This window comes from Antennarius striatus, chromosome 8 (assembly GCF_040054535.1).
Source record: "Antennarius striatus isolate MH-2024 chromosome 8, ASM4005453v1, whole genome shotgun sequence".
NCBI classification, from domain to species: domain Eukaryota; kingdom Metazoa; phylum Chordata; class Actinopteri; order Lophiiformes; family Antennariidae; genus Antennarius; species Antennarius striatus.
In genome coordinates this window covers 8,128,434-8,705,149 of record NC_090783.1, presented here as the reverse complement: position 1 = coordinate 8,705,149, position 576,716 = coordinate 8,128,434, and the positions used below count along the sequence as shown (strand labels likewise).

At 40.5% G+C, this 576,716-nt stretch overlaps 5 protein-coding genes across 7 annotated transcripts in view; 2 read left to right on the top strand and 3 right to left on the bottom strand.

Moving 5' to 3' along the window:
- Positions 1-3,144, bottom strand: part of prss12 (serine protease 12) — a 24,876-nt gene extending 21,732 nt beyond the window's left edge. For all 3 annotated transcript variants that reach the window (XM_068321565.1, XM_068321567.1, XM_068321566.1), the window contains exons 1-3: positions 2,761-3,144; positions 1,166-1,304; positions 105-277 (exon numbers count right to left, since the gene is read on the bottom strand). In XM_068321565.1, the coding sequence (XP_068177666.1) occupies positions 105-277; positions 1,166-1,304; positions 2,761-3,097 (649 nt within the window). In that variant the 5' untranslated portion in view covers positions 3,098-3,144. The remainder of the gene's footprint in view (positions 1-104; positions 278-1,165; positions 1,305-2,760) is intronic.
- Positions 3,145-4,498: 1,354 nt separating this feature from the next.
- mettl14 (methyltransferase 14, N6-adenosine-methyltransferase non-catalytic subunit) lies at positions 4,499-14,257 on the top strand. Its single transcript, XM_068321512.1, has 11 exons — positions 4,499-4,847; positions 6,845-6,933; positions 7,495-7,582; positions 8,022-8,099; positions 9,464-9,551; positions 9,664-9,754; positions 9,936-10,077; positions 10,394-10,486; positions 12,327-12,443; positions 12,637-12,847; positions 12,995-14,257. The coding sequence occupies exons 1-11, from the start codon at positions 4,782-4,784 to the stop codon at positions 13,300-13,302; spliced, it is 1,371 nt and encodes a 456-aa protein (XP_068177613.1). The 5' UTR covers positions 4,499-4,781; the 3' UTR covers positions 13,303-14,257.
- Positions 14,258-81,339: 67,082 nt separating this feature from the next.
- On the bottom strand, positions 81,340-88,183 carry adra1d (adrenoceptor alpha 1D). Its single transcript, XM_068322274.1, has 2 exons — positions 87,226-88,183; positions 81,340-81,884 (listed from the first exon to the last, which is right to left on the bottom strand). Exons 1-2 carry the CDS (start codon positions 88,181-88,183, stop codon positions 81,340-81,342), a joined length of 1,503 nt encoding a protein of 500 aa, XP_068178375.1.
- A 95,619-nt stretch (positions 88,184-183,802) lies between these two features.
- ctnna2 (catenin (cadherin-associated protein), alpha 2) lies at positions 183,803-557,181 on the top strand. Its single transcript, XM_068321606.1, has 18 exons — positions 183,803-184,080; positions 206,933-207,039; positions 245,839-246,034; positions 249,591-249,757; positions 250,641-250,760; positions 252,266-252,532; positions 291,106-291,309; positions 456,177-456,257; positions 472,671-472,823; positions 512,930-513,022; positions 514,372-514,528; positions 514,733-514,933; positions 521,280-521,431; positions 533,602-533,715; positions 542,861-543,042; positions 543,877-543,982; positions 554,280-554,414; positions 556,123-557,181. Exons 2-18 carry the CDS (start codon positions 206,938-206,940, stop codon positions 556,408-556,410), a joined length of 2,718 nt encoding a protein of 905 aa, XP_068177707.1. The 5' UTR covers positions 183,803-184,080; positions 206,933-206,937; the 3' UTR covers positions 556,411-557,181.
- lrrtm1 (leucine rich repeat transmembrane neuronal 1) lies at positions 417,100-419,149 on the bottom strand. Its single transcript, XM_068322153.1, has one exon. It carries the CDS (start codon positions 419,109-419,111, stop codon positions 417,534-417,536), a length of 1,578 nt encoding a protein of 525 aa, XP_068178254.1. The 5' UTR covers positions 419,112-419,149; the 3' UTR covers positions 417,100-417,533.
- Positions 557,182-576,716: the final 19,535 nt, after the last annotated feature.

The following is a 576,716-nucleotide window of genomic DNA, read 5'->3' as shown; positions in this document are numbered from 1 at the left end:
AACCTGTAATAAAATGCATAAGATTTGTAGTGCTTTTCTAGAGTCACCACATATTTTCCTGTTCATCCATTACAGACCTATAATTATCCATGAATAGGACCCACCTTTTTGTTGTGTGCAAGTGACGGCTGCAGCCATAGAACATTCCTCTCCATTCCAGGTAGTCTTAGGACACAGAAGCAGGTCTGGTTCCTCTCCCCGGCAATGAATCGCCTTCCAATGGAGCTTGGCTATGCCTGGACCAATCAAGGGAACTGCTCGTGCATGACCTGTGGTCCTGGAAGGAAATAAGTAAGCAAGGAGGTTCCAATAAAAAAAACATAGTTTCAATCAAATGTAAACATTTCAAGAGAAATGAAACCTAATTACATCCTTTTTCTATATCATGTGATACCCTTAAATCCTTAAATTGAGCTAAGATGTCGTGCTCACAGAGCAAAAATGAAAAGCAACCACTTTAAACTAGCAGCAGGAATCATGAGCCACCCATATGTTCATCATATGCCATACCAGGGTCATAGTGGTCAGTGGTTTAACACCCACTATCAATAACTGGCCATACGGAAGTCATCACCAACGATATGAGCTGACATGTGGCTGACATTTGCTCCCTTTCCTTTTTGCTGTGGGCTTTCATTGCATCCTGTGTGAATATGAACACATGGGCATGTGTTCAAGTCAGCATGCCTACCATGCTGGTTTTAGTGTCAACATGTGTGGAGAGCACACAGAATGTTTCTGTTCTTCAGAGACGGCACCCCAGCTTATGACTGAAGTGGATACGTATCGGCCTATAGCATCCCTCAGGAGGCTATGTGAGACCATAAGAGTCGTATGTGAGACCATAAGACTCAAACATGTCTCTGTGTGAGACGAAGGGAGACAGAGACAAAGAAAGAGCTGGTAACAAGGTAAATAACTAAGCTCTTAAGGCATTTAAACACCTCTAGGGAATGGGGGGTTGGAATGCAAGGGTCACATAAGAAAAGTACAAAGACAGAGAAGTGAGAGCACATGCATGGGTAAGACTTCTGAAGGCAAATGCACGTATGAGGAAAGTGGTATTTGGGCTTGCACCTGTGTCCACATGTGTATGTTAGAGGAAAACAGAACTGTAGAAAATAGTGTGTGTCTGAGCACCACAGGTGCATGCATGCTGTCTCACCCTTTGCCCAGTTGTCTGCAAACTACTGCAGCATCTTCATCTCCCCACTCATCACTGCAGACAGACCCCCACGTTCCTCCCAAATAGACCTCCACCCTGCCATCCAGCTTGGAGCGCCCTCCTTGCAGCCGCACAGAACCTGGGACAGATAGAGGTAGCGAGAAAATAAGATGTAGAATACAGCACATACCAAATGGGGGTTAACAGATGGAACAAAGGAAGCCAACATAAATGTTTCAAACCCTGTCACTATTTGTAAAAGTATGGGCTGTTAAAAAACCCCATAATGAAGCAGATCAGTGAGGGTTTAAAGAAATGATGAGGAGTGTCTGGTTTGATTACGATGACAGGAGAGCATGTATTTGAGAGCACAAGAGTGGGTTAGTGAATCTGTCAACATCAAAAACAGCTGAATGTACAATCTTTTATTTCACATGACATCCCATTTCATGCATGATTCATCGTGTAGTTAAACCAAAGAAACAATGAAACTCTGTTAAAAACATAATAAATTGGTTATTTTGCCGCACGTTTTGCAATATTCCGCGATGCACTGGCGTCGTGCCCGGAGTGTCCCCCGCCCCACGCCCTATGCCGCCGAGATTTGCTCCGGCTCCCCGTGACCCGCTGCGGCGGATACAGCGGTGGTAATCTGAAGATGACAGACTGACTGACTGACTGTTGCAATATTGTACACTGTAAAGTTTAGATAGTAGTAGTGTGTCAGATAGAAATGAAGGATTTTGTCAGTAAATTGCATTTTGTCTGTAAATTCCCTGGCTTCTTTTTACATCTTTAAAATATTTGAGTTATATGTAAAATAGGTAGAATCCAAGTGGTGCACAGGTGAGTATCTGCCTCCCACTGAACAAATCTGAATTCAGATTTGTAAGAACATCAAGTGATGATATAATTTGTAGTTATTCTGGATTATAATTTTTACAGCCGCTCCAGTTAAAATATTTTAGAACTACATCAAATTTTCTAACAAACCACCAAACTCTAAGACTAAAGCTACTAGTTTTTCATTGTGTTGCAAATGTTGATCACGCATCAGTGGGTCTTATTTTTTCCAAGGATCTTTTTTTTTTTTTTTTTTTAAGAGATGTAACGCAGTGTTTAGTTTAAGAGCGCATGGAAGTTCAAACCTCTGGATTAGAATAATAATAATTCACTGTCATCCTTGACAAAGTCAAGCCGACCAAGAATTTCTGTTTGTCATACAGAAATGAAATACAAGTTTGCATCAAACAGCTCAAATATGCTTTGACTCTCCATCTGCCGCCCGTCACACCTAGGACTCTGAAGCTGTTCGGTGTTCAGCGTGCGCTTCCTGACTCGAACATACTGCGCTTGGGGCTAGAAAATTAACACTTCGCACGCTTCCGTAAAAACCACTGCATGTTACTAAACTCCTTTTATCAGTATGAACTAATATGAATTCATCATCTACAATGTGACTAGGAATGGCTCACTGAGTCTACTATTCTTTGGTTCATTTGCAGGTTTTGGTTACTTTACTAACTGCGCTTTCGTCATATTTCTATGGATTTTAGATCCTTCTCGTTCGCGCGTCTGCGGGCCTGCGCGTTTACCTTGTTTACAGTCACAATACCCCCAATCCACCCTGCCTCTGTGGTTCCTGAAAAAGCACCAGGGTCGGATCCTGCCGTCCGGATTGCGGCAGTGATTGTGATCTCCAACTCCTTTTCCCGGGTAGCGCTCCTTGAAGCCCTTCACTTCGGTCCAGTTCATGCACCGGGTGCCGGACTCGGTGACGTCTATCGCTCCGCGGTAGAAACCGTCTTTCCCACGGCTCTGGATGCAGTCGGTGAACGGCAGGATGAATGACGGAACGCTGCCCGAATAACAGAACACGCGATTTGCAGCCAGAAGCGCAAAAGAAAGAGCAAGAAATGCTAATTTGTTCATTTTAGGTCCCTAATTTTAGGCAGCTGAAGACGGTGGCTCATCAACGGAGGAGATGATGTTCAGTCACCTTCATCGCCCAACCGTGGAACGAGAGTGAGAACACAGAAAGGAAAAACCACGTAGATCAATGAAATTTGGATTTGCGTGGGCAAATGGTTTGGGAACACCCCAAAGAAAATTGACAACACATCTCAAGCCTAATTGTCCAGATTTAATCGTAAATTGTACTTTTGGAATTACAATGTTGGTGGGATATTTCTTGAACATTTGAAGGGGGCAGAAGGGGACCAATCCAGTAAAGTTGATGTGACAATCCTTTCAACAGCGCGCTATATAAAATCCCAAAGTGGTTTTCAATTAAGGTCTTATTTTACGAAACACCTGACGGGTGGTCCTCCAGAGTTATTTCACGTATGATTTCTGGTGTTCATGTCCTATTGGGTCCTCGAACACTAACCCACACTACTTTCAACGTTGTTGTTATACCTCATAATTTAGATCAACAGATAGAATTTTCTGAGCAATTAAAACGATTATTTACTATTGCCTCACATGGGAATTCTGAACATGACATTCATGAGTCACATCAGTGACAACAATAATGAAATGATAGTGCGTGAGAGCAAAGAAAATACTTGCGTCAAGCTACACAATGCCATAAACGCAACAAAATTAATTAACAAACAAAATTATATATATGTATATATATATATATATATATATATATATATATATATATATATATATATATATATATATATATATATATATACGCGCTAAAATAAAGATGAAAAGAAACACAATTTGGAATCATTCCAGCGCCACAAAAGCACACATGCAATTTCCTCGGCAGGCTCGTGGATTGCTTGAGGGATGGCTTTTAGATTTTTTCTTAAATATCATCAGCGAGACATGATATTCTTGTTCATTTTTAGGCCATAACCAACTGGACACAAGGTGCATCACCTGGTTTCTTATGGATGTTTCCGGGAACTAAAAATCAGAAGATAATATCGTTATTTCTTTATGTCAAATAATGAAAAACTAAGTTATTAATGCTCTGACTCTACCCGTTTAAGAGGTGAGCATAAGAAGGAGGGCTGCAGAGTAAACCTAGATCTAACCAAAAGGCAGCAAGGAAAGTACAACTGGACTAGTGGAAGTACAGATCTGTCACTTCGCTCTTGGCTTTGGTTAACAAATGAGTCGCAGAGTACAGTATTAACAGAGGATTGGATGACAAACGTCCCTTCTGTGATGTCATCAAACAGCGCCAGTTCAATCGGTAGAACATGGACGTTTAATTCTAGACCAGCGTAGACCAAAACTCGTCCCGGTAGGCGGAGACACACGACAATAAGTAATCGTTGAATTCACCACTTGACTCGCTGCAAGTCGGCAATGAAGACCATTGTGGATATAATATCCACATCAATTTACTAAAATAAGACACAACAACTAAGCTGTCGTTCCCAGATTTCGCAAAGACGTAATTTTATCGGCCAGTGTAGCACATTAGATTGGAGTGAGTGTGCTGGTGTTGATATCGAGTACACCCCATTATGATTCGTTCTAGCGGCAGTGAGCTACCGCTGTAGGGACGCTGGCTAGGGAAAACCACATACAGTTCAAATGTTACACCTTATCATACTTAATATTACAGTGTGAAATTTACAGCAAGGCAATGAACAGTCGACTACAAGAGATCCGTCAGCGACAAAAACTTAGACGACAGCTTTTAGCCCAACAGGCAAGTGAACAGTGAATACCTATTGTTAGCTGTTAGCTAATTTGACGATGGTAACTGTTTTGCTAGCCATGTGTTCAACTACATCTCTCGTTAAAAACCGTGTATGCCAATGTGTAATAGCTTAGCTGAACGTTTTCATTTAAGTTACGTTTGTTGCCCTCGAGTGGATTCGAGACGCACATAACTTAAGCTAACTGTAGCTTAAGCTCATTACAGATGAAACATTCTACAAAGTAAATCTTCAGGAAATTTAAAAATGGAAATGCTTACTAGAATAGATTTGCAGTCATTATTAAAAAATGCCTAACATTACTATTAACAGAACATGGTACTACTTTATTGTAAGAGGGAGGTTTTGTAACGTGAAACATGGATGTAGCTGAACTTACTCCCCTGTGGAAGTAAAACTACTAATGGGAGGAGGATAGGATTAGTGTTGGTCACTAAAATAAATTCTTAAAAGCCGAGGTTTCTTTAAACGAGGATAATAAGAAGCAACGTGAGGACAGGAGAAAACAACACTACAGCTGCAGAAACAACAGAAGAAAGCTCTTTTTAGAAGGGAATGTCAAGTTTTACTGAAATAATTATTAGCTTGAGTTTATAAATAGTTATCACGAAAGTAATAATCTGTGTCAAAAGGTTTGTTCTTTTTATAATTTACATAAGAATACAAACCCATAATGAAAACTGTGAAAATTGTATTAATTTGGAAGCTTTCGGTTTTTTTGATCATTGTTTATTGAACTGTTTGTGATTTATTATTCATGAAATGAATGGTGGTTTAATATGTTACATCTATATTCATGTTCTTTAAATTCCTCCTCAAAGCTTTCTATTGTGTTGTTTTTATGTAACAAGTTCTATTTATTTATTTTTTATATTTTCTTTGCATCAGTTAAATGTGAAGTAATTTTACATTTGAAGCACTTTGTAACTTTGTTGTGCAAAGGTGCAATAATAATAATAAAAGTTTCGCAGTCCGTACAGGAATGTTTTGTGGATTTTCATTGACTATTTAAAAAAACTAAAAAAAAATTAAAAGTAAAAGAGTGAATATTTTTTGTATAGATTATAGTGATTTGGCAAATACGGTTACATCTTAGTAGCAGCAGCTTTACAGAACAGGTTTAACTCTCCATGGGAAAGGGCTCCAATCAGTGTAGTGAAAGATATAACACAATGCCAAACAATATACAATATAATATATGCAATATACAAAAAAGATGTCCTTCCACAAGTGAAGGAGTTTAAGTATCTTGGGGTCCTGTTCACGAGTGAGGGAACAATGGAGCGTGAGATTGGACGGAGAATTGGGGCAGCAGGAGTGGTATTGCAGTCGCTTTACCGCACTGTTGTCACAAAGAGGGAGCTAGGCCGAGAGGCAAAGCTCTCCATCTACCATTCAATCTTCGTTCCTACCCTCACCTATGGTCATGAACGAAAGAACGAGATCGCGGATACAAGCGGCTGAAATGGGCTTTCTTAGGCGGATAGCTGGTGTCTCCCTTATAGAGATAAGGTGAGAAACACTGCTGTTCGCGAGGGGCTCAGAGTAGAGCAGCTGCTCCTTCGCGTTGAAAGGAGTCAGTTAAGGTGGTTTGGGTATCTGGTGCGGATGCCTCCGGGGCGCCTCCCTAGGGAGGTGTTTCTGGCATGTCCAGCTGGGAGAAGACCTCGGGGCAGACCCAGGACCAGGTGGAGGGATTATATCTCAACACTGGCCTGGGAACGCCTTGTAATCCCCCAGTCAGAGCTGGTGGATGTGGCAGGGGAAAGGGAAGTTTGGGGCTCCCTGTTGAAGCTGCTGCCCCCGCGACCCGACTACGGATAAGCGGTGGAAGATGGATGGATGGATGGACAAAAAAGATGTTGTTCAAAGTGACATAACAGAATTATACAAACAAGGAGACAAAATGGATAAACATTTAATGACATACAGAATATGCATTTTGGAAGATAAGTAAATAACCATGTTTTTCCTTCTTGTACTGCAGTTGGGAGCAGAAAGCGCTGACAGCATTGGAGCTGTGCTTAACAGCAAAGATGAACTCAAAGAGATTGAGGAGACTCGAGAAACATGCAGGTAAGAGAGAATTCAATTATAAGGTGTAAATAATTGTAAGCTTTTGAAAGCAAATAAATGAGGGAACTTACTGTAAACAATAGCATGACTCCTTTGGAACAGAGGGACTGCTTGTTATTTATGAGGAAAAAAAGATAAAGATTAAATGAATATTGTGTCACCAGCAGCATGGGAAGTGGCTTTGTTGGTTGTGAGTTGACCCTCTGTGATTAGTTTGACAAACTATTGCTCCAGTGTGATGTGTACCAAACCATTCACTGATGCTCGTAGTTCATTTACCTGCAACATGGAGCACAGCTGGCTTATAATATGGATAGTTAAAACAGCTTCAGTGTATCACAGAGTGTTTTGAAAGCAAACGTAATAGTCCTCTTCCTGATTGAGATAACTAATGACAGAGAGGTCAGATGCCGAGTGTTGTTGACATGCTCTGCAGTTTCTGCTGCATCATCCCAGGGCTTTCAAGCTTATTAGAAATGCTGCATCTACATCACAAATTAAAGTATTAAAATTAGGGTTTTGTGCTTCAGAGAGATTATGAATCTGCTTGCTGTTTTGTAGGTCATCATTCGATAATTCAGTTGCACCATCCAAAAGGAAGGCTCAAGCAGAGGGAGAGGACACAGAGGAAGATGTAGAAGAGCAGAAGGTAAGTGTATTATTAGTCTGTGAGGGCTAAAGTAGCCTGCAACGTATTGTAGTGATAACTGTTTATACAACAGTTACAAGCACATATTACTTTGATTTGCTGCATAAAAACACAACTGATAAATCAAAGTAGATAAGAACACACGTTCAGGACAAGCTTTTCAGTGTGTATATATGGAAGTATTATGAAAGATCGCAGAGGGTGAACAGATGGAATCAGTTCAGGAAGATTTCCCAAAGGACACAATTAATCTGTTTGGCGTTGTCTGGGTAATGTACTCGTATCAGGGCTTTATTTTGACTGAATTGACTAATAAGCTGTTTCATAATCAGATTCTTGTCAGCTGTATCTGCCATTCACACATTTCATCACAACATACATTATGTAAAGATTTTATTTATTGGCATAAATTAGAACATTGTGTTTTTGTGTGTATTAGGATGAGGTGGAGGTGCAGCAGCCAGATGAAAGCAACCCCTATGAAGAGGTGTACAAAGACTCAAGTACTTTCCTTAAGGTTAGAAAAATATTTTTGTTAAAAGTGGTACCTGTACTTACGAAATTAATTGGTTCCGGAAGAAATTACGTTAGTAGAAAATTACGTAAGTACTGTAGAGACGCGTTTTCCATGCAAATCAATAATCCGTCCCAAACCGCAAAAAATTCTGACATAAATGTTTTATAAAGCATAAAAATGCATCAAAACATGTAACAAATACATGTTACGATTAGATTATTGCACAATAAATTAGAGTTGTGCATAACGTAAAGAATAATAATGATGGTCATTTACCTTTTAACTGCTGTCCTCATTGTTTTTTGCCCTCTTTGGTTCATGCGCTCCTATGTCATGACGCCGAACAACAGAGTGAATTCCAGTCCTCCTTTTGAACTTCTCCACCCCTCCACCCACGCAATGTCTTAAACTCCTTAAACGTCCTTATGTTTTAATAACGTGGCGATTACAGATGCATTTCGGCCATATTCTTTGGCGAGATCAACCAAACGCATCCCCTTCTCATTCTCTTTTATTATCTCTTGTTTTGTTTGTATGGACAAAAAAAATATTTTCTTTGTCTTTTCTTTTACTCTTTTCTCCATCACTTTCTTGGGGTCCATAGTGAATACGTATTCAAAAAGTTATTATATTTGCGCAAAACTATCAGACTACGTCACTGGTCGAGTGCCGAGACACTCCGTAAGCACCAATATAGCTCCACAGAGGTCGAGTGGCATCCCTCTTAGCCAATGGGATACCAAGAAGATACGTAATAGGTAATAGCCAATGGCAGAGCAGCTATGAGAATGTTGCGTTCAGGAGCCTGTGGGAGATTCGAGTATCAGCTGATACTATGTTTTTATATTACGTAAGTCTAAATATATTTCATAAGTAGAGACATTCGTAACTAGAGGTATCATTATATACCTCTTTTTATCCTTTTTATCTCTACCTTGTATCACTAACTCTTTTTGCCTTCCATCAAACAATGACAATGTTTTCTAATTAATTAGAAATCAAAATCAATTCATTACTGACCTATTGGAGTTTGTTTTTTTTAATGTATCATGTTTAGTACAGTAAGGCACTTGTGCTTGGCAAAGAAAAAGTGACAGTGACGACAATTATTTTTCTAGTTTCAAAGGTTCTTGCAAGACTCTTGTTAATGTTTTAATCCGTTTATGGAATTCTCTTCTTCAACATGGTAATAACCTTTAATGAACAAGAGAAACATTATTTTACAGACATGTCTTCAGCAAGTCCACAGTTTTTTCATGAATCCATCACTGTCTCTATTACCAGAATGAAGGGAGGGAGTGTCATTATTTAGTATCAAATTGCAATTATTTTTCTGGTCATCTGATATTATTTCTCATTTTTAGGGCACCCAGAGTTTGAATCCTCACAATGACTACTGTCAGCACTTTGTTGACACGGGACACAGACCACAGAATTTCATTAGAGATGTTGGTGAGCGGGCGTGTGTGTGAGTGTGTGAGTGTGCGTGCGTGTGTGTGTGTGTGTGTGTGTGTGCCAATGTGTAGTCATGGTCTGATGGCCTATACTATCTCCTATTGTTCAGGCTTAGCTGACCGATTTGAAGAATACCCTAAACTTCGAGAACTGATAAGACTGAAGGACGAGCTCATCTCCACCACCAACACCCCTCCCATGTATGTTAAATGTTTTAACAGATGGTATTCAAGCAATCAAGTCAATGTCAATTCTTCCTTTATTTATATGCTGCTTTACTCAGTGAAAGCATCTTGAAACAGGTAGACACCAGTCATTTTGATCTGGCAAACTGCTTTGAAAGGTTTTGGTCCTGTTAATGGGGTGTCTTTCTGTGTTTAGGTACCTCCAAGCTGACCCAGAGCACTTTGACTTGCAGGATCTGAAGTGCAAATTTGATGTAATCCTGCTTGAGCCTCCCTTAGAGGAATATTACAGAGAATCAGGCATCAGCCACACTGAACGTTTCTGGACCTGGGATGATGTATGTATGCATATTGTGATGGTTTGTGCGTCTACAGTATGTAAATAAATGCACACAAGAGTCCAAAGTGGAGTACTTATAAAATAAGTATTTGGCACGTTTGATATTTTGTAGACTTTGGAATGCAAAGAAATAGATTTGTGATATTGACCCTCCCCAGTAGGTGGCGACAAAGATCCAGAATGGTTCTCAGCCATCCACTTCTCTGATTATAGGATCATCTTGGATCTTCTCCAAGTTTAAATGATTTCTATTCATCCCAGTGAGATGCTGATGACATCACGTGCACTCACTCCTCTCTTCCTTCTCTTTGTAGATCATGAAACTGGAAATTGAGGAGATATCAGCTCTACGTTCCTTTGTGTTTCTGTGGTGTGGCTCTGGTGAAGGCCTGGATTTGGGCAGAATGGTAACATGATTCCCTCATTCAGTCAGTAGCATACATTAAATTACTGGCAGACTCTATGTATCTGGGACATAAATGTTTATCTTCTGGTGGTTTTTTGAGTTTTTTCGTTTGTATCTGAGATGTTATAAAAGTTTTTTTGTTTTGTTTTTTACTGCGCTAGTGATATGTCTAGACAGAAGTGTTAGGTTTTTGAAAAATCTGTTCAACCTTTTCTGTCACATTGCTCTATCAAAGTTAGCAGATTAAACTGAAATTAACCTTGTAAAGTAGTAGATCATGTGAAACTATCTACAGCAGTTAACAAGAAAAGGACACTTGTCTGATCATTATTCAAGGACATAATTCGGGAAGAAAATGGAATTGTTTTTACTTTATTTCACATTCATGCAGAAGCTGACTTGGTGACACAAATGTAAGGTTCACACCTTAAAAGGGTCAATATTGCGTGGGTCTTTTCTAACTTCATTTCTGCATTATTGTACAGAACAAGCTTATTGGTTCTTGTGATATTCAGCTTCAAGTGATTCTTGCTGTACCATGTGATGAAGCTCTGGACTCTTGAGTTTGATCCCTTATAATGTGTGTGATTCAATTTAAATTGTTAAGACATACATTAATATAGTCATAAATTGACATATATGTAATTTATGGATATGTTTGTCACTTGACAAAGTATTTAGGTCCAATGCTGTAATTCTAGTATACTGTTGACATAGAAATAGAAAGCCTTTATTGTCACTATACATGGTATAATGAGATTCGAGCAACTCCTCGCAGTACAATAATGTAACAGTAGAAAGAGTAAAAATAAATACATACTAGACTATTCAATTTTCATAATCCATTGCACAGAAATGCCCTTGTTCATTCATAGCAAACTGTCAGACAGAGTGCCTTCTTTATTACATTGCCTTCTTCTTCTTTTCCTTTCGACTTTTCCCTTCAGGGGTCGCCACAGCAAATCAATTGCCTCCATCTAACCCTAACCCTGTCTTTTGCAATCTCTTCTCTCACACCAACTACCTTCATGTCCTCTTTCACTACATCCATAAACCTCCTCTTTGGTCTTCCTCTAGGCCTCCTGCCTGGCAGTTCAAAACTCAGCCTCCTTCTACCAATATATTCACTATCTCTCCTCTGGACATGTCCAAATCTTCTCAGTCTGGCCTCTCTGACTTTATCTCCAAGACCTCTAACATGTGCTATCCCTCTGATGTACTCATTCCTGATCCTATCCTTCCTGGTCACTCCTAAAGAGAACCTCAGCATCTTCATCTCTGCTACCTCCAGCTCTGTCTCCTGTCTTTTTCTGAGTTACACTGTCTCTAGACCAAACAACATCGCCGGTCTCACCACAGTTTTGTACACCTTGTTACATTGCTATGTACTACTGTTTTTATTTGTTATAGTGAAAACTGGCCCACAATGTTTTGTGAAGATTATAAACTTGAATATTTTTGTCAGTATATGCATACAAGGTTCAGTACCAAGTACCAAGTGACAAAGTAGCAATAAAAATATAATTTTAATATCATATAATTTAATGTAATAGAATGCAGTATAATAACTGCATAAGAAACACTGAAGTATCAAATGTTAAAAGGGGTCATGAAAGTTAAGAAAATATTTCTCGATAATCAAGCCACAGCATAGATACTGCACTTTTCAGTGGTTTGTAGCTATGTTTTTCAGTAACAATGGCTTTTGTAGTTTACTTAATATTATTTATGTAAATCCATGTGAATACCTTATTAATTTATCAATCTTCTAATATTGATTAAAAATTAATGTCAGCATTGGCAGCTCCCAACTCATGTTTGCCCTCATAACACCATTTCAGTGTTTGAGGAAATGGGGCTTCAGGCGTTGTGAAGATATCTGTTGGATCAAGACCAACAAGAACAACCCAGGCAAGACCAAGGCACTGGACCCAAAAGCAGTATTTCAGAGGACCAAGGTACACACACACACACACACACACACACACACACACACACACACACACACACACACACACACACACACACAAACACACACACACACACACACACACACACACACACACACACACCTTGCCTTCACATCTGACCATACATCTAAAATGTATCCAGTTAATGTTGTTTATGTGGATGTTTACACTTTCGCTCCAGGAACACTGCCTAATGGGAATCAAAGGAACAGTGCGTCGGAGCACAGATGGTGATTTCATCCATGCCAATGTTGACATTGACTTGATCATCACTGAAGAGCCTGAGATGGGAAACGTGGAAAAACCTGTGGAGATCTTTCACATCATAGAACACTTCTGTTTGGGCCGCCGGCGGTTGCACCTGTTTGGACGAGACTCAACAATCAGACCAGGTGAGACAGAAGACTCTCAGCCCCTCCTTAAAAAATACAAGTTATAAAAACATTGTGTTTGTTTGCTTTTGGGTTCTCGGCTTAGCTCTCTATGTTGGATCATTTGTTTTCTACATCCTTATTGTTGCTTTTTCGTTGTCTCACCAGGCTGGCTGACAGTGGGTCCTACCTTGACCAACAGTAACTTCAATGCAGAGACCTATGCCTCACATTTTTCTTTGCCCAGCTCCCATCTATCCGGCTGCACGGAGGAAATAGAGAGGCTAAGGCCTAAATCTCCCCCTGCTAAGCTGAAGTCAGATCGTGGTGGTGGAGCACCCAGAGGGGGACGTGGTGGGCCAAATGCAGGAAGAGGTGGCGACAGAGGCCGAGAGAGAAACCGACCAAATTTTCGTGGTGACAGAGGAGGATTCAGAGGGAGGGGAGGGCCACATCGGGGCTTTCCACCCCGCTAAAGCAAAAAGCTCATTGCAACCAGACAGATGCGTGGAATCCTTTCTTGCAAACACAAACAATCAGAAATAAAACAAACAAAAGAAATAAAATAAAATCAGCTTTATAGATTCCCTGTTGGGGAAATGTTATAAAAGTAATCTTTAATCTTTTTTATCCACCTTGGTATGAGTCATTTTGTTATCCCTGTAATCACATGTAGTGTATATGTGAACAGGCCCGTCACGCACATACTTACACAAGAGGTCTGTAAGCATAAAGATGAGGGGTAGAGTGCCGGGCAGCTCTGTCATGGTGTGCCCTTCTCCCTCCCATGAGCATCTTATAAAGGGGATGGTGTCTTGCTCAGAGGCACCTTGGCAGTGCCCAGGAGGTGAACTGGCACTATTCCACTGTCAGTTCACACATTGGCCTTGAACCAGCCATCCTCCAGTCCCCAGCCCAAGGCCTTGTGAACTGAGTTACCTGCCGTCCCAAACATATATGTTATGTTTAAGTATAATCAGTCATTTTGAGACATTTAATTTTTGTTTTTTATATTTTACTTGCTGTTAAATACAGTTGTCTTAATAACTCCTGTAATAAAGTTCTATGCTTGTGTAATTATGATGCAAAAGCAGTAAGTTTGTTCCCCAGTATAGTAGTTGTTTCAGGTTGTTATGACACTGTTAATAACACTAACATACCATTTGTATTGTCTTTTTTCAACATAGTGGCAGATTTAATTACAGGTACATTACAGCCATTGATCTTGTGACCAAAGTATGTGACGTTTGTTTGCTCAGAATGAGAAACTGCTCAGTGAAAGCTGATTGATTGTCGTTTTTTGTTCATGTTGTCACTTGGTGCAGTTGAGAATGTTGGGAATGCCCCTGAGGCAGAGTAAATGGGGGGGGGGGTGATTTTTGAATAAAGGACATCCAGTAACAATAAATGACCGAGTACCATCTACTGTGTCCACTTGGTTACACTAGAGAAGAGGGATCTAGAAGAGGAGTGGGGAAAAATTGTGACAAAAGTCTGAACTGAAAAGAATTTTGCGTAAATAGGGAATAGGAATGACCCAGTCCATGTCCACGGTATTTATTCACATTTGTGTATACACAAATAATGCAATATCTCTTTTCCTGTGCTCTACTGTATTGTACAGCATTTACTATGTTTTCAAAGAAAATACTATGTACCTATAGACGGAATCAAAATCTAAAGGGCTTACTGTAAACGCAGGATACACAAAGCAGTCAATGTCAACACTGAGGTGGAACAAAACAGATTAATTATTGTGTTGATTGCTGTGATCATTATGTGTCAACCAGTGACATAACTTTTTCATTTCTTTTTCATGAGAATGGCTAATTTTCTCACAATAACTATTGCTTGGAGAAAGAATGAAGGGTCTTACCAGCTTAAGTACACATGCACCTTAGCTCTAGTATGACATGAAACAAATGTAAATTGCGCTTACAGATTAGAGAGGCGAGGACTTCAAAATTGCTGCAACAGAATAATGAAACATTTCACCATTGATTCCTCTGTCTTGTGATAATATTCCCCTATTTATCTACGTACATATTCACACAGTCATTATGAATATAAAGTCAAATTATGCATGCATCACATGCTATATATTGGGAAATGTAAAATGACCCTTTTTATAATCATCCCAACCCACGTTCTTCAAAATTCTATTTAATTGTTCAGTATTTGAGTCAGCATACTGTATAACACTCCTGCACCCATCGTCTGTTGCTTTGCACAGTGACAATCATTCACACACAGCCCACGGTATTCGTCAGAAAGCTTAACATACAGAACTAATTTTAGAACCCGTCTCCATGGTGGATTAGCAGTAACCTTATCGCCATATAGTTTTGAGCATTGTCCTGCCCACTGTGACGTACTGATGTTAAGATGACAACAGGACAAAACCTCAGACAAACAGCTTTGTGCACTGCTGACGTGTTTTCATCTGTATGTGATGACAGACAATGAGGCATTTTGTCTAAAATAAACCTCCAGAAATCACACAGGTACAAAGCATGGGTGTCATTGCAACAGCAACAGACTGAAAAATGTGCAGGTGATGAAACTTTTTGTTGAGTTTGGAGCTTGTTTTCTTGTCATTGTGCAGGTGAACTAAAATAGAATGACTGATGAACATTTCATAACTCAAATGAAGTGTTTCATTTTTAAGTGAGCGATGAGTTAATTCCTATTTTTGCTTATGAAGGACTGAGGCTTTGAAAGATGCCCGTTTCATTCCACTATATTATCCGTTGTCACCAATCAACCATATCATGAGCAAAGTGTATTTATTTGTACAATTTTGAATACACATATGCCCAGTCCATTGATCAGTGACGATGATATAATGTTCTGATATTGAGAATCTTTATAAATTGAATTCACATAATGAGTAAAGTTCTGTACTATTGCTGTATTAGATAAAAAAGCATTAACGGTCCCATATTATACTTTGAAACAATCTCACACAGCTGTCACAGCTACTTTATGCTGCGTCCTAAGCGCAAGTTGTTGGGGGACAGTGTCTTGCTAAAGTGCACCTCGGAAGTGCTCCAGAGGTGAAACGGCTCCTCTCCAACTGCCAGATCACACTCTGAAGGTTTTAGTCCAAGTTGTTCTTGAACTGGCCACCCTCTGTTCCCCAGCCCAAGGCTTAGTGGACTGAGCTACTGCCATCTTCGTATGGCCATACAATTTTTTAAATTTATTTTTTACATTTATTTGTATAAAGCATTTATTTATTTTAAACAATACACCCCAAAACAAAAGTAAGACAATAGCAATAATGAAAACACAGCCATCCCATGAGGCAGTCAACAAATAATTATATTACGCAGTATTGATAAATGGCTACACAGTAGCGCAGTGGGTAGCGCTATTGTCATACAGCAAGACAGCTCCTGGTACGAGTCCCGCTCTGTGCGGAGTTTGCGTGTTGTTCCCGTGTTTACGTGGGTTCTCACCGGGTTCTTCTGGCTTCCTCCCACCTCCAAAAACATGCGCTTCAGGCGTGCGTGTGCTTGCGTGTTTGTCTGTCTACATGTGGCTCCGTGGTTCACTGGTGAGACACCCGGAGTGTACCCTGCCTCACGACCCCAATCTGCTGGGATAGGCTGCAGCACCCCCATGACCTGCGACGGTGGTCTAAGTGGGTATTGAAAATGAATGAATGACTATTGACAAATTTCTGAAAGAAGTAGTTTTGTGTCCCTTTTCTGTAGGCAATTTTGTTAGCTGGTGCTGTTGTTACTTAGGACCCACAATCCAGGTCGTCACTCCAGCCTGTGTGGTCCTTCGCATAAACAGAGAGTTTCCTGAGGGTGAAGACCACTATGCTGGATCTGAGTCTCACTTCAGATTTGACTACTGATTGATCAAAACAAGACTTAATTAATAAAAGAAGACAAACGTTGGAGTTTGAAGATCTGCTTTGAACTTCAGATCGGAAAATAACCCGCCATTTTCAAACTGAGTGGTACACTCGTACTTACTTTGACCAGTTTTTATTGTCAGGCTACTCTAGAGCAACCCCCTCTCCCCGGATCGGCTATCCTATGTCCATCACTCCTGTCAATCACTTCCCTCCTTATGTCACAACGTGCACTGATATGAAACTAATCATTTTTATAGAGTCTTGCACAATTTTCTTGAACGAATTTTCCAGGATTCTAGGAGTTGTTAGGGTTAGGGAAGAAGATTACATTCTGTATACGTAGAGACGTGAAAAAAATGTGTTTCTCATAAGACCCTTGCTCATATCAACTGCTGGAGAGAGCTACTATTTCCTGTCTAACCAAACAAAACAGCAAGCATATTGGTTCCTTATTGCGTGACAAATGGAATCCATTCTTGTCTGCACAACTTCTGAGGTTACAAAACAAAAAATAGTGAAGTTCTTAAAAGGGTTACTTGAACCATACAACTGACATTGGAATGCCAGACAGTCCCTGAAGCTGCAAAGGTCTCCTGGTGACCCAAACTTCTTTGTGTCTTTAAAATGTTGGCAAACCAGATTCAGCGTTTCCCACATTTCATGAAGCTGCCATACAATGAGCAGGTGTGTCTCGTCTCTGGGCACGTCCTATCTCTTCCTCTTTTAAAATGGTGTCCTTGAGCATTGTCTCTGATCATAGTTTAGTTTGCTACTTCTTAAAGTTGTTGATGCAATTCCATGTTTGCTCATCAAAAAAGAGAGATTGTCTCACAATGTTCTCTTTGAGGTTTTTATGTTTGTCCTGATTTTGCACATGACATAAATTGTAACCAACCCACATTTTTAATGCCTTGTGAGACCCTGATTGACACATTTCAGTGTACAGTAATCCCTTGTTTTTCGCGGGGGTTATGTTCCAAAAAGAACCCGTGATAGGCAACATCCGTGAAGTAGAAAACTTTTTTTAAAATTTATAATTATTATACAATTAAATACTCTATGTACATTGAAAAGAAAGAACGAACCATTTTAAAGGCTCAAACATTTGTTTCACAAATAAAAGTACTTTAGAAACATTTTTTCAACAAATAACTTCTGTACTGTACTGTCAAATAATACTTTTAATCATCAATGTGAACAGAAGGCTTCAAATTGCGGAGAGTAATTGGATTATACGGGAGAAAATTTAAATGATTATGAAAAAAATACAAAGTACAGTCGGACAAATAGTGACTCAGGTGTATTTCACTGCTCTTCAGACTGAGTCGCTGCATCCTGACTCTGCTCTGCAGTGTTTTCTTCTTTTGAAACCCGTGGTGCAGGTGTGTTTGTTTGGGAGAAGAACATAGTGATAGGCAGTTGTTGTCACTCTTTTTTCTTCTTTACAAAAAGGTCCTTATACACCAACATGCTACCATCGATTATGTTGGAGAACTGTTACGTACAACTGTAATGTTTTTTTTTCCTGCAGTAATTAATCCACAGAGCTAATGCAGACTCCATCCTTACCATGGTCTTGTTGCGGACAGTTGCAACCCTTTTTGCATCCTTGTTAAAACTTATTGCCGCTGTCGTCCTTATGTTTTTTCTTCCTTCTTTATGGAACGAACGGAAGATTCATTAATTCCGTAATGCCGACCTATAGCCGCATAGCTTTTACCTTCCCTTAGCATGTCCAGAAGTTTAACTATATCTGCGATAGATAGCATCTTCCGCTGCCTTTTGGGTCCTGCCGGAGGTGCTTTTGTCGGTCCAGAGAATTTTGTCGACATTATGGGTTTTAGAGAAACTCGAAATCGCAAGAGAGTTTGCACGTACGTAATGTAAATTTGGCAAGCTGTTTTATGTACGTGTACATATTAAACTTCAACGTTATTGACGCACAGGTGGAGAAGAAGCGGAGTGACTTTTTAGCCAGTCAGAATGCAGAACACAATGCACGATGCAAATCCGTGAAGTAGCGAAACCGTGAAAAGTAAACCGCGTTATAGCAAGGGATCACTGTATAGGATGTTTTATTCTTACTCTACATCTAATTTTTGCTTTCTAAATTTTGTAATGCTACATATTGTTGTTTTAAAATATAATAAACTTAAGATATCATTTGTTGGCAAACAACACCATTTTGACAATGCTATCAAACAATATTTTGTTAGATAGCATTTTTGACATACTGTATTTATGCTCTAGGTTGTATCTGGGACAAAGGCTAATATCTAAAAGTGGACAAGGGTATGAACGTCTGTCAAAATTCAATGTTTGAACTTGCTGAAAACATTTAATGTCGTAATTGGTTGACAACATATTGTAATGAAAGAGATGTTTGTTGATTGTGATGGATGGGAATTTCACAAGCCTATTGGCTTCTGCCCGTCAGCCCTGTATTTTTCAGATGTTGTTGTTGATGTTGTTAATGTGATTAAGGTGTGAAGTCTGTTATATTAACATATCCATAAATAAATAAAAATAATGCACCAGTATTGTGATAAGATTCTCAGGGTCCTCCGGTTGTCCACCCACCTTGAAAAACATGCAGCTTGGGTGAATTGGTTGGTTCCAAATTGTCCACACATATGCTCTGAGCATATGTGTGAATGGTTTTACGTCTTTTGTGTAGTTCTGCCTCATGTCCGTAAAGCCACTGGGATAGGCCCCAGCAACCCCATGACCCACGTAGGTGGTTTGGAAAATGAAAGAATGAATAAATTATACAAAGTAACTCTTGGTACCATAACTCATGGTGGTTTCATGCATCAGATATGTGCTAAATGTGCAACATCCCAAATTAGGAAAGTGAGATAATATAAATTTATCCAATATTCACCTTGTATAATTTGTTCATTTTGAATGAGAGAAAAAAAATTCTTCAAGCTTTTTTCTAGTTGAATTTTTTTCACACAGAAGTAACTGAGCCAACCCTGTATTCTCCAAAATTTATATATGACAAATTTACAACAACAAATATGCAAATCAGAGAAAGATAATCACTTTCTGATTTATCTTTAGGGACATTTTACTGATAAAATCCTAGCATTTATCCATGCTGGATCTTTGAACTGGATGCCAATGAAAATATTGTGACATGAATGAGAGCATACATTTTGTATATACATTCTCATTTAATGTATGCATAAACATACACATATTGTATCCTGAAAAGCAACTTGCAATAGCTTGAAAATATGATGATTACATCATATTTGTATGTAAAGTATGTATTTCAGATGAACATGACACTTATTTTACGACATGATTACATGTCATGTTCATCTGAAATACATAGCATTAGCATTCCTGTGAAGAACAATGTACTGTTGCATCACACTTTCCATTTAGTTGATGCTTGTGGTTGTGTAACATCTGAATACCACATCAGTAGGAGGTGCTTGCATATATTATGCCCCCTTGTCAACTTTACATCGGAATGTTCGGAAAGTGTGTGTGTGTGCGTGTGTGCGTGCGTGCGTGCGTGTGTATGTGTGTGTGTGTGTGAGTGAGTGTGTGTTAGAGGGGGGTGTCATTTTGCATCACAACATTTTCTGTAGTTAGTTGTTAAAAATTGTGCTTGTGGTTGTGTAATGTCGGGAGCCCATAAATCAGAAAGAGATGCTTACTCTGAAAGTGCAGCCTGTGTAAAACAATGACTCTATTAAAATATTTAATAATAAATATACATATAATACTCTACATTATTCTGTGTTCTTCCTGACTCAACTCTGGCTTTTGGATGAAACAGTTCTGTATGGATGAAACAAATGTGTTAATTAATTTTACATTCATTAAAACATATTGTTGGCACATGATGACTGTGTTATCACTTTTCAAGTACGTATACAACAGGAAAAGTTTAGCTATGATAACAGAGGAGATATACATGATGGTATGTAATGCATAGCAAAGACGCTTTCATCATTCACACTGCATTGTATTTCCATCTGTCAACCAAACCAATCACCCTTAAACCTACTTTGTGCCCTTTGAATAGAAATGATGGACACAAAACAAGACCAACAAGATATGTCAAATGGTTGAAAAAGCAAAGACCTCTCTGGTCTTATAAAACCTTTACTCTGAATATGAGCTTTGACTTCCAATTTTTGGCTCAAGAAGGCAGGGTGGACGATACTTTTGTAGATTGGCCAATTTACCCATTGACTGCCGTGAATAGAACATCACTACTGCACACTTGGACTTTGGGCTCCATTTAGGTAAGATAATTATGTACAATTACAATTAGAACGAAATTAGAAACAAAATTAAAACATTGTTGTGAACCGATTTGCTGTAATCTGAATTTGTTTAAAGGTTTCCCAATAAACCCCATATTTTACAGGTGATTTTAATTTAGATTTATTTTTTTCATACAACCTTCCTTTTCTCAGCTTAAATATGAAAAAGGTATTAAAAATATTAATGACAATTCCAAAAATCAATGATTTTTTTTTCATTATATGTATTCTTTTATTTCACTTCTCAGTTTTTCACTGAAAGCACTAGCTTTGATCTATGGTCTTACTCACACTGGCTTTCTCCCTCGTCTTTCTATCTTATCCGGCTCGTGAGTGTACAAAAGTTGAAATTTGATCTTGGCCTAGTTTTCTCAAGGTCAAGGTCATCATCTCATTTTCATCCCCTTTGCCACCCGAGTAATGTGCTTTTTGTTTCATCTTTCTATCTGCAATGGTCGCGAAGATATTTGGTGGACATACAAACGGACAAACGGGCGGACGAACGGACGGACAGACGGATGAACGGACAAATACACAGACACTGACAATTACAATACATCACTGCTTTTGAGCGGGATGTAGAAAACACAACTGTAAAACTAGAAGAAGAGCAATGAATATTTTTCTGAAGGCTATAACAGCTGAATAGATGTTATACAATTTGATGGATTGCAGTTCCATGTATATGGGGGTATGTCCCCTGAATAGTAGGTAAATAACTACTGTTGTGTTTAAGATGTAAGAATTTCAAATATACATACATGTATACAAATTCACAATGTTCATAATAAAAGTAATCTCAGATACATGTAGGTTACGTTATGACTGTTAATTTAAACCGAATGTACCAAATAAAATGAAGACTGACTGTATTTTTAGAGTAACATTAATGAGAATATGTGGTGTACATGTTGTGTTTCGTTGATATTTTATACAGTAAGAAGGCACAAAGGAGGATGGAATCTCTCATATTACTTCTCCTATTAGCAGGTAGGTGTGGTTCAAGGTTGGGTGTGGAGTGGTTCAATTCACATTGTGTGTGAGAGAGAGAGAGAGAGAGAGAGAGAGAGAGAGAGAGAGAGAGAGAGAGAGAGAGAGAGAGAGAGAGAGAGAGAGAGAGAGAGAGAGAGAGAGAGAGAGAGAGAGAGAGAGAGAGAGAGAGAGAGAGAGAGAGAGAGAGAGAGAGAGAGAGAGAGAGAGAGAGAGAGAGAGAGAGAGAGAGAGAGAGAGAGAGAGAGAGAGAGAGAGAGAGAGAGAGAGAGAGAGAGAGAGAGAGAGAGAGAGATGATTAATCTAACTACTATATTTCCTTGTGTACAGGACAAGTGGGAACAATGTTGGCTAAAACCACTGACCAAACAACAGGTGATGAAATGAATTACTGTACAACAATATGGCTAAGATAGTGTGTGCTGTATTAAATAAACTATGTTACATGATTACATGGTGCAATAGGGAAGACTTTATCTATCCATGTAGCAAGTAGCCTTTTATACCTTGTATTGTAATTACGGTATGTAGCAAATAGCCTTTATTACCCTATATAGTAATTATGGTATGTTTAGATGAAGTAATACTGTAGAATTCCCCCAAATAAAGTGTGTAATAGTTTAGTGATAGTAAATAGTAATAGTAGTCATCATGAACCAATGAATATATTTTATACTATTAATACTATTGATACATAGTGATTCATACCACTTTCATTATTGAAAATGATCATAGGAACAACATTGATGTACAATGTTTTTCCTTGTAGTACATTGTATTTAGACTGCAGAAGAATTAATTAGTATTTTATACATATAAAAACATATGTACACTTAATTAGAACATACTTGATCCTTACATTGTAGTGTATTTTCCACATCATGGATCAGATTTGAGGTTTTTTACATTGAAGTAGGAGACACATGATGAGGGACAATATAAACATAGGTAAATCAAAGAAACAACATAAAAACGTTTTCTTTTTATAACTCTGTTTAATTTAAATATGTTTGAAATAGTTATTGTTGCACCATACACAAATCAATGGAATAAATATAGCAATAAGACTGATTGTATGTTAGTAAAACATTTAAAGTTTTGACATTGTACTTTTTGTTTTGTCTTCAACATTTTCATTTTCAGTAGACACAGCTCAATCAACACAATCATCATCACTTGCTCTGACATCACCATCAGCCATCCCAACTGCATCAGTCACCATGATTTCATCGCTTGTCAACCCAGGCTTACCATCAGCCACCATGACATCATCAGCAGTCAATCTCCCGTCACAATCATCATCATCATCATCATCATCATCATCATCATCATCATCAACATCATCATCATCATCTTCATTATCATCCACCATGACATCACTATCAATAAACTCAACCTCACCACCACCCAGCAAGACCTTACCACCAGTCAATGTGCCATCATCATCATTCCCTATGACATCAATACCAGGATACCCAACCTCACCATCCCTCACCATGACTTCATCATCAATCAACCTGCTGCCATCGTCATCCACCATGACATCACCATCAATCAACACAACCTCATCCCTATTTACCATGAACTCATCACCAGTCAACCCATCCTCATCATCACTCACCATGTCATCATCAACAGTTCATCCAACCTCATCATCCCTCACCATGACCTCACTTTCAGGTAATCCATCATCATTACCATCATCATCATTGTCATCATCAGCATCATCATCATCCACCCTGACATCCATCAACTCAACCTCACCACCACTCACATTCATTTCATCACCAGGCAATTTGCTGCCATCATCACCCACCATGACCTCAGCACCAGTCAACCCAACCTCTTCTTCACTCACCTCAACCTCACCTTCAGGTAACCCATCATCATCGTACCTCACCATGACCTCATCACTAATCAACCTGCTGCAATCATCATCCACCATGACATCACCATCAATCAACACAACCTCATCCCTATTTACCATGATCTCATCATCAGTCAACCCATCATCACTCACCATGGCGTCATCAACAATTAATCCAACCTCATCATCCCTCACCATGACCTCAGCGCCGGTCAACCCAACCTCTTCTTCACTCACCTCAACCTTACTGACTGCTAACCGAACCCAATCAACACTCACCATGACTTCATCACAAGTCAACCCAACCTCACCATCAGTCACCATGACCTCATCACCAGTCAGTCTTCTGCCATCATCATCCACCATGACATCACCATCAATCAACACAACCTCATTGCTACTCACCATGTTCTCATCATCAGTCAACCCATCCCCATTATCACTCACCATGGCATCATCAACAGTAAATCCAGCCTCACCATCCCTCACCATGACCTCAGCGCCAGTCAACCCAACAACCTCTTCAATCACCTCAACCTCCCCATCAGTTAACCCAACCGCATTGCCACTCACCATGACCTCAGCACCTGGCATCCCAACCTCCTCTTCACTCACCTCAACATCACCTTCAGGTAACTCATCATCAGCATACCTTACCATGACCTCATCACCAATCAACCTGCTGCCATCATCATCCACCATGACATCACCATTAATCAACCCAACCTCATCATCCCTCACCATGACTTCAGCGCCAGTCAGTTCAATCTCTTCTTCACTCACCTCATCACCATCATCATCATCCCTCACCATGACTTCATCATCAATCAACCTGCTGCCATCATCATCCACCATGACATCACCATCAATCAACACAACCTCATCCCTATTTACCATGATCTCATCACCAGTCAACCCATCCTCATCATTACTCACCATGGCCTCATCAACAGTTAATCCAACCTCATCATCCCTCACCATGACCTCAGCTCCAGTCAACCCAACCTCCTCTTCACTCACCTCAACCTCCCCATCCGTTAACCCAACCGCATTGCCACTCACCATGACTTCAGCGCCAGTCAATCCAACTTCTTCTTCACTCACTTCAACCTCACCTTCAGGTAAACCATCATCATCATCCCTCACCATGACTTCATCATCAATCGACCTGCTGCCATCATCATCCACCATGACATCACCATCAATCAACACAACCTCATCCCTATTTACCATGATCTCATCACCAGTCAACCCATCCTCATCATCACTCATCATGGCGTCATCAACAATTAATCCTACCTCATCATCCCTCACCATGACATCTGCGCCAGTCAACCCAACATCCTCTTCACTCACCTCAACCTCCCCATCAGTTAACCCAACTGCATTGCCACTCACAATGACTTCAGCGCCAGTCAACCCAACCTCATCTTCACTCACCTCAACCTCACCTTCAGGTAACCCATCCTCATCATCACTCACCATGACATCACAATCAATCAACACAACCTCATCCCTATTTACCATGATCTCATCACCATCAGTTAACCCAACCGCATTGCCACTCACCATGACCTCAGCACCAGTCAACCCATCCTCATCATCACTCACCATGGCCTCATCAACAGTTAATCCATCCTCATCATCCCTCACCATGACCTCAGCGCCAGTAAACCCAACATCCTCTTCACTCACCTCAACCTCCCCATCAGTTAACCCAACTGCATTGCCAATTACCATGACCTCAGCACCAGTCAACCCAACCTCTTCTTCACTTACTTCAACCTCACCTTCAGGTAAACCATCATCATCATCATCATCCCTCACCATGACTTCATCATCAATCGACCTGCTGCCATCATCATCCACCGTGACATCACCATCAATCAACACAACCTCATCCCTATTTACCATGATCTCATCACCAATCAACCCATCCTCTTCATCACTCACCATGGCGTCATCAACATTTAATCCTACCTCATCATCCCTCACCATGACATCTGCGCCAGTCAACCCAACATCCTCTTCAATCACCTCAACCTCCCCATCAGTTAACCCAACTGCATTGCCACTCACAATGACTTCAGCGCCAGTCAACCCAACCTCATCTTCACTCACCTCAACCTCACCTTCAGGTAACCCATCCTCATCATCACTTACCATGACATCACCATCAATCAACACAACCTCATCCCTATCTACCATGATCTCATCACCATCAGTTAATCCAACCACATTGCCACTCAACATGGCCTCATCAACAGTTAATCCATCCTCATCATCCCTCACAATGACCTCAGCGCCAGTCAGTCCTACTTCCTCTTCACTCACCTCAACCTCACCATCAGTTAACCCAACCGCATTGCCACTCACCATGACATCAGCACCAGTCAATCCAAACTCTTCTACACACACCTCAACCTCACCTTCAGGTAACCCATCATCATCATCATCCCTTACCATGACTTCATTATCAATCAACCTGCTGCCATCATCATCCACCATGACATCACCATCAATCAACACGACCTCATCCCAATTTACCATGATCTCATCACCAGTCAACCCATCCTCATCATCACTCACCATGGCGTCATCAACAGTTAATCCAACCTCATCATCCCTCACCATGACCTCAGCGCCAGTCAGTCTTACCTCCTCTTCACTCACCTCAACCTCACCATCAGTTAACCCAACTGCATTGTCAATCACAATGACTTCAGCGCCAGTCAACCCAACCTCATCTTCACTCACCTCAACCTCACCTTCAGTTAACCCATCCTCATCATCACTTACCATGACATCACCATCAATCAACACAACCTCATCCCTATCTACCATGATCTCATCACCATCAGTTAATCCAACCACATTGCCACTCAACATGGCCTCATCAACAGTTAATCCATCCTCATCATCCCTCACCATGACCTCAGCGCCAGTCAGTCCTACTTCCTCTTCACTCACCTCAACCTCACCATCAGTTAACCCAACCGCATTACCAATCACCATGACCTCAGCACCAGTCAACCCATCCTCATCATCACTCACCATGGCCTCATCAACAGTTAATCCATCCTCATCATCCCTCACCATGACCTCAGCGCCAGTAAACCCAACATCTTCTTCACTCACCTCAACCTCACCATCAGTTAACCCAACTGCATTGCCAATCACCATGACCTCAGCACCAGTCAACCCAACCTCTTCTTCACTTACTTCAACCTCACCTTCAGGTAAACCATCATCATCATCATCATCATCCCTCACCATGACTTCATCATCAATCGACCTGCTGCTATCATCATCCACCATGACATCACCATCAATCAACACAACCTCATCCCTATTTACCATGATCTCATCACCAATCAACCCATCCTCTTCATCACTCACCATGGCGTCATCAACATTTAATCCTGCCTCATCATCCCTCACCATGACCTCATTGCCAGTCAACCCAACATCCTCTTCACTCACTTCAACCTCTCCATCAGTTAACCCAACTGCATTGCCACTCACAATGACTTCAGCGCCAGTCAACCCAACCTCATCTTCACTCACCTCAACCTCACCTTCAGGTAACCCATCCTCATCATCCCTTACCATGACTTCATTATCAATCAACCTGCTGCCATCATCATCCACCATGACATCACCATCAATCAACACGACCTCATCCCAATTTACCATGATCTCATCACCAGTCAACCCATCCTCATCATCACTCACCATGGCGTCATCAACAGTTAATCCAACCTCATCATCCCTCACCATGACCTCAGCGCCAGTCAGTCTTACCTCCTCTTCACTCACCTCAACCTCACCATCAGTTAACCCAACTGCATTGCCAATCACAATGACTTCAGCGCCAGTCAACCCAACCTCATCTTCACTCACCTCAACCTCACCTTCAGTTAACCCATCCTCATCATCACTTACCATGACATCACCATCAATCAACACAACCTCATCCCTATCTACCATGATCTCATCACCATCAGTTAATCCAACCACATTGCCACTCAACATGGCCTCATCAACAGTTAATCCATCCTCATCATCCCTCACCATGACCTCAGCGCCAGTCAGTCCTACTTCCTCTTCACTCACCTCAACCTCACCATCAGTTAACCCAACCGCATTGCCACTCACCATGACATCAGCACCAGTCAATCCAAACTCTTCTACACACACCTCAACCTCACCTTCAGGTAACCCATCATCATCATCATCCCTTACCATGACTTCATTATCAATCAACCTGCTGCCATCATCATCCACCATGACATCACCATCAATCAACACGACCTCATCCCAATTTACCATGATCTCATCACCAGTCAACCCATCCTCATCATCACTCACCATGGCGTCATCAACAGTTAATCCAACCTCATCATCCCTCACCATGACATCTGTGCCAGTCAACCCAACATCCTCTTCAATCACCTCAACCTCCCCATCAGTTAACCCAACTGCATTGCCACTCACAATAACTTCAGCGCCAGTCAACCCAACCTCATCTTCACTCACCTCAACCTCACCTTCAGGTAACCCATCCTCATCATCACTTACCATGACATCACCATTAATCAACACAACCTCATCCCTATCTACCATGATCTCATCACCATCAGTTAATCCAACCACATTGCCACTCAACATGGCCTCATCAACAGTTAATCCATCCTCATCATCCCTCACCATGACCTCAGCGCCAGTCAGTCCTACTTCCTCTTCACTCACCTCAACCTCACCATCAGTTAACCCAACCGCATTACCAATCACCATGACCTCAGCACCAGTCAACCCATCCTCATCATCACTCACCATGGTATCATCAACAGTTAATCCATCCTCATCATCCCTCACCATGACCTCAGCGCCAGTAAACCCAACATCTTCTTCACTCACCTCAACCTCACCATCAGTTAACCCAACTGCATTGCCAATCACCATGACCTCAGCACCAGTCAACCCAACCTCTTCTTCACTTACTTTAACCTCACCTTCAGGTAAACCATCATCATCATCATCATCCCTCACCATGACTTCATCATCAATCGACCTGCTGCCATCATCATCCACCATGACATCACCATCAATCAACACAACCTCATCCCTATTTACCATGATCTCATCACCAATCAACCCATCCTCTTCATCACTCACCATGGCGTCATCAACATTTAATCTTACCTCATCATCCCTCACCATGACCTCAGTGCCAGTCAACCCAACATCCTCTTCACTCACTTCAACCTCTCCATCAGTTAACCCAACTGCATTGCCACTCACAATGACTTCAGCGCCAGTCAACCCAACCTCATCTTCACTCACCTCAACCTCACCTTCAGGTAACCCATCCTCATCATCACTTACCATGACATCACCATCAATCAACACAACCTCATCCCTATCTACCATGATCTCATCACCATCAGTTAATCCAACCACATTGCCACTCAACATGGCCTCATCAACAGTTAATCCATCATCATCATCCCTCACAATGACCTCAGCGCCAGTCAGTCCTACTTCCTCTTCACTCACCTCAACCTCACCGTCAGTTAACCCAACCGCATTGCCACTCACCATGACATCAGCACCAGTCAATCCAAACTCTTCTACACACACCTCAACCTCACCTTCAGGTAACCCATCATCATCATCATCCCTTACCATGACTTCATTATCAATCAACCTGCTGCCATCATCATCCACCATGACATCACCATCAATCAACACGACCTCATCCCAATTTACCATGATCTCATCACCAGTCAACCCATCCTCATCATCACTCACCATGGCGTCATCAACAGTTAATCCAACCTCATCATCCCTCACCATGACCTCAGCGCCAGTCAGTCTTACCTCCTCTTCACTCACCTCAACCTCACCATCAGTTAACCCAACTGCATTGCCACTCACAATGACTTCAGCGCCAGTCAACCCAACCTCATCTTCACTCACCTCAACCTCACCTTCAGGTAACCCATCCTCATCATCACTTACCATGACATCACCATCAATCAACACAACCTCATCCCTATTTACCATGATCACATCACCATCAGTTAATCCAACCCCATTACCACTCACCATGACCTCATCACCAATCAACCCAGCCTCATCATCACTCACCATGACTTCATCACAAGTCAACCCAACCTCGCCATCATTCTCCATGACCTCATCACCAGACAATCTGCTGCCATCATCATCCACCATGACATTACCATCAATCAACACAACCTCATCGTTATTCACCACAATGTCATCGTCAGTCAACCAATCTTCATCATCTCTCACCATAGCATCAACAGTTAATCCAGCCACATTGCCACTCAACATGGCCTCATCAACAGTTAATCCATCCTCATCATCCCTCACAATGACCTCAGCGCCAGTCAGTCCTACTTCCTCTTCACTCACCTCAACCTCACCGTCAGTTAACCCAACCGCATTACCACTCACCATGACATCAGCACCAGTCAATCCAAACTCTTCTACACACACCTCAACCTCACCTTCAGGTAACCCATCATCATCATCATCCCTTACCATGACTTCATTATCAATCAACCTGCTGCCATCATCATCCACCATGACATCACCATCAATCAACACGACCTCATCCCAATTTACCATGATCTCATCACCAGTCAACCCATCCTCATCATCACTCACCATGGCGTCATCAACAGTCAATCTTCTGCCATTATCATCCACCATGATATCACCATCAATCAACACAACCTCATCACTGTTCACCACGATTTCATCATCAGTCAACCCATCCTCATCATCAGTCACCACGGCATCATCAACAGTAAATCCAGCCTCACCATCCCTCACCATGATTTCATTGCCAGTCAGTTCAACCTCCTCTTCACTTACCTCAACCTCACCTTCAGGTAACCCATCATCATCATCCCTTACCATGACTCCATCATCAATCAACTTGCTGCCATCATCATCCACCATGACATCACCATCAATCAACCCAACCCCATCACCACTCACCATGACCTCATTGCCCGTCAGTTCAACCTCCTATGCACTCACCATGACTTCATCACAAGTCAACCCAACCTCACCATCATTCACCAATACCCCATCACCAGTCAATCTGCTGCCATCATCATCCACCACGGCATCATCAACAATAAATCCAGCATCATCATCCCTCACCATGATCTCATTACCAGTCAGTTCAACCTCCTCTTCACTTACCTCTACCTCACCATCAGTTAACCCAACTCTGTCATCGCTCACCGCGACCTCATTGCCAGTCAGTTCAACGTCCTCTCCACTCACCACGTCTTCATCACCAGTCAACCCAACCTCCTTCTCACTCACCACTTCATCATCAGACAAAACAACCCTGCAATCAATCAACACATCCTTGCCACCTACCATTAACACAATGTCTTTGCCAGGTAATGCAAACTGTCCCAAAATCCAACTTTCCTTTAGAAATCCTGGTGAAGTACATATTTAGCTCAATATATTTTCTCTAGAATGAAATGTGACATGTGTCATTCCAAAAGTATTTGAAAACTAATAACTATTTAATTCATTTCTAGGTACGGCAAGCTCTCCGTCTGTAATTGAAACATCAGCATCACCAAGGGTCACGACTATTGTTACATCCACTACAACCACAACAGCTGCACCATCCACAGAGCCTAAAATAAACTTGGGATTTAAGTTGCAGCAACTGTTTACAGAACAACTTACAAACAAGTCGTCACCAGAGTTCCAGAAACTAAGTGACACAGTAACCACAGAAGTAGGTTCTTATTAATCATCTTGCATTTTTAAAACATGTTTCATATATTAATAATCATATAATAAGCAATACCTTTTAGATAATAGACAAACTCTAAAATATATTAAAACCTTAAATCTTGCGGCAAAGCAATATCAAAATAGCACTTTAATATAACACAAATTCTTATATAGGTGTAAATCTTCTTTTAACAAACTTTTTTTGTTTGTTTTTGAAACATTATGTTAAACATATGTTAAATTAGTTTCCTTTAAAATACGGACAAGTACATATATATGTGGTAATAACTTCAATGCAGAAGTTTGGGAATGGGACAGACTTCCAGAATATCCCAATAGGAATGGTAGAATATGTGATTACATGGAATCTAAATGGGTTAAATATCATGTAATCACCAATGACAATAAATTAATCAACATGTCACAAAAAGGAAGTATAGACAAAACATCTAAGAAAAAGATAAGATTGGTATTCTTTACTTTCATTAAATGTGATCCTTGTGTTGTTAATTCCTGTAATTCATTTTTTTGAATTCATCCACAGCTCAATCAGGTATACACAGCAAAGTTTGGAAGTCTTTTCAATCGATCTATTGTCAACAATTTCAGGTATGTAATATATTATGTAATATAATTATGTTTATGTAATAGCTTTGCTGTGCTATTGATTTCGAAATTAGAGTGTTTATATCCATGTGTATACTGGCATTTCTATCTCATTTGTAAAGTGTTTATCTACTAGACTAGTTTAAGCCATTTGATGATACATTCCTTTGTGAAAAAAATTGTTTTACAGGCAAGGATCCATTGTGGCAGATGTTGACCTGGTATTTAATAACCAGAATTTACTGCCAAGTGCCAGTGAAACGGTTGAAACTTTGGTGGAAGCCTCTTCCAGCTCAAACTTCTCCCTGAATGTCAACACATCATCTATTTCTGCAACGAGTAATCTAAGTTCTAATATTTCCTGCATTTTATTGCAAAGTTATACTCTATATTTACATTGACAAAAGCAATTTGTGTGTGAATTGTGATATTAAATCATAACATTTCAGTTGTTGAGACATCAACTGAAGCCCCAGCCACAGTTTCACCTTCAATCTCCGTGTCAGGTAAAAACAAAACAAAAATTTTGTTTTGCAGATTTTGTTTTATTTCTTCTCAAATTCTCAATATGGGGTAAATTACTATGATTGATTTTTTTTTTTAATTTAGAGAACATTCTGACTTGAAACCCCATGGCACAATGAAGTTAGCCCCCTTTAAATGTAGAAATACTTTATATTTTAAATTAAAAAGCACAATAAATCCACCATTTACATTTAATGAGCTTATTAGTGTTATTTTTCAAGGTTATGCCACGTCAGCAACTATCATGATAACCTCCACAAATGTCAACCCAACTTCACCAGCAGCTGACACATCCTCACAATCTCCTGTCACTACATCACATTTGCCAGGTAAGGCAAATTGTCACCAAAATTAAAATATCCTTATATAAAGCCCTTGAAATATAATCACTTTTGACCAAATAATTTTCTCTATTCCATCCAGATAATGGAACTTCTCCGTCAGTCCAAGTGACCTCCACACCTGTCAACCCAACCTCACAGGAAATCGATACATCCTCACTACTTCCTGTCACCATAACATCTTTGCCTTGTAATGAAAACGATCCAAAAATGCTGTCTTTTCATTTGTCCCTTCATTTTTGTTTGTGTATTGCCATATTAATTTGACTATAAATTAAATTCACTTTTTATTAACTTACTTTGTCTTCTCTGTTAAGATGATGGCACTTCTCCATCAGTCCAAATGACCTCTATAGCTTTCAACCCAACCTCACCAGCAGCTGACACATCCTCACCACTCCTTGTCATCACATCACCTTCCCCAGGTAATGAAAATTGTCACAAAATCAAACTACCTTAATACTTTTATTTAAAAAAACGATTTCCTCAATAGTCACTGAACTGCAATCACATTTCACCAAATCACTTCCTCTTCTTCATCAAGATAATGTCAATTCTCCATCGGTCCAAATGACCTCCACACCTGTCAATCCAACCTCACCAGCAGCGGACACAGTCTCACCACTTCCTATCACCACATCACCATTGCCAGGTATTGTAAACCATCCAAAAACCAAAATACAGTGCGCCCTCGTTCCTCGCGGTTAATGCGTTTCCAGGAACCACACGTGATTAATGAATTCCACGATAGAGTGACAAATTATTTATCTCATTATTTACGGTAGTTTATCTATCTGCATTACCTTTTCACACACTCTTATCAACTGTTTAAAGTACTTTTGTGTCTCATGTAAGTCTGAGACTCACGGAACGGAGCGCACTTCCAGATGCTGCCAGCCAACAGAATATACGTACGGTATCACGTGACTGCCTACCAAAAATCCGTGATGAGGTGAAGTCGCGGACGTTGATGCGCAAATGCACAAGGGCGCACTGTATCCCTTCAGTTTTCTTTTAGTATTGGCATGCTCATTAGTCTATGAATTCAAATAACAAAAATTTTAATTAAAAAAAATTAAGAATTGAACTTTTCATGAAGTGACTTTTTCTTCTCCATTAAGATGATGGGACTTCTCCATCAGTCCAAGTGACCTCTACACCTGTTAACCCAACCTCAACAGCAGCTGACACAGCTTCACCACTTCCTGTCACCACATCACCTTTGCCAGGTAACGCAAAGTGTTACAAAATCATTTTATTTTTTATTAAAATGGTGATCTCATCAAAAGTCACTGAATTACAATCACTTTTCACCAGATCACTTTCTCTTCTTCATTAAGATATTGGTACTTCTCCATCAATCCAAATGACCTCTACAGCTGTTAACCCAACCTCATCAGCAGCTGACACAGCCTCACCACTTCCTGTCACCACATCACCATTGACAGGTATTACAAACCATTCAAAAATCTATATATCTCTTCATTTTTGTTTATGTATTGACCTATTCATTAGTCTATGAAATAAATTCACTTTCAAGAAAGTTACTTTCTCTTCTCCATTAAGATGATGGGACTTCTCCATCAGTCCAAATGACCTCTACACCTGTTAACCCAACCTCAACAGCAGCTGACACAGCTTCACCACTTCCTGTCACCACATCACCTTTGCCAGGTAATGCAAACTGTCACAAAAATCAAACTTTCCTTATATATTTTTATTGGTCATGATCTCATCAATAGTCACTGAACTCCAATCATTTTAACCCAATCACTTTGTCTTCTCAATTAAGATATCGGCACTTCCCCATCAGTCCAAATGACCTCCACACCTATCGACCCAACCTCACCAAGAACTGACACAGCCTCACCACGTCCTGTCACCACATCACCATTGCCAGGTATGGCAAACCATCCAAAAATCAAAATATCCCTTCATTTTTTCACTGCAAATTTCCACACTGTTGGAGAAATAAAGATTATCTCTTGTTCTTCTTATTCTTCTTATTTTTGTTTATGTACTGGCCTATTCATTAGTGTATGAATTAAATTCATTCTTCGTGAAGTTACTTTCTGTTTTCCATTAAGATGATGGGACTTCTCCATCAGTCCAAAAGACCTCTACAACTGTCAACCCAACCTCACCAGCAGCTCATACATCCTCACCACTTCCTGTCACGACATCACCTTTACTAGGTAATGCAAACCGTCAAAGAATCAAACAATCCTTATATTTTAATAAAAATTATGATTTCCTCAATAGTAACTGAAATTCAATCACTTTTCAACCACTTTCTTTTCTCGATTAAGACATTAGCACTTCCCCATCAGTCCAAATTACCTCCACATCTATTGACCCAACCTCACCTGCAGCAGCTGACACAGCCTCACCACTTCCTGTCACCACATCACCATTGCCAGGTATTTCAAACCATCCAAAAATCAAAATATCCCTTCATTTTTGTTTATGTATTGGCCTATTCATTAGTCCTTGAATTAAATTCACTATCATGAAGTTAATTTCTCCTCTCCATTAAGATGATGTCACTTCTCCATCAGTTCAAATAACCTCCACCGGTATTAACCCAACATCACCAGCAGCTGACACAGCATCACCATTTCCTGTCACCACATCACCATTCCCAGGTAATGCTAACTGTCACATTGACTATTGATTTTAATTACAGCCATGACAACTTCAAAACAGTAAATAAATACTCCTAGAAATTGATTTTTAGGAGCTTTAAGATATGATTAACATATTGTGTACATATTAACATATAGTGTACATGTATCAACAATTTACAATTTACAATTAATAGCTAAAACTACAAACTACAAACTATAAATTACACTGGTCACCCAGATTTTGAGCGCGACTTTCTGTGTGTGGTCGACTGGGAGGATTGCTGATTGTGCAGCCTGACGGCCCTGGACAGGATAGGCCTGCGATAGCGTTCCTTCATGTATTTTGGGTGAAGCAATCTATCGCTGAAGGAGCTCTACAGTGATCGTAATGTGCCCTGCAGGGGGTGGGAGTCGTTCTTCAACATTGATGACAGCTTGTCTGTCATCCTTCTCTCACCCACCACCTCCACTGAGTCCAGGGGGCACCATAGGACAGAGCCGGCCTTCCTAATCAGCCTGTCCAGTCTCCTGCTGTCGGCTGCAATGATGCTGCCCCCCCATTATAAAAAATAGCAGAGGCCACCACGGTGTCATGGAAGGTCTTCAGGAGTGGCCCTTGCACTACAAACTACCTCGGTCTCCTGAACAGATAGAGTCTGCTCTGACCCTTTTTATAGAGAGCATTTGTATTGGTAGTCCAGTCCAGTTTATTGCAACCTGGCAGAATGCTCACCTGCGGAAATCCACCACCAGTTTGTTGGTTTTCCTTGTGTTGATCAGGAGGCCGTTCCGACGGCACCAGTCCACAAATTCCTGGGTCAGTTCTCTGTACTCCCTGTTCTCCCCATCAGTGATGAGGCAGACAATCGCAAAGTCTCGCAAAGAACTTCTGCTGGTGACAAGTGGGGGAGTTGTAAAAGAAGTGTGCAGTGAAGAGGGTTAAGAGGAACGGAACCAGGACCGTGACCGTGTTCGACACACAGTCCTGGGTCCTCCCAAACTGTTGGCGGTTGGTTAAATAGTCCAACATACAGTCAATGAGGTGATGTTTCAACACGATGTTGTCCAGCTTGTCCCTCAGCAGTGCAGTCACAGTAAATTGTGTTTAAAACACTGGAGAAATAAAAAAACACGATCCTCTCAGTACTCACAGGCTTCTCCAGGTGAGAGAGGGCTCGTTGTTGGAGGAAGATGACGGCATCATCCACCCCAATGGCAGGCTGGTAAGCAAGCTGGAGCGGGTCACCAGGGGGCAGATATGGCAAAGGACCAGATGCTCCAGGGTCTTCATCAGGTGGTATGTTAATGCCATCGGCCTGTTAAGATCCTTAGAGTGCGGACTCTTGGGCACAGGAACCACACAGGATATTTTCCATAGCTGTGGAACCCTCCTCAGCTTCAGACTCAGGTTGAACATGTGTCCAACAATCCCACACAGCTGGACGGCGGAGCTGGTTTCTCATCTGGGATTCAGTGAGGGACAGGGTGGAGCAAGGGGACTGTGTGCTAGGGGGTGTGGGTGAGGGGGTGGTTGAAGAGGTGGAGTGTGGCTGTAACATGACGTGTGCAGTGGGGGGTGGCTGTGATCTGATTGTTGTAGAGGGGGAGGGGATGCAGTGGTGTTGGGGGGGTGGGCCTGCAGTGTGGAGGGCTGGGCTGGGGGAGGGGTGAATGCTCGACAGGGTTTGTTGAAGAACTCATTCAGGTTATTTATCCACTTTTGGTCCCCAGTGACCTGGTGGTAAGGTCCTTTATGGCCTGAGATGGTCTTCAGGCTCTCTTGAGGCCTTTCCAGACCCCGCTGACATTGTTCTGCTGCACCTGGTCCTCCATGTTCCTCCTGTAGATGGTCTTACCCTCTCTGATCTTACTCCTCAGCTCCCTCTGTACAGCTTTCAGCTCATCATTGTGTGATAAAATGTATTCCTCCCTGGTGTTGGCTAACACAGGTCCAGTATTTTACTGTCTCTGGTGAAACAAGTCATATACTGGGTGAAGGTGGGCAGAGTGGGGGATGGAGAGGTGTGATTAAAGTCCCCAGAGATGAGGATGAGGGCTTGTGGGTGCTGGGTCTGCAGCCTGCTTGTTAAAGAGTGGAGGACATCGCAGGCTGCATCCATGTCGGCAGAGGTGGGGGACATACGCAGCTATCGTGATAGCGTGCGAGAATTCCCGCGGCAGATAATATGGCCCCACACTGACCGCTAATAGCTCAATGTCCCGGCAGCAGTGCTGCTCCTTAATAGTGATGTGCCCAGGGTTTTCACCATTTGTTGTTCACAAACACTGCCATACCTACTCCTTTCCTCTTACTGCTCTCCCTCATCCTGTCTGCCCATACAAGATTGAAGCCATCCAGTGTAGCGGTCATGTCTCCATGAAGACCATGATGCTGCACTCACGGAAGTCCCTGCGATGCTGGGTCAATGCCGCTATCTCATCCATCTTGTTAGGCAGAGATCGTATGTTCCCCATGATGATGGACAGGAGGATGGGTCTGAATTTCCTCCTCCGGGCCCCTTGAGCAGCTCCGGCACGTTTCCCCCGCTTCCTCCTCCACAACTCGCGGGGGATGTCGGGTTTCTCTTGGGGCAGCACGGCTGTGTTATGGAGTGCCAACAGCTGATCCCTACTGTAAACAATAGGGCCCTGGCTGCGTACGGGGTCCACAAACACAGTCGTGACCAATGTAAGAAACAACATGAAGACCAGCACAAGAACAGCGACCTTGGTCTCCATGGCACCCTACTTAGTTACTTAAAATAAATGAAAAAAAGGAATAACAAAAACACTGTATTCTAACAGATAAAAAAGAAAAACAAAGACCGGTGGTGGGAGAGCTGCCATAATCAGTCGCCACTAGTGCAGCGCCATCATAGAAATGGCGCTGCACTAGATACAGTGAAGGCAATCAACACACCATGCCTTGCTCCAAAGTCAGATTTATTCCCAATAACTGTTTAATTGATTTGTAGTTTCTGCAAGCTCTCCAACTGTTATGGAAACATCGACACCACTAGTAATTTCAACTACTGGTGCAACTTCAAGAATGACGACTGCACTTCCTGAAAGGCCCAAATTCATGTTGGGATTTAAATTGCAGCAAACCTTTACTGCACAACTTGCCAACAACTCCTCGCCAGAGTTCAAGGAACTAAGAGACACCGTTACTACAGCAGTAAGTGCTTATGTATCATACTGCTTTTTCCACAATCAAATTACAAACAACACAACTTAAGTTTAGATGACAGAATGTCAAAATTCTTTGTTTTCTTGAAATTGTTTGGAGGTTTAGGGAATGACTTGTAAAAGAAAGTGTGGTAAAGTAAATAAATAAATAACAAATTTCAAAAATTAAATTATATTCAAATACCATCCTTTAAAATAAAAATACTTCAAAACAGAAGACGCATTGCACATGATGTTTAAAATGGATGTAATTCATAACATTAAGAGAGTTGACTTTTTAAAAAATATTATCTTAACTGTGAACAATAGAAAAACAAGGCCTTCTCAAACATTATTGCTGTTATACATATTTATTTAAAATGTCAAATGTAATATTAATGTAAAGTAATATCAATTTATACTTCTAAACATGCATTTCATTCATAGCTCGACGCTGTCTATTCACAAAAATTTGGAGATGAATTTAATCAAACTGTCATCAATGGATTCAGGTATGAAACATGAATCTCTTTCCATTAAAAAATGTATTTATTATTTAGTTTATCATATATTGACTTTTTGTTAGATATTATTGATAACAGAGCGGGATTTTATATTTTGTCTTCATTTGTCTACAACCATAAGACTATATTATTTGTATAGGATGACTATATTCAATTTTTTCTCTCAAATTATTGTTATAATGTTTCTGCTCTTTTTGTTTGTTTTTTGTTTGTGTCTTTTTACAGTCAAGGATCAGTTGTAGTAGATGCTGAGTTGATATTCAACAATATTACATCACTGCCAAATGATAGTTCTGTGGTCGACACCTTGAAGACAGCTGCCACCAGCTCAAATTTTTCCCTTAGTGTCAACACATCATCTATTACTGCTACCAGTGAGTCATTTCCAAGTAACAGTTTTTTCAAAATAGTATTTGTATGCATGCACTTACTAGGTGATCTGAAAACAAATATTTGATGATTGTTATTTTCAGCTGTGTCATCTACTGAAGCCCCAGCCACAGCTGCACCTTTAACTGTGAATGCAACTCTCTTACCAGGTATTACTAAACAGCAATCAGTTCATTATATTTTAATTCTGACTTATTTAATGCATCCAGTAATCATTCTGATGGCCAGAATGTAAATGTAAAGTAATTGCCTCAAGGATATTGATCAGTTGTGACATTTAATGTTTTTAACCAACTAAATCTACACAATTCCCACAGCCAACATGACCGCTCCACCAGCCAACACAACCTCACCTCCTGTCAACATGACCTCCTCACCATCCAACACAACCTCACCTCTTGTGAACATGACTTCATCACCAGTCAACACAACCTCACCTCCTGTCAACATGACCTCCTCACCATCCAACACAACCTCACCTCTTGTTAACATGACTTCATCACCAGTCAACACAACCTCACCTCCTGTCAACATGACCTCATCACCAGCCAACACAACCTCACCTCCTGTCAACATGACTTCTTCACCAGTCAACACAACCTCACCATTGATCAACATGACTTCTTCACCATCTAACACAACCTCACCATTGGCCAACATGACCTCTTCACCAGACAACACAACCTCACCTCCTGTCAACATGACCTCTTCACCAGGCAACACAACCTCCTCACCTCTTGTCAACATGACCTCTTCAACAGTCAACACAACCCCCACACCTCTTGTCAACATGACCTCTTCAACAGTCAACACAACCTCCTCACCTCTTGTCAACATGACCACTTCACCAGTCAACACAACCTCACCACCTGTCAACATGACCTCTCCGGTCAGCACAACCTCATTACCAGTCAATATGACCTCATCAACGGTTAACACAACCTCCTCAGTCAATGTAACCACGGTTCAGTCAATCTCCACCACGTCACCTCAAGGTAAAGCAGTGTCTCTCACTCTCACAACATCACTAAATATTATGCATTTTTAAAAACTAGTAATTTGTATAATTTGATTTCATTCAATATTTGATATGCCCCTAGGTAATGCAACCTCTCCATCAATAAATGGAACGTCACCGCAAATTGTTACGACAAACATTCTGACTACATCTACAGCTGGCCAATCAACCGATTCAAAGCTCATGTTAGGATTTAGGTTGATGCAAACATTTACACCTGAACTTGCAAACACATCATCTCAGGAGTTCAAGGATTTAGCAAGCCAGATAAAAGCAACAGTAAGTACTCTGAAACTTTTCATGATTCTTTGTAATCTCATTAAATTTCTCATGTTTTTAATGTCATTATACCTCCACTGAGAGAGAATGATATCAGAGAATGCCAACATCTGCAAAGGCAGACATTTCTCGTAATGTCCTTGTACCTGACAGCAACGGAAACATTATAATTTGATCTGCGCAAAATGACCCCTTGAATCATTACAAATTTAAATTATTACTGTAGTTTGATAGTTATTCAAGCAAATCAACATTTCTCTAATAATGGTGTTCCTCAAGAGCTAGCTCCAAGAAAACAATAATATCAGATATGGAACATTTTCTATCATAGAATGTTTACAATTAATAAAGTGCTGCCATATGTTACCAAATTTGTTATTTTTTGGCAACATTCAGGTTTAATATATATGTGTGTGTATATATATATATATATATATATATATATATATATATATATATATATATATATATATTCAGATGTGGTGTGGTGATCGTAATACTTTGATGTCTATCAGTCATTTCTATATATTTGACATTGAAATTTCTATTTCATTTCTATAGCTTGATGATGTCTACAGCATGAAGTTTGGAAGCCTTTTCCTTCGCTCTGTGATCAACTCTTTTAGGTACATTTCTTTGCCCTCTATATATAACATTCGAATTTTTTTTAAATTTCCACTGAAACTCCAACAGTTGATCAACATCTTCTATTACCCCCCCCCCCAAAAACAAACAAAACAAAAACAAAAAACCATACATTTCTCAGTTCTAAAGCAATGGAACATTTGTCATTTACTGATACATTTGTTGTACAGATTTAACAGGAATGTTGTTGATGTGTCATTCCAGATGGGTCTCTTATAATTACTTTGTTATAAATTAAATGCCATAAAAATTTGCAGTACAGTGCCTCCTCGCTCTTTGCGATTAATGTGTTCCAGGAATCACACTCAATTAATGAATTCCGTAATAGAGCGACAAACTTATCTTATTATTCACGGTAATTTAAACGTCAATGAGCCTCCCAATGCTGATATTAAACCACCTCCTATCTGTATTACCTTTTCCCACACTCTTATCGACTGTTTGAAGCACTTTTGTGTCTCACATAAGTCCGAGACTCACAGAACCGAGCGCACTTCCGGATGCCATCAGCCAATAGAATGTGCGTACGGTATCATGCGACTGCTTACCAAAAATCCACAATGAGGTGAAGTTGCAAGCTTTGATGCGTGAATGCGCGAGGGTGAACTGTATAAATATTTTTGCAGTATCTGATAAACTGATAATGGACAATGATAATTAAAAATAGCAATCTTTTTTTTTAGTCAAGGTTCCATTGTGGTTGATTCTGAGCTGATATTCAATAATGTGAGTTCAGTGCCAGAAACCAGCACTGTAGTGAATGCTCTGGTGGAGGCTGCATCCAACAACTCCAACTTCTCTCTTCCATTGAATGTGTCAAGTGTTGTTGCAACAAGTAAGTGTTATTTGTCTGTTTTGCATTTTTTGTTGTTTGTTTTTTTTTTCATCCATATTTGGAGTTACAATTGTCATTGAAATCCTATGCAATGCCATAAAAATGACAATTTTGCCTTTACAGCGATTGGCGCATCAACAGCAGCTCCCAATGCTACAACCGCAGCTCTGAATGCTACAACTGCAGCTCCTAATGCTACACTCACAGCTCTGAATGCTACAACTGCAGCTCCTAATGCTACACTCGCAGCTCTGAATGCTACAACTGCAGCTCCTAATGCGACACTCACAGCTCTGAATGTTACAACTGCAACACCAAACGCAGCTAACGCTTCAACTGCTGCTCCAACGGCTACATCTTCCACCACTGCATCAACAGATCCTCCTTCGTCTACTGAGGGCACACTTGGCCTTGAATTTAGTCTCGACCAAACATTTACATCAGACCTCTCCAACCCATCCTCAACGGCATTTCAGACTTTATCAACAACAGTGATCACAGAGGTAAGATATCTGCAACAGAGTACAGTATTTTCCGCACTATAAGGCGCACTGGACTGTGAGGCGCACCTTCAATGAATGGTCTATTTTAAACCTTTTTCATATATAAGGCACCCTGGATTATAAGGTGCATCTGATTATAAGGTACACCTTCAATGAATAGCTATTTCAAAAAACGTTTCACAAATAAGCCCCACTCGATTATAAGGTGCACTGTCGGTTTTTGAGAAAATTAAAGTATTTTAGGTGTGCCTTATAGTGCGGAAAATACAGTACTTCTAATCCTACTGCAATGAAATTGGGCTTTAAAGTAATATTTTGTTGGTACAGAAGGATATAGAGGTTCAATCAGCATCATCAGTGTAGATAATGAATGGAACTTTTTCTATTAATTTCTAAACCAGAAAATACATTAAATAAGGCATTGGCCGAAGAATTCGGTTAAAGACCAACTTCAACAGGGAATCACCTGTGGAAGAATCTCGCAAGAGCTTTGTGCATTATATAACTCATGTTAAATATACACCATCTATATACTGTATTAATAATTTCATATCACGAATTTCCCTCATTCACATATTGATTGCAGCACTAGATTGATCAGTTCTCTTTTGTTTGTTTTCTGCCTACAAATGACCAGTACATAGTGTGATTAAACCTGTAAGATTAAATGCACTTTCCTCAAACTCCACTCTCTTGCAGAGAAGTTCTGCATTTTGTAGTGTATTGTTTCTCTATGCTTTTTAAAACTTTTTAAAAAATTCTTATTTTGTAAATAATAGTAAAGTTGTTTTTCAGATAAACACAGTGTCGCGCACTGTATTTGGATCATCTTTCCTCCGCTCCCTCTTAAATGGATTCACGTATGATATAATTTTCACTCTAAATTACAATCTAAATTTAAAATCTAAATTGTATTAAATATTTAGCATTTAGTTGTTGATATTTTCTTTTTCTGTTTTGTATTTTCTTTGTGTCATTGGTCACTTCAGGAGTGGATCAGTAGTTGTCAACATGACCCTCGTGTTCCAAGATAAAAATTCTGTTCCGTCAGAAAGCAATGCAACGTCAGCATTAAGCAGTGAACTTACAAGCAACTCATCTTCCCTGAATGTTATACCAGGCAGTGTTTCCACACGTAAGTTAATGGAGGTTGAAGTATAAGTCTAATGAATAGTATCATGCTTGTTGAAATATCCTATAAATGTTAGTAAAGCTATCCTATAAACGGATAATTCTTCATCTTAATGCTGTATTTTGTTGCAAGTGCTCCCCATTTGGAATATTTAACTGATACAACTATTATTTCTATCATTTCAGAATCAACTTCAACGTCAAGCAGTGCTCCTCAGATTATGATGGGTTCATTGGGATTCTTTTCAGTAATGCTGCTGGCTGTTGCACAGATTCTGATCAACATATAGGTTCTTAAGGCAGAAACACGGGCTTTGCTATGTACTTTTACTTTGCTATCAAGTGTGGAAACAGGAATATACCAGCGAACATAAAGAGAAATAAGTCTAGATTTGTCATGTGGTAAAAATATTATGTTTTCAATAACATATCAACTTCTTCAGTATTTTTAAATTTTAAACAGGTTGTACTTTGAATCAGTTTCATTTAAATTCATTAAGAATGTTAAAATGTCATTTAATGTTTCTTTTATAAATTGATTTTTATATGCTCATTAACATCCCAAAAACGTTGGAGGATAATTTATAAAATATTTATTTTTGATTCAAAGCTTTGTACAATCATGCAGGACAAATGATATCCAATGGCTCTCGTCGATGCAAATACGAATGAGGTACGAAGTGTGCAGTACATTAATGTGTTATGGTGGCACGATGCTGATGCTGGAGACCTTTTTTTTTAAGTCTGAGGTCAAACATTAATGTTTGATATTTTGAAGAAAAAAACTATGAAGACAATCTGTTCTGAACAATATCTATATTGCATTAACTAGGTTAGTTCAACAACACAATGAAATATAACTAGTACAGGTGAAATTTTTTTCAGAATGTCGTACAGATATTGATTTTAATCAGTTTTAAAACTGCTAATTCTCGCTGTATCTTACTCAGACAAGTGAAAATAAAAATATGCATCTTCCTATTCCTGTTTTTGAAAGTCTTTCAAAGAGAGTGAAAACACACTGTCCCTAATGGATATGCTCAATAACTTTTATGTGATAACTGAATTGAGCCCCTGAAACCATTCCGTCATTATTTACAGTATAATGCACAGCTGAACACAGTGAACTTGTAATTATGGCCTGTTTCATTCAATAAGTTATTTTGAAACTGCCTTTTTGCTTCTTTATGTGTGACTCCATTATCAAAGTAATCTTTGAAAAAGGCTCTAGAGCCTTTGCATGAGATACAATGAACAAGAAGGTTCAACAAATTGAGACATAAAGAGAAAACAAATAAAGATAAACATTTATTTAAAAAGATGTTTAGATATACAATTTCGTCCACCAGATCCTTTTTTCCAACTTGAAAAATTTTGAAGAGTGCACTGTTTTTCATCGACAGTGTTTCTGAAAAAAATGACTGCATTCTTCCTGATCTGTTAAAATAAACATTTATGAATGAGAATGGGCCACTGAAGGAACTTCTCAAGAAGCAATGGATCCAAATCATCTAACCCCTGGCCCTTCCACATTTGTCTCCTATTACTCAACCGCCCTGGGCCTTACTCAAGGCTTCTGCTGGAACTCAGACTGCATTGGGAACTTAATACCGGTATACCTTTTGCTATAGCATCTGTGCCGATAAATCTGCGTATGATGTCAACAGTTATCCATGATAAATACAGCCTTCATAAAAAATGTGACGTGTAGATAGCAGACAGTGACAGCTCAGCAAGACACCATGCATCATATAAAATCCTAACTAACCCTTGCTATTCTCATTGTGTTTTAACTGTGTTCACTTGTCAGCAGCAGGCTGCTGTTTGAAAAATAGATGTTGAATGAAGTTGTCATTTCCAAATAATTAAATAAGTGTATTTTAATTACTATGAATTAAATAATGCATAAGTGGAAAATGTGGTTGTATGTCTTATTTATATTTTAAGTTTCAAATATCACACCACATTTAGATGTTGTCAAACATGATCCAGATTGCAGTGATAGGAAGTTCCTGTAAGGCACATGCAATAGCAAAGACATACCAGAAGAGAGCTGCATTGCTCTAAGTATCATTCAAATTACAATTCCAAACTAGAATGTGTGTGTGTGTGTGTGCGCGCGTGCGTGTGTGCGTGCATGTGTGTGCGTGTATGCATGCATGCGTGCATTAGTAGTAGGACTGTCTTTTTTTCTGATAATGATATTTATGTAGACCATTTCAGTAGTTTGTCAGTCTACATTAATCAAGTACTATGACAAAATCATTGCTTCTTACAGTGAAACTCGTAATTTTTAGCCTTATAATGCTGGTGTTAATTTTTCAAAAGTTTTCATCAGGTGTGCAAAGCAAAGATTATAATGAAATGAAAGCTTGATAATAATAATTCATTCATTAATGCAATTATATGAAGTTATATATGCAATGTTTTCATGGACTGAAACAATTAAAACCCTTACCATAACACTAACATTAAAATGCTGTTAATATATAACACAAATTAAACAGAGTAACTTTAAACAGTCAAATTAATGATGTCAGATAAAACATGGAAAGGGATTCCCTAGCAAATGATAGCCTTTTGCACATCTACACCTCATTCTCTTTTGTCTTAGTAATGGGATCTAAAATGTCTGTTGAGAAAGTCGTAACACCGGCGACAGTAAAGCTACGTATAAATTGTCATTCATAACCTCTGTATCATTTCTTTAAAATTACTACTATGACTTCAACTTTAAGCTGGAGCTTGTGGGGGAGGTTGAGAGATACGGTCTAGATACAGTTGTGCTTATCTCCACCCACAACTTTGGCTCTGGAACCCATCCCCTTGAGAGGGGCTTACTCTTCAGCACTCTGGTGTTGCCCAGGGTAAGAGGCAGGTTACTGGGGCGGGCTTGCTTATAGCTCCACAGCTCAGCTGCCACATGTAGGATTTTACCACTGTGAATGAGGATGTCCCTGCTCCTTCTGGTCAGGGACAGGTGTCACAGTGTTGTTTCAGCCTACGGCCCAAAAGGCAGTCGGAAATTCCTGAGCTTCTTGGAGTCCCTGTGAGGGATAGTAAATGGTGCTCCAACTGGGGACTCGATTGTTCTTCTTGACTTCAAGAAGAACAATGAGACTTCAACGCTCATGTGGGCATTGACAGTGACAGTGATCAGCCTTCCCAATCTGAACACCAGTGGTGACCTGTTAATGGACGTCTGTGCTAGTCACAGATTGTCCCTAACACCTTGTTCCAGCAGGTATGTCCATAAGTTCACATGGCACAAAGACACCCTTAGCCAGAGGTCAATAATAGACTTTGCTGTTGTATAGTCAGATATCTGACCGTGTGTCCTGGACACTCAAGTGAAGGATTGAACGTAAAGATTGACAGATGGATCAGGGCAGCTTCTGCCATGATGCAGTCATTGTATAGGTCTGTCATGATGAAAAAAGAGCTGAGTTGAGAGTTGAAGCTCACAATTTACCGGTCAATCTATGTTCCTACTCTCACCTATGGTGATGAGCTCTGGCTCATGGCCGGAATGACAACATCTCATACACAAGAGGTTGAAATAAGCCTCCTCCGTAGAGTGGCTGGACACACCTTAGCGATAAGATGAAGAGCCCAGTCACTAGGGAGGAACTTGGAGTAAAGCCACTGCTCCTCCATATCGAACGGTGCCAACTGAAGCGGCTCAGGCATCTTTCTTGGATGCTTCTTGGATGCTTGCCTGGGGAGGTGTTCTGGGCATGTCCTACTAGGAGGAGGCCTCAGGTATAATCTAGGACATACTGGAGAGGCTATGTTTCTCGGCTGGCCTGGGAACGCCTAGGGATCCACCCAGACGAGCTAGATGAGGTGTCTGGGAGAGGGAAGTATTAGCAGCCATGCTTAGATTGTTGCCTTAGATTGTTGTGACCGATGAGTGGTTGAGACTGGATGGATGGATGAACGGTACATACAAAGCCAAAAAATAAAACCACTGTTCACTCTTACAGTGGTTTTTTTTTTCTTAAAAACACAGATGTCTGTTCAACACACTTGCATATGAATGACATTGAGAAATAAAACAGTACTTACGTATAGAACCAGTGTGGCTTTTATTATTTCCTTCATTTAAAATCCCCCATGCTTAATTAATACACATCCACCACACTTGAGATACTTCTGTCACTGGCTGAAGCACAAGATATTCAGTCTTTGCAGGATTGGCTGTGCTCAACTCCACTCTGAAATTACAGGGACGCTGACAGGTGTCAATGTGTGTGTATAATGGTAAAAGTTGTATCCAGTTAAAATGTTGTCCATAATAACATGCCCATCTTTTATTGAATGTAATGGAAGTGCATATTCAAGCAGCTATCTGCTATTAAGGTTGATGCAATTGTATTTATATAACGCCAAATCATAACAGAAGTCATCTCATGGAACATTACATATAGAGCTGAGAGAGAGAGAGAGAGAGAGAGACAGAAAGAGAGAAAGAGAGTTGAGTTTTAACATCAAGTTTATTCATAAAAGTCAAAGAATAAAATAATCATGTTGACACAAAATTCAAAAGAGATTCACTTAAAGAAAATTTTCAATAGTACTGTGCGATTTCTGAACAAAGAAACATCTAACCTTTTAAACCTTTTATCAAACTTAAAAAACAGACAAAATTAAGAAAAAAAACAATTATCCGTTCGCCACAATCGTCTCTTCTGCAATCAGAGAGAGAGAGAGAGAGAGAGAGAGAGAGAGAGAGAGAGAGAGAGAGAGAGAGAGAAGAGAGAGAGAGACGTAAAAATATTGAGAGGGGAAGAAAGAGGGAAATAGGAGCGGGCACGGATGCATACCCATCGTCACCCACTTCAGAGACAGCAGAGACACCAGGAACCTCTGGCGGGGGAATCAGTCCATTACGGACTACAAGATCCTTCCGCAGCCCGGCAACAGCTCCACCACTCTGCTGAACCAGCTGAATGACTTCTTTGCACGCTTTGAGGCAGACAACAGCATCCTGGCACAGAAGAGTCCACACCCTCCTGGCGACCAGGCGTTGACGCTTTCTCCGGACAGCGTGAGGCAAGTCCTGAGAAGGACCAACGCCCGAAAAGCCCCAGGTCCTGACAACATTCCTGGTCGTATCCTGAGACACTGTGCTGATAAGCTCACAGGTGTCTTCACAGACATCCTCAACATCTCCCCGAGCCAGGCTGTTGTCCCCACCTGCCTCAAAGCCACCACCATCATCCCAGTCCCGAAGAAGTCACACCCATCTGGCTTCAATGACTACCGCCCGGTTGCACTCACTCCCATCCTCATGAAGTGCTTCGAGCGGCTAGTCATGCACCACATCAAATCTGCCCTCCCTTCGACCCTGGACCCTTTTCAGTTTGCTTACCGGCCCAACCGCTCGACTGATGACGCCATCTCCACTGCCCTACATTCAACCCTCACCCACCTGGAGACCAAAGACTTGTACACCAGAATGCTGTTCATCGACTTCAGCTCAGCATTCAACACAATCATCCCCCAGCAGCTCATCCACAAACTGGACCAGCTCGGACTCAACACCTCCATACACAACTGGCTGCTGGACTTCCTGACAGGGGGCCCATTTCACAAAGCCAGTTTAGTGGAAAACCTGGGTACGTTAAACATGAATTTAGGGTTAACATACCCTGAGGTAAACCTGTGGTTATGGGTTGCTTTACCCTGAACTTGTAAACCCAGGGATTTCGATTTCGATTTTCAGTTTGACAGACAACTCGAAAAAAAGCCATCATCAATGGAGCCCCGAGTCGACGATTCACCATGACGACAGACGAGACGCGCACTGCAACGCTTTACAGCAGTCGGAGTACAGACTTCAATTTATGAATATGAAGACTTTGAGGATATTTTCAGAAGAAAGAGAACAGTGTTGCAGCTGAAAAGAAGAGAGAGATGTTGTGGGAGTGAATTGCTGCTCAAGTTGATGCGTAAGTTTAAACGTAGTCCCTTGCACTCACGGTAAAAATTTGTAGGTAAACGGCTTCAATAATAGTTTATTAATTTATTTTATTTAGGTGTGATCCAGTCAGGGGAGCAGCGCACGTTATCAGCTAAGAATGGAGTACAAAAACATTGTTCACACAGGTCAGACTTCTGCATCATCTCATTGGGGATCCTCCTTATCCTCATTCTGTTTGATATTGTACAGTAAATATTAATGGGACGTTTGACTTTTCAATTGTTTTATCGCCAACATAACGCTCTTTTCATGCACATAAATGCGCTCTCATCTACTATATATCAGGTTCTGTTCAATAAGGAAATATATTTAAACGTTTTATTGTTGTGTAAATAAAACAGTAAATCGACATATGCACGTTACAAAAACAGTTGTGAAGGATATTCACACCATTGCGTACACCTATATTATATAAGAACTGAAATCAAGAGCTGACATGTAGCTCATTTAATAATAGCCAATACTGCTTTAGTGCTTACATCAGTGGCTGTGGCATTGTACTGCTTATAAACGCTTTAAGGTATTCCAAGTTTTATTTTCTGTTTTAGTCAAATGATACACATCAGAGTTAATAATTGATAAAAACAAAAAGAAATTGACAAGAAATAGAAGAATACAAAGGTGGTCTAATATTTTATGTTACTAATTGTTCTCTTCCCATTGCTTCACATTCTGGTGGAATACACAGTGTGACATTTATCCTCTACTGAAGTATTAACAAATTATCATCCTTTTTTAACACAGAATGGATGGACAGTAGCAGAAGAGTCCCAACTGCACAGAATATCGCAGTGATATAGACGCTCAGTGACCACCAGGTATTCATTCTGTGGAATTCATATGCAACTACAGTATGTTTTAATGTCCTACTCATGTATTCCTATTAATCTGCTGAAGTAGTTTATAGAATTTACTTTCTAAAAAGTACAGAAAATAGAAATGGTTTACTAGGACCTCCAGATTAGGAGAAAAGATCTGGACATAGAAATACTGGAGCACAAGTTAGAGGTGGGTAATGGTCACAGGTGAATCATGTTAACTATTAGAATGTTAAGTATGTTAAGTAATGTTAAGTAACTTTGTATTTGTCAGAAATAAAGATGACCACAGGAAATGTGTATTGTATGTTTTTATTGCCGCTGTGATGGTGGTAATGGTGACTCTGAAATGATTCTGGCAGATGTTGACTGTCACTGCTCTGCCATCCTGGATAGCAGAATCATCCTGAGGTGTTGTAGACTCTCCTGTAATGTATAGTGTATTCATTAGAGTGGATTACACAATGAAGAAAAGTGAATTATTGTGCAAATCTTTACGTTACTGACCACGTTACAGTAAGCTGCTCAGGTAAGACCATATATCCTAGAGTCAGGAACAGGCCCAGACCTCCACATCAGAAATGTAGTCTGCAGCATCACATGATCTGGACAGATGTTTGTCTATAATGCAGTCTTGAACATGTTGAAACAATGTTCAGTCTACAAGTACCTTGATGGGAATGTGGTACCATCTGTTCAGCCACTTACATTGGGAAATCCTAAAATAAATTAAAGTTAATAATCCAATTTTGAGGTTGGAGCACAATGTCATTAAGAGAATATCATTTGAAATTCATTATCAGATTTCTACATCATTCACCTGCAATCCTGTGGAACTCCTCCTTGATGATTCTGTTGGGTTTATCTCCGGGGAAATAGAAAAACTTGGGTAAAAGTTTCAAGGAGAGGCACACTGAGCATCTCTTACATTGTATGGAAAAACTACCGTTTGCAAATAAAAAATAAAAAAAACGACCGGACCACGACTTACACACAGCAATGCTACAGATGTGAGGATTGATCAGGTCGTGGATGTGTGTGATGGATGGACGTGAATCAGTACCGATCATAAAGAGAACTGGCTGGGCTATGACTGGATATCTGAACGCGATACAAAAAAAAATTAAAATCTCTATGAATTAATGCGTAAACTCCATCAAGGGGCTCCTCGTCAAACGACATGCCCTGTTCGCCTCTAAAATACGGAGTTATTTATAAGAACCTTACTTCGGTCAAACTCTCTGTCCGACAGAACCAGGAAATGAAGCCACGTGAGTGGCAGTGAAAGGGGGGCGGAGTCAGAGGAAACCCTGGGTTTGTGGAATAAAACCTGCTCCCGACCTGGTTATGTTCAGAGAGTTAGTTAAGTTACCTCCCTTTGTGAAAATGAAAGCCCTGGTTTTCCCTGATTTCACGGTTAACTCACTCTGGTTTTCCACTAAACCTGCTTTTTGAATGGGCCCCATGTCACGAAGCAGGGCTAACGAACCCCGAGTACAACCTGTGGTTCTGGGTTGCTTTACCCTGGACTTGGAAACCCAGGTTTATCGGTTTCACAAATGCTTCTCGGGGTTAGTTTTTGTAACCCAAGGTAAGTTGACCCGCGGTTTAACAGGCGCGACGCCACTTTAAAAAGCCATCATTAATGGAGCCTAGATTCGACGATTCACCATGACGACGGACCAGACGCGCTCCATGTTACTTTACGCAGTTGAAGTACAGATTGTAATCTACTGTACGTGTATGAAGACTTTGAGGACATATTGCGAAAAGAGGAACAGCGTTGTAGCTGTAAAGAAGAGAGAGATGACTTGAAACCGCTGCTCAGGTCGATGCGTACGTCTAAACATAGTCCGTTGTACTCAAGGTAAAATTACGAAGGCAAACGGCTTGAATAATAGTTTATTAAATTATTTTATTAGATGCAATCCAGTGGGAGAGAAGCGCACATGTCAACAGCTGAGAACGAATTTTAAAAACATCGTTCACACAGGTCAGACTTATGCATCATCTTGTTAGGGATCCTCCTCTTCCTCATTATAACATAATGACATTGTACAGTAAATAATAAGTGGAGGTTCGGCTTTTCAATTGTTTTATCGCCAACAGAATGCTCTTGTCACACTAATAAATGCGCTCTCATCTTTGGGCATTCCATTAATTCTCTGTGTCTTTTAGTCAAATTATACATAATTGATGAAAAGAAAAATAAATTAACTGGAAATTGAAGAAAAGAAAGGTGGTAAAATATTTTCTGTTACCGATTATTCCTATTGCTTAACGTTCTGGTGGAATACAGAGTGACATTTAGCCTCCACTGAAGGATCAACACGTACTCATCCTTTTTTAACAGAGCAAGCTCGACAGTCCGGCACATCCAATGTACAAATAGACACCCAGTGAAAACCAGCGGTTCATTCTGTGGAATTCATATGAAACTGTAGGTTTTGATGTCCTCCTCATGTATTTCCCACTATTTGTTAAAGAAATTTATCGAATTCACTTTCTATGAAATACAGACATCGGATAAAAAAAATGTTTCTTTGGACTTCCAGATTAGGAGGGCAGATTTGAACATACACATAGTGGAGCACAAGTTAGAGGTGGGTGTTGTTCACAAGTGAATCATGTTGAATATTAGAATGTTCACCACAGAACTGATCTAAAAAATAATTTTGTATTTGCAAGTAAGAAAGATGACCAAATGAAATGTATATTGTATGTTTCTATTGCCTGCTGTGGTGATTGTGAGTTAGAAAGACTCTGAAATGATTCTGGCAGATGGAGTCACTGCTCTGCCACCCTGGATAACTAGCAGGTGGACGGGGTCATTATTGGGGTGTTCAGTTTGTGGGGTAGGGTGTTGTTCTCCTCTGATAGTGGCAATACTATTAAGAACAGAACTGCATCACAGGTCCTCTCAGGAATCATCCAGAGGTGTCATAGACACTGGAAACGGCCTTTCAGCAGGTCTATGGTCATCTCCACCCGGGCTCTCGTCCTGCAGTGAAACCATTTGAAGTTCTGTTGGAGGCCTGGGTTAGTAAGGGGTCAGCAGCCTCGGTTGGCATGGGTAACCCCTGTCCCCCAGAAAACACCCATCAGACTCTGTGATATGTAACCGGGATGAATGTTACTATGGTAATATTTAATGGTTATTTTGTTTATTATTGATATTTTGTTATTAATATATCAAAGAACGTTAGGTTCCACACTAGTGTGGAACTTCTTGTCAAGTGGTGTATGACACATTCACGCATTCACCTGTGGGGTTGCCGGTGGGTAATGATGTCACCCGCAATAAAAAGCCAGTGAGAAGACGGCGATTTTTGGGTGTGTGTATCCGCAAGAGAGGGAGAGGTCCGGAAGCGCCGAGAGCAGCTGACATTGGATTTACCTGATTAGCCACAGGCTAACGGAAAAGAAATACGTGGAGGAGTTATACGAACTATAACTACACACCCACATACACCCACACACACACGCACATTTGCCAACGGACAGGTTACGGCTTGGATCTTGTCACGGGATTATTTTGGACAATTAGTGTGTGTTGATAAATATTGTGTGTGGTTTTATCATGATGCATCTGAAATGTGCACTTTACTTTAGGTAGTTTATTTTATTCCTTCTGCAGACTATAAATATTGGGGTTCACTGTATATACTGTATATATATTTCACAAATTAATACAACATACTATTGCACTTACAGTACTGTGTTTGTGTGGTTCATTGCACCACTACCTCCATGAGCTGAATCGGTCTTCTGATTGGCTAGTCCAAACGCTAATATCTTAAAATAATGTAGCCGGGACACTTGCTACAGATGGAAAGTAGATTCATTAGAGTGCATTAAACAATGGAGACAAGAGAATTATTGTACTAATCTTTAGTTACCGCATTACAGTCTGTTGCTCAGGTGAGACTCATCACACACCCGTGAGTCAGGAACCGCTCTTTGAAATGTCTGCTGATGTGATTAGGCACTATACAAATAAAGGTGGAAAATGTAGTTTGCAGCATCACATATGATCTGGACAGATGTTAATTTATCTATGATGCAGTCTTTAACATGTTGAAACAGTAGTCAGTCTACTTGCACCTGCATATATTTGCTGTGAATGGACTTCCTCTTGACATCATTACCTTCATTATGTGAGGGAGCCTTGAGGGGAATATGGGTACCATCTATGGCAGAAAATTACATTGGAACATCCTAAAAGAAATTAATGTCATTAAGCCAAGTCTGAGGTTGCAGCACAATATTAAGAGAACATACTTTCAAATACATTTATCAGATTTCTACATCATTCACCTGCAGTCCTGTGGAGCTCCTTGATGATTCTGATGGTTTTCTCTCTGGGGAAATCAAAAACTGGGGTGAAAGTTTAAAGGTGAGGCGCACTGAGCATCTCCTACATTATATGGAAAAACTACCGTTTGCAAATAAAAAATAAAAAAAACGACCGGACCACGACTTACACACAGCAATGCTACAGATGTGAGGATTGAAAATTACCATTTCCAAATAACAAATGAAACACTGAACGGAGCGCTACACGCAGCGCTGCTGCAGACGTGAGGATGGATCAGGACGAGTGTGTGTGTGTGTGTGTGTGTGTGTGTGTGTGTGTGTGTGTGTGTGTGTGTGTTCGATCGGGAAGTGAACCGGTATCGATCATAAAGAGAACTGTCTGGATATGACGACATCTGAACGCGAAACAAAAATGTTTAATTCTCTGTATTGAATTAATGCGGAAACTCCATGAAAGGGCTCCATGTCGCCATGCCAGGGTTACAGCTCTAACTCTGGGTTAAGTTACCTCCCTTTGTGAAACCGAAAACTTTCAGGGTTAACTTACCCTGGGTTTCCCCTGAACCTGCTTCGTGACACAGCCCCTCCTCCCGACCAGAGGGCTGTACCATAAAGCTTAGTGAACCTCGCCGGGCTTCCTCTTACTTATCGGGCTTCACTTACCGAGACATCCGCCCTCCGGATTGTCGGTACCATAAAGCTGGCTATCAACTCACTGATTCAATTCAGGTATGTCCACTCTAGATCTGTGCGCGCTCACATAAAAAGGGCAGAGGTTGCTGCATGCGACCAATCGTAAACACGCAACAAACCTGCCCGAGCCGCATATTTCACAACGGAGAAGCAAAAAATAATAAAGTTAATTATTACGAGCAATACAAATCAATAATCCAGGCAAAAAGCAACATAGTTGCAGCTGCCAAACAACGTAAGGATTGCTGGCAAAAAATCGCCGACTGTGTCAATGCGGACGTTAGTGCCATTATAATATTACTTCCCCACTATGACTGCACTTGTATATCTGACTACGGTAACATTTGTGTGTTCTATAAATGTATGTGTGTACGTCATTTTTCGTTATGGCATGTGATTGTAGCCCCCGCGACTTTATGAATTGCTGTACATACTGTGTTCTTCCCGAGGTTTTTGGCATCACCAACAGAATACATAAAAGTACCTATGAATGAATGAATCAATCCATGATTTACTTAAAAAAATAATTGATTAATGGTATTTTATCTGTGGCTTGCTTGTAACCCATCCAACGAGGGATTTAAGGACATCATAATAATTACAAACATCACTAAGAAATATATTAATGGTGGCAAAAAACTTCAGTGCAATGCACACTGTCTGCGGGACTGTCAGCGCGTGGTTGTGGTGCGTTACATTATTGATGTAAGGCTTCAGCAGCTGACAAATGTAATTTAACCCCTCTCCCCAAAACCTGTACCTTTCGTACAGTGATTGTTCAGGCAATTCGAACGGATTACAGCGGTCTCTAAATATTCTCTCGCGCCTGAGCGCTCTTCGCACAAGCTGTGCACAAAGATCCACCGCATTTAAATGAAATACTGTGCAACAGAACAAGTCATGTGAGTTATGTCAGTCTTGAAAAAACAAGACTTTTTCAACCCTTCTACCACTCCCTAGCTGAGTTTAGATTTTAAACTCCATTCTGTTGACTCAAGAATCTCTTCTTTTCCTTTCGGCTCTTCCCTTCAGGTGTCGCCACAGTGAATCAATTGCCTCCATCTAACCCCATCTTCTGCACCCTCTTCTCTCACACCAACTATCTTCATATCTTCTTTCACTACATCCATAATCCTCCTCTTTGGTCTTCCTCTACGCCTCCAGCCTGGCAGTTCAAAACTCAGCATCTGTACCTCTGCCTGTACACTCTTCTTCACCTCTTTTCCACACTCTCCGTTGCTGTGGACTGTTGAGCCTAAGTACTTAAAATCCTCCACCTTCTTGATCTCTTCTCCCTGTAACCTCACTCTTCCACTTGGGTCCCTCTCATTCACACACATGTACTCTGTCTTACTGTGGCTAACCTTCATTCCTCTCCTTTCCAGGACAAACCTCCACGTCTCTAGCTTCTCCTCCACCGGTTCTCTGCTCTCACTGCAGATCACAATTTCATCTGCAAACATCATAGTCCATGGAGATTCCTGTCTAACCTCGTCTGTCAGCCTGTCCATCACCATAGCGAACAAGAAGGGGCTCAGAGCTGATCCCTGATTCAGTCCCACCTCCACCTTGAACTCCTCTGTCACACCTACAGCACACCTCACCACTGTTTTACAGTCCTCATACATGTCCTGCACCGCTCTAACATACTTCTCTGCCACTCCAGACTTCTTCATACAATACCACAGTTCCTCTCTGGGCACACTGTCATAAATTTCTCCAGATCTACAAAAACACAATGCAGCTCCGTTTGGCCTTCTCTGTACTTCTCTATCAACATCCTCAAAGCAAATACTGTATCTGTAGTACTCTTTTTTTGCAGGAAACCATACTGCTGCTCACAAATCCTCACTTCTGCCCTTAGTCTAGCTTCAACTACTCTTTCCCATAACTTCATTGCATGGCTCATCAGCTTTATTCCCCTGTAGTTGCCACAACTCTGCACATCTCCCTTGTTCTTAAAAATGGGCACCAGCAAACTTCTCCTCCATTCCACAAGCATTTTCTCACTATATAAGATCCTGTTGAACAACCTAGTCAGAAACTCTACTGCCACCTCTCCTAGACACTTCCAAACCTTCACAGGTATATCATTAGGACTGACTGTCTTTCCACTCTTCATCCTCTTCAATGCCCTCCTCACTTCATACTGACTATCTTTGCTACTTCCTGGTCCACAACAGCCACCTCTTCTAGTCTTTCTTCTCTCTCATTTTCCACGCTCATCAACTCTTCAAAGTACCCTTTCCATCTTCCCATCACACTACTGGAACCTGTCAATAGACTTCCATCCCTATCCTTAATCACCCTAACCTGCTGCACGTCCTTCCCATCTCTGTCTCTCTGTCTTCCCAACCTGTATAGACCCGTCACTCCCTCCTTACCATCCAACCTAGTATACAAGTCATCATAAGCCCCTTCTATGGCCTTTGTTACCTCTACTTTCACCTTACACTGCATCTCCCTGTACTTCTGTCTACTCTCCTCGGTCCTCTCAGTGTCCCACTTCTTCTTAGCTAACCTCTTTCTCTGTATACACTCCTGTACCTCCTCATTCCACCACCAAGTCTCCTTATCTACTTTCCTTCCAAATGACACACCAAGTACTCTCCTACCTGTCGCCCTGATCACATTAGCTGTAGTTGTCCAGTCATCTGGAAGCACCTCCTGACTATCCAGAGCCTGTCTTAACTTCTTCATAAAAGTCATGCAACACTCTTCATTTTTCATGTTCCACCATTTCGTCAACTGCTCTGTCTTTTACCTCTTCATCTTCCTCACCACCAGAGCCATCCTATACACCACCATCCTATGCTGTTTGGCTACACTCTCACCTACCACTACTTTGCAGTCACTGCTCTCCTTCAGATTGCACTGTTTACACAAGATGTAGTCTACCTGTGTGCTCCTACCTCCACTCTTATAGGTCACCCTATGTTCCTGCCTCTTGTGGAAGAAAGCATTCATTATAGCCTTTTTACCTTCAGGACATTCCTAACAATCTCCTCCTTTAAGATAACTCCTACTCCATTTCTCTTCCTACCTACACCATGATAGAAGAACTTGAACCCTGCTCCTAAACTTCTAGCCTTGCTACCTTTCCACCTGGTCTCCTGGACACACAGTATGTCTACCATCCTTCTCTGCATCATGTCAACCAACTCTCTCCCTTTTCCTGTCATAGTTCCAACATTCAATGTTCCTACTCTCAGTCCTATACTCTTGGCGTTCCTCTTCTCTCTCTTCGTACGGACAAACTCTCCTCCTCTCCTTCTTCAACCAACAGTGGTCCAATTTCCACCGGCACTCTGTAGGTTGACAGCACAGATAGCGGTCGTTGTTAACACGGTCCTTGACCGATCAGGTGTGGAAGTCATAGGTTTGATTCGCATGTTTAATTTGCATGTTTTACGTCGGATGCCCTTCCTGACACAACCCTCTGTATTTATCCGGGCGTGGGACCGGCACAATAAGACACTGGCTTGTGCCCTCTTGTGGCTACATTTGTTGAGTCAAGAATCTAAGCTGGCTAATACATTTGTATCTTGGACCATTCATTCTATATTACCTATTGCGCACTGCAGGATAAAAACACATCATTGATAGTTTTCTCTACAATTGTTTACTGTAAATAAATATCTGGATTTGAATTATATGGAAAACATCAAAAAATTACTTTGTAAAGTACATATGAAATTTGTTAGTCATGGACATTCCGGAGTATTAATTAAGGATGAATGCAAAAAAAATAAAAGAATCTGTAAAGCCCACACATTACACATGACCATATGATAGGTGACACTTCTGAGCCTACGTAATCTTAAGAGCATCATTAATTGAAAATCCCCCATGCTTAATTAAAACTCATCAGCCATGCTTGAGCTGTATGTGTCTCTGAATGAGGCCCAAGGCATTCAATCTTAGCAGGTTTGGCTGTGCTCTCATATACTCTGAAACCCTTGAAAGTGATGCTGAGAGGTGTTGTTTCAGGGGGTATGTAATGAAAGAAGTTCCACTCAAGTTTCAATGCATCTTTCATTAAATACACTTAAAGGTCCCATATTATAAAAAATAGGGATAAAGTCCTAAAAGGTAGCACATCTAAAAAAATTAATCAAGGGAGGACAAAGTACTCACATTTCCACTTTTTTTTTAAATTTTGGCACACACCAAAAATGAATGCTTACGTGTTTCGGCTATGAGCCTTCATCAGAGCATTCAAATCACATAAATTTAACTCACTTTTTAGGGTAGGGATCGGGAGGTAACCAACAGCTGAGACAATCAACAAGCTCCAATTAGATTACAAACAATTTGAGGCATAGATTAACAAGATGCATTCAATACATAGTGCCAGAATATTATAGACAGTTTTAACCCAAAAAACATTTTAAGCTATAATCATCATTTAGTCCATTTGGTGTCTGAGTATTGAGTCTATATATCCACTGCATTTGTTTTTGTGCCAGTTTTTTTAGGATACCCCCCCCCTCTGGTAGACATTTTAATTTTCCCACCCCTGTGAATTTTAATGAAGAAGATGATCCATGTTTCGTTCAGCATAATGTTTCGCAATTGCATAGTCCATGTTTCCTGTGTGAATTGCAGTTTTGTGCTCAGATATTCTTTGTTTTAGTGGTCGCTTGGTTTGTCTGACATACGCCAGACCACAGGGACATAATAACATGTAGATGACATGTGTTGATTTGCAGTTAATGAATTCACGGATGAGAATCTTCCGTCCAGTATGGGGATGGTTGAATGATTTCTTATCTGATGTGTTGTTGCAACAGGCACAGTTACCACATCTGTACATACCAGTGCTTTTCAGCCATGTGGTCTTTTTTGGAACCACATTCTTGTACATGACAGCATCTTTGATTGTGGGTGGTATTCTGAATGTAACAAGGGGTGGGGATTTGCAGAGGTTCTTTAAAGATGGCTCTGCTTCTAACACATGTCAGTGTCTATTGAGTATCTTTTTGATTTCTGATGCACAGTGGTTGTATTCAGTAGAGAAAACAGCCCGACTTGGAATTTTTGTTTTTGGTGCATTAGACAGAAGGTCAGGGCGGGGGGTGTTCTTGGCACGTTGGATAGCTTTCTGGATAGAATTAGAAGAATAGCCTCTGTCCTTAAATCGAGTACTCATAGTAGCTTGTTTTGAGTCAAAATCATCAGGGTTGGAGCAATTGCGTTTGAGCCTCAGAAATTGACCTACTGGGATGTTTTCTTTTAAGTGAACATGATGATTACTTGTAGCATGCAAAATTAAATTTCGTTCAATATCTTTTTTCTGAAAATCGATTTTTTAATCATGCCAGTTTCATCCTTGTATATGGTTAGATCCAGATAGTTGATTTTGTCTATACTTTGTTCACAAGTGAATTTCAGGAAACTTGAGTTGTTGAGTCAAGATACAAACTCCATTAATTTGGACTGTATATATTCCCAAAATAACAGAATGTCATCAATGTATCTTTTATATAACTTTATCTTTGAATAAAAGGGCTTATTATTAGGGTCATGTATCACTTCTTCTCATTTTCCTACAACCAGTCCAGACACAGAAGGCGCTGTTGCTGTCCCCATTGCAGTCCTGGCTTGTTGGAGGTACCATTTGGATCCATATTGCATATAATTGCAACTCAGAACAAGATGCAACAGTTCCAATAGGAACTCATTTGGGGGGTTTACTGTCATTTCTCTTTTGGACAAGTAATAGGCAGCTGCATTTAAAGCATCTTCATGAGGAATACACCCATATAAATTTTTAACATCAAGAGAAACCAATATTGTGTTCTTATTCACAGTGCAATTGCTCAGACAGTTCAGTACATCTTTTGTGTCTCCAAGGTAGGCGGGCAGATCCTTCAAAAAGTCTTTCAAAAAGAAATCAACATATTTTGATTAGGGTTCGGTGAGAACAATTGGTCTGGGGGGGGGGGGTTTGTGGGGTGCTTATGGATTTTTGGGAGGCTGTAAATGATTGGAGTGATAGGATACTGATTGGTCAGAAAGTCATGTTCTTTTTTTGTGATCCAATTTGATTCCAAAGCAACACTTATCAATTTCAGATTTGTATTCATTCAGAGGATTTCTCACAAGTCTCCTGTACGTAGGGCTGTTCAGGTTTTCAAGAATTTTCTGATGATAGTATTCAGTATCCAAGATAACAACAGCACCTCCTTTGTCAGCAGAATCAATTGTTATTTCTGGATTTTTCTCCAACTCCTCTAGTGCATGGTGCTCCTCATATTTTAAGTTTGAAGACTTGGGGCCTTCATCTTTCTTTAGCATTTCATCAAGGTCATGTTCCACAAGTTTGTTAAATGTTACAATTACAGGACTTAGTTGAGGGGCAAAATGATGACTTTGGATGAAAAGGAGTGTGTTTTTTTGGAACATCCACAGTCTCCTCATTTGATATCTGTTCAGTAGAGTATGGTGTACTTCTTTGGTGGGGAGAAAAGTAATGCTCCAAATGTAGTTGTCTCATGAACTTATATGTGTCCACCTTTAAGTTGAAAGCATTGACTTTGTTGGTCACTGCAAATGAGAGGTCTTTGCTTAGGACTGAGGTTTGAGAGGGGGTGAGGGGGACTTTGGACAGATTTACTACTGGTGATTAAGTTGTCTTGGGGACCTCCTGGGCCGCCCCCTTTCCACGTTTGCCCCGCCTCTTTTTCCTCTTCTACGTTGCTGTGGGCGGGGTTTGTCCAAAAAAGTCACTCCTTGGCTGATTGGGAGATCCTCACTCTCACTCTGTGTGCTTGACTTGCCAGTGTCAGAAGAGTAATCAACATAACGGGGACCACCTGGCCATATTATACTCTTTTTAATCAATTTCACACAGCTGTCGGACATCCAGCTACATTGCGTTCAAAATGTTTTGCTCCAAACAGATCCATGGACCTGAATTTCAGCTGTCTAAAAGTCGCTCAAATCAGCTCTTCTGAGAACAGCCTGTTAGTGGCTCATTAAATATCAATGAGCAGCATTTGCCAACACCTGTTACATGCCCCTCTTACGGAGAAGATGTGGCTATTTGTAACATTAGCTAATGTTTACCGTGGATGTTCATATCTCCTGGAGATATGAACATTCAACTTATGAACATTCGTAGATACTGACTGATGTCTAAATGTTTGATAAATGCAGTGGCAGGGCCGTGCCTTTCATACTTGGGCCTTCAGTGGCGTTCTACTTAGTCAAACTTGCATAAATACATCCCTTAATACTGTAAGCAGTTGCCAGCACTGGCAATAATTTAGCATTCGAGGACAGAGATGTTTATAATTTCTCACAAATGGGACAAAAACCGTAACTTCTGAAGAGGCGTCAGCCCTACTCCTTTTATTGTCACTCGCACAGAAGAACCCCGCGGACGCGCCCTTTAATGACGTCACACAACTATGTCACAGAACAAAACCGAATATGCTATTTACAACTGAAATGACCATCATTTATGACACCAAAGCTGGATAAACAAAATACAGGAATACACTAACACACTAATAGAGGCTGCATCACCTTTACTGTGTATAAAACGGGCTATATTCTAGCAGTGACAGAGCAATATAATGAAAAAAGTTTTATTTAAAAAAAAAAAAAGGTTATATACTGATTTGATCCCCGAAGGGAAATTAATCAAGCGCAATCTAGTTAGTGAATTTCAAACACATGCATACATGCTAGTTTGTACAGGCCCCTGTAGCACATGCACACACACACACACAAGGGCACCTTTAGGCATGCAGGGGGAGGTAGAGTGGCAGGCAGCCCCTTTGTGGAGCACCCCAAATGGACAACTTGCAAAGGGGGCCTTGCTCAAGGGCATCTCGCTCAAGGGCGCCCCGGTAGTGCTCCGGAGGTGAACTGACACCTCCCACTGTCAACTCACACTCCAGGTGCTATTTTTGGGTGGGAGCGGAGATTGAACCGCTAATCTTAGGAACAATCAAGTTTATCAATCAAGTTTTATTTATATAACGCTTAATCATGGCAACAGGCATTTCAAAGCGCTTTAACAGACACAAAAACCCAACTGAACCCTCCAGAGCAAGCATAAGCGACAGTGGCAGGGAAAAACTCCCTCGATGAGGAAGAAACTCCGAGCAGGACCCAGAATTTTTTGGGCGGCCACCGCCTTGACCGGTTGGGTGGAAGGAAATAAAAGGAAGATAAGAATAGGGTAAGAGAAAGAGAGACAGAGAGAGAGAGTGGCAGATAGGCCAGATAGAGTCAGTGTCAATATGGTTATAGTTAGATGATTGGGGTTGTTGTCTTCAATACATGTTTCGCATTGGTAAATTCAAGGCACAATTACAGCTGCATGGATGACTGTATGGCGGCATGGAGGAAGAAAGGAAGCAGGAAACAGCCGATGGATAGAGGAGGGTTGATAGATGGGGGTGATACTAGTGGACTTGGAGGTGCAGGTCCACATTGGACAACCCGCTCTACCGCCCGCTTTACCACTGAGCCACTACCGCCCTAATGTCTCTTTTAAATATAAGAAATTAAAGAAATAAATTGCTTATACTCACCAAAACAGCTGTTCAAATGACTTATTTAAACACAAAATCCATTCTTTCTTTCCTCAAGAACACTTCAGTGACTTGCTTGTACAGTTTATCCGTGCATTTAATTCCAGCAACAAATCCAGCAACAGGTTAACTCGTGCAGGGATCAGAAGACCTTGTCTCACAAGAGCTTCTCTTCAAATGTGCCTCTGCATAGCATCTGCATAGCCCCGCCTTCTCTGAATAATTATCCAATCTGAGGACACGCACATATCAGGTGATCGTGAGGCCAGCTAGAAGGCCACGGAAGGCCAACTCATGATCTGATATCTGTCTATTAACTATATGTCTTGGTTCACTCAGTGCAAGGGGGCCTGCAAAGTAGATTCTGAAGGCCCTGGGCAGATTTCATTCAACCTGGCAACACAAGATAGCCGAATTCTGATTGGATAAACTCTCTAACCTAAAAAAAGCACATTGACTCAGTGTTGGTCATCCTATCTTACTTATGTTTGGTATGACATCAAAGACACACCAGGTGCAAACAAACACACACACACACACACACACACAAGCAGGCTCCACATAAACAGATTGAAGTGACGCTAACTAGTCAGCTAAATACAAGCTGACCTCATCATACTCATAAGTAACTCTAAATAAGATAAAACCTATTGTGAGGGTCAGTCTCAAGGCAAAGACACTTTTGTACTAACCCTCATTCCTAATGTGGTAACTGGGGAGTCTGGCTACCTCCCTTTGAGTCCGACAACGCCACCTCCTGAGACTGGGCAGGAGGACCCACAAAACTTTTCCAAGTGTGGCGTGGCTGACATAATATCTTCCCCGCTGAGGGACAATTGATAAGAGGAAGGTATATATAGCTGTATTCAAAATTTATTGCTGCCCCTCAGACAAAGCATAAAAACAGTTAAAGACCTTTCCCTTTTAACATTGTTGTAAAAGGCTGGTGGATTCTCCTCGGTCTAGGAAAGCTGGTGAGCTGGTGAGACAAAGGTAAAAACACAGGCCCAATACCAACACAAGCATGCAATTGTAAAACTCCACACTTAAAATCTAATAAAAACTATAAAATATCACACCGTGTTAAAATTGTTAAAAGTACACACCGAGGTCGTGTCTCACCAGTACAATCCCCCTATAAGGTACAGGCATCAGCGTAGGTCCGGCCTTGTACAACGAGTATCCTACGTCAAAGACACAGTTAGAGAGGAGAACCACCAGCACCCCTTAAAAAAAGATAAAATTCAGGAGGGTAACACAGAAAAAGAAATTAAAAGTACAAATTTTCCTATAAAACAGTGGCTGGCCTGGTCCTTTTTGGTCTCCTCAGCTGTCCCACCGCATATTTGGACAGGAAAAATTGTGGTTCACGTTCTGTCCATACAGCCTGGCAGTTCAGGTCTCAATGAAGTAAGTCATTGAGAGGTCTCATTGCTGAAATCAGTGTCCTCCAAGCAATGACAATTATCCTGCAGACAAGTGAGTGCAGCTCCCACAACCAGCGAACCGAAAACCTCAAGGAGAGTCATCCTACTGTCAAACATTTATCACCTCCTAAATAGACCCAAAACATGTGACCTGGCCGTTGAGTGGATGTGATGCAGCTGTGTTGTATGCCTGCCTGTGTAGGTTCCCACACTAAATTCCTAAACTAAACTAAGTGAATTTTTTTACACACAAACAACATAACAATGTTGCAGGCAACATAACCAGCACGTTGTCATTAAAAATTAAACACAACCACGGTCTCTTCTGTTCTTGTTTGGCTACGATGGAATATTAGCAATAATCTTGATTTGTACAATCAAAAACTGAGCAACTTGCTTCAGGACCATTGCACTAGATTGTGGGCTGTGCAGTTGATACAGGACTCATTTTGTTTTCCAGATTCTAGGAGTTATTAAGGTTAAGGAGCACCATTATATATGCAGAGTCCAGAAAGAAAGGCTTCTTCACAATATTAATACAGGCAAACCTCGGTTTCCAACCGCAATTCCTTACGGAAGGCTGTTCAAATACCGATTTGTTCGAATTCCAAATACATTTCTCCCATTACAAACAATGTAAATGGTCTTAATCCGTTCCAAGATGCAAGAAAACTACCTTTTTTCAACATAATATGTTATTTCATAATGTCATTTATATATCAAATTGTATTGTAATGAAACATATCAAAGAAATGTAAAAGAAAGAAGCAAACACAAGAAAGAAAAAAACCCCCCGACGTAATCAGGTTAGCGTAAGGTACGAGTTACCGTCGTCTTTTGGACAGATGTTTACGGTACCATAACTTACACCATGGGCAATGGAATGCAAATTAAGTGAAAAATTATTGAATACAGCAAACTAAAATAAAAAGCACATTACCGTCACATTTTCTCTCGACTTTTCTCGACTTTTCTCGCCTTTTCTCGTGCTGGGCAGTGATAAATAATAATAATAATAATAATAATAATAATAATAATAATAATGGATTATATTTATATAGCCCTTTTCCGGACACTCAAAGACACTTTACATTGGATCCATTATTCATACACTCCTCATTCATACATGGTGATGGTAGACTACGTGTGTAGCCACGGCTGCCCTGGGGCAGACTGACGGAGGCGTGGCTGCCAATCTGCGCCTAAGGCCCCTCCGACCACCAGCGGAACAGTCACACACATTCACGCACCAGTGAGTGCCCCACTGGAGGCAAGGAGGGTAAAGTGTCTTGCCCAAGGACACAACAATAAATGACTCGGCGGGAGCGGGAATCGAACCGCCGATCTTAAAGCATTGGATGACCAGCGATACCACTGGGCCACGTTCGCCCCAAAAAGGCGTTCGTTTTGCGTTCGACTTCCAAATTTTGCTCAACTTCTAAGAGTTCCTTTATTGTTTTACATTATAATATCATTATTTTATCAAAACAAGAATCAGGTATTCCTTGGACAGGCAAAACATGTGTTCCCACAAACAGTGTGCGAAATAAGCATCCAATAGGGAACCATACCTAAGTTTTCATTCACATACAAGTTGTACTAAAATGTGCAAGTTTGGAAATGCCCCAAGAAAATAACAAGGTAAAACGTTTAGGTGTTCCAAACCGACCTAACTAAAAAATAAAAAATGAATCAAAAAAGAAAAATACATGATTATAACTTTTTGGCACCCAAATTTGGCAAAGACTTTTGCTGTTGAATATACAGTAATTTACAATACATTCAAGCTGAAATGTTCCTGTCTGTCACTCACCAACTCAGGGACTCAGCCACAGCACCTAGCCAATTCATTTTAATTCATCCTAATGAGGGACGAATATCTCTGACAAAACAATAATCCCATAGGTGGTTTGAAAGCAAATGTCATGCAATTCTCAAAGTCAGTAAGACACATCCGGGTTGACTCTAAATCTACTGTATGTACAAGAATTTTATCTGGCTTGTACAACATATTCAGCCTGAATATTAAAAATAGACTAAACAGTTTATTTAAGAAGGCCAAGGATTTACAGTATTGTAATTTGTTATGTTATTTTCAGATTACTTTCAAGTCATATATAATGTCCTGTCCTGTAAAGCTGGCAATAATATGACATCTCATGCAAATTACGGAAAGAATCAGTGTAGATTTTCAGATTGATGTACAGATACTGGTCTGCCCTTTTCCCACTAACCACTAGTAAGTGTCTTCTTGTTGCAGAAAATTAAATTGAGTTGGTAGGAGACCTGGTAGCAGCCTGAATTTTGTTACTGTGATTACTGTTGCATGTGTTCATTACGCCCTTCTTCCCATCCCTCTCATCTCTGACTAAAACTAGGACTGACAGACTTGCAACTCGGGAGAGGTATGAGGACAGAGGATCATCTCTCTTCTGTAAGGTAAGTGTCATTGGCTTACATGGCTTTCTGAAAGTGCCTGATGTAAACTAGCACAAAAAGCTAGTTTAAAAAAAAACAACGGAATTCTAAATAACTTGTTTTAAATGCCAATATATGTGTAAATTAGCTAATACACATTATGCAGACTCAAAAATGACGATACTAAAATCCAACTTTTACCTGTAGTTTAATAGTCTCGAAGGAGAAAAAAAAATCTTTGTATTTCATTTTACAATTAAATGTGATACTTTTATTTAGTTGTTTCTTTATTGGAAAATATGTAGCCAACATCAATGACTAAACTAACAAACTACCACAACATGTAAACATATGGAATAGTATTTATTTTATTACCAGGAATTTGGCCAAATAATATAAATATGATCACTACTCATTCATACACTATAAACTATTTTTTTTATTATATTTCAGGTTTATGTTGTTTAACTTGGTGAGTCTTTTCATTTTGCCATCAGTGCAATCCCTGGAGTGTTCATTAAATTGTATTCCAAGTCAGCTGGAACATCTGCTCCGATGCTACTCCGATCCTTAGGGTCATATTTGTACTACTGTAGTGTGTAGAGCATGAATTAATTTGAGTACTGTTTAATAAATATGTAATTGGTCCCTCAGGGGCAGTGAAATCTGATAGAACACTAATGTCCTGAACTAATGTTCTAATAAAATGCCATTTAATTTTATGACAAACAACAACATTCTGCAATTCCAATACCAAATCACTTCTTTTAGAGAATGTGCCTGAATTGAGAAATGTGCTCCTAAGGTCCTGATGAGGCATTTTGTGTCCCCTCCCCCTTCAGGCTGCTCAATCTATTATGTGACATTTCATCTTTCTCATTTTTGTTTCTAATGTTTTTGTTGTTTTTGTCCTAGTTTAGGAGACACAAACAAAAAGTGACCAAACATCAATCTGGTCTTGACATAAAGATAGATATTTATTAAAAAAACATCTGGCTTTTCTTTTTTTGGAGGCGCCGCATGGTGGCCCAGTAGATAGCGCTGCTGCTGCACAGCAAGGTGGTTCCTGGTTTGAGTCCCGCTCTGTGCAGAGTTTGTATACTGGGTTCTCTCGCTTCCTACGACCTCCAAAAACATGTGCTTCGGGTGAATTGGCCGACTTCAAATTGCCTGTAGATGTGAGTGTAGGTGTGCGCACTTGTTTGTCTCGATGTGGCTCTGTGGTGCACTGACGTGGCCTGGAGGGTCCCCTGCTTTTTGCCCTCAGTCGGCTGGGATAGGCTCCTGCATCTGTGACCAGCATTAATGAATGAATCTGGCTTTTTTTTTTTTTACCTTTCATAAAGTAAAAAAAAAATCTAGCTGCACCAGAGCAAGGGCTTCTCAGGGCAGTTGTCTCTCACATTTCCATTTTGTATTTCATTGAAATTTGATACTGTAGTTAGTTTTGTCTTGAAAAACCAGACAACTTATAAAATGAAAACAACAGCTTGTGTCAGCTTCATGACTTACATTTGTATCCTGTGTGTTTTGACAGGTTTAATTGGACCATGGATAACAACCAATTGGAATTTTTTGGAAATGTTAACGCATCACTTCAAACTGAATCCTGTACAACACAGAGGACTCAGGGCTCTCGTATTTTTCTATACATTCTCTTCTCTGTTGGTGTTGCCTGCACAGTGACAGGCAATATACTGGTTGTCTTGTCCATTGCTCATTTCAAGCAGTTACAGTCACCTACCAACTCCTTTGTCATGTCCCTGGCAGTGGCTGACTGCCTTGTTGGTCTGTTAGTAATGCCTTATAGTCTGATTCGAACTGTAGAGGGATGCTGGTACTTTGGTCTTGTCTTCTGTCGGCTTCACTTCAGCCTAGATGTCATGCTCTGCACTGCATCCATCTTCCATCTCAGTTGCATTGCCTTTGACCGCTACTATGCGGTCTGCAACCCATTGGTTTACTCTTTAAAAATGTCCCACCGACGGGTAGCACTCCTTATTGTTGTATGTTGGGCTGTTCCCATTGTAATTTCGTTTGGCCCAATAATGCTAGATCTTCACATTGCTGGTGTGAACATCTTGCTCCCTAAAGATGTATGTGTGTTCTTGGTCAATCGCATTTATGCCGTTATGGCTTCCTTGGTTGCCTTTTATTTACCAATGGCTTTTATGCTAGTAGCCTACTGGAATATCTTCAAAGCTGCTAAACGACAGGCAAAGCAGATCAGTGCTATTGAAAGTCAGATGTCTGCTGGAATAGCCAAAGACTCGAGCAAGAAGCAAAGACACCGAAATAGTATCAAGAAAGAAAGAAAGGCAGCAAAAACTTTGGGAATCATTATGGGAGTTTTCCTGGTCTTCTGGATGCCTTTCTTTACCATCAACATTGTGGATCCGTTCATTGAATACAGCACAGAGGCTGTCGTATGGGATATATTTTTGTGGCTAGGCTACATAAACTCAACTCTAAATCCCTTCCTGTATGCTTTTTTTAACCGCTCATTCCGACATGCATTCCTCATGTTCTTGGGCTGTAGAGTATGTTTGCCTAGGTTCTCCGCTGGGATGGAGCTGTCACAAACAAGAAATAAGGCAAATGAGAGTACAGATCAACCATAAAATATAGACAGTATCTATATGTGTGTCTGTGTGTATTATATATATATATATATATATATATATATATATATATATATATATATATATATATATATATACATATATATACATATATATATACATATATATATATATATATATATATATATATATATATATATGTCAGCATACAAGCATCAATAAAAAAGTAGAAGAAGCAGATGAAGATTTTTTTTTTAAAATTTTGTGACAAAAAGAAAACATCTGCTCTTATTTTGGAGTGTGACTACATGAATGTGTTACACTGGCCTTTGAGGAAAAGTCCACCACTGGAGAAAGTATACAGTACATAAAGGTTTTGACCAGAAATTATTGTGCACTACAAAAATAATTTCGCAGATTGACAAAACAGTTTTACCCCATATTATCTTATACGTACAGCATACAGATGACTCTGAAGGAAATTTGAAAGAAAATCCCTCAAATTTGTCCATGTGTATCCACATGCACATTTTGCTACATATCAAACTGTAAAGTCAATATGAACAGATTCCTAGAAAGGTAATTAAGAGTTTTCAAATGGATCAAAGAGGGCAACAGAACAAAGGGGGCTGGAAATGATTTGTTTTATTTAAATCAAAATACAAGTTTGGAGTGGGGTAAAAGTATTAATAATCCTATGATAACTTATGGGAATGAACACAAATCAAACCACTTAGCAATGGAAGAAGACTTGAAGAGGTGACACCAAAGGGAACATAAAGGCTGGATAACACAATTGAAACAAACAGATCTTGAAATTCAAGGTAAAAAAACAATTTAAGATTTGTAAATGTTCTTCTGTTTTTAGGACTTTGATGCATTTTCAGTTCAGACCAGTATGGTTGTAGGTCTGACCTAGTTGAATGACAGTTTGATACAAAAATGTAGTATATACTGTATTTGAAAGCTGTTCAAATTGATGTTGAGTAATTGGTATTATTGGTTGTTTCTTTAATACATAAATAACTATTCCATCACCCATACGTTTTTCTTCTTTTTAAGGATGACAATCAGGTTTGCTCTGGTCTTCATGTGGCCACAGGACAATGAAAACACCCTGACAAACTCTACAGAGGATATTAAAGGTGTACAAGTTTGAAGGTGAGTATCTATGTTGTCAAATAAAATTAAATGGAATCAAAGTGACACCGCTTTGTAAGTGCAGGACAAACAGGTTACAGCTTTGGCCGTAAAATAAATAACAGAATACTTTTAAAACATGAAAGTGTAATTATTTTTATTCTCTTTCAAACACACACAAAAATAGAAATATTGGAATCATAAAATGACTAGTAAACAGATTAAAGCACATAATATCATGTTACTGTACAATAAACAAGAATAAAAACATTGAATATTGTATTATTAGCCCACAGTAGCCCCCGTGACCTGCAATGCAAAATAAACAGCTAAAGACGATATACCGACTTAACAGACAGTGATGTTTTTTCTGTACTTTAGGTCTGTCTGCCACAAATATTGGAATCGTAAAATTGCTAGTAAACTTTAAAAGCACACAATATCACATTAGTGTACAATAAATACAAATAAAACACATTCTATTGTATTATTAGCCCAAAGCAGTGACATTCATGGCTGGTGAAGCACTGATGTTAAAGTCAGTTTTACAAATTTACAAACCAAACAGAGTTTGGTTTGTATTCTTTGATTGTTCCGGGCCTCACATTGTTGTGTAAGGAACCCCGCTGCTTTATTCACCAGGACCAAACTCAGGCCCCGTCCACAAGATGACGGATTTTTTGAAGACGCAACTTTTCTGTTGCGTTACACCTTCCATCCACACGACAACGCAGATATCCGGAACGAAAACGCAACTTTTTAAAACGCTGGCCAAGGTGGATTTTTTTTAAAACAGTGGGTCTGCGTTGTTGTGTGGATGGCCTATCCACGAATTTTTTAAAACGCTGACGTCTTGCCGGCGACGAAAACCGCTGTGACATCATATTTATCGACCCGTGTGTTGTGACAACAAAACACGGAGGATTCCTATTGGATAAAATTTGACTCAATACTGCCACCACATGGTTTGGCATGCTTACAGCCATCTTCGAAAACGCACTGGTGCGTTTATGTGTGGACAGAGATTTTTAAAAAAATGCTGTCGTGTGGATGCGAATTCTTTTCGGCCACAACAAAAAGTTGTGTTTTTTAAAAAAATCCATCATCGTGTGGACGGGGCCTCACAAAGCTGTCTTCTGCCTGAATGGCCAGACCGTAACGTTGAAGCGGCCTTCGTATTTGTGTTTTGTCCCACACACACACACGGAGCTGTCACGGCTTTATTGGACACAGCGATTTGTTTTCTTGTGATGGCAAAGAGAAAAAAGAAAACAATATTATGATATTATTGTTTTATTGTGGAATAACCACGGAATAACCTGCTAGTAATAGTATAACTATACAGGTGGACCCATCAAGAAATATTTTCATAGACCTAAGTTGAAGAGAGATCAATGCCTCACTGCATTGAACTGTGACTTTGTCCAAAGCCATGGCCACTGTAGTGTATGGGAATCCATAATGAGGTTTAAATATACAAACCACCAATTGTTAGAAGACTTGAGTTACAGCAAAGCTATCCAAGGTAAAATCAGGTTTAGAATACAGTACATAAGCTCAAGCTACATAGCTCATTCCCAAAGTGATTTTCCACAAAAATAGTTGAACAAGTGAACTAAACTACTGAACAAAAGTAAAAGATAACATTGTGCGTTAAATTTAAGGAGTGTCTCTTTTATATAGAATAGTATAGCAATTTATTAACTCAGTCATTGCACTATGCTATCTCAAACTAGATTTTGATTTTGAACTGCATGTCTTTTACGCTGACTGTCTTCAATACGCCAGTCTCCTAGCGCCTCGTGCTGGTCCTACTGTGTAAGCACAGGATGGAGTCAACTGGATTTTTTTTTGTACTGTTGAAAATCATTGTGACTCATGACATTTTAAACAAAACAAGCAAACAGGCCTCTTCAAACATGCATAGTGTCCTATTGTTTAAGCCTTTTATGTCCACAGTACATAACTGTTTATTGATATACCTTCTCAAACTTAAAGTTGACTTAGTTTCTCTGCTAACTTTGAAAAATAAAAAAATAGGAAGTAATTGAAGTTAATTTGTCTTGACGGTGCTTGGGTACTTTCTCAGCCTGTCTCCTGCTCATTGTCTTTCTCCCAGAATGCAGTTTAACAGCTGAAAATTGAGAATGAAGACTAAAGTCACTAAAAGCAGATACATTATTCTGATATTGTTACTGTCTCTTGTAACTTGCAAAAAGATATTCACTGCCCTGAATAAATAGCAGTGTGAATACCTCCATTCACATATGATTTTCTTATTGCCTGAGAGACAAATTATTATTTTTTGTCTCTTTCTCTCTCTCTTTGTCTCTCATATATATGTCTCTCATATATATATATATATATATATATATATATATATATATATATATATATATATATATATATATACATACATACACACACTGTATATATACTATATATATATATATACTGTATATATACTGTATATATATATACTGTATATATACTGTATATATATATATAAGTTTTGTTTTTTTTCCATTTTAGTAAAATTAGTGTGGTGCAGAAATGAGTACACCCCACAACAAACACAACTACATCCAATACAGTTAGTACTTTGTATGGCCTCCATTACTTGCAATGACAGCCCCAAGTCTCCTTGGCATGGAGCGCACAAGTTGACAACATTTGGCCACATCAATCTTTCTCTATTCTTCAAGGATGACCTCTTTTAGAGCCTTGATGTTGGATGGAGAGTGATGCTCAACCTGCCTCTTCAATATTCCCCAAAGATGCTCTATAGGGTTCAGATCAGGTGACATACTTGGCCATGGAATCAGTCTTACCCTGTTCTTCTTCAGAAAGTCAGCAGTGGCCTTAGATGTGTGTTTTGGGGCATTGTCATGTTGAAAACTGGCCCGACGACCAACGGCCCGAAGTGATGGACGCATCCTAGCCTTCAGTATAGAGCAGTACATGATGCCATCAATGAAATACAGTTCCCCAAATCCTGCAGCACTCATGCAACCCCACATAAGAACACTACCCCCTCCATGTTTCACAGTGGGCACCATGCACTTTTCCTTGTACTCCTCACTTTTGCGACGCCAGACCGTTTTGAAGCCATCAGTTCCCAAAAGATAGATTTTGGTCTCATCACTCCAGAGTATGGAGTCCCAGTAGCCTTCATCCTTTTCAGCATGGGCCCTGGCAAACTCCAGGCGGGCTTTTTTATGACTTGGCTTTAGGAGAGGCTTCCTTCAGGGACGACACCCATGCATGCCATTCTGCTGCACTGTATGGTGTATTGTGTGACATCATACAGTCACTCCAATTTCAGCCTCTACCTCCTTAGCCAACTATCGTGCACTTGCATGCCAATTTTCCTCAACTTTTCTCATTACAACACGCCCCTGCCTGGGTGTTAATTTTCTTGGCCGGCCTGTACATTTCCATCTCTCTTGAATCTTTGGATCACTTTTGAGACCATGTTCTTACTAATAAGTAAGGCTTTACTGATCTTCTTGTAGCCCTCACCTCTCTTGTGTAAAGCAATAGTGTAATCCGCTTTCTCAGATCCAGAGACATTTCCTTGCCATGTGCTGCCATTGCTGACACACAGGAAATGGGAAAGGGCGGTTTGCTTCAGGTAACAGCCTTTTGTAGCCAACTTGCCTAATGAACACAGTGTAATGAGTATCTAGACTCACATGTAGTTCATTGTTTATTCAGGTCCACATTGGGAGCCTAAAAGGTTGCTTTACTCAGAGACCTTCAATGGGGTGTACTCATTATTGCTGCGCACTGTATATATGTGTGTGTGTGTGTGTGTACATATATATATATATATATATATATATATATATATATATATATATATATATATATTATATATATATACAATAAATGTCCCTCTCACCCTTGTGGGGTGGTATCTGTGTGTCATCCTCAAGCTCGGGTCCTCTACCAGAGGCCTGGGAGTCTGAGTGTTCTGCGCAGTATCTTAGCTGTTCCTCGGACTGCGCTCTTCTGGACTGAGGCTTCAGATGTTGTTCCAGGAATCTGCTGGAGCCACTCTTCCAGTTAGGGGGTCACTGCCCCAAGTGCTCCTACTACCACGGGGACCGCATTAGCCTTGATCTTCCATATATGTTCATATACTTCTCAATCTTTTCGTGTTTTTCTTCCTGATGTTGCTGTCAGCTGGAATCGCCACATCTATCACCACTGGTCTCTTCTACTCTTTGTCCACCACCACTATGTTTGGTTGGTTAGCCAGCAGGTGTTTGTCAGTCTTGAAGCTGTTCCACAGGATCTTAACCTTGTCATTCTCAACTTTTGGTGGTATGTCCCATTTCGATTTGGGTACATCTAGTCCATACTGGGTACAGATGTTCCTGTACACTATCACAGCTACTTGGTTTTGCCTCTCCATGTATGCTGAGCTGGCGAGCATCTTATACCCTGCTACCACATGCTGGACTGTCTCTGGGCCTTCTTTACATAGCCTGCACTTTGGGTCAGATCTACTGTGGTAGATATTGGCCTCTATTGCTCTGGTACTTAAGGCCTGTTCTTGTGCTGCCATGATCAGTGCCTCTGTGCTATCTGTCAGTCCAGTTTTATCCATTCATTGATAGGTCTTCTTGATATCAGTCACTTCCTCTATCTGACAGTGGTACATGCCGTGTAGGGGCTTGTCCCTCCATGTTGTCTCCTCCTCCTCCTCGTCCTCCTCAGGTTTCTGCTGTATAAGGCATTCACTGAGCAGTTCATCCGTTGGGGCCATCTTCCTGATGTACTCTTGGATTTTTGATTTTTCATCCTGGACAGTGGCCCTGATGCTCACTAGTCCTCGGCCTCCCTCTTTCCGCTTAGTGTACAGCCTCAGGGTGCTGGACTTGGGGTGAAACCCTCCATGCATTGGGGAGGAGCTTTCTTATCTTGATGTCTGTGGCTTCTATCTCCTCCTTTGGCCAGCTTATGATCCCAGCGGGGTATCTGATGACAAGCAGTGCATACATGTTGATGGCTCGGACCTTGTTCTTGCCATTCAACTGACTTCTCAGGACTTGCCTTACTCTCTGGAAGTATTTGGCTGTGAATGACTTCCTTGCAGCCTCCTCGTGGTTGCCATTAGCCTGTGGGATTCCAAGGTATTTGTAGCTGTCCTTGATGTCTTCTATCCTGCCCCTGGTAGGTTGACCCCTTCACTTCTGATCATCTTGCCTCTTCTTGATACCATCCGGCCACATTTGTCTAATCCGAATGACATCCCTATGTCGTCGCTGTAGAACCTGGTGGTGTGGGTCAGTGAGCCAATTTCTCGCTCATTCCTGGCATACAGCTTGATGTCATCCATGTAGAGGAGATGGCTGATTGTTGTCCCGCTTCGGAATCGGTATCCGTAGCCACTCTTTGTGATGATGTGACTGAGGGGGTTCAGGCCTATGCAGAACAGCAGTGGTGATAGTGCATCCCCTTGGTATATGCCGCACTTGATGTTAACTTGGGCAATTGGCTTGGAGTTAGTCTCCAGGGTTGTCTTCCACTTCCCCATTGAGTTCTTGATGAAGGCTCTTAGTGTCCTGTTGATCTTGTACAGTTCCAGACATTCCAGTATCCACGTGTGTGGCATTGAGTCATAGGCTTTCTGGTAGTCAATCCAGGCGGAGCACAAGTTGGTCTGCCTATTCTTACAGTCTCTGTGTACTGCTCTGTCCACCAGTAGCTGGTGCTTGGCTCCCCTGATGTTACTACCAACTCCTTTCTGTGCCCCGCTCATATATTGATCCATGTGCCTACTCCTCTTAGCCGCCATGATGCCTGACAGGAGCTTCCACGTTGTACTGAGACAGCTTATTGGCCGGTAGTTGGATGGGGTAGATTCCCTCTGTGGGTCTTTCATGATCAGGACTGTCCTGCCTTCAGTCAACCATTCTGGGTGCGTCCCATCCCTTAGCAGCTGGTTCATCTGTGCTGCTAGACGCTCGTGGAGTGCTGTCAGCTTCTTTAGCCAACTCTTCATCTTTGACACTCTTTCTTGGATGTCTGCCACTGAGATGGTTACTGGTTCTTGTTCTGGGAGGCAGCTGTGGTCAGGTCAGTCCTCAGGTCCACTAGCCACTGGGCATCGGTGTTGTGTGATGCTTCTCTTTCCCATATGCCCTTCCAGTATTTCTCTACCTCAGCTGTTGGTGGGTCTGGCCGGATGCTATTTCCCTGCCACTGAGAGTACACCTTTGCTGGTTGAGTGGAGAAGGTCTTGTTTATTCTCTTGGCCTCAATCTCCTTGGTGTATCGCTTCAGTCGGGTAGCCAGAGCCGTTAGTCTCTGTTTGTTTGTTTTGCCCTGTGTTGATCTTATATCCCAGCATCTCGAGGATTACTGTTGCTGTACTGTGGATCAGCTGCTATATATATATATATATATATATATATATATATATTACAGTGCGCCCTCATGCATTCACGCATCTACGCTTGCAACTGCACCTCATTGCGGATTTATATTGTTTTAAATACTGTACATACTGTATATACATATATATATATATATATATATATATATGTGTGTGTGTGTGTGTGTATACAGTAAATTTATAGATACCTGTATATACTCACACACACACACACACATACACACACACACACACACACACACACACACACACACACACACACACACACACACACACACACACACACACTACCAAAGTCCTAAAATGTAATTTTTGTGGTGTGAGTGACAGAATTAAGATTTTTTTCACACTTCGGAAGTAAAAAACCAGGCTGAAAACTGGAAACAATATATTTTATTCAGCACATTCAACAAATGAACCAAAAAGTTCTAATTTATATTTAAAAAAAATCCACATTTCTAGTCCATAAGATGTTTGTTTTTCATGATGATTACTTTTCAAGATCCATCCATTGATTTTTTATGAAAATGTCACAAATCCTCGTAATTTTGAAGTAAATATCAAAATATACAATGAACATCAGGGATTCACATCATGATTAGCCTACACTAGCACTTAATGGATCAATTCTTGATCCGATCCCAACCCTTCCAAACAAAATTATGAAATCTGAAGCGTAACTTTTCAATTAATTTTCCACTCAACCAGTCAAATGGGTGAAATAATGACCAAATTAGAATAGGATTTTGGGCACATAAGTAAAATCAAACAGTCCTATTCCTGTTTTTGATTAAAAAAAATAAAACATGTGAAGTGGTCTGACAACATAAATTATTTATCATAAAGCCTACCAAGTCATAAATATTAGACAATTTTAACATAATGCTTTTATTACAATGTACATCCATTCATTCATGATGCTGCTGTACAGATATCTTTTAAATTACATTTACAAAGCCTATATTTTGGCGAGAATTCAGCAGACTTGGGATGTTATCTGGCTTTTTACCACACCTAATACATTCATATGAACTAAATAAAGTTGTTTATATGTCTTAATTTATTTAATATTTCCTGAGAAATTATAGAAAGTGCCCCCCCCCCCCAATTCCTGCATTTCAAAAGATAAGTCGCCAAAAAAAAAACAACTACCAAATATTTAATGGGTTTTATCAAGATCCCTGAAAGAAAGTTTTATGCAAGTCCAATGAGCTGTTTTTGAAATGAAAAGGAGAAACTTATCCTATCTTGCAATATCAAATTAAAAAAACCCCCAAACAATTACTGGCTCTATCTCTTTATACCAATCCGTACAGAAATTTAATTTAATAGGCTCTTTCCTGACCTATTGATATAACTGTCTGAAATGTGTTTATCAGCTTCTAGTATAGCATAAGTTAATATGTGTAAAATTGCAACAACAAATGCAAACAATGCTCATCTCTGTTAGTATGAGAAACCAATAATTCTGAAAGTGAAATGCACACATAACAACAAGACCCAGGCTTTTATCACTGAGGTTAGAAAAGTTATTTAGATCAATAACACTGTTTCCCGTTTGTTTCTCCTTTCCTGTTTGTTTCTCCTTTGACAAAAAGTGTGTTTTTTAAGATTAAAACAAAAACGGTAACAACTAGCTACCTAGCATTTTTTAAAAGTATATTGCTTTGCATATTATTGTGTATTTGTCTGTCATTTATATATAGATTTTGATTGTTTATTCCATTCACTTATGTAACCAGTGCTTGTCCTGACCTGATATCAACTTCTAGCATGCGTTTGTCGAATAAGTCTTGCAATCTTTTATGAAGTGGCCAACGATTTGTATCTGTTTCCATGGCTGTCGTTGTCTTTATTGATATTTCCTTTATCATGAATTGGTTCTTGTTATGATTACAAAGAAGAAGAAAAAAAGCAAAGCTGACTTTAACTCTCTCCCTTTTAAGACAAATGTAATTTCATCATGGCCTAAGGATAATCACAGAAGTAATGGAATTCTCTCTATTTTTCTCTGTCTCTCTTTGCCTCCCTGTTTCTCCACGTTACCTGCAGCTAAAGCCTCATGCATACTTTGAAGTGAATTTTCAAAATATGTTTTTATTTGTATGTGCTTGTCAATCCACCTATTCATACTACGCTGTTCACCTTGTGTATAACTGATGCAGATATTAATTTACTTCCATACATCTGATTTGGAATTTTCCCAGAATTTTTTTTTTTTGCAGGAAATACCAGAAAGACTGAGATCAGCTGCTGAGGTTCATTTTAATCGCAGTGCCTTGGCTCAATGTGATTTCTATTTTTTCATATATTGCATGTCATCTTGCAGAAATAATAATAAAAAACTACGACAAAGCAAAAATAAATTCATGACTCGAACAGTAATAATAAATACTTTGCAGCACTTTCATTCTAAGCTTGTCTGTCATCTTCACAATACATTGTCAGGAACGCACGAAAAAGGACAAATAATTCATTCTAACATTATTTTTGATTAAATCCCGACATTGTGGCAGCAATGAAAAAACTGCACCTATGATGAATATTGATCTGTAGGACCTTCATAATACTGTATTTAGTACAGTTGTATTTTTTTCAATCACTTAAGTATCAAACAAAGCATAAATTGTTCGCTGACATAGAGTCCAAGAAAAGTTAGGCTACTTTAATTATTCTCAAATAGTTTGTTAACACAAAAATTTATTTCATCATGGTTGGTCCAATATGATCTCTTGAAAAATAACTAATGAGATTCTGATGTCTGCTTAAATGTCAGTCTCTTTCAGATCATAGCAGTCTGCCAGATCATAAAACTGATAACTGCTCTGCTCACAGTTGTAAATCCCCGCAGATATTGTTTCCACTGTATCAGTCCGGCCTACAGAAGAAGACAAAGTGGTACTCTTCCCTGTCCCTCCTTTGATTTTATTTGACAAATTGTTTACTGTCTCTTTGAGATGAAAGGAGGACTTCTGCAGGCGTGGAAACAGACTCCATCTCTTGAAACTGAGTGATCGCCCCTTTTCCTTTGGTAACAAAGAGGACTCATGGACAGCGTAACCAGGATGATAGTCTCCTCTCTGATCCCTCTTCATTCCCTTGACAGCTGTCCGCCACCTCTGGTCATAGAAGCGTCGCAAGATCCTCTTTCTCTTGTGGCACTGGCACCGAAGGACCCGGGTGAATGCTCGCTTGAACTCTTTGCTGGAGCAGGGGTAGATCATGGGGTTGATGCAGCTGTTGAAGTAGCCCAGCCAAAAGACCACCTTGAACACTGTTTCTGATGGCTTCAAGGCCGGGAAGAAGGAACCTACAGAGCAAAGTGGACAATTTGAGGGACAGCACAAAATACAAAAGTATATCTTCCCTACCTGCCACTCTGTCTCTGTCTCTTTCTCTCCCTCTCTTGCTTTCCCTTGCCTTATTCCTATCTGCATTGTATTTCTTTTCTACCCAACCGGTCAAAGCGGGTGGCTGCCCTCCAGAGTGGGGTCCTGCCTGGAGTTTCTTCCTCATGACGGAGTCTTTCCCCTACCCTCTCACTTATGCCTGCTCTGGAGGGTCCTGTTGGGTTTCTTTTCGAAATGTCTGTAGATATGATTATGTGCTTTACAAATAGAAGTTGATTGTTTTTTTGATTTCCAAATCTCAGAAATTTTAACAATATCAACTTTGATATAAAGGGTAAATGTCAGTTTGTCTGTTTGATAGATTACAACTTTAAATTTCTTGTTTACAAATTGTTTGATTGAAGGTTGTGATCAGTTAATCCATTTCTAGCTGGTGTGTCAGCAGTGGAACACTGCAGCACTGCCGCACTTGTAGTATTTAACCCACACATCACCAACAATGCATGGTGGGTACGTGCCAGCTGAATCATTCAGTCTTGCAGCATGGGGATGTTTATCATCCCTTTGAAAGCAGGACACGCACAACATTTTTTTTAACCTTCTTACCTTTTCTTGTTATATTTTCTCCATTACACAATTACATATAATGAAAATTCACTTTCTGTTTGTGTGCTCATCCTTTTATCAATTCAAGCTAAACTTCTTTGGTACGACATTTACATTTACATGCTGTTTTTCATGGGATATTGACTTTTACTCATTGCTCCTGTCTCTCAATGCTTGCGCAGTCTTGAGTCTGGACACAGAGGCAACGCATCACCAGGCAAATATAATTTCTCCAATCTCTCGACAAGTAGTACACTTCAGGTTTTAATTCTGATAATACAATGTTGTATGTGATAAATACATACTAAATTGCCTGTGCCTTATTTTCATGGTTTTTTTCATCCACAGCTAAAAAAATCAACATTGTTTTGTGGCATAAGCTAAACAAATGCTTTGTATCAAAAGAGTTGTCTCTGACTTCTTCTTTCACTCTTTCTACCTTACAATACCAGTTCAGACTCATCTGAAGGTTATGGATTAAAGTTAATAAAGTGATCAAAGTGATATCCTCTATTGATTCTTCTCACTGTAATGACATCCCTTTAAAAGCAGGAAGCAAGTGATTCACCTTGCTGATGCGTACTCCCACGATACAAAAGATAGCAGCTTTGTTAGATTTACCGTATTTATTTATTTGCTTTATTGCATTTGAGAGAAATCCTTTTTAATCCTGATCTCTCTGATTGTCATTCTAATCTTTGCTGTTTCCATTTGCTGTATACCTGGTATCATTTATACAATCAAGGAACAAATCAATGCTTTGAATACACGGAAGTCTGTCACAGCGTCTGGTGACCTGCTCATTGTCTCAGACTAGTTTGTGACTGCAGACAGATTACTGATCAGTCCCTGATTTGAACAGTATAGGAAACGGTCCTCATCTCTTGTCAATAAAGGTCAACAATTTATGCAAGGATTTAAACTTAATATACAACCACTAAAGACCAAGCAGTGAGCCATCGCTGTGCATGAAAAGTGATCAATATAGACAATTTACATCTGCCATAGTTCTGCTTGTATTTGTCAAGGTGCTACAAGAGATCCTTATCTTCAAAAGCTGGGCACTTACGGTGTCTGCAAATACGCAGCAGGAAAAATGATTCTAAGCAGACTGAACCGTCTGTAAACCATGGAGGATCATATTAATTATGATAAATTAACTCGTCACAAGGTGCAACGGTGTGGCTCACTTTCAGATTTTCCGCTGTACTTGGACAGTAATGGAGGTCTGGCCCAGAGAAATAGAGCTTTAGATGCACAGGACCTACACTCTCAAGTCACATCCATTCATTACGATCTTTTTTTGTGGCATTAGCATAACTAAAAACAAATTCAGGATGTTGTCTCTTCCAACATATACTTTTCTCTTATGATCACTAATTCTGTTGTTGCATATTTACTACAAAAATTATAATGAATAAGAGTCGAACGTCTTCATGTTGATGTGGATCATGTCACAGGGTGTGTTTAGCAACACAGGTGCTTAATGTATGTGCGCTCCTCAGCAAAAGGTTATCCATTAATAATCAATGATGTGCCACAATCTGTCTCCAAGTAAGAGAAACAGGGCTGAGACTGCAGGTTGGGACAGATCCACACAAGAGAACCCCCCCAGACAAACACACACACACACATGCACACACAAACACACACACGCACACACTCCTCCTCCTATGTGGATGGATCTATAAAACAGCGGTGTAACACTTCACTGGTGCCTATGGGGGTATTACATATTAAACTGCTTCCTCTGGGGAGACTACAGTATACAGTACTATCAAATTGTGTGGAAACATGTTGGAAAGAATTTTGAAAAAAGAGTTTCAAGCTTTGAATCCCCCACCCACCCACCCAAATAGCTGAATTTGCTCAGCTTTAACAATTAAATTAAAGCTATTGAGACACTAGAGCAGTGGTTCTTAACCTGAGTTTGATCGAACCCTAGGGGTTCGGTGAGTTGGTCTCAGGGGTTACGCGGAAATGGAGGTCAAGGAAAAACACCCGACACGATGTATCAAGTGTTTTTGCTGAACTTACACGAATCACTCTGTACGTTTGGCACATCTTGTCAATTTGTGATGACACACCCCCCTTAGCCATCAGTGGCTGCAGGTGATCATGGTACATCGATTAGCCTACCTGTGCTACATGGGATTTTGCGCACTCAGTAATCGATTTATGCCTGTCATGACGGTACGTCATCTGATTGCTTTCTTAATATTTTAATTCATAGTAACTATGTTGAGCAAAAAAAGAAAGTGGTCGGACGAATATGTGCAACATGAATTTACATGTACTGTGTAACGGAACGTGATGGGAGTCAACATTCTGCATGATTTGCAATGTCAAGTTGAGCAACTCTAGTCTCGCACTGGCAAAAATAAAGGAACACTTCCTTAAAGCTGCATGGAAAACAAAAGAAACAGACTTTGCTGTGAAAATGACATAAGAGCAGCACTTGCCAAGGTGACGCCACGCATAGCTGAATTAGTCTCTCAATAAAAACAGCAGAAGTCACACTGATTTGCAGGTAGATCAGTTCATGTGAGTTCATGCACTGTCTTGGTTTTGTTCTTTGAAAAAGGTGACATTAATGCACAATTCATAAAATACACCAGTTAAACATATACTTACATCTTAAATTTGAAAAAAACCCCAAAACAAAACATTTTTTACTAAAGAAGGGTTCGGTGAGTGAGCATATGAAACCGGCAGGGCTCAGTACCTCCAACAAGGTTAAGAACTACTGCACTAGAGGGACTAGATGATGAGGGCATTCTCAATCATCTCACATTTCATCAAATGAATTGAATTACCCTGTGAACAAGGAATTATAAATTCAAAGCTTTTCATCAGACTCGTTTCTCTAAAATTATTCTTCCAAATGTCGTTATTGTGTTCTCCTTTTTTTCCCAACTTTACCTTAGTGCCTTATAGACAACAATCTACTTTTCAGATGCCGATCTCTCAATGGCAATTTCAAAGAACATGATAAATAATAAATAAGATCAAATAATAATATTCACTGTGATTAGATGATACTTGACCCAAGAATATTGTTTGAAATCAACGCCAATGTGTATAATACATGATTATACATCTGTTAAGGTTTCGGGAGGTGTTGTAATCAGTCAAACTGCCACCTCCCAGCAAGAAGGTTCAGAGTTTGAATCCAACTTTGCGCTGGTTTGCATATCTTCCCTGGGTCTCAATGGGTTAGGGTACTCAAGCTTTCCCTCACAGTGATTAATAGCACTCTATGTACTAGTAGTATAGGTGAACTGGTGACTCCTGAGATGAACTGCTGACTTGACCAGATTGGCTGTCTCCCCTGTGCACACCCCACCCCCAAGTCCACTGTAGCCCCATACAGATTATGTAGTTAGTGGAAATGGATGGGAGGGGGGGGGGTTGTGATGGTATTGATCCTTTATATTTTACTGATCTGTGCTGAAAATGCTCTGTGTCTTTAAACTCATTCCTGTCTTGACTGATCATCATCCTCGAGAACCGAATGAGAATCTACTGACAGACTGACCTTTTCTCTCCCATTGAGTGATTAGCAAAATCAATCAATTTTACACTTTTTGTGTCTGTCTGTCTGTCTGTCTGTCTGTCTGTCTCTCTCTCTCTCTCCTTCTTTCTGTATCTATCTCTTACCCCCACACCCCACCCAGACACCCACCCACCCTTTTAACTCTAATCAATTCAGTACATACATGACATTGTAGTGCACATTTTTCCATAATGACTTTTACCATCAATTATGTGAAAATTAATGATGCCACCATCACTGTGTGTGTGTGTGTGTGTGTGTGTGTGTGTGTGTGTGTATCTGCTGGAAATACACACTTATCTTAATAACTTAACATGCATGCTGCATTTGTTAATGTTATTTATGTTGGAGCATTAAGACTTACATTGATCAACTCCATTGAAGGGCTTTTCAGCATATGTGATTATAGATTAGTCCCTCATACTGAATCCTATATCTCAGCTTGTCTGGACAGTTTCTGAGCTTTACAAAAAATGTGCAATTTTTTTTTTTTTAGGTAGTAATTAATGCCTTAATTCATCGGTTACCTGTCCCTGTTACAAATGTGCAGTGTCTTTCTAGCTTTTTATATTACAAGGTAGACATCACATGTCTAATGATTGCAAGATGTCAGGACCATTTACTTTTGGAGCGATCATTACTGAAGAATGTTAGTCGGTTTTGACTGATATTGCAATAAATGTCAGACGTGCAATAAATTTAAAGATGTTCTTTTAAAGAGGTGTGTCTATGAAAATAGACCCCCCCCCCTCCTCCTCCAAAAGAATAGAATAGTAAGAATAAAACAATGATCGTATTGCAGGTATGTGCTTTTCAGACACATTTTCTTTAACACCATGTTTAGACGTAATTCATTCCTAGCATTTTCCAACGTCCAGTAAAATCTTGCGTGTTTCCTTTCAAATCTAAATCTGACTGTAGTGTTTTTTGTTTTTTTTTATTGTTTTTGTTTTTCTTAATGTTGTTAAAGTTTTCTTCAAACTGTTTATTTGCACATGACCTGGCCTGCAGCTAGTATTAATGCATATTGTGGTGGTTTATTGGATCCCCCCCCCCTGTAGGTACATACGTAGAGCTCTCACATCCCCACAACTTTGTTCAATATGTGCGACACTGGAGCGTAAAGTCAGAAAACATACCCATCGGCAAAAAGAAGAAAAACGGCATCCAACACACGATGAACATCCCCACCACGATGGCAAGAGTTTTTGCTGCCTTTTTCTCCCTGGAGAATTTCATCAGCCGAACTGAGAGAGAACTTCGAAAAGGGTGGTTTTTGCTGCTTTTGGAGCTGGCCGGACGCGCGTCCTCTAGGACGCTCCGACAGTGAATCCGGAGCACCACTTCCATTGATTTGTCTCTTTCTCGTTTGACTCCGGCTTCTAGGCTTTTGGTAGTCCTGCGGGCCACCACGTAGACCCGAAAATACATGAAGAGTATGACCATGAGCGGGAGGTAGAACGAGAAGAGCGAGGAGAAGAGCGCGTAACCGGGTTCCTCGGTGATACTGCATATGCTGTCGTCAACTGGCTGCGGTTCCTTCCATCCAAGGAGCGGTCCAACAGAAATCACCGTGGAGAACACCCAAACTAGAATTAAAATAGCTACGGCTTTTCTCTCTGTCATAATACTTGGGTATTTCAGGCAGTATTTAACACCTATATATCGATCTATGGAGATTACACAAAGGCTGAGGATGGACGCGGTGCAGCAGAGCACATCCACCGCAGCCCAGATGTTGCAGAAAACCCGGCCAAACACCCAGCATCCCAGAACCTCCAGAGATGCGGAGAAAGGCAGCACGATAATGCTCAGCAGCAGGTCCGCCATAGCTAAGTTTACTATGAAGAAATTTGTTACAGTCTGTAAATGTTTATTGCATACCACAGAAAGGATAACCAAAATGTTCCCAACAATTGCCACCAAAATAAAAACGGAAAGAACGATTCCGACCCCGACCACTTGTGAGTCCAATGTAAAGTTCGTGCAAGCCGTGATGCTGTCGTTTGGAAATATTGGGTCCAAAACAGATCCATTGAAAGCTTCAGCAAAATAGATCCCATGGTTACTTTCGTTCCGCAACCTAGAGTCTGTCATTTTGACACGCCATAAAGACAACTTTGGAGCAGTATTTTACGAAAAGCAGCGTGTGTGAAATTGTTCTCAGTCGTTCAGTGTTTTTCCAGCACACAATCCAGCGCTGTCAAAATTTAAGGCATCTCCAGCCATAGTTGAAAGGCAGTAACAAATAGATCCAGAATGCAAGAATAACCGTTCTCACTAAAATAAAAACATTAGGGTCTCTTATTTTAGAGACTGCAATAGGATAAATAAATATTAAAAATGTTTAACTCCCTTCTCACTTATTTATTCTAGTGGTGGTTTTCTACTGCATCCCTTCTAAATGATCAGTGAGTCAGAGCTGTTAGAGCAGTTCTGAAACTACAGCTCCTCCCACGTACACGTCTGTGGAGTCTCCACAAGGGAGCGTCACTTTAATGTAGGTCGAAAGTATGACTCTAATTGAAAGAAGTCTGACATAAAAAAAACCCCGAACCTCCAAACTAACCTCCCTTACATCCTACAGAGATAAAAAAGAAAAAAAATAGCATCACAAAATCTGAACAGCCTCAGGCATTAAAAAAAAAAAAAAATCCAGCACTGACTGCTGAAGTGCCTTCAGGCAAAGTTGCAAAGTTTCCAGTGATGCTGCAGCTGCCCACCCCAGGCCTTGTGTGCATAGATAAAACAGGACAGGCCTGTGCAAACCACCAGGGAGCCCAAGGCAGAGCAAAGGTCAAGAGGCAGAACAGCCAAGCAAGACCTCCACAGGACAAAATCAGTCCAGGTTACAAAACTTTACTGTTGTCAGGAACAGCACAGTATTTTAGTAAAGGGCTCAGATGGTATCCATATTTAAGATCATTTAACAACATGGTGAAAACCTATGAGGCTATTCTTGGTACTTAACTTACACTCAAGGCTACAGTTCTAACAAGGATTATACAACAGAAAACTATTGGGTAGATAGCCTGGATAGATGAAAAATTGAGATGTTACTTAGAAAGTAACTCCAAATAATGATAAATTTATTATATCTTTTTAATCAATCCACATATCTTCAAAACATTTTCTGCAAAATCTGTGCAAACTGGTGAAGAATAATGTGGAGAATAAACTGTAGTTGTTATATGGTGTACTCCATTATGCTAAATCACTGAGCAGTACCTCCCTGAGCATTTTTTGTAATCAGCTTCAAGAGCACCTAGCTGGTTCCAAATGTGCATCAACACATTACGGTAAAGTCATATCACACATCCAGCAGCAAAAGTGACCTGCAGTTAATGTGTCACAGTGCCCTGATTGCATCCGTCGTGTTTCCACTGGTCTCTGGTAAAATACTGTCTTTCGAAAATGCATCCTTGTGTACTCAAACCAGAAAAACACAATCACACAGTATTTGTAATATTTTGAGAAAGATTTTTTTTTTTTTAATGCCAAACATTGTTACTGCTACTGTGTTCTTAATTAGTAGCAGTCTACGAAATTTGTTGACTTCAAGTGATATCAGCAAAAAAACTAAGAAAAAACAAACAGCTGGAATCTGTCAGGGCTAGACTGGCAAGGGTGACAAAAAAGCACAACAGAGTAGCGGGCAAGTAAAGTCTTAGAACAGGTTTAATAATACAGGTAGGGGTCAGGTACCGGGTAATCAGCCCAACAAACCAAACGACAGACCAACAGGCAGAGTCCAAAAACCAGACGAGGTCATACACAGGAGGCAATCCAAAACCAGGCAGACAAATCCGAAGAGGGGTCGACGAAAGGCAGGGTCCAGGAAACAGGAATAAGAATAACAGGCAGTAATCAAAGGCTGGAGAGTCAGGGCAAACATTTAACAATCTGGCAGAGAGCAGAAGCCTGAGCTGACTTTTGAAGGGTGGCGACATATTGGGGAATGGCTGCAGCCTGCAGGTGTGTGGAGGAAGGCAGGTGCAGGGAATGAACTGATTGTAGATGAGGCAGGATCTGGAATGATATGACATGTTAGGAAAAGAAAACAAAGACAAGGAAAGCTTAATTGTCCGTAGACATGACAGAATCAGAGGTAATGTTAATAATGTTATATCCAACAGGAAATGTAAGGGCTCATTTATTCTCTGTCTATATACCAAAGTTGATTTGTCTATATCAAGTGTTATAGCAATGAACTGATATGGATCTAATATGGCAATGGCAGAGGAGGTTGTGATAATGGATTAAGTAAAGACAAAGCAGAAAATGTGTAGATTATGAACTGGCAGCTGCATCCAAATGGAGAGTTTTTCATATATTTACTCCAATAAATTCATTGCACAGTGGCACTATGGGTAGCACTGTTGCCTCACAGCAACAAACTCCTTGGTTTCCACCTGGGGCATTTATGTGAGGAGATTGCATGTTCTCCCAGAGTCAGTGTGGGTTTTCTCCAGCTTCTTTGTTTTCCTCCCTCCTCCAAAAAAAATGCAATTTAGGTGAATTAGCCACCCTAAATTTGTCTTTGGTGTGAATGTGTGCTTGGGTTTTTATTTACAGTGTGTCTGGTTCTGCAATGAACTGCTGACTTTTCCAGGGTTTACTCTGCCGCTTGCCCAATGTCAGCTGGGATAGGCTCAAGGAAACCCTCGTCTTCAAGAAGACGAATGAATGCCTGAAACTCAGTTTAATGGATTTTTCTTTTTTTGTTGTTTCCTGTCACATTTGTTGTGCCTTGACTGAGTTGTAGCTACACTCTTGTTGATGGATATAATGCTCTAACAATGCACTAATTCAAAATGTAATAATACAGTACAGTACTGATTATATATTATGACTTAAGTACACCAAAGCAGTAGATCCAAAATTCAATAATTTTGGTATCATTACCATCAGTACTAAATAGTATGCATTACTAAGACTTGTGTCCAATTATATTCTGGGCCAAGACTGACCATGCACCAGATAGTCTAATTTGATTGAAAAGCACATAAGATACTGGTATATAAGCAAACTCAGTCTACTATGGACTCAGTGCTTTAGCTGCAGGCATCCCCATTTCTGATTCTAGTCACTTTGAGTCTGTTCTGCTGTCAGAATGCGTTCTCATTATTAGATTTATGAAAAATGCCCCGCACTATTCCTGCCCACCTGCTCCTCTTTATGAGACGAGAGGTATGAGGCTGCAGTCATGCAGAGCCAGCTTTAAACCATACCATACAGGACTTATATTTTGATGGGCGAGAGCCTACCAAGAAGATACTTCCTGCTTGAACTCCTGATTCATTACCTCATCTACTGACATACTGACTCACCTTGTAGAAACATTTCTCTGGCCATTTAGGAACAAGAAAAACAGATTGCTAATATTGATGATATATCACATATTTTAACTTCAAATGGTAAGATAAATATTTAAGATCTAATGCCCTGTAGGTTCACCACAACAATCTACACTGACATATTGTGACATTGTTTTCACAATGTCATTTCTTGTAATGTATATATCAAAATAGTAATTAGAGCTGGTTGAAATTCTGCTTTTAATGAGTGTCACATTCGTATTGCACCATTACTTGTCTGGCCCCTTTCATTTAAAGTCCTCCCATGTTTTGAGGCCATGTCCTAGAATAAACCAGACAATACATCTGAGCATTTATCTTACTTGCTGCAGACCACATATATGAAATCATTACTCCCTCGTCAAGGTTTGTAGAAAATCACTTCTATGCCATGGCTAATTTCTAAAAATCAGATGGAAACACCTGAGATCTAAGATCTCCATTGAGGCTGAACAATGATGATGATAAATTCTTGAGACTGCAGGTGGTTATTAAATATGAAAGATTGATTGAAGCGTGATCTCCTTCTGGAATAAAAAGTACAACACCTATAATCTAATATTTATACACACACAGAAAAATAAAAGTTAACGTGAGCACACCCCATAGATATTGTGGAGTTTAATATCTGATGTTTGACAGCCAAATAACATTGTGGTCTTTGAGTTTTTTCTTTTGATATGTGTGTGTAATCCTTCTGCCCACCGGAGTACCTCAGACTTACTTTGACGCTCTGTAGAATCACTCGTATATACTCAGCCTATCTTAAAAATGGCTCAATGGTAACACAGGGCTTTCATGGTCTGCAGGGATTAATTCCCATTTGATGTGTTTGGAAGTATGCTCCCCATCATTTATTATTTGTCATGCCATGTTGCATGGCAAATAATAAATGATGCTCTGCTGTATTGCTGTGGCAATTAGCAACACACTGTAGTTCTGCTACATTACGTGACATTTTTTATATTGTCCAAATTCACGTTTGGTGGTGAAAGGTAAAAGAAATAGACAAATAATCCTTGTAATATATTTTTATTATGGAGAAAAGAAACAGACCATGCGTCAGTGAGTTATAGTAAGAGATGGAGTAGACATCTGTTGCTTCGTCAGATTTTAGCACCCATAGTTTCTGTTGCTAAAACATTTGCACACCACACACGCACCTTTTTTTTTCACTTTCTTTCCCGTCAGACTCTCAGTATTGTAATCTACTCACGACTTTGTCTGTGAGCTATCTTATCAGTTCTTGGCAGAGTGCTGGGATTTCAGTCAGCCTCGAGTCATGTTGTGGTTTCCCATCACATCATAGATGATTGCTCAAAGGTTTGTCTGAGGAGGAACTTGTGGTGCATCTTGGCTTGTGACAGTGTTCACCAAGGAAGATAAACATATGTGTTCAGAAACATAGACATATAATACCTATTCACAAATGTTATATTTTTAAAAAATGAATTAGACACCCACACACACTTTTTTGTTGTTATTTTGCTGTGGATTCTGGAAGCAGAAGGATTTCTAGGACATAATGAAGCACCTCTTTGCTGTAAATGGAAATTCAAGGTCAAACAATAATCGGTTGATTTCTGCCACAGTTCAACAGCAGCATCAGATGCCTCTAACCCTCTTTGCATTCATAAGAGTTGATTTCACTTTGAATGTGCTCTAAAGTGTGCTCTTATCAGATTGAGTAAATGGAAAATAGTTGAAACACATTTATCACTTAACCCATCCTTAATTAATACTGCCACAAAAAGTACCTCTACCTCTAAATCGGTCAACAAAAAAGCATCACCAGGGGCTCATAATTACCACCTTTTAGCAAAAGATTTGAGTCCTCTCGGGTTTTGTGTGTAACATTTTAACAACATTTAAAATTTTAATCCTCGCAGACTGTGCATATTTATTTGAATAATGAAGACAATACAACATCTTGATTAATCGCAAATGTGATTTATCCATTTGTAGAGTCGTTTTTAATTTCTGTGACAACTGTAAACTAATCAAATTATTTCCATTACGCAAAATCCATGCTGCTGTCACTGATTCCATAAAGTAATGAAGCTATGAAGTACTGTATGTCACGAAGTTCATGGTTCTTGCATTACAACAACAGAAAATTGTGTAAAATAAGGTCATTTTGTTTGGTATCTTTGAGGTCTGGAGGTTACAGAGCCACCAGGCCTGAGATAGACCAGAAAAGGACTGCCAGCTTACACAGCAGGGGTTCATGCAAATAACTTGAACTCATTGAAATCATGATTCAACTATTAGCAATGATCTATTATGTCTCAAGTCCTTGCAGAGTCCCACTGCAGATATTTAAGGACAGATTTACGAGAATGCAGTAATTTTTGACTTAACATATGAAATGTCTAAATATAGGATGCTTTGGCTTTTCGCAGATACACAAAATCAATTGAATGACTCAGAATCTGCATTACCTCATTAACATATTGATGGCAGAGCATAACCCTAAGCCCTCCCATCCAAAATGCATATTTCAATCTCCCAGATCAGAATTATGATGCTTAGATGGATGTAGTGAAAGAGGACATGAAGGTAGTTGGTGTGAGAGGATGCAGAAGACAGGGTTAGATGGAGGCAACTGATTCACTGTGGTGACCCCTGAAGGGCAAAGCCGAAAGGAGAAGACGACAGGGTTGAAGAAGGGTTTTAACAATCACGAGTTTTCATTAATAATTTGTTTACTTACACTCAATTTATTTTCACTAATTACTATTTTTGCAAATATGTATATGTTCTTTTTCTGTTTTTTGTAAATATTTATGTGTAACTATATATGTTTAGATAATATATACAGTGTCAGTCAGTCAGTCATTTTCTAACCCGCTTAATCCGCGGGAGAGGTCGCGGGGGAGCTGGTGCCTATCCCGGCAGTCTCAGGGCGTGAGGCGGGGGACACTCCGGGCATGACGCTAGTGTACCGCGGAGCCACATAGAGACAAACAACCATTCACACACACAAACCATTCAGGAATGCTTTCTCATTGCAGGAAAGTTAATTTTCTCAGGTTGATAGGAAGTCTCCTACCAACTCAAATCTGTCATCTCAGAGGCTAAGGAAAGGTTGCAGCGCTTACTACTTTAATAGTGTGTATTAACACACATACTGCATGTCAATCATTTTTTTATTACTGAATTCATTCATTCATTCATTCATTTTCCAAATCCGCTTAATCCGCTAACGCAGGTCGCGGGGTAGCCAGTGCCTATCCTGGCAGTCTCAGGGCGTGAGGCGGGGGACACTCCGGGCACGACGCCAGTGTACCGCGGAGCCACATAGAAACAAACAAATCATTCACTCACTCACTCACTCCTACGGGCAATTTGGGACCGGCCAATCAACCTGAAGCGCATGCTTTTGGAGGTGGGAGGAAGCCAGAGAACCCGGAGAGAACCCACGCAGACACTGGGAGAGCATACAAACTCCGCAGAGCGAGACTCAAACCCGGGCCCGGCAGCGCTAACCACTGCGCCACCATGCCGCCCTATATTCAGTGTATATACTGTGTGTATATACCTGTATATATATATATATATATATATATATATATATATATATATAATGTATATATATGTATATATAATTAGTATACACACATATGAGCACGTGTTTGAATTAAATTCAATGTTGGTAGCATATACAGGGTGTTCCAAAAGACATATACACCCTTTAACTGCTGACAATGGGGTTTATGGGGTTTTTGCGGATCAAATGTATTGAAGTCAATGCTGGTCAGACTAAACTTCGAAGAAAGTTAAGTCTGGAAAGCTTTTTAGAAGGAGCTGATGAAACTGTTCAAAGTGTCAATAAGTTTTCCAGAAGACCATGGTCATTGACATGGTTTTCCAGAAGGAAGGAGGAAATTGGAAATATTTCAGAGAAGTCAAAGAAAATCCGTGCGGCAAGATTGTCGTGAGGAGACATGTGATCAAAAAACAGTAAAATTATGTTTGTAAATGCTTTTACATTTTGAAAATTATACAATTATAATAAATGCCTAAATTACAATTATTTAAACATTTTGTGGGACACCCTGTATAGATCATACAAATTCCTGCTGAGACTTCAAATGTGATCTTTTCAAATAATGGTGACATGGAGTAATGTCAATAAGAAACAACATAAAACTCAACAAAGAAGAAATGTGATGCCAGGCACCTAAATTAGACTTCCCTGTAGCTGCTCCTGAAGTTTTTGTTTTTTTTAAATCAATAGCTGACACTGGAATTGACTAACAATTTTTGTCAGTGAAGTCCGATGGGGCTAACACTGATGAGGCTGGTCAGGAGTTCAGAGAAATAGCCAGGAGCAAAGACATGCAAAAATATGAGGAAAGAAAAACATTTTAAACATAGTTTCATTCAGTTTGAGGCTGAGTTGCTTCCGGTAGCTCAGCTTAAGGGGTTAGAAGGTGGTCTTACCATTTGGCACTAAATATTTATCACTATCATTGTTTATTCACATCAAGTGAAAATCCCATAAAGATGTAATTTAAGGAAATCTATAACTAAGATCTGTGCCGCTATAAGTCTGTCACACTTACATATAAAGAAACCATGATGTAAATATTATTGCAACAAATGTGAATTTACTGTAACTAAAATGCCCATGGCACACTTTTTTATGTACATGTTTGTTCTATTGGCCTCAGCCTGACACCATCTAAAATCTCACTTCATTATGACCAACCAAAAGGTTTACAGAAGCAACTTTCCTGAGATCAGCTCTGTGAGACTCGAAAACACAAGGACCTTGCTGTGCCTCTCTCACGCTACATGCACTTTGTGTGTCTGTTGTCTGAAGACATGAAATGTTTGTTTTCCTAATAATGTGTTTGAAAAATTTATTTGTTTGCAGATGAGGGGCTGGAGGGGCTACCAACGCATTGCGGAACCACACAAAAGACTAACAACCACTCACGCCTAAGGACAATTTGGAAACGACCAATCCACATGAAGTGCTTGTTTTTTGGAGATGGGAGAAAACTAGGGATCCCATAGGAAACCGATTAAGACATGGGGAGAATAATCTCCACACAGAAAGGATACAAACCTGGAACCTTCATGCTGTGAGATTACAGAAACAAATCAGCAATTGATAAATAAGGATACTGCTGTATAATTTGTCCTAATTAAAAACAGGAATGTCACATACTCAACCTTGAATGCTTCTTTCTTGAATGGTTTTTATGTTTGTGAAATCTTACAGAGCAAAGAATCCTTTTAAAGCTGAACTTTCTAAATTTACTTTGTTTGAATGTTTATTATGATAAGTGGTCCCAGTGGTCATAATGAAAGTCCAGGACTTATGGTTTGTTTACAATGAATGATAGACGTGGATTTTAGGACAATATGAAAACCAAGCAAGCTTTGGTTTCCCACTGATGAAAATGATTTGTCCTAAATTTCCAAGTTTGGGATAAATAAAGTATATTTATCTATGATCATAATAATACTGTAATTTCTACAGTGTTGGTTGTTATTGACACTTATCTACCACATATTCACCACTACAAGTTATTTGGACAGCATTTACTTATTTGGGTGAAGGGTTTACTAATAGAGGTTGTGTTATGAAGCATATATTGTGGTTGCAGCAAGTCTGTAATCAACATCGATGTCCATTACAGAACTGTATTAGTGTAATGGATATAGGTGTAATTTTTGCATTAGCAGTCACCTTGAGTTCAAAAACAAATAATATGTTCCATTTTCATTAATTTTCATGTACTTCATTTTCCTAGCAGGCAGGATGATCAAATTCAGACTTTAGCAATGTTTTTATATTGCAAGTGTTTGTTTTTTATATATAAATATGCTCATTGTTGAGCTATATGAATGAAGAAATAGTCAAATGATTACTTTATACAATAATATAATGCTACAGAAATCTACAGTACTTCTTATATGCCAAAGGAAAGTGTACATATCCAAGAGAGTATACGCTGTAAAAGTGGTGGTGAAAAATGAAAAAAAAAATGTACACATGTAGAGCTGATACTGTAGCTGTGACAGCTGAGAAGATTCTAGACATGTGTGCAGTATTTTTATACTGAAAAAGTAGCGGTGTGAAAGTCAGCACCGCAAAGAGAATTGTGTTTGAAAGCAGTATTTTACATTACTATTTATTTTATTATTATTGAAATTTTTGTTGTTGTTGTTGTTGCTATAATTACTATTATCTTCTTCTTTTCCTTTCGGCTTTTCCCTTCAGGGGTCGCCACAGCGAATCAATTGCCTCCATCTAGCCTTGCCTTCTGCATCCTCTTCTCTCACACCAACTATCTTCATATCCTCTTTCATTACATCCATAAACAACCTCCTTGGTCTTCCTCTAGGCCTCCTGCCTGGCAGTTCAAAACTCAGCATCCTTCTACCAATATATTCACTATCTCTCCTCTGGACATGTCCAAACCTTCTCAATCTGGCCTCTCTGACTTTATCTCCAAAACCTCTAACCTGTGCTGTCCCTCTGATGTACTCATTCCTGATCCTATCCTTCCTGGTCACTCCCAGAGAGAACCTCAGCATCTTCATCTCTGCTACCTCCAGCTCTGTCTCCTGTCTTTTCCTCAGTGACACTGTCTCTAGACCAAACTACATCGCTGGTCTCACCACAGTTTTGTACACCTTTCCTTTCATTAGCTGAAACTCTTCTATCACACATCACACCTGACACTTTTCTCCACCCATACCATCCCGCCTGTACACGCTTCTTCACCTTTTTTCCACACTCTCCATTGCTCTGGACTGTTGACCCTAAGTACTTAAAATCCTTCACCTTCTTGATCTCTTTTCCCTGTAACCTCACTCTTCCACTTGGGTCCCTCTCATTCACACACATGTACTCTGTCTTACTGCGGCTAACCGTCATTCTTCTCCTTTCCAGGACAAACCTCCACCTCTCTAGCTTCTCCTCCACCTGTTCCCTGCTCTCACTGCAGATCACAATTTCATCTGCAAACATCATAGTCCATGGAGATTCCTGTCTAACCTTGTCTGTCAGCCTGTCCATCACCATAGCAAACAAGAAGGGACTCAGAGCTGATCCCTGATGCAGTCCCACCTCCACCTTGAACTCCTCTGTCACACCTACAGCACACCTCACCACTGTCTTACAGTCCTCATACATTCCCTGCACCATTCTAACATACTTCTCAGTCAGTCCAGACTTCCTCATACAATACCACAGTTCCTCTCTGGGTACCCTGTCATAAGCTTTTTCCAGATCTACAAAAACACAATGCAGCTCCGTTTGTCCTTCTCTGTACTTCTCTATCAACATCCTCAAAGCAAATACAGCATCTCTTTTTTGGCATGAAACCATACTCTTGCTCACAAATGCTCACTTCTGCCCTTAGTCTAGCTTCAACTACTCTTTCCCATAACTTCATTGTATGGCTCATCAGCTTTAGTTCTCTGTAGCTGCCACAACTCTGCACATCTCCCTTGTTCTTAAAACAAGGGATCTTCTCACTATCTAAGATCCTGTTGAACAACCCAGTCAGAAACCCTACTGCCACCTCTCCTAGACACTTCCAAACCTCTACAGGTATATCATCAGGACCGACTGCCTTTCCACTCTTCATCCTCTTCAATACCCTCCTCACTTCATCCTGACTAATCTTTGCTACTTTCCGGTCCACAACAGTCACCTCTTCTAGTCTTTGTTCTCTCTCATTTTCCACGTTCATCAACTCTTCAAAATACTCTTTCCATCTTCCCATCACACTATTGGCACCTGTCAATAGACTGACATCCCTATCCTTTATCACCCTAACCTCCTGCACATCCTTCCCATCTCTGTCTGTCTGTCTTGCCAACCTGTATAGATCAGTCTCTCCCTCCTTACTGTCCAACCTAGCATACAAGTCATCATAAGCCCTTGTTTTGCCTTTGCTACCTCTACCTTCACCTTACGCTGCATCTCCCTGTACACCTGTCGACTCTACTCAGTCCTCTCAGTGTCCCACTTTTTCTTAGCTAACCTCTTTCTCTTTATACACTCCTGTACCTCCTCATTCCACCACCAAGTCTCCATATCTACTTTCCTTCCAGATGACACACCAAGTACTCTCCTACCTGTCTCCCTGATCACATTAGCTGTTGTTGCACAGTCATCTGGAAGTACCTCCTGACCACCCAGAGCCTGTCTTAACTCCTTCCTAAAAGTCATGCAACAGTCTTCCTTTTTCAGCTTCCGCCATTTCATCCTCTGCTCTGTCTTTGTCCTCTTCATCTTCCTCACCACCAGAGTCATCCTACACACCACTATCCTATGCTGTTTGGCTACACTCTCACCTACCACTATTTTACAGTCACTGATCTCCTTCAGGTTATACCGTCTACACAAGATGTAGTCTACCTGTGTGCTCCTACCCCCACTCTTATAGGTCCCCCTATGTCCCTGCCTCTTGTGGAAGAAAGTATTCACTATAGCCATTTCCATGCTTTTTGCAAAGTCAACCACCATCTGTCCTTCTGCGTTCCATTCCTGGATACCAAACCTGCCCGTCTCCTCTTCTTCACCTCTGTTTCCTGTACCAACATGTCCATTGAAGTCTGCACCAATGACAACTCTCTCACTTCTAGGTATGCTCTGCATCACTTCATCAAAGTCCAACCAGAATTTCTCCTTCTCTTCCAGCTCACATCCTGGATGTGGAGCATACCCACTAACAATATTGAACATCACGCTTTCAATTTCTAGCTTCAGACTCATCTCTCTATCTGACAATCTTTTTACCTCCAGGACATTCCTAACAAACTCCTCCTACTCCATTTCTCCTCCTATCTCCACCATGATAGAACAGTCCCTGTGCATTGAGCCGACCAGACGAGTCAGTTTTTTTCCAACGCTGGCGGTCTTGTGCCATTTGCTCTGCATCCTCAACAACGACTCCCTGTTGTCGGAGGTCGCCCGCAATGATGTCAAGCCATCGGTTGCGGGGCTTGCCTCGAGGTCGTTTCCAGCCTGCAGTCTCAGGGTCAAACTGAAGAATGGCTCTTGTTGGGTGATCAGGGGGAAGGCGGAGGACATGACCAAACCAGCGGGTATGACGTTGCGCCGCCTGGCAAGAAGCTCTGGGCTGGCACGTGCTCTAAGCACTTTGTTGGAAACCCACTGGGGCCACCTGATGTTTTCGATGGTTCTGAGAGCCCTGCTATCAAAAACATCTATACTGGCAGCCAGGGTCCTATTTAAGGGCCAAGTTTCTGAGCCATAGTGCAGGATGGAGAGGAAGGCAGAGTTGTAAATTCACAGCTTCATCTTGCGGGAGATGGTCTGGTGCCGCCAGAGAAGCTTCCAAAGAGACTGCAGAGCTGATGCTGCTAGAGCTCTTCTACGGAGAATCTCTGGTTTAAGGCCCCCATTGTCCATCACTATGGACCCCAGATGCATAAAGCTCTTGACAGCCTCCACAGTGTCATCACCTAGCTGCAGGGGAGGTGGATCCGGTCCGTCACCAACATCTCCATCTCCAGCAGCACCGGGGCGAAGGTGTTTCCGGACATTCCATGATGCGACACGGGTCCTACGATGAAGGTTGATCCGTATTCATTGGTTGGGGGCAGGCTGGGGTCAGTTATCGTGTTGGTCAGTCCGGCTTCTTTTTCTGGTCAGTTTCGTAACAAAGGGTTTCTCCTGGGTGGGTTGTCAGCCCTCCGCAGAATAGTCGGCTGGTGGGGCTGCCACCTCACAGCGTACCGACACGCTGGGATCTTTGTTTGTCTGGAACCTACCCTGGAGACCGACCCGCCATGGGTGACCCTACCAGGAGCAAACTCGCGACAGTATCGCTCTCCAGGGTCACTGGAACGCATCATCATCATCATCATCATCATCATCATCATCATCATCATCATCATCGTCGTCATCATGATAATTAAATGTATTTAAACATATAAAGACCACAGCGATGAAGGTTTGTCACCATGCTATTGGATACAAATGGCCATGTATACCAGGTATGAGTGATAAGATTGTTTGAAAAATGTTACGGAATTTTCACCCTGGCTGACCTTTTGATTAAGCATTATAACAGCAAAAATTTAATTGTAAAACTAACCCCTTCACTTCATTCACACTGACTAAATTGATATACTGTAATGGTGGAGTGAACTAGCAGCAGGTAGCGCAGCTAGTTAGCAGGGGCTGTGAAATTATTATCTCAGTGCCATAGAGGGGTCCTTCCCCATGGCTGCATTTTAGATGAGAGCTGTACACACAGCCCTGGATGGATGGATGGATGGATGGATGGATGGATGGATGGAAAGCTCTATTTTACAGGAAATCATGATTTTGTCACGTCAGTTTCACTGATGATTTTTAAGCATTAAAACAAAAGAATTCAACAAGAATGAAAAATGTAGGATTTTTGAGCAAATGTCAGAGATTGAAGTCACCTTGTAATCATGCAATATAACAAGGACATAGAGAGAGAGAGAGAGAGAGAGAGAGAGAGAGAGAGAGAGAGAGAGAGAGAGAGAGAGAGAGAGAGAGAGAGAGAGAGAGATTTTTGTTTTTTTAAATTACATTTACTCATGATGGCCAAATTACAAGATAATCACATTGACACAATATTTTTGTGGAGAGAGATGGTGAAAGTATTCACATTGTTTATACTGCATGGTTGACTAAAATAGAGGTAAATTTAAGCCTGAGGACAAACAGAACCTAAACATTCCAATTCCATCCATTTAAATAGGTTTATTGAAATGTTTGAGTACATATGAGTAAATAAGCACAGAGTCAGGCCTTAAACCAAGAAAATACTGCACTCTATAGCCACATATTTTCCATTTCCAGTAGTACATACTGGGGAGAATAGCTGCAGATTTAACTCTTGACTATGATAAAGAAATGTCATACCTAGTTTGAATTAATTTGTATGTACATCCCTTTAACCATGCAAAAAATATATACCAAGGCAGCAGAAACATTTTGTCTCTTAACTGGATGAACCTGTTGTCCATATTATAATGACAATAACCAGCAAATCCAAAGACAATTCAGTGGCTTATCCACTTGACTTCCATAATCCACGACATGAAATTGCGAAGATCTAACAAGAAGTTTTAAAATGCCATTGTAATTTCTACATATTACCTGTATGGAAACAATTCATTGCAAAACGTTGGGCCTCCTTGTTCATGGCTTGAAATTAAGCAAGGCTTAGACTGTTTGAGCTTTAGAGACCTGTATGTGTAAGAATTTGGCCTGATAAGCCCCCCCCAAAAAAGAACAATGAAAGGGAGAATGGGAGAAGGAATTTCCCATGCGGCAACATTACACCTGAGTTATAAATTACTCAGTCTGCTCTCGTTGGGTGAGAGAAACTGTAATCCCTGAAAGACATCTTGTTTTTTCTTCCTCTTTTTCCCCAATCATAGTTCCCTGACCACCACGCCTGTGCTCCTCAGCTGAGAGTACATCCCATGAGCATGGAGCGTTCACTATAGCATGACTAGAAATGCTCTAGTCTACGCTCCAGTTCAGCTACACTGGTATCGCAGCCAGCCACACTGCATTTAAAGAGCTACCTAACAACGCTGCTCTCATACTTTATTTATTCCTTGCGGGATAAATAAAGCATACTTCTTCTTCTAAGGTATATCACTGACTAGCTGCCATCTAATCGCAACAACACCACATGCCGTCAAGACCAGCAGCGCAGAGGACCGAGTTGGAAAAATGATAGAAGAATCCTCTTACCAACTACCTCAGAGCATTAAGCTGAGCAGAGTAGAAAGTGATGTTACTGCTGGGCTGACTGTTGAGCTGTGTAGCAATCATTACTGTGAGTTGTCAATGTTAAAAACACATCAGTCATTGCACAAAATTGCTTAGATCCCTTTCTTTCTTCCTTGCCAGTTAGTTTAGTCTGACACGAATTATGATATGTGATCATTGTCATTCAAAACTTACATAAATATTGAAATCTCATTGAGATTTGTCTTCACTGGAAACATGGATCAATACTACCAGATCAATACCTTGCACCTGACAAATGGAAGAATCTGCTGAAACTTTTTAAACTAGACTAGCTTATCTGTTTTAATGAATGAAAATTATTTTTCTATTGACATAGAGTTGTGTTTTATTTCATGATTGTTTTTTGAAATCTTCCTCAATACACGTAACATGGTAATTCTGAATTGTTTTACCTGAATTGTTTTACCTGGATTATTTCACCTGTATTATAAAAGACAGCTCATTCTCAAGGGCCTTCCCTTTTTAAATAAAAGTAACGATCCAATAATGTGAAGCAATTACACTGTCACTATGATTACAGACAGACTGCTATTGAAGAAGAAAACTAAATACAAGGTTAGGACAGCAGCTTTTCAATGGCAAAAAAGATTAGCCAGCACAAAGCAGGGGACATTTATTTACTTTGTGTCACGCTAGTTTGACACATTGAGTTGTTTCAGAGGAGTTAACACAGATTTAACTTTGGATAATCCTATAAAGGCACACATTGCCATTGCAATACAGAAAAAAGATGCTGTTGATGTGTGTACCCACAGTGTATGCTTACAAAACAAATAGATTATAATCATGTTCAAAGATTCATATTTGAGGGAGTAGGATGTGATGTTGCCAAATAAGTTCACAATGTAAGACCATGTCAAGAGAGTGCTTCTCTTATCAGCCTCCAAAAACATATAAATGTGTCCAAGGCATGCCATCATATCTACAATAACAATAATAATGTTTCAAAGCTTTACACAATACTAGTGGTTTCTGTTTGGCACCTCTGAGACTATACAACCAATTTCTGACATATCAAGGGCACATTCGATAATGTTAACAGGCATAACAATCAGGGCCTTCTGCTATGTGGTGCTGCAACCACTAAATAAAGCCATTGGTTTTGCACGAATCACAGAATAAAATGAAACAAACAAATTTTGATAATATACACAGCCAGAAACTAATAAAATAAAAACAAGGACTGTGGTAAACTGCAACGTCACTATGTGTCAGTTTCTGTAACAATTCTCCCCTGGATTAAATATCAGTTTTCTTTAATTTTTATAAATAAAAGTTGATTGATTGAGTTGATAGTTTTCAATATGGAATTTAATTAAATAATACAGAACAAATATATCAAAATTGTTGACTGAGGTCAAACCATTGAAAAGTAAGGTTAGAGTACAACAAAGAAATTAGCTGAATAAATTGCCCTCATTTATACTTTGATTTCAGTATAACTGTAAAAAAAATAGGGTTTTTGTATTTCTTTTCCTTTCAACCTACATGCAACATAAAATTCCTAATATAAACTGTGCATATCACGGGACAGCAATACAGCCCAATAATCATCAGCCCAAGAAACCATTTTCTTTGCTTGCTATTAAGCAAGACAACCTTTTTTTAAATATAGGTTTTAAAGTAGGAGGGCAGGGGACATTTCTACACAAGCAACAAGTAATTCTTCCACATTTAGAGAAGAAGGCACTGTGATTACAAGAACAACAAATGCTGATCAGTCAGTAATTAGCGATTAGGACAGACATCAGACATGCAACATCTGCTGCTTTAGAAACGCTGATGATAACTGACAGTTGGTGTGAAGCTGAGTGACTGAGTAAATGGATGTTTTGTACAGGCTGGAAGAAAATATTTAAATATCTACAGAAAAGAATGTCTGTGGTTTTGAGACCTTAAGTTCAAATTTACATTTTCCACCAGCCCAGATTGACTGTCCAGTTGCAGCGATTTTACTGGGGTCAATTAGCAAGCAACCAAACTGCTTAATGTCCCCATTTCCTGTGAAGGAAACACATTGTTCCACAGATCTGAAAGACAAATAAAAGCACAAACCACATGGTTTAAGGGATTATGTGTTAAAGACAAACTCAAATCAAATGCCATCATTACAGCGGGTCTGTTTGATTTGGTCTAAGCAACATGCCTAATCAAAAAGAAATCAGAATAAAACACTTCCAGACAGTCACATATTCCCTTGAAACTGTATGGATATTGCCTTTGTTTGGTTATATATAAAACCGCATTTTTCATCAAGATTATTTGACTAAATTCACATTTTCAAGAAACTTCATTAAAAGAATAGTCCCCATTAATAAAATATGACTAAATGTTAACAGTGTAAAACAAGGTTCAAAGTTGGAAACTTTTGTTAGATTTAAAAGAACATAATAAAGCTAATGAAACTGATGATAATTGACAGCAAGAATTGGGTTCTTTTTAAAAAAAAAGAAAAAAAAAGAAAAGCTTTCTAACTTTCATATGTTGTCTTTGTAATTCTGCCTTTAGCTAAAATGTTATTTACTTGGATAACCCATCACAATTTACACCTCAACTCTTTTATTTCTTACTATAAAATATTTAGCAGAAAATAAAAAGCAAAAAGGGCATCTGTTGGCCACTTTTTTGACATTGGGGTTTTTATAAGATATTCATTACAATGAAAGAAAATAATTCTCAGCGTAATGCTAAACTTCATTAACAGACTGATACAAAAAACATGATGCTCTGTGATATTGTTGACTATAAAAGCAGTTAAGAGCAGCATTTTATTGTGTTCTTTTATTTATTTCTTCATTAATTTTTCTTTACTATAAATGAGAAACACAGAGATTACCATAATTCATACTCTTTTACATATTTTATTTTATCCATGATATGAGATCCAATTTTGTATTTTCCTTTTTTTTTGTTATGTTTAACTTGTATGCTGATACTTTTTAAAATCATATTAAATCATTTTTGGTAGTGAGATGATTTGAGTGATGGTGTTATTGACACTGCTTCTCTGGCAGAGGTGCTGACGATTGATTGGGCAGGCATTTTCTGGTAATAACGCAGTTTGTTTTTTGTTGTTATTTTTGCTACTATTAAGACAAACAAGAAGAATTCCCCACATGGGAAAGCTCTCTTTTTATTCCTGCTAACAGTTTGCTTTCATGTTCCATGTAGCTGTTTTGTTAATTTCAATAATAAACACACCAATTAGCCACCCTAACCTCAGCCTGCAGAGGAAGAACACAGTCCTTGTGGTTACTGGATTCTGGCCTCAGAGTGTTCATGCAGCTCAGTTCACACAACCTCGCTTTTCTGTAGAAGAATTCTTGTTCTTGTTTCTCTTCCGTTCACGGCTGTTTATGGTGGCAGACTAGAGCTGTTATCTATGTTTGCATCTGTTTGGCATTTTGCACTCAACATTCAATTTGGAAACCTCAACCAAGAGACTGAGTAATTTTCCAAATGCCACAAAGAGTTGGAAGGTACATTAATTATCAGCTTTGTTAAATTTCATCCGTCTATGACAATATCCTTACATTACCGCCAAACAGAACAGGGTATAGGCAGAAATATTTTGATGGACGAGTGCCATTTCCATGTAAATCAAGGTTGCTTCATTACAGACCTGTAACCCATATTATAATTTTAAAAAATACAAGTTTTAGGTTGCATGTGCAGAGGAACTGATCCAATTTGATTTGCCTCCTGTGTTGTGAAAAGGACTTAGCAATGCGGCATCATACCTTTCTAAGTACTGTACAAATACTGTATTTATCTTTGTATACATGTTCATGCTTTTTCTATGTGGTGTCATTCTTAAATGGTAAAGACATATCAGTTAAACAGTTACTAAATATAGGACTGGTCACTCATTGAAATTCTGCATGGCACAGGTCCACCTTTAAAGAGAGGCAAAGAAGAGAAATGCAGCCATCAAGACTCTACTTCATATCTGCATCCCAAATGGTAATGACACAGCACTTTGTATAATTAGTTGTCCTCAGTCAGGGAGATGCAGCCAAAATAAAAGAAGCAATAAATGTTCAATTTTCTTTGTTCTCTTGTTAAATACTTAGATGCTATTTCTCTAACAATGAAATGAAATAAGGTGGTTGAGTTGTTATATGGCCTGAATTGTGATTGCATATTTTGCCAAAGAGCAAGAGGAGACTGCAGGACTATGTGAGATAGAAGAGGCAAGTTTGCTCAAAGTGGCGGTAATAAATACTCAAATCTACAAATCTATGAAACTGTCTTTTCATAAAACCCTGGAGCTTTCTCACATGGAGACTTTCTTTGACAACATGAGGAACAGGAGAAATTGAAAATTAATTTTGGCTTCCAGAAAGGATTGATGGAAAGAGAAAAGAGATGAAAATATTTTAGTGACATGTTCCTTATCAGTTCTATTTTTTCATTTGCTATGTCATGGAAGTGGGCAAGGCAAAAGCAGCACTATGTGTTTTTGTCATTTTAGACAACTATATTTTGTTTGTGCCCAATACAAACAAATCTTAACATTGCATTTCATTTTTGTGGTTCTGTTTCAGATTCATAAACACTATTCATGTCATACTCTTAAGAAAGAATATTTTTCAACAAATATAAATGGAGTCTCATATCTGTTACGGTTGTATAGAGGTTTTTTATAATATCTTACATACCATCTTGTCTGCTGAGAACAAGGCATAGTCTGTTCTGAGGAATTCATAATGTTCATAATATTATCATAATTGACAGGCAGGGTTCTGCAGGTTCTAGTTCAGGATACTGTACTGGGTAAGGCAATGTCTCACCTGTCTCTAAAAGTAGGCTAAACAGTTGACTTTATCCACATCTGTCACAAAACAGAATGGTAATCAATTGCAAATCAATCGAGAGGTTTGTTCATGCAGTCTGGCGGGCAAAGTGGAGTCCAAGTACAGGTAAGGTTCAGCGATAGGCAGGCAGACAGATACAGACAGACAGGTTCCAAGAGATAATCAAAATCCAACAAGCAGAAGACCTAATCAAAAACAGGCAGGATCAAAAACCAGGGAAATACATAAATTTTAAATTCTTTAACTCACTTTGCAGTCAGTTAATAGGCAGTACATACTATGGCAATCTGACAAACTGAACTGAACAATAAGATAGTTAGGAAGGCAAGCTCTGCGGCCTGACCCATCAGACAGGGCTGTGAGGACGATGGTATCAATATCCCAACTGGCAGCGCAAATTAGGCACTGTGGAAGTAGGATAGTGCTGGCAGGAACAGGATCTGACTCTGGGAGCTGACAAGTCACGGTATTCTGTTTACCGTTCTTAGAACCTAGTTGGTAAAATAGACAAGTCAAAGCAGGAGAAAAAACACAGACCAACAAGATTGCCTAGGGTTTAAGCGTTTAGAGAAGCAGAGATACAGTACTTTATGCTCTTATGATCGGGACATTTAGTGAGACCAAATGACATGACTAGAAAAACAAAAAACTACAGTGCAGAAGAGGATCCTGACAACATCCACAGCAATTGTCCAGGTCATGTCCCTCCACATTGATGTTTGATTATATTTCTGCCCACAGATAAATTTAAATTGCAAGTTATGTTTATTACATAGCTTTAAGGCTTTCAACTGACTTCTTAAAACATGATGTTTCTGCAGACTGTCATGTTGTCCTGCTGTGAATCCATTGACTCTACTGACTCACCCAAAGCTTCAGAATGAGTGTAGGTTGATTCAAATCCTCTGCTCCAATGTTTTAAAATGCCCTTCAGATGTTGCCATTATCCAACCACAACTGAAACTCTGGAGTTTCACTTGGCCCATGATTTGTAGCCTCAGTGTGTGTGTTTTCAAGTAATGGAGCATTTCTCTTTTAGATACACTTTCAAAACAACTAATCTCTCTTAACAAACATTTTAGCTTGCAATTCGAACAGTGGCACCAAAGTGTACTGTACGGTCATTCAGTGGAAATCTTTTGTCCCAAGGTCTATCTGTTGTTGCAGGTCAAGTTAAATTATGTAAGTGAAGTTAACAATTTACATTCCATGAACCTCTTTGCTTCAGGGGCATGTCAGAATATATTTCTACCTCACATCCATACTAATGAAGACACATCAAAAAAAAAAAAAAAAAACCACAATAATTTTCTAATAAGATACTACACTGCCATAATATCACAGCCCACAATATATGTATGATTTATGTGGTTTGGGGGAGCGCATTATTAGTAGTTATATATTATAGTTATACTGTATATCATTATACTCAAGATGTACTTCATGATGCTGAAAAGCATACAAAGCACACCTATGACTATGGAAGCCGACTTCAACCTAAACTTCTGCATCATCACAATTTTTCCTAAAGAAAGCCTTGCTATTAGCATTTTCTGTTGACAGTAAAACTTTCGGGAAAAACTGATATCAGCTTCATCTTTCATGCACAATTTGAAGGATTCCATTAAATTTACTCTCTTGTGTTTTGTCAATAGAATACAGCATTCTGCATTGTGCTACAGCAAAAGAACTGAGTTTATGTTCCATTATCACAAACATCCGCAGCCTTGTTTCTTTTTCAATACATTGGCTAATTGTAGTATATGTAACTGAGGTGAAATCTTGTGTTTTTCTCGTGGATTCCAGTATCAATAGTCTGCAAAAAAGTTAAAAATGAAGATACCACCATTATCTATTTACAGTTTAATCTAGAGAAATAACCGACATAAAATGTTCACCCCCCTCCCCCCATTTCCAACAGGTCAACACTCACCAGGGTCTTTTATCTCACAATTTAATTCATACATTTGTCATACTGTCAGACTGTGCCCTTTATTAGGACAGTTTCTGGGACCTTGCCTGTGTGGGTCACATGTGAGGGAATTGTGATGTGCTGCCAGCTGTGAATTTAGTGAAATTAAGATTAGTTCAGTTAATGATGCCTCCTTGTGTCCTTACAGATGCGATATAAGTGGTAACAATGGATCTTCTAAGGCATAAATAATTTGTCTGAGGTTGGTATCAGTTTAAAACTTATCTGTTGAATTTAATTAAATCTCTCTAGACTTGGAAATTCTATGCATAATTCACATAGAGTCATGTAATGAAAAAGTTGTGCACCTAAAAATAAAATTGTAATGAATGTGCACATAATATAATATAATATAATGCTAGATAAGAACAATGGCAGAGTATCCATATTGCTATTACGTCAAGAATGCAGCAGAACATCCGCCATATGTCTAAACACACAAGCCAGTGAGGCAGTTCAAATAGTCCAGAGATAGTTTGTACTACATGTAAAGCATGGAATTGAGCCTGTATGTGCTTAATGTAGTCACAGCAGGAGAACTGACATTCGCTGTTTCTGCTCTTCTTTTCCTTCATGACTCAACCCTCTGTATTTATCCGGGCTTGGGACCGGCACAATAAGACACCGGGATGAGTCCTCTTTTGGCTACATTTTTCTTTTCCTTCAGGCAAAGAGAAAAAAATAAAATAAACAGTTTTCTTCATGTCTGAGCTAAGATAGTTTTAAACTGTTATCTTTCAGATCTCTTTCATCTGGATATCGTTGCTCCCTCACTTTTGGTGTGTGTACAGAGCTGAGATGCTGATCTGTTATTCTGAATTCTTTTCAAAACCTTAGCTCTTTTATGTGGTGTGGTTTCTTATTAACAACTGTAATTTGGGTTACAATTTAGAGTATGAACAATAAGCCAAAAAAAAATTGAAATACATATTATTAAAGCAGTAGGGCATACAGTACAGTAGCTTGGGTATGTTATCAAGGTTTATTTTATGAGTCCCCAAAATCTCTCTGTTGGGGAGTGATTCTTGAATCTTAAACCTCCTTAACCAGACCCTACAGGGCAGGCAGACAATGCATGCAGAGCAGTAACAGAGACCTACAGACTAGGAGATTGCATGTTGTTGCTGACTAAACAGTCCTCCAAATTGGGAAGATGTATTTGAAAAGGAGTGAAGAGGATACTATGTCAGTGTTGTGTGTATGTAGTGTAGCTCAACATGTCTCCAGTGATCCTGCAGGTGAAGAATTGCTGTGGGATATCTTGATTATGTTGATTAGATGAATGCTTTTATTTATTTTCTTAGTTGTTTTTTTTTTATTATTCAATATACTTTAGTAATCCCTGAAGGGGAAATTAAGAGCACACTCTAGTTAGTCAAATAAAATCCAATCACATGCATATGTTAGTATGTTAGTATTTTATGAAAAAACAAACAAGGAAAAAATGGCTGTGACCTCCAGGACTGGGAGGTGGTATGAGCACTGTGACTGACCATCATTCTGTTCCACTCCAAAGATCTAAGAGTGATTAAGACCTTGGCTGCCCTCTGCTCCTGCTGTGGGAAAATTCCTTGGATGTCATTAAGGGAAGCTTCTTTCTGCACAAATAGTGAGGAATCTCAACTATCTTTAGGTTTTAGCCTCCAAGCTGCAGGGCTAAGAAAGCATTTCCAAACCGTATGTTTGTGATAGAGCACACTGGTTAAACTGTGCTCTATATCACCACATTTCATAAAGCAAATTACACTCATTTAACTGCTCAAGTTTAAAAGTGAAAATACAATCCTGACAATCCTCGTTGTTTCAGACAACACAAGCCGTTATAGAAAGAACACACATACATTTCTTGATTCTACAACCAACATTGTTTGCAAGCACTTAACTTATCTTGCTGTAAGCACATGCTAATGTGTTAAATGCTGCTAATGCTCAAACTGGTAGTATTGACCTCTCTTAATGTTGGAGTTCACACTCCATTCATTTCAATGGCTGTGTTGTCAAGTTGCATTTTCTTTCTGTCGATATAAATAAATCTTGCCTCATTTGTCCCTCTTCATGAGATTCAGCCTTACTATTTATCTTCATTGGGAACATCGTTAGCACTATTCTTGCTAGGTGTAGCTCTTTCAAATCTTGCCTCCTTTTCATGAGTGTACAAGGATGCATTTTCTTTTAGTCTCCCTGAAGATTTGGCTTTTAGTGTCGTATGTGCTGTACTGTTTTTTTGTACACTTTGACAAGAACAGGGCAGGGTTGGGTTAGAATTAGACATTTAATGAATCTTTTTAAATTAATACATTAATGTTATGAATTGATCAGTTAAAATTGCCCATATGTGTGAGTGTGTGTGAGTGGTAGTTTTTTGTCTTTCATATGGCCCCGCAGTGCACTTGCTTCATGCCTGTATTGTCCACTAATCAGCAAGTCAACTCGGTTAGGCTCCTGCAACCCCCGCGACCCGTCACAGGTGGAACAAGCAGTAGACAAGGATGCATGAATGAATGGACATTAATGTTACACTACCTTGATAGTGTTATTATTTCTAAATACTGGAGTAAAAACGTTACTTTCGCTGTTAGTCTTTTAATAAGAGGTGACAGATGGATACAAAATTGGATACAATTGTGCTTTCAGCTTTGTTTCAATTGTTTTATGACTCAGCTCTGCAATTACAAAATGTCTGTTAGCCTCCGTCACTTTTTTTTTTTTAGCACATTCACCACATCTGTAGCTCATGGTCTGCATCCAAATGTTTGTGTAGGTTCTGGCTTTGTGATGCCAACTTAGATCTTGAAATTAATTAGTAAAAGCTTTATAACACAATTAGTAATTAAGGCAGTTTGTGAGAACGGAATTCGCTAATAGTTAACATAGAGCAGACCATTACTCCGTGTCTGATTACAGCACATTACCATGGTAACTGAATCATGTTGTGGTCTGATCCTACCTAGATCATTTGTCCTGTAGATGAGGCAACATTTGACATATTGGTAGGTTGTTGTGGGTTATAGGCTATTTATACCAGGAGAAAGGAGTAGAATAATGTCAAGGCAGAACAGTCACATCAAACAAAACAAGATGGTAATTATCATGCCAATTATCAAATAATTGATTCCCAGAATAACACCTGCTAGATGACACTGGATTAGATATTTGCAAAGAACATCTTAATTTATGAATTAATCAGACCACCACGGTCCATCCTGTGCACAAAACATTAACTGCATTCCTGAAATCTTTGTTTTGTCCTGCAGGACAAAACAGTCCACCAACAGTCTAGATGAGTACACGGACACTGTGACGTCCTACATCACCTTCTGTGAGGACAGCGTCATCCCAACACGCACCAGGGTTAGCTACAACAACGACAAACCCTGGTTCACAGCCACACTCAGAAGGCTCAGGTCAGAGAAGGAGGCTGAATTCAGGAGTGGGGATAGAGACAGATACAAGGAGGCCAAGTACAGATTTGGTAAGGAAGTGAAAAGAGCCAAATCTGCATATGGTAAGAGAATGGAAGAACAATTCTCAGCCAACGACTCTGCCTCTGTCTGGAGAGGGCTCAAGGCTATCACCAATTACAAGCCTAGAGCCCCCCACTCTGTCAACAACCTATGTCTGGCCAACAGCCTTAATGACTATTACTGTCGTTTTGAAAGACTATGGGACAGACCTGACGCCCCCATCACTACCAACGACCATCCACCGGCCAGCAGCCCCATATCCTCCCCCACTGTCTCATCTGGTCTTTCACAGCCCCACACTTGAGCGCCACCCCCCCTCCCCACACCTCTCCTTATCAAAGAAACAGAGGTGAGGACTCTCTTCCAACGACTCAACCACAGCAAGGCTGCAGACCCAGACTCCGTCTCTCCCTCTACCTTGAAGCATTGCACCAACCAGCTGGCTCCAGTGTTCACTCACATCACTGAACGTGCCTGACCCAATGTGCAGGTGGATTACAGACTTCCTGACAGACAGATGGCAGTTCGTGAGGCTGGGGAAGCATGTCTCCAACACCCGGACTATCAGCACTGGATCCCCTCAAGACTGTGTTCTTTCCCCTCTGCTCTTCTCCCTGTACACCAACTGCTGCACATCTGGTCACCAGTCTGTCAAACTCCTGAAGTTTGATGATGACACCACCCTCATCGGCCTCATCTCTGAAGGGGATGAGTCGGCCTACAAAATTGAGCTGGAGAGCCTGGTATCATGGTGCAGTAGGAACAACCTGGAGCTCAACGCTCTCAAAACAGTGGAGATAGTAGACTACAGGAAAGACCCTCCTGCCCCCCCCCCCCATCATCATCTGTGACACTCCAGTGACCCCTGTAGAGTCCTTCCGCTTCCTGGGCACCACCATCACCCGGGAGCTCAAGTGGGAGCAGAACATCGGCTCCCTCACCAAGAAGGCTCAACAGAGGATGTATTTCTTGCAGCAGCTGAAAAAGTTTCACCTCCCTGCGAAGATGCTGGTGAACTTCTACACTGCCACCATTCAGTCAATTCTCACATCCTCCATGTCAGTGTGGTTTGCTGCAGCCACTGCCAGGGACAAAGCCAAGCTGCAGCATGTCAACCGTGTCTGCGGAGAAGCTGATCGGTTGCAGCCTGCCAAACCTCCAGGAACTGTTTGACACAAGAACCCACAGAGATGCAGCCAGGATTACTGCTGACCCCTCTTACCCTGGCCACAACCAGCTGACTTTTTTATCTCTAATTTTTTGGGAGTGTTTTTTTCTAAGAACCTCTTGAGACCACCTGAGAATATGAGAACTCAGCTTCATAGAGAACTTCAGCAGGACAATGGAATTATTTCAACCTAATGTAAACAGTGTTTTCACGTCTATGTCCAGCTTTAACAAATATTTGCTAAAATATCCTGCATCAGTACTGCTTTTACATTTCATTTGCATGTGTGGTAACAGTTTGGTTACATTTTTAGTTTATATGCTTATATACTATATAAGCATGAATGCAGAATAAATGTATAGCACCCTCTCTAACACAGCCGAGCAAAACATTCTTTACATTGTGTGAAATATTCACTTTTCTTTGAACCTATTAAATCTCAGCCAATTTGGGGGGAAATCATAAAGTAATAATTTAAATCTTCTAGTTCATACTGGGGCAAGATTTTCAATTCTGGTATGAAAGGCACATAACACTCTCAACTCTATTTTTATTATAATAATATTATATTGCACTGCAACATTAGACATGATTTTTTTTAAAGGCTCAAAATCAACGCAGTGAAATACCGACAAATTTTCTTATGCTTGGACAAAAATTACACTGTGCCATCCCCATAAAATGTTAAAATGTATCACATGTGAAAGTCTGATCTAGTTTTAAAAGTCATATTCCACCCAAAATGGTTAAACCTATACTGCAAGGCTCACAGAAAATGTATTTTCGGTGTCAAAAAAAAGTCTCAAACTTAATGTTATCCCTCCAAGCAGAAATCTGTTTTGTTTTGTTTTTTTGTTTTTTTTGGGGGGGGGGGGGTTGTTCATTAATCCATAATTCTGGCATCGATTGATGTTGAATGGTTTTTCAACTGTTCCATGTAATACTTGACGTGTCCAAAATTGGTGTAGAGCAGGGGTATTCAATTAAAAGTCACGGAGGTCCAGTTATAAAAATGTCCGCTTAGTAACAGGTCCGAACCCAAGTACAGTTTGTGTCTTAATCCACCTTTATTCGTCCACACAATGGGGAAATTATGTTTTCCACTCCAGTTTTTCTTTTGTACATCCATATATATATATATATATATATATATATATATATATATATATATATATATATATATATATATATATATATCAGAAGTAAAAAAGAAGACTAATTTATTTGCCTTACAGGGAAGGCAGAATACACACACACAACATCGTATACAGGCCCCTGAACACAACACACACTAGGGGCCTGTAGGCATGCAGTTAATGAAGAGTACAAGAGAGGTGGAGGGACAGGTCGCAACTTTGGGGGTGCGCCCCAATGAGCAGCTTGTGGGGGGGACAGCGCCTTGCTCAAGGGCGCCTCGGCAGTGGCTGGGTAGGTGAGCTGACACCTCCCACTGTCAGCTCACACTCCGAAGATGTCTGGCTGGAGCGGGAATCGAACCACCAATGGCTGGGCGCTGTCTGGTTCCAAGATGTCCGCTCTACCGCTGAGCCATAGCCGGTCCCTATGTCCACATTATCATTTATTATGAATTTTCAATGCAGGATAGGTTTAACTGAGTGCACAGCTAGCTCTTTTACCTCACCATAAATAAAAGTAGACCCAGGCAAATAAATTTCAAGCTTTTATATTAAATTGAAGAACACACAAACCTCAGAATAAAAAAGAGCTGAATAATCCTTTTTCTCGTAAATTAAAGACATCCCAGACTAAAGAACTGAAGGCCTAAACTTCAAGTAAAAAAACATCTTCAGAAAGCATGAATAAAAACTGGCTCTTTCAGGGGAAAAATGCAAACAGAACTTTCTTCATGAGAAAAAGAGGCATTTGGCCTGCCAGTAATTTACTTGTACACAAGGTGCGCCTGTGCACACCTTGTGTACAGTGGGCTATGGCACTTTCTAGGTGTGCTAACAGAGCAGGTAAACAAATGCTCTGATTGGCTGAACTGAGTGGCGCTATTACCAAATTAACTGGAGGAGCAGCGCCCGACGTCTGTAGCTGTGACTGTCAGTAAAAATGCGCCAAGAAAATATTTTCTCGTGAATTACTCATGGAGCGGTCACGGGTCCGGTCAGAACCATCATGCGGTCCAGATCCGGACCCGCGTCCACCTGGTGTAGAGACTCCCACTATTAAAATGATTCTGTATTGATCTCTGGTATAATAACAACTCTTGTCCATCTTTTTTGCTCATATTTCACCAACTCTTCTGCACTTATGCTTACCATTGTTTTCATCTGCTCTGGAGAAAGCTCCTTTATTTTGATGAAGATCCTGGAGTTGTTTGTCTAGGTGTTGTCGATCAGCCCATTCTTCTTCAGTTGTTGAGCTTTTTTAGCTATATGTGGATGTTCGCAGGAACGAGGCAAGAGTACAGTTGAGTTCAGTGTATTTATTTACAAGCGTATCTCAACCACCAAAATTGTTCCTTTAAATACCCGCTTCCCCTATCACACCCTTTAACCCTGTGACATTACACCTCCCTTGTGCCTGCCTGGTGTGAGACAACTGTCCCAAGTGTCCACTACGCAGCCCCCCCCGAACATCTAGAACAGGCCAACCACCGAAAAAGTGTCAGCCCCGCATGGTTGGCCTGATAATCCGTCCCCAACGGTTACACGTAACAGCGGGCAGGGGCCGTGCAGGGATCGGGGGCCGCTCCTCTGGCCGGCGGGCTGGCTTAAAGGCACAACTTGAGACAAGAGCAGAAGTTTTACATGGAGCTGATGAAGCAAGGGGCAGCCGGCCACTGCGCGGGGGCTGAGCCACCATGACCGGTTCCTCTGACAATACATAAGCAGCCTTAAGGCGGTCCACAGAAACCCGCTCTGAACGTCCCCCCACTTCTACTGCGAAGGACTTCGGCCCTGTCACCCTGAAGGGCCCATCATAAGGAGGCCGGAGCGGAGAATGGTGAGCATCATGCCGGATGAAAACGTATTCCGCAGAGAGAAGGTCCTTCGGCATGTGCGATCTGGGGAGACAGTGCTGAACAGGCACAGGGACACAAATGCCGTCAGCATTAGGGGGCACGGGCCGGGGAACCACTGCTGGCCCAGGGGCCGAAGCCTCCATCAGGAACTCCCCAGGGACCCTCAGCAGCTGGCCCTAGACCAGCTCCGCTGATGAAGACTGCAGGTCCTCTTTTGGAGAGGAATGCAGGCCGAGCAAGACCCATGGCAGATGATCGATCCAATTAGTGTCTGTGAATGTGGCTCGGAGCGCTGCCTTCATGGACCGGTGAAAGCGCTCGCACAGTCCATTGACCTGTGGGTTGTACGCCGTGGTGCGATGGAGCTTCACGCCCCAGCTCCCTGCTACTGCTGTCCAGAGCTCAGAGGTAAACTGTGGCCCCTGGTTGGATGTCAGGTCGGAGGGTGTTCCAAACCTGGCCACCCAGGCAAAAATGAACGCCCTGGCAACCTCCACTGTTGCGGTGGAAGACAGGGGCACCACCTGGTGGTCCTGTCTACCATGGTGAGGAGGTGAGTAAAACCCCCAGATTAGGGAAGCGGACACACCAGGTTGACATGGTCAAACCATTTTTGTGGGATGACAAACGCTTCCAGAGGTGCTTCAGTGTGTTTGTGCACCTTGGCACAGTGCCAGGGCACACAGGCAGCAGCCCATCCCTGGACATCCTTCCGGAGGCCTGGCCAGATGAACCTTGCCCCCACCAGCTTTACCGAAGCTTTAACGCCCAGGTGTGAAAGGGCATGCATGGAGTCAAAAAAGCTGTGGCGCCAGCTGGAGGGGACCAAGGGGCGGGGCTGCCCTAGGGAAACATCACAGAGAAGCGTGGCCCCGCAGCCCTGAAAAGCCACATCCTCCAGGCGCAGCCCAGTCTTGGCCAACCTCAACGCATGGATCTCCCCGTTTGTGAGCTGGTCAGTGGCCATGGCAGAGTAGTCCACCCCCAAATGCACAGAGGTGACTTGTGCTCTGGAGAGGCAGTCAGCAACCAGGTTATCCTTCCCTGCCACATGGCGAATGTCATTTTTAAATTCCGAAATGGCAGAGAAGTGGCGCTGCTGCCTCGCAGACCACGGCTCAGTAGTCTTGTCCTTGGCCATGGTACAGGTGAGAGGCTTGTGGTCCACAAAGGCGGTGAACTCGCGGCCCTCCAGCAGGAACCTGAAGTGACGTGTAGCCAGGAAAAGAGCCAGCAGCTCCCTGTCTAATGTACTGTACCGCCGCTCACTGTCCCTCAGCGTCCGGCTGAAGAAGTCCAGGGGCTGCCATGCGCCTCTCACTCACTGCTTGCAGACTGCCCCGACTGCAGAATCTGAGGCATCTGTCGTCAGGGCCACAGGGGCAGCAGTTGATGGGTGTGCCAGCAGGGCAGCATTGGTGAGTGCAGTCTTGGTGTCCTCAAAAGCCTGCACCCTGTGCAGCGACCAGTCCACAGGTGCACTGGCCTTTTGACCCTTCAGCACCTCGTACAGTGGGCACATGAGGTGAGCTGCCCTGGGAATGAACCGGCTGTAAAAGTTCACCATGCTGAGGAACTCCTGCAGGGCCCTAACAGTCCGGGATTGAGGAAAGGCAGAGACAGCCTCAACCTTGGCGGGCAGGGGGACGGCTCCCAGGGGCGAGACACGGTGTCCCATGAAGTCAATAGCAGTCTGGCCAAACTGACACTTGGCCGGGTTCACAATCAGTCCATGTTCACTTAACCGAGCAAACAGCAAACGAAGATGTGACAGGTGCTCGTCTACAGAAGCACTGGCCACCAGGATGTCATCTAGGTAAACGAAAATAAATGGCGTCTCACGGGACGGAGTCCATCATCCTTTCAAAAGTCTGCGCTGCCCCTTTAAGGCCGAACGGCATCCGCAAAAACTCGAATAATCCAAACGGAGTGATGACAGCAGTTTTAGGAATGTCCTGCAGGTGGACTGGCACCTGATGGTAACCCCGCACCAAATCCACCTTCAAAAAGATTACTGCCCCTGCCGGGCGCGCACAGAAATCCTGGATGTGTGGGATGGGGTACCTATCCGGGGTGGTGGCATTATTGAGGCGCCGGATAGCGAGGATATTGGCGAGGGCGAGCTGCGTGGAGCTCCCCAGCTTACAGGGGTAGGTGGCAAATGAAACAGCGTCAATCAAGTGGCGATTCGCTATGTCCACTAGCAGTCTGTGTGCGCACAAGAAATCCGCACTCAGTATGAGTACCGAGACAGAAGCCACAATAAACTCCTACCCGAACCGTCGTCCATTAAAAGACACTCACAAACCTTGAGCAGAAGGTGTGAATGGGTGTCCTGTTTGCCGCATTGAGCGGAGGTCCGACACCTCCAGCCAGTGCATCCGCAGCTGACACTGGTATGAAGCTCAGCTGAGCGCCTGAGTCCACCAGTAGGTGACGCCCAGATAACTCGTTCTCCACGAAAAGCAGCCGTTCCGCTGTGCCAGTGCCCACAGCTGCTACTGAGCACCGTCCCTGGCGTTTCCCTGGTTGCAGAAGGAGCAGGGCGGACACAGCATCTTGCCTTGGCTCCAAAATGGCTATGATAAAAACAGAGGTCCTGATTGCCCGTCCGGCACACCACCACCGCGGCCACGGCTGGCCCCTCCTCTGGCGGGGGCTGCAGCTGTCCCAGGAACACAGCGTGCACGTGAGAGCAACGGGGCACCAACAGAATCCTGTCAGCCTCCTCTGCCAACCCTCGGTAATCCTTTGTGTGCGTGAGAGGCGATGTGGCGAGAGCTGTGTGCACCGGCGGTGGAAGCTGGCGGAGGAACAGCTGGATAAAGAGGAATGAAGTATCACCGGATCCCATCAGCGCCACCATGTTCTCCATCAGCTCCGTGGGCTTTACGTTCCCCAAGCCGTTGAGTGACAGCAGCCGCTCCGCACGCTCGGCGTCGGATAGCTGGAACACCTGCAGCAACATGGCCTTCAGCGCGCCGTACTTCCCGGTCAGCGGCGGGCCTCTCAGCAGCCCCATGACGCAGCGGGTGGTGGAGGAGTGCAGAGCGGAGACCACATGGAAATACCTGGTCTCATCGGCAGTGATCCCATGGAGGTGAAACTGTGCCTCAATATGTTGGAACCAGGGATCCGGGTCGTGCTGCCAAAATTCCGGCAGTTTAACTGTAGCCGCAAAAATCGCGGGAGAAGAGGCAGGAACCTGCGCCAAACTACCTGGCTGGGTGTCTTAACTTGCATCCATGATCTCGTCGGGGTCACCAATGTGGAGGTTCGCAGGAACGAGGCAAGGGTACGGGTGAGTATCTCAACCACCAACACAATTCTTTTAAATACCCGCTTCCCCTATCACACCCTTTAACCCTGTGACTTCACACCTCCCTTGTGCCTGCCTGGTGTGAGACAGCTCTCCCAAGTGTCCACTACAATATCAGCATTTCTTTTTAGTGAGATTCTCATTAATGTAAACATTTTTTTCCTTTCAGTTTGAAACCCTGTTTCAGAAGAGCAATTTTGTGTTTATGATTCTGTAATTTTATCAGCACTGCAGGTGATCTCCTACCTCCAGATGGTAATGGATAACATGTCTCAATCTGGTCCGGATCTATAGTTATCTCCAGATCTCTCAGTTGAAAACTCACTTGTTGCTCCACAGTCTCGACATCAGTGCTTTGCTGAGCTCCATCTCCCCTGGCCACAGCAAGTGCATAATTCCTCGACTTGAGTTTAATGCCAGTGATGATCACATCATTTATATGAATGCTTTGTTCAAAATCATCCATTCTTTGTGGTGCCTGTTCTAAGACAACAATACTTCGGTCTTTTTCATCTATGTCTTTCCGCATTTTCTTCAGTTCGTCCTTCATTTCTTCCATGGCATCTAGCACCGGTTTTTGCTTTTCTTCCAACTTATTATCACTGTCACTCCTAACTTATCAAAGTAGCTCTTTAACTTTTACACAGAAGAGACCATCTGGTCTAGAGTATCCTTCATATTTTTGTTCCCATCCGATTTTCCTCTTCCTCTTGTCATTTTGTGGAGAGTCAGTGAGAGTCAGTATGAGTATGAGATAGCTTTGAACTAAACATGTGGTTGGGCTCACCTTTAGTAATAAGGTGGATACCCAGACATCCGGAGGGAATTCATGCTCGCTCACATCGAGTGGAGTTTATGTTCCATTCCATTAAACATGAATGTGTGACAAACATGTTGTTGCTTCCTATCCAAACGATCTGATTGGCTGAACTGAGTGGCGCTATTACCACATTAACTGGAGGAGCAGTGCCCACCGTCTGTAGCCGCGGCCGTCAGTAAAAATGCGCCAAGAAAATCCATTCTCGTGAATTTATCATGGAGTGGTCACGGGTCCGGTCAGAACCACTGACGATTGAAAATGAGAATAATAAAATACAGTATCAATAAAAGATAGCAACACTAGTAAAGCACGGTATAGTTGAGGTGTTTCAGGCACCAGGTTAGGTTGCCCTCTGGGCACTCCTTCCTTTGGATGTTTTCTGAGCTCATCCAACTGAGTGGAACCTCAGGGGTAAACCCAAAAGTAGCTGGAGGGATTACTTAGCTCATCTAGGCTGGGAATGTCTCCTGATTCCCAGAAGGAGGAAGCATTTAAATACCCTGCTTAGGCTGCTTTCGCCATGACACTAACCTTGATCAGTGGAAAAAAACGGATGGAATGACAATTAAATTTACTTCAAGCACATTTCAACTGACCCAGTTCTCACTTTTATCTAAACCAGGAGTTTCACGCATTAAATTATATTTTCACTTGTCCATCCCAAGTGGAAATTCATTTAACTTGAGGCCAAAACACTCTTTCACTTACAAACTCCAGAAAGTAATCCATCATTTGACAAGATCAAAAATATATATAATTTATATTTTCTATTTTTGTTCAAAAAAATCAGACCTTTAGAGCTTAAATCTTTTGAGTGATGGAGAGCAATCTCAGTCAATTCAGTTTGTCATTTTTCTTTGATGAATTTGTCCGTCACCATGGACAGTAGCTGTGTGTGGTAACTGTGAAGCAGATTTATCACTTCGACCTCCAGCACATTCTTCCTTCACCATAGTTTAGCAGTTCTGTGTGGTGCAAGATGGTTATGAATGTGTGAATTATTCAACATGCTGTCTGTTCATAGAGGGATTGAGGAGCTCTCCTTGGGTGTATTTTCTATTCAGCTCCATATCTTCAGTGCAAAGTAGCACTCACTAAATTGTAGGATTCTTAATCTTGCTGCTTTGTAATAGCATCCCTTACTGATTGACACTGCATGTTCTTATTTGTTTTTAATGGTTGGTGGAGGTACTTTTATGTTTATTCATGTGTATTATAAAAGGATAAGCCTCTTTAGATTAATTCATATTGCTTTCAAGGGGGGTAGTCCAAAGAAACATCTACAACAAACAATAAACATAACAAAACCAACTAATACAGTCACATACAAAAGCTCCCACAGGCTTAGTTACACCCGCCCATTCATTCTCCAGGAGTGACAATAGGCATATACTGTATATGTACAGTATATATACAAAACATATATATGTGTGCATGTGTGTGTGTTATATAAATAAACACATACCAATACAACAATACTAATATCATTACATACACCCACCAATATTCTCCTGAATGTTAAGACTGTTAAGATGAAGATGAGCAAAAGGAACAATCTAATTTAGTGGAAGGTTGTTTGAGAAAACTGTTGGAAAACTGAAAATGTTCATTTTCCGTGCTTTTTCTACATTCATATTTAGTTCACACTGACACTTTGGTCCTCTGCAGTCTGGGCTCAGGAGAATGATAGAGCCCAGAAAACAATACACCAAGTCTTTGTTAGTTTAAAAGTTTGAAGTAACCAGCTAACATCCATCAGATTAATGTTTCATAAAGATGTAAATAAGCAATCATGTCTATATGATGCTAATAGCTGCAGATGTGTAATTCAAAGTTAATTCTTAACATCTGGAGAAGATCAAATGGATCATTCCAAAACATTTTCCGCTCAGCTTCTGATGAGAGGCTCTGCTCCCCATGGCTGAAATCAAATCAGTGATTAGTGTGACAACGAAGACAAAGTATGTACTTCTAACTGGTGCATCTGGTTATAAATCAGCCATTTCACTCCAAATGTTAAAATGAAAGAATCATCTGTTCTCGACTGTTTATAAACTAAATATTTCGAACAGTGGAGAAACACTGCCTGACACAGTGGTAGCTGGAATGTCTTTATCCAAATATAGAGTTGAATTTGCCTTAGCTGCATGTTTTAGTGAAACTTATATTATTGCAACAATTATTAGATTTTGATTAGCTGTGGATGAATTGTAAGGAAACAAAGTAGCTTTATTTTTATAGGTGCATCAGGACATTCTAATGGGCTAGACAACATTTTATTGCACTTTTTTACAAAGATGACTTACTTTGCAGATCTCTCAATCTTCTCTAAGATTTGAAAAACCTCTACAAACTATGAGAAAGTCATTTTAGTCTTTACTGCTGCTATCCTTACAATCTGTTACACTGATCAGCCTCTCAACAAATATACTTCTGCTGTTTACAGACATGAGTTATATAGATAGATAGATAGATAGATAGATAGATAGATAGATAGATAGATAGATAGATAGATAGATAGATAGATAGATAGATAGATACTTTATTAATCCCGGATAAAATTGCATAAAATTGCATAAAACTGAATGCAACCTGAATGTAAACAGAGCTATGTTTCATTGTGAATGTCTGGTTAGAGGTTGACATCCAAAGTGCCTGGACCCAAATGATGATGGGGTTTAGGGGTTAGAGAGCTGGAGGTGACAGGCAGGAAGATGGAGCAGTCCCGAGGTAGATGTGAAAGCTGTGAATGGGATGTAATAACAGTGTCAGATAAGTAGACTCATTAAAGAAGAATGGAAAGGAAAAGCTTTTTGCTGTTGCTTCTCATCTGAGCTGAAACGCATGACTTCTTGTAGGTACATTTTCTTGTAACTACCTGTATACAATGCCATACGGACATTCCTTGCATGTCTCAATCATCTAACTATGGTGCAACAATGTCATAGGACGGTTGGAATTAGTTCTTTAAAAAAAGGTTAAAAAAAAAAACTGAACTCATTGGGCAGCTATAAGGCTGGCATTTGCAGACACAAAACCATCCTTACATTGACTCTCAACTTCTAGCACGTTGACATGACTGTAGCTGCAGTTACATTACTTAATTCATGTGTGGCACCACTATGCAAGAGCAAGAGAACAAGCAAATACTGTTCTAAGTTTTTGCTTAAACCTCACCATCAACTTCTGGATGCGAGCCATTGACTCAATGGTCTGTTCTTTGTGAGTTGTCATTCACCTCAAACACTTGCTTCTTCTCAAGTAAATGTAGTGCTTTATTCACTTAAGCAGTAATGACTTCTGCACATAATCCAGAATATGGTCAGAAGGAAATATGCATTTTACATCCAGAATGATTGGGGAAACTATTTTATATTTCATAGTCTTTCTTGTTGAGTCAAGAATGTGTGATTTGGCCTGTTTCTTGAAGTTTTTTTTGAAATTTTACAGTTTTTCTGCTTTTTTGCTTCACAGTTGTTTTGTGAGATTCTTCAATATAAAGCAACATTTTTGTACAGATTGGATGTGTGTTTTGTGTGCTTGCCAGGTGACTGCTTTCTTCTGTGGTATGTGGACGTTTGGCGTCATAAACAACAGCCTTATGAGTTCAACGAAGTAGGTTATAGTGAAATAATCTCTTCATACTGATGTTGTGCTGAATAAAATGATACTAAGCTTGGTTATGTTTAACATATTTTATGTGGTATACAGATAAAAAAACAAAGGCACCAAAAAATGGCCAAAATAGGCTCAGGACTCTGAGGGCTTTAAAGCCAAACTGTCAACCTTGTCATTGGGAGACATGATTCAGAACTGAACTCAAGGGATGACCAAAGTCATGAGGAGTCAGACAATTACTTCCTGCCTGACCTTCATGGTAATCCAGGGAATAATTGTTGAGTCAAGAACAAATGAACCAAGTGGACTGACTGGAATTATCAGTCTTGGAGCCATGGCTCCTGCATGGCTAATAAAAAGTGATTGATTAAGAAAGTCAGTTGTGTAAGATTTTTAGCTGTGAGCTGAGTTTTTTTGTGTGTGTTTGTAAAACTGCATAGGTAATGGCACTGACTATAGTAACAAGCTAGCTATTTAAACGTAAAATAAAACATAAAACATGACTTTCTTAGGGATGTGGATACACATCTACAATACGTCTTCGCCTCCTTGCTGCAAGTATAAATCCCCAAACCATTTGCAGAGATCTATTATAATTGAATAGAGATTACTTCTTGAACTGCCTTATTCATTTTAAGCAGAGATTACAAAGAGAGTCATTCTGGAGCCTCCTCGTCATACCTTTCAGCAATCCTTCTTAATTCAAGCTACAGAGAATCAAATTCATGTTCATCAAGTCACAATGAACTTGAACATGTTACCAATGCAGGAATACATTAGTGTACATTACATCTTAGTAATTTAATTGTGGACTTAAGAATATGATCAGCATCTCTGGAAAGAGCTATGTAGGGGAACCTTGGATGAAAGACAAATCGTTGTGGGTCTGTTTTCAGTTGACTTTTTGACAGTCCTGTATATCAGCCAATAACATTATGTACCTGGACTTTTTATTAATTAAAACCATGACTGATATCTTTGTGCTAGCCCTCCACTTACAGCCTTCAGTATGATACTGTAGGCTGTTGGTGGCTTACAGTATTCCAAATGATTTCACTCTACAGTATATTCACCCCACATGTCAAGGTGTCTTTTGTATTCTCTATTCTGGCTCAACAAAATTTTCAAAAGTATGCTCATATTTTTCACCCATGATAGCAGGTGAGGCACTTTGGGTGTAGACTTCTTACTAAGGAGATAGCATACTGAAAAGCAATGTCATCCCAAATTACTTTTAACCAACCAGATGCATTTACAAGTTTGAAACAATGCCACAAGTAGACATTTATTGCATAAGGCACCTTCCTCCAACCTTCCAGCTGCAAAATTATGTAATTGATATTCAAATTCAGGAAGCAATGAACAACTCTTTAACTTTCATAATACAATGAATAAAACGATGACTGACACGTATTCAAACTGACAATTGTGGTTTCCTTAACTGCAAGTACTCAGTTTTTGAAGTCCACAAGAGTAGTGTCTGTAATTCACAAGAGCTTCCTCAATTAGCAGTTTGTTACAGCTCAGGGTCCACGTCTGTGAATGATGCTGATCAGCAATTAGCAGTGATGCAGAAAAGAGTGATTATTGCAGTTGCTGCTGACCTTCTTCCTCTAATAAACACACATACAGGCCAAAAACAGGCAGGATGCTGTGAGCCACCAAAAGAGCATACAAACAAGGAGGCAGTTGAAACAAAGGGGAAAGGAAATGAAATCAATGATGAAAAGATACATGTTCAAAGCAGGCAATATGAAAAGGGAACGTCATTTGAGTTGAGGACTTTGACAAATACAATAACAAGGAACAAATCTCATTTTGTTCATTGATTATTATCCGAATGCACAGGTTCCCTTGAATGAAGAAACAGTGCATTTATATATTGTAATAATTGAGGAGAATGAGATTTGCAAGAGGATTATGCTCTTTCACATGTTTTTAACATTGCCTGACCTTGTATCATTGTTTTCTTGTAATTTAAGAGCAAAGATTTCGAGTTGCTTACTTTGGCTTGTATGAATTTTGTTCTTGTTTGTCCTACTTATCTCGATTTTAGGAAATAGTTGTAATATCTGGGGGGGGGGGGGGATGCCATGAAGCTTGAATGCATCACTGTGCAATGAGGTAGAGATTGTGAGTTGAGGGTGAGGCGAACGGAGGGAGGATGGGGTCTCAGGGTGACTCATACCAAATGACTGTGTGCCATAGCTATGTAATGATGAAGATCATACACGCTTGCCTGTGTGTGTGTGTGTGTGTGTGTGTGTGTGTGTGTGTGTGTGTGTGTGTGTGTGTGTGTGTGTGTGTGTGTGTGTGTGTGTGTGCGTGCGTGTGTGCATGTAGGAAGGGTTGATCTTAAAGAGCAAGAGGAGCTAGTTGGCATTTTTTACCAGTAGTTTTCACAGTTCATGTTGCATCATGTAGTTTATGAGATCTGACATTAAGATGGCTGAAATTAAAATGATCTGACATTAAATCCAAGCTCATGGTCATGAGCTTGGATTTATACTTGCCAAACTGCATCTATGTTTATTTTACAGTTTGTTACAGTCTTCTTGTTCTGACATGGGATATAGAATATTCAGAGGGAGAAACCAGTTGAATACCTCAGAGAAAATTAGTCTTTGTGATTTCCACCAGCTGATCCCTCCCCTCCCATTAGACTGTTGACCAATTGTAGTAACTATGGCAACTACCATGGGGATATAGTTTATGAATCCAAACTACATTGTTAAGGTTCATTAGCATGATCTATGCTGGTGAAGAGGTATGGGTGGTGGCCAGTGGTCCTGTAGAGCCTTACATTGCTACAGCTCAGAGTTGTAGAGATGTATTTGCTAAAACATGTAATTTTTTGAATAATCCGGTCAAATCTTTTTTTTTCAAGTCTGAAATTCATTTACCCTGTCCACATATTTATGTTTCTATTTTGAAACTGAGGTCAGTACATAAAAATAAGGCAATGCAGTAATAAATTATAGTTATACAAAATCTACAAAAAGGATTTCAGCAACATTTTCACAACTGTTCCTACAGGTAATCACTATAATCCAGCAGTTGTTGTTATCATTATCATTTATGAATATCTCAGGAAAGCTGCATGCATGGCATTTACTCTTTTTTACTAAGATGGAAACTTGTTTCAATGATTGTAATTACATTCCTGTAATTCAACATTGAACTCACAAGCATGTTGGAGGCTTTAAAGAGCATCATATGAATGATGCGGTGTAGGAAACAGCTGAGCCAACAAAAATCTCAATTTACCTGTTGACCTAAGTACCAACCCTTCAATTATTCAGTCATTTTTATTTGGTCTAGGAAGTAACCAAAAGATTGAATTTTTGAAAAGGGACCAATTAGTGAGGCACTGTGGAGACTGAGTTTAAAGCTGAAAATGTGGGTTTTGAATTTTTGAAAAAATAAAGACAAGAAATAAGTGAAGCATTTTTTTATTTGCAGTGTAATGGACTAAAGCAACTTATTTCTTTAGAATAAAAGTAAGTACAGTATTAATAGATTATTGTGTGAACCTGAGGCACGTTTCTGTATCATTGCTTCATGATGGATGAGTTGACAAGTTACGGTTGCATAACAGCAAAATAAGCCAAAACTGCAAAAAGCATGTTTGCATGAACTTACATAACTAACGATTTCATATCATTTGGCAGGGACTGGGAATCTTAAAGAGGCAATCTATTTATGTCCTCCTATTTCAGTTCTCTGAGAGAAATGTGCCGCATTACTTGTCAAAGTTCTAGACAAACCCCTAACGAAAGGACATCATCATGCCCACTTGAAAGGTGAATGTGTAATATAATTCCCTGTAACACTGGCAGGAAGACAGCAGTGTGCGATCCCCTCTGATAAATTAAGTGTGGGGGGATGTCTGCCTTGTTGGCCACTGCATGCTGAATAGGTAAAGAAAAAGTGGAAAATTGCAGTTATTCAGAATCAGACTGAAACTTTTTGTTACCATTTGTTCTGTTAAAACCTGATGAGAGCTTTCTTTCTTTCTGACCAGTTTGAATTCATGAAATGTAAATGTTTACAGCAGGCAAAAAATTATTTGTGCTCAAAAAATAATACTGATTCATAACACAGAGACTGAATCAGGTACTAAATGAGACAGAAAATGGAGAAGCTGAACACAACAAATGACAAAGCTTCTTGTTGTGAATTCATTGAATAAGATGTGCGCTGAACATTCAAGCATGAAGCCCAAAGCCTCTCAAAATGCCCGTCCCTCAAACTGACTTTCACAATGCACTGTCCACTGTCTGAAAAGTGCAACCTTCACTCATGCTTAAAACAGATTGTCATTAAAGTAAGAGTTTTAAAGATGACGTAAGCGCAGTAAGTCATCCACCCTTGGAAAGTAAGTCATTCACTGATTGTGAACCTGCACTTCTTTGAGTCACATTTGAGTATTCTTCAAAAGCATTGTTTTTCATTTAATTCCTGTTTTCATTGGTTTGTGTTTGTTTCTTTCTTTCAGAAGACATATACAGTATATGGTTTTGTTCTTTGTTCCTTGTCAACTCATTTGGGTGTTCTCCCCACTCAGTGGCTTATGTGCTGTCTTAGTCTCAATACAAAGCCTGTGGGAGTCAGGAATTTCAGGGGCTTGTGGGAACTAATCTTTAGGGATGCATTCTCTTCCCTTTGAGTCATGATTCATCTCAAACTAGAGCCATCCCCACTGTCCTGAATTGAGATTTTATGAGGAATGCAGTCTGCAATTTGGTGGAATAATGGTTGTCATGTCGATATAGGGCAAATTTTTTTAAAGATCATTGAGTCATCTAAACCAACAAAACCAAGTCTCATCTAAGTGTAAGTATTAAAAAAAAAAGAAAAGTATCTAAGCCTGTATTTCTCATGTGAACTACTTTGCAGATCCTGTGTGTTATATACAGTAGATGGCACGAATATGCTGCTGTGTCAATTTAAAATTTTCATAGTCTTGGCTAGTAAGAACTGTAACAATGACTAAGAGAGCTACCACCCTACCGTGTTGGGGGAGTTTGAGTGCCCGAATGATCCCAGGAGCTATGTTGCTAGGGGCTTTATGCTCCTGCTAGGGTCTCCCTTGGCAAACAGGCTCTGGGTGACGGGCCAGATGAAGAGCAGTACAAAAACCCCTATGATGAAAGAAAAATCAAGGACCGTGACGTTACCCGGTATGGTGCAACCGGGACCCCACCCTGGAGCCAGGGGTTGGGGCTCATATGCGAGCGCTTGGTGGCCGGGCCTCTGCGCACGGGGACGAGTTGGGCCCAACCTCCGGTGGACTCACCACCCGCAGAGGAAACCGTAGGGGACGGGTGCAGTGTGGATTGGGTGGCAGTCGTCAGCATGGGGCTCGATGACCCAATCCCCAGACAAGGAGTCTAACTCTAGGGACATGGAATGTCACCTTAGGTTGAGAGGTATTGACTAAATATAGTCGGGCTCACCTCCACCCACAGCTTGGGCTCTGGAACCCATACCCTTGAGAGGGGCGGACTCTCCACTTTTCTGGTGTTGCCCAAGGTGAGAGGCGGCGGGCTGGTGTGGGCTTGCTTGTTGCCCCACAGCTCACCCGTCATATGTTGGAGTTCACCCCGGTGAATGAGAGGGTCGTGTCCCTGCGCCTTCGGGTTGAGGACAGGTGTCTCACTGTCGTTTCGGCCTATGGGCCAAATGACAGTGCGGAATACCCGGCCTTCTTGGAGTCCCTGGGAGGAGTACTGAATAGGGATGCCGTCAAGCTCAAGAAGGAGTCCTATCAAATCTTGTTGAATTGTAGGACTCCGGAGGCAGCTGACAGTACAGGTACGTCAGGGATACTGCAGCTCGAGTAGTCGCGGAGGCAAAAACTCGGGTCTGGGAAGTGTTCGGGGAGGCCATGGAGGAAGACTATCGGTCAGCCTTGAAGAAATTCTGGCAAACCATTCGGCGCCTCAGGAGGAGAAAGTGGTGCACAGCCAACACTGTTTACAGTAGAGGCGGAGAGCGGCTGACCTCGACTTAGGATATTGTCGGGCAGTGGAAAGAATACTTCGAGGATCTCCTCAATCCTGCCGCCATGTCTTACACAGAGGAAGCAGAGGCTGAGGTCTCAGAGGTGGACTCGTCCATCATCCAAGCTGAAGTCTCTGAGGTGGTTGCCAAACTCCTTGTTGGCAAAGCACCGGGGGTGGATGAGATTCGCCCTGAGTACCTCAAGTCTCTGGATTTGCAGGCACTGTTTTGGTTGACACGTCTCTGTAACATCGCATGGGAGTCGGGGACAGTACCTCTGGATTGGCAGAGGTACTGTCAAAAAAAAAGGGTGTGTTCCAACTATAGGGGGATCACACTCCTCAGCCTCCCAGGGAAAGTCTATTCCAGGGTACTGGAGAGGAGGATTAGACCTTTAGTTGAACCGCGGATTCAGGAGGAACAATGTGATTTTCATCCCGGTCGTGGAACACTGGACCAGCTCTATACTCTCCATCGAGTGCTCGAGGGTTCATGGGAGTTTACCCAACCAGTCCACATGTGTTTTATGGATCTTTAGAAGGCATTCGATCGTGTCCCTCGTGATATATTATGGGGTCCGGGGCCCTTTGCTGAGGGCTGTCCGGTCTAACCCTGACCGAAGCCCTGACCAAAGCCAGAGCTTGGTTCGCATTGGCAGCAGTAAGTCAGACCTGTTCCAGGTGCATGTTGGGCTCCGCCAGGGCTGCCCTCTATCACCTGTTCTGTTCAAATCTTTATGGACAGAATGTCTAGGCGCAGCCAGGATCCGGACGGATTCCAGTTTAGGGACAAAGGATTTTTTCTGTTCTTTTTGCAGACAATGTTGCCCTGTTGACCTCTTCAGACCTTGCACTTCATGCACTGGGATGGTTTGCAGCCGAGTGTGACGCGAGTGGGATAAGGATTAGCACTTCTAAATCCGAGGCCATGGTTCTCGACCGGAAAAGGGTGGTGTGGCCTCTTCTGGTCGGTGGAGAGTCCTTGCCTCAAGTGGAGGAGTTTAAGTATCTTGGGGTCTTGTTCACGAGTGAGGGAAGGATGGAACGTGAGACTGACAGACAAATCGGTGCAGCTTTTGCAGTGATGCAGTCGCTGTATAGGTCTGTCATGGTGAAGAAGGAGCTGAGTCGCAAGACGAAGCTCTCGATTTACCGGTCAATCTACGTTCCTACTCTCACCTATGGTCATGAGCATTGGGTCATGACCAAAATGACAAGATCCCGGATACAAGCGGCTGAAATGAGTTTCCTCCGTAAAATGGCTGGGCGCACCCTTAGAGATAGCGTGAGGAGCTCAGTCACCAGGGAGGAGCTTGGAGTAGAGCTGCAACTCCTCCGCCTCGAGAGGAGCCAGCTGAGGTGGCTCGGGCATCTGTTCAGAATACCTTCTGGACGCCTCCCTGGGGAGGTGTTCCAGGCATGTCTTACAGAGAGGAGACCTTGAGGAAGACCTAGGATATGCTGGAGGGACTATGTCTCTCGGCTGGCTTGGGAACGCCTCTGGCTCCCCCTGGAGGAGCTGGAGGATGTGTCTGGGGAAAGGGAAGTATGGGCATCCCTGCTGAGACTGTTGCCCTCGCAACCTGGCCCCGGATAAGTGGTAGATGATGGATGGTTGGATGAACAATCACCAACCGAATGACCTCAAATTAGTCAGCGTTCAGTTGATGACTAAGTTTAAGACTCCTAAAATCCTTTGTCAAATAACTGGACCTAAAAAGTTATTAGCATCAGATATTCACCAGATATTCAAACTCAGCCTGTGGCTGAGGAGGGTCCTGTCCTTGTGGAAAACCTCCTGCATTGTCTCTGTGCCTAAAAGAAGATGCCACACTTCTAAAGCGACTGGTACTGGAGCTCATGTATCCCCAGATGCAGGGCGTGATGGACCCTTTCCAGTTCACCTACCAGCCTCAAGTTGGAGTTGATTATGCCATCCTCTACCTTTTCCTCCGTGCGCTGACCTGCATGGATGTCAGGAGTTGTGCTGTCATGGTGCTCTTCTTCAACTTCTCAAGTGACTTCAACACCATCCAGCCCTGACTCCTACAGGAGAAACTGGTTTCTGTGGATGTGGACTCCAATTTATGAGCCGAATTACCAACTACATCACAGACAGACCCCAGCATGTTTCTATGGGGAACTGCTTGTCATCAGTGGTGACCAGCAGCACGGTGACTCCACAGGACACTGTGCTCTCTCCACTTCTCTTCACCCTCTACACAAAGGATTTCTACTACAACTGAGATACATGCCACATGTAGAAATTTTCAGATTACACCGCAATTGCGGTATGTATCAAGAAGAGTAAGGTGGGGGGAGTACAGGAGAGTGGTGACAGACTTTGTGAAGAGGGTATCATCGAAATGATCTCCGGCTGAACATCTCCAAGACTATGGAGATGGTGCTGGACTTCCGGCCGGCAGAACCTCTTCACAGTTGGTGGTCATTGAGGGCAGGGAGGTGGGGGTGGTAGGAACTTACAATACCTCCTGCCCATCGCCCACTCCCAGCAGCGGATCTCCTTCAGCAGAAGACTGCTGTTACCAAGATGCTCCACAGAGAAACTGAGGTCCTCCTTATCTAGGTCAGCGACCAGTGGATGATCAGGGAGGTAGAGAAGGGCAAGGATGCACTGTGGGGGTCCTAGGTGTATGTGTCAAAAGACTTTATCTGTAATGGATGCTGATAATGATGGATGTGCCTTGCCCACCATGTCGGCCCTCAGTTCACAGTTTACTGTACATTCTGCTTCTGCTGCTTTTCTTTGTACTTCTGTGCTGAGATTTAAATTGTATTTCTGCTTAATGTTGACTCGAAAGTGCAATTTTATTTGTTGTGTCTTTCTTTGGTCTGTTGTTATTGTACTGTTATATGTATTCATTGTGAACAGACGATGTGCGGAATTTCCCTTGTGGTTAACTACCATTCTACCTAACTATCTCTCTCTCTCTCTATCTCTCTCTCTAAAGTCGTTGCTACAGAGGCCCTGGCAAGACTTATCATTCAGAAACTTGTAATTCTGGAGGTAGAGGTTCAAAAAATCCAGTTAAGGTTGGACAATGTGGAAATTAAACTAGTTGTCATAGCTGTTATATTTATTTGCTCCAGATGTCATGGGTCTCTATAATAAAAGATGAAAGGTACATTTTTTTTTACATGGGTAATCATTATCATTTTTCATGGCTCCAGGAAAAAGAAAAAAGCACATGTGTTGCCTCCAGAAATCTCATTGTACAGGGAGATGAAATAAGTCGGAAAAACAGTGGGAGGTATAATTTATTTTCCTCAGGGTGGAAGAAATTCAAAATGTATTCTGCTTCTTCTCAAGAAGCATTTTCATTTTCATTTGCATGCAATATAAATGTATTCATTATGAAGGTGATGGCTTTTAAGTGTAGTGATTCAAGGAGGAAAGCTTAACATTTTCAACTTATGTAAACCATCATAGATGAGCACACTTTCTGATGAAAGTAACAAATGGAAAAGGATGTCATCCAGCAGACAAACACAAGAGCCAGTGATTTTTATTTGTCTTTCAAAGTTCATTTATATTTATTTATATAATATACTTACAACTCTGATACCTGCAGGAGGGAAAACATGCCCTTAATTTTGTAGGATTACAGTAAATCAGTACCTTTGGTAGATGTCCTAGAATAATGAAAGTTGAATCAGAGTCTTTGAGAGGTCAATTGCACTCATTAATGACTGTATTATGCACAGCTGGTATGAAAAAGTCTACGCTAATTTGGTCACATCATTTTTCTTGAAAGCATTTTGATCAAGGTCTGTGATAGATTGAATCTTTGAGGTCTATCAAAAGTTTTGAGTTCTGTTTAACAACATGGGATTTCTAATTTTGACTAGCCATGTAATTTAGTGTTGAGTATTTGTGGTAAATTATGAGCTGAACAAATCTAGAATGACCTTTATTGTTGATTTGTAAAGTTAAGACCGAGTATTATTACAATAACAAAGATTAGTTTAGGCTTAGTCATGAACTTCGAACAAACTTTTCAATATATTCAAATGACATTACACAGATTTCTAGCAAGTTCAAAATTTTGTTCGTGAGTTCTTTTCATCCAAACCTTTCTTATTTCAAACTTTATGATCAAAAATGCAACAACAGTATCCACTGCACCAACTTCCGCTCCTCCAAGACGAAACTCTAAAGTAATAATAATAATATGGTTACACTCACACATATTAATTTCAGTGAAACTATTATCTTTTGGTTTATCAATGAAACTTGTGTGAAAATGGGAAGCCTATTAAGTATAACCAAATTACTAACACATGATGTATTTCACAATATGTTCCTATAATTCTTTCCAGTAAATTGACCTCTGCTTTAGTATAAGGCTGGATGGAAAAAAAGAATAATAGTGGGATGATGGGATTGTTAAAATGCCAGTCTGTTACAAAGAAATATTAATTGTATGACACAGTTAATAGGAAACAAGACAAACACATTTATTGTATTTATTAAAGATATATTTCACAATGTAACTAGAAAAGTCCTGGAATTAATACAGTATGTGTAATCCTTTGGTGATATTTCAATATACTCTGGGCTTGCGCTAGCCATTCGCCACATCGCCATAGGCGTGTAAATTCCAGATTGACTACAAAGTTTTTAGCTTGTATAGCCACAGTGGCATTCTTATTTTAAGGAAAAAAAGGCTGAAACTTACAACTTTTTTGGACTCGCGAAAATCCCTGAGCGATAACAAACTTTCTCTTTCACTCGTCCAATGAAAAACAAAAAGATTCTATTTTTACAAGCTAAACCCAACAAGGAGATCGATCGAAAGAAAATGAGAATAAAGTGTTTTATAGTAGAGTTTGTCTTAAAATTTTAATTGAACAACAAATGGTGAATGCTGAGAGGGGGTAGGAGTGGTGACAGACTGATCAGAAGGTAAATGAAAGATATTATCAATACTTTTTGTAGTCTTAGACTTTTGATCCCTATGACCGGCAGGAATAACCAGCGATGCATATAAATGTGTATTCACCTCGCTTGCTATTTTTCATGCCTTTTTAAATTTAAAAATCACGTTATCAAATTTAAAAAAACAAACAAACCTGAACTATGGCATACCAATGGTGTTGGTGGTGGTCAAAGTTAAAATGTCTTCTAGTCTAAGTGAAACTTACAAGTAAACATTGAGTACTATTTTGTATGACTGTATCTTCACATAGTGAATGAAAGTTTTTAATTGTTGAATCTCACATTTATACCTGCATGAAGTAGGATAGAAATAAAGATAGTTAAGCGTGAACTGTTGACTTTAGTGTATTTTTGTAGGTAAACTGAACAGAACATTTTGCCCTCAGAATGCACCAGAATGCAGGAAAACAACCCCATTTTCTAAAAAAATTTCCGGACACCCCCTGTGGAGGGTATCCCCCCACATCCCCCCGCGACAAGCGTTGGTCATCCGTGCACTGCGCCCCTATCTTGGACACCGTGTGGCTTTTTGTGGCTTTCTCAATTCTTTTACAAGGAGCCACAGTGGCTTTGTCGTACTAGCTCCTAGTGCAAGCCCAGATACTTACTGTTTTAGAAAAAGTTTTGTGTATTCCTACATTATTTGACAGATAGAATTTGAGTCAGTATGCATTTTGTGTGGTATTGTAATGTGTGTCTGTATTGTGAAGGGGAGGTTCAAAATGTGTCTCATGCACTGAAGCTGTAGTTTTTGCTGGATTTCCTGTCTGTCATAGAAAGATGTCACAGTGGCAAATGATTCAATTATTAAAATTATTAAGTTTCTATTAAATTTAATTTATATCCCACATGCTTAAAAAACATGTATTTAAGAGTTTTTAAAGTTCTAAAGTTCTAGCTTAGCTTACATGCTGATGCTGACACTTGGTATGCAGGCATCTTGTAACAAAACAGGAGTACCCTTAACACTCTCATAATGGAACATTCAGTGTAAACACACCCTCTCATCTTATTTTAACTGTTTTTATACTTGTTATCAATAAAGCAGTAATTGTCTATGGTTATGTGAACTGTTTATATCTGCTACTATAATTACCACACAAACAGCACAAATCAGGCCAAACCCCAAATGATGCTCTGTGACAGTACTGATTATCTCTATCATCAATTTATAGAAACTAAATTTTTTTTTTCATGTTCACAAGGCCCAATCAGCAGTTGATTACAGTCAGGATTATTAGTTTGGTTTTAATCGTTGACTGTTGACAATTCATTTTGAAAGTCAGCCTATAATGTTTTATGTTTTAAATTAGGAATTTGTAGATACCCCATTTCACATAAAGCAAGACCTCATTCAGGACACCAAGGATTCAAGTTACAGTGTTGATTGTAGCTAAAGAGATCAGGTAATTCACGAATCAGAAGCCCTTTGGTGCAACACTCATCTATGAATGATTAAAAAGAGACATTTGTACTATATCCCACCTGATAAAAAGGGTAACCCATAGCATCTTGGCCTTTGTCAACAATGTAAAACTGGGTGCTTGAGAAGCTGACCATGACAACAATTGCAAAGGTCTTGGAGGATTTGTGGACTGTAAAAGTAACATAACAAAGTCAATTTACAAAAAGCTATTGTTGTCTTTGTTTTGTTTTTTATTTGTTAAACCCAAAAGGTGTCCACACTTTTACAGTCATGTCATGGACTGAAACCGCTGAGAGCACACAGTAATCAATGGAGCAACACCAGAAAAAAAATCAAGATTGAGGATTGGCAATAATTTGGCCATCTCATGTGTCTGTGTTATTTCCACACAAAAAACTTTATGTACAGTATATCCAGCACACTCAAAGTTATCGTAGTTAAAAAGGAAAATGACACAAACAGTTGTGATGTGAACACTAAAATGTGAAATATCATTTCCAGTCTGGCATTAATTGCATTGTACTTACAGGGCCAATTAAAGATGCTGTTTTCAATTTCAGCTTGCAGAAAAGCATCAGTAGATACTGAAAAATACACAGACACTCAGCATCCTCATACCTAAATGGTGGAATAGAGACATCTGTCAGTGACTCAAAACATTGAGAGTCACTTTTGGCACCTTTAAAGAATAAACCAGGATGAATTGGACGAAAACCTTGTCACATAAGTACCGAGACGAGCCATATCGTTGCTCACACCCTCAACCCAAGGGTCATGAGATGTATCAGACCAAACCGACCTTTAACTAAGAATAAAATATACTCAAATGTAATAATATAATCATTAAAGTCAGAATCTGTTTTCATGTTTCAATCATGTTTTCAAATTTGTTACAGACTGACTTAAGCTTCATTTGTACTAATGTACTCATCCCTGCGGCAACAGCATGGGCCTTGAAACTGTCAGCGGTACACAAATATCCTGAAAAATAATTTCGTTTTTTTACTTTTCAATTGTTACGACCCTTGGCTCTGGACAGTCAATGGAACGCATCATAAAACCAGATTGAAGATGTTTTAAAATACAGTTATTTATTAATACAATGTAGTTTAAATTGACTAATAAATGAAACAAGGTGTAACCAAACTAAGACGGACCGATGGGTGCTGCTAAAAACAAAGACGAAATCTAACACGAGGAGACTCACAAGAGAGCTAATACTTTAAGACTAAATAGAAATAAACAAAGTAGACAAACTCAAACTCCGAACAGTTACTCTGTCGATTTACTAAAAAGAAAAAAAGAATAAATACATCCCTAAGCCTAGTGTGTTCTGACATAAATCACCTACTTGTAACCATAGCATTGTCAGTTTATAAAAACTTATCCCTCGCCCGTCTCTTAATATAAACCCTATTCAAGTAAGTGCCTCAGTAACACAGGATCAAAGAAGTCACACAAAATTGAGATGCACCTCCTCTGGACATGTTCAAACCATCTCAGTCTGGTCTCTCTGACTTTATCTCCAAAACCTCTAACATGTGCTGTCCCTCTGATGTACTCATTCCTGATCCTATCCATCCTGGTCACTCCCAGAGAGAACCTCAGCATCTTCATCTCTGCTACCTCTAGCTCTGTCTCCTGTCTTTTCCTCAGTGACGCTGTCTCTAGACCAAACAACATCGCTGGTCTCACCACAGTTTGGTATGCCTTTCCTTTCAGTTTAGCTGAAACTCTTCTATCACACATCACACCTGACACTTTCCTCCACCCGTTCCATACACGCTTCTTCACTTCTTTTCTCCCCTCTCCATTGCTTTCACTTTTCAATCTGTTGACTATATTAATTCATATGATCAGAAATGTCATTGGCTGAAAGTAGGATTTTAGTGACGCCATCTTACAAAAAACGAATTGCTGTGTTCATTACATTCTCTCTGAGTATTAACACAGAAGTTGTAAGAGGATAAAAGTCCCACCTTTCCAATTTGCATGCATTGTGTCTACAGACGTTTACAAAAATTAAAATGCATAACTGACTTTGCAATCAGCTTGTCATTTAAAACAAGGTTTGTTGATAACCGGTAATGATCAATTATAAATGCAAAGTGTGTTGTTTTAAATGGCAGCAATGATTATTAATTCATGATCTGAACAGTTAGTGGAATAAACAACTTGAGCAGTAAAATAATTCTTTGGATAACAGCTGGATAGTTGTTTTGACCCACTTATAACTCCCACAACATTGACCCATTCAGTCTGAAAACAGTCTGTCAAAATAAATTAATGAATGAAACACAGTAGATAGAGGGAATGGTTCTTCAATGTCACCTGTCTGTAAAGAACTGAGGTCAGACGGCTTGGTGCAGTGGGCTTTAAAACTATCTTGAGAACACTAAAGGAAAGAGGACTGATTAGCATCCCAACAGGCCATAACCAAGAATCACTACGGCAACAAAAATCTGTTGATAGCAAGCACTCTGATTTCTCATCCCGTATGTGATTCACTGTCACTGCATGTGGTTTGACAAGTCTCTCTTCTCTGTTAAACGTTTTCCTTCTGAAGGCAATCAATGAAAGTTGATTGTATTTTGAGTAGTTTTGAATAAAACGTATATATTTGTCTTCTGATGTGAAGAATCACAGTTACCCAGCCTTTTGTCTTGACATTTTAAGATTTTGCAATCATCAGTGGCAGGTCCTCTTAATTATAAAAGGGCTGAAATTAAATTGATCTTTGCAATCTTCGGAAAACAGTCAGTGAAACATTTGTCTCTTGTGTCTGTACCTTGTGTGTTTGCCTCCAGTTTAAAGAAATCCATCAAACCCTAATCAGAACATCTCTGCACCCTTATTTTTAGACTCCTTTTTTGTCTTTCTTGAAAATATATTTTTAGGATGACAGAACTTGTTGTATAGATTATAGTGACTGAGCACCAGTAATGATAGATGGATGATTCATCAAAAGAATATTTAGTCAGCCTCAGCTGGTGATACTTGACATTAAGGGGTGTAGTGATATTTGTGAAACTGCATTAAAGTACAAAACTGAAAAACCATGGTTACACAGCTGGCCCATCTAAAAATAGCACAGCAGCCTGAAGAGAATTGATCATTATCAGATTTTGTTTTAACGCTGTATTTTAGCACCACCGTATGAAAATTCAGTTGCAGACCGTTACTTTCCAGGCCAGCCTTCTTTTTTATTGCCTCAATTCAAGGCTGGAGGAATAAGCTTGAGGGGTTTTTTAACATGTAAAAATAACAGCTCCACAAGCTGCTGCACTGCAAAAAAATAAGAGTGGAAGCCAGACATCTCCACATGCTATTGTACTGTCAGCACAAGTATTCATAGCATCAAATATAGTTGCTGCAGTGAGTCTTCATCGGGTTGTTTTCCGCAAAAATTTACATATTTGTATCTAATTGTATACTGTGACCAACATTTTTATACAATTATTTTACAGGAAAATCAATTTGCCTACTGACTCATTTCTGTTTATTGTCACAAAGCCATGTGATACACATGTTGTTGCATCACTGTTTAGAACAAAGGTTAAAAAACAACAACAGGAATGACAAACTCTTGTTTTCCTCTTTACTGATTTGATTTTGAGCCAACATAATGTTTTCAATCCTTCCTAGAAACTTCTCATTCTCCAAAAAAATAATAAGGTGGAAATGAAATTGATGTGGAGCTCTTTTCAAATTGCTATTTTCTAGAAGATGCACAACTTCAATATGCACTCAGCTAAAAATAAAAGACTTTAGAAAGATGAACCATAATGAAAGTAGATGTCAATTACATTGTGTTCACTGAAAAAAAACATGGAAATTTTTTATGGAAAGCGCTCAAATGGAAGGGTCAATGTTGCCAAGGAGATTGATATTTTTTGGAGTGTGCATCCACTGTTGAAAATATTTTATGATACTGTGGTGGCCTCTGTGAGTTTTGGCCAACATGTCAGCCATCAAGTACAACACCTCCCACTCCCTGCATGAAACTGGGGGCTTTAAGCAGCTCCCCTGTGACAGATTTATACATCTGAAGTATAAGGACGACCACTGCTGCAAGTCCTTTATCTCAGCTCCATCAGGTTGTATAATGCTACATTATATTCCACATTCTATCACATATTTCTTTTAAGTCTGTATTTTTTCTGTGCCCCAAATATTGAGCTGATGTAACAGAGAACTTCCCTGATTGCAGTATCAATAAAGTTAAATAAAAAGATAATTTTTCTGGTCTCGTCTCATCTCATCTCGTTTGATTTTACTTTATCTTATCCTGTCTTATCCTCATGATGACCATGGCATAAGGCAAAGCTGAGGTGTACATGTGTGTGCCTATGTTCTACTTCTACTAAACACACACAAGGGTGTTTCCAGTCACCCCAAATTAACAGACTTCTGTTGGGTTGAACTGTGCTGGGAATTTTTTTATGTCCATTTGTGGTGATTCTAACTTCCTAACTTAGGTGTTGCATTATGTATTGGGACAAGTGTGTCTCAAATATTGGTGCACTTTTTTTTTTTAATCCAGTCAAAATTACATACAAGACTCACAATCAGTGATTAGTGACAGAAACATTTGATGAGAATGTGAAGGCTTAACACTGTTGTGATGACCATAACAGATTGAAGTTTTATCAGAGTTAGTTATACTAGTAACTACTTGATAATTACTAACTTCAGTGACATCAACAAGTGAAACTGATTTAATTTAATGAGCTAAAGCTTTTTTTTCACATATTAATGCAATTTTTACAAATATGTACTAGAAGAAGTAAATTGAGGTCATTTTTCTCAGATGATTATAAGGTAAAGTAGAAAGGTAACGATCATTGTACAATGCATGAATACAATTTGAGTGAAACAGGTTGTTCTTCCTATTAAAAGGCCATTATGAATGCAGCATATTACTCAATTTTTTTCTGAGATTAGGAAAGTATGTGTCTATCTATCATCTATCTATCATAATATGGTTAAAGTTTTTCTACCCCAGCAGATGCACCAAAACACAGGCAAGATTTAAATGTTTGTGTTCAGCTGGATCTGTGTCTGTTCTGGGTCGTGATGAGAAATACACTGAGGGATGCAGGTTGCTGTAAATCAGAGCGCAGGGTTGAGATATAAATAAAGCTTAAGTGGACAAGCAGCATATAAATCTAATGACTTTATTTCTAGCTCCTGTTAAAGAAAACACAGACTTGTATTGTTAAACTGAAAGAACAAGAAAAAAATAACTTGTCAATTAAAATTACAAGGATATAATGCTGGGCTTGCGCTAGCCATTCGCCACTTTGCCATAGGTAAAGTAAATTCCAGATTGACTACAAGGTTTTTAGACTGTGTAGCCACAGTGGCGTTCTCATTTTTACGGAAAAAAGGCTAAAACTTATTTTGCACGCTATTTCCAGTAGTGAGCGGCGCTTGCTATTTCCGTTAGGCTTTTTCCGCTAGCGAGCGGTGCTAGCGCCACTATTTCCTTTAGCGGACAGCGCTAGCACCACTACTTCCGCCAACGGAATTTAGCCGAAGCATGCCGACGGAAATAGCCGAAGTGACCCGAACGCTCCCGATCATCAAATATGCACTCGGGTCATGACCTCCTTTCGTCCAATGAAAAACAAAAATATTGTTTTTTTACAAACTGAACCCGTGAATTGGTGTAAGACAAGGCGAGGACGATCGATCAAAAGAATCCAGTGTTTTCTAGTAGAGTTTGTGTTAAAGTCCTCATTAATAAACAAACGGTGAATGCTGAGAGGGGGGAGGAGTGGTGACAGACCGATCAGAAGGTAAATGAAAGATATTATCAATACTTGTTTGTAGTCTTAGACTTTTGTTCCCTATGACCGGCGATGCATGTAAATATGTATTCACCTCGCTTGCTATTTTTCATGCCTTTTTAAATTGAAATGAAAAATCATGTTATTGAATTAAAAAACAAAACAAAACTATGGCATACCAATGGTGTTGGTGGTGGTCAAAGTTGAAATGTCTTTAGTCTAAGTAAAACTTACAAGTAAACATTGAGTAATATTTTGTATGACTGTATCTTCACATAGTGAATGGAAGTTTTCAATTGTTGAATATCACATTCATATCTGCATAAAGTAGGACAGAAATAAAGATAGTTCAGCTTGAACTGTTGACTTTAGTGTGTTTTTGTAGGTAAACTGAACAGAAGATTTTGTCCTCAGAATGCAGAAAAACAACCTTATTTTCAAAACAAAATTCCCAGGGGAGGCCCCCCGGACCCCCCACACCCCCCGCGACGAGCGTTGGTCGTCCGCCCGTGCGCCTCTGTCTTGGACACAGAGTGTGGCTTTTTGTGGCTTGCTCAATTCTTTTACACTGAGCCACAGTGGCTTAGTCATACTAGCTGCTAGTGCAAGCCCAGGAATGTGAATGTTAAATCTGATTCTGATTGCTTAACACGCCTAATTTGAATGTGCATATTGACTATTTCTCAGGGGAGTTCATACAATAATAGCATCATTCTTATTCTGTCTCCATTTGTGTAAGGTCAAGTTCACAGACAGACTCCTCATGACCGGAGTCTTGCTATTTTTTAATAATATTGTCACCAACAAATTTTCAAGTTATTCCTTTTGTTTAAACAATTTTATCTGCTGTTCATTGATGATGATGATGATGATTATATTCTGAAATGTCTTGTACTTATTTCACTGTAAATTGTAGTAGCGCTAAAAGTAAGCTATTGCAGATTGATCTTATTTAAATAAAGCTGTTAGTTCTGTCAATTCATCCACGTCTATTTACCATGACAAACCTATGTTATCATCTCACTGCTGTCTTTTTGCACGCGGATCTCTTTTTTCCTTTACTTATTACATACTACTGTTTTGCATGTCTTCCACCTCCCTTGACAACCCTGTCCTCACAGATTCATCAAATTCATCATTAATCATCTTCACCAGCCACCGTCACTACCGTCTGGTCAGCAAGGGAGGATATATATCTTGCTGCTGTTCTGGATAGATGACATTTGATCTCTGTCTCTCCGAAGATATTAAGCATCTTAGACTTTCTGACAAGTAGTCATCATCATATATTTTTCAATGAAAGAAGTAATTTTATTTACATCAGTCACTGAACTTTCTTGAATAGAATTGTAAATTAGTTATAGTAAAAAAAAGCAAGCGGAATTATCCCTCATGTCTGGATGAAACAAAACTCATCAGTGAACAGTTAATTGAGTTAAGAACCAACTGGGCATGTTCATGTTTACTTAAGTGAGTATTATTCCATAAACACTGCCAGCATGATTATAACCTCAAGCACCCCCAATCTCCTATTTGCCATGTCTGTCACTGTGGCTGCACCTCCCATCAGTGCTGCTGCCTGACAACAAACACATCACTCCCAGTGCACTCGAAATCCAGATCTAAATAACACCAGCGTTAAAAAGATGCATATGACATCACACCAGACATAATTCACTTTGCTGAAACCAACTGAATGACAGAATCTGCTACTGAGTGACAGCATTACTGCTCAGCATGAAAGCCTAGAAGACACAAAAAACACATTTTTGATGGGAAACAGCTCTTCTGTGGTAGGCTCTACCAACAGAACAGTCTGTTGGAAACCAACAAAAAATAATCAAACAGATTTCTGCAATTCATAGAAACAACCAGACACTGAAACTTTTTTTTGCTGTTGAAAATTTGTTAATTTATCGATGAAGTTCCCTCAAGTAAATTTAGGTTCTCTGCATTTGACCCCTTCCTGAAAGAGCAATGGGCAGCCATTATAGGTTCTGAGGGGCAAGTTGGGTTTAGGTGTCTTGCTCAAGGATACACTGGTATATAAACTGGGGAACACAAGCTCCAACAACGACAAATACGCTCTTACTTACTTCCTAAGCAACAACCACCCCACATTGTGTATTTCCCCATCATGAAAAGTGGATACATATAAATTTCAAAAAAATCCTAGCCACTTGTTAATAATCATGGAGTACTTGTGATAAATGTTGTCAGTTCATATGCTCCATAATATAAAAAGGGGGGCGTTTCCAAACTTGAACTGGGTTGACGTGTCTGCTCATTTAGATACAAGATGCATTTTATGGTATTTCTGCGGCGAAATGTCTTAAAAAAAACTTGATCTTTATTGTCATTTCACTGAGTTGTTTACTGACATTATCTCAAGTGTTTCTGACAATGTTAAAATACAGAAAAAAAACATTTTGGGATTTAAAGTAATAGTGCATTTATTTTAGTGATCTGCCTTTACAACTTCTGGGTCACAGTCAGACAAGAATGATAGTCAATGAACAGGATAATGTAAATTTAACTACAACCCATATGAGATATCTTGTCTTTGAATGTTAAACCTTTTTCTCCCACACATTTTCATTGCCAATGCCGATTGTGTGTTTTGTTGAGAGACTTCTGGTGTCAGAAAAAATATGCAGACCATTCAAGCTGAACATCCAATACTTTTCCCAAGAACTACTTTTGTGTATAGAAGCTTTAATTTGTTTACAAGTCATTATCATGAGCTACACTGACGGTGGATGGCTAACAACAACTATGTGTCAGACTTTCACTGAATTCGTAATAATATACACTAATAATGTAATGGATTTATTTGACCATATCAGGAATGCTTTCTCATTGCAGGAAAGTTCATTTTCTCAGGTTGATAGGAAGTCTCCTACCAACTCAAAACTGTCATCTCAGAGGCTAATGAAAGGTTGCAGCGCTTACTACTTTACTACACATATACTGCATGTCAATCTTTTTTATTATTATTACTGAAAGTACAATGTAATGTTTTTTAGCAATTGTAATAATTATAGATAAATAATAATTTTAGATAATTTTAATAATTATAGACAAATAGAATTATATAAAATGTAGAGACCATAGAACACAGTATAGTATGATTCTATGCATGTGGTAGCATCAGCAGCCTGTCTGCCACCAAGATTGCTTAAAAGGTTCACACTGGCTCACTAAATGACATATACTGTTGCAGGCTATTTATGGTGAAGACCTTCTCCTCAGAACATTACTCAAACAGGTTTGGCTCTATCCTTACTGAAAAATGGAGAACATATCAAACATCCAGTCTCATTTGGCAAATCCATAATAACAGCTAAGTCGCTGAGAAATGCAATATACTGTGATTTCAGGACAGAGTCCATATCGAGATTAAACAGTGAGCACTTTATTTTACAGACCACTATCACTGACATACCAAAAAGAAAAATATTTATTAACAATGTTAATGCCAAGAACTTTTCCTGTGCAATCACCTGCAATGGTCAAGACCATCATAAAAAGGCACAAGATCACATGCTTCTCTTACTCTATGTGCTGATTTAACTTCCCTCATTTCAAAGGTTACAGCTACAAATAATGATATATAATGGACATACATCAGCTGGTTTGTGCTGTAAACAAGGAAAATATGTCTTGACTCATTTTTAGTCATGTGAATTACTGCCATGTAGGTAAGCATTCATTAAGTCTTTTTCACATTGACAATTAGGTGGGGAAAAAAGTAACAACTAAAGCTAAAAGAAAAGTGATTAAAACTTTGGGCTTTGCTTTACTAAATTAGTCTGTTAACAAGGAAATGTGATCTACATATTTCTTAATAAGTTTCAGTACATATCAAAAATAACTTACCCAAAGTGAATTTAAAACTAGGTGAAGAATTAATCATGTGGGGGGGGGGTAGATGACATGGAGAAAAAAGGTGGAAATGGGTTGGAAATCAGATGCAAGTGACAACATGGGGCATTTATCACATTACATGTTGGGGCTGTTGCAGTGGTTGATGTCAGTGGAGATGTGAGAGATTGTTTTCCCTTAATCTCAGCATGGAGACAAGCTAGTATAGTGTATAGAAACTCAATCTGTCAGTGTCAGGAAAAAGCCCGAATGATGTCAACATCCATCACGTTTTCTCTTTAAGAACCTCGGGAAAGCCATGGTAGTATGTACACTGTAGGTAGTCATGGAGCTTAGAAACACTAATAACATAAATTCCAAACCACAAGTATTGGCATATCAGCAAATGGATACAGATTACCCCAGACTGTTTTGACATACGCCATCGTTGGAATTAAATGTTGAGCCTAATAACCCTGTGATGTACTGTCGTGAACAGCTGAACTCCCTGCCTGCTATGTTAATCATACAGCTATACTGATTGTTGCTGAAGGCACCCTCGACGTCAAACTCCCAATCTCAGACTTAAACAACCAGACTTTTGTCATAATGGAACATTAATTAACCAATTAAATATGTCTTTTACATTTTTTTCTTACATTTTCAGTCATCAATCAATCAAGTTTTATTTATATAGCGCTTAATCATGGCAACAGACACACGTTGAAACACATGTTGACATGAGTTTAACAGGCACATGCTCAACAGTGAAATCTTCCTTATCAGTTTTAATGAGACCATTCCAGTCGAGCAAAGATAAACATAACCCAACATAACCTAAAAAAAAACAAAACATAAAAATAGGAGGAGGGGGTGGCACATGTAGATTTTGATTTTAACGTTGTTTACTTTTTAGCATTGTTTCACTGTACAGGTGTATGTTAGTTTTCTGTGGCCTTTTAGGCATCAAGATGGAGGAGAAACTAATTTGTGATTTACTTTTCACATCTAAAACCAGCCTCTGTAGTGTTTGTATTTTATAAGTAAATCGGACTCTGTGGTGAAAATATGTTGGAGTGTTTTTATGTCCCATAACCTTGTAGCATCACTCCCACACCAAATCACAGTGTAAAATGCCTTCTGGCCATGTGCATCAATTTATTTATTGTAGATTTTGTGTCTGTTTTTTTACAGAAAACAGAAAACATTGACTTTTACAATATGCAATTATTGAAAAGGCCATTCAGAAAAATGTTTTTCTAAAAAAGGGTTTTCCAAACAGAAAGAGATTTACATGCCAAAACATAATACCTTGGTGCATTAGTACAGCACACAATCACCTTGACTGAATATAATCAGGCAAAGTAGAATAATGCTGTTGGGAATTCTGACAAATCTTCTGTTTTGACACGTCATTTCCCTCTGGGCCTGAGTGACGACTCAGTAATACCGATGAGAGATATAGGGTCTGGTAGGTGACTGATGCTACAGTCACACTCCAGATTCATTGCTGAAAATATTGCCGATTTGGGTGTGTGCCGATGCTCAATGATTCACACATAGGTGTCTAAATTTAGAACAAAAGGCTCATAAAGAAAAATTCTATATTTTACGATTCACACATACATTAAGAGATTATGTCATCCAAAATCACAAAAAACATGTTTTTTTTTCCATGTATTACAATGGGCAGGCAATTCCATCCAATGTTCTTGAGATACTTCAGTGTGGACTTCTGTGGGGGACTACTAGACACATCAAACTGCATTATTCTGGAATGACATAACTTTTATGTTTTGAATACTGTATGTGAAATCTTCCCTTGGGTCATAAGGTTTCACCCAGTCTTCTTTCCGAAGCTGATCATAGTCCGTTGATAACATTTCTGCGCCTAATTACATATACACACCCAGCAATTAATTCATATTTCCCTAACTGCACATCCTTTGTTCAAAGGGAGGGATGCACCAGTGTTTTCCAGCAGATTTTGAAAAAGAAAGACAAGAAAAACATTTGCATACGGGCATGAAAACGTGGACTAAATGTTCACTACTCTGTGTATCTCTTCTGCCCCCTGGTGATCCAATAATTTCGACCTATTTCATTGAAACTATAGTTATGTACACTTCAGTGACACAGCAAAAGCATTTAAACAAGCAAGTAAACAAACAAAAACATAACTGTGTGATTCATAACTTATATTCAGAAAAACTGACTGAAAGGTTGTGGGAGGTTGTAGTTCAAACCGAGGTTATATTTTAGCAACAACAACAATTACACCATACCACTTGGCACATACATGAATTAATATTGTGTTCGTTACACTAACAGAACACATTACATTTACTATCAGTGTGCGTGTGTGTGTGTGTGTGTGTGTGTGTGTGTGTGTGTGTGTGTGTGTGTGTGTGTGTGTGTGTGTGTGTCTGTGTCTGTGTCTGTGCTTCTAAAAGTGTAGATTATTTAGAAGTGACTGGTCTTCACTTTTTACGAGATATATGCAATTTCCTCCGGGATTATTAAAGTATCTATCTATCTATCTATCTATCTATCTATCTATCTATCTATCTATCTATCTATCTATCTATCTATCTATCTATCTATCTATCTATCTATCTATCTATCTATCTATCTATCTATCTATCTATCTATCTATCTATCTATCTACTGTACTTATCTGTTCGCGTATGTTCCCAAGTAATGTTTAAGACATAACTAATCCTAGCCTGCCACCTACTGGCAATACTGCGTACTGCTACCACAAGACAGCTTTGACAGCAACTCTTCTTCTGCTCTCTCTGTTAAACTGACACAAAACAAAACAAAAAAATATTCAATAGGGACAAATAAGTAATTTAGGCGCACTGTGATTCACATAAGTACTGATTTTTAATTTGATTTTTAATTTTTTTTAAAAAGAATTCAGTAAGGGCATATACGGTAAGTAATTTTGAGTCACATCAGAATTGATTATTAGTATGAATGTGAAGTGACGCAATTGAAGAGAGGTTTAAAAAGTCCACTGGGGCTTGGGCTGGGGACCGCTGGGTGACCCATGTGGACAAACACTGGCAGTGGGAGGTGCCAGTTCGCCTCCTGAGCACTGCCAATGTGTCCTTCAACCAAGCAACGTCTCCTTACAAGTTGCTCACTGGGGTCCCCCTGAAGGAGCTGCCCGCTGTTCTACCTCTCTGCATGCCTACAGGCCTCTTATGTGTGTATGTGTGCGTGTGTGTGTGTGTGTGTTTTGGGCCTGTACCTCATAACTATTCACGTGTGATGTACCAACTACAGGGGAAAAATTATTTCTCCTACAGAGGATGAATAAAGGATTTGATTATTCATTCATTCTTTCATATGACGTCTACCGCTTGTCTCGCTTATGGCGGGTCACAGGGGTTGCTGGAGCCTAAGCCTGTTGACTTTCGGGCGAGAGGCAGGGGACACTCCAAGCACAACACCCGTACACTGCAGAGCCACATGAAAGACGAGCAACCATTCACACACACACACTCACATATACCTGTGGGCAATGGACTGATTGGTTCACCTCAGGCACATGTTTTTGCAGGAGAGGGAAGCCAGAGAATCCAGAACGAACCCACGCAGACACAGGGAGTATACACGAACTAAGAGCGGGACACAAACCCAGAACCAACTTGCTGTGAGGCAAAAAGTTTTCTCTCCATATTAGACAATGAAATTCTCAACGCCATCTAATTTACAGGTAGTTTTTTTCTACTATAGAACCACCCTTCCCACAGCAATTCACAAAAATCTGGGATGCAGGTTATGTGTGCTTCTGCAAAGAGGCAGGGATGACAGATGTCCCTGTTGCCAACTCTATTCTTAAATGAAATTACTTCTTTGTTGACTGTTTCTTGCTAAACCCTTCTGCTGAATTACTCCACAACTCATCAAGTTGTTGTTTTTTTTATTTATTTTTTTGCAATGAACAGAAAGAATGAAAACAAAGCCATTATCTCATGATGTCGAGGAAAAGGAGGGGAAACATCCTTTACTCTCTTTCCCTGAGTACTTCCTTGTTATACAGTACAGTATGTCCACCAAGATACATGAAAATCGTTCTTGTAGTTTTTTTGTCTAATCCTTCTGAAAAAACAAACAAACAAACAAACAAACAGACAAACATAAGCATTATCCCTCACAAAAAGTGCGTATTTGTATGAAACAAATCTCCCTATTAAATCATGCAGTATTTTATGTTTTTTTTAATATAAACAATGTAATGGTCATCTTAGCATGGATTTGAAGATGCACACACATAACCTATTTTTTATTCTTAGTTTCTCGGCCACTTTTTATTAATAACAGAGTTATTGTTAATGCCGTGAACTGGGTGTTAATCATAGAGCAACCAGGAGATTTTTGGCACTAACTCTGATAGTAAACTTGATGTGCTGCTTTATCGTGTCCTGCAATCCCTCTGAGGTAGTAGACATATACCTTTAAACTCAGGGAGGTGTTAAATCTGTCCTTGGACTGATTTTACTTGTGTTCAAATAAAAAAGATAATCAATGACAATGTTGCCCTTTCACATATCAATTCTGTTCCTATTGTCAAGGGATTCAACAAAGAAATGTTAACCATTTGTATTTGATGTCCTATCAGTCATGAGTTAATTTTTCCAATCATTTTGTAAAACCAAAAGTAGAATTATGTCCTTGTCAGTTTATGTGCACACTACTGTATAACACACATACGACAGACCGACAGAATATGCGTATGTGTATAGCTCAGAAATATGATTTTACAACAATAACAATGATCACGTACAGTACTATTCCAACATAAACATACTAAGAGAACTGTTGGATTTACTTGTAAAAGTGTTCCCTTTGATTTTTATAAAATCTCAATTTTACTTAAGGAAAACCACAAAAAGTAGAAAATTGTATTTTGCTGTGGGATGCTAAAGACAAGATTATGCATGTTTTCAAATACAAAAGAATATATATATATATGCACAAAAATAAATAAGGGGCATGGTTTATTATATCCCGATTCAAAATAGGATGTTGCAGTCTGTGACTGCCTTGGTTCTAGTTACATTCTGCTTCAAAGCGGTGATGTATTGTAATTGTTAGTGTTTGTCCGTCCGTCTGTCTGTCCGTTTGTCTGTTAGTCCACCAAATATCTTCGCAACCATTGCAGGTAGAACGATGAAACAAAAAGCACATTATTCAGGTGGCAGAGGGGATGAATAATCATGAACTTGAGAGAATGAGGTCAAGGTCAAATTTTAACTTTTGTACACTCAGGAACTGGATAAGATAGAAAGACGAGGGAGAGTGTCAGTGTGAGTAAGACCGTAGATCAAAGCTACTGCTTTCATCTAACTATCCACTAGATTTCGTCTATGGTCAGAGCTACCCCTTTGACCTACCCTGAAAGGTCAATGCTATGCACTAGTCAGGTACTACTTTCAGGCGGCATGTCACAGTCTGTGACTGCCTTGTTATGTAGATGTATTCCTGTCCTCAACAAAATCAGCTCATTGCGCAGTACAGAATCAAACCAATCAAACAAATCAAACAAACCTCCCAATCAGCTCACAGTGTTACTACACTTCACTACCTATTTCCTTTTATGTTATTTTGGCAGTCAAAGTGGCTGACTTGTGAGTAGAAACTCTGTATAAACAGTTTATTTTGCTATGAAATGAACATAGAAAGAAATACACTTTATTCATCCCCTTGGGGAAATTGTTTTTTCACTCATGCTGTTAGTATATAGTGAAACATGCATACATGTGTATACAGGTCCCTTGAAACAAACACAAACTCACACGAGGGGGCCCGTAGGCATGCGGTATATACAAATGGGAAGCAGAGGGACGGGCAGCTCTTTCTTGTTGAACCCCGAATGAGCAGCTTTGTAAGGGGGCGGTGCCGTGCTCAAGGGCACCTTGGCAGTGCTCAGGAGGTGAACTGACACCTCCTCTTACCAGCTCACACTCCAAATGTGCTAACCTACTTGGGTCTTGAACCGTTGACTTCCGGTCTCTAGTCCAAAACTTAGTGGACTGCGTTACTACCGACCGTACACATGTCAAACTGTTCCAGAAAAGCAAACTTCACTGGTAACATTTTTTAGCTTCCACAGCAACCTGTTGTCAAGCAATTATGTGAGAAAGCATTCCTGTGTCTGTGTACATCTTTCTCTAACTTACATAGGTGAAAGCGTCACCATGACAACATAAAATTCTGGCACTTCTATCTGCATAGAGCATATGCTATTGATCCACAACTTACATGAGTTTGGGCACATTATGGGAATATGAATATACCATACGTATCTTGACAGTTCCTGTCACCGAAGATTCAAGAGTCTGAAGAGAGTAATACAGGAAGATTCAACTGCATCCTGCGTTTATGCTGGGTGATGTGAGGGAGTTACAAGGGGTGACTGCTGTATCTTGTTTGCTGTCGGCCTCACGCACACACAGGAAGATAAACAAGTCCCCGAACACACTGATGAGCGAACCACAATAAAAACCTTAAAATACACTGAATGATATTTCAATAAAAAGACACAATATACCAATTAATCAAATGAAATCAATAAAACAAGAACAAATGCAGTCAGAGACTGCAACATCCTGCGACACCCCTGAATTCAAAATGTTACCCTAATGTACTTGCTTAGGTCAAAGATCAAAGCTAGTGCTCTGACCTACTTTCATAGATCAAAGCAGTAGCTTTGATTTATGGTCTTAGGCATACTGGCCTTCTCCCTTGTCTACCTTATCCGGTTCCTGAGTGTACAAAAGTTTAAATTTGACCTTGACCTAGTTTTCTCAAGGTCAAGGTCATCATCTCATCTTCATTCCCTTTGCCGCACGAGTAATGTGCTTTTTGTTTAATCTTTCTATCTGCAACTGTTGCAAAGGTATTTGGTGGACTAACGGACGGACGAACTGACTAACGGACAAACACACAAACGCTGATAATTACAATACATCACCGCTTTTAAGAGGTATGTTATTTACATTGCTGTGAAATACCCAAGCTATTGTTTCATTTCTTTTGTTGTTTGAAAGGTTATTGTTTAGTTTTGGAGTTTTTTGTCCCTTTTTTTCTCTACAGTTTTTGGATCAGGTATTTCAACATTTTTGCAGGCACAAAAGACTGTTTGTGCAAACACTTTTATATATACCAAAATTAAAACTTTCATAACATTGGTTCAGATAAAATGAACCGAGGATTCGGCAACAATCAAGAACATGTCTGAGTTTCTAATTCTGATCTTAGTGCTTTTTTCCAAAACAATGCTAATTCATTCCCACCTGTCACTCTTTCTTCACCATTTGTTTTATATGATTACAGGCATTTTCTGGCATTATCAGAGAAGTATGTAAGGAACTGCTACATACAATGGATCTTCTTGCTGGAGAGTGGAAAAGGCTTTGACATTTTTTCAAAAAATCTTATTCTTTGTCTTGGTCAATACAGTCATTTTGAGGAAGATGTTTGGCAAATTACCCATCCATCCATCCATCCATCCATCCATTCATCCATCCATTCATCCATCCATCTTAACTTGCTTATCCAGAACCGGGTCATAAAGACAACTACCTGCGCAGGGATGCCCATACTTCCCTCTCCTAAGACACCTAATCTAGCTCTTCCAGGGGAATCCCGAGGCATTTCCAGGCCAGTTGAGAGTCATAGTCTCTCCAGCATGTCTGAGGTTTTTCCATGAGGCCCTGGTAGGACATGCCCGGAACATTTCCCCAGGGAAGCATCCGAAACAGATGCCTGAGTCACTTCAGCTGTCTCGGCTTGATATGGAGGAGTAGCGGCTCTACTCCAAGTTTCTCCCTGGTGACTGTGCTCCTCACCCTATATCTAAGGTTTGCCCAGCCGATTTAGCAAGGATACTTATCTTAACCATTTTGTATCTGAGGTGTTGTCTTTTCTATCATGACCAAAAGCTCTGAACCATACAGTAGGTGAGCATAGTGACTTCAAACTGCATCTGCTTACACAAACAAAGATAGCACACCACAGTTCCTTGTCTAACACATAATATTATAAGCACAAAAGGACACAGCACACACAGCACATTGATAATTGATACACGTTGAGCCAAGTCATGTTAACGGTTAACTCACCCCTTAAGGCGAGTTGCATGATGTTACATCCTCCATTAATTTTTTTCATATCTTCACTGGGGTTTTTTGAACTGCTCTTAGCTGGCCCATCAATAGCCCCCCTCCCCCAACACAAACACACACACACACACACACACACACACACACACATACACACACACACATACACACACACACACACACACACGATAAGGTGGCAGTTCAAAGGGATATACCCATAAAATGCATTTATATTTGCGCTGGAATATAGCAGCTACAAACTTCATGGTGGGATATGATAGACATGTGATAAGCCAAGAAGGCAGACAGAAAATAGTAGCCTTGTGTAAAAACAATGCATGAGCATTGACATTGATTCATTCCTTTACGTAACAATAAATGATGAATACAATAAAGTTCATCTTTCCTGTAGTAGACATAGATTTACACTGAAAATTGATACTGATTAGAGGTTTGTTGTGGTAATCAAGCCTTTGTTGTCTGTCTGTAGAAGTTGGCTGCAGTTGTAGAAGGCTATATCAGATGGAACATTCAATTCACTCTCAGCCAACATGTGAAGCAGGCACCAGGTGTCCACCAGAAAAGCTAGTTAAAAAGAAGCAAGTGAATTCAAGTTGAGGATGCAAGGAGGACAGATGTTTTCTTCCTTCTCCCTTTGCAATAGTGAAAACTTGCTGTAATTGCAGCTTTGTCTGTATTTTATGTATCCTGCAGAGGAGCCTACATTGAGTGCAAAAGTGTGCACCAGGTAATTGGTTGTAAATCTTTAAGAAGATTTAATTGTACCCAACAACTTCAGGTCCCCATCTATAAAATTACTTTTCAGACATGACAGCAATAATAGGTTTCCAAAAGAAAATGCTTTTTTGCTCTCCAGAATGTTCAGGAATCTGAGTAACTAACTGTAATTCTGCCATTTGTAGCTACCTTTCTCAACTTTGATGACTCTGGGGTGCTGCCTTGTCTGGTTTTGTCAGTGATAAAGTGATGACCATATTGTACGGTTTGCATATTTTATTGGACTACACCTTTCAATTTCATAAAATATATTATGTTCATTTTGTGGAAAAGGTTTTCATGTTTCTCTTGTACATTCATTCAAATTGCAGAATACTTTGCCCAGTTTGAGTTTGTGACCTTTCACTTACATGAGAATGGAAGAGGTTATAAGACCAGATACTTCTGGCGCAGGAGCCATTGGTAGAGAACAGGAAAGATCATATTGAACAAAAAAAATACATTACTTTGGACAGGCCCCAGGATGTGCTTGCCCATGGCAAGCTGGGATAGGCTAGAGCAATACTCATTCCCCACAAAGCTGAAAAGAGACAATTACGGCCATCTGGTCCTCAATAAAATGGATGGACTTTGGACAGACATTGGATCTCAGTGGGTAAAGAGTACTCAGTTTCAGGGTTCATGGTTGCAATTTTTCTGCTAGTCATTACAACACTTTTGTGGAAGATTGCTCAACACTGTGGACCAGGATTTGTGCATCTGTCTCTCAGTCATATCTGTCAGAATAGATCAATTGGTATGTCCCGGTCAGTATTCCTCTTACATTAAGTCGCATTGCTCTCTCTCAATAGCTACTTATTTGTACAAACATGCAAAACACGGATACGGACTATGCCTGTTTAACATACATTTGAGACTGTGGGGAGTCAAGATTGTGCATAGTTACAAAAGGTGCCATGACTGAAAAAGGCTTTAGAAATGCTTGTCTCAGCAGTACAAGATTTAGGTCAAAATGTACTTCTCAGCATTTTCTTCCTTTGTTCAGCAAGTCTCTTGTTGATGCATGATTTTGTAGCTCGTCTGTTGTGTTTTCTGTAAACAAATGATTCATGCATATGAGGATCTGTCAAACATAATTCCTTTCTACATATTTTATTATCAAACTCATTTTTCTTTTTTGTAGAGATAAATTGAGGAAATCAAATAAATTAGTTCAGTACTGTTGCATTACAATGAAGATATTTAGTATCATCATACCCCAACCCCCACTGCAAGAAAATACACATCACATGAACAGGAGAAACAAATGACTCGGTATGGATAACTAGACAAGGGCTTAATCCAGAGAGAATTACACCTGTTCTGGGATCTGCAGAACAGTTAAACCAAAACTAGATGTGCTCAGTTATAGTTCAGTGTTTGAGCTTAAAAATAAAACGTTATACCTGTTACGCCCGATACCACTAATTTTCCTTGTAGCCCTGGTTATATTCTCAACTAGAGGCAGTGGAACTCATACTGAACCATATCTCACAACTAGCCAAAGATTTGGGGACAGTTTTGCATACTTGGGGTGAAAATGTATTGTGTCATTCCATGCTATACAGAAAAAACCTCCCTCTAGCTGGCCTTCCTCTAGCTGGCTATTTTGGGGGTATGTTTGTTTGGGAGTATATAACAAAATTCAATCTTCTGATAAAGGATTCATTTTCCTGACATCATTTGAAATCTGTGTGAAAGAGTCATAAGGCTAGATGCATTTGGCAACACCTCAAGCAGTGTATTTTTTGGATCCACATTTTACTAATTTATGTTCAACAAGTTTTAAAGGTTTTTTGTTGTAATCTGCATTTTATTGATTGTGATGGTTTATTTTGTACATGCAACACAGGAGTAGTGTAAGACAGAAAATTAACATTCATTAGACAAATTGCAAAACCTGCTCTTTGTTTCTTTGTTGTATTCTGTTAGCTTATGCGCGCGCGCGTGTGTGTGTGTGTGTGTTTGTGTGTGTGTGTTTGTGTGTGTGTGTGTGTGTGTGTGTGTGTGTGTGTGTGTGTGTGAAGAAGAAGAAGATTTCATTGATTTTTACAAAAACACTTTCATTACACTCAAACATTTACAATTTTACATTATATGAAAAGTTCTAAAGTGCTTCAGAAATACTAAAAAACCATATATTAAAATAAATACGATTCAAAAATCAGTGCATAGAATCAGGAAATTTGCTAAGTTGATCATCAACTAAAGTGCATAAGACATTTTTGTGGCACCAGATGTTCCTAAAGTTATTCAGGTCTTATGTCATTTTATAAAAACCAAATTCTAGTTGTAAGCGACATCTGATGTTACAACAAAAAACAGTAGCTGCTTCTTGAATGGTATTGGTTTCAATTTTCCTCTTTCTGGTCACATAAATTGCGAGTTTTGCTTCTCCAGAAATAAAATTTAAAAGCTGCCCCTTTTTTTGATTCAATTTCTTGTACGCAGCACCATAAATAAATTTTCTGATATTACAATTTTCAACGAACAGATTAAAAACATTTGTTAAAAGATTAAAGACCACTGCAAGTCTCTTACACTCACTAAAAGCATGAAAGAATGTCTCACAAAGGGGACAGAAGGGACACTGGCTTGACACAGCAGGATAAGTTTTCCTTCTATTTTTTCGATGATGCCCTCCCAGTTCTTCCTGGTTCTTGTCTCATTTCTAAGGTCCACACCAAGAAATTTGAGACCATCAGTCATCCAGTTTTTAGGAAGAACCGGGAGGTTGTCATGCCATTGTCCAACAGCAAGGGCTTCACTTTTGCTCCAGTTTACTTTTGCCGCAGTTGAATACATTTGTTAAAACCATTAAAACATCAACATCCCTCTGGTTTTTGATAAGAACAAAAACATCATCAGCATAGGCAGATAAAATAATGCTCTTTAAAACCAGGAAAAATCAAACCGTCAATGGTTTTGCGGATTCTACAGAGGAGAGGTTCTAGGGAGAGTGCATAGAGCATCCAAGACAGAGCCTAAGAGAAGTAAAATCAGCTTTTCTAAGTTTATAAGTTCTCCAAAAATGACTTAAAACCTCTCTAAAGCCTCTGTCTAAAGCTTAAACTGAATTAAAATGCCATTATGCACTCCTAGGTAATATATTTCTTATCACAACGTGACATAAAACCAAAGAATGATCAGTAAAAACAGCTTGCATTATATTACAGTCCCTAAAACATTAAAATGGTGTTTAAAACAGTAAAAATGATCCAGCCTGGCTAAAGACACCCTATCGTCTGTCAGGTGGGACCAAGTATACTGTCGGCAATCTGGATGCATCCACCACAGCAATTCAGTCTAGCCTGTATTTTTTCTAGAAAGCTCTTCCTCTCTGCACCGTTTGTTTGAGCATAAATATTCATAAAGAACAGAGTACGGTGCTCAAAATGTGCCTTTACTAAAAGACACCTCCCCTTTACGACTTGCTCAACCTCCAGAGATGTTGGGTTAAAAGTTCTAGAGAACAGGAAGCCCATTCCACCACTCAGCGTGGTGTTATGGCTCAGGACCACCTGTCCTTCCCACTCCTCACCCAGTCCACTTCATTGCTGTCATCGCTGTGGGTTTCTTGTAAAAATAGAACATCAATAGTTTTCCTTCTTGCTGTGTCAAAAACCAGTGCCCTTTTCCTTTCTTGGCTGGCTCTATTTACGTTTAATGTCCCAACTCTAAAAGAATCCATGATGAGGGAGAAGTTAAAAGTAAGAACCTTAAAATAAATAAATAGGAAATATAATAATACAGTCAGCCTCATCAAATTTGCTTTTTGAGTCGATATATCTCTAGGTCACTGAGTTCTGATGTGGCTCTGTTTTTAATAAGTTATTTGGCCGAATTTTTTAAAAAAAATTAATTTGTCAGGAAAAAACTGTGAGATTCAGACCTTTCATGCCTTTAGTTTGTTGTAAAAACAATTTAAACATTTTTTCCGGGTACCAAACATGCTGTTGACTGGCAGTGACTGGAGTGTGAGATAGCTCACTGCAATCAGACATACAATCCTCATTATCACTACTGTCTTGAACACGCGGTCCGACCTCAAGCCGACCAGCTTTACATCCGGCGGAAACAGTCTCTCTTACTGCGTCTCTCTCAGGAGGAGCGGTGGGGAAGTGGCGAGGTCAGCACGCGGTTAAATGGATTTAATTTAATTTAATTTTATACTGTTAATATTTTAATTTTTTTAGTATATGTACCGTTAATGCTACATGTGTCTGTTAGTATAGTGTATGTCTTGTGGTATGTCCTGTTATGTTTTTGTTTTTTCCTGGTGTTTGGCTGAGCAGTGGATATGTGCAATTTCCTCCGGGATATTAAAGTATCTATCTACCTACCTACCTACCTACCTACCTACCTACCTACCTACCTACCTACCTACCTACCCACCTACCCACCTACCCACCTACCTACCTACCTACCAGGAACAGGAATCCATTCAGACGCATGGTCGTCTGTCACAGCTTCAGCACCTGTCTGGTTTCCTGTCTCAACATTCTCGTTTTTATCACCAGTATCCCTCCTAACCTCACCCACTGCGCCTGTCACCACCCTAGACTCACCCAGTGTACCTTTCTCACCCAATTCACCTACCACCTCCATAATCTCACCCCATCCACTCACTACCTCTCCAATCTCACCCTGTTCACCTGTCAGCTCACCATTCTCACCCACCACAACCGTCACTCATCCAACTCACTGGACACCACTCCACTCTCACCCATCACTCCACTTACCCCTAACCTCACCTGCTCTCTCAGCTATCCTGCCACGATCCTCACTTGTCCCACCTTCACTCTCCCGCCTCACCTCGATTTTATCATTGGTTGACAGTCCTACCTGTACCTGACTGTCAGGCTCGCTCCTCGGAGCTCCGCGTATCTGATGCTTCGGCGCCATGGAGTCGGAACAGGATGCCTCGGAGCGGCAGTGGGAACCGCCGTCTCACTGGGCGGGTCCCGCGGAGCATCGCTGATGTGCCCCGGACAGGCGCTAACAATGTGTCCCTCCTCTCCACAGCCAAAACATTTAAGCCAAGAGGAGGTGGCGTAAATCGTGTAGTCATAATCCATCCATCCATCCATCTTCCTCCACTTATCCGGGGTCGGGTCGCGGGGGCAGCAGCTTAAGCAGGGAAGCCCAAACTTCCCTCTCCCTAGACACTTCGTCCACCTCCTCCGGGAGAATCCCAAGGCGATCCCAGGTCAGCTGGGGAACATAATCTCTCCAGCGTGTCCTGGGTCGTCCCCGGGGCCTCCTCCCAGTAGGACGTGCCCAGAACACCTCACCAGGGAGGAGTCCAGAAGGCATCCTAACCAGACGCCCGAGCCACCTCATCTGGCTCCTCTCGATGCGGAGGAGCAGCGGCTCGACTCTGAGTCCCTCCCGGATGACCGAACTTCTCACCCTATATCTAAGAGAGAGCCAGGACACCCTGCGGAGGAAACTCATTTCGGCCGCTTGTATCCGGGATCTCGTTCTTTCAGTCACGACCCACAGCTCATGACCATAGGTGAGGGCAGGAATGTAGATCGACTGGTAAATCGAGAGCTTTGCCTTTCGGCTCAGCTCCTTCTTCATCACGACGGACCGATACAGAGTCCGCATCGCTGCAGACGCTGCACCGATCCGCCTGTCGATCACCCTCACTCGTGAACGAGACCCCGAGATACTTGAACTCCTCCACTTGGGGCAGGATCTCATCCCCAACCTGGAGAGGGCACTCCACCCTTTTCTGACTGAGGACCATGGTCTCAGATTGGGAGGTGCTGATTTTCATCTCAAACGCTTCACACTCGGCTGCAAACCGCTCCAGTGAGTGTTGGAGATCACGGCTTGATGAAGCCAACAGTACCACGTCATCTGCAAAAAGCAGAGACGCAATACTGAGGCCACCAAACCGGACACCTGGTTTGGTGGCCTCAGTGCCTAGAAATTCTGTCCATAAAAGTTATGAACAGAATCGGTGACAAAGGGCAGCCTTGGCGGAGTCCAACCCTCACTGGAAATGAATCCGACTTACTGCCGGCAATGCGGACCAAACTCTGACATTGGTCGTGCAGGGACCGATCAGCACTTATCAAGGGGTTCGGTACCCCATACTCCCGAAGCACCCCCCCACAGAACCCCCCGAGGAACACGGTCGAACGCCTTCTCCAAGTCCACAAAACACATGTAGACTGGATGGGCGAACTCCCATGCCCCCTCAAGGACCCTGCGGAGGGTGTAGAGCTGGTCCACTGTTCCACGGTCAGGACGAAACCACACTGCTCCTCCTGAATCCGAGATTTGACTTCCCGACGGACCATTCTCCAGAACCCCTGAATAGACCTTGCCAGGGAGGCTGAGGAGTGTGATCCCCCTGTAGTTGGAACACACCCTCCTGTCCCCCTTCTTAAAAAGGGGGACCACAACCCCAGTCTGCCAATCCAGAGGCACTGTCCCCGACGTCCACGCGATGTTGCAGAGGCGTGTCAACCAGGACAGCCCCACAACATCCAGAGCCTTTAGGAACTCCGGGCGGATCTCATCCACCCCCGGGGCCCTGCCACCGAGGAGCTTTTTAACCACCTCGGTGACCTCAAACCCAGAGATAGGAGAGCTCGTCTCAGAGAACCCAGACTCTGCTTCCTCATGGGAAGGCGTGTCCCGGAATTGAGGAGGTCTTTGAAATATTCTCCCCACCGAGTCACAACTTCCTGAGTCAGCAGCGCCCCATCCCGACTATACACAGTGTTGATGCTGCACTGCTTCCCGCTCCTGAGACGTCTGATGGTGGACCAGAATCTCCTCGAAGCCATCTGGAAGTCGTCCTCCAAGGCGTCACCGAACTCCTCCCACGCCCGAGTTTTTGCCTCAGCAGCCACCAAAGCTGCATTCCGCTTGGCCAGCCGGTACCCATTGGCTTCCTCAGGAGTCCCACAGGCAAAAAAGGCCTCTTCTTCAGCTTGACGGCATCCCTTCCTGCCGATGTCCACCAGCGGGTTCTGGGGTTGCCCCCACGACAGGCACCGACCACCTTACGGCCACAGCTGCAGTCGGTCGCTTCGACAATGGAGGCGTGGAACATGCTCCACTCAGACTCAATGTCCCCTCCTCCCCTGGAACGTGGGTGATGTTCTGCCGGAGGTGGGAGTTGAAACTCCTTCTGACAGGAGATTCCGCCAGGTGTTCCCACCAGACCTTCACAATACGTTTGTGTCTTCCAGGTCGGACTGGCATCTTCCCCCACCATCAGCGCCAACACACCACCAGGGGGTGATCAGTTGACAGCTCCGCCCCTCTCTTCACCAGAGTGTCCAAGACATGCGGCCGCAAGTCCGATGACATGACCATAAAGTCGATCATCGAACTGCGGCCTAGGGTGTCCTGGTGCCAAGTGCACATATGGATACATTATGGACAGTCTGTGACGAGCACAGAAGTCCAATAACTGAACACCACTCGGGTTCTGATCAGGGGGGCCGTTCCTCCCAATCCCGCCCTTCCATGTCTCGCTGTCATTGCCCACGTGAGTGTTGAAGTCCCCCAGCAGAACGATGGAGTCCCCAGTGGGAGCGCTCTCCAGCACCCCCTCCAAAGACTCCAAAAAGGGTGGGTACTCTGAACTGCTGTTTGGTGCATAAGCACAAACAACAGTCAGGACCCGTCCCCCCACCCGAAGGCGAAGGGAAGCTACTCTCTCGTCCACCGGGGTGAACCCCAATGTACAGGCGCCAAGCCGGGGGGTTATGAGTATACCCACACCTGCTTGGTTTCTCTCACCATGGGTAACTACAGAGTGGAAGAGAGTCCAACCCCTCTCGAGAGGACTGGTACCAGAGCCCACGCTGTGTGTGGAAGTGAGCCTGACTATATCTAGTCGGAACTTCTCAACCTCACACACCAGCTCGGGCTCCTTCCCTGCCAGAGAGGTGACATTCCACGTCCCAAGAGCCAGCTTCTGTAGCCGGGGATCGGATCGCCAAGGTCCCCGCCTTCGGCCACCGCCCAGCTCACAGTGCACCCGACCCCTATGGCCCCTCCCACAGGTAGTGAGCCCATGGGAAGGGGAACCCATGTTGTCCTTTTGGGCTGGGCCCGACCGGGCCCCATGGGTGCAGGCCCGGCCACCAGGTGTTCACCTTCGAGCCCCACCTCCAGGCCTGGCTCCAGAGGGGGGCCCCGGTGACCCACGTCCGGGCAAGGGAAAACGTGTTCCATTGTTCGTACTCATCATTAGGGGTTTCTGAGCCGTCCTTTGTCTGGTCCCTCACCTAGGACCTGTTTGTCATGGGTGACCCTGCCAGGGGCACAAAGCCCCAGAAAACTCCTAGGATCATTGGGACACACAAACCCCTCCACCACGATACTCAAGGAGGGGTAATCATAGTCGTCTACTTTAACAACAAAGCTGTTGTGACACCATCACATTAATGAAGTGTTGAATGTATAGGACAATTACATGTTAAGTGAATACATATCAAAAGAGGGAAAAATGTGCAAGACATGTATGATATAATACATTTATGCTTGGTATGTATGTCACGTAAATTGCTAAACATTCCATTGTAATTAGCAATGATGGACTGATGGCCAGGGAAATAGTCGCACCTGACAGGGAGGCGTGAACCAGAGACGATATAACCGAGTCCCCCAGGTGAGACGAGTAGGGAGGAAGAAGGAAGTGGTCCAGTACCCGAGTAGAGAAACCTGTGATGATGATAAAATAACTGGATTCCGAAGCTAAAACTGGTCCTTACAGCGTGAGACGGAGGAAACGGTCCTGTTGGAGCAGTCAGCTCCGTGGATGTCCGAATCTTACCAGGCAGCGGGTGCCTCTCCCTCTCCGGTGAGACCGAACCTTTTTTGTTTTTTTAATAGTGACTTTTGTGAAAACCCCCTGTCCCGGCTGGGACCAGGGGTTTTCAGTTTTCCATTTTTGAGAATTATAAGGTTTTTTTGGATATTCGTTTCCCCCCCCTCTAACTGAACAATCCAGTGACGCTATCATCCTTCGCGTCTGAGTGTGGATGTTGGTGCGCGCAGCGTTGGATGCGTAAACTGGTTTTAAACAATTAACTTTGGAGGATTATGACTTTATTCTGGGAAAAGGGGAGTGATGTTTATGAAATTTGTTTTTTCTTGTTTCTATGTTGACAAATACACTGCGCCAGAGCGCGTAATGCAGGTGGTGTTTGTTTAGTATTATTTCTTACACATCCTTATTAAAAAAACTTGCTTTCATCCCACTAAAGAACCCCTTGTGCATATTAACAACGATAAGTTCAGGGTTGAGTAGTTACACGGTAATTAAATTCTTTTGCTTTGTTGTTCAGGATCATTGATACCTGTCGGCGGTGACACACGAGATGTTTCAGCTGCGGGGACTTGCACCCCGACAGGACTTTCGTAATTGGCGACACAACTTTTCTGTATCGAGAGAGTTCTCTAACTAGGAATTCATCACTGATGAAACAGGGGATGTTTGACAGTGTGATCCTAGACGCCGGCTGTGACAATGGCATAACCGGTACAAACAGTCCGTTCACAATTATCCCCTTTTCAGCAAGCAACTTCACCTGTTCCACCTTCTCCACAAACATTACAATTGCCCTGTTCATCGGGCCAGCAGACTTCAGCGCACTGCACCCGATAACATCCCCCACTGCAAGTGCCACCTCTTCCACGCTGCCTAGTGAAACCACTCTGATCCCGTGACTCCTTGTCAGCGATGTGAAGCCACCATACGCCATGACGGCATCTAAGTGGCCGCCAACCAGCCCACGCCTGGTCGGCAAAAACCACACAAAAAAAACTGACAATAAACGACACTAAACACTCAAGACAAACCCCTTTAACAATATACAAAGAATACAAACATAAAGACAAAACGTAACAATAGAAAAAAGCACTGAAACACACTCAGCAGTTTTCCACTCACTTCATTCACTCCTCCCACAAGAAGAAAAAAGAAGATCCACTTAATTAGATAGATAGATACTTTATTAATCCCGGAGGAAATTGCATATATCCACTGCTCAGGCATTACATAACAAATTATACTGGATAAACACCAGGAGAAAAGGAAACATTGACATCACAGGACATACCACAAGACATACATTACACTAACAGACAGGCACATGCAGCACTAACAGGACTTATATACTAAACTATAACTAAAATATAAACAGTATAAAATTTAAAAATATTACAGTATTAAAATATAAACAGTATAAAATAAAATCTAAACAGTATAAAATTGAATTAAAATATAAAACAGTATAAAAAAATAAATAAATAAATTATATATATATATACACAACAGTATAAAATAAAATAAAATTTAAATTAAATTAAATCCATATTCAAATTCAACCCCGTGCTGACCTCGCCACCTCCCCCCCGCTCCTCCTGAGAGAGTCATTGTACCCCCTGATGGCACGGGGCACGAAGGAGGACCTCAGCCTCTCTGTGGAGGCGCTGTGTGACAGCAGTCTGCCGCTGAAGGTGCTTCTCTGCTGGGAGAAGGTGGTGTGTAGGGGGTGGCTGGTGTTGTTCATGATGGCCCTGAATTTAGACATGGTCCTGCTCTCCAGAAGCATATCCACAGAGTCCAGGCTCAGCCCGACCACTGAGCCCGCTCTGCGGATGAGTCTGTTCAGACGCTCCATTTCTCTTTTCCTGGCCCCCCCACCCCAACACACAATGGCGTATGACAGCACACTGGAGACTACGGACTGATAGAACATGAAAAGGAGCTTAGGACAGATGTTGAAGGAGGCCAGCCTCCTTAGGAAGTACATCCTGCTCTGCCCCTTCTTGTACACACAGTTGGAGTTGAGTGACCAGTCCAGTCTGCTGTCTAGCTGCAGTCCCAGGTACTTATAGTTTTCTACCACCTCCACCTCACTGCCTTTGATGATCACCGGCTGTGGAGAGGGAGGTGCCCGCCGGAAATCCAGAACCATCTCCTTTGTCTTGGAGACGTTGAGCTGGAGCTGGTTCTGTTGGCACCACTCCACGAAGTCAGCCACCAATGCCCTGTACCTCCCCTCATCACCCTCCGGATACATGCCACTATCGCGGTGTCATCGGAGTACTTCTGTATGTGGCATGTATCCGAGTTGTGCTTGAAGTCTGATGTGTAGAGGGTGAAGAGAAAGGGGGATAGAACGATCCCCTGTGGCGCCCCCGTGCTGCTGGTCACCATAGATGACAAACAGTCCCCCATACGGACGTACTGGGGTCTGTCCGTTAGGTAGTCCGTAATCCAGCTCACGAGGTAGGGGTCCACAGCTATGGAGGTCAGTTTATCCTGCAGGAGCTGGGGCTGGATGGTGTTGAAGGCACTCGAAAAGTCGAAGAAGAGCACTCTGACGGCACAGCCCCCGGCGTCCAGGTAGGAGAGTGTGCGGTGGAGGAGGTACATGACAGCATCGTCAACCCCAACCTTGGCCTGATAGGCAAACTGGAGAGGGTCCATAGCACCCTGCACCTGTGGACGCATGAGCTCCAGGACCAGTCGCTCTAGGGTCTTCATTACGTGGGAGGTAAGAGCGACCGGTCGGTGGTCGTTGAGCTCAGTAGGGCGTCCTTTCTTGGGTACAGGGACAATGCAGGAGGTCTTCCACAGTGACGGGACCATCCCCAGCCGCAGACTGAGGTTGAACAATTGTTGCAGGGGGTCCCCTAGTTCCGAAGCACAGGCTCGGAGGAGTCTTGGGGAGACCTTATCTGGTCCAGCCGCCTTGTAGGGACGGAGCCTCCTCAGCGTTGTCGTCACCAGGTCTGCAGTGATGATGGTCTCGGTCATGGTGGGAGCAGGAGGTTGTGGCGAGGTTGGAAGTCCAGTGGTTGAGGTGGGGCCGTTGAGCTTCGCAGTTCTTGGAGTGGGCTCGGGAGAAGTGGCAGGGGTGGAAGGAGAGGAAGCACAGGAGGAGGGAGCATCAGTGGAGCGGTCTGTAGGGCCAGGAGAGGCCTGTAGGCCAGGAGAGGTCTGTAGGCCAGGAGAGGCCTGGGACGAGGAGCCGGGAGTGGTGGGGGAGCTGAACCGATTGAAAAAGCTGTTAAGTTCATTCGCTCGTTCAATATTTCCCTCCACAGTGCTGCGCCCTTTCCCGTGTCCGGTGATGGTTCTCATCCCATTCCAGACCTCCCGCACTTGGTTGCGCCCCAGCTGCTTCTCCAGCTTCCTCCTGTACGCCTCCTTGGCCTCCCTCAGGCAGAGTCTCACTTCCTTCTGGGCCTTCCTCATCTCCTCCTCGTTGTTGCTCCTGAACACCCGCTTCTTCCTGTTCAGGACAGCCTTGACTTCCTTTGTTACCCATGGTTTGTTGTTGGGGTAACACCTGATTGTCCTGACAGGGGCCACGGTGTCCACACAGAAGTTCATGTAGTCTGTAAAACACTGAGCTGCCCCCTCAATGTCTTCCCCATGTGAGCCCACAATAACATCCCAGTCGGTGGTCTGGAAGCAGTTCCTCAGCATCTCCTCTGCTTCCGGGGACCACCTCCTAACCTGTCGTGTTGTTGCTGGCAGCCGTTTCACCAGCGGGATGTAGGTGGGCTGTAGGTACACTAGGTTATGGTCTGATTTACCTAGTGGAGGGAGGGGGGTGGCGGTGTATGCCTCCTTAGCATTAGTGTAGAACAGATCGATGGTTCTGTTCTTCCGTGTGGGACAGTCTACACACTGGACCATTGTGGGGAGAGATGAGTCCAAGGTGACGTGGTTAAAGTCACCGGTGATGATGACGAGCGCCTCCGGGTGCCGGGTCCGAAGAGCAGAGGTGGTCCCACAGATGGTCTCTTGTGCCGTCTCTGGGTCCGCCCGTGGAGGGATGTAGATGGCGAGGACGATGACGTGTGAGGATTCACGCGCCAGGTAGTAGGGTCTGATGCTAACAGCTGTTAGCTCCAGATCGCGGTTACACAGTGTTGATTTCATCGTCACATGTCCCGGATGGCACCATCTATCGTTGGTGTAGATGATTAATCCACCTCCTTTCTTCTTACCGGCGGTGTTCGTGTCCCGGTCCGCTCGTACGGAGAAGCCGGTTAGTCGGACGTTAGCGTCTGGCACGTCGCCAGTTAGCCACATCTCTGAGAACACCAACAAGCTGGTCTCCCGGTAGCGATGATCAGTCCTGCACAGTGCCGTCAGTTCGTCCAACTTGTTGGGTAGAGAGTTCACGTTCCCCGTGATGACGGAGGGGACGGAGGGCTTGACTCTCCTCCGGTTAGCGGCTCTAGCCGTTAGTCTAGCCCTTTCAACTCGACCCGCTCGGCATCCGCGATATCTCCGTCGGAGCTCAGCGGGGATGAGATCGCGTGTTGCTGGGTCTCCTTTGACCCTCATTGACATCAACTCCTCCCTGGAGTACACTAGCATATCACTATACATTATCTAAATTTACGCTAGAAAAATACACGCAGAAACATAGAAAAAAACGCAAAATTATGCAAACAAACTCGCTCTGAGCAGAGGAAACTGCATCCTGCTCGCGCATGCGCAGTACGTATTTAATTAATCCCCTAACTGGGAAATTACTTTTTACACTCTACATTTACACATCTTTGTGTTAGATACAGAGTTTTGTACAGGCCCCTGAAACAGAACCACAACACGCAAGTGGCCTGCGAGCATGCAATTACTAAACACAACAGTACATGGGGAGGCAGACTGACGGGCAGTCACTTTGGGTGGCCCGAGTTGAGCACAGGAGGATGAACCCCAAAGTAGGGTTTCAGGTTCACCACATAAATAGTGTCCATTTTCTGCTTGTGGTCATTCCAGTGTATTTGATAATTGATGTGCCCAAATTTCTTCATGACAGATCAAACGTCAAAGGGACTTCATCCATATTTATGATGTCCTCTGGTCCGATGGAGTTTTCTTCTATCGATGTTTCAACAAATTTGTGGAAGTTTTCAATTTTTTCCTGATGGTCAGGGGGGAGTTGCTGACAGAGAGTGGTCTGTGCCCTGATGCATCAGATGGACAGGTTTTTATGTTTCATAAATCTGAAACACCATGACGGGCCAGCTTTGAAATCTTCAATATTCATTTTGCGTGCGATTGTTTTCGCTTGCAGTCTGATATGTACAGTGGATACACCACAGCCACATGCTCTCTGTGTGTTCACCCAGTCCTCCAGGACATTTTCAAGTTCAGGCCACCTGCTTTTAAGGCCTCTGAAAGCTTTTCGCATTTTTGGCATTACATGAGCTCTTCCCGCTGCTGCCTCCAACGTCTCACCATACATTCATTGATGCTAAGCTTGCGTGCAGCAGTGCGATTTCCTTCCTGTATAGCAAGCTCGATGGCCTTCAACTTAAAACTTGCATCATACAAACTTCTTCGTGTAGTTTCCATGTTGAAGGGGCGAGGATTTGAAATTAATTACCAGTTAGTAATTTTTTGTGCGTGTTCTATCTGCTAAAGAAAAGGTCGTGCGTGTTCTATATGTTAAAGAAAAAGTAGCGTCGGCTATTGTTCTTTGCATTTACGTTTCGTCTATTTTAATCTAATTCCGGTTAGAGCAACCCTATCGGTGGCAGAAAAAAACTACAGAATAGCCTCACCTTTGTATGAGCCGCATAGCTCAAAACCTAAGAAAAAAGTAGCGGCTTATAGTCGGGAACATTTGGTACATATTAAAGCTTATCTGGAAAAAAGTACAGATCCAAAATCTTTTTTGTAAATCCTAGTACAACAATCATTGTGTGTCATATTCTGCCTCTGATTCTGCATCGGTATGACCAAAACATTTCTTATTTTGACATTATTCATTCAGTGAAATGTTATTCACCTCTGAAGTAAGACTTACAACATCTGCATCTTCATTTGGGCATAAACAAATCCATAATCGGTAGTGATTTAGGTATGGTATGTGTTTTGTCAATAACTGTCAAAGTCAGTCTGGATGTGCTGTAGAATATTCAGAATTTAAGATTAAGATCTGTACATTTTATTACCAAAATGACATAAATGAATGCTTATCCACTGCAGTGTACTGATGGCATAGTTAGAGACAGCATTGGCTTTCTTCCTACTTTCCATCTACAAGGGAAATTAGCTGCATTTCCTGGTCAAAAGCCAGAGGAGTAATTACACCACCCCCACCCATCCACCCACTTACCCCCAAGGCCTTAATGGTACATCTTCTAAATGTACCAAGGAATGCATTTTATGTCTGAGAAGTAAAATCCTGAGCCTGAAATTTGCTTTTGCTGTGGTTTATTTGCAGTTGACATGTAGTGTGCTGTTGCATCTTCAAAATATCCAGGAAGTATGAATAATTGATATCTTTTTGTCTGTCACTGTTCCTTTTCTTCATTCATCATGCCCTGCAATCTCCCTAACTAATAACATTCATTCATTCATTTTCTGCCGCTTCATCCGCCGTGGCGGGTCACGGGGAGCTGGAGCCTATCTCAGCTGGCATAGGGCGTGAGGCGGGGGGACACTCCAGGTACGACGCCAGTGCACCGAGGAGCGACTAACTAATAACAGCCGTGATAAAATGAGATTTTCCATACTATTGTTGTCCACGTGTTTCTCTTCTAATTAAAAATTCAAATAATTTTCACACACAAATTACAGTACCACAAATTACAGGTCATCTTCAACAGATGTGCTTTTTCTCAAATCTTTGGTTGAATTTCTTTTCTGTTAAAGATAAATCACTACAGGCACATCACAGCTTTTCAATTAGCTGAAGTAGTCACAGTGTGAATTTTTCATACTAAAACAGATGTGTTTTATTTTCCCTTGCATCATTGCAAAGACATACAGTATATCATATCATTACAGTATGATATGACCAGGACCTGGACTCTGTGGAGACAGCTCTAGAGAGGAGGACTATGTCCAAGTTTAGATCGATCCTGGGTAACACCACCCACCCCCTGCACACCACCTTTGCCCAACAGTGGAGCTCCTTCAGTGGCAGACTGCTGTCACCAAGCTCCTCCACTGAGACTCAGGACCTCCATTGTGCCTCATGCCATCAGGGGGTACAACCATTCTCTCAGAAGGAGGGGGGCAAAGCTGAAGTCACAGAGTCATCAAGGTCGGCTGAGAGGGGATAGACTAGGGGGCCTGGGATGCACTGGGAATGCACTGTGGGATACTTTGTGGGTGTCCTTAGTGTCAGTCTACAGTTCGGTTCATCCACTTATTCTTATCTTATATCTTCTTATGCTCCTTCTATGTTTTATGCTTCTTTCAGGTTCTTATGCTTCCTTTTTATGTTGTGTTTTCTGTTGTTGTAATTATGTAATTATGTTAATTATGTAATTTTTGTAACGTCTTTTTGTCTGTCAGTCAATGGTCAGTGTGTTTATTTGTATGTGTTTGTGAGCAGATTTTACTCAGAATTTCCTTTGGGATTATTAAAGTGTCTGTCTGTCTGTCTGTCTGTCTGTCTGTCTGTCTGTCTGTCTGTCTGTCTTCAAAGCGGTGATGTATTGTGATTGTCAGTGTTTGTGTGTTTGTTTGTTCGTTCATTTGTTCGTCCGTCCGTCCGTTAGTATATCCACATCTGCAACCATTGCAGATAGAAAGATGAAACAAAAAGCACATCACTTGGGCAGAAAAGGGGATGACAATAAGATGATGAGCTTAACCTTGAGCAAAGTAGGTCAAGGTCAAAATTCAACGGTGGTACACTCAGGAACTGGGTAAGATAGAAAGACGAGGGAGAAGGCCAGTGTAAGACCATAGATCAAAGCTAGTGCTTTGATTAACGACAGTAGGGCAGAGCAATAGGTTTGATTTTTGACCCATGCAAGTAGGTCAGGGTAAAATTTTAAATTCAGGGGTGTCGCAGGATGTCGCAGTCTGTGACTGCATTGATTCTAGTTGACGTAGAAACCGTCCATACCTTTTATTAGACGGGTGGAAAGGGATGGGAAAGAAAAGTAAAATTACAATCCTATCCTAATGAACCATCGTTGAACATCCACATTTGACAACTATTCTGGCATTGAAACAGTACAGAAAATATATATTGCAAAAGTACAGGTAAATTTCCTTCAAATCAATTTTACATAGGCCCATCGTCAGCAGCCATGCAGTATCAGCAGTGAAGAAAGTTAATGGTGTTTCTTTACAATAAAAATTTCCCAACTAAAAATGCAAAGACCTGAGAACTCCAACTGTGAAGTGACTTCACACATTCTCCAATAGATTAAAGATTACACCACACCCAGTGATTTATTACAACTGGAAGTTGGCGAGAAAGTTCATTTCTTGTCATACATGAAATCATGAACAATCTTTAATTTTACTCTTTATCAGCAAAACAAAAACTATAAAAAATAATATATTGAGTGGGTGGCATAGTGGCGCAGTGGGTAGCGCTGTCTCAGCACAACAAGGCGAGTCCGATTTTGAGTCCCCCTTTGTTTGCATGTTCTCCATGTGTCTGCATAGGTTGTTTCCGGATTCCTCCCACCACAAAAACATGCGCTTCAGGTTAATTGGCCGTTCCAAATTGCCCGTAAGAGTGCGTGTTATACGTATGTCTCTGTGTAGCTCCACAGTGCACTGGCGTCGCGCCCAGAGTTTGCCCCGCCTCACGCCCTATGACAGCTAGGATAGGCTCCAGCTCCCTGTGACCCGCGCAAGCAGATGAACCGGTCAGATAATGAATAAATATTTTGCCTTGAACAAGAAGGGAATCATTTTTATCATCTGTCAAAGGGTAAGCCTATTTAAGAAAACCTGGAACAACCAATACACCATTAAGTATCTAAACTAGCAGATTCATAAAAGGTTCAATCCTTGAGAAATTTTTGTTGGCAAAGAATTAACTCATGAAACTGGTTGGCAGCTGTTTCCTCCTGGCCTACAAGGAACATTGACAACACTTTACTCACCACAAGCTGTCTCTGATGGTGGAGCGTAACCATTGCTTCTAGCATCTCTTTTCTGCCAAGAAATATAATTTCAAGTTGGTGACTGATGCTTAGAGTTATAACCCTCAGGGCATCCTTATTTAATCTTCTCATGTTAGAGTTACAAGGTATTATAATGGAGCAGGGTGATGTTTCAGGTATATTCATATGCAGCAGCATGATCACAAAAGATGAATGAGAAGGCAATCAAGAAAGCAGACCTTTGTAAATATTTTCTGTGTTTTCGTTTTTTCACAGCGCAGATCAAAAACTACATGTTGATGTTCAAAAATAACAAAGCACATTAGTAGCAAAGCTGCAAAATAATAAAGCAAGGTTCTGTGGTATGAAACAGACCTTTATTATCTTTACATCATCAACATGCTAGATCATATTTGTACACTTTATAATTTGCAAGGGAGGAAACTTCATTTCATTCACCACTTTATTGAAAGCCTGAATCATATAATCCATCTATCATTTTTCTTGGAGAAGAGACCATTGCAGTCATCTCATCTACAGCAGTTTATCTGCCTTGCGTGTCACAGCTCTGCTGGAGCCCATCCTGGCTGGCTACATAAGATGTTGGGTCATTATGGGGCGAATCAAATAACATTTTTAGAAAAAATAATGTTTTCAAGACAGTTGTTTGCATTGCCTGTGATAAGACCATACGATTTGTGCTGAGTTCCCTATATTATTCTGTCACATAGGCAAATTTATTGTTGATCTGCCATGATCATCAGTCTTCCCCACTACATTTTCCACAAGTATACAAGCATTTTCACACAGACATCTAACTCTGGAGGGACATGGTGAGTGGAACCCCTTGAAAATCATTGTGCAAATTAGGGTGCTCATTTAAATATAATCACTCTTCATCTTCTGCACTGTATATGAAAGGCAATCACTCACAGAACTATTCAGTGACCCTTTACGATATAATAAATGGTTGGATAATGAGAATGAAGACTCGATTGCAACTGCACATTCAAATGTAGTTTACAGTCTGCACATCGATTTCTTTAGTCATACATCATTATTATTGTTTTATAAATTCAAAGAAAATGAATTTACTGTAAGTGCTGTTTATCTTGTAATATAGCATGTTTCTAAAATAAATGACGAAAATATAGAAAACGCAGTGCTCTGAAAGCAACACTGAAAAGACAAACAGAAAAATAATACTGTGAAATGTTGTACAGTATTTGTGTGATTGGTGTTTACTGCTAATATAGTAAGCTTTTTTGTGACACTATTGCCTGCTGTTTAAAATTGACCTCATAACCTTGATGCTTGAGGACTTAATGGATAATGATACTCTCCTGAGAGTTAGAGATCACATGTAATCTTTAGGATGCCCTGATGACCTTTTAAACATACTGCTTTTGCTATTTTAATACAAAATGTGACACATTCTTTTAAATATTTTTTACCAGCAGTGGTAGTAATAATAATAATAATAATAATATAATCATAATAATAATAATTGCTTAAATTCCTGATGTTTTCAAAAGTCATCGTGACGTTTATGTTTTTCTATTTTATGTTACGTTATTGCCTCATTATTGTGGCGTTCGACTGTAGTCAAGCACCTTTTAGGGGAGCCCAGGTGCGTCGCGAATCTAAACTGTTCCCTGTGTGGTGTCTCTCTCTAACCGGAGCAACCGCGGTGGATGAGGTGGTTCCATCAAACTAAATACAGTCCCCCCCGAGCATATCTACAGCATTGGTCCTTCGAGTCGGATTCATTTCACCCACGGCGAGCCATGGACACACAGAGAACCACAATGGATGAATATAGAGGACAGGTAGGAGCAAGACCACAACAGCTTCCAGCATATTTGCAAAGCCATAAGATCTGCCTACCGCAGTCCCTCGTGCCTTGTTCTGCCCCTTCTGATGAAGATAGCGAGAATGCCAGCGCACTGTAGCTGTGGTCTCTCAGCCTGCAGACCGAGTCCTTTACTAAAGGTGACCAGCCACACACTGCGCTCGGGTGCCCTCCCTGTCTCTCCTTACCGTAAAAGTTAATGAGGCAACTCAATGGGAATTAGCATCACATGCTAGTAACCTGCCTGAGCAGTTAAATATGTTAGTTGGGCTCTCATCAGCACCCCCTCAGACCAGAGCTACCACAGTCAAAGTCCATCAGGATGTAAATATAACTCAAGTGGACTTGAATTCTCCGATGCAATGCCCATCTCCACAAAATGTCTTGAGCTCCCCCCCTGAATTATTCACCTGGGACAGTATTTCTAACAGACAGCGGTGCCCATTGACAGCAGCCATTATCCTTCAAGTCAAGCCTGTTTCCTCAGCCTCCAGGTGACATGCTGCAAACTCCACTAGTGCCTACAACAACAGTAGCTATACAGGCCCAAGTAACTTCACCAAATATGCCAGGTCAAAGGCAGGATATGTAATTAACTCAGTCCCTACCGCCAACATTAACAGAGTTAAGGCTTGGAGCAATTTCCATGCCACCATCCCCTACAGTTATGAGTATGGCTAAGGCTCCACTTAACATTCAGGCTATGCCAGCCATAGGATAAATGAGCCACCAACAGCTGACAGGACATCAGCCGTATTACCAGCCCAATCAGGTTGTGTCATCACCTGTAGAGAGCAGACATGGCAACACGTCATTAGCTGGACAAGCCCAATATCAATCTCAGCTAATGACACCTGCATTCTCAAGATATCAGTATGTGCCCGTGCAGCCTGCACCCCAAGCACAGACTAAACCAACCCTGTTTCCTGCATACCAGTTATCCACCGCAGCTGCTATCCAGCCAGTAAGCCAACACCTAGCAGGCATACCTCAGCAGTCAAATTACCAACCAGTGTACACTCCTGCTGGGTTCCAGCCGGCAGTGTGTCAAACCCCTCATGTCATCCCCACGCAGTCAGCGTACCAACTACCATCCTACCAGTTGAGCCATCAGCTGCAACAGGTGCACCAGCTTCAGCCTACTCCTTCAACCCAGCCAGCCTATCAGCTAGTGCTTCCAGCCCCTATCACCATATCAGATTGTACAGGTCCAGTACACCCCTCAGCCTCAATTTACACCGCCACAAGTGCCATATGCTCTCCAAACTCCTAGGCAACCAATCCCAGTACCTGAAATGCCAAAATGAATCCATGACAGTGAGAGAGTTCACTGACCTGAAGATGGCACTCGACCACTTACTAAACCCTCATATTGAACTCTCTGAACACTATTACTATCGAGTTCTCATTGAGCAATTGATCCTGGATGAAGCCCGGCTCATTGCCCAGTCCTGAAGACACTATGCACAGCCATACGCGGCAGCAATACAGGCCCTTCAGCGACAATATGGGCAGCCGCACCAGCTCGCACAAAGTAAGATCGCAGCAATCCTGAATGCTCTCGACCTCAAAGCAGGAGACTCCAAAGCCTTCCAGAGCTTCGCCCTCAGTATCGAACTGCTAGTGGGAATGCTGACATCGCTGGAGGGCCCTAATGGGATGGAAGTGATGTTGACTGGCCACGTTGATTGACTCCTTAGTAAACTCCCCAAACAGTTAAGAGATGGCTTCGTGGAGCACCTACAGGCTCATGGCCGCCTCAACACTAGCAACCTCAACCCATACAACCTTCGGGACCTCTCTGAGTGACTCAACGTCAAGGCAGAAGCTCAAAGACTGTCGGCGAAAATGGCTCAGCGCCATCGCATTGAAGGAGCGCAACCCGCCAAGCGAAACAAACAGGCTCCCATAGCAAAACCACGTAACCAATTCATCTCAGTGTACCACGGCTATGATAGTCCCAAGACTCACAACTGCGAGCCCACAGGGGAAATTCGGCCAGAGTTAAAGCAGCAGAAATCCAAACGGATGTGCCTCTTTTGTAAGAGTGATGAGCACTATCTATCACAATGTCCAAACATCGTCCAGTGTTGACTGGAGGAAGTCGAGAAGTGGGTAAGAGACGGGAAGCATTGTCGTAATTGTGGTCGCACCAACCACGCAAAACAGGCCTGCACCTTGAAGGAATCGTGCAGCGAATGCCAAGAGATTCACCTGAGAGTGCTCCATGTCCTCGGCAAGCCAGGTCCCCATGTCTACCTCATCACGCCAAAGGATCGAGCCTCCCTCACCAACTCTAAGCAAGGAGGAAATGTGTATCTCAAGGTGGAGCCAGTTATCATAAGCCATGAAAGCAAGTCACTAGAAACTTAAGCAATCCTTGACGACGGGGCTCAGCGCACAATAATTCTGCCAGCTGCTGCTTGACACTTGTGAATGGGCAATGTCAATTCCCTTTCTCTACAAATAGTTCACCAAGGCACAACAGAGCTCACTGGTGCATCAGTTGACTTCCACGTAGCCCCACTCACAAAGCCCTCAGAATGGCATCTGGATTAATTAAGGGTGCCTTCACAGCTGGTCAGCTAATCCTTTCAGAGCAATCATATCCTGTGACAGCGCTTCAACGACGTTACCGCCACCTCAGAGGTCTCCATCTACAGAACTTCAGTAAGGTGCAGCCACTGCTGCTAATCGGTACAGATTGCACACATCTGATCACAGCCCGTCAGATTTGGCATCAGAGGTGGACTAGCAGCCATTCACACAGCTCGGCATTTCAGGGCCCAGATGGTTTTGCCTCTCAAACTACCTCATGCTACTTCACAGTTCTCAGGCCAGGGCCCGACGATCTCTACCAAAACGTTGAACGTCTTTGGCAGCTTGACGTTCTTCCATTTCGAAGCGAACGGCAAGTAGTGAGATCCCGTTTGGACCAAGAAGCTGTGAACATCCTGAAAACACACACCAAGAAAGTGAAAGTCGGCAACATACTTCGATACGCCACTCCTTTGCTCCGTGTCAAAGGTGCTGAAATCAGGCGTCAATACTGGGTTCTCTATGGGAGGCAGGCCATCAAGCGTCATCAAACTACTTGTACTGAATGCAGGAAATGGAGAGGGAAGCCCGTCGTTCCACTGATGGCAGATCTACCTCCTGCCCGTCCACAACTTCTTAAGCCCCCGTTCTTCTCAACAGGTGTAGACTGCTTCCGACCATACACCATCAAGGTCGGACGCCGCACTGAGAAACGTTGGGGAATCATATTGAAATGTCTCACCACTCGCTCTGTCCATCTTGATCTGCTGAGAAGTCTTGATGCAGATGCCTTTCTCTTGGCCTTGAGATGTTTCATTGCCCGCAGAGGCACCCCTGCAGAGATTCTGTCTGACCATGGGACAAACTTCAGTGGTGCAGAGAGAGAACTAGAAGAAGCATTTGCTGCAATGGAGCCACAGATACAGGAAAATCTGGTCAATCAACGTATCACATTCAAGTTCAACCCACCAGCAGCACCCCACTTTGGCGGTGCATGGGGGTGTGAAGTACAGTCAGTCAAGAAAGCTCTTAAGGTTGTTATCGGCTCTCAATACCTCCAGGAAGAAGTCCTGTTAACAGTCTTAATTGAGCATTCTCAATGCTAAACCTCTTGGATACGTGTCTTCAGACGTTGCTGACACAGATCCTGTGACCCCAAACATGTTGTTGATGGGGCGGTGGGATGCCTCACTGCCACAGGTATCCTACGCTCCAGATCCCCTTACCAAGAGGAGGTGGCGTCACTGTTAAATTATGGTGGACCACTTCTGGGTGCAATTCCTCAGGAAGTACTTGGCAACGCTCCGAGTTCGCCAGACATGGCAACGATACAAAGGCAGTCTCCTCCAAAATACGGTCTTGACGATCGTAGATCCTCAGCTGCCACGTGCCCATTGGCCTATCGGGAAGATGGTCAAGTTGGACACCAGCGTCAATGGTTGCATCGGATCAGCTGAGGTTCGAGTGGGGGACAAGACGTACCTGAAACCAGTAGCATGCCTCATCCAGCTCCCAGCTGTCCCAGACGAGGATGCTGATTCTAATGACTGCTGAGCCAGTAACTATTGAAGACTGTTAAGGAATTTACTATCATGAAGTTTGTTTTTTTATTTTATGTTACGTTATTGCCTCGTTATTGTGACGTTCAATTGTAGTCAGGCACCTTTTAGGGGAGCCTAGGTGAGTCGCGGGGTCCTGTCAGAGAGGTCCAGCGCCGTTAACGCTGTTAATGGGAGTTGGCAAGAGTTAGCGATCGAAACGATATGTACGGAGGTCGTCTACCCATCTGAACCGAGTCGTTGAATGCAGTCGTTCTGTAATGCTGCTGAATGTTTAATTAAATTACAAATCTAAACTGTTGCCTATGTGGCGTCTCTCTCTAACCAGAGCAACCACGGTGGATGAGGTGGTTCCATCAAACTAAATACAGTCCCCCCCGAGCATATATACAACAACAATAACAACAACAACAACAACAACAATAATAATAATAATAAAACCTGCAATGCTTCCCTAAACGTAATGAGTTGGTGTTTTATTTGTAAAGGCATACAGACTGATCATGACCACAGCCATTCATAACTTGGGAATTTTAAAATAAAATACCTCAAGCCCAAGAGCCTCATGTAAGTAAATACCTCAAGGGATTATAAATAAATGGAAAAGTATCTTCTAGAAAGCATTATGGTGTAAAGTGATGATGAGGTGTGGGTGTGGGGGAAGGGACCAGTGGCACACTATGGTGAAATGTGAATAAGTGATTTTAACAAATAGGGCCTTATGGAAGCCTGAATCATGAACTGCCCTTATCACTTGGTAAAGTAAGTAAAGTTAAAATACAATTCCCTGCAGGCATGGAAACAGAAAGCAGGCTAAACCAAACAGAAACACATTCCAACATATGGTCATAGCAAATCAATTGAGATTAGTTTTGTCTTAAATGTAGTTCAAATGTAGCTGGTGATTGACAGGTGGATTTATTAAAGTGATTGTGCAGGCATTCCGGTGGACTGCCAAGATGAGGATGAAGTTGAGTCTGAAGGCAACATTTATGATTACAGTATATCAAGCTAACCAAGCCCTGGGCAATGAGGCATCAGAAAGTATTTACCTTTAAAGCTTGCTTGGAAACTCACCTGTAGGGCTATTGTGAGGAGCTAAGGTAACCTGAATGAGCTCATGGTTGAAGCACCTTTTCTATCTCCAGCATTCTGCATTCTATTTAAATTGGGACTGTGGGAATTCTGGTTTTGCCCAGTGTCTTCAGATGTGTCATTCTCTCAGATGATTGTTGTGCATTTCGTTTTTCAGAGTTACCTCATGTCATGGTCTTTCTGATATCAGTATTTCAAAAATTTAAAGAATTAAAAAACAAACAAAACATCCAATTCATCATTTTAAAGTTTTTATACATGATGCAACTGTTATCATTCTTTCTTATTTTAATATTTTATTTAAATTAATTCTAAAACTAACGGGAACCCATAGGAATTCCACGATAAAACAATATCACACTTCATACCAAACATATGAAAAGAATAAATGGCTACCTTGTTCTATGGAGCTAACACTATACTGCTAATGTGGAGAGCTCCAGCTAAACAATAGCCGACTGATGCTAGCTGAGCTTTTGCTGCAACACAATGAAGACACTGTGATGTCATGTATGCTAGCGTATATTCCTTCTTGATTACTTTACTACTTGAACAGTGATTTGTACATTTTATTAGAACAATAAAAGTTGAAGTTTTTGATGATGTAACTTTCCAGAGTTGGAAACATCCTGTTGTGAGCGTCAGACACCAGGAACCAAAACCAGTAGGACGTCCATTACGGTGCCGACGACATCCTGACCTCCATTGAGTCTGTAATCTGGTGGAGAGACTTTTCAAAATCATTTGTACAGAATGACATCAAAGTAGGGATTCACCTTGTCTTCATCGGAGGAGCATTAATGAACTCAATAGAGTCTGCAGCAGAAACAACTGGACGGTCTGATGATGTTTCATTGTTGTTTTGGCCATAGATTGGTTGTTGATTGTGTACATGAGCAAGGCTCGAAGGAAACCTAATAAACGTGCAAAGCCAAGCTTTGATTTCATCCTATTCAGTTGAGATTTGCCCATTTTTTGAGGACGGTACGACCGCATTTAGAAAAGTTTTCACACCCTGCTGTTCGCAAACGGACTTCGCAAACACAGTATTACAGTTTCCTTTTTGGCCTAACCAGTCATTGTATAAATGGACATATTTTTTGTATACCCCACATTCATTGGCTCTGGCTAAGTAGTACTTCTCTTTCTGAGACGCAATCCTTTCCTCTCTTTCAGTTGGAGTTTTCAGTTGGAGTTTCACTCCGTTGCCTTATTCCGTCTCACTCCTGCTGTTTGGACTCTCCACTCAAAAACATGAAGATTGTTGGAAAAATTATGACACTGTAAAATTATGTTAACTGGGAAGTCCATGTATAGTTATTTCTTCTCCTAACATAGATGCCTTACGACATATTGTTCAGGTGATTCCTTCTGGCAGATGTGCTGTGATTGGTTGGGCCCCTGATTGGTTGAGCACTTGACAGGTAGTGGGTGGAGTTGGTGACAGTGTGACACCGTGAGACTTTTCATATGAGCTTATTCAAATATATATGTGAAGATACTGTGATATCTATAACACTCAACCAGAGATCTTGCAGCTCACAGATATACCTTTTTAAAAATATCCAATCTTGGGTGTATTAATTATTTGAACGACTGCACTTCTGACTTCTCTTGTTTAAAAGCTTGGAGTGTAACATTTATTTTTGTGTTCCACAATGTAGCTTTAATTGTTATATATCTCCAGTCCACTCTATTAATCTTCCAATATTAATCTTTTTGTACATAAAACATTTCTAAAAATAATTGTTTAATTTCATTAACATCCATCCATTCATCCATTCTCTTCCGCGTATCCGGGGTTGGGTCGCGGGGGCAGCAGTTTAAGCAGGGAAGCCCAGACTTCTGTCTCCCTATAGCCACTTCGTCCAGCTCCTCCGGGAGAATCCCAAGGCGTTCCCAGGCCAGCCGGGAGACATAGTCTATCCAGCGTGTCCTTAACATATAATTAATTAATTAATTATATGTTATTAACATATAATTAATTAATTATATGTTAATAATTAATTAATTAATTATATGTTATTAACATATAATTAATTAATTATATGTTAAGGACACGCTGGATAGACTATGTCTCCCGGCTGGCCTGGGAACGCCTTGGGATTCTCCCGGAGGAGCTGGACGAAGTGGCTATAGGGAGAGGGAAGTCTGGGCTTCCCTGCTTAAACTGCTGCCCCCGCGACCCGACCCCGGTTACGCGGAAGAGAATGGATGGATGGATGGATGGATGTTAATGAAATTAAACAATTATTTTTAGAAATGTTTTCTGTTATTAACATATAATTGTTAAAATTATAGTCAAAGTATTAGTTCTGTTGTCACTATTACTACAGATGGAGTCTCAATGCCCCATCCCGGAATTAACCAAAGCCCAGATATTCTCCTGACGTGTTCCCTCGCGGGGCGCATCCTTTCTCATCACGCATGCGTCAAAAACGGAGCCTCTCCTGATTTGACACTCTGCACATGCCACTATATTGCAAGGCTCCTCCGGGAAGGCGCACCATCATTTGCACCTGCCTACTCCGCTGTTGTGGCTGGATTGCTAGGAGGGGCCATTATTTCGCAGCCAGACATAGGAGGAGGTATTTCCGAGACACCTACAGAAGCGTGTAGACTCAGCTTCAGCACCACATGATTGAGGAAAGCGTCCGGATTGAGTAGATTTTCACAGTTCACGAGGAAAGAAGGACACCATTTTTTGGGAATAGCAATTCTCAGTGAAACCAAGGCGTTGTACACAGTTTGTTGACTTGCAAGAGGCGTCATCCGTAACATTGAAAGGTTCGTAACGTTACTTTGCATTTTGAATGCTGTGGCTTGTCAGCTGGGTAACTGGGGCTAGCATCCTGGTAGCATCACATTTGCTGCACTGACTGACCCGCTACATTGCTAAGACTAGCAAAGGCGAGGTCCACCTTTTCATTCATCATTGTGTTGAAACTAGTTTGGAGGAATAGCTTAATGAATCCACGTACTTAACACTTCATTATACCACATTATGCCTCCGCAGTTTCTGTTTTTTGAGTTTATTCTTTTTCTTTCACGAGAAATGTGTGCTGCCGACTATGCTAGCGTTATATAGACCACATTCTGCGTGCTGCTATCCGGTGAGCACAGTGCTGAAAGGCGGCTCTGGCTGACTGACGGGAGGCTGTGGCAAAGAAAAGCTAGGCTACCAGGCTAGTGGAGCGGCTAAGCTAGCTGTACCAGCCAGTGACTCAAAATACCGGAGTCACATCTGCATAAACGGCTGTTTAGTCCTTAGGGGGGCTTCGTAGAAATTCTTGTTTCTCTTCTGTCGTAAAGACCGTCTAGCTTTTTGTCTTTATGTGTCTGCAGCACTATAAATATCTAACTCTAATTCTTACGCACGTCCGTCTAGATAAACTCACCGATCGCTTTCAGTCACGAGTATAAAAAAAACATATTTGCTCATTATTTTTAATACTTTATTGTGATTCCATTCAATTCCGGTCTTTAAGTAGCGAACTGCACACCCTTGCCGCGCATCCCACTCAGAGTGAAAGCGTTGCGTTTTGGTCAGGTCTCAGTTTTGAATGTACAGTAAGGGGACGTTCCTTCCTGTGGTAAACCGGTGAATGAAATCCTTCCGCCGCGTGTTGTCCTGCACCCTGCAGCTTACTGTTAGCTCGTTACAGTTTTGATTAAAATGCCATCTTTAACGGGATTTTCTATTTCTTGCAACTGCAAACTATAGTTGTAATTACATTACTTTTTTTTAAAAAGTCATGTATTGTTCAGATTTACATTTAACATTACATTGCAGTAGTATGACCCCTGCTTTTTTGACCCAGTGCAGTTTGACCCATTCCCTTTCTGTAACTGGATACCTGTATATGGAATCTCACAGGCCTCATTGGGGTCACATAGCGGCTGTATTTAGAATTGATTGGCAAGGAGGCATGCTGACAATCTGTCAGGGCTGTGTGGATCTACACCCCCGTATGTTTACTGTGCTACTATTTTGTTTTATTTACATCCGGAAGCATGAAAATAAAGCTGTTAATAGCCTCCGATTTGTGTTGCAATCGGTGTTCTATGGATTTTGATTTCACAAAAGGAGATAAAGAGGATGTACTTAACATTAAATATATTCTGAGTAGGATACTGTTTCATATAAGATATAGTTGACTTGATGTGTGACACAGTGGAATGCCTAAAGTGAGTTTATTTGTTCTCAAATATTATGTCCAGTATTGTCATAGTTTCCAAAAGCTTAATATGACATTACCGTCTTTTATTGACAGCAATGGTCTTTGAATTGACAGAATTTTGAAAAAGGCTGATTTTCTGTTATTTTGGTTTTTCTTGTTGCATGACATAAATCGGTTACTTAAGAAACACTGTCATCAACTTATCTGACAACTGTATGGTTGAATAATTATCTACTGATTGCAGCATCAGATAATTCTGTCCCGTGGTACAATCCCCATCATATTATGCAGCAGAAAAAAAATCAATATAATGAGCAGCAAAATTAGTATTTCACATATGGCTGATTAGGAACTCTTTTGTATTAATTGTTACTAAGTATTAACTTTAATAAAAGATGTTAGTTTCTTGTGAAATACATGCATATGTGCATCACTCTCTTTATAAGTAAAATGCGTTTTATATTACTCTTTATAAGTAAGTAAAATGCTCTTTTGTAAGTAAAATTTATTTTTTCATTTTACAGAAGAACACATCCATATCTTTGTTATTCTTTTATCCTATATGGTTAACAATTGTTAAGCATGTTTTTGTGGTGAAAAATTTTCTTCACCACTTTGTCTAGACAAACTTAAGAGCTTGGTTTGATTTTGGGAAATAAAAGAGTTGTGTGAATTGTATCTGTCTAGTATGAACACATTCTGCTTCACTATTTTACCTAGTATGTAGCCCATTTTGCTTATTTCCCATTCCTCATTTAACCATGCCAAATTGCAAGGTTTCACAGCCATCTGATTTTAGCCACCTGAATGCTTTGGCTCAATTACCGTATGCCATTTGTGGTAGAAAGCCTGTTTCTGTTATTGGCGATAAGAAAACAAAAAAACAAAAAACGTAATTCCGGGTCTGAATCAATGGTAGTCAGGAGTCATTGTGTTCTTGGTCTCCTGGGAGAGGAAGCAATATTGGCTGAACACCGTGCAACCCCTTGTTGTGCCGAAGCGGAGCTTTACGGTATCCATAGTAGCCCTGCTGCAGAATTGGAATGTCTCTGCTCCCAGGCTTTTTTCACTTCAGCTCTTGAACAACTGTTTGGTGCCATTTAAGAGTTGAGAGATGAACTATTAGAAACACAGAACAATCAATACTTCTGACATCAGCTTTTCCTCTAATAGCTACAAGCTAAATCTGCATTGTGGATTGGTACTGAATAGATAACAAACATACTTAGCAGGTATTTAGGAAAGTGTGTACTTTCTCATCTCTCTGGTAACATACTGTGTGTTACTGGTGAGTGGGGACACTTGAAACTCTTATTTACTCGACAGCATATGACGTTGGAACATATTCTTTTGACTTCATGAATTTGCAGCTGGTGTTTCCATAGCCAATAGCTTATGTGACACACTGGGGGGAAAAATAGGACTACAGTATTTTGTTTCAGGGGAAACAATAAAGTGGATGATCCTGCAATGCTTGAAAATGCAGCGTCAGCAGCAGCTTAGAATAAAGTTATTCTTGTCTATTTTTCTGCTTGAAACCAGACCCACAAACAGTTGGCACTGTCAAAGTTATAATGTTACTGATCAACTTTGTTGTCTTTGCAGCTATTTTACAAAATCAATTGATTCTTTCATGCCTCCATGATGGTGAAATCTGTGAATGGTGGGTTGAATAATATTAACCAAGAAACTGCTCAAAAAGCACTTCAAGGATGATTTTTTTAATTGTCATTTCTATTGAAGTGTTTGTCAACACTGGTTTACAGTTGTCTGAATATTTAATGAGAATTGACTTTCTTCAGCAGCTTCAATCTTATCTTAAGGTTGGAGCTCCATTTTTAGCAGATGTACAGGAAGCTGCTAACACAATCTGCAAAGACATACTTCTGTGTTTCGGGGAGATTCAAATATTGATAATCTGTTGTTCGGGTGAAAACACCATCTCTTACACTGCTCTGATCTTCCATACATACTGTTGTGTTGGTGTAAAATGATCCAGCCTGTAGCTATATAGCTCTTAAGTGTTACAAGATATTAACATATCTTGCTGTTCTCAAGCAAAGTGAAATACTGTATGTGATGTACTGGCAAATTTGGTAAGACCGGGTGAAGAGCTGACAAACCACCAGGAAAAGACAAAGACTTTTCTGCCAAACCTTCATTTATAAGTCATTTAAAAAACACAAAAACAAAAAACAAAAAACGGAAGGAAAGAAAAGTAATATGTATTCGTTTGAGACAAAATAAGAAATTACTTTGACAGGGGTTTGTTACAGCCTACCAGACATTGATTTTGATTGAATTGAGTTGATTCATATTGAGACATTTTAGTAAAAAAAAGTATAACTTGACTACTTCTTTTACTCATTGACAGCCATGCTGACTATAGTTCCTAATAACAATTCTTGCTCGCTTTATCTTTATGCATTATGTTTGGTTTTACCATTATGTGAAAGTTGAATGATTTGGATATGTTAAATTTACATGGGTTGTTTCAACCAATTTATTTATTTTTTACCAGACATTTACAACTAGCACAAGGTGGTGTTGATGGCAGTTGATCAATCTGGTGAAGACATAACTGTTAAATTACTTTCTTTCAGCCTCAGTAGTGCAGCGATAGAGCTCACCTTAAAAGAAAGAGGCATCTGGTGAATTTTGTAGATCCAGCATGTAAGCATCAATGTTGAGCACTGCAAACAATCAGTGCTATTCTCCCTTAACAATCACTTTCTCTAACTGTGACACATTGGATTAACTCACTGCTGGTAGCAGAATGTCCTCTCTCTGCTTTCTCTTTGTTTGAGCCTCAGTTGTGGGTCTTATTATTATTATTATTATTATTTTGATTCCATCAAAAACAAATACAAGCATAAATACTTTCAGGTGTCATTTATTCGTTCATCCCTCTCAATTTAACCATCTTTCTGTGACCTCGCTTGTCTTGCTCTATCCTCCCCCTCTATATGCTACATGTGGGACCAGTATTGGCCCCATGTATTGGCCTAGCTCCTCCCCCACACTGTCAGTGCTTTGTCTTGGTGCATTAAATTTCTATTGTTGGGTGAGTGCTTGTCTTCCACCCTCTTACTGAAAATCTATACACTGACCTGTGGTAATTCAAGGATTAGACTTTGGTCAAACAAAAGCTTGGAATCAGAGGCTTTGTGACATATTTTTTCAGGGCAATTTTTAAAACATCCATTTTCTTCCATTCAAATCAGGCCCTTAAGTCAACGATTGATCTTTCTTTAAAATACACCAGAACCTGGGGTGTTATATGCTTAGAATATGCCAGCTGCCTGGTAGTGTTCAGAGAAATGTCTGAATGTTTAAAGAAGACATTTTTCAGTGTTTTCTCCACTTTCTCAGAAATTGTCCAAATATGTTTACATAGTGTACTTCCTATAATGCGCTGTTATTTTCCTTAAAATAAGTGTCATCTAGTAATCTGTCTGAATCTCTTTGTGTATATACATATACTGTATGTATGTATGTATTTAATTATAAGAACAGTTCATTTTAACTCCTTCAAACTTGACGTGTTTTTCTGGATGCCGAGAGAGGAGCAGTGCTGAATTAGGTACACCTGGAATGTGTGAAATGCTCAATAGCAATACTTTTAGAACGCGCAAATGTAGATTTGCAAGGAATCAGTGGCTGAAACAAATTGACGTGATGCACCCAGTCAAAAACAGCACAGTCGTAGGTTTCAAGCAAAGTTCATGCAGCTAAAAATCCTCAACCTGGTCATTTAAAGTGACAGAAGAAAGTGATGCTCTGCAAGTCTTGTCTACTATTTGAACACATGGAACATGTTTCTGACAGAAGTAGTCATATCTAACTTGTGAGGAATCTCTGAACCAGCCATACCAGGGGCTAACCAAATGACCCACTTCAAACAGGATTTTCTTTAAAATGGGCCAATGCACGAGCAAATGTAAATTTAGTGATCTTTTCATTTATGGCACTGGATGTGAGTATGAAAGTTGTATCTGTTGCTTTATTTTGAATGGACGTCACTTTAATTGATCTGGTTTATTTATGTAACAACAGTGTTGCTTTAAATGATAAAACATGTCAAAACCGCTGCTGGTATTTGTGTTTTTCAACAAATTACTCTGAGTATAGTGAATCTCCATGGTCCTTCCTTCATAAGCATTCCTTAAGCTTGTTTCTGAAATGTAAGAAACCCTGTATTGTTCCTCATCTACAGTACATCCTTACTTGTTAGTCACCTCCTTTTTTATTTATTCATTTTGTTTATTATTATTTATTTATTTATCTTTGGAAATTATCTACACTTGCTATTTTCCCAAGAAGGAACCATATAACAGTCGGACGATATGTGAATGCAATATACTGTATGACAATCACATCGTGGTCCTCAAACATTATAGTTATTAAATACTTCTCAGTGTAGCTGTAGCAACTTGCTTATGCTCTTCATTTCTATGAAATTAATAATTGGGAAAACATTTGTGAAGTTCCTGTTATGGTCAAAAAGTAAACCTGAGCAGTTTGGCACGAATAAGTGATTGCGGATAATTCAGTTGTCCTTTCCACTTTTGACGCGTTATATTGACAAATACATTGCTGTGTAGTTGTTGGTAAAGATGATTTACCTTTAGTAGCCCTCCAGATGGGAATTTGAACAACACCTGCTCCAATCGTACATAGTCATGCAATTAAGAGATCATTTTGGGAATACATTTTGGGGTGGTGTGAGACATGTCTTAGCATTTGAAGCAACAAGCACGCAATACTTGGGAGTACCCAAGTGTTCACCATATGACTGCAACCCCAGCCAGTATCTGTCAGATATACACTCAGCTTCACTGTCTCATTTCTACCAATCACACTTAATGTGTCTCAGAGCCCTATTTTGTATTTTCAGTAGCTTGTCAAACTCACAGCTGAGTACATATAATCACAGCGTATAGACATGAGCTGAGTATACTGAGAGATACAGGTACATGCTGCATTAAAAATGTACAGTATACCTCTGTCAAAACTGAACAATTCTATGCACCTTTGTTAAGACTATCTGATCTGTACATCACCTCTCCACTAAGTTTTGAGGAAGATGTTTAATAATTTCTGCATAATTAGAGGAAGAAAAAAATCCATGATTCATCATTTGATCTCCATTTATTTCATTGGATTTGTTCTTTGTCCAGGTAAGTGCTTATTAAAACATAAAGGTGTTGGTGGAGGTTAACGAGCATCAGCCTAATAAATCTTCAGACAATTTCGTAGAGCTGCTGAAAATGCTGATGCACAATTTTGGACTGATGGAGGATATTTATTGATGCATTCCAGACAATTGAAGATATGCATTTTGAAAAGATGTGTTTTAATAATGTTTAACTTTTGCATGCTTGCATTTTGTTTTCAAAATTTTATCAAAAGGGTGCCTCAAGAATTTCAGGGGTTGTGCTCTACTTTGATCAGCCTATTTTGGCCGATGTGAGAACATAGTTCTGGAGAGGAGCGATATGACAGGTTGAGCCTTGACTTCTGCTTTTAGAGACTCCCCCACTGCTTCAAGCAAGTATGTGTATGTGCTTAACTGCACTGAATCTGGGTCAATGCAGTATCTGTGTGCATATTCGTTTTCCATAATGTCAAATGACAGGGATTGTAGTCACAAAGTTTGTTGCGTGGAAAAGGATCATTGCATTTTTTTCATTGTAAGCAGTTGGAATTGCAGACTTACTGTTAACAAATATGCAATTTTTGTTCAAAACTCTAAAAATCACCAGTATGTATGGTTTTAAATACTTTTCTTTTTATCCTCAAACAGTTGTGAGACAAATAATAATCAGCTTTACACAGACTAGGAGTCCAGTTGCCTCTTAGCATATTGTGTTTCAAAGCTTTAAAAGGCAATTGTCAAAACAAAAATTTGAATCTTCTAGTTTTCAAACTTGGAACTATGGTGGAATTAGTCTCTTCCAAAATGCATTTCTTTTGCAAATAATAATAATGCAAAAACACATCATAGCTTAAACTAGCTGTCTCCAATGCATATGCATTTGGACATAATTTACTACATTTTTGAACCATTAAATTACTTATTCTGCTCATACATTTGTTGTGTAATTATTTTGTTTATCTATAAATCTCCATTAGGATTTCATACATCATATAGTGTTATAGTTGTAGCACTTATTGTGACCTTATTTCTCTGCTGCCTGAATGCTTATCATGTATTAACCTCATTTGGTAGTACATTCGTGTGAATTAATCCGTATCAACTTGGAATCACGGAGGGATGAGTCTTGATTTCTGACGATTAAAGCAGAAGTGAAATAAAATTCAGTCTTTGCACGTGCATGCACGCACGCATGCAGGCACACACACACACACACACACACACACACACACACACACACACACACACACACACACACACACACACACACACACACACACACACACACGTTTGCAGAACTCTTGGTTGACCTGAGTACCTCCATTCGCAGTTTGAGAACTACCTTTGCAAACTTCCTCCCTGTGTGTCTTGCAATCACCAAAGTCTTATTCCATAGGGCCAAAGCAAACCTTGGAAGCTGCTCTGCTGCACTGACTGGCACAGATTCCTGCTTTGCCCTCCAGCCTCAGGGTCTCAGAACTGAGTGGATTAACTTTGTTTTTGATGGAAATGCCCATCGAAGAGTTGCCAAAAAATGGTTTCTGTGTGCTCACCACTTCACAGCTGCTCCCTTCATCTTGGTCAGTAAAATGCAGTACTAGCCAAGAAACAGTTTCTAAAAGATGAATCAATACCAACAACAGTTGTCATCAGAATTCAAAAGCACATCTGTTCTGCTTCCACTTGAACTGTACATGTACTCACAAAGATCAAGGTCTTGTTAATAATTTGAAACTTAGACAAACTTCAAACAGGATATGAGCAGGAGCTAACAGTACTAACACTTCACATTTGCCAGATGACAAACGTGCCAAAAACACTCAACATCCAATGGGATAACTTCATCCAAATGGTGAAGAATTATAAAATTGCTTATCTGTATTTATGCATTCATCATTTGCTTTCTGTGACATTTGAAAAGAAACAACCAACCTAAAAGTATTAATTAAAATGCAAAGTTCAATTGGTGTTCAAACAGTCCTCACAGATTCAGATAACATAAAAATATACAAAATCCACAACTGTTGTCTTTATTCATCATTCCATGATGAAAAATGAAGAGATAATAAACATAATGAAATAGTACATTAAATAAAATACACGTCAAAAGAAAAACAGATTTATCATTGACATACTATATTTGGGAGCAGCTAGATCTCTTCTTTCAGAGGGTTTTCCATGAGTTTATCCTATTGGTGGATGAGGTCTTCATCGTGAAAGGGATTCCTGAAGATTTGTAAATATTTTCATTCATTCTGGTCATGATATTCCTTGAAAGTTTAATCTGAAACAACTGAACTTCTGCTTGGGCTTGAAGATTTTATAAACTCTTATCAACTCTCATCAGCTGATGTTCTCATGTTCCTTTAGGGCTTCATCAGCCCTAAAGGAACATCTGAAAGTATCTGTAAAAACCTCACCAATCTCAGAACTGAGGAAGACTCCTGGGTGTGAGGTTTGAGAGGTAAAATGTCTTCAAACCTTAAATAAAAATCCAGTTGCTTCAGCTTCAGCCTTCAAGGCAATGTCTTCTTAGCATTTAAAACAACAAGCACGCAAACGGAGCCTTTAAAGCAGGATGACAAAGTTGTTATGGCGCTTGATCCTAGCGGAATTTTCGACATTGGCATGTCACAAACTTGACTTTGGGAATCGTTTTAACTTGCAATAAAAGTGTATATAATATGTCAACTTTTTAAGACCATCAGATGTGATGTAAGGTAAGAGGCACTGACTGATTTTGCACAGTGGTATACTGCAGATATATGACAGGCAGGTTCTAACCTACATTTAGATCTTGATCTCTGTCAAAATACTTGTCACAATCCTGCTGATGGACTAAGTCTTTTATGCTTAATGGAGGATACAGCTTTCCTGCATAAATCCTGTAAAGCATGCAGAATTGCTTTGGTTTCTGAATTGCACTATACAACTTAAGTTGCCTGAACTTGTCGTCGTGCCTTACTACTGGTTGTTGCTGAGGATGCTAAATTATATACTGTTAAACACTTCATGTTATTCTGAAGACAAACTCTCAAACCTATTGTGTATTTAGAAAAGCAGCAAGCTATCAGCTCTCTTAGCTTTTAGCTGTTTTATCCAAATACAACGTACAGCTGCTGCTCCCTTCCAAAAACTCTTCTTTCAGTACAATTTTTCATCTTTGGTTCCTTTTGCCATTTATCAGGTCTTTTCAGGTGTTTGTTAGAATAAAAAAAAAAGTTCTCCTATCTGGAAGTATGAAGGGATGACGTTCAAAAAATCCATTGAAATACAGTGGCATGAAGAGAAACAGTTTCACATTATCTGACCTGGCTCCTCTAATTGTGCATTATACCGGACAAATATATTCGCTCATAGCTGGCCCGTTAGTTTTTACTTCACAAAGTACATACTGTTTATTGTCACTAATCTGTATTTAATGGAAAATGATCTGAAAGCACTTCATGTAGTATAACATTGTTCTTTTTTCTGGTATTGCCAACTTTTAATACTGTGGAGTGGCTCTGTTTGACAGGTGCTGAGTCAATTCAGACAAACGCAGGTGTGCCTCAGCAAATAATCTGTCTTAACGGTCACTGCACAGTTCTTGTCTAAATGCATGCATTATTCTGTCATGGAAATTTGTAGTTATTCACCTTCAATACCAAAGCACAGAATGTGAATGGCAGAGCACCCCATAGGGATTTTAAGTTTATATTTTAATCATAGCAATTAATTTTGCAGTTCACAATACAGTACATCATGCATGTGCATTACATAACCCTTAACACAATTCTATGAACGGCAAAGGATATACCCTCAAATTCAAAAAAAAGGAAATGCTCATATGGATGATTGATATGAAATGCCGCTTCAAATAAGGCGCTGTCCCCCTTCCAAGTTGTTAGTTTGGACGTACCACAAAGGAGCTGCCCGCCACTCCCCCTTATGTGTGTTTGTGTGTCCAGGGCCTGTACACACACATATACTGTATGTGTGTGTGTGTGTGTGTGTGTGTGTGTGTGTGTGTGTGTGTGTATATATATATATATATATATATATATATATATATATATATATATATATATGTGTATATATATATATATATATATATATATATATATATATATATATATATATATATATATATATATATATATATATATATATATATATATATATGCATGATTTGAGTAACTAAAGTGTGCCACTAATTTTCCTTCGGGGATTAAAATAGGTATATAAAATTTAAAAAAATTGTAAAAAAAAAAGAAAGAAATAATTTTTTCAACATGTGACTAATGCGGGCATAAATGTTCAGCAGGCTTTTGAAAAGTCACATTTTTTCTTTTCAACATTGATGACAGGTAGAAAGAATTCCAGCTTGGGAATCACTGCTCCTAAGCAGAAATGTTCCTTGTGGGCTTGAAAAAAATGTCTTGGTTTGTCCCTTGGGATGTTTTAGTTTCAACCCAAGCTGTGAGTTCCCACAAGGTTGCACCTCTTGTTAGAAAGGTAACACTGGTCACAAACGACTCCCTTTTCTCTTGCTTCAGTGTTAAGGTTTCTATTACAGGAATTCATCTACACTTTATTCTGTGGTTTGTCAAAGAGTTGCATTGATGATTGCAATATATTGTGATTATTGTGAGAAATGGCAATATAAATATAAATATAAATATATAAATTGAAATATATCAGACAAATTCAAACAATAACAAACCAGAGGTGAACAGAATAGCTTGTTAATACTAAAATTAAGTGGAGAACTACCCATCTAGTTCCTTGTAGATGAGACGATGTCGTGTCGCTGAGGCAGGGGGAACACCAGAGCAAGCATACACAAACAACCACTCACGCACCCACTCAAACCTACAAACAATTTGGAGGGATCATTTCACCTATGGAAGCCAGAGCACTCTGAGAGAACCCACGCAGACACCGGGAGTACGTAAAAACTTCACAAAGAAAGGAATCCAACCCAGAACCGTCTTGCTGTGAGGCAACAGCGCTACCCACTGCACTTAACACAATAAAACAGTGAAACTAAAGAAAAATGTACCAGACCCAATGTACCCAATCATTTGGTGCGTTCTGTAAACATACTGAAGGGTTACCAAACCTGTAGACACACACACACACACACACACACACACACACACACACACACACACACACACACACACACACACACACACACACACACACACAGACACACACACACAGCCTGGTTAACACCTGGTCAATTAAGGTAATTACCTCCATTAGTAGTTGTCTCTGTTCCATGTCATCAGCATTATTTGCAGAGAAGTGTCGACACAAGCAGAATCTTAGATACAAATTATGTAATGGCTAAGAAAAAAACAAATGGTATTAAGAAGACCTGATATTAGGTAAAAATTAACTTAGTTACAGCAACTTGTAAGGGGACGGTGCTTTTTCAAGGGTATCTTGGCAGTGCTTAAGAGGTGAACTGGCACCTTTCCACTGCCAGTTTTGGTCAATGTGGGTCTTGAACCGGCCACCCTCTGGTCCCCGGCCCTAGACCCAGTGGACTAATCTATTCCCACTACAAAAGAAGCATGTGACATGACTACAGACTACATTATTGCTCCCACACTGTGGCAACCAATGAAAAACAAGCAATATTCAATCATGAGTGAATGGGTGTAAAATGTTTGTCCTGGTGATCTTAGCTATTGTGTAAACACGCCTCTTTTTCACGCTTCCGAGTCAAATTTTCTTGCCACCATCCACAGTTCAAATTTTGTTCTGGACATTTGTTTACAATCCTGCAAACGGAGAGTTATGGGGAGGTATATTATCTAAGCTACAGTAACTAAAACTGTGTGAATTTGAAGAAAAAAGTGTGTGAACCCAGCCATCAGCGGGAGTGGCTCAGTGTTAGACGGCGGAAAAGTCGTCCAGCGGGAGGTGTCAGCTCACCTCCGGAGCACTGCCGAGGTGCCCTTGAGCAAGGCGCCGCCTCCTTCACAAATTGCTTATGAGGGTGGCACCATGAAGGAGCTGCCTGCCACTCTACCTCCCTTTGCATGCCTACAGGCCCCCTTGTGTGTGTGTGTGTGCTACAGGGGCCTGTACTCACTAATATGTGTGCATGAGTGTGAACCATTAACTAGAGTGTGCTTTCTTAACTTCCCTTTGGGGATCAAATTAATATATAAACATAAATTAAAAAAAATGTGATGAGCAATACTACATATAGATTGTAAGAGATTGATGAAACAGACATTAATAAGACTGAATCAAAAAAATCAACTTAATGCAATTGCTGTAATGCTAGTGTTCCATTTATTGTATTAGGCCACGGTGGTCAGTGGTTTGAACCGCAGCACTAAGTGCAAGCAAGACAAATGCAAATATATCTTTTGATACTGTAGCATCATGAATGGCTGCTGAGCTCTGGAATGCAGAAGCTGCTGCAGCGCAGATTCTAAGGTTTTTTGACCGAACGGATCACGCTACACACATAAAAAATATTTTTTCTTCTATTTTTCATAATGATGAATAACATATATGTCGCTTAAAATTAACTTTACTTTTCCTTTAATAATTTCTTGCACTGCATTCAGGTCTGCTGCTGATAATGCATAGTGTATTATTGTCCTACAAAACAATATGCATACCCTGATACTTGGCCTTATCAATATCCAGCCATGTCCACATCAATAAATAAGTAAGCTAATGAGCTGATATTAATTAGTACAATTATCACAACAGAGGAAACCATGGGTCAGGCATCCATTTGGGGAATTCAATGGTGGATTTGCAAAGAAAAGCCAACTTAGCATTGAGTCCAAACTATTTCACATGAAATGGAAGGTGCATTTTGACAAGTCCCATTAACTGGTGAAGGTAGCATTTGTCATTTGTGCTTCGCCAGTAGTCACATGATCAGAGCAGCTTTAAATTACCAAAACAGAAAATTGGCCTCTATCAACTTCAGAGATTGCACATTTTGACCCAGCATAGCATGGCTCTTCACTGTCACTCTGGGCACTGCTGCTGACTGGTGAATTGTGGACTTTATTGTCTCTATAGTACACAGATGTCAATAAACATTTGCTGATTACTAAATGTATGTGCATTGCCCTGCAACGGCAGAGTGCCACACCTGTCTTGTGAAAAACCTGATTTTTTGTCTTAATTCAAAGTGTATGCTTGCAAGGACAGAATAGGTCTTTAGATGGCTTAAATTACTGCTAAAATATATGTATATATCTGGGGCTGCTTATCATCTCATTTCAAAGTTTCTGTTTTATGTGCATATTTTAGAAACTCTTCACACAGGTTGTTTACTGTTCACCAAATCCCATTTAAAACCAACTTTTTATACTATGGTCCCCATGATTCATGGCAGACTAGATTAATTTTAATTTGCTTGTCAAACATGGTGTTGAAGATAGAAAACTCCTCTTCAAGTGCATAGGCAACTTGCAAACCAACATGTCTAACAAGACTTTCATTAAAACGATCATTCTTTCAACAGACTAATATTTTTTAGCAAGTCACTTCTTATTTTATATAAAAAAAATCAGGTTTTATTGTTGATCATATTGGTGTCTTCCTAGCATTTGTGATAACTTCCTTGATCGTGATCTGACTAACACAAAATAATTAATCACCCAATTCATTCATTCATTCATTCATTCATTCATTCATTCATTCATTCCCTGATTTGCTTTTTTCTTTTTCATTTTTCATGGCTAACGGTCACCAAATTTGGAATATTAAAACAGTAGTGAACCAAATCTGACATCAAGGATGGTGAAGTTGTTGAAACTCTTCATCCAAAAGGTATATCTAGCAATGCTGGTTGACTCAAATTCAAGTTCAATGCAAAACAGTCAATTGGCAAGTGAGGACAACAGAGACTCCTCTTAATGTGGAGGCTGAACTCTACCAAAAAATGTTTTTTGATGTTTATTGGATGTCTTTTTAATATTTTCTTTCATATGCAGTTTCAATGAAATTGCTGTGAAGTACAAGAGTAAATGAAATAGCTTTAAGTCTACTCTAAGGTCACTGGAGTCCACATAAAAGGCTTGAGCTAATAGGGAAAAATGTATGCTCCAATAAGCAAAATGAATCATCAATCAATTGGCCTTAGTGCCCTTAGGCTAAAGCGATCAAGCATCCCTGATGGAAACAGACATTAATCCAATTATTTTAGTCAAAATTTACTCATTCCTGATTTTTTTAACTGAACTGCAAATTGTACCATTGTGTCAGAAGAGTGTACAGAGGAGCAAGCCTCTGAATTTAAAAATGGCTTTTTGTTTTTAATTTTTGTTTTTGTCCTAAAGGATGTATTGGGCAACTTGTGGTCATCTATACATGACAACTTTTTGCAAACACTGGGAAAGTAACAGAGAATTGAGTACTCACTTGTTATCACAATGATACATCTATGTTTTGACTTGCAAATAATGCTTAAAACCGAGATGAACCCACTGTAATAAATAAATAGAGGGAACTGTACCCTTGCATTTTATGGCAACAGCAGGCTGAAATGATTAATGAGCCTTGACAACTGAAGAGTTATTTAAGCCAACATACAAACAAGTAACCTAATTAACAACAAAAGCTACATTTTGGCCTGCATTTCTTGACATGCTCTGCAGACACAGTATCTACAATTGAATGATGAATTTACCAATGAGTGTGCTGCTTTCCAGCAATGAAAACAAAACAAAACTGGACAGCATTTGTTGAAACTAGCAGGACCTCCATCTGGGACAGTGAGTCATGTTCTTCTTTGTGTTAATTTTTTATACTTTAGAAAGCAGTGATATATTAACTTTGTGTCATAGCTATTTCACTTGGCATAGTGAACCACTTGCCTCATTGTAATACTTTCTAATGCTGTCAAGTCTTGTTGTTCCTTGTGTTAGTTCGCAATTGTCAAACATGTGACAAATCCAATGTTTATGTGTGTTTTTCACATTTCTAAAGGCAATCCCTAAAGTGAACTAAAGGGAATTTTTTTTCCCTTAAACTCAAACCTGGGCCAGAGGGAAGCAATCAAAAACAGATTTTCTAGAGGAAATAAAGACAATAATGTGAAATATTTACTTCACGTATTACAACTGACACATACTGTAAGTCTTCACTAATACTTTGCACTATGTTTGATGTTGGAATACTTTCATATTTATTAAGGTTGGGGTGTTAATGTTGAGTGTCTGCATAGAGGTATGACTGCTGTATGTGATGTGGATATGCTAGTCAGGGGACAAGAAGCTACTGTATTTTTCTGTAGGAACAGGGAGCCTGTACGAGCTTTCAAAATCACTAGTAGCAAATGTATAGTACCTTGGGAGAACCATGCTGTTTATTCCTGGTTATTCTTAAGCCCTAAATATCTTTTTATACCCTTAGTACACATGCAGACACTTAAGACAACCTACACTCATCAGTGTTGCTAATACGAGCATGACCAGCTGTGTGTCTGAGACAGCAACCAAAGTGGTGCAAGAACAGAAACACAAATTGTGTGTTAAAAGTTTGTTACCATAAAATATATCATTGAGGTATCATTGTGATTCATCCCTTGTTTTGTTAATCAGAACAACTGAGTATGCTAAATAATGACATTGCACATGACACCCTTTTCAACGTGACTGTCAGCTGTTCGTGTTTTCTCTGTGGGATAGCCTACTTTGTTTTCCTTCCTGTATATCATGGTCTTCAGAAACAAGTTTACAGCTTGTACAGATTGATTTTTTAATGTTGGTACACTGCAGTGAGTATAAGCAACAACATCATGCAGATCATCTGTGATGTAATTATATTGTTACGATGTGATTTCTATGTCTTGTTTTAAATTTGATCTCTTTTAGCTGAGCCTAGTAATAAAACTGGCATACACTAAAAGTCCTGGCATTTAATTGTGAACCCATTTCTGGCCACCTTTTCTAATATTGTTCAATGATTCTAACATACAGTTATAGTTCATAATTGACTTTGGTGAACAATTAATTCATTAATTAAGTAATTACAATTAAGCTTCAGCTTCTTTTAGGCTTAAAATGACATGTCATAGTCAGGAAGCATCAGGAAGCATCAGGATGGTAACTGGTCGAACTTTTGAACTACAATATAATAGTTAGGGCCATTTGTTAGAAAATAACAATATATACATCTTGGCATGGGAAACAAGAAGCCATCTCTGTCAAACTTGAACAGCCATCCCTTAAAGAGGAGGAGGCCTTTCCCATCTTCTGTCCCTCATATACAATGCAGTTTTGGTTTCCCTCCCCAGGAAGCTCAAATGCCATTTGCATGACTGTGGGGAGCAAGACAGACAACTATCACCGGAACAACTGCCAGGTGACTCTGATCTCTAAGGCCATGTCCACATGGTGCCAGATCTTTGAAAATGCAACTTTTTTCACCCATAGGTTAAACCTATTTCACTGGATTTCAACAATTATCTTTGTGATGAACGACACCCCCCCTTTTTATTTTTTCTTTCCCTCATCAGCACAGCAAGCATCATTCCATCCCTTACATTACATAAGTCATACATATAACTGACATTAGACAACATTTAATTCACCGGCACATGTACAGTCCTGAAATGTATGTTTCAAAAACATAAATTTCAGAAAGAAATTTTTGAAACATAAAGGCCAAAACACGAAAGGTCAAATAGTGTGGCCTTTCATCAAAAGGCCACACTATTTTGATGAAATTGGGATGATAAAACAATAAGGAGTGATTTCATACAGGTTGCCAGATTTTGTACTGTTCATCTTAATCCACTGCATACAGCATTCAGGACCTCTGGCCCAGATCTGTCATTCTTATTCACATTCGCTATTCCCTTCTGCCTCATTGGCATTGGCACTAGACTGTGCCAGTCCCAGCTGGCCCATTCTGAAATTGCTTACTGTAGAAACGCACTCCCACAGTAAAAAAACAAAAACTGCTACTCTCCATGCCAGCTGTTCGGTCCTCACATTTACCTAACATAACCTCACCAATATTAATTAATTTCTTTGTTTAGAAAAATTGTGTTCAAAATACATCCTGGTACTTGCTACTAATTTATTTATTTGTATGGTTACTTTTTACTGTGTTTTGTTGTGAGCAGTTACCAACAGAATTTCAAAACATGTTTGTTTGAAATATTAAAATATTGCACCACTAACAGAATGTTGGCTCTGTCTTGTGAGATTTGACTCCGCATTGTCCCTTCAAAAGCCTTCGGAAAGTGGATCTTGTAGAGGGGTACACCGAACATAACGACATAAGGAGCCAAAACAATATCATATGACATACATGAATCTGTCTCAAAATTTTTTATACTAAACTCTTCACTTCACTTAGGCCCTGTCCACACGATGACGGATTTTTTTGAAAACACAACTTTTTAAAAATGAATCGAAACGATTCGCGTCCACGCGACAGCGTTTTCAAAAAAATCTCCGTCCACACGTAAACACAGCAGTGCGTTTTCGAAGATGGCTATAAGCATGCCAAACCATGTGGTGGCAGTATTGAGTCAAATTTTATCCAATCCGTGTTTTGTTGTCACTTCCGTTAGAAATTAAAAGATGGCGCCGGGATCGTTTGTTTAGACAGAAAAGGAGGTAGTCAAGGGGGCATCACCGAAGTCCCGGCTCTGACTGAGCTGCTCTCAGACGGTACAGCAGACTGTAGGAGCACAGGTGATTACGTAGCAAAACATAAGGAACTCTCAACAATTCCATTAATGAAGTTTGACTGACTGACTGATCTCAGTAGTTCCTAACTATCTGGCATCGGAAATAACCCACTTTAAACTTAATTGGTCTTAAAAATGCCATTGTGCTGTCATTTGGAATCTAGTGACGGTCCATTCTATTAGTCTGTGGAAACACACGGAGAAACTGGCATAAAGGTGAATGAAAGACCCTCAAAGCTGAACTTCCAGCCCTTTCTGAAATTTCAAGAGCAGAGTCACTGACACAAAGATGTCTGGTGTGCTGCAATTGATTTACAAATGTAGTTGATAGCTCTGGGCGGCCGGCGGAGGGGCACATTCAGGCTTGTGTTTCTGTTTGCAGCGATGTGCTGTGAGATTCACGGCGGTGAGACACTGACGTTAAACAGTGTCACATTTGCCAGTAAATTAGCAGCCTGACATTAAAAACTAGTTAAAAAATTGTTTAGGACACACAGCAGCAAATAGCTGCACCTCACCTCCGACTGGACTACCGATCGATCGAAACAATATTTAATTAATAAACGAAGATGAACATCAGAGTTTAAATATCTGCTTCGAACTTCATATCAGGAAATAATCCGCTCTGTTTGCACTAACTGCACTCGTAATGAATTTAACCAGTTTTTAATGTCAAGTTTTTTAATATGCGTGTTGACTTCTTTCGAAGATGGCAAAGTGATCAAGTGATCAGGTTTCCTTGATGAGGCTCAGAATGGCTTATTGACATAACAATAGGGGCCATCCGAAGGTAGTCAGGAAGTCATGAATGCAATGATGACTGCCTGAGCAGTGCGGCTCTATCTAGTGGACGGATTGCGCAACAACAGCCGCTGCAGTTTATCAAATACATTTTGTTTATTTTTTATTGTGTGCGCCTTATAATCCGGTGCGCCTTATGTATGAAATAAATTATAAAACAGACAAACACATTATTGAGGGTGCACCTTATAGTCCAGTGTGCCTTATAGTGCGGAAAATACTGTATTTGTCTTGGACATGTGTAACCCAGGTGAAGAAACAATTCATTTGGCATTTGTAGTCGTCTCCTAGCGACCGTCGGGGCATCACATGACCCCACGCAGCCTATCGGTACCCATAACACGGCGTCCCAGGAAGTGAGTCGGGTGATGCGAGAGGGGCCGTGAGGAGACGGACAACGCCGAATTCTTAGTTTTGATTTCACTGTGACAACACTTGAAACGTTATTGATTTATTGCCTGAATGTCAATTTGTGAGAGCCAACTACAGTGTGACTACGTTCGTGAAATGGCGGAAGGTTTGGATGGCGAGCTAAGGAATTAAAAGAACTTGGAAAAAAATCCTTGTGAACTGAATTTTGCGGTCTGTCCCTTTTTTGACTACACTGACCGGTGATCGCATAACAGTAGACTGCCCCTCTATGTAAGGACGTAACAATTCCGCCAAGGACAGAAGCGAGGACTGGGACATGCGAAAATTCTCACGCCATTCCTCTGGGAGAACGACTTCCATCTCAAAGTTGTCCCACCAAATGGCATTGCGTTCCGGTCTGACTCAAAACTGGTGTCGGCGTCTTTGTCTTGAAACATGTCTTCGACGTGGAGCAGTGCTCCAACGGAAAACAGCCAACCTTCTTTTTTGCTCTCTTCGCTGCAGCAGCAGCAATTCTGCTTTGAGACACAAGATAGCTATAAATGTGTGCAAGAATGCTGCCATCAACAAGCTTCGTACATCCATTATGTTTTTACACACGGGCCCATAAATATGATGCCACAGCGGTTTTCGTTGTAGGCATGACGTCAGCGTTTTTAAAAGTTGCGGATACACCGTCCACACGACAACGCAGACCCAGCGTTTTTAAAAAAAATCCACCTCGGCCAGCATTTTTAAAAAGTTGCGTTTTCATTCCGGATATCTGCGTTGTCGTGTGGAAGGCGTAAACCCAACAAAAAAGTTGCATTTTTAAAAATCCGTCATCGTGTGGACTGGGCCTTACTGTCTTGCTGGAATATTCTAATACACAACACTATTATTTTTTACTGAACTACTATCAACACATGTGCACTCACTAACACCTATAGACAACAATATTTAGAAAATTAGTCTATTTAACCAATTTTATCAAAACATATTGTATGCAATATGACTTGTACTGTACATACCTTTACTTCTATAGTGGGAATGAAGAGTCCTGAAGGACAGCTGTGTACCAACAGTATGAGTGTCCACTGGGTCAATTTGGCACGCCACGTCCTTTGAAGCCGTAGGCTGAATGGATGCACAAGGAAAAGGGACACTAATTTCAGAACACCAATGTTCTGATTTTGGATAAGGCGGACAGACCTATGTGCGTTGTTGCTGTGACGCCGAACAAACAATCTAACACGTGCGCACACAATACGAAACAAAGCACAACTCCCTACTTAGCCTAGCATAAGTTGACTTTGCTGACAGATAATAGGAAAGAAAATATGAGACCAACTTCAGTGCGTTTTAGCTTTATACTGTAGGCCAGCACGCACACACGTGATCGGGCGTACACGCACACACACGCAATACTCAAATGCAATCAAAGGAGACCTCCCTACTTAGCCTAGCATAACATGACTTCATTCATCCTAACACACAACATGAAAAAAGATCAAATGTGAGCCCAAGTTATGTGCCTAGATACTGTAGGTCCAGCACACACACGTGTTGGAGCGTGCACGTAAACACGAAACAAAGCAGTACTACCTAAGTAGCCAAGTAGCACTTGATCACTCATGCTAACAGACAACTACAAAAAAGATAAATATGGTGAGACTTACCTGTGGCCAGGAGCAGTTCCTTGGTCCGGTATGGTTGGGAGTGAATCTTTAATGAGGATCAGTCTCAGGCAAAGCCACTTCTGTACTGACCCTCATTGCTAAAACAGGCTGGAGTGAAGTGGTTCCATACACAAACAAATGTGCAGGTGATGTAGCCGCACATTGCCATTAAAAAATGTAATGCAACCACGTTCTCTTCTGTTCTTCTTTGGATGGGATGAAAAATAAACACTGGTGTTGATTTTTACAATCAACAACTGAGAAACTTCATGTCTCCCTCTCACGGACGCCAGCAGACTGCTGCCTCACTTCTGACGCAAACAACTCCGTGTTGGGGATGGCCACGCTCTTGGGCATGTCAACCAATCCATATCGTCCAATATTCTGTCCAATAGCACAGAGTCTCTAGTCTGACGTCAAGAATGGCTATTCTAGCGCAATATGATCAATTTGAGTCGTTCAGAGCCATGACTTCCTAAAACCCCAAATATTTATTGAGGCAGTTAGCGTTTGTTTACCAGATTCTAGAAGTTGGTCGGGTTAGGGAGGACCACTATGTATACCTAGAGACCTGAAAAAGTGTGATTTTCATAATAGGGCCCCTTTAAGTGTGGAGTAATCCTTGAAAGATTTTGTCATTACTGATCCTTGACAGATTATTTCGTTATTGTAAAAGAAAGCATGAAACAAAGAGGGATGCTGTCTGTGGAATGCAGTAACTCTAATAAATTTAATATTTTGTATAATGGGACTAAACACTGTTTAAATGGAAATCTGTTGCTATTTTTTCACTGTACTTTCACTTTATAAAAAGGGTCTTACTACTATACATTCATCTCCTCAATATCCATCCATTTTCTGCCACTTCATCCGCCTCAGCGGGTCACGGGGAGCTGGAGCCTATCCCAGCTGGCATAGAGCGTGAGGCGGGGGACACTCCGGGTACGACGCCAGTGCACCGCGGAGCCACACTCAAAGACAGACAACCATGCACACACACACTCACTCCTATGGGCAATTTGGGACCGGCCAATCAACCTGAAGTTCGTGCTTTGGGAGGTGGGAGGAAGCCAGAGAACCTAATATGTATCAATCAATTCATTGCATCTGTCATCCACTGTTAGCATTTAAGACCTTTCACAGTGATTCTAGAATTTTGATATTTAATATTTTTATATTTTGTTACAGCCGGCTCATGGACCTTAACAAAACAAGGGAGATGTATGGCGGGTGGCTCCAAAAGTTAACAAAGTTTATTGAATACAGGCAAATTAACACCAATAAATTAACACAAATAGTAACATCGCACTAATCAGAAGTCCAGGGATCATCCAAGTCTTCAACCAAACCATCTGCTAGGGAAAAGTGATGCGCCCTGGTGAATTGGCAGGCGGGGTTGGATAACCTGGGAATACCAGTCAGGTGTTCCCAGTTACTTTATTGTGATGTTGCTCAGCTGTGGACCTGTAAAACTAAGCAGACAGATCTGGAAGGACGAAGGCCTGAGGTTGTGACAATTTGTCTTGAAATTTTGATTTTTTTATTTTGTGCGTACCATCATCAATATTCCACAATGTTCCTAAGCTGTTGTCAAGGAAAAGTGAGTTAGCATCTAGAAAAAAAAAAAGACGCAAAGGTTGGAAGTCTCGTGTGGTCACGATCCTTCAAATAATATATTTTATTTTGTATAAAATTGTGAATGGTTGCTTTCAGTGTTAACACCACCAGTCAGGCAACATCAACATCACCACAGCAATAAATAGTTTAATTATCAATCTACTTTTGTGTCCAACAGAGACCATGACGACTGCCACCTCCCCAATCCTGTTGAAATGGGATCCCAAGAGTCTTGAAATTCGTACCTTGACCGTGGAGAGACTTCTGGAGCCCCTGGTCACACAGGTATGACAGTTCCTTCTGTAATTCATTGGCAGCTGAAAAGTTGCCACCCCACTGAACTTTCAATAAAATCTGAAGCTGTGTATCAGCTGTTTTTTAGTGGATATATGTTCTTTGTATGAGGCAATCCAGTCCAATACTTTGTGATGTTCTTAAGGATTTTTATACAGTTATATTTGTAAGATGGTGGTATCAATTACAAGGCATTAATAAAAAGCAAAATGCTTGATATTGCTCTGTATGATAGACGAGTTATTTGTCTTTGGATATAGCTTTTCTTGATCATTATGAAGATGTTAAACTGATTTGAGTTGCTGCCAGGAACTTTGGCTCATCAACCTCTTTGTCTTCCATTCTGGACAGATGGTGGAATACAGATAGATAGATAGATACTTTAATAATCCCGGAGGAAATTGAACATATCCACTGCTCAGGCATTACATAATGAATAAATGAATAAATACTGGGTAAACACCAGGAAAAAAGAAACACAAGACATACCACAAGACATACAATACACTAACAGACACATGTAGCATTAACAGGACATATACTAAACTATAAAATATAAACAGTATAAAATTAAAATATAAAATTAAAATATAAACAGTATAACATTAAAATATAAACAGCATAAAATTAAATACAATACATTCAACCGCATGCTGACCTCACCACCCCCCACCCCCCACCGCTCCTCGTGAGAGAGCCTGAGAGACCTCAGCCTCTCTGTGGAGGCGCTGTTTGACAGCAGTCTGCCGCTGAAGGTACTCCTCTGCTGGGAGAAGGTGGTGTGCAGGGGGTGGCTGGTGTTGTTCATGATAGCCCTGACTTTGGACATGGTCCTGCTCTCCAGAAGCATCTCCACAGAGTGTAGGCTCAGCCCGACCACTGAGCCCACTCTGGGGATGAGTCTGTTAAGACTCATCCGCAGAGCTGATGGCCCTGCCACCCCAACACACAATGGCATATGACAGCACACTAGAAACTACGGACTGATAGAACATGAGAAGCAGCATAGGACAGATGTTAAAGGAGGCCAGCCTCCTCAGGAAGTACAGTATTTTCCGCACTATAAGGCGCACTGGACTATAAGGCACACCCTCAATAATTTGTTTGTTTTATAATTTATTTCATATATAAGGCGCACCGGATTATAAGACGCACACAATAAAAAATAAACAGAGCTACCCCCCCCCCCAGAGCTAACAATTACATTTGCAAATCAATTGCAGCACACCAGACACCTTTGTCTAGCAGTGACTCTGCTCTTGAAATTTCAGAAAAGGCTGGAAGCTCAGCTTTGAGGATTTTTCATTCACCTTTATGCCAGTTACTCCGTGTGTTTCCACAGACTAATAGAATGGACCGTCACTAGATTCCAAATGACAGCACAATGGCAATTTTAAGACCAATTAAGTTCGATGCCAGATAGTTAGGAAATACTGAGATCAGTCAGTCAGAGCAGGGACTTCGGTGATGCCCCTTGACTACCGTTGTTAGGAGGCGTGGGCACTAGTGCCTTGTGAGGGTGCTCCTCTGGTGGCAGAGTGCGGCATGACTGGCGGCCAGACTGCCGGCTTTTTTTCAGCGATCATGTTTTTAACAAATATTAATATATTACTGTAATCCATATATAAAACACACTGGATTATAAGGCGCACTACGGGTTTATGAGAAAATTTTAGGATTTTAGGTGTGCCTTACAGCAGTGGTCCCCAAGCCCCTGGCCGCAGACCGGTACCGGTCCGTGGGTCATTTGGTACCGGGCCGCTCGGAAAGAAGAATTTATTTACATTACTTTCGTTTTATTTATTTCGGAGTCTGAAAGACGTTAAATTTGAAAAGTGACGTCTGTGTGGAATGACCCACTGACAAATTCATGCATCTGTCCCGCTTGACGGGTCTCGGTCATGTGACAGGTTATCAACACACACACAATGAAGGGCCCATAAACGCACCAGTGTTCTGGATTAAAGTCAAGGCAGATTATCCTGAGATCGCCCAAAAAGTATCGAAAACCTTGCTTCCATTTCCAACCTCCTGTCCTTGTGAAGCGATTTTCTGCTGTGACCGAAAACCAAACCAAACCAAACTGCGGAGTAGACCGGACGTATGGTACACACTTCAGGTGTCATTGTCTCCCGTTACCCCTAGATCAGCAGTCCCCATCCACTAATTCTCATTATTGTAATTACTATTATTTGATTGACTTGTTCACCTTTCTATTGGAAATGATCAATATTTCTCCTGCGTTGAAAGCACTGATTGTAAGCCGCGAAATTTCAAAATAAACCTCATCAGTGCAGTCACTTGAATCGAGTTTTTAATGTAATTAATTCTTATAATTATTTCATTTACAGAGACAAAATAGAGATGTTGATTATCAATTTATGAAAAAAACTTTGTTTATTGTCTGTTGATGTCTACATTTTACATAAAACCACTGCGGACGATTTATTATTAGACTACAGCTGTCCTGGCATCATTAACGATTATTGAGCAAATGAAGGCCGGTCCGTGAAAATATTGTCTTAGATGAAACCGGTCTGTGGCGCAAAAGAGGTTGGGGACTGCTGCCTTATAGTGTGGAAAATACGGTACATCCTGCTCTGCCCCTTCTTGTACACACAGTCCGAGTTGAGTGACCAGTCCAGTTTGCTGTCTAGCCGCAGTCCCAGGTACTTATAGTTACCTACCTCCTCCACCTCACTGCCCTCGATGAACAGTGGTTGTGGAGAGGGAGGTGCCCGCCGGAAATCCAGCACCATCTCCTCCATCTTGGAGACGTTGAGATGGAGCTGGTTCTGCTGGCACCACTCTACAAAGTCAGCCACCAATGCCCTGTACTCCCCCTCATCACCCTCCCGGATACATGCCACAATCGCAGTGTCATCGTAGTACTTCTGTATGTGGCATGTATCTGAGTTGTGCTTGAAGTCCGATGTGTAGAGGATGAAGAGAATGGGGGGGAGCACGGTCCCCTGTGGCGCCTCCGTGCTGCTGGTCACCATAGAAGACAAACAGTCCCCCATACGGACATACTGGGGTCTGTCCGTTAGGTAGTCCGTAATCCAGCTCACGAGGTAGGGGTCCACAGCCATGGAGGTCAGTTTATCCTGCAGGAGCCGAGGCTGGATGGTGTTGAAGATGCTCGAAAAGTCAAAGAGGAGCACCCTGATGGCACAGCCCCTGGTGTCCAGGTAGGAGAGCACACGGTGGAGTAGGTACAAGACAGCGTCGTCAACCCCAACCTTGGCCTGATAGGCGAACTGGAAAGGGTCCATTGCTCCCTGCACCTGTGGATGCATGAGCTCCAGGACCAGTCGCTCTAGGGTCTTCATTACTTGGGAGGTAAGAGCGACCGGTCGGTGGTCGTTGAGCTCAGTAGGGCCTTTTCTTGGGTACAGGGACAATGCAGGAGGTCTTCCACAGTGACGGGACCCTCTCCAGCCGCAGACTAAGGTTGAACAATCGCTGCAGGGGGGTCGCCTAGTTCCGAAGCACAGGCTCGGAGGAGTCTTGGGTAGATCTTATCTGGTCCAGCCGCCTTATAGGGACGGGGTCTCCGCAGTGTTGTCATCACCAGGTCTGCAGTGATGATGGTCTCGGTTGTGGTGGGAGCAGGAGGTCGTGGCGAGGTTGGAAGTCCAGTGGTTGAGGTGGGGCCGCTGAGCTTCGCAGCTCCTGGAGTGGGCTCGGGAGAAGTGGCAGGGGCAGGGGTGGAAGGAGAAGTGGCAGGGATGAAAGGAGAAAAGCACAGGAGGAGGGAGCATCAGTGGAGCGGTCTGCAGGGCCGGGAGAGGCCTAGGACGAGGAGCCGAGAGTGGTGGGGGAGCTTAACCGATTGAAAAAGTTGTTTAGTTCATTCGCTCATTCACTATTCCCCTCTACAGTGCTGCGTCCTTTCCCGTGTCCGGTGATGGTTCTCATCCCATTCCAGACCTCCCGCACCTGGTTGCGCCCCAGCCGTTTCTCCAGCTTCCTCCCGTACACCTCCTTGGCCTCCCTCAGGCAGAGTCTCACTTCCTGCTGGGCCTTCCTTATCTCCTCCTCGTTCTTGCTCCTGAACGCTGCTTCTTCCTGTTCAGGACAGCCTTGACTTCCTTTGTTACCCAGGGTTTGTTGTTGAGGTAACACCTGACTGTCCTGACGGGGGCCACAGTGTCCACACAGAAGTTCATGTAATTTGTAAAACACTGAGCTACACCCTCAATATCCTCCCCATGTGAGCCCACGATGACATCCCAGTTGGTGGTCTGGAAGCAGTCCCTCAGCGTCTCCTCTGCTTCCAGAGACCACCTCCTGACCTGCCGTACTGTTGCTGGCAGCCGTTTCACCTGCGGAATGTAGGTGGGCTGTAGGTACACAAGTTATGATCTGATTTACCTAGTGGCGGGAGGGGGTGGCGGTGTATGCCTCCTTGGCATTAGTGTAGAACAGATTGATGGTTCTGTTCTTCCGGGTGGGGCAGTCTACACACTGGGCCATTGTAGGGAGAGATGAGTCCAGGGTGACGTGGTTAGTCACCGGTGATAATGACGAGTGCCTCTGGGTGCCATGTCCGAAGAGCAGAGGTGGTCGCACAGATGGTCTCTCGTGCAGTCTCAGGGTCCGCACATGGAGGGATGTAGACGGCAAAAATATTGCTTTGTTTGCTCTGATTTTCCATGACAAAGTTTCCAGCAGAGTTTGACATTATTTAGTTTTTTGTATAATTTTATTCAGCTCCTGAACTTGACCATCAAATCAATCTTGAGTCTTTTCTGTGTTGCTGGCACTTTCATGTGAACACAGGAGCATTTTTTGATTTATTTTTTGTCATTTGGACTCATTTAGGCTGAGCAACAAATTCTATGCAATTTTCCATTCTTTGATTTTAGTTGAAGTAAAAGGGAAGATTGAGGTGAACTGAAGTTCTCCTGAAGTCCACATGTCTTCAACATAGTGGTGACACGGGTATATGAAAATACCCTGAGGATAATGTCAAAGTCAGCAGATAATACTGAAAACTAAAAAATATTTTTGGTAGTTTTAGTTACCTCCACAATATACTCTGTGCACATGTTGGAAAAGTCCAGCATGTCTAAGTACTGGAGCATGATATCAGCCTTTCGTACAGGCTCTGCCAAGTTATTCTTCCTCTCCACTTCACTGATGGAAGAAACAGCATAATGTTCAGCTGACACGTGCTGGTGTTTTGATGTTGTCTGTATAAATTACTTATGAATTACTTAAACTCATGATATATTAAGCTTGTTGGTCTGATGTGTCAAAGGGCCTTCACAATGTTTCAATCATTTTAACTCATTCACTGACAGAAGCAAAAAGACTAGTGATTTATCCAGCGGTCATTTAATTTCAAATGATAATACTTCAGGAATGTTTTACTTCTGTAATCATGGTCTTAAAGCTGAACTGCCTTTTTTAGAAAGATTCAAATATTTCTGAAATTGGGCTGTGGTATTCCTTAAACACTCCATCTATTGGGTGATGTTTTGTGAGTTGGGTTAGGGTTAGTTGGGTTATGGTTGGGCAACTGGGAATAAACTTTCCTATATTACATCTAAACTGTACTTTGAAATCTGTTCTTGAAGATAGTTAAGGTGATAAAGAGGCTTTCTTAATTTCCCTTCGGGGATCAAACCAGTATATAAAATTTAAAAAAAAAAAAAATGTCCATACTTGATCAGAATTTAAAGTTAAAAGGTGTTTCCCAGTCATTTACTCAATCTAAAAAGCTGAAAGCACATTAAAATATGTCTCTTTAGAAGAAATCACAGTTGAGCGAATGCACTCATCTTGAAATAGCTAAGTTTGTACACATGTTTTTGAATAGACTCATTATTGTCATGGTAAAATAAACAAATCAGAGCAGATGTTGGGATTTTTCTACCTTCTGATTTATTGTGTGGGGGTCGTAAGCTTCAGTGATTGCTGGTCATCAAACATCACCATCTGCATCATTATCTAGGGCTATATAACATTATGGGTTTTTAGGCTTTAATTGGATTAGATAAAAAAAAAAATCCCATAGACCACTGTGAGGTTTTGCTTGGAAGAGTTAGTATATCCTGCTTGAAAGCGGTGATGTATTGTAATTGTCAGCGTTTGTGTGTTCATCCGTCCATCCATTTGCCCATTCGTTCTTTTTCTTTTCCTTTCGGCTTTTTCCCTTCATGGGTCGCCACAGCGAATCAATTGCCTCCATCTAGCCCTGTCCTTTGCATCCTCTTCTCTCACACCAATTACCTTCATGTCCTCCCTCATTATATCCATAAACCTCCTCTTTGGTCTTCCTCTAGGCCTCCTGCCTGGCAGTTCAAAACTCAGCATCCTTCTACCAATATATTCACTATCTCTCCTCTGGACATGTCCAAACCATCTCAGTCTGGCGTCTCTGACTTTATCTCCAAAACTTCTAACATGTGCTCTCCCTCTGATGTACTCATTCCTGATCCTATCCTTTCTGGTCACTCCCAAAGAGAACCTCAGCACCTTCATCTCTGCTACCTTCAGCTCTGTCTCCTGTCTTTTCCTCAGTGACACTGTCTCTAGACAAAACACCATCGCTGGTCTCACCACAATTTTGTACACCTTTCCTTTCATTTTACCTGAAACTCTTCTATCACACATCACACCTGACACTTTCCTCCCGTTCCATCCTGCCTGGACACGCTTCTTCACCTCTTTTCCAGACTCTCCATTGCTCTGGACTGTTGACCCTAAGTACTTAAAATCCTCCACCTTCTTGATCTCTTCTCCTTGTAACCTCACTCTTCCACTTGGGTCCCTCTCATTCACACACATGTACTCTGTCTTACTGCTGCTAACCTTCATTCCTCTCCTTTCCAGGACAAGCCTCCACCTCTCTAGCTTCTCCTCCACTGTTCCCTTCTCTCACTGCGGATCACAATGTCATCTGCAAACATCATAGTCCATGGAGATTCCTGTCTAACCTTGTCTGTCAGCCTGTCCATCCCAATTGCTGATGCAGTCCCACATCCACCTTGAACTCCTCTGTTAAATGTACAGCACACCTCACCACTGTCTTACAGTCTTCATACATGTCCTGCACTGATCTAACATACTTCTCTGCCACCCCAGACTTCCTTATACAATACCACAGTTCCTCTCTGGGCACCCTGTCACCCTTTCTACAGATCTACTACAACACAATGCAGCTCCCTCTGGCCTTCTCTGTCCTTCTCTATCAACATCCTCAAAGAAAATACTGCATCTGTAGTACCCTTTTTTTGTTGTTTCAAGAAACCATACTGCTGCTAACAAATGCTCACTTCTGCCCTCAGTCTAGCTTCAACTACTCTTTCCCATAACTTCATTGTATGGCTCATCAGCTTTATTCTTCTGTAGTTGCAACAACTCCACACATCTCCCTTGTTCTTGAAAATGGGCACCAGCACACTTCTCCTCCATCCCTCAAGTGTCTTCTCACTATCTAAGATCCTGTTCAACAACCCAGTCAGAAACTCAACTGCCACCTCTCCTAGAGCCTTCCATACCTCCATCAGGACCAAGTGCCTTTCCACTCTTCATCGTCTTCAATTCCCTCCTCACTTCATCCTGGTTAATCTTTTAAGCACCTCCTGACCACCCAGGGCCTGTCTTGACCCATTCCTAAAAATCATGCAACACTCTTCCTTTTTCAGCTTCCACCTTTTCATCTTCCTCACCACCAGAGTCATCCTACACACCATCATCCATATGCTGTATGACTACACTCTCACCTACCACTACTTTGCATTCACTGATCTCCTTCAGATTACACCATGTACACAAGATTTAATCTACCTGTGTACTCCCACCTCCACTCTTATAGGTGACCCTATGTTCCTGCCTCTTCTGGAAGAAAATATTCACTATAGCCATTTCCATCCTTTTTGCAAAGTCAACCACCATCTGTCCTTCTGCATTCCTCTCCTGGATACCAAACCTGCCCATCACCTCCTCATCACCTCTGTTTCCTGCACCAACATATCCATTGAAGTCTGCTCCAATGACAACTCTCTCACTTCTTGGTGAGAATGTCCAACTAGAGTTTCTCCTTCTCCTCCAGCTCACATCCTACCTGTGGAATATACCCATTACCAAAATTGAATACCACACCTTCTATTTCTAGCTTCAGACTCATCACTCTATCACTCTTTTTTACCTCCAGGACATTCCTAACAAACTCCTCCTTCAAGGTAACTCCTACTCCATTTCTTTTCCTATCTACACCATGAAAGAACATCTTGAACTCTGCTCCCAAACTTCTAGCCTTGCTACCTTTCCACCTGGTCTCCTGGACACACAGTATGTCTACCTTCCTTCTCTGCATCGTGTCAACCAACTCTCTACCTTTTCCTGTCATAGTTCGAACATTCAACCTCCCTACTCTCAGTCCTACACTCTTGGCGTTCCTCTTCTCTCTCTTCCTACGAACGCGCTTTCCTCCTCTCCTTCTTCGACCAGCAGTAGTTCAATATCCACCGGCACCCTGTAGGTGAACAGCACCAATGGCGGTCGTTGTTAACCCGGGCCTTGACCGACCCGGTAGGAAGTCATAGATTTGATTTGCATGTTTGATTTGGCAAAAGTTTTATGTTGAATGCCCTTCCTGACACAACCCTCTGTATTTATCCGGGCTTTGGACCGGCACAATAACACACTGGCTTGTGCCCTCTTGCGGCTACATTTGCTGTATTACAAACAAAAGTAAATATTGCAATAACAAAGGACATCTTTTAAAATTTGCTCTTTCTATGGGTTAACAGTGATTGCCAGTTGATTAACGCAGGAAATAAAATTTTAATTCATGTATCGTGAAAAAGGGCGACACGGTAGCGCAGTGGGTTGCGCTGTCAAACCACAGCAAGATGGTACAGGGTTGCATCTTCTGCCCATGTCTGCATTGGTTCCCTCTGGGTTCTCCGGCTTCCTCCCACCTCCACAAACATGCACTTCAGGTTAATTGGCCAGTCCCAGATTGCTGCTAGGTGTGAGCATGTGCACACATGTTTGCCTATGTGTTCATGTGGCTCTGCAGGGCACTGGCGTTGCGCCTGGAGTGCCCCCTGCCTCATGCCCGGAGTCCGCTGGGGAAGGCTCCAGAACTCTGCAAGCCGTGACAGCGAATGAAGCGGGTTTACAAGATGAATGAATGAATATAATGCTAAACTAATTATCATACTTCAATGATGCATACAGATTCTTAATTTTTGTTCAAAATCGTCAGCAGCCTTGTAAGAATAACATGTTTCTTACTTTGACCTTCAAAAAAAAACAAAAACAGATGCCTTTTTTTGTCAGACCAGCGTAGAGATGTATGTGAACATTTTGTTATTGTGATCGATGTGATTTTTGGCAATTGTCTCACCAAAAGATACGAACTGAGGCATTTTTTACAATTATAATTTGTAATAAATGGCTTGTGTCATTATTCACTATTCATCGGAATTTTACCTTCCTGAATTGATTGATATTGCAGTTAATTATGATTTATTAACTGCAATGCACAGTTAAATTAAGAACCTTTGAAAAAGATGATAGTGATGACCACAAACTGGAATTGAACACAATATCCAACAATGTTACCGATTCGTCTTTTGCAGTTCCCTTTTTCAACTGTTTCCAGGTATGGACAAAACGCTATGATTGCGTTTCTTGTCAATTAAGGTGATCCAGTGTTTTTTGAAGGGATATACAATCTTCTCAGGAGGATTGACAAAACAGGCTCAACCTGACATTCCTTGAGATAGAAGTCTCATTTATCATGGCCAAGCTTCTCTCATCCCTGCTGGAGTACAGGCCAGTCTGCAGATAATAATTTAGAAGAGCTTACTTTGTCACGCTGTGTGAAGGCAGCATGCTTCTGTTACAGTACACACTTTTATACTGCTAGCGAAAGCAATATTTTTTTTTGACTTTTTTAAGTATCCTTGAGAGGCAGATGAAAAAAAGCTTGACTAAGAAATTTATTGTCATTTACTGCTTCCTAAACTTTATGTATGTATATATTTATGTATGGTAACAAAACAACTTGGAACAGACACCAACTGGCTGGAAAGGGGTATAAATGATTAATTGTGACTGACTTAAAATTTAATGGTCACACATACAGTAGGACGGGATGATGCTTACTGAGCTTATGAGTGATGATGTCCACAGTAAAGCATATTGAAGGGTGATGATATTGACCCTCGATCAGAAGTTGTTGGCAAAGTTCTTATTACTCATTTCATAACAGTAAAGCTGATTTGATCAACACCTTAGGGAGACTCCTCTCCATGAAGGTAGTTGGTGTGAGAGAAGAGGATGCAGGAGACAGGGTTAGATGGAGACAATCGATTCGCTGTGGCAACCCCTGAAGGGAAAAAGCCGAAAGGAAAAGAAGAAGAAGATTTTCAATTCCCATGTCTAACAAACACTACAGCAATATGAAAATGACCAGTACTGTATTTTGTTGTGAATGCTTTGATTTAAATTGAAATGCCAAATTTTGCATATTGTCCAGATTATTGAAACGTTTGGATATACTAATGCTATAAATGTAGCCTAACAGAAGAGATTTTGAAGCACTTTGAAATCAAATATAAAATATGTAGTTACTAAGTTCAAATGAAGTGGATTTGCTGTATGATTTCACCACCCAAATTCTCTTGGATGGGATTCTGAGATGTAAGGTCAATGACTTGACATTCTGCCACCATGCAATGCATGGAAGAGCTTCCCTGCAGCGATGTCCTGTTTTCCAGACCAGGGAGATCAGATTATGTCCTTGTAATAACTTTTTCTATGCACACTTCTGGTTTCCTTCAGCGCTCAAGTGCAGCTCTATTCATATTCTCATTCCAATCATCTTGTAATACAATTATAGATCTTAATTACAGAGCTATTTCCGTGTGTATACACTTAATAGCTGTTTAACCACTATATGTGCGCAGTGTCATTTTCAAAACAACTCAAGTGAACAGTGGCTTTATAATAATTCCCTTAAACGAGAGTTGTTTTTGAATAAAAGTGAGAATACCAATTATAGTGAATTAATTCAAAACATAGTGCGCCATGTGTATTGCTGCTTGTCAAATTTTTACATCAATCATCAGTCTGTATTGAAGATTATTGTTAACAGTTTTTGCAAAAAACACTTTTGTATTTCTTTTTTGGTTATGATTGTAAGTGTTTTGTGTATATTGGTATATTGGACAGGCCACCACACACACACGCACATGCACACACACACACACATACTCACACTCACGGGGGTTTTGCATAAAGGAGGAAGATGATGATGGAAGCAAGGGGATTAAGGCTTCACGCTGCATTACTGTCATAATACATTAAGATAGTGGAAATGAAGGCTGTCTGGACCTTGAGTAGACATTTTTGGAGACAACAAGCGATGCCAAACTTTTCTTCTAAGTTTTCTTTGAAACTACAAAACACTAAATCAGAAATTTGGTAATTGTTTTGTCCTCTTTCTTGAATAAATGAATAATTTTAGGTTTTTCTTTTGTTAACAGCAGCATCTCAGTTTTTCTCAACAACAGCATATAATTTTGGTTCATGACCGTGGCTTGAAAATGTAGCACTGAAATATTAATGGAAAAAAGATCACTGTATTTTCAGATGTGACACCCTCCAACCTTTGTTCTCATTTCATTCTGTCTTGAATCTGAATAACTGCATTTTTTTTCAAGACTTTTAAACCCTTTTAGAGACAGTGCTGTTCAAAGTCAGCCAGAAAGCAAGGCATCTTGGCAGGCTACTTGTCAAACAACTTGCTATGATGCACGGGCCCATTTAATTTTCCAGTTTGGTTAAACTGTAATAACATTAAATTTCAAATTTGACATTAAACTTATTTGAGTTTAATGCGTTGCATATTTGTTTTTGTTTTTTTGTGTGTGTAAAATGTTACTTTAAAATTTTTTTCTACATTATTGCCTCAATTGAAAAAGAATTGACAAAAAATTGAAATCAACTTATTTTATTAATCATCATTTTCCATTTTCCAACCCGCTTAATCCGCTAACGCAGGTCGCGGGGAAGCCAGTGCCTATCCTGGCAGTCTCAGGGCGCGAGGCGGGTGACACTCCGGGCACGACGCCAGTGTACCGTGGAGCCACACAGAAACAAACAACCATTCACACACACACTCACTCCAATGGTCAATTTGGGACCGGCCAATCAACCTGAAGCGCATGCTTTTGGAGGTGGGAGGAAGCCGGAGAACCCGGAGAGAACCCACGCAGACACGGGGAGAGCATGCGAACTCCGCACAGAGCGGGACTCGAACCCGGGTCCGCCGTGTTGTGAGGCAGCAGCGCTAATCACTGCGCCACCGTGCCGCCCTATTTTATTAATATATTATTAAATTATTTGTCCACTCTAACACATTGGTAGTTAGTCGCACACATATACATGTATGTGGGTAGAAGCCCACACACACACACACCCACACACACGCACACACACACACACACACACACACACACACACACACACACACACACACACACACACACACACACACACACACACACACACACACACACACAAATATGGTTGGATTGTCGTGGAAGACATGAGAAATCATCAAAGTGAATGTGCTATATAAACTAAAATCTCACCTACCGGTACATATACTACCCCTAGCAAAAAGTATGGAATCACCAGTCTTGGACGAGCACTCACTCAGACATTTTATTATGTAGAACAAACATTGATAAAATGAATGAAAAAATAATGACGTTTTTCAAAAGTGCAACTCCTTGGCATTCAGGAACACTAAAATAAATTAAGAAAAAACATTGTGGTGGTCAGTAAATGTTTCTTTTATAGAGCAAGTGCAGGGAAATAAATATGGAATCACTCAATTCTGGGGGGAAAAATGTAATCACTCCACTTTGAGTAGAAAATAAGGACAAACCCAGTCAATTTCCTTTCCTTAATTGGGCACCTGCCTCAGATTAGATCTGCTTGTTAGTCAGCAGTTAAAAACAGTGCAGTTATCACACCTTGGAGGGCTGCTGGACCAAGCGAATTGGAAAGAATCATGGCTCCAACAAGAGAGATGTCTCTTGAGACCAAAGACAGGATTATCAAACTTCTTGAAGAAGGTAACTCTACACGTATGGTTGCCAAAGATGTGTGCTGTTTACAGTCAGCTGTATCGAAGAAGTCTCTTGGATGAGAGACGAAACGTCTTCAATAACTTTCTTAACGTCCAGTGGATCGACTCAACAGCTTTTGGATAACCATGACCTACACAAACATGTATCGAAGATCTGGACCAAGTTCAAACAGCATGGGAAGGTTGTTAAAGTCAAGCGTACTGGTAGACCAAGGAAGACATCTAAGCGTCAACACAAACAACAAAAGGCCATATGTTTTGAAAACAGAAAATGCACAACAGACAAATGAAGAAGAAATGGGAGGAAGCTGGAGTCAATGTATGTGACAGAACTGTTCAAAATAGATAGATAGATAGATAGATAGATAGATAGATATACTTTATTAATCCCTGAGGAAATTGCACCAAATAGTCTAAGGAAATGGGGTTTTCATACAGGAAAGCGAAAAGGAAACCATCATTGACGTTTAAACATAAAAAAACAAAAAAAAACAAGAGTGCAATGGGCTAAGGAGAGGCAATCATGGACTATGGATGACTGGATGAAGGTTATCTTCAGTGATGAGTCATGAATCTGCATTGGACAAGGTGATGATGCCGGAACTTTTGTTAGTTGCCGTTTCAGTGAGATTTACAAAGAGGACTGCCTAAAGAAAACATCAAAATCCCCCATTGTCCTTGATGACATGGGGCTGCATGTCAGGCAAAGGCACTGGGGAGATGGCTGTGGTTAAATCTTCAATAAATGCACAAGTTTACATTGACATTTTGGACATCTTTCTTATCAATCAATCAATCAATCAAGTTTTATTTATATAGCGCTTAATCATGACAGCAGACATTTCAAAGCGCTTTAACAGACAGAGAAACCCAACTGAACCCTCCAGAGCAAGCATAAGCGACAGTGGCGGGGAAAAACTCCCTCCATGAGGAAGAAACTCCGGGCAGGACCCAGACTCTTTTGGGCGGCCATCCGCCTCGACCGGTTGGGTGGAAAAGAAATCAAAGGAAGACAAGAACAGCATCAGAGAGAGAGAGACAGAGAGAGAGTGACAGATAGGCCAGATAGAGACAGTATCAATATGGTTAAGGTTGCTAAAGTCAAGGCACAATTACAGCTGTGTGGATGACTGTATGGCGGCATGGAGGAAGAAAGGAAGCAGGACCCCAGCCGATGGATAGTTGAGGGGTGGTACTGGTGGGCTTGGAGGATAAGGTGCACAGCACATGGAGAGATGGGGGTGATACTGGTGGGCTCGGAGGTGCAGGTCCACAGAGGAAGGTCCACGGCGGCAGGGCGGATGAGGGGTGGAAAAGTAAGATGACACCAAGGAAGACAGGCAGCAGGACCCCAGTCGATGGATAGGTGGGGAGATACTGGTGGATGGGAGGTGCAGGTCCACAGCAGATGGTCCACAGTGGATGGGCGGATGAGGGGTGGAACAGTATGGTGGCGCGGAGGAAAAAGGAAGCCGGACCCCAGCCGATAATTAGGTTAGGGGTGGTACTGGTGGGATGGAAAGAGCAGGTCCATAGCAGATGGGCGGATGAGGGGTGAACCTGAGAAAAACCTGGGAGAACATAGAGTACAGAGACTCCAGGGAAGAAGTTTAGTTAGTACGGTGTGATTGGAGACTTGAAGAGTGAGGTCAGAGAGGAGGAGGAGTAACAGAGATGGTTGGAGAGAAGGGAGAGGAGAGAGGAACTCAGTGAGTCTGGATGATGAGTCTCCAGCAGTGTAGGTCTATATGAATATAAACGTAGTAACCTAAGTTGCCATTAATTGTAAAATTTATGAAAAAGAAAAGTTTTAAGTCTAGTCTTAAATAGTGAGAGGGTGTCTGCCCCCCGAACTGAGGTAGGGAGGTGGTTCCACAATGGAGGGGCTTGATAGCAAAAGGCTCTAGCCCCCGTCCTACTTTTATAAATTCTAGGAACCACCAGTAGGCCAGTATGCTGAGAGCGTAATGCTCTAGATGGATTATAAGGAACTAAAAGGTAGGTCGGTGCCTGGCCACGAAGGGCTTTGTAAGTGAGGAGGAGTATTTTAAAATCTATCCTAGCTTTCACAGGAAGCCAGTGCAGAGAAGCCAGCACAGGAGAAATATGGTCCCTGGCACTGGTCCTGGTCAGAACACGGGCGGCAGCATTCTGAATTAGTTGAAGACTCTTCAGCGACTTTTTGGGGCAGCCTGAAAAAAGTGCGTTACAGTAATCTAGTCTGGAAGTGATGAAAGCGTGGATTAATTTCTCTGCATCACTCGGTTTTAAAATATGCCTGATTTTAGCAATGTTTCGGAGATGGAAAAAGGCCGTTCTAGAAACCTGCTTAATGTGTGTGTTAAACGAGAGATCCTGATCAAAGATGACACCTAGGTTCCTCGCAGTGGTTTTGGCCTCAAACGGGATGCGATCCAAGGTAATTACATCCCTGGGCACTACATCCCTAACAGTTTTTGGGCCGAGCACAACAACCTCAGTTTTATCAGAATTGAGATGCAAAAAGTTATTCGTCATCCAATCTTTAATCCCTTTGATACACGCCTGTAATTTGCATAACTGGCTGACTTCGTCAGGTTTAATCGAGAGATATAATTGCGTATCATCGGCATAACAATGGAAGTTGATGGAGTGTTTCCTTATCAAATTACCCAGAGGAAGCTTGTACAAGATAAACAGTATTGGACCAAGAACCGAGCCTTGAGGAACTCCATAACTAACTGTAGTTGACTGAGAGGAGTTGTTATTAACGTGAACAAACTGGGAACGGTCAGTTAAATAGGACTTAAACCACATCAGTGCTGATCCCTTAATACCAATTGTTTGGTCCAGACGTGCCAGAAGAATATTGTGGTCAATTGTGTCAAACGCCACACTGAGGTTCAAGAGAACCAGTATAGAAACAAGTCCTCTGTCTGAAGCGGTTAGAAGGTCGTTGCTAACCTTGACAAGTGCTGTTTCCGTACTATGATGTTCCCTGAAACCTGACTGGAAATTCTCGAATAAACTGTTGGATTTAAGGAAATCACATAACTGATTAGCGACTATTTTCTCCAAGATCTTAGATAAAAACGGGAGATTTGAGGTGGGTCGATAATTATTTAGAACAGTAGGGTCCAGGTTAGGTTTTTTGAGAAGTGGCTTAATTACCACTTCTTATCACTTCAATTGAAAAAAATGTTTGGGGATGATGAAATCCTTTTCCAAGATGACAATGCATCATGCCACAGAGCAAAAACTGTGAAAGCATTCTTTGGAGAAAGACACATCCAGTCAATGCCATGGCCTGCAAATAGCCCAGATCTCAACCCAATTGAAAACTTGTGGTGGAAATTAAAAAAAAAAAAAAAAAAAGGTCCACAGCAAGGCTCTGACCTACAAGGATGATCTGGCAACTGCAATCAAAGAGTTAGCACCAGATTGATGAAGAATACTGTTTGTCACTCATCAAGTCCATGACTCAGAGACTGCAAGCTGTCATAAAAGCCAGAGGTGGTGCAACTAAATACTGATGTGTTTTGATTGTTATTTCTTTGTCTGTTTTTCATGATTCCATATTTTTTTTCCTCAGAATTGAGTGATTCCATTTTTATTTACTTGCATTTGCTCTATAAAAGTAACATTTACTGACCAACACAATGTTTTTTCTTCATTTCTTTTAGGGTTTTTGAATGCCAAGGAGTTGCACTTTTGTAAAACTTCATTATTTTTTCATGCTTTTTATCTGAGTTCTACATAATAAAATGTCTGAGTGAGTGCTCATCCAAGACTGGTGATTCCATACTTTTTGCTAGGGGTAGTACCACATGTACTACATTAAGCTCTGGTTTAAGGGACCTGCAGATATGCAAGTGATGGGGAGGTAAAGCGGCAGGCAGCTTCTTCATGTTGCGCATGAATGAGCAGCTTATAAAGGGGACAGCAACGTGCTTAAGTGCGCCTCTCAGGAGGTGAAACTGGCACATCCCACTCTGATATGTCGGCCACCCTCCAGTCCCCAGCCCAAGACTTAGTGAACTGAGCTATTGCCGCCTGTATTGTTCCCCCTGTGTCACATTATGTTTTGATATTAGCTTCGTTCTCTGATGATAATCTGTTTTCCATGGTATCCTGAGCTTTGATAGACACAAAAGGCCAACAGATTTTTACATGCTTAAAATGTTTTTCCTCAAAGTGAATTGTTTATCCTAAATCGCTACAAACAAGAATGTTTTGTTGCATTTCTAATGGCAAGAAACCAAGTCAGCTCTTTGTACCTCCCTGCCACTGCCATCTGTCTATTTTACAATATTGATTAGTAGGCATTTAAAATTTAAGTTCATGTTTCTTTTACATAAGAATTTTTGGACTTTATTTTTTAACTTTCTGTAATTGTAAAATTTACCACAATTTTTAATTGTCCATAAAATGTTGTTCAAAGAAAGTAGCTGTGATGATCTGCATCTGCCATGTTCAGTTGTGCCTTATTCATACGTTCCTGACATTGTCTTTTGTTTATTGGTTTTGAGTCCATGTACTTCTCTGGAATTCTGTTACTGCCACATTCATGATTCGCTGCACCTGGTTTATTTCCCTTGTTTTGTTTGGTATTTTAGTCAATCAGTGTTTAGTTCTTCTCCATTGTTCACTTCTAGTTAATTAGTTAATCATCAGTTCCACCTGAACCTAGTTTAGCACCCTTGTCTGTCAATTTAAGGTTCTTCATTTCAGTTCAGCACTGTCGCAGTATAGTTTAGTATTTTTTCAGCAGAGAATCATGTATGCCAAACCGTTACTGTTACTCCTTTACTGCTTCAGTATGACCACGAGTTTTCCTTGCCTTGTCTGTGCTTTTCTGGATTTTGTCCTTTGCCTGTAGGACCACAATTTTTGTCTCTCGATGCCCCGTGAATGACCTTTGGCCTGTTTGCTGGATTACGGTTTTGCCTGCCTCCTTTGTACCGTCTTTTTCCTGTTCATCTGGTTTTGACCCCTACTTGGATTTGACTACGCACAGATTAAAGGTTTTTGATTAAGTGACACTTTGACTCTCGCGCCATGTTCCTTTGGAAACAGTAGCACTACTCGTGTGTATAAAGGACTTCCTTTTGCCAATCTTTTGACCAGATAGAGCAACCAAAAGTGTGGATATGCCTCACACGTCCTTCACGTTGTCATTGGCTATCTCAGTGCTCTGGGGTCAGAACTCAGTGTGATGAAGTATAATTTAGACTGCTGTTATTTGGCAATGTCAGCTTTTCAACAACAGGTAGGCAAAGACAATTGTCTCCTTTGGTTGTCTGCTTTTCTATTGTACTGTTAAAATACCCCATCAGTAATTCAAACAGAAGCCTCAAACCAAAAACCTTTTACCAATGAGTACAATAGAAATTACGTTCAACCAATAATCTGGATTCTATACTTTTGATAAGATATACCTTGAGATTAGAGATTCCATATGTTTTTCTCCAAATATCTAGAATGAATGATGCAGTGACATATGCTAGCTCACTTGTTTCTGTGGTAGTGGCAGCAGCAGTAGTGGGTGGAGCTGCATTCACTGCTGTGATCTCAGAAGGGACATTGTCAGTGATCCAAGAGACATTTTTCTGTACTTATGCACCGTCCAAGACACCCCTTCTGCTCCTCTGTGCAGGTGACTGACTTTTACTGGCTCCTGATCATATCGACAAATATGTCATGGATTGCAGCTGCAGTGGTATATAGAAGTGGTTTACTGTGATGGTGGCAGTAGGAATAGTGAGCACAGCTACCTTCATTTCTGCGATTGCAGAAGATAATTCATGTCAGGGAGCCTTGGGAGACATAGCCAAAGGCTTTTATAAGAATATGTGCTCATCCTTGCATTTCCTACACAATTAGCTTGTCTCCAGCAACAAAATAAAATTATTGTATTACATTAATTTAAATCTCAAGATTATTTACTTCAATTCTGAATACCTTCACAGATTAAATGTTTACATGGAGGCATTGCCTTTTCAGCTCAGCTTTTCGTGGAAGGAAAGTGACTGCCATTTGTGGTCACTTACCTCCCACAAAACAGAACTCTTTGAAAGAGTGACAGAAATGGAGACTTTTTCCAATATGCATTAATGGATGCTGCCTGTCTTGTGACTCAGAGCTCTGGCAGCTGCAGAAGAGAATTCAAGGCCAGAACTGTACATCTTGCAATAACTAGTTATTGGGTTACTAGGCCATTATTGTGTATGAGTATTGGGATACATGAATACTTTGTCCATAATTCTGTTTTTCAATTTATTCATAAACATTTGTAAAACACATAAATTCAAACTTATACTTTTGTAATGGACTATTTGAACTGATACGGCAGACATTTTGCAACAGAGCTTACGCTGTGATAATGAGGAACAGCTCTGATTGTGAAATAAAACTCATCTGTTTGGAATCTTCAAAGGACTCTGGGACTGGTACTGTGGGGCAGGATTGGCACAGATTTATTATAAATGTGACTGATTAGCCAAAAATATGTTTATTTCTCCAGCTATCCTCATGGATATTTGCTTTTAAATTAGTTTTCTGATTTCTTACATTCCTCAGGACAGCAATCATCCTTTCATATGACCTATAAATCAAGGTTATAGTTGCATTCTGTCAGATAAATTATTAAAAGGGATATATGTGATACTAATTGAACTCTTGAAGTAATGCAAATACTGGTACAGTATTGTCAACAGTACATTAGGCCTGGGCCTAAGCAAATAAGGAAAATAAATTATTTTGCAAATTTAACAAAATTATCTTTCATCACTGAAGCTCACAAGTAAGTCAATCAGATAACTTTAAAAATAATCAAGAAACTTGGAGATAATACAATTGTACCAGGGTATACTGAACAACAATTATGTGCACGGTTTTCTGCAAAATAACCAGTGGCAAGCTACCTCCGATTTACTGATGGAGCTCAAATTCCTTCCAGTCAACCAGAGATCAGCAACAGTTCCATACAACACACACAAAACACAGAACACAAACAATAAGACCTGGCAGAGCCTCTGGGGCCATTACAGAATTCAAATTTTAGGGAGCAGAGATTAACATCAAAATACGATTTTTTGTAAACCATGTCCAAGTTCTTGTCCTTTCTAATGACCTGCAAGATGGAATCATGCACAAAACTGCAAAGGTCAGTTGAATTTGAAATGGTTCACACGGGTTCACATGTTGACACAGATCACTCAGTAAGCTGGTTGTTACATACCTCATAGAATGTGCTCTCTTTCGGTCATTTTCTAAAGAAGGATAGGAGTAACTCATGAGATTAATGAATATTTTGGGTTAAGGAATTAGTTTGGTTGTAAGATGTTCTGCACGCAATGCATAGTTTTTCCAGAAATAAAGTTCCATTCAGAAATAAGGAGGTCATTATCATTAAACCAGGGGTAGATAAACTTTTTGACTTCCGGGCCACACAGACTTCAAAAATTTGACAAGTGGTACAGCTGAGGAGCAGAATGATAGAGTATGAAGTTGTACTAATGCTTAAAAGATAAGATATACCTTTATTCATTCCACACTGGGGAAATTTGCATGACTGCGGCAGCCGAGGATAGGGGGGGTTCATACATACATTAAAAAATATACATAAATATTAACATGTAACATGAAATATACGTATTAATTTATGGTACACATTAGCATAGTCTACATATCAACAATTTACAATATACAGCTACAACTACAAACTACAAATTACACTGGTCACCCGGATTTTGAGTGTGATATTTCTGTGTCTGAATCACACACAGAAAATCATATACTAATAAGCTGGGACTAGACCAGCCACCTTCAGACCTGACAAAACATTTTCAAGAAACTTTCTTTAAGTCCAGTGGATTGATTTAAACAGCTTTGAGTGGAACCTAATGTTTTACACAGTGCATTTCATTTAATTTGATTTTCAATATGGATATCAATATTCATTTATCTTCCAAACCACTTTTTTGTGGTAGTGGATCGCGGAGAGCTGGAGTTTATCCCAGTGGACTAAGGGCGTGAGGCGGCGAGACTCCGGGAACCGCGCCAGGTTCCGGGGGAGAGCCCCAGTGACCGGCTATGATAGTGTAGCAAAACATAAGGAACTTTCAACAATTCTATTAAAGTTTGACTGACTGACTGATCAGTATTTCCCAACCACTGTGGTGCCCACTTTAAACTTAATTGGTCTAAAAAATGCCATTGTGCTGTAATTGTGACGGTCCAGTCTATTAGTTTGTGGAAACACACGGAGAAACTGGCATAAAGGTGAATGAAAAACCCTGAAAGCTGAGCTTCCAGCCTTTTCTGAAATTTCAAGAGCAGAGTCACTGCTAGACAAAGGTACCTGTTGTGCTGCAATTGATTTGCAAATGTAGTTGATAGCTCTGGGCGGGCGGGTGAGGGGCACATTTCGGCTTGTGTATTCTGTCTGCAGCAACGTGCTGTGATATTCACAGCGGTGAGACACCGACGTTAAAGTCAGTTCTAGGAGTAAAACAGCGTCACATTTGCCAGTAAATCAGCAGCCTGACATTAAAAACTAGTTAAAAAATTGTTTAGGACACACAGCAGCAAATAGCTGTACCTCACCTCCGAATGGACTACCGATTGATCGAAACAATATTTAATTAATAAACGAAGACGAACGTTGGAGCTTAGGTATCTGCTTCGAGCTTCAGATCTGGAAATAATCCGCCCTGTTCAAACTGAGTGGTCCACTCATAATGAATTTAACTAGTTTTTAATGTCAGGTTTCTTAATATGGGCCTACGACTTCTGCCTATTGACTTCTTTCTAAGATGGCAAAGTGATCAAGTGATCAGGTTTCCTTGATGAGGCTCACAATGGCTTCATTAAAAGAACAATAAGGCCATTCACAGCTGACTGAATGTACTCACAGTCATGAATGCTCTAGCTAGTGGACGGATAGCGCAACTACAGCCACTATTTTTTTTAAATCTATTTTAATTTCTTTTATCATATGCACCTTATAATCTGGTGTGCCTTATATATGAAATAAATTATAAAATAAACAATTCATTAAAGGTGCGCCTTATAATCCAGTAGGCCTTATAGTGCAGAAAATACTGTAATGTCTTGAATTAATGTTTAAGTACACAAATGCATTGTGACCAAAATTCTGCTTATTTTCATTCGTTATAACTAATGTTATAACTAATGTTACCGGGAGGAGGCCCCAGGGACGACCCAGGACACGCTGAAGAGACTATGTCTCCCGGCTGGCCTGGGAACGCCTTGGGATTCTCCCGGAGGAGCTGGACGAAGTGGCTAGGGAGAGGGAAGTCAGGGCTTCCCTGCTTAAGCTGCTGCCCCTGCGACCCGACCCCGGATAAATGGAATAAGATGGATGGATGGATGGATGGATAACTAATGTTTACACTTTTCATGCCCTAGATGCTGGGTAGTTTTAAAGATATTGGCATCAAACATGCTACTTTCCTTTCTACTTCTCTTCTTTTTCAAAAATCTCCCTACTATTAAAAATGTCGAACTGACATCTGCATTTAGCATCTGATTTATTTTTTTAGATGTAAAATTATGCTGATAGAACATCAAGTTGTTCAGCACATCAAATATTTGATAAAGGTGGTTTTGTCTTACTTTTTGTCACCTGAAATTTGGTAAAATACATCTAAGCTGAAAACAAGTGTTCTGAATATCTCCAGAAAAGAACAGCATGTATAGTGAGATAGACACGACAGTTTGGTCACAATATTATTTTGGTACCCGAAACTCTCTCCTTTTATATTTTTATCGTGGAAATTCCTCGATAAAAAAATAATATCAGACTTCATACCAAACATTTGAAAACAAATGTATTGGTATTATAAACCAAGCGCATGCAACGTAGTCCAAAGTCAACTTGGTGACGTAATGACTCTGTGTTGGCAAATCATGGATTGCGCCGGGCAAGCATTGTGAAGCAGTAGATGAATGTTAGCAAGCTAACTTGAGAAAGAAAGCTAACTAATTGTGACATTGGGAAAGGAGCTAACGTTAAAGGAAAAGGCACCTGTCAAAAGAGCAAGTGGAAAAGCAATTTTAGAGAAGTGATAGGTCTGTTAGCTGACTACATGAACCGAACTGTACGTAGTTACTCAAAGACAGTTTTTGTCAGATGTCCAAGCAGCATTTTGGATACTGCATCGATTGTCCCATTCCAAACAGAAACCATAGCTGGACAGACTGTTGATGCTAACCAGCCAGTTTCACTCAGTATCTGTTGCTGTTTTCTGTGTAGTTCCCGCTGTTTGGACTCTGTGTTCAGTCAGTCAGTCATCTTCAGATTACCACCGCTATATCCGCCGCAGCGGGTCACGGGGAGCCGGAGCCTATCTCGGCGGCAGAGGGCATGAGGTGGGGGACACTCCGGGCACGACGCCAGTGCACCGCGGAGCCACACACAAAGACACACAACCATGCACACACACATTCATTCCTACGGGCAATTTGGAACGGCCAATCAACCTGAAGCATGCTTTTGGAGGTGGGAGGAAGCCGGACAACCGGGAGAGAACCCACGCAACACGGGGAGAGCATGCGAACTCCGCACAGAGCGGGACTCGAACCCGGGTCCGCTGTGTTTTGAGGCGGTAGCGCTAACCACTGTGCCACCGTGCAGCCCACTCTGTTCCAAAACATGAAAATTGTTGGAACAGGTTATGACACTGTAAAATTATGTAAACTGGGAAGTCCATGTATAGTTGTTTCTTCTAACATGGCAGATGCCTTAGGCCATATTGTTCACGTGATTCCTTCTGGCAGATGCACAGTGATTGGTTGGGTGCTCTGATTGGTTGGGCACTTGATTGACAGGTAGTGGGTCGAGTTGATGACACTGTGACAGCATGAGACTTTTCAATTGAGCTTATTCAAATATACTGTATATGTGGTGATTTCATATGCAGTGATGCAGGAATTTATTTTTGGCAGGCCTGAAGTGTTATTGCAGATGCAGGCCTGTAATGTTATTGCAGATGCGTGGCAGTGACATATCAACATGTAAGTATGTTTAGGTATTTATCTTTCAATCCAAATCCAACTCCTTGCATTTCATATTCTTCTTGTCTTGACAATACTGAATTTAATATTTAAACGGATTTGCAGTTAGCCAGGAACTAGCCACTCAGACGTGTGGTGTTGAAAACAGTGTATAAGATGTCCTTAAGAAATAATGTCACATTGTGTAAACTTATTTTTATATTTCCATTCTCACAGCGAGGTAACTGATTCAGTTCATTGAGCTTTTGCACACATTTTGTACATTGCACATTGGCATAAACAACCTTGTTGTAATTACTGTAAGAGGGCAACAAAAGCTAGAACATCCTAGAAGTTTTATATACGTATGGAGATGGATGCTTATGCATGGGAGTTGCAGAGGCTGATGGCAGACAATTAAATGGCGGTATCAAGCTACGGGGATTTACAACTGAGGAGAGAATCCATTGGCCATTGCTCTGGAATGGAAAGGCTGCATGGCATATAAAACTATTGATCCGCAATAAAATGTGAGGACAAGGCACAACAACTCTTCGGGCCTGAGAGAAAGGTTAGTGTCACACTGCCACCGTCACAGTATATATTAGTTATTAACAGTTTCCTACCTGAGCTGAGATGTTATCGGCAGGAATCCTTCTCTGATCAAACATTGCTTGATAATGTCGAATGAAAGTATGATGGCAAGTAGGATAAGTTGTTTTTGAACTTGACTACCAGTGTGGACGATGCCTCGGAGGTCTTTGAGCATGACCTCACGCCTTACTTGAGGAGCAGACTAGTTTGGTTGTGAGGATATTTTTTGGTGTGCAGTTCGTGCTTGTGTCATGACCTCACACTTGTTTTATTGCAGATTTGGGTCACATCACAGAAAGAAGATTCTAGGTTCGAATTATGTCTGTGCGGAGTTTGTATGTTCTCCATGCATCCATCCATCCAATAATTTTGCTTCCATTTGAAAATCAATCCCCATTCAAAAGGCTGTATGTGGGACCTAAACCTGATTCCTAAATCCATCCATCCATCCATCCACCCATTCATCCATCCATCCATCCATCCATCCATCCATCCATCCATCCATCCATCCATCCATCCATCCATCTCATGTGCCTGTAATCAGGCACATGAAACATAATTAGTTTCTCTTTTCAGCCTGACAAAATTTGTTATTGTAATTCTGTCATCATCAGGTAGAACCCAACCAGAGTGGAGTCTCTTTCTCTCTCTTTTTTAGGCAAATAATTAAATATTACTTCTGTTAACAGGAGTGTGCACAAGGACCACACACACACACACACACACACACACACACACACACACACACACACACACACACACACACACACACACACACACACACACACACACACACACACACACACACACACACACACACACACGGCAAAGCGTTTTATTTGTTTTATATCTTTTAACTCAGGATACACAACTAGCACTGTTAGTTCAAACTGTTGCTGACCCATTGACCCATCACAGACGTCATTATGTAGAAAATTTGTCTGCACTCTTTCAGCTCATTTTTTCCATCCTATCACTAAAATGCAGTTCCAATGACAGCATTCAAAGTCTACTTATTAGACTGTTTAATAGTAATGCTATTCTAATTAGATTGTGCTCAATGCCTGATATTTTTATTTCCTCAGCATGAGCAAAACATAATTAACTGAAGTAACAGTAACGAATCAAGTTAACAACAGTTAATTTATTTGTGCTCTGGCATGGTCTGAAGGAGCGATTGTGAGCTCTTGTAACATTATGGCAGTTTTTTAAAGCTATCCTCTGTATCTTGCGGTTTGTCATTCCACATCATTGGATGATGGAGTGAAACTCAAATACTTATGTGCTTCATAAAACATCCATGGCCATTGATTAGTTTTAAGCTCTAAATTCGTTTTACGGATCTTTAAAGAGTATTTGGAATAAAGACTGAGAAAACAAATGGTTGCGTGCATATAGTTCCACAGTGAACATCTATGGAGTGCTGATGCACCGCCTCAATGGGCTTGCATAGGGCCATTTTTGATAGTAAAGGGCAAGGCTGCCCTGACTACACAATACATTTTATTGTTTTTGTTAGGCATTTGAAATCCGTGGGCCCACATCATTTCTTCTTGCAAATTACTTTCTTTTTCCTTCTTTCCCGAGGTACCCATTTGAATATTCTGTCTTCAGTTATTTTTTTCTAGTTGTAGTATCAAAGAATTCTGAATTTGTAAATGCAGTGTGACTATGTATGTATCAGTCATTATTTGACTACACAGTGCTGTTCTAGGTCACTTGTCTGAGCTGGTTGGACTGCGTACTTCTCACAATGTTAACAGTGTGTGTTCCCATTCAGGGGTCAATTAAGGCAGTGGTCCCCAAACCCCGGGCTGCCGACCGGTACCGGTCCGTGGATCATTTGGTACCGGGCCGCACAGGAAAAAAAGATTTCATTACTGCCGTTTTATTTATTTTGGTTTTATTTTGAAAAGCGATGTCTGTGCGGAATGATGCACGGACAAATACATGTGTCTGTCCCGCTTGACAGGTCTCGGTCACGTGAGAGGTTACTAGCAGCTACCCCTAAATTAGGCACCCACAACCGCGCCGGTGTTCTGGATTAAAGTCAAGGAAAATTATCCTGAGATCGCCCAAAACGTATCGAAAACCCCGCTTCCATTTTCAACCTCCTGTCTTTTTTGAGCGGGATTTTCTGCAGTGACCATAAAGAAAACCAAACTGCGGAATAGACACTTCAGGTGTCATTGTCTCCTGATATTTTTCCGAAAAAAACTTCAATCACATTTAACATTTAGAACATTTAGAACATTTTACAATTTTTCATTAGATGAAATTTCAAAAACACTAAACACTCAAAAACATTAAACACCAAGAAACAAAGGGAAATACAATATAAAAATTAGTACATTATAACAGGAAGTTTGCAAAAGTGAGGTGGTCATCAACTAAAGACTGTTTCACGAAAGGGACAGAAGGGACACTGGCTGGACACTGCAGGGGTAAAGACAGAGATAAAAGCATTGGAACCGATGGCACCATGTAAAATCCTCCACTGGAGGTCGGCTGTTTTTTCCTGGAGGGGACGTTTGTACAGAAGTCTCCACTGTGGGTCAGGCCCATTTCCCGTCATCCTGTTGGCCCAGGTAGTGTGTGCTCTGTCACACAGGTTTTTCTTGTTGATCACTTTTACACATTGTTTGTACAGTATTTTTTTGTTGGCCGTGTGCAGGCTGATCTGTCGTTCATCTCCGAGGAGAGGACCCTCCAGTTCTGCAACACGGGGAACTGATGTGTACCTCAGGGAAAGGATCTTTGCTGTCTGGCACAGTCCCTGTACTATAGTCCAGGAGGAGGCTTCTCTCCTTCCCGGAGAGTCTTTGCCTCCACAGTTGTAGCACCCTCTGAGCCACCCTGGTTGACTGGATGTTCAGCAGGAAGCTCACAGCCTGGGCATCCGACAACGCAGGCCCGGCGTCATGGTCCTGGTTCTGCAAAGCGCTGCAGACAGCCCAGGTGTGGCTCCACTGGTGGTTCCTTCAGTAACCAGAACAGAGAGTCAGAGCTTTTTCCTGGGCTGCTTTTAAATAGGGCCCATGACTTAAAAACACCATGATAAAACGGAGGCAAACCATTTAACTTTAGAAACTTAAAGTCCATTAAAAACAGTGCAGCATCCAGGTCCAAGTTACTCACACGTTTGAATATGCAGCTGGCCACCTCTCTCCACGTCAGATCTGCTGGTACGGTCAGAAACCGCTGGATGAACTGTAATCTGAACGTGGCTGTTCTGCTAGCCAGGTGGATGAGGCCCTGTCCCCCCTCCTCTCTTGATAAAAACAACACTCCTTGAGGCACCCAATGCAGCCCATCCCAGAAAAAGTTAACAAGTTTGGTCTGGATTTGGGCTAGAAACCCTGATGGGGGTTCCATACAGGCCAAGCGGTGCCACAGCTGCGAGGCTACCAGATTGTTTATCACTAAAACTCGACCTCTGTACGACATTCTGGGGAGCAACCATTTCCATTTTTTAAGTTTCCCTTCTATTTTGTCAATGACGGCCTCCCAGTTCTTCCTGGTTGTTGTCTCATCTCCCAGGTACACACTGAGATATTTGAGACCATCAGTCTTCCAACACAAGTTTTGAGGAAGAACCGGGAGGTTGCCATGCCACTCGCCAACAGCAAGGGCTTCACTTTTGTTCCAATTTACTTTTGCAGCAGTTAAAACATTGAATGAGTTTGTCAAACCCACCAGAACATTAACATCCCTTTGATTTTTGATAAGAACAACAACATCATCAGCATAGGCAGATAAAAGAATGTTCTCTCTAACACCAGGTAAAATCAAACCATCGATGCTTTTGCGAATTTTACAGAGGAGGGGCTCCAGAGAGAGTGCATAGAGCATCCCAGACAGAAAGAAAGAAAGAAAGAAAGAGTGACAAAACACTGCAGACAGATGCATGGTTCCAAATGTCAAAACCCTCCATTGCAAATGGAAGTAGTTGCACACTCTTCAGGACACCCAAAAAAGAAAGTCACAGAACTGAACATTTTACTTATCCCGCTAAGAAAGCATTAGCTCTTCAACCAGTCATATTGATTTAGATGAGGAGTCTCATGGGGCATCAGAGCTGAAAACTCTACGGTTTCTATTTTCTGTTCCTGTTTTTATTCATGTTGCCAATTAGTTTGATGAGAAATAAAGATTAAACATTTTTATTTCTCAAACAATTACATGCCCAACATATCCATAAAATTAACTGTTGAAACGTCACAGTCAGGCCCTTCAGTATTTCACTGAATTTCAAAGGACAAAACATGCTCAATGTGAAACTCAGCAACAGCAGTCAAATATCCTCTTGGCAAACCAGGATTCTGGATTGTCATTATATAGTAATTGAACTGCAATTGGCGACTCCCACAACTGAAGATATTGCACCCGTTGTGTAAGCATACTATGCAGCTGCCTGGAGTAGTGGCTCTTTGATTGTGATTGCCTCATGTAAACTAGATGACTTCGCTTTGTTCATCCTTGTATTTTTGTATTATCCACCATTTCAAAATATAAGAATGGAGTAAATGTTAATTTCTAAGTGAAAAGGTCTTAAGTTATTAACAAGTTTTCAATTGATTTCAAAGCTCACATCGCTTTTTATTAAGTGATTATGACATTTTTGACTAGCCACTCATTCTGAAGATATTAAGCTGGACATCTTAATGAAAAAACAGTATTTCAATTTAAAAACAACAACAACAAAAAAAAAAACCCAGCACAGTTAAATCTGTATGAAGACTTATAAATTGGAGCAGCCTCAATTTGTGCTGTGAGGTTATTACAGGGATAATTAAATATACATCAAGCTTTTAAAGTCACAGTTGCGGAACAAGACGTCAATCAATCCCAGTGGAAGCTTTGTGATACATGCACTTGCTTTATCTGTCTGTGTTCCACATCCCAGCCTTGTGTTGATGAATAAATGAACATCTGAAGTGCAGATGAATCTTGCCAACCCATAAGTCAATATGTCCTCATCTTCTGTTGTGTGGAAGAATCACAAAGTTACATAATGTGGATGTGCGAGTTTTAAATGTTAGAAAAGATGGAAGCATTCATTTCTAAACAATGGACAATTGAATGTGCAATTTTTTTTTTCTGTCTTTAACATTGTAAATGTAAATGTCTTGTGTGATGTTGATGCATTTGTTACCTCTGCATTGTTTTTGTAAACTGCTACTTGTAGTCCAGAGTGGTTTGTTTTTTAGTTGTGTGCTGTGGATATACTGCATAATGGTATGGGTGGTAACAAAATAGATTTCATGATCCCCAATTACTGCTCTGCTTAATTGAAAAATGGCTAGATAATATAATACAAATTTAAATGACTGCTAACACTTTCCTTGTGTAACCTTATTACCACAGTGCATTAACTTTGAGCAGAAATCTTTCATTGTGTCTCGAGTAATCACTTCTAAAGAAAGAACTTTAAAACATAAACATATAACTCATCCAACCTAATTTAAGAGCAGCAATCTACGCTACTCTTTATTAAGCGGTTTTGTGCAAAATAATCAGCTCCTTCCTTCTCAGTACTCCTTGACAAGATACCCAGTATTTTACCTCATATTCAGTTAAAGGTAGAGTGTGTTGGATCCATGGGCAAATACAAACATATTGACATGGAATGTAATATTCATAATTATATTGTCAATACTACATTTTCACCCTAACACTAACATTCTAATTCATCTACCTTAGACTGACATAAATCAATGAAACAGTATAAATTTCCATTGTGTTTTAGATTGTTGTGTTTTTACAGTAGCCCAGAAGCAAATCAGTGACTCTAGTCTAGATAGAGCCTGTCACAGGATTTGCGTTCTTAGTTGCCTTGTGAGATATGGGAGTGAGAAATGAGGGGTGTTCAGTTACTTGCAGTCTGCAACCACATCAGAGATTCCATCAAGTTTCCACTTCAAATATGGTGACAGTACACATTGATCATATTTTAATATTCTGATACTTAATGTTTAATTGAAGATGGCTCTGGACTGAGCTTATCCATTGTGTCATGTTTGATGGCATGATGCTAACTGGTTACAACATGAAGTATTTTCTAGACAGTAGCTTGGGTTATTTGATCAATAACTATTACTAATACTGTAGCAAGAGGTAGTATGAGTGAGTTTTAACAAACTATCTTTATTTGTAATGACTTACCGATGAAACAAAGAAAGAAAGAAGAAAAAATCTAGAAGGTGATGAAGTTTTCTATTTACCCTCGTTGACAAATTATTATGCCAGTGTTACTTCAATTAATGCACAAGTCATTGCAATGTAATGATGAACATGCGTGGATGAGAATCTCATTATTAGATGATTTTGAATAATTCTTAATACATTAGAGTACTACTGCTTCTTTTAATGAACTTAAATTACAAGTGATTTCAGGTATAGCCTAAATAATAAGTGGTCTGCTTCTATTTGGGTTAAGTCAAATTGATTGTGCTTTTTTGTTTGCACACTAGGTGATGGATCTCTGCCTGCATGTGGCAGCTAGCTAATGAATGTGTCTGTGTGTGTAGCAGAGGTAGTTTGTGTACTTAGGTTCACATGTTCTTTTATGTGTAAATGTAATGATGAGGTATTGATTCCACAAACCTAGATTGATAGAAAAACATTGCTCTTATACCGACAGTGAGAGGACGTGATGAGAAGTTAGAAGTTAATTGATGGTTAAAATATTAGTTCAGATTTGTTGTTAGTTTAAAAACAAATTCTAAAAATAATCTCATTATCATTGATATACAGTAGTTTGGGGAAAAAAATGTAAAAAGTTATCATGTTTGTACATTAGCAGCACAATTTCTGGATCCATTATGAGCAATTGGAGTGATGTTTGTCCATAATGGTCGCAGACGGACAAGTTATGTCCAGTCAAGGTTTATCAGACACACAAACAGTTTTTTCGGAAACAATATTTGTCAGATCATGGTGGAGAAAACAACATTTCAGTCACACTCGGCATTACAGAAAGGACTCAAACCCGGAACCTTCTGGCTGTGAGGCGACAGCGCTACCCGCTGTGCCACCCTGAAAGCAGAACATCAGCAATAAAATCTAAATATCCATGTCCTGGAGGTACCAATGTGCATTACATGTGAAGCATTTTCAGATTGGGCTGGCAGCCGTCGTGGCCATTGCATTACTCCGTTGTGGAAAAAGGGAGTTGAGCTGGAAAGCGAAGCTCTGAATTTATTGGTCGATGTGCGCACACCCACAACAAGTGCTAGGTTGGGTTGAAAGTTTGTGAAAACAAGCATCGAAAATCAGCTTAACCTTCACAATTGGGTGAGTCGCAGTAGAGTCGATGCACCTTCAAGTTGAGAGGAACCAGCTGAGGTGGTTTGAGCATCTGATCAGGATGCCCCCTGGACACATCCCTTGGGAGTTGTCTTGCGCTTGTCGATTTTGGCTTGTCTCGTTTGGCTTACGAACACTTCTGCGTCCTTCCAGAGGAGCTGATGCAAATGGCTAGGGAGAGGAGTATCCAAGATTCTTTGCTAAAACTTTTCCCCCACGATCCGATTTCCCGGATAAGGGAATGATGTTGAAGATGATATATCTGTTAGAGTGTCAGTTTGAAAGTAATTTTCAAAATAGCCACATCTGTTTAGTAGCTGCATCAGTTTAAAACAGCAGTGTCAGTGTATTGCTAAAGTGAAACCGCCACACATATGGCTATCACAGGCGATATGGTGGCTGCTTTAATGACCATGCGGAAGAAGCTGACTCTTAGTCTTGATGTATAGTCGCAGAAGGCCTCGTAACATCCTCCAGATGTGAGGAGATCAAGCAGGTGATGGCATGAGTGTGGTTTGTCATTACACATGCAGATGACTTTCTTGAAGCAATTTGAGCTGATGTCACAACATTTCACGGTGATCTTCTGCACCCTGGAGAGGACTTACTGAAGAGCCTTTATACTCCATAAACTGCTGTGCAGCTGATATACCACATGCAGCTGCAGGAAGTTTAAATGTCATCTGTGTTACGGCAACATTAAGTCACCAGCATCTGTCGGGGCACAACAGTTTTCTTCAATGTCTTGAGTTCTGTTTCCTCATTTTAGGTTCCACACCAATACGTTTTGAGGTAATCGTTTCAGGTCCTCTCCGTGCAATAAAAGTTTTGTTTGAGATTTGAAAACTTTTGGAAGTTTTGCCCCATGACATAATTTAACATCTTTTTACTTTCTTGAATTATCTTGTCATGCAATTTGATTTTTGTTCTTTTTTTTTTTTTTTTACATTTTAAGGTTTGATTGGAGTTTTTTGAGAGTTTATCCTACTTTGATGTCATATTTTGACATTTGTGTTTGTGACCATATGTTTGGAATTACACATGCAGATGTCAGCAGTGTCAGTGTATTGCTAAAGTGAAGCGTCCACGCATGCTTTTTTCTCCTCCTCTCATGTATCCTCTCATCAGGTGCAGTCAGTTTCTAGGAGCTTGCTTTCTTCTTATTTCACCGCTAAAACTCAATATTAACTGGACTATGATCTGTTAAATCCATTATTTCTATATTACATTTCTCTGCTCCATGCCTGTCATTATACAGCAGAAAATAATCTTCCATCACTGCCGAGGTGAAAAATACTTGTAGACTTTGTTCATAGTATTAAACCCTCTTTACAGCTCAGACATCAATCCCATGAATTTTGAAAAGCGTCATTTTCTGTATTGCCCTAGAGGCTAGAGATGGATTTAGTTGTAGATTTAAGTCTCCTTTGCTTATCCGAATGCCTTGCACCTCAGATTTCATCAGATCAAAGATTTTCTGTAAAATGCCCAGTTAGAGCCCGGGGAGAGCATAAATATTAAGAAAGATCACCTCTACCTCTAGTCATGCTTTAACCAAAATGTGGCTAGCCTTGTATCCTTATCTCCAATTTAAAATTATTTTTTTAAATTTAATCCACCGTTCTCCTATGTCCCGACCGATGCGATGATGAAAATACTTTAAAACATTCTTCTTGAGCTCATTGTCTTTCTTTATGAGGTTAGTCTCCTGCAGCATTATTATGTCTACTCTGCCCTTCTTCATCTTATATAGAATATTTGAACTTTTGTGATCTTCATTCACGTTGCAAAATGAAATTATATTAACCTCTTCCCATCAGGCTTCTCCATATACATCCCATATGCTATAGAACAGTGCTGTGGCTCAACTTTTTTGAGCCACGGCACACTTTTTTTCATTGAAAAATTCACGAGGCATACCACAAACCAAAACTGATCCAAATGACGCTTTGTAGCCCGATATATACCACTTCCGGCTTTCAATGTGAGCAGACGTCTTTTCCTCTGTCTCTGGTTGTTGCTAACTTTGCTATCTCTCTCGAACTCGTACTGGATAAACACTCATTAACTCTCACTGACTCCTTCAAAATGCCAAAAGGAAAAGGGAAATCCGAGGAGTCTGAGAATAAACATGAGAATACAAATACGAAAGTAACTCTTGAACGGCTGGCCTCTGCGATGGATGAGCTACAGAGAACTGTGATGCTAAGGAGTGACTTCGAAAAGTTCAACAGGAAACTTGATAAGAGGCTGGAAGAAAAGCTGAAACCGTTAAATAACGGCATGCAAAAAGTGGAGGACGACATGGAAAAAATGCAGAAAGGAGCGGAGCAAGGGCAACAAAGAATAGAGGAATTCAAACAAGGCATTCGAATAAATGATGTGATCATCACCTGCATCAAACTTAAGCTGAGAAATTATGCTCATGCCGTGACATGAGGAGTGGAAACTGAACACAGCACTGATTTTGAGTTGGTGGAGCAACATTTGATTTCTCAACTGAGGAACCTGGAGATCAACATCGAGCCGGACCAGATTGAGACTTGTCACCCACTACCATCTGGAGGTAGGAGACCACCTGCAGTGCTGATGAAGTTCAACAATCGTAAACACAAGATTGCTCTTCTGAAACAAGGCTTCAAACTGAAAGGAAAAAAAAAAAGTCTAAATTAATGAGAATCTCACTAAAAAGAATGCTGATATTGCTAAAAAAGCTCGACAACTGAAAAAGAATGGGCTGATCGACAACACCTGGACCAACAACTGCAGGATCTTCATCAAAACAAAGGGGCTTTCTTCGGACCAGATGAAAACAATGATGATCAGGAGTGCAGAGGAGTTGGTGAAATACGAGCAATAAAGACGGACAAGAATTCTTACTGCACCAAAGATCAGTCACTTCAAGAGTCACTTCAATATTGGGAGCTCTACGATTTTGAACATGTCAAGTATTTCATGGAAAAGTCGAAAAAATCAACACCATTGATGTCAGAAACATGGACCAATGAACAAAAAAAAAAGAACAACAACAAAAGAAAACATGTATTCTTGATAACATGGGATAACATTAACTTTGAGACTTTAAAGAGCATGTTGATATCTTTTGACAATATAATATCATGTGAAACTGTTAAAATGTCTGCAATAAACTGGCTAATTATTGTATAAACACTTTCTGCTGAAAGAGGTCAATATGATCAGGTCAATGTTTAGTTTTGACTATCTATGATGTTAACAAACCTTGTGTTCCTAGGAAGAATTTAAACATGGCTATACTCTAGGGTAAAAGGCTAACATCTGGAAGTGGATAAGGATATGAACGTATGTCAAAATTCAATGTATGAGCTGGTTGAAAACTTTTGATATCTGAGTTTGTTGATTACATATTCTAATGAGAGAGATGTTTTATTGATGATTTAGGGGACGGAAATCTTACAAGCCAAGGGGTTCTACCCGTTAACCTTTTTTTTTTTTTTTGGATGTTGTTGATGATGTTTCAACACTGATGAAAGTGAAATATGTTGTAATAACATGTCTGGAAAGAAGAAAAATAAAAATAAACTGAATAAAAAATACTTTATAGTTTATATACAGTAATATAGTCTCTCAATTTATGTATACTCACTCAGTGTGAAACTCGGGCATGTGTAGAATCTATAATATAGGAGTCAGGCTTGAAAAGCTCACCTCACATAGATACTGTATGTCGTGGAAATGAAAGCAATATTACAATAGCTTCGTCTCCTTGGCAGTGGTCAATCAAAAATTGTCCAAAGGTAAATCAGCATAGCTTAGCTTTAAACCACGGTTTTGGTTCAGTTCAGCTTGTTCCACCTGCTTCTGCTAAATCAAGTCTTTTCCAACAACTGACGCTGAACTTGGGTCCCTAACCCAGTCACAGCATTCAGTCGAGGCTGAACAGAAATAAAATGTTATCTTATCCTCAGGAGGTTTCAAATGTTTACCTATTATCTCATACAAGGCAAAGTGTTGACATATTTCCATTACTTGGTGAGTGGGAACATGGCAAGGTCGTTATGTTCTACATGTTATTACCAGAGGTGCAATAGAATCCATTTATTTTATCTCTGCTGCTGGTAAGAAAGTTTTCATTACAGCCTTGTATTAATGTGCTCAGTTCATTCAGATTCTGAATGATGTCTGTCAGGTATGCCAGCCTTGTACACCAGCCATCACTTGCATGCAGTTTCGCAAAATCGGACCTCTCATTCGTCAGAAACACGTTGAGGTTTGTGTCCCAACCCGACCCGACTGCGAACCACTTGTGTAGTTTTTTCCACATACATCCTCCTTGTTGTTAGATATTCAGATGTGACTCCAATAACTTCTTTTCCTTTTGTTTAGCTCTAGAAATTCTTTGCAAAATAGGGAGTTTTCTCTGATGGTGCCTCCATCCACAAAATGCACATTAGCCAAGAGTTAAGCATGCCCACTAAAATCCGAGAACTTGTCAAGTTGCAATGCAAATTTCTCACTAATCTGTATCTTGTTGAAAACAACACTTTCGATGTCTTTGGACATGCCATAAGTCAACAATACGTCTGGTAATTGTGTTATCTGAGAGGGACTCTGGGTATTTATTTGACCTATTGAGGGTCGAGCATCTCAAACTTTTGTACACAGGTTGCATTCACGCCTCTGCCACCGTGTGAGACTTTCAAGTTTTGAATACAAGTTCGGCAAGCTCAGTTTTAAGGGTCTATCATTCACTTTCTTGGTGTTTTTTGCCATGTGCCTAATAAAGTAGTCTGCTTTCCTTTCATGAAACAACGGGTGTTTTGCTTGGAGATGGTGTTTAAGGTAGTTTGGGACTTTTGCACTGTCAGTTAGCTTATCTCCACTCAACAAACACGATAATTGAAAGTAACTCCAAAATAAGGATGGCTTTCACTTTATTCCCTCAAGTTTATCGTCTGTGCTTTTTTTTATCGCTATTCATATCCAGATTTCATCTGGGAAAAGAAGTTTGTCAAGAGCCCAGTTCGGGATTAGCATACTTCCTTTAAAAAACTCCCTGAAACAAATGTCAGGGAGCTCACTTTTACTGCTGCTGAAACTTAAGATATATTTGGCCAAGTTATTTATACCTTTTGATTTTGTGATGTCTTTCCAGAAACATTCTCATCTGAAACATCCTGTCTTTGTTTCAGCCATTGGACATTTGTAATGCATTAACCATAAAATTTCACCATACAAGAAGAAGGCTTTGAACCTCTGCTAAAGCTGGGTCTTTCTGTTAGGAGTTATTTTCATGTTGTGTTTTTTTTTTTTAATGTACATGTTGGATTCTGATGTCCTTGACAAAGGCTGACTTTGAGCTTCAAGTAGTTCTTGGGCATTTAGATCCAGATAAATCTGAATGTTTATTCCAGTAAGGCAGCATTTCTCAAATAGTGGGGCGCGCCCCCCTGTGACTACAGACCGGTGCGTTTACTGTGTTTAATAATGCTGGCAGTGGACAGCATGAAGCCTAGTAAATTGAGGCGTTACTTAAAGATATTTCACCCCGAGCATGCTGATAAACCACTGGAGTTTTTTCAACGAAAACATGCTTAATATTGCCAGCAATCATCCCGCTTTGTGAATGCTACTTCAGTAAACCAGGGAGCTCCGTTAGCATCATTACCAAACTGCTCAGTGTAAAAAACACTACACCATAGCAGAGGAGCTGAAACATTGAGAAGCTGAGAGTTCAGTATGATGCTTCTTTTTGTTTTGTAGGTTAAGGTGTTTTATTTATTGTGGTCCTCAGTTAAGGTTGCTGAAGTTAATTTGAATTTGTTATTATTTATTTATGTTATTTTATTTTTCAGTATCAAATGGGGCAATAAGTTGGTCAAGAATGTTTACAGTTTAAACAAGTTTTTTTTTTAATTTTAGGCAAATTGATCGACTTAAAATCTTTTCTGTTATAGACTAAAAAATAATGTTAATAAAATTATTTTTTTTATAAATTTAACAATATTTCTTTTTTGTTTACTTTAATGTTAATAAGGATAAAATACAGAGGTGTACTCATAACAATTATATAAACAATCACCAATATTATTTCTAGTTGCGGTGGAGAGTGGGGGGGTGCAAATTGTTTTCTTCTTGCTTGGGGAGCGTAACCGAAATAATTGAGAAGCGCTGCAGTAACGGCATGAAACATAACATTGACCCCTTAAATGGTCTTTTTCCTGTCAACAATTCAGATATTAGTGGTTTTTTGAATTGGTGTTTTTCAGCAAGATACAAGCCCAAAAAAGCAAAAACTTAGACAAATACATCAAGGGTTCATTTGGTATGAGTAATTATGAAAATTCCAGTTGGTCCTGTACAATGTAGCGAAAAAAAATGTCTTAGATCAAAGTACTTGTTGCTTGTGGGCTCATTTCAGTTATTCTCCTTGTGATGAGAATGACAGCCTGATCGAGAAGTTGTAATTTACATGTATTAGGGTGATTGCTTTCAGTGGGTTCTGTCTGAGATGAGGCAATGTGCCTGTCATGGCTGTGATAGCATTCAGAATTCATTAATAATCTCGTAGTTCTGGAAGCCCACATTAGGGATGACTGTCTTTACTAGCCTAAACATGAATACACTTAAATTAATGGAAAATGAATAAAGTAAGAACATTGATCCCTGTAAAACCAAGACAGCACTACAGTGGTTCGCATAACCCACAATCTGTATTCTGTCATCCTTTAACATTTTGTAATGTATTTTGGATAATTTTATATTGTTACTATCTTTTTTCCCAGGTGACAACCCTGGTGAACACCAGCAACAAAGGGCCATCTAGTAAGAAGAAGGGACGCTCCAAGAAGGCCCACGTCCTGGCAGTGTCTGTCGAGCAGGCTACTCAGAACTTTCTGGAAAAGGGTGAGCAGATTGCCAAAGACAGCCAAGATCTCAAGGAGGAGCTCATTGCTGCAGTGGAAGATGTCCGTAAGCAAGGTGAGATTATTGACTGTAAGACACGTTTTTATACTGAAATCTTGTTGGTTTTTTTAATCATAATATTGCTTATGTGATAGTAGGATAATGTTATTGTTTGTAAACGGCATCTTTGTGATAACTAATAACTATACCAATAAAAATACATTTACTTGTGAATTACATTGGATTTTCTTTACATTTTATAATAATAATAAATAAATAAAGAGAACAAAAGAAAGAAATCAACTTCATTAATCCCCCGTAGGGAAAATTACTTGTCCATTCTAGTACAGTGGTACCTCTACTTACGAAATGAATTGGTTCCGGAAGAAATTACGTAAGTAGAAATTTACGGAAGTAGAGACTCGTTTTCCATGCAAATGCCCTAATCTGTTCCAAACCCACAAAAAATCCGACATAAATGTTTTATGAAGCATAAAAATGCATCAAAAGATGTGACAAATACATGTTACGATTAGATTATTACACAATAAATGAGAGTTGTGCATAACGTTAAAAACAAAGAATAAAGAATAATAATGATGGTCATTTACCTTTTAACAGCCGTCCCCATTGTTTTTTGCCCTCTTTGGTTTATGCGCTCCTATCTCACAATGCCGAACAACAGTGAATTCCAGTCCTCCTTTTGAACTTCTCCAACCACCCACACAATGCCTTGAACTGCCTAAACTTCCTTTTGTTTTAATAACGTGTCGATTGTAGATTTTTGGCCATATTTTTCAGCTTGGAGCGTAACTGACGTTTAACTTTCACAGATATAAACAATTTGTGAAACATACAGTATATAGTACATGGTGACAACACATTCTTTGGAAGAACTTTAATGAGGAAGTCTGCAAAACAATTTGTTATAAAAATTTCATATCGATCAAAGTATCAGTTGGTCTCAATGACAAAATCATGTCAGATCTTTACACAAGCCCTACAGCCTGTAGAAGCCTGTAGGGTGGCACGGCTAATTCAATAAACATAACAGATCACTAACCTTAGTTTTGAGCTTCGCTGCGACATGCTGCTCCATGAATGTAATACATTTTATTGTGGAGCTCCTTAACTTGTGAACATACACAATTAAATCTTCTACCTTCTGTTACCTAACTCTTTGGAAATTTAAAAAGAAGGAAGAAAAAGAAGTATTAATCCCTGGATGGGGAAATTCTTCTTTTCATTCTACAGATTTTTACCCACACTGGCTGGAACACACGCACTTACGCACGCATGCAACCACACTTGCACACAGACACACTCACAGGGGCCCGTACTGCATGCATTTAAGGGAGAATAAAAGTAGAGTGAGGGGCGGTCATATCGCGGCGGCTAAGGAGCAGCTTGTGGTGCCATGCTTAAGGGTAGTCTGCCAGTGCTCAAGAGTTGAATTGTCGCCTCTCCAGCTCACCAGTTTACAGTTAACACTGTGGTCCGCACTGCAATCCTGACAAAGTCATAAAGGGTAAGTGGAGCTTAGTATAGAGGTTATTTTTCCTAGCAGTTTTCCACGTCCTACACCATCAGCTTCACGTGGTTGTTCACTGGTAGTGTGGAGCAGCAACTTGGCAGCGCTTGCTTACAGGTTTCCTGAGGCGTGAAATAGACCGTAGTGTTTGCTACCACAGCTGACTTCAGAAGGACAGTTTCAATTTTCTACACTTGCTTGGCATGATAGACAAAACTGCTGAAAAGTTTAAAAAAAAAAAAAGTTTCTGGAGCTGTATCTTTAAGGTATATTTAAAGTACTGCAGTGTATGTTTTTGCATTTGTATTTGGATATGTGTTGATACCATTTCCTGTATAATTACACGGTGCTCTTTCTTTCTTTTCATGGCTAGGCTCAATTTATCTCTCCCAAAAGACCAACACTAGAATATGAAATGCAAGTTGATACTCCACTTCTACTAACATTTTACTACCACCCTGAAAATATAGGTCTGCTCGAAAGCTCTTCAACTTAGAAGCAGGCTGAAGAGCACTCTCTTCATTCTCTTTGTATTTCACTTTTACCTGGGCGAATATAAAATTACATGTCAAGCTTGTCAGGCAAAATTGTTTTATATGAATGAGTTATATCTGATTTTTTAAGCCCCAATTGGCATTGATGGTCAGGTTAGTATTATTGTGATTTGTAAATCAAAATATGTCATCGCATTCTTAATTATTACGTCTTGATTAAATTAAAGAGGCTGATTTCAGACCACAGAGTTCAGTGATCAAGTCCTTTGTACTGTCACTCTTTACCAGCTTACCACTGGGAGTCATGGAATTATGGCTCTTTGGTGTCATTAACAGATCTAACGAGTGTATTTTTAGTGCTAGTCTTACTCTCTCTCACTCTCTCTCTCTCACTGTTGTTTGCAGGTTTTTGAAGATTAAATGCATTGAAGTTATTGATCGTAGCCAGACTGCAATTCAAAGAAAGGAACTTCACTCTAAAATGCCACTGGAAGTATGAAAATGCAGTTTAAGTGCAAAGACAATTTAGGAGGGAGTCCCTTCCTCGCGACAAGCTTGCCGCACAGACTTTCTTGGATTTTCCTGAAACATTCGCGGGACTCTTTCTTCCTTTATTGATGTCCGTGGTCTTCTGGATAGCTTCTTGCGGAAGTTCTGAACAGTTTCATTAGCTTCAAACTTATCTCTAACTGGTGTGACAGTAACTCATGTCAGTGGTTCTTTTTGAAACACCGTCTTAAATTGTCTTTGCACTTGTACTGCATTTTTATACTTCCAGTAGCATTTAGTTTAATCTGGCTGCCATCGTGGACTTCAATGAATTTAATCTGCAAGAAAACCACAAAAAATTTAGTTATCAGCTACTGAAGGATACATAAATTTTTGTGACACCCTGAATGAGCCCTGAATTTCTGAAGTCCGACATATAATCGAGATTGACTTAACTTTATTATGTGTCATTTTTATGTTCTGTTATTGCTTCTGGTAAGTCTAAGGTAACAGTACTTCTGTAGAGTAGTAATGGCATTTAAATTACCTCAAATGGTGATTATAGATTGAACTTCACTGAGCGACCTAAAAGCAATGAACTTGCAATTTTCAGAAGCAATTGTGTTTGCGTGTTGAGGACTACCTGCATATACACACACACAAACACACACACACACACGTGCACACGCACAGGCACAGACACACACGCACGCACAGGCACGCACAGGCACACACACACACACACACACACACACACACACACACACACACACAGACACACACACACACACGGCAAATAGTTTTATTTGTTTTATATCTTTTAACTCAGGGTATACAACTAGCACTGTTAGTTTAAACTGTTGCTGACCCATTGGGATCACAGATGTCATTATGTAGAAAACAGCGTATTTTCTCACCAGAAGCTTGTTGCAAATTAGCATCAAAAAGACATTTCTAGTAGCAAATAAACACAGTGTTTTGGTTACAACAAACATGTATTAAAATGATCTGTAAAATTTGGTGTGCATTTATTCTAGATATGAAGGATTAATACTTGTCACTTTATCTTTGATATCTCAATAAACATTTCACTTTTTTTTCCACCCTTCTCTTGAAGGTGAGACGATGCGTATTGCTTCATCAGAATTTGCAGATGACCCGTGTTCCTCTGTGAAGCGTGGGACAATGGTGAGGGCTGCTCGTGCCCTGCTCTCTGCTGTCACCCGCCTGCTCATCCTTGCTGACATGGCTGACGTCATGAGGCTGCTGTCCCACCTTAAAATTGTGAGTTTGTGTTGTGTTTGAGTTTCATTGTGAAATGAACAAAGAACACGCCGGCTCTTAGAACATTAGTTCAACAATGTGTTTTCCGGTTCATATAACCCTGTGGGTTTGTAGTGTTATGAAGCCATGTCAACCTTACATAAACTGTGCAGACATTAGCATATACAGTAGATGGGGTATGGGGCAGTGTTCTGGCAACACTTATGTAATTTTACTGTACTGATAATATATTTTGATGCTCTGATGTGATGAAAAATAGAATACACATCCTTCTCACTGTCATTTAAGATTAACAACACAGGCTAATTATTTCTTTAATATAAAAATGGTACAAACCTTCAACATGTAAAGTTGAACGTAATTTAGAATTAACAATTGATATGATCTGACACAAACTTGCACAGATGTACATATTAATTCCCTCACTTCTCACTTACTTACTGTCCTTATTCCAGTTTGCTTCATTTTTTTGAGGCCAATGCAGGGGTTTAACTCAAGCCAACCTTAAAACAGTCCAATTACATTTTTACTCAAAACAGTTTTACACAAAAGAGAACAAAAAATTGCAGGCCACATCTCACAAAACACATTATGATTCTTAATCATTATTTATTGTTTTACTCCAAGTTTTGCTGCAACATTTATAGTTAAATTATTATTACAGAAATAGATTTGATGAGAGACTGTAATTACATTATGCAGATCAATACATGTCTGTTTCAGGTGCAAGTTTTAAAGAAACCCCAGCATTTCTCTTTCTGTGTGTGTGTGTGTGTGTGTGTGTGTGTGTGTGTGTGTGTGTGTGTGTGTGTGTGTGTGTGTGTGTGTGTGTGCGTGCGCACATGTCTGCGTGCGTACATGCGTCTGTGTGCTTATAATACAGGTGGAGGAGGCTCTTGAGGGAGTAAAGAATGCAACCAATGAGCAAGACCTGGCCAATCGCTTCAAGGAGTTTGGAAAAGAAATGGTGAAGCTTAATTATGTGGCAGCCCGGAGACAGCAGGCAAGGGAGCCCTCACTCTTCTGCTCACCTCTTATCAGAGAGAAAGTAAACCACTTATCACTCATGTTACATTTAGCCATAGGGAGTCAGCATGAAAGAGGAAGCTGCACAAATCTGCCTGTCTCTGTGGTTTATAAACTACTGAATTAGATCTGCTGTGGCTCAGACTCAAACCAAGATTTAACCTCTAATCTACGAGGAGAGTATGCTGAAAAACATGCGACTGATGCAGTACATGATGTCGTTGGTGTCGGATTGTGAAAAAAGCATCCATCACAAAATGCAATTTCCTACTTGCATCACAGACATTGTGTCTTCAGGGCTAGCTTTGATAATGAGACACACTGCCATTAAAAAGTAATTAAGTAAGAATGCATTTACATAAGATATATTTTTTTGTAAAGGGAATTTAGTTAATTTAGTATGCTATTAAGCTATGTTCAAGACGTTATTTAGCTAATGACTCACTCTCATTTTTCAGATGCGCTTGAATGAGATATTTAAACATTAAGACATTACGAGTGTCTTTCTTCATATAAATTGATGCATTTTATTAATTAGTGACAGTTGATACGATGCACTCGAACATTTTAGCAAATAAGTAATCATACTAGTTATTACTTATGTGATCACTTTCTTTCTTGAAATGTGCAGGAAATAGGATTTTAATGTTTTTTTATTGCATTTAAAAAAGATATACACCTTTTTTATTTTTATTTTTTTTATTTTATATACTCAATTGATCCCTGAAGGGAAATTAATGGCACATTATAGTGTTAGTAACATGCATGTATTAATGTGTACAGGCCCTGAACACACACACAAGGGGCTTGTACGCATGCAGGGGGAGGTAGACTGGCAGGCAGCTCCTGCTTGGTATGCCCAAATGAGCAACTTGTAAGGTGGGACAGTGCCTTGCTCAAGTGCGCCTCGGCAGCGCTCCAGAGGTTAGCTGACACCTCTCACTGTCAGCTCACACTATGGGTGTTTTTGGGCGAGAGCAGGAGTTGATCTTGGAACATTTGACGACCCGCTTTAAAGTCCACTCTACTACTGAGCCACTGCTGCCCCATGCGGTAGAGAACACATTAAATTAATTTTTAAACACGTCCTTCACTGTGCCAAAAAATGTGTAGAAAGTGTTTTCCATGACTGTACTCTTTCAGCACTGAGCTGAAATCCCTTCAGCTCTGTGGGTTGCTGATCTGCTGACACTGCTCAATGTTTGCGTCGTTGGAACAATACCAATTCAAAAAATGGAACATGATATTTTATTTGGACAGGAAATATCTTAAAGTGGAATCAGTTTGTTCCCTATTAATGAACTAATAATGCCATTAAAATCCCATTTATAGGGTTCTGCTCTTCAAGCTGATATTCTGAGAACTTCGCGGTTTGCCATTAATGTCATTGTGTGTGATGTTCCTTTTCTGTTTCTTCTTTTCTGTGGATTATTCACAATAAATGGCCATTAGAACTCAATTGAGAACCTTTATCACTCTCAGGAACTGAAAGATCCCCAGTGTCGAGATGAGATGGCAGCTGCACGTGGGGCTCTTAAGAAAAATGCCACCATGCTATACACGGCATCACAGGCCTTCCTGCGTCACCCGGATGTGGCAGCCACACGTGCAAACAGAGACTACGTGTTCAAGCAGGTTCAAGAGGCCATAGGGGGCATATCCAGTGCTGCTCAGGCCACCTCACCCACTGATGAGAAGCACGGCCATGCTGGCATTGGGGAACTGGCTGCAGCCCTCAATGAATTTGATGTAAGTCACATTCTTTTGTTATTTGAGGTATCGCTCTTCGTATCCGAAAGATTGGAAAGAAAATGCTCATGATTTATATAATTTCTTCCTTGCTAAATGTGCCACAGGTTTGGCCACACAGATAATAACCTAATACAGTGGTACCTCTACTTACGTGATTCATTGGTTCTGGAAGAAATTTCGTAAGTAGAAAGTAGAGAAGTAGAGACGCTTTTTCCATGCAAATGCCCTACTCCGTTCCAAGCCCCCCTAAATTCAGACAAAAATGTCTTATAAAGCATAGAAATGATTCAAAACATGTAACAAATACATGTTGCAATTAGATTATTACACAATAAATCAGAGTTGTGCTTAACGTAAAAAACAAATAAAAATGATGGTCATTTACCTTTTAACTGCTGTCCTCATTGTTTTTTGCCCTCTTTGGTTCATGTGCTTCTGCCTCACCATGCCAAACAAGAGTGAATTCCAGTCCTCCTTTTGAACTTATCCAACCACCCACACAATGCCTTAAACTCCTTAAACTTCCTTTTGTTTTTGTTTTGTAACGTGACAATTGTAGATGCATTACGGCCATATTCTTTGGCGAGATCAACCAAACGCATCCCTTTCTCATGCTTTTCTATTATCTCTTGCTTTGTTTGTATGAACAAAAAACCTCTTTTCTTCGTCTTTTCTTTTCCTCTTTTCTCCGTCACTTTCTTGGGGTCCATAGTGAATACTCTAAAAGTTAATATATTTACATAAAACTATCAGAACACCTCATGGGTCCAGGGCCGGATGCCAGGATGCTGGGTAATAGCCAGTGGCAGAGCAGGTATAAGAATGTTGCTTTCAGGAACTTTTGGGAGCTGCGAGTAGCAGCCCATACTGTATTTTTTATCTTTCGTAAATTGAAATTTCTTTCGTAACTAGAGGCAATATTTTCCTGTTGAGGCGTTTCGTAAGTAGAACATTTTGTACGTAGAGACATTCGTAATTAGAGGTACCACTGTAAACACGAATTTTCATAAAACACATTTATGTATTACTCAGGCCTGTCTCTTGCATTATGTGTCTTCTAATGTGTCTACATGTTGCTTAACAATGTATATACATTATGGGACTTATTTTGACAGTTTACTTACTTTATACAGACTTTATTTTTCTACCACGTCTCTACAATTTCCATAAATCCACTGACAGAGCCACTTTATGAACAAACCATAGTCGTCTTCACAAACACGGTTCTCTGCTACCATCTAGTGGTGATATTTGGACAGTGAAATATTATTTTGTTCTAAACTAGTTTTTTGACGTCACTGTAAGTCACTGATCTATTACATTTCTTCTTGCGTAGTTTTATTTTCAGTTTGTGGCATCCGTATGTATTTGCATAAGGACCTTAGACATTGTACAGATGCTGACAGAACAACTTGGTGCTATACATTTTCGTTTCCAGACATTGCAGCATACAGTCTAATTAGCTGCCTTTTTCTTCCTGATAATGTTCTTTCAGTTTTCAAAACACACACTGTCACCTTGTTCAATTTATTATCAGTAAATTAAACTGCAACTTTTCATTAGCTGCTCTGAAGTCTATTTCACGGAATTACCCACTGCATTCTGTCTGAGTTGTGCTCGCTTTACCAATCCCTACAGCCCTGAAAAATATGATACTAACTTGATGAGTATTTCATCTTTTTCTTTTTACAACCCCAGTATGACAGAATGATATTGGATCATTACAGAGCATGCCTACTGCGACTTAATATTTTACACTGTCCATTATCCTTACCTTTATTGGCTTAGTAGTTCAAAAAGTCTCCCCCTATTTGATGAGTGAGCTGAATATTTTATACAACCTCTCCAATCTTCATGTCTATGATACTTATGTGATTTTTTTTTAAAGTACTACACACTGCAACTACCTTTTTACTTCAGCGGGATCAGTCATCTATGTTTCACCTCAGTCTACATCAGGGGCCTCCAAACCTTTTCCTGTAAGGGCCACATAACTTTTTCCTTCTCTGATGGAGGGCCGGGGTCAGTTTGTAACAGAAAAACTGTGAAGATCGCAGGGGTGCATAATGCAAACATTTATTGTCTTCTAGAACCAAATATTAATAACCCTTTCTGGTTATCATGTCATTTGGGAGGGGGCATCGAAGTCAGTGAGATTGTCTGTCTTTAACATCACACTTCTGTAACTCGGCCAACTTAAACTGATAAAAAGGCTGGGCTTTATCAACGTTGGCCACAAAGGGGTTCTGGAAAAGGACTACTTTTATATTAGCATGTAGTTCATGGAATCGCACACAGAACCCCGCCTTCAGCATTTCCAGTGCCTCACACACCTTTCAGCTGGGAACGGGACCGCTGCATTCTCTGCAGAGAGGTTTTTGGTAGCAGGGAGATGGATGAAGTTACGCTTTTTCACATTGTCCAAAATCAGTGCTAGCTTCACCTAAAATGCTTTTATGTGGGAATACATGTCATAAATTTGTTTCCCCTCATAGCTGCAAGTTAAGGCTGTTAAGCATTTCTGTCACGTCTGTTAAAAATTCGAGGTGCCATTTCCATTCTGTATTGATTGGTTCTAGGACCGTTTTTGTTTTTTTTTTGTTTGTTTTTTTGGGGGGGCGGGGGGTATTTTTCTGGTACTGTTCAGGGGGCCGTGCCAAATGTGGTGGTGGGCTGCATCCGGAGTTTGGGGACCACTGGTCTACATCATCAACCCCAATACTGTCTGAGCGGGTGATTATTACCTTGTTACAAAGCATGAAACAATTGGTGTTCTCCCAAAATCAGGCAACAACTGTGCCTTACCTATTTCTGTGAAAGCTGTACAGGTGGTCCTCAATCTACAAACACAATTGGTTCCGAGAGGCTGTTTGTAAGCTGAATTGTTCGTAAGTCTTTATATATTAAATTTCAATCCATAATCGCCATTTGAGGTCATTTAAATGCCATTACTCTGAGACTAATGCCATTACTATTCCCTAAGACCTATCAGAAACAATTACAAGACATAAAAAGAAACACATAGACAAAATAAAATACAGTACTGTAGTACCATAATGTAACTTTTACATCTCTACCTCTTGCTGAATGAATTCTATCCATGAGAAACATAAACATTTAAACATATCATTCTTAGGTGCTCTTCTTTGGCCAGAAGTGTCTTTTCTTCTCTTTATTTTCAGTGTACTGTTGAAAACTACAACATTTTTGTTTTCTTATGAGAATAAAGCTGGGAGAGTAAGGTTGCTGGTTTGCAGAATGTGAATGACCCCTTTAGTTAATGTCTGGAAATTACATGTTCCATCTTTTTTTACTTAACACAAGTGTGGTGAGAAATAGTAGACCAGTAGGATGAAACAAAGATGCTGGCACTTTATGTAAATCACTGAAAGCAATCTAGTGCTACAGGCTTGGAGGCTGGGGGAATAACTAAACTGTTTTTTTCTGAAAATGCTATTTGATATTCTGCAGGTGGTTGTTACCTAAAGTCACCATATTGACCATGGTGTTACAGTATATAAAACGATGTGGCTTTTTAGGAAAAAAAATAGACCTGCTTAATTTGATTCAATTCAGTAGCCAGTAGAGTAGTTAAAGGACACAAATTGCCCTTTGCTTAACCCTTACTGCTTGATGCTTGTGCATATTTAATTTTTAATTTACTGCAGAGACACATGTTATTATCAGATCCTGTCTGAATAGTGATGAGTTGATACTGAGGTATTGCAGTTTCAAAATTGTGTGGGTGTCCATGGCCATATGTATTTTTTGCTTTGTGGTGGACCACAAGTACATGGTAGAATATGTGATTGTGGCTCTGCGATGAAGGGGTTAGGGTTAGAAGGGGTTAATCCCTTCTAACCTTAAACCCTTCTAACCCCTTTGAATCCCTTCTAACCCTAACCCCTTCTAATTCCTTCTAACCCTAACCCATTCTAAGGTTAGAAGGGGTTAGAAGTTGACCCATGTCTGTTACCCTGTCTTTTACCCCTGTCTGTTACCCTGTCTGCTGACCCCAGTCTGTTACCCTATTACCCCTGTCTGTTACCCCTGTCTGTTACCCCTGTCTGTTACCCCTCTCTGTTGACCCCTGTCTGTTAACCTGTCTGTTGACCCCAGTCTGTTACCCTGTCTATTACCCCTGTCTGTTACCCCTGTCTGTTACCCCTGTCTGTTACCCCTGTCTGTTGACCCCTGTCTGTTGACCCCTGTCTGTTGACCCCTGTCTGTTACCCTGTCTATTACCTTGCAGCCGAAGAGGGCACAAGCCAGTGTCTTATTGTGCCGGTCCCAAACAGATTCATACTGGATAAATACTGAGGGTTGTTTCAGGAAGAGCATCCGACATTAAACTTTTGCCAAACCAAACATGCAAATCAAACCTATGAATTCCATACCGGATCAGTCGAGGCCCGGGTTAACAACGACCGCCATGGGTGCTGTTCACCTACAGGGTGCCGGTGAAAATTGGACTACTGTTGGTCGAAGAAGGAAAGAAGGAACATTTGTTCGTAGAAAGAGAGAGAAGATGAACGCCAAGAGTATAGGACAGAGAGTAGGGACGTTGAATGTTGGGACTATGACAGGAAAAGGTAGAGATTTGGTTGACAAGACGCAGAGGAGGAAGATAGACATACTGTTTGTCCAAGGGGCCAGGTGGAAAGGTAGCGAGGCTAAAAGTTTAGGAGCAGGGTTCAAGTTGTTCTATCATGGTGTAGATAGGAAGAGAAATTGAGTAAGAGTTATCTTGAAGGAGGAGTTTTTTAGGAATATCCTGAAGGAAAAAAAGAGTGTCAGATAGAGTGATGAGTCTGAAACTAGAAATAGAAGGTGTGATGTTAAATGTTGTTAGTGGTTATGCTCCACAGGTAGGATGTGAGCTGGAGGAGAAGGACAAATTCTGGTTGGACTTTGATAAATTGATGCAGAGCATACCTAGAGGTGAGAAAGATGTAAATGATGCAGACTTCAATGGACATGTTGGTGCAGGAAACAGATGTGATGAGGAGGTGATGGGCAGGTTTGGTTTCCAGGAGAGGAATGCAGAAGGATAGATGGTAGTTGACTTTGGAAAAAGAATGGAAATGGCTATAGTGAATACTTTCTTCCAGAAGAGGCAAGAACATAGGGTGACCTATAAGAGTGGAGTAGGAGCACAGTTAGACTACATCTTGTGTAGATGATGTCATCTGAAGGAGATCAGTGATTGCAAAGTAGCGGTAGGTGAGAGTGTAGCCAAACAGCATAGGATGGTGGTGTGTAGGATGATGAAGATGAAGAGGACAAAGACAGAGCAGAGGACGAAATGGTGGAAGCTGAAAAAGGGAGAGTGTTGCATGACTTTTAGGAAGGAGTTAAGACAGGCTCTGGGTGGTCAGGAGGTACTTCCAGATGACTGGACAACTACAGCTAATGTGATCAGGGAGACAGGTAGGAGAGTACTCGGCGTGTCATCGGGAAGGAAAGTAGATAAGGAGACTTTGTGGTGTAATGAGGAGGTACAGGAGTGTATACAGAGAAAGAGGTTAGCTATGAAGAAGTGAGACACAGAGGACTGAGGAGAGTAGACAGGAGTACAGGGAGATCTAGCGTAAGGCGAAGTTGGAGATGGCAAAGGCCAACAAGGGGCTTATGATGACTTGTATGCTAGGTTAGATAGTACGGGGGGGGAGATACTGATCTATACAGATTGGCAAGACAGAGAGACAGAGATGGAAAGGATGTGCAGCCGGTTAGGGTGATTAAGGATCGGGATGGAAGTCTATTGACAGGTGCCAGTAGTGTGATGGGAAGATGGAAAGAGTACTTTGAAGAGTTTATGAACATGAAAATGAAGGAGAACAAAGACTAGAAGAGGTGGCTGTTGTGGACCAGGAAGTAGCAAAGATTGGTCAGGATGAAGTGAGGGGGTCACTGAAGACAATGAAGAGTGGAAAGGCAGTCGGTCCTGATGATATACCTTCGGAGGTGTGGACGTGTCTAGGAGAGGTGGCAGTAGAGTTTCTGACTGGGTTGTTCAACAGGATCTTAGATAGTGAGAAGATGTCTGAGGAATGGAGGAGAAGTGTGCTGGTGCCCATTTTTAAGAACAAGGGAGATGTGCAGAGTTGTGGTAACTACAGATGAATAAAGCTGATGAGCCATACAATGAAGTTATGGGAAAGATTAGTTGAAGCTAGACTAAGGGCAGAAGTGAGCATTTGTAAGCAGCAGTATGGTTTCATGCCAAAAAAGAGTACTGCTGATGCAGTATTTGCTTTGAGGATATTGATAAAGAAGTACAGAGAAGGCCAGATGGAGCTGCATTGTGTTTTCGTAGATCTGGAGAAAGCTATGACAGGGTGCCCAGAGAGGAACTGTGGTACTGTATGAGGAAGTCTGGAGTGGCAGAAAAAGTATTTTAGAGCGGTGCATCACATGTATGAGGACTGTAAGACAGTGGTGAGGTGTGCTGTAGGTGTGACACAGGAGTTCAAGGTGGAGGTGGGACTGCATCAGGGATCAGCTCTGAACCCCTTCTTGTTCGCTATGGTGACAGACAGGCTGCCAGATGAGGTTAGACAGGAATCTCCATGCACTATGATGCTTGCAGATGACATTGTGATCTGCAGTGAGAGCAGGGAACAGGTGGAGGAGAAGCTATAGAGGTGGAAGTTTGTCCTGGAAAGGAGAGGAATGAAGGTTAGCCACAGTAAGACAGAGTACATGTGTGTGAATGAGAGGGACCCAAATGGAAGAGTGAGGTTACAGGGAGAAGATATCAAGAAGGTGGAGGATTTTAAGTACGTACTTAGGGTCAACAGTCCAGAGCACTGGAGACTGTGGAAAACAGGTGAATAAGCGTGTACAGGCAGGATCGAACGGGTGGAGAAAAGTGTCAGGTGTGATGTGTGATAGAAGAGTTTCAGCTAAAATGAAAGTAAAGGTGTACAAAACTGTGGTGAGACCAGCAATGTTGTTTTGTCTAGACACAGTTTCACTGAAGAAAAGACAGGAGACAGAGTTGGAGGAAGCAGAGATAAAGATGCTGAGGTTCTCTTTGGGAGTGACCAGGATGGATAGGATCAGGAATGAGAACATCAGAGATACAGCACATGTTAGAGGTTTTGGAGATAAAGTCAGAGAGGCCAGACTGAGATGGTTTGGACATGTCCAAAGGAGAGATAGTGAATATATTGGTAGAAGGATGCTGGGTTTTGAAATGCCTGGCAGGAGGCCTAGAGGAAGACCAAAGAGGAGGTTTATGGATGCAGTGAAAGAGGACATGAAGGTAGTTGGTGTGAGAGAAGAGTATACAAAAGACAGGGTTACATGGAGCCAATTGATTCGCTGTAGCGACCCCTGAAGGGAAAAGCCGAAAGGAAAAGAAGATTGTGGCTCTGCGATGAACTGCTGACTTGTCCTGTGTGCTGACTTGTCCTGGATTTGGATAAGTGGCTGAAGACAAGACAATTGCAGATTGTGTCATCTTCAAGAAAATAATTGAATGCATGAATGAATGAATGAATGGATTAATAAGTAAATAGATAAATATGTGATTATAATGCATTCATATGCAGCTCAGATAATCTAAAATGTTTTTCTGTTCATTTGCACAAATATGTGAGCATCCGAATGCACACTTTCTGTAATGCCTTATTTCTCTGATTTCTGGAGAATCAGATGATTGTGTTTATCTGTTTGGGTGCTGCTCCCTGTTCTGGGCCAGCTTTGATCCGTTTTTCATTCTCCATGACTGGAGAATGGATAACGACTGTACTGTAAAAACAAAAACAAAAGAAAAAACTATGTTATTAATATAGTTCTCATGTCTTTTTTTAATTAATTGTCAGGCTTATGTATGATATTGCAGATGGCATCTTTGTGCACTGACTATTGGCTTTGACTCTTTTCTCTTGCTACTCTTTCTTATGGCCCATTTTTGTTCAGACTTTGATAATGCCATACATGCTTTGAATTCCTTATAATTAGCAATGCATTGTTCCAAGCAGGCGATATTGCACACAGCCGATAATATCACATTCATTGCAACCATAAGTAACTTGAGTCCCAAATTGCACTTGCAAAAATGGCTTTTGAGCCTCTTTGTCAATTGGAGTCCTTCATGATCATAGCAAAATACCATGTATGAGTTTCCTCATTGGATAGACTTAAGAAAAAAACATGGAGTACCTTTACCTCCTCTCTATCAATGCTAACAATTTGCAGTGGTTTCAAAAGAATCACAGCAACACATACAAAACAGTAAGAATATTGATTTCCTATGTCACTTCTTCTCCATCTTTAAAGCGAGGAAAACACTCCAAGGACTCCTAATATGTTTGATAGGAGAAGTTGGCTTGATTGTCACTAAAATAAAAATGGCAAGGGTGTGTGTCTGTGCCACAAAAGGTTAGACAAGATTTTTAAATGCAGGCACAGATGTGGGTGTATTGCTTGAACGAAAGGGCAACTAATTAATTAGACAAGAAAGAGGGGATGACCTCATCTGTACTTTTTTTTTCTTACTCTCAGAATTAGATGTCAATTCACTAGTTGAGGACACCAAGATTCGGAACCTGTTAAGTGAGAAATTTTTGGTTGGCATTAGTTGAGTACTGCTGATGACTGATGGAAAGTTAACATTTCACATAATTTGAAGTCACTTCAATTACTTCTAACATGGATGATTTTATGATCAATTTTTTGCAGCATGTAAATGTTTCGGTGTGATCAAATTAAAATCAAAGGCATTAATGCAATGCAATTCCACAGAGCACTGGTTTCTCTACTTGAATTTTGTCTTCATGAGATATACAAAAGCTGATGTAATAACCATTGTAATATTTGGTTTGGAATTGTATTCTCATTTAAACAGCAAAGTGTTATTGTGATACATAGGTGATGAACATTACAAAGATGAATCACTGTATGCAGTATGTCAAACAGGTATTACACAGTGTGAATAATAATTATTGTAATACGATCATGGCACATTTGACATTATTTGAATGCTTTTTAAACACTTATTTGATGAGTAAAATAGACATGCTGCTGTCGTTTGTGTTTTTATTATAAATCCTGCCAGTGTTAATTGGATAGCCTTGTCATCCAAACCTGGCTTAGACTGATTCACTTGTTGCAAAACAGTTGGCAATAAAGTGCTGAGCATAGCCCTCCTAAAATATATTTTAGCTTTGTGAACACAGTCAGGCTGAAGAGAGAATTTGAGGATGACCACCTTAAAATTTCTTATGCAGAAAAAAATGTGTTGTTTAAATAGAAGTTTTGTTTGGGGATCTGAACTCAGGGAGGACAGATGGAGTCCATACCCTACAGGCACATGGAATATGACATAGCATAGATTTTTAGGTCACAGTGGAAACAGTTCTATTAGATCAGACTAGACACATATGCTAGGCCACTGGGGCTATTATATATAAACAAAAAGATCAAGATATGAAATGATTTTACTTTGTCCCACATGCTTACACACGCTAGATGCTTGTGGATTTAAAAATAAAATCTCTAAAAAGAATTGTGAGCATTTATTTCTTTTACTACTCTTTCCTTCTTACCAAGTAACTGCTTTACACATTTCAATATGAAAAACCCATCTTTGTGTTTACATCGTTTTTCTCCTTTGACCCTCCATATGTTCTTGGTTAAGCCAACAGCAAGAATCATCTCATGAGGCCATTTGAAATTATGAATGTGTTGGCCTCTCCCACTGCCGCAATCAATTGAAGTGTTGACTGCAAGGCGGCTTTTGAACAGTGGCAATAAACACTTTTTATCAAGAAATACAAGATGTACAAGATGCAAGAAAGCCATGCCCAATTCAAGTGTGAGCTATTGTTTAATTCTTCTGCTACTGTTGTCAATTAGATGAGTCAAGGACAGAAGATAGGGATTGTATCTTTTAACATTATTGTGATTCATCAAAATGAATATCACATCCTCAGCCCTCCCCCTTCTCCTTCAACCAGTAAATTAATTTCCCTCTTTCTTAGCAGGGGTTTGCTGTAATATTGAATGGATTTGAGTGTTTGTGGTTATCTCTGAGACTGTGGTCACCCTGTATGTTGCCTTTTGTGTGGTACGCCTACTTTAATTGGTTTAACATGGTGGTCGAAGTTGTAGCTTTTCAAATACATAAGCCTCAGATCATTGCATACGGTTTGTTCATATCACCGTAACCAGCAGATGGCAGTGTTTAATTACTTTCCTCAGCCGTCTATTTTTCCCCTCTATTCTTTCCCCACCCTCTCCCTATCCTTTCCATTTTTATCCTTTTTTCCCGTAAGTCCTTAGAAACAGAGATTTTTCAGTCCCGCTTGTTCTCAGAGAAAAATCCTGTGTCACACTGTATGCTTTTGTAACATTAATGAGATAGAAACCACCTCCCGATACAGACATGTGATGCATCTAGATCATTGATTTGAGCTTTGTCAAAGAGAATTCTATATTCCAGTTTACAAGATACAGCCTTACCAATTTGACCCTTCAGCCCACATCACTGGGTGCTTGTACTTTCATTGACTCAGTCAGCAGACCTGCGCCATGACCTGCTGTCTCGTCACAGCTCTCCACCTGCAGCTGTATGACAGCAAAACACAGTAAGTGGTGTTTGGTTGACAAGCACAGGCACATTCAACAACACCTTTCATTCACATTTACTTCACACATACACTTGTAGATCATAGGTTTGAGTCTGCAGTAGAGAAAAAAAAAATTGGCTCAATTTACCATGTTATTTCTTTTAAATTTTACAATTTATATTTCAACAACAGTTTTCTCACTCCCTCCTATCTCTGTCATATTTTCTCCTTTTTCTAACCCTACTCCCTCTCTCCATTCCTTTATTCTCAATAGATCTTGAACAAACAGTTTTTTTTAAGCTAGTGTACTTAATTGTGAACTTTTACACTGTAGCACTAGAGTATTTTCATGGAAAAGTCTGAATATAATTTTTGCACATACCCTGTAGTCCCGTTGCACAAGCATATGCTGGTCCTTTCTCTGCATACATTACAGGCTAACTATAACTGGATTATGTTGCTAGCTCAGATAACGCTTGCAGCCAGTCCTTTGAATCTCACTTTGGAAAGGATTGCTTCCAAGTGTAAGTCAATTTCTGAATGCTACATTTGTCCATCTGTTCAGTGGCCACCAAGTGGCCATGTGTTCCGCAATTCACTAAGACATATGAATTACAGCTAATGTTGGTGTTTCAGTTCATATCATAGTTGCCAGACAAGTGGCAAGAGGCTAATATTGCTTTTTTTCCCTGTATTTCTGTTGCTTCATTTTCACATCAGGGTCCACATTTTGTGGTCACAACTCACCACATGTGAATAGAAATCTGTGTTGTCCAAGCATAATACTGTACTAACTGAAAGGGCTAGTATTGTGTTCCCTGTTACACAGGAGACAAAAAAATGTGCCTATTCATGCAATGTTACTGCATTATTCACGGGTATTTTGCACAGCACAGTTGTGTTCAAATGGTATTTACACTGGATTGATGTTACCAATGGAAACAGTAAGCTAGTTCAATGTAATGATGATGGACAGCAATAAAAATTATTTTGCTTTTCCTGTTTTCCTGTTTTGTTTACAGCTACAATTGACAAGCAAGCTATGCAGCACCACTTTTTTTTTCTTGCTTGGAGTTTGGTTTCCATTCTCCCCTTGCCACTAAAGTTGCCTTTATTCCTGTGGTAATTTAAGTAGCTTGCTTAATATATGGGATCTTAATTCAGAGAGTGTACTCACTGTGACCGCCCAGCGATGACCTTTTGGCATGCTCCTCTTTTGTATGAGATGCTGTTGAGCCCACCTCAGAGAAACATTGACTGCAGACCAAACCACTTCTAATGTATGGAGATGTATTCTTACCTGAATGATAGCCTTCTTGGCAATAGCTATATCAATCAATGGAACCCAGTACTTGCTGTTTCACTTCAAGCTCACTCTAATTTTTGTACTGGTTTCTTCTTCTTCACTTGCCCACGCATATATTTCCACAGACCCAACCTACAGTCTCGCTGTTTTCATTCACATCACCATTGCTTCCTTTGATTTTTTTACATCTTTAATTTGAATTGTGTTACTTTAACTATGCTTAGACCTGTTTATTGAATAGTCTTTGGTAAGTAACTGGATGACAGGAATTATTGCCTTTGCTGATATTTTACATGGAAGGTCAAGCATAAGCATGCACAGATGCACAATCATATTCCGATGTGAGAAGACTCCAATCATTAATAACACCATCGAACACAGTGCCAAGCGGCAGCGTTATTGACAAGAACCCTGTTGTATTCAATAAAACTCTACTCCCACTGTCATTTTCACCTTGGCTGAGCCACGTGTTAGCCCAGAGGTATGCCTTTAAATTACGATATTCCCTGTCTGCCGATTAAAACACTGTCTCATTTTCCTTGGACAGATGCACCTGTCAAGAGAAATATGAATAGGGAAACTAAACTGAGCTAATGGGACATGACCAGGGAGATAGGGAAGTATTGGTTTATTTGTTTGCCGTAAAGTAATTAGCCACTGCCTGCCCCATCTTGATGGCAATAAGGCGAGCTTTGGGGAAGGAGGCAGAAGGAGAGTGAAAGGGGTCATTGGTAAACATGATTCAGAGATCCATTCTAGTTATAGCCTTGGGGCTATTGAGATCAACCTTCTTGCGATTGTTTTTTTTTTTTTTTTATATTTTATTTATGAAACTCATTTTGGAACATTCAGGAATTACTTAGCCCTTTCCTATTTGTCTCCAGTTATAGATTCAATTCTGTGAGATTAGATTGAATAATATTTTGCCAAGGCACTTTGCCTGTATGAATTTGCATGCCTCAATAATGCCACCAATCTTCTGAAATTGCATGAGGACATATTTTATCATAATACAGATTGTTTACAATATTGATACATCGTCTAATGTTACTTAATTTTTGAAGTTGGCTTACAACTATTATTGAATTTGTGTACTTAAAGCAAATTCACTTTATTAATTAATTTATTTTTCTTAGCCCTTATTCTCATTTGGAAGGGAAAAAATGATTAACAGAACACTAAGAGAGTATTCTAACCATTTCCCCTATGTAAGACAGGCTCTTAAATTAAATGACAATAGCAACCAAGGTGACCTACCACAGTGCCTCTTCGGATGTTCCTCAGCATAAAACTCTTAGTAGTTGATTTCTATGTGTGTTCAGTAAATTGCTTTCTTTTTCTTGTTGTAAAGGTATCTTGCTTACCAGTTAAGGTCTTCTGTATGGAGTTCCTCACCTGCACCTGCCGGTTTGCCCACTCAACCTCAACACACACACACACACACACACACACACACACACACACACACACACACACACACACACACACACACACACACACACACACACACACTCACACACACACACACACACACACACACACACACACACACACACACACACGGCTGGAATGTCCAGGAAGACATGAGAGATGATCAAAGTGAATATTCTATAAAAACTCAAGGTTCCCTTACAGTGTACATATACCGTGTGTATTACATTAAACATTGGTTTATAAAACTTTTAAACACACATGCAGAACTTGATAAAACTGATTAGTAGTAAGTGTCCAGCAGGAATGAAATTGCAGTATAAAAGGTAATATTTTTATAGACTGATATACCTGAGGCATTAGAAGGGGTGTACAGTCTCTCGGGGGGTTGGACAAGTCCTGTATGGCCTGAAAGAAGAATAGTGACATTGCTGCAAAAATTTGCACATTAAAGAAATTTCATTACAGAAGGTTACGGCAGAAATACTTCAAAGTTGGCTGATTAGGTTACCTAAAAGCCTTCTGTAAGCCAGTAGGTATAAAGTAAAGCTATTCATTGTCAATAAAATCAAATTTTTGATTGGGATGATAGATGATGGCAAAACTCTTACAATTTGCATTATTATGTGAAAAGACTGAAGGCAATTGTGGACTGAATAGATTTAAATTCATATGGAATGAAATCATGCTTTATGTACAATGTCACTGCTTTAACCAAAAAGTACAGAAATGTTTTTTCCCCCAATTGGGAAATATTATATCTCGCACAGAAAATATTGGTACGGCATTTTTAGCTATTTTTCCACATTGTTCAATACATAACTTAAAAATTGCTATTTGAGATCACATAAATCACATAAATACACATAAATATACAAACATCTTCATAAATACACCATCTCGTATTCCAAAAGGTGATACTATACAGTGATGGTATGTTTAAATCTAGTTTGTGGTTAATTAAACTGTTGTGGTTGGTTAAGTATGTTTCTCTTTCAGTTGTAGCCATGCTTCTGAAAACAGATAACATGGCCGCAATTTGCTTTACAAGGACTCGGAAAGATGAGAAGAAGTCTCATTAGAACTGAAATGATTTGTCTTTGTCCACTAAGTCTAGACTTTTTATTACCAACAAAATAAGAAGTTACTGTGTTATCTGTATTGCAATAACAGGCAGGTAGTTATTGGTTTTGGTAATGGCTGAAATAAATTCATATCATGCACCCAACTCCTCACTATGGATGAATGAAGCAGCCAAACAACTTGCTGACATCAAATAAGTGCCTACAATACTATGCTGCTAGTCATCAGCAGGACTCTGTTCACTTTTATTTTAAGCGTTTGCATTTTTTTTCTCCTTAACCTTAGTTTGTATGCTTTAGCGGCCTAGCTAGCATTTGTAGCAGAGGTAAAGTAAACCAAAAACTAGCCAAGTCTGAAAGATTGAATAGTGCAGCAGAAACCTTTTAATCTCTTGTACCTGTGCTTCTAATGCACATTTCAAAGAAACCAATAATGAAGAAGTCACAATTTGTAGATGATTATATCCTTGTGTAAGGAGTGTAAACTGTCTTTTTTAAATAATAATGTGTTGTAAGCAAATCACTGAAGGTTTGCATGCAGTGATCAGCCAGAGTGGGCCTCCCAAAGAACCTACCAAAAGCTGGTTATTCTCCTCTGGATACCTTGTAATTTTTAAATTAGTGCACATGTAAATCAGGATGCTCATCAGACTACAGCACAACTTCTATACATTAACTGCCATTAAACACAGCAGTTCCCATTACTAAGAAGTGAAGCAGAACTCATTAAACCCGTGTTTTGATAATGTCAGTGTTTCAGTTAGTTAGGTGTTGAATTTAAATAAATAAAATCAGATGATACCTCTACCCTAATTAGCATAGCTTTCATTGTCTACCCTTCTTCTGCAGTTATTTCATTCTCTTGCTTTCCTGGCATGATGTGTTCATCTTGTTAGTTCCATATCTTTTCTCTTTATCCTTTTTCCGGTCTTTTAAACCTTGTAATGGTGCCTGCTAAAGCACCCACAGTGTGTAGATCACCTTTGTGTGCAGTTCTTTCACTTTGAGTTTCAGTGGCAAAAGGAAATAAGTTCTGGCTGAAGATTTTGAGCTTTTTCTGAAGCTGCAGCATTTAAATTGAAGCAAAAAAATTATTCTCATTGGGAGACCTACCTGTACTCCATCCCTTTTACGTGTCCGCATCGAGGTGAACACTAAGCTGCACATTAACTAGTGTAAATCACATGAAAGCCAAACAGATGTTACACAAATGACTGACATTAAAGACTATGACATAATGTGCCTGTAGGAAAGTAGTGTATAATTTCACTGATCTAAAGTATTTCATGCTTTACATCCATATGAATAAAGAAGTGAGTGATATGGAAAATATTTGCAAGTTTACTGCCAGTCTTCTTTTATACCATGTATTCATCTCCTAATTCTATTAAATGCGAATTCAGTATCATGTCCCAGGTCACTCTGGCAAAGCAAAACAAATACAACCATTTTTCCTGAGCTGCTGCCTAAAGTTTATATTATTTCAATCTCCTTTTCACCTATCTGTAAGTTAATTTAATTTGAAGGAAATATATGTCTCCTAAATATATATATATTATTGAATCTTGAAAACATTGAGCTGTGTAAAATTGAGCCAAAGGCATATACTATCTTCATTTTATCGTCAATTTTGTTGTCCATGAGAAGAGGTCAAATATACTCTGGAGGTTTTTGAATATTTACATCAATTCATTTGAACATACAGTATGTTGTTCCTCATCCTTCCTAAATTGTGTATTATTTATATTCATGTAAAGTATAAATTCTTGTTCTTCTTGACATTTGTTGGTTTGGAACATCACAACCCCCTCAAAATATGAATGTATATCTGAAAAACTGCACAATGTATGTAAAATAGGAGAAGCTAGGATGGGATTTGTGGCGTGTCAAACGTAAGATTTGATGGGCTATTGAAGAATATGTAAATAAGATAAGTGAAAATGGGAGTCAATGAGACATAACATGATAGGATAGGTTAGGATGGGATAGAATAGGATAGGACAGGATAGCATAGGATAGAATAGGATAGGATAGGATAGGATAGGATGGGATTTGATAAGACAGGATTAAGCTATGAAACCTTATGTATGGCTGTTGTTTTAATAGAAATGTCCTCGACTTTGGAACAAAAGGTTCGGGTCAGGGATAGACCAAGAGGGGATGGGACAGGATTGGAAAGGTTTTGAAGAGAGAAGATAGGATGCAAAAAGGTAAGATAGAAATAGGTTCATAGGAGATAGGATGGTAGAAAATAGGATAGGGAAAAAGGACATCTGAAGAAGTTAGTATCAAGTAGCACTGAAAAAGGTGTTTGGATAGGAAAGGAAAAAAGGGATTCAATATTTGTGAAAAAAATAGGCTAGGTTTGAGTTTGACAGGGACATCAGAGTGGGACATCAAGAGGGGATATCAAGTGTGTCAAAGCCAATGGTGTAAAGTGCTGATCTTTTGATCTGATTTGGACAAAAGAGTGAATCGGGGTCTGGGTCATAATGAGTGACAGAGGCACTGTTAAGCAGAATGATTTGTATTGAATACTTTGCAGTGAGTGAGGTTTGGGGTTATCATTTTGGTAGACAAAAAAAAGTTAAAAAAGTGAAAGGCATCCATATGCAAAGAGGTTTGTATATCGTGTGTGTGTCTATATGTACTGTACATGTGTGTGTGTGTCTATATGTACTGTATATGTGTGTGTGTGTGTGTGTGTGTGTGTGTGTGTACTATATATATTTATTCAGTAATCTCTTGTTACTCATGGTTAATATGTTCCAAGACCACCTGCAAAAAATGAAATTCCGCAACAGCGATGAACTGTTTTATTATTTAAGGTAATTTAAACGTTTATGAATCCTCCCCATACTAATATTGGGGAGGCAGTGGCTCAGTGGCAGAGCGGGCGGTAGAGCGGGTCGTCCAATGTTCCAAGATCAGTGGCTCGATTCCTGCTCCTGCCCAAAAAAACAACTGGAGTGTGAGCTGACAGTGGGAGGTGTCAGCTCACCTCCAGAGCACTCCCAATGTGCCCTTGAGCAAGGCGCCGTCCCCCTTACAAGTTGGTCATTGTGGCGCCCGATGAATGAGCTGTCCACCACTCATTGGGGGGGGGAGCGGGAATCGAACTGCCAATATTAGAACATTGAACGACCCGCTCTACCACCCACTCTACTGCTGAGCCACTGCCGCCCCACAGGTTCCAGCAACCTGCAAAAAGCGGAAACAGGAGTTATGAAAATGAATGAGTGAATAAAATAAAACCGACACACACACGCATACACACACACACACACACACACACACACACACACACACACACACACACACACACACACACACACACACACACACACTGTCAGACTAGACAGAACAGTCATCAGTCAGCAAATCAACAGGAAAATAGCCTTCATCAAAAACTAAATTGGTTTAATGAAGATCCTGGAGGCCAACTTGAAGACAATGCCCAAGTTACCATCACATGCAGCATATACCAAGGGAATGTGATGTCAGTACTGGCCTTAACACTCCTAGCAAGATCATCATGAGCAGTGGCAACAATCAGACACCTGGTCTACATGGATGATATCAAGCTGTACACCAATAATGAGCTAGAAATCAACTCACTGATCATACCACTAGGACTGACAGAAATGACAATGAGGTGGTATCAAGGACATCAGCCACATATTTTGAGAGTGAAGCAAGTCCAGAAAATTCCTATATTAAGCAAATCACATATAATTCAAGTCATTAATAACTTATATATCACATTATTAGCAAAAAAGGATGGACATCTTGTCCAAAGACCTGTCTCAGAATTTGATACAGTTCCTGCAACCACAGAACATGAGACTCATGAAGTGCACACCTGTCAAAGGAAGAATCAAACAACAATTCCTAATTTGAGTCCCTCAGTACTGTTCAGTGTCATTTCCAGCCAGTGATTCCACAACAAATCAAAAAGCTTTCATCCTGCACATTTATACAATACCCAACAAATGCGGATAAAAACTTTTAGCCTGTGTTGGTCTCTCCTTCTCTGTATTGCTTTATCTGTGCTTACTCTTTTCCTTCTGGGTGGTTGGTTGTTTATGCAAACAAAAATATAAAGGTAATATCAAGATCTCAATTTAACCAACAACTTGCTCCTGACCCTATTTATGAATCAGTGCGGGTTGTTAGTCTCTCAATGCACATTTTGTAAATGCCTCTTTTTATCACCAATTTTCAAAAATGTACACTTTATATGATGGCTAAAGTTATAAATAATTTCTCAGCAACTGTAAATAATTACTTTACCTAATGTGTTAGTATTTGAAAATTCTAAGTTTGGCTTAGGAAATCAAAGCATGAATACAGTGCGCCCTAGCACATTCTCGCATCAACGCTCGTGACTTCACCTCATCGGAGATTTTTGGTAGACAGTCACATGACTCCGTACGAGGAGCCACTACCGCATTCTATTGGCCGACAGCATCCGGAAGTGTGTTCCGTTCCGTGAGTCTCCGACTTACGTGAGACACAAAAGTGCTTTAAACAGTCAATAAGAGTGTGGAAAAGGCAATACAGATAAAATGTGGTTTAATATCAGTATGGGGAGGGTCATAAACATTTAAATAACCGTAAATAATAAGATAGTTTGTCGCTCTATCGCGGAATTCGTTGTGGTTCGTGGAATGCATTAACCACGAGGGACGAGGGCGCACTGTAATTAGCTTTTAAAATAGAATAAGTAGCCTTATTTACAAGTGGATTTAAATACATTCCTCCTTACTATTACAGCTGTTTTATTTTGTGCTGTGAAAAATCTGTCACTGTTTCCTTTAAAGACATATTTTTGCTTTGTTAAGTGGACTCCCAGGTATGGTCCATGTGTAGAATATGTATAGGACAGAATGACTTCCAAAAAAATAATTGATTCCATCTACAGATTATCTGATGATCACATCAAATGAGATTAGTGGGGAAGATGGCAGGTGTGTTTTTGCTGATGACCTCACTGTGTCCTCTTTTAAGCAAGTGGGCACTGTTGCCAGTTGATCATGTGTATGTTGTGCCTTTCCTTGTTTGACAGCTGCATAATTCCAATATCTCTACTGATTGGCATTAGATGACCAATCTTTAAAGGCGACTGAACTGTATTCTGCTTTGTGGAGTCATCAACCCTCTGAAAATCTAACTGCAGTTTGCCTGTCACGAGTGTTGTCATCATATCCGGATTTGATTAATTACACAGTAATTACACAGCCAAGAACTATTTACACATATAGACTGCAAAATTGTTCTGATATTTTCAGATATCAAATCTTTTCAATCTGTGAGAAAATTATAAAATGAACATTTGATAACCATTTTATTAGATAGTGTTGAATACAAACATTTTACTAACAGGCAATACCAAAACAGAGTAAAATCCATTTGGCTTCAACCCATTGATAGAATCAGTGCATGTATGGTGGTGAAGCCAAATGAATTCCAGCCATTATCGCTATGCCACTAAGGAGCCATGAAACAGGTGGTGCTGTGGTGATAGAAGGGTGAAATGATAGTTTAATGGCAGCAAACAGGGCCAACTGGTGAGGTAATTAAATATCTTCCAGCCAGGATGATCACTGGTTGACGGACAGTCTCATAAACCAGTGAGTTTATTGTGATTAGGAAATTACAATGGTGATTGTTTGGCTGCCTTAACTTGCAATAAAAGCTTCGCTGGACATCCAGTTTTTTCACTTTGCCTTGCTGGGTCTAATGTCGAGGGAACTGTTAAGTATACTGGCACACTTGAAAGCAGATTTTCGTTTTTTTAAGTTAAGTGGAAAAAAGCTGCACTGACAAAACATGTATTTTTATAAAATCAAAATATTTGAGTAACTGTTGAAAACTCATTATTATAAATATGTCCAATATATTCATTCATTCATTGTCATGTACCGCCGCTGTATCACGGGGAGCTGGAGCCTATCCCAGCTGGCATAGGATGTGAGGCGGGGGACACTCCGGGCACGACGCCAGTGCACCGCGGAACCACATACAAAGACATACAAACACGCACACACACACACACTCACTGCTACGGGCAATTTGGGACCGGTCAATCAACCTGAAGCGCATGCTTTTGGAGGTGGGAGGAAGCCGGAGAACCCGGAAAGAACCCACACGGACACGGGGAGAGCATGCAAACTCTGCACAGAGCAGGACTCGAACCCGGACCCGCCGTGTTGTGAGGCAACAGCGCTAACCACTGCGCCACCGTGCCGCCCCTGTTCAATATATCACTATTGGAATTTTAAGGGTCAGGGTAAAAACTACGTCTCTATCTCGTCTGTTTTGCAAAGTTTTTTATAACTTAAACAGCCCGACCCAGCGCTCCCCTGCAGGTTATTGTGGGTTGACATTCACAGTCTGCTGCTGAAAAGACTGGGCACTGCTCCAACTGCCATTACCTGAGAAGGCAAGGAGCCTTGCTGCCCTTATTATGCTACTGTAGTGTATGATTTATGACTGTGTCTGCGTGCATCTGCTACATTAATAAACATGCAGTCACACGCTCATAATTTAACCTACATGATTTTGAATACAAGTTATATTACACCTTCAGTATCAGGAGCACCACTGCTGAGAATCATATTAGCTTTAGAGTCTGTCTTGGTGAGTGCCTTTTCAGGACCTGATGAGCTCCTCTTCTAATAGCATGGCTGTTCATCTGTTCTGAGACATGTGACCTTCAGCTGGCTTAAGTATGCACCTAAAGCAAAGAAAAAATAAACTTGGGATAAAAGAAAAACACTTTAATTTTACTGATTCATGACACTTTGTTTCAGAAGATGTGATAAAGGGATGTCGTTCCTTGTCTTTAGCCATGGCACTCACATGGCATATATGTCAAACCCAGTCAGTCAGTCAGTCATCTTCAGATTACCACAGCTATATCCGCCGCAGCGGGTCAAGGGGAGCCGGAGCCTATCTCGGCGGCATAGGGCGTGAGGCAGGGGACACTCCGGGCATGATGACAGTACAAAAAAAGAAAAGAAAAAAATGTCTTGGCATTGTAATGTCATTTTGTGTAAATTTATCAAAGCGTACAGGAAACAGGAATGCGGGGAGTCACTTATGACAAACCCATGTGGGAAAGAATTCTGCATATGATTAGATAGGCGGAGTGTTACCAAGGAGGGAATGTTGAAATCTCCAATGATTTAAATTTTTAACATTTTAATGTGTCTGGCATAAATTTAGAGAATATTGCCAAATGAGAACTAAATTTAAACTTATGTAAAAATGCTGATGATATTGAGAGTTACTTCTTGTCCATAATCAAGTTGTTCCTGTGAAGAATTGTGATATCTCCCCTCAGGTATACAGCACTCTACATGAGACAGATCATATTCAAACTTGACATCATTAAATCAGCAGGATACAAGTTCTGACAGTAATTAAAGTGTTCCAGCTACTTTGGGCTGCCTCACTTGTAAATATAAGTGGCACATTTTCTGTTGTAAACTATTCACTATAGTTTTCCTTATATATGTTTCTCTTTACAAATAAACAACAATCACTGCTTGCAATATTCACATACCATTATCTCTCAAACATGCTAAAGACATCAGGCAGCTGTGTTGAGATAATGTATTAACACAGTGCAGTAAAATCAATAAAACACATGCTCACTAATTTAGGAATACTTTGCTTTTACATTGATTTCCTGCTGGTTGACTGATGTCACTAATTCATGTGGGTATTCTTTCCATTGCTACAATTGGCCCCTCTTTCTAAATAATTCAAGAATGCTTTACTTTTTGATTTTTTAATGTGATATCTGGGGATATTTACCATTCAGAAAACATTTTGAGTCATTACATAAGAAAACATTTTCACTATACTATGTAGCTGTAACAAAAGTACAATACCATTCAACTTAATAATTCACATAGTTCCGTTAGGGCCACTGGAAACTAACAAGGGCAGGGGCATCTTGTCCAAAAGAAGAATATAATAGTTCATGTCCCTTAAATCTGCCGCATGGCATGCCAATGTAGCAATATGATCTTATATTTATTTGAGGTTCACTCACCTCGCTTAATGCAGTATAGGCACCACCTTATTTAAATTATTAAGTCAATTAATGATCATTTAACATCTAAACTCTTTGTTGATCTTATTTCTCATTAGACAAGGATTAAATAAAAAGTGATATAGTTAAAAAATATGGTGAAATTAAAATGAAACAGTTATAGGAATAATACTGTTATTCCCATAACTGATAGATATGTTTACTTGGGTAACTAGGTCTACAAGAGTACGGCAATGATGAAAGATAATATAATTAATAGGTTAAAAATAACAACAGACATTTACAAGGAAAATTATACTTTATTTAAACTTTATGTATCTATACTTTATACTTGTACAGAAGTACACTTTATAAATGTATATTTATACTTTATTTACAAGATGCTGCAATTTGGAAGAACAGCTACATCAACACAAAATTTAAGCAAAGATTCCCTTTTGACTGTTGGACAATAAAGAGTTATTTTGGGAAGCCACATTTTTTGACTGTATGGTCTACGTTGATGACAGAGGCTATGCATATGTATACCCCATATGATCATCTCTCCTGGGCATCTGATTGGCATCAGTGGTTCAGGAGTCTTTTACAATGACATTGTTTTGAGTCAATTTTAAGGATGCTAGTTCTCACAGAAACTCCTGAAAGTGCTGATTTGTGAAAAAGCTGGCTTAAAAGATAATACAAATAGTTTCATCCATTCATTCATTTTCTCCAACCACTTTATCTGCTGTGGCGAGGCGCTGGAGCCTATCCCAGCTGTCTTAGGGCGTAAGGCTGGTGAAAAAATGGGCGCGACACCATTGCGCCGCGGAGCCATACAGAGATACAAACAACCACACATACACACACAATTTGGGACTGGCCAGTTAACCTGAAACATATGTTTTTGGAGGTGGGAGGAAGCCAGAGAACCCGGAGGGAACCCACGTGGACACGGGGAGAACATCCAAATTCCCCACAGAGCGGTACACAAACTCTGAACCGCCTTGCTGTGCGGCAAAAGCGCTACCCACTGCGCCACCCAAAAAATATATTTTTTTGCTTAAAAAGTTTAACTTGTAAGATTAAATAGAAACTAGTGGCAAGAACAAAACATTTTGGGTGCGTGAACTTAAATTAAAGGATGAAATATTTGTGTCTTAGGTATTGATCTGATTTAGTTAGAATTCACGTGTATTTATGAGTACACTATCTCATAAATCCTACACAAACACTTAACAGTGATATAAGATAATATAGTAATATACACTCACCGGCCACTTTATCAGGTACACCATGCTAGTAACGTGTTGGACCCCCTTTTGCCTTCAGAACTGCCTCAATTCTTCGTGTTAGGGCTGCCTGAAGACTTTTGTGGACCCAAATTGCAGGAGACAGGCGGATACAAGTACAGAGAGTTTATTTACAAAAGAAAAACGCAGGAACACAAAAAACAGTCGCAAGTAGCCTGGTGGTGGCAGGAGGCTGGTGCTCCAGGAACAGGAGGCGATGAGGCACTGAACTGCAATTAACAAGAAAAAAGATAATACGTTCAGACGCTCACTGGGAACAAGAGGTACTCACAAGGATGCAGATTCTCTGGACTGCGCTACCGAATGAGACAGAATTATCTGGCACTGTAGTGACAGTCAGGACAAGCTTTATAGTGAGGTTGATGATTGTTGAGTGGAACCTGGTGTGCCTCATTGTCCACACCTCCTTCACTCACAAGCCTTGCAGGTCCTGGAAGGACAACAAAGGAAAACACAAAAACCGCCACAGAAAACCAAACCACAACAGTACTCCCCCATCTAATGGACGCCCCCTGGCGTCCTACCAGGCTTGTGTGGAAACAGCTCATAAAAATCAGACAACAACTTCGAGTCCAAAATCAAAGATTGCGATAACCAGGAGCGCTCCTCTGGGCCGTACCCCTCCCAGTCCACAAGATACTGGTAGCCCCTGCCGCTCCTATGAACATCCAAAATACTGTTAACCATGTATGCTTGGTGACCATCAATGAGACGGGGGGGTGGGGGGCATCAGCCGGAGGTTGTAGGGGACTGTCGACCACTGGCTTAAGCAGTGACACTTGGAACACGGGGTGAACCTTGAGAGCTGCGGGAAGCTTCAGTCGGATGGTACTGGGATTGATGATGCGCTCCACAGGGTAGGGACCAATGAACCTGGGGACCAATTTGCGCGAATCAGTCTGGAGAGGGAGATCCCGTGACGACAACCAGACTTGCTGACCAACCTTGTACTCCGGTGCAGGTGTACGATGACGGTCCGCAATCCGCCCGTTTCGGGCTGCCGTTCTCTCCAGAGCGGCCCTAGCTTCCTGCTAGACTCGGCGGGCTCGACGGAACTGGGCCTGGACCAAGGGAACTGCCACCTCTACCTCCTGGTTGGGGAATAGGTGAGGTTGAAAACCCTGGATCACCATAAAAGGTGAAATTCCTGTCGCAGAGCTGACCATGGAATTGTGAGAGTATTGCACCCATGGTAGGTGGGAGCACCAGGAGGCAGGGAGATGGGAATCCACACACCGTAAAGCCGATTCCAGGTCTTGGTTGGCCCGCTCCGTTTGACCATTCGACTGTGGGTGGTATCCTGAAGAGAGGCTGGTTGTGGTGCCCAAGGTGTGACAGAAAGCCTTCCATACCTGAGTGCTGAACTGGGGGCCTCTGTCCGACATAATGTCCTGAGGAATACCATGGAGGCGGAAAACATGCTGCACCAGTAAATTAGCCGTTTCCAGGGCTGATGGGAGCTTGGGGAGTGGAACAAAGTGAACTGCCTTGGAAAAAACGGTCTACTATGGTCAGTATTATGGTGTTACCCTCTGAAGGTGGGAGTCCAGTGACAAAGTCTAAATAGATAGATACTTTAATGATCCTAAGGGAAATTCAGGTGACATCTGCTCACAAGATACAATAAATACACATAAGTGACAGACAAAAATGGCACAGCCAAAAGACGTTGTATAAATATATACATTATTTACATACTGACATAATTATAACAACAGAAAACAGAAGAACCTAGAATAAAAAGAAGCATAGGGACATGAGAGAAGAAAGAAGCATTGGGTATAGATGATGTATGATCAGAAACAGAAACGCGTGGATGAACCGAGCTGTAAACTGACACCAAGGACCCCCAAAAAGTGTCCCACAGTGCATCCACAGTGCGTCCCAGGCCCCCCTCGTCTATCCCTTCTCAGCCGACCTTGATGACCCTGCGGCTTCGGCCCCCCTCCTTCTGAGAGAGTGGTTGTGCCCTCTGATGATACGAGGCACAAAGGAGGTCCTAAGTCTATCAATGGAGGAGCTTGGTGGCAGCAGTCTGCCACTGAAGGAGCTCCTCTGCTGGGCGAAGGTGGTGTGCAAGGGGTGGGTGGTGTTACCCAGGATCAATCTAAACCTGGACATAGTCCTCTCTAGAACAGTCTGTATAGAGTCCAGATCCTGACCGATCACAGAACCAGCCCTCCGGATGAGCCTGTCAAGTCTCTCTGTGTCCCGTTTCCTGGCACCACCACCCCAACACACAATGGCATAGGACAGCACACTGGACACAATGGACTGGTAAAACAGTCTGAGCAAATTAGAGCTGATATTGAAGGAGGCCAGCCTCCTCAAGAAGTACATCCTACTCTGAGCCTTCTTATATACACAGTCCAGGTTGTGTGACCAGTCCAGTCTAGTGTCCAGCTGCAGCCCCAGGTACTTATAAGTTCCCACTACCTCCACTTCCTTACCCCAATGACTAATGGCTGTGGGGAGGGTGGTGCCCGCCGGAAATCCAGCACCTTCTCCTTGGTTTTGGAGATGTTTAGCTGAAGCTCATTCCGCTGACACCACCCCACAAAGTCCGTCACCACTCTCCTGTACTCCCTCTCATCACCCTCCCGGATACATGCCACGGTCAGAAAATATGGCATAATCAGCATAGAGATCTGGGTGATAGCTAGAGACTGCTAAGGGCTGAGCAGAAGCCTGTCCCAAGAGTAAACTCATCACAAAAGCTACCTTAGAAGCATGTGTGGCATAAGTCGCAGGTCGTTCACTGAACACTAGCGAACACTGGTAAAGAAACTGAGCACATGTCCCTAAATTTCCATCATACCTGGCTGGGATGGGAATGTATGGTTCTCAAGGCTGTGGGCAGGGGCCGCTGGGTGCCAGTGTTGGTGGAGCGGGTTGCTGGATGGAATTCCCAGAGGAGGAGAGCTGGTCCGCAACTGCTTCCAAGCATCCTCCAATCTCAGTGACTCTGATCATGAGCTTTTTCATGTGGTCAGCAATCTTCTTTAACATTGTGTCATGGCTGCCTACCATGGCACCTTGGCTGGCGAGCACTTGTCTCAAATGCTCTGTCTCTGCTGGGTCCATATTTGGCCAGATAATTCTGTTAGGGCTGCCCGAAGACTGTTGTGGACCCAAATTGCAGGAGACAGGCGGATAAAAGTGCAGAGAGTTTATTTACAAAAGAAAAAAGCAGGAACACAAAAAACAGTCGTAAGTAGCCTGGTGGTGGCAGGAGGCTGGTGCTCCAGGAACAGGAGGCGATGAGGCACTGAACTGCAATTAACAAGAAAAAAAAGAATACGTTCAGACGCTCACTGGGAACAAGAGGTATTCACAAGGATGCAGATTCTCTGGACTGCGCTACCGAATGAGACAGAATTAGCTGGCACTGTAGTGACAGTCAGGACAAGCTTTATAGTGAGGTTGATGATTGTTGAGTGGAACCTGGTGTGCCTCATTGTCCACACCTCCTTCACTCACAAGCCTTGCAGGTCCTGGGAGGAGAAAAAAGGAAAACACAAAAACCGCCACAGAAATTAAACCACAATACTCACACTCTTCAATGAGAACAAAACAGACATTTGTGGTTGTACTGATAACAGATGATATAGAGAATCTTAAAGGGTCTCTTTGTTCTTTTGCTTAGACTTGTGTGCAAATGTATTTGTATGCTGGTCTTGTTGGCATATTTATTGCATGGTGAGATCATTTATCTCATCCTGGCACAGGGGAAGATTCTTTAGTTTTTGTTTTAATCGAACAATGGGATGTCCCCACTATAGCAATGAACATTCTAGAGGAGACTGCTACTTACAACCTTTTTCGAAATTTCACAATTTTTGTGTGTATCTCATAACTGTTTTCTTCAGTTTGCTTATTTTAATATTACATTTCTAGGCATATTTGGAGGTGCATTCTAGGTCATGTAATGGTGATAAATTGTTGTTACGAACTGTATGGGGAAAGGGAAGCAACATTAAATTATCCAGATGGATTAAGGGTAAATTATTTTGATAAACACCATAAATGTTAGAATTGCTTAAAAGAGATAAATACTAAATAAAGAAAAAACAAGCCATAAGGAGATGGCCAACAAAATAACAACAGAGGACTCACTATAAGTTACAAATGCCCAACAGCCGCTAAATCAAAAGAAAAAGGAAACAAAAGACTCTCTACCATTACTATTAGAAACCTGTACAGAAAACAGAACCAATGCACCAAACCTTCTGCACAGAGAAGGATCACACTCATAATCTTTCTATAAAGTCTCCTGATCTTAAAACAACCGTTTGAGAGGCAAGTTGCCATACATTGACAAGCTACCCAATATCTGATGAGTTGTTATGGCTTTGAAGCAGACGGGATGGCTGGCATTGGCCAGGCAGAAAGCTAACACCCCAATCCAGTGAGTTGGCTTCAGTAAAGGAGGCATGGTCGGGAGTTAAGGCAATCACAACAATCAGTTGAGCAGACCACAGCGGGGAGGGCTTGGTTAGGAGTCCAGGTGATTCATCAATCAGAGCCAAGCAATCAAGCACACCTGGCCAGAGGAAGCATGGGCAGGTAGAGATTTTAGAGATGAACCGGAAAACAATACAGCAGAGCTGCAACTGTAACATTGTACTGATTTATGCTCATCAGCTCAGTTTTTCCAGGAATGAGGGCCCATATGTCTTTGGACACAATTCTTGTACACTTAATATTTTAAACAACTGAAATTCCTACAAGTTGTAATGTCGTTTCTTATTGCCAATCACCACTGGACCAATTTTGCTGTCTATCAGTGCAAGCAATACAGCAGTATGTAGATTCAGTTTCGTCTTTTGTTGCAATTTTGTGTACAGCTGTCAACCCTTTATCATGAACAAAATTAAAATAAATTCAGTTTATGCTTTAAAGACAATAAATTCACGTGTAATGCTAAGGATTTGAGCCAGGCACTGCACTCCTTGTCTTTTTCAATTTTTTTTTGTACTGTATAACAAGAGGAAAGGCCAATTAAATTATATCACGTGTGTAAGGTAATATCATAAAGAGTAGTAAAAAAACAGTTTCCTTTACCATTGATGCAGTGCATGGACACCGACGGACATCATTGCATTTATCAATGACTCATTTTTTGCATCAAAGTATTTGATGTTACTTTGTCTTTTGTATTGTAACACTGTTCAGTAGATCCTCTAGTCATGCAAGAATCATATATATTTAGGTCTCTTTGCTCAGATATCACACTGTTTTTGCATATAAAAGATTCAGTACTACCCATTTCAGCATCCTTTATAATCTAAATACATGGTAAAGACTCCTTAAAATATTTAGTGTGCTTCAGGAGGTCTTCCAGGTGAATGAATGGATGAAAAATACATTTCATAAACAAATGCTCTATTTCAAAACGTTTTAATGCAACACTAAGCGCAGAAAATGGGTTATCTAGTTCAAACAGTATAGTGTAGAACTCTTAAAGGTTAGTAGTTTGTTAACAAACTGAAAATTACCAACATAATCACTAACTGTATGGTAGAAATATTTGCTCTTTTTTTCCTGCTCCATCAAGCAGAACTTTTAATTTCATACAGTGATGAGATGGCATAAAGAGGTTTTTTAGGTGTGCCAGCATTTAAAGTTGGTCCACAGATTATTCATTCCACCTAAAACATCCATCCATCTTCTGCCGCTTTATCCGCCGCAGTGGGTCACGGGGAGCTGGAGCCTATCCCAGCTGGCATAGGGCACGAAGTGGGGGACACTCCGGGCACGACGCCGGTGAACTGCGGAGCCAAACACAAAGACAAACAATCATGCACACACACACTCACTCCTACAGGCAATTTGGGACAGGCCAGTTAACCTGAAGCGCATGTTTTTGGAGGTGGGAGGAAGCTGGAGAACCCGGGAAGAACCCACACGGACAAGGGGAGAACATGCAAACTCCACACAGCGGGACTCAAACCCAGACCCACCGTGTTGTGTGGCGACAGCGCTACCCACTGTGCCACCATGCTGCCCCCACTTAGAGCAACGTTTCTCAAATAGTGGGGCGCATACCTCTGGGTGGTGTGGTGCGATGCCAGATGGGGTGCGTGTGACCTTGAGCAACATCCTTTTTTTTGCCGTTCTAGAATAAAGTGTAGTAGCACATCCACTACAGTAGGTAGCAGCGGCGCTCTCATTGTCAGAGTGTGCGCAGGGATTTGTAGCTCTATGGTGCATGTTTAGGCAATTTTTAGTGCAATAAACAAACCCTCAAGAGACAACATGAAATATTTTTAACAGGGATGAAAAAAATGGTGAGACAAAGATAATAAGACAAGTGCAAATCACCTGAAAGCTAAGATGAGGACACGTCGGTATTGCTGGGCTTCACTGTGACTACAAACCGGTGTGTTTATTGTGTCTAATAATGCTGGCAGCGGACAGCATGCAGCCTAATAAATTAAGGCGTCACTTAAAGATATTTCACCCCAAGCATGCTGATAAACCGCTGGAGTTTTTTCAACGAAAATGGGCCGAATATTGCCAGAAAGCATCCCGCTTTCGCAATACTTCTTCAGTAAACCAGGGAGCTCTGTTAGCATCATTAATGTGGCGTACCAAACTGCTCAGTGCAAAGAACCCCACCATAGCAGAGGAGCTGAAACATTGAGCAGGAGCTGAGAGTTCCGAATCATGCTTCTTTTTGTTTTGTGGTTTTCGTTGTTTATTTATTGTGCTCCTCAGTTAATGTTGCTGAAATGAATTTGCATTTGTTATTATTTATAGATTTTATTTTATTTTTTAGTATCAAATGATGCAATAAGTTGGTCAAAAATGTTTACATTTTAAACATTTTTTTTAAATTTTTTTTTTATTTCAGGGATATTGATCCACTTAAAATCTTTTCTGATATAGACTAAAAAATAATGCTAATAAAATTACCTTTTAACAACTTTAACTATTTCTTTTTTCTTTTCTTTAATTTCAATAAGGATACAATGCAGAGGTGTACTTATTTGCAAAATCAACCACTTTCTTATTATCTGATAGAGGATTTAAATGACAGATCTACTTTACACTTCATTTACCATGCCCACAGAAATGGGCGTCTTCAAGCTGTATCCTTCCACTGTCTGACAGTAGAAGCCCATGTTCTAACCCTAAGTCTCTTCATTAGGTCAATCAATCAGTGAGTGGGTTTTGACTTAGTCTGCTCCTGGGCCAATGTGGGCAGAGCTTTGTCAAACAGTGTGATTGTCACTACCAAAGAGCACGTAAACCCTGCAATAGGACCACCAGAGGCTATTAAGTTGTACGCTCAAGACTTTGTTGAATGTCCCCTTTGGATAAAATAGTTGTCAAGAAATATTGGAAAGGCCTGGAAGATTTTTTTGGACAAAGGCTGTTATGACATGCACCCCGTCCAGTGGTTATCTCCCCATGGTGGGGTCAAACTAATAACCCTATCCTGTGTGGGGCAACCAAGGTTTCCTGGGCCCTGATGTACTGTCAAAATCAAAATTCACATTGAATTGCAGTAGTAGACTTGAGGAAAAAACGAGCAAACAAGCAAAGAACAAACAAATAAACACACAAAATAAAAGTAACTTATTAGCCAGTCGGTTAAATCTGTTTACAATGCTTTTCATAATAGAAATTAAGGCATTCAAGCATTCATTATAGTGAGTGAAATTTATACCGTTAATTGGTATAGGTAAAAAAAAACCAATACAATTTTTCCCCAACAAATTTTGACTGCAGAATTATTCTTGAAAAGAACACAGAATTTTCATTTGTCCGTAGCTCTTTTTTGAAAGTCAATGATCTCTGTGGACTTGCATAAGGCAGGGTAAGAAGAAAATATGCAGTAAAATAATGCAGCGTTTGTTAGAAAACATGAATGATTGATGTATAATGAACAAGAAGATAGAGAAAAAATGAATTGAAAGTTGCCTTTTTCTATATGAAACTAAAACTGTAGCATTACTCTCTGTGTCCAGTTGTTACAGTGACATGTGATTAACGAACACAGGGTGGTTTGTTCCTTTATGGCCGACCACACTGTAAATAATTCAGGTTCAGATAAATTACATACATTTTACAAAATAATAAACTATACACTGTGAATGTCATTTACAATAGCAGTCACTTTTGTTAGTTTCTTGGAGGATGATTGCAGCTATGTCTAACTACTGTATGTTGGAAACCTCTAATCCTTTGTCAACCCAGCGTTTCCTTTTCCGTCTCCTGTCTGCCTGTTCTCAACACACAGTGTTAATTACAACCTGATGTTCTGTGAAGAATAACATGTGGCTGGCGTCAGAGTTGTGCTCAGTATCTCTTGATACTATTTTCTTGTTTTCATTCTTCTTGAGACCCCAAGAAGGTTGAGCTTTGTAGTTCTGTTGTCTTTGTTAATGCTCTGATTTCTGTTGCTGATGTCAACTTACATAGCCACATTCCACAGAAAGGGAAGAGATGAAAATGGGAGTGTTTTATTGTCATTGCAAAGATGAATCACATCAGTGGAACTCCTTATCTGCCCAAAAACACGCTTTAACAGTCATTCTTAACAGTTGAAAACATACAAGCTGCTCTCAGTGTATAGTTATTGATATACAGTATTAATGGGACACCTACCATGAACCAAACAGCTTACTTTGTCACATCCATGTGTTAAACCTGTTTTAAACCTGTGGAAATATGGGTGAAAACAAGCACATGAGGGAAAAAAAGACAAAATAAGAAGAGGTGCTACACAATATTAGCAAGGATATTTATTTAAAAATAACATTTTAAACTGTGAAATTCTTGAATTTTCCAATGTTTGGGAATTAATTTGTCTGGAGGCCCACTAAAAAATTTAGATTTTTGAAATTATTCTGTTCCTGCTGCATAACACTTAAATATTGAATGTAACATCAAGGTGGAAATGAATGAGTGGAATCAAATGTCTGTGTGTCAAAAATTGAACTGCATTATGGGTTACATGAAGGTTACACATTTCACAGGGCTTGTTTTTTTCTGTTTTTGTTGATGTTTTTGTGATATCTATTAGGCAAGCACAGGAAAATTGATACTATGTAAGCAATGTTGTGAATTTATTGTAGGCCTGTGGTTAGCAAAGTTATGAATGCAAGACAAAACTGTGACTGTGTATTCTTCATCCTTCCTCATCACTTTTTCAATGTTTTTATGTATTATACGTAGCACAGAACTCTCAAAATTCCACATCATTTTTTTTTTAAACTGCAAAACGTTGTGCCATTGCTTTTTCCTGTCAGCTGAAGGTGAAAAGTAGGTTATGCTTGGTGCTTGCACTCTCTTACCTTACATATTATTGTGCATCATTTGACAAGCTGTTACACTGCCCCAGGATTAGCCTGGCTGAGAAGACAGCATACTTACAAAACTCAGAATGGGTGGATAGATGATAGCTGGATAGATACTGCGTTTTTTGTTTATTTGCACCTTATATGAGAATGAAGTCTAATGTAATTTGAGCTAAGCACTGCACCCATAGGCACATTTATTTGATTGGATTTCTTGAACCTTAGAAAGCAAAGAAACAGATTAATTTTTTGTTCCCTGTGAGTAGATAACAAATGGTGATGACATATAAATGAATACACATGTTGTTTATCTGCTGTTTCGGTCTTAGTTACTGATTCTTGGGTTTTTCTCTTTCTGAATTGAACTTTAAAAATGGCCTTATTACTGCAATATTGACAGTAGTTGCAAAGAAACTATGTAAAGTGACATACAATAAAGCATTGCTTATCAATTATCTGTTAAGCCCCCTACGAAGAGGAAAACATTTTGCCATCCCCACTCTCCTCTACAACTGTAAATGGTATTTCTGTAATTGTTAAACTTGTTCTTGAATTTATCACCAGCACAACTCTGTATGAAATTTTATCTTCATTAATATTAAGGAAAACTAAAAACAATACAAAAAAACAAATATATATCACTTAATACAAAATAATAATTTTAATAACTTTGTGTTTTAGTCTGAACCAGAAAAGATTTAGAGAGCATCAATTTGCCTTACATTCAACAAAATTAAATCTTTAAATATAAATCTGTACATATAAACATGTTAAACCATCTACATGAGCTAGTTGATCATGAAAAATAATCTTAAACTAAACTATTGAGTAATAATAAATAAAACTGATCAGCACCATTACCTCAGGAGTGCAACACTTTGACCTACAAAATCAAAATGAATAAATTGCAATGATTGTATTTTTTTTTCATCTAATGATGAAGTTAATAGCCAGAATGAGCATAATTTGCACTGCCCAACTTTTCAAAGCGAGTTTGAATCATGATACTGCTACTCTCAGCTCATACACAGTGTTTACCAGGTCAACAGCAGAGAAGCTTTACCTTATTTCACACCGTAGTCACAGTGAAGCCAAACCCTACACAATGCCCCATCATATTTCCTTGTCTTAGCTTTGTGGAGCATGGTTTGTGTCATATTCTCTATCTGCGTCTCTCTCCGCCGTTCCCTTTTTTAATACCTGTTAATTTTTTTTTTCATTATGTTCATCATGTTCACAGTACTTCATATTTCTCACTTGTGTATATGTGTGTGTATGGGTGTGTGCATGCGTGTGCGTGGTACAGTCCTTGTGCACAATATATTTATTGACATACTACTTGTAAACATGAAAGCAGTATTGCCACCTACTGTAACAGATGTGCAAACACTTTATTTTAGAATGGCAAGACAGTGGTCTTGAGAAGCTTGTTCCCCAGGGTAACACATACATCCCTTGGGTCAAATACCAGGGGGACCCACCCGACCATTTGTAAATCACTGCATTAGAGCGGTGCTTCTCAATTATTTTCGGCTATGCCCCCCCTAGCAAGAAGAAGACAATTCGCGCCCCCCCACTCTCTGCCGCAACTAGAAAAAAATGTTTATTGTCTATAAAATTGTTATATGTACACCTCTGCATTGTATCCTTATTAACGTTAAAGGGGGAAAAAAAAGAAAAAAATAATTACATTTACAAAAAGCCCTCAAGCCCTATGCCAGCTGGGATAGGCTCCAGCTCCCTGTGACCCTCTACGGCGGATACAGCGGCAGAAAACGGATGGATAATTTATTAACATCATTTTTTAGTCTACAACAGAAAAGATTTTAAGAGGATTAATGTACCTGAAAAAAAAAAAAAGCTTTGCTTAAACTGTAAACATTTTTTACCAGATAAAATCAATAAATAAGAACAAATTGAAGTTCACTTCAGCAACATTAACTGAGGAGCAGAATAAGTAAAGCACCTTAACTTACAAAACAAAAAGAAGCATGATTCTGAACTCTCAACTTCTCAGTGTTTCAGCTCCTCTGCTATGGTGGGGTTTTTTTTGCACTGACCGGTTTGGTATGCCACTTTAATGATGCTAACAGAACTTGGTTGACTGAAGTAGCGTTGACAAACCGGGATGATTTCTGGCAATATTCGGCCCATTTTTGTTGAAAAAACTCCAGCGGTTTATCAGCATGCTCGGTGTGATATATCTTTAAGTGATGCCTTAATTCATTAGGCTTCATGCTGTCCACTGCCAGCCGATTTGTAGTCACAGTGAAGCCCAGCGCTACAGACGCTCCTTCGTAGTTCCTCGTCTTAGCTTTCGGGTGATTTACGTTTGTCCCGTTATCTATGTCTTGGCATTCTTTTTATCCTTGTTAAAAAAATTTCATTTTGTCTCTTGAGGGTTTGTTTACTGCACTAAATGCCGCCTAACCCTGCACCATAGAGCTACAAATCCCTCGGCACACTTTGACAAAGAGAGCTCCACTGCTACCTACTGTGGTTGATGAGCGATTACACTATATTCTAAAACGGCAAAAAAAAAAGCATGTTGCCCAAGGTCACACATCGCACCATGCCCCCCCAGGGGGGTTGCGCCCCACTATTTGAGAAATGCTGCATTAGGATAAGAACCATTTTCTCAACATATTTTGTGAAATATCTGTGAAATATCATTATTATGCCTCACACTATCAATGTTTACAACCCACTTCAAAGCGGTGATGTATTGTAATTGTCAGTGTTACTGTGTTCGTCCGTTCGTTCTTTCGTTCGTTAGTTTGTCCACTAAATATCTTCGCAACTGTTGCAGGTATAAAGATGAAACAAAAAGCAGATTACTCAGGTGGCAAAGGGGACAAACATGAGATGATGACCTTGAGAAAACTAAGTCAAGTTCAAATTTTGACTTTTGTTCACTCAGGAACCGGATAAGATAGAAAGACGAGGAAGAAGGCTAGTGTGAGTAAGACCATAGATCAACGCTGGTGCTTTGATCTACCTATGCACTAGCTTTGATCTATGGTCAAAGCTAGTGCATAGCTTTGACCCACCCTGAAAGATCAAAGCTATGCACTAGACAGGTACTACTTTCAAGCGGGATGTTGTGGTCTGTGACTGCCTTGTTAATACATGCTATTAATACTGCTTTCCACTACCATCAGCTTTTTAGTTTTCCTAACCTGTCATTATGAGTGATGCTTCAGAATGATAGCTATGTAATGTTTGCATGGTAATTCAGATATCACCAGCACTGTCCAGTGCTTTGTTTCCATTTCACAAATTTGTGGTAATGCTCTCTTGCAGAACATCCTGTAAGTAGCACCAAATGCATTTGCTATCACCGGTTAAAAGCTAAAAATGGCATCTTGCAGCTGGGTGGTTGTTAAAAGCACTCAGCTTTTCGCGAGTCTATACAGCATTGTCAAACAACTCACGAGGTTCATGAAGCATCAGAGACTGCTGCTTTCTGTTGATAAAGCCAGAGATTCAGATGAATAGATATATTGCACTGCATGTAAAATCCAACATGCCACAAATGAATGCATCCATGTTGTAATTTAAATGTTACCTGAATGAATCACACATACACTATTTGAATTTGTTTTTCCATTATTGCTTCAAATATCTCCAGTTGAAGCTTCATTGTGTTTGACATTATGTGTATATTTAGTTTATTTGAAAGGGGACAATACAATTTCATAAAACACAAGATTACACATGGTTAAAAACGCCAGAATTATCCAGAAGGCTAGTTTTCATCTGTAGTCTCCTGGCCATGATATAAAAAATATGTAAAATAATCTACAAGAGAAAAACATCGTTGGACACTTGGTAGGACACCAATACAACAAATAATGTATAGATAACTAACTATTAAGAGAGCACAGAGCACAATATCCCCACTTATATATTTGAATGAGCTCATTTGAAAACCTCAAGCTGTCACACTTTTTAAGTCCACCCAGTACCTATCAATCAAGCGTCCAACCAATCACGGCACATCTGCCAGAAGGAATCACGTGAACAAGAGCTCCTGAGAGCATCTTGGAATTAAATAAACAGCTGTCACCACAAAAAATATTTTCTGTTTAATGTCCATTGACATATAATGCAGTTTTGGCCAGCATCTACCCGGAAGTTCGGGCCGCTAGCCGAGTTAGCTCCGGTCTTCACATTTGCCCATGTCTATCACTCACGGAGTCATTTTGGCTTTGTCAAACATAGCGGTTGATCACAGCATTTGATCACAACATCAAAACATCGCAACAGGCTTGTCTTTTAGTGTTGGCAGCTATAAGTGTTGATAAACCACATTTTCAAGTTTTTTGTGAAGACCTTGTATGTTATAAGAAGTTAAATCTTCCTCAGGTAATGAGGTTTGTGTGGTCCCCTCATTGTAAGACATTAACTTTGTACTCTTGGTTTCCCTGCTAGTAATGAAAGTTGATTTATTTTCTATGTTTGTTTTTGCAAAGCAGTTTCATCCAGTGATATGATTTGCATACATCTTCATAAATGTGTAAATAAATATTTGTGAATTGTCTTTTTTTTTCATTTTTTTGACTTCATTAATTCATATGCACTCCTGAGATAGATAATCATATTTGTAACCATATGGGGTGGAAAATTTGTGTTTGTGTGTGTGTGGGGAGGGGTTACCTGTATATATATATAATTATTTCCATGTTGTCCTTGAAGGGATTTATTCCAATACTAGCTATTTTACAGCCAGTAGTCCAACATGTTCCCAAACCATGACCTGTGATTTTAGTTTAAATTTCTATCAAAAATTTGTACATTCTTCCCATGTGATGCAGGCACTTAAAATGACTTATTTGTAAAGAAATACACTGACTTTGAAGTCAAACAGTTTCACTTGCAGACTGATAAATTTAGGGATTCTGACATGATTTTTACATCCCGCTTCAAAGAAGTGATGTATTGTAATTGTCAATGTTTGTATGTTCGTCCGTTCGTTCATCTGTTATATCTTCACAACCGTTGTAGATAGAAAGATGAAACAAAACACATTACTCGGGTGGCAAAGGGGATGAAAATGAGATGATGAATTTGACCTTGAGTTCAATGTTAAATTTCAATTTTTGTAAACTCAGCAACCGGATAAGATAAGGCAGTGTGAGTAAGACCATAGATCAAAGCTAGTGCTTAGATCAATTGCAGTAAGTCAGAGCAGTAGCTTTGATCTTTGACCTGTGCTATTAGGTCAGGGTACCATTTTGAATTCAGGGATGTTGCGGGATGTTGCAGTCTGTGACTGCCTTTGTTGTAGTTTCAATTGATAATGTGGGCATTGATCTGTTTGAAGCAATGCATTTCTGGAGGAAAGCAATTGTGTCTTGTACCGCAAAATACACAGAAACCACTTAACCTCATGATGGCATGCTAGCATGGTGTACCTTTTTTGGTTAGGGCACCTTTTGGTCATAAAGCATCCCAGATGGGCCTGTATTGCTTCTGACCTTCTACATGTCTTGTTGCCCAACAGAACAAGATAATCTTGGACCCTTTGACATTCAGTGAGGCTCACTTTAGGCCCTCTCTGGAGGAACGCTTGGAGAGCATCATCAGTGGTGCTGCACTAATGGCTGACTCTTCGTGCACACGTGATGACCGTCGTGAACGCATCGTGGCAGAGTGCAATGCTGTTCGACAGGCCCTCCAAGATTTGCTGAGCGAATACATGAACAATGTAAGTGTTTCTTTGTTTTATAACTCATTGCTGCTGTATGCATTTCAGCCATGGACTACTTTGAACATACACATACTGTCACACATACCATGAAAACAGACACACATCATTTCTCCTTTAAAGGGACAGTGAAGTCAAAATGAACCAGGTCAGTATTTGAAGTATAAAGTAAGTAAACAAAAGCCTTTGAGGCATTTTTACTTTTTTATTACCAATATGAACTTAGAAAAATCAAATTTATCATAAGTTATGGAGCGCGCCATGACAGCGGAAGTAACACAATTGTTGACATCGGGGTGAATCCATATCAATGCAGATAACGGAACCTCCTTAAGGGATCAATAAAGTTCTACTCTAATGCTCGGGACAAGGTAATGAGCCGATATTTTCACTATTATTTATCAGGATATTGCCTAAAATCATATCATCGTCATCGGATACTAAGGACGAGTTCCCTGTGAACCCAGCTGGGGGTGTAATTATCCCGCATAATTGTCACCCGATGTATGCGGAGGATGAGTGTTTGAACATCTAGCGGCTCATCCCAGGTGTCTTCATCTGAATCACATTCTGACAGAGATATCCAACTAGTTATAATGGCCTGTTTTGGTTTACTGTGTGTATAGAAAAGTTAATCGCGCTACCGATGCTAACGCACTAGCCCGTCAAAGGGATTTTCCATATTATTGAGCTAACCGCTATTTGTTTTATTGTTGGATTTTGTGGAGTTAATAACAACTCTAGTTTATATTAAACTGTCTTGTATTTACGAATGTATAAGAATCAGGGCCTTACATGCTGTTTTTGTATGTTTATTTTCAGTTTCACAGTAAAATGACCTATCACTTTTGATATTTACTTTTCGTGAGTGCCATAATCGCACGATAATCTGGTCATAAAAATATTTAGACAATATCTCGAGTAGCTCCAAATATTAATTATCCACAGAACCTTGAGAATTCTGAATAAATATTATGGGTTGTCCGAAAATGATCTTACTTTCAAATCTCTTTGGAAATCCTCCGAGATAAAGTGCTCATGACAGATCCTTGGATCTTTGGCCATTTTGACCCTGTTTATTCGTGCTCTCTATTTCCTTCCTAGCTTCCCAGAAGGTATTCTAAACAAAGATAGGTCCTTGTCTTTGTGTTTTCAGCCTTTTGTGTTGGCACAAGCGTTTACCTCGCAGGTAACCATGATTTTTATTAGGTTTATCACTTTTTTATTAGGTGATTGCAATGTGTTCTATGGCTGCCAAGCTAAGTATGTCGCCAATGACGTATGATGCCCATGTGACCACTGGATGCGGAAGCTGCTGCATCGCAGATTTTTAGGTTTTCTGACCAAAGGGATGATGCTAGACATATAAAAAAATATATATATTATATTTTTCATAATGATGAATAACATATATGTCACTTAAAAATTAGTTTACTGTCCCTTTAACCATTCCTAATTGTGTCGATATCTTTCCCTATTAAAACACTCGGTGTATATTTAATCTTCTTGTTCAAATCTTGAATTCTCGTCTTTATTCACTTTGTTCCACTCACAGTACTTTTCACTTGCAGTCAAATATCATGCATTACAATGAAACCAAAAGCCTATTCATTCGTCTCAGCTGCACGCCAAAAAGCAATGTCTTTCATTTGATATATGAGGCTCTATTTCAATGGGCAGTATTGCTAGCCACGTTTCAACTGCCCAGAAATATCGTCACCTTGAATGCTCTTTCCTGATTGCTTGGGTCTTCTATCTTTGAGTAGTGTAATAAGTGTGAAGGCAAGAGCACAAGACAGTAAAGTGTTGGTAAAAGCCAGCTAGACACACATTAAATGTCCCAGGACCCCTAGGCAGATGCATAGTGAACCCACAAACTGGGTGTACTCAGGTAGAGCAATGCAAATGTGTAATTATTCTTCGCAAATTTATAAAGCCACACGTATGCCTAAGTGTGCTTCATAAATCACTGTGGAAACAGGCATATACACACAATTGAGCAATGCACTTCCTTTCCATAGCTCTATAATATATAGAATGGACTAAAACAGGGTGAAGCATAAAATCCATACTTGCGTCCACTATAGAACTCATTTGACTCAATGAGAAGAAAGGTAATGGGGAGAATGTGCTATTTTATTGACTTTGTTGCAAAAGTTCGTTTCTTCAACAGGTTTCATTATACGTGATAGTATGCACAATATTATAAGTCACCACATGTACCTGTATAACAGTTATAGTAGAAATGACTCAGTCACAATTTTACACCTGAAAGAAAACCAATGATTACTATTTTAGATGTATGGAAATGATCACTTGGATATTACTGTGCCAATGGTTAAAGAGGTAAATAAATGTACATAGCAGGTAACATAACACATTTTGGTCAATGGTACGTTACTACTCCAAAATTACTTATTAGAATTTTATGAAGCAAGGCAAGTGTGGTGTTATGTCAAAGAAAAAAAAGAAAAAAAACTTGAGTGAATATGTTGTATGCAGTTAGTTAGGTGACATATTTCTGGACTTTAAGGCTTTGCAGTGGCATAACATTGTCTTACAAAAAATATATGTCTCACTTTGTGTCCACCTGATGTAACCCACAGCTATTGAAAGTGTATGCAAGAGTTTCAGAAATGTACATCTCAAATTCTTCCTTTTTACATACTAGTTCCTGTGTGGTAAAAGCTATATGCCTGTTTTTCCTCTTTCACATGCAATAACAATACTTGTGTGTGTCACTGTTAGGTAATAAACATTTATTAAAGGGCAGATCACAGGCCTTTTGCTTCATAGAATATTAGAATGCTTCCATTTCTACATGTTGTAAGTTCAAACCTCCTTGAGCTAGGCTTTTCTCAATGAGATAAACCATTTTGCAATGCTGTGATTGGCACATCTTCTGAAAAGTCTCACAGAAACACTGAATAACCACCAGACACATCTCATTATTATTCTCCTTTAACAAACCCCTTTGTGTATAGTGAGTCATGAGTTGTGTGGGCTCTGTCTCCAGAAGCGGAAGTAGGAGCTGCACTTAAATACATTGTCATTGGTCTTTCGATTCACTTATTTATGCTACACTTTTGTCATTCTACCAGAGCCCAAGTATTTTTGAACAAGTTTTAAAACAGTTTTAAATCCTATAAATGTTATATATCCTTCTGTTTTTCACAGAGATGAATATTGAAGAGTCATTAAAAAGACACAAGAAAAAAAAGGTTGTTCCCCTACTCACCATTTGTCATTACATTTTTGACGATAGCCCAATATCTGTTAAATCACATTCATAATAACTTCTGACATATGTTGGTACTCCTGGATATCCTGGCGCAGCTGCTTCAGTCATGGGAGACAGTTAGGACACTCGTTAAATAACCAGCTCTTTATTGAGAAATGTCATCACTGTCCAATCTTGATTTTATTAATTGATGGAAAAGAAAATGATTTAATTACAATTAAAATACAAAATTGACAAAATATTTGAACAACAATGCATATTTTAATGGAAAAAAAAAAGAAACTCTACCCCCTAATAATTAAGGTTTCCCCCTTTGGCTGAAATAACTTCACTGAGATGCTTTTGTAGCCATCTACTACTCTCTGACATCAATCTAAAGAAAGTTTTCCCCAACCCTCAGTGAAGAATTGATTACGCTGTGCAATGTTTGAGGATTTTCTTGCATGTGCAGCACATTTCAAGTCACCCCACAGCATCTCAGTGGCCATTCAGGACTCTCCACTTCTTAGTTTTATACCCGTTTTTTGTAGATTTGCTGGTATGCTTTGGTTCATTGTCGTTGTCTAGTTCCGATTCTCTTCTAAACAGTTTTTCAGATGGTGGGATGGCTGAGGTCAAATTCTTTTGAGAGGTTTTTAAATCCCTTATCAGACTTGTAATCAGCCACAATCTTCTTTCTGAGCTTATCAAACATCTCTTTGGATCTCACTATAGTGCTCACTTTCACATCAAAATTCAGGGACACACCAAAGTACAGTAAATGTTTAAGGTTTAATGGGGTAGGGTACCTTCAAATTGCTGGGTAGATGGATAGATGTGTGCTTTATTAATCCTGGAGGAAATTGCACAATGTTCGATGTTCTGATCATGTGGACCCAATGTGATGTGTCTGATTTTACCCATTTTAAGTGAGAAAATATGTTTGGGTGCCATTGCTTTTTTCCCCATGAAAAAAAAAAGATAGGACATTGATATACAAACATTTCTTAATAAAGGGCTAATTATCTCATAGGGTGTCTTAACCTTCACACACCCACACACACACACACACGCATACACTATGAGCTATCCTCTATGAAAGAGATCTCACTTAAGACAAGCTGTATATTGTATGCTTATTAAATTGGATCTTCGCAGGCTCACTCACATTAATACAATAATTCTTGGAATTATGTCACCAATAGTGACAAATATATGCAATGATAAAATATATACTTTTTTTTTTACAAAGCTAGGTCTAAATGAAACTCACTTTGACATCCATTCCTTCTTGTCCAAGGCTCTCGTGGAAACAGTAAACAGTAACATTAAGATACAGTTAATATGGCAACATTTCAGTCTCCCTAAACAGAGCAATACATCACTGAAGAGGCAGAGGATATAACTTTCACAGCGAGGCAGTTAAACTGACCTGACTTCGTAGATAACCTGACCTAATAGGTCTTGACTGTTGTTGAGTTATTGCTTCGTTGAAAATGACCATATCGTACCCATGTGTTGTGCTTTTTATACATATTGGATATTGTAGCCTGAAGGACTATAGCCTTCAGTGAAGTAAAAGACACTTTTAGAAGAGAGAATTTTTTATGTATCCCTTGGTGATTCTTTTCACAGATTTAGGCCTGAACACACACACACACACACACACACACACACACACACACACACACACACACACACACACACACACACACACACACACACACACACACACACACACACAATGGAGAAGGTGGAGTGGTGAAATGAAGGGTCAGTAGTAAGATGGTCAGTGCCTTGCTCAAGGCTTACCTTGACAGTGCCCAGGAGGTGAACTGGCAACTCTAGAACCACCTGTTCACACTGTCCTGGTTTGAACTGGCTACTGTCCGATCAAGCTACAGTGCCTTGCGGAAGTATTGCCCCACCCCCCCACCCCAAGAACTTTTTGACATTTTGCCACATTTCAGGCCTCAAACTTGAAAGATAACAAACTGAAAATATTTTTCATGAATCAACAACATGTGAGACACAATCGTGAAGAGGAACCAAATGTATTCAACATGTTATAATGTGTTTACAAATAAAGAACTGAAAAGTAGGATGTATAGAAGTATTGGCCCCCTGTTCTCTCAGCTCAGCTAAAAGACTCCAGAAGTTCTCTGATGACTTCTGAATGATCCAACGTTGACCTAAATGACAACAAAAATGTGTGTCATTTGGTCTCACATTTGCACATCTGTTTTTTATTTGTAAACACAATATAAAATGTTGAATAAATTTGGTTCCACTTCACGGTTGTGTCTCACATGTTGTTGATTCTTGAAAAAAATATTTTCAGTTTGTTATCTTTAAGTTTGAAGCCTGAAATGTGGCAAAATGTCAAAAAAGTTTTTGTGGGGCCCATACTTTCGCAAGGCACTGTATGTCCCTGCAGACTGAAAAAGTGTTGCCTCTTGCAGTGGTTCTTGGTTCTACATGACACTCAAGGGAGCTCTTTTTAAAATAAAGTCAATGTTGAAACATTAGATAAATGCCAATAATTAACCCAACCTTGTTGATGTATTTTCAAAATGTTTTAATTATTTTTCATTGGCTGTTCTGCATGTGTGCCATGCTTAAACTGAGTATGTATGGATCGATGTAGCATATATCACTTAAGGCTGCTGATAAATTGGCAAGCTGGTGGTATATTGATTGCTCCATGATCAGTTCTCCTGCTCGAAAAATTGCTCTCTACAATACAATGTAATGTCAATTTATAATTGCTGTTGCGTTGCTGCTGCTGATGTATTCTGCTAACAGTAGAGAACTTTTAGAGTATGACCCTTATTAAATCATATCTTACTTGTTTAAGAATGTTGATATTATTTTGATTTTTAGAACATGAAAGTCCTTTAGTTTACATTGCTAGACACAGTATTTTGCCTTATTTTGTTACCGGATATTTTGCATATCCGGTAGAAAACACAAGGAGTGTGTTGTTACAGCTATCATCGTTAAAAACGTTATGATTCTGTCTTGGTGATACAAACTGTTTACTACAAATTGTTTACTCAGTGTTTGAAGTTGGGGGTTGTTTAATTTTGTTAGTTTTTTCATTTGCGTGCTCAGTATTGAAACAACTAAAGTCACATGTTCCTAAATGCTCAGATGCCCTTTTTCCTCCTCTTAACTCAAGGTAACTGCTAAATTAATTTTGGCTCGGTTCATTGGGCCCACAAGTTGTATTTTAGTGTTGCAGCTGGGAGAGGGCTGCCCCTGGCTATCTTAGGAAAGTGAATCACAAAAACACAAAGAATAAAAGTATTCACTTTTGTACTCAGCATTCCTAATTTTAAGGTAAGTTAACAACTGATACTGATAAGAAAGCATTTGACCAGAAGTCTCCACTTTCATACTAATAATCCATACTTTTTAATGCTACAAAGATTATAGGTATTGTTTTTTTTGTTTTGTTTTTTTTTGGTTACTTAAGCACATTCCTGGCACATTTCTATTAATGGAATTTAGTCAAAAACGTTGAGACCAAGGATTCCCCAGCTAACGGTTGCTCCTGGCTGTACAGTAGTATTTCTTTTCAGCAAAATTTGCAAACAGTTTAAATATCTTCTTGGTCTTGTTTCTTCTTCCTTTCATTTTCAGTTCCATCCCAATCCTCACCCCTTTTCCTAACACACAATTTTTTTTATAGGAAGCTTGAACCACAGCACAAGGTTAATCAATGTGGTAGCTGGCAATAAATTAGGTTCAAGTGACAGGAGAATGTCCATACCTGTCTCAGCTGCTGGTGATCTGTGATTGGTGACAGCAGGCTCGGCTCCCTGGATGGTGCTGAATCATCAGGAGCAGCTGATTTAGTTACGGCAGCTGAGACAGGGCCAATCTATCAATTGATCTGGGGAATAATGCATTACCAGCTTCGGTCAAGGGAGCCTGGGCAGAATAAAGCCATGGCCAGAAACCATGGCGGGTGAACGGGGGCAACTCGGCACTCCTGTGAGCAGTACAGAGAAGGATTTAAGGAGTGTGATGGCAAGCACGCTGATCTCACTGTTAGTTGGAATTGGCACATAAAATTAAGCAGTGGTTTTGAAGTACGATGATCATTAGGGAGAGACTGATGGCCTTCTTGCTCGCATGGCTCCTCTGGGAGTTGCCATGAAGAATCTTTAATCAACAATTTGGCTGACTGATAATATTCTGTAAAATGTGTGTTTCTAAGTGCTTGTGGGCCCATATCAGATCATATACTATCCTTTAACTGCTGTTGTCTTACAAATGAAAATGAGTATTATGATGAAAAAAATGTGATAAATGGCTTGAAAATTACCTAACATTGAGAATTGACAGGTCTAGGGGAGCTCCTAAGCAAAGTTCCATTCAAAAGTGTATTAAAAAACCCCAATAGAAAACAAATGAAAAACAACAACAACAACAACAACAACAACAACAATGTGCAATTCAGACACACTGTATGGGTCTGCATTGAATAGTCTGTCAAAAAACATGTCTAAGACTCAAACACAGAGATGCAGATAGTTTTGTTTTGGACATTTTCAGTTGAGACAATGCATTTGTATTGACACCTAATGAATGGAGCCCCATGGCTATGTGAAACATCTTTTCTAATTCAAGACCTTCTTGTCTTTGATGAAATGGGTTAATCTTGCAGGATCAGAACCAGAAATTTCTCCCATTGTCTCATACAGACTGAAGAATATGTAAAAAGCCCATGACAAGACACTGTATTCCATTGCAAAAGTGTGGGCCATCAATTTTGATGACCCGTCGATAGGTTGTGTCAAAGGAGACTTGTTACTGTGCCGTGTCTAGTTCCAATCTGTCAAACCAAAATCATATCATTTCATTATTAAATAACCAAAGGTAAAAAAAGAAACTTGGAAACTGATAAAGACCACTAGGATATATTAACATGTTTGTCTTCAGAATAAATTGTAAAATTATATTTGTCAACTGAAAAATTATGTGCAAACTTTTTAAATTTGGATGTTAATTAATGAATTATTTATTTTTGAGTTTGGGTTTAGGCTGTTCAGCTTATGATTTAGTGTAAAGTATATTAAAAAAATTAAAATATATTATTTTACAGTATTTTATACACTGTTTTGATCCCCGAAGGGAAATTAAGAATGCACACTCTAGCTAATGACTCAAACGCATGCATATATATATATATATATATATATATAAGTGTGTACAGGCCCCTGTGGCACACACACACATACACAAGGGGGCCTGTAGGCATGCAAGGGAGGTAGAGTGGCAGGCAGCTCTATCTTGGTGCGCCTTAAATGAGCAATTTGTAAAGGGGACGGCACCTTGCTCAAGGGCGCCTCGGCAGTGCTCCAGAGGTGAGCTGACACCTCCCACTGTCAGCTCACCTCTGTGTATTTTTTTTTTTTGGGGGGCGGGAGCGGGAACCGAACCGCCGATCTTGAAATCATAGGACGACCCCCGCTCTACCGCCTGCTTTACCACTGAGCCACTGCCGCCCCTTGCTTAAATAATGATCTAACAGTATCGTAATATATTTACCATTTTGCTGTAATGTATCATCGCAATAGTATTAGTGCATAACAGTGGTCATTAACTGGCAGCTAGTGGACCACATCTGTTAGTTTGCCATTCAGCCCACAGAATATTAATTCAGAAAATATGCTTATTTAATTTTATTTTTCAAGTGGCAGTGGGCCAGACAGTCCCCAGAAGTGATCGTCAATTAGCTTTCCAATCTTGCCAATGAGCTAAAAATAGTCACATAGTCACAATTTAATTCAAATTACAATTATAGTGCAGTTCATAGATTATCCGTCAATGCAATCTTATTATTCTTCAAATCCATTGTCTCTACTCCATGGAGACAGTTTCTAACTGCCCAGCCTACTGGTGGGATTACAGAGGGGGGTTTGATGTTTGAGAATCTGAGAACATACGGTAGAACATTTGGATTGATTATTGTTCGATCAGCTGTTCTATTGAGTTTCAAACTAGAGACTGTGTAGTTTCCAAAGTTTATCTTTGTGAAGATTAGGCCAGATAAAGCAGGATGAAATCACTGTTAGTTGATTTGAGAATCTTGTACTGAGTGCTGTTTCGTTCGTTGCTGAGAATCTCAATGTTTTTGGCTTCCTTAAGTATTTGACTTTTGTCACTTCACAAGTTTGAGATAACCATTGAAATATATATTCTACATGGGATGGGGTGTGTGTGTGTGTGTGTGTGTGTGTGTGTGTGTGTGTGTGTGTGTGTGTGTGTGTGTGTGTCCATGTGCGTGCGTGTGTGCGGTTTTCATATTTGTTTTCTGTGAGGAACCAAAAAACACCCAGGGCTGTAATGGTGGCCTGACAGTATCAGAGTGCACACTTCTCCCTTGCCTGCAGTGTTTTTGTGCTCCCCCTCTCTTTCTTTTTCTTGCTGTTTGCTTAATCGTTTGTAATTCCTGTCTCTTTTCCTCTTGCTCGTTCCTTTTCTCTCTCTTTTTTGTATGTTGTGCAGTGTCAATGAGGTGGTTGGGGACACAAGTGTGAAATGAATGCAAGTAAAACAGAATAAAATTACCATAAGTAATTTATATTCCCCATCCGTGTGAACAGAATTCTAGAGGTGGCTTTAATATTCAAAGAGAAGTAGACAATTTTGCTACAACAATAAAAAAAAAAATTAAAAAAATGACACAAGTTATGTGGGTCCTGTTTAATGCTAGACCAATGAAATCATCTTTTAAAGACCAGTAATGTAATTTGCACCCTTCCTTTTTTATTCATTCTTTTGTTTTCCATTTACCCTCCCAATGTGGTCCCTCCATCGTCAGCAGTTACACCCTGTGTTCCAGGCCCAGCAATAAATCACTGGTTCCCTTAAGGATCTAGCACCCTCCCTCCCATCTGTCAACACCTAATGCCCACCACGACAAGCTCAAATCCACTGTGTATCAGCACCACTCGCTTTGAACAATTTAACTTTCTCAGCCATTGAAGGCTAGCTCAAGCACGCACCCCCTGAGGGGGATTGACCAGGAGGCCCAAGGTACAAACTGTTAGTCCATTTTAGGCCCCCTGGAGAGTCTGAGAAGACTCCTTTATTCCCACCACTTTAGCCTGAGAGCAATTCTGAAGTCAGAACTGACGAAGCCTCTTGAATGAGAGGCGAAAACTCCAGTGGATTGATTTGAACAGCTTTGGATAACCATGACCTGGATAACTCTGAACCTACACAGACATGATAACCGGCCGTAATACCTACCACAACCATCTTAAGATAAGAAATGACAATGACAGAAACAAGATCCACAAGTAATATCTGAATATCTTCCTGTTTTAAAGACATCTATCCAATTCTTATTCATTTTTATAATGATGTGTTTATAATGAAAAAAAAAAAAAAGTGGGGCGACAGTGGCTCAGTGGTAGAGCAAGCGATAGAGTGGGTCGTCCAATGTTCCAGAACCAGCAGTTCTATTCCAGCTCCTACCCTAAAACACCCAGTGTGAGCTGACAGTGGGAGGTGTCAGCTCACCTCTGGAGCACTGCCGAGGTACCCTGGAGCAAGTCACAGTCCCCCCTTACAAGTTGCTTATTTGGGCGCACCAAGCAGGAGCTGCCTGCCACTCTAACTTTCTCTGAATGCGTACAAGCCCCATGTGTGTGTTTAGTGTGCCTCTAATTTCCCTTCAGGAATCAATTGAGTGTGTATATATATATATATATATATATATATATATATATATATATATATATATATATATATATATATATAAACTTGGCTTCCTGTTTTGAACAGACATAAGAATGAATTTACATGAATTACCGGTTTGACGAGTAGTGTACATAAGAGAGCTTGTGAAGCAAGCAAAGCAGAAGTTGAACAGAATGTGAGTTTAGAGTATTTTATTTGCCCTGAAAGTGGTTGCAGCTTGTGCCAATGTAGCTCAGCTCCATCTTCTTTTCATGTCTTGCATTCAACTTGAAATCTGATGTTTTGGGATCACATTGAAAATGTGATTTTTATTTTATTCTGTTTTAACTAGCGGGATCCTGTGGAAATTCCATGATAAAACAATAATATCAGACTGCATCCCAAACATATGGAAAGATTGAATAGCTACCTTGTTTTATGGACCTAACGCTAAACTGCTGACATGGAGAGCTCCAGCTAAATAATAGCTGACTGATGCTAGTGTAGCGTCTCTCTAGAGTATTTAGTCTATTAGCAAGAGGTGGCTAACCTGTGTTCTTTATGTAATATGGGTTTCTATAGTATATTTGTTAGGCTTCTCTTAATTGTAACTCTTAATTTAAACTTTAACTTAATTTAAACTTAACTTGATACCTCGATCAATAAATACAACTGTTTTTTGAAAATAAGAATATTTACTTAAGGTAGAAATCAAACACTTCCATATCATAAACAACCAAAATTCACAGTTCAATATTCAGTACGGAAACACATTAAAAAAATAAGGGCCCAATATAATAAAACAAAATAGCCGGCATTAAAGGTAGTTCAATTCAACTTAAATGCAGTCGCAGGCCCAAACGACTCTCGTGTGTGGTGTAGCCTCAAACCAATGGCTGCTTTACCTTTCAGGTAAAATAATAATAAACAAAAAGAGGTACCTTCATTGTAACTGGATTCTCAGGTGCAGGGGAAGCGATGGTGGCAGGTGTAGGGGAAGCTATGGCGGCAGGTGTGGTGAAGGCGATAGTGGCAGTTGCGGTGAAGGCGATGGTGGCAGGTGTCACCAGGTCCTTCCACACAGACTTTGCTCATCAAGGTTGCTAGTTGCTAGCTCATTCACAAAGTCTGTGTGTCCGTATCTGTTGCTATGCCAGCAACTATGGTCACTGGTTTCTGTTTCGGCATCAAGTAATCCACTCACACTGATGGAAACTATTGTCCATGTTTTTATCAGGATGTGATATAGTCATTCCCCAAAACTCAAAAAAAAGAATATAAACATGAATACATAGAACATCAACACATATTTCAACATAAGTAGAGTAGCTAACACATGAACATACCATTTCTCTTCACAAAAACAATTAACATTTTTAACTTTAAATAATATATCTATATTTATTAATATTTTAACCTTTTAAACTTAAATATTATTATATTTAAATGTATTAACTGATATTTATTATTTAACTTATTATTCAACTTAATAAGTTATTAATTGAAATGAAAACATTTTAACAGGGTTACCCTAGCCAAGCTTTTGCTGCAACACAACGTGAGACACTGTGATGTCATGTATGCTAGCGCATATTCCTTCTAGATTACTTTACTACTTAACTGCCTGAACAGTGATTTGTAAATTTTATTAGAACAATAAAAGTTGAAGTTTCTGATGATGTAATTTTCCAGAGTTGGAAACTTCCTGTTGCGAGCGTTAGACACCAGGAACCAAAACCAGCAGTACGTCCATTACGGTGCCGAAGCCATCCTGACCTCCATTGAGTCTGTAATCTGGTGGAGAGACTTTTCCAAAAATCATCCTTACAGAATGAGATCACAGTAGGGATTCAGCTCGTCTTCATCGGAGGAGCATTAATAAACTCAACAGAGTCTGCAGCAGAAACTCACGTGGATGGTCTGATGATTTTTTTGTTGTTGTTTTGGCCATATATTGGTTGTTGATTGCATACATGAGCAAGGCTGGAAGGAAACTTCATAAACGTGCATGAGCAAGGCTGGAAGGAAACTTCATAAACGTGCAAAGCGAAGCTTTGATTTCATCCTTTTCAGTTGAGTTTTGTCCATTTTTTTTGATGATGGTACGACAGCATTTAGAGAGGTTTTCAACCCCTGCTGTTCACAAATGGACAGACGTTGAAAATATAAGAGTTTCCTTTTTGGCTGAAGCCGTCATTGTGTAAACGGACATACTTTTTGTATACCCCATATTCATTGGCTCTGGCTAAGTATTGCTTCTTTTTTGTGACACAATCCTTTCTTCTCTTTCAGTTGGAGTTTCACTCAGAATTTGTTGCCTTTTTCTGTCTCGTTCCTGCTGTTTGGACTCTGCTAAAAAAACATGAAAATTGTTGGAACAGTTATGACACTGTAAAATTGTGTTAACTGGGAAGTCCGTATATAGTTATTTCTTCTCCTAACATAGCGAATGCCTTATGTCATATTTTTCACGTGATTCTTTCTGGCAGATGCGCCGTGATTGGTTGGGTGCCGTGGAGTTGGTGACAGTGTGACAGCGTGAGACTATTAAGTGACCTAATTCGAATATATAGGTGGGGAGAGTTGATGAATTTGTAACATATAACAACACTGTAAAATTATTCTAAATGTCCCTTTCACTACTTCACAATAGAATCCTCGTTGTAGATCACGAATGAAAGGCTGTTAACGGGCTGTGGAAAGTGTTCACTTTTCATGTGTCTCATCAACAACTGAAAACATAATTTAACTTATCACACTGCTCACACTGCAGAGGCTTTTTGCCTGATTTTGGGGTGCATGTTATTACTGGATGGTCCACACACTAATCTCAGTAGTATTGTGGACTGAATGTCATTATTGAGGATGTCAGTGATGTAGTGCTCTCTAATGCAATTTCTGTTAACTCTTGCATTTTATGATTTCCAATACAGCAAATTTGCTTTTGATGAAACAATGATGTGCTTCTTATCTGCCTTTTTCAGTCAAAATGAACCAAGTACTAGTTCTGGGCTGGTTCAACAAGTGAACATTTTCACAGCACTAGAACCACACTATTATGTCCTACAACCAATGTGTTGTGTAAAACACCATGTTTGTTCTGAAAACGTCCTCCATTTTCTTGTGCAAATAAGTGCACAACTGTGGTTGTGAAAGAAATTTTTTTTTTCTGTTAAGTAGTTGTTTTTGTTGTAATATATTTACTGTGATTTAAGTTGTTTAAATTTAAATTTTACATCTTTGGATATAGCGGTGGTAATCTGAAGATGACAGATGACTGCCCGGGTTGCTGACATCTTTGGTTTAAGATGTCATCAACCCAAACTCGCCCTTTAATTTACCACAATGACAATTTACCAACTGGAGAGACATTTTTGCCTACACATGGATACAGACCCACTTTTTGAGCTGACCACAGAAACACTTGTGAAACATTGGGCCAGCAATACATGCTATTGAATAATACCAAGTCAGTATATAATGACTTTAAGGTCACCCAGTGAGGCACTCAGGAGACCCTTGGCCTTAACAGAGGGGCTGTTAGGCTGAGCAAAAGGGCACTTAGGTTGTGACAAGAGTGACTTCTGAGCAGACCCTAAGGGACATTCTGAGGTGAACTGAGAGCAACTCAAGATCAAGTGTTCTACCCCCCCCCCCCCCCCACACACAAACTTTTAGAAACAGATCCACCACTTAACTTCCTCTGCCAAATTTCTTGAGTCCCTCTGAAAATTTGGCAAGATTTTTCAGGGTCAGTACACAATCAAAACTAATTCAGAACTATAATAATAGTTAATATCTGACAGAGAATGTACATGTAAAAGTGCTACATGTCTGCTAAGGTTGGCTGAAAACACTTGAGGTCATCTGGATGAAATCATGAAGTGTAATAATATCTGGCTTCCATTAAATCTTGTTTGTATCACACATACTTATATCATTGGGTTACCTAAAGTCTAGCAACTGATTTGTGTAAAACTAATCTAATAAGAACAAGCCCCAAGAAAGGTTTTGTCTGTGTGCTTCCCAGTTGTGCAATCTGTTAAACCATTGAGAGAATGTTGCATGCCATGCTCTTAGTGTCAGTTGCCCTTTGCTGTGTGGCTGGAGAAGAAACAGAATCCTCTTTAGGCAGCAGCAAACAAGCATCAAATGGTTGTCTGAGCGGCCTTATGTCATTGTCTCCGCTTGAGGTGATCGGGTAAATTACACTTTGATTTGGTTTTTGGGCTAAGTAATATTATGAGATGAGATAGAATTATCCAGAAACATATTAATGCAATAAAAAGCTCTCAGATATGGCAGCTCAATTTCATTAGAAAGCTGCCAACCTTCATGCTCTCTTTTCCCCTCCCTCACCATACCACTTCCCCTCAAGGGTTTGCTTCTTTGAGCAGTGCTAACATGATTGACATTGATAGCTGGATCAAACTATAGAATCAGCCTTAATATTATAAAGTGAGCGGACATGGAAGCAAAGACCTTGGCTCTAACTGTATTAGTCACTACATATGTTAGAGTTATGGATGTAGTGAGCTAAATGCATTGGGAAATCAAGCATTCAAGCAAGAAAAAGCTTTTTTCTGTGAATGTGTAACCTTTGTGCTTCAGAACAGAACACTTTCTCTGTATGTGTGATGACAAATGCATGCATATGTAAGCAAATATAGACTGAATCATATACAGTATGTGTAGGTTATCAGTTTCTTGAAAGTCCAGTCAATTGATTTAAACAGCTTTGCATAGAGTGAATAATTTTGTGTAGTTAGACTTTTTTCCACCCACAAGTCTTTTTGTGTAGCATGACAGACACTTCATTTTTGTGTGCGTAAGATGAGGCCTGGACTTGTGCCTTTTTCTGTTAAAGAATGTCGATTAGCTATAGAGGACTTCCAAAAGTAGAGCAATGGAATTATGCATTACTTTCCAATAACTAGCCTATTTCACAAATGCTGCCAAATGTTTTGGTACAAGTGAGCACAACTGAAGAAATAGTGCCATTCTTCCCATTGTTATTTGTTCTGCCTCACATTTTGTGTTGATGGTAACCCTCTTTATTTAGAAAAGAAATAAAATCCTTGTTTGGACCATCTCAAGACCTTGACTTGTCCATATTTTACTATTTTTATTATTTTTAATGTATTTGTTTTTGAACTATATTTAAGTATTTCTTTTTAATTTTTTTAAATTTTTTTTAATTTTATATACTGGTTTGATCCCCGAAGGGAAATTAAGACAGCACACTCTAGCTACTGATTACAAACGCATGCATACATATTTGTGAGTACAGGCCCCTGTATCACACACACACACACACAAAGGGGCCTGTAGGCATGCAGGGGAGGTAGAGTGGCAGGCAGCTCCTTCTTGGTGCGCCTCAAGTGAGCAATTTGTAAAGGGGACGGCACCTTGCTCAAGGGTGCCTCGGCAGTGCTCCGGAGATGAGCTGACACCTCCCACTGTTAGCTCACCTCCGGGTATTTTTGGGGGGGCGGGAGCGGGAATCGAACCGCCGATCTTAAATCATAGGACGACCCGCTCTACCGCCCGCTTTACCACTGAGCCACTGCCGCCCTTTTTTTTTTTTTTTTTTTTTTTAATTTTAATTTTAATTTCTGGTTTAATATTAGTATCCCCATACTGATATTAAACCACCCTCTATTTGTATTACCTTTTCCCACACTCTTATCGACTGTTTAAAGCACTTGTATGTCTCCCGTAAGTCCAAGACTCACGGAACCGAACACACATTCGGATGCCGTCAGCCAATAGAATGCGCATACGGTATCACGTGACTGCCTACCAAAAATCCATGATGAGGTGAAATCGCGAGCTTTGATGTGCGAATGGGCGAGGGTGCACTGTATACATTAAGGGTAGATAGACAGAGGATAGATGTCAATGTTGCAAAAGTATTTGCTTTTGTATTCTTGTCTCTTTACTTCAACAGGGTTTGCTCTTAACAGGACCAGTGTAAGCCGGAAGCCCTAGTTGTTAGCACCTAATCATTACTGTTCTGACCACAACAATACTGATCGATTACATTGGACTCAACAATGTGCTGTCTAATTTACTGAATGAAGGGAAATGAATGAATGAAAGAAGAAAAAACAAACAAGAAAACATGTCTCTAAGTGACTATAGGTAAAAACATATATCATATTAGCTTGGATTTGAGACGGATGTATTATAAAATATATGACCTATGTCAAACTGTAAATCCAGAGAAAAGAATGTAGTACAATGATTTTAAGGCTGCCTCTGTTTTTTTGTTTGTTTGTTTGTTTGCTTTTTGTTGTTGTTTTTTTGTTGTTGTTTTTTTTTGTTTTTTTTTCTCCACAAGATGTCCTATATTCACAGCACTAGGCCTTCTTTGAAGCATGTTGTTTACTATATATGGCAAACTGATGGTGTTTCTTTATGGTGAAGTGCCCTACTTCTGCACAAGCAGATGGTTGCTGAACAAGATATAATCATCATGGTTGACTTTGTACAACATGCATATGTTATGTACATTTGGTTAATATCCTTTTTTGTAAGAGCAGGTCTTATGAACACACTTAGAATGCACAAACTGAAAAAATGGATATGTGTAATATTCAAGATACGTTACCAAAGTGACAAAGTGGAGCATGCATGCATATTCATCTTTAAAAAAAGGTAAGCAGTTGCAAGCATGCTTTGGTTTGATTATTCAATTGTTACCATTTGGAGGGTAACAAGTTGTATGTTGTGAATTTTATAAGCACACATAAATACTGCAAACTAAACCTGTAACAAATGAGACCCAGTTTTACTTTTAAGGCTTTCTTTGGCATATCCACATTACATATCCACATCTCATTACTGTCTGTACTTAATAATGGGTTTCTTTGGTGGTTTTCAAATAATGAAGGTGAATGGAGAACTTTTGATTATGAGAAGCTGCTAAGCAGGCACTGGTAATGTCAGTCAGTCATCTTCAGATTACCACCGCTATATCCGCCGCAGCAGGTCACAGGGAGCCGGAGCCTATCTCGGTGGCATAGGGCGTGAGGCGGGGGACACTCCGGGCACGACGCCAGTGCACCGCGGAGCCACACACAAAGACATACAACCATGCACACACACATTCATTTCTACGGGCAATTTGGAACGGCCAATCAACCTGGAGCGCATGCTTTTGGAGGTGGGAGGAAGCCGGAGAACCCGGAGAGAACCCACGCAGACACGGGGAGAGCATGCGAACTCCACACAGAATGGGACTCGAACCCGGGTCCACCGTGTTGTGAGGCAGCAGCGCTAACCAGCATTGGTAATGTGAAAAAGTATTTTAATTCATAAGTAATTTATTAAAAGCAACAGGAATCACAGGAATCATTGTAGCTTTTAGACTTGCTGAGACTGTATATGTTTGAGAAGGTGGGAGGGCTCTCTAGAGAATCCATTTGCAGTAGCAATCGGACAGAACATCATCTACCTGTTATATTACTGCATAGAGTGGATTGATTACCTATGATCAGATCAAAATAAGGGACCGTAAAAAATAAATTTAAAAAAAAGTTATAAAATGACTAACCTTGTGTAAAACAAATACAATGACTAACTGGTAGCAGCAATGAACAAAGTCTTCCTGTTGATTCGATTAACCCCCACTGTTCTTAGTAAATGCAAAGTAAATCAGAAAGGCTTTTATAACAGAAAATTAACTCATTTCTGTGTCCATAATTTCTTAGAAATAGAAATGCTAGCACTTTTTAGGTTTTCAAATAGAGTAATAAACCTAACAAAAATCAATAACACATTATGAAATAGCAAGCAAGAACCAAGTGTCTATAGAGTACATGATTTAACAGAACAACAAGCTATTTCTTAAAAGGTCAGTAAGCTTTAAAGTGCACAAATAGCACTGCCTTGGGGAATAAAGATGCCATGTAAAAGCATTTTAAACCTTTTCCTTAACTAAGTAATCACTTTATTGGTGACCTAAATTTGTAGTGTTTGTGTTTATCAATGGGTGCAATGAGATTTGAATCTGTTGTATTGTAACAATGCAATAACAGACAGACAAGAATGAAGTATGCCATATTTTCTGTTTGACAAAAAAAAAAAAAAAATAGGATTCAAATTATTTCACTTACTCTGAATTAACTTCTAATTTTCTAATCACATTGGGGTTCTGAAAAAATTATCCTCAAGCATTTTAATTCCAGCATGCACAGAGCATTATTATTGCAGAAACTTTGATGAAATTAAAAAAAAAAGATTAGAAACAAATTGGTTTGAAGTTATTAAAAATATGACATTAATAACCATCGTTATTTTTTATCTACATAAACGGATTAAGAGGGTTAAGAAAATGACTGACTTTCAAATAAAAAGACACATTGTCCATTATTTAATTCTGATATGAGACCTAAGTACTTCTACCAGAAAGCACAAACTTAATACTAGTGTGGAAATGCAAAGTTGCAATGTAATGCTTGATTTTCAATAAATGGCTTAACCATTTAATGCTTAAAGGTTGACTTTATCTAGATTCTTCAGGTACCACCAAAATTGCAGTTCATGATACTGAGATTGTTTTTTCATTAAACATGTTTGCAGTTTTCAGAGGTTTTTATTATGAGACATCAACTCTATTGTACTTTAATGTTTTGTCAGTGAAATAATGCCCTGTTTCTCCATCTGTTGTTGCTTTTAACTGTAGGAAAGCAACATTTATAAGATCCGTTATTGGCTATTACTCAGGGCATGCCTTAGACAGAAGTTGGAAATGGAAATAAATCAAAAGTCAAAGATTTTCACTGATTTATATTTTTCTTGAGTCCAATAGGAACACTCTGTAAAGCTGTAACTGTTTCAACTTGGGCTTAGTTTCAATTAAATTTAATGTCTGAGAGTAAATTGTAGAGGATAGGTGTTATTAGATTTCCAAGGTTTGTAGGAGTTTTCCCAGTTTGCATGAGTATAGTGTTGCTTCAGTATGCTGTGTTTCAAGTGCATTCTTCTCCCTAGTGAATAACTGAAATTGTGATGACCTAATTTGCATGAGAGGATTTGTGAATTGGGGCCAGCGCTAGAGTCTTCAGCCTATGTTAATCTTTTTGTGTGCAGTAATTCTGTCCTTAGTTGATTTTGACCCTTGACTTTACCTTATTTTTATTATTTTTCTCATTATTTCAACTATAACTCAACAAGGCACACAATCAAAACTGAGAGAAAACAATATGCCAAAGCACAATCAACATACCCTATTTTGACTATGATCTTGTGCTGATTTTAAAAAAAATGTCACAGCTACTGATATCTTAACTTTACTCCAATCACACAGACACAGCTGCAAGCTTGAGCTTTATAGTTCTCTGCCTTCAGACTGTTCACTATTAACAGTCTGAAGGGGGTTCCTTCATACTGGGAGCAGTGTTGAGTTTACTGGTGGGGTTGCTTTTCTTGAGTCTCATCAACCAGGCCAGCTGAGGGGTTCTTTCCTTCTATGCGGGGATACAAGTGTCTTTTGGAATCGGGGGACCTGGGTGTTAGTCCCCCTGATGGCAGGGCCTGTGGTTCCTCCCAGTGTGGACATCCCTGCTTCCATTTCCTAGATCATCAGTGCCATGCCATGTCTATGTATTGTGTGTGACTGTGTGTGTTTGCATGTGTGTATGTGTGTCTTGCATGGAGTGGGGGGAGGGAGGGGTTCATCTTTGATATTATTTATAATTGTGTTCATTGTTTTTAAATCTGTAAAAAAACTTTTGTGTTTCATTTTATATGAAAAATTCTCTAGAAATAAAGTTAATTTGTTTTGATATGAACCATCCCGGCTTGATGATTTGCATGAAACATTTATTTAGAAAACCATGGATGCTCAAATAAGACACACATAGAAACAAGTTTAATTTAAATTTTAAGCATTCCGTTTGGAATTTGGAAAATTCAGTTTATTTTTTTTTTCTTGTTTTTTTTTTTCTGCATGAATATCTATGATGAACAAACCATATTGAAAAAAATTATCTTAAGCTCACCTGAGTTTAATTCAACCAAAGTCATTAAATAAAGCAACAGAAATAAATGCAGATGGTACCTAAAATACACTAAGAATAGAGCTGAGCAGCTAAGGACGAAAGACAGGGGAGAAGAAACCAATTAGAAAACACAGATTAACTGACAGCTGAAAGAGAGAAGTCACACAGCCTGAATTGACAGGAGACTAATCAAGGAGAGGTGAAACTAATTGGGGCAATCACAAATGCAGGGAGAAAGAAAGGCATACAGTATGTATCATGAAAACAGGAGAACTAGCAAACAAACCCCAAACCATGACAAACCTGTACTCTATAGCTGAGCAAAAAAATGCTGTAGTTGGGTGTTACTTTGATATGCTATCTATGTAAACTCACACAATGAATATGCATTAAGATACTCCACCCGCACATATTCTCCATTTCTTTTCTTCCACTTTTGTGAGCAACTTCTCTACCATTGAGCTTTGCCGTAGTGCTGCGACATAACTAAGTGTAATCATGTGCAATCAACATAAATGGAGCATGTGAAAATTCACAGTACTAAGTATGTGAAATTCAGCCTGAGGATGTGTATTGTTAGTAGTGAAACTGGAGCTGTCACATAGTTTAACCTTACATGAGCCTTGGCTTGCAGCACATTGAAAACCAAGTAGCAGTCTGAGGCACAGCTCAGACTGGCAGTGAGCTTGATCCTAAGTAGGACAACAGAACTCTCCAGGCTGGTGTTGAAAATGAAACAATCCCTTAAGGAATTACACAATTTGCGATCATGATTTTATTCCAATCCTACTAATACAAATATTGTATGGTTTTGCAGTTACTTCTTAAGTTCTTAAAAATGTATTTACTTCAGTGTTCAACAACTGCTGCATAGAAGAATTTGTCATTTTTAATTGCCGATGACAGAGTAGACTAAAATTTATAAGCAATTCAGTTTCAAGATTAAATAAATGAATAAATAATGTGCGACGTATACATGAGTTTTAAGGATGTTGCGTTTCATAAAGTTTGAGTAATGTACATTCATATTTAACATGTTATGCAATGTTACGTTTTGACTATACGTCCTTTTTGAAATCTGTATTTAAAAAAAAGAACCTGCAAAAAGTATTTTAATTAAAACCATTTTCATTTTCCCTATCTTAGTGCTTCATCCATCCATCCATTTTCTGCCGCTTTATCTGCCGCAGCGGGTCACTGGGAGCTGGAGCCAATCCCAGCTGGTATAGGGCAAGAGGGCGGGGTACACTCCGGGCAGGACGCCAGTGTCCCGGGGAGCCACACACAAAGACAGACAACCACGCACACACACACTTACTCCTACAGGCAATTTGGGACTGGCCAATTAACCTAAAGTGCGTGTTTTTTCGAGGTGGGAGGAAGGGGAAGAACCCAGAGAGAACCCACGCAGACTCGGGGAGAACATGCAAACTCTGCACAGAGCGGGACTCGAATCCGGACCCGCCGTGTTGTGCGGCAGCAGCGCTACCAACTGCACCACCATGGTGCCCTGTTAGTGCTTCAATAAGTGGATATTTTTTTTACTGCTTTCTAAGAGTTATTTTTGCAAAAGTTTTCTACCATAAGAGTATTCCCCTCACACTCATTCCGCCATGGATTCTCTTGTATGTTCAAGTAAAGAAGCTCTGATATGGCCTGTGTTTCTGTCTGTCATCCCTGATGATGAAGTAAACTGTTCTCTCTATAAATCACCTATGACAAACAATATAACACACATGGTCAGGGCGAGCCATTTCACAAATCCACAGTTTATAGGAGCCCGGTTATATATAGCGCATTCATGTGTGTGTGTGTGTGTGTGTGTGTGTGTGTGTGTGTGTGTGTTTGTGTGTGTGTGTGTGTGTGTGTGTGTGTGTGTGTGTGTGTGTGTGTGTGTGTGTGTGTGTGTGTGTGTGTGTGTGTGTATATGAGTGTGTGTCTTAATATTTTTTCAACACAGTTTTTCACTCGCAGCCAATTTTCTGAACAAGCATAATCCTTTAAAGTGTCATATAAATGAAACTCTCTTTCTTACTTTAAATGTCAGATAATTTGCCCTTTGTCTGCACTGATACTTCAAGGACATGATTCTCTGCTTTGCACTTCCAGAAAATTCAAATTTTCCTGTACTCCAGTCACAGGCCCCGTCCACACGGTGCCAGCACTTTTTGAAAACGCACCTTTTTGTACCCGGTATCGAAAACGATTCACGTCCACATGACAGCATTTTCAAAAAAATCTCTGTCCGCACATAAATGCATAAGTGCGTTGATCAACACATGTATAAGCAGAACAACTCTGAGAACGAGCGGAGAGAGGACCGGGATATATGGAAATTAACACTGTTCCTCCTGAAGGACAACCTTCATCACATATTTCTCTTAACCAGCAGGCAGCGCGTCCTGGTCCGACTCAGAACTGGCGTCGGCATCGAGGAACGTGAATGAATGAATGAATGAATGAATAAATACATATATAAACTTTATGACACATAAATAAAGAAACAAACGAACAAATATTTAAGTGCAAAACATGTTTACCAACGCATCTTCAACGTGGAGCTGTTATACGTCAGAAAATAGCCAGTTTTAGCTCCGATTGTACATGTAGGTACGGGGCACATGCATGACATCACAGCGGGTTTGGTCCCAGTGACATACCCCCCGGATAAAAAAGTTGCGGATACAGTGTCTACACGACAACGCAGACCCAGCATTTTCAAAAAGTTGCGTTTTCGTTCCGGATATCTGCATTGTCGTGCGGACAGAAGGCGTAAATGCAACAAAAAAGTTGCTTTTTCAAACAGTTCCGGCATCATGTGGATGGGGCCACAGTCAGTGTGACCGTCCAGAAGAGTGCTGGTTCCACAAACTTAAAATTGTATTATATATTTTAAGATGGTACCAAATAAAAGATGACATAACCTGGCATTGCAATCTTTTCCAATTTTCCAATGCTATATGTTACAAATATTCTACTACTTAGTCCTCATAGACAAGTTTTAAAATAAAATGTATTTGAATCTTCAAAAATAAAGGCTCATTATGACCTGGACTGACTTGACTGTAATTAAAACATATTAGCCAAGTGAAATTAAATGTTTTTAAAATACAAAATTTGTCATGAAACAAGTATCAAGACAAGCATTGTTTCAAAAATCTAAATTATAATACTTCATCAAGAAATATGGGAATTGCAGATCATGCATTGTGTGAATTTACTGGGCCTACAGTATTTTTTTCTATTTAAACATGCTGAGAGAGAGAGAGAGAGAGAGAGAGAGAGAGAGAGAGAGAGAGAGAGAGAGAGAGAGAGAGAGAGAGAGAGAGAGAGAGAGAGAGAGAGAGAGAGAGAGAGAGAGAGAGAGAGAGAGAGAGAGAGAGAGAGAGAGAGAGAGAGAGAGAGAGAGAGAGAGAGAGAGAGAGAGAGAGAGAGAGAGAGAGAGAGAGAGAGAGAGAGAGAGAGAGAGAGAGAGAGAGAGAGAGAGAGAGAGAGAGAGAGAGAGAGAGAGAGAGAGAGAGCAGTAGAAAAAGAGAGAGCATGCCGAGTATGGATTTAAGTACAGACGAGATACAAAAACTTAATGAGCTCTGTGTTACTCTATAATTCTCTGGTTTATCAGTTAAATATAACTACACAGCAGACCGGATTTCTGCTATCAGACAAAACAGACAGCTGAGTCAAATGAATGGGTTCAGTGTGAGTTAAATGGGGATTGCTCATATGTCTCCTTTATAAAAAGGCTGAATCCTCACTATGCTGCATTTTTATAAACTGTGATAACCTGTTCATGGGTCACCTCGCCAGCTCACATTCAGACATTGTCTCAGTGCCTCTCCCTCTTTTCAGACTGCTCAACATGTCGAAATGTTACTGAAAGAATCTCTGTTTAGGACCAAGCATAGAAGATACAGCTGGACAAGTTATTTTGCTGAGTATGTTCAGACTAGGCTGTAACATTTGAAGAACTGCTACAACTATTATTATTATTTACAAAATCTTTTTTATAAATCAGCTTGTAAAGGAAAACTTTATCATTAAAAATTGTTTTAAAAGTGTAATTTTCAAAGAGATAAAATATTACAACCCTGTAAATTATAAAAATTCACAGTGCAAAAGTGAAAGTGTGAAAACTGTGGGATTCATACCAACAGACATATCTATGTATCTTCATTCATTCATGTTGGCTTACATCTTATCAGGGGACACCATGGTCAAGTTGTCAGTTAATTGCGGAGCCACACACAAAAATGGCAAATGCTCTCATTCATCCCTACGGACAATGTACAGTGACCAATTCACCTAAGTTGCATGTTTTGGTGGTGGGAGGACCTCCTCCGAGAGAACCCAGAGAGAACCCACACAGACACAAGGAGAACAAGCAAACTGCATAGAAAAGCCCCAGATTGAATTGAACCAAGGACCTTCATGCTGTGAAACAACAGTGCTATCATGCTGCCCACATCTATGCATCTTATAAATGTCAAGTTATACAGGATGTGTTGAGCTAGAAAATGGTACTTATCTCCTAAAATGTAATGAAATACACAACTGACTATGCCTTCAAGCCCTTCTTTTCTTCGGGCTTTTTTCACAAACCTTTGTGAACAGTTTAAAATGAGACTTTTGGAGGGCAAATTATCTCTGCATTTTATTCAAAATGTACCTAAAAAGGGTCATAGCTAGGATGCAATAATTACAAAAATCCCACAAAAGCTCTCTTGGTTTGAATTGCATACAAATCCAGTTACCATACTTCATGCTGTTATCATCATCTACCACTCTTTTCCTCTGTCTCTGTCCCTCTCTCTCTGTCTCTCTCACTCCCTTTCTCTACCAATGCAGCAAGCTGTTTACATGATACGGACATGCCACCACTCTGGCAGATACAGTGGGACATAAATTGTTCTGCCCTGTAGGCTTGCAGCATCTGAGCTACATTGCTTATGGAGTAAATAGGATTAAGTGAACCGTATAGGGGGACAAGTTTGCTTTGTACATTTATTTACATATGATAGTCTCATACTTTACATGCAGACCTTTTATCTTGAACATTAAATGTACTTGTACATTTAAAGGGTAGCTCACAAAAGGTCTTGGCCTTTTTTTGTTTGTCTATATTACAGCAGAAAAGGGACATATTAAATGATCAAATTAATTTTCATTTCACGTAAATATCAATGGGATATTTTACGAGGAAGCCCAGGTTATTCAGTGGTTGCAGCCCTTAGATGTGAGCACTGGTCCTGGGTTTATGGATTTAAATATATTGGCACAAAGGTCAAGGTGTTTCAGAATGACTACTTAATAAAGCAGTATCCCTGTTATGGATTCCTACATTTAACACTGTAAAAATACAATGTCTTTTGTCTCATAAAGTGTAGAAAATGTAATATGGAAAATATCTAAACTGATTTTTAGAAATAAAACATGTTTTTGTGAAGACATTCCCACATGTTTAATACATTAGTATTTACAGATGGTAGCTATTACCAATAGAAATGCTTTTCATGTCATGCCATGACGTTTGATTTTCTTTGGTTTCACTGGTATGTAATTATCTAGACTGTATTGTAATGAAATATTCATAATTCTGCCAAAAAAAATGACTTACAGAGTTGTAATCAAACATGAGTGCATCATTTTTATCCACTTTAATTTATTTATTTTTATGCTTGAGCCCAGAGCTCACTGTTATATTTTGCTGTAATGGCCACTAGGTCTTGTCACTGAAAATAGATAAAAGTCTTGGGCAACCCAGAAAGCCTGCGGCCATCAAGGGGCATTGGTAAACAAGAAAAGCGACAAGGGAGCGAGAGAATGAGAGAAATAGGAGGCCAGTGGAGAGAGACAGGAAGAGGGAAGGGAAGTAGAACAAGGGGCAAAGGGAAATGGAATGACAGGGGGTTATGGAGAAGCCTCATCTCTTGTGACCCAGGGGTTGCATTGAGAGAAGAGATGTAATTAATGTCCCTTCTTTATAGAAAGCCTCAAGGCTGTAGAGATAGCCTGTTTCCAAACAAGACACAGCCACACATGTAGGTGTCATTGAAAGTGTTTTTGCTTATCTTTTTAATTACAATGCTTCATTAGCACTGTGAGGGAACAAATCCAGTCAATCACAAAGTGGATTATTTCAGTTTTTTTAAAGTAAAAATGTGATTGTTCCCTCAGGGGAAGAATACATATGTCCCATCCTCTGAATTGTTTAAAGCTTGCCCTGTTAAAAAGTATTTAACAATTGATGAAACACAAGGTTACCCTTTATGTACGGTAGCAACAATGAGAAAATGTGAATGATGGGAGAGTTTGATAGTTGTAAGTTTACTGCATTTTTCAGTAGGTCACGGAAGTTATTTTAATTATTTATTTGCTTTTTTTTTGTAGGGATTTTGCAACAACAAAGATGGCAGCTTTAGCTCCTTGCACACCAATGGAAATTTATTTTGCAGAAAAAAATTCAATTAATGACTTGCACAGCATTTTTGAAAAACAGCGAACACTGACTACAAAAATTGGGAGAATGCATTATCCACAAGGGATTAGAGAAGAGCAGAGATGTCAAGATTTGTAGATATAAGGCAATGAAGAATTAATCTTGTCGTTTTACTTGTGCCTAAATAAGTTAGATGTTTAAAATGTCAAAATGTCAAATATTTTAATCATTCACCTAAGGTTCCCTAATTCTATACAAGTTATAATTTGCAAAATATCCGATAATATTCTGGACCTAATTATGGATGACTTAAAATTAAATGATCTGTACGAGATCCTTAATTTGGAGATGCAGTGGAGATGCAAAGTGTTCACTTTAACATTGTCTCAGGGGTGACTTGAAAAGGTTCAACACACCTATTAGCTTCACCTTTACCTTTTTGGAAAAGGCACAGTTTCAGTTAAAAAGGTTTAGGTTATGCATGTATATACAGGCCCTGATCATTTTTGTTCTTCATTCTATTTTCAGCATGTAATGTTGAGGGGAAAACATAGCAAACATAGTGTGATTTGGCACTTCATGTCAAATGATTTTGTTGAAATCCAACCCAATCAGTAAGAAACCATGTTGACCACAAAACAAAAGCAATATGCAGTAGGGTTTAGCCAGGTACTCGTTTCAGACAAGTATTCGGTATGGATAACGCTTTTTTGATGAGTACGAGTATGATACGACTAAAACTTGTCAAAACTCGTGCTCGTATAATCCTCATAACTGTCACACACAGCACCCTAACTCCAGAGACTGCAGCCACAGCAGAGCTGCCTGTCCCTGTCCTACTCCCGCACACACACACAGACATTGACTGATCTCTTTGTACGTGGCTTTGCTGTAGCTCACGTTGCTATCCTTAGGTTTTCTTCACCTTGCCTCTATTTTGGTCTATTGGTGAACTTGTTTTTTGTTTTGTTTTGTAGCACGTATGCAGTGCATTGAACCAGACATAGCTGAAAACTGCTCATGCCACTTCGGTCATCGCCTTCACTCGAGTTGTTTTTTTTCTTTTTACCTGCTTGCTCTTGGATTGACACTTTCTCACTTCAGTTTAAATCAGTAATTTCTATACTAGATAGATAGATAGATAGATAGATAGATAGATAGATAGATACTTTAATAATCCTGGAGGAAATTGCACTGTATAGCGTGCACACACACACACACACACACACACACACACACACACACGGACACACGCGCACATAATCCGTCTCTCTTTCTCTCTCTCTCTCCCTCTCACACAGTCACTCAGTCACACACACATGCACAAACAGACACAAACACACGCACACACACTTTAATCTGGCCTCCCAGAATTCTGCAGCTACTTAAACTCCCATAGGCTGTGATTTTGACTGCTCGGACATTATTTATATATAATTTGGATTATCATTGAAAATATATAAGAATAAATTGGTGAAAGCGATAAAAACACATCAGGACATTAATTAAAACTATAATGATTGATTTTTTATTTATTTATTTAATTGACACAAAATAACTTATCTGCAATTTCACATCCAAACTCGACCTGTGAAATAAAAACAAATGTATCGCTTTACACCCTAAGACAAGCTGGGATAGGCTCTGGCTCATCACAACCAGCTCCAGCGGATGAAGCGGGTTGAGAAAATGAAAATAATGGATACAGACAATTTAGATTAGTGGTCCCCAACCGTTTTTGCGCCCCAGACCGGTTTTATCTAAGACAATATTTTCACGAACCGGCCTTCCATTTGCTCGATAATCATTAATGATGCCAGGACAGCTGTAGTCTAATAATAAATCATCCGCATTGGTTTTGTGTAAAATGCAGACATCATCAGACAACAAAGAAACTTTTTTTCATAAATTGGTAATCAAAATCTCTGTAAATGAAATAATTGTGAGAAATAATTATATTAAAAACTTGATTCAAGTGACGGCACTAATGAGGTTTATTTTGAAATATAGTGACTTACATTACATTGCATTCAACGTAGGAGAAATACTGATCATTTCCAATAAAATCGTGAACAAATCAATCAAATTATAATATTTATTACAATAATGAGATTTAATGGTAGGAAACAGCTGATCTGGGGTGACGGGAGACAATGACACTTGAAGTGTGTTCTGGACATCTGGTCTACTCCGCAGTTTGGTTTTCTTTATGGTCACTGCAGAAAATCCCGCTTCACAAAGACAGGTTGGAAATGGAAGCAGGGTTTTCGATCCTCTTTTGCGATCTCAGGATAATCTGCCTTGACTTTATTCCAGAACACTGGTGCAGTTGTGGGCTGGCAGGTAACCTGTCACTTGACCGAGACCTGTCAAGCGGGACAGATGCACGCATTCGTCTGTGCGTCATTCCGCACAGACGTCACTTTTCAAAATAAAACATCTTTAGTCTGGTAATCAATAAGGACAAGAAAGTCAAACTTTCTGTGCCGCCCTGTACCTAAGGTCCCTTGACCCGGTAGTTTGAGACCACTGACATAGACGGATGTAACAGAGAATCAGGTAATTTTTCAAAATAAAACATATTTCAGATTGGTAGAAGGATGCTGAGTTTTGAACTGCCAGGCAGGAGGCCTTGAGGAAGACCAAAGAGGAAGTTTATGGATGTAGTGAAAGAGGACATGAAGGTATTTGGTACGAGAAAGGACGATGCAGAAGACGGTTAGATGGAGGCAACCTATTTGCTGTGGCGACCCCTGAAGGGAAAAGCCGGAAGGAAAATAATAATAATAAGAAAACATATTTCAGATTCCGAAATAAATAAAATGGAAGTAATGTAAATTATTTTTTCTTTCTGTGCGGCCGGTGCCAAACAACCCACGGACTGGTACCGGTCCACAGCCCGGGGTTTGGGGACCACTGATTTAGATGGTTGAACAGATACAGATACAGATACAGATAGTGGTGTACTCGCTCATCCCTAATATGCAGTCATTAATACACCTACCACAAGGAAACATTGATCAATGGTGATAAATGATTATTTATCAGGGTAATAGCTTACGTGCACTTGAAAGTCCTATTGCTTATAAGGAAAAAGTAAAGTGACTCACCTTTTTCTCAGGTCTTCACATACGGTATATACCTTCAAATGTACTGAACATCATTATGTTGTACAACATACTGTACTTGTTGAGGCCATGGATACAGATATATGCATCTTGTTTCTGTTAAGAGATTCAATAAAGACATAAAATTGCAATTGATTTTGACATTCCAATGTATCACTATGCAATGTGACATTCATAATGCACATATAACTGAATGTGTACTTTACATTCTATAACAGTTTGAAAAACAAAAAACAACTACTGTTAAATTAATTGGATTAAGGGTATATAAATTTTTTGTAGGAGATGAATGCCATCAAAAAATGCTATGGTTTTATGAACAAAACAGAACAAAAAATAAGATTAAAAAAAATAACAGAAACAGCTGGATTAGTATCTTTCTGCAGATCAGACTTAATCCTCTGCATACTAAGTAATACATTAGGGCACACTTAATTTGTGTGGGTGTTGTTCCACACTCTGAAATATGCAGGATTAGTCCTTAATGGAACACTGACATGGGAAAAAGAGGAATTGTTTGTTGTACTCTTAGTATTTAAATTTTTTTTTAATGTCAATGCCGTATTATACAAACACCGGGGTGGTGGTGGTGGGGTATAAAAAATACAAAAAATATAAAAATACCAAAATACAATATTTTGCATTTTACAACAAGTTAATCTTACAATAAGCCATGGCCTAGAAAACATTCTCATGGATTTATCTCTTTCTTGACTCCTGTTACTTTGCATTCCTTCATTATGTGTTAGTATATTTTTCTCTTGTCAAGTCGTTGGAAGTGGCAGAGTCCACACAAATGCTGTTTTCTGGTCTTGTTACCACTACCATGTGTGGAAAAGCCATGTGTGGTATTTTTCAAAAACATAACTTCAGTCAACTTTTGTGTCCCTAATTGTGTGTGTGTGTGTAAAATCCTGAGTTTCTCATAGATTGTTTTGTCTGGCCAAATTAAAATCAGTTGACATTTTTTAATGTTTGTGTTTAATATTACACTGTTGAGAAAACTGATTTTATTAAATCCAGTTTAATTAATTAAATTCCAAATATTCTGACATTTTTCAGTTAATTCTATACTGTGCCTCCATCTTCTTTCCTCAGCAACATCAAAGCACATTAAATCGAGTACTGTGGTTCATGACTATTACTGGCCTGATCACATTGCAAAAGCTGAAGTTAGCAGGTATTCTAGTATTAAGAAACAGCACCTGGCATCCCAACCAATATGACTCCAAAGATAACTTCAAAATGTAACTTTCTCAGGAAATACAAAAGCTGTAAAGCTAAGCTGTATTGTTAAATACATGAGATGGGCAACTGATGTTGTGTTTCCACTCTTCTCCTTTTGGTTTTTCCCTTCAGGGGTCTCCACAGCAAATCAGTTGCCTCCATCTAACCTTGTCTTCTACTCATTCCTGATTCTACCCACCTTGGTCACTCCTAGAGAGAACCTCAGCATCTTCATCTCTGCTATCTCCAACTCTGTCTCCTGTCTTTTCCTCAGTGACAGTTTGTAGACCAAACAACATCGCTGGTCTCACTACAGTTTTGTACACCTTTCTTTTCATTTTGGCTGGAACTCTTCCATCACACATCAAACATGATACTTTTCTCCACCCGTTCCATCCTGCCTGTACACGCTTCTTCACCTCTTTTCCACACTCTCCATTGCTCTGGACTGTTGACCCTAAGTAGTTAAAATCATCCACCTTCTTGATCTTTTCTCACCGGAACCTCACCTAGGTCCTTCTCATTCACACACATGTACTCTTTCTTACTACGGCTAACCTTCATTCCTCTCCTTTCCAGGACAAACCTCCACCTCTCTAGCTTCTCTTCCACCTGTTCCCTGCTCTCACTCCATATCACAATGTCATCTGCAAACATCATAGTCCATGGAGATTCCTGTTTAACCTCATCTGTCAGCCTGTCCATAACCACAGCAAACAAGAAGGGGCTCAGAGCTGATCCTTGAACTCCTCTGTCACACGTTCAGCACACCTCACCACTGTCTTACAGTCCTAATACATGTCCTGCACCGCTCTAACATACTTCTCTGCCACTCCAGACTTCCACTTACGAATACCACAGTTCCTCTCCATACTGCTGCTCACAAACGCTCACTTCTCATCTCAACGCATCTTCTCACTATCTAAGATCCTGTTGAACAACCCAGTCAGAAACTCTACTGCCACGTCTCCTACACTTCCACACCTCCACAGGTATATCATCAGGACCGAGTGTCTTTCCACTCTACATCCTCTTCAATGGCCTCCTCACTTCATTCTGACTAATCTTTGCTACTTCCTGGTCCACAACAGCTACCTCTTCTAGTCTTTGTTGTCTCTCCTTTTCCTTGTTCATCAACTCTTCATAGTACTCTTCCCATCTTTCCATCAGTCTCCCCCTCCTTACTGTCCATTCTAGCATACAAGTCATCATAAGCCTCTTGTTTGGCCTTTGCTACCTCTACTTTCACCTTACCCTGCATCTCCCTGTACTCCTGTCTACTCGGCTCAGTCCTCTCAGTGTCCCACTTCTTCGCTAACATCTTTTTTCTGTATACTCTCCTGTACTTCCTAATTCCACCATCAAGTCTCCTTATCTAAATTCCTTCCAGATGACACACCAAGTACTTCCCTACCTTTTTTCTTGATCACATTAGCTGTAGTTGTCCAGCCAACTACCCTGACGTATGCAAATAGGTTAGGGCAAAATTGGTTGTAGTTGATGTTTGAAAGGGAAATGTGATTGTAAAAAAAGGGGGGGACAGAGAGTGAAAGTGTTTTGAAGATACGTAACATGACCTTGCTCGAATTTACTAGGATATCCATCTCATGGAGAGCAAGAGCAATATTCATTTGATTGCTGATACTTCGCTGTCTACCAAATGGACCACAAGCAGGAGAGAGTGAGAAATGTAGAGAGAAGCAAAGGGTGGTACCATGACTGTATGCAGTGCAAATGCAATGCAGGAGCTATAAAACTGATAAACAGAGCCATCTCAATTGTGCCCACTGAAGCGGTAGAATGATAACTGGATCATAATCAGATGATCTGGCTCCGTTACAAATGATCAACTCATTTGGAGATGCAGAGGCCTGGCCAAAATGATTCCTTAGCTTTTGAGCACATCTTTCCAATTATTATGTTAATTGATGCATGAACTGCTTAACACTTTAGAAATGCCATTAAAGCAGTGATGCCCAATGTTCTTAGGTAAAAATAACATTTTAACAGATACAGAAGAGACACTGTTATGTCTGGCCCATGCATCTCAATTTATTTAACTCCTGGGTGTACTGTTGTGGATACAATTATCTGAATCTTTTTTTTTTTTGCAGCCATAAATGCATTTAAACACATCCTCTCACTACTTCTTAGTTCATCAATACAATCCGGGATTTGGAATTTTTACAATTAGCTTTCTTCACCTGCATTTTTATAATTTTATTTTTACATTTTGTGTCTTATGGCATCATTTACATCTGTCATTTTACATTACTCTGTCCACAGTATTTATTTTAGGTGTTGTGACCCAGAATGATAGTGTGTCTAGGATGCTGGGACGGTATCACATAACCACTTCAAATTCAGAGTCCAGATCGTATAGGGGGAAGAAGAAGCAACACAGGAGCAAAGGTCATGCCAGACTTGTAAAAAATTATTGCAACAGAAGTACTATTGTTTAATATTGCGAATGGAAACAAAAACCTGCCTTCCCTAAAACAGACAAAGGTTGGCACTGACCACTTTATTATATCAACAAAGGCAAATCTATGTGACTGACAATGCATAGGGTGCCCTCAAATTTACCCACTCCCAACGTCTGACCAAAGACGTGACTCTGAGCTTTACAAAAGCATACCACCAACTGAAGCTTCCAGAGCACAGTTAAGAGAGAGACCTGAAAAATTTGCTGTATGCAACTTATGAAGCCTGGTGGCTTTATACTGTCGGATGGTGATTGTGAAGAGCTTTCAGCTGGACCACAAAGGTGAACAGCATGATCCCTCTTTCACCTCCTTGAAACCCATTTTAACTCAACGTCCTCATTTGAGGACAGCATAAAAAACAATGAAAATAATGACGAGGATTGGTTATCGAACAACATTATGAAGTGAGGGTAATAACAACATATTGATTCATCAATATATGATGCAAAATTCTCATTTATATAATATGAAGCACAAGAAAGACTCCATAGAAATTTGACAAAAATACACTTCTGTAGACTGATGAAGATGATTACCAATATCTTCTTTAATTTTGATCTGCGTATGCTGCTATTCGGCGACTAGTGTCCAGGAGGGTTTATTTATATGCTGTCTTTCTTATTTTTGAAATAGGCATGCAATTATAGGCTATAGAATCGCGTAAACTTTGCTGTCCTCAAATGAGGACAATGAGCATTACATAAGCAATATGCATTGGAAGAAGCGCTGCCTCAATTGGAAGAAACAAGCTCAAACCATAACACGTTTCATACTTCTAATATGAAATAATGTTCATATATTGTTCTAAACAAGTTTTGCACTGCAAGACAGGAAAAAGCTTGAACGTAACACATTTGAAACTTGTAAAGTACCTAACATACGTGAGAGCTGTACGTGCTGCCGAGCATTCATTGACTGGAGCTTCTGGTGGGCAGGGTTTTTTGTATGTACAGAAGAGATTGCAAGGTAAGATCGAAGTGTACCACAGTTAGGAATTACAGTATGATTATCTAAGTCATTCCATGAATTAGTGAATATATGTGTTTACATGTTTTATTACCATAGTTGCTATATCGATTTTTTGTCATTTAGTTTACTTTGATAGAAATATATCATAAATTATAAATAAACATTATAATAAATAATATTATAAATAAAATAAGGCCACTGATTACTATGCTTCAAGAATCCTTTCGAAAATGTGGAGTGTTTGAGGAGAATTTGTCAGTTGATGAAATTATTGTGTGCTAATATGGACATAACACTGTCCAGCAATTCATTGTATTGGGTGTCAGAATACTGCTACAATTTTGATCTGTATTTTGGCAAAGGGTCTGCTAATGAAGAAAACAGAGATTTGTTGCTCGGTTCAAAGGTGGTGCTAAATATGCTCTCGGTTGTAGATAACCCATTTTCTTATAATGTAGACTTTGATAATTTGGTCATTTGAGGACTTTGGGATTCAATGCCATGGGAACAATTAGGGAAAACAGGATCAGCAAGTGCCCATTGAAGGAATCGATTGCAATGAAAAAAGAACCGAGAGGAACATATGATTACAGGTCTGATCATAATGAAGAAATTCCCATTGTGAAATGGGTGGACAACAAATGTGTTACAACTGGTACAAATCATGACACAGTACAACTAATAAAGAATGTACAGCGTTGGCGGCGATAATCTATGTCAACAGGAAATGTCCCTCAACCAAAGAACATATTGTAAAAAATTTACTGTAACCTTAGGTGTTGAATGTTTTGTTCCATATCATTCTTAGGAATGAGCTGCTTCTGAACATGTTAAATTAAGTTGTTTTTTTTTTGTGTTCATTTGTAATTTTTTAAGAAGCCGTTTATATTTATTGTTTTCTGAAAATGGAAATATTCTTTTATTTGACCGGAATGTATACATATCAACCCAGTGTCCTCATTTGAGGACACCCTGTATTTCTTTTCTTACTTGATATAAAGTAGTTTTGGAAGTCCCAACATGTTTGTATTCCCATTTTATGCAAATTTTCTGAAAATCATTTCAAAAATCTAAAAATTGTTAACAGGAATCTTAATTGTTTTCTCTCATACAAGCCCTAAAAAGCATGTGACAGTGTCAGCAAAACATTGTCAGATCCTTTGATTCATCTTCAGGTCGTAGTGTTGCATAGTGCAAGCCAACCTCCTTAAGTATACATCCTTGAAAGGAACACCAGAAGTTGACGGTCTAAATAAACTTGAATTGGATATACTGTACCTCAATGTTATCAAAAGTTCTTCAATCAATTCACTGAAGTTTAAAAGAGTTCCATGAAGACGTTTCACCTCTCATCCCCGAAGCTTCTTGATGAAGAACACAGGGTCCTGACCTCGTTCAATGGAACAACACTGAGCCACTGGTTCTGTTAAATAGACGACACATGGGTCAAAATCAGAATCCACAAAACGCATCAACTCTGTGGTCAGCAAAATCAAGTTCATCAGAAAGGACAACAGTTTTCCCTTTTCTGTATAGAAGATTGCAGTTGGAAACCAACACACAGGGATCAGGTCCTGCTATTTGATTCTCTTCATCTGCTGGAGCACAAGCTAGGAGTCATCAGGACCTTCCAAAACAGGGCCGACACGTTAACCACTAGTACCCAAGGCCAGGAAAAAGAAGTCAGACACCTGAAAGCGGCACTGAAAACTTGTGATTATCCTGACAGGACCTTTATGAAAGCTCATGCAAGATCCAGAAAGGAGAACAGTGAGTACTGAAGAGAAGGAGAGCAGGCATAACAACATCCCCGTGTTCTTTAAGCAGAGCAACATCCTTAGACAATGACTGGTCCGCCTAACATCGTCTTTTGCCGATTTACAATCAAGTTCTTTCAAAACTCCACAAAAGAGCTACTCGGCAGATTGACAGTGGTGAAGTGGTTCATGCTAAAGACTACCATTAGCATACAAGGGCTTGATGAAAATCGAATTTCAATGACCCCCATTGACATCCCTTGGCACTTCCAGGTCTTGACAATGGTTGTTGGAAAATTAATACCAATGGCTGCACCACAGAGTTAAAAAGGTTAGGCCCCGTCCACACGATGACAGTTTTTTTTTTAAAACCCAACTTTTTAAAAACGCATCGAAAACAATTTGCGTCCACACGACAGCGTTTTTAAAAAAAATCTCCGTCCACACGTAAACGCAGCAGTGCGTTTTCGAAGACGGCTATAAGCATGCCAAACTATGTGGTGGCAGTATTGAGTCATATTTTATCCAACAGGAATCCTCCGTGTTTTGTTATCACAACACACGGGCCCATAAATATGACGTCACAGCGGTTTTCGTTGCAGGTAATACGTCAGCGTTTTTAAAAAGTCCCAGGTATACGCCGTCCACACGACAACGCAGACTCAGCGTTTTTAAAAAAATCCACCTCGGCCAGCGTTTTTTAAAAGTTGCGTTTTCGTTCCGGATATCTGCGTTGTCGTGTGTTCCAGGACCATCCTCAAAAAACGAAATTCTGCAATATAATGACAAACTATTTATTTCATTATTTATGGTAACTTCAATGTTTATTAACCTTCCCCATACTGATATCAAACCACTGTCTATCTGTAATACCTTTTCCCACACTCTTATAGACTGTTTCTTCTTTTCCTTTCAGCTTTTCCCTTCAGGGGTCGCCACAGCGAACACATTGCCTATATATATATATATATATATATATATATATATATATATATATATATATATATATATATATATATATATATATATATATATATATATATATATATATATATATATATATATATATATATATATATATATATAGTACAGTGGTTAAGTCAACTGACTTGAATGCCGGAGGTTGTGGGTTCGAATCCCGGTCGGGACAAACACCATCCAGTCAATGTGAAATGCAGAAAGGGGCGTGGTCTGGAATGCAGGAGGGCGTGGGCGTGGCTTCGAACCCCAGACATGGTGGGCACTATCCAGTGAGGGTCCTTAGGCAAGACCCTTAATGCTATACGAGCCTACCTCAAAAATATGAGTGAACACAATAATGACAGGGTCATACCGGCTCGGACGTCGCCCGGGTTAACAAGGTCCGCGTCAGATGCTAGGGAACCAGGGCAATCTGATGACAAATGGGCTACTGGAACAAGACACACATGGACAAGGGCAGAGAATACGGAGTTGTTGGAATGCTACTACACAAGTAATCCCAGAGAGAGGGGATATATGGGGCGGATGTGGGACCAATGGATGCTTCGAAACCCACAATCAAGGCTAACAAAGAAACAGCTGTTAGCCCAGTGTTCCAACATCCGTAACCGAAAACTGATGTCACAACTAGAGATCGATGAAATACAACAACAATGCTACGGAAGGGGGGGAGCCAGGACGCCAGGTCAGCGGGGGGATATCACCCCCCCACAATCCGTGATTGGGTACCAAGCCCCAAGAGACATAGACAGCCTCAATACAAGAGCTGCTGACCTGCGAAGGAAGATCGTGACCCAAATGGAAACCTGGAGCCTCCGACAAATACCGAAGCTAAGTTGTCAAGTACCTTCAGAAGATCTGCTAGAAGATGTGAATGCTGCAATAAGAACCATCCCCACAGGGAACATAACTGAGACCAACAAGCTGATCCACAGTACACTAAGCGGAAAGAGGGAGGCCGAGGACTAGTGAGCATCAGGGCCACTGTCCAGGATGAGACATCAAAAATCCAAGAGTACATCAGGAAGATGGCCCCAACAGATGAACTGCTCAGTGAATGCCTTAGACAGCAGAAGCCTGAGGAGGAAGAGGAGGAGGAGGAGACAACATGGAGGGACAAGCCCCTACACGGCATGTACCACCGTTAGATAGAAGAAGTGGCTGATATCAAGAAGACCTACCAATGGCTGAATAAAGCTGGACTGAAAGACAGCACAGAGGCACTGATCGTGGCAGCACAGGCCCTAAGTACAAGGGCAATAGAGGCCAATATCTACCACAGTAGATCTGACCCAAGATGCATGTTATGTAAAGAAGCCCCAGAGTCAGTCCAGCATGTGGTAGCAGGGTGTAAGATGCTCGCCAGTTCAGCATACATGGAAAGGCACAACCAAGTAGCTGTGATAGTGTACAGGAACATCTGTACCCGGTATGGACTAGAAGTACCCAAATCCCAATGGGACATACCACCGAAGGTGGTTGAGAACGAGAACATATATTATATGTGTGTGTGTGTAATTAGTGTGTACAGGCCCCTGTAGCACACACACACACGTATACAAGGGGGCCTGTAGGCATGCAAGGGAGGTAGAGTGGCAAGCAGCTCCATCTTGGTGCACCTTAAATGAGCAATTATTTTGTAAAGGGGACGGCACCTTGTTCAAGGGCGCCTCAGCAGTGCTCCAGAGGTCAGCTGACACCTCCCACTGTCAGCTCACCTCCGGATGAGCGAACAAAGACTCACCATAGCGAACAAACCCTCACCACAGCAGACAACTACTCCTCCTCTTATAGACTGTTTAAAGCGCTTTTAAGTGTTTCTTTAATACAGCGAAGTGCGCTGCATTCCATGAGTCTCAGAATGCAGCGTACTTCCAGATGCTGTGAGCCAATAGTATGCGCGTACGATATCACATGACTACCTACTAAAGATTTGCAACGTAGTGAAGCCTGGCATCTTGAAGCATGAATAAGCAAGGAAATACTGTATTTGTTTAAGGAATGGAGTAGAAAAGAAATAGTCTAGTGTTGACAGTATTTCTTCTTATACATCCAGTGCATAATGGGAGTCATCTTATATTCTTCACACGAAAAATCATTTCAGAGTCAATGCTCTCAGCTGGTTGATGTTCCGGAGGTTTTCATGAATCCCTTCTGGTTACTGATTGTTCTGACACTGCATTAGTCTTTACGGTGATTTTGAATAGCTCATCTTCTTTCTATTCAGTGGATACCTAACACCCTCACTGGGACCAGGGGCCAAGTTTAAAGTGAAGAAATATCCAACCTGCCAGAGCCTGTTAGACTATAGATTCAATTGGAAGAGCCACTGAACAGTATCCCTGTAGATTTGAAGGAGCTATTTCTTTTTGCATTGAGGTAGTCCCTGAAGGACACGATATATTGAGTTTGTTTTAAAAGTGATGCTTCCATTAGATTCAGTCTGTCAGTCATGTTGTTCAGTGCTGACACTGGTGGAATGCTTGATTCAGCATCCCTCTCTGGGTAATTGTGATGGGACACTGCACCGTTGAAAAAGAATGTTAAATCATCCAAATCGTTGAATGAATTTCTGTAGCCATATGCTGTTACCATTGTGGGGGATCCTGCCTGCAAGTTATCAAAAGTAGTTATTTGATCAGATAACCCTTAAAATGCCATATGTCTTGTTATGGTGCCTTTCCCCCTTGTCTTTTAATTCACAAGCTTAGTTGTTTATTCATTTCCAAAATCTAAATTTACTTTTGGACACCTATATGACAAAATGATGTATAGGACAAGTGATTTCTGAAATGATACCCAGCTATCTGACCTTCTTTGATACAATTATATGCATACTATTTGTCGTTGAGAATAAACACATTAATAAATATCATACCATATTAACAAAAGTTTTTAGCTTTGAGTGTGCTCTGAATTGTAAATATTATGTTACTTTTTCCATCTCTTTTAGAATTTCTGACCACATCTCATGATGAGCTTCTGAATGAAGAACAGATTATTCATGTTTTTTGTACTTTCAAATAGTATACATTTGTAAACAACCCTTCCTATTATCACATTTTACTGGCTTATGCAAACTTTGGCTCCACAGCCACAAAAACGATAAATTGGAAGACTGAGGTTTCATTATTTAAGCAAACAAGTGACTTCAGAGTATGGATTAACCTGTTAGTGCCAACAATAACCCTGATAATTGGCTTGAGTTTTAAGTACTGAAAGTACAAAAACTGTACATTTCAGTGAAAAATTAGTATTATTTTAAGTAGTGGGTTGTGGTGATTTTGTACACCTTGATTCATAAGAACTACATCTGATTCCTTCTGACATAACTACTTTCCGATAAAGACAAGCTGATATATAAATGTTTACCTTTTTAAAGTTACACTAATACAAACTAATATATATATATATATATATATACACATATACACACACACACACACACACACACACAATCACACTAGCGGGAACCCGTGGAAATTATACGATAAAACAATAATATCAGACTTCATACCAAGCATATGAAAAGAATAAATGGCTACCTTGTTCTGTGGAACTAATGCTACACTGTTAACATTGAGAGCTCCAGCCAAATAATAGCCAACTGATGCTAGCAGAGCTTTTGCTGCAACACAATATGAGACATGGTTATGCCATGTATGCTAGTGCACGCTCCTTCTAGATTACTTTACTACCTGAACAGTGATTTCTACATTTTATTAGAACAAAGTTGAAGTTTTTGATGATGTAATTTTCCAGAGTTGGAAACACTCTGTTGCGAGCGTTGGACACCAGGAACCAAAACCAGTAGAACTTCCATTACGGTGCCGACGCCACCCTTACCTCCGTTGAGTCTGTAATCTGGTGGAGGGACTTTTCAAAATCATCCGTACAAAATGAAATCACAGTAGGGATTCAGCTCGTCTTCATCGGAGGAGCATTAATAAACTCAACAGAGCATGCAGCAGAAACACAACTGTATGGTCTGATGATGTTTTCTTGTTTTTTTGGCCATAGATTGGTTGTTGATTGCATACATGAGCAAGGCTGGAAGGAAACTTCATAAACGTGCAAAGCGAAGCTTTGATTTAATCCCCTTCAATGCGGTACGACAGGATTTAGAAAAGTTTTCACCCTCTGCGGTTCGCAAATGGACGGATGTTGAAAATATTAATTTTATTTTTGGCTGAAGCAGTCATTGTTTAAACGGACATACTTTTTGTATACCCCACATTCATTGGCTCTGGCTAAGTAGTACTTCTCTTTTCGTTATGCAATCCTTTCCTCTCTTTCAGTCAGAGTTACACTCAGAATTTGTTGCTGTTTTCTGTCTCGTTCCTGCTGTTTGGACTTGGACTGCTCAAAAACATGAAAATTGTTGGAACAGTTATGACACTGTAAAATTATATTAACTGGGAAGTCCATGTATAGTTATTTCTTCTCCTAACACAGCAGATGCCTTATGCCAAATGTTTCACGTGATTCCTTCTGGCAGATGCAATGTGATTGGTTGGGCGCCATGATTGGTTGGGTGCTTGATTCACACGTAGTGGGTTGAGTTGGTGTGACAACGTGAGAGTTTCAAGTGAGCTTAGTGAGCTTTAATATATAGGTGGGGAGATTTGATGAATTTGTTACATGTAACAACACTGTAAAATTATTCTAAATGTCCCTTTCATGACTTCACAGTAGAATCCGTGTTGTAGTGTATGTAAATCCATTTATGTAATATCTTATTGTCTGTTTTTAGAAAACATGAAAAGGAGCCTAGTGAAATTTTAAGAAGTGTAACTGACAGATCAAAGTAACTGCAAAATTGTTATTAGAAAGATTTCATTGAACTTCCATTCGTGATTTGCCAAACAGGTCTGTCCCTTTTCACTTATGTTCTAAATGACTAAGGAAGTACAGTGTGCCCTCGCCCATTCGCGCATCAAAGCTTGCGACTTCACCTCATTGCGGAATTTTGGTAGGCAGTTGGCTAGTTCTGTTGGCTGATGGCATCCGGAAGTGCACTCGGTTCTGTGAGTCTCCAACTTAAGTGAGGCACAAAAGTGCTTAGGGTTAGGAAAAGGTGAAAGGTAATACAGATAGAAGGTGGTTTAGTATCAGTGTGGGGAGGGTCATAAACATTTAAATTACCGTAAATAATAAGATAAATACTTTGTAGCTCTATCACGGAATTCATTAATCGTGTGTGGTTCCTGGAACGCATTAACCACAAAGAACGAGGACGCACTGTATATACTTCTTGTCTCAGCTGAGAAAATGAATTTATCCAAGTAGTTTGTCGGTCAGTCTGTTGTTAAAAAACAATTAAGCAAAAAAACAAAATAAAAATTTTTAATGAAGCGTGGGATATTCAGACTAGTGAAGTGGAGAAAACCTTTCAGTTCTAAAAGGGAATTTGAATAAAATGTTTGTTTTGATTTTGTTTTGACATTTTTATCTACACTTCACACTTTCAATTCTTAAACAAGCAACGGATGTTGATAAAACTTAGTTTTTCGTTGGGTCTCTCCAATGGAGTTATTTTTTTTCAACATCCCAAACAGTGATAGATTTTTGATTCCCTATTCATTTTTTCTGAAGTGTGAGATCTGAGTTTTTGGATTGGTCCACTCAATTCGAAATTTAAACACTTAAATCATCATTATCAATGTTGTTGCAGAAGTGGATATTTTCCCAGAAAAGCAAATTATGGGGTAGAGAAACTAAAGGGATGAAAATATTTTTTTTTTTAAATTTTCCAAGAACTGAGTGCAACCACAAATTAGAAATTAAAAATTGAAAGGTGTAAATTAGAAGAATGAGAACTGCTAACAATTGTATCACCAAGTTGTATCAATATTTTAAAGACTAAAAGTCTTCGTTCATTCATTCACTTTCTTGATGATGACGCAAACATAATTGTCTTCTCTTTTGTCACTTATCAGAAGTAATGAATCTGGGAGCCTATCTCGGCTGACTATGGGGTACACCCCGGATGATACACCAGCTCACCGCAGGGCCACATGAAAGACAGATGACCGTTCATGCTAAGACCATACAGACAGTTATGGAGTGACCAAGTCACTTAAATTGCATGTATTTTTGAAAGTGGGAAACAGCTGGAAAACCCCTACACGGGAAGAACATACTAACTAAATGTGTATGGTGATGTCAAAATAATCTACTGAGCATGTGACTAAATAATTTTACACAAAACAATGTCCAAAGTAAATCTATAGGAGGTATCCAAAGGAAGGTTTTTTTTTCTCAATTAGGAAAAACTTGAAAGGGATAATGGTTTTGGTTCTGTCTGTGTGTGTCCATGAGTGTATGTGTCCATATCCAAGCTTGTGATAATATGCACATTTTGAAATATTACTCTGTGCGGAGTTTGCATGTTCTCCCTGTGTCTGCGTGGGTTCTCTCCGGGTTCTCCGGCTTCCTCCCACCTCCAAAAGCATGCACTTCAGGTTGATTGGCCGGTCCCAAATTGCCCGTAGGTGTGAATGTGTGTGAGTGGTTGTATGTCTTTGTGTGTGGCTCCGCGGTGCACTGGCGTTGTGGCCGGAGTGTCCCCCGCCTCACGCCCTATGCCACTGGGATTGGCTCCAGCTCCCCGTGACCCTCAGCGGTGGATGTAGCGGTGGTAATATGAAAATGACTGACTGTGCTTTCTGTCCTCCCACTCATTCCACTGATTGGTATTTCCTCATTTTGGAACCTTATTAAGGAGAGTCTACAATTTTTCTTTGTACCATACCCTTTTATACACATTAATTAGACTCAACATATGCAACATGCTTATTGTATCTGGTGTTAATGCGTTAGGTAGTCTGGACAGAAATCTATTCAAAAATTTTTGAAATAATTTTTTGAAGCAACTTCACACTTTTCTGTTCTGTAGTTTTGACATAGCCTGTTCTTTGTTATTCAAAACATGTAAGTTTAAATATTGACCAGAGCTTGCATATTAGGTCTTGTATTTGTTGCCTCTAGGTCTGCAGCTATTTTTGTACGGAACTACTGCGTAAATAATAATGCAATACTTGACCACTATGGCCTTACCACACATCTTCTTCTTTTCCTTTCGGCTTTTCCCTTCAGGGGTCGCCACAGCAAATCAGTTGCCTCCATCAGCAATTTAATAAAGCTTGCTTTAAGCATTTCCCGTTAGGGGTTGCCGCAGCGCGCCATCCTATTTCCATAGTAGATGAACGCTCGTATTTATTTGGCAAAGTTTTTTCCCGCTGGATGCCCATCCTGCCACAACCCTCTCCATTAACATCTGGGCTTGGGACCGGCCTAATGTTGATACTGGCTTGTGCCACCCATGGGACTACAGATGGTGGTGATTGAACCCAGGGCAGCATACATTCAAAACATGTGCTCTACCACTGAGCTACCCCTACAATTAGCAATTTGATAAATATTTTTTTTGTTAAAATCCATCGGCTTGATAAAACACACATGGTATTTTGCTTGTCCTTGTATACGTACTATATGTACTGTATCTGGAGATTCAAGGAACAATAATGATAATGTCCACTCCTGTTTAAAATTTGGGAGTTTATCATTGAGAGCCGAGATGATTAAATTTCTCAAGTTTCTCTGAGATGGACAATTTCCTAGCCACTGACTTTTTATGCTAAAAGCTGTAGCTGAGCTTGTACTCTGAATAATCCTTGTAAGCCAATAACACTGATATTATTGTATTAATTCATGTGTTGCATTATATTATAGCAGTAGATGTGCAGGAAGTTTAATGACATTCACAGTCAAATAATTTATTTACGTGTTACTCATGTACTGGCACTAGCAACTCTTAATAGACATCATATTTGCTCATTATTGATATGTAGATTTAGGTTTTGCTGAAATACTAATTTTCCACGGATGGAATGTGATATTGACAGATGGATTGGTGCAGCTTCTGCGGTAATGTAGTCGCTGTATAGGTCTGTCGTGGTGAAGAAGGAGCTGAGTCGCAAGACGAAGCTCTTGATTTACCAGTCAATGTATGTTCCTTTTCTCACCTATGGTCATGAGCTTAGGGTCATGACCGAAAGGACAAGATCCCGGATACAAGCGGCTGACATTAGTTTCCTCCGTAGAGTAGCTGGGCGCACCCTCAGAGATAAGTTGAGGAGCTCAGTCACCAGGGAGGAGCTCGGAGTAGAGCCGCTGCTACTCCACCTCGAGCGGAGCCAGCTGAGGTGGCTCGGACATCTGTCCTGGGTGTCTCCTGGACGCCTCCCTGGGGACGTGTTCTGGGCATGTCCTACTGAGAGAAGACCTCGGGGAAGACCTAGGACATGCTAGAGGGACTATGTCTCTCGGCTGGCCTGGGAACGCCTCGGGCTCCCCCTGGAAGAGCTGGAGGAGGTATCTGGGGAGAGGGAAGTATGGCCATCCCTCCCGAGACTGTTACCCCCGCGGCATCGGCCCCAGATAAGCAGTAGATGATGGATGGATGGATGTATGGACTAATTTTCCACTGACTGAGGAAGCACATGCATTTTATTTGAACAACGTTTTTTATTAAAATAATAAACCTGCCTTCTCCTATGTTTTCCACATTTACTTTTATATCTTCAAATGAGAACTATGTTTCTTTTACATTGGGCTAGTATATTGACTTGTGTTTTACAAAGAATTTTGCAGCAGAATTGCAGAATCATGATGTTGCTTTCAAAATGATTAAGTTTTAGAAAAATAGGTCCTCATCGTTCATCAAATGGACAATACAGCATTATGAAAAAAATGTGATGTGTAACAACCTTAGCTGAATGTCTTTTCAACACTCTATTGCACTCTATTTCCAAAGGACTTAAAGTGTCATGCCCAAATGCTATTCCATCATATGCAAAAACTGTTTTCAATCATGGTGAATCTACATTTCAATTAAACTCTCTAGCCTTGATCATTCAATCAGAACTGTCAATTAAAATTAATATCTATATAGCAGGTGCTTTTTCCATTACCTTCTACTGTGTGTCATCATTTTGTTTCTCTTCGTATCTCCGTAACATGTGATCCACAAATTAGACAAAGTGATACAATTTTGTAAAATAATTTCTATTTAATGACAAAAAAAATAAGCAGTTAGTTCATTTCACTCATTCAAATCATCCTTTCAAAGGAATGTGTTTGCGACGAAGCAAAGAAAAACAAATTGCCCCAAAGTTAGTCAAACACAAAGTTCTTGGTAAAGTATACAGTTGAAGAAATAATATTGAGTTTGCCATTAACAGTCCTTCTGATGACATTTTCACAAATTGTCATAGTTTTTGTTATTCATCCATCATTTCATTTTGATGAGGGGATAGAACATCTTTTGCATGACATTTTTAAACAGAGAATGTTCAAAATAACAATTACAATGCAGACTAATCTTACAAATCATGGTCTCAGGAGGGCATTGAGAGAAGAGAGTGTCTATGTTAAAGTAGATATTGTTGTTACTAGTAAAGTCCTGCAAGAAGATACAGGTTTAATTCTGTTTTGATCACAAATTAAAATAAATATGATATAATATTTATTATATTCAAAATTATAATTACATGTTTCCTTTCCTCCTTGACTTTGTAATTATGCTCATTGCAATTAGGAAGAGAGCATTCCAGCGTATACTTAGAGAAATAAATATTTAATTAAAAAGATGCCGCCTACTTTGCATGCTTGTTGATGAGTTTTTATTTTCCTTTCTTTTTTTTATATTTGATATTTGTCTTTAGTTAGAGATGTTGGGGGCCTCATTTAATTTTGAATTAACAGGAATTAACAAGAGTCATTTGCATTTTTTTCTGAATATATTTAGATAATTATTGTATATATATATATAGTAATATTTAGATACTATTTTACAAAGGAATACTTTGGGTTTTTGGGGCGTTGTAAAATTCTAAAGTGTTAATTTAATTTCTACACCCCAAAGCCAATGCATTTCTTTTATGTCATTAGGTCACTGTAGCATTCCGTAACATCAATACGGTATTTTCAGCATATACATAAGGGGTTAGCTTAACATTTCCTGAAGGCCTGAACAGTAAAAAGTTATTTCTTCATCTCTCATAAAACCATTTTAAATCATGAATACACTTACTAAACACTCGCTCCAAAGACATCATGGACAAAATCACAGAAAAGTAACTATTATGGCAACAATGACACAACTAAAATGCTCTACAAGTATCAAAACCTCTTTGTATTTGTTCTTTAACATGAAGGTGAAAATATGTTTTTACTTCCTGTAAACACTATTATATGCTCATGAAAAGCAATCAATGGGAAATGTTCCACAGCCCAAAACCCCGCAGAGACACACAATGAAACAGACTGATGACCACTGATGGGATTATTCTGTTGTTACCATGGCAAAAGACATGTTGGATGTGAAATTTTGGCAGGATAAGACATTGTTATATGGTACCTCCTTTACGGGTCATTATTTCAAACGCTTTGCATGTACAGCAATCTTGTACTAAAGAATAACAGGAAAACTTTTCAGCAGCTAGTTGCAATGCTGGAAGTGTGTTCAACTTAGTTGTTTAACTTCCCTCTGTCTGCCCTGAATTAAGAACCCCCAACTTGCCTGACAGTGCTGATCAAATGGCAATTTAATTTTTTTTAATACATTATACTTTATTCCATAAATTTCTTCCGTACTTCAAAACAGAAGAGCCACAACCAAATATCACTCAAATCACCCACCATGCATGTTCAGTTGTCTGAGTTGGATGGGATACATTGCATTTATATGGTTGTGTGAAATGGGAATACCACAACCAGTATTATTTGATCATGTCTTCTCACATCTGTCAGCCACACGTATAGCACAGATTTTGTCTAATACCATCTTTCATTTCTTTCCATCTTTCAATCATTAGATCGCTGACGTTAACGGTCATGGATATTTCCACACAAGCCTCTTGTGTGATGGATTTAATGATTTGTATGATGTTGAACTGGCATACAACTGTGCAGCTGAAACTGCATCTTCACAGTGTTATAATGAAATGACATCAATAGTGATTGCAAGGCAGGTGAAGGACATTAGATGCTGCAGAGAACTGTTCACCAAGTATAAAGGTAGCAGCTTGATTCAGAACATTCCAATTAAATTCAATTTTTGCCAAGGAAATAAAGCAAAAAACCCTTAGAGACTGCCAGTGCCACTGTAAGTACATTGTTGGATTCTTTTAAAGATATGCTGTCTCAGTTATCATACTTTAGATTGATGCACAGACATCATACCCACAAGCTAGAATTTTTTTTTTCCTTTTGGCTTTTCCATTCAGGGGTCGCCACAGCGAATCAATTGCCTCCATCTAACCCTGTCTTCTGCATCCTCTTCTCTCACACCAACTATCTTCATGTCCTCTTTCACTACATCCATAAACCTCCTCTTTGGTCTTCCTCTAGGTCTCCTGCCTGGCAGTTCAAAACTCAACATCCTTCTACCAATATATTCACTATCTCTCCTCTGGACATGTCCAAACCATCTCAGTCTGGCCTCTCTGTCTTTATCTCCAAAACCTCTAACATGTGCTGTCCCTCTGATGTACTCATTCCTGATCCTATCCTTCCTGGTCACTCCCAAATAGAACCTCAGCATCTTCATCTCTGCTCCCTCCAGCTCTGTCTCCTGTCTTTTCCTCAATGACACTGTCTCTAGACCAGTGGTTCTTAACCTGGGTTTGATCGAACCCTAGGGGTTCGGTGAGTCGGTCTCAGGGGTTCGGCGGAGACGAAGGTCAAGACAAAACAACCGACACAATGTGTCAGCCAAACATACACGGATCACTGTGTACGTGTGACACATTGTATCAATTACATGGGATTTTGCGCACTCAGTAGTCGATTTATGTCTGTCATGATGGTACGCCATCTGATTGCTTTCTTAATTTAATTCATAGTAACTGTGTTGAGCAAAAAAAGAAAGTTGTCAGACGAATATGTGCAACAGGTGGCTGTGGCTCGGTGATATTGTGGGTCAATGATTCAAGATCAGTGGTTCGATTCCCACTCCCACCAAGTCATTTGTCTTTGTGTCCTTGGGCAAGACACTTTACCCTCCTTGCCTCCAGTGGGGCATGTGTGATTTGTCCTCTTCATCTTCCTCACCACCAAAGTCATCCTACACACCACCATCCTATGCTGTTTGGCTACACTCTGACCTACCAATACTTTACAGTCACTGATCTCCTTCAGGTTACACCGTCTACACAAGATTTAGTCTACCTGTGTGCTCCTACCTCCACTCTTTAAGGTCACGCTATGTTCCTGCCTCTTCTGGAAAAAAATATTCACTATGGCCATTTCCATGCTTTTTGCAAAGTCGACCACCATCTGTCCTTCTGTATTCCTCTCCTGGATACCAAACCTGCCCATCACCTCCTCATCACCTCTGTTTCCTGCACCAACATGTCCATTGAAGTTTGTACCAATGGCAACTATCTCACTTCTAGATATGCTCTGCATCACTTCATCAAAGTCAAACCAGAATCTCTCCTTGTCCTCCAGCTCACATCCTACCTGTGGAGCATACCCACTAAGAAAACTGAACATTTGAACAACACATCTTCAATTTATAGCTTCAGACTCATCACTATATCTGACACTCTTTTTACCTCCAGGACATTCCTAACAAACTCCTCCTTCAAGATAACTCCTACTCTATTTGTCTTCCTATCTACACCATGATAGAACAACTTGAACCCTGCTCCTAAACTTCTAGCCTCACTACCTTTCCACCTGGCCCCTTGGACACACAGTATATCTACCTTCCTCCTCTGCGTAATGTCAACAAATCGCTACCTTTTCCTGTCATAGTCCCAACATTCAACGTCCCTACTCTCAGTCCCATACTCTTGGCGTTCCTCTTCTCTCTCTTCCCATGGGCACACTCTCCTCCTCTCCTTCTTCGACCAACAGTAGTCCAATTTCCATCGGCACCCTGTAGGTCAACAGCACCGATGGCGGTCGTTGTTAACCCGGGCCTCGTCCGATCCGGTATGGAGGTTGTAGGTTTGATTTGCATGTTTGATTTCTCAAAAGTTTTACTTCGGATGCCCTTCCCTACACAACCCTCTTTATTTATCCGGGCTTGGGACCGGCACAAAAAGACACTGGCTTGTGTCCTCTTGTGGCTACATTTCCTACATTCCCACAACCAGGCAAAGCAGAATCTGTCCATTGGCAAATATTCTCACTGTGGGACTAATAAAGGACTATCTTATCTTTATTTTCAAATTTCAATCCTTTGAAAATTCTGCATTAACAGAAAACACAACAAGCTTATGTTATGAGTGAATTGGTATTTTCACAAACTAAACGGTTTTTAAATTGCTTGGAATGGGGTTACTTTAGTTTTATTATAGGAAGCTACCATTTTGATCTTCTATGATTAGAAGTCTACCCAGCTAATAGACTCACATTTATCTATTTATTTATTTGTGCATAATCTTTGGTGCAAGTTTGAAAAGTGATTTTATATTGTTAATGTGCGGAGTGAGGTTTGCACCATCCTGTCTGAAGTTGAAATTTACATACCAATCATTCTGAGTACACAAAACAAAAGCCCCTTTATTCCATTAAAATCATGAATCCCCATCTCTATTTTTTCGTATAAACAAAACATAAACAAGTAAAAATGACAGAGTGACAGATAGAAGGTGAACTATTTTTAAATTTCCCAGTTTGGGATAAATAAAGTATAGATAGATAGATAGATAGATAGATAGATAGATAGATAGATAGATATCTATCTATCTATCTATCTATCTATCTATCTATCTATCTATCTATCTATCTATCTATCCATCCATCCATCCATCCATCCATCCATCCATCCATCCATCCATCGCATGTAGTTCTTCGAGTTCAAAGTTGAACTGTGAGTTATTCAGCAATGAACTCACAGATTCTTTTGACATCCATTGACTTGCCTAATCAAACTGGTGATGTTTTTTTTGTGAGCTGACTTGATATGGCTCAAGGGTCATACAGCGAGTCAACTGGCATATCAGTTCTGAATTTTATTTGATGTTAGACAAACCTGAGTTAAAGGTCCCATATTATGTTTTTCTAATTGATGTCATTCAGTTGCCAGATGTCCAAGTACACTGTATTTGAAATCTCTTGCCTCAAAGTGATCCGTGGTCCTCAATATCTTTCATTGAATATTGATAGATCCTCCTCGGCTCTGTGAAGGTCTGTTTTAATGGGGCATAGCTCTCAGCCCCCCCCCCGAGGCTTCCTTATCTTCACCCCCATCTGAGCTGACCAATCAACACTGCCCTCCCCCGCGCGTTCAGGTGCGTTTGTTTACCACTCAAATGCGCCTGCATTACGGATCGATTGCCATTGTCTGCAACTTTTTTTTAACTTTCATTAACTCATCGCTACATATTACGCTCTAATTCTCGTGTTTTGCACTGTTGTTTTTCATGATAGAACGGTTGATTTTTCGGTGCTCAGCGTGGACGTGCTTACTCAGTCTTTGTTGCTCATTGTGTAAACATGATCAGGCCAGCCGGTTAGATAATTACACTGTGTTTTCTGAAAATCGTTATGGACAACAAGAGCTCATGGATAACAAGGGAGCTAAGCTAACGCAAACTAATGAAAAATGGGATTTTACCGGTAAGACCAAGTTTTTCTCTTGTATTCTCGTGCGCGTGTACGTGTGTGTGTGGATACACGCAGCTCTCCAATCACTTAGAAGAGCTAAAGCTGTTTTCATTCACCAAAAAACAGACAGTTGTTCTGAATTAGTAATTAATGTGTAACTGGTTATGTGTTCGCTGGGATGCTGGGGATAGCCTTGGGCGGACACACACACAAACACACACATACACCGACTGCTAACTAGTTAGCCATATGCCAGCTGAATCCAACAACTTATAAAGAAAGATCAGTGTGTAGTTCTGATCCAAATCGTTACCACACACCACTACCGTAGCCTGATCACGAACCACACACGCGCACACACATGACTGAAGTGGACCTCTAACTAGTTAGCCAAATGCTAACTGAGTCCGACAGCTTGTCAGTGTGTAGCTCTGAGGTAGGACATTACCACACACTGCTACCGTAGCCTAATTACACGCGCACTCGCACACACGCTCACACACATGACTGAAGTGGACCTCTAACTAGTTAGCCAAATGCTAACTGAGTCCAACATCTTGTCAGTGTGTGTGTGCTCTAAACCAGATCGTTACCACACACCGCTACCGTAGCCTGATCAAGAACCACATGAAACTCCCCCCCGCCCTTGGGCATGTCAACCAATCAATATTGTCAATCAAGCGCAGTCTGTGACGGAAATTACGTCACAAAAGGGAAATTACATCACAAACGGTGTTCTAGCAATCAGATCATTTTGATTCGGTCCTGGCCATGGATTCCTAAAACTCCAAATATCTATTGATCTAGGAAGCGTTTGTTTACCAGATTCTAGGGGTTGGTCTGGTTAGGGAAGCTCAGTATGTATATGTAGAGAGCTGAAAAAGTGTGATTTTCATAATAGGACTCCTTTAATTGTATTTCAACAATTATTGATTCAATGTTGACTCTCCAATCTGCGCCATGTCCAGAGAAGGCTGATTTGCTGAACAGACACTTGTTTTTAGCAGGGTACAACACATTAGTAAACAATCAGCCTTGCTCGTTTTTGGTGTGCTCCACATTAACGTTCCTGATTTTTTTGCTGAAACCATTTTGACAGATTGACAACCTTGGCTCCATAGTTGAATTGTCTCAATTACAGCAAATAATTTATTGAATGTGCAAGTTTACACAAATGGAGGTAATTTGACACAACCGAGGTTTGTTTTCTTTGTTTTTCTTTTTTTTGTAATAGAGAGGTGAAAATTAAGTTTAAACTCTTGGTTTTTGTGTAGCAATCATTGTAATGCTATTTATGTGCAAAAGAAAACACTTTCAAAGTTTGGTTTTGCAGCAATTTGTAGTCAAGTTTATTTCTTTCCTTGCTTATTTGCGTGTTTCTTTCTTTCTTGGTGCATGCTGGGAACGGGCATGAGAGGAAGTGAGAAGAGTTTTTTTTTCTGTTTTTTGCTTCTTTATTATGTTTATTCACATTTCTGTTCATATAGTTTAATCAGTTACATTTGGGAGTTTGTGGGTGTTTTGGGGGAATTAGGGTGCAATCTGGCAGCCCACAGGGGCGTCATGTCTGGTGAGCTCAGGGTTTGAGAGGCTGACACGTCAGCCTGCCATTAAACATGCCATGAATGCAGAAAAACTCAAAAAAAAGGAATGGCAGATTTTGAACTTCCTGCTGGGTCAAACAAAAATGTCTATTTATTTAAACAGGAAAAAAAAAAAAGGTTGAAGGCTCTTGTGATGCAGAAGTCATTTTAAAGAGAATGGTCCAAACGAAAGTAACAATTTTAATTATTGCAAAGCAATAAACAAATTTGGAAACTTTTAGGAACTTGTGGTGTGTCAAGGATGTATTGTGTTCTATGTTGAGTGAGAAGCTTGTGTTAGGTCCATCCATCCATCCATCCATCCATCTTCTTCCAATTATCCGGGGTCGGGTCGCGGGGGCAAGAATCCCAAGGCGTACCCAGGCCAGCCGGGAGACATAGTCTCTCCAGCGTGTCCTGGGTCGTCCCCGGGGCCTCCTCCCGGTAGGACGTGCCCGGAATACCTCACCAGGGAGGCATTCAGGAGGCATCCTAACCAGAAGCCCGAGCCACCTCTCGTTCTTTCGGTCACGACCCACAGCTCGTGTCCATAGGTGAGAGCAGGAACGTAGATCGACCGGTAAACGAGAGCTTTGCTTTTCGGCTCCTTCTTCACCATGACAGACCGATACAGAGTCCGCATTACTGCAGACATATGGACACCCTTATGTCTGAACATGGTGTTCGTTATGGACAGTCTGTGACAAGCACAGAAGTCCAATAACAGAACACCACTTGGGTTAGGTCATTGGTTAATTTATGTATGTTTGTTTAGTTTGTTTATTTTCTTCTATTTATTTTTGTATGTGAGTTTCTTTTTTGTGTGAATCTCTGTTGGTGTTTGTATGAGTGTGATTAATTTGTGAATTTGTTTTCTGTGGATAAATGTGATTTGTAAAAATAAAAATAAAAAAATCTGTCTTTCTTTCTGTCTTTCTTTCTTTCTGACTTTCTTCCTTTTTCTTTTTTTTCTTTCTTTCTGTCTTTCTCACTTTGCCGTGGCACAGTGACACAGAGGATTTGGACACTATTTTCTTTCAGACACTGCTCGGATCAATGTCAGCTGGCTGGCACACTGCTTGGGTAGCTTCTGTGACTGCCAGCTCAGAGTTTTGACCTAGATTACGGTTTTGAATCAATCTGGAATTGATCAGGACTCAGGAATTTATTCAAGAGATATAAACTTGGCCTTCCAGCATTGATGCCCATGTTTTGGGAATAAACGTCTTAGCTTTTTTAAGTTTTAGATCTACCAAGTGTATGATTGCACCAACATTAATAGCTGAAACCGAAATGAATCCTCAAACCACATGTCAATATGGTACAATGTGTTGTTTGGCCAATCAAAACGTCTATTTCCAGGGACAACATTATTATTTTCAGATCAAATACTCGATGTATTGGTAATGCTATGAAAACCTATCAATTAGCAGTGTCTGGCTCCCACCACCGACTGAACCTCATAAATAAGAGACCACATAAATATGGAATACAAGACTGTATCAATAGGTATATACCTTTTATATTCACCTCTTTTTGATGTACCATTGAACATTCATTCATTCAATCATTCATTTGTTCATTCATTTTCCGAACTGCTTTCGCGGCCATGAGGGTTGCTAGAGCCTATCCCAGTGGACGGGCATGAGGCAGGGAGACACTCCGGACACGGTGCCAGTGCACTCCGGACACGGTGCCAGTGCACTCCGGACACGGTGCCAGTGCATTGCGGACCCACACAAAAGATAAACAACCAATCACGCATACACTGACATCTATGGACAAGTTGAAACCAAACAATCCATCTGAAATTTAAATGCCATTGATACTCTAAATATGAAAGTACTAAGACTACCCTAAGACTTACCAGAAACAATAACAGGAAATGAAAACAATATGCAATAAAATAAAATAGAGGTACAGGTCATTTTTAAGAAGAAGAAAGAATAAAGTCCACTTTATTGTCCCCTACGGGGAAATTGTCTTTCTCACTCCACACTACAGTTACATATGTGTTAGATTATGCATTTCAGGGGCCTGTACCTGTATACAAGTACAGGCCCCTGAAACACAACATACTAGGGGCCTGTAGGCATGCAATTAGTAACATCAAACAGTAGGGGGAGGCAGAGTAGCGGGTTGCACGTGAGGGATTGCGCCCCAAACGAGCAGCTTGTAGGGGGGACGGCACCTTGCTCAGGGGCGCCTCGACAGTGGCTGGGAGGTGAGCTGACACCTCCCACCATCAGCTCACACTCTGGAGGATGTCCTGGCAGGAGCAGGACTCGAGCCACCGTCTTCAAGACGTCTGCTCTACCGATGAGTCACTGCGGCCCATTTGAGTTAAGTCATTCTCAATTATACATTGGCTTTCAAAAAGTGATACAGGGAGAAATAAAGTTTGTCATTTCACTTGATTTAACATCAGTCTGCCACAAATGTTGGACTCTTAAATTACTAGAAAACTCTTAAAAGCACATATTATTGTGTTACTGTACAATATTATTTAACTTTATTTAATTTTTTTGAAATTTTATTTTATACTCTGTTATAATCCCCAAAGGGAAATTAAGAACGCACACTCTAGTTTTTGTTAGTCAATCAGAGGCATGCATATTAGTGTGTACAGGCCCCTGTAATAGACACAAACACACACAAGGGGGCCTGTAAGCATGCAATGGGAGGTAGAGTGGCGAGTAGCCCCTTTGTGGAGCGCTTGCGGGTGTTTGGGTTTTTTTTTGGGCGGGAGCGGGAAACGAACCGCCGATCTCAGAGCATTGGACGACCTGCTCTACCGCCCGCTCTACCACTGAGCCACTGCCACCCCAAATTTATGTATAAATACGAATAAAAACATATAATATATAAAAATACTTAATGGTAGATATTGGAACTGTACTTAAGAGTCACTCGTAATTCATGTTTGTTACATTCCGCTTCAAAGTGGTGATGTAATTGTCAGCGTTCGTGTGTTCGTCCATCCGTGTGTTCGTCCGTCCGTTAGTCCACCAAATATCTTCGCAACCATTGCAGTTAGAAAGATGAAACAAAAAACCACATTACTCGGGCGGCAAAGGGGATGCAAATGAGATGATGAACTTGACCTTGAGAAAAAGGTCAAATTTTAACTTTTGTACACTCAGCAACTGGATAAGATAGAAAAGGCCAGAGAAGGCCAGTGTGAGTAAGACCATATATCAAAGCCAGTGCTTTGATCTATGAAAGTAGGTCAGAGCACTAGCTTTGATCTTTGACTTATGCAAGTAGGTCAGGGTAAAAGTTTGAATTCAGGGATGTCGCGGGATGTTGCCGTCTCTGACTGCATTGGTTCTTGTTTTGAATTGGGATTTGTTTCATGTAACCACAAGAGGGCACAAGCCGGTCTCTTATTGTGGGCATCCAACGTAAAAAATGTGCCATATCAAACATGCGATTCAGTTTTGAATTAAGATTTGGTTACGGTAAGCTTTATTCTTTTTAAATTTAATCCTTGAGGAGAAGAAGAAAAAAACACTTCAAGGAACCCTCAGCCATTTTTTAAAAAGCACATCCAACAACTGCTACAGTCAGCTGTAGATGTTGACAATCCACTGTAGGGTACTGTAGCATCTACCATGGAGCTTACCTTTTTTCTGGAGGGGGGGGTAATGTTAGTGAGACAGTTATCATCACAGAGATCATCACCACTACCACTATCTTCACTAGGATGTGCTTTTAATCCATGATAAACAGTAAAGTATCTAGGGTACAAAGCCTGACTCACTGAGATGCTCACATAAACAACAACATACAAGAACAAGAGGGAGAGTTGAGTGTTGGAGATGGGTGAATGCAGCAGTGCTTCTCGGCGGGGGTTGTGGCAGAAAGGGGAACTGCAGTACAACAGTCAGATATGGAGGCGTGCATTTGTTCAGATCTCTGGGTGTTTGGAAGTCGAATGTTCGTATGTTTAGGAATATTTGTATTAATTTATATTCACTGCCACACTATCTTTAACATTTCTATCTTTGGAATTTGAAGATCATCGGATTTAGTAAGTGTTGAATATATGTGGATTTATGAGTGCTTTTGAAGCAGAAAGACATTATTTCTGACCTCCTTTTTTTGGAGTGACAATATCATAGGGAAGTTTGTTGATCTAACGATGGTCACTTGGAGTCACTGATTTAACCCTTGACAGTAAATATGCTTGGGTTCATGCATAAACAAACATTAAAATGCTCAAAGCAGACAGAAATAAAGCTACTCTGTTATTAGCATAGAGAGTAAGTAGAAGAATAATCATATTTTTATTAGTCCCAAAATGGGATGTTCTCTTTACACTCTCCAATACAAGATTAAGCATGCACATACTGTATACTGTATATGTTTTATACAGGCCCCTGAACAAACACACAGCACACTAGGGAGCTGTAGGCATGCAGTTAGCATATATAGGAGGAGACAGAGTGAAGGGTAACGTGAGGGATCATGCCCCAAATGACCATCTTGTGGCGGGGACGGCGCCTTGCTCAAGGGCGCCTCGGCAGTGGCTGGGAAGTGTCAGCTCACACTCCGGAGGATGTCTTGGTAGGAGCGGGAATTGAACCTTCAATGGCTGGGTGATGCCTGGTCTTCAAGAGGTCTGCTCTACCGCTGAGCCACTGCCGCCACAAGAGTAGACATTAGTATAGCAAAGATTTGCAAAAAAGAGCTCTTCATTTTATAGTATTGAAGATACAAGTGGAACCTGTATCAACAAATCAACTCCCTTTGACAATACAGTATTTGGGTTGACAGAAAATGCAACTTCAATTCAACCAAAGCAAATGCTTTCTTAAAATGTTGTAAAAGTTTCCCATCACATATCCCTTTTCCTTAAATAGAACAATACGAACAAGAAAGCAACTAAGGGAGAGGGAGGTTCAAGGACGGAGAGGGGAAATGTGATTGATCTAAAGGGAGATGTGTCTGGCCAGGCTCTCAACTATACCCCACCACCAACCCTGTTACAGACCATAGATCCAGCTGTCCTACCTAAGTCAGGGTGATGGAGGACCTTGTCTGCCTCTTTGCTGCAATAAGAAAAGAGAGGGGGAGGGTGTAGTTCTAGACAAGTCTGGAAGTCAGGCAGCACAAACAGCAACCTACCAAAGTTTTGAGAGTTTAAACTTAATGACATTATTTTTTTACACATGACGGATTTGTACTGTACGAAGAGTTTCTTAAAAAGTATTTACAGTATACCTGCTGTGAAAGACTATGTACAGTTGAGTATACAATATAGAATAAAAAGTAGTTGATAGTTTATCTACAGTTTGTATACCAGTTTGTAAAGTTCCAAATTCAATTCAGCAGTGTTGCCACGTGTTGCTTTTTATACTGTACATGCATATAATACAATCTATGAATGTGTGCTCCCTCTACAACAAATCGATCCACCAATCTTCACAAAATTCATGAACCACAAGCTATGCATCTTGAGAATTCAAGAATCCGTCTCTAATTTCAGTCCAACAGTGGGTATAGCTGTGATTGGGAGTGGATAAAGGTTTGGAGAATGTGCTTTGAGGCTAACAGGGGGAACTAACATTTCACTGTTCATAGGGTGATGTGCTGAGTCCTTTCTGAGTAATTGGGTAAAGGATATTTAAAGATTTAATGGCTGTCACCTAAAACAAAGGGACATAGGATTTTACCAAAAACATTCACATTTGTAGAGAACCAGCAATTATATATGCAAAAACAAGTTAATAAACAATTGACTTTTTCTGAAGTGTAGAAGAAGGAGATTCCTATTGGATGATTAAGAAAGGAGTACCTCCTTTTGAGGGTAAGGAGAGGGTTTGGTTTGACATATGCACACTCCATTATGGCTTCTGGCCCTATCTGAGGAAACAGGATACTCTGAATGCTCCTGACCAACCTGTGGACAACCCTGGGATCACTAATGAGCAAATTTCTGCTGCAGTCTGTTACCCAGGCAACGGGATTGCTAGTACATGTTCCTTGAGATTGTTTACAAAATGACACGTCGCTGACCATGGTGCTATATCTAATAAGTTCATCTCAAACAAATTTGTCAGTGGCTAAATATCATAAAATATGGTTTCATTTTTCATAACCTTTCTTTTTACAAATGAGTTTTTTCTTTCTACAAAGTGTAACAATAGAAAAAAACAAAACAAAACAAAAAACCTGAGTCATATCAATGGTGGTAGTGTTTTCTGTCTATTTTTCTCCCTTGGCCTTTTTGTTTTTCAGATAATCTTTTTTTTGTATGCATTAGAAGTGCTGTAGACCATATATTGTTTATTCAAACAGTTTATTTATGTACTCCACACCCTGATTTTTTGTGATGCACAATGCTAACATTAAGTGTTGAAAGTATCTTACCTAGCCCATTATTTTCAGCTGTCGGCCTGCCCGACAGTCAGCGAGAGATAGCTTTTTTTTTTTTTAAAAAGCCACCTTATTGTTCTCTGTCAAAATAAGCTCAAAGTTTTTAAAATTATAGTTTTAAAATTATATAGATTTGCTAATTAATTTGTTATGCCAACATTACATTTGTCCATGCCATTCACAGAGCTGATTCCACAAAGCGTCTTGCAGTCACAATGGTGCTTTTTATTGGCAGGCCAGTTAGCTAGTTTGCAATTATCCATCATAATCACATTATCAAGTACACAAAGGCTTGAGACAAACACTACAACAGGAATAAGTGCAAACTTAACTTAACCTGACAAAATACTCAGATACAAATACATCCTTGTTTACTTTTGCACCAATATATCTTGATTTAACAAAACAAAATGGACTCATCAATAATACATTGGAAACTCCTTGCCAGCCCACATTCAGGTATATTGAAAAGCACAAAATATCACAAATCTATTTGCTTTGTGTATTTGAAAAAGAATAACACAAGCCATAGAACATTTTGTTACAGTAGGTGTAGTAGCAGATTCAATTTTGCTGTAATTAGTTTAGCTGCCTCTGTTGTGAGAAAAAAAATCACCTGTAGTGTCATAAGCTATACACATTATATTATGAGATAAACCATATTCATCAGCTGTCACAAATAATGTTGTAGCTTTGCATTGGAAATGGTAAAGGAGAACATCTGGTACAAATCAACAACTAAGTTAAATTTTAATGATTGCTAAATATAAGCTCTATTTTTTTCTCATCACTTTTCTTTCCTGAAAAATATTAAGAAGTCTACTGTGAAAAGGGCGATTTAGGAGAGTGCAATGTCAAACAGTTTACCGTATTGGCCCGAATATAAGACGGTGTTTTTTGTATTGACGTAAAACTGAAAAAGTGGGGGTCGTCTTACATTCGGGTCTTGATTTTATACCCATTCTCGACGCTAGATGGCGTTAGATATCTTTAAAGCAAATTGAACTTAACTCCCAAGGCCAAAACGAACCCTGTCACGAAGAAGAAAAATAAAAATAGCGGTAGCACGAAGAAGAAAAATAAAAAATAGAAGAAAGAAAAGAGAAGAAAACAAGAGAAGAGATTACAGAAAATGGAGAAACGTAGCGACAATCTGGAGAAAATTGGGTCGAAGAACGGCCAGCTTAACCGGCAACTGAGGAGAAGTTATGATGCAAACTTCAAGATGATGGTGATAAATGAGGCAGGGTCTTCAATCAATTGCAATGTGATCGAATATATTGAATATATTGTTATAATCATTTATTTCAGATGTACAGTAATTATTTCTGTATAAAAAATAAATTTGATGTTCAAAAAGTCTTTTTTCAAACTTGTGTCTTATATACGGGCCAATACGGTATATGAGGCATCTGCTTCACGACCTTAATGTTTCGTAAAATTGATAACTTTTCTTTTTTTTTTCATTTTTATCTACATTGCAGTCTACGATCTGTAGCATGTCATTGGATTGTTGGGAATGTGTTGAAATGTCATTGAATTGATGTGGAGAGCAATCAAAGAATGGACAAAAGCAGGGTTTGGAAAGTAAAAATGAATCGGATTTATTTCCAATTATATACAGCGTCAATGATTAGGTGAAGTAATAGACTTAAAAACATCATGTACTAAAAGACACTGATTATATGACAACAAACAATACACTAGTATTAGGGTAACTGTTCTTGTATTATACAGGTTTTTATGCATAATAGAAGGGTTGTTTAGATAGGCACCTGTGGCCATATTACATTCCCAGTAATTGAGAAAATTTTGAATTATGATATCAATTATGTTGTGGTTCAAGTTACAATATACTTTTTTTTTCATTCATTCATCTTCCTACCCGCTTCATCCGCTTGTACGGCTTACAGGGAGCTGGAGCCTATCCTATCTGGCATAGGGCATGAGGCGGGGCAAACTCTGGACGCGACGCCAGTTCTCCGCAGAGCTACACAGAGACATACAAACACGCACACACACACACTCACTCCTATTGGCAATTTGGAATTGCCAATTAATCTGAAGTGCATGTTTTGGAGGTGGGAGGAAGCCGGAGAACCCGGAGAGAACCCATGCAGACACGGGGAGAACATGCAAACTCCGCACAGTTTTTTATATATAAAAAAAAAAAAATCCATTCATAACATCAATCGGCGTTACAAGTGCCTAAACGCAAACACAGTATTGTATTGTAAGACAATCTGTGCGGAGAATCCACACTCAATGAGGAAATTAACTGTCACTGAAAAGCAGCCTGATTTATAAAACCTTGTGTATGCCTGTCGGTCCACAATTTCCTTTTATCCTAAGTCACCCCTGAGTTATCCACATGTGGATCAACCTTTTATGAAGCTTGTGCATGCCAACATCCAACGATGAATGATCACAACGTTTCATGAATGTTGATGCAGAGAAATGACCCTGCAGGTCAGTAATTGTATCGACAACCAAACAAAAAATGAAATAAATTTGATTTTCTGACATAGAAAAGGACTTGGTTGAGAGTGAGTGCAGGTCAGATATTGTATATTTTTAAGCCTTCTATGCCCCGTCAAAGCACAATCTATGTCAGCATGTCTATCATGCATCATTTTCCTTGGTTATTGTAGTACTGATTGTAAATATTTAAAGCAGTCAAACTGATTGCTTAATACCTTGCCAAAATGATCACAGTAATACTGTATTTGGTCTTATTATTTATGATTGGAGATTAGGTTTGTGATTAAAATATAATTATGTTTACTATATAAGCTCACTTGAAAACCTCACGTTGTCACTCTTCCAGCGTCTACCCGGAAGTTCGGGCCGCTAGCTGAGTTAGCTACGGTCTTCACATTTGTTCATGTCTCTCACTTACGGAGCCATTTTGGCTTCGTCAAACATAGCAGTTTATATTCTCTGATTGTGACGGACCTCATGTTGTCATGTGGGGAACCCTGATGCTTTATTCACCAGGACCGAAGTCATGAAGCCTGCGTCTACCCGGATGGCCGGATCATAACGCCTAAGCAGCCTTCATCTTTGCTTTCGTCAGTCCCACACACAGGGAACCATTATGGCTTCGTCAGACACAGCAGTTTGTTTTGCTGTGATGGTGAAGAAAAAAACAAAAACAAAGAAGTCTGATATTATTGTTTTATCATGGAATTTCCACGGGTTCCCGCTCATGTGTGTGTATGTGTGTGTGTGTGTGTGCGTATATAAACACACATATAAATAATTTGTATATTTATTTACTGAAATCCTGTAGTCAAATGATGTATTGGGCCACATGGGGACAATTGGTGCTCCTATATAAGTAGGAACCAATATTGGAACTTTAACAGTTTTTTGACTGCTGAACTCTGAATGTTTTGCTATTTAATGTTAAATGTAATGGGATATAACCGAGTAAGCAAGCAAAAACTTTAAGTCAGAGTTTTGATTACAAGAAAGCGCATTACTGTGTCATTCACATGCGGTGAAATACCTCAGTGGCTTAAAGCTTGGTTTAGCCTCTGCACCTTCCTGAGGTAAAAAAAAAAAAAAAAAACTAGAGGCGGAGACGATCCCTCCTAACCCCCCAACACATCACATTTTACACACACACACAAACACTATTTGTCAACATTATTATTTATTTTATGTTTATATATATTTGCTATGGACCACATTCCAGACAAGGCATATACCAACCATTGTTCAGTTGTAACTAAGGGACAATCAATTTCATACATATGTGTTATGAAACATGTTAAAATTGTATTTATACCAGTCATAATCTAAGTCACACGTGATGTCTACTTCTCAGCATACAGTAAACTGCTATTTCCAATACCACCCGATGTATTATTTCCCCATCTGAGAAGCAAGTGGGTCCAAAGAGCAATCTGGCTGGGCAGATTGTGGAGCTTGGGTGGTTCAAATTGGCATAGCAACGCCCTCCTTACCCACCGTCCCCCCACAACATTGTGATATTGTGACTTAAAGCCTAAACAAATTCACTGAAAAAAGGCTTGGAGCTTGTGTTCAAGTCCTCATTTAGAAGTTGTTTGTCCATGCATTACACTTATGGATATGAATATCATTATTTGGTGACATTAGGACACAAAGCAGATTATAAGATGATCAGATGCCTTGTTGTTATTGTTTCAGGCAAGAGAATTAAACTCAAATTTTGAAGATGAGAGTGCTGAAATAATTCATACCCAGCTGTGCTGTTTGTTTACATGTCTTGGGGTTTCATGGGCCTAGTTAGTTTGTGTACATGAGTTGTTTTTGAATCTCAGTAATTGCCATCCTCCTTTGAGTTTATGACTACAATTTTAAAATAATGGTAACAAATCTTACATCCCCCACAACAATCCGTATTAGCTGAAAAGAAAACTAAAATGTACATCCTAGCAATCAAGACCAAAAATGCATAACGTATAATGCAGTTTTTTATTATAATTTATACTGTATAACCAACTACAGCACAGTTTTCTGACATTATTACGATCCATTCTATTAATTTCCACTGGTTGAGATGTTATTTCTTTTGATGCACCTCCTTTTTCCTCAGTGTTTTGAATTGATTGAATCGAACGGTATTCTCTCAGGGGTTGCCAATTTGCGACCATTTTCTGTCTTAGCTTTCCACAGCATCAGTTACAGAGACAGGTGACAAAGGCATTTTGAGTTTGTGACAGGTTGTCAGCAGAATGGGTATATCCCCTTAAACACAGCCCGTCCAAGTTAATAGTGCACTCTGAAAGGAGAAAATTGATAGCCTTAGAAACAGAGGGAGTGTTGATAGCCTAAAGGTCAAAGATACACACAATTTGTGTGCTTTTCTGGCGCAAAACACAGCAGATTTCTCAGATATCCCTGTCCTTGCAGTTCAAAAGAAAAAAACAAACAAACAAACACACACACACCCTTTTCATGTTGTTGTCCCAAAACCACAGCTTAAAATTCCTTTTTGGCTAGTCCCGTGAGGGGTCGCCACAGCATGTCATCCTTTTTTCATGTTTTAGATGAACACTCATTTTTGTTTGGCAAAGGTTTTTAAGACCGGATGTCCTTCCTGCTGCAACCCTCTGCATTTATCTTGGCTTGGGGACGACCTACAGTTGACACTGGTTTGTGTCCCCATAGGGCTGCAGGTGCTGGGGGTTGTATACACGAGAAGCATGCACTCTACATTTGAGCTACATGTCTACCTAAAATCACAGCTTGAAATTAAAAAAGAAAAAAAAGAGAGCTATTACTCATGCTTATGTTGAAGGTATGCTCAGCCAGTTATGAATGTAATGCAATAGTGATGTTTCATTCATTCAATTATAGTTTTGCAATCAGATTTATTGTTTAATATGTATAAACAATTATCCATGCATATGCATGTAAGTATAACCAATTATGATCCTGTCAAAACCCACACAATTTGCTATCTATACTGAGTTTGAACAAGTGCAAAGTACTGTGATGGCCCCTCACACATTGTATTTGTTTATTTTTCTACATTTAGTTTTTCTACTCTTGGAAAAGGAAGGTAGGGGAGAGTAATTATTGGTGTGAAATAGCAGGAGAAAAGGCCAATTCAAGTGTGGGTTCCAGTGAGTTGTGAGACTGGCTTGAAGACTCTGACTCCCAAACTTTAAGTCTAAAGTAGAAAAGGGGCACTTTTCTAAAGAAAAGAGAGGGGCAGAGCTGTCAACCGATCACCACTTGGTGGTGAGCTGGATCCGCTGGCAGAGCAGGGGGCCGGACAGACTTGGCAGGCCCAAGCGTGTTTTGAGAATCTGTTGGGAACATCTGGCAGAACCCTCCGTCAGTGAGGTCTTCAACTCCCACTTCCAGGAGGGGTTCTCCCAGATCCCACAGGAGGCTGGGAACATTGAGTCAGAGTGGACCATGTTCTCCACCTCCATTGTCAAAATGGCTGCTCGGAGCTTTGGTCGCAAGGTCTCTGGTGCTTGTCGCGGCGGTAACCCCCGAACCCGGTGGTGGACACCGGAAGTAAGGGGTGCCGTCAAGTTGAAGAAGGAGTCCTATCATATCTTGTTGAGTTGTGGGACTCTGGAGGTAGCTGACAGGTACAGGCAGGCCAGGCGTACTGCAGTTTGAGTAGTCGCAGAAGCAAAAACTTGGGTCTGGGAGAGGTTCGGGGAGGCCATGGAGGAGGACAATCGGTCAACCTTGAAGAAATTCTGGCAAACCATCCGGCGCCTCAGGAGAGGAAAGCGGTGCACAGCCAACACTGTTTACAATAGAGGTGGAGAGCTGCTAACCTCGACTGAGATTATTGTCGGGCGGTGGAAAAAATACTTCGAGGATCTCCTCAATCCCACTGCCATGTCTTACACAGAGGAAGCAGAGGCTGAGGTCTCAGAGGTGGACTCGTCCTTCACCCAAGCTGAAGTCACGGAGGTGGTTGCCAAACTCCTTGGTGGCAAAGCACCGGGGATGGATGAGACTTGTTCAGAGTACCTCAAGTTTCTGGATGTGCAGGGACTGTCATGGTTAGCACGTCTCTATAACGTCGCATGGCAGTCAGGGACAGTGCCTCTGGATTGGCAGACCGGGGTGGTGGTCCCTGTTTTCAAAAACGGGGACTGGAGGGTATGTTCCCCCCGGAGGAGCTGGAGGAGTGTCTGGGGAGAGGGAAGTATGGGCATCCCTGCTGAGACTGTTGCCCCTGCGACCCGGTCCCGGATAAGCGGTTGAAAATGGATGGATGCACAAAGGAGTTTTGAAAACCTCAAAGCTTCTCATAATAGCTCAAAAGCTAAGGCCAAGGTAATTGACAGTAAAACTTCACCATAGCCCTGCATAGGAACAAGTGCACTATAGAAAGTCTTTTTTTTTTTTTTTTTTTGGAAGAAAAACACAATACAAAATGAAATAACATACAATATTTAATCTGCTATGAAAAATGGTGCAGTTGGTCATTGTTATTAAAATGGCGTAGTTTGACGTTAATATTAATGACTATATCAGTGGCAAATACATATAATTGGGCATACTGTACCTGTCAAATTAAATTGAATGCACCAAATGCGTCCCTTATGGCTCATTCGCCATCGGAGCTTCTGCAGAAATTCCCATGTAGTCATTGTCAAATCAGCAAATTATGCTCAATTTGAGTCCTACAACTGGCTGTCTGGTCTAGCGACTGAGATGACCAACTCCTATACAGGCAATGTTGTGTTTTTTAATTGCATGGGGATATGTTTTATAATACAAAAAGAAGAAAAAAAGTCTTCCTAGGAAGCTTCTCAAAAATAATTTCAAACCTTAATTAAATGTCTTGTAGATGAACATTTTGAGATGGTTGATGGCCATTTGTAAGCTCTTAGAGGATTTTTTCCATCCCCTCAATGTGTACGAAACTCAAATCGCAACAATCCAAGGTCTTCTGAATGCTGACCTAGCTTACTGGTATTGTTGTTTATACCTCATCGTCACAGTACTCATCCAATATCAGTTTTATCTTCTATATTTATGAGTTGCTTGGAGCCATGGACTAGTGAACACAGTATGGGCTCCTGTAGTAATTTCAACTTGACATTAAATGATACTGGGGAATTGTCATTGTTGACAATGGCACCTATAGCAAATTGTTAACGTTGTTAAAAATCCATGTGTGAAACTGTCACAAAATTTGTCAAAGTTAGATGGGTCTACTGTAGATGGGCCTGGGAAATTTAAACTCCGTGACTGAAATTGACTTTCATCCTTTTTCTGACTATACCAATACTTCTCCTTTAATTGCAGTAATATATTGGTGTGTCATCTTAATCAAATTATATTTGACTAACAAATGGCCTCAGAGCGGGCACTCATCCATATTATATATAGCCCCAAATGTGGTATTTATCAATTGGCCGATCCATACTCACCCATGTTCTGTAAAGCTTCACTTCATTCATTAGTCTGTGCTGAAAATTTTCCTTTGTTGCTCTGTCTTCTTTTAGCCAATTTTTCTTCTACATTTGCTGCTATACCTCACCATTGGTGTCAGTGTTTTCTCTGAAATGCTGACGCGTACTATTGTCCTCATTCATTTTTTCCTGCCTTTCGTGTTTATGTTTCAGCAGTATTAATAGGAGCTGATATCATTTTGAGACTATATTATTTGTCCATTTTCAGCATTCAGTTTCATCAAACCATTATATCTGAGTGTAAGAATCATTTTGACTTCCGCAGCAGTCAGTAAATGTTTTTCAATGTGATAGACAAGGAGGGCAGTTAAGAGCCATGCAGTAACTTCCCAACCATCCTACAGAGCTTCCTATATTTTAAGCAGAAAATCATCCTTCATTCACCATCATTCAGCCAGTCATTCACCAATCATTTTTCAGCATCTCTCTCTTATTCCCTCTTCTTTTCCTTCTCCTTCTCCCTCTCCCTCCTTCCCTCTCTGCCTCTCTCTCGTTTTCCCTCACTGATTGACCATTTTCTCCTTTCACACAAGACAAGCGATCAAGCAGTTGTTTTTCTTTCTTTATTTTGTGTTATTTGGTATTTCTGGTGTCTGACTCACAGTCAATTCTAGCTAGAGTCTGTTTAACTTTTCAGTAGCAACAAAACCTACGACAACTTTGAACTTATATTCAAGTACATAATCCACACACTGGCATTTTATCGATTAAGACAAGGAGACAATAAAAAATTTGGCTTAGGGTTAGTGGACTAGGGTTAAAGTTGCCTACTCACACCGTTGGAAGTGACCATATTATAGATAGATAGATAGATAGATAGATAGATAGATAGATAGATAGATAGATAGATAGATAGATAGATAGATAGATAGATAGATAGATAGATAGATAGATAGATAGATAGATAGATATATAGATAGATAGATAGATAGATAGATAGATAGATAGTTAGTTTAATAATCCCGGAGGAAATTGCACATATCCACTGCTCAGCCAAACACCAGGAAAAAACAAAAACAAAACAGGACATACCACAAAACATACACTACACTAACAGACACATGAGCATTAACAGTACATATACTAAAAAGATTAAAATATAAACAGTATAAAATTAAAATATAAACAGTATTAAATTAAATCCAAGTCCATTTAACTGCGTGCTGACCTCGCCACCTCCCCCCCGCTCCTCCTGAAAGAGTCATTGTACCCCCTGATGGCACAGGGCACGAAGGAGGACCTCAGCCTCTCTGTGGAGGTGCTGTGTGACAGCAGTCTGTCGCTGAAGGTGCTCCTCTGCAGGGAGAAGGTAGTGTGCAGGGGGTGGCTGGTGTTGTTCATGATGGCCCTGAATTTATGGTCCTGCTCCCCAGAACTGTCTCCACAGAGTCCAGGCTCAGCCCGACCACTGGGCCTGCTCTGCGGATGAGTCTGTTAAGATGGTCCATTTCTCTATTCCTGGCCTCACCACCCCAACACACAATGGTGTATGACAGCACACTGGAGACTACGGACTAATAAAACATGAGAAGGAGCTTAGGACAGATGTTGAAGCCTCCTCAGGAAGTACATCCGGCTCTGCCCCTTCTTGTACACACAGTCCAAGTTGAGTGACCAGTCCAGTCTGCTGTCTAGCTGCAGTCCCAGGTACTTATAGTTTCCTACCACCTCCACCTCTCTGCCCTCGATGATCACTGGTAGTGGAGAGGGAGGTGCCTGCCGGAAATCCAGCACCATCTCTTTGGTCTTGGAGACGTTGAGCTGGAGCTGGTTCTGTTGGCACCGCTCCACGAAGTCAGCCACCAATGCCCTGTACCCCCCCTCATCACCCTCTCGGAAACATGCCACAATTGCAGTGGCATCGGAGTACTTCTGTATGTGGCATGTATCCGAGTTGTGCTTGAAGTCCGATGTCTAGAGGGTGAAGAGTCCCCCATACAGTCCCCCATATGGACGTACTGGGGTCTGTCCGTTAGGTAGTCCGTGTTCCAGCTCACGAGGTAGGGGTCCACAGCAATGGAGGTCAGTTTGTGCTGTAGGAGCCGGGGCTGGACGGTGTTGAAGGCGCTCGAAAAGTCAAAGAAGAGTACCCTGACGGCACAGCCCCCAGTGTCCAGGTAGGAGAGCACACGATGGAGGAGGTACAAGACAGCGTCGTCAACCCCAACCTTGGCCTGATAGGTGAACTGGAGAGGGTCCATTGCACCCTGCACCTGTGGACACATGAGCTCCAGGACCAGTCGCTCTAGGGTCTTCATTACGTGGGAGGTAATAGCCACCGGTTGGTGGTCGTTGAGCTCAGTAGGGCATCTTTTCTTGGGTACCGGGACGATGCAGGATGTCTTCCACAGTGACGGGACCCTCCCCAGCCGCAGACTGAGGTTGAACAATCGTCGCAGGGGGTCCCCTAGTTCCGAAGCACAGGCACGGAAGACAATAAGTTTATAAAATACTAAAGTGAAAAGGATGACATATTTTCAATATTAGCTTGTTTTGTAAATACATATAATATTTAAATGTATTTAAATATTTAAAGGCATGCACTAGAACTAAAACAGTGGCACATATTTACTGATATGGATCAGTGTATTCAGATACTGCTCCATTAATCATTAAATCAATTGATTGATCCAAATTGGGGCATTGTAATACATCTAATTTCAATCCAGGAGTCTTCAGCTAGCCGGTATAATGAGCTACTTTGTGAGATATGTTATGAAGACACATTTAATCATGTTCTTTGGACATTAGTACAGTATGTCATCTTTATAAGAAGAGATCCTCTACATCTTGAAATAACCTGCAGCACAGGATGAAATTCAGCACTGTACTCAGACACTTTTTTTTTGTAATAGCATTATTGCAATATTAATATTACTATAACTATATGCATACTGAGTGATGTCACCACAATATTATCTGTTTTAGCATAGATGATTCCTGTCTGTTTTATTGCTTTGTCAGTTTTACCATGATAATTAAGGGTTTTATTAAAATTATTAAAAATGATTTTTATTCACTGTTATTTTTATGGTATACAAATAATTATTGAATTATGCATGTAGAGGTATATATGATAATATAGATTGTTGTATTTTTGCCAACTATGACTCATTTTGTCGCTTCCATTTTAAGGATTAGTGCCACACTTAAAATACATTTTAAAGCTCTAAAGAAATATGGATGTGTTACTATTTTTACAAAGGAGAAGTATAGAGAAGATCTTAGGAGGAGTGGAGGTGCAGAAATGAAAGAAATCGGACTCTAAAATGAGTAGATTGAAAAATGCTAAGAAAAGTATGAACCAGGTGGTTTAAATGAGCAAATTAGAGGTGAAGACTTCCAGGAATAAAGTAACAACCAATACTGCAGTCTCTGCTGTTAAAGCTTCCTCCCTCCCATCGTTTTTAATCATTTCTTGTTTGTGTAACTGGCCTTGGGCCCTATGTGATGCTGCTCACCTTTACTCAAACGGGTCAGTCAGATGGATGGTCTCCCACTGATGAAAGCTAAGCTCAAGGAAAGGAATCACTGAAAGACACTGAGATCAGCATTAATAGCATAGTTGCAATTGCAAGAAAGAAGATACAATTTCTTGTTATTTGTCATCTTGGTGCTGTTGAAGGCATGCTAAAGAAATTGTGCTGCATTAGCAGTACCAGTCAACATGAAAAGGTCTTGATTGTGTTCTTTACATGTATTTGGTGGGATTAGCTTCTTGCATTTGTTTTAAATTTTCCCCCATGCTCCACTTTGCAGATGAGTTTACAGCTGCTACAGTAATTTTATTCTTTTTCGTCCTGTCGTTGTTTTTTTTCATTACAATTTCATGGCACTTTGCTTGACACAAAGTTCCTTTTCATTTTAATTATTTTTTTATGAAATCGCACGAAGGCAAGGAAAACAAGAGTTCTACAATTGCAACGAAAGAAAGGGAAAAACTACACTCATGAGTGTTAAGATGGAAGAAGGGTTTTGATTTAAAAAATAAAAAATAAAAAAGGAAGGATATAAACATCAAGTCCAGCAGTTCTTAATTAGAGAGAAAGAAAAAAGTATATCTATTGATTCCATTGCTTTTTGCTTATGTTTCAAGCTGCCACAACAACATTTTTACACTCTCATCATGTCATCTTGAGGGAGCTAAATAATAAGACATTCTGGCCACAGAGAGTCATTAGTATACAGACTCACTGCAAGCTACACAATAATCAAAGCAAGCGAGCACAAGCGAGCAGTTCTGCTTTTAACCAAACTCATGAACGCAGAAATGTAGTGAATATCATATCCTTAGCTCAGCTGCAGAGGATCCAGACTCTTGTGTTCATATGCTCCTCACAAAAATCCATTCTCTTCCACAAAATGATTAAAATGATCGTATACCATTTTAAATGTTTGCTCCGCTGCATATTTTCTGTTATTTGTCACCCTTGACATTTAACATATGTTAAAATACTAAGATCACATCTTGCAAAGAGAAATTGAACTTCAAATTTATCAGAGATATTTGAATTGTATCAAAGAACAATGTATGACTGATGTTGTCTCTTATGTCGCTTTACACAATAGATCCATGTGCATGATGTATTGAAGAGCTGTCTGTAAGACAATTTAAATATTTCCTAGGATTTTCATCACTGGTTTGTGTTCACCTCAACCACACTGTTATTCTGCCTCCGTTGTTTTTACAAAGTGGTGATGTATTGTAATTTTCAGTGCTTTGTGTGTTTGTAGAGAGTAAAGAGACAGTAGAGAGTAGAACTTTATTGATCCCTTAAGGAGGTTCTGTCAGGGAAATTGTTTGTCCGTCCATTTGTTCGTCCAACAACCAAATATCTTCACAATCAACATTAACAGCTGACTCATACTGTTCTTGTGGGATGTGCTTTGAAACTGGTCAGAATTCCTTGAAGTGTCTTAATCTTCTTATCTTCAAGGATTAAATTATAAGGTGCCAAAGCTTACTGTAAACTAATCTGAATTCAAAACAATTGTATGAAGAATGAGTGGCGCTTAGCAGTAGATATTGTAACTATACACATTTTAATATTATTATGTTTTTAATACTATATCATACGCTTATATGGCATAATGTGCTTTTAATGTTTTTTTTAGTGTTCTTTTGCAGCGGACAGACATTGGGTCAAGTGAAATTACATAACTTTAACTATTTTTCAGTGATCTTTTTTAAACAAGTCATTATAGAGAATGACTGAACTCGAAATGAGATGTACTTGTATTTTGTTTTATTTTAATGTTGTCAGGTTGTCCACTCCAGAAGCAAAATTATATAGGAACCATGTTTTTGGTTTTGGTTTCTACCCGGAAGCAATAACTGAAGCTAAGGCTGAATGCTGAACACTGAACACTGAACTCTGAATGTTTTGCAATTTAATGTTTATTATTGGTTGAGTTTACTGAGAAGCATAACGGAACTAAAATAGAGTAATCAAGCATAAAGTGGACTGTCAGACTTTTAATTACAGAGAAACACATCAGGATGTCTTTCACATATGTGCCGTGGAATACATCAGTGGCATAAAGCTTGGGTTAACCTCTACATCCCCAAGGATAAAATAAATTCAGCAGAAGTAGAAATATAAAAGTTACGTTGTAGTACTAAAGTATTGTATTTGTTAATGTGTTGGCTTATGTCCTGTTTTGTTTCTAGTAAGTCTTAGGGAATACTATTTTCGTATTTAGAGTAGGAATGGCATTCAACTTACGAACAACCTCTCCAAAACAATTATGCTTTTATGTTGAGGACCAACTGTATATTGCATTGTTAGCTGCAATCAAACTAGCATAGAATCTAAAGCCAATCAGTAAAAGGGTCAGTAGATGTGTGGGTGAGTGTAGGTGGTTCTTCAAATAATTTATAAGAGTGCATGCTCCCTCTTCACAGTGGTTCTTATAAAATCAGTGTATTTTGCAACCTAAATCTACCCTGGATTGCATTCATGAGGTGTTACAGTTACGAAACACATGGCAAGGCAAGATCCACATTTAGCAAAGCATGCTTTGGACTGCTTCTATTAATGATTGAATAGTCACCCTATGTGATTCACAGATAGAAGATATCTAATCATTTTCGCATTATGCTAATACCATTCAGCACATCACGGAAGAGTGATAAAATTCCTGGTAAGCTTTTCTAATCCGCCTTAGTGCTAAAATGATTGTTTTTTGTCTGTTGTTGAGAAAGCAGTGCACACCATCTCTCGCTTTCTCTCTCTCTCTCTCTCTCTCTCTCTAGTACAGTGCTGAATTTCATCCTGTGCTCTCTCTCTCTCTCTCTCTCTCTCTCTGTACATTGCCGTAAAGCACGTACTGTATGACATAAGTGAGTCTTAGACCTATTAGAAGATATGAACAGATGTTTTCATGCTCAAATACAAAAACATGCAACAGCTTTTCTTATAGGACATGTACCCCCCTCCACCTACACCACAGTTTCTGTTAACTGTTTACGAATAAATTTGCTGGAATTTAAAGTAAAATGAGAAGTCAGTGCATGATGCAGATTCAGGGATTCTTCTGTGGTTGGGTTTTTTTTTGTCTTCCAAAAGGCGGGAGCCTGGGGGCTTGTGTACTGCTGCGACCTACCACTATGATGGCTGCTGTTTATTAGCGTAATTGTGTTTCTCAAATGATAACCGATGCACCATTGCTCATGTGTGACAGATGGTAATATAACATATGCTTTATATGCTGAATGTTTATATGTACAGTGTAATATCCTGAGACTTTAACATAATAGTTACCTAGAAAGAGCTCTAGGCTCCAAGGTGTGGTTAATTCTACAGAAAATATATGTAAGGGAGATCCTTTTTGTTTGAGGCTATTCGTATGTAGGATGGTTATGAGCCCTAGTAAAAAGTCCTGAAGAAGTGGTGCTGTTCTAGCATCTCCCTTTTTTGTATTTTTGTGTGTACAATATTATACTGTTGATAAGGATAATCTGGAGAGGCCTGCAATCCAACATTTGGGGTGTGGATCAAGAGATTGGATTTAAGACTCCAACACAATAAAATATTGGAAGGCACCAGTGGATGAGATGGCAACCATAGGATCTTTGCCACCATTTGATGCAAGTGAGCAACAGTGGAAGGAATATTGTGACATAATGGAGAATGTATTCAATGGTGCGCAATGTGGTGGGTGCACCAACTTACAGTTTGATTAGAAACCTCAGTCCAGGAGAGAAAGGTTTTGTGCAATTTGTTAATTTGTTAAAAGATCACTTTAACCCCACACAAGATACAAGACAACCTTGTGAGACAAGGTTGTCTGTGAAATACATGATGATACAATTCAAAGGTTATTGGCAGAGACGAGCCTCACATTTAAAAGTGCCATATCTTCAACTCAAACTGTGAAATCTGCAAATAGAAATGTGCAGGACTTGCAGATAAAAATTGAAGCCATGTCATGTAATTCACCGAATGGCAGATAAGTGACCAGGGGAAACAGAGAGGGAGTCATGACCAAGCAGAAAAGGAAAAAAAAAAAGGTACCGCTGCTATGGGAAGCTTGAACCTGATGTTTGTCAGTTTAAAAAGGAAAAATGTCATTCCTGTGGAAAAGACTGGACACCAAACCAGGAGAAGTTTTAATAAAAATTAACCAAAAAAGAAGAGAGGGCTGACTGGAGACCCTGAGTAAGAGGATGCTTTCAACAGAGAAAGGTGCATTATTGTTCTCCCAATGGGAAAACTGGACGAGAGCCTTATTAGGGGCGGCAGTGGCTCAGTGGTAGAGCGCGCAGTAGACCGGTCGTCCAATGCTTCAAAGATCGGGGTTTCAAAGATTGGGAGGTGAGCTGACAGTGGGAGGTGTCAGCTCCCTTCCGGAGCACTGCCGAGGGGCCTTTTCAAAATTCAATTTCCAAAATTCAATTTGGCCTTTTTGTTTTTCGGCTATATGTCATTTTCTTTTTATACAAGAAAACAACTTAAAAATAAGCAGATCATAAACCAGTGTTATTGTAAATCAGCATTTGTTTCGTAATCTATTTCTTATGTGGGCTGTCTATACATTTTGACCTATCATTTTTACTTTCCCTGAACACAGTTTACGGTCATTGCCCTGTCTGAATGCATAATAAAAATATGCACTTCTTTGCATTTCAAATAGTCTCCTTTTCTTTTAATTCTCAGAACCAAGCAAAGAGGAGATTTTCCTGCTCACTCATACCGCTGCAGTGCTTTCCAGTAGCTCTAGCTTAGACGAATGCTTGTTGCTTTAATAAACATTAAACAGCACCATATCGATTACTCTTTACTGTGATTTGATGTGTGACAGCTGAGCTGTGTCGAGCCATGAGGGGGCAGTGCCATGGCTCAAAACAAACATCAGCAGGAAGGGAAGTCCTACAGAGAAACTGGAAGGAATGAGGAAAACAGGTGACAGCTAGGAAAGAAAAAACAAAGCAAGCTAAGACAGCAAACTGTTAGACAACAGCTGATGCCATAAGAAATGTGGAGCTACAGAATACATCCTTTGATGCAACAATACATTTTGAATTTTTTTCAAATTCATCAATGAAGTTGAATCTATAATAACGGACAAGTATAGAATATGATGATCGGAAGCTGAAAATGTTGCATTGCACCTAGCAGTGACCAAGATGGAAAAAGAGAAAGCCAAGTCATACTTCAAAGTCCACAGAAAAGACGAACACTATTTCACTATTCCAGCTGCTGGTCATATGCCATCCATCAGCAGCCAGGTCAGAGTTTGGCATGGTCAAGGGGTAACAGGCAGATATCAGAGTTTATCAGGTTCAGAAGGCATATTGTCATTACTGACCATGCTGCTTTTATAACCCCAGATATCTTCAGATTGTAGTCTCCTACAAGTCTCTAATTGGGTGGGGGGCTGCATCTGTAATTTGGCCGTGTGTCTGCAGTCCCTCTGTAATTAAGCAGGGTTTTGTGATTTTTTTTTTTTTTGACCCTTGCAAAAGATTACTTTTCTTTTAATCATAGTTGCTCCAGCAGGGCTCCTCAGCAGGCTCTGGAGACAGATATGTTGAGTGCCATTAGACTGAGGAAATAAATTAGAGGTTTCAGTGGGTCTTGAATATTCAAGCATTCACTTAAATGTCCCATTTGAGCTAGAGCCTGAGTCCAACTAAGCTTTAATCATCTTTCACATTCTGATGGAGAAACACTAGAAACCTGATATCCAAACTCAAATGCATATTTTCTTTCATTTGTCCTGCAGCTGAGCTGAGAGGATGGAGGAAAAAATGTTCACATCCACAAAAGGCTTAAAAGCTATCTCACACCCTCATTTTTGTTCAAAATATCAAAATTGTTTGTTTGATAGAAAAAAAGAAAGAAAAAAATCTAGTAGAGCCACTTTTTTTTTTTTAACTTGGCTGCTTTAATAACTTTTTCTTACACGGAGATTTGCTTATTTACTATTGGATTTGCTTGTAGCTGCCCACTGACTATAAGAAAATCCTCATGCAAGGTATTATTTTAGGACATTTTCAGAACCTGACAAAGATGTTAACTATGTATTTGCAAAGGCATTATGCATTGAATTCATATTGGCAAAGTTTGTTCTGGCAGTCATTATTGTGTAAACATTTGCAGGCTCCACTAGCTTCACTGGCTGTTCGGCAGTGAAGCTGGCTGTTCGGCAGTGAGTGGTGTGGTGGCTTTGGGCTGCTGTGTGGCCTCGGTGCTGTTGGGCTGTCCCTCTGTGGCCCAATGGCCGGACCTGGTGGGGCGGGCAATGCTTTTGTATTTCCTTCCCCACTGTGGTGCCATGGTGGTGCGCCTCTGGGTTGCTGTTGTCGTGGAGCAGGTTGATGGCTTGGACTGGTTGCCGGTTGGTTGGTGGTCATCAATGGCGTTGATGATCACTGGAAACCTGTGGCCGGGCTGGGGCCCTGGTGGTCGTGGCGGGGCTGGGTTGTCGGCTCAGGCTGATAGGCTGGCTGTGATAACGGTCCACCGTACGACCCTGTCCATGCATGCCACCTAATTTTCACCTCAAATATCTCACACTGGACTATACATAATAACTTTTATGTTTGTTGTTTTTTATTCATTCGCCTGTACAGCACTTTGGTCGACTGCGGTTGTGGTGAAGTGCTCAACAAATAAAGTTTGGATTGGATTGGATTGGAACTTTTAAGCACATATAAGACGCAGTTAGGGCTTTGGGAACGCTTGGGGGCGAGGGCAGTGGGCTTGGTTGTGGAGCAGATTGCAGTGGTCTAGGGCCCTGCATCCCCCCCATATAAGCTCCACTTGTCCCCCCGCCATCCTCCAATTTTAATGCGTCACGCACACACACACACACACACACACACACACACACACACACACACACACACACACACACACACACACACACACACTTTGGAGGAGGCCCTGTGATGTCTGAAAGAGTCTGGACAGCACTGGGCTTCCCTCCAGACTTTTAATGCACTACATTCCACGCAGGGTAGCACTGTTGATATGCTTACCCGATCTCCGACGAGGAGATCGGGTAAGCATATCAACAAGGAGGTTAGTGGTGACTCCACATTAGATGGCACTTCTGGTGTGGCTCGACCCTCTGGGGCCTATGGCTGGGGACTACCATTGGAGACTGGCTGCTTGGTCTGGGCCTGTGGCTCGGCTCAGGTGGGGTTATTGGGGTCCTGGGCTTGGTTGCGGGCGTTTCTTGGTTGTTGACTGTGTCAGCGGCTGCCGACTGAGAATCGCTGGTCGTCGGCCGTGGCCGTTGACTCGCTGTGGGGTGGTAGTAACCCGGGATGCGGTGCTGCGGGCATGCTGTGGGGTTGGGGCGATGTGTGAGCCTGGCATGGGGGTAGAGCTGCAAGGGGCTCGCTCGGGGGTGTGGGGGGTATTGGCTGGTGCGGAGTCGTTGCTGCGTTTGGGGATAGGATGGTTGCTGGGCAGCTTGGCTTCTCTCCCACGGACCTTGTCTCCTGATTAGCTTTGTGTGCTGCACGTTGGCTGCCGTGGGCCTCTGATGGGGCCTGGCATGGGCTGGCTGGGGTGGCCGATGGTGTGTTGGGGCTGACCACCTCTGGTCGGCTTGCGTCAGTGGGTGGCGATGTGGGGAGGGATTGAGGTCCGCTAGAGATCTTTGCTGTATCTGGTGGGTTGGTGTGGCCCCTATCTCCGGTCTGTCCAAACTTGTGGGATGTCGGACGGCCATGTGGGGGTAAGAGACCCTATACAGGGGCTGGGGGGGGGGTATGGAGAGGGCTGGGTCACATGTCGCTTGGTCCCTGCGTCTGCCTCCAAGGGCTGCGGGGGGCCTTCCTGTCTCCTGGGGATGGGAGATTGGGCAGGATGTGGGTAAGGGGTTGGGAGGGTAGGGTTGGTGGGTGACGAGTGGATTTCCTTACTCTGGCCCCCTGGGCCTGTCCTGGGCACCCTAGTGGTGGCAGCCTCTACCTCCTCTTTGTCTCAGGGTGTATGCGGTTCTCTGCGCCCCTGGTGGCTCTTCAGGTGATGGCTTCTGGATGCTCCTGGCTGCCCATGGTTGGGGGTGCTCTACTAGCCTGGCCCTGCTGGCTTCTGGTAGCCTCTCTTGGCATTGGTTTCCATCACACATACATGTTGGTTCAGCGCTTACCAGCTTCTGTCGAGTCCAAATGTTGAGAACTGGGGTCCCGTCAGAAAGTGATGAGTCTCTCTTCAGACATTACAATCTCATGCCCTCTATGTTCCTTCTACACTTTTATCCTCCAGTAGCCTATTCTATACTGTCAGGACCTCCACTAATCTGGTGTTTTATGACATTGGTATTATAGTATCAGTTGTGAGATATAATATAACAGCTCAAACCTCTTCCACTCTAACAGCACTGCCTGTCTATCCACTACCTTGTTTGTGTTTTCTCTCCCTGTCTCCTTTTGGTTCCCCTTTTAACTAACAGAGGTGCACCACTTCCCTCTCTGGCTCACAATAGGAAATTCTAATAAAGACTGACAACTTAGACCCCAGAGACGACCGGTGATGGTCACATGAACCCATTAAAATATATAAAAGCATTGATTTAATTTAAGGTTGACCCACTTTTATGGGGTTTAAATATGAGAATACATGCAGACAAAGAGTAAATTAGTAAATTAGTAAATTTCTGGAGTTTCTGATTTTCCTTGTTATTATGGCTCTGTCAGTAACTTCAAGGGGAACGATTTTCAACAGGCAAACAGCAATAAAGTAAATGTCCTTCAAAAAGAAAATATGTTCCTTTATAACAAAGTAAATGCATACATATAATTGACTGCATTAGAAACTGAAAATACATTATCGTGCATGCATTATTGCATGCACAATAATAGTATTGTTCATGCACAAACGTAATGCATTATTGGGCTTTTTTAAAAAATATTGTGCTGCTCTATGATCCTACAAATCACTGCTTTCAAATAGTAAAATAAAAATCAAATCAGTTTAATACTTTCTCATGGCTCTTATCTGCAATTTTTCCTGAATCCATTCAAATGGAAATAAATTTAATAAAATAAAATACAAAAATCTATTGCACACAGACAAAACAATATTTCATTTAAAGAGACATCACATTTCAGAAAAACAAATGTAAAAATTTCACTGAATTTAAAACGGAAAATATGTAACTGCTGTGTGATGTTCACTTATCTGAGGCTGAGTCTGGTATTTGATGGTATCTTTCATACAAGTTCATCAATGTTCGGGGTCAGGCTCTGAGTTGAGGAAATCCTTAGGATGGAGTGAAGGTGTTTATCAGTCAGACAGCTGCTGTGTTATGTTGTTCACATACGTATGTGCTACTAAACATACTGTAGAGAGTGTCTGAGCAGCTGGGATGCGCCGCTGGGGCATTGTGTTGGGGATGAAACCTGCAAACTCAGCAGAAGACACACAGGTTTACTTTTAACCACTCTAAACATACAATCTGACTCCCACCTGGCTTGAAACCCCCTGCTCTCAGCGTCCACCTTCCTTTTAACCATTTGTAGGGGTGGAGTAGCTAAATGCAACCTCTGCTCTGACTACTGATAAACATCCATCCATTGTCATGTCTGCTGTCGCACGTTGCGGGGAGCTGGAGCCTATGCGAGCTGGCTTGGGGTGTTAGGCGAGGGAAACTCCGGGCGCAAGGCCTGTGCACCGCGAAGCAACACAGTGACAGACAACCACGCACACACTTATTCCTACAGTCAATTTGGGACTGGTCAATTAACCTGAAGCGCTTGTTTTTGGAGGTGGGGGGAAGCCGGAGAACCTGGAGAGAACCGATGCAGACACGGGGAGAACATGCAAACTCCGAACGGAGCGGGACACGAACCTGGAACCGCCTTGCTATGCGGCGACAGCTCTACCCACTGCACCAACAAGCCGCCCTGCTGTTAAACCATGAAACCCAAAGCCTTCTTGCTGCGCTGCAGTGACTTCCGCTACCGTTGCATTGTGAAGAATGTAGTTTTGGTGCGTGCAAAACACAAGCAGGCCGATATGTCCTGCGGACCGGTTCTAATAGTAATTAAAAATCGTCCGTTGGGCCATAAATAATTTGCCACGGTCCAGATCTCGCCCATGGGCCTTGACTTTGACATATGTGCTCTAGATGGATACAGATAAGGTTAGCAACATATGTCCTTGCATGTGTGAATGCATGAATAGGTAGGGGCAGGATATTTCACCATATTAGCAGCAGATCCTTTTCTTCCCATGATAGTTTCTGTCACTGCTCTTGAACTGTGTTGACAGTCCAGTTTATCTTCCTCTTGTCATTATTTATTATTGGTAATTTTGTGCAAAGTAATATAACTGATATAATGATGTACGTATCCCTCCACTTGTGCCCCTCCCTGCAACAGACAAACACTCATAGAGAATGCAATCACAAACTGAGCAACAAGGGAACAAGCAAAGGCAAAACATATTATTAGGAAAGCAATTTGTCTGTCCCTTTCTTTCTTTAACTGTTTATCTCTGGCTCACTGTCTCTCCCTACGTCTATCTCTTTCTTATCTAATAACTCCAAAATCAAATTGCATTATACTCCACTTTACTGGTCATTTGGTACCTCTAGGACTCTCCTCTCTGCTGTCCGAAGACAAAATGGTTAATGGCCTATGGTGTATTAATTGAATCATTCCACTTTGGCAAGAGCATTGTGACAATGTGACCACTAAATGCAATAATTGCACAAAGTAGCACCCTTAATTCTTTTGATTATTGCTGGTGCTGCAAAATGGTAGGGTGCAGATAGGGTACACAGTTCTGTCTAATTTTTATTGATTTATATTTTTTATAGGACTATAAATTAAACTTAAAATTTACAGCAGAAAATTTGAGATTATATATTCGTAAACTTTTTTTTATAACTTACTGATTTCAAAATAATTTTCTCTGTTTTTCATAAGACCATTTGGGAAATCTTTCATTGCTGTCTTACTGTCACATAATTTGCCTATATTCAACCAAACCATGGGGGGCATTGCACAATCCATTATGGAAAGTGGTTACTGATACTTAGATATTGAAAAATGTGGTGTAATTTCCAAAAAAAATATTTTTATTATTTTTATTATTGTATTTTATGACCAATTTCAGAGTTAGGCAACATTAAAAGTTCTTACCACTCACTCAAAAAAAACCCAGATATTTTCTTTGAAACAAGAAAAAAAAAACTGCATTTGCAGACTATTGCACAATCAATATTCAGAGCCAACAGCTGATTAACAGAATATATTTAAGGCCCTGAACATTCACAAATGGCTACTGCAGCCCACTGAAAAAAAACAAAAAAACAATGTCAATAAAAATCAGACACAGCTGTATTTTACCATTCACAAAAATATACAAACAAACAAAAAAAACCCTCAATACATGTAGTTGTACTGTACGAACAAACTTGGTTCCAATAGGTTGTTTTAAAGTTGAACTGTTTGTTCGTCGTTACTTAAATTAAATTAAATTTCATTCTATAAACAAGCTTGAGGTCATCTAATTGACGTAGCTACTCTAAATATAAAAGTAATATTCCCTTAGACTAACCAGAAACAATAACAGGAAGTAAAAACAACACATCAGGATAACTAATTTTCCTACTCCTATTCCTTGAGGAGTAGAAGAAGAAAACACCTCACGAGACTCTCAACCAGCCCTTACACAAAAAAAAAATACTGCATGTTACTTAATTCAATCAGTGAAACATTTTTACACTTACAAATATTGAGTATATATGAAAGCTCTCAAATCTGTTAAAACAAAACCTGAGTCATGAATAATATCTCATTAACATTTTCTAGTACGTCTGAACGAATTGATTTGGTTCAATTACCTACACAAATTGAGTAAATGTAACTGAATTTGGGGGGTCGCACCCCAAAATGAGGGGGGACTGCACCTTGCTGAAGGGCACCTTGGCAGTGGCTGGGAGGTGAGCTGACACCTCCCACTTCGAGGGATGTCCTGGCAGAAGTGGGATTTGAACCACCAATGGGTGGGCAATCTGTCTTCAAGACATCTGCTCTACCGCTGAGCCACTGCCAGAGTGAGTGACCAGAGCCCCAAAATCCCCAAAAGGTGGAATCGGTTCCCTTCTGTTTACTTGATGTTTTTAAGTTGTTAGTTACGTCTCCAATACAATTGAATTGACTTGTTTAATAATTGCACTTATTAAAACTAACTGATATTTGTTAATATATTCTCAAAAAGGTTGGTGAAACATTCACTTATTATTAGAAATATTTAAACCATGTAATCTGTGAGTCAAATAATACTTTGTTTTAAGTAAGTAAACTTAATTTATATGTGTCTATTTCACACAAATATTTTTGTTTGAGTTTTACTAATTAATTCTGATGTAGTCAAATCAGATACTCATCATGATGATATTCAGAATTGTTATTGTGCATGCATACCTATAAATTACTGTCACATTTACTAGGTCCATGAATCCTTTTTTTAGAGTTTAGGCCCAACTAACAAAATGAAACAAACAAAAAAAATGAAAGGAAAGGTGTACAAAACTGTGGTGAGACCAGCAATGTTGTTGGCCTAGAGACAGTGTCACTGAGGAAAGGAAAGGAGACAGAGCTGGAGGTAGCAGAGATGAAGATGCCGAGGTTCTCTTTGGGAGTGAGCAGGAAGGATAGAATCAGGAATGAGTACATCAGAGGGACAGCACAAGTTAGAGGTTTTGGGGATAAACTCAGAGAGCCCAGACTGAGATGGTTTGGACATGTCCATTTGAGAGATAGTGATTATATTGGTAGAAGGATGCTGAGTTTTGAACTGCCAGGCAGGAGGCCTAGAGGAAGACCAAAGAGGAGGTTTATGGATGTAGTGAACAAAGACATGAAGGTAGTTGGTGTGAGAGAAAAGGATGCAGAAGACAGGGTTAGATGAAGGCAGCTGATTTGCTGTGGCGACCGCTGAAGGGAAAAGCCGAAAGGAAAGAAGAAGACTAGCCTTTGCTTCATTATCCATTATACACAGTCAAGTATCTAAGGTACAAAGCCGGACGTGTTGAGATGTTCACAGAGACAACAAAAAACAAGAACAAGAGAGGGAGATGAGTGCTTTAAATGTGCACTTTTGCAGCGTTGCTGCTCAGTGGGGGCTGTGGCAGAAGGGGGAACAGCAGTATAGTAGTCTGATATGGCGGTGCAGAAGTTTGTTCATATCTCCGAATGTTTGTAAGTGGAATGTTGGTAAATTGAGGACTACCTGTATTGTTTCAGATGCAATAGCAAGATCCATCGTAAAATAGTGCTTGAGTTTCTGTTTTCTTACTTGAATGCTTGTTTAAGTAGACCAGTTGCAGCACAGTTGAACCTTTCAATACACATTAACACCTCTCAAGTTAAGAAGTGATCTGTCTTGTATCCATTCCATCTGTCCACCTAGGAAATTCCTCAGTCTGTTGAAACATGTCCCTGCCATTTTTTTCCTGTTTCTCATGGTCTCAGCTGTATATCAGCCTGTTAAGGTGTGTGTTTAAGTGTCTTTACTTGTGCTGTATGTGGGATTAGTTAGTATGTTAGTTCTGTAGTGATTTAGTGACACATTTGTTATCTTCCATTGGTATTCCATACTTTTTATTTCATAATCTGTGCAAACATAAATGCTTAATCCTGCTATTGATCAAATTATTTGTTATAATATCACTTGCGTTTTGCTTTTGAATTAATTATTTGTTGAGATTACTGAAGTCAACCCTCTTTCAATATTATTTCTGGCTTGGCAAAACTGCACCCTAGATGAAATGAATAAATCTGCATGGTGTCTGTAGCCATCAGTTTGAAAGATTACTAATAGGATTTATTCTTTCCTCCTTTTCGTCGTTACAAACATGCTGTTATTATTTACTTTTGGATATAATAACTACTGTATGTCCATCCTGGAAATGGTTCCCAGCTGAGCAGCATGTTTGCATTTGAGGAACAACTCGCTTTCTGTTTGCAAATGAGATCATGCTAACATTTACGAACAAATGCATAAATGATGTCCTGTCATTGTTGTATTTTACCCCAATGTGTCTCCTTTTGCAGTTTGTTCATCCACATCCCTGTCTTACAGACAAACAGCAATGTTACGTTTTTCAGCAGTTTAAAGATCTCCAAAAACTTATCATTGGATGAATGAGAGTATTTTTCACCATGTGGACTTTCTCTCAATATGTATTTATCTCTCGTTCAGTGAAGGTAAACATAAAACATATTTTTGTAATTGATGGCTGTTCAGAGGCAAAGATGTAGAGTTGGCAGCAGTGTTGAAAATTAGCCTGGAGGGCGGAGGCTCAATTGCATGAAACTTAACCTAGTAAGTTAAGGTTTTTTGATTTAACAGAATGGGTATTTTATTAGCATAAAGATCTAAATTATAGACTTTTATTTTGATAGATTTTACTGAGGGAGGCATGATGGCACAATGGCACAAGAAGGTTCTGGATTGGATTCCTTTCTGTGTGGAGTGTGGATGTTCAGCCTGTCCCTGTGTGGGTTTTCTATGGGTTCTCCAGTCCTCCAGTTTCCTCCCACCTCCAAAAACATGCAACTTAGGTGAATTGAACACTGCATATTGATCCTAGGTATGAATACGTGTGGGAGTGGTTGTTTGTCTTTTGTCTGGCCCCACGATTCGCTAGCAGTGTATCCCTGTGGTACCCTTCCTTTTGCCCATAGCCAACTGATAGGCTCCGGCGACACACATGACCTGCAAGGCCGAGAAGTGACTGATGGCCAAATGCATCTCGTCTTCAAGGAAATGGATGCAAGGATGGATGATTTTCTGGGGAAAGAAAAAAAAAAAATCTACCTTAAAATTGAAAGGATTGCCATGATTTATTCATTAATTCAGTCATTCATTCATTTTCATGTACCGCCGCTGTATCCGCCGTAGTGGGTCACGGGGAGCTGTAGCCTATCCCAGCTGGCATAGGGCGTGAGGCAGGGAACACTCCGGGCAGGACGCCATTGCACCGCGCTGCCATGATTTAGCTCTCTATATTCTTTGCATGGTGGTGATGCCTTTGTATCTACTTTTGTGTTTCATGTTCTATTTGCTGTCTTCCCCATTGCAGTCTGTCTGTTCTGTTCTATTTTCTGCAAAAGACAAATGACATGTTGAATCATGCTACTTAGCACACTCTTAGGCAAAATGAACTTTCCATATATATTCCAATTCTGACTTGATATGGAATTAATGGGGACTGACCTTTTAATAAGAGACCGTTGAGCGTGTGTCACATCTCCTCATTTCACATTCCTCTCATCTTTGTTCCTCACTATATTACCTCATGTAGTGATTTTTTATCACTGTAGTCAAAGCCTTGTAATTTCATAATAATATTTTAAAATTCTTACCACCATTGAATAAGAATGTATGGAGGACCTTTAACATGACGTTACTTCTTTTTTCATGAATCAGGAAACAGAGATACTCAATTGAAATATTCTAACCTAAGGCCACTCAAAACACAATGAACACTATTCCTGTAGACTCTGCAAGCCAAGCAAATGCTCAAGTCTTTCAAATTACAGTACTTAGATCAAGTTCCAAAAAAAGGCCATTATATATATTCAAGTCTCAACGCCAATGACCCCTTAAAGGTAACCACTATGATTTTTGTAAAGAAATGTTGATCAGATGTTTTAATATAATTTATTTCACCTGGAAAGTAATTCTTATCTTTCTTAAATTATCCGTCTTACCTTATCTTTCTAAAATATTGTCTGAAATGTGGCTACCATGTGGAGATTGAAAGCCAAGATTTGTACGTGCATTTACATAAGCTTTTTATGTATAAAGTGTTCACAATGAAATGAGTATTCATGTATTCATGGACACAAACAAGTGTAGTGCAACATGTAGAAGGTGTGCATAGTCATTAGGCAAAGAAAACCAACCTTAGATGCAGCAGACCAAATACCATTTCATTGATTTTATTTTTCTTTTGTCTGCATGTCTTTGTTCTGTACATGCATTACAATACATTTTCTGCATGCATAAACAGAATGCTCTGCTTTGCATAATATTTCAAATTTTATTGATCGTGCTGATTAGTTCTGAGTAAATGAAGGTGGGTCAACATGCAATGTTATATGTAACAAGTGATAACTGCAAAAAATTATATATTCTCTCTTCTAAATTACACTCACTTGACTTGTGTTGCGAGTCACGTGTCAGCCGGGTTTCGTGTTCTTGGGCCATTTACTTTTAAACAAGGTTAGACTGCATTTAGTAATGGAATTTGCCCCCCACCCTGACAATTAATGTCTAGGGATGCAATGGGTGGGAACCAATTAAAGTTTATTGACTTGCACATGTTGCAAAGGCTGGTTAGTGGTTCTCATTGGAAACAAGGCCCCCATATAGTTTAATGAGGTAATTATAAAGCAGACATCAGGTGTCAGCTTTAGTGTGTCAGTTTCTTATAGAGATAGGTCTGAAGATCCAGACACTTGGCTGTTAACAGTCCAGGTCACACTCACTTAGATAGGGGCAACTGCTTCAGTAATGGAGGATGTGTAAACTCGAATTGTGTCTGTGCAATGGGTTGCAGCCATGAGGTTTTTTAAATGTTTATTAGATCGTAATTGTGTGAGGATATGTTTGGTCAAATTTTTGATCAAATTTATACCAGTGATATTTCACAGTACTCAGTATTTTTTTAAGCTAAAAGTGGGAACAATTGTTATGAAACAAATTTTGAAACTATAAGTGCTGTATCTAAGGTGTTGGAATGCAATGAAGAAATTGACATGGTTGATTATAGCTACTACAATAACCTGTTTCAAGTCTTATGATAGGGTTTAAGCATGACATTATCACAATGTAACAAAACCTGCCAAACAGCAGCTCTAAATCTCACTAACCTAGATGTTAAACTGATTTTTCTCTGGTGATTTGTCATCAAGTTTGTCTGTTAAATATAGAGAATTCTGCTATGTTTCTGTCCCTGGTCCATATCTCTATAGGCAGATTGTATGCTATCTGCCTGTATCTGCTATCTGCCTATATGATATCTGCCTATGTATGTTATAAAACTATACTTGATTATGATGCACTTAAGTTGTGTAATTTCAGGAATCACTTTAACTCACTAAATTGTTAATAATTGACAGCAATGAATATCATTTCTAATACTTGGAGGGGATACAGGTTTATTACCTGAACCACGGCATGAAAAACTGTTTGTTTTTCTTTCTATATCCCTCTGCTATTCCACTCACAAAACACACACATGCTGATGGAGATGTGTGCACACATGCCCACACAGACACTAACGAAGGCGGAGACAAACACACTGACACGCACACTAACACACACACATACACACACACACACACACACACACACACACACACACACACACACACAAACACACACACACAAACACACACTCACACCCACACACCACTTGCCTTTGTGTAGATAAGTCAAACAGGTCCAACTCTACTGTTAGTCAAATTGGAGCAAGTGCATTTTTCTGTCTCGATTTGTATTTATTTATACAATTTCTTAGACTTTAATTAGTCAACCAGAGACCATGCCAAACCCTTAACCCTCCTTGCAGAGAGCACCGAACTTGAACAACTATCTAAAATTCCCTACAGTTAAATTGCAAAAGCTCGTTGGTGCCAAATGGTTCTGTCCTTTCTAGCTATAAAAGTCGGGGTGCAATGGATGAGAGTTTTGGAATATTCTTCAAGGTTGCAGCTAAATTGTGGTCTGCAGAGGTTGCAGAGTTTTTTCAGTGTTCCTCTCCTTGAATTCAATCTTTCTTCCGGTGTTATCTTATTTTTCTTTCGGCTTTTCCCTTCAGGGGTCGCTACAGCGAAGCAATTTCCTCCATCTAGCCCTGTCCTTTGCATCCTCTTCTCTCACACCAACTACCTTCATGTCCTCCGTCATTACATCCATAAACCTCCTCTTTGGTCGTCCTCGAGGCCTCCTGCCTGGCAGTTCAAAACTCAGCATCCTTCTACCAATATATTCACTATCTCTCAAATGGACATGTCCAAACCATGTCAGTCTGGCCTCTCTGACTTTATCTCCAAAATCTCCAACATATGCTGTCCCTCTGATGTACTCATTCCTGATCCTATCCTTCCTGGTCACTCCCAGAGAGAACCTCAGCATCTTCATCTCTGCTACCTCCAGCTCTGTCTCCTGTGTTTTCCTCAGTGACACTGTCTCTAGACCAACAACATTGCTGGTCTCACCACAGTTTTGTACACCTTTCCTTTCATTTTGGCTGAAACTCTTCTATCACACATCACACCTGACACTTTTCTCCACCCATTCCATCCTGCCTGTACACGCTTCTTCACCTCTTTTCCAGACTCTCCATTGCTCTTTACTGTTGACCCCAAGTACTTTAAATCCTCCACCTTCTTGATCTCTTCTCCCTGTAACCTCACTCTTCCACTTGGGTTCCTCTCATTCACACACATGTACTCTGTCCTACTGCGGCTAACCTTCAATCCTGTCCTTTCCAGGATAAACCTCCACCTCTCTAGCTTCTCCTCCACCTGTTCCCTGCTCTCGCTGCAGATCACAATGTCATCTGCAAATATAGTCCATGGAGATTCCTGTCTAACCTCGTCTGTCAGCCTGTCCATCACCATAGCAAACAAGAAGGGGCTCAGAGCTGATCCGTGATGCAGTCCCACCTCCACCTTGAACTCCTCTGTCACACCTACAGCACACCTCACCACTGTCTTACAGTCCTCATACATGTCCTGCACCGCTCTAACGTACTTCTCTGCCACTCCAGACTTCTTCATACAATATCACAGTTCCTCTCTGGGCACACTGTCATAAACTTTCTCCAGATCTACAAAAACACAGTGCAGCTCCCTCTGACATTCTCTGTACTTCTCTATCAACATCCTCAAAGCAAATACTGCATCTGTAGTGCTCTTTTTTGGCATGAAACCATACTGCTGCTCACAAATGTTCACAACTGCCCTTAGTCTAGCTTCCACTCCTCTTTCCCATAACTTCATTGTATGGCTCATCAGCTTTATTCCTCTGTAGTTTCCACAACTCTGCACATCTCCCCTGTTCTTAAAAATGGGCACCAGCACACTTCTCCTCCATTCCTAAACCATCTTCTCACTATCTAAGATCCTGTTGAACAACCCAGTCAGAAACTCTACTGCCACCTCTCCTAGACACGTCCAAACCTCCACAGGTATATCATCAGGACCGACTGCCTTTCCACTCTTCATCCTCCTCACTTCATCCTGACTAATCTTTGCTACATCCTGGTCCACAACAGTCACCTCTTCTAGTCTTTGTTCTCTCTCATTTTGCACGTTCATCAACTCTTCAAAGTACTCTTTGTTTAAAGCTTAAGTAAGATTGAGAATAAAATGTTTAAAAAGTGTCTGACAATCAAACAATTATCCGTGGTCAGTTTTGTAGTTTAAATTCATGCATTTTGAATTCTTGCAAATGGCATTAGAAGCAATAAATGAGGCAATACAATTTGATGTTTGCTTTTTTTTTCCCAGGCTATGTGCCATGTACTTATGTGAAGACACACTGACAGTTGAGAAAAAAATACAAAAAGTTAATTAAACACTGGTTCCCTACTCCAGTTTTAATTACACCTATGTTCACATGTTTTTTGATTCTGCATGTTTGTGAGATTGTGTTCTGAAAGACAGGCAGGGGGACATTCCCATAGCAACCCGCAGACTTTGATTGATAACCCTTTTTGTTTGTGGGTTTTCTCTGAAGGTCCTTCATCTGGCTCAGGATCCTTGTGGCCTGCACACTGATCTCAAAGACTGATGATACAACAATTATCATTTGTTAGTGTCAGATTCTCCTTTTTTTTCTTTCTTTTTTTGGGTGGGTGGGTGTTGTCGTTTTTTTTCACACTGTGAAAAAAAAATTCAGTGTTTGTCAATGGCCTGATTATACGTTGGCATTCTTCATTCACTTATTTTGATTAATAGTAAAGCTTGTCAAATGTCATGAGTCACAGCCCTTCATAGTGCATGTAGTACTTTCACACATAAATACCACCAGTTGACTTTGTTCAGTAATTTAATCTTCATTATGTCTGTTTTACATTGCCCTCTTTGAACTAGGTTCAAACAGAGACAACTGTCTGTGCCATAGAAGGTCACTTCACCAGAGAAATGGAAGGACCATAGATTCAGGATGATTAGGTTTGAGCTTCCTCTGACCTGTCCATTAGTCATTCATAAGTAAGCCACCCTTCTGCTGCAAAATGTTAACGACTGTATGTCATTGTCTAAAGGGTGATAATTTGGTTGTTTTCAACCAAAAAAACATAAAAGAGTAAATACACATACTGCACATAGCAAAATATTAATGATATATGCTATACTATGGGTGAAACGCATAGTAACTGTTCTTACAAAACCTAAAAAGAGATCTGGCTTTTTCATGTACAGTAAATACCTAATAATTGGTGTTAAGTGTTGTTAGGATGGTTCCTGCTGACAATTTTGTATCTCCTTCAGGAGATACTAAAAAAACAAAAACTTTGTAATCATATGATACAAATATGCAGACAAATACTGTGTCCACCTCTTGCAGACAGATCTCTCTCCATTGAATACCATGCTAGCAAGACAGCTTGAATTACAAGTAGCTCATCAAAAAAACATATTTGTATTTGATCCACACCAAAATAGAAGTGCCAGCTAGAATAAAATCATAGTTATTGTTAATGAATTAATCCTTCTCTAGAGACAGTCACTATTTGTGTGGACATATTGCATTTCTAATTCAATGTTGTTTTTGCCCTCACTTGCATTGTGGACCTCACACGCCTGATGCATCCAAAAAACGAGTCCAAAAGCAGGCACTTAGTTTTACTAATTTCTGTTGTATCATTAACTTACTCACAGTAAGCACTATTAATGAGAGTTTGTTTCTGACTGTATTTGGGGTCCCTTTCTGTAGGGTGGACACAAGGCAGCAGAGGTTATTTGAGAAGTTACTGACATTTACGTGTTTGCTTGTAGTACTTTCAGCTCTTTTTTTGTCTGGTTAGCATATTTTAGCCAAAGTCAATGTAAAGAGCAGCCTCCTTTCTGTCACCAGTGCTGAATAACCATCATTTATTTTCCCTTTTTTTAACAATAATTACTGGAATATACAGTATTATTCTTCACTAATTCAACTTATTGATTGACTACAGTAATCCCTCGCTTGTTTGTGCTTCAAGATGCATGGCTTCACTACATAGCTGATTTTTAGTAGGTAGTCATGTGATACCGTATGCACATGCTACTGTACATATTAAGTGCATTGATAAACACATTTATAAACATGATAACAAAGCTGTAACAACTCTGACAATAATATGAGCGAAGACCTGGACATGCGGAAATTCTCACATCATTTCTCCTGGGCGACGAGTTCCAAGTTTTCCCACCAGCTGGCAGCAAAACTTGGCATCTTTGGCGACGAACATGTTTGAAGCGGAATGTTTATTTATCAGAAAATACCCGACCTTCGTCTGTGCTCAATGTAAAGCAGCAGCACTTGAGCTTGCAAAAACATGATAGCAAAAAAACGCCTGGACTATTGTTCCCGCCAACATGTTTTTATCGACATCCAGGCAAGATGGAGGCAAGATGTATCAAACATAAAACTCTGGTTGAAGCCATCCACACGCAAACGCATAACCAGAGTTTTCAAATATTTCCACTTTGGCCAGAGTTTTCCAAAAAATTGTTTTTATGACAAAAATATGCATTGTCATGTGCACTTTAGGCCTAACCGTAGAAAAATTTATTTGTTTGTGGAAAACGAACAGCTACGTGTGGATATAGCCTAAGGATTGAGCAGAGTAAATGCAGGATGGAGACATGGGTTGCATTTGACTAAAGGAACACAGGTGTAATGGATGAGCTTCATTGAGAGCAGTTACTTACACACACACACACACACACACCCACACACCCACACACACACACACACACACACACACACACACACACACACACACACACACACATCCATGTATATATACGCCCTGGTCAGAATCGGCTCCTTTCGTGACATATTAAAAACGAGTGATAGCCCAGCATGATCTGTGCAAGAACACCCCCCCCCACACACACAGGGAGGTGTTCATCCTCAGGGTGAAGTTTGGTGTGACCAGCGGTAAGGTAGTAGTGTGTCGCTCAGAGCTAGACATGTAAGTTGCTCAGTTGTTAGTTGTACAAATCAACATAGCTGCTTATATTCTGTATAAGCCAAATAAGAACACAAGACACTGTGATTGTATCTCATTTTTAATGATAGCCAGCTATGTTTCCTGTAAACATTAGCCAATCCTACCATTAGCCACATATTCTTCTTGGCAGGAGCGTGTAACAGGCAAGGCAGGCGTTAACAGACAGAGCTCATTAGCGTTTTAAAGTGTTGGCCAGACACAGCCTCATCTTAGTAGAGTGACGTTAACACAGCTGAATTTCAGGACCACAGGTCAGTTTTGGGCAGAAAATTAGGTTGGACATTTGACATCTGTGTGAAATTGATTAAAAGGAGTATAATATGGGACCTTTAAGTGTTGACAGAGAACTTATTACAAGATTCTGTTTGAAGATATTTATGAGTTATGCATGCTGTCCCATTGAGATGTAACTTTGTCTTTATTTATATAGTGTTTGTTTTTTGGCAGTCTGTGATGCTGAATTTACAGACCACTGAAAGACCTCATTAGTTATTTGAAAATAACTAATGAAGTCTTAAGGGTTGCATAAGCTGTACAGACACATAGGCCCGGTCCAAAATATTCACCCACAATACCACATCTACTTAACACCCATCCCATCAACCCCAAATTACTGCAAGAAAAAAATATTTTTTTTAACAGAGTTATAAAATAAATACATTTTTTATTTTACCCACCATCTGCTAATCTGCACAATAATTCTGAATTTAAAGATAGGTGAAAAGAGTTTTGTGCACTGCATTATTATTGATTGAGATACTGCCTAAGAACCATTTTTTACCTGCATGAATTGATTCAAATTTTCCATCCAGTGTGCTGTTTGTGTTGAAAATTGTCATAAATTGTTCCAGATAGAAGGGTTTACTTATTTGATCTTGCGCTGTTACATACCCCAGTTTGCAACAACTTAGTAGGTCTATGACCTACTCAGGAAGATGTATATCAGCTTCTTTTTCCATACTTAGCATTATGGAAGCAGCAAAAGAAGATGCATTACAATAATTTCATTTGCATTTGTAACTCTTCTTTCACGTCATTCCTAAGTGTATTTAAATGTCTACTAATTTTACACATTATACAAACGTAAGATACAAGCAGCATGTGACAGGGGAATATTGATGAAAATGCCTTGTTGTTTCTGTCACCGGGAGATCATAGGAGGTGCTGTAATTAATACTTACATCATTAATAATGTATTATTTAACCTGCCCGCAAGTCATTGGCCATTAATCGGAATGTTCACGTTCATGAATCACTTCTTTGCTCACATGGGACAGTAGATAGGGAGACTGCAGGAGTAGAGGGTCCCATTGCCCATGAATCACAAATGTGTCCTTCAACAAGAGAGGTAGCATTGTTTAAATAGGAATGGTTAAATTTCATTCACCTAGCTTTTCAACAGATTATAAGATGAAACCTGAATTGGTTTCATTCATGTTACTCCTGTAATATACCTTTGCAAAGCTAAAATACTAGCGATAACCCCTTTGTGTTTTGTGTTTTGGTTTCGCAAACATAAAGTATTATAGAGATTTGAATTTGGCTCACGTGCATTTGCATCATCAACTTTGACCAAATGCTTTAGATTATTTAAATAGGACCCAATTTGTTTTAGTCAGTCTTTCCCTAATGCAGCCTACTGTGACCTGGAGAGATCTATGTATGTGTACAAATTTGTTTGTGTAGTGGTAACGTACTACAAACCAATTTTAACAATTATTCCTGGGGTGGTGCGGTGGCGCAGTGGGTAGCGCTGTCGCCTCACAACACGGTGGTTCCAGGTTCGTGTCCCACTCTGTCCGGAGTTTGCATGCTCTTCCAGTGTCTACCTGGGTTCTCTCCAGGTTCTCCAGCTTCTTCCCACCTCCAAAAGCATGCACTTCAGGTTGATTGGTTGGTCCTAAATTGCCCGTAGAAGTGAGTGTGCGTGGTTGTATTTCTTTGTGTGTGGCTCCGTGGCGCACTGGCGTTGTGCCCAGAGTGTCCCCCGACTTATGCCCTATGCCAGCTGGGATAGGCTCCAGCTCCCTGTGACCCGCTGCGGAAGATAAAGCGTCAGAAAATGGGTGGGTGGAATTTATTCCTGTTCTTGTTATCACAGGAATATATTTTGATCTTTTACTAATACAACTTACACACTGCATTTGTAGAGAATGGTAATGTACACTCTGTATTTCACTTGGCTTGCATGACTTGAGAAGCAATCATGGCTTTCACCCATCCATCTTCTACCGCTTTTCCGTAGTCGGAAGGCGGGGGCAGCAGCTTCAACAGGGAGCCCCAAACTTCCCTTTTCACATCCATCAGCTCTGACTGAGGGATCCTAAGGTGTTCCCAAGCCACTGAGGTCTCCTTCCAGCTGGACGTGCCAGGAACATCTCCCTAGGGAGGCGCCCCGGAGGCATCCGCACCACATGCCTAAACCACCTCAGTGAGTCTACTCTGAGCCCCTTGCGAATAGCAGTGCTACTCACCCTATCTGTAAGGGAGACACCAGCTATTTGCCTGAGAATGCCCATTTTTGACGTTTATATCCACAATCGTGTTCTTTTGGCCATGACCCATGGCTCATGACCATATGTGAGGGTAGGAACAAAGACTGAACAGTAGATGGAGAGCTTTGCCTCTCGGCTTAACTCCCTCTTTGTGGCAACAGTGCGGTAAAGCAACTGCAATATCGCTGGAAGCCTCCTTCTTCAGTCGGATGGCTTCCCTGACCACCGTGGTCCACCACGGTGTTCGAGGGTTACCGCCCCTTGAGGCACCCAAGACCTTGAGACCACAGCTCTCAGCTGCAGCTTCTGCAATGGAAGCTTTGAACATCAACCATTCAGGTTCAATGTCCCCAGCCTCCACAGGGATGCACAAGAAGCTCCTTCGAAAATGTGAATTAAAGGCCTCGCGGACAGGTCTATCCAAATGTTTCCCCCGCCAACGGACCCAACTCACCACAAGGTGATGATCAGTTGACAGAAGGACAGATGATATGATCAAGAGATTGATCATTGACCTCCGACTCAGGGTGCTCTAGTGTCATGTACACTTATGAGAATCCTTGTGCTCCTTGTGCTATCCATGGATTATGGACAATCCATGACTAGCACAGAAGTCCAAGAACATAACACCGCTCAAGTTTAGATCAGGGAGGCCATTCCTCCCAATCACGCCCTTCCAGGTGTGTTTGGGAGGTGTGCATTGAAGTCACCCAGGAGAACAATGGAGTCCCCAACAGGGATCCCATGAAGGACCCCATTTAGGGACCGCAAGAAGGCCAAATACTCCGAGCTGTTATTTGGTGCATACGCAAAATCAAAAGCCAGATCCCCCCCCCCCCACATACACACACACACATACTCACACACACAGCCTTAAGGTGTAGAGAGGAGACCCGCTCATCCACCGGGGTAAACTCCAACACAGCTCGCTCTGTTGGGGGCTTGTGAGTATCCCCACACCCGCCCTGTGCCTCACGCCTGACGCAACTCCAGAATAAAACAAGGCTCATCTCCTATCGAGGAGTTTGGATCCAGAACCGAGGCTGTTTGTGGAGGTAAGCCCGAAAAGGCAATGGGTCTGCCACGGTGGCTGGGCCCCGAGGCAGACCTGGCCACCAGGCGCTCGCTGACAGCCCCACCGTCAAGGCCTGGGTCCAGACATGGGCCCGGGCTTCCTCTGGGCAGGGTAACTTGCTTTTGGTCAAATGCTTTTCCCTTGTGAATAAAAATGCATATACGTCAATGGAAATTCAGTGCCAACTACACTCTAAAAAATTATTCAAGGACCTAGTAAATGTGACAGTAATTTATAGTTATGCATGCTCAATAAAAATTCTGAATAGCATCATGATGAGTATTTGATTTGACTACATCAAAATTAATTAGTAAAACTCCAACAGGAATATTTGTGTTAAAATAAAGTGTTATTTGACTCACAGATTACATGGTTTAACTATTTGTAATAATAAGTGTATGTTTCACCAAACTTTTTGAGAATATATTAACAAATATCAGTTTTAATAAGTGCAATTATCAAACAAGTCAATTCAATTGTATTGGAGACGTAACTAACAACTTAAAAACATCAAGTAAACAGACAGGAACTGATTCCGCCTGGCAGGGGCTCAGTGGTAGAGCAGATGTCTTGAAGACAGATCACCCAGCCATCGGTGGCTCGAATCCCACTCCCACCAGGGCATCCCTCAGAGTGTGAGATGATGGTGTCAGCTTACCTCCCAGCCACTGCCAAGGTGCCCTTGAGCAAGGTGCCCTTGAGCAAGGCGCCGTCCCCCGTCATTTTGGGGTGCGAGCACCCAAATTCAGTTACATTTACTCAATTTGTGTAGGTAATTAAACCAAATCAATTTGTCCAGATTTGAGAGCTTTAATTTATAGTCTCAATATTTGTAAGTGTAAAAATGTTTCACTGATTGAATTAAGTAACATGCAGTATTATTTTTTGAGTGCAGGACTTCTCTGATAACAAATTTGTAGATGGGTTACAGCAGTGGGCAAGATGACTGAACAGGCAAATATGATGAAAAGATCATAATACCACCGTCCTCAAATATAAAGTCATATAGTGTATATTCAGGAAAAAAAATAGTCGACTCAACTGATGACTATGAAATCATGTGTCTTTATGGTAAAGTGTGAAGTTTATTTCATTTTATCAGAGTCATACAATTTTAAATCAAGCTGGCTCAATATACAGTACAAGCAAACATTGGTTTTCGAACGCTTTAGACATCGAACAAACCAGAATTCGACCAAAACATTTGGAATTTCTTTGTCTTAGAAGTCAAATAAAATTTGGAAGTCGAATGAAAAACAAAGCCTTTTTTTCGCCACCAAGTGCGTGAAAAGGCAAGAAAAATTTAGAGAAAATGTGACAGTAATGTGATTTTTATTTTAGTTTACTGTATTCAATAATTTTTCACTTAATTTGCATTCCATTGCCTATGGTACGAGTTATGGTACCGTAAACTTCTGTCCAAAATACGACGGTAACTCTTACCTTAGTCTAACCTGACTATGTTGATGTTTTTTTTTTCTTTCTTTCTTTCTTTCTTTCTTTCTTTCTTTCTCTCTCTCTCGTGTTTGCTTCTGTCTTTTACATTTCATATGTTTCATTACTATACATTTTGATATATAAATGGCATGATGAAATAACATATTATGTTGAAAAACAGTAGTTTTCAAGCGGCTTGGAACGGATTAAGACCATTACATTTGCTATTCGAACAGCCTTCCGGAACAAATTGTGGTCGGAAACCGAGGTTTGCCTGTACTTTATATAAATATTTTTCACTTGTCCACAATTACAAAACAGCTTTACCAACATTTTGCAAAGCTTAGTCCGATATTGCAAGCTTAGTCCCAAAATATTGCAAAAATGCAATATGTTGATTATTTTAGGAGTCGCCTAAAATAATCAACATATTGAAACTTATATTTGATCTCCAGTCAATCTCATATCAACTGACAGTAAATATGCATTCAGTGTAGCCTTCATAATTGACTATGTCAATGGACGATGTTGATGCAATCACACATCTTTCTCAAGGCTAGTAAAAATATTCATGTACCATGTTCCACACAATGAATGGTGCTATTGTTCAGACAACAAAATCCAGCTGTGTATCGAAGTAATTACACTATAAACATAGGTGTGGAGAGTGAATTTTGCTGCTTATAACTAGAATGGCATATAGAAGGATACACTACCGTAGCTCTAACAAATGTCAGCGAAATTATTGAAATTTTGACTTTGTTGCGAGTTGCTGTACAACATAAACATGTATACAGTGACCAAAAGATAAATACTGCCAAAGATCTGTTCAAACATAATGTTTTTTGTTGAAAGTTATCGTAAATTGTTCCACATAGAAGAATGTACTTATTTGATCGTGAGCTGTTACAGACTCCAGTCTGTAACGTCTTAGTACCGGTAGGTGTATGACCTACTCAAGAAGACGTATAGCAGCTTCTTTAGCGGCTTCCATACTTTGCATTTTCTATTATGTATTATGACAATTTCATTTTGCATTCGTAACTCTTCTATTATTTAATTCCTAGATGTCTTTAAATGTGTACTAATTGCAACTGTCATTTTGTTAGACATAACAAACAATAAACTTGTCCAACAGAATGGCTATGGATTCTACCTCCCCAGCAACACATTGTGTATTGGATCTAAATATCAAGACCAACATACAAAAGGACGTTAAGTCAATCCTCCTCCCCTGCTGATATCCAAGTTTTAATAACCAGAAACAATGACATGAAACTGTAACCACAACAAGCAAACTAGAATTGAGATATGCCAATTTGTGACCACTGGCCTAGATCTTCCCACTCCTCGAGGCAAGAAATTAAGAGAAAAGACAAATGCATCAGCATCTTAAATGGCATTACTGTCTTTTTCTGTCTTGATACTTGTGCTTGGTAAAGTTGGTTATCTAGTAGTCAACTCTGTATCAAATGCAGCTTCTATAATAAAAGATACTGTATCCTCACGTTTCAAAAAAGCCAAAAAAACAAAACAAAACATGAAATATAATCATGAGGTGTGATGACAGAATGTGTGAGACAGCACAAATGTTTAATTTGTGTTGTCACACAACAAAGTGGGTGCTGTGTGTGTGTGTGGTGCTAGATTGTATGCAGTTTTTTTTTTTCCTACTTGAACATGTTGAACCTTTGTTGTAATGGTCACAGTTGGGGCGGCAGTGGCTCAGTGGTAAAGCAGGCGGTAGAGCAGGTCGTCCTATGATTTAATATCGGCGGTTCGATTCCCACTCCCGCCCCCCCAAAAATACCCGGAGGTGAGCTGACAGTGGGAGGTGTCAGCTCATCTCCGGAGCACTGCTGAGGCACCCTTGAGCAAGGTGCCGTCCCCTTTACAAATTGCTCATTTGAGGCGCACCAAGAAGGAGCTACCTGCCACTCTACCTCCCCTGCATGCCTACAGGCCCCTTTGTGTGTGATACAGGGGCCTGTACTCACAAATATAAATGTATGCATGTGTTTGTAATCAGTAGCTAGAGTGTGCATTCTTAATTTCCCTTCGGGGATCAAACCAGTATATAAAATTTAAAAAAAAAAAAAAAAAAAAGTTAATGAAGAGCTGATTACATATGTCTCTCTAACTAAAACCTCAAAGCTGATGATAAATGACCACACATTCTTGTGAATACACAATTCCTAAAAGTTATCTCTGATGATCGCTTTCGATCTTTTAAGAAATAATGCTGGTATTGAAATATCTCTGCATTACAAGTTGTTAAGTATGTTGATGATGTCTTCTGTGCATTTGAGAAGGCTATTACCCTTGGTGCTGCAGGGAGCACTGTCAGGAGAACCCATGCCCTATATGATGAATCGCTCCTTTAACAGTGAGCAATTTGAACCATTTTCCTCAAACAATGGGCTAGTGTTGCAGTGAGACCGAGATGTTGACTGCAAAATGACAATTGATGCATTATATGTTGGAAAGCGTCAGAGAACATGCTGGTTCTCACATCCTATGTGACATTTGTGGAGATCAGGATCATGAGAACTTACCCCAACGGTTAGCTATTGGAAAAACCCACAGGGGGCCAGACTGTAATTGACCTAGTAGGTCATTAATTCCCCATTTGGTTTTTTTCTCAATACAGACATACAGTATATATAATATACACAGTGGGTACATAGTTCAATTCCAAACTGTAATATAGGTTTTTAGACAACTGGCCCGCTGTTTCACTACTCTGAATCAGTTCAAAAGTTTGGCATTATATATAGAAACATATTAAAGTTGTCAACAGATATTATCAATATGAGCATAGCTTAAAAATGTTTCATAGGAAAACGGAGGTTCGATATCCTACTCCTTAATGCAGTCTTCCCCAATCATTCTCCCTGGTCCTCTTTTTTTTTTCTTTTTTTTTTTTCATCAAAGTGAGGGAGGACAAGATATTAGTCTTCCTCAAGGGTCGAAGAGTGAAGTGTTAGTCATAGAGCTAAAAAATGTTTGCTATAAGGAGGTGAGAAGTACTAAGAGTGCCATGTAGCTGTGAGGTTTGTAATTTTGGTGAGTAACACCGAGCTGTAGACAGATCTGAAAATGAGGCTTAATATCATCTTCTGATAGAGCATTTAAAAAGAGAGAATATTGCTGATATTTCATTGGAAAATAAACTGTTTCTCACTGATGATGTATTAGGTCAGCATAATCCTGCAAAATGAGGCTCATCAAGATGTTTTGGGCTAGTGTGGTAAATGTTACAGCAAAACGGTGCACCCCAAACAGATCACAATAATATGAGGGGCTGTAAAAGTCATAATTCATGCTGGTCCTCTCTGATTTTTAATGCATAATAGATGGCATGTGCATATTATTTTATATTATAGCGTAATTATTGACATATTAAAGTGCCATGATTTTAGTGTTGCAGCTAGCAACAGAGGGACACATTCTAATTATGGTACATCATGCTTGATGATTTGACCCATAAAATGCGTTATACATCATAAAATTATTTGTACTTTGCCTGATTAATTTTAGTTTGCCAAGTAGGATCAAAAAGTACAATATTGACTTCTAAAATGTGTGGAACCATGTGACAAGGCGGTGATGTTGCCTGACAGCTAGAAGGTACTCGGCTTCACACCCTTTCTGTGCAACGTCTGTACGTTCCTCTTGTGTCTATGTGGGTTCTCTTTGGGTTCCCTGGCTTGTTTTTGTTGCTTATAGTATCACTTGATACTCTATACCAAAGCCGTTGATTCAGAAATAATGTTTTCTGTATCAGGTATCGGGAAAAAGTACAGTCAACCAGAGATATTGCTGAACAGCGCATAGACTGAATGAAGCGTGTGCATTTCTCACCCAATAGCAATACAATAAGCAGAAAGCCTTATATTTGCACTAAACTTGTCCCCACCATACTGGGTCATGAATTCATTTTTCGCGTACATTTTATCAGACACACACTGATTTTCCTCCTTCCTTTTACATTTGTCAACGTAGTATTTAAGATAAATGAAAACATAATAGCTTGTATAAAATATAATGTGATGTGAATGTAAGTAAAATCACTTAAGACAGTGTGTGTGTGTGTGTGTGTGTGTGTGTGTGTGTGTGTGTGTGTGTGTGTGTGTGTGTGTGTGTGTGTGTGTGTGTGTGTGTGTGTGAGAAAGGGGAATGATTGAGACATGTATGCCGCTTCGTAAAACATTGAGTCTCCTCTCATCCAGATAATACTTCAGAAATATCAAATAGTGACACGTTTTTGTGCTGAACGATCTTAAACAGTTGGATTCAAATTAACCAGTTTACTGTGTGTCAAAAAATAGTATTCCAACACAGTAGGGAATTTATTATTTAACTTTATATTTTTTTTTCTACTTGCAGTAAAGGGAAAAATGTCTTTCCTCTTCTGTAATTAAAAAAAAATGTTCAAAAAGTGTAAATATGTGAAGTTGTCCACATTAATGATCATTTATTTAATACTGTGCTTTTCAAGTTAACTTTTTGTTGGGTTGAATTTTTGTCAGGACCTAAAAGTAGACTCAGGGGATCTGCTTAAGTAAAAGTTTTATAGAGAGTTAACAGGGTTGTTGGACCTGATGGAGAAAGGAATCTAGGGTAACTGTGGTGAATTTTGCAATAAGGCAAACAGTTTAGGCTGTAAGTTGAAGCATATTGGACTGGCAAATTGTGGGTGTGAGTGACATGCCTAATGTGATTGTCGTATGTATGTATTTCATGTGATGGAAGTAAATGTTTAACTTTATGCTTTCAGTTGTAAGATTATATGATACTTAAAATGAATGATTTCTATCTTTAAATCAGTATTGACACTTTTTTTTTTTTTTTTTTTGAGTTGCTGGGTTGTGTGGTGATTGTCCTATGTCTTTGCATGTGGGATTTTGTGTGTGGTCTGTGGGGGATGCTGCACAACCTAAAAACTGAAAGCAGCCAGGGTGACCTAAATCAGGAGAGGTGATAATTCAGACAGATAGCTGGAGATTACCCAGGGATCAAGAGGATCAGTGGCCTCTCAAAAAACAATAACTGGACAGCGTATTCCTTCTCACCAGCCCCCACAAAGACCATATGGCTGGTGAAGACCCAAGCATGCCTGCATTCTCCATTGAATTGAATTTTTTCATGATGTTGTAGTTATTTTATATTAACTGACGAAGGAGCACCACAATATTGCTTCAAATGCTCCAAGGAGACAGAATCCCTCTGAGTTCCTTTATTCAGTGTAAAATGACTCAGTTGTGTGGTTAAATGTCCAAATTGAGTAATCACCAGTCCTTTTAGTGTACTATACCATGGAGAGAGGAAATTTATAGGATAGCCATATTTGCCTGAAATTGTCTTCATGTAGCAAATTGGTACAGTTACCGAATCACAGCATAGATTATTGAAATAATTTTGTGATTTGATTTTGTGGTATGTGTGTCCATGCGGCCAGGAGTCTGACATATGTAACTGTGTGACTGCAGATGTGCATGTCTTTCTGTTAGATGGTCAATCCATTGATTGATGATGGATTGAAGAGTCTCCTACACTGTGACCAAGAAACACCCTGTCTTCTCATCTCAGTGTATTTGCAAGTGTGGGATGTGTTGCTGCGTCGGCTTGTGAAAGTAGAGCAAGAGGTTGCTCACTGAATACTTACTTCATCCAAGAAATAAAATCATTTCTTCATGATATTTAGATGAATCTTTACCGTCTGCAGTGCCCTCACCTTTTGACTTCAAATTATACCGACTACACAACATTTTCACAACATACATAAATCAGCACAATTTGACTTCATAGACTTACTTGATTTGTATTTTCTTATGTTTTTTTAAAAATAGGAATGCTGTAGCATTTCAGACTTAAATAACCTGAATGTCTTGTATTTCCTTTTTTGCTAGAAATGAATGTAAACATTTTTTTAATGACACAGGAATCTCAAGTAAGAAACGTGATGACGATGAAACAGATAAAACACTGTTAATGCTTTTAGTCTCTTTCTCAATTAAATGTTGAGGATGGCAGAGGCGGATATTTGGTGTGGGTCCATGCTTGAATATACTGTAAATTTTGTGCGGGGGAGATAGCTCGCTCTAAGCAAAGCTTGTTCCGGAGACCATCTGGTTGTATTACATTCTGGCATTGTGTTGTGTCTGTCCTCCAAATTTTTGCCTTGCTTTCAGTGTCTCTTGTTCCATCAATCTCAACAAAGCATATAATTATTTGTTTTCATCACATATCCTTATGATGTTTTGTTCATTAATATATATATATATATATATATATATATATATATATATATATATATATATATATATATATATATATATATATAATTGAGTAATCACTTATTTGTCTGTTTAGGGTCATAGACATCACGTATTTCAGCTAATAGATACCATATATCTGTGTGTCTGTCTGTCTGGCCGGCCATCTGTCTGGCCATCTGTCTGTATGTATGTCTGCTGTTCATTTCTTTCGTCTGCAGACACAAACACACTAGCCTTTATTCATACATAGTAGATTACCGGTATCAATTCTTTGTGTTGACCATATGGACAACAAAAACAAACCAATCAAACATAGAAGAGAAATGACTATAAATAGTGTGTGTGTGTGTGTGTGTGTGTGTGTGTGTGTGTGTGTGTGTGTGTGTGTGTGTGTGTGTGTGTGTGTTCAGTGCGCCCTTGCGCATTTGCTTATTAACACTCGCGACTCCACGTCATTGTGGATTTTTGGTAGGCAGTCACGTGATAGCATACGCGTATTCTATTGGCTGACAGCATCCGGAAGTGCGCTCGGTTCTGTCGATCTCAGACTTTCGTGAGACACATAAATGCTTTAAACAGTCGATAAGAGTGTTGGAAAAGGTAATACAGATTGAAGGTGGTTTAATATCAGTATGGGGAGGGTTAATAAATATTTAAATTACCGTAAATAATAAGATAAATCGATCGCAATCTCAATCGCAGATTCCTTAATCGCACGTGGTTCCTGGAATGCATTAACCGCAAAGAACGAGGGCACACTGTGTGTGTGTGTGTGTGTGTGTGTGTGTGTGTGTGTGTGTGTGTGTGTGTGTGTGTGTGTGTGTGTGTGTGTGTGTGTGTGTGAGTAGTGGCTCACAAAACTGCAGATCAGTTTTGTGATCCATTATTTTACTTTCACAAAAATTTGTGCACATCGACACAGATGCAAGGCCAAACACAAAGCACAAAGACTGGACCACAGACTTTCTCATCAAACATCCTCCCATTGTCATCACATACCCATGGGTTTCATTAGTGCAGCATGAAAAAAACACAGAACGAATAAAACAGCTCTCATTCCCACTCCCACACTCGAGTCCCAAATGCTTTTAATGGAGAAAGAAGCAACACAGCCTGAAGGACATGCATAAGAAATTCCACAAAAAATTGTGACTTATACTCCTTTATACTTGGCTTTCATTTGACTGTTGCAGAGGAAACATAATAAAAAAAAGCACGTTCTTGTTCATGTTTTTCTCTTCTGCATACTATTCTATGTTCTTCCTCTTTACAAAGTGACTACAGTGAAATGATAGATAGATAGATAGATAGATAGATAGATAGATAGATAGATAGATAGATAGATAGATAGATAGATACTTTATTAGTCCTGAAGGAATTTGCACATATCCACTGCTGAGATAATACATAATGAATAAATACTGGATAAACACAAGGAGAAAAAGAAACATGACACCACAGGACATACCACAAGACATACACTACACTAACAGACACATGCAGCACTAACAGGACATATACTAAACTAAAACTGAAATATAAACAGTATGAAATAAAATAACATAAATAAAAATTGAAAGTGAAAATAGCAGGAGGCCCGCATGGTGGGTAAGATACACCCTTCTTACATTATAAGGCAGGTCACTATCTAATATCACAACATCACAACACCTTGGCCCCACTACACTGCAGCACAGGCTGACATCCCATCTCCTCCCCTCCATTCAACCACCTCGCCGCCACCCCCCCCCACCCCCCGGCTCCTCCCGAAAGAGTCATTGCCCCTGATGGCAAGGGATACGAAGGAGGACCTCAGCCTCTCTGTTCTGTTGGCACCACTCCACGAGTCAGCCACCAATGCCCTGTACGCCCCCTCATCACCCTCCAGGATACATGGCACAATCGCAGTGTCATCAGAGTACTTCTGTATGTAGCATGTATCCGAGTTGTGCTTGAAGTCTGATGTGTAGAGGGTGAAGAGAATGGGGAAGAGCATGGTCCCATGTGGCACCCCCGTGCTGCTGGTCACCATAGAAGACAAACAGTCCCCCATACGCTATTGATATGTTGATGTTCTGTTGTTCCATGTGTGCTGTTCAATGGTAAGGTAAAAAATTAAAAGGAATATCCAAACTGTGGGCCAAATCAACTCGCCTAATGCTAAAAATGGACTGTAATCAAGACTTCAGTCTCTGCTGTGTACACTCAAGGCAGGTGAACTGAACACCATTTTGGAAGTGATTGCTACCTTTTTTGTTTTACTTCAGGTGTGTCTCTGAATCTAAGGTACTTCTCCTTCATGCCCCAAGCACATCTTGCATGGTTATGCTCCAAGCGCCCCAAGTTGAAATGTATTCAGCTGAGTGTAAAATTTCAACAAACTGCAGTTTTCCTCATCCGTCTAATGCAATCCATCTGTTTTCCCTTTTCTTCAATAGAACCACTGTTGGCACAGTAAAAGAAAAAAAAAAGATTCAAGTTATGTTACCTTCTGTTTGACCATGAATGATAGCTTTTATGAATAGCTTCGGATTTTGGAGCTTCATGAATGAATACAATTTTCAATCTGAAATAACGATTTAAATGGACTTTTCTTACAACTTTCTTTAAATTGACACAAATTAACTTTTGTACTGCCATTTGACTGTAAGGGATGACAGCTGGTTTTGTGGTTGTCTAGCAGCAATGCAGTGCATCCAATCCTTTTGCCTGTACAGTTCTTCTTTGTATAGTCAGAACAGACCTCCTAAAGTTTAAACATTAAATATATCCAGAGGCGTTTAGGGTTTTGCTATAAGGGGTGGGGTTTGCTTGTACTATATTGCAGTTACCGTATTTTCTGCACTATAAGGCGCACCTAAAAGCCTAACATTTTCTCATAAACCCGTAGTGCGCCTTATAATCTGGTGTGTCTTATATATGGATTAATATTCATATTAATATTGGTTAAAAACATGATCGCTGAAAAAAAGCTGGCAGTCTGGCCGCTAGTCATGCCACACCCCGCCACCAGAGGAGCCCCCTCACGAGGCACTCGGGCCTACGCCCCTTAACAACGGTAGTCAAGGGGCGTCACCGAAAGTCCCGGCTCTGACTGAGCTGCTCTCAGACGGTAGAGCAGACTGTTGGAGCACCGGTGATTACGTAGCAAAACATAAGGAACTTTCAACAATTATATAAATAAAGTTTGACTGACTGACTGATCTCAGTATTTCTTAACTATTTGGCATTGGAAATAACCCACTTTAAACTTAATTGGTCTTAAAAATACCATTGTGCTGCCATCTGGAATCTAGTGACGGTCCATTCTATTAGTCTGTGGAAACACACGGAGAAACTGGCATAAAGGTGAATGAACTACCCTCAAAGCTGAACTTCCAGCTTTTCTGAAATTTCAAGAGCAGTCACTGCTAGACAAAGGTGCCAACGGGTGTTCTGCAATTGATTTACAAATGTAGTTGATAGCTCTGGGTGGGCGGCGGAGGGGTGCATTTAGGCTTGTGTATTCTGTCTGTAGCGACGTGCTGTGAGATTCACGGCGGTGAGACACCGACTTTAAAGTCAGTTCTAGGAGTGAAACAGCGTCATATTTGCCATGAAAATAGCAGCCTGACATTAAAAACTAGTTAAAAATTGTTTAGGACACACAGCAGCAAATAGCTGCACCTCACCTCCGACTGGACTACCGATCGATCAAAAAAATTAATCAATAAACGAAGACGAACGTCGGAGCTTAAATATCTTCTTTGAACTTCAGATCAGGAAATAATCCGCTCTCTTCGTACTGACTGCACTCGTAATGAATTTAACCAGTTTTTAATGTCAGGCTTTTTAATATACGTGCTGACTTCTTTCTAAGATGGGAAAGTGATCAAGTCATCAGGTTTCCTTGATGAGGCTCAGAATGGCTTATTGACACAATAAGGGCCATTCAAAGGTAATCAGGAAGTCATGAATACAATCATGACTGCCTGAGCAGCGCGGCTCTATCTAGTGGATGATTGTGCAACTACAGCCGCTGCAGTTTATCAAATAAATTGTATTTATATTTATTGTGTGCGCCTTATAATCCGGTGCGCCTTATATATGAAATAAATTATGAAACGACCAAATTATTGAGGGTGCGCCTTATAGTCCAGTGATTTATTATGGATGTTATTTGGTTATTTAGCATGTAAACTAAAGAATGAAGTCTACCCAAATGTCACTGTGTTTATTGCTTTATACATTTGTTGTACTTCAAACTTAATTCAGTATAGGTTTTCAGTAACCCTTCAAGGACAAGGTATCTAGAACAATCAGACATTTTACCATTGGACAGGGAGGAATGATCTGGATCCAGAAATCCCAGCCCAGGAGCCTGCCTAATTCAGTATTCTGCTGATGTGTGATCCTGACCTTACTGTTGCATGTCCTTGGTGCATGCAGAGCGCAGCAAATGCCTTTTTGGGGGATTGTATGCTCCAGCCTTTTTCTTGTACCTTTTCATTCTCAGCACACCATCACTAAGCTCTGTAGCAACCACTTTCGTTATAAAACTGATTAAATTAATGATGCTGAAGTTAACATTGGATTAAGGTGGTCAGATTTGTTAAAACATGAATACTTCCTAAATTATTCAATTGGATACAACAGAGAATAGGCTTTAAAGTCAAACCTTTCCACTGTTGTGCAAATTCTAACCTATTAGAAATATGCCCTACGCTTCCAAAAAAGAAGCAATACATTAATTTGGCTCACTGCTGTAGGAAGAAAGAATGAAACAAATTTTGATGTCCCCATCAAAATTTGAGTGAAAGGGAAATTGTCTTTTCACTTTCACTCATGCTATATATTGTCAAACAGGTATATACAGGTATATACAGTACATGTCATACAGTATATATATATATATATATATATATATATATATATATATATATATATATATATATATATATATATATATATATATACTGTATATGTGTGTGTGTGTGTGTGTGTCTGTGTTTCTCAGGCCTGTACACACACACACACACACACACACACACACACACACACACACACACACACACACACACACACACACACACACACACACACACACAACACACACACACACACAGGACAGGGGCCTGCAGGCATGCAAATACAAATACAGAAGAAGACAGAGCAACTGGCAGCGACTTCGAGATGTGCTCTGATGAGCAGCTTATGGTGGGAACAACACCTTATTCAAGGGTGCCTCGGCAGTGCTCGGGAGGTGATCTGACACCTCCCACTGTCAACTCACACTCCGATGATGGCTGGTCGGGAGCGACCCGCCGCTCTTGGATCATTGGACGACCAGCTCTACCGACTGAGCTGCTGCCATCCTCGTAGATTCCTAATGTTGTCATTGTTGCAATCATTCCTTTTTTCACTGTTATTTATTACAAATATTATGAATCCCACTTCCGGCTCCCAACGGGAGCAGACGTCTTTCTTCTGTCTCCTGTTGTCGGTATCTCTCTAACTCATACTCATACTGCAAAATGACGAGAGGAAGAGGAAAATCAGAGGATACTGTAGACCAGATAGTCTCTTCTATGAAAGAGTTAAAGAGTGAATTCTATAAGTTAAGGAGTGACTTTGATATAAAAGTTGGAAGAAAAGCTAAAACCGGTGCTAGACGCCATGGAAGAAATGAAGGATGAAATGAAGAAAATGTGGAAAGGCATAGATGAAAAAGACCATTGTTGTCTTAGAACAGGGACAACAAAAATGGATGATTTGGAAAACGATTTTGTATGAATGATGTGATCATCACTCGCATCAAAATCAATCCGAGGAATTACACACATGCTGTGGCCAGGGGAGATGGAACTGAGCACAGCGCTGACATCAAGACTGTGGAGCAACAAATGAGTTCTCAACTCCGGATCTATAGTTATCTCCAGGTCCCTGGAGATAACTATAGATCCGGACCAAATTGAGACATGTTACCCATTATCATCTGGGAGACCACCTGCATGGCTGATAAAATTCCAGAATTATAAACACAAAATTGTTGTTCTGAGGCAAGGCTTCAAACAGAAAGAAATAATGTCTAAATTAATGAGAATCTCACTAAAAAGAATGCTGATATCACTAAAAAAAACTCAACAACTGAAGAAGAATGGGCTGATCCACAGCACCTGGACAAACAATTGCAGGATCCTTATCAAAGGGGATTTCTCCGGAACAGGTGAAAACAATGATGGGGAGTTGGTGAAATACAAGCAATAAAGATGGACAAGAGTTGTTACTACACCAAAGATCAGTACAACAGAATCACTTCAATAATGGGAGCTCTACACAAATTTTGTATACATCAAGTATTACATTGAACATTTGAAAAACCATTCACATCATCAATGTCAGAAACATGGATTAATGAACAAAAAAACATGGATTTCTGCTTGGAGGGATAACACTAAGTTTGAGACTTTAAATAGCAGGTTGATATCTTTTGACAATATAATAGCATGTATAATTGTTAAAGTGTCTGTAACAACCTGGTTAATTCTTGGACAAAGACAGTCTGTCCGCTGAAAGAGGTGAATATGATCATTATATTCTCGTAGAGAACGCTGTCAAGGTCAAGTTCTTGTTTTGACTATCTTTGATGTTAACAAACCTTGCTGTTCCTACGAAGAATGTAAACATGGTTATGCCCTGGGTTATATCTGGGACAAAGGCTAATATCTTGAAGTGGATAAGAGTATGAACGTCTGTCAAAATCCACTGCATAAAGTGGTTCAAATCATTTAATGTCTGAGTTTGTTGACATCATAATGTAATGAGAGAGATGTTTGTTGATTCTTGGGGATGGAAATTTCACAAGCCTATTGGCTTTTACCTGTCAGCCCTTTTTTTTTTTTTTTTTTGATGTTGCTGATGTGGTAAATGTGATAAAGGTGTGAAGTCTGTTATATTAACATTTTTGAAAAAAGTCAACTGAATAAATATAAATAAATAAAAACATTTTGTCACAGTTTTTTTAACCAATTTATGAATCTTATACTGTATGTCATATGTATGGATGATTAAGGAAATCTGTGTTCCTTTAAATCTGTCATAATGTTTTATTAGCATTTTTCTTCCAATACTAAGAATATTGTACAATCACTCTACAGTGAAATCACTATCTGGTACCTGCTTCGAAAATCAGAGAGGCTATATAACCTCTACTGCAGCAATTACTGGCAAAATAACTGGAGTCCTGTATGCTTATCATTTTGTTCACGTACAGTTATGTTCATAACTGCAGTATGAAACTGAACAACATATATTTTTCAATATGATTTTTATCTATTTTCATTTCCTTTAACTTACTCTCCTTGTTGCCTTTTTTTTATTTATTAAAAATTCATTGACTCCAAACGCCATGACTGGTACACTGTTGATGTACTGTGCTTTTGCATTTGTTGCTCTTATTTATCCCTTTCTCCACAAATGTGCCGATGAGCCTAACATTGAAACTGAGACAACCTTCAGTTACAATGCATGAATTCTACTCTCAATAAATTACATTTATAAATTGTAATTACAATTACAATAACAGCGGAAGGATATTTTTAACCATACCTTTCTTCATTTCTAATAACACCCAAATAATTCTCATTTTCCTTTTACGAACTTATTGATATGTCAAAATATACATGCATGTATACACTACTCAGTGGGCGGCACGGTGGGGCAGTGGTTAGCGCTGCCGCCTCACAACACGGCGGACCCGGGTTTGAGTCCCGCTCTGTGCGGAGGTCGCATGCTCTCCCCATATCTGTGTGGGTTCTCTCCGGGTTCTCCGGCTTCCTCCCACCTCCAAAAGCATGCGCTTCAGGTTGATTGGCCGTTCCAAATTGCCTGTAGGAATGAGTGTGTGTGTGCATGATTGTTATGTCTTTGTGTGTGGCTCCGGGGTGCACTGGTGTCGTGCCCGGACAGTCTCCCGCCTCACGCCCTATGCCACCGAGATAGGCTCCGGATCCACGTGACCCGCTGCGGCAGATATAGCGGTGGTAATCTGAAGATGACTGATTGCCTTGGGAAAGTATCCCCCCCTCCAAGAAATGTTTTGACATTTTGCCACATTTCAGGCTTCAAACTTAAAGATAACAAACTGAAAATATTTTTCAAGAATCGACATGTGAGACACAATCGTGAAGTGGAACCAAATATCTTCAACATTTTATATTGTGTTTAGAAATAAAAAACTGAAAACTAGGATATACAGAAGTATTGGCCCCCTGTTCTCTCAGCTCAGCTAACCGACTCCAGAAGTTCCCTGATGACTTCTGAATGATCAAATATTGACCTACATGACAACAATGACAAATAGAATGCACCTGTGTGTCATTTGGTCTCACATTTGCACATTCTACTTTTCAGTCACGTGATACCGTACATGCATTCTATTGGCTGACGGCATACAGAAGTGCACTACGTTCCGTCAGTCTCGGACTTCGTGAGACAGAAATGTGCTTTAGTCAATAAGAGTGTGGGAAAAGGTAATATAGATAGAAGGTGGTTTAATATCAGTATGGGGAGGGCTCATAAATGTTTAAAAATACCGTAAATAATAAATAGATTGGCATCTTGATCGCGGATTCCTTAATCGCGTGTGGTTCCTGGAACGAATTAACCGCAAAGCACGAGGGCGCACTGTACTCTTATTTTCTTTTGTGTATTTTACTTCATTTAGTCAGAAGCATCCACTGAGTGACAGCAACAAAACACCTTTGAATATGCATCCTAATCTAAGAGGTGATCGATAACAGACATATTTTAACAGCAAAATAGGAAAAGCCAAAATGACTCCATATGTTAATTTTATTTTCACAGTAACATCAAACGTCTTAGACAAGAATCCTTAAATGCAAGTTAAATTTAAAAAAAAAGAAACATCCATCCATCCATCCATCATCTACCGCTTATCCAGGCCCGGGTCGCGGGGGCAACAGTCTCAGCAGGGATGCCCGTACTTCCCTCTCCCCAGACAAATACACATATTGAACATTCATTTCCAACATGTACAATGTTTGTAAAGTGTTTGGGTGAGTATGGGTTATAATATTGTTTGTAAACATTGTTAAATTGAAAAATTATCCTAATGTACGTTCCTGAAATCCAATTTCTTTTCAAACTGACAAACTTGCATATACGATATCTAGCTGTCTGCAGATGCACAGATGATGAACATCACATGCCTGGTAATTTAGGCATCATTTTCAATGTCCATTTATGTCCTAATGATGGTATTCATGTGTGAATGTGCTGTCAGAATGTACAATTTGGTGCAAACCTTTTTTTGTGTGGTAGATTTTGGTTTGTGGGCATTTTCCTTATAAAGTTTTCTTTAAAATGTGGATCTTTAATGAACATAAACAATTGGTAAACAAAAACATTAAAACAATACAGAATTTGATTTTCTACAGCATCATATTGAGAATGTGAGAGACAATGTATAATTTTAGGGACATTCGTGTTATTTTTTTAATTGTTATTAGTGATGGTAGTGTTTTTGTTTAAACGCTTCTTAGCATCCTTCAGTGATGTCTCCCATTGCAGTGGCACCCAGCAGTCAAAGCCATCCTTTTGTCCTGTTTTGAGTACTCAGTGTTTTTAACGGCCTCATAAACCATGAAAAAAAACCCTCCCCTCAAAAGTCAGTAATAAATTATGTGTGCAATGACAGGCAGCAGCAGTGCTAACCAGTCAACCTTTTGCAATTTCCTTTTGTATTTTCTTTAAAGATCGAGCAGCAATGATATGATTAAACTCTAATATATGTACGACAGTGTAAGAGGTGCAAGGAAGCATAAGGATGTTAGAAACTCACTTCTAATGCTGTGCTGGCAGGTTGGCAGGATGGGGTCCAGAATCACTACCAGCTGTCTGAGCTCAGCTCATCAACGCAGTCTCTGAATAGAAAGTTTCTCCTTACTGCTTTTCTTTTCACTGTCGACATGTGTCACAAGTTACAAATTGAATGCACAATAAGTTAACTATGATACTCCAGACTATGCAATGCAAAAATGCCACTGTACACTGCTATACACAGCTTGATCTTGAAAAAAGTTGTTGTCTATCATGTCTGTTTATGTATCAATGAAAAAAAAGAAAAAATGTGCTGCCTGACAGAGGGAATCCTAATTTTGCACAAAGGGATAATTTTGTTTCCTCTCATATCAGAAAAAAATGAATGAAACAAAGGTGCATATACTTAACAAACTTTTTCTTTTCTCTATTTCTCTTTTTTGGCATTCTTTGTGTATCCATTGGTCTTTTCTCCCTCCTGCTTTTGGTATGACAGGTAAGTCCACGTTTTTGTATAAATCTGTAGCCTCATTGGTAAGATTGTCTGTAGTGTCTTTATCAAAAACTACATCTTAAGTGCTTGCTGTACCAGGGATACAATTTAGCACATTGGTTTTGTAAATACTGAACACATTAGCTCTGATCGGCTGACACTTGGACAATGGGGGTGATTGCATACATGTACAGCCAATCTCATTGGCTACTGGAATGATGCCAATCTGCCCTCACAGTAAGGAAAGATAGAGGGAGTAAGGAGACCGAGTAGAATAGCATTTATTCATCCTGACACTGATCAGATAAGTAGGAAATGATAAATGTTGTCTATTTTTACTTCGCTTGAACTGTGTTAACTTTTTATTCATAAAGAAGCTTCTGCAGTCTACAGGGTCTGGCCTTTGAAGTACTTTATCAAAGTTTTCTCTGGGATTTAGGTCTATTTGTAATGATCTGACTTAATAAGTAAGATGCAGCTGCACTAATAATTTAATGTAGCAGAAGTGGTCAGTACGTTGAAATGGGTTCGCTGCAAAAGAGTGCATTTATAATAAAATTATAATAAAATCTAATAGAGTTGTTATGAAGTTAATGAACATTAGTATATATATATATATATATATATACACGCTGTGTGTGTGGGTGTGTGTCTGTATTAAAAAAAAATATATATATATATATATATATATATATATATATATATATATATATATATATATATATATATATATATATGCACACACACACACACACACACACACACACACACACACACACAGTGGTACCTCTACTTACAAAATTATTTGGTTCTGGAAGACATTTAGTAAGTAGAAAAAATTTCACAAGTAGAGGCTTATTTTCCATGCAAATGCCCTAATCCGTTACAAGCCCCCAAAAATTTAGACCTAAATGTTTTATAAAGCATAAAAATGCATCAAAACATGTAACAAATACATGTTACAATTATATTATTACACAATAAATGAGAGTTGCGCATAACGTAAAAAATAAAGAATAGAGTAAAGCATAAAAATAATGGTCATTTACCTTATAACTGCTGTCCTCGTTGTTTTTGCCCTTTTTGGTTCATGCGCTCTTACCTCATCATGCCGAACAACAGAGTGAATTCCAGTCCTCCTATTGAACTTCTCGAACCACCCATGCTATGTCTTAAAGTCCTTAAACTTCCTTTTGTTTTAGCAAGGTGGCGATTGTACAGTAGATGCATTAAGAGTGTTGGAAAAGGTAATACAGATAGAAAGTGGTTTAATATCAGTATGGGAAGGGTTCATAAACATTTAAATTACAATATTTTCCGTACTATAAGGCACATGTAAAAGGCTTTAATTTTCTCAAAAGCCGACTGTGCCTTTTAATCCAGTGAGCTTTATACAGTGGTACCTCTACTTACGAAATTTTCTACTTACAAAATTTCTCAGCAGGAAAATATCACCTCTAGTTACGAAAGTCATTTCAAATTATGAAAGGTAAAAATACAGTATGGGCTGATACTCGCAGCTCCCACAGGTTCCTGAACGCGACATTCTCATAGCTGCTCTGCCATTGGCTCTTACCTAGTATCTTCCTGGCATCCCATTGGCTAAGAGGGACCTCTGTTTGGAGCTAGATAGGTGTTTATGCAGGGTCCTTGTCATTCGGCTCTCGACCCATGATGTGTTCTGATAGTTTTACATAAATATATTAACTTTTTGAGTATTCGCTATGGACCCCAAGAAAGTGACGGAGAAAAGGGGAAAAGAAAAGATGAAGAAGAGTTTTTTTGTCCATACAAACAAAGCAAGAGATAATAGAAAAGCATGAAAAAGGGATGCGTTTGGTTGATCTCACCAAAGAATATGACCGTAATGCATCTACTGTACAATTGCCACCGTATTAAAACAAAAAGAAGTTTAAGGAGTTTAAGGCATCGGGTGGGTGACTCGAGAAGTTCAATAGGAGTACTGGAATTCACTCTTGTTATTTTATATCATGTCTGAATTTTTGGGGGCTTCTAACGAATTAGGGCATTTGCATGGAAAACGCGTCACTACTTATGTAATTTTCTACTTACGTAATTTCTTCTGGAACCAATACATTTCGTAAGTAGAGGTACCACTGTGTAGGAAAAAAAAGTTTTAAAATAGACCATTCATTGAAGATAAGTTTACAGTTCTCAGCTGTAAACTCAACCCCCACCTGTTGCCTATCTGGTCAGCAAGCCAAACAGAATACAAAAGTCTAAACTGCGCTGCCTCCCCCCATAGTTACCTGCTGTTTCAGGTGTCAACTACATTTACGAATCAATTGTAGCATTCTAGGCACCTTTGGCTAGCAGTGACTTGGCTCTTGAAATTTGAGAAAAGGCTGCAGTGTTGTGAATGCAATCCCTTTAACGCAGCTCAGTCTAGTGGATGCATAACGCAGCCACAGCCACTGCATTAGTTTCCATTCTATGCGCCTTATAATGTGGTGTGTCCTATTCTGGTAAAAACAGTTTTAAAACAGGCCATTTATTAAAGGTGCACCTCATAGTCCAGTGCACCTTATAATGCGGAAAACACTGTACTGTAAGTAATAAGATAAATAAATCTTGATCATGGATTCCTTAATCGCGTGTGGTTCCTGGAATGCACTAACCACAAATAACGAAGGCGCACTGTGTGCATGAGTGTGTGTCTGTGTGTGTGTGTGTGTGTGTGTGTGTGTGTGTGTGTGTGTATATATGTAAACACAGTTTTATACAAAACTGGGGGAAAGTTTGCAGTTTACTGACAAGTGTTTCTCTATGTTAAACACTGAACAGACAGAAGTCGAAATTACAAATCTCTATACTTACTGTACAGTATATATATATATATATATATATATATATATATATATATATATATATATATATATATATATATATATATATATATATATATATATATATACATATATACATGTTTAACAATATATAGCATGAGTGAAATTGCGACCATTTTGGTCGCATATGTGCCCAAATTTTTATCAGCGCGACTATTAAATATATTTGGGAGCACCGGTGCGACTAGGGAAAAAAAAATCTGGTGCGCCTTTTTTTCCCTCTTCTCTCTCGCTCTTCCTCTCTCTCCATAGAGCAGGGGTCACTACTTGGCGGACCGCGGTCCGGATCCAGACAGCGTGACGGTTCTGTCCGGACCCGTGACCACTCCATAATAAATTCACTAGAGTAGATTTTCTTCGCGCATTTTTACTTGCAGTTCAAGGCTACAGATGGCGGGCACTGCTCCTCCAGTAAAAGCTCCACTCAGTTCAGCCAATCAGATCGTTTGTCTACCCTGCGCTGTCAGTACACCAGGAAGTGAGACAGCTCGCTGCCGCTACCGCTGTGAGTTTACCGCTACAGCGGAGCACAGAAGAAGGGAGACAGCATAGGTCCAAACAAAGGGAGGATAACATCAGGCAGTTCAAAAGCATTTTACCTCATATGGTCTGAACACGTAGCATGAATTAAAAGTGGTAACATGACGCGCCACTAGGAAACAAAGCACAGATCTTTTGCTCAGAATTATCCCCTGAAGTCCGAGCTGAGGGTAAAATGACTGAGAAAAATGCAAACGAATGTTCACTAAAGGCATGGTGGAGTTTGGGGCAACATATAAGATTGTTTAGTGATGTTTTAAAATACAAAACAATCCAATAATAACCAAAATGGTTCAGTCCAGGTACCAAGCTGGCCTGACAGCGCGCCACAATGCGCTATTTAAGCCACACCCAGGTAGTGCCTCGGTTTGGCCCCTGACTTGGAGGCAGACCAACGCAGCATCCTCAGGTGAGCGTCTCTCACACGGTTTTGTTTGGATGTGGGGAAAACGCGTAGGCGCCGAGTGTGCACCCTTGAACGCACTACCACGACAATTTGTTTGATGTGGACACATGAGTGTGGACCTGCCGGAGAATGTGCGCGAAACAGTCTGAGCAGGACCACGGTCCTGCCAGAAACAATGAGAGCGCAGCTGCGGCTGCTCTCCTGGGCGAGGGAGAGAGGCACGCGGAATGGAGATGGACGGAGCGGTCTCCATCGCTCCGTCACTGCCTTGCTTTCTTTGCTGGTGCTACTAACTTCCAAGTTTGGGAACACCAGTGCTACCAAGAAAAAAAGTTAATTTCGAGCCCTGTGTAGGCTGGGTTGTCCCCTGAATGGCAATATGACTTATTGTGGTGTGGGTGTGGCTGTGTGTGTCTGGACACACACACACACACACACACACACACACACACACACACACACACACACGTATGACCTGTGCAATCCGTGGTGTGAAGATGTTCTGTATTTCACGTTCAAATAAGTGTTACATTTTCTACAGGGTAAATCTTTGAAAGTATGATTTTTTATAAATCACTGGAAAATTCTGAAGCCCTGCCTTGGACAAAGCTTTGTACCTCTACCACCATAACACCCTCAATATTAGGTGTTGACCTACATCTGGTCTTACACCGGTTACGTGGAGCCCCAGATGCCGATGCAGCTGTTGCTCTGTATTATCTCAGAGACTGACCCTGTTGATTTCTGTTGAATGTAAGACAAAACATCACAGACTGATCTAACACAGCATCAGCAATGTGAACTAAAAAATAAAAAACAAAACAAAAATAACAACAATAATAATTGTAACCGTCACCTGTCAGTCATTTCCTACACTTCCTTTCCTCAATTCTGTAGTTTCACTTTCTAGTAATAGCACATAAAGTACCCATGGCTTTACAGTACCATAAATAGGTACGAATAATGAGTCCTGAGTCACTCATATGAATTAATTGTTGCTTCAGTACAGCACATGTTAATTAAACAGTAAGTGTAGAGATTTTTAATTTTGACCTACGTCTGTTCAGTGTTTAACATAGAGAAAAACTTGTCAGTAAACTGCAAGCTTTCCCCCAGTTTTGTATCCAACTGTGTTATTTTTAAGGGAAATGTCTTGAATCCCTGAGTGGGATTTCCATTTGCTGCTTCTTCTTTGCATTAATCACTCTTTTAATGCTTGTAGATTGTGAATCACTCCGATTTTGCTTTTGGCCATGATAGAATTTAGTGCAGTAATGTCGCATTTATAACAATGCTGGAAGCAAGATTTGAAAGGAAGACGAGAGGGGCATTAAATGACAAAAAAAAAGCGTGTCAGAGATTTTGGATTCAAAGTTTATGTTGACAATGATTAGAATATTGATCTGATATCCCACCTGTTATAAAAGAACCAGTGAAAAGCCACCCACTCATTGTCATTAGTCAGCTACAGCTCCTTACAGCCCACTGCAGTGCATGCTGCCAACCATGATTTAGCTCTCCATCCAGCTATGAGGGGGTGTTCAGCATATATTATGCTGCACAGTCCTTTTCCCAATGAGATGGCAGAATGTTCCCTGATCAATACTCCTGAAAGGAAGCTGGGTTAATTTATTTTTTAAGGACTTGTTTGTGTCTCTGAGTAGCCTCTCTTGCTGCATGTTGTGATGCAGCTGTTTCCTGAAGATATGCAGAGTGATTTTTTTGTCAGTGACTTACAACTACACCATTGCAATCACATAGGCACAACCCCTACAGGCACAGTGACATAAAAATGCAAAAATTATTGTGTACCATGTTACGTAATTGTTTTTACCTTATAGGAAACCAGCTTCCTTTTTTCCCCCAGTGATTTTCTATGTGACAGTGCCTCCAGACTCTGATTAGACTTCTTGTGGGTATTTGCTGATTGATGGTGAAGTTATGTTTGCTGGGATCGCAGCTCACAACCCCATCTACAGTTTGAACTTGAAGGGTCCCTGATTTGTTGATGGTTGACCTTTAGCTCTAACCCATGCATTGTGTACAGAATTCCCCACTTACAGTACACCGCTGCCATTATTATTGCATTCAATGACCTTTACTCTTTGTGTAAATAACAATGCTGTTATGTCAACACCAGCTTTCTTTTAAGACCTAATCATCTGTGAACTAAATTGCATCACCCTGGACATTATATTTTTATACACACTTGGTGCTCATTTGTAACTGTACATGCACAATAGTGTAATTAAATGTGTATGCATAAGCTAGAATCTAACAGCTTCTGATCTGTAAGTATGTCTGGTGTAAAAGCTGTATACCCTCTGATCAGTACACAAATGCAACTCTGTGAAGTACAAAAAAGAATCACATATTCCTGCCCAACTGTCTCAAAGAAGCAGATTGAGCATCTTATTCTCTTTTTTTTTCTGACAGAAGAGTGACTTTCGATCACATTGTCAACCATAAATCATCTTTCAAACAAACTATCAATCTTCTTATAAATAAAACATGTCATTCTCATCAGTTTATTGTTGAAACTGAGGGATATATGAATACATTTGTTATCACTAAGATCATTTTGGTTACCACTCATCTATATTGATTTTTACTGAGTATCATCAATCAAGGCTTTTATAATGGATGCTGTCTGAGAGCACATATTTCCCCTCTGGGAATTATCAGCTAAGACTTAGGTCAATCAGACATTTGATCTATTGTCAGCCTGATGCATTGGTGTTTTTCCTCTATATTTAATGTTTTACAGAGAGAGAGAGAGAGAGAGAGAGAGAGAGAGAGAGAGAGAGAGAGAGAGAGAGAGAGAGAGAGATTTGATTTATAATATCACGTTTATTCATAAAAATCAAATTACAAAATAATCACGTCACAAAATCCAAAAGAGATTCATGTAAAGAGGATTTTCAATAGTACGGTGTGTTTCCTGAACAAAGAAACATCTAACCTTTTCTAAAAAACAGCAAACAAAATTAAGAAAAAACAAAACATTTGTTCTCCAGAATCATCTGTTCTACAATCATGTTTTTTACTTTTTTCCTTATTTTTTTTTCAATCTATGAATTTCTTTGTAAAAACGGGTTCACCATTTTTTGTTTTACTTTTCAAATAATAGCTATATAATAATCTACTTTTGCCCTTGAACTGTTTGTGTCTTGTAGGAATTTTTTTTATCTTTTGCGAATCATGTTTTTCTGTTACGGCCTCTTTCAGACTGTTGTCATTTTCATTCTCAGAGCTACTTGTATCAGGAGGTGTCTTCGGTGTTCCTTAAGCAATTTCCACATTCTTGTGTTAGTGTTAGTGTTCATTCTTGTGTTAGTGTTTTTCCTTTTAAGAGCTATCTTTAATAATTCCTCATCTATCACATCATCATCATCATCATCCTCGTCCTTCTCCAGCAGAGACTCGACCACCCTGGCGGCTGTCTCTCTGGAGAGAGAGACAGACAGAGACAGAGAGAAAGAGAAAGTATATAGTGATGAGTATAAACTAGGCCTCAAGAACCAAAGCTTTTAAAATAATAACAACTAATCTCCAACACCTTTTGCCCTAATTGCTTGTTCAAGAAAATATAAAAAATTGAACTGAATTCAGCAGTGGTGCCATAGCTGGCTTCAATACCAGACATTGTTCAATATTTATAAAAATGAAACTTTGCAACCTCAAATATATCCCTCGGTTTCTTGTTTAAGGGACTATTCATGAATATCTGCATTCATTTTATATGACACATTATGAGCGGCTATATGTTGACATTTGGTGGGATGCTCTTTGCCCCGGAAACAAACAAATGAATCATAAATACAACATGGAAATTTAAATATATACATATATCTAAAATGTATCCCTAAAACATATCCCTTAAAATGTGACCTAAACAAATGACCATAACTGATTTATTTTTGTTGGTGGTGTTACTGTAGTATTACATGCATTTCATAAAAGTAATGTTGAGTTGAGGTTGTTGAAACAGAGTCTTAATTGCCAAAAAACACAAGATCATTTTTGTAGCTTGTTCATACTCAGTTTCTGCAGTCTTTGGTGTGAGGCTAAGTCCTTATAAGGTGTTCCTTTACTGTCACAAATACAGTACTATAGTTTTTATAAAATTTGATCCACCACCATTTGGCAATAATTTTGTGTAAAGTCAAACTTTCTGAATACAATAATGAACATATTTTTTTCTTTAAAATATGGACAAAAACAACATGTATGCAACATTTTGGTGTGTTTGTTTTTTTTGTTTTTTTTTTCAAATTTACTTTTTAAAATTGTTTGAATCATGTATTTTATAGCAAAGCATGAAAAACCTATCAAAGGTCACATGGATTATTGAAGAATGAAACAAATACTTAAATTTAGTGCACTTGAATACAAACACACTAAATTCCCAGCAAGTGTCCTCCATATCAATAAGGATGATTAGTTTGTGAGGATCTGTTGCATAGAAAGTAGACCTAATTTGATATGTATAGCTCATGGTTTACATGAACTCCAGGGTTTGACAGTCCAGTAATTGTAAGAATTTGCATAAATTAAAAAAAAAATTATAAATTATAACAATTTTGATCAATCTCTACAATATCCCTGCAATCCATGTAAAAATATATTTTACCAGTTGCTATTATGTTAAACTTATGTAGATATGTTTGATAATAGATCCAAATTCGTATTAATTAAACCAATTCTTCATCCACACGTTATTCACTGAGGGCCGTTAGTAGATCTTCTCAGGCAGGACTGAACTCCAGGTTCTGCATCACTCACAGCAAGCTCCACCACTTTAAACATCATCAAAACATCTGACGTCCTCTAAGATTGAAGCCTTACCTGTATGTCTGAGCCTTTGTTGCATATTGCTTACACCAAGTGACCTGACAAAGTTAATGATAACCCTTATAGATTACGTAATGACTGTCATTGAGTTCATAAAACATTTCTTTTATTCCTGCTGACTTACAAGTTGTAAACATTATCTTAATTTATCGCAAAATAACACAAAAATGATGCAAATTGATGCACTGATTTTTTTTTTTTTTGTCAGAAAAAGCTGCTGCAATTTCAGTATATTGATGTTACTGCTGCTTTGTAAATTTGCAGAGTAATGGTGGACAATAGGTAAAATGCAGCCATAGTAATAAGAATACACACACTAGAGAGCAGTCTGTTCTCTGTTTCTGCAGTTGGTCCGATCCTCCATCTCCTTCTCACTCCCTCCCATGCAACATACTGTTCACGTCAAATGACCCAGGAAACATAACATCTGTCAATGCACACTAATTTTACACAATGAACACCAGAGGAAGGATATATACACACCTCAAAATGGCCTTGCATCCAACAAACATTTTACATCACATGAATACACAGTGAAGCATATTGTATGTGCAAATCTGCATTTAAGCTGCTGGATAATTCATTTGATGATTCTGATACAATCTGACATTTCCGTTTAATTTAAGTATGCATGATTTCAGTGATTTTTGTGTTTAGTGTGCTTGACTCAGTGAAGGGATGCCTTGCTCCTATGTGGAAGCCAAAATGTTTAAAGCAATGAAAGACATAGCTTTAGACTTGGACACATTTTTTCTTGGTCTGCACACAAATAAGTGATATAATAATATGAAAATGTAGTAGATGATATAACAGCATCTCCAATGGGAACGAGGAATGTAACTACACTGATAGCAGGCCTACACAGTGAATAATAAAACAACACATATGATAATTAAAACAGAGTGAAAACTCAGACCATGGATTTACAATGGATGATATATAGATGTCCCTGCCCCTTTTATGTTATATTATTTTGCATTTCAGCTTATTTTTTGGTTCGATACACTGCAGAGACATGGCTCTCCAGTCCACGAGCACTAAGATGAAGAAGTCATTCATCCTTTCTGACAGCGTCTCACGTAAAAATGACTGCTGTGAATAGCAATTTATTTATTTAAACATTTTCTGTAGTTTACAAAAGAAATAGATTATCTCGTATCATTTTTGTATGCACTTGCACTTCTTTTAACATATTTTACACAGACTGACTTTTATTTTTACATTTTCGACGAACTTAAACATGTTTTATATATATATATATATATATATATATATATATATATATATATATATATATATATATATATATATATATATATATATCATTTATTCATTTATTCATTTATTTTTATTTTTTTTAAATGCTTGTCAAATATTTTGTTTACCATAATACAAATGGTTTCTTTCTCTTCCTCCACTTTGTCCCCAGTTTATCTTCAAACAATAATTCAATGTTCTAAAATGGAAGGACACATTAAAGCTCATATATCCACATAAGATAAAAGTTTCACTGCCCAAAATGCATTAGTCTCTGCGTTTTATAGAACATCAACATGTCCGAGGGTCATAGGCCCCTGATGTCCTGTGGTCTTGAATCAGCAGTAGATAGCAGAAGCAGTAAATCCACCATGAAATAGTCAGCCGCACAAAGAACTATCCATCCACATCACAGTGAAATTCTGTGCAAAAAGTTTCCCAAAGATTTAGTGTTGTCCCAAAATATTCCCCTTAACCAGTGTATCCAAAAAGGTATTCACTGTATATCCAGATAATCACAGATAAAGACGTATTCACAAAGCAAGGTCACACCTCACATTCCCGAGACGGTTGCTGTTGGCAAGTGCAAGAGCCATATTCATTGATGATTACCAGAGCTCCTTCAATGTGGTTAGGTTTATAGTCAACGTAGTATTCCGGCGCAGAAATTGCAGCCATCTGCTGCATGCTTTGCTTTTGTTTCTGTTTACGTCGTTGACTGCTGAAACACTGCCTTAGGTGTCTTATTCCTGCTGGGAAACACTTCCATGCAACATATAGCATGAGCACTATTATGAGAAAAGAAAAAATGAGTGCCATGGTGCCTGTTACTACCTTATGGATCTGCATGGTGCTCTCCAAGTCGTCATGCCCTACTGTGACCGTGAAGGAACTAGTGACCACCTCGCTACCCTCACCCTCATAAGGGTTGGGAGTAAACGGGCCCAGGAAAACAGAACCACCTAGGGCCAGGTCTCTTGTAGAGGCGTACAGGCCTGCTGTTGTAGCCTCCATTGGTGGATCCTCACATAACTGAAAAGCGTAGACAGCATCCAAAACATCCTCACCCTGTGCAGTGTCAGGGCTTGAACACAGAAGGGAGTTGTCACGTTGGCCTCTAAAGGCACTCAGCCAAGAGGCCAAGGCACACACATTGCGACTGCACTCCCAGTCATTCCCTGCCAAGGTAATGCTTTCCAGCGATGACCATGAATTCAGGATGTGTTGTTCTATAGAAGTCAGTTTATTTGAGTCTAGCATCAGCACCTTAAGGTTGGGTGCACTCTTGAAAACATGTGGCTCAATGTACTCAATTTCATTTGCTGACAAGTCAATCTTCTCTAAAAAATGCCATGTCCAGTCCAGTGTGTTGACAACAATAGTGGCACGGTTGTTGTGCATGTACAAAGTACGTAGAGAAATCAGGCGTGGGAAATGGGCTAGGTTGACTTTAACTAGCTCGTTGTGCTCAAGATGCAACTCAGTCAATTTGAAGAGGCCAGCAAATGAGTTTCTTGCCAGACTCTGCAGTTGGTTGTACCCCAGATCGAGAAACTGCATGCTTCGGCAGTCTTGAAAAATCCGCACTGGCACATATTTTAGAGCATTGTAACGCACATGCAAATTGTTGAGTTTTCTAAGGCCATGGAAGAGGTCGGGCTCTAATGCCTGAAGCCTGTTGTATGAAAGGTCCAAGATACGCAGGTTTGGGAGGGGCCTAAAGGTGCCATTTGGCAAACTCTCAATCCGGTTGCTGCTAAGGTCCAGCTCCTTGACCCTTCGTAACCTCTCAAATGCTCCCTCCTCTACAATGTCGATGTTGTTGTGATCTAGGTAGAGCCAGGTCAGCTGTGATAGACCAGTCAGTTGGCCTTCCCGTAGTTCAGTCAAGTTGTTCTCTCTCATTGAGAGGCCCATGGCACTGCTTAGATTGCGGGGGATGTCTGTAAGGTTGAGCCCCTCGCAGTACAGCAGCTTGCTGTCGCAGCGGCACAGCCTTGGACAAACGCTTTCCACCAAGGGAACTGTTGTTAGAAAAATGCCCAATAAACACAGTACCAACCCAGGGGGCTTCTTCAGTGGCCACTTTAAGTACAGTCCAATTAGAAGGAAATCCATTAGCATAAATATCCAGGGATGCAACTGAGAAAATGTCCATTGAACCACTCTGGATATTATTTTTATATTTATCACATCATTTTTAGAACATTATATTTAACTGATTTATTTTGCTCTGTTTTTGTAGTTTGCATGTATGGAGCACGTATAAAGAGTTCATGCTCTTTTAGTTTTATCAGGCAACAAAATCCTGGTAAAAATGCACAGGATGAAGTCTCTTTGCTTATGATAGGTTTCAAGTAGCAGATAGATAGAGGAGGGAATGAAAAAAATCAGATTGTCCTCATTGATCGATCGTATTTGAAAAGATTCCTACTCACCCCTATCCAAATGCTGACAGTTTCCATTCAGCATCTCGCTCTGTGACCCAACACTTAATTATGTGTGAATCTAAAAAAGACCCCACTGTGATGCAAGCCCCCCCCCCCACCTCTCTTTTCAGTGGACACCAGATCCTTGGCAGGCTTACAATGTCTTAGTTCTCCTCAAGTGAAAGAGCCAGAAAGAGATGGAATCCAAGTAGCTTTCAGCGAGATGGTAGGAGTGCAAGTTCCCCTGTCTGTATGCATGAGCACTGTCTCTTTTGCTCGTCCGCAGTCCTCTGCTGCAATGATCAGAGGGAAGAGGAAACGGAGAGAAAAACGACCAAGAACATTTTTTTTTTTTTTTTTTAATAAATCTATCTTGCTCTCTTCTCCTCCCCTTTCTGGTTAAGTTTCATTATATTTGCCACCACACATTACCATCCATCTCTGGAAGCGATCACTGACTTGTAAGGTTTAAATCCATTGAAGCGGGTAATCATGTTTTCAGTGACGGATGCAAAGAAAAAAAAAGATTTAAAGAGGTGAGCTCTTTTCGTACGTAACATTATTCCGTGTCATCTCAGTGGCTGATCTTGGTTAGCAAGCTGCTCTCATCCACTGTAGATTGCAGTTTTCTGTCGCTCTGCGCTCTCCGGGTGTTTTCTCAGTCAGCTGGAAGAGACTGCTGAAGGCTGGTTCTGGTAGGCAGGCAGGGGCGGCAAATGTGGATAGCAGAGGAGCGCGCAATCCCTTGCAGCAGAGCAGTGCGCTGACAGTGCATGCAGGAGCACCTCCTGTTCACTGAGTGTCGTAAGCCACTCACAATTTAGAGTGCTCGATCTTTCTCTCACTCTCTAGCTCGCTTTCCCGTGATCGCTCACTGACGTTTTCATGTTGCTCCCCACCTCCCTCTCTCTCTCTCTCTCTCTCTCTCTCTCTCTCTCTCTCTCTCTCTCTCTCTCTCTCTCTCTCTGTCTTTTAGTTTGACAGATGTTAAAAGGTTAGATGTTTCTTTGTTAAGAAAATTCACAGTAATATTGAAAATCATCTTTACGTGAATCTCTTGGATTTTGTGTCAACGTGATTATTTTGTAATTTGACTTTTATGAATAAATGTGATGTTAAAAATCAATTCTCTCTCTCTCTCTCTCTCTCTCTCTCTCTCTCTCTCTCTCTCTCTCTCTCTCTCTCTCTCTCTCTCCTCCCTTTTCTCATGCTGTCTTTTTTCCTGTCTGAGTTGTTTACATATTCAGAATAGGCTGGGCTTAAGATTGAACCTTTAATAAACCCCCCATTCCCCCCTTTCTCTCGTACTACCTCTATCTTTCCCTAACTTAAATGAATTAGACCATATAATGTCTGCCTCCTTTGACATTGCTGTGAGAAAGCAGTTTTCTAATTTCAGTGTTTCAAAATAACATATCCAATGAGACACCTTTGACAAAGAGTGGCCTGAAACAGATACACATTTGCATGCATAATAATAATTAGGGTAGTCATCTTGAAAAACAAACAAAAAAACAAACAAACAAAAAAGATTCTACTGAAGTGTTTACATATAATATTTCATCTTAAGATCGCAAGGAATTCCACACAACACTCTTGAATAACTTGAATATGAGCTCATATGCTCTTATTTAATTATTTTTCTGATGATTTGAAGGGGGGCTTTGTGCTGTGAGTTTTTCTTTGCGTGTATCATCCTCCATTCTAAAAGGAATAAAGTATAGTAAATCAAGTCTAAAGTATGATTTCTTATTTGATCCAACTCTCCTGTACCCAGGCCTTCTATGTCACTGTCAGTTATGCCTGGGCTCTCTTTTCTGAATACAGATGTAATTGCTTGCCACATAATATTAGCATAAGGCTATAGTAAATATTGTTTTCTGAAGGTCTGCTGTCACAAAGCTTTGCACTTCAGTGGAATCACTCCTAGCCTTGTCATCTTTCTCCCATTATTTTTCAAAGACAATGAGCCATGACAATGCCTTACATTCTCCACATCAACCAAGTTTTGGAGCATCTGACCTTTTTCCCTCTTTGAAATCATACCATTTTTGCTGATAGATGACTTTCTAAAGAGTTAAGAGGATCACTTGTGTTTAGTGCCAAAAATAAAAATAAATAAATAAATACATGTAATTTAATGGACAAGGCGTAAATCATTCCGATTGTAACTCAAAGTAAAGTTTGAGAAAAGCAATTAATCAAATCTCCAAAATGTATGCAGAAATTGAATACCAGTAAATCTTAATAGTTTCTTTATTATGTATGTAAAACATCTGGTCTTTGATCTTGCCTTTTTAAAAAAAATAATCACTCAAGTTCCCAGTGAACAAATAACAGTGGCACATATTATTAAAGTAAAAACAATTTTAAAGTAAAGCATTGACATGATGGAGAGATCTGAAGTTGAAATATTATTTTCCTTGCCTTTGCTATATTCCCTATCTGAAATGGATTAGTACACCATCAGTTAATGACCTGGTGCACTATAATGACATGGCACAGCGAACAGGAGATGAGAGTATCCAGACCATCAGTTTTAGTCTTTAAGAGCTTTGGCTTTCTGCTTTGAAGTTAAGGTCAGCACAAGTGTGAGGGAACATGTGTCTGTGTGCATGTGTCGGTGAAACACTCCTATCCCTGGACATACTCAACAGCAATTCCAACAGATATGGTCATATCACACACACACACACACACACACACACACACACACACAGACACACACACACACACACACACACACACACACACACACACACACACACACACACACACACACACACACACACACACACTACTAATTTACACTAATAAACTTTTTTCTTTAAACTCCCGAACAGCATTTCAATCATAGAAATGTTTAAAATAAAAAAATAAATAAAATAAAAAACATAAATAAATAAACTATTAAATTAATTTATTGATTAACAAAGCTAGCGTAGCCGTAATTGTATTGCTGCAAACATCTCCATATCCATATTCATCACAGCCAACATTTTCGAGAGTATGCACCTGATAGCAAAGATCTCAAATTCCATTTTCCAAGTAAAATAGTTCTGGGGGCCAGAACCTGATAAAAGACAAAGACAATATGCTAATTGTTGGCTAGCAAACACCAGACATATTTTAATGATGCTTAAAGCTATTACAGTCACATTCAGTCTTCCAAAAGGCTGCTTTTCATTTTGGCACCTTGTTAAAACTTAGTTAAAGGGTTATTTATTGTCTTGCCACTTTTCTTTTAGCTGTTTTTTTTTTTTTAGTTGGTTTTTTTTTTAGCATTCTTTAGTAGTCATGTGAAAAGAGTCTTCACACAGTACAGAGCAAGTAGACAATCAATTGAGTAGGGTTTAATTTCGGTACTACTACTACCTCTGCTACTACTACTACTATCACTGCATGTCATAGAGTTGTCCTTTCCTTTTGTTACGTGTTTTAAACCATAAAGATATTTTAAAATGAAAGTATGGCAAAACTATAGATAATATGTAGCACAGACGTATTTGTTCTTTCTCATACCACAGTTAATATGTGAAACTATGGATAGTTAGTTTTAATCTGTAATTTCTTCTTTGTTATCTGTTTCATTGACTGGTGTCAACTGAAGCAATTCCCCGTTTCTCATACTTTCAGGAATGTTGTTCCATATTGTGTTAAAAACCTTCATGGTTTTCTTTATATGCATATGTGTGTGTAAGACAGTTGATATGGGCATAAATTGCTTCTAGCTATGATCAATTTGAAGTGCACCCTGTTGAGAGAGCAGGACGGAAACAGTATTTTGTCATGTCCCAACACAGAGCAGTCAGCCTGTTAATATTGGACGTGCTTTCATGCAGACAGAATATCAGAAATCATCACCCACTACCATGACTGGTGGAATCTACCATGAGCTGCCTTCACCTTTCAGCCCAGATTTGGTGGGGTTTTTGTGTGTTGTGACTTTAACATGGTTGGCATGCTATGGTTTTTACCTCAATCACATTTGCATGATGCATTTCTTGTGCCACTGTCTCCAATGTTTTTCGAATCGGAGTGTTTGGCCAGGCTCTGGCTGTCTAAAAAGCTGTCTGGCTTTGTTATGCTCTCAAATGATGCAGAAATCCCACTGGTAACCACCAACCTTATTTTCAAAACCTGGCTCTCTGGAGCAGCATGACCCCACATTTGATAGACCTGACAAGTCTGGCCTATTGCCTCATCTAGACCAAACAAGCCTCTACGCTCCTCATCTGTCCAATGGCCTCTCTCATGTTGGACAGGGCAGATTAAAGTGAAAAGGTTGTCCATGATGCAAAACACTGAAACACTTGAGGTTGAAAATCACTCGGACTGATGTATGGTTATCTTCTCAATTAGGTTCCCATTACACGTATTATGTGATAAAATCAGTCATGTATTATTGTGTATAAAATATTTAGAGATAGTATCTTCCTGTAGTTGATACTATTTACATCATGTGGCAGAAGGTTTTAACAAACAATTTAATTAGACAAGTGCAATGACTGAGGGGCAGAATCCTCTCTATGGTTTATTTGGAGTCCCAGGGAGTGTCGCTCACTGGAGGGCTCTTTCTCCTCTACTAATGTCTCAATTGATTGTGGGAACTTGTCATACCCTGTCAACTGTCAATGTGTCCAGGGTGGAACCTGCCTTCAATTAATGCTAGTTAAATAACTGCAAGTAGATGTAGACAGTATAAATGTCAATATGGCGGCTGTCTGGCACTTAATTTACTACTAAATGTGTTGTTTATTTGTTTGTTTGTTTTGTAATTTAAGTATAGGCGTGGTTCACCAACAGCATTTTACATTACGGTTATGAATTCAAACTCTGAATTCATAACCTTTGGTAACTACTGAGTTCCTGTTCCTCTGTCCCTTGATTATACAAGCGCTCGCTCACATGACCTCAGTATTCAAGTATTAAGTGAATATGTCAGGCCCTTGATGGTAGCTATTGTTTATTCATTCTTATTTTTACGCATATGAAAACACTTGAGCCACCAATCCCATTAACATTAACAATGACCTCTTTTGTTTTTAGACTATGACAGGGCAAAAAAACCCAAAAAAAACATCCACAGTTAAAATCATCCTCTGCCTTTCTGAAGTTAGATCAATATTGCTGTACCCAATTAATGTTTTCTTTCAACCGAAAATAATAGAGTCGTGTTTTATTGTGAGGCTGTTTAATCATCTCCTTGATGGGCACACCTGTCACCTGGGCCATGGGTATGGAGAGTGATAGGGGCATAACCTGCTCTGCAATTTGTGACATTGGTTTGTGTAAAACAGCTGCACAGTTTGGAGTGGTCTTTTATTGTGACCATCCTATCAAAGACCTGCAATAATAATGTTGTTCAATCAGCATCTTGAAGTGCAACATCTGTCAAGGGCATAGATGATCTCCATTAAGGACAAATGTTCTCGAAGACAGGGGTCCCCAATTTTTTTGGGCCATGGACTGTTTTAACGTCAGACGATATTTTCACAGACCAGCCTGTAAGAGGTAGCGGATAAATAAGACAAAACAAAATGATACTTCTATTATAAAAACTGGCATTTTGTGGCCTTTTTTTTTTTTTTAAACTTGTAGGTTCTTCTGTTTCCCGACTGGCTTTTTTCGCCTGCACAAACAAACTTTCCAGAGTTGCTTTTTTTGGATTGTTTTGCTAGCATGGGAGTTTCAATTTAGTGGGAATGTATTCTGTGTTACTGGCACCTTCTTGAAGAAGGTAGCCATGTGACCGAGGCAAACATCTTGAGATACATCAAGAGTGACAGATGTGTCGGAGAGAATCTACATTTTTCTTGATTTATTTTTAACTAAAATCCCAAGATGTAGACAAAGCTGAGGAAACACAGAAAACCATGTCTTCTCACAACACCTACAAGACATAAAACTTCACAAGTTCTATGTCTTATCACAAGAGTCACAAGTATTAACTATGCTTGTTTTGTATTGATAACACTGAAAAATAAGTCACACTGTTTTCTAGTAGGCCTTTCATGCTTTTATGGGTTATGGGTGACAGTGGAGTTTGGCATCACAGTACCATATGTTGTCAGATTATTTTTACACATATAGTATTTTACACATTTGGTACTTGAAATGACAGATTAACCTCTGATTTTAATCTTGTGGACTATTAATATGATCAGGGAAACAAAAACAATTATATATATATATATATATATATATATATATATATATATATATATATATATATATATATATATATATATATATATATATATATATATATATATATATATAATTTGGAGCAGCACAGTGAAGGTAGTCTGCAGTGGCAGATTGCCGTCACACCCAGGGGGTGGCTGGTGTTCTCAGGATCGTTATTAACTTGGACATAGTCCTCCTTTCCAGAACTGTCTCCACAGACTCCAGGATCTAACCAATCACAGAACCAGCCCTCCGGATGAGTCTGTCCAGGTGCTCAGTGTCCCTGTTCATAGCACCACCACCCCAAAATATAATGTCCTATGGCCGGAGCCCCAGGTTGCCATTTCATGACTAACAAGAAGGTCAAAGAAAAATAATTTCTAACAGCAAATTTTGCACTTATTTTATTTTTGTATTGAATGTCATAACTGATCTATGTCACCCAAAATTGTGATAATGAAACTTCATACACTCAATATCACCATGCTACAGTGGTGTTCAATGACATGACCAATGCACGTTCAGTGTCCCAATATCACACTCTTCTACTCTTCTCCCTTCGGCTTTTCCCTTGAAGGTTTCCCACAGCGAATTAGTTGCCTCCATCTAACCCTGTCTTCTACATCCTCTTCTCTCACACCAACTACCTTCATGCCCTCCTTCACTACATCCATAAACCTCCTCTTTGGTCTTCCTCTAGGCCTCCTGCCTGGCAGTTCAAAACTCAGCATCCTTCTACCAATATATTCACTATCTCTCCTCTGGACATGTCCAAACCGTCTCAATCTAGCCTATGACTTTATTGCCAAAACCTCTAACATGTGCTGTCCCTCTGATGTACAGTACTCATTCCTGATCCTATCCATCCTGGTCACTCCCAAGGACAACCTCAGCATCTTCATATCTGCAATCTCGAGCTCTGTCTTTTGTCTTTTCCTCAGTGACACCGTCTCTAGGGCAAAAAACATTGCTGGACTCACCACAGTTTGGTATGCCTTTCATTTTAGCTGAAACTCTTTTATCACACATCACACCTGACACTTTTCTCCACCTGTTCCATCCTGCCTGTACACGCTTCTTCACCTCTTTTCCACGCTCTCCATTGCTCTGGACTGTTGACCCTACGTACTTAAAATCCTTCACCTTCTTGATCTCTTCTCCCTGTAACCTCACTCTTCCACTTGGGTCCCTCTCATTCACACACATGATTACTCTGTCTTACTGCGGCTAACCTTCATTTCTCTCCTTTCCAGGACAAACCTCCACCTCTCTAGCTTTTCCTCCATCTGTTCCCTGCTCTCATTACTGATCACAATGTCATCTGCAAACATCATACTCCATTGAGATTCTTGTCTTACCTCCTCTGTCAGCCTGTCCATCACCATAGCGAACACAAAGGGGCTCAAAGCTGATCCCTAATGCAGTCCCACCTCCACCTCCACTTTGAACTTCTCTGTCACATCTACAGCACACCTCACCACTGTCTTACAGTCCTCATACATGTCCTGCACAGCTCTAACATACTTCTTTGCCATCCCAGACTTCCTCATACAATTCCACAGTTCTTCTCTAGGCACCCTGTCATAAGCTTTCTCCAGATCTAGAAAACACAGTGCAGCTCCCTCTGCCCTTCTCTGTACTTCTCTATTCATATCCTCAAAGAAAATACTGCATCTGTAGTACTCTTTTTTGGCATGAAACCATACTGCTGCTCACAAATACTCACTTCTGCCCTTAGTCCAGCTTCAACTACTCTTTCCCATAACTTAATTGTATGGCTCATCAGCTGTATTTCTCTGTGGTTGCCACAACTCTGCACATCTCCCTTGTTCTTAAAAATTCCCCATTTTTTATTTTTTTTTGTAGCAGGTCTTTAGCTTATTTAATTGACTTTCGGCATCACCAATATTTTTATTGCTGTTTGTTGAGGGTGCTGAGAGATAGATTAATATCAGCCACCTTCTTCTCTTCCTCATTAGTATTTACATTATATATTGAGAACAGAAGTTTAAACTTATCATTGGGTGCAGTTAAAATATGTTTTGCTATTTGTATGCCTAAATGAGAAAGGCTAGCAATTGGTTTGCGGTGTCAGTGCTGCTAGTCAATACAGGTAGCCCTCAACATACAGACTTTCGGCTTACAGACATTATAATACAAACAAACACATGCCATCATATTCAAATACTGTTCTGCAGTTCCCCTTTCTGCCTCAATGCCCGCCAAGCAGCACCACTGCGAATTTCCAACACTCGTCTCCCCCATTTTGTTCTTATTCATTGTTTTCTCTGAGAGCATCTCGGCCGTCAGGCTTTGTACCTTAGATACTTTACTGTTTATCATGGATGATAAAGCAAAGGCTCGTGATAATAGCGACAGTGGTGGCCATCTCTCTGATGACAACTCTGATGACAATAACCCCCCCCCCCCTTTTCTTCGCTCTCAAGTTAAGTCACATACTACATGCTACAGTACCGTACAACAGAATTTCAACATCAACAGCTGACTCTAGCTGTTGTTGTTGGATGTGCTTAAAAAACTGGTCAAGAGTTCCTTGAAGTGTTTTCTTCTTCTTCTCCTCAAGGGTTAAATGATAAGGAGAAAAATTAACTAATATACATTAACTAATATGGATTCAAAACAATCAGAACAATCACGAGTGATGCTTAACGGTAGTTGTTGGAACTATACGTATGTATTTTGATATGACGTTTTTATTCTTATTTCTTCTACAGTAACATGGTACTATGTGCTTGTGACAGTTTTTTGGTGATGTTAAGAGTCCAATATTTGGGGCGGGCAGACGTAAAGTTGAGTGAAATGGCTCAGTGGTAAAGCGGCGGAGCAGTAGAGCGGTCATCCAATGTTCCAAAGATCGGCGGTTTGATTCCCGCTCCCGTCCAGCAGCCTGGAGTGTGAGCTGACAGTGGGACGCCACTCTACGGAGGAAACTCATTTCAGCCGCTTGTATCTGGCATCGTGTCCTTTCAGTCATGACCCATAGCTCATGACCATAGGTGAGGGTAGGAACGTAGATTGACCGGTAAATCAAGAGCTTCGTCTTGCGACTCAACTCCTTCTTCACCACGACAGACCTATACAGTGTCCGCATCACTGCGGAAGCTGCACCGATCCATCTGTCAATCTCACGTTCCATCCTTCCCTCACTCTTGAACAAGACCCCAAGATACTTAAACCCCTCCACTTAGGGGAAAGACTCTCCACCGACCTGAAGAGGGCACATCACCCTTTTCCAGTTAAGAACCATGGCCTGGGATTTAGAGGTGCTGATCCTGTTCCTACTCGTGTCACACTCAGCTGCAAACCGTCCCAGTGCATGCTAAAGGTCCAGGGTTGATGAGGCCAACAAGACAACTTTGTCCACAAAAAGCAGATATGAAATTATTTGGTCCCCAAACTGGACTCCCTCCGGATCATGGCTGCACCTAGAACTTCTGTCCATAAAGACTATTAACAGAAACGGTGATAGAGGGCAGCCTTGGCAGAGTCCAACATGTACCTGGAACAGGTCTGACTTACTGCCAGCACCAAGCTCTGGCTTTGGACAGCCTTCAGAAAAGGGCCCCGAACCCCATACTCCTGAAGTATTCCCCACAAAATACCATGAGAAACATGGTCAAATGCCTTCTTCAGATCCACAAAACACATGTGGACTGGTTGGGCAAACTCCCATGAACCCTCGAGCACTCAGTGGAGAGAGGAGAGCTGGTCCAGTGTTCCTCCTGAATCTGCGGATCGACTATAGGCCTAATCCTTCTCTCCAGTACCCTGGAATAGACTTTCCCCAGAAGGCTGAGAAGTGTGATCCCCCTATAGTTGGAACACACCTTCCGGTCCCCCTTTTTGAAAAGAGGGACCATCTCTGCAGTCCAAGGTACTGTCCCCAACTGCCATGCGATGCTACAGAGACGTGTCAACCATGGCAGTCCCTGCACATCCAGAGATTTGACATACACAGAGCGAATCTCATCCACCTTGGTGACTTCAGCTGGGGTGATCAACGAGTCCACCTCCTGTGTGTAGCACATGGTAGCGGGATTGAGGAGATCCTCAAAATATTATTTCCACCGCCCGACAATAGCAGCTGTCCCTCTCCACTGTAAACAGTATTGGCTGTGAAGCACTTTCCCCTCCTGAGGCTTCAAATGGTTTGCCAGAATTTCTTCGAGGCTGACCGATAGTCCTCCTCCATGGCCTCCCCGAACTCCTCCCAGACCCGAGGTTTTGCCTACGCGACTACTCGAGCTGCAGTACGCCTGGCCTGCCTGCACCTCTCCGCTGCCTCCGGAGTCCCACAATTCAACAATATTTGATAGGACTCCTTCCTCAGCTTGAAGTCATTCCTGAGGAAGGAGTGCCAACAAGCTTGACGGCATTCCTTACTTCCGGTGTCCACCACCGGATTCAGGGGTTATTGCTGCGACAGGCACCAGAGACCATGTGACCACAGCTCTGAGTAGCTGCTTCAACAATGGAGGTGGAGATCATGGTTCACTCTGATTCAATGTCCCTAGCCTTTTGCGGGATCTGAGAGAAGCTCTCCCAGAGGTAGGAGTTGAAGACCTCACTGACAGAGGGCTCTGCTGGACGTTTCCAAAAGACTCTCAAAACATGCTTGGGCCTGCCGAGTCTGTCCGTCCCCCTGCTCTGCCAGCAGATCCAGCTCACTACCAGTTGGTGATTGGTTGATACCTCTGACCCTCTCTTCATCTGAGGGTCTAACACATGCGGTCGGAGGTCCGATGATACGACAACGAAGTCAATCATCGACCTCCGGCCTAGGGTGTCCTGGTACCATGCGCACTTATGGACATCCCTGTGGTTAAATAAGGTGTTCGTTATGGACAAACTGTGACTAGCACACAAGTCCAATAACAGAACACCACTCGTGTTCAGATTGGGGAGGCTGTTCATCCCAATCAGCCCTTTCCAAGTCTCACTGTCATTGCCCAAGAGCGTGTTGAAGTCCCCAAGGAGAACAATGGAGTCCCCATTTGGATATCACCCCCCCCACAATCCGTGATTGGGTACCAAGCCCCAAGAGACATACACAGCCTCAATACAAGAGCTGCTGACCTGCGAAGGAAGATCGTGACCCAAATGGAAACCTGGAGCCTCTGACAAATACCGAAGCTAAGTTGTCAAGTACCTTCAGAAGATCTGCTAGAAGATGTGAATGCTGCAATAAGAACCATCCCCACAGGGAACATAACTGAGACCAACAAGCTTATCCACAATACAGCAACAGTAATCCTCGAAATGCTGGGATATAAGATCAACACAGGGCATAACAAACAATACCCTCCATGGAAGAGACGGTTAGAGGCCAAGATAAAGGCGACACGGAGAGAAGTCAGCCAGCTAGCCGAGCTACAGAAGGGGAACATGGTGAATAAAGGGGCACCCAAGAAATACAGCAAGCTCTCCATACCTGAAGCACTCGAAACTGCCAACAGAGACTAATGGCTCTGGCTACCCGACTGAAGCGATACACCAAGGAGATTGAGTCCAGGAGAATAAACAACACCTTCTCCACTCAACCAGCAAAGGTGTACTCTCAGTGGCAGGGAAATAGCATCCGGCCAGACCCACCAAGAGCTGAGGTGGAGAAATACTGGAAGGGCATATGGGAAAGAAAAGCATCACACAACACCGATGCTCAGTGGCTAGTGGACCTAAGGACTGACCACAGCTGCCTCCCAGAACAAGAACCAGTAACCATCTCAATGGCAGACATCCAACAAAGAATGTCAAAGATGAAGAGTTGGTCAGCACCGGGCCCCGATATGATCCATACATACTGGCTAAAGAAGCTGACAGCACTCCACGAGCGTCTAGCAGCACAGATGAACCAGCTGCTAAGGGATGGGACGCACCCAGAATGGTTGACTGAAGGCAGGACAGTCCTGATCATCAAAGACCCACAGAAGGAATCTACCCCATCCAACTGCCGACCAATAACCTTTCTCAGTACAACATGGAAGCTCCTGTCAGGCATCATGGCAGCTAAGATGAGTAGGCACATGGATCAATATATGAGTGGGACACAGAAAGGAGTTGGTAGTAACACCAGGGGAGCCAAGCACCAGCTACTGGTGGACAGAGCAGTACACAGAGACTGTAAGAATAGGCAGACCAACTTGTGCACCGCCTGGATTGACTACCAGAAAGCCTACGACTCAATGCCACACACGTGGATACTGGAATGTCTGGAACTGTATAAGATCAACAGGACACTAAGAGCCTTCATCAAGAACTCAATGGGGAAGTGGAAGACAACCCTGGAGGCTAACTCCAAGCCAATTTCCCAAGTTAACATCAAGTGCGGCATATACCAAGGGGATGCACTATCACCACTGCTGTTCTGCATAGGCCTTAACCCCCTCAGTCACATCATCACAAAGAGTGGCTACGGATACCAATTCCGAAGCGGGACAACAATCAGCCATCTCCTCTACATGGATGACATCAAGCTGTTACCAGGAATGAGCGAGAAATTGACTCACTGATCCACACCACCAGGATCTACAGCGACGACATAGGGATGTCATTCGGATTAGACAAATGTGGCCGGATGGTATCAAGAAGAGGCAAGATGATCAGAACTGAAGGGGTTGACCTACCAGGGGGCAGGATAGAAGACATCAAGGACAGCTACAAATACCTTGGAATCCCACAGGCTAATGGCAACCATGAGGAGGCCGCAAGGAAGTCATCCACAGCCAAATACCTCCAGAGAGTAAGGCAAGTCCTGAGAAGTCAGCTGAATGGCAAGAACAAGGTCCGAGCCATCAACATGTATGCACTGCCGGTCATCAGATACCCCGCTGGGATCATAAGCTGGCCAAAGGAGGAGATAGAAGCCACAGATATCAAGACTAGAAAGCTCCTCACCATGCATGGAGGGTTTCACCCCAAGTCCAGCATCCTGAGGCTGTACACTAAGCGGAAAGAGGGAAGCCGAGGACTAGTGAGCATCAGGGCCACTGTCCAGGATGAGACATCAAAAATCCAAGAGTACATCAGGAAGATGGCCCCAACAGATGAACTGCTCAGTGAATGCCTTAGACAGCAGAAGCCTGAGGAGGAAGAGGAGGAGGAGGAGACGACATGGAGGGACAAGCCCCTACATGGCATGTACCACCGTCAGATAGAGGAAGTGGCTGATATCAAGAAGACCTACCAATGGCTGAATAAAGCTGGACTGACAGACAGCACAGAGGCACTGATCATGGCAGCACAAGAACAGGCCCTAAGTACAAGGGCAATAGAGGCCAACATCTACCACAGTAGATCTGACCCAAGGTGCAGGCTATGTAAAGAAGCCCCAGAGTCAGTCCAGCATGTGGTAGCAGGGTGAAAGATGCTCGCCAGCTCAGCATACATGGAAAGGCACAACCAAGTAGCTGTGATAGTGTACAGGAACATCTGTACCCGGTATGGACTAGAAGTACCCAAATCCCAATGGGACATACCACCGAAGGTGGTTGAGAACGGCAAGGCTAAGATCCTGTGGGACTTCAGCTTCCAGACCGACAAACAGCTACTGGCTAACAAACCGGACATAGTGGTGATGGACAAAGAGCAGAAGAGAGCAGTGGTGATAGATGTGGCGATTCCAGCTGATGCCAACATCAGGAAGAAGGAACACGAAAAGATTGAGAAATATCAAGGGTTGAAAGAACAGCTGGAACAGATGTGGAAGGTTAAGGTTAATGTGGTCCCCGTGGTAGTAGGAGCACTTGGGGCAGTGACCCCCAAACTGGAAGAGTGGCTCCAGCAGATTCCTGGAACAACATCTGAAGCCTCAGTCCAGAAGAGCGCAGTCCTAGGAACAGCTAAGATACTGCGCAGAACCCTCAGACTCCCAGGCCTCTGGTAGAGGACCCGAGCTTGAGGATGACACACAGATACCACCCTGACAGGGTGAGAGGGACTTTAAAAAAATATATATATATATAAATATATATATATATATATATATATATATATATATATATATATATATATATATATATATATATATATATATATATATATATATATAATGTCAGTACACACACACACACACACACACACACACACACACACACACACACACACACACACACACACTGATAAATAATGCCAACCTCTTGGAACCAATGGCGTTCGTATGTTGAGGACCACCTGTATACCTTTCATGTACATGTGAAACACATGGACACACCTTTAAAAGGAACATTTCCCCATTCATAAGACAGGAAAATGCTAATGTGACTGTTAAGTAGACTGCTATAAATTCATTTTTACAGCACTTAAATTAGCCTTACATATTAGAAACTGTGTGCTCAAAATGAAAGTAATTAGATTGACCAGTGTTAAGCAACCCAGGACTGAGACAAATCACCACCTTGTTTAGCTGTGTAGTAGTTACAGCAAGATAAAACATTAACACAAATTAAGCCATTTAAATTAGCATTAACAACGCTGTTACATTACTGTACATATCATGACATTTCAGAAATTGACCACAGGCATAATGTACAGATAAGTAGATCCCATTACCAGTGGCGGATCTGCGTGAAGTGACAGTACATGATGACGCATGTCACACCCAATAGGACAATTGAATTGTTGTCACACCATAGAGCGACAACATTTAACCTTCTGCCCATAATTAAAATGCTGAGTAGTCTTTGGTAGCAGACAGTGACAACTAAATCCTCTGACAAGGAACATTTTTCAGCCTCCCTTCCCCTCTGTGCTGAATTCACTTTTATGTTTTACAGTGTCTAACAGCTTGAAAGGTGTTTGCATTATGTACTTCCACCACAGTAATTTCAAATTTAATTTAAACCCAGCAATCTATAGCCCAATCAAAATCAATCTTTGTCATCAGCTTGACAAACTAAAGAAACCATTAAAAAAAAAAAAGTGGAGTTTTTACAAGTTCAGGGGAGAATTTTAATTTGCTGCTACTGAATATGGAGTTTACTTGTGAACCTCTGATAGAGATTTTCTGACTACATAAACAACTTGCCAGGTGTTCATATGATCTGCATTGTTAAGGGATTGCAAGTGTTGTTTTATACCTTTAAAAAGAAGAACAAAGCACTGGTTAAATTTACTACTAGCAGAACACTATTTAAGAGACTAAGATACAATGCAATGACATTATTCTTCATGTCATTCTTCTATCAGCTACTGTCTCGTGCAGCTGCCCACCTCAGCCAGTGCCTTGTCCACCAGATGGGCCTTGCATAATTAAAACGATAAATCTCAGCAGAGACCTGACCCTGTCACATCATTGAAAACAAGGCTGGCCACCGGAGGGACATGCTTCATCTTTCTTGTGATACCTAAAACTTACTGCCATACTGCTACCAGAATAACTCCTACTAACAGGCAGACCATACAGTATTAAAATGACCAAAGTGTTTGCAGTGCATTTCCTTCTGAATTAATTAATTTATTTGATTAAGAAAAGCCACCTTGTGCTATACATTACTTGTGATGCCATGATATGGCTAAGTTTTGTGATGTTCAGTGGGTTATTTATTAAGTGTCACATTTGCTTAGAAATTAGATTCAGGGCATTAAGTACTGCAAAACTTTATAGTATTGCACAAATGACCAGTGACACAATGCTCAACAGCAATTACATAAGTCACAAAGGAAGCATGTATTGCTTTCCTGGCGATCGTGATTGTCTATCATGGAATTCAGATAATTTACAATAAAAAATAACTTCTATGTTTTAAACACAAACTATATAAGTAACTATCTCAGCTTTGAATAGCACAAATATAAAGTTAAATTAAAACATTAAAACTGTAAGTAAGATTTTTTTTGTGCTGGATATCATTTGCTTTTTAAATGGATTTTGATGAACACAGAATGACAGTGGAATCAAGACAGTTTTGGAAGTGGTTTGTATTTCAAATTAACAAGATTGACATCAGAGTAAAGTAAGTTCTTAATTTTGAAGTTTTAGCTCTAAGCATGATCATTCTGAAGTCATTGCTGCATTCTGCCTCCCCTTGTCTTTATACAGCATTGCATTCTGATTACATGGAACTGGCCCTGGCCTAACCAAGAGTGCATCAAAGCTTGGTAGCCCTAGCTTCCTGACTCTCTTCCCGGTCTTCCTGGGATGTTTGAACTGCTTGCAGTGATGCTTGTACTGAATTGTCTGGGAAAGGGGTGAGAGGTTGTCAAAGAGAATGTTCACAGTCTGCACATCCTTTACTACAGCTGATATTTTGTGTAATTACATCAACATATTGAAAATACCTGCCTTTGGCAAACATTTTGAAAAAGTGGTACATTAAGGCTTTGCATTATATTGTTTTTGAAAATTTCCAGTGTTCTTCAGGCATTGAGGTGACATTTAATGTTATACTGGAGGAGGTTCATGTAGATAGAAAAATAGCTGAATGCAGTCCCCATTAAATTCTGGAAGAATTGAAAGATTTTGATGGAGCAGATGTCTTTGGTGATTATCAAATAGTATAGGAGAGCTTTTGCTATATCCTTTCGTCACTTAGCATATGGAGAGTCTGCTATGCTAAACTTCCCTTTTAATAGGCCAAGAATTTCCAAAATAACATGTAAAAGGGACAGTTATATGTAAATAAGGGACTGGTACAGCATGTCCCTGTTCCCACAGCTGAATCAGTTTATCAGTCTGATCAAACCTTGTGCTCGTTTAGATGCTCTTAATAAATTAAATGTAAAATATTTCAGTGCTCAAATATGTGCAGCTTCTCATACAGGTTTATTCAATTAAGGCCAGTTTTCAGGGGTGATGCCTACATTTCATTTTCTGAAAATACCAGCCAGACTGGAACAGCTAACGCCATTGTTAGAATACAATATACAAGTGAGCTTAAGAAAAATAATAGATATCCTTTGAAAAGACATCACTCACCGTTACATTGAGTCATATCCTCTGATTCCTTGTCATACTGTGCACTTACATTATATCTAGATATTCTTTGGCATTCTGTTCTGTTTTGTTTTTTTGGTCATAGCTAACAGCAACAACTTGTGTTCATGGCTCGAGCTGATCTGTGGCATATACAGCTAATATGAAAAGATTACGGCAGATCATTTCATTTCATAATCATTTCACCAGTTCTATCAGCTCCAACAGTCATTGAGGTTGTTGTATTTTAGTCATTAGAGCGACGAAGCACACTGTTGTCTGGCTTTGGACAGCATATCTATGCTGTGTATGTATACACAGTGACTGTCTCTATGGCGGGCTCAGTCACAGTAGGCAGCAGTTACGATAGTGCTATCATGCTGTTATGAGCAGGTTTTGTATGACCTACTGCTGCCTATGCCACAGGCTTGAGGCCACTTTTTTCCCCTTTTTGTTGGTCTTCTTCTACCCAAATCCATGTTTAGTGTAACTCATGCACTGTACTCAACCCATCCCTAAATCTAAAGTAAATCACCACAGTCCCATTTTCCATATAAATAATATACAGTGTATGTTGTTTGGTTTTTTTTTTAAATCATCATTGCTAACCCCTACCCCACAATGAGTTGGTTTGCACCTCTCACAATTGTCTTGACACAATTACAAGAAAGTGGATGGATGCATGGATTGATGGATGGATGGATGGATAGATGGAAGGATGGATGGTTGGGTGGGTGGATGGATGGATGCATGGGTGAATAGATGCTATTTCTTCTAATGATAATTGTAACAGTTCTAGAAAATAATTGAGAGCTTGGAGAGTTTGTTGGTCACACGTTTGCTTGTTATTTTTATTCATTTCTTATATTTATCACTTTGTGTTTATTTGTTCTTCCAGTGAAGTACTGAAAACCACTAGTATTTCACATCTTGTTTTCTGTCTGAATTCAATCTCATTTATTTTAAACACTATGAAAGTGTAATTAAAAAGTGTGAGCATCAGTGATTTTTTATTTTTTTTTAAATAATTCATTTCAGATGTCTGGAGCTACCAGTCAATTTTAAAAACTCAATGTAACTCTGACTGTGAGCTCTACACTAGACCAGCTAAGAGGTGTCATGGAAAGGAGTAGTTTTATGAGCAAGGAAAGAAAGGAGGCCTAAATGCAACTGCAAAGAGGAACAGATGGTTCAAATCGATCTGTACGTTAAAACAGATTATTTTTCATTTTATTGTATTTTTTCCTCATAAATTCACCAAAGTGAAATCTAACCTTTTTCCACTAAACAGCGGTATGTTGAAGTTATGTAAACAGTTTGTTTTGTAATAAAACAGTACATGTAAATTGTTTGTTTGCTTTAATTGATTTCCAACCAAATAGAGTTGAAAAAGATTTGACGTTCTTATTATCTCGGTGAGTCTGTTTTCTGTCCAATGTCATGCATGAAGACCCTCTACTTGCTGTTTTTTAGTCTGATCCACCACAGATGAGTGAAAAAATTATGTAATACTGTATAGTAAAGAGAAAATGATCAAGTGGGATCATGTACTTCAGTCAGACTGTAGTCCCGTTAAGGGTTTTCTACATAACAAGTTATTTTGACTTGTATTGAAGCGTCACTCTTTTTCATTTGCCGACAGGATCTTTATTTCTAGGCAATTCTGTGTGTATGATAAATTCGCTTTTCAGCTCTGCTGCTAAACAAAAGTACAGTACATCAATGATACTCAAATCATCTCCTAACCCTGTTGACTCACTGTTTTTTGTCTACACCAATGTCCTGCTTTCATAGATATCACACTACTCCCTTTTTTTTTTTAACCCTGTCTAGCCTATTCTCAGCCTTTTCCTCCCTTGCCTTCCTTTTCTCCTGCTGCCCTTCCTTCAGTCCCTCCCTAAAAACTACTTGCTATTCAGTTCAGGGAGGCTGCAGGCAGCATTGCTCTACCTTCCCATACTGCTGCTGCAGGACCAGTCTTTTTCTTCCCCTGCTCTCTCTTTTCTGTCTGATAACCAGACATTTCCCCCCACTCCTTTTCTCATTCTGCTGAAATTATGCACCTAAAACCTTGGCTTTCCGCCCCACAGACTTAAAATTCAACCCTTCTCTCGCCTTCTATTCTTAAATCTCTGCATTGCTGCATGATGTGCTATTGCACACATTCTTTATGAATAACATTTACCTGTGATCATGGAATGAAGCTCAGCCTTACATGCATATCAGGAAGGTGTTTTTTTTTTTTTTTAAAGTATGCCAACCTGTTTCAAATGTTCACTATCTTTACATTGTGGCTCAGTGGTAGAGCGGGTTGTCCAATGTTTCAAGATCGGCGGTTCGATTCCTGCTCCCGCCAAAAACAACACCCAGAGGTGAACTGACAGTGGGAGGTATCAGCTCACCAGTGGAGCACTGCCGAGGCACCCTTGAGCAAGGCATGGCCCCCCATACAAGTTGCTCGTTTGGGCGCACCACGAAGGAGCTGCCCACTGTTCTACCTCCTTTGCATGCGTACAGGCCCCCTGTGTTTGTGTGTTCAGGGCCTGAGGAAAAAACAGGAGACAGAGCTGGAGGTAGCAGAGATGAAGATGCTGAGGTTCTCTCTGGGAGCGACCAGGATGGATAGGATCAGGAATGAGTACATCAGAGGGACAGCACATGTTAAAGGTTTTGGAGATAAAGTCAGAGAGGCCAGACTGAGAGGGTTTGGACATGTCCAGAGGAGAGATAGTGAATATATTGGTACAAGAATGCTGAGTTTTGAACTGCCAGGCAGGAAGCCTAGAGGAAGACCAAAGAGGAGGTTTATGGATGTAGTGAAAGAGGACATGAAGGTAGTTGGTGTGAGAGAAGAGGATGAAGAAGACATGGTTAGATGGAGGCAACTGATTCGCTGTGGAGACCCCTTAAGGGAAAGGCCGAAAGGAGAAGAAGAAGTTTTGGCATAATTTTATCAAAGCATAAAAACAGAATCATGGACATGGACATCATTCTAAAGCTCTTTTTCATACAAAAAGATATACTGTTGATCATAAGGTACCAAGTCTGAGCAAACTTAGCACACTGCATTCGACCCCTAAGGCTCCCCAACATCACCGCCAGGCAGGAGCTGCCCACCACTCTACCTCCCCCTGCATGCGTGCAGGCCCCTTGTGTGTGTGTGTTTTTGTATTCAGGGCCTGTTCACACTAATATACTGTATGCATGGTACTAACACTAGAGTGTGCCACTAATTTCCCTTCGGGGATTAATTGAGTATAAAATAAATAAATAAATAAAACAGTTGAAGGCAATATAAGTGGTTGAATTGTTTGTTCGGCATATTTTATTAAATTCATTCATTCATCTTATCCACTTCTTCCACTTTTTTGGGGGTCATGGGGATAGCTAGAGCCTACAGCAAGAGGCGGGGAACATTCTGGGTGCAAGCTTTATTGTAATATTGGCTTTATTTTGTTACTTTTGGTTCATTTGTGTTGTTTTGCTACAGAATTCTGAATAAATGTGATTATATTTAATATAATAAGTGTAAATTAACAACAGACCAGACAATATTTAAAAATCAATGAAGGGTAAAAACACGTCAGATTGACATTTTCATGAATATAAATATGACACGGATACAAAAAATAAAATTGTTGCTGTAAGTGTTTAATTTACAGTCTGCAAATGATCAGGCATTGGTAATAGAGTATGGCAGTGGTTCCAAATTAAATTCTGCTTAAGGCCCCTTAAGGGCTTGGTCTGGCTCTGTGCTAGATAATAAAGTCTTTATGATGTCGGCAACCTCCCTCTATAAGAAAAGTTCAATTTTGTAGACGTTCTTGAATCTTAAGTCTGAGAATTCTACACCTTGGCTGAGGTTATGAAAGATTAATCCATTACATTATATTGCATTGCCACACACCACTTGTCATCCCTGGAACTTAGGTTTCCATTATATATTAGTCCAGGTAATGTCTTCTGCTGATATCTGGAAATCAAATAAAGACCACAGCAAGAGGTACATCAGCTTTTTTTCTTGTATTACAATTGTCTTTATTTTTGTTTAAAGGTAAATTGTTTCTTCCACGGCCTTTGTGTCAGCTGTGCTCTCTGGTTCGTGTGCCCTCACTGCTTATTTTAATATATCTTCAATTAGATTTGTACTTCTGCACTTGTTGAAATTATCACTATTTAAGCATTTTTCATGAAACCATAAATATCTACACAAAGCTCAAATGGGTAATGTATATTTGCTCCAAACCCTTTTACCAACCAAGGTCTGACTTTAACAGTATGTTAGCATCTACAGAATGTTTGAGAAATGTTCCCCTGCATTGACCTTGGCTCAGGTGTGGCTCATGAACTTTATTTTATTACATCCATATCAGTGAAAGTGTGTTTACAATATACAGACATGTGGCTGAAATACTATAGATAATTCCACATTCCACTGCATCAATCTTATAATTAAATACATATCAATGCACTCAGGTCGCTCATCCTTAAGTCTTTGTTAATGCCATTCTCAGTAAAAGCTCCTTTCTGATTTATAATGTCCCTGATGAAAAGCCAGATGCTTCTTCTCTCCCACAGTGTGCTTGACCACAGATGTTAATAGCCAGTGACAGACGCACAGTCTAAACACGAGTCCCTTAATGACAGGAGTAAGTTAAAGGCATCAACTATTAAATATAAGCGAGCTTTTGCCAGAGGGCACCCAGTTTCCTTAGGCTGTGTCTTTCTAGGCTGCAATGATAACATACAGGAGATGGACAGACAGACTTGACCGGAATGTTGCAGGTACTCTGGATGAACATCTCAGGATAAATTATTTCCACTGTAGAATTTTAATACCTTTGTGAAATAATCACCTTTACAGGAAATGAAGTGGTTTGTGATGAAGCTGGATAAGCATTCTGAGGAAGCATTTTATTAATTTCAATGGAAAAGTTAGGACAACTGCCTGACATTAATAGTTTTTTTTTTGTTTTCTGTTTTGTTTTGTTTTTATAGAATATTCACTAAAATAGCCAAGCATATAAGACCATGGGAGGTGACTTGTAACAATTGTACCCAGTTTCTATTTCCCAGAATTGTATATATATTGTAATTTGTCTTGGCTATTCTCAGTACTTTTTTCTATTAAAAACAATTAAGGTTTAAACTTAAATTGTCAGCATTGATGTGAAAAGAGTAGAGCGAAAAGTGGAAAAGCAATTGCACATCATCATAAATCATGAACCAAGTACCTTCTGTTTACCTTTCTTTAATGTTCACCCATTTGTTTTTACAAGTTGAAGTTGGTAGAGTAATTTTATAGATGTTCAAGATGTTCAAGAGATGAATTGTTTTTTCATGAATGTGAATGGATTTAGTATATGTTTATTGTATTTGATAGACAGACCCAATACAATGGTTATATGCATGCTTTACCTGGACAGGCTGCTGTCACAGGACTTGATCGGCAGATGGAGTGAAAAACAAAATCAAACATTATGTTTCCATCTAAACCTAAATTATAGTTGTTTAAACCTTTGACCATATCAAACCATTATTCAGTCAGCTTTGTAAACATCTCTTACCATCTCAAACACACAGTATTTTAAAATGTTGTTTCTGTTCTTGTCTTCTTAGGCACTGCCTTGTGCCTGCGATGTATCTATTATTTTGCCATGGGCTCATAATGGCTATAATGAGATTATGACATCTATTTCTGTATTATATGGCTCATTGCATTATCACAACAACAACAACAAAAACTCAGATCATAACCACGCATACTGAATATATTTTTTTACATCCATGTGCAATGCTCTGTACTTTCTTCTTTAAGTCCCACCTAATGAAAGCAAGTCACCTTGAAACTGTGCTACAACAGCTGAGAGAACGATGCTTATCTTAACAAGGATCCAGCTACCTAATTATACTGTATGTTGGTAAACTGACTGACATGTTACCACTATTATCAGTCTACCTCGAGCATGCTTATTCACAAAGACTTTCTCACTCTCTTGTTATCAGCTCGCCATCCCTTTTTAGCCTACTGCAGATGGTTTAAACACATAGGACAGTAATTGTACCTCTCACTCCTGCGTAATTGAATTGACAAGGGGCCGGAATTGATGTCATTTAACACATTGACGCTGGGACACAACGTGACAGAATGCCTCATATACCCTCACCTCTTCTTTTTTTTTCTTTGATAAATCTACCCATTCCTTTGATTTGCCATGTTATTGCCTCTGAATCACCAGATTCAGTGATTGCTTTTTAACCATCCGTTGGTTTCAGCATTATCTTGTCATTTAAAATGTTTTAATGCATTCATTTCATGGGAGCTACATGGAATTTACACTGAAAACCGAGTGACTACTGTTACTTTCTCTGTTAAAACCTGTGGCTAAGAAAAGCATTTTAATTAAGTTTGTCCCTTTATGTACTGCATGCATGTGTAAATGTATGAATACTTACACATAGCTTTATGGATGAGGAAATCATTAAAGCATGAGGTATGAAATATTTCACTAATATATAGAAACTCTATGCATCTTTTTTTATCTCCTTTCATTTTTAAATCAACACTTAAATTTGAGCCATAGCATCTATTTTACAGTTAAAAAGAAGAAGAAAAAGGAAAAAGTCAACATACCTGAAAACTAGTGCCACATTTTTCTGACACAAGCCTTACACATGGTTTGAGGTGATAAATGCAGTTGTGCTGCAGTGCACAACCAATTTACACAACGTGCATGGAGAAGGCCTGAATGGGTGAACATGCCCAGGGCCCCTAGCCTTTCCACTAGTATGCTCCATACACCAGTTATCTCCTCCATTACTCCACACGCCATATCCTTGTTTTTGGGCACCCTCCTCTTATCTTTCTCTCTCCTCTACTTAGGTTGAGAATTGTCTGCAAAACACAGCGACTTCTGTGTGCCAGAAAAGAAAGAACATACACGCCCATTATTTGATAGTTAAAAAAAAAAATTGTAGTATGGGAGAAAGCAGGCAGTTTTGTTAAGCTTTTAATGGCGTCAATTTTTTTACCACAATGGTAGACACACGCAACACACACACACACACACACACACACACACACACACACACACACGCACACACACACACACACACACACACACACCACACACACACACAGGATTCCCCTGTCAAACAGTTTCCATGATAAACACTTTAAACAAGTGAATGCAATAATGTGAATCTCTTCATCTCTCTCACTTTATGGTTCTCACACACGAGCATGTGCAGTAAAATATGCACACGCTACAGTTTTGACTGAGGCTGGCTGAATGGGAGCCTGACGCATTGACTAGCATATGATTCACCATTGCAAACTCTCTTGTTCATAAAGTTTGTCATTGGGAAATCATGCATGGTAGTTTTAATTGGAAATCTTGTATTTTGCCAATAATTCCTCATGAATAATGCTTTCTCCTTTGACACATCATTTTAAGCAGAAGAGTAATTATTTCTTGAGTTGACTAAGATGCCGAAATAGCTCTAGAATGTACAAAAAAACTGATTTTACTCATTTTGTGGCACGTTTTTCAATGTAATATACAGCAAAGCAGACATAAGGTTTTGATTTTGCTTTCTTTGGATTAACATCACTGCTGTTTCATTCTCCTTATGTCAGATGAATGATTTCACAGTTTTTAGTTTTGAGACATAAAACAGCTCGGCTATCTGACTTAAAAAAAGAAAAAGAAATTAACACACTACACATCACAGTTTTGTTTATGGTTCTGTCTATTTTGTCTGTGGTATGAATAATTAATTAAAGTCATAAAAACAAATAAATAGTTGGTGTCATAGAGAGCCTGACCATTTTCCTCTTCTACCAGTTCAGTTAAGATTGTGAGTAATGCATACATTTGTATGAATATGTCTGAAGTGTCCTAAGAAATTCCCCACTTTATTTTTGGCAGTGAGCATCTTTAATCCTGCATCCCTCTGGTGCCATAATGACACATTAAGCTGTTTAGGCAGTACATGACTCGTATTGTCATGTCCTCTGCCTTGATACAGGAATTTGTTTGTGCACACACATCATCCCGTGAATGCATGTATGAATGTTTGGATGAAAAGAAGTTGAACACATAAAAATTAGCGACATTTTTTTCCCAGCATTTTACAGAATTCACCTTGCAGTCACAGACTGCTACATCCCACAACACCCCTGAATTCAAAATTTGACTCTGACCTACTTGCATAGGTCAAAAGATCAAAGCTTGTGCTCACACCTACTGTTATAGATCAAAGCACTAGCTTTGATCTACGGTCTTACTCACACTGGCCTTCTCCTTCATTTTTCTATCTCATCCAGTTCCTGACTGTATAAAAGTTGAAATTTGACCTTGACCTAGTTTTGTCAAGATCATCATCTCATTTTCACCCCCTTTGCAGCCCGAGTAATCTGCTTTTTGTTTCATCCTTCTAACTGCGACTGTTCTGAAGATATCCGGTGGGCTAACGGACGAACACGCGAACACTGACAACTGCAATACATCACCACTTAGAAGTTGGATGTAATACAGCCATGAGAACACAGCTATATGTTATCACATTCTTCTTCAAAGCGGTGATATATTGTAATCATCATTAACCGTGTGTTTGTCCATTCGGTAGTATGCCCACCAAATATCTTCGTAAACTTTGCAGATAAAAAGATGAAACAAAAAGCAGATTACTCGGGCGGCAAAGGGGATGAAAATGAGATGACCTTGATCTTGAGGGGTGGCAGTGGCTCATCGGTAGAGCAGACGTCTTGAAGACCAGCCATCGCCCAGCCATCGACGGTTTGATTCCAGCTCTCGCCAAGACATTCTCCGGAGTGTGAGCTGACTGTGGGAGGTGTCAGCTATACTCCCAGCCACTACCAAGGGGCCCTTGAGCAAGGCACTGTCCCCCCCACAAGCTGCTCATTTGGGGCACGATCCCTCACGCGACCCTTCACTCTGTATATATACTCTATATATATATATATATGTGTGTGTGTGTGTGTGTGTCAGCCAGCTAGCCGAGCTACAGAAGGGGAACATGGTGATAAAGGGGTACCCAGGAAATACAGCAAGCTCTCCATACCTGAAGAACTCGAAACTGCCAAACAGAGACTATATATATATATATATATATATATATATATATATATATATATATATATATATATATTATTGGGGCGGCATTGGCTCAGTGGTAAAGCGGGCGGTAGAGCGGGTCATCATATGATTTAAGATCGGTGGTTCGATTCCCGCTCCCACCCCCCCAAAAATACCCGGAGGTGAGCTGACAGTGGGAGGTGTCACCTCATCTCCGGAGCACTGCCGAGGCACCCTTGAGCAAGGTGCCGTCCCCTTTACAAATTGCTCATTTGAGGCGCACCAAGAAGGAGCTGCCTGCCACTCTACCTCCCCTGCATGCCTACAGGCCCCTTTGTGTGTGTGTGTGTGTGATACAGGGGCCTGTACTCACAAATATATATGTATGCATGCGTTTGTAATCAGTAGCTAGAGTGTGCGTTCTTAATTTCCCTTCGGGGATCAAACCAGTATATAAAATTAAAATAAAAAAAAATATATATATATGGATAGGCAGAGTGAAGAGTCTTGCAGGGGCAGTAGCTGACTGGGGGATCCCAAGGCGTTCCCAGCCAGTGTTGAGATGTAATCCCTCCACCTGGTCCTGGGTCTGCCCCGAGGTCTCCTCCCAGCTGGACATGCCAGAAACACCTCCCTAAGGAGGCGCCCCGGAGGCATCAGCACCAGACGCCCAAACCACCTCAGCTGACTCCATAGCGGCTCTACTCTGAGCCCCTCATGAACAGCAGGGTTTCTCACCTTATCTCTAAGGGAGATACCAGCTGTCTGCCTGAGAAAGCCCATTTCCACCGCTTGTATCCGCAGTCTTGTTCTTTCAGTCATGACCCATCGCTCATGACCATAGGTGAGAGTAGGAACGAAGATTGAACGGTAGGTAGAGAGCTTTGCCTCTCGGCTTGGGTCCCTCTTTGTGACAAAGGTGTCGAGAAAGGTGCCTTTAAATAAAATGTAATATTATTATTGTTAACAATGCAGTAAAGCGACTGCAATATCGCTCCTGCTGCCCCAATTCTCTGTCCAATCTCACGCTCCATTGTTCCCTCACTCGTGAACAGGACCCCAAGATACTTAAACTCCTTCACTTGTGGGAGGACCCCACTACCCACTCGGAGAAGACAGTCCACTGACTTCCTGCTGAGGACCATGGCCTCAGATTTGGAGGTGCTGATCCTCATCCCCGCCGCTTCACACTTGGCTGCAAACCGGACAAGTGAGTGCTGCAGGTCACAGGCCGATGACGCAAACAGGACCACATCATCTGCCAAAAGCAGCGACGCAATCCTCAGCCCACCATACTGTAACCCCTCCTCACTACGACTACGCCTCGATATCTTGTCCATGAAAATCACAAACAGAATTTGTGATTAAGCACAGCCCTGGCGAAGGCCAACAGCTACTCGGAACAAGTCAGACCTACTGCTGAGAACCCGAACACAGCTCTTACTTAGGGCATACAGGGATTGGATGGCCCTGAGGACAGGCCCCCTCACCCCATACTCCCGCAGTACCTCCCACAGTATATCCCTGGAGACCAGATTGTACGCCTTCTCCAATTCCACAAAACACATGTAGACTGGATGGGCATACTCCCAAGCCCCCTCTAGGATCCCTGCGAGAGTAAAAAGCTGGTCCTTTGTTCTACGACCAGGACTGAAATCAATCTGAGGTTCGACAATCGGCCGGACCCTATTTTCCATCACCTTGGAGTAAACTTTCCCAGGGAGGCTGAGGAGTGTGATGCCCCTGTAGTTGGCATACATCCTCTGGTCCCCCTTTTTAAAAAGAGGAACCACCACCCTAGTTTGCCACTCTTTTGGCACTGTCCCAGACTTCCACGCAATGTTAAAGAGGCGTGTCATCATATATGTCATCGTATATTATATATATACAAGCCTTGAAATTAACTTTTTTTCTTGGTAGCACTGGTGCTCCCAAATTTAGAAGTTATTAGCACCAGAAAAGACTTAAGGAGCACCTACCCAAAAGCAAGTCGTACAGACAACATATGTAACATGGCATGTATTTTATTCACAGAACCGTCAACACTTTTGGAAACATGTTGGTAACATTAGTTGGGTCTCCTGGCTCTCAGTCCCTCTCTCATCCACCTTTTCATTGAAGGCCCAGCAACAAAGTTCTCCTCAGGAGGACCCTCTACACCAGGGGTATTCAATTAAAGTCACGGAGGTCCGGTTAGAAAAATTTCCTCTTAGTAAAAGGTCCCAATCCAAGTTCAGTTTGTGTCTTATAGCCGTTCACCAAATCCACATTATCATTTATTATCCATTTTCAATGCAGAGTGCACAGCTAGCTCTTTTACCTCACCATAAATAAAAGTAGACCCAGGGAAATAAAATTTAAGCCTTTATGTTAGATTGAAGAACACACAAACCTCAGAATTAAAAAATAAAGTGCAAAAAGAGTTGAATAATACTTTTTTCTCATAAATTAAAGACACCCCAGCCTAAAGAACTGAAGGCCTACACTTGAAGAACTACAATAACATTAACATGTTCAGAAAGCATGAATAAAAACTGGCTCTTTCAGGGGAAAAATGCAAACAGAACTTTTTCCATGAGAGAAAAGGGCATGTGGCCTGCCAGTAATTTACTTGTACACAAGGTGTGCCTGTGTACACCTTGTGGTGGTCACCTTGTGGTGGTCTCTGTAATGTTGGTGAAAGAGACCACTGGACTTGATCAGCATCTTTTATTGCTGCATTTATGTCCTCTACTCTTATGTGTGTTTCATAGTGGTGTTACACTCAGCAAAGAGCTCCTTATCTTTGTGAAGGAACCTGACACACACAAAAACTACAACTCATCAATGGCCACAGATATGCATGATGCTCTCTGAATAGCTGCATCAAGAATTTAATAGTTTGGATTTTCTGGTTGTTGTTGAAGCTGACATTGGGAGTTTTTCCACACATCTCATCTTTCTGTTTTTCCCCAAACAAAACAAACAGCTTTTAAGCACTTATTTACAACTGTCCAATCACTAAAAGATGTTTTATGTTGCCCCAAACTCCACCATGCCTTTAGTGAACATTTGTTTGCATTTTTCCCGGTCATTTAGCCCTGAGCTAGGACTTCAGGGGATAATGCTGCGCAAAAGATCTGTAATTTGTTTCCTAGTGGCGCTTCGTGTTACCACTTTTAGTTCATGCTACGTGTTCAGACCATATGAGGTAAAATGGTTTTGAACTGCCTGACGGAGGAATAAACATAAATTCCATCCACTCATTGTTAACCAGCGGTTTTCTCCCTTCGTTTGGAGCTATTCTGTCTCCCTCCTTCTGTGCTCCGCTGTAGCGGTAAACTCATCATGTCCACCCAGCAGTATATCCCAGTTTGTGGTGTTGTAGCAGTCTCTGAGAGCCTCATCGGCTTCAGGAGTCCATCTCCTGGTGTAGAGACTGCCTGCCTTTGGAGCAGGGGGGTGTACTGGGGCTGGACGTACACCAGGTTGTGGTCTGACTCTGTACGCCTCTTTAACATTGGTGTACAGTTGGTCGATCGTCCCGTTCTTCCTTGTGTGGCAGTTAACAACCTGGTGGAAAGCAGCCTGGCCAGTGACCAGGGTGACATGATTAAAGTCTCCAGAAATCATGAAGACTTCTGGATGTTTGGTTTGCAGCCGTGCAATGACACTGATAATCTTCTCATATGCAGTGGCTGCATTGGCCGATGGAGGGATGTAAACACAGAGGGAGATCACGTGACTGAACTCCCGGGGTAAATAGTATGGCCATAGCAGCTCCAGATTTGGGAAACATACAACCGCCTTCACTGAAACATGGCCGGGATTACACCAGTGGTTGTTGGTGTATACAACTATATATATATATATATATATTATATCAAGAAGACCTACCAATGGCTGAATAAAACTGGACTGACAGACAGCACAGAGGCACTGATCATGGCAGCACAAGAACAGGCCCTAAGTACAAGAGCAATAGAGGCCAATATCTACCACAGTAGATCTGACCCAAGGTGCAGGCTATGTAAAGAAGCCCCAGAGTCAGTCCAGCATGGGGTAGATGGGTGTAAGATGCTCACCAGCTCAGCATACATGGAAAGGCACAACCAAGTAGCTGTGATAGTGTACAGGAACATATGTACCCAGTATGGACTACAAGTACCCAAATCCCAATGGGACATACCACCGAAGGTGGTTGAGACCGACAAGGCTAAGATCCTGTGGGACTTCAGCTTCCAGACCGACAAACAGCTGCTGGCTAACAAACCGTCATAGTGGTGATGGACAAAGAGCAGAAGTGAGCAGCGGTGATAGATGTGGCGATTCCAGCTGACGCCAACATCAGGAAGAAGGAACATGAAAAGATTGAGAAGTACCAAGGGTTGAAAGAACAGCTGGAAAAGATGTGGAAGGTCAAGGTTAATGTGGTCACCATCGTAGTAGGAGCACTTGGGGCAGTGACCCCCAAACTGGAAGAGTGGCTCCAGCAGATTCCTGGAACAACGTCTGAAGCCTCAGTCCAGAAGAGTGCAGTCGTAGGAACAGCTAAGATACTGCACAGAACCCTCAGACTCCCAGGCCTCTGGTAGAGGACCCGAGCTTGAGGATGACACACAGATACCACCCCACAAGGGTGTGAGGGACATTTTATATATATATATATATATATATATATATATATATATATATATATATATATATATATATATATATATATATATATATATATATATATATATATTTATATATTATTAACATGTGTGTGTGTGTGTATGTGTGTGTGCATGTCTAACTCTATTTGGAGAGTGATAAGAGAGTTTTGCGTTTCGGGATAAATATCCAGTCCACCAGGGTGGATCAGAGGATGCTACAACGGTGGAGGCAAAGACTCTCCGGGAAGGAGAGAAGCCTCCTCCTGGACTATAGTACAGGGACTGTACCGGACAGCAAAGATCCTTTCCCTGAGGTCCACATCAGTCCGATGTTTGGAGAACTGGAGGGTCCTTTCCTCGGAGATGAACGACAAATCAGCCTGCACACGGCCAACAAAAAATACTGTACAAACAATGTTTAAAAGTAATCAACAAGAAAAACCTGTGTAACAAAGCACCCACTACCTGGGCCAACAGGATGACGGGAAATGGACCTGACCCACAGTGGAGACTTCTGTACAAACCTCCCCTCAGGAAAAAAACAGCTTTTAAATTTTATTTCTGGAGAGGCAAAACTTGCAATTTATATGACCAGGAAGAGGAGAATTGAAAACAATACTGTTCAAGAAGCAGCTACTGATTTTTGTTGTAACATCAGATGTCGCTTAAAACTAAAATTTGGTTTCTATAAATTGACAAAAGACCTGCATAACCTTAGGAACATCTGGTGTGACAAAAATGTCCTATGCACTTTAGTTGATGACCACCTCACTTTTGCAAACTTCCTGTTATAATGTACAAATTTTTATATTGTATTTCCCTTTGTTTATTGGTGTTTAGTGTTTTTGAGTGTTTAGTGTTTTTGAAGTTTCATCCAATGAAAAATTGTAAAATGTTCTAATATTCTAAATGTTCTAAATGTGATTGAAGTTTTTTTGCAAAAAAATCTTCTTCTGAAGCACTTTAGTGCTTCATCTAATGTAAAATTGCAAAATGTTTGAATGTGATTAAAGTGTTTTTGCAAAAATCAAAAAAAAAAATCTTCTTGACCTTGAGAAAACTAGGTCAAATTATAAATTTTGTACACTCAGTAACCAAATAAGATAGAAAGGTGAGCGAGAAGGCCAGTGTAAGACCACAGATCAAAGCTAGTGCTTTGATGTACCTTTGAACTAGCTTTGATCTATGATCAAATCTAGTGCAAAGGCACTATGATCAAAGCTTGTGCAAAGGCACACCAAAGCACTACCTTTGATCTATGGTCTTACACTGGCCTTCTCCCTCACCTCCCTCACACACACACATAGCTTTGACCAACCCTGAAAGGTCAAAGCTATACCGTGTCAGGTACTACTTTCAGGATACCCTGACCTACCCTAGAAGTAGGTCAGGGTAAGTCGTGGGATGTTGCAGTCTCTGATTGCCTTTTTTTATGTGATCAAAACATGTTTTTTACGTAATGAATGTTGTTTTTTTGCCATCTTTCAGTTTTGTGCATTGCTCTGCTAAAATAGAGAAAACGAGACTGTATCATGTGATCACTATTAGTAGAGTATGTGATAAGCCGTAGTACAAGCAAGGAGATAAATGGCTCATTTTCAAAGTTTAACATCCATATAAAAGAAAACCCATGCTATATGAGCGTTCGCCAAGAGCAAATCAGCAATACACTTTAAGGAAAAGGGTGTCATGTCTGTTGTTATGTCTACAGGGTGTTTGAGTAGCACTTTTGTGTCAGTGATCTCACAAACGTCAATTCCCTGCAGCATGCACTCGCATTAAAGCACATTTATTTTATGCTTCAAGTGTGACAAATCCAAGCAGAAAATAAATGTGAAGTCTTTTGCAAGACAGGTGAAGAAACAGAGGTATGTGGACCTGTTCCAAATGTGTTGCTAATTCACTGATAGTAATGAAACACATAAAGCCCAGCAACATTGTGTTGTTGTCCTGAGTCCACAGTAGCAGCTCCCCATCCCCACTCCTTTCTCTTTGTGATACATTGGACACGTTCTTCAAAGCTAAAGCAAAATTAATAATCTTATAACATGACAGTGACCAAGACATCAAAGGTGGTAGACAGTGTCAACTATAGGTTGAAGGTAGAATGATATGGGTGTGGAATAAAGTCACATTTAGTACAATGTGACACATGGATAAGAAGTATTCATTTATACCCAATTATCTAAATGGCAGGGCAGTAGTGAAGCAACACAGTGATGATTAAACAGGATTACAACTAACTAGCTCCCCTTATGTTTGTAGTTCTGGAGCTCTGGCCAGTTTATCACAAAGAAATGCTCGTTCCAAGCAGTTATGACTGTGTGGGAATTTGTTTTTCTAGGAATTAGTCTCTCTTTTGCAAAGGCTGACAATTATTTTTGGTGTTTACCTTTATGGTATGATGACAGAAAATGTCACCTATTTGCGGAGCAACAGTTCAGAATGTTTTGTATTGTTTTGGCAGTACATCGTAGGGTCTTAAATTAAAAGAAACATTATATACTGTTTACGAAGATATTGAATTACTATTTGCCCTCTTGTGTTTTTTTTTTTTGTTCTTTGATGGATTTTATTTCGGTTTCAGTGAACATAATCAATTAAACCACGAAGAAACAAGGTAGAGAGATGATCCAAACCTCCATTTGAGTAGAGTGTAACTTTATTTATCCCTTAAGGAGGTTCCGTCAGGGAAATTAATTTATCCGTCGCACACAGCACAGCAAGTACACAAAACACAGAAAAAGCACATAGAAAGTAGTACAACACCAAATAGGAAGATTAATAAATAACCTACCAAGAATATACAAATAGAATATCATAAATAGGTATAGAAATAAAAATAAATAAACAGGCCTAGTTAAGTATGGGTATAGTGAAATGTTTATAGTGTTTTTGCTGTATTGTTTGTGTCAACCCTCACCTCTCGTGTGGACTTTCTTCTTCTTCATCTCTCCCAGAGAGGAGTTGAGCAGTTTAATGGCTCAGGGGATTAAGGAGTTCTTAAGTCTGTTGGTCCTGCATGTTGGGAGGCACAGCCTCTGGCTTCTCAGGCTCCTCTGGTTGTTGGTAACGGTGTGCGAAGGGTGGCTGACATTGTCCATGATGCCCAGCAGTTTGTCCAAGGTTCTCTTCTCTTCCACCATTGCCAGAGGGTCCAGCTTCATCCCGACCACTGAGCTGGCCCGCCTGATCAGCTTCTCCAGCCTGGAGTGATCACCCTTCTTCACACTCCCTCCCCAACAGACCTAAGCGTACGACAGGACGCTGGCGACCACAGACTGATAGAACATCCACAGGAGCTTCCTGCAGATGTTGAATACCCTCAGCCTCCTCAGAAAGTACATCCTGCTCTGTGCTTTATTGTACAGCTGCCTCTTGTTGCTTGTCCAGTCCAGCTTGTTGACCAGCCACAACACAAGATATTTATAGGTCTGCACAACTTCCACCTCCTCCGTTCTTGTCACAACTGGTCTAGGTTGGGGTCTGTCCCTCCTGAAGTCGATGACCAGCTCTTTAGTTTTGGAGGTTTTGAACTGCAGGCTGTTGCTGTGATCCCAGTCAACAAAGTCCTTCACGAGGCATCTATACTCCTCCTCCTTATTGTCCCTGATACATCCCATGATAGCTGTATCATCTGCGAACTTCTGTATGTGACGCAGTTCTGAGTTGTAGCAGACGTCTGCCGTGTACAGGGAGAAGAGGATTGGGGACAAGACGGTCCCCTGTGGAGCACCGATGCAGCTGACGACAGTATGAGACAGCTGACCACAGTATCAGTATTTGTTTAAATAAAAGGACCATTGTTTATCAAAAGAAAACATTTATTCTAGACCATTAACTTGAATGTGTAGTGGTGCTTCACTTCAGTACTCATTGAGTATACCCATGGCAGGGGTAGCAGTCCATCAGTAAATGTGGCATTTATCACCATGAAGGAATATACTTTTGCTGAATTCCTATTCTTCTTTCAAGCTCTGATATTGCTTTTGGTGTATTTTATTGAAACTCTTCTCCTGTTGTGCATATTTTGAAAATGAACAGATAGTCTCATCCCAAAACACTAGCATATGCTTATTAGTATTTTCTCAAACAACTTTATATCATATATTATCAATACATCCCAAAGTAAAGTGAGCATTTTCTGAACAATGAAGATGTTTCCTGTAGAAGTTTGTACATTTCTTAAAAGTAAGATGAATATTTGCATGTTTTCAGAGAAACGAGGAAACTTTCTTTATTACACGATGTTAGACTAATTAATAAGTGCTTATAAAAGGGTTTTGTTTTTGTTTTTTTCATATAACCCCATTTTTCATCATGGTTTCTGAGCGAAAACAGTAAAGTTGTAAATGTGGCGTCAGGAGAGCAGAGTAGAAATTGAAACTTGCTTTTTAAGACTTTTCAATAAATAAAGTTGCCTATGTCTTTTTTTATAAAAGATGCCAAGATTCTTCATTCATTTTCCGTCTGCTTCATCTGCTTGTGCGGGTCATGGGGAGCTGGAGCCTGTCCCAGCTGTCATAGGGTGTAAGGCGGGGCAAACTCCGGGCGAGACGCTAGCGCACCACAGGGCTACACACAGAGACAGACAAACATGCACACACCTACTCATCCCTACAGGCAATTTGGAACGGCCAATTAACCTAACACTGGGAGAACATGCAAACTCCGCACAGAGCGGGACTTGAACCCGGACCCACCTTGTAGTGTGGCGCTAGTGCTACCCACTACGCCACTGTGCCACCCCGCCAAGATATCTTATTTTAGTATATACCTTAGCCAGCTTGTACTGGTTGATTATCATAGTCATAGTCAACTTTAATGTCAAATGCACTCTATATGTATGACATACAGCACAGATGACATTACAGTCCTCTCAGACCCACAGGCGGTAAAAAAAAAAAAAAACACGAAAGAACTGCTCTATCGGGAGAGAGGGGAGCCACTGTGTGTGCACGCGCCACCATCCTATCCTACCCCAATAGGCAACAGAACCCAACGAAACCCTCCAGAGTAAGCATAAGTGACATTGAGAAACAAACTCTGGGCAGGATCCAGACTCTGGAGGGCGGTCATCCATCTTGACCGGTTCGGTGAGAAAGGAAATATACTGGGGATAGAGACAGGACAAGGAGTAGCCATGGACATGATTGTAAGTGCCGAGGACCCCCAACTCTGAAAAGTAAAACCAATACAGATGTGTCTTTTGTATTTTTTTTTTAATTTTTCTTTTATTTTTTATTAATTGAATTGAAAGCTGAAGGTTTAGTGATTTCAAAAGAATTTCTTAATAAGCACAAGACAAAATAACTACCTTGATTTATTTCCTCAGGAGATTGTTTCATAATGAGTTTTAAGTCTTAGTTACTAGTTTCAAGTAGTCTTTAGTACAACATGATGTTTGTTTAGTCATACTCTGGTGATTGCTGGAGAGTTTGGGAAACTTAAACAGCAAACCTTCTCTCAGTACTACTCCCTGTAGTCAAAATGAGCAGCTGGTGACTACATTTGTCACAAGAATCACATGGTAGTCAACTACCTCTTCCAGCCACTAGTGCGATTTGATGGTCACAGAATGTGTGACTTACAGGGGCATTAACTAAATATCTACCGGCCAGACAGTCTACTGGATACAACAACATACCAAATGGTTTGAGACACTGTTCAACGGACTCCAGTCATTTTTTGGAATGGCATCACAGTACAATACAAATCATGAAAAGTTTTTTTCTTTCTTTCATTATTACCAAATCTAGCATACTGCCTACACCTCATGAACTTCAATCAAAATACATAAAAGAAAAAAAAAGTCCAATAATACAGTCTGTGACTGACAAATACATGATTTTAGCAGTTTGTTCTTTCACTGTGTTACCCTGACATTTTCTTACTTTTCACAGACTGGCAGGAAAGAAAAAGGTGACCCATTGAACTCAGCTATTGATAAAATGACCAAGAAGACCAGGGACCTGCGCCGACAGGTGAGTACATACTTTACACATTTTATAAATCAATCAAATAAATCAACTTTTATTTATAAAGCGCTTAATCACATCACAGACATTTCAAAGTGCTTTTACAGACCCAACACAATCCTCCAGAGCAAATACAAGAGAGCGGTGAGAAAAAAACAAACAAAAAAACTTCCTCATGAAAAAGAATCTCATGACGCAGGACTCAGACTCTTGGGTGGACCCAGACTCTTAATATATCACATTTACCATATATAAGAGAGTCTACACATAAGGGTGTTTAAGGGTCCTGCTTAGTGTTTTACTTGTTGCTATGAGTGTACGCTTCCAGACAGAGACTTCAGACAGCACACCTTGATTAAGAAACCAGTCTTCCAGTTCAGGTGATACAGACCCTAATGCTTCTGTCGCCACTGGGGTCACTATGGTTTTCAACTACTTTTCAACTATTATTCCAGCCATTCAGTCATTCTTTTATGTTTGTGCTGTCCCTGGTTGCACTCTTAAACCCCATTGTCTCAAGGGCATATTTGCACAACCTGCACTGTTGGTTTTGTCAACTATGATAGACTACTACCTCTATGGAACTGATATTTAGGGCCTGCTCTTGTGCTGCCATGATTAAAGCCTCTGAACTTTCCTTCAGTCCAACTTGTTTCCAGCCACCTACAACTCGATGAAGGGTGTAGAGCTTATCCGGTGTTACATGAGGGAACGAAAACTGCATTGTTCCTTTTGAATCTGAGGTTTGACTATTGATCTAATCTTCCACTCCAGTACCCTGAATAGACTTTCCCAAGGAGGCTGGGGAGAGTGATTCCCCTGTAGTTTTAGCAGACTCCCCTGTCCTCTTTCTTGAAATAGGGGACCACCACCCTGATCTGCCAATCTAGAGGTACTGTTCCCGACTGCCATGCAGTGTTACAGAGAAGCATCAACCAAGACAATCCCTGCATTTCCAGAGGCACCATCGGTTTCTGAGGTGGATGATAGTCCTTCTCCATGGCCTCCCAGAACTCCTCCCAGACCCGAGTTCTTTAACCTTCACCCAGAGGGGGTTCATCCCAATCACCCCTTTCCAGGTCTCAATGTCTTTGTCCACATGAGCGTTGAGTTCCTCAAAAAGAACAATGGGGTCCTCAGTTGGAGCTCTAATCAGTACCCCTCCCATGGACTCCAAGAAGGTCGATATTCCACCCTGCCATTCAACCTGCAGGTCAAAATAACAGTCAGGCACCTGTCCCCAACCAGTAAGCACGGGTAACACAACTATATAGCATTTTGCACCTTGCAATGTTAACAGAATGTTTATTATTAATACTAAATGTCGATGGTCTTTTCAAACAAGATAATGAGCAAGTAAATCATTGAACCCACCTTTAAAACAAAAAAAATCTTGTTCAGGAAACAAGTCATTGTTTTTGTCTTCATTCAGTGTGATTGTAAAGTTGTCCTTAAATTGCATTAAATTCATTGTCTATATCTTCAAAACATGCAATCACTGCTGGAGTTACTTACCTTTTCAGTAATGATTTTTGTTTCTTGGGATTAATTTTATTGTAATAACTAATTTTACGCTTGACTCCCACACACTCTGACTGGACTCTAGCAATGACAAAACAGAGTAAAACTTGTGCTCTTTATTTTGAAGACATTACCCCTCACTGGGGCAGCACTCTGAAATGAATTAATTAAATGTTATTCCATATTCAAAACATTAATCTCACTAAACAACTTAAAAATATAATAAGTAGCTGCATCAGAAATTAGTTACCATTCATTCTGGCCCCTTTCAGAGTCCTGCATTGAGAAAGAGGTGGTGAAAAACAAATACTATCACCAGATTACACTGTGTGTATTTCTTTTTATCATTATTTTTGATCATTCATCAATTATTTGTGCTTTCGAAACCATGGCTGTAATCAGTAGTGCAAGGAAAGTATTTTTGACTTGGAGGAAAAGCAAGTGAGAGCTGGATTCACAAAGAAACAGGTATTAGAAAAAGTTGAACTCAAAATAAATACAAATTAAACCTTAGCATATTTTGAAGGATTAAAAAAAATATCCTCCCTTGATTAGTATTCACTTGCCAAACAAAGCAACGCAACTGTTGGAAATGAGCCATGTGTTTTATTCCCTGTCATCCTCCCTATAATGAAAGCATCTGTCAAGTCATCTCTCTGGGCCCTGTTTTGACTGATAGATGATTTCAGGATTTCCTTTAGCACAACTGCTTCACATATTTTTTTCTCTTTCTCTCCCTCGCTTTCTGCTTGGGGATGTGGAGGCCATTTCCATTTCTGCCATTAATTTGTTGATTAGAACAGCTGTTTTTATCTGTTGAGGGTTATCATGTAAAGGAAGAACACCTGTTTTGTTTTCATGAAAAATGCAAGGATATTTGTGAATCGTTTTGTTCTTACCCTACAACATTTCTAAGGCCGTGCATTGTTTTATTAACTACATTATCTCAAATTCCCGGTTGTCTCAGACATTGCATAGTAACAATCAACTCTTTGACCATCACCTGAATTTAAAATAAATTATATTTCTAGATAAACAAAAGAGAAAAATCTGAAAGAAATTAATATGTAACGACTTGAACATGAAATGGTTGGATCATAAAATCAACTATGCATTTCCATCATCTAAATGAGTGTTTCAGTTCATTGTTTTGGTTTTAAAACTCACAAAGGTTTGTTATCTGCTCTTGCTCTGTCCATCCATCCATCCATCCATCTTCCACCGCTTATCCGGAATCGGGTCGCGGGGGCAGCAGCTTCAACAGGGAGCCCCAAACTTCCCTTTCCCCGGCCACATCCACCAGCTCTGACTGGGGGATCCCAAGGCGTTCCCAGGCCAGTGTTGAGATATAATCCCTCCACCTGGTCCTGGGTCTGCCCCGAGGTCTCCTCCCAGCTGGACGTGCCAGAAACACCTCCCTAGGGAGGCGTCCCGGAGGCATCCGCACCACATGCCAAACCCCCTCAACTGACTCCTTTCCACACAAAGGAGCAGCGGCTCTACTCTGAGCCCCTCGTGAACAGCAGTGTTTCTTACCTTATCTCTAAGGGAGACACCAGCTATCCGCCTGAGAAAGCCCATTTCAGCCGCTTGTATCCGCGATCTTGTTCTTTCGGTCATGACCCATCGCTCATGACCATAGGTGAGGGTAGGAACGAAGATTGAACGGTAGATAGAGAGCTTTGCCTCTCGGCTTAGCTCCCTCTTTGTGACAACAGTGCGGTAAAGCGACTGTAATACCGCTCCTGCTGCCCCAATTCTCTGTCCAATCTCACGCTCCATTGTTCCCTCACTCGTGAACAGGACCCCAAGATACTTAAACTCCTTCACTTGTGGAAGGACCTCATTCCCCACTCGGAGAAGGCAGTCCACCGGTTTCCTGCTGAGGACCATGGCCTCAGATTTGGAGGTGCTGATCCTCATCCCCGCCGCTTCACACTCGGCTGCAAACCGGACCAGTGAGCGCTGCAGGTCACAGGCTGATGACGCAAACAGGACCACATCATCTGCCAAAAGCAGTGATACAATCCTCAGGCCACCAAACTGTAAAGCCTCCTCACCACGACTACGCCTCGATATCCTGTCCATGAAAATCACAAACAGAATTGGTGATAAAGCGCAGCGCTGGCGAAGGCCAACAGCTACTCGGAACAAGTTCAACTTACTGCCGAGAACCCGAACGCAGCTCTCACTTAGGGCGTACAGGGATTGGATGGCCCTGAGGATGGCCCATACTCCCACAGTACTCCCCACAGTATATCCCTGGGGACACGATCATATGCCTTCTCCAAGTCCACAAAACACATGTAGACTGGATGGGAATACTCCCAAGCCCCCTCTAGGATCCATGTAAGAGTAAAAAGCTGGTCCGTTGTTCCACGACCAGGACGGAACCCACATTGTTCCTCCTCAATCCGGGGCTCGACAATCGGCCGGACCCTCCTTTCCAGCACCTTGGAGTAAACTTTTCCAGGGAGGCTGAGGAGTGTGATGCCCCTGTAATTGGCACACACCCTCTGGTCCCCCTTTTTAAAAAGAGGAACCACCAACCCAGTCTGCCACTCTTTCGGCACTGTCCCAGACTTCCACGCAATGTTAATGAGGCGTGTCATCCACGACAGCCCCTCAACACCCAGAGCCTTCAGCTTTTCCGGGCAAATCTCATCAACACCCGGGGCTTTGCCACCATGCAGTTGTTTAACTACCTCGGTGACTTCACCCCAAAGGATTGACTCTGATCCCCCATCATCCTCCAGCTCTGCCTCTGCAACGGAGGACGGGTCAGTTGGGGTAGTTGGATTCAGGAGTTCCTCAAATTGTTCCTTCCACTGACCGACAACCTCCTCAGTCGAGGTCAGCAGTGTCCCATCTTTGCTGTATACAGCTTGGATGGTTCCCCGTTTCCCCCTCCTGAGGTGTCAGACAGTCCTCCAGAACAACTTTGGTGCCGTCCGATAGTCCTTCTCCATGGCCTCTCCGAACTCCTCCCACACCCTCTGTTTTGCCTCCATCACAGCCGAGGCTGCAGTCCTTTTGGCCCGTCAGTACCCTGCAACTGCTTCAGGAGTCCCCAGGGACAACATGCCCCTGAAGGCCTCCTTCTTCAGTCGGACGGCTTCCCTGACCACCGGGGTCCACCACGGTGTTCGAGGGTTACCGCCCCTTGAGGCACCCAAGACCTTGAGACCACAGCTCTCAGCTGCAGCTTGAGCAATGGAAGTTTTGAACATCGACCATTCAGGTTCAATGCCCCCAGCCTCCACAGGGATGCACGAGAAGCTCCTTCGGAGGTGTGAATTGAAGTCCCCTCTGGAGTCCTCCTCCAGACGTTCCCAGTTCACCCGCACTACTCATTTGGGCTTACCAGGTCTATCCAAAGGTTTCCTCCGCCAACGGACCCAAGTCACCACCAGGTGGTGATCAGTTGACAGCTCTGCCCCTCTCTTCACCCAAGTGTCCAAAACACACGGTCGAAGATCAGATGATATGATCACAAGATCAATCATTGACCTCCGACCCAGGGTGCTCTGGTACCAGGTACACTTATGAGCATCCTTGTGTTCGAACATGGTGTTAGTTATGAACAATCCATGACTAGCACAGAAGTCCAACAACATAACACCGCTCGGGTTCAGATCAGGGAGGCCATTCCTCCCAATCACGCCCCTTCAAGTGTCTCCATCATTGCCGACATGTGCGTTGAAGTCCCCCAGGAGAACAATGGAGTCCCCTGCAGGGATCCCTTCAAGGACCCCATTTAGGGACCCCAAGAAGGCCGAATACTCTGAACTGATATTTGGTGCATATGCACAAACAACAGTCAGAGTTTTCCCCCCCACAGCCTTAAGGCGTAGGGAAGCGACCCTCTCATCCACCGGGGTAAACTCCAACACAGCGGCGCTCAGCCGGGGGCTTGTGAGTATCCCCACACCCGCCCTGCGCCTTACGCCTGACGCAACTCCAGAGTAAAACAAGGTCCAACCCCTATCCAGGAGTTTGGATCCAGAACTGAGGTTATGCGTGGAGGTAAGCCCCACCAGATCCAACTGGTAGCGCTCCAACTCAAAACAAGTTCCGGCTCCTTCCCCGCCAGTGAGGTGACATTCCACGTCCCCAAAGCCACCTTCTGCCGACCGGGTCTGGTCCGTCGTGACCCCCTGTCGTCACTGCCACCCATATGGCAGCGCACCCGACCCCATCGGTCTGCCCTGCGGGTGGTGGGTCCACAGGGGTATTGCTCTGTGAATAAATGAATTCCTGATGCAGCTGGTGATTTTGAGTATGCTGGCTGTCAATCCCCCCCCAAAAAATGTTGATAACCTGGTGATCAACTAGCAGGCAATATTTCCCTTATTGTTGGTCACAAAAAAGCTTCATGGAATGTAAATATTGGCCCTACAGTCACAAAATGAGATTACGCAAATCTGTATGTTCGCATTATATGAACAGGTAACAGATTAGGAATTCAAGTTTATAAGGTAAGGTGAGCATTGTTAGTGTCCAAAAAGGACACAAGCATTCATTGCGGACAACGGTTTCTCGTGCAGCCCCACCAAGCATATTGTTAATACCAGAAGATTCTGGTAAACCCAGAGTCTTCATGTACATATACAATTGATGTACAGTCGTTGTTTCAAAAACTGTCACGTGTTTGTCTTTAAATTGATCATCCAGTCTTTCCTTCCCCTTTTCATTTCTCATTTCTCCTCTCACCAATCATCCTCCCATGATACTTGATAGATTTTATGTATGTTAGTTTATTTTTGATTTGCTCAGGTTGTTTCCCCTCAGCCTTGACTTCAACCATTCATGGTGTGCTTGTTTTTGACATTTTGATAAAACTTTTTTGCTGCTGACACCAATGTACAAATACCTTTGCTCTTCAATGGCAGATGAAATAGAAATTCAACTACAAACATTGGGACAAGAATCGAAGCATTCTTCTTCTTCTTTTTAATTCAGATTAATGGTCTCCAACCTTTACATACTTTTTGTCTCTGTAAAATTATAAACAACTGAAGTTCCTTTGAAGGCTACTGTAATGTCTGTGTATATTTTGCAATCCTTTGAACACGAACATACACTGACTATGGTGGGGGGGGGTGCAAAATTTGCTCTCATGCACCTGAGCCTTTAGTAGAGCAGGTGTCTAATTTTAGATGATATTTTTCCATTGAAAAACATATGGCACAGATTGATGCTCATCTCATCTTTGAAGATCTCAACACACTACACATCTCAAAGACAGCAAATGGATCTCTGTGGGAGAGGTGTGTGGGCATTAGAATGCTGATGGTGCGGTAGATACTGTGGTTTGGGAAATCAATTATCTGTATCTTTTTCCCCACCAAAACCACCATCAAAATCAGTTTTGCTGCTGGACATTTATGAATATCTTGACACATGTCTTTTTAATGCATGTGCATCCAAATATGCCATCACCAAGTGATTGCTGTTCGGTAACAACCTATCAGAATTATGCTATTATACTGTTCAAAAAAATGATTTCCGCTCAATATTACAGTTGATTGATTGATGGTGACTTGGGAAATCAGTTGTCTGTATCATTTGCCACTCAAAACTATCAAATTACATCATTACAGAGCTGATACTCTTATGTCAGAAAATTATTTCCACACATATACAAAATCTGACTGATATCTGCATTAGTCGCCAGTTAGCTGTTACACTTTACAGTAATATTTAGTAACTAGAGATAGATAACTAAATAACTAGGTAGCTAGATAGATACTGTTTTACTTCTGAGGGAAATTCCATATATATCTGCTTACAATAAATACATAAATAGACACAGCTCTTGCACAATAATGACAGAACAAAGAAAGACACAATAATAAAAATTACTGCACTTCATGGACAAGAATTCAATCAATCAATCAACTTTTATTTATACAGCGCTGAATCATATCAGAAGGCATTTCAAAGCACTTTACAGATAGAAAGCCAACAATGCCCTCCAGAGCAAGCATAAGTGACGGTGGCGGGGAAAAACTCCCTCATTGAGGAAGAAACTCTGGGCAGGACCCAGGCTCTGGAGGGCGGTCATCTACCTTGACCTGTTGTTTGGGAAATAGAAATACATTGGGGAAAGAGATAGGTCAAGTAAATGGGACGGAGAGAGTGAGAGAGTGGCAGATAGGCCAGTTTGGGTTTCAAGCCCATAGTACCCTGTTGCTGAATTGGGGGCGGGATTTCCAGGCCTTTGGGTATCCTGTCTTCCATCCGCATTCTCCACCTGTGGAACAGAGGCACAAAGACAGTAGCAGTATCGAGAGTGTGATTTGACAGTAGCAGTAATAAATTCTAGGACTAGTAATAAATTCTAAGAGCATAGAAAGATAAAGAAAGTGAGGGAGGAGTGACAAGCTTCAGAGTATCTCCCTTTAACGGGAGAGATGGAGAAAAATACCCTCATCAGTTGAAGCCTAGAGCAGCATATCTAGTGGGGTGAGTGTCATTTCTAATTGTAGGCTCTATCAAAAAGGAGGGTTTTTAGTCTACTCTTAAATAAGCTGAGAGTGTCTGCACCGAGGTTGGGAGATCGTTCCAGAGTAAAGGGGCCAGATAGCTAAAGCTTCTGCCTCCTGTTCTACTCTTAAAAACCCGACGGGTCACCAGAAATCCTGCATCCTCTGATTGAAGGGCTCTGGGTGGGTGATACACTTCAATAAGATCTTCAATGTAAGATGGACCCTTACAGTGGAGGGCTTTATATGCAATCATAAGGAGTTTGTATTGTATTCTATGATTAATCGGGAGCCAATGAAGTGATGCCAGGATAGTAAAGATGTGTTCTCTCCTCCCAGTTCAAGTCAGTAAGCGGGCAGCTGCATTCTGAACTAACTGTCGAGTCCTAATAGAGGAGTTAGAACAGTCCGATAATAAAGAATTGTAGTAATCCAATCAAGAAGTAACGAAGGCATGAATGATTATTTCTGCGTCTTTAAAGGATAAGAACTTTCTAACTTTGGCAATATTTCACAAGTGAAAGAAGGCTGTCCGGTATACAGACGTGATATGAGAATTAAAGGACAGATCTTGATCAAAAATCACTCACAGGTTCCTGACTTCATTGGTGAAGGATAGAGCAATGCTATCTAAGTAAATTGCCATGTTAGAGAGATCATCTCCAAGATGCTTTGGCCCAATTATAATGACTTCAGTTGTGTTACTGTTCAACATTAAGAAATTGTGAAGCATCCAGGATTTAATATTCCTGAGGCAGGGAAATTAAGCAGACCTACAATTTTTACATCTGACCGATGGGGTCGGGTGCACTGCCATATGGGTGGCAGTGACGACAGGGGGTCACGACGGACCAGACCCGGGCGGCAGAAGTTGGCTTTGGGGACGTGGAATGTCACCTCACTGGCGGGGAAGGAGCCGGAACTTGTGTTGGAGGTGGAGCGCTACCAGTTGGATCTGGTGGGGCTTACCTCCACGCATAACCTCAGTTCTGGATCCAAACTACTGGATAGGGGTTGGACCTTGTTTTACTCTGGAGTTGCGTCAGGCGTGAGGCGCAGGGTGGGTGTGGGGATACTCACAAGCCCCCGGCTGAGCGCTGCTGTGTTACATCAAGTAAAAGTAGCAGAAGGAGAAAACATTAAAGCAGAATGTACAGTATACCGTAAACTGAGGGCCCACATGCTGGGCAAGGAACATCCATTATCATAAGCCATCACAGATAGCGACATGTGGTACCTCGGACCCCCCACAGTAAATCATTGCCCTTCTCCACCCTCCTGTTCATCCCCTGGTCGCTGACCTGGTTGCCTTAAATCCCACCCCTCAAGAGATTGTACCCATCATTGTACCCCCTGATGGCACTTGGCACAAAGGAGGACCTCAGTTTCTCTGAGGAGCAGCTCAGTGATGGCAGTCTGCAGTGGCAGATTGCCGTCACAGCCAGGGGGTGGCTGGTGTTCCCAGGATCGTTATGAACTTGGATATAGTCCTCCTTTCCAGAACTGTCTCCAGAGAGTCCAGGTTCTAACCAATCACAGAACCAGCCCTCCGGATGAGTCTGTCCAGGTGCTCAGTGTCCCTTTTCATAGCATCACCACCCCAATATGTTAATGTCCCCAAACTGAAAACAGGTTGCCATGTCATGACTGACAAGACAGTTCAAAGGAAAATTATTTCTGAATGCAAAATTTGCATTTATTTTAATTTTATATTGAATATCATAACTGATGTACTTCACCCCAAATTGTGATGATGAAAGTTTTTCTTGTTTTTTATTTAACTTACCCAATTGATTCCTGATACAATTCCATACAATCAATACCACCATGCTACAGCGGTGTTGAATGACATGACCAATGCACATTGAGTGTCCCAATGTCACACTGCTTAATCTTCTTCTTTCGGTTTTTTCCTTCAGGGGTCACCGCAGGGAATTAGTTGCCTCCATCTAACCCTGTCTTCTGCATCCTCTTCCCTCACAACAACTACCTTCATGTCCTCTTTCACTACATCCATAAACATCCTCTTTGGTCTTCTAGGCTTCCTGCCTGGCAGTCCACAACTCAGCATCCTTCTACCAATATATCCACTATCTCTCCAATGAACATGTCCAAACCATCTCAGTCTGGCCTCTGACTTAATTGCCAAGACCTCTAACATGTGCTATCCCTCTAATGTACAGTACTCATTCCTGATCCTATCCATCATGCTCACTCCCAAGGAGAACCTCAGCATCTTCATCTCTGCTACCTCCTGCTCTGTCTCTTGTCTTTTCCTCAGTGATACTGTCTCTCGACCAATGGTTCTTAACCTGGGTTCGATCGAACCCTAAGGGTTCAGTGAGTCGGTCTCAGGGGTTCGGAAGAAACGTAGGTCAAGACAAAATTGCCGAACATACACAAATCACTGTGTATGTTTGACACATCGTGTCAATTTGTGATGACATGCCCCCCTTAGCCATCAATGGCTGCAGGAGATCATGCTACATCGATTAGCCTACCTGTGCTACATTTGATTTTGCGCACTCAGTAGTTGATTTATGCCAGTCATGATGGTACACCGTCTGATTGCTTTCTTAATATTTCAATTCACAGTAACTATGTTGAGCAAAAAAAGAAAGTGGTCAGACAAATATGTGCAACATGAATTTACATGTACTGTATAACGGAATGTAATGGGAGTCAGCATTCTGCATGATTTGCAATATCAAGTTGAGCACTCTAGTCTCGCACCGGTAAAAATAAAGGAACACTTTCTTAAGCTGCATGGAAAACAAAAGAAACAGACTTTGCTGTGGGAATGACATGAATAGCACATGCCAAGGTGAAGCCACACATATCTGAACTGGTCTCTCAATAACAACAGCAGAAGTCACACTGATTTGCAGGTAGGTCATTTCATGTGAATTCATGCACTGTCTTGGTATTGTTCTTTGAAAAAATTGACATTAATGCATAGTTCATTAAATACACCACTAAAGCATATACATATACACTGCCCGACCAAAAAAAAAAAGTCACACACTAATATTTTGTGGGACTGCCTGTAGCTTTGATTGCATTAATTTTTGGCCAAGTTCTTGTATTGACGATAGGAGTCAAAGTCTTCTCCAGCACATCCCATAGACTTTGAATGGGGTAAAGCTCAGGACTGTGGGGGCCAATTGATGTGTCAAAATTATTCCTCATGCTCCCTGGACCACTCTGTCACAATTACAAGTCCGATAAATTTTGGCATTGTTATCCTGGAAAATGATCATGCCATCCGGGAGAAAAAATCCATTTATGGGATTGCCTGGTCATTCAGTACAGTCAGATACTCAGCGGAATTAATTTTTTTGCTGAATAATATTGCTGAACCTAGACTTGACCAACCGAAGCAACCCCTGATCATAACACTGCAATTTGCTTATTGAAACCCAAACTTTGACTTTTATTTTGGCCGGGCAGTGTGTCTTAAATTTGAATAAAAACAAAAAAAACAAATTTTCTTTACTAAAGGGTTCAGTGAGTGAGCATATGTAACCAGCAGGGTTCGGTACCTCCAACAAGGTTAAGAACCACTGCTCTAGACTAAACAACATCGCTGGTCTCACCGCAGTTTGGTACGCTTTTCCTTTCATTTTAGCTGAAACTCTTCTATCACATCTCACACCTGACACTTTCCTCCACCTGTTCCATCCTGCCTGTACATGACTCTTCAAGTCTTTTCCACACTCTCCATTACTCTGGACTGTTGACCCCAAGTACTTAAAATCCTCCACCTTCTTGATCTCTTCTCCCTGTAACTTCACTCTTCCACTTGGGTCCCTCTCATTCACACACATGTACTCTGTATTACTGCTGCTGACCTTCACTCCACTTCTTTCCAGGACAAACCTCCACCTCTCTAGCTTCTCCTCCACCTGTTCCCTGCTCTCACTACAGATCACAATGTCATCTGCAAACATCGTAGTCCATGGAGATTCCTGTCTAACCTCATCTGTAAGCCTGTCCATCACCATAGTGAACAAGAAGGGGCTCAGAGCTGATCCCTGATGCAGTCCCACCTCCACCTTCAACTCATCTGCCACACCAACAGCACACCTCACCACTGTCTTATAGTCCTCATACATGTCCTGCACCGCTCTAACATACTTCTCTGCCACTCCAGACTTCCTCATACAACATCACAGTTCCTCTCTGGGCACCCTGTCATAAGCTTTCTCCAGATCTACAAATACAATGCAGCTCCCTCTGGCCTTCTCTGTGCTTCTCTATCAATATCCTTAAAAACAAACACAAAAAAACCCCCCACTGCATCTGCAGTACTCTTTTTTGTCATGAAACCATCCTACTGCTCACAAATGTTCACTTCTGCCCTTAGTCTAGCTTCAACTACTCTTTCCCATAACTTCATTGTATGGTTCATCAGGTTTATTCCTCTGTAGTTGCCACAACTCTACACATCTCACTTTTTCTTAAAAATGGGCACCAGTACACTTCTTCTCCATTCCTCAGGCATCTTCTCATTATCTAAGATCCTGTTGAACAACCCAGTCAGAAATTCTACTGCCACCTTTCCTAAACACTTCCATACCTCCACAGGTATATGGAGGTATGGAAGTCTTTCCACTCTTCATCCTCTTCGATGCCCTCCTCACTTCATCCTGACTAGTCTTTGCTACTTCCTGGTCCACAGCAGTCACCTCTTCTAGTCTTTGTTCTTTCTCATTTTCCTCATTAATCAACTCTTCAAAGTACTCTTTCCATCTTCCCATCACACTACTGGCACCTGTCAATACACTTCCATCCTTATCCTTAATCACCCTAACCTGCTGCAGGGTCCATCTCATCTCTGTCTCTCTGTCTTGAAAATCTGTATAGATCAGTCTCACCCTCCTTGCTGTCCAACTAAGAATACAAATCATCATAAGCCCCTTGTTTGACCTTTACTAATTCTACTTTGACCTTATGCTGCAAATCCCTGTACTCCTTTCTACTCTCCTCAGTCCTCTCAGTGTCCCACTTCTTCATTGCTAACCTCTTTCTCTGTATACACTCATGTACTTCCTCATTCCACCACCAAGTATCCCAAGTTTTTAAGTATCTATTTTCCTTCTAAATGACATGCCAAGTACTCTCCTGTCTGTCTCCCTGATCACATTAGCTGTAGTTGTTCAGTCATCTTGAAGCACCTCCTGACCATCCAGAGCCTGTCATAACTCCATCCTAAAAGTCATGCAACACTCTTACTTTTTAAGCTTCCACCATTTCGTCCTCTGCTCTGTCTTTGCCCTCTTCATCTTCCTCACCATCAGAGTCATCCTACACAATACCATCCTATGCTGTTAGGCTACACTCTCGCCTATCACTACTTTGCAGTCACTGATCTCCTTTAGATGACATCGTCTACACAAGATGTAGTCTACCTGTGTGCTCCTACCTCCACTCTTATAGGTCACCCTACTGTGTGTTCCTGCCTCTTCTGGAAGCAAGTATTCACTATTGCCGTTTCCATCCTTTTTTTAAACTCAACGACCATCTGTCCTTCTGCATTCCTCTCCTGGATACCAAACCTGCCCATCACCTCCTCATCACCTCTGTTTTCTGCACCAACATGTCCATTGAAGTCTGCAACAGTGACAACTCTCTCACTTCTAGGTATGCTCTGCATCACTTCATCAAAGTCCAACCAGAATTTATCCTTTTCCTCCAGCTCACATCCTACCTGTGGAGCATACCTACTAACAACATTGAACATCACACCTTTGATTTTAAGCTTCAGACTCAACACTCTATCTGATACTCTTTTTAACTTTAGGACATTCGTAATCAAACTCTTCCTTCAAGATAACTCCTACTCCATTTCTCTTCCTATCTACATCATGATGGAACAACTTGAACTCTGCTCCTAAATTTCTACCCTTCTACCTTTCCACCTGGTCTCCTGGACACACAGTATGTCTACATTCCTCCTCTGCATCATGTTAACTAACTCTCTACGTTTTCCTGTCATAGTTCCAACATTCACTCGGGCCTCGATGGATTTGGCATTGAAGTCATAGATTTGATTTGCATGTTTGATTTGGCAAAAGTTTTACGTCAGATGCCCTTCCTGACACAATTCTATATATTTATCCAGGCTTGGGACCGGCACAATAAGACACTGGCTTGTGCCCTCTTGTCACACTGCTTAATGATGTATGTAATTCATATCAAGGTAGTTTATAAGACATTACTGTATAATACTATTATTTTAAACAAAATTAGGGAAATTGTGACATTTATCAATGGCATTATGTTACTTTAATAGAGCCATTTTGCTTCGACATTTTTAGCGTCTTTGTAATTGTTGCACTCTAGTTGATATTTTTGTCTTTGAGTATAGTTAAGATGTTTATCACTTTCCCACATCAAGGAAATATAGTATAGTTATGCCGCAATGATGGCATCTTGTGGCACAGTGATAAGAAAATCAATTGTGACTTTAACATTTAAAAAGCCAAATGCCTTCCACAGACTGCACATCGATGATTTTGGACAATTAAGTTCTATGTAGACAAGAAGTTACAAAGAGTGGCTTCAGGTTGTATATGGAATTTGCAGAACTGTATAATCTACTGGCACAAGTGATGGGTGATCTGCCCTAAATAAGACATAATTCTCCTTTGTTCTTCTCCACAGCTCGACCTGGCAATTAAGTTTGCTATTTCAGCAGGTTATTTAAACAAGACATACACGTTCGTGTTTTGTTTTGGTTTGTTAGATGGATTTTCGCTTGTCAGTCATCTTAGTATTTTCCTCCCTCTCACACTAATAAACCTTTTCCTTTTTTTAATTTAGAACGAGGCTGATGATGTTTGCTTTATAACCAATTACAGAAGATTGCTTGAAAAGTTAAACAAATGTCAGTCATTCTCGTTGTTAAACACTTATCATTTTAATATCATTATTTATATGTGTGGAGAAGCGATAACTGAACCAGCAGAAGATGTTTTTGTTTATGTTAGCACTGACATTGTGTTTTCAATACTGAAGTTTAATTTTAATTATTATTCTACCACAATTATACAAGCATGACACAACTAAAAATGATGTGACATGATTAAAAAATAAAAATGAAAATAGGAAAATAATATAACGATTTAATGTATGTGTAGGGATACAGGCTTGAGATCATATGGTAGCAGTCAAACGGTATAACAAGTGTATGAATATTTTTGTACTTGAAATAAATGAAATTATGATGAACTCTGACACTCTGAGACATGGTGATACTCCATGTCAGGGAACCCACACTTTGTCTTCTTTTTAGTGCATTAGTGTCAGTCTTAGTATTGGCCATGCATGACATGCTCCTTCTTTGTTCAAGATTATGTTGTGTGTTATATTTTCCATATTGTTCATTCTAGCATCTCATCAGATATCACAGTGATTAGCATTAGGACCGATTTACTGTCTTATAAAACAAAGAGTTCCATGCCAGTTTGCTACAAAGTGATTCCATAAACAATGATTTAAGTCATGTCTGTTCTTGTAAAATGCCTTATGGGAAACATCACACCTTACAAGTAGTATATACTCATATCTACTCAGACTTTACCTCATTTACATTTTTTTATTCATTGTCTTAATGCAACCCCTCTTGCTATCTCCCCACCTAGATATTTGAATAAGCTCACTTGAAAACCTCATGCTGTAACGCTTTTTAATCCACCAACTACCCGTCAATCAAGTGCCCAACCAATCACGGCGCATTTGCCAGAAGGAATCACGTGAACAACGGCTCCTGAGAGCATCGTGGAATTAAATACACAGCTGTCACCACAAAAAATACTGTATTTTGTGATTAATGTCCATTGACATATAATGCAAACACACTGTACACAAGAAAACAAACATTTTCTTGTGTATAGTTTTGTCCGGCGTCTACCTGAAAATTCGGGCCGCTAGCCAAGTTAGCTACGGTTTTCACATCTGTCCATGTCTCTCACTTACGGCGCTGTTTTGGCTTCATCAAACATAGCGGTTCATATTCTTTGATTGTGACGGACCTCATGTTGTCATGTGGGGAACCCAGATGCTTTATTCACCAGGATCGAAGCCGACGTCTACCTGGATGGCCGGACCGTAATGCCAAAGCGGCCTTCATCTTCGTATCCGTCCGTCCCACACACACGGAGCCATTATGGTTTAGTTGGAGACAGCGTTTTGTTTTCTTGTTACAGTGAAGAAAACAAAGAAAACAAACAAATTCTGATATTATTGTTTTATTGTGGAATTTCCACGGATTCCCGCTAGTATTATATTTATTACAATAAATATTTGTCATGTGTATGTTGCCAAATTTAACACAGTGAAGTTTAACGTTAACATGACCTCCTTTCTCTTTCTATCTTGCTCTCTCTCTGTGTTTTTTGTATTATAGTTGAGAAAGGCTGTGATGGACCACATTTCAGATTCTTTCCTGGAGACCAACGTCCCTCTGCTGGTGCTCATTGAAGCAGCTAAGAGTGGAAATGAGAAGGAGGTCAAGGAGTACGCCCAGGTGTTCCGTGAACATGCAAACAAGCTGGTGGAGGTCAGTCTTCAAATATACATGGGGGCACACTGATATGCTAACATAATATCTTCTTATTCGCAGTTTACAAATTAGAGTTACTTGTAAATTATGTGCAAGTATGTACATAAGCAACACAGGTTAGGTCACCATAATGAAATTTACACTACAAGCAATGTACAGAGGCATTGTTGTTTCTATGCATGTCCTCCATATTGTACATGGAGTGCAAAGATGCCAGCCTCAAAAGCCTAAATGTACATATTTGGAATAGTAATATTGGGTTAGGATAGAAAAACTGCTATGCACAATGTCTACTAAATATGAAAACAAAAACAGACATAATATAATCTTACGGCGTGATCTTTTTTTTTTCTGAAACACACACACAAACACACATACACACATGCAAATACTGCCTTAAGCTTGAATATGCAATCTTGCTAATGTTTGTTGAATCCTTAAGTATCATTAAATCTTTTGTATAGCAAAATATGACATTTGTGACTGAAATCACACTGTGCAACACAACTTCATAACTGCATAAATTTAAGCTTCAACAATCACTCATGCTTTTTGCGCTTGTATATATAACACACACACACACACACACACACACACACACACACACACACACACACACACACACACACACACACACACACACACACACACACACATAAACTTTGGGCAAATGTACACCTCTGTACATTCAGAAGTTTTCTTTTTTTTGCCTTGGTTTGAAGTAGTCATACAGAAATGCAGTGAGTAAACAGTATCTGACTCCCACCTTGAATGCAAATTTTGTGTATATAAAGGTCCCTCAGTCAAAGTTGAGACAGAATCCTGCTGCAAGGCTAAGATATAGTCTTGTTACTACTGCATGCTGCAGGCACACTGACCTATTTAAACTAAAAAGGTAGGTAAATAATGCAAAAGCTGACACTCCACTGCCTTACATTACTGAATTCACATTTTTGGATCCAAACATGAGCAGTCTTTTGTTACTAGATTGACAGAGTAGTGGGACCTGCAGTATATATATGATGAAACAGTACAGTGGTGGCTACTCAAGACATTAATCAAGATGAATTTAGTTGACAGATGCACTGCATAGGGAAAACATTTTAAGAAAGGAGATGGCCTTGGAATGTCCATGGAAATCATGAATTATACTAATGCAGTAGGTCCCCTCTGTCATCATCCACCCAGCACACAATACTACACTCTTTTAAGTAAATGTAACAACCAGCAAAATTCCCTTTTTGAGTGTGTCTGACTATCCGTATGTATTTTATTTGTATTTGTCTGTTCATAAAAATATTCTACAGATTTTACTTCCTTACCTCTGCTTCCTTCATTGAGGCTGCAGGACAAGGTCACCATTAAAATAAGGCTTCGCCACCCAATGTGCTTTTTTAAATTCAAGTACAAGATTAATTTAAACTATTTAAAAGGTAACATGGTTCTTATGTATTGCCAGTGGGAATGTATTCCATACGTGCCACCAGTTCATGGACATCAAAAGAGTGCTACTCTCTATCGCTATTTTAATGTCAGAATGAGGCTTTTCTCTGACCTTGGTAGCTGTCACATTATGAATCACAATTCTGTTTGTACTTTATCTCCTACAAGTCTTCTATGTCTGCAATACTTTCTTTTTTTTAATCTCTAGTTAATCCTTCATTACCGCTTACCCCATGGAGTCTTTTGGCAATGCTCCTCTCTTATTCAGTTGTCTTTTTTAATATCCAAATCAGTATTTTTTTTGTAATTGTCTTATGGGCTGCAAAAACAACCACATCCATTGAGCCAATGGAATAAATTGCACATGTATTACTTATTACAGGAATATAGTATTGTAAACATAAATCTTTCTCCAGATATAGATACATAAGGATGGTTGTTTACCTTCCCTTCATCAGTTCATTAATTTTTCCTATTTTCGATTTACAGCAGTGACCTTATTTCAGACATGAACACAGTCATGGGAAAAGGCATACCTCCTGTAATTATGCATAATCAATACACAGTTAATGTAACCAATACTGAATTGGCCTTCAGAGCTAAGTGAAAAGAGGCAGGCTGCAGAAGTAAATATTATTCTGGAGGCCACTGCAATAAACAGTTTACTGGCCAGTTAACTGGGAAGTAGACACATCAGTTAGAAGGGTTTCAAGGTCTATTCATGATGATCCTCAACATTGAGCCTGTATAATTGTCTGATTTAATTTTAAATTTACCATCATCAATATGAACATTTCCTTTTGAATATGTAAATGCAGAGATACATTGGAAAACAATAATTCTGATTCCACCAAATGCAATCAGGGTATCCCCTATTAGAGCTAGTTTTATTTGAAAGCGAAGCTTTATGAATCTTCTTTTCGTGTCAGCTTGTTCTGCTACAGGTCACCACAGTGTGTCATCCCTTTCCATATTAGCCTATCTTCTGCATTCCCCTCTCTAACACCAAATGTCCTCATGTCGTGCCTCACTACATGGATCCACCTTCTCTTTGGTCTTCTATTGCCCTCTTGCCTGGTAGCTCCATCCTCAACACCCATTGACCAATATACTCACAATCTCTCCTCTGGATGTGTCCAAACCATCAAAGTCTGCTTTCTCTAACTTTGTCCCCGAAACCTCTCACCATGGCTGTTCCTCTGATGAATTTATTTCTGATCCTATCCAACCTGGTCACTCCTAGGGAGAATCTCAACATCTTCATTTCCATAGGTCAATTTATGGTTTTAACATTAAAAAACAACTGAACAGTGTGTATGAAAGGAACATTACCTTGGCAATAAAACAACTGAACAGTTGCACATACAGTATACTTAAAATTGACTGTACAATGTCTAACATAATACAATAGAGAGGTACCCCCATGAGATGATGCAGAAGTCTTACCTGTGTGAACAATGTTTTTACATATCATTCACAGCTGCTGCCATGTGCTCTTCTCCTCCGCTGGATTGCACCTAAATAAAAAAATGAATAGACTATTATTCGAGCCGTTTCCTTCTCTAATTTTACTGTGATTGCAACCGACTATGTTTAAACTTTTGCATTCCTTCCACACCATCTCCCGCTATTCTGCAGCTGCAATGCTGTTCCTCTTTCTTCCGAAAATGTCCTCAAAGTCTTCATATGCATTGAGTAAAATCTGTAGTTTGACTGCCGTAAAATACGCTGAGTACATCTCGTCTGACGTCATGGAGACCAGTTGAATTGGGACTTCACTGATGATGGCTTTTTAGACTTGTGCCGCACCTGTTCAACTGCGGGTCAACTTGCCCTTGGTTACTAAAACTAAGCCTGAATAGCCTTTGTGAAACTGCAAACCCTGGGTTTACAGGCTCAGGATAAGTCAACCCAGAGCCACAGGTTTTACTCAGGGTTTGTTAATCGTGCTTCCTGAAAAGGACCCCAGGTGTTATTTTAAATGTGTACTTGGGTATTATTTTGAAAGGAGAGCTTTTACATTGCTTTTTAAACCCACATTGAAAAAATGCCATAAAAATTAATCTTAAAGTGGTTGGCGAGATGATACTGTAAATTTTAATGTGGCCAGTTTTTTCATTGGATCCATAGAAAATGGAATTTCATGAACAGATTTCTGACAGCTAAATAACTGTTAACTTATGCATATTGCACATATGTATATTATTTGCAAATCTTTGATTCTGGCATTTGCTAGTTTTCCCTCTTGGCTTCTTCATTCATTTGTGTATTATTCAGTCCACATGTCTCAGGGGGAATTGGTCATCAGCCCTCTTTCTGAAGAATTGCTGCTGTGCCTAAGGATACAATTAAGCACGGCTTTAACCTCAAGCCGACATTTATTTTATTTGTATTTTATTTCCAGTGTCTCTAAAACTGAAAATAGAGATAAACAAATGAAAATTATACTGGCACCAAGCACGCATTCAGAAAAGAAAGCCCCTCCCCTGTAGGCTTAGGGAATCAACTAAAGGCTCTATTATCGCTCACTGAATGCATGAATTGGTGGCCTGTTAGTGTGACACATTTTAACAAACCGTACCCATGCACATTGCCATGGAGCTAAGCTTTCCTCTGAGACAAAAATGTCAGCATTCCTGCTAAGAGCTGAAATTGCTTCTACAAAGGTGCTACATAACAAGAAGTGGCAGAATTCCTGTCATGTTAGTCAGATATGACACTAAGTGGATTACCCAAGATTAAGCACGACAAAACAGAAAGCATATGAGGAATAAGACTTGTCACTTTTCACCATGCATCTCTGCTTTGAGCGAGAAGACTTCTGTAGTAATATGATAGATAGCCAAGTCTAAATCCTTAATTATGTCATATCTCCATAGGGGCTTAGTCATATCATTTTAGATTTCTTATAATGTATTTTAAATGCATTTTATAAGCATTTTGTAATGCTTCAGATTCTTTTATCATCTTCATATTCCAAGATGTGAACAATCAGGTGTTTAGAAGAGCAGGAATACAAGATAATTTCCACTTTTGTCTATTGTCTACTATACATGAAACTAATAATCTCATTTGTCACAATTTGAGTAAAATGCAGTGTGAAAATAAGTAAGACTGTAAATTACATTTTTTTTTGCCTTTTTCACAGATAAAAATTAAAAGTGCTTCATAGTAAGATAAAATGCACAGGATAACACAAGATTTAAAAGATAAGTATTAAATGACATAAAAAAGTTGTTCAATAGTCAAATGTGTATCTAAAAACATTTTTAGGTTTATCTTAAAAGAGTCATTACTCTCCACACAACAGAGCTACAGAGGAACTACAGGTGTTAAATTTTGCCACCTGACCACCAGAAACCAGAACTCTCAGGTCCGAGGACCTTAAAGCTTGCTCAAGAGATTAAGTTTTCTAGAGGTTAGTGATTCAAGACGAGCTTTTACCACAACAACCTCTAAAAGTCAGTACTAAAATGGATTATAACATTGACAATCAGCCAGTAAAGGCAAAAAAAACAAACTGCAGTGATGTGTTTCCTTGTTTTTTCTTGTTTTTTTTCTAGTTAAAAGTCTTCCTGCTGTATAGACTCAAGACATGTAGCAACAATTTTGTTACAACTCACAAAAAAAAACAGCAACTCTAAAGCCTGAACAACATGACATAAAAGCTCGTAAGCATGTGATTATTTTGGGATCCTGCGTTTAATCTGCTTTGAGATGTTTTTCAAATTCAAAAAGCAATTTTTCACAAGCAATTTTTTTTGATTGTCGCAAACAATCGAAAAATATGGATTTTACTTGTCAGGACTACTTGCCTGGATTGAGAAACCCAGAGGACCAGGTGTAACCTGTCTGTACAAAGTCATTTGGAGGAAGTTATTTTAGTCACTTTTTGATGACAGTTAAGCCATTGATTAAGATAATGTTAACTTAATTTTCTGTGTATAGACCAGTAAAGCCAGATATCATCAGCTTAAAATCATTGATCATTGTGGGTTTTTTATTGAACTGATTACAAACCAGGGCGGCACGGTGGCGCAGTGGGTAGCGCTGTCACCTCACAATACGGCGGACCCGGGTTAGAGTCCTGCTCTGTGCGGAGTTTGCATGCTCTCCCCGTGTCTGTGTGGGTTCTCTCCGCGTTCTCCGGCTTCCTCCCACCTCCAAAAGCATGCACTTCAGGTTGATTGGCCGTTCCAAATAGGAATGAGTGTGTGAGTGCATGGTTGTATGTCTTTGTATGTGGCTCCGCGGTGCACTGGCGTCGTGCCCAAAGTGTCCCCAGCCTCACCCCCTATGCCGCCGAGATAGGCTCCGGCACCCCGTGACCCGCTGCGGTGGATATAGCGGTGGTAATCTGAAGATGACTGACTGACTGATTACAAACCAGCCTAATAAAATTACATCTAATAACATTCAAACTCTGCAGTGACCACTCTGCTAGAAAGTATCCAAAAATATTTATTTTTTCCATTTATGGCAGATGTTAATTGCTCTGCCAACACATTTTAGAAAAAAATGTGATCTTTAACTGTGGTTGCGAATTTCAGCTGGAGTCAACAATTGCTACTTTAATTTGGGCTAAACCATCTGTTTAAATAAGATGGAAACAATGCAAGTTGAAAATGTACAGTGCCAAAATGAAAAGATGACTTTCTACATAAATGTAGCAGTGTTTGTAATTTTGCTCGGACGGGATGAACAACTTAGAAATAGCATATATGTGCATTTACAGTACATTTCTGAAGAACAATATTCTTCAAGTGAAAATGTTGGTTTCCAGTATTTGTTTTATTTATTTCATTCTAGTTTATCAAGACATTTCACAAGAGGCCAAATCTTTATTAGTTTCTAGCAAAGTACTTACTGAATGTATAGATTGATTAGATATTAACAACTTCTCCAATTCTTCCTTCAACCTATTACCTGTCAGCGTTATTAATCTACCAAACCATGGGTGTAACTCGTTTCCTGTGGCCCATCAATTAAACAACCTCTTTACTAAAGCCACTTTACTTCACCTACAGCAGGTTAATGACTCATCAAGAGTGTGTTCTCTCCCCTGAAAGTGATTGTCTTGGCCCAACACAGTTCTATTGATAGCATGGTGCACATATGGCTGTGCATGCTCGCATATTTTTGCAGTTGTTTATATTCGAACGACAATTAAAAAGTAATGACTGATTTTGATTATTTAATTTTCAATATTTTTTTTTATTAATTGTTACTTTTGTACGTTTTTGTAAGTTTCAGGTGTTTTCAATTACCATTATACACACACACACACACACACACACACACACACACACATATTCATATATATATATATATATATATATATATATATATATATGCTGGATAATACAGCGGTTAAGTTAACTGACTTGAATGCAGGTTGTGGGTTCGAATCCCGGTCGGGACAAACACTATCCAGTCAACTTACACAAAAGGCAGAAAGGGGCGTGGTCTGGAATGCAGGAGGGCGTGGTCTGGAATGGAGAAGGGCGTGGTTTTGAACCCCAGACATGGCGGACACTATCCAGTGAGGGTCCTTAGGCAAGACCCTTAATGCTATACCAGCCTACCTCATACATGAGTGAACACAATATAGACAAAGTCATACCGGCTCGGACGTCGCCCGGGTTAACAAGGTCCGCGTCAGATGCTAGGGAACCAGGGCAATCTGATGAGAAATGGGTTACTGGAACAAGACACACATGGACAATGGGCAGAGAATACGGACTTGTTGGAATGCTACTACACAAGTAATCCCAGAGAGAGGGGATATATAGGGCAGATGTGGGACCAATGGATCCTTCAAAACTCACAATCAAGGCTAAAAAAGAAACAGCTGTTAGCCCAGTGTTCCAACATCCGTAATCGAAAACTGCTGTCACAACTAGAGATCGATGAAATACTACAACAATGCTATGGCAAGGAGGAGCCAGGACGCCAGGTCAGCGGGGGGATATCACCCCCCCCCCACAATCCGAGATTGGGTACCAAGCCCCAAGAGACATACACAGCCTCAATAGAAGAGCTGCTGACCTGAGAAGGAAGATCGTGACCCAAATGGAAACCTGGAGCCTCCGACAAATGCCAAAGCTAAGTTGTCAAGTACCTTCAGAAGATCTGCTAGAAGATGTGAATGCTGCAATAAGAACCATCCCGACAGGGAACATAACTAAGACCAACAAGCACAGTACAGCAACAGTAATCTTCGAGATGCTGGGATATAAGATCAACACAGGGCATAACAAACAATACCCTCCATGGAAGAGATGGTTAGAGGCCAAGATAAAGGCGACACGGAGAGAAGTCAGCCAGCTAGCCAAGCTACAGAAGGGGAACATGGTGAATAAAGGGGTACCCAAGAAATACAGCAAGCTCTCCATACCTGAAGCACTCGAAACTGCCAAAGAGAGACTAATGGCTCTGGCTACCCGGCTGAAGAGATATACCAAGGAGATCGAGGCCAGGAGAATAAACAAGACCTTCTCCACTCAACCAGCAAAGGTGTACTCTCAGTGGTAGGGAAATAGCATCCGGCCAGACCCACCAAGAGCTGAGGTGGAGAAATACTGGAAGGGCATATGGGAAAGAGAAGCATCACACAAAACCGTTGCCCAGTGGCTAGTGGACCTGAGGACTGACCACAGCACCCTCCCAGAACAAGAACCAGTAACCATCTCAATGGCAGACATCCAAGAAAGAGTGTCAAAGATGAAGAGTTGGTCAGCACCGGGCCCGGATATGATCCATACATACTAGCTAAAGAAGCTGACAGCACTCCATGAGCGTCTAGCATTACAGATGAACCAACTGCTAAGGGATAGGACGCACCCAGAATAGTTGACTGAAGAGAGGACAGTCCTGATCATGAAAGACCCACAGAAGGAATCTACCCCATCCAACTACCGACCAATAAGCTGTCTCAGTGCAACATGGAAGCTCCTGTCAGGCATCATGGCGGCTAAGATGAGTAGGCACATGGATCAATATATGAGCGGGGCACAGAAAGGAGTTGGTAGTAACACCAGGGGAGCCAAGCACCAGCTACTGGTGGACAGAGCAGTACACAGAGACTGTAAGAATAGGCAAACCAACTTGTGCACCGCCTGGATAGACTACCAGAAAGCCTACGATTCAATGCCACACACGTGGATACTGGAATGTCTGGAACTATATAAGATCAACAGGACACTAAGAGCCTTCATCAAGAACTCAATGGGGAAGTGGAAGACAACCCTGGAGACTAACTCCAAGCCAATTGCCCAAGTTAACATCAAGTGCGGCATATACCAAGGGGATGCACTATCACCGCTGCTGTTCTGCATAGGCCTGAACCTCCTCAGTCACATCATCACAAAGAGTGGCTACGGATACCAATTCCGAAGTTGGACAACAGTCAGCCATCTCCTCTACATGGATGACATCAAGCTGTATGCCAGGAATGAGCGAGGAATTGACTCACTGATCCACACCACCAGGACCTACAGCGACGACATAGGGATGTCATTCGGATTAGACAAATGTGGCCGGATGGTATCAAGAAGAGGCAAGATGATCAGAACTGAAGGGGTTGACCTACCAGGGGGCAGTATAGAAGACATCAAGGACAGCTACAAATACATTTGGATCCCACGGGTTAATGGCAACCATGAGGAGGCCGCAAGGAAGTCATCCACAGCCAAATAGCTCCAGAGAGTAAGGGAAGTCCTGAGAAGTCAGCTGAATGGCAAGAACAAGGTCCAAGCCATCAACATGTATGCACTGCCTGTCATCAGATACCCCGCTGGGATCATAAGCTGGCCAAAGGAGGAGATAGAAGCCACAGATATCAAGACTAGAAAGCTCCTCACCATGAATGGAGGGTTTCACCCCAAATCCAGCATCCTGAGGCTGTACACTAAGCGGAAAGAGGGAGGCTGAGGACTAGTGAGCATCAGGGCCACTGTCCAGGAGGAGACATCAAAAATCCAAGAGTACATCAGGAAGATGAACCCAACAGATGAACTTCTCAGTGAATGCCTTAGACAGCAGAAACCTGAGGAGGAAGAGGAGGAGGAGACAACATGGAGGACAAAGCCCTACACGGCATGTACCACCGTCAGATAGAGGAAGTGGCTGATATCAAGAAGACTTACCAATGGCTGAATAAAGCTGGACTGACAGACAGCACAGAGGCACTGATCATGGCAGCACAAGAACAGGCCCTAAGTACAAGAGCAATAGAGGCCAATATCTACCACAGTAGGTATGACCCAAGGTGCAGGCTATGTAAAGAAGCCCCAGAGTCAGTCCAGCATGTGGTAGCAGGATGTAAGATGCTCGCCAGCTCAGCATACATGGAAAGGCACAACCAAGTAGCTGTAATAGTGTACAGGAACATCTGTAACCAGTATGGACTAGGAGTACCCAAATCCCAATGGGACATACCACCGAAGGTGGTTGAGAACGACAAGGCTAAGTTCCTGTGGGACTTCAGCTTCCAGACCGACAAACAGCTGCTGGCTAACAAACCGGACATAGTGGTGATGGACAAAGAGCAGAAGAAAGCAGTGGTGATAGATGTGGCGATTCCAGCTGACGCCAACATCAGGAAGAAGGAACACGAAAAGATTGAGAAGTACCAAGGGTTGAATGAACAGCCCGAACAGATGTGGAAGGTCAAGGTTAATGTGGTCCCCATGGTAGTAGGAGCACTTGGAGCAGTGACCCCCAAACTGGAAGAGTGGCTCCAGCAGATTCCTGGAACAACATCTGAAGCCTCAGTCCAGAAGAGCGCAGTCCTAGGAACAGCTTAGATACTGCGCATAACCCTCAGACTCCCAGGCCTCTGGTAGAGGACCCGAGCTTGAGGATGACACACAGATACCACCCCACAAGGGTGAGAGGGATTTATATATAATATATATATATATATATATATATATATATATATATATAATATATATATATAACATTTTAACAAAATAAGTAAAGATCAAAAGGCTGGAAACTTAACCTCCCTTGTGTAATCAAGAATGCCTGCCTGTTTTAAAACAGGAGTAGGCATATCACTCATATCACTTCACAATAATATGAGGCACAACTTTGATTTGACTAAACTATGCAATGCTGTCTCTTCTATGTCATTACATTAAAGGTTCCATTTTATGTATTTATTTATTCTAATTCATGTCATTCAGCTGCCAGATGTTCAACTACACTGTATTTGAACTATTTTGCCCCAAAGTGATACATGGTCCTTAATGTCTTTGATTGAATATTAATAAAATTGCTTCTGCCCCCAAACACTCTATGTTAATGGGGCGTGGCTCTCAGCTCTCTACCCCCCCCCCCCAGCTGCCTCTATCAACACCTCCTATCCCCTCTCGTTCACATGCATTTTGTTTGCATTATCCACTTGAACACGCGCGCCCGAGCATTCCGTCTGAAACTTTTTTCAATTTCAGTAACTTTATTACTACCGTGTTTTACTCTCATTTTTCTTGTGTACGTCTCTCTTATTATTAACTGTTGATTTATCTGGGCTAAGCATTGAACCGCTTCTCAGCCGAACGTGACTCCATTGTTCATTATGTAAACACTACGTTGGCTGATCCTATTGAGACCACAGGTCAACATCGCAAATAATTTAAAAGACCCCGTTGTTTGCAAATGGGACAAAAATCAGTGGCAACGTTAACAGATGTTTACAGACAGGATGTAGCTGTATCCCGACAAAAGTCACAGACAATGAGATATCGCAAGGAGCGAAACTATCGCAGTCTAAATGAAACATGGGGATGGTAAGACAAAGCATTTGAGTACTTTATATTTTGAACTGGCTGTTGAGTGGGCGCCGTCCCTATTCCCCCTATTCTGCATCCACTAACCTACATTGACAAAAATGCAGGGGTATTACATCCTCTAATGGATTCAGAGTCAGTCACTTCTATCTCAGTCAGATCTCCGGTATGGCCGTCACCGTTTGATTTCTGCCTAGATTATTTCAAATGCAGGGTTTATGTCAGTTGTACATAACCCTTGACTGTTGACAGTGAATATCTGTTAGGCTGTAAATATGGGCTGAGACTGTTTATAACCGGTGTGGACACACACAGCTGTGTTTGCTGTGACGATGAGGATACACATTACAGCGGACACACACACGACAGAAGCGGAGCTAACTAGTTAGCCAAATGCTAGCTGACTTCAATAGTTTGTGAAGAACTTTCAATGTGTAGCTCTGAGCTAGGACATTACCGCACAATGCTATGCTAGCCTGAATGTACTACCCCTCGGGGATGGCCACGCCCTTGGGCATGTCAACCAATCAATATTGTCAATCACACTGTCCAATCAAAGAGTGCCGCTTGTGACATCACAAATACCACTAGCAAAATCCAATTGTGTTGATTTGGTCCGGGCTATGAATTTCTAAAACTCCAAATATTTATTGATGAAGTTTTTTTTGTTTTTTTTGTTGTGGTTTTTTTACCAAATTCTAGGAGTTGGTTGTGTTAGATAGGACCACTATGTATATGTAGAGACCTTAAAAAAATTTGATTTTCATAATAGGACCCCTTTAATTATCTAAGGCAAAAGAACACATCAAATGCTGACAGATATTTTTTTTTTCAAATCAAAATCTTAAGTTATCATTTGCCTGCCTCTGTATGTTTTATAGTATATAATTAATACTTACATTCTGCCTCAGCCCCGAGATATAAAAGTAAAACAGTCTTCTTCAGTGTTGCAACCAAGGCGAAATGAACTGCTCAACTCCTACCAAGCCTGATTGTATATGCGGAAGTGAAACAAATCTCCAAGGAGCTGCTCCACAGCACCATCTCCTCTTCCCTGAGGTAGAAAGTCCTAGTTTGAGTGTTCACTTACATCATCAAAGGGCCCCTGTGTCTCATGTAATATTAACATGTGCTAAATAAGTGGCAAACAGCAGCAGCAATGTTTACACAGCATTAGCACAGGCTTGCAAAATTATATAGAGGGGTTGTCTTTATGTTCAAAGATTAGGGGGTTCTGACGCCCATAAGAGGTAACAATGTGACAGTGTACAATCATGAACAGATAGAAACTATATGGATGATCAGGAGGAGATGGGGAGGAACATTCCTGTGTAAACCATTTGAAGTGGGCTGTCACCATGAAGTTAAATCAGCTGGAAATTAAGTCAATTAATCACACAGTGCTTCATTTAGTCCTTTTCTACATATAACTCTGAAGTGTGTCTGTTTGGGGAGTAAGAGAATAAGGGCCGGTTGGAATGAGTGAGAGAAAATGTTTTGCGGTGCAGAAGAAAAGTCATCTATTATCATTATGGAAAATAGATCATCTCTCTTAATTAGAGCCATGGCTTTTTACCACAGTACAAATGCAGAATAATGCAAGCTGGCAATGGCAAAAGCCGCCCACTGCTGATTAATTAGGTGAGTGGAAAAAAAAAAAAGACTACAGGAGATTCAATAATTTTGCCCCAGATAGCTTATTAAAGGTAATGCACAATATATTTCAGGGCTGGCCCTTTTGGAAAATATGTGTGAAAGTATATCCATTCCCAAGTCTGTCACGATATGCTTCATATGAAACATGGCTGCTCTTCTGTTACTGAATCTGTCTTATTGACTGGCACTTAATTATCCTGAAAGGTGATATAATATTAAAGTTTGCCCTGCTTTGTTAAATGTTATTAAGAGAGAAGTTAAGAAGACAAAGAAAAATAAAGGTCTAAAAATTATGTTTTTAAAAAAAAATACAAATAATTGTGTCTCTAACATAAAATGTAGTCTGTATATTTAAATGTGGAGTGATAGGTTACGGGGAAGGGAATTCTGGCAAAAATATTAATGGCTGACTGAGGAGCACTTTAGATGATTGGGATGATTCTTCTAAGATGATAAAGAATGTGTTACCAAGTTTGAAATGATGGGGCATGCAAGATGGGTGTGTGTGAGGGGGGGGGGTGAAAAGTGAAAAAGTGTGAGGGATTCATTTGACAGCTGGTCTGAAAGTTATTTAGTTGTAAAGAAATATCTGTGATATGGTATGTTACCCAAATTCCCCCCAAAAAATCTTTGTTTTTTTTTTCTTTTGTTTCCTGTGAAATATTTGACCACAGTTCTTTAGATATCCTTGTCACTGCCACCACATTGTTCCTCAAATGAAATAAATAAGTAAAGTAGGGACATAAATCCAGAAAAATACAAGCAGAACGTACACCTGATTGCATTTTGTTTTCTCTGACCCAATGCAGTCTTATCTTACTCCTCAGCACTTTTGGTCTATTTATTTTCACTTCTCAATTTCCCAGTTTCATTTAGGACTTTCAAACAGATAACCTGTGGTTTCTTTAGCAAAGGTCACAGGTGAAGAGAATATCCTGGGAGAAGTGGAAGTAAGAGTGAAAATACGGCTATGCAGCACAGGCTAAATGGGTTTAAAATGGAAGCAAAACATATCCTTGTGCATTTCCATGCACACACATAACAAGCACAGAAACCTTGTCCGTGCTTGTTATGTGTGAGCTCATCACACTATCTTTGATCTGATTCAGAGAGTATGCAAATGATGTGTGCACACAGACGCACACAAGGCATTTTTTGCGCTCCTGCCAGCTGCTCAGATCATCAGACAACCCAAAGTTAGCCACACTAGGTTTCTCTTTCCAAGGATGCATAAAGTAAACATTGCTAACTGGACTGTCTAATACTTTTAATTTAAGTACAAGTTCTCCTTTTGATTCATGACTGCCCTCATATACATTTATGGGAGCATATAATATGCATTGTGTGTATTGAATGTAATGTGTGTTATTTTAGGTTCATTTGATCCATATGCATTCATTGGTCTGATCTCATTGAATTACAGACAGCCACAGGGGTGATACTTTCACATTAGTCAAAGCTACAATTCCATTTGGTTTGGAAATCCTCTCACTCGGACATGCAATAGGACATGTGAGTGCACATATGTGGCTTTCATACAGCTGTTTCACACACCATGATATTGGCTTTCTGCTAACATCTGTCGCTCACAGCGATGAAAATATTTGTCATGCTCACAAGTGCAGATCTGCTGGCATACACACACCAGTGAAGTCATGCAACCATCGTTTCACTTGTATGAATATGCCTTTACACATGTGCTTGCTGTCCCCAACGTGTAGTATAAGCATCCATTCAGAGATTTTCCCAGACAGATAGTGTTAATAGTAGTTGCCAAGTTTACAGTTTTTTTTAATTAACTGTACAGTGTTTTATTTTTCTTTGTAATTACAGTCAAAATAATTAATATAAGAGACAACTGATATTTATTTTTTTAAGAGGGATGTCAGTTATGAACCATTTAATTTCCCCTCACACATATACATGTAGTCCAACTATCATGAAACATAACAATATTTTCTTGTCAGCTTCTCAACCGAACCTTCCTGATTGATTTTCTCAGCTGTCTCAAAAGATCAGTATAGTAGATCCCTGCAATAGCATGACCACTCCCCTGGTCTTGCATCAGCAGCAGCACTCTTTGCGTCACAATAAACATCCATTTCAGTCTCTTGAGAGGGGGATGTCTCTTTAAAGTGATCTTTAAAGAGGCATCCCCTTCAAATTCCTTGACAAATCTCTTAGGATCTGCCTGAATAAATAGTAAGATTGCCCGTGTCTTTTTCTAATTACACCATAGGATTTTCAGGACCCAACAAACTGACACAGTGTGCATTTTGAGTACTTTGTGATGATTGCTTGGACACTTTCCTGGGAAATACCCATGCTCTGTGTCAACACAACAATATGTTATTTGTCAGTCTGTCAAGATGATGTCATGGACCTTGTCAGTGGTCTCTACTGTAGTGACAGTTACTTGATTTCCAGGACAGCAGACATCTTTTATGCTCACTGTCATGTTGTAATTCAGCAAACCACATTCACCATGCTGTATGAAGGTGTTATTACCAAGTACTCATGAAGATCATTGGGTGAAAAGCATTTGGGAAAGCTGATGGTTTTTTTTAAAGGTTTTATGTTACTGAAGTTGAAATACCAAAAAAGCTACTAAAATTAATGATATAGCACCATTGACAATTTCTAGTTGTTTTTAAATGGCGAAATGCTTATGTTCTACAAATGTATTATTTGTAATAATTGCTGACATCAACAACTGCCACTCGATTATGGAAAAAGAAAAAATGACCGGGGAAAAGAAAGATAATATTTTTGTAAATGTAGAAAGACAGGTTTATGAAGAATTCAATTTTTTTGCTATCCTTACAAGCTTGTCTTTCAGAACAACACATTTTATTTCTTTTTACTCTTTTTTTCAGCCAATAATGAAATTCTATCCCAGGTCCTGCTTCTCTCACCATGGCAACAAAGATCATCAAGTGTAATGAAGATGAACACTTAATAAAGACTGTTTAGGGGTGTTTCAGACAGATGATTTTGATTGTGACACATTCTAGTAAGATGCATCTACTACTTAAGTAGTAGAATTGATGTCAAGTGTGGTTTCTTAGTTTATAATCAAATATTGTGGGGAAAAGTATATCCCACTTGACCTGAGATTTTAGATTCATCATAGTTTTGAATGTGGCCATCACATGCATATGAATTTAGATTCTTTGGGTTCTTGTTTGCAGCATTATTTCATTCTTTTTCTTTTTGTCAAATTTTACCTTTGACATAATGTCAAGATAAAGAGGGTAGGTCTACTTGCATGTGGCAAGAATTATTTTCGTTGCATGGCCGAAAGTATGTGATACTTTTGCCATAACACATTAGTGCAATCCAGAAGTTTCACTGCTTTGGCTTTAGGGATAGAGAGAAAGGCTTCTCATCACCAGTAACTTTGCTCGTTGGTTTTTCACACGTTTATTTCAGAACGCCTGTCTGTGCTTGTTATGTGTGAGGCCTATTTTTCTACAATAACCCAATGCTATTGCAGGCCAGCAGCATCACTATTTGACAGCCAACGTCTGGTCACCATTTTCCCTAGAGATTTGACCTAAGCAGACATCTTTTCTGTGAGACACTGGCTGAACGAACACACAGCCTGTTTTCCTGTGAACATTAGGACACAACACATACACCATAGAACAGATACGCTCCCAGAATAGGATGGAAAGAGAGGGACTAAAGGACATCATGGCGAATTAAACCCAAGGTGGTGATACTGTGAATATATATATTTTTTTAACTTTTGAACTTTCATTCATAAAAAACAGTGGAAGTTTATGTATATACTAGAGTTTGTGTGTATGTGTGGGTGTGTGTTGAGTGTAAATATATTTATAAATGTAAAAAATGATTAGTGTAATGTTTTCTGAGCACAGTTCTTTTATTGCAGTTCATCAAATTCTGAATCAATAGGTGTTAGTGACATTGTTTTGTAACGATGGACACTAGTGAAATGTAATCGGCCTTTGTTTGCTTATTTCTGTTCATCTTCATTTTCTTTCTCCCCCTTTATTTTATTCCTCTTGTTGCATTCATGCATAGATGGCATGCTAAGTGAAAGAGGAGCCAATGGGGATGAGCAATGCCTGCTAAGCTGGTCTTAGTCATGGGGCATTGTCAGTAGATTAATGGAGCGGAAGGAACCATCCGTTCTCTCTCCAGAGGGGAGCTTTACTTTTGGTAGCGTTGAGAGCAGGGGGAGGATAAACAGGAAGGGAAGGATGTGACTCTGTTTCAAATAAATGATAATGAGATTCCGCGATCTAGTGACAAACTATTTATTTTATTATTTACAGTAATATAGATGTACATGAACCCTACCCATAATGATATTAAACCACCTTAAAGACTGTTTAAAACCCTTTTGTATGAAAGAAAATGTTTCTTTAATAGTCAGACGTGCACTGCGTTCTGTGAGTCTCAGAGCGCCAACAGCATGCGTGAGTGGTATCACATGACTACATACTAAAAATCTGCGATGTAGTGAAGCCGTACATCTTGAAGCGTGAACAAGCGAGGGATTACTGCATATGGATTTAACATGGTGTCAGTCAAGGTTATTCTTGGTTATTCTCGTCAATCTAGACATGCAAACTTATTTAAGTCAATTACATTACACAACGTGGAATAGCAGCAGTGACTATGGCCAAAAATTTATTCTTGCGACCTGCCGTCTGTTGTGCTGTCGAAACAATTTTAAATGCTATATAATGGACCCCAAGTGGTCATGAAGCAACATTAAGGCAACTATTTCCTGTCAGTGGTTAATGTCAGATGTTGCTTTGTGTATTGGGCTTTCTGGGTTTTTTTGTTTGTTTGTGTTTATTATTAAATTAAATTTATCATTTCTTATTGATACCAAATAAAAACACCTTCGACACATCTGGCTCCAATAATTAATAGTCTAGAACAAAAGTTAAGACTGCTCTATAAATTGTATCTGTATGGTCACTGAATCCTTAAATTTGCTGTGATTTTTTTTTTTTTTTTGCTTCCTTGAAATGTAGACCAAGACATTTTTTTTTAGATTTGAAGAGTGTTTGCTACAACTACATCAGTCAATTGCATTTACAGTCTGATGTCACAAATACAAGTTAAAAATAATAAGTTGACAATGCCCCCCCACCCCCCTTCAATTCTATTATGAACAGAATTCTGTTGTATGTAATGGCATGGATTTGCATTAGGAAAGTGAATGCTGCCTATCTCATCGTCACTGATATATCACTTCACATCTTTAACACTGGACAAACAAACAGGTACACAAATGATACACTTGTGTATTTGAAATTGTAAATATTTGCAAATGTTTAGGTGCAGATTGTATTTTATTTCAAACATTATTTACTAATTAACACGGAAAACATGTTCCAAAATGAAGGTGGGTTAATGACTACTAAGACGGAGACTAGTTTAATTGATGGATTGCTATTAACGCTGCTGTTAAAGTGCAACAATGGCCTTTCAATCCTTCACACTTCATTGTTCTTACCTGAAAGAAAATTGCACAAGCATTAATATAAAAGCACAGGAGTCAACATGACATTTCCACAGGTGCATTTAAAGCTTGTTCAGACCCGGTATTAACGTTCAACTGGATGATTCAATCATAAGTGGACTGTTGTCAGTCTGTCAGTTCACACCTGACATTATAATGCCTTTCCACATGAGTCTCGAGGGATGGCTTATGATTGGACCTCACTTTTCCACTCAAAATGCAAATAAACAAGTGAAACTCTGGGAAATCAGGAAATGATTTTTAGAGAAGGAGCAAAAGAAAAAAAAAAAACTAAATATATACAGTATCATTTTCCAAATTTATGACAAGTATGAGTTGAGTTGTTGTAAACAGTGCTTCGTAAAGTTGACAACTTTTTCTTCACTCAGCAGCTTACGATATTTAAGTGATGTTTAGGGGTGTCTAGGAATATTGTAGAAATTAGATAAATGATGAAATCAGTTGAAATACAGGGCGTGTTCACAAACATCTTCTGCCTTGGGAAATACAAGAGCTCAAACACTAACTGCATTGCTGCAGTCCAAAGTTAAATTACTGTGCAAGCCATTGTGCCATTGTGGCCTCTTCTATTTTGTTTGCCAGAGGTTGTTGGTTCAGAAGGTGTTCCTTCAGTATAGTGGACCCTCTGTCAAAATAACTAGGTTGTACATTGACATCCTTAGAATTGGGTCTCATTAATTGACTCTGTGTCCTCAATGACTTTGAGCGGCATTCAGACCTTAACTTATATCTGTCCACTTGTGATCAGTTCACTCAGGGTAGATGCTAATACAAGGTATTACCATGGCTTTAGACATCATTTGGTGCAAATATGCCAGATAAATCACATCTTTCTGGTTTTTCAAAGAAGTTGAATGTCCAAAATATACCATCTTTACAAGCAGACGGGAATGTTTTCAATTTCTTTCTTATTTAATTATATTATTTACTTAAGTGTTTTCAGTATTCAAATAGTTACCCAACATTTATTTCTGTCTTGGACAACAGATGGAAATGATATAAAGCACTACTTTGGAAATTTCCCCACGGTGGGACTAATAAAGGAATATCTTATCATATCTCTACTTGTCTCTGAAATGTAATGTTTATATTTCCTTCCCTCACTTTGAATGTGTGTTACAGAGAAAGAGCAATTATTGACTGTTATATGTCGTCCTCTTATTACTTTTTATTATATTATCTCTCTTCTCCCATCCCCCACATTAAAGGTTGAGGCATTAAGGGCCGACTGCCGCTGACCTTTCCCTCTTCATGCATCTATTATCCAACAGGACTAATCATGCTTTTCATGTGCCTTAAACAGTTGTGAGGAGGCAAAGGGGTGGATGTTGAGAAATGTCAAGGTCTTGCCTTGTTCACATTTTGTCTGAGATTAGACTATAGTGTTAAAGATCCTGTGGACTAACTGAGGTTCTAGTCTTGTATGAAATATGGTAATGATATTTCAATCCATGGAAGGCCAAACACATCTACGGTACTACCAATTACACACAGACATGGTCATTAACTAAAGCTTTTTATGTACAGTGCGCCCTCGTTCTCTGTGGTTAATGCGTTCCAGGAACCACATGCGATGAACAAATTACGCAATAGAGCGACAAACAATTTATCTTATTATTTACAGCAATTTAAATGTTCATGACCATCACCATACTTATATTAAACCACCTTCTATCTGTATCACCTTTACCCACAGTCTTATCGACTGTTCAAAGCACTTTTGTGTGTCACGGAAGTCCGGGGGGCACGGAACCAAACACACTTCAGGATGCCGTCAGACAATAGAATGCACGTACGGTATCACATGACTGCCTACCAAAAATCTGCAATGAGGTGAGGTCGCGAGCTTTGATGCGCGAATGCTCAAGGGCACACTGTAGAGGCATTCCAACCCATTCCAATAAATGTTCTTTTTTTCTTTGTGTAACTATGCAGAGAAACATTACACCAGTTGCTTGAGTGTGGGTGTTTTACAGCAGTTTTCATACTTAACACTGCACTTCAGCCTATAGTGTCTTAAAATTGGCCTGATTTGGGATATAATTTAGTTTTCTGATATTTTGAATGTAAGCTAAGGAGGTAGCAGTCAGTAGTGTCTGGTTTGAGACACTTGATCATATGTGCCACTCAGTGCAAATTGTTCACAGCATTTGACAGAAACTTAACCTCAGATCTCTCTTTCCATATTTTGTTGGATGTTTTTGAGTCCATTAAGCATGTGATATGAGTCCAGTTTGTGTTACCATTTCCTCACAAGTTTGGTCAAAAGTACTGACAGCTTTGTTACACACCTGATTTAGACAGCAACTACCATTCTTTACAGTACATTGAATTTAACATTTCAATTCCCCTGAAACAGTTTTAAATAGCTTCTGTTGCATTGGGGCTGTGGAATCTACGGATAGATTAAAAGAAACAACCCAGACGTCCATTTTCATAATTACGTTTTGGTGCCAAGCCCAACTGCTTGGCTAGCACTCTTAGAAAAGCAGCAAAGGACTGAGAGAGGGGGAGATAGCAAGGGGAAATCAATACTTCAGTTGAATCAGCCATAGTTTTGTTTTGTTTTTTTTAATTGTTGTTTTTTTACTCAGGAAAAGCAAAATAGATAGAACTTGGACAGAGGCGATCTTGCCCCTGGGGCTATAGTACTTGGTTAAGCAATAGTCTAAAGATGCTCCATGATAAACAAACTTCTGTACTCTACTGTCAACATAGGTGACACAACAATTTGAGTGCATCAGTGTGCCGACTCCCCCTGTGTGACTGTCAGTAGCAGAACCTTTGCTCCGTAATACTGGTGCACAGCTAGAAGCGAGACACCAAAAGAAATAGGAAGTATAACTTGTTGACTTTCCCATTTGCTCCATTCTCTCTTCTTTCTGTAAGACCCCAGTCAAAGTCTGGTTACATCAATGTAAAAATAGATAATTCAGGACTGTAAGATGTTCAGGTAGAGCTCTTTTGTACACAAACACATATACAGACCATATATCCTTGATCAGTCAATTCTGTCCTGCATAATTATATTGCTTTCATTTACATCTCTGTGTCCCCTGTTAAGCTCAGTAAAATTTTATATCGTCGATGTTATTCTCCAGATGCCCATCCTCTCTTACTATGGCCTTTTTTATTAAGGCATTCAAATTTTAGAGTAAATAAATCACTTCTATGGCCGGTGTCTGTAAAAGAAACCACTGGTCTTTGACATTTAGTACTTTAATGGGGGAACAAGCATGCATATTATAAACTGTATACAGTACTTGTGTACAGTACTGAATACTTAGACAATTGGAGATAGAGAAGGAGCAATTTCTGGTGTATGAAATCAACAGCTGCTACTTTCGTTTCAGGTGTTACCTGCAACATTGTATGCATCAAAGTCCATGTGCATGTCCGAAATGTGCAGTCATTCACCAGCAATCCTCTATGTACCACTCTAACCTCTCCTTGGCAGCAGTGCTGGTTTACCTCCCAAGCCTGAATAAAATTATCATATATATCATGAAGTCGACCATAGTATTAGCAGTAATTCGCAATATATAGCTGCAGCTGCAGAGAAACGGCCACTGTAAATCACACTCCGTCAGCCTTTCATGCAAGCTCAGTCATGGTTTGTAGAGACCATGAAGTGATTGTAAAGGCTTTGCTACTTTCTGAAGGGTGAGGGTTCTAAATCATGTAGGCTTAAAACAAAAACAGAAAATGTGAAGTGTTTCATATTGAAACTAAAACAAAGTTAAACGAAAGGCTAAATACTTATTTTGAATTGTGTCTTCACTGACAGAAAGGCTCATTTTTCTTGTTAAATAGTTCATCTCAAAATGTTAAATAACTATTTTGAATTTCTTTTTCACCAGCAGTCTTGGGTCATTACATTTTTTTTATTTTCATCCTTATGTTCATATAGCTATTATATACTGTATGTAATTCACAAATGTAAATTTAAAAAAACAACAACATCCAACTATTGGGAACCTGTGGAAATTCCACGATAAAATAATAATATCAGACTTCATACCAAACAAATGAAAACAAATGTAATGGTATTATAAACCTAGCGCTCTCAACATACTCAAAAATTAACATGGTGGCATAACGACTTTGTGTTGGCATATCATGGATCGCGCTGGGTGGGCATTGCAAAGCCGTAGATGAAAGTTATCAAGCTAACTGGAGAAAGAAAGCTAACTAATCCTGAGTTTGGGAAAGGAGCTAACGTTAAAGGAAGCGGCACCTGTCAAAAGAGCAACTGAGTCTGGAACGCCCAATTACAGCCAGATTTGGTGTTTTGCCCATATACGTTCTTAGCAACATCCAGGCAAATGCTGTGGCCTTTACCACTCCACTGGCTAGGCGTAGAATTTTACCTAATTGGAAATCACCACAACCCCCCCCCATGTATCAGTTTGGTTGAAAGACATCATGTTTTGTTTTTTTTCTTTTGAATTGGAAAAAATCAAATTTACCCTACGTGGGGACACAAGTTGATTTTTTAAGCAGTGGTGTTCTTTTATACAATATTTTACGGATTTACAAACCCTTCCATAATCTGAAATTACTTTTTACAGTCTTTCTTGATTGCTTACACACATTTTCTGGTACCTGAGACACAATTACCACAACATGTAACTCATGCACCAGCCCCCTGAACCATTTCTGCTAAACTGCAAACACGATTTCTGTGTTACACACAAATTTCAATTGTAAAACACACTTTTTTCAAAACACTACACACAATTATCTGCATTAGACACAATGTTCATGAAGAAAATCGCTTTGTTTCACAAAGAACACACTGTCATTCAAAATTCTAAACTTACTTGCCCTAGCATGTGCACTGACTCACCACATCAGCAAACACTTGCCAAACAGTTTTACAATCAGCAATCACAGCTTTAGCATAAAAGGGCAACAGGTGAGCTTGTCTGTTTTGGAACAATGGATACCAACAGAGGCATAGTCAGAGCCAGAGGAAAACATTGCCTGTGATGTGAATGAGGTGTTGTGGCAAAATCCAAACAGAAGACAGGATGCAGCACAGTTTCTTTTTCGTTTTTTTTTTTTCTTACTGTAACTGCATTTTTCTATTTTGTATTTGCAACTTTGTGTTGGTTTGGATGTACACTGTGTACATTGTTTTTGTTGGGAAAAATAAAATATATTTGTTACAGTGTACTTTTCTGTTCTGAGTATAAAAACAAATATATATAAATAAATAGAATAAATATTCTAAAATATTTTACACTTTTTTCTGTATTGTCTGTAGTAAGTGTAACACTGAACAAAAAAGGCCCAAGTCCTTATGATGAAAGGAGAAGAAGTGTTTTCCATTCATCACAGTGTTTTACATTGATCACATCAGTGTTCAAATGGTTCTTATAAATATCTACTCATTCGATGGTCATTTGACAACAAAACACCATTTTGAGAAGAGATAACGTTGTTCTGAAAGTAATGCTTCATTTTGCAAGAGAAGTGAGAGGTTTTGACCATTGTGTGTGTGTTTTTGGATTTGTGTGTAGAGTTCTGAGGGTATGAAGCATGCTTTCAGAAAATATGTGTAAGCAATCGAGAAAAACTGTATCATGAAATTGTGAGCCTGTTATGTGAAGGGAAGAGGAAGGGGCGGTTGGGTGGGTGGGATTTTTTTTTTCTCTGATTTACATTATCGTACAAACTCTCTTCTCTGAACATGGACAGAACTGTGTGTGTGTGTGTGTGTGTGTGTGTGTGTGTGTGTGTGTGTGTGTGTGTGTGTGTGTGTGTGTGTGTGTGTGTGTGTATAAAATCAAATAAGTAGATCTATTAATAATTCCCGTAGGTCCCGTAGGGAATGTTGTTCACACGACGACGCATACCCAGCGTTTTAAAAAAACTTTTGTTCCGGATATCTGCGTTGTCGTGTGGACGAAACGTGGAACTGCAACAAAAAGCTTCACTGCCCGATGCCTTACGCCATATTGTTCACGTGATTCCTTCTGGCCGATGATTGGTTGGGCGCCGTGATTGGTTGGGCGCTTGAATGGTTGGGTGCTTGATTGACAGGTAGTGGACAGAGTTAAAGCGTGACAGTGGATATTTCAGGTGAACTTAGTCAAATATGTAGGTAGGGAGATATTTCCTTACAATCAAAAGTGAAAGATATTCATATCTTCTGTCCAAAATTTAAATTGTAGACAGAAGCAAAAAATAATTGGTATACGCTATTCAAAATTAGAAACCCAATTTCCTTTTTGGCAAAGTACACACAAGTACACGCAAAGATCAGACAAATTCACAGAAAATGGACAAAAGGCTTACATCAAGATTGAGGAATGCCTAAGATTTATCTTTTCTTCCATTGAAATTACAATAGAAGTCTGCCTACAAGGAAAAGACTTACAATTATTTTCTGACTGCAGTTTATTTTATATTCAGTTACAATATTAATTTCCAAAATTTTATTTTTTCTGCAATTAGTTCATGGTTCAAGCTTCAAAGGATTATCTCTGGTTTGTTTTTAGCATTTAATATTTTATTTTTTTCTTTACTATAATTTATGTCACACAAATTTTACAGCAAAATTTCAAGGTTAAGAGTAGCGTTTTAGTCATGAGCCTATGTGAACTGGGCGTGCTACTGCAACGGGCTAATCAAACATAATGTTCCTAAGATACTGTACATAATGATGAGGGGAAACTGCACTGCTGAAGTCTTTAATTGAAATTATAGCTCCATACGGAGTGTCAAAATCATGCTATTAAAAATTGTGTAAAATATAATTATGAAGATTTTTGTTGTCTAATTTTAAAGCATACATGAACTACATTCTTTTTTAATAGTGCACAATTTAACATGCAATGAAAAGAACTGCAATGCAAAACAAGTTTTGCGTTATATCCTTGTTCATGTCTTAAAGTTGTGGGCAGAACCTGCACACAGCATCACTCCATCAAAAGAAGTACTGTCAAAAAGCAAACATAAATGCAATTCAGCATAAATAATGCTTAAGTGATCTCTTTTTCACATCTCTATTGTGGTATTGTTTTTAAGGGTATTATCACATTTCCCGTCAGCTTTCACCTGATCACCAATGTATGTCTCCAATGTAAAAACCAAATGTAAAAACATTTGATGAAGATGGACAGTTCATGGATGGCTTAACATAACATTCACTGACCTCATGAGAGGTATTATTAGGGATGAGTGAGCACATCACTATCTCTATTGGTTCAACCATTTAAATTATCTGTATCCGTATCTGTACTCGAAATGGGCGGGACTTAAGTCAGAAGTGGGCATGGTTTGACCGGAAATGGGTGGGGCTTAAAACAGTACATTTTAAGTCTGAAATTGATATGGATTGATCAGAAGTTTCTTTATTGTTTAATTTAAAACTATTTACAGAAAGTATCTTATGAACTCATGCTTTTGATCACAATAGCAAAGGAACTATTTGCTGAACAAGTATTTTTATGAACTCAGAACATGAAGTGCATGAATGAAAACAATTCTTGCAACAGGAAATTATAAACTACAAAGTATGCATGAACAAGAGTTGTCATACGCAACATAACTTTCTATTTTTTTTCTTCTTTTACTTTTTAATATATATATATTTTTAGAGAGCGAGCAGGTGTGTGTGTGTCTGTGTGTGTGTGTGTGTGTGTGTGTGTGTGTGTGTGTGTGTGTGTGTGTGTGTGTGTGTGTGTGTGTGTTATGTAACTGTTAAAATGTCCAGTCGTTCTTAACCTGGGTTCGAATGAACCTTAGGGATTCAGTGAGTCAGTCTCAGGGGTTCGGCGGAGATCGAGGTCAAGACAAAACACCCGTAATGATGTGTCGGGTGTTTTTGCTGAAAATACACGAATCACTGTGAACCGTTGACACATTGTGTCAATTCGTGATGACACACCCCCTTATCCATCACTGGCTGCAGTGATCACGCTACATTGATTAGCCTACCTGTGCTACATGGGATTTTTCGCACTCAGTAGTTGATTTATGCCTGTCATGATGGTACCTCATCCGATTGCTTTCTTAATATTTTAACTCATAGTAAGTATGTGAGCAAAAAAAGAAAGTGGTCGGACGAACATGAATTTACATGTACTGTATAATGGAATGTGATGGGAGTCAGCATTCTGCATGATTTGCAATGTCAAGTTGAGCAACTCTAGTCTCGCACTGGCAAAAATAAAGGAACACTACCTTAAGCTGCATGGAAAACAAAAACAGATTTTGCTGTGAAAATGACATAAGAGTAGCACTTGCCAAGGTGAAGCCGCATATATCTGAACTGGTCTCTCAATAACAACAGCAGAAGTCATACTGATTTGCAGGTAGGTAATTTCATGTGAGTTCATGCACTCTCTTTGTTTTGTTCTTTGAAAAAGGTGATACTAATGCACAATTCCTTACATATACCAATAAAATACATACTTATGTCTTTTTTTTTTTCTTTTTTTTTACTAAAGAAGGGTTCGGTGAGTGAGCATATGAAACCGGCAGGGTTCGGTACCTCCAACAAGGTTAAGAACCACTAGTCTATACACTATATAAATTATTAATTTGAACTGAAGAGAGAAAGTATCAAATTAAGAGCAGTGATTCTCTGTTACATCCGTCTATGTCAGTGGTCCCCAACCACCGGGACGTTAGGTGCCGGGCAGCACAGAACGTTTAACTTTCTTTTTATTTTTGTATTGATTACCAGTCGAAAGATGTTTTTTTTCGATGTTTTATTTATTACGTAACATAGCTGGGCACAAGCCAGTGTCTTATTGTGCCGGTCCCAAGCCCGGATAAATACAGAGGGTTGTGTCAGGAAGAGCATCTGACGTAAAACTTTTGCCAAATTAAACATGCAAATCAAATCTATGACTTCCATACTAGATTGGTCCAGGCGCGGATTAACAATGACTGCCATCAGTGCTGTTCACTTACAGAGTGCTGGTAAAAATCGGGCTACTGTTGGTCAAAGGAGAGGAGGGAAGTCTGTTCGCAGGAAGAGAGAGAAGAGGAACGCCAACAGTATAGGACTGAAAGTAAAGGATGGAAACGGCTATGGTGAATACTTTCTTCCAGAAGAGGCAGGAACATAGGGTGACCAATAGTGGAGGTAGGAAAACACAAGTAAACCACATCTTGTGTAGACGGTGTAATCTGAACGAGATCAGTGACTGCAAAGTAATGGTAGGCGAGAGTGTAACCAAACAGCCTAAGATGGTGGTGTGTAGGATTACTCTGTTGGTGAGGAAGATGAAGAAGGCAGAGGCAGAGCAGAGGACGAAATGGTGGAACCTAAAAAAGGAAGAGAGTTGCATGACTTTTAGGAAGGTGTTAAGACAGGCTCTGGGTGGTCAGGAGGTGCTTACAGATGACTGGACAACTACAGCTAATGTGATAAGGGAGACAGGTAGGAGAGTACTCGGTGTGTCATTTAGAAGGAAAGTAGATAAGAAGACTTGGTGGAATGAGGAGGTACCGGAGTGTATAGAGAGAAAGAGGTTAGCTAAGAAGAAGCAGGACACTGAGAGGACTGAGAATAGTAGACAGCAGTACAGGGAGATGCAGCGTAAATTCAAAGTAGAGGTAGCAAAGGCCAAACAAGGGGTTTATGATGACTTGTATGTTAGGTCGCACAGTCGGGAGGGAGAGGCTGATCTATACAGGTTGGCAAGACAGAGACAGATAGGAGGGACGTTCAGCAGGTTAGGGGGATTAACACTAGAACGCCTATGGCCGAGCCATTTGGCTCGAAGGGTGCTCATTCCCTACAACCGAGCCGACTGGCAAGAAGGTTTTTATCTACACCTTTAATCACCTGTGAACAATTGCTATTGTTACGTAAATGAGGACATGCTGAGCCTCATCAAGGGAACCTAATCACTTTCTCAATTTGTCATCTTAGGAAGAGATCAAAAGCTGTCTAAAACAATCCAGTGGACTTTAGGTTTCAAGAAACTTGAATCCAAGTCCAGTGGATTGATTTTAACAGCTTTGGATAACCATGACCTGAATAACTGAGAACCTACACAAATGTCTTTGGAAGAGATCAATACACAAGGGTTTTTTCCCTTATTTATCGATAACAGACATAGAAAAACAACAGAGCCCTCCAGAGCAAGCATAAGCGACAGTGGCAGGGAAAGACTCCCTCATTGAGGAGGAAACTCTGGGCAGAACCCAGACTTTGGAGGGCGGTCATCCACCTTGACTGGGTTGAAAAGGAAATTATTTGCGTGTGTGTGTTTGCTACTCTGGTGATTGAGTACACTGTGTATCACAGCGCTGGCTCTCCCACGGCACCACCTTTTTACATGATCCACATGCGTATTTATAACAGTGAATACATCGTAGGGTGGGGTGGTTGTTTTTACATTGACTGTTCACCTGACAGCGAGCTCTTTTGCCGGGGCCAGGTGAGGGAGATTGTTGCCGAAGCAATTCTACCTCTCATGCCTTTTTTGCACCAATATGAGAGTGTGCCAATTTCTTCAGGAAGTCCCACTGTCTCTCCTTCCTCCTGGTGAATGCTCCTTACAGTACATACGCATTCAATGCTGCCATGTCAATCATATTGTAAAACACAGCCACTGGTTGTGGCCTTTGCTTTTAGATGAATTTCTGGCTCTCCTGGTCTCTCAGCCCTACCACCACCCCCCACACTGGCCAGGGCCAAGAGAGAATACCTAATGCTAAGTTGTGCTTTCTAAACAATTGGAATTTGCATTTCGATTGAGTGGTGTCAACCACATTTTCAAATGAATTGTTAGCATACCAGGCACCTTTAGCTAGCAGTGACTTAGCTCTTGAAAGTTCAGAAAAGGCCAGGAGTTCTAGTGTTAAGGATAGGGATGGGAAGTGTATTGACAGGTGCCAGTAGTGTGATGAGAAGATGGAAAGAGTACTTTGAAGAGTTGATGAATGAGGAAAATGAGAAAGAACAAAGACTAGAAGAGGTGGCTGTTGGGGACAAGGAAGTAACAAAAATTAGTCAGGATGGAGTGAGGAGAGCATTGAAGAGGATGAAGAGTAGAAAGGCACTTGGTCCTGACTATATACCTGTGGAGGTATGTAAGTGTCTAGGAGAGGTGGCAGTAGAGTTTCTGACTGGGTTGTTCAAAAGGATCTTAGCTTGTGAGAACATTCCTGAGAAATGGAGGAGCATCTTCTCACTATCTAAAAATGGTGCCCGTTTTTAAGGACAAGGGAGATGGGCAGAGTTGTGGCAATTACACAGGAATAAAACTGATCAGCTGTACAATGAAGATATGGGAAAGAGTAGCTGAAAACTAGATTAAGGGCAGAAGAGAGCATTTGTGAGCAGCAGTATGGTTTCAGGCCAAAAAAGAGTTCTACAGATGCAGTATTTGCTTTGAGGACATTGATAGAGAAATACAGAGAAGACCAAATGGAGCTACATTGTGTTTTTGTAGATCTGGAGAAAGATTATGACAGGGTGCCCAGAGAAAAATTGGCATTGTATGAGGAAGTCTGGATTGGCAGAGAAGTATGTTAGAGCAGTCCAGGACATGTATGAGGACTGTAAGACAGTGGTGAGGTGTGCTGTAGGTGTGACAGAGGAGTTCAGGGTGGAGGTGGGACTGCATCAGGGATCAGCTCTGAGCCCCTTCTTGTTTGCTATGGTGATGTACAGGCTGACAGACGAGGTTAGACAGGGATCTCCATCGACTATGATGTTTGCAGATGACATTGTGATCTGCAGTGAGAGCAGGGAACAGGTGTAGGATAAGCTAGAGAGGTGGAGATTTGTTCTGGAAAGGAGAGGAATGAAGGTTAGCCGCGGTAAGACAGAATACATGTGTGTGAATGAGAGGGACCCAAGTGGAAGACTGAGGTTACAGGGAGAAGAGATCAAGAAGGTGGAGGATTTTAAGTACTTAGGATCAACAAAAGAAGTGAACAAGTGTGTACAGGCAGGATGGAACGGGTGGAGAAAAGTGTCAGGTGTGATGTGTGATAAAAGAGTTTGAGCTAAAATGAAAGGAAAGGTGTACAAAACTATGAAGAGACCAGCGATGTTGTTTGGCCTAGAGATAGTGTCACTGAGGAAAAGACAGGAGACAGAGCTTGAGGTAGCAGAGATGAAGATGCTGAGGTTCTCTTTGGGAGTGACCAGGAAGGATAGGATCAGGAATGAGTACATCAGAGGGACAGCACATGTTAGAGGTTTTGGAGATAAAGTCAGAGAGGCCAGACTGAGATGGTTTGGACATGTCCAGAGGAGAGATAGTGAATATATTGGTAGAAGGATGCTGAGTTTTCAACTGCCAGGCAGGAGGCCTAGGTTAGCCGCAGTAAAACAGAATACATGTGTGTGAATGAGAGGGACCCATTCAGCCACATGAAGGTGAAGGAAGTACGTAGTACGTAGGGTCAACAGTCCAGAGCCATGGAGAGTGTGAAAATGAGGTGAAGAAGCGTGTACAGGCAGGATGGAACGGGTGGAGAAAAGTGTCAGGTGTGATGTGTGATAAAAGAGTTTCAGCTAAAATGAAAGGTGTACAAAACTGTGGTGAGACCAGCCATGTTGTTTGGTCTAGAGACAGTATCACTGAGGAAAAGACAGGAAACAGAGCTGGAGGTAGGAGAGATGAAGATGCTGAGGTTCTCTTTGGGAGTGACCAGGATATATAGGATCGGGAATTAGTACATCACAGGGACAGCACATGTTAATTGTTTTGTAGATAACGTCAGAGAGGCCAGAGATGGTTTGGACATGTCCAGAGGAGAGATAGTGAATAAATTGGTTGAAGAATGCTGAGTTTTGAACTACAAGTCAGGAAGGCCTAGGTTTATGGACGTAGTGAAAGAGGACATGGAGGTAGTTGGTGTGAGAGAAGAGGACGCAGAAGACAGGGATTCAATGGAGGCAACTTATTCGCTGTGGCGACCCCTGAAGGGAACAGCGAAAAGGACAGGAAGAAGAAGACATCTGTCCAGAATGACGCACTGACAAATGCATGAATCTCTGCCTCTTGACAGGTCTCGGTGACGTGACAGGTTACCAGCCGTTACCTCTAAATTAAGCACTCACAACTGTGCCAGTGTTCTGGATTGAAGTCGAGGCAGATTTTCTAAAGATTGCCCAAAAAATATCAAAAACCCTGCTTCCATTTCCATCCTCCTGTCAGGATTTTTTGAAGTGACCATAAAGAAAACCAAACTGCGGTCATCAGGTGTCATTGTCCCTCGTTACCCATAGATCAGCAGTCCTCAACCACCCTTTTATTGGAAGTGATTAGTATTTCCCCTATGTTGAATGCACTGATTGTAAGTCACTATATTTCAAAATAAACCTCTTTAGTGCAGGCACTGGAATTGAGTTTTTAACATAATTAGTTTTTACAATTATTTTGTTTACAGAGATGTTGATTATCAATTTATGACAAAAAAGGTTGTTTATTGTCTGCTGATGTCTGCATTTTACATTAAATTACTGCAGCTATCCTGGCATCATTAACGATTATCAAGCAAATGAAGGCCAGTTCTTGAAGGTATTGTACTAGATGAAACCGGTGCATGGCGTAAAAAATGTTGGGGACTGCTGGTTATAAGGATTTTCCTTCAGTATGACCACAAGTATTGACGAGTTTTACTCGTAACATGTCCGTACTCGTCAAAATGCTTTATCTGTACCAGATACTTGTTTGAAACGAGTACCCGGCTCAACCCCAGGTATTATATTTGCCTTGGTCATTTTTAATTCAGTGTTGCAAATACCTACACTGTACTACACTGTTTTATTAAGTATAAAGTTCCACCTCTTTGTTTGATTGTTTCACAGTCATCCATAAATAACTAGACTTGTCACCTTATTAACAGTGACTGAAAATTATTCGTATTTAATTTTAAATTATATATATTATGGCTGTACACAAGACAGTGTATCAGAACCACTACTGTTAAAGTGACTCACAAAACCTTTTCCAATTTCAGATCACATTGAACCCTCGCTTTCCATTATTAGATTATACTTAAATTAAGTATTCTATTGTAATTTAAAATATGCATAACAAATAGTGCAAAGTTTTATTTAGGAAACAATTCCTGTTTGTCTTCTCTGTTGGACATATATGAATTAAGTCATGTCTATGAATAAGGTAAACGTTTTTTTTATAAGATAAAATATCGTGAAATTAATGTGAAACTGAGCAACAAGAACTTCAGAGCAATGTTAAAGTTTATAATAGACATTAAATCCATTTTCATGGATATGCCTTTGTGTTTGTCATTTCAGTCTTCACTTGTTTAAAATGCTGCAAGGTCTTTTGGTGTTGTTGCTAACCCTTCTTCCTGTGGTAAACCAAACTTATTTCTTCCCTTCACAGTGATTGATTTTCAAAGGTTTGGTACATAGTCGGTCACAGTCGGTTCTCGACTCATGCTGCTTGATATCCTTTCTAAGTGTGAACTTCCTATAACCTTAACATCTGGCATTACCAGCTGTGATACACCTAAACATGTTTATTTCAGTTTTAGTTACTACATTGCACAATCTTGCCATCACTACCTGGAGTGAACAGCTCATGACTAAACCGAATAGAAATATTCCCAAGAAAGTAGGCCTGTGATTATTTCTCATTCTGTGCACTGTACTGACATGTTATATGTTGTATTCCATCTGTGGTGACAGACCGATTTAAGTAAGTCTGTAGGTAAGTGTGTGTGTGTGTGTGTGTGTGTGTGTGTGTGTGTGTGTGTGTGTGTGTGTGTGTGTGTGTGTGTGTGTGTGTGTGTATGAATGCTGTGACATGAGCAACAATGAACAGTTATGTTTTTTTAATGGCTTTGTGCATTTGAAAGAGCCATTGAAAAACAACTGCACATCCAAGTAAATAAAACAAGCATGTTAAATTACGTGCATCTTACCTCACAGACATTTTTCTTTTCAAATCAACCTTTGTGCCCTGCATTCCTACTCTTAGGGACAGCCACTAAAAGGTTCACTCTATCAAAGGTTAAATTAAATGAGTATCAGCTTGAAAAGGATTTGCTATAAACTTTATTTCAGAGATATGGTGGATGGGGGCAGATGGTTGTGTTTTAGGAATTTATGCCACAAGTTGTGAATTGGTCCAAGATATACTATAACATAGATTCATGTAAATAGGAATAAACTGCCTAGGATAAATTGTTAAGCCCAGTTGGATGGTTTTAGTCTTTGAAATTACATTGTACTAGGGATAGTTTCAATAAATCTTAAATCCATGAGATGACATGGAGAAAAAATCATGTGTATTATCTGCAGAATGTGCTAAACAGCAGTAAAAAGAGATTGTTAAAAATGTCCATCCAATTATTTTCTTGAAGATGACAAAACCGTAATCGTCATCGTCTTCAGCTGTTTTTCCACCTTGCGGGTTATGGGTATTCCTGGACATTACTCCAGCTGGCTACAGGTGAGAGGGGGAGGTTCACTTCGACGTGTCATCAGTGCATAATGGGGCTCTGTTAAAATGCATTAAACTATTTACTTATTTAACAGATTTCATTGTTTAATTATCCTCACCTCTGCCTATTTTCAGTTTTTTAGCTCCTTTTAAGTAATTTAGACTGCATACTGGAGAATACTCGTCTTCCATCTGCAGCGGAAACCATCATCAAATTAGAATTGAAGTGATTATCCAGGGCAGAGCAAAAGGACAAAATCGATAGTTCTTTGTTCGAGGCTATAATGAGGAATGTGCATTCAGCAGAGATCTCTCCCTTTATATTCCCTCTCTCTCCCTCTCTCTCTCTCTCTCACACACACACACACACACACACACACACACACACACACACACACACACACACACACTCACTCGCACGCTACTCTTTGAATTGCATATTCTGTTCCAACATCCTTGACCATAATAGCATTAGGCTAAAATGGTGTAGTCTTAAATTTTCTGTCTTTTTTCCCACCACTCTTTGTAAAGAACAAATAAAAGCTCAAAGGAGAGATACTTCCTTAGATAATTGATCTTCATAGCTTTGGTTGGAAGCTGCAGCACTGGCGGCATCCCAGCTCTCTGTGTTGGAAAGCAGAAGTAGCCCTAATGGGCATGTTTGCAGCCTCCAAAAGCCCTCTGCCCCTTTTCCTGCCATGGAAGGACTGAAGCAGTCAGAGTTCCACAAGGACTTAAGCAAAACAGTGAAAGTGATGACACTCACTTTGTACTGGTCAGCGGTTATACTTGTACAATATTGGACAAAAAAGGAAATGAAAAGATTCACCAACTTTTTTCCTGATGAAAACCTGCACTAGCCCCTTTTGTAATACTAATATGTGAGTTTATGTGAGATTAAGCAAGGCAGGGTGGCACTGTGGGTAGTGCTGTCGCCTCACAGTAAAAAGGTTCTGAGTTCAAGACCCTTCTGTGCTGAATGTCTGTATGGGTTCTATCCTGCTTCTTCCCACCTCCCAAAATATACAATTTAGGTGAACTGATCAATGTCACTTCAGTTTAGGTCATAGTGTGTCAGTTCCTACAAACTTGCCCACTTTCAACATTGCCTGTTCTTACATTTGTACACTTACTCAGTGGTCTTGAGCATACACATCTCTTTTTGTAGATTTGTCAGATTTGTGAATCCATAGAAAATGGTCTATAACAATGGCATTATTATCACTGTAGAAATTGCAACAAGTGAGCTCATTCTTCACCTTTGGGGAAAAGTGTGACATTGCCAAGTCAGGGTGAACAAGTCCAGATCTGCATCCATGACTTGCAGACCATACGAGTGTGGACTAGTGAGCTGGAGGGTTGTCTAGAAGTTTGTTTTTTCAGCTTCACGTGCCAAGTCTCTTCAATGTCTTTTTCACCACCAATTTAAAGCCGATTTAAAGATACTGTTTTTATGAAATGCTGAAGAAATCTCTCTTCCTCAATAGCTAGATTGTCCCTTGACATATACCAAATCTGTTTATCTTCAGACCCAGAGTTTTTGAGAACCAGAAAACTGACACCTTAGTCACATGGTGCGGATGACTGCATGGGCACACATTCCTGGGAGATACCTAAGTCTGGAAACATGTACCATTTTGTCATTTGCCAATCTGTCAAGAAGATGTCTTATATTTTGAGAATGGTCTCATATCTGATGAGATTTAATGGCCTTATAGCATTTGTTCATCTTCTATTCTACCTCTGCCACATTTTAATTTGGCAGCACTCTTCTTTGCCAAATTGTTGATAATGGCTTCCTTTTTGTATCATGACACTATGTCCAAATCAAGTTCCTTGTATAAGCCCTTGAGACCAAGGTAGAGGATGACTGCACAAAGGCCAATGCTGTTCATTTTCTCAGGAAGTGCTGACTTGCAGTTACCCAAACAGAAATACCACAGAGGTTATTAACTTCAGCATTTCTGCGTAATCGCTTAAAGACCACAGCACATGTTCTTAGGCCATGAATTCCTCAATCAGCAGCAATGTACACCATTTCCTTCACCGTTTGTACTTTGAAGAAAATGTGTGCATTAACTTCTGTTTCTTTGCAAAGTCAATGATAAAATGCATCCACGACACAAGTCAGCAAGCATTCTGGGGAATTATCTAAAAACTTGAAAAAGTCAGTTAATTTATGATTTTTGTGTTTTGCAACAGAAATTGGTTTGAAGTGGAACATAGACGTGTATTACACATTTCTCTGTCTCACGTAGCATTTCATAAAAGACTACAATCCATCAAAGATTGCATTGCTGTCACAACTAAAGAGACAGAGCTCCAAGGAAGAGTCCTATAACACAAATGTAATTCCCCTCAATTTCCCTCAAACAGTGACTTGTGAGCAGAAGTGCTAATACAGGCTGGCACTTTTAGCTGCCAACAGGCATGTGTCTGTATAGCTCAGTCTCAAAAGATCGGCTCCTGTTTGAATATGATTTACATATAATTCAAGCAACTGAATTATATGATATCTGAAGTTAGGAAAATTTATAAAGTACATTGATCCTGTATAGAAAAATGACGGTGTGTGTGTGTGTGTGTGTGCATGCGTGTGTGTGTGTGTGTGTGTGTGTGTGTGTGTGTGTGTGTGTGTGTGTGTATGTGTGTGTGTGTGTGTGTGTGTGTGTGTGTGTATGTGTGTGTGTGTGTGTGTTGTGTGTGTGTGAGTGTGTGCGTCTTTCAGGAAATCAAAAGATACATGTATGGTTGAAATATTTAATATATTTTAGCAATGTAAATATATTAGCAATGTAAACATCAGCCTGTAGTGTATATTCTTTTTTTTGGTGTGTGAATATAATGTACATTCAGATAATATGATATATGTTAATATGTTTCCAATATGTGAATATGTAAATTTCATATGTTGCAGATGTTAATATGTATGTATATTATTTAACTATTTATATTTGACCCCCCCCCCCTGCTGCCACGATCGCACAAATTTCCCCACTGTGGGACAATAAAGGTCTATTATTTTTTTTTATTTTTATTTTTTTTAAAGAGATTTAAGGGGTATAGGTAATCACTGTCCCTGTGACCACTGCGGTGGATAGAGCAGAAGAAAATGAATGAATGAATGAAGTAATCACTGTCATGCAGATAGAGTTCCAAGTCACAAAATCTTCCAAAGCCATCAATCAAGTATAGTCTTAAAAAACAAACTGTTGATGCATTTTCTAACACTTGAAATGTCCAATGATGAAGCCAAGATGGAAATGTAAAAGAAGAATTTTAAAAATCAGAGGAATTAGACATACTAGTCATGCATCACAAGTTTACTGGGAACACCAACTTCATGAGTGAGAATTTGGCTATTTTGGATGAAAATTGATATAACTACGTCAAAGCAACTGAGCACTATATCCCAGCCTGTGATATGTCAGAAGGCACATTTTTGACATGCAAGTCCTCTGTAAAATGTTTATGCAATCATTTAGAGGACTGGACCATCAGGGGTCTGTAAAAAATTGTGCCAATACATTATCTGCTTGATTGAAATGGAGACATCCACCACTCATCTCGCTTATTTTGTGTTTCTGAAAGGGGAAACAGACTGAGTCTGGCTTTTGGTGAATTGTTTGCCCATTAAGTGATTTCCCAAGATAAAGTTTGATATTATCTTTGCTGCATGGATATCAACGCCTAGCATATGTTCTGTATTTTATTTCCATACAATAAAGTGAAGAGGAAAGAGAAACAGAGAAATTGGTCCTCATGCAAGCATTTGTGAATATGTGGTCATGATGCTTCATTCGAACGTTTGGAGAGATACCCACTTTATATTCCAAAGTCAGGCTGTTGGCATCCCATTGCTTCCAAATGAACTTTGGAATGCAGTTTGGACAAAATGTGAGGATCACTTCATTTTAAAACTCATGAAGCAATATGGATTTTTTATAGCTAGTATGGACAGAAATGATGTGCATCCATCCATCCATCTATCCATCCATCTTCAACCACTTATCCGGGGCTGGGTCGCTGGGGCAACAGTCTCAGGAGGGATAACCATACTTCCCTAACCCCAGACACCTCTTCCAGCTCTTCCGGGGGGATCCCGAGGCGTTCCCAGGCCAGCTGAGAGACAGTCCCTCCAGCGAGTCCTAGGTCTTCCCCGAGGTCTCCTCCTGGTAGGACATGCCAACACCTCCCCAGGGAGGAGTCCAGGAGGCATCCGAAAAAGATGTCCGAGCCACCTCAGCTGGCTCCGCTCGACGTGGAGGAGCAGTAGCTCTACTCCAAGGTCCTTCCTGGTGACTGAGCTCCACACCCTATCTCTAATGGGGTGCCCAGCCACTCTATTGAGGAAACTCATTTGAGCCGCTTGTATCTGGGATCTTGTCCTCTTGGTCATGACCCAAAGCTCATAACATAGGTGAGAGTGGGATTGAGGAGATCATCGAAGTATCCTTTCCACCGTCCGACAATATCCTCAGTCAAGGTAGGCAGCACTCCGCCTCTACTGTAAACAGTGTTGGCTGTGCACTGCTTTCCCCTCCTGAGGCGTTGAATGGTTTGCCAGAATTTCTTCGAGACTGACTGATAGTCCTCCTCCAAGCCTTCCCGAACTTTTTAAGACCCACGTTTTTGCCTCCGTGACTAATCGAGCTGCAATACGCCTGGCCTGCCTATCAACAAATTTGATAGGACTCCTTCTTGAACTTGACGGCATTCGTTAATTCTGGTGTCCACCACCGGATTTGGGGGTTATTGCCGTGACAGGCACCAGAAACCTTGTGACCACAGCTCCAAGCAGCTGCTTCGACAATGGAGGTGGAGAACATGTTCCACTCTGACTCAATGTCCCAAACCTCCGACGGGATCTGAGAGAAGCTTTCACTGACAGAGGGTTCTGCCAGATGTTCCCAACAGACTCTCTAAACACATTTGGGCCTGCCGGCCCACTGCTCTGCCAGCAGATCCAGCTCACCACCAGTTGGTGATCGGTTGATAGCTCTGCCCCTCTCTTTACCCGAGTGTCTAGCACACGCGGTTGGAGGTCTGATGATACGACAATGAAGTCGATCATCGACCTCCAGCCTAGGGTGTCCTGGTGCCATGCGCACTTATGGACATCCCTGTGGTTGAAAAAGGTGTTCGACAAGAAGTCCAGTGACAGAACACCACTCGTGTTGAGATTGGGGAGGCCGTCCATCCCAATCACTCCTTTCCAGGTCTCACTGTTATTGCTCAAGTGAGTGTTGAAGTCCCCAAGGAGAACAATGGAGTCCCCAGTCGGAGCACTATTCAGTCCCCCTTCCAGGGACTCCAAGAAGGCCAGGTATTCCTTGCTGCTGTTTGGCCTGTAGGCCAAAACAACAGTGAGACACCTGTCCCCAATCCGAAGGCGCAGGGATGCGAACCTCTCGTTCACTGGGGTGAACTTTAATATATGACGGCTGAGCTGTGGGGCAATAAGCAAGCCCGCACCAGCCCGCCACCTCTCACCTTGGGCAACACCAGAAAAGTGGAGAGTCCAGCCCCTCCCAAGGGTTTGGGTTCCAGAGCCAAAGCTGTGAGTGAAGGTGAGTCAGACCATACAGTATCTAGTCGGTCCCTCTCAACCTCCCTCACAAGCTGTGGCTCCTATGGTGATATTCCATGTCCCTAGAGCTGGACTCTTTGTCTGAGAATTGGGTCGTCGAGCCCCATGCAGACGACTGCCATCAAATCCACACTGCACCCGTCCCCTATGGTTTCCTCGGCGGGTGTTGAGTCCACCGGAGGTTGGGTCCACGACCTCCTTTCGGGCTGAGCACGGCCCAGCCCTGTGGGCTGAGGCCCAACTACCAGGCGCTCGCATACGATCCCCTACTGCGGGGCTGGTTCCAGGGTGGGGCCCCAGTTGCGCCATAGCTAGCGACGTCACGGTCCTTGTTGTTTTATTTGCCATAGGGGTTTTGTTACTGCTCTTAGTCTGGCCCGTCACCAGAACCTGTTTGACAAGGGAGACCCTAGCAGGAGCATAAAGCCCCTGACAACATAGCTCCTGGGATCATTCTGGCACTCAAACTCCCCCACCTTTAAGGTGGCAGCTCTCGGGAGAGAAATTTGCAAAAAAAACAAAAATGTGTGTTTAGTCAAGTAATCATTTCAAGATGAAACTGAAAAATGAAAACATTTTCAGGGTTGAGTCTGCCAGTTAAAGAAAATTGAATGTGTTTTTGCTGCTAGCCTCAAAGTAAAAAGCATTCCACTCATTGTGTCCCCTTGTTTTTTTTTGTTGCTTTTTTTCAGGTGGCAAATCTGGCTTGCTCAATCTCCAACAATGAAGAGGGTGTGAAGTTGGTACGAATGGCTGCCACCCAAATTGACAGCTTATGTCCACAGGTGAGGGCATATATATATATATATATTTGTATATATAATATAGTGTATATTAGTATGTACAGGCCCCTGTAATACACACAAACACACACAAGGGGGCCTGTAAGCATGCAATGGGACGTAGAGTGGCGGGAAGCTCCTTCTTGGTGCGCAACAAATGAGCAAGTTGTGAGGGGGACAGTGCTTTCCTCAAGGGTGTCTTGGCAGTGCTCCAGAAGTGAGCTGAACCTCCACTGTCTGCTCACATTCCGGATGTTTTTGGGCGGGAGCGAGAATCGAAGCGTCTACTTTGAAACATTGGACAACCCGCTCTACTGCCAACCCCATCTTTCACCTCTTATTAATTACCGTATGTTTAAGATAGCAAGCATTGGTCAAACTGATAATTTCTAATTTTGTTTCATTTAGGAATTTTCCATATTTTAGAAATTGAAACACCAACTGTATAGGCAAAACTTCTCAGGATGCACTCAAAGTGAGAGTTTGAAAGTAATATATTGTGTCCAAGGTTAATGGTAGACCCTTTTCACATGGGGACCAGCACAGTAGAAGTAAAATGAAAAAAAGCAACTGAATTTAATATTCAGGATCTAATCTGAAAGTACCCACCATGCACACCTGTGAGACCCGTTTACTCAGAAACCTTAGGGAGAAAATTCTGATACCTCTTGGCAATGTTCAACACAAAGAGATTAAAACATATATTGGATATATACTCTGTGACTGAAGGGGAAAAGTGTGTGTGTGGGGGGGGTTAATAAAGAGCAAAATTTCCATGTGCTATGGATACTTAACTGTGGTCTCTTATCTTCACAAATGGAAACAACTCATAGACAAGTACAAATGCCCAGCTGATGCCACACCTGAGAATACTTTTCCACATTAGATTCACTTAATTAAAACCACATCTAATGAATGAAACTTGATAAATCACAAAAAATTTTACTACTACTGCTAGCATATTTTCGTAGAATATCTGTTGCTCTGCTGTAAATATTGTCAAGGACACCACAGTGGAAGCTGAATATTTGCCTCTACATACACGTAGAATACACGTTTGTTTACTCAAATAAGTAACCTAAATTAAATATATAAATGTATTAGCCTTTATCCTGAAACTATATATGAAAGGAATTTGCTTGACGCTAAGTATGATAGAAAACACTACTTATATATTCAACAGTGCTTTGTTTTTTTGCTGTTTTTTTGGTTTATTTGTGTTATTTGTCCTATTATAAAATTTCTTGTCTAACAAAAAACTACAATGCCGTTCATTTCACCTTTTCAGATTAAAAAAATTCTGTTACTTTTACATACCTTGACTCACAAAGTTGACCCTTCTCCTGTGTCAGGTTATCAACGCTGCTCTCACTTTGGCTGCCCGCCCCCAAAGCAAGGTAGCTCAGGACAACATGGACGTTTTCAAGGATCAGTGGGAGAAGCAAGTGCGAATCCTGACCGAGGCTGTGGATGACATCACCTCTGTTGATGACTTCTTGTCCGTGTCAGGTGCGAGGAAGATGAAAATAAATTTAAAAAATTATCCACATGATCAGTATTTGAACTGAACAACACATATTTATTGTGTGACTTGTAGCTTGGAAACATCAAGCTAAATGGCTTTCATTATTAATTTTAAAAGTTTCATTTGAATCAGAGAAAGTGGTTTCTCCCCATCCATTCACTGTCATTGTTTTTATTTCCTCTTTAAAGAAAATCACATCCTTGAAGACGTCAACAAGTGTGTGATTGCACTGCAAGAAGGAGATGTGGACACCCTTGACCGTACTGCTGGAGCTATACGCGGCCGAGCTGCTCGTGTGGTCCACATCATTAATGCTGAGATGGAAAACTATGAGCCTGGGGTCTACACTGAGCGTGTGTTGGAATCCATCAAGCTTCTGTCTGAGACTGGTAAAGGCACCGATCATTTTTAAGTATCTACAGTTGAATATATTACTGTATTTTATTTTATTTACCCATACAGTCAGGTACTATGCTTTTGATTGATACCAAATATTTGTGATGTTTTGGGGACTTATTTATATCTTTCAAATTTGTTTTTAAAGTATTTTTTGTTTATGAGATATTAACTGTTGCCTAAAATTGTAGTAATGAAAACATTTTTAAAGAAAATACATATTTGTTTCAGAATTATTCAAGTTAGAACTTCCCAAACCCTTCAAACCGAGGACTAGTTCTTAGCTATCATGTAACGGAAAGAAAATAACTGTTTTTGTAGTTATCTCATTTTTTACAAAGCACTGAGTGATGCTTTTAATGAATGATGCATCGTTTGCACAATAAATTGTTTTTTGGTGGAATTCCAGTTTTCTTATTAAAGCTAGACACCAGAGTGGCTTTTTGGTACTACAGTACTAGTATTGGGGGGGGGGGGGGTTGTGTGTGTTTAATCAAGCAAACGTGGAGATGGGTTTGTTCCAGTTCAGTTGTGTTTTATCAGTGAAGATCATTTACATCGTCACCATCTCTAGGAAGTAGGTACCTGTTTGCACTTTTATTATTTACCAGCACTGGTTATTTATGTTAGAATTTATGTTAGACAAACAATTAAAAATAATTTTTATATATAATAGCATAACATAGTCTGTATTGCATTTCAAAGTCTTTCTTTTCAAGAGACACATTTTCATTCCACAAAATAGATCCTCAGATCTCTTAAAAATAGGCACTGATGTGCCTTTAAAAGTGCACTATTATGAAAGCTGGAAAAACAAAAACACAAGATGAAAGGAAGTCAATAATTTTAGCAATTACTTGCTCACAAGAAACAAATGAGACCTCAATCTCTCTTTTACAACAGTAACCCATCAGTCTATTTTTCTCCATTCTTGTGCAGCCATTGCTCCCATATTAAAGGACATTTAGTGGAGTGTCATATGCATTACTTTCATCTGCTGGGATAATTGACAAACATACTCAGTTCCCCTACCTGCCAGCTGATAAGTCACAAACAGCATTAGCTGAGGCGCGTGGGCTCAATTAGCCACCTATTTGAAGCCCTTTTGTGGTGCTCATCTCCATCATAATGGACTGCCTCCATCATGAGTTAGCACATTCTGTTCCGTAATTGCATAAGTCAAGTTTGGAAATAAACCAATAATAATAAATGTGTTTTGCAATATTTTGTGAATTTTTCAAAAAATTGTAACGTTGTCACAGAACTTTTTCACACATAATCACTATATAGCTGTCCCGTTAATGGACTATTGAACTTTTCTGTAGTCAGCAGAATCCCTGAAACATTATGTCAGCACTACTGAGAACTATCGAAGATGCAGCGTCATGTTGATAGATAGCCCTCTGATCTGTTCATCTCCTGCATAATTTATTTTACATTGTTAGCACTATAGAATAAATGTAATATAACATGATAAAATTTGACTCTAAGGTTTTATACAAAATAGAAAAGAGATAAAAGGTAATAATTAGAGACAGAAAGCAACATGTGCCTGCAACTCCATGATATTTCTACATTTTGAATTCAGAGTCATTTTTATTATAGATTTTTGCATATAGATTTGAGTAATCCATTCTTTTTTTCCATTTATGATGATTTTTACAACTGAATGTAGTTTCACGTGAAGTCTGATTGATTGACTGACTGACTGACTGATTGATTGACAGACTTCAACCACCTACTCATTTGAATACTGTACCGTTTCTGCAGTATATACTGGAGCTATATTGTTGGTAGTATGAATACATATTTCAAAATGTCCTTGCAATGTAATCATTGCTTTTAAAATTCAAATATAAATATTTTATATAATGTTCTTTTGTGTTACTCTAGATATCAGAAAATATTTTTTCCCCCAACAAATCATGGTTTTGCATGAGTTGATCTTTTTGATTAATTGATTGACTGTAACTACCTCCACTTTTCGATACTGCTGTTACAGCTAATACCAGAATCTAAAGAACGGAATAGTTGTCTACATTAGCACAACTACTATTAGCATATGCCATGTTATTATTTGGGTCTCCTTTGCAATTAAGTATCTCACCATGAACACAATGTGAAAACATTTTCCTGCAGCGATTATTATGTCTAGGACTGCCATGGTTATACTGCAAATCTAAAAAAAAGACAAAAAAAACCAAACAAACAGCCAATATATTGTTCAGTGACAAATCACTACAACTCCAGTTTAGGGATGTTGATGCACAACATCTACAGGACAGTAATAGATTCAGCACTTAACCCTTGTGCCAAGGAAATATAAGTTACAGCTGTAGTACTTTCTTCATTTTAGCAGCTGTTTTTGAGTGTGTATTTGCAAATTAACTTGTGTATGTAGTGGAGCAAGGACCAAAAGAAAACAACACAAAATTTCCCATGTGGTTTGACTTTTTACTGTGATTCTTTCCTGTAACAATATGTCACTGATTTTAATTTGAGTTCTTGTCTGACCTTAAGATATGGGCTGAGTCTATAAAAAGATGGCATGTAGGAAATTCATGCAACATGCATGGTCTTAAGGAGGACTCCTCTATTTCAATTGAGGCTGATCTACTGTGGACGGTCATCGAGATGTTAAGGCTGTGAACCAGCAACTGTGTTCAACCAGCATTTCCCAAGCTCCGTCTTTCTCTTTGTTGAAGAGCTGTTATGATTCCCCTTCCTGTTTTCCTCTTTGTGGTGTTAGTTGGGTGTTTAGGGGCTGCCATGCACATCTGATCTGGGGCATAAAGCACTTATTGATCCTTGTGAACTTTTTGCCTCAGCCCTCACAGGCCTGATGTCTATGGATTTTAACACAGTCAAGGAGAATCCATAGCTGGTGGAAAGATGATTAAGTGTAGTTGAACAAAAGAAAAGGATGTAAGACCACACATTTCAGAAGGTACTGGGTCCAATTAACTAGATCCTACCCAAAAAAAATCAATAGCTGTCATGAGGCTTTCACTGAACAATTTGAGTAAGGATTTTTGTGGAACATATTTATATGATCCCTTTTCCTTTTCTCAGTGGTCACCATGTTTGAAACATGTATCCAGGGCCAGTGTCTGCGCGTGCATGTTTGAGTTGCCTCTTATGATTTTATTTAATTGCTACAATGTTGATGCCCGGGGCCACTAATGCCAGTGTCTACCACTTGCCCATCTTTCTGACAGCTGCTACATCACCCCACACTTATCATAATTAAATGCCCTTTGACCTTGCCTGATTTTGCCTTCTCTATTCCAGATATTGTGTGCAGTCAGATTTATGTGCAGGCCAAACTACCAAGGAACACAACTCTTCTGTGTAAAGTTGAACCATAGATTCCTGACAGAGTCCCCACATGGGTACCCGATTGAAGCGTGTCCTTGAGAGGGAGAAAAATCAATAGCCTAATGGGAAAGTGGTTATGGCTTCCCTCTCTTTTCCCCTCTGCCTCCTTCTTCCCTGAGGCACTTTTCTGCCCACTACCTCCCTGTGTTTGAACTAATCTTCTAAAAAAAAAGGACACATTTTAAATTCAATCATTAATGTGGTGCCTGGAGAGGGTAGATTAAAAAACTGATATATGGCCTAAGTCAGTGTGCCATTTAGAGAAGCAGGGTTGCGTTGCTCCTTGTTATTACATCGGGGGCACAGTATATGGGATTTAGTCTGGGTTTTGCAGTGAGTAATAACACACATGCTCACACTGATCGCACTACCTCCCACATGTCATGCCTGTAAATCAGTAGATCAAGTGCACTCAAAAAAAGTTCAGAATAGAACACGCAATGGAAATAAAGTCTGTGTACTTGGATATGGATAGATTTGGGGACCAGACATTGTGGCTTTCACAAGTAATGTAGCATGCTATAAATCTTGAATGTCTCATGAAAGAAACTTTGACACAAAGTTCCTTATTGCAGATGTCAGTGACCACTTGATAAGGACAGGAAGTAAACACTATTTGTTCTGAAGGAGAAATTAGACAGTGAATAAGTGCCACTTCAATACCCAGAATAGTGCAGAATCTACCTGTAGTTGCTGAAGCAAATGACTCACTCTTTCAATTTGTATGCATTGTTATGGTGATGGAACAGGAGGTTTTAGCAAGCGTAGGAGGCGGATGTCAATCTCACAGCTTGCAAGAAGAGGGGGTAAGACTTAATCAGTGTGTAAATACAGGTGGGAGTTTGACTAAGAGAGTTTTGATGAGGAAATTACTTTGAGAGTAACAGTTCAGTATGAGGAGGAAGGTGAACCATTTTTCAGCAAGGGTAGAGACAAGGTGAGCCAAGCAGTAAAAAGACTAAAGCAGGAGCATTGAAGTTTTAATTATAACCTTCAGTGTTATCACATAATTCTCGTTAAGTAGCTTTAAACTATGATGCTGCTTCATTTTGTGGTGTAACATTTGAATCTGCTTTGCTTCAGATTAGACACTGACTGGTTGTCTTACAATCCAGTACTTTTCACTAATGATGCTGTTAAAGTAGTTTCTTAATATACCAAACCTGAAAGGTGTCAATCTGGCAAAGGTTCAGGCATCAAATCTATGCATGTCAAATCTTCTTGGTTAACATGAATGGTTTCACAGCATTAACTGCATTTCCAAAACTTCTCACTTAAATTGTACATAAACCAGCATGGTAGAAGAACATGGTAACATTTAATTCCTTTCATCATTGTTCAATGTGAATGAGTGAAATTGGTCTTTATAATCCGCAACTTTGCTCATTAAGAGCTGGGAGTAAAATTTAAATATTTCTATTTAAAATGCCTTTCCAGCAATTCCCAAAAGCCCATTTTACGCTTCTGCAGTAAGTGGATTAAACAGAATTTAAAAAGAAAGAAAAAAAGACACTTTTTTGGTGCCTTTTATGTTTGGTAAAATATAGTTCATGTTTTATATAAGGAAAATAATTTTATTGCAGAGACACCTTTAGTGCAAGCCAAGTAATTGATTTAGTTCACTCCAGATGTAAGAGAGAAGAAAAGTGTGGAGAATAATAATAAAATCACACAGTTGGCTATCTGGTGGAGGCTCAGCAGCTAAACTGCCGCACTCAATTATTATTTCCCTCTGTTTCTCTTTTTTTAAGCCGTCGGCCCCTATTAGACATATTTTCGTATTTTGAAAAATGCTCCATGTTAAATCAGTTTAAGCATCTAATCTCCCAAAAATCTGTTCTTTATGTATTAGGGCTCAGCATTACTTCTTATTGCTTGACAGATAGTACTTGATTTGGACGTCAGTATTCATCAGTATATATACTAATCATATTTTTATGTGATATAAATAAGTTATTTTTTCCTATCTTTTTTGGGATGAGTGCAGTGATGACCTTACTCCATCTACTGGAACAGACAAAATGGCCATACTGTATATGAGTATATGAGTATAATTACTCAGAAAATATTGTCAAGTTTTGAGATAGATATAGATAGATGGATGGATTGAGTGACGGATGAATGGATGGACAGACAGACAGGCGGATAGACGGACTGTTGGATGAATGGATAGATAGATAGATAGATTCTGGCAAGCTATTTTCTTATGATAATTGCCACAGTGCAGAGTCCATATGAAAAACCACACATAATTAAACTGTTTTCATAATATTTTTGCTCAACAGGAGATTGCATAGACAGATAGTCTGCTAAATATTCAACATTTTGTCTGTATCCTTGAATATTGAAATCATGTCTATTCAAATTCATAATATTTGAACACACAAAGAGCATAAAGCTCTTCTATCCAACCTGGCATATTGGCAACAAAACCTACCATCTGTATAGTCAATAGAGACTTTTCTTTTGTTACTTGGCTTTTGTTCGACTCAAAAGTCTGATGAATTTGTTTCCCTTCATCCATATTGTCATTTGATAGGCTGAGCTTCTAAGTTAGCATCTGTTTAGCGGAAATACAAAATGCACATAGCCATTTGCTGACACATAAGTACATTTTCACTTACTAGACACTTCCATACATGCAAAAACATCTGTGACAGACAGGCCAATCTTCCTGTTGGGTAAGCCATGGTGAACCAGTTAATTGATGTGCATGTGAGCTAAGAATGACAAAAAAAGGATATCCTGCTGCTATAAACTTTGAAATAAAAATGTTTTAATCATATCTTCAACTAAACAAAATACACACTAATAATAACTCTTCTGTCAACATGTCATTTGCCTTTATCTGACAGATAAGTCTGCATGCTTTCTAAAAATTAACACTCAAATGTGCTGCACCTGAGATTCTTATCCTTGTTTTGTTTTTCTTCTCGTACCCTCCTGTATTCCCCCTTGCAGTCATGCCTCGTTTTGCTGAACAAGTGGAGGTAGCTATTGAAGCATTGAGTACAAATCCCCCCCAGGCTTTTGAGGAGAATGAATTCATTGATGCATCCCGTTTGGTCTACGATGGTGTCCGTGACATCAGGAAAGCTGTCCTGATGATAAGGGTATGTCCATTACTACTTGTGCAACAGCAAAAAGGATAACCCTGAAATGTGTATATGCTCAGCACTTCTTGAAAATAAAACCAAAGAGATATTTAGATAACCCTGCTTATTTCCTAGGGTCACTGAAAACCCAGTCAGTGGGTCTATATCAAGCTAATAAATGTATAACATGCCAATCCACATGTTATGACCTTTCAACCTCAAATTAATAAAAAACTATGTATTTTACAGACATAATTCATGTTAAAAAAATCTGAACTTTCACCCCTTTTTAAACCTCCCTCTCCTGATTTTAGCTTTTCATTTGAAGACAGCTTTGTTTAAGTATCCTGCTTGCCATCATACATAGTATTGGACTCAAAGTATCTCAGGTTAGAAACGCCAATCTGAAATGTAGAATTCAAATGAAATTTCATTCCAGATACCACATCTGTTCATCCATCTGAATCATCTTACAAAGCAGATGGAACATTTTATAGCATGTCATGATAAAAGTGCTGCATAACATGGTCATTGCACACATCAAGGACTCCATAGACATAACGGTGGACCCTCACCAATATGCCTGTAGAGGAAACCGCTCCAACAATGACTCATCTCCTCTGTGGTCCACACATCTCTCACCCGTCTGGAGAGCAGGGACTCATACGCCTGCTCTGCCTGCACTTCACCTCGGCGTTTAACACCATCATCCCACAGACCCTGGTGCAGAAGCTGTCAAAGTTGGGACCGTCTGCAACCACAGGGAACTGGGTCCTGGACTTTCTGGCAGACAGATCACAGACTGTCAGGATACACAACACCGTCTCCTCTCCAATCACCCTGAGCACCGGCTCCCCAACGTGCTGAGTGCTCACCCCCCCCGTTCACCCTACTGACATATGACTGCTCAGCGAAACACCTGAGCTGTCACATAGTAGAGTTTGCGGACGGCACAGTAGTGGTGAGATGCATCCAGAACAACAATGAGTCCAAATACAGAGAGAAAGTGGAGCACCTGGTGCACTGGTGCAGGCACAACAACCTCTGCATCAACGTGGAGAAGACCAAAAAGATGGTGGTGGACATCAGGAAGAAAAGACACTCCCCTCCCCCTCTGTATATCGGAGGAGCAGCTGTGGAAGTGGTTTCCAGCTACAGGCACTTGGGGGTTCATCTCACCAGAGACCTCACCTGGAGCTGTAACACCTCCTACCTGCTCAGGAAAGCCCACCAGCAGCCTTACTTCCTCACAAAGCTGTGGCATGCTGGAGTGGGGAGCCCCATCCTGAAGGCCTTCTACAGAGGCGCGGTGGAGAGCATCCTCACCACTAACATCACCGTGTGGCGTGGCAGCTGCTCGGCAGCAAACAGGAAAGTTTTGCAGAGGGTTGTGATGGCAGCACAGAGGACTTTAAGTAGTGGCCTACCTACCACCAGAGATATCTACATAAAAAGGTGTAGAATGAGGGCCACCCAAATCCTGGCAGACTCCACCCACCCAGCACACAGTCTGTTCCAACCCCTCCCTTCAGGCAGGAGTCGACGGAGCAGCCGGAGCAGGACCACCAGGCTGAAAAACAGCTTCCTTCCAGAGGGTGTTAGATAGCTGAACTCCAGTGGTACTCTGTAGTCACACTCATGACGCTACGACGTCCCGAATGTCACAACAAACGCACATGGATTTAGTGTAATATTGTGCCATTGCAATTGACTCAATACTCACACGCTTGAACCTGTCACTTACATTGGACATAAGAATTGCTGTTCGGATACTGTATATATTTAACATACTTTTACATATACATATTTTTTATCTTATATTTATCGGATGATGGGGTAACTGGGACCTTCAGAGGGGTGTTTCGTACTGTCTCATATAAAAATGTGTGTCAGCATGACAAGTAAAGATTCTGATTTTGATTTTAACATGACATTAGAAGGTCTAGTGCATTCCATGTGCAAATTTTATCACCATCTTTTATCCGAGCTGGCCCTTCACTCTCTATCACATAATTCATATATTCAACTTTTTACAGGCTGGAAGGTTTCCTAACAAAAAAATAAAATCTTATTATGGAAAATAATTTGATGTTGGTCTTCTTTTTCTTCTTCTCCTTTCAAATTTTCCTTTTCAGGTTTTATCACAGCGAATCAGTTGCTTCCATCTAACTCTGTCTTCTGCATCCTCTTCTCTCAGACCAAGTACCTTCATGCAGTGCTCTCGTTTGAGTGCGTCCTTTCTTCCTTGACGCATATTTTTTTGACAGGGATGCACAATCGTTAAACAGGGTGTGTCTCTGGGACGCAATTTTTAAATGCACTTCCATTCAACAAAAATATTGACAATTTATCCATTTCTCCACTTAAATTTTGAAGCCAGAAATCGCCATTGTGGTTTGATCTCGAGCAAGTTTCTCGTCACGAGACTCATCTGCGTGATTCAATCTGATTAAAATCGACCAAGGGTTGGGCAATAGGTAGCGCTGTCGCCACACAGCAACCGTGTGAGGAGTTGGTATTTTCTCCCTGCGTCTGCGTAGATTCTATCAGGGTTCCAAACATGCGCTTCAGGTTAATTGGCTGCTCCAAATTGACTCTTAAGTGTGAGTGAGTGTGTGCATGTTTGTCTGTGTCTCTGTGTTGCTCCGTGGTGCACTGGCGTCACACCTAGAGTTTCCGCAGCCTCACGCCCTCAGTCAGCTGGGATAGGCTCCAGCTCCCCTCGACAGCAGATGTGGCTGTTGTGAGAATGAATGAATGAATGGAAACTTCTTCCTCTGAATGAATGCATGAATGCATGTATAAAATCGATCAAAGGGCAACACGACCTCTGCTCTTTTTACATTCTGCAGTGAGAGAGTGAAAAGTTAGTCTCACATTATCACCATGTCTCCGAAAAAGAGGCAAAAGTTGGAGAAAACCCAAATGACAATAAGTGATTCCCAGATTAAAAGACAACCAAAAGTTAATGAAAAGAAAGAGACAGGTGGTAGTCTAGCTTTCAACGACTCTTTCCCGTGACTTCATCGTATGGTTTCTCAGCTTTATTCCTGTGTAGTTGCCACAACTCTGCACATCTCCATTTATCCATCTTCCACCGCTTATCCATAGTCGGGTCGCGGGGGCAGCAGCTTCAACAGGGAGCCCCAAACTTCCCTTTCCCCGGCCACATCCACCAGCTCTGACTGGGGGATCCGAAGGCGTTCTCAGGGCAGTGTTGAGATATAATCCCTCCACCTGGTCCTGGGTCTGCCCCGAGGTCTCCTCCAAGCTGGACGTGCCAGAAACACCTCCCTCGGGAGGCGTCCCGGAGGCATCCGCACCAGATGCCCAAACCACCTCAACTGAATCCTTTCCACGCTAGGATCCCTGTGAGAGTAAAAAGCTGGTCCATTGTTCCACGACCAGGATGGAACCCATATTGTTCCTCCTCAATCTGAGGCTCGACAATCGGCTGGACCCTCCTTTCCAGTACCTTGGAGTAAACTTTCCCAGGGTGGCTGAGGAGTGTGATGCCCCTGTAGTTGGCACACACCCTCTGGTCCCCCTTTTTAAAAAGAGGAACCACCACCCAAGTCTGCCACTCTTTCGGTACTGTCCCAGACTTCCACGCAATGTTAAAGAGGCGTGTCATCCATGACAGCCCCTCAACACCCAGAGCCTTCAGCATTTCCAGGCGAATCTCATCAACACCCGGGGCTTTGCCACCGTGAAGTTGTTTAACTACCTCGGTGACTTCGCCCCGAGAGATTGACTCTGATCCCCCATCATCCTCCAGCTCTGCCTCTGCAACAGAGGACGGGTCAGTTGAGGTAGTTGGATTCAGGAGTTCCTCAAAGTGTTCCTTCCACCGACCGACAACCTCCTCAGTCGAAGTCAACAGTGTCCCATCTTTGCTGTATACAGCTTGGATGGTCCCCCGTTTCCCCCTCCTGAGGTGTCGGACAGTCCTCCAGAACAACTTTGGTGCCGTCCGATAGTCCTTCTCCATGGCCTCTCCGAACTCCTCCCACACCCTCTGTTTTGCCTCCATCACAGCCGAGGCCTGCAGTCCTTTTGGCCTGTCGGTACCCTGCAACTGCTTCAGGAGTCCCCAGGGACAACATGCCCCTGAAGGCCTCCTTCTTCAGTCGGACGGCTTCCCTTACCACCGGGATCCACCACGGTGTTCGAGGGTTACCGCCCCTTGAGGCACCCAAGATCTTGAGACCACAGGTCTCAGCTTCAGCTTCAGCAATGGAAGCTTTGAACATCGACCATTCAGGTTCAATGCCCCCAGCCTCCACAGGGATGCACGAGAAGCTCCTTCGGAGGTGTGAATTGCAGGCCTCACAGACTGAGTCCTCCTCCAGACGTTCCCAGTTCACCCGCACTACTCGTTTGGGCTTACCAGGTCTATTCAAAGGTTTCCTCCGCCAACTGACCCAACTCACCACCAGGTGGTGATCAGTTGACAGCTCTGCCCCTCTCTTCACTCAAGTGTCCAAAACACACGGTCGAAGGTCAGATGATACGATCACAAGATCAATCACCTCCAACCCAGGGTGCTCTGGTACCAGGTACACTTGTGAGCATCCTTGTGTTCGAACATGGTGTTAGTTATGAACAACATAACAACATAACACCGCTCGGGTTTAGATCAGGGAGGCCATTCCTCCCAATCACGATCCTCCAAGTGTCTCCATCATTGCTGACGTGTGCATTGAAGTCCCCCAGGAGAACAATGGAGTCCCTTGCAGGGACCCCAAGAAGACCAAATACTCTGAGCTGATATTTGGTGCATATGCACAAATAACAGTCAGTTTCCCCCCCACAGCCTTAAGGCATAGGGAAGCCACCCTCTCATCCACCCGGGTAAACTCCAACACAGCGGCGCTCAGCCGGGGGCTTGTGAGTATCCCCACACCTGCCGTGCGCCTCACGCCTTACGTAACTCCGGAGTAAAACAAGGTTCAACCCCTATCCAGGAGTTTGGATCCAGAACCGAGGGTATTCGTGGAGGTAAGCCCCACCAGATCCAACTGGTAACGCTCCACCTCCAACAAAAGCTCCGGCTCCTTCCCCGCCAGTGAGGTGACATTCCACGTCCCCAAAGCCAACTTCTGCCGCCCGGGTCAGTTCCGTCGTGACCCCCTGTCGTCACTGCCATCCATATGGTAGCGCACCCGACCCCATCAGTCTGCCCTGCGGGTGGTGGGTCCACAGGGCATCTCCCTTGTTCTTAAAAATGGACACCATTTTTAGATAGTGAGAAGATGTTCCTCCTTTCCTCAGGAATGTTCTCACTATCTAAGATCTTTTCGAACAACTCAGTCAGAAACTCTAATGCTACCTCTCCTAGACACTTCCATACCTCCACAGGTATATAATCAGGACCAAGTGCCTTTCCACTTTTCATCTTCTTCAATGCCCTCCTCACTTCATCCTGACTAATCTGTGCTACTTCCTTGTCCACAACAGCCACTTCTTCTAGTCTTTGTTCTCTCATATTTTCCTCATTCATCAACTCTTGAAAGTACTCTTTCCATCTTCTCATCACACTGCTGGCACCTGTCCATTCACTTCCACCCCTATCCTCAATCACCCTAACCTTCAAAACGCCCATCCTATCTCTGTTTCTCTGTCTTGCCAACCTGTATAGATCAGCCTCTTCCTCCTTTCTGTCCAACCTAGCATACAAGTCATCATAAGCAACTTGTTTGGCCTTTGCTACCTCTACTTTCACGCTGCATCTCCCTGTACTCTTGTCTACTCTCCTCAGTCCTCTCAGTGTCATACTTCTTAGCTGACCTCTTTCTCTGTATACACTCCTGTACCTCCTCATTCCACCACCAAGTCTTCTTATCTACTTTCCTTCCAGATGACACACCAAGTACTCCCCTACATGTCTCCCTGATCACATTAGCTGTAGTTGTCCAGTCATCTGGAAGCACCTCCTGGCCACCCAGAGCCTCTGATCTTATTCAGATTACACGTCTAAAAAAGATGTAGTCTACTTTTGTGCTCCTACTTCCACTCTTATAGGTCACCACTTCTAGCTGTGCTCTGCATCACTTCATCAAAATCCAACCAGAATTTCTCCTCCTCCAGCTCACATCCTACTTGTGGAGCATACACACTAACAACATTGAACATCACACCTTCGATTTCTTGCTTCAGACTCATCACTCTATCGGACACTCTTTTTACCTCCGAGACAATCCGAACAAACTCCTCCTTCAAGATAACTCCTACTCAATTTCTCTTCCTATATACACCATGATAGAACAACTTGAACCCTGCACCTAAACTTCTAAGCTTGCTACCTTTCCACCTGATCTCCTGGACACACAGTATGTCTACCTTCCACTTCTGCATCATGTCAACCAATTCTCTACTTTTTACTGTCATAGTTCCAACATTCAACGTTCCTACTCTCAGTCCTATACTGTAGTCGTGGCGTTCCTCTTCTCTCTCTTCCTACAAACACTTTCCTACTCTCCTTCTTCGACGAACAGTAGTTCAATTTCCACCAGCACCCTGTAGGTGACCAGGACCGATGCTGTTAGTTGTCAACCTCCACTGATTTGGTATGGAAGTCATAGATTTGATTTACATGTTTGATTTGGCAAAAGTTTTACGTCGGATGATCTTCGTCACACAACCCTCTGTATTTATCCAGGCTTTGAACTGGCACAATAAGACACTGTGCCCTCTTGCGGCTACATTAAAATAATTTGATGTTTGTGAATAATGTACAACAGACAGCTTTGAACTGCCTGGTCCCAGCAGGCTTTATAATCCAGTCCAAATTTTACTATAATTTCAGACGAAATAACTTGGAAGAGTATAACTTTTTCTTTTATTTATCTCTATCATATAAATACAAAATGCTGGTGCTACGTGTAATAGCTGTTTGTATCCCTGTGCCATTTATCTTATATTTAAGCTTTTTAATGGTTCCTTTATACTTTTTATAACACAGATCTCATTAGCTGTGGATAGATTAAGAAACCAATTTTTAAACAGTTTAAACATTGAGGCAGGTCTAGAGAAAAGTGCAAAGTTTTAATGGAAGTTCACCAAAGCTGTGTTCAAGCCTTTATGTAGTACCACCATACACACAAACATAAACAGACACGCCTACACTCACACACACACACACACACACACACACACACACACACACACACACACACACACAGAGCACTTTGGTGTTGCACAAACTGGATGGAACGAAACAGTGGATGGAAAGCAGCAAGTATAATATAACAGGTGTTCACACTCTAACTTTGTCAGCAAACTTCCTTATGAACAAAAACTTTCAGCCTTCTTTTCACTCCAATTCAACTTTTACTGGGAGTTCAGAGCAAAATCAGGACTAAACTAAAAATAATGTGATTGATTGCACTGGCAGGAGATGTTGTTTCAGAAAAAGTATTGCAAGTCCAAAGTAATTTAAATTAATTAATCAATCATTGATTTCAATTGGTGATTGGAGGCCATAACAGTGTGCTGTTTATGAAAAAACATCTTTGGTGGTGGTGTCTCAAACTGTACATTCATACATTAAATATAACTATGCTAAATACTATAAAAACTATAAATAACTATACAAAATACAAAACACAAGAGGCTGAACGCAGTAGGTTGGGGGGGGGGCACAACGTACAAGTGCTGAGTGCATGTGTAAACAGGTTACAAGTACTGGAAGACAAATAATTTAACATTTGCAGTTCATGTGTCTTTTGGCTTTGGGGAAGAAACTGTTCTTTAATCTGGTGGTTTTTGAGAGGAGGGCTCTGTAGCGCCTCCTAGAGGGTAGACTTTTAAATAGTCGGTGTCCAGGGTGTGATGGGTCTGAGATCATCTTCCCTGCCGAACTCCTAACTTTTGAGGAGTACAACTTTAGGAGGGAAGGCAGGGAGGTTCCAGTGATCTTCTCAGCAGACCTGATTGTCCTTTACAGTCTTGTCCTGTCCCTTTGGATGGCAGCACCGAACCAGGCTGTGATGGAGGAACACAGAACCGATTCAATGACTGCCGTGTAGAACAGGTCCAACAGCTCCTGTGGCAGGCCGTGCTTCCTCAGCTGCCTGAGAAAGTACATCCTCTGCTGGGCCTTCTTGAGGATCCAGCTGATGTGGAGAGTCCACTTCAGGTCCCGGGAAACAGTAGTCCCCAGGAACTTGAAGCTCTCCACAGAGTCCACAGGGCTGTCTGCGATGGTGAGGGGGAGCAGAGGGGAGGGGAACTTCCTAAAGTCCACTGTCATCTCCACAGTCTTGAGCGTGTTCATCTCCAGGTTGTTACGACTACACCAGTCCGCCAGCTGTCTCACCTCCTGTTGGTATGCAGACTCATCACCATCCTGGATGAGTCCAAACACAGTCTTGTCATCTGCAAACTTCAGGAGTTTGACGGCTGGGTGCGAAGATGTGTGGTCGTTGGTGTAGAGGGGGAAGAGCAGTGGAGAGAGGATGCAACCCTGAGGGGTGCCGGTGCTGACTGTCCGAGTGTCTGAGGTGATCACCCCCAGCCTCACCTGCTGTGTCCTGTCTGTCAGGAAGCTGGTAATCCACTGACACATGACAGAGGGGACAGTGAGCTGGGGAAGTTTGGAGGAGAGCAGCTCAGGGATGAAAGTGTTGAATGCCGAGCTGAAGTCTATGAACAGGATCCGTGTATATGTCCCTGGGTGGTGGAGATGATCCAGGATGAAATGCAGTCCCATGTTGACTGCATCATCCACTGACCTGCTTGACCGATAGGCAAACTGCAGGGGGTCCAGCAAGGGTCCTGTGATGTCCTTCAGGTGAGTCAGTACGAGGCGTTCAAAGGACTTCATGACCACGGATGTCAGAGTGATAGGCCCAAAGTCATTTAGTCCTGTGGTGGAGGGTTTCTTGGGGACCGGGATGATGGCGGAGCGCTTGAAGCAGGAGGGTACCTCACACAGCTGGGGGGATCTGTTGAAGATCTGTGTGAAGACTGGTGCCAGCTGATCCGCACAGACCTTGAGGCAGGAAGGGGAGACACCATCAGGGCCTGGCGCCTTCCTGATATTTTGTCTGTGGAACTGCTGGCTCAGCTCCTGGACGGTCACACTGAGGGGGGCTGGGGGTGGGGCGGGCAGGAGTTGTGAAGGGGGTGGGGTGCAGACAGTCTTTGTCGAGGGGAGTGGAGGTGTGAATGGTGGTGTGATCTGGGCTGCAGGTAGTGGAATGGGGGTGGTGGGTGTGCAGTCCTTTTTCAAACCTACAGTAAAATCTGTTGAGGTTGCCAGGTTCTTGTTGACTGGCGTCTGTAGCGGGTGATGTCCTGCAAACCTCTCCACACCGACGAGGGATTGTTGGCTGAAAAGTTTTTCTTCAGCTTGTCAGAGTAACTCCTCTTAGCTACCCTGATCTCCTTTGTCAGTGTGTTCCTGGTCTGCCAGTACAGAGCCCTGTCCCCAGATCTGTAGGCCTCCTCCTTAGCCAAGCGCAGTTGTCTCAGCTTGGTTGTGAACCATGGCTTGTTGTTGCTGTATGTGCGGAAGGTCTTGGTTGGCACTTACAGGTCCTCACAGTGTCTGTGTAATCAGCCAGGCCCTTGCTTTGCCCCGACCGCTCCTTCACGCGGTCCGCTCTGTGAAGTTGGAAGTCAGGCAGATGCAGAGCGCCGTCGGGGATCGATTCACTGAGCCAAGTGTCAGTGAAACACAGGGCAGTGGAACGTGCAAAGTCCATATTTTTCCCGCAGAGGAGGTGCAGCTCGTCCAGTTTGGGCAATGAGCGGAGATTTGCCAGATGTATTTATGGCAGTGGGGTCCTGAATCCCTGCTGACTGAGTCTCACCAGCAAGCCAGCTCTCTTACCCCGGCATCTGTGTGGCCGCAGCCCAAAGGACTGCTGCTCCGCCGATCAAGATCTCTGCAAAACTGCTCGGATCTGACTCAAACTGCGGAATAAAATGACCCGGTAAGAACTGTCTGATGGCCAGCAGTTATTCTGAGGAGTAGGTGATGGGATAGCACTCAGAAACAGACCCGAAGGTCGACAAAAAACAAAAAATAAAGTAAAACAAGAGAGAACTCTGTGCCAAGGCGTCCATCCGCAGCGCCATCGTAACCATACACCAAATACACCAATGACAATATCTCATTCAGCTGTTCTGTTTGCAACAAGAATCAATAAACAGTTTTGAAGAAAACTGAAGGGATATACTGTATTTCAAGAACTTTTGTAAGTTGTTTTTCGTCGGCACAAATCATCTTTGGGTGTACCTTCGATAAACACAATTTGAATATTTAACCATTTTTCTATTCATACTTATTACAGATATGTCAGTTACGGTAGAAGTCAGAAGTTTAGATATACAGTATAAATAATTCTACCACACTGCATCCTTACATATTTTCTTCCCTCATGAGATTAAACTGACATTGTTCCTCATTGTTCCTTATGTTCAAGTTTAACCAAACAATCAGGTAATTACGGTTTTTTCAGTCGCTAACAAGTGTTTGTCCAAATAGCAGTCACATTTTCAAAACTCTAAACACGATTAGCACAGTATTGGTCTTTTGTGGCCATACCATTCATGCATTTCATGTTGCTTTCACACAACATGCAGTCAGTGAACATATTACAACAATACTTTCATTTTCTTAACAGACAAGCTATACCTCCCAACAAAATTATGGATGTTTTTTTTTATTTATTTTTTATTTACGAATGTTAACACACAACATCCCACAATAGCAACAACAATATTCCAAACCTTAGATACAGTATAAAAACCTCTGCTTCTGCAATGGTATCAGTTCAAAAACAATATATTGCAGCTGATAAACAAACAATTGAATATTTTGTTTTAATTTTAATTTTTTTATTTTTTATTTTATATACTCAATTCCAAAAGGGAAATTAGTGGCACACTCTAGTGTTAGTAATTCATACGTGGATATATTAGTGTGAACAGGCCCTGAACACACACACACACACACACACACACACACACACACACACACACACACACACACACACACACACACACACACACACACACACACACACACACAGGGCCTTTTTTTCTGGGCTTTTTGCTGCTGTTATTTGTTTTTTTTTGTTCAGAATGCTCTTGTGGGTTTCATGACTATTTTGTTCACTGTAAGCTTTTTCTTTTCTATCATATTGTAAACAGTATTTTTACTGTACCTCCTGTAATAAACTGTGAAAGAAAAAAAACTGATTTGCTCTTTGCTGGAATGCTTTTGAATGTGAACATTGGACGTGAACATAAAGTTCCCAACCAATAAATTTTGCGTACATTTTGCAGGCAAATACCATTAAAACTGAAACATAAAAGTCTATGTAATTTTTCAAATGTCAACAATACCCAGTATTTTGAAACCTGGTGTACTTTGATTGACTGCATGTACCTTATGAAGTGAAAACAAGCATTATTCTTCGACATAGTAATTTCATTTTGAGTCGAATATCCAGTGTTTTGGTAAAATGTCAGTCATCTTCAGATTACCATCGCTATATCCGCCGTAGCGGGTCATGGGGAGCCTGAGGCGGGGGACACTCCGGGCACGATGCCAGTGTACTGCGGAGCCACACACAAAGACATACAACCATGCACACACACTCATTCCTACGGGCAATTTGGGACCGGCCAATCAACCTGAAGCGCATGCTTTTGGAGGTGGGAGGAAGCCGGAGAACCCGGAGAGAACCCACGCAGACACGGGGAGAGCATGCGAACTGTAAAGTGTGTGTACAGAAAAAGATGTATTATATTTTGAAATGAAAAGTTAGTGTTTTTTTAACAAAATGTGTTTTTGAGAAGAAAATTACAGTAACCACTTGGTCAATTGGGCTTTCTAGGTGTGAATCTGTGTTAAGAGTTTAGGAAAAGTAAATGAAGGATGGGTAAGTACTTGCTCGCGACTGAAAAAACTGTAAATTGTAAATTCACACTGTTGTGTTAATTGAGGATTTCATAAAAGCTTAAAAGCTGAAAAACATGTATGAAGATCAAACGCATGTTCGGAGAATATAGTTGTGAGCTTTTACTATTTCGGAGTGATATCTCTGATGTGCTAAATGCGGTTGAAGATGAAACACCAGAGGAGGCACTGAACAAAAAAGAGTGCATGGAGTCTAAGAAAATTGCCTTTTTCAGCTGTCAACCTAAGATTTTTGTCCTTATGTTTCCTACAGACACCAGAGGAGCTGGAAGATGACTCTGACTTTGAACAGGAGGACTATGACACTCGCAGCAGGACTAGTGTTCAGACTGAAGATGACCAGCTAATTGCTGGACAGAGTGCCCGGGTGAGTAAATGACCCTGAAATCGTCTCAAATATAACTGTTATGAAACATGACATTAAAGTTAAAATGTAAAAAGCAAATCAAATCAATTTAGATGAAAGCTGGCCAACAAGCCTCAATGAATCAATAAGTGTTAATTGTGTTAGTGTTTGTCTGAAGTGAAAGTGGGATTGCATTCCATCCTAACACCCCACCCCTGTTGCCTGACCATATGCTAAGGGATTCACCAAAGATGTTCCACTTACATGGCATAAAAGTCCATCAAAATTGTCTTAACAAGTGGTATTATTTTAAATAAACATCATTCTGGGATGCCAGGTGTAAAATTGCAATTGCAAACAAACATGTAGTTACCACATTCCCTTCAGATGCCTGAAAAAACACAAAATGCAAAACAGTACTGTGCCAAGGCTTCAGTCACAATCACCAGGGTTTGGGCTTTGTTGCACATTAGCAATTGTGCACTTGGGCCCAGCTTAAACAACATTAAGAGGGTATAAGTACTTTATCCCCTCCAGCATCACAGTGGCTGTACTGTGTCGCACACTGAATGGATTCTGTATGGTTGGGGTTTGAGTTGGCCCAGTGCATTCTCCTGTGGCATACGACCGAATTACATTGACTCTGAGTTTCTACAGAGTCTACAAGGGGGTAGAACACAAAATAGGGGCAATTTTGTAAAAACAACAGCAGCTATTGTTGATAATTGTGTGCACAAAACAGCTATAGGCATGAGTGTGATGCTTTGATATTAGTGAAAACAACAAAAAGAAAAAAGCATTTACACAAATTGAAATACTACAATAATGAGTCATGCTAAATTATACCAGCCGAGTAGAGCAGAGTCAAAAATTCAAAGTATGCTCAAGTAAAATCTGTTACAAAGCCTTATCAATCTCTTTATCTTCTGTGAGCTACTGTTCAAACAGGCCAGCTCCAACACAGCCTTCATGGTTGTGGTTTAAATGTGCTTTCCCTGACATTAAATATAATCTAAGCATTTCAAAAACTGGCAAACGAATAGGTGTTCTCAATAATGCCTAAAGTATTTTCAAATGTTGCATCCCTGCATTTCCCTATGGATTATTGAAGTATCTTGTCTGTCTGTCCTATCTATCTATCTTATCTATCTATCTATCTATCTATCTATCTATCTATCTATCTATCTATCTATCTATCTATCTATTAGTTCGTAATACAGAGAAATCTGAGTGCCGCCAAGAAGTCCTTCAAAATAAATGATTAAAAAGGTTTGGTGTCACTTGCTGCCAAAAAAACACAAAAGGCTTTTTTTGTGTTTATGCTCACCTTTTTATGTCCATCCGTAAATAAATACACCAGTCACAAAAAATGTCCATATGATTTTTGTCTGTTCCACCATCTTTAAGTATATATTAATTGATAATATATTAATGATATATTCTTCTTCTTTTCCTTTCGGCTTTTCCCTTCAGGGGTCGCCACAGCGAATCAATTGCCTCCATCTAGCCCTGTCCTTTGAATCCTCTTCTCTCACACCAACTACCTTCATGTCCTCCCTCATTACATCCATAAACCTCATCTTTGGTCTTCCTCTAGGCCTCCTGCCTGGCAGTTGAAAACTCATCCTTCTACCAATATATTCACTATCTCTCCTCTAGACATGTCCAAACCATCTCAGTCTGGCCTCTCTGACTTTATCTGCAAAACCTCTAACATGTGCTGTCCCTCTGATGTACTCATTCCTGATCCTATCCTTCCTGGTCACTCCCAGAGAGAACCTCAGCATCTTAATCTCTGCTACCTCCAGCTCTGTCTCCTGTCTTTTCCTCAGTGACACTGTCTCTAGACCAAACAACATCGCTGGTCTCACCACAGTTTTGTATACCTTTCCTTTCATTTTAGCTGAAACTCTTCTATCACACATCACACCTGACACTTTTCTCCACCCGTACCATCCTGCCTGTACACGCTTCTTCACCTCTTTTCAACACTTTCCATTGCTCTGGACTGTTGAGCCTAAGTACTTAAAATCCTCCACCTTCTTGATCTCTTCTCCCTGTAACCTCACTCTTCCACTTGGGTCCCTCTCATTCACACACATGTACTCTGTCTTACTGCGGCTAACCTTCATTCCTCTCCTTTCCAGGACAAACCTCCACCTCTCTAGCTTCTCCTCCACCTGTTCCCTGCTCTCACTACAGATCACAATGTCATCTGCAAACATCATAGTCCATGGAGATTCCTGTCTAACCTCGTCTGTCAGCCTGTCCGTCACCATAGCGAACAAGAAGGGGCTCAGAGCTGATCCGTGATACAGTCCCACCTCCACCTTGAACTCCTCTGTCACACCTACAGCACACCTCACCACTGTCTTACAGTCCTCATACATGTCCTGCACTGCTCTAACATACTTCTCTGCCACTCCAGACTTCCTCATACAATACCACAGTTCCTCTCTGGGCACCCTGTCATAAGCTTTCTCCAGATCTACAAAAACACAATGCAGCTCCCTCTGGCCTTCTCTGTACTTCTCTATCAACATCCTCAAAGCAAATACTGCATCTGTAGTACTCTTTTTTGGCATGAAACCATACTGTTGCTCACAAATGTTCACTTCTGCCCTTAGTCTAGCTTCCACTACTCTCTCCCATAACTTCATCGTATGGCTCATCAGCTTTATTCCTCTGTAGTTGTCACAACTCTGCACATCTCCCTTTTTCTTAAAACTGGGCACCAGCACACTTCTCCTCCATTCCTCAGGCATCTTCTCACTATCTAAGATCCTGTTGAACAACCCAGTCAGAAACTCTACTGCCACCTCTCCTAGACACTTCCATACCTCTACAGGTATATCATCAGGACCGAGTGCCTTTCCACTCTTCATCCTCTTCAATGCCCTTCTCACTTCATCCTGACTAATCTTTGCTACATCCTGGTCCACAACAGTCACCTCTTCTAGTCTTTGTTCTCTCTCATTTTCCACGTTCATCAACTCTTCAAAGTACTCTTTCCATCTTCCCATCACACTACTGGCACCTGTCAATAGACTTCCATCTCTATCCTTAATCACCCTAACCTGCTGCACGTCCTTCCCATCTCTATCTCTCTGTCTTGCCAACTGGTATAGATCAGTCTCTCCCTCCTTACTGTCCAACCTAGCATACAAGTCATCATAAGCTTCTTGTTTGGCCTTTGCTACCTCTACCTTCACCTTACGCTGCCTCTCCCTGTACTCCTGTCTACTCTCCTTAGTCCTCTCAGTGTCCCACTTCTTCTTAGCTGACCTCTTTCTCTGTATACACTCCTGTACCTCCTCATTCCATCACCAAGTCTCCTTATCTACTTTCCTTCCAGATGACACACCAAGTACTCTCTTACCTGTCTCCATGATCACATTAGCTGTAGTTGTCCAGTCACCTGGAAGCACCCCCTGACCACCCAGAGCCTGTCTTAACTCCTTCCTAAAAGTCATGCAACACTCTTCCTTTTTCAGCTTCCACCATTTCGTCCTCTGCTCTGCCTTTGTCCTCTTCATCTTCCTCACCACCAGAGTCATCCTACACACCACCATCCTATGCTGTTTGGCTACACTCTCGCCTACCACTACTTTACAGTCACTGGTCTCCTTCAGGTTACACCGTCTACACAAGATGTAGTCTACCTGTGTGCTCCTACCTCCACTCTTATAGGTCACCCTATGTTCCTGCCTCTTCTGGAAGAAAGTATTCACTACAGCCATTTCCATCCTTTTTGCAAAGTCAACTACCATCTGTCCTTCTGCGTTCCTCTCCTGGATACCAAACCTGCCCATCACATCCTCATCACCTCTGTTTCCTGCACCAACATGTCCATTGAAGTCTGCTCCAATGACAACTCTCTCACTTCTAGGCATGCTCTGGATCACTTCATCAAAGTCCGACCAGAATTTATTCTTCTCCTCCAGCTCACATCCTACCTGTGGAGCATACCCACTAACAACATTGACCATCACACCTTCTATTTCTAGCTTGAGACTCATCACTCTATCCGACACTCTTTTGACCTCCAGGACATTCCTAACAAACTCCTCCTTCAAGATAACTCCTACTCCATTTATCTTCCCATCTATACCATGATAGAACAACTTGAACCCTGCTCCTAAACGTCTAGCCTTGCTACCTTTCCACCTGGTCTCCTGGACACACTGTATGTCTACCTTCCTTCTCTGCATCATGTCAACCAACTCTCTACCTTTTTCTGTCATAGTTCCAACATTCAACGTCCCTACTCTTAGTCCTATACTCTTGGTGTTCCTCTTCCCTTTCTTCGAGCGAACGCACTTTCCCCCTCTCATTCTTCGACCAACAGTAATCCAATTTCCACCTTCCTCTTGCGGCTAAATTTATTATATGTTATTATATTTATTATATGTTTATATGTTTATTATTATATGTCAGGGAAAGCAAGCGTTTGGTTTACAAAGTGTGCTTGACGGTTGAAAAAAAAACAAAATTCACCCCCATACTGCAGCAAGAAACATGACCAGGCCATCCTTTCAGGTCTGTTTCCTTCATCACGATGTGGCTGTATAATAACAATGCAGTACTCCACTCCCCTCACACCTGACTGACAGGAATCCTAATCCACAAAGAGGACTACAATGATTAAACATAGACATAGGTCATTTCTTGGCTTTTGAACTAACCAATGTTTTCATCTTTCACAAGAGATTCTCATGAAAACATAACCAGAACTGGTCCCATATGTTATTTAGCAAAGATCTGATATTCCAATAATACATGTTATAACCTTAACACACACAATTGATATATATATATATATATATGAAATGGTGTAATATAAAAAACAAATGTTTCTCTGTGTGTCAGTGTAAAACAAAATGTATTTCTTCACTGTAATGTAAAGCATTCACATCGTATCCTCCTTACCATTCTAAGTAACACGTGATTGAAATGATGCTGCAGATTTGTTCAGTAGAAACCAGTGTCGTTGTCTAGAAGATATCTGGAGAAAAAAGTTTAACAAAGATCTGATAATCTGATATCCAACCATGAACAAAAAGAACAGACCCCGGCTTGAGTGTGAAGTGCTTTTACTTATCTGTATATATACTCCCACAAAGGCTCTAGCAGAAGATAGTAGGGCCATCTGAGCATGGATACACCAATGCTGCCAAACCTTTCACTAGTTTTCCTGGCACTCAACTCTCCATTGAGTAGGCAGCTTTGAACAGTTTGAAGTAGCAGCATGTCTTTTTGTCACAACTTGTAAATGTAATAAAGTGATATAAGGTGGATGAAAGGGCAACATGACAGAATGTCATTATTGTTCCTGCATTTTAAGTTAGAAAGTTATCCACAGCATGCCTCAAGTTATCATGAAATTTAGTGCAAAGTGTCATGCACAACATGCTCATTTACTTACTGACAATCCTCTCACACACAGTTAATTGATGTTGCCTGTTTTTTTTCCACTCATAGATGCTGTTAGGCCCTCAGAGTCTAAACATTTACACATGCAGAAGACAAGCATATCCATAAAAGATGTGTTTGCTGTGATTCGCTGGTGATCTGCTCAGTCTGTCACAGTTGTTTGTGTCAGGATCAAGCTCACCGTTCTCTCACAGTCATGCTAAGTGCACTCTGCTGCACTGTGTTTCTATTTAGTCAGAAAACGAGACATGCAATCCATTTTCTCTATAGGAGGTGACATGGGTACACTGAAGTTTACAGTCATGATCCTTAAAAGTCCTCTGGAATTCAGCTATCACGCACAACATAAGCATAATGTCTTCCCCTCAGTTTTTCAATCTCACTGTCTCTTACAGTGTAAACGGGAATAAAATCATGTCTACGGCAGTCCCAGGGGCCTTTGTTCCCAGTTCCCCTTTGCATTGTGCTCTACTTGTCACTTTGATTTTACTTCCACATAAAGATAAGTTATTAGAGCAAACATGCATAATGAGAGGGCAGAAAAGCACACAGGGGAATGAGGCCTTACACTGTGTCTTTCTATTAGAACATGCAAAAGCAATCGCTCCTTCTAGCACACCATGGATAGAGCACAGAGAGCCAAACACAAAGCACCACAATACAAGCGCACACTTCCAACATTTCTTAACAAAGTGATTGGCTAACAGTGTTGATAGTTCATCCATAAAATTGAACTCTGAGTGCCTGGGCAGTTTATTTCAAATGAAACAAATTAAAGTCATTTCAAGACGCCTTGCTCGGTGAAGAAACCCTGAAAGCACTGTAATCCCTGTAGACGTAGCCAAGTCGCAGAGTATATTGGCACAGGAGTTCCTTGGCTGGATTTTCCACTATGTTAATCTCCCAAGGCCCGCTCCTTGTTGTTATCAGTAAAGTAGGGGAAGGGATTTGGGGATAAGTGAATTCTAGAGAACAGGGAGAAAGAAGAGGGGGTCTTCACAAAATGCTTTCCTGTTCCCCTGATGCCCAAATTGGCTCATGTCTTTACCCCCTTTGCTGTGGCTTTCTTTTGTGTTTGGAACCAGTCGTCTCTCTTTCTGTCTCCCGATGCTCTCACTGATTTGTCATCCTATTTTCATAGTGAATTTGAATACCGACCAAATCCATCGCTCTATGTCCCCAGCCTCCCTTGATCCCTAATTTTAGAAAAAGGATTTTTTTTTTTTTATCCAAATTGCTGGGTTCCCATCAGTTTAAAATGTAAAGCTTTAAAAAAAGACCCAGCATTCCTCAGACTTTCAATACACTGTCAATATCTAAGTCATTAAATGTGTTTAGCAATATCTTACATGTAGTTTTTCTTACTTTTATAAGAATGAAATCATGTCTAGGGAAGTCACACTAACAACAGCAGCATACAATTTTGTCCATATTGTAGAAAGAAGCCTATCATTAACATCTCAACAGTTAGGTATGGCAAAGAAGTGACTTGGAAATATATGCTAATGACATCAATCAGGTCCTCCAGCATTACAGAAATCTTCAAACTGGCACATGCATTTACCTGTGTTGCTTTTAAATAGGTAGAAATTACTGTACAGCTATGGCTAAGTAATGTTTTTGGCCACATTTAACATGAAAATGTATCAAGCAAACAATAAAACGAGGAGCCTGAATCACAAGCTGAGAGCGCAAGTATGCTTAAAATGTCATTTTTAGTTCTCAAGTTTATGTTTGTAAATATTTATTCTATTAAGCAAATACAAAAAAATCCCCATTTTGAAAAAAAAATATTGGCTTAAAATATTTCTGAAAAGACATGGCAAAGCCAGTGTTGTTTAAAGTAAAACAAGCGGAACTATTGAATTCACTCAGCACAACCATGTGTAGAGAATTATAATGTGAAAGTACAATATGGTTAGCATTAAAATCACGACCTTGTCACACCCTACAGGCATACACTGAACAGCAGGGAATGGAACGTGACAAACCTGTACTTACATCCCACCAAGCCTGTAGTCTACAGGATGATGATGAGGTGTAGGTGGACATTTTTCGGTGCTTTATGAACAGATGCAGTAGCAGGAATGCTGTCAAGTGTGGCAGTACGAATGGCAGAAAATGAAAGAGCAGAGCATTGATAGCATTTCAACAGTCAAAATGGTGCATAGGATACATGCTGCATTAATGACAGCAATATTTTGTTTATTTTAAACAAAATTAATAGTTAAAAATTTGAATATAGGGAGCTTTCTGGACAGGAAATGTAAGTCTGGGGGTATATTTAACTTGTGGCTGGTTAGAGTGTAGATATGTTAACTTTTGTCACTAAGTGAATAAATGATAGTTTTAGGCCATCACATCCTCCACATGCCAGCATGACTCCAAGGTGAAGACATATTTGACATACCATAGCCAGTCACTGTATTGTGTATATATTATTTGTCATACAACACTGAACTTTTTTCAAGTATTTGTTTATATACTGTTATTGTGAGTATTTTTTTTTTTTTTTATTCCACGTATTTAATATGATTGGCTGAATGCAGTGACGTTGGTGTCTTTGCACCAGCAGCAGGGGAAATCTACACTGGTTTTAAATGGCTGGGTTTAAGCCCTTTTTTTCCACGTAAACCGCCATCATAGCTATCGTCAGTGAACAGTAATTCCACAACATATGGGCACATTTGTTGTTCCTCTGTACATCTTTGTTGTCTCTCTTTTCAATTGTTTCTGTCATTAAAAATGCCCTCCTGTTCCTGCTTGTTTTCTATCAAATAATTTCAGTAGAACAAGTCATCAGTATTTTTTTTTTGTTTTTTTCATTTTTCTCCTGACACATCTACCAGGGGACATGTGCAAAGTGATGCATGTTCTCACTAGGACCGCCACACCCCCAAACACCAGCTTTGCTATGAGAGAGGAAATAAGGAATGGGGCAAAAGAGGACAGTGGGTTGTATTTCATTCAGCGAATAGCAATTCTTGAAGGACAGTCAATAATAGATGAGGTTAAAAAACAATGGTGACTCTTACTGTACTCATTTTCTCTCACTGTTTCTGGAGTCAATTGAATCGACCAGGTGACTCTTCCTTCCATCTCACCTCCCTGACATAATGTTGAACAAATGCATTATTCATTTTCTGGTCGAAGAAGAGAGGCAATTATGCGTTTATCTCACAAATAATACTGGGATCTTACTTCGCCTGTGACCTTGCCACAAGACTTATACCATTTTGGCCTGCCACCAAAAAGGCCACATGGAGGGAAAAAATTAAAGCAATAATGGATTTACTCTTTATGGATATAAGATGTCAGGGGTGTTGAAATGGTCCAGTCATTAAATGTAAAATTTAGAACTTAATTTTGAAGCATTGCAAAAGGGTGGCGATAGTCAGACTTCATACTTAGTCTTCAAGTTTTGCAGAGGGGATTAAAAAGTAGACTATGCAGAAAAAAAAAGTAGAACAAATTATGTTACTTAAAGCTCTGTCTTTCATAGTCATTTTTTTCTGAAGTCTTACCCCTAAAATAATCCCTGTTATTATTCACTTCTTCATTTCCCTATCGTATTTTTCTCCACAACTTTATCTTCTTCCTTTTCCCAAATTCCTCTCCTCTGGCATTTCCCTCATTTTGAGCCATCTTACCAATTTATTCAGTTCAAATTTACTCCATAACATCCTTTTTCTCCCCTTCTGTGATGCTTTGTTTCTTCCCTTCTTGCCTGTAGGCCATTATGGCACAGCTTCCCCAGGAGGAAAAGGCGAAGATTGCTGAGCAGGTGGAGAGCTTCAGACAGGAGAAGTGCAAGCTAGATGCAGAAGTAGCCAAGTGGGATGACAACGGCAATGACATAATTGTGCTGGCCAAGCAGATGTGTATGATCATGATGGAGATGACAGACTTTACCAGGTAAAAATCACTATTTGAGTTTGCCCATTATCACATCAAGCAGTCCAGCGGGAAATGTTTAGCTGCAAGTTTACTGTACTGTTCTCCAACATGACAACAACCTTGTCTTTCCTGGCACTAACTGGCATAGTTACATTAATTGATGGCAAAGATTTTGTATTGTTAGCTTCCTGCTGCAACATCAGACACCTGGCTGATGACAGTGAATCAAAACCACAAAAGAAGCTGAAAAATTCTGTGGAATGCGAGGTTCATAGTTATCTGAGGGTTCATGACTGTGAGGAGTCCTCTTGTTAAAACGACTACAGCCTCCGGGTGAGTCTTCAGTTTAACAATAAGGATTGCTATGAACTATTCCTGCATTGACACAACTCAATAGGTAAACACTGACAGTAGTTGTTGTAGTAACTGTTGTCAGTAGTGACGTTGTTGGTCAGACTACACATAAAATATTTCATCTTAATCTATATTCTCTTGATCCATTTTAGTTTAAACCTAAAATCTGTGGACACAACATAGATCACAGGCGTGATTGTTGGCCATTATTCACTTCTCCCATTTTATTTCCTTTAATAACTATTTGGAAATCATATTTTGTTTTGTTGTACCTTAAAAGTCATTTCTGTCATACATTTCTGTATTTGTTGCATTCATTATTAAATGCATATTGCAATATGTCTACCAAATACCTTCCAGTCAAATCAGTTAAAATTTGTACTTTCCAGTGTGGTATAGTGATGAGCTCAGTCCACAGAGAGAAACTCTGCAAGCCCTTTGCGGTTTCATTCATATTTATTTTTTTCCTTCTTCCTCTCACTTGCTTACTTTTTCCAGAGGCAAAGGCCCATTGAAGAATTCCTCAGATGTGATCAATGCCGCAAAGAAGATTGCAGAGGCTGGTTCCAGAATGGACAAATTGGCCCGAGCTGTCGCCGACCAGGTATTTGCAAAACTGCTATTTTTTTTCGTTGTTGGTCGGAAAAAATGTCTCTGCCTTTATTATTACCCGCTGGTGGAAAAGAGAATTTTGATTTAGAGTGAAAGGGCATGGCCATTGAAGGGGCAAAGGCAGAGCAGAGGACAAAATGGTGGAAGCTGAAAAAGGAAGAGTGTTACATAACTTTTAGAAAGGAATGAAGTACGGCTCTGGGTGGTCAGGAGGTACTTCCTGATGACTGGACAACTGCAGCTAATGTGATCAGGAAGACAGGTAGGAGAGTAGGAAGGAAAGGTAGATAAGGAGAATTGATGGTGGAATGAGCAGGTACAGTAAAGAGGTTAGCTAAGAAGAAGTGGGACACCGAGAAGACTGAGAGTAGACAGGAGTACAGGGAGATGCAGCGTAAGGTAGAGGTAGCAAAGGCCAAACAAGGGGCTTATGATGACTTGTATGCTAGGTTGGACAGTAAGGAGTGAGAGGCTGATCTATTCAGGTTGGCAAGACAGAGAAACAGAGATAGGATGGGCGTGCAGCAGGTTAGGGTGATTAAGGATAGGGATGGAAATGTATTGACAGGTGCCAGTAGTGTGATATGAAGATGGAAAGAGTACTTTGAAGAGTTGATGAATGAAGAAAATAAGAGAGAACAAAGACTAGAACAGGTGGCTGTTGTAGACCAGGAAGTAGCAAAGATTAGTCAGGATGAAGTGAAGAGGGCATTGAAGAGGATGAAGAGTGGAAAGGCACTCGGTCCTGACGATATACCTACATAGGTATGGCAGTGTCTAGGAGAGGTGGTAGTAGAGTTTGTGACCGGGTTGTTCAACAGGATGTTACTGAGAAGATGCCTGAGGAATGGAGGAGAAGTGTGCTGGTGCCCATTTTTAAGAAAAAGGGAGATGTGCAGAGTTGTGGCAACTACAGAGGAATAAAACTGATGGGCCATGCAATGAAGTTACGGGAAAGAGTAGTGGAAGCTAGACTAAGGGCAGAAGTGAACATTTGTGAGTAGCAGTATGGTTTCATGCTAAAAAAAGACCACTTCTGATGCAGTGTATGCTTTTACGATGAGGATAGAGAAGTACAGAGAAGGCCAGAGGGAGCTGCATTGTGTTTTTGTAGATTTGGAGAAAGCTTATGACAGGGTGCCCAGAGAGGAACTGTGGTATTGTATGAGGAAGTCTGGAGCGGCAGAGAAGTATGTTAGAACAGTGCAGGACATGTATGAGGACTGACAGATGAGGTTGGACAGGATCTCCATGGACTATAATATTTGCAGATGACATTGTGATCTATAGTGAGAGCAGAGAACAGGTGGAGGAGAAGCTAGAGAGGTGGAGATGTGTCATGGAAAGGAGAGAGGTGAAGGTTAGCCGCAGTAAGACAGAGCACATGTGTGTGAATGAGAGGGACCCAAGTGGAAGAGTGAGGTTACAGGGAGAAGAGATCAAGAAGATGGAGGATTTTAAGTACTTAGGATCAACAAAAGAAGTGAACAAGTGTGTACAGGCAGGATGGAATGGGTATAGAAAAGTGTCAGGTGTGATGTGTGATAGAAGAGTTAGCTAAAATGAAAGGAAAGGTGTAGAAAACTATGAAGAGACCAGCAATGTTGTTCGGCCTAGAGACAGTGTCACTGAGGAAAAGACAGGAGACAGAGCTGGAGGCAGAAGAGATGAAGATGCTGAGGTTCTCTTTGGGAGTGAGCAGTATGGATAAGATCAGGCATGAGTACATCAGAGGGACATGTTAGAGGCTTTGGAGATAAAGTCAGAGAGGCCAGACTGAGATGGTTTGGACATGTCCAGAGTAGAGATAGTGAATGTACATCAACTGCCAGGCAGGAGGTTTATGGATGTAGTGAAAGAGGACATGAAGGTAACTGAGGCCTGTACCATAAAGATGGATTACGGCTTAGTAAAATAACTTCAGGCTTAACCCTGGCTTTTCGGTACCATAAAAGTGGCTGACTTTCTATCGGGCTACGTTGCCGTGGTAACCTATGCTGAACACCTAACCTGCTCTGGAGCAGGATACGTTCAGGATAAGAGCTGAGCAGGTATAACAGCTCCACCCACTAGCAGGTATAACAGCCCCACCTACTGACCAATCAGTTCTCTTGGAAAATGGGCTGTCCATTTTATGTGAACCCGTGGATCTTGGTGCACAGCTTGTGCGAAGAGCGCTCAGGTGCAAGAGAATATTTAGAGATCGCTGTAATCCGTTCGAATTGCCTGAACAATCACTGTACGAAAGGTACAGGTCTTGGGGAGAGGGGTTACATTACTTCTGTCAGCTGCTGGAGCCTTACATCAGTAATGTAAAGAACCGCAACCACGTGCTGACAGTCCCGCAGACAGTGTGCATTGCACTGAGGTTTTTTGCCACAGTTAATATATTTCTTAGCGATGTTCGTAATTATTATGATGTCCTTAAATCCCTCGTTGGATGGGTTACAAGCAATCCACAGATAAAATGCCATTAATCAATTATTTGTTTAAGCAAATCATGGATTGATTCACTCATCCATAGGTACTTTTATGTATTCTGTTGGTGATGCCAAAAACCTCAGGAAGAACACAGCATGTAGAGCCATTCATAAAGTCGTGGGGGCTACAATCACATGTCGTACACACATACATTTATGGAACACACAAATGTTACTGCAGTCAGATATACAAGTGCTGTCATAGTGGGGAAGTAATATTATAATGGAACTAACTTCCGCATTGACACAGTCGGCGATTTTTTGCCAGCGATCCTTGCACCGTTTGGCAGCTGCAACTGTGTTGCTTTTTGCTTGGATTATTGATTTGTATTGCTCATATTTATTAATTATTATTGTTTGCTCCTCCGTTGTGAAATATGCGGCTCGGGCCGATTTGTTGCATGTTTGCGATTGGTCGCATGCAGCAACCTCCGCCCTTTTTATGTGAGCGCGCACAGATCTAGAGTGGACAAGCCTGAATTGAATTAGTTGATAGCTGGCTTTATGGTACCGAAAATCCGGAGGGCGGATGTCTCGGTAAGTGAAGCCAGATAAGTAAGAGGAAGCCTGGCTAGGTTAATCAAGCTTTATGGTACAGACCTCAGGTGTGAGACAAGAGGATACAGAAGACAGGGTTCGATGGAGGCAACTGATTCACTGTGGCAACCCCTGAAGGGAAAAGCCAAAAAGAAAAGACAAGCCGAGATAACTTGAAGCCTCTTTGTGGGCAGTGTCAACACATGACTTTGCCTTCCAATGGGGCAAACACAAAAATAGCAAAATAGCAGAAACTAGTTGTGCCTCTAATGTAATTAACAACATGTCAAGATATTGCATTCATTTTCAGATGAGTACCTCTCTAAAACATGCTGACAGACCATTTTTAATATCTAATCAGTCAGTGCTGTGTCTCAGGAGAGTGGGATTGAAAAGAAATCACTGTGTGTGTGTGTGTGCGTGCGTGTGTGTGTGTGTGTGTGTGTGTGTGTGTGTGTGTGTGTGTGTGTGTCATATATATCTGCAAATGAAGTGGGAGATATTTCACAATGCAGCACTCCAGGTAATACATATTTTTTTCTACATTTCATCTGTCTCTAATAAGCATTGAGAATACACCAGCACACAATTCACTGACTTATTAAGACTATCTATTGTCACTGTAATTGCAAATGCTGTTAGCTAGAAAATCTTTCAAATATTTTTTTTTTTTTAGATTCAGTAACACATGCTGTCTTTCCCCTTTTCGTTCTCCACTGGATTATCAAAAAGATTATTGCTCATCTCAAAATTAATTTACAAAATAAAAAATGTATTTAAAGTTATGCAAATTGCATGAAAGCACATGAGAAGTAATGACACCACACCTTTGGGGAATTTGTGTAAATGCAAGTCTAGTCTTATCACATACAATTATGGCTTTGAACTTAATTTAAATTAACAACCTTTAAGTCCCTTTATAACATGATATAACAGTAGCATGTATACAGAAAGGGAAGGCTCATATTCACTCTTCTTGTCCACAAACTCCCATAAAGACTTGATCATGTTCTCTAAAAAGCTTCTGTTTGTCTCCTGTCATTTATGCTTGGAGGGTTGTGTAAAGTTTATTAGAGCAGAGATTAATAAGACTAGATTGAAACAAAAAAAAGTTGGATGTTATTACTCTGAAATATCTGATTAAACACTCCTCTATTGAGCTAAGAAGAACTGAAGACTATAATTCTTTGTTGAATTGCAATTGACCCATTTCACAGGAGAAGCATTACATGAGTGGTTCCATAGCTAGAATGCAAATATTTACTTAAGGAGCTTGTAAGCAACTCCTTAACAACAGAATCATTGGGATAAAATGTCCAGTCTATCTTCAGTCAGGGTTAAAAAATAAAATCAAAGCATTTATGTTGATGAGGTTCTTTTTCCTTGGCCTATGAATGATTATTCAGAAACTCTCCAATTAAAATGTATGAACTGATGTCATAATAAATAAAAAAAAGATGTAATGTTGATTACAATTTAACAGTTTAGATGAGAATGAATGTGTCACATAGAGCTTCTATCTGAATCAAGAGTCACTGTTTTGAAAAGAGCAGGTGGCTTGTCATTTTTAATTGTCACCTAAAAGGTTTTGAGACTGTATTTATGGACTATTCAACACCTTCTGTTGCACTTCTAATAACACTGTGTCAGAATATAACAATGGTCTAAAACACCTTTTCATTCCCAATATTGTATTAATTATATGTATTATTTGTATTTTCTTGCGAAGCATTTTGGGTATTTCTGCCATGCTATTCGAAGAATGGAATGAACTTCGAAAAGCAGTTTTATTTGCATAGCATTTTGATTGTCTGTCCTCTCTGGACAAACAGGACAAGTTTTTTGCATTCAGACATGCTGGTAAGTAACCTGTGTATGTCTAGTAGACTGTGGTTTGACAGTAAGATTAAAGGCCGCTCCATTGCTTTCAGACAGGTCCCTAAAGTAGCAAACCTTGTCGCCATGACGGCACATCAACCCTATTAATGAACATGTGTGAAGCAAAAGTCAGTTCTGCATGGGAGATTGGACAACGGCAAGCTTTTTCATATTCATTTAAGCATGGCAGTAGACGTAGATAACCCTCTTGAGGTACCTCACCCCATTTCCCTCTAGCAATGACTTTTTTCTACTCTATTTCTCCCAATCCATTTTCCGCACTCTATTCTTTAAGTATGCCTTTTGCAGATGCAGTGTATGGCAGTAAAGCAATATGCGGATCCTCTACCTAGAGATATGTATTGTATTATGACTGCTGTGAACTGCATCGGGATCTTTGCTGATACTAGTATATTTGTGTAGTTATCTTTACGTGAACTTTGATTGGTAATGTTGCTTGATAAGAATATTTTTTTTCAACAATTAATGGCTCAGTTTAGACTTGGAATAATATAAATACCAAACTACCAGCTGTTGACAGCAGGGTAGTGCATTTGATTGAACTAAAGACAGACTACGTTTTTAGTTTCTGGAAAATAAATTGAATTATTTTTATCATGCTGTACTACTCTAACAATGCTTGTTATCAGGGAAAATGCTTTGAAGAGTTTGTGCTTTTCATAAAATTTGCTGGTAGCAACAAATATTTCAAAGAAGCTTATGTAATACAATATGTTTATCACAATTTCACAATAGAAAGATTGTATAAGAATGCTAATGAAAATTGTCTTTCACGAAGATTAATGAAAATTGTTATTGTCCTTTTCCGTGTCAGCCTATCTTCCTTCTCTTCTTTAACACCAACTACCCTCATTTCTTTCCTCACTGTATCCATCCACCTTCTCTTTTGTCATAAATTGATATTTTTTAAGAACATAATAATATTACTATTACAGTGCTATTTTAGATGGGCAGATTCCCCTTGTTGATATCTTTTAAAAAATCCTTCCTTACTATTGAGACTGTTGTCCTGCTACATAAATTGTAATCTATTGCTAATCCCAAGAAATTATAGTGATGGACTTTAATAAAATAGTTTAAAGCAATACATTAAGATAAACTTAAATAAGATAGTTCAAAGCAATAAATGAATAAGAATACTTTTATGTACACAATGCTGATGGAATAAAGAAGCTATTTTCAGTTTTGGTGGAGAGCCAGAAATTGGGTGAGAACATAGGTTCCAACCTTCCTTTCAGTAACTGGCTGGTGACAGCTTACATCAGACAGACAGTAGTTGTCCCCTCAGCCAGAAGTCATATTCTGTAACTGGATGCAATATGTTCTATTTGAATTTGCAATTGTACCATCTTCATGTCATCCTTCCCTTTCTCCCTGTTATTTTCTGTAATGCTATTGGATCTGAAAAGGATCAGAAAATAGAATAATTTGGGGAAAGTAGCATAATTACACATTATTATTGTAATGAAGAAACAGAAGAAGTGTTATTGCTGAAAGGTGATAAATAATGGGCTAATAACTCAACAACACTCAGGGAACATAAACCTCTCCCAAGGCGGCGGGGTTTCCTTATTATTTCACTGCACTTTAAAGAAATAATAGTTGAAACTTCATAATGAAAACCCACCCCTAGAATTTGAACTCACAATGGTGTCATTAGTCTGATAGTTATTCAGGGAAAAATTACCTTTAAATAACTGATACCTTCTTTAGCACCACAGTCTAGCTCCAAATTTGAATGATTTGTCCCCTGGCACATGGCCCACCCATGTACCTGATGGTAATCCATGTAGTAGTTGATGTGTGAAACATTACAAAACATTACCCCTTTTACCAGTATGCATGCTAAACTGTTTGTAAACTTTATGAAAAATTGTGTGATTGTTTGTGTGTAATGGGTGGGGGTGGTTAAAGATCTCTACCATGTCATAAAAGTTGAAATTCCAAGTCAAGTCAAAAAATGTGATTTTCTTTTTCTGTGTCCTCTCCAAAATTAAGTGGGGTTCTTGTTTGTCATGTGCCTAACCATCTACCAAATGTCATGCAATATGGAATAAGTTAGATTTAGCATGATCCTGGTATGGTGGGATGTTGGCGCAGTGGGTAGCACTGTCGCCCGCACAGCAAGGCGGTTCTGGGCTCAAGTCCTACTCTCTGTGGAGTTTGCATGTTCTCCCCGTGTCTGTGTGGTTTCTCTCCGGGTTGTCCGACTTCCTCCTACCTCCAAAAAACATGCACTTCAAGTTAATTGGGCGTTTTCAAATTGCCCGTAGTGTGTGAGTGTGTGGATGCGTGTTTATCTGCGTCTCTATGTGGCTCTGCAGTGCACTGGTGTCGCACCCAGAGTTTTCCCTGCCTCACACCCCCAGTCAGCTGGGATTGGCTCCAGCTTGCCGCGACCCGCTACAGCGGATGAAGCGGTAAGAAGACGAATGAATGAATGAATGATCCTGGTATAAGACAGAGGGACAAAAAAGGGCAAATTTAGCCATGATGAATACTTACCTGAACTGGAAAATACTGAACTAACAGAAGCACTGAGCACTCGAGAAAGGCCACATAAAGCCGCAGTGCTTGACTTTGAGTGCCCCCAGACCCCAATGCATTTTCCTCAGCCCGTTATGGCAGATGTATTGAGAGATTCCATAGGACTGCAGAGTAATGGGGCGTACATTTTATTTACATCAACAATGAATCAACACCGAGAGAAAAGGGCTGTTAGTCAGTTTTATACAATAGGAAAAAAAATTGTCTCCTGGCTGCATTAAACTTGCACAAAGCAGCTGTGTGTGTGTGTGTGTGTGTGTGTGTGTGTGTGTGTGTGTGTGTGTGTGTGTGTGTGCGCGTGTGTGTGTGCATGTGTGTGCCTTCGCGTGTGTGTGCGTGTGTGTGCCTGTGTGTGTGTATTCCAGACGTGTTCAGTGCAGTTAGCAGTGATGCTGGCCAGGACTGGCAGTACAGTGATCATGCCTGAGGAGAAGCTTTCGTCTGCCTCACTGGCTGCTCTATGAGCTCTCAGCTCCATTCCAGCCAGCATTCATTGCCCCAAGTGGGCAAAGGCTGATGCTGGTGGCAGCTAGGGTCTTACTGACTGTGTTATTCAAAGTTCTGCACCGACTGCTGTCAAAACTTAAAATGTAAATCACACTTTCAGGTGCTCTTTGAAATTATATTTGTTGGTTAAAGAAAGAAACATTTGATTTTGGAAATCTGTGTTTCAGGCTGTGTTTCAGGCTGTGACAATCAGTGGCGAACCTTTTTTTCACTCAGTTGTATTTATCTGACAGAAGGAGACATAATGTATGGCCAGGAAAGTGTCACATCTCTGCTGGAGTATATCCATATCACGGCTCAGTGTTTAACTTACCACCAGCTCTACATGAGCTCACAGGACAAGGAAATGATCTGTGTATGTCCCCACACAATGGTGCTGAATGTCCTAGTTAGGATCGTTTAATATTAATGACTAGAGGAAAGGTGTTACTACAACATTATGCTCGCAGTCTTTAAGCAGCTGATGCAGTGTTCCTAACCCACTGGGAGCTTAGTGGGCTATAGCTGACACCTGGAGAGCTTCCACCTAAAATAACACAGGAAAATGTGTGTGATAGTAAGAGACCTCAGATGTCTCAGCTCATATTCCCTTTTGGTCCATTTGCTGCTCTGAATGATTTCACTACTGAAGTAGCACAAAGATCAGGTCATAGACAAGACAAGATGAGGGATACGTAAAAACCTAGCTGGGGAAGCAAGCCTTGATATGTCACATACAGTGACTGTTGCTTTATTTTTTTTTCTTCAGGCTACAAGCTATGAAGGCGACAAGTGACTTACTTGTTTTGTGTGAAATTAATCAGGTTGTCACTCAGCAATGTAACTACACTTTGCTTTTGAAACTTTAACTTGTAACAAACCACCACTGAAAAAATAATTATTGAAGCCTAACTTCCATGATAGGTGCAAAGAAGTATGTTTAATATTTCATTCATTCTTTGCAGATTGTTGGATGATTATTTTACATTTTAATTTGTAACAAAACAGGTGCTGGAGGTAATTTAGATCTCAAACAGATGTGGTAAACCTGCAACATTTAAAAACAGATGATACTTGATGATCATGATACCTTAAGATTCATGTTTGAAATTAGAACAAGAACATTTTTTCTGTCCTGGTTCCTTGGTTTCTTTCATTTATGTCATAAAATAAGTGTAAAGATTTCCTGTCAGCTGACTGTTCATCAGAGACAACTAATTTTTAACCTACAACAAAACATGGACCTCATGGAATAAGCAAACATCATTAAGTCTGAAATGTTTGGCAGCAGTGCTCAGTTATCTTATCTGAACACATGCAAACAGGATATCATTATACTTGTATTCATTTTAGCCATTAACTCTTGAATCCTAGGAACTCATTTTTTACATTGTGTGACTCACCGTAAAGCGTCACACGGTTCCTCTCACCTCATTTCACCTCACACTATGACAATAAACTAGACTAGGGGAGGCACATCGATGCCTTCTAAAGGGCCAAGGCCGCATCTAATTCACAGACTGATCCGCAGGGCTGGTGACATTGTTGAAAGGGCCATCTTGTATAATGGAGAAGTTTGTTCAGTAGTAGGGTGACCCTTCCTAAATATCCTGCTGAATGCAACAGGGAATATTTTGTGCCTGTGGCCTTCAAAATGTATAATGCCTCAATTTGACATGTAGTGATGAGTTGGAATGAAGCAGCAGTAACTGATATATGTACATATGTTTATATAGTATTTGATCGATTTATTCTCTTATTTATCTCTAATCTCCTTTGCTCTTTTGTTATTCATTCTAAATTATGTACTCTTGGGCTTTCTTTTTAGTTATGCTGTACGACCAAGCAAATGTAATGAAAAGCCATTTCCCCCTCGGGGATTAAAAAATAATTCTGATTCTGATTCAGGAATTTGCCCCACAAGTGGGTGTTGGTGACACAGACTGCATAATAGCTCAAAATAAATAAATAAAAATGACTAAGATGTCAAGATTTTTTATTGTTATTTAGATGTTTTGTTCCAGACATATTACTTTAACCTGACAGTGAAAATGCAGTGGGATGATGGGTCATAAGCATCTTCAGTTTTCACTAAAGCTCGCTGTGAGCTAACTATGTGTCTATTACAAAAGAAGAGCTGAAAACGCAATTAAGGATGAATATCAGATGGTGTGTAATTACAATCCCACAGTGGCTATTGTCCACACACCTTATTTTTTCCCAAAATAAAATGAAAGAGATAAGACTTCAAAATGCAAATATCTGTTCACGTGCATCATGTACTACTCAATTGCTAATGTTCAATGATAATATTTTTCCATCTCCCATTTTTCTATTCAGTGCCCTGATTCAGCGTGCAAACAGGATCTCCTGGCTTACTTACAGAGAATTGCCCTGTACTGTCATCAACTGAACATTTGCAGCAAGGTGAAAGCTGAAGTTCAGAATCTGGGTGGCGAGCTTATTGTATCTGGGGTAAGTTTAACAATAATTCTATCCATAAAAAAGCATTTGACCAGTCCTGCTATCACTGATGATCTTGCCATTTTTAGACGTAATCTCTAAACTTCTTCAGTTTTAGAGCATTCAGTACTCTGTACAGTGAATGGCAAACTATTCAGTTTATTGTCAAATGATGCCTGGAAGTTGAAATGTCATTTAGACTGAAAATAATGCAATTACATCAAACCAATTATATTTCATAACTATAAAACATCTAGTCAGCTCATATTTCCACAGACACAATTGTCACTAAAGCCTGACCAATTGCAAAAAGTACAGGTCATGATTTTTCTATACATCTTCCAAGATCTACTCCTACACATTTAATGGCATATGACCATGAGGATATCATCAGTTATTGTATCTGTTCAACCTTTGACGCAAAAATGTAACCTGTCTTGGGTCTACACGACAGAACATTTTGTAGCAGCTCATGCCCATCACAGACACATTAAAATTATTTGAAAGACATAATCCATATTATCTCAGCTTGGTGAGGATGTAATGTATATCTGTTTTGATTGGAGCATGGCCCAGTACAAATTGTGAGTCTCTGTATATATTTTAATATCTCACATCTGGGTCCAATTGCAGATTTTTGTGTTTCTTAACCTATTATTATATTTTATCATATTAACAAAAATAATATCCCATCACAATGTTAAAGAAACTTTTAAACTTTATTTTCTTCTTCTCCTTCCGGCTTTTCCCTTCAGGGGTCGCCTCCATCTAACCCTGTCTTCTGCATTCTCTTCTCTCACACCAACTACCTTCATGTCCTCTTTCACTACATCCATAAACCTCCTCTTTGGTCTCCCTCTAGGCCTCCTGCCTGGCAGTTCAAAACTCAGTATCCTTCTACCAATATATTCACTATCTCTCCTCTGGACATGTCCAAAACATCTCAGTCTGGCCTCTCTGACTTTATCTCCAAAACCTCTAACATGTCCCTCTGATGTACTTATCTCCAAAACCTCTAACATGTCCCTCTGATGTACTCATTCCTGATCTTATCCATCCTGGTCACTTATATAAGGAAAAAAAAATCAAAATGAAAGTTGGTACAAAATAATTAGTATGTTGATATGTCAATTGTTATTAAAGAAGCTACATGTGGTCTTGCATGTGTTTTTTAAGGCAAAGTGGCTTTCTTTACATTGTAAATATTAAATTAAGTAGAAAAGTGTTGCTTTCAATTTGAATTGAAAGCCCCGCTTTGAATTCAGATTTTCTAGGAGGATGTTCTGAGATCTTTCTGTGGCTTTCCTCATGTCTTGTAAAGATACTATTCTTGATGATGTGTGAGTCCATTATTGCTTCATATCCAGGCCCTGCTGAGATTTTAACCTATTTCATTCTCGCCAGCTGGAATCCACACTCGTTAAATCTAAGCAGATGACTCCTCCAAATACAAAGTCGCAGGAGGCCCACTGGCCGCTGACCCCTTAAATGTCATTCAAACAAAGACACAGAGTCACCAGTCTCCTGCCTCTAATTAAGAAACTGTGAAATTAGACATATATAACAAGGGTCATGTTTTCATTCTATGCAATTACAGGCCACCAAAGAGACCTGGCACTGTACATAGCTAGCATGTCCTTGTTGAGTGCTTATGCTTATAGATACTTTGACTTTTTTGTGTTAACCCTGACTAATTTTTTCTGTCTTTCCTCTCCCTTAGCTTGATAGCGCCACCTCCCTTATCCAAGCAGCCAAGAACCTGATGAATGCAGTGGTGCTGACTGTAAAGGCATCTTATGTTGCCTCCACAAAGTACCAGAAGGTGTATGGAACTGCTGCTGTTAACTCACCTGTGGTGTCTTGGCGCATGAAGGCTCCTGAAAAGAAGCCTCTGGTCAAAAGGGAGAAACCCGAGGAATGCCAGACACGTGTACGACGAGGCTCCCAGAAGAAACACATCTCCCCCGTCCAGGCCCTCAGCGAATTCAAGGCCATGGACTCTTTCTAAGAAATAAAAAATACATGCTAACCCAAGAAAAACAGCAAAACATGTCAGTGACAAATTGAAGAGATGAAGAGAAAGTTTCTTTTTACATTGTGTTATCCCACCTCTGTTTGCCCCGTATGCTCAGTGACACCTCAGGAGGACGGAATGTTTAACTGCCACACTACGACTCCTGTGAGCACTGTGAGCCTCATGGCACACAGGCAGCTAGTGCACATCTAATGCTATTTATGGATTTTATTGTAGCTTAATATATGAAAGCCAAAATGTGACACAAACACAAGTACTTCTGAAAGTAAGGGAGTTTAAAAAAAGCATATCAGAGGAGAAAGAGTGGCATTTTAAATATTTGTGGCAGTCGATATCCTGTTTGTATAGTCATACAAACTGTCTGAATGGAAATACTGATTGATCCTGGTTTAGTAGAGGAGTTTTTCTAAAGGGAATATCAATATTCTTATATTCCCTATTGATAATTTTTGAATGTAACTTGTAGTGCTAGAAATAACATGTTTATGATACCCGGAAGTGTCAGCATCTAAGTAGTTTCCTTGTTCCTAATAATTAAAATAATCTATATGGTGTTTTGTTTTGTTTTTTCCAAAGCACACTTATGGTCTATTATATTGCCTTTTCAAATTCCATTTATTTAATGATTATATCACTAACTATGATGACCTTGATTTGAAGTTGTGTAGTGTATAAATATAGACAGAGATTTGGCTTGGTGTGGTTGGCCAGAAAGTAGAAATCCCTACATACAGTACCTTTATATTCACCCTTCTCTAATAAATTCTTCAACTTGACCTTCAGTGTTTCATGTGTCTTACTTGCTGTCACTGCTTCAGTAACAATGAGTGTATTACGGCAGCAATGCCTTTCATTAATCTAAACGATCTGATATGATCGTTAGAGATGATTACCATTAGAGATAGCTATGCAAGATCTGCAGATGAAAGGCTCCAGAGAATAAAACCTATTAGTACTAAAAGCTTAGAAGAAAAGGTATATTGATTTAGGGTCACAGGTCAAGTACCATTAATTCAGTGCAACAGTGTTGCTGATATTGTTGTGGTATTTTATCAGGTCCTTCTGTCAAAAAGTCTGAAACACTAAGACAATCTAAGAAGAAAAAAAAACAATTGATGACGAAACACAGCTACCTTCAAAACATTTGAGTCTGGTTGCAGGGACAAAAATGTCATGGTTTGATCAGAATGAGGTATCTCTTTTTATACATCACCAGTTGGCATAAAAATAGCTACACAATTGTATGGTTCTCCGGTTATATTTTCTAGTCAGTTTTGTTCTGATTTTTCCTCTAACATTATCTTGAATTTCACTGTTTTTTTTAAGAATGAAATTAGTGGAAGGATGGCCAGAATATTGAATAGACATTCCTGTCCTGAACATTTATGAATGTATGAAGACCCACCACCATATAAAATACTACATGACATATTCCTGAAAAATAAAAAAAAAGTTATCATTTTGAGTCATATGTTATGCTTAGTGCTAAATATTAGAATGCTAGAATCCAGAATAACAGGTAAACCTGATAACATTTACTTGTTTTTGCTGAACAGCAACATGTTAAAGACGTCACATTGAGCATAAGGTCAACATAGTCATTGAGCAATTTTGTACAAAGCTCCTACCCGTGTTAATAAGTGTTCAACATATAGTTTGTTCTATAAACTACTGAGTGTAAACTAAAGCTGTATCTGAATCTACTGGTCTCAAAGTAAACTGCTGACTGCATGTCAAGATATTTAAGCCAGTATCGACAACTGAAGTCCTTGTCAATCTCTCTTAAGCCTGCAGAGTTGTTGAGGGGGGAAAAAGAAGGAAGCAGATGAGAAGAGTTAAAGTCTTTACACGGCTTTGGACCAAACATCGCCAGTCAGCAAGGCAGCAAACCCCTAAATGTTGAAGTTTGAGATCCCAATGGAATGCAGTTGTGGATACAATAAATGTTCAGTTTATGTATCATGCATGGTCAGTAAGAAACCACAAAAAACTTTCTGAAACCTCTTGTTATGCCAAGTGATTTCAATGAATGAAAAAGATAAATGCAGGCCTCTTAGAAAATGGCTCTGCAAAACCTCTGTGCAAGTCTTCCATACATCATGCAATTAAAACAGACAGGGCAGATCAACTGATTGCTTAATGCAGCCTTGATCTCTTAGGAATCAATTCAAAAGCATTGACAAGCATTACTGTCAGAATAATGGTTCATGGGAACAGGTTTAGATAATTTAGTGGTTCAATAGCTGAAAATAAGATGGCATGTATCATTGTACTATGGATTATCATTAAACACAATGTGCATCTGGCGTCCACACATCCCTCGTATTTATAAAATTACAACAAATGAATAATGAATGAATGAATAATGAATGAATGAAATGAATAATGCTCTTCTGGCGCGTGAATTTTCACACAATATTGTGCTCGCCATCTACATCCCTCCATGGGCGGACCCAGAGACTGCCCGAGAGACCATCTGTGGGACCACCTCCACTCTTCGGACCCGGCACCTGGAGGCGCTCGTCATTATTACCAGTGACTTTAATCCACGGGCGGACCCAGAGACTACACGAGAGACCATCTGTGGGACCACCTCCGCTCTTCGGACCTGGCACCCAGAGGTACTCGTCATTATTACTTTAACCACGTCACCTTGGACTTATCTCTCCCCACAATGGTCCAGTGTGTAGACTGCCCCACACGGAAGAACAGAACCATCGATCTACACTAATCCTAAGGAGGCATACACCGCCATCCCCCTCCCTCCACAACCACAACCTAGTGTACAAACAATCCACCTACATTCCGCTGGTGAAACAGCTCCCAGCAACAACACGGCAGGTCAGGAGGTGGTCCCCGGAAGCAGAGGAGATGCTGAGGGACTGCTTCCAGACCACCAACTGGGATGTTATTGTGGGCTCACACTGAGGGGGCAGCTCAGTGTTTTACAGATTACGTGAACTTCTGTGTGGACACCGTGGCCCCTGTCAGGACAGTCAGGTGTTACCCCAATGACAAACCCTGGGTAACAAAGGAAGTTAAGGCTGTCCTGAACAGAAAGAAGCGGGCGTTCAGGAGCAAGAACGAGGAGATGAGGAAGGCCCAGCAGGAAGTGAGACTCTGCCTGAGGCCAAGGAGGCATACAGGAGGAAGCTGGAGAAGCACCTGGGGTGCAACCAGGTGCGGGAGGTCTGGAATGGGATGAGAACCATCACCGGACACGGGAAAGGGCACAGCATTGTGGAGGAATATAACCAGTACTTTAATTGTCCCTCTTGGGGAAATTGTTTTTACACTTCACACTTGACGTGTACATATATTGTATGTGTTAATTACACACACAGGGGTTACAGGTTACAGGCCCCTGAACACAGCACACACTAGGGGCCTGTAGGCATGCAATTAGAATAGAAAGGACATACAGAGGTACAAAGGAGGCGGAGTGACGGGTCATGCACGAGGGTCTCGTCCCAATGAGCATCTTGTGGGGGGGACGGCGCCTTGCTCAAGGGCACCTCGGCAGTAGCTGGGAGGTGAGCCGACGCCTCCCACCGTCAGCTCACACTCCGAAGGTTGTTCTGGCGGGAGCGGGATTCGAACCCCCAATGGCTGGGCGATCAATTGGTTCAGCTCCCCCACCACTCCCGGCTCATCGTCCCAGGCCTCTCCCGGCGCTGCAGACTGCTCTACTGATGCTCCCTCCTCTGGTGCTTCCTCTCCTTCCACCCCTGCCACTTCTCCCGAGCCCACTCCAAGAACTGCAAAGCTCTGCGGCCCCACTCAACTACTGTACTTCCAACCTCGTCACGTCCTCCTGCTCCCACCACGACTGAGACCGTCATCACTGCAGACCTGCTGACGACAACGCTGAAGAGGCTTTGTCCCTATAAGGCGGCTGGACCGGATAAGGTCTTCCCAAGACCCCTCCGAGCCTGTGCTTCGGAACTGGGGGACCCCCTGTAGCGATTGTTTAACCTCAGTCTGCTGATGGGGAGGGTCCTGTCACTGTGGAAGACCCTGTACCCAAGAAAGGACGCCCTACTGAGCTCAACGACCACCGACCGGTCGCTCTTACCTCCCACGTAATGAAGACCCTAGAGCGACTGGTCCTGGAGCTCATGCGTCCACAGGTGCAGGGTGCTATGGACCCTCTCCAGTTCACCTATCAGGCCAAAGTTGGGGTTGATGACGCTTTCTTGTACCTCCTCCACTGCGTGCTCTCCTACCTGGATGCCGGAGGCTGTGCCGTCAGGGTGCTCTTCTTTGACTTTTCAAGCGCCTTCAGCACCATCAGGCCCCAGCTCCTGAAGGACAAACTGACCTCCATGGCTGTGGACCCCTACCTCGTGAGGTGGATTACGGACTACCTAACGGACAGACCCCAGTACGTCTGTATGGGGGACTGTTTGTCTTTTATGGTGACCAGCAGCATGGTGGCGCCACAGGGGACCGTTCTCTCCCCCATTCTCTTCACCCTCTACACATCGGACTTCAAGCACAACTCGGATACATGCCACATACAGAAGTACTCCGATGACACTGCGATAGTGGCATGTATCCGGCTGGGTGATGAGAGGGCATACAGGGCATTGGTGGCTGACTTCGTGGAGTGGTGAAAACAGAACCAACTCCAGCTCAATGTCTCCAAGACCAAGGAGATGGTGCTGGATTTCCGGCGGGCACCTCCCTCTCCACAGCCAGTGATCATCAAGGGTAGTGAGGTGGAGATGGTAGAAAACTATAAGTACCTGGGACTGCAGCTAGACAGCAGACTGGACTGGTCACTCAACTTGGACTGTGTGTACAAGAAGGCAGAGCAGGATGTACTTCCTGAGGAGGCTGGCCTCCTTCAACATCTGCCCTATGCTCCTTCTCATGTTCTATCAGTCCGTAGTCTCCACTGTGCTGTCATATGCCATTGTGTGTTGGGGTGAGGGGGCAGGAAAAGAGATATGGACCGTCTCAACAGACTCATCCGCAGTGGGCTCAGTGGTCGGGCTGAGCCTGGACTCTGTGGATACGCTTCTGGAGAGCAGGATCATGTCTAAAGTTAAGGCTATCATGAACAACACCAGCCACCCCCTGCACACCGCCTCCTCCCAGCAGAGAAGCACCTTCAGCGGCAGACTGCTGTCACACAGCGCCTCCACAGAGAGGCTGAGGTCCTCCTTCGTGCCCCGTGCCATCAGGGGTTACAATGACTCTCTCAGGAGGAGCGGGGGGGGGGGGGGGTGGCGAGGTCAGCACGGGATTGAATGGATTTAATTTAATTTTATAGTGTTTATATTTTAGTTATAGTTTAGTATATAAGTCCTGTTAGTGCTGCATGTGTCTTTTAGTGTAGTGTATGTCTTGTGGTATGTCCTGTGATGTCAGTGTTTCTTTTTCTCTTGGTGTTTATCCAGTATTTATTCGGTATGTAATGCCTGAGCAGTGGATATGTACAATTTCCTCAAGGATTAATAAAGTATCTATCTAATCTATTTATCTATCTAATGTTAACAGCATAAGGACATATATGAAGTTACCTCCTATTTCAGGTAATCCTTGCATATAGCTACATTTAATGTCAAAACTAAACAAGAACCAATGCAGTTGGAGACTGCAACATCACACGACACCCTGAATTAAAAATTTTACCCTGACCTACTTGCATAAGTCGAAGATCAAAGCTAGTGCTCTGAGCTACTTTCATAGATAGTGGCAGTAGCTTTGATCTACGGTCTTACACTGGCCTCCCTCGTCTTTCTATCTTATCCAGTTCCTGAGTGTACAAAAGTTAAAATTTGACCTTGACCTAGTTTTCTGAAGGTCAAGGTCATCATCTCATTTTCATCCCCTTTGCCGCCCGAGTAATGTGCTTTTTGTTTCATCTTTCTAGCTACAACGGTTTCGAAGATATTTGGTGGACCAACGGACGGACTAACAGACAAACACACAAACGCTGACAATTACAATACATCGCTGCTTTGAAGCGGGATGTAATAAACTGATTGGGATGACATGGTGGTTGAAAGATTATTTCCTTTGAAAATTAAGACTAACCATTTTAAAAAAACAGATGATTTCTTGGAATATGCTGTATTTAAAGTGTATATATACTGTATGTATATAGTGGTAACTCTACTTACGAATGTCTCTATATACAAAATTTTCTATTTATGAAACGCCTCAATCGGAAAGTATTGCCTCTAGGTACAAAATAAATTTCGAGTTACGAAAGGTAAAAATACAGTGTGGGCTGCCTCTCGCAGCTCCCAGAGGTTCCTGAATGTAACATTCTTATACCTGCTCTGCCATTGGCTATTACCTAGCATCCTGGCATCCCATTGGCTAAGAGGGACCTCTATATGTAGCTAGATAGGTGTCTATGCAGTGTCCTCGTCATTCTGCCCTTGATCCATGCGGTGTTCTGATAGTTTTATGTAAATATTAGTGCAGGCGATTAAAAATAATAATCTAATTAATTACAGGATTTGTAATTAATTAATCTGATTAATCACATTTTAATCTCATACCCGCTAAAGGCCCCCAAATAAAGAATTTGAATTCTAGGACATTACAAAATTGTAGTGCATGACGAATCAATAGAATGCACCAAGAAGAGAAGATTTGAAATCCACATTTTTATTGGTTAAGTGTGCTTTATAAAGGAAATTCAAAAGAAAAAAGGGTAAGCACATCAGCAAACCAATTAGGCCAGGTGCATTTCTCAAAAATGCAACGCAATACGAATACAGTTAAATAAAACTCAGAAATAAAATAAGTCTGAGTCTAAAATAGGCACATAAGCAGACTCTCAATCAAAATGAATATTAAAGCTGACTCTATACAGCAATTCAAAATGAATAGTATAACATGCCTCTAAATAAGGCAACTAAATAGCAAGATGCCAACAGGCTTTTCCTTTAAAAGGGTAAGCTAACGTTCAACTCTGTCCTTGACATGTTTTGCATTTAAATGATACGTTAGGCTGGAGCTGCGTCGGTGATATGAAAATTCTCTTTTACAAAACGTACAAATAATAATAATAATAATAATAATAATAATAATATATTAGATTTATATAGCACTTTTCTGGACAGTCAAATACGTTTTACATCGGATCCATTATTCATTCGCTCCTCATTCATACTTGGTGATGGTAAGCTACGTGTGTAGCCACAGCTGCCCTGGGGCAGACTAACGGAGGCATCTACAGCGCAGATTGGCAGTACAGAATCACTGCGTTTTTGTTGATAGCCTGTCCTTGTTCTTGTTAGAAATAAACTTTCCGCCCAAAGGTCTGGATGGGCTTGCCTCGCTCTCCTGTATCGTGTCCATCTCTGTTGTCACTCTGCTTTTGACTAGTGGCGCAGGTAGGAAGTGACGTCACTGCATCCTACGTGTCTCACAATGGGTCAAATTTAAAATGCTTGCGCATTGACTTGCCACTCGCGATTAATTGCGTTAATTTTTATAGCGTGTTAATTTGCAGTGTAATATATTAATCTAATTAACACGTTAAAGTGACAGCCCTAGTAAATATATTAACCTTTTGAGTATTTGCTATGGACCCCAAGAAAATGATGGAGAAACAAGAAAAAGAAAAGACGAAGAAAATGTTTTTTTTGTCCGCACAAACAAAGCAAGAGATAATAGAAAAGCGTGAAAAAGGGATGCGTTTGGTTGATCTCACCAAAGAATATGGCCGTAATGCATCTACAATCACCACGTTACTAAAACAAAAGGACGTTTGAGTTTAAGGCATTACGTGGGTGGTTGGAAAAGTTCAAAAGGAGGACTGGAATTCACTCTGTTGTTTGGCCTGGTGAGACAAGAGCGCATGAACCAAAGAGGGCAACAAACAATGAGGACAGCCGTTAAAAGGTAAATGACCATCATTTTTATTCTTTACTCTGTTGTTTGTTTTTTTACATTATGCACAACTCTCATTTATTGTGTAATAAATCCAATTGTAACGTATTTGTTACATGTTTTGATGCATTTTTATGCTTTATAAAACATTTATGTCTGAATTTTGTTGGCATGGAAAACGCGTCTCTACTTACGAAAATTCGTAAGTAGATTAATTTCTTAAGTAGAGGTACCACTCTATTAAAAAAAAAAAAACAACTCCTGAGATGAACAATGGAAACTAGCAGATATGGAAATGGCTTAAGAGTTCTCAAGGCAGAATGGTAATGAGCAGCATGCAACCAGCTGCTGCAATATGGTTGTTGGCTTTCGGTCATGGTGTCAGATGCCTTGTGACACTGAACATGCTGGGGACATTGCCATCTGTGCAGATGGATTTCACTTCTACAGAGACCTCTTTTATGACTTTAGTTGCTTCATAATCCTACACAGAAATATGGGAAAGTTCAGGTGAATTGTTTTAACTAAAGTCATACAACCAGGTTGTGCCTGTTATTCAACATGGAATGCTGTGTAGAATATTACAATGTATATATTATGTCATTCTTTATTTTTTTTCTCCTAGGTTAATTCTTGACAGAATCAGAGTCTCTTCTATTAGCATGGTGTCCTTTTGGAATGGTTACCAGCAGGGGTAACTGGACATAAATATTTTGGGAGCAGGAGCAAAATTCCAAAAGCAGTACTATGCATAAACAATTTGCCTAGCAATAATGTTGGAGATTAACCATTAAATAGGCAAACAATCAAAACTCAGATATCCTGATAACAGTATTATGAAACATGAGTCCCAACCCTAGAAGTAATGCTAAGTAATGCAATAGTAAATTAAATTGTGGAAATAAAATAACTAGATTTTTTTCTATAATTTTTACGGGTCTCTTTAATCCCTTTATTTAATCTTACAACAGTCCTGACTGGCTAATGAAGGGGAGACCAGTTGCCAGATTTCACAAAAAGCCATGTCTATGGAAATTACTCTTTAATAAAATTCTCAATCAGGTAATTGCCTGGAGCCAATACACTGGTCATTATACAAGAAATTGTTTTTGCTTTTCACAAACAACCATTATAAAGGACAAATTTAACCCTTGGGCCCTGCTTGGGCCCAACGGTTAAAGTTTTGTTTTTTTGTTTTTATGTGTTTCTCCATAAATCAGTCAGTTAAAAGGCTAAGTATATAAAAATTTTGCAAGTAATTTTCTTTCATCTTTATTTTCTAAATTCCTTAATGCCTGTCATTGGAAGTGCATAGAATAGCAGATTTTGTCTGTCTACACAAAATACCTGAAAGGGTCAAAATGGTCGAATTGAGTCCCATTGTAACCACATATTTTTCATATACTACAAGATTAAAGTTAAGACTTCAGATTATTGTGTTGTTTTTGACTAATTAGCTTTCTTTATAGCTATTGTAAAATAATATCAAAGTTCCTTGATATGAGATCTTACAAGGTGGTGCCCATTTTAGCTTTAGCCTTTCCTCACATAGCAGAGGAAAGGACTATGCTACAAGTTTAATGAATTGGGTCGAGTAAATTTTTTATGTTTTCAAAAGGCTTAGCCCAGTAAGAGGCGAGCCTCTGCGGCCCGTGAATGACACAAGAAGATTAAGACAGCATAAATAACAGGTGTGAATAAGAGGATGACATAAATATGACCTTTGTATGCTCAGGGGTTATTATGCAGACTGAGTGTTTGCTAAAGTTCCATGTGTTTCAAAGTAAGTGATTTGTAAAATCAAATAGTGCAGTCATTCATTTCTATTTGAACTTATAATTTCCTTCTGGGCCACGCAAACATGTTTGACCACTGTTCTCAGTAGTAGCCTTTTTTGAATATATGAATAACCTTCTCATTAGAGTATTTCTGCCGGTCCTTTAGGGTTCTTAGAAATGAGCAAATTCACTTACCCCATCATATCCATGTAATGTTGCTAGTGGTACTTTATTTTGTAATCCAACTTCCCACCTATGCCACAATTGCTTATCTTTTAAAACACTCCAGGAACAAGGGTAGAGACAGCTCCACCAACACAGAATGACCATTTTGCTCTTTTAAAGTCATGGTATATACCTCAGACCTATTTTAACTCTGTAAATCCTCTTTTTCTAAACTCTGGCAATAATCCGGTGTCTAGGATATGGTTAAGCAAACACTTAAAAGGTTCTGCTTAAGTGCAGTCTCTCACCTCTTGAATTTTCAGGCCATTAGTGTGCAACAGGTTCTGCCAACTTTGCTGTGATGTAATAACCTCTTTCACTTCAAAGGTAGCTGTTCGGAAATTTCTGTAACCTTGATTTCCTGCAAGTCAATCCAATAACTCATGGCGGTGTCTGAAGCGTTTCTTACTCCAATTGTCCTTAATTTTCCCCCCCAGTCAGCATTAAATTAAAAAAAATAAGTACAGTAATCAACAGGTCCAATTCTTTTTAGGATACTTGTAGGCACTATAAGCCTAAATTCTGGACCCTTGAATATTCATATTTAATATAAAATTAAAAAGAAATGAAAAGCTTAATTTGCTGTGCCAAACACAGTGCAAAGATGGCTTAATTAAGCTTCAGGACCATAGATAAGGGCAGATCACGCAAACATGGCAAGAGGATTTAGTTTAATGGAAATGTCTGTAAAACAACCTGGCTTAAAAAGCCTCATGGTCATAGGCCTAATTGAGTCCAGGTGAGAAGACCAGCAATGTGTGGGATAAGCAACAGGTGTGGAGCTGAGGCTCCACCCACAAGTTTGGCCTCTCCCCCTGCCACACACCAGCACAGCCACACCGAATCGTGACACAGTACCCCCCCTCAAGGGATGGCCCCCGACGTCCCAAAAACAATCCCGGGGAGGGTCAGGGTCATGCTACCAAACTGAATGGAGTCCTGGCCCTGGGTTGGGAACTGGCTAGGATCCAGGTGCGGGAACAAGCTGGTCTCTGGCTCGTATGCAGGAACGGGCTCAGACGCAGGAACGGGCTCAGACGCAGGAACGGGCTCAGACGCAGGAACGGGCTCAGACGCAGGAACGGGCTCAGACGCAGGAACGGGCTCAGACGCAGGAACGGGCTCAGATGCAGGAACGGGCTCATACGCAGGAACGGGCTCGTGTCCGGGCACGGTGATGGGAGCAAGCTTGCGTCCGAGCACGGGGACGAGAGCAAGCTGGCGTCCAGGCACGGGGACAGGAGCAAGTTGCCGTCTGGGTGCGGGGACGGGAGGAGAACTGGCGTCAGGGCAGGGATACAGGAGCAGGCTGACGTCTGGGTGTGGGTACCGGAATTGGCTGAGGTCCGGGCGTGGGGACAGGAGCTTGCACTGGAACAGGCTCGGGGACAAGCAAAGAAACTGGAACTGGAATTCCAGTGCGGGCTAACGACCATTTCAAGGCAGCTATTCCCGGCCACTTTGATTCTGCCGCCCATTCTGGATCCAAGAGCTCCTTGCTAGCAAGGGCAGCAAGAAGGTCGGTGTCCACTGGGTCCAGTCTTGGCCGGTTCATTCTGTCTCAACAGGCGGGGTATGGACCCAAATGCAGGACACAGACGGAATAGCTTTTGTCCATGATTTAATAAGAACTCAAAAAACTCCAGACAGGCAAGAATCAAAAGTTAAACGGAGATACAAAAATGTGGGCAGGAACAGAACAGAACTACCTGACAGAACTGCAAAGCAAGACATCAGGACAAAACCAGGAACCAACCAGCAAAGAGCTCCGACACAACCTGGCTTAGAAAGTGCTGTGGTCATCAGCCTAATCGAGTCCAGGTGTGAAGACCAGCAATGGGTGTGGAGAGGATCAACAGGTGTGGAGCCAAGGCTCCACCCACAAGTTTGGCCTCTCCCCCGCCACACACCAGCACAGCCACACCGAATCATGACAAGGTGAACAGTTTGCTATGATGTTGGAGTTCATGTGGTGACTGTTCTTGAACATTTTCTCCTTTTATCTTGTAAACTGCTGAACAGGGAACAAACGCACACTGTATTGAGACTGCCAACAATTCAGTCAGGTTGTAAGTTAGTGTCAGCAATATAGACTATAGGGTTCCTATTTTTAAAAAAAACTTTGTTACTGAAGTGTTGGCTCACTGTTGGAGCTAAATGATGTAGTGCGTCTCCTGGGGATAATTGGTGTTCAGTTATAAGTAGGAACCAATGTTGCCGAACGCTGAATGTTTTGCTATTTGATGTTAACTACTGGTTGAGATGAGAAACGTATGTGTCATTCACATAAGTGAAGTGGAATACCTCAGTGGATTAAAGCCTGTCTTAACCTCTAGTCCCCAAGGATAGAAGTCATTCAGTGGAGGTAGAGATGTAAAAACCAGAGAGGGGGATGACCCCCCCACCCCCTGGAAAAATCACACCCTGGTTGTACATTATACTTGTATTGTTTCATAAAATCCTCTGCATCACTGTTTATCATTTTATTCCTGCATACTATTGAATAACACACGTGCATCCCATGTACTGCATATCCATTTATCTCCTTATCCACATAATACATTTCCACTGCATCTACTTTTTATCATCTACTTTTTATTTTTCAATTTAACCATTTATCATGTTTGCTTTGTATATTGAATTACTGAGAAAATTTGTTTCTAAATTTTGGTTTGGAATTCCACTGTATTAATGCATAATAGAAATGCAGACCACATTTTTCATAGTTTTGCTATTGAACAAACAATTTTTGTTTTCAATATTCAATGCAAAACTATTTTATCTCCAGACAGAAAATGTATATATATATAAATATATAAACAATATAAACAAACAGTAAGATTTTTGTATGGAAAAGGCAGACGTTATTGCAAATATAGTAAAGTACGGCAAGTGCAACAAGCAGTTTAGGTTTGGGAAACTTTATCTGCGGTACCGTGACAGAATACAAACTGCAATGAGGTCAAATATACTACTGTGCAACAGTCCATTAGTCCATCCTACACAACGGGATCTGGCTGAAGGCCACAGCACCTCCTGCATTGTCCCTGGTCTAACCTGATATACCAACACATCACAAGGCTTTCAATTCTACTGCTGTGACTGTGTATAGTTGCTGTAGCTCTTTACCACTTTTCAGCTAACTTTGCACATCCAGTCCATAATGAAAGAGATCGCAGGAGACTGTTGGATATTATACGTTGGATCTGTGCAAAGAATTAAAAAGAACCTCATTTGATATATAATAGCATTCCATATGTCAGACGTCCATGCAAACTAAGTAAATCTGTGCAATCTATCATGGGGCTTGTATGGCACTGTAGACCTGCAGCCTGAAGTCTCAAGACAAGCATTCATAATGTGTGTTGAAGCAGTATGCGTAACAGGATAAGCTACTCATAGCAGACTGGTAGCAATTCAACACACCATGGAACCTTTCAATGCTTTCCTTACTCCAGCAGAACCTTGGCAATTTACTTCTCACTTGGATGACAGTGACGGACAGTCTGGAGATGGGGAAGGAGTGTGAGAGGGCAGGGGCCACAGTCCTGTCTTCACATGTAACGAGCAGTGTAATACTGGGTGAAGAGTTTGAAAGCTGAGTAGGACTGTTGTGTTGGGTTGACCTTGGCATAGATGGTTCTGATATTTTGTAAGTTTTGTTCTGTCACTGAAGGAGGGGAGTCAAGCAGTCGCACTCTCTAAATTGCATCCCTTTGTGGATAGTCAAGTTTTGTGAGTCTTTTTATCATACCCTTTGATTCACAATACGGGTCAAGTGGGTGCACCACCCACCATACATGGGCTGCAGAAATATTAGGTTGTGGTCCGATTTAGCTAGTGGGGGGAAGCGGGTAGCTGTGTATGCCTCCTTAGCGTTGGTGAATAACAAGTCAATGGTTCTGTTCTTCTATGTGGGGCAGTACACACACTGGACCATTGATGGTCATGTTGAGCCCAGGGTGACATGGTTGAAGTAATTTGAGATGAGGATGAGAGGCTCCGGGTGCCGGATCTGAAGAGCAGAGGTAATGCTACAGATGGTCTTGCACACTATCTCAGGGATTGCTCTGGGTCTTATGTAGACATCCAGAACATGTGATGTGCGAAAACTCACATGCCAAGTAGTAGAGTCTGATGCTAACACCTTTTAGCTGATCCAGATTATAGAGAATTGCTTTCACCGTCACATGTCCCAGGTGGCACCATCTGTCATTTGAATAAATTATTAGCCCACCTCCTTTCCTCTACCCGGCAGTGTTAGTGTTCTGGTCCGCTTGTAAAGAGGAGAACTCATCAGCTGGACGTTAGTGCTGGGCCCGTCGCCAGTTACATGGTACCTTAATTAGCTGAATCGGTAACTGTTTCAATTACACAGAGCAAAGCACAGAGTGGCTAAGAGTAAAATACCCTTTGTAGATTTAAACAAGGTCATAATAAAGTGGTAAGCACCCAAAATAGCTGGAGAAACAGCTTGATTTATGCCTTTCTGTAATTGAATGAGAGAGTGACCTCCACGAAGCCTGAGCCTTGGCCAATCAGAATGATAATACCATCCGACATGAAAGATGGGGGTGAGTTATTTCCCTCCATCACCAACTATTATCATCTCTGCAACTATTAGCTATACACAATTAACATTAGCTTTCAAAGAGAAGGGACATGTGAGGAGTCTGTTGGAGTCTGTATTTACCAATTTGTAGTAATATTCTTTCACAGAGGTTAAAAGGAGGATGAGAAGCATTTCGCTAATTTAATGTTTAACATTTTTTCTGCCAAGTCATCAGCTTTTTATGGGTTATCCAGTTGTAACAGTAAAACATGAAAAAACTGCTAACATCAATCAAACTATAATATATTTAACTTTATTTAATGTCACATCAAGCCATTCTGAATAGCGTTAGCACCATGTGGGACTTGACTTGTCATGAATTAGAATCATAATTTAAAGTTATTCTTTAATGAGAAGCTAAAAACATAGATTGCTAGAATGTGCTTTTATCAGGGTGAAGTTGCTGACCAGAATATTTACCTCATGCATTTCCTCTGTTCCCATGCATGTATGCAAAATTTACTTTATACAAGACAAGTTATAAAGGGCTAACTATGAGTAATGAACAGAATATGCAGGGTGTCAGTTGTTGGGTGAAGGGGGGGGGAGTTACATTTGTACCTCTGCTGAATGAATTTTATCCTCTGGAAGTGTAGAGTTTAAACCAAGCTCTAATCCACTGAGATATTCCACCGCACTTGAATGATGTGCTTCCTGGTAATTAACAGTATGATGCGCCACTTTATGCTGGATTAATCTGTTTTATTTCCATTAAGTTTCTCAGTTAACTCAACCAATGGTTAACATCAGATAGAAAAACACTCAAAGTTCAGCATTCAAAGGTCAAAAGACTGTTAATGCTTCCAGACAGAAACCTGACCTGGGCAACATTGGATGCAGCTACATTAACCCTGTAGAACCGGGAAAAAATGCATGGCGCAGCCCACATGGCTGCAGCAAAAATTTCACTGAGAGGGCGCCTCGCAGTGCTGCCCAGGAGGAGACAACATGGAAGGACAAGCCCCTACACAGCATGTAACACCGTCAGATAGAGGAAGTGGCTGATATCAAGAAGACCTACTAATGACTGGATAAAGCTGGACTGACAGACAGCACAGAGGCACTGATCATGGCAGCACAACAATAAAACGTTTAAATAGATTTCCTGATTGAACAGAACTTGATATAGATGAGAGCACATTTAAGTGCGTGAAAAGAGCATTATGTTGGCAATAAAACAACTGGAAAGGCATACATCCACTTAATATTTACTGTACACTGTCAAACATAATGAGAAAGAGGAGGATCCATAATGAGATGAAGCAGAAGTCTGACCTGTGTGAACAATATTTTATTATATGCAACCTTTGGCAGTTTAAAATCAAATCGATGAGCATGTTTTTGTTTGTTATGTGCAATAAAATACTTTTTTTTTTCATTTTCAAATGTTACTGTGTGTGTCTATTTTGGCCCAATATGTCAATGTAGTAAGTTATAGAGAAATAATAACTATCTCTTCATATAGCTGAAGTTGTGCTGAAGATAAACATTCCAAGCATGGGTTTGTTAAATCCATTGTAATGTGGTATATAGAGACAAATATCAAAGGTATCAAAAAACGGCCACAATAGGTCAGGGGTCTAAGGGTTTGTGTTGGGGCGCCAGTGGCTCATTTGGTAGAGCGGGTTGTCCAATGATCATAGGATTGGCGGTCCGATTCACGTTCCGACTCCCCTGGTCATTTGCTTTTTCCTAGTGCAAGACACTTTACCCTCCTTGCCTTCAGTGAGAGACTCACTGGTGGGTGAATGTGTTTGATTGTTCAGGTGGTGGCCGGAGAGGCTATTGGCGCAGATTGGCTGCCATGTTTCTGTCAGTCTGCCCTAGGGCAGCTTTGGCTACACATGTAGTTTACCATCACCAAGTATGGATGAAGAGTGAATGAACAATTAATCCAGTGTAACACATCATTTTACATATGTTGTATTAGTGGATTATTGTTGTATAAACAATGTTTGTACACATCACATTACATGTCTACAATTCTTTCCATTTGTACTTACCGGTATTTATTTCCTACCATGATCAACATATCACTTAGGAGCCTTCTCAGGCCTAGCCCTTTTTTTAGCCTTTTTAGAACATCTGTATGTGTTGATTAAACTTCTTTGACTGTCAGTAACATTCAGTAGAAATGTCAGTTTGTCAAAACCAAGCAATGACCTACTAATATAAAACCCAGGTGAAAATATGCACATTGATTTTTTTGAGATAGACTGCCCACGCAGGTTTACACGGCATTAGTCTGGAAGGAGTAGTATATGATCTAGCCTGACCTACCCTCCATTAACCTTAATGTTTACTTGAGCATGTATGCTTTCTTTCTCTAAACATACAAGGATTGCAGTACACTGTTGTATGTCTCCTATTACTCTCTATTACAACAAACCTTGCCAAGCCTAGAATCTAATTTAATGTTAATTTCCACAGCAGGCTGCCGTCACCTTAGCAATTGCCTAATTCTGTATAATTGAGTAATAACAACAATCCTGCATGGTGATAACTCAACTGCAAGGTCAGTCCAAAGTGTTGTCAGCGTCACACGGAGAAACTGAGTCAATCTCTTTCTACCCACAGAGTACACAGCAGGTGAGATCCCCTAAATCTAATAACTCTAACTGCAGGATGAAAACACACACTGACGTAACCTTGGCACAAGGAAAAAAAAATTAGAGGGTTGTAGTGGTGCCTTCATGGTTGTAGAACAAGGAGAAACTAAACTGTGTCATGGGTTGCTGTTTGTTTTTTGCTTTTTGTGTGTATATGTCTGTGGTGTTTTGATCAGTTGTTGTTTAAGCCATCGCTCTCCTGACCTTCTAAATTGGGACACATAACTTTTTCCATTTAAGTGATGGTTTTTGAAAGAGTTACAGTGGAGGGCTGGATTTATTATTATTTTCAGGGTTCATGACTTCATTATAAATTCTCATCACAGCAACAGAGCATTTAAACTTGCATTAACTGTAGACTGTGGTTAACTCTAGGTGGATCAATACATATATGTTCCTCGTGTACAGTATATAATTAATTTAAATTTTTCAACTTTTCCTGATATAACTTACTGCCTTAAACGATTGCGAGGTAAGTCATGAGTGGCTGATTTAGACACGAGCTACTGTCTCAGCTAGCAATCAATTAGTTTACAAGAAAACGCTGAAAAAAACTTATTGACCTGCCTAAGGTACTGTGAACAAAGATAGAGAAAGTTCTTAAAGTGGGTCCCTATTCAAGTGTTTTGGAAGCCCAAAACACTTGAATAGGGACATCTGCCATAATCACCATCAAAACATTTTACTGACACAGAGAAAATGAATTCCTAATAACTGAAAAGAATCTGAAGCTTCCTCTGACGTCAATTGTAGAAGTACACCTGGGACTAATCTGTCTGTCAGGCATCCTTGCAGCTGGTCTAGCAGATGATGAAATGTGTTACAAAACATCTGACTACTTCCAAAAAGCCTGTCAGGAGTATGCATATGTGACTGATAGACAAGCCACACTTCGTTATATACGGTGAATTATAAAGACGGTCATTTAGGTTTTGCCATTTATACATAATTTAATCATTCATAGTATGACAAATCAGTGGAGCCTGACAGGTCAGCTGATCTCATGTCATAGCATATTGTGAATATGTTCAAGTATTATGTTGTTAGGAGATTGTTGAGCCCATTTATAACACCGTTTCCTTGAGATCTCGTGTCAAAATACAGTAGATATGTTCATTACCTTCAGCATTAAGTGACTTCTGAAGCTGTTAGTGGATTATTGTTGGATGCTAATATGATAATATCGTACATGCTCTGTTTTTCCCATAGGTATCATGCGATTTTTCATATTGATCGACTGCTTCTAGATTCTTTGTATGCACTGCAGAGACCTATCTGTTTCATCTGCTCCCTGCTTTCATTGCCTAGTGTTGCATGCTGTGGGTTTGATTTTAGCCCGGTGACAAATATCAAGACAAGAAATGTATTTCCATGATGAGACTGACATCAAATTATTCACATGCTACATACAAGTGTAATATTGCTGAGAAAGGTTGGTATATATTTAAATTTATCTAGGATATGTTGATCCTTGAAGTCACTGGGACTTTCATTTAGCTTTGAAAAAACTTCAATCCTCATCCGAGGCATCTTTAGTTCTGACAGGTGGGGAGTCCAGATATTTCAAGTCTTTTGAAGTCTCTAAAACTTTTACAGTCAACTGAATTCAAAAATAAATTGCGTTCAATGTCACAGTCTAAAGGAATTAATTAAGATTTTTTTTTTTAGATAAAATGATGCAATACAAGTTACTTTCTTTACAAGTAAATACTATTATGTTCTTTTTATTGCTATCTTACTATACTGCTGAAAATTGTGAAGAAAATAAAAAAAGCTTGAATAAACAAAAAGAAAATTAACATATGAAAGAAGCAAATAGAACTCTGATGTATAGCCAAGCTATGGAGCCCCTTAGGGGACATGGAGACTAAAAAAAACAAAGGTCCATCTTTGCAAGATCTCGCAAAACTTTTGTGAGATCTCGCAATACTTTTTTGAGATCCTGAAATACTTTTGCGAGATCTCGCAATAACTTTTGTGGGATCCTGCAAAGCTACAGGTAAGTTATTGTGAGATCTCACAAAAAGTTTTGGCAGGATCTCGCAAAAGGATCTCTGTTACTACTACTACTGTTACTACTACTCCTCCTACTACTACTACTCCTCTGTTACTCTTCCAATCTCACTCTCCGAGTCTCCAATCACACCCTGCTAACTCAACTTCTTCCCTGGAGTCTCTGTGTCCTTTCAAGTTTTCTCAGGTTCACCCCTCATCCATCCATCCGCTGTGGACCTGCTCTTCCGATCCCACCCATATCACCCCTAACCTAATCATCGGCTGGGGTCCGGCTTCCTTTTTTCCCCCGTGCCACCATACTGTTCCACCCCTCATCTGCCCATCCGCAGTGGATCATCTGCTGTTGACCTGCTCCTCTCAACCCACCATTATCACCCCTCACCTAACCATTGGTTGGGGTCCTGCTGCCTCTCTTCCTCCGTGTCACCATACTGTTCCACCCCTCATTCGCCCATCCGCTGTGGACCATCCTCTGTGGACCTGCACCTCCAAGCTCACCAGTATCAGCCCCATCTATCCATGTGGTTTGGACCTCCTTCTCCAAGCCCACCAGTACCACCCCTCATCTATCCGTCGGCTGGGGTCCCGCTTCCTTTGTTCCTCTGTGCCACCATACAGTCATCCACGCAGCTGTAATTGTACCTTGAATTTACATGGGAAACTTGTATTGAAGACAACAACCCCAATCGTCTAACTATAACCATATTGACACTGACTCTATCTGGCCTATCTGCCACTCTCCCTCTGTCTCTCTTTCTCTTACCGTTCCTATCTTTATTTTGTGTCCACCCAACCGGTCAAGGCGGATGGCCGCCCAAAAGAGTCTGGGTCCTGCCCAAAATTTCTTCTTCATCGAGGGAGTTTTTCCCCGCTACTGTCGCTTATGCTTGCTCTTGAGGGTTCAGTTGGGTTTCTCTGTCTGTTAAAGCACTTTGAAATGTCTGTTGCAATGATTAAGCACTATATAAATAAAACTTGATTGATTGAGTTCTCGCAAAGATGGACCTTTTTTTTTTTTTCCTCTCCATGTCCCCTAAGGGGCTCCGTACCAAGCTGTGCTAGCAGGTAAAAATGTTATTTTATTTATTGTTTTAGTTACTTTTCTAATATGATTTCAAGTAATAATTTTATGACATATGCCAACTGTGGCCCTCCTTATGCGTTTTTGTCAGAGAATAACTT

Bases quoted from the DNA above. Each gene is read 5' to 3' on its own strand.
- mettl14 (XM_068321512.1), top strand. From the start codon at position 4,782: ATGAACAGTCGACTACAAGAGATCCGTCAGCGACAAAAACTTAGACGA. The intron at 10,078-10,393 runs GTATGTATGCAT...TTCTCTTTGTAG, and splicing joins GTTTCTGGACCTGGGATGAT to ATCATGAAACTGGAAATTGA. The intron at 12,848-12,994 runs GTGAGACAGAAG...TTGTCTCACCAG, and splicing joins AGACTCAACAATCAGACCAG to GCTGGCTGACAGTGGGTCCT.
- adra1d (XM_068322274.1), bottom strand. From the start codon at position 88,183: ATGACAGACTCTAGGTTGCGGAACGAAAGTAACCATGGGATCTATTTT. The intron at 81,885-87,225 runs GTATGTTTTCTG...TTTGCTCTGTAG, and splicing joins TTTCTTCTTTTTGCCGATGG to GTTCCTTCTTCCCGGCCTTG.
- ctnna2 (XM_068321606.1), top strand. From the start codon at position 206,938: ATGACGACTGCCACCTCCCCAATCCTGTTGAAATGGGATCCCAAGAGT. The intron at 250,761-252,265 runs GCAAGGGAGCCC...TATCACTCTCAG, and splicing joins TGGCAGCCCGGAGACAGCAG to GAACTGAAAGATCCCCAGTG. The intron at 543,983-554,279 runs GTATTTGCAAAA...TTTTCTATTCAG, and splicing joins CCCGAGCTGTCGCCGACCAG to TGCCCTGATTCAGCGTGCAA.
- lrrtm1 (XM_068322153.1), bottom strand. From the start codon at position 419,111: ATGCTAATGGATTTCCTTCTAATTGGACTGTACTTAAAGTGGCCACTG.